The following is a 521,886-nucleotide window of genomic DNA, read 5'->3' as shown; positions in this document are numbered from 1 at the left end:
AGAGGTGGATGGTCATGCACATTGATAGAAGAAATGAAAAGTTTGACTACGTTCTAAGTGGAGAGATTTTTTTTTTTTTAAAATGAGGCGCAAAGGGACTTGGGAGTCCTTGTGCAGGATTCTCTAAAAGTTCATTTGTAGGTTGGGTCTGTGCTAAGGAAGGCAAACACAATGCTCGTATTCATTTCATGAGGACTGAATACAAAAGCAAGGTTGTAATGTTGAAACTTTATAGAGTACAATACTGGTGAGGCCTCACTTGGAATATTGTGAGCAGTTTTGAACATCTTATCTTAAAAAGGATGTGCTGAAACTGGAGAGGGTTCGAAGTTGTTCACGAAAACGATTCCAGGATTTATTCACTAGAATTCAGAACAATACAGGGTGACCTAATTGAAACCTATCGAATGGTGAAAAGACTTGATAGAGAGGATGTTTCCTATGGGGGGGGGGGGGGGGGGTAGAGATAGAGAGATAGAGAGTCTAAGACCAGAGGACACAGTATCAGGATAGAGGGGCATCCGTTTAGAATGGAGATGAGGAGGAATTTCTTAGCCAGAGTAGTGAATCTATGGAATTCTTTACCATAAGCAGCTGTGCAAGCCAAGTCTTTATGTATATTTAAGGCAGAGACTGTTAGATTCTTGATTGGGCATGGTATGAAAGGATACGGGGAGAAGGCAGGAGATTGAGGCTGAAAGGAAAAATGGATCAACCATGATGAAATGGTAGTACAGACTTGATGGGCCAAATGGCCTAATTCTGCTCCAGTATCTTATGGTCTTATGGAATAACACAGAAATTGAATAAAATACAGATCAAAGCATTTCATTCCACATCTTAAAATAGTAATCTGGAATCATCATTTCATTCTTTCAAATGTTTCCAGAGAACAAAATAATGACAAACCAGAATTAATTTAGAAATCACTTAGCTGACTTTATGAAGAATTCCAAAGAAAGTTGGTATACCACAATGTATCACTGTGACACCCTCTTAAAGGGCACATATGGACAAAAATAAAGGTCATACTTTTCATTTATTCTTTGTAATTGAAGTTAAATAGAAACATATTCCTCAAAGTCAACTGAATGATTTGTAAATTAATTCTGGTTTGTCATTATTTTGTTCTCTGGAAACATTTGAAAGAATGGAAAGTCTCCCAATTTCCCTCAGGATCAATAAAGTATGTCTGTCTGTCTGTCGGTGATATAAGCAGCAATGTCTGCTACAGACAAACTCCTAGAATGCTTTTTATTTATCTTTTCCTTGTGATGCTTAAATGATGATTCCAGATTACTACTTTAAGATCTGGTATGAAATACTTTGATCTGTATTTTATTCAATTTCTGTATTGTCAGGTTCTTTCATTGGCTTCTTAATTTTTTTTTTATTATCTGGAATACTTTCTTAAATCATCCCACCTCAGTTCCACTTGTCGCCTTACCTCAATTCTTGCCCAATTCTGTAGTATTGTACATGAGGGGTCTCCACTCTCACTGAATCCTGCAAGAAGTCCGGAAATTACTTCTGCTTTGATGTTACAATTGAAAATACCATGTAAAGGACTGAAAACAATTCCTCTAATGAAAACATTAAATTACTTCTCAAACTAAGGAAAAATACTGGATGAAAATAGTAACTCAACCAACCTCATCTTAACTGGGACTATTAGACCAAGTATAAGGTGCAACTCATCAAATATCTCCCGAAATATACAAAATGGATAATAATCAATTTGGTTAACTGATAAGATGAGGGTGTCCACAATTAATTCTGCTGAAATGTGACATACATAATTAATACATTTACCAAAAGTGAAGCAGAATATCAATCACTGAATTTGCGGGAAGTGCACCTGTAATGAATACTCTACGAAGAGTTAATGACCTATAAAAATCTATTTCTGCTATTAGTCAGAAATCAAATGAGCACAAATCTTTTCTATAATTGAAGTTTATCTGCTAAAGAATCTAAGCTATTAAATGTGGTTCAGAATTGATCCTCAAGCTGACGTCAAGCTATCATCATTTCCATTCGATGAAATGTTGTGTGACAAAGAATCATAAGAACTTCTAGTGTCGGGCAATCCGCGACAACAATAGGCTTTTAAAAAGTTGTTGCAGTAAATGGTAAGAACAGGTATAGGTTAGTGAAATCATGAGGTTAGTTAAAATAGATCTAATAATCGCCAAACAGTAACTTTCTAACTTTCTGTTGTTTCATTGAAATACTACACGATACAAAACCAGTATAAAAAGAGGTGCCTGATAGGGGGAACACAAAGCCTCTCGGGATACCAGGGCCTTGATACCAGGGCCGAGAAAATTGGCTATCATTATGTAATACAGAAGCTTCGGTATGAGAGGAAATCATACTACTGGAAATCATTGTTTTATTTACATTCATAGTAATTTCAAGCTTATCTAATTTGAGCTCTAATGTAACTTAACTAGTGCTCAATTACTTATTCAGTGGACTCTGAAGGGCCGGTAATGGGATGGCTCTAGTTAGAAAGGTAATTTTGACAGACAGCTATAGATCCATTAACTCAACATCTACAACAAATAAAATCAAACTAAAAATACAAGATTAATGTGAAAATGACAGGAATCAAACGTTCTCATCACTTAATGGTCAGATGAATGAATCACCATAACATCTGGCTGCAGTGAAACAGCCAGTAATTTGTTTTTGAAATAATAAAGGGCAAACATACTTTGTTCTATATCCTGTTTCAAGTAATCCACGCCACGACTATACGCTGATCTGAGCTCCTCCAATTCTTTACTGGAATCTATTCAAATAAAATGACAAAAAATTAGCAGGCAATAAGCCTCCACCAGGACCAGAGGGGTGAAGAGATTTTATCAGCAAAGTACAAGCTTGGTTTTCTCTGGCAGAAGTAATCACTACTTCCAAATGTCCTGCTGTGTTAGCTTTGCCTTCACTGACAAAGAAAAGCTTAATTGTTCAAATTCCAGTCCTCAATCACTCAAACCCTTCAAATGCTGCTGTGAGAACTGATTCACTCTAAGCATAGCATGCAGTTATTCAGAAGCAGTCAGAAGACAAATACAGCACTTTATCTTTTATTTTGTACAATGTGATTCTCTCTCTCTCATGCATACAGTTGGTAAACAATAGCTGTAGCACTTTGGCAGAAGAGCTCTAACACTGCTCCAATCTGAGTCCAAAGGAACATCATATAAATGAGTCCACACTCAGTTGTTTGGAATGTACCATCTGGATCACGCTGCAAGTTGCTTTTATCACTCTTATAAATAGCTCTTGTTCCTTTTTACTCTCACTCTTTATTTACTGCACATCTTTCCTTCATAAAATATCGTCAAATACTCTGTGCCATGCATTTCTACACCCAACCCAAAACAATCAAATCCTTCAATCACGTCTCCAGCTACAGGTTTGTGACTTTGATTTGAATTTATTAACAATATTGTACTTCTCTGTATTTTAGCTCCATGGACTTTCACTTATTTTCTTCAATTTTTAATAGCAAGAATCAGAATTTTGAAAAGGTGGTAATAAATCAGCACATAGGAAAAAGACTGAAAATCTAGCTGAGTGGTACCACACAACTTTTTAACTGAATGTCAACAAGACCAAGGAGCTATTTACTGAGCTCAGGTGAGGGAAACTGGAGGTGTAGGAACCGAGGAGGATCAGAGGTAGAGAGGGTCAGCATCTTTAAGTTCCTCAGTGTTTGGATTTTAGAGGACCTGTCCTGGACCCAGCACTTCAAGAGCAGTTACAAAGAAAGCACGATGTCGCCTCTGCTTCCTTAGGAGTCTGCATAGATTAGACATGACATCTAAAATTTTGACAAACTTCTATAGATGTGTATTGACTGGCTGTATCACAGCCTGGTATGGAAATACCAATGCCCTTGAATGGAAAATCCTACAAAAAGTACTGGATACCGCCCAGTCCATCACGGGTAAAGCCCTCCCCACCACTGAGCACATCTACGTGGAGTATTGGTGCAGAAAACCAGCATCCATCATCAGGGACCCCCATCACTCAGATTACGCTTGCTTCTCACTGCTACCTTCAGGAAAGTGGTACAGGAGCCTGAGGACTCACACCACCGGGTTCAGGAACAGTTATTATCCATCAACCATCAGGCTCTTGAACCAAAGGGGATAACTTCACTCAACTTTACTTGCCTATCACTAAAATGGTGCCATAACCTATGGACTCACTTTCAAGGACTATTCATCTCATGCTCTCAAATATTTATTGCTTACTTATTTATTATTAATATCTTTTTGTATTTGCAGAGTTTGTTGTCATTTGCACACTGGTTGAATGCCCAAGTTGGCACAGCCTCACAGTGAATCTAATATCCGATTATGGATTATGCTCGCAAGAAAACTAATCTCAATGTTGTATATGGTTACATATGTACATTGATAATAAATTTACTTTGTACTTTTGTATTTTGAACCTTGAAGAATAAATCTGAAAAAATGCTTGCAAGCAACTCCCTCTTCTGCACCAACAACTGCAGCCCTCCAGGATTCTTTCTCCATTCTTCCTCATCTGCTGCTTGAGTTACGTCACCCAATCAGAGTGTCAGTTTCCACAGAATGCTGATGGCACCCTGCTTTTTAGCAACACCTGTCTACTCAACCCATAACTGCCTGGATACTGTCCAGTTCATTGTCTCATATTAAATCACGACTAAGTCTAAACTGTCCCTCAATAGTAGGTAAACTAAAGACTTTCTTTTTGTCCTTATATATATCTCCGTTCCTTTAGCACAAACTTCATAGATGCTTTCTCACATTGACCCACATTGTCTATAACCTCAGTCTTTTTAAGTCAAAGTTCAAAGTAAAATTTATTATCAAAGTATATACATGTCACCACTTACAACCCTGAGATTCTTTTTCTGCAGGCAAACTTAGCAAAGCTATAGGACAGTAACTAAACAGTAGACATCAGGACTTAACTATAAAACAAACTGTGCAAATGCAGATATAAATAAATCACAATAAATAATGAGCATGAAATAACAATATGACAGGGTCCTTAAACGAGTGTAGCTGTCCCCTTATGTCCAAGAACATGACAGTTGAGGGGTAGTAACTGTTCTTGAACCTGGTACTGTGAGTCCTGAGGCACCAGTACCCTCTACCCGATGGCAGCAATGAAAAAGAGCGTGGTCTGGGTGATGAGGATCTTTAATGATGGATGCTGCTTTTCTACATCAAAGTTTCATGCCAATGTGCTTAATTGTTTGAAGGGCCGAATCCACTACCTTTGTAGGGATTTTCCACTCAAAGGCAATGGTATTCCCATACCAGGCCGTAATGTGCAATCAGCACACCTTCCACCTCACATCTATAGAAGTTTGCAAAGGTTTTCATTTACATGCCAAATTTCTGCAGACTCCAAAGTATAGGCACCATCTTGCTTTCATCGCAATAATATTTATATGATGGGTCTAAGACAGGTTCTCTGAGATAGTGACACCCAGGAATTTAAAGTTACTGACCCTCTCCACTTCTGATCCTTCGATGATTACTGGCTCATGGACCTCTGGTTTCTCTCTGCTGAAGTCTACAATTAGTTCCTTGGTCTTATTGACATTGAATGACATAAAGTCACAGCCAAATTTTAAACCTCTCATTTTATTGATAAACAACACTGCCTACTTTTAACTTCAAAATATCACCAAACACTTTACTTGCATCACTCTATTGATTCCATGACATTATTGTTTTCTCCCAGATATTCCTACAGATAGCCAAATCTTATACCCAAATTTTGAATTAGTTTGACTCTCTCTACCATCTTGACAACATATCTCAACCTTTCAAGTCCCAGAGTTCTCTTACCATGATCTATTTCATTGAACAACAAAATCTGCCATTCCCAAACAATTCCTCTTATACAGGGAACTTGACTCAAAACAGGTACAACTGACAGGGAAATAAGTTAACAAATCTTACAGGGACAAAAGAAGCTGTGGAAGCACAAGAAAAGTGCTTCCTGCATTTTTGTGCTCCAGAAATAAAATACTTTCTGCAGCAGTTCACTTTGCGAACATAATTTACACTTTGCCATCTTCGTCAAGGCCAAAAGCACCAACTCACACTTTTATGGTATACCTTGGCTAAAATTCACCCTGCGCCTCAGATAGTCGAGAAATGCCTGCCAGAGCTCCACGTAGTCTGTCGCTTGGATGAACCCGGCATTCAATGCCTTTTCAAAAGTATCTACCAATTATAATTTTGAAAAAAAAAAGTAGTCAGTTGCACTGAAATGATGCTCTACATTATAGCATTTCATGATTACTGTAATACATTTTAAAATGCATAACAAACCTCCAATTTTCCAAGCACCAGTCTCAGCTTCTGCAGAAACTGTATGAAATAATCATCCCAGCAAGATCCGTTGTTACATAAGCTGCACTTCCTCACAACTGCCAATCCAGTAAGGTGCCTGTTTAATTCTCCCAGTTTGTCAGTCTCTAATAATGTCAGAACCACTGGAGTGGTAGACGTCAAGTCTTTCTTTTTTCTCAACTAAGGATTCCCTTTTATCTATTCCATTCTGGCTGAGCAGGACCCTACATGCCCACTACTGATGAAATAACAATTTATTTAGTAATTTAAAGGACAGCACAAAATCGTGTGAGGCAAACTCGTTGTTGAATTAATTAATTACAGATCATTACCACCATCCCATTTTTAAAACAGCACCACCTCTGTGGTCTTTTCTTATAGTTCTTTACTTATCTCCCTACCATTCCCATTTGTCTTACATCATCTTCTCCTTTATCATTTAATCTCTCTTCCTTTCCATTTTCTTTCCACCCACCCAGCTTCTGAATAAAGTCAATAACACTTGTTTACTAATTCTAAGTAACACAAGTACAGTTTCTTTCTCCATAAAATTTTATTTAACTTTTTAGTATTTACAGCATTTTTCTTTTACTTAGAGTATCAAGAATATTTTACTCTTTATATAATTCTAACCAAAATATAACTATTCTTTTTTTTTAAACTTTTTTTATTGCATTTTTAAATGATTACAAAGTATGAAAAAACAATGTATATAACCCATACCCCCTCCCCTTAACCCCTCCCTAACTACCCTATAGAAAAAAAAAGAAAGAAAGAAAGAAAGAAAGAAAGAAAGAAAGAAAGAATGCCTGGTTGTTGGAAGATCTCCACATGCTCCATGGAATTCATAATAACCTTAATATGTATATTTATTTCTTTCCCCTAATGACCAATTGTTTCATCTTCAGAGCATCTATATATTTAATCCTGTCTTTTGTAAATAAGGGCTCCAAATTTTCAAAAATGTTTCATATTTATCTCTTAAATTATAAGTAATTTTTTCTAATGGAATACAACCATAGATTTCTTTCTTCCAAGAATCTATACTTAAATGTGTATCCGATTTCCAAGTAACTGCAATAGCTTTTTTGGCTACTGCCAGTGCAATTTTTATAAATTCTTTCTGATACATTTGATTGATTTATGGAATAAGATGAATGTTGATAATGAGATAAAAAAATCTTTATTAGCAAAGAGATCTTTAATTCAAAATAGACTTATTCCTTTCACAATGGACAATCAACTTTTATATAATTGGATTCAAAATGGGATTAGATATATAGGGAATTGTTTTGAAGGAGGTATATTAATGTCATTTGATCAATTAAAGAATAAATATAAAATATCAAACAACACTTTATTTTGTTACTTTCAATTAAGGGCTTATTTAAGAGAAAAATTAGGTCAAACAATGTTATTGCCGAAATCTAATGAAATAGAAATTTTAATTCAAAAAGGAAATATCAAAAAATTTATATCTTGCATGTATAATTTGATTCAAAGACAGGTAATTAAGCAAGGAGTCCATAAGTCAAAATATAACTATTCTTAAAACTACTTCTTTCAATGGCTGACAAAACTAACCCTAAGTTGATAGATGCCTGAAGTACTGGTGGCTGAAAGAATGCCAGTATTACTCCAAATCCTCAAAACCTTCTAATTTAGGATTCAGATGAGCACAGTCCATTTGTCAGGATAAATACAATTCCAACAATAGTCCAAATCACCTCAGACAAAAGTCTACACAGCTCCATTCACATTATCAATGCATCTGGGCTGTCAAATGAATGCAGCAAACTTGTAAAAGCTTCTTCATCAGCATCCGCCAAATCTTTAACATCCACTATCGAGTGCAAGGACAAGGACTACAGTGTGAAAGGTCCCACCACACCACTGAACCAGCCCCACATGCAGCAGAGTGGCTTGTATATATATCACTTCCTTCAAAGATCATGGATCCAAGTACATATACAGTAAGAATGCAAGAACACCTTCACCACACAGGGAGAAGCAGCTTAAAAAAAAAGAGGCATCCCACCAACTTCTCAAAGGCAAATGGAGATGAGCATTTAATGGTTACCAGCAACACCTGTACATCATGGATTGATTGATTGATTTATTTATTTATTTTAATGTGCGAATGCTAAGTATCCAAGTTACCTGTTATGATCTTGTGTTCAGCTTGGTGTCTTTCCTGTGCCAGAAGATATCTGTTCCACAATCCAACTATCCAAGGGCAATTTCGAACAGCCCGCTCATGTGTAGACAGAACCAAATCTTTAATCTTCAGTTGCCTGTCCTACAATGGCATGGAGGGCAAGCCAAAATGCAGACATCAGTAATGAAGAAACAAAGATAATCCATCCTTAACTCTCTTTATAACATACAGACATGAAGGCAATCCACCTCATTTAGTCTATGATAAATGAGGAAACAAAGCTTTAAGAATCGAAGCACTGTTCAGTCCAGCTAAAAGTGGGCCAAGCAGAGAGGGCACTGAAATGGTGTGGGCAGTGAAGTAGAACACTCCATACTGCACTGTTAAAAGAAGATCAGAGAAGGGTTGAGAATAACATCAAACAATAAATTAGATCACACAAGAACTTTGTACACAAAACAAATAAAAAAGGACTTGGAAAAGAGTGTCTGTACGTACTGTAACTAATGCTGGATGAAAGGCTTCAACCTAAAGAGTGTCCAATTGCACTGGGATATTTTGCAGTCAAGATAAATTCAGATACTCAGTTGTGATGAATTTTATGAGGATCAGCAGATACAGTAACAACTGTTCCTTCCATAACATGAAGTACCAAGCAGTTTACTTTAAAAGCGCCCTGATATTTGTACTTATTAAACTAAAGCATACCACTGTCCTTAAGTTGTTTAGGTTAATTAGGAGAGCGTATTATCCTTGTGCAGGTCACAGAGCCGCAAGATATTTACTTACAGAACCAGAAGACCATGCTGCCCATCTTAATTCATCCATGCAAAAACAAATAACTAAATGGAACTTGTTTATACAAATAGTTTCTTTTGCCAGAGGGTGGTGAATCAGTGAAATTCACTGTGCAGACAGCTGCTGAGGCCAAATCATTAGGTATATTTAAAGTGGAGGTTGACAGATTCTCGATTAGTAAGGGTGTCAAGGGTTACAGGGAGAAGGCAGGAGAATGGGGTTGAGAGGAATAATAAAATCAGCTGTGGTGGAATGGACTCAATGGCCTTAACTCTGCTCCGTTGTCCTAAGCTGAACACAGAACATCCTAAAGTTCACAAGGCCACATAAGGTTTATTTGGATAGATATCAAAATATTGCTCAGTTAGGTTTCAAAGATTGCCTTAAATTTAGAAAAAGAAATAAGGAAGCAGAGAGATTAACAGCTAGTGGTGAAAGAATCATATTCAGGAATGACCAAGAGGCAAGAGCAACTACAGAAAAACAGATCAAGTCTGAAAGAGACAGGGTGTGCCAGCCATGGACGGATTTGAGAAAAAGAATGGCTTTTTTTCGGTCAGCATCGGTCAGGAAATTCAGCGATGAAGGATAAAGAGCAACTGCACTAGTTAAGGTACAAGTAGCAGAATTTTGGATAACATCAAGTTTAGAAAGAGAAGGCAACCAGGATGCAGACAGACATACTTTATTGATCCCGAGGGAAATTGGGTTTCGTTACAGTCGCACCAACCAAGAATAGTGTAGAAATATAGCAACATAAAACTATTAATAAAGACCATAAATAATTAAATAATAAGTAAATTATGCCAAGTGGAAATTATGCCATTGGAACAATCAAGTAAAAACTGCTAACAAATGCATAAATTAAGGTATGAACAGTACATATGCTGAGGCAGCTGATTAGAGGTGGCTGGGAGGTGTGATCTTAAGAATGGTAGAGGTCATTAGGTGATACAGTATTACAGATCTACAAATTCATGAAGACTAACACAAATGCTCCTAAGCAGTCAGCTTTGTCACCTTTTCCTTACCAAGTACTGAGTGTAGCGTGCCCAAAGATCTGGCACTAAACAGTTCTCAGACAGTGCCCGTTCAAAGGTGATCTGAATCCTTGCTGGGTCTCCCTCCTTCATCTCAAAGTCAATGTAAGCCTGAAACTCTGCCAGTTTTGGAGGATCTGCTACCAACTGCAAAAGAACAAGCAAATGTTATTTGGAAAATATGATATCCTAATTTCCTTTGAGCTCTTCCCTTCTCAACAGTACTTCCAGGTGAAGTAGCAATTTACTTGCGCTTCTTTCAATCAAGTGTACGGCGTTTGGCTGTTATAATGTGGTCTCCTCTACACTTGACATGGCACATGCAGATGGAGCGAATGCTTTGCGAAGCACCTCCATTAAGTCTGCAGGGATAAGTCTGAGCTTCCAGATTCTCCATCCCACTCCCCTCCACAGGCTCTTCAAACTGAAGGTTAACTCCGTTTCTCTTCCACAGAAACAGCCTGGCCTGGTGAGTGTTTCCAGTGTTCTCGGTCTTTATTTATAATTCTAATTGTTTCAAAAGCAAGATGTATTTGAATACAGTACAACCAATCTGTCAGTGCTCATTTACACGCCAGCAGTAATCATGTTAATATACACATCGTTTCATTTCTCAAATTATGAATCATTTCACACCAGTATTGTCAAAGGAAATCTATATCATCTGGAAATAAAAGTACCAGAAAATCAACTTGCATATTGAAACAGAAAATCAAATGAGTGCAATGGGAACAATAAAAAAAATCAAGTTCAGCTGTGTTTCTAAATTCCCAGAAATACAGAATGAACCAGGTAATTGCATCTCAACTCCAAATGCAAAATGAAAATGGGGAAGTAACTCAATATTACAATTATCACAGGCTAATCTAAACAGCCTTCAGAGATGCATAAATCCACTTTCGATATATTTGTCTTCATTTCCGAATGCAAAGAGTACCTCTGCAAAATGTCACTAAGATGGGAAACATTCAGGAATTGTACGCCTGAGAAATAGCAACACACAAGATGATTTACCTTACTGAATATCTAATATTCACATATTTAATATGTAAACGAAACCAATCCCTCAAATACAACAAATTGAAGTTAGTCTACTACTCTCCTGACACGATCCATTAAGATTATGTCCGACTTATAATCCAATAGCAATTTTCCCATTTGGTTATCTGTACCTCAAGTTTAGGTTTCAAATTCATAGTCAATCAGGCAGCAATTGCTATCTGTGGAAGAGCATTAAAAATTTCTTCCACTCCCAAGAGGCTTAGTTCTGATTTTCAGATAATACTCTTTAGTGCAAGATTCCCAATCAGTAAAAAATTGCTACTACTTTATAGTTCACTTTAAAGTTTGGGAAACTTCAATCTATCTAAATTTCAGGGAATAAATACTGGTTTGTGTCATAATTTAACACTTAGGATCCAGGTTGCATTCAGGTAAACTCATGCTGCACTCCCTTCAAATCACCCTTTGTACGGTGAGGTGGCTAGAACTGCTCAACACTTCTCCAGGTGTTTTCCAAACAGGAATTTGCACAGCTGTAGTATAACTTATAGTCGCTCCCACTGCACTCACTTCAGATTAAAAGGCCTTCTTGATTAACAAATGTATCAGTCAGCTCCAGAAAATAATCGATGGACAGATACCCACCCCCACCTCTGTCTCTTCTCCTTTCCTAGCCCACCCCCTCAATTGCCAATTTGCTGCATTGCTTAAAGCTTTGCAGTATTTAGAAGATACTGAGTTTTGTCCCTTTTATGTAAGTTTGCATCTCTATACATTAAAATCCAGTTACCACCATTTTTTCCATTACACTTGCTCCAATTGATTCCTTCCAAGTACATCACTTAAAATGCTACCTATCTTTATGTAATCACCAAAATTAGACATCTATACAATTTTCCATCTCTTCACCTCAGTATATACTCTGATTATTATAAATAACTATAATTTCCCAAAGCTTCTTTGATTTGGGAGCCATTCTTTTACATTAGGACATTGTGGATGTCACTTCTTCTAATAAAGATGAATGAGATACACGAAGGAATTGTTGATCAATAACCCTTCCAGAGACCTTGGCCCTAACCTTACCAATCTGACTACATGCCCATCATTCCTCCTGGCATTCTGCCAAGTTCTGAACCAGCCACAATTTTTTTCTCTCAATTATACGATCTTTAGCTTTATAATCTCTTGTAAGGGAATTTATCAAATGCCTTCTAGAAGTTCACACAATTAACATCATAAGCATGCTTCTGCCAACTAATTTGGATGCTTCTTCAGAAAATTAAATCTGTCAGCAATAAATTGATGCTAGATTCACTGATCAGCTGAAAAATATCTGTTCATTCACTTGATCCTTAATTACATACACCAGTAATATTGGGATTATTGTCCACCTCATTCATCTTTATTAAAAGAAGTGACATTCACAATGTCCTAACCTAAAAGAACAGCTCCCAAATCAAAGAAACTTTGGACATTATAATTATGGGAATTGCAAAGTTCTTATCAGAAACAGAAAACAGAAATGGCAGCAGATCTTACCCAGTCAAGCAGCACTGTAAGAGAAAACACTTAACTGGGTCAAGGACCCTTCCTCAGAACAGTTCTGACAAAAGAGTCCCTGACCGGAATTGTTAACTTTTTCTCTTTCAGCAAAAGCTGCTTGACAGATTGAGTTTTTCCATTTTATTTGTTCTCCTCAGAAGGAGAAAGTGGATTGAGATCCTTTCTAATGCATGTCAAAAGCAGCACAAGAACCTTGCCAGCCACAGTGAAATAAAATTGGTAGTCGAATGTTCTCCCAATCAAATATTGTAAATGGAGTGCCACCATTATGTTAGAAAGATGTGAACCTTCAGCAGATGTTCAGCGGCTCTAAGTTCCATCCAATGCAAGTTTCTTTAGTTAGATTATTTTCTATCACATCTCAAAACAAAATTTCTTTTATAATACATTTTTGAACACAGTTTTACATTACAGAACTTTAAAGCAAAACTAACTCAGGATTAATTCATACCAAAGCTTCTTCAAAGGGTTTGCGCTTTTCCATTTGCTCCAAGGCCTTCTTGTATGATTGTATCACTGATTCACTAGGTACCTCGTCAGCCCATGTCTCGTATTCAGCATATGTGGATTCCATGTCTATTCAGAACATAGATAACCAGCAATAAGCATGGGTGAAATAAATACAGCTACACTTAACAGCAAAATCTAAAATGCTCTTTTTGCAAAAATGTTAAAGCTCCAAAAATAACATTAAAAGTACTTAAAGGTTAAAATAAATTTGTGGCACATAGTGAGATGAGCGATGGAACTAAGCCGAATTCCCTTCTGAAGAGCCAGCACAGGCACAACAAACTGAATCACCTTCTTGTGCTTTCTGCCTCTGATTTAATAAAACAATCAATATGTATTCATTTGGGAAACTAATTTGCATTTTACTGAACCTCCTGTTATTAAAGCACAACAATCTAAGACTCAGCCAGATGCACTGAGAACACTTCAGCATTACACTGTAGTTCTTTACAGAGCTGTAGTAAAATGATTACTTTATTAGGAGAGCAGAACAAAATACAAGTGGCCAGGGCTGGATTGTACTGAAGTTTCAATACCTGGTAGTCTTCATGGAATGGTAGACATCATGCAGAAATCTCTGGCCTAGATTGCAGGTGCTTTAGTTTAAGCAAATACAGCTCATTCCAGGAGAATTGGGGGGGGCGGGCATACTGATTATGCCATTCATGAAAGGTGGGCTAATAGCACAAGGTTGTTTTTGTACCTTCTAATAAAGGCTGATCAACTTGAACATAAAATATTAGGGAGACTGCACTTACACATGTTTCACATTGCATTCTGAAAACAGAATCCTCTTTTCTTATCTTCTATTTTTTAAGGATGGCATTGTGAAGCAGTTAGCTCACAGCTGCCTTCAATTCTACAGGTCTACAATGAAAGCAATCTCACTGGCTCTCCATTCTCTTTTGGAGCATCTAGACAATAGCAAAACACATATCAGATTGCTGTTTATTGATTAAAGCTTGACATTCAGTACTAACATCCCCTCAATGTTAATTGCCAAGCTTCAAACCTGGGCTTCTGTATCTCCCTCTGCAACTGGATCCTTGGCTTCCTCATCAAGAGAGCACAGTTAGGATCGCTGATATCTCATCTTCATGACAATCAACACAGGAGCAAATCAAGGAGGTGTGCATAGCCCACAATTCTACTCACTCCACACTCATGACCATGTGACTAAGCACAGCTCAAGTGGCATCTATAAATTCGCACTGCCATTGGTAGAATCTCAGATGGCAACAAGGAGTCAGGCAGCAGTGAGACACATCAGCTGTTGAGTGGTGTTGCCACAACAACCTCACGCTCAACACACAAACAAGAGAAAATCTGCAGATGGTAGAAATCCAAACAACACACAAAATGCTGCAGGAAGCCAGCAGATCAGGCAGCATCTATGGAAAAAAGTACAGTCAACGTTTCAGGCCGAGATCCAGCACTTTGTACGTGAACCTCGCACTCAACATCAGCAAGAACCACACTCAATGATTCCGGAACAACTTCTGCCCCTCCATCATCAGATATCTCAATGGTCTACAAACCCATGAACATCAGCTCATTATTCCTTTATTTGCACAATATTCATTATGTAATTGATAGTAATTTTATGTCTTTGCACTGTACTGATGCTGCAAAACAATAAATTTCATGTCATATAAGACAGTGATAATAAACCTGATTCTGAATTCTGACCTTTTGAGCTTGCAGGTCCTCCTGAAGAGTGATAAGTTTCAAAGATGCATTCTTCTGTTCGCAACTTAGCAGCATAAAATGGACAGAGCCATGGCTAATGCAGTAATAATATAGATAAATACAATGTTGTTCACGTTAATCCCCCAAGAGGACCACAACCTTGTCATAGGATGTGGAAGCTGGCAAACTTCAATGACCCAGAGAGGTATATTGGCTGGAGTCAGGGCCTTGTGCTTTGACTCTTGGTAGGGTCACCCATGCCAAACAGGTCAAAGGATGGAGGCCAGACTAAGAGCGGTTCTCTGGTCCTCCAGGTTCAGAGTTCTTCAATCCTGGCTGGTAAAAAAAATGTTATGGAAATAGCAAAGAAAACCTTCCTTGCTGCCCTAAACACCAGCAGTGTTACAGGCAGTAGGTAAGTATCCACTTTAGTATGCAAAACAAAAGGGCAACATACTGTATTATGGTGCTAGGTTGGGAAGGTATGCAAGCTGACTTCGGCACTCAGTCACTAAAAGCAATACTGGTAGAGCAAACAGTATGGATTGAGTTCAGGAGCAAAGATGTCTTGCTGTAATTATGCAGGGCCTTGGTGAGACCACATTTGGAATAGTGTCTGCAGTTTAGGTCTCTTTCCCAAAAAAAGCTATTTTATCAAACAATGCAATCAAGATTCACCATATAATACTTCCACTGGCTGGGAGATATAGAATGCAGTGTCTCAGTGTCAGGAGATTTAAGATTGAGAAGAAACTTCTTCACTCAGCAAGCTGTGTATCTATGGAACTTGCTTCCACAGATGTCTGTATGAGAAAAGTTGTCAAATGTATTTAAGAAACAGATGGATAAGTTTCTAAATGCAAAAGAAATAAAGTTATGAAGATACAGTGGGAGTATGGTATTGAATTTCTGTTCTAAATATGAAAGATTCATACCTGCCTAATAGGCACCCTACACAAATTCTACTTGATGCAAATATTTCTGAAAAAAGCACACTTATCCACACACAAACTAAAAGCACTTTACCAAGCAAAGGGATAGTCAACTGCCTCTTGAAGAGTGTATGTACTCGGTCAAGTTGTGTTTTCATCATTTCCTGCTGTTCTGAAGTCAAAATGGTACCAGGTAAGGGCTGTCAGAGGGGAAAAGAAAATCATGTAATTCATACTAACAACTACTGGATTTAAATATGAAGAATTTAATTGAACATTCCAGAATATTCCCGTTTTTAAACATTTTAAATGCCAATAAATTTTACTTAAAATGGTGTAACGTATCAGAATTTGACAGATTCAGAAGACAGTTCATTCTACCCGTGACATATGGTCCCTTCAAAGCCACAATCAATACTCTTTCCTAAAACACTAATCATGCTAAAACACTGTTCTGTTTTAGCATGAATTCCCTTGCTCTTACGCAGATAATGGCAAGAATGAACTGGCTGACGTGCCACTGGATTAGATCTCAGTAACAATTATCAATCCAAAACTCATCTATCATTGCTCATTTCAACATTGCTCACCCTAAATCCAAGTTCACATCAACTGTGAAATGCACTGTGAACAAGGATACACACTGAAATATTACTACAGTATATCCATAGTTCTGCTTTAAAAGTCCTATTTTATGACACTGGCCAAGTCTGGACAAAATTTTATTCCCATTTCTTCACTAAAGGAAAATTCAACAAAATTACCTAACTGATAAGATTAATGAAGCAATTAATTTAAAAATTGTGAAATCAATAGTGAATTAATGCCTTAAAGCAGAAAACACTATTTTATCCATGAAAATTGGGTTCATGTCTTATGCTTGGACTTCATGTATCCTCTCTATCAGGAATAAAATGAGTTAGGGCAACTTCAACTGACTTTCTAAATAACAAAACACAAATTAAGCAATAATTTTCTATTAATTGCTTTTGCTTGGATGGAGTGATATTACAGCCACCAAAAGGGTCTATGATCAACCGCATACAATGGAGGGAGATGTGGTTAAACAGGCACAAACTGACTAAAAAAGCTAAAACCAAACACCAATGCTTACCATCCCATATATGCTACAGTAATTGCTAACTGGTTTACATCTACCCCTATGAGAAATAACACACAAACAGCTCCTGATATGTTCATTGAGTTACATTTGCTTACCTGTAAAGTTCCTAAAATAGCATTTTCAAATTCTCTAAAGGCTTCCCAGATCGCTAGTCCTTTTGTCATATGCAATCCAACAGCAGTTAGGGCTCGATCAAATATCCCACGAGCTCGCTCGATACCACCTTGCAAGCCAATCCCGCCAATGGAGTATTGAGCATATTCCAGCCATATCTCAGGACCTGTATTTAAAATTTGTTAATTAATGGTAATGTACATTAACACAGACCGGGGAATAGGACATGCATTTTTATAGCCAAGTCTTAGTGAAGACTAGACGTTTACAAACATGGAATTATTCCATTAAAAAACGTAACCAGACTTCTATCTTACATACGGGTAGAATGGCTCCTTCAGACAGAGCGCATACTTTTGACTAAGAAACTTCCGATTGGTAGTAAAACATTGCCATGAAACAGAGAGTGGCCCTTTGTGATTGACCCAACAACCTCTTCACTGCTAATTCAATCGTGAAGCAATGTGCTCATCAGTGTTACATAGATCCTAAAATTATATTGTGAGCAAATTGTTCAAAACAGCTTCATCTGCTTTTAACAGCAGTGTTAACTGAAACAAATTAACACTGCAGAAAGGAATTGTAGAGACAGCACTAAACTTCCATACACTGATATCCCATGATATTACTTCAGGAAGGAGTTACAGAAACGTGAAGGCACATACTCAATTACTCAGAAACAGCTTCTTCCCCTCTGCCATCTGATTTCTGAATGAACATTGAACCCATGAACACTACCTCACTACTTTATTTCTATTTTTGCACTACTTACTTAACATAACTCTTTAATATATACTTAAAATAACTAACAGTTTTTTTCTCTATTATTACGTATTGCATTGTAAGTCTGCTGCAAAGACAACAAATTTCACAACATATGCCGGTGATACTAAACCTGATTCTCATTCTGATTCTGTTGGGGATTCTTACACAGCTTGTTCGTCTCAGTTATCTGAAGATTTCCTGTATCTGTAGCTGCATTTCTGCCATTGTGACAAACTAATGAGTACCAAAGTGAGCAAAGGAGAACATGACAGTCCCATTATATACTCCAGATATATACAAGAAACTACTACGACACAGGGACATTACATCAAATTTAATTATTTATCTGCTCTAAACCAAATGGACATTTCATTTCCCAGTTTGTAATTACACAGATTTGAATTCAGGTTTATTCAAGCAGATTAATCTTAAATACAAAGCTATACTATGGCTCGAACTTATTTAAGTTCAACACGACGTTAATAACCCCAAGATCTCTTCATATCTCCACTCAGGCATATCTCATATCTCAGGCATGTTTCTGTTTGGCCAACAGATGAGCTCTTGTTGTTCAGTCATTAAGTCGAGTCCAACTCTTTGCGTCCTCACGGACTATTGGGTTTTCATGGCAAGACACAGAAGTAGATTGCCAGACCTTTCTTCCGCGTAGATACTGCTGCTGCCCAGGTTGGGACCCAGCTGGGTTTGAACTCAGAACCATCTGCCTTGCAGTCTAGTGCTGATGTCACTACACAACCAGCCGTACTGACGAGTACTAACTCAAAAAAAGAGCTGTGACACAGAGGAAGCAATTGTCCTCTCAAATTCATGTTGGTCCCCAGCAGAACAATCCCATTACTCCCATGTCTCCTTTCCTTTTCATCTGTGACTCCTGAAACTTGTTCTCTCTCACCATCAGGTCCCCTTTGATTTTCTTGCCTCTTCCCTACACTAAAGGAGTACTCAGTTAACTCATCAGCAAATCTTCGAGAGGTGAGAAGAAACTGGGAATTCCTAGGGGGACACCAAGCCATTATGAGGAGCAAATATAAACTCCACAGAGACAGCATGAGGTCAGGATTTTAGCCAGTTCCCTGGAGCACCAACTGCTGTGCCACAATGCTGAGAGGCTCCTACCTGAGAATCATGGATGGAACTATAACATAGCAAATTGAGCAACTTACAAATATAATCTTTGATGGCCCTCTCAAACAGTTCATACATTTTCTCTCGGTCATGTGGTTCTTCAGCCATTCGAATCTCATCTTTCAACCAGTCCAGCCAAAGCTCTGCAGAAAACAACATTTATTTACTTTCTTAATACTCCTAATACAACAAAGCACAGTCTTCCCAAAGAAAATTATTCATAATTGTAAGGGTGACAATTGATACATTAACAGTAAAAACAAATAAAACTACAATAGCAAACATGATTCACAGCTACAATCTAAAAACAAATCACGAACTACTGATAAACAATTAAAACTTCTTCACAGTGTAAAAGCTAATTTTCTACAACTTCTAAGAACCAAGCTGGCTTACAAATGTTACAAAGAAAGTCTGCTCCACTTTAAAATATCTCAAGACTCAGCTTTCAGTACATTTGCAATCATATTACCTTCAGTAAGTGGAAAAAGTTCACTCATCTTCTGTCGAGCACTCTGCAATTTCTCCAGCTCACCCTCCTGGCGTAGCAATTTAATTAAGTCCACATGACAATTGTAGTCATATGCACTGATGGAAAGCTGACGAAAAAGCACAAGTCACCATTACCACTAAGCCCAAATACCAGTCAGTGCCCTAATGAGTACAGACTTGTGCATAATTTTATTTTACAGTCTAATATACAACTCAGGTCGTGGGGTGGAGATGCATTTCTACCAAAGGAGGCCTACAGGTCACCCTTGAGCAACGTCTGCTTAGAACCCCCACACGCCAAATCTGGATCACGTGAAACAATGAGAGCAGGTTGCATAAGCAACCCGGTGCAAATCACAAATCCTAGTTATGCAGCAAATAGCGCCAGGCAGACAATCTCTGAAGAGTATTGATAATGGCTGGGGTCGCCTGTCTCGTAAAGGCACTGCCCAGAAGGAGGCAATGGCAAACCACTTCTGTAGAAAAATTTGTCGAGAACAATCATGGTCACAAGACCATGATCACCCATGTGATATGACGTGGCACATAATGAAGAATGTACAACTAACAATGGTATATATAAATTACAGCTCGTGAACACCACAAACAAAACTGCAGAAAAATATAAGTAATATTTGCTATTACTTACACTAGCTTGCAAAAATCAGTAGAGTGGTAACCTGGTATTGGCCAAGAAGGAAGTCAACTATCCCAGGGTATGGGGATTTGGCTTCCTTCTTGGCCATTGCAGTTGACAACCCTCTGAACAGCACACTCATTGCACAAGTAGTCTCAAATTACAAAATCTGCAATACTGTTATCTAAGTCAAGCTTTCATATCTAGTTATTAGTGAAGTCACTGATCCCAGTGAAGTTGTTCAACTCCAAGCATGATAATGGATTCATCTTCAGTCCAGACTTCTTTATTCAAGCTGCTACCAAAATGATTTATTATGATACATAAGCATTGCAATCCATATTACAACAGAATTACATTCAAGCCAAACAGATAAGACACAAAGATGTGTGTTCACAATTTTCACTATCCACTGCACATACTAAGTATTTTCTAGTAGCAGTCATGTTTACCAAAAAAAATCTTATTTTGCCAAGTATTCAGAAAATCCATTATAGGAAAAATGAAAGAGGGAATTGTTGGCAGTAAACAAAGTAACAGAAAATGCATATAAATCAGCCATGATGGACTAGCAGAGCAGATTTGATGTTCTGAAGAGCCTAACTCTGCTTCTAATCTTATAACCTTATGGAAAAACTCAGCAATATTTGATTTGAATAATCCTGTGTATGTAAAATAAATCCTGTCACCAGAATGTCTTTTTAAATACTTCTGTTCCGATGCCCAAAACATTTTACTCAATTTTATGATAGTCTTTTAAGCAACTTCATGCAATCAAATCATTAGCGAGGAAACTTTGTACTGATTAATTGAAGCAAATTGCACAATACAAGTCATCCATTCTGTTTCGGGCAGTAAAGAACTAATTGCAAAAGGTTGCCTGGATTCTAGTTCACAGGTTCCCTCTAGACCAGGCTTCCCAATCTTTTTTTATGCAATGGGGCCTTGCCATTAATCAAGGGGTCCATGAACCCCAGTTCTAGACTGTTCTCTGCATTCTCTATTAACAAGAAAAGTATTCAATGTATATAACCTACAATGCTGACATAGAATTTTATCAAAAATAAACACTCTTTAACAGCTTAATTTGTATCAAGAAGTCTAGACAACGAAGAACTTCATTGAATACACAACGTGGACTAATTGCAAATGGCCACAGCAGTAAGAGCACTGATAACTAGTCTCTAATGTCCTGCTTAAATTAAACTTGCTAAATTCCACTATAATACTATTTTTAGAACTATTTTCATTGTATTTGTCACCTGAGTCATCAGCTGCTGAAAACCAAGAAGACCTCAAAGAATGGGTGAGGTAACTAGATGACATTCATCATTCAATCGTAACCAATTATCGTTAACATAAAAAGTGGATTCATCCCAGGTTCATTGCAATATTATTAAACTCTTAAAAGTATTACATCAGGGGTACACTGAAATAGAGAGTTCTACAGTTCCGTGTTTTTTTTAAACTGGGCATCAAGACGTGACAAGGGCATTATTTGTGTTTTAAGACAATTCCTTCTGCTCTTTTATATCTTCTGTCATCGCCTTGATTTCCCTGAAAGGCGGTGAGAAGTTGTGCCTTACTCTTACAAAGAAAGGTACTCTTGCAGGTGAATAAAGTAGCTGAGCCACAACAATCTTCTTTAAGTTTAGAGCTCAGTGGCTGACCCTTCAGGGAAGTCACTCGTGGGAAGGGTCCCGGGTTTTAGGCATATTTCGTGCTTCATTTCCCTGCTGCTCAGGGGAAGGCAATGAGCGGGACGGGAAGACAATTTAAAACCCCGCCGACTCCAGCTCCGGCCCTCCCGCCGTGTCGGCCTCAAATCGCACCTGTTCCTCCAGCCGCTGGATTTCGGCTTCGTTTTCCTGCTCGTCGTCAGAGGAGTCCTCCATTTCCTCCGCCGAATCGCTCGCGGCTCCGGGCTCCATCTCCTCGGCCTCACTCGCCCGCCGCCGCCCGCTGGTCGCCATCGCGCAGGCAAGGGTGGCGAAGCTCGCTGCGCCCGATCCAAGTCAGGACAATCTTTCCTCCCGTAACGCCCTTCTTTAATTTACACAAACCTTAAAAATCAGGGACAACACAAACAACTCGTCAGAAAGTGAACCAAACATCGTATTTATTGTGAAGAAGAAAATAAGGCAAAAAAGAAGGCTAGCAAATGAGTCATTACAACGCGAGTGTTTTTTTAACTGGGCTTACATTAATCTAGCGGTTAAGAAATACGTCAGTAGACCTCATTGCTGAAAATGCGTCTTTCCAGATTCGCCATATTTGTAAGGTCACTGTGTGTGTGTGTGTGTGTGTGTGTGTGTGTGTGTGTGTGTGTGTGTGTGTGTGTGTGTGTGTGTGTGTGTGTGTGTGTGTCCGTGTGTCCGTGTGTCCGTCCGGCACCAACTGAATTAATTAATTCCTTCTGCCTATACAATGTACATATCTCACATTCACTTCTAGGTGGTTCTCTCAAAACTGATGTTGTGTTTGACCAGCTAAACATGAGTGAAAGCTTGCTCCTGCAAAACTTTCATCTTTCGTTCCGTTTTTTTTAATTCATGCTTTATTGCAGAACATTCAAGTCAACATTTTTGGAACAGATCACCTACTCCTGTACACATTGTCGGTTTTCATTCATTTGCAACCATAATGCAACTGGTTCTTGGATTTTTAAAATACATTTCAGGCAATGGGTGTGGAATAGAAGATCGTAAGTGGTGGCTTTTACCTATACAGAACTTCTGGTGCCTTCACCCTGCTTCAGTACTTAGTATGGGACTATTGAGCTTGCTGTTTTGCAGCTCAAAACCTCGTTCAGAAAAAAGCGGGCAGCTTCGGGCTAATCAGAGGATGTCGTTTACTAGAGACAGCAATAATCCTCTCAGCAGTCCTCACAGTCTTACGTAGGGACTGGTGGTCAGGGGCCTTGCGACTCCGGCACCAGGGAATTCCTGCATGCAGTGGTGCTCCTGTAAAAACTGGTTAGGATGGGGTGGGGGTGGAGGAGAGCCTCGCTTTTGCCTCGATCTCCTCAGGGGATGGAGATGCTGCTCTGCTTTTTTTAATCGAAGAGGAGATGTTGAGCGACCAGGTGAGATCATCCGTGTATGTGCGCTCCCAGGATTGAGGTGCTGAGGAGCCATTTCTTTTGTGCATTGGAGTGGGCAGCCTGCATCTTCCTAAAGACCCACAATAATCTCTTTGGACAACAACACACACAAAATGCTGGTGGAACACAGCAGGCCAGGCAGCATCTATAGGGAGAAGCGCTGTTGACATTTCGGGCCGAGGCCCTTCGTCAGGACTAACCGAAAGGAAAGGTAGTAAGAGATTTGAAAGTAGAGGGGGAAGGGGGAAATGCGAAATGATAGGTGAAGACCGGAGGGGGTGGGATGAAGCTAAGAGCTGGAAAGGTGATTGGCGAAAGTGATACAGAGCTGGAGAAGGGAAAGGATCATGGGACGGGAGGCCTCGGGAGAAAGTGGGGGGAGCACCAGAGGGTGATGGAGAACAGGCAAACAAGTAAATATGTCAGGGATGGGGTAAGAAGGGGAGGAGGAGCATTAACGGAAGTTAGAGAAGTCAATGTTCATTCCATCAGGTTGGAAGCTACCCAGCCGGTACATAAGGTGTTGTTCCCCCAACCTGAGTTTGGATTCATTTTGACAATAGAGGAGGCCATGGATAGACATATCAGAATGGGAATGGGATGTGGAATTAAAATGTGTGGCCACTGGGAGATCCTGCTTTCTCTGGCAGACCGAGCATTGGTGTTCAGCGAAACGGTCTCCCAGTCTGCGTCGGGTCTCACCAATATATAAAAGGCCACACCGGGAGCACCGGACGCAGTATACCACACCAGCCGACTCACAGGTGAAGTGTCGCCTCACCTGGAAGGACTGTCTGGGGCCCTGAATGGTGGTGAAGGAGGAAGTGTAAGGGCAGGTGTAGCACTTGTTCCGTTTACAAGGATAAGTGCCAGGAGGGAGATCGGTGGGAAGGGATGGGGGGGACGAGTGGACAAGGGAGTCACGTAGGGAGCAATCCCTGTGAAAAGCAGAAAGGGGGGGGGAGGGAAAAATGTGTTCGGTAGTGGGATCCCGTTGGAGGTGGCGGAAATTACGGAGAATTATACGTTGGATCTGGAGGCTGGTGGGGTGGTAGGTAAGGACAGGGGAACCCTATCCTGGATGGGGTGGCAGGTGGATGGGGCGAGGGCAGATGTGCAGGAAATGGGAGAGATGCGTTTGAGAGCAGAGTTGATGGTAGACGAAGGGAAGCCCCTTTGTTTAAAAAAGAAAGACATCTCCTTCATCCTGGAATGAAAAGCCTCATCCTGAGAGCAGATGCGGTGGAGACGGAGGAATTGTGAGAAGGGGATAGCCTTTTTGCAAGAGACAGGGTGGGAAGAGGAATAGTCCAGGTGGCTGTGAGAGTCTGTAGGCTTATAGTAGATATCAGTAGATAGGCCGTCTCCAGAGATGGAGACTGAAAGATCAAGAAAGGGGAGGGAGGTGTCGGAAATGGACCAAGTACTTCATTAACTTTGCCTCCAACTTTCACCCTGCCCTCAAATTTACCTGAAGCAGAGCAGCATCTCCATCTCCATCTCCTGAGGAGATTGAGGCAAGTGAGGCTCTCCTCCACCCCCACCCCATCCTAACCAGTTTTTACAGGAGCACCACTGCATGCGGGAATTCCCTGGTGCCGGAGTCGCAAGGCCCCTGACCACCAGTCCCTACGTAAGACTGTGAGGACTGCTGAGAAGATTATTGCTGTCTCTGGTAAACGACATCCTCTGATTAGCCTGAAGCTGCCTGATTTTTTCTGAACGAGGTGTTGAGCTGCAAAACAGCAAGCTCAATAGTCCCATACTAAGTACTGAAGCAGGGTGAAGGCACCAGAAGTTCTGTATAGGTAAAAGCCACCACTTACGATCTTCTACTCCACACCCATTGCCACTCCTTTCAAATCTCTTACTATCTTTCCTTTCGGTTAGTCCTGACGAAGGGCCTCGGCCCGAAATGTCAACAGCGCTTCTCCCCATAGATGCTGCCTGGCCTGCTGTGTTCCACCAGCATTTTGTGTGTTGTTGTTTGAATTTCCAGCATCTGCAGATTTCCTCGTGTATAATCTCTTTGGTCTTGCTCACGTTGTTGTGCTCACACCATTCTACCAGCCGCTCTACCTACTCTCCGTAATCATCATTACTCTGTGCATAGCCGAGAGGTAATGTATCCGGTCCTATATAGGACCCTGGTCAGACCCCACTTGGAGTACTGCACTCAGTTCTGGCCACCTCACTACAGGAAGGATGTGGAAGCCATAGAAAGGGTGCAGAGGAGATTTACAAGGATGTTGCCTGGATTGGGGAGCATGCCTTATGAGAATAGGTTGAGTGAACTCAGCCTTTTCTCCTTGGAGCGACAGAGGATGAGAGTTGACCTGATAGAGATGTATAAGATGATAAGAGGCACTGATCGTGTGGATAGTCAGAGGCTTTTTCCCAGGGCTGAAATGGCTACCATGAGAGGGCATAGTTTTAAGGTGCTTGGAAGTAGGTACAGAGGAGATGCCAGGGGTAAGTTTTTTACTCAGAGAGTGGTGAGTGTGTGGAATAGGCTGCCAGCAACGGTGGTGGAGGCGGATACGATAGGGTTTTTTAAGAGACTTTTGGATAGGTAGATTGAGCTTAGAAAAATAGAGGGTTATGGGTAACCCTAGGTAATTCCTAAGGTAAGGACACGTTCGGCACAGCTTTGTGGGCCGAAGGGCCTGTGTTGTGCTGTGGGTTTTCTGTGTAGCTCTAACATGTGCCAATGAAAAATACATTCCTGGCCTTGTCTTCACTTAGCTTTTTCCTATCACAAGTATACCCTGGTATCAATGTTTTTTTTCTCTCTTCTACGTTACTTAGGAGGCATCCAGGTCAAAAACATGCATTTGGAACACATAGATAACCAGTGTTTCGCTTTCTGTTATCTTCCTTAGTAAGAATGCTCTGCACTCAGCAGAGGCACTGGGGATTCCCCCGCAATTCTCCCAAAAGATCCACTTCCAGAACGTTTTCTAAGTGACCGTTGTGCAAGTTCCCCACCACTCTGAAGCCGCAAACTCCGAACAAGACTTTTTGTTTCAACAAGATCCCTCACTTTCGAGGTTCTTGGGAGTTCATTTTGGTCGAGGGACCTCGTACTGCCATGGTATGTCGAGACATTGCACCTCTCCTGGAAGTTGTGGGAATCTCCCGCATATTGATCGCGGCAAATTATATACAATATCCCGGAAATCAGAGGGAGGGGGATGGATGGCAAGAGTGTTTCAAAAAAAATATAAAACGTGCTTTACCCCAGACTACACTAAAGTACACCCCTGCCTAACAGGGGTCAAAAATAATGACAGAGTTGCTGGCTGCACTGTTTGCAACAGGGCCCATATGTCCAAGGATAAATTAGCTCATTTTTACTCTCATATAAGTCCTATTTGTGATAGTTGTCATTCTGAAATTGCGTCTTTAACTCACATGTTTTGGTCGTGTTCGTTTTTGGAGAAATATTGGAAAGATATTTTTGATATTATTTCTGCGGTTTTGAATATTGATTTACAACCTCATCCTATTACCGCAATTTTTGGTTTACCAATGTTAGATTCACAGCATTTATCTTCTTCAGCCCGTCGAATGATTGCATTTCTAACTCTGATGGCTAGAAGATCTATATTGTTGAATTGGAAAGAAATTGATCCTCCCACTATATTTAATTGGTTCTCTCAAACTATGTTATGTTTAAATTTAGAAAAAATTAGAAGTGGTACTTTTGAGACCTATTAAATTTGAAAAGTTATGGAGACCATTTATTCAACATTTTCATATGATGTAATATGACCCTGTGCAACAGCGACTTTTCTATTGCCCATGGTGGGTTAAAATGTAAAAGACATGTTGAGGTGAGTTTAACAGGTGTCATTCGTTCATTAGCATAGCTAACGTTATTTGCTAACTGCAGACACCCCACCTCTCCCGCAAACTGATGGTGCCACCTCCCTGAAAAGAGTTTTTGCAGGGCGGGATGTCTGGTATGTTAAAGGGTGAAGCGCAACTCTTCGAAGAACCGTCTAGACTCCGGCAGTCCAGTCGGGAGCGTGCGACCACGGCGACGGCCGCGCTGACGTCACGGCGCAGGGAGGCGGGTCCGGAGGGTGATTGATGTCTGACGTCAGGTGAACTGGACGGGTGACGCAGTTTACCTGAGCGAGCGATGATGGCCGCGGCGATGGCGAGCCGTGTGTCCCGGCGGTTGCTGCGCCTGGCGCCGGATGTTCGAGCCCCCCTCTCGGCGGCTTACCACGAAAAGGTGGGTGGGGTGGGGTGGGGTGGGGGGCGCGCTCCCTGATGGCGGCCGGCGGTTGTATCTCGTCTGCGTGACCGTGGGTGATGGAGGTTCTGCAGGAGAGTCAGTGGCTCAGCTGGTGGCATTAAATCATAATAATCCTCCCCCCCCGCCCCCGACCTGAGTGTTTTAGTGCCTTGTGTAACATGGGAAAGTAGTGAAGCGAATGGAGTCACGGGCCGTGAGTGAATGGCAGCAAGAACATAAGGTCATAGATGAAATAGGCGATGGGGTGATGACCAGTTTCCTTGCAGCATGGTCATCTTAACAGAAGTGCAGAGTCATTGATCATTGTATCAGAAAACCATAGGACATCGGAGTTTTCACAAACTATGTACCTTCATGTTTGATGCACCATCAATAACTCACACTGAGACGTAGGCGAGATATCGGCTTTTATTGACTGGAAGAAGGAACCAGGAGTGAGTGTCTATCATACAAGGTCCTGGAGACTGAGGCCGAGCGTCAGGCCGCAGGTCTCCTTTATACAGGGGCCTGTGGGAGGAGCCACAGGAGCAGTCAGCAGGGGCGTGTCCCGACAGGCACATAGTTCACCACAATGTTTAAATTTATCACTTTAAAACTGAGGGTGAAAATAGTAGTGGATTTATCTCTGTTGGAGAAATTTGTGATATTAGTATCATGTGGAATAATTTATATTTTTGCATATATCTTTGCAATTCTTTAATAAAGTTGCTTGGTGACTTAACAGTTTAGGTCTGTTAACGTACAGGAAATCAGTGACTAGAATAACTGGATGCATTGGTGGAATTTTTAACTTTTTTCCCCTCCTCCCGTATCTTGTAGGTAGTGGATCACTATGAGAATCCCAGGAATGTTGGTTCTTTGGATAAGAATGCAAAAAATGTGGGGACTGGCCTGGTTGGTGCCCCTGCTTGTGGTGATGTCATGAAGCTGCAGGTAAACTTGTTTTCATGTACAAGGGGGCAACTTCACAGGGTGTTTCTTAACTGAGTTGTCCTGACTTTGCTCAGTGTTGAGATATAACAGTTGACCTCAGTGTTGTTATAAATAACCCCAAATTCTGCTTATGATTTGCTTCCCAATCGATTCTACTAGAAAGTGTACAGTTTGTATAAGAATAAAGTTATATTTAAACTGGACAGGTGAACCTAGACAGTTACTGTTGGTATCTGATAACCAGTGTCATACAGCACTTTAAACACTGTGCAACTGGTGCAGTCTGCAATGCTACTTAATCTCATGCAGGGGCTCCCAACCTTTTTTATGCCATTAACAGATGGGTCTGTGGCTCCCAGGTTGAGAACCTCTGATGTAATGTAACTGATCTGGAGTTCTGCCCTCTTTGTGTAAAAAATTTTTTTTTTTAAATGACATTTCCTAATCTAGGAATCTTTTCTCCCCCAGCCAGTGGTCAGAAAATGGTGAAGGCCTTCCAGAGGTTTTTTAAACTATTAAATTGACTTGAGAAAGAATATATGTTGGGGCGCTGGGGGGGGGGGGGGGGAAGAACAGCAGTTTGCAAAACAAGTTCACCAACTGGTTTTATTTCTCAGTCATCTTCCCTGCATTGCACGTGTGAGTGCTTGCTGCAATTATTCCGAGTTAATACCCCTCAAGAATTGTGACTGAGCTGTACCTCAATGAAGGCAAAGTTTTAAAGTCACTCATTTATTTTCTCTTCTAAGATTGAAGTGGACGGTGATGGAAAAATTATTGATGCGAGATTTAAAACCTTTGGATGTGGATCTGCAATTGCCTCCAGCTCCCTGGCAACGGAGTGGGTGAAAGGAAAAACGGTAAAGCTATAATTTTTCAAATCCTGTGTGGAATACCCCAACAAAATATCTTTGTTTTAAAGCCCCAAAGTTCACTGAGATTTCCAAATGCCTAAAGTTACTGGTTTTATTTCAACGGAATATTTACATGTTTCCTCCCTCCTGTTCTTTATCCAGCAATCCATGCAGCTTGTTAGATGATTGAGGCTCTGTGCCATGGTCGGAAAGGGGGTTTCATGAAATTGAGCCACCTGAGTGCAATGTAGAAAAATACAGCAGTATCATAGAAGGCAATTCCTGAAAAATTGGTAGTTTGTCATTTGGTCAATTAGAGAAACTTCTGAAAACTAAAATGGAAAGAGTAAGGTGCTTCTGTATCATGGTAGGGAGCGATAATTTACTTTATCTGAAAATTCAGTCCTGCAGATTAAGATTCTGCCTTTTTTTTACCTTGGAGTTGCATGGAGTCTCAAATTTTCAGGTGTTTCTTTTGCAGTTTTTTAAATTCATATGGTAGTATTATTTGTGCCTCATGATCATGCCTGGTTTGAAGAAACAGTCACTGGCCTTCACTTAATTACAGGTGGATGAAGCCTCAAAGATTAAGAACACAGATATTGCTAAGGAGCTGTGCCTTCCTCCAGTGAAACTGCATTGCTCAAGTAAGTCTGTGTTTCATAGCATGGCAAGCTTACTGACTTGTAGACTTTATGGGAGCAAGAAGCAATTCTGTGCAGATTCTGAAAAGAAATCATTTTAATCACAGTAAAATGCGGGGAGGGTGGGGTTGCAGAAACAGCATCCTTTAATTAGAAGGCATAATCTCAGGTTAAGAGATCAGCCATTTAGTACTGAGATGAACAGAAATATCTTAATAGGTTTTAAGCATCTGCTGTATTTTTGGGTTTGGGATGTGGCATTAGAGCAGGGAGTAGACTTCTGGCATTAGATCAGCCATGACCTTAAAGGCAGAATCAGCATAAGGAGCCAATGACCAACTTCTAGTTCTGTAACATTTCAGATACATCAGCATGGTGTAATAAAGGATCTTGCTTTCTTTGTTCAACCAGTAGATTTTGTGCTGCAGGAGAAACTTGTTCCATCACCAAACTGACATAAGCTTAGTTGACGACAGATAAGCACTATAGGAAGAGGTTAAACTAGGTGTTAACGATATAAACATTTCAATATAAAAAAAGTGGGAGGATTGGGAAGTTTTATCAAATGAGTACAAGACTGAAACCTTGGGATTTAACAGAAACCAATGCAGCCACTGAAGAATAACTTAATGGTTTTTATTAGAAATTCAGCAGCTTTAAATTGCACTTTTACAGATGTCTTTTGTATGTACCTTTTCAGAGGTTCATTTGAACTTGGCAGTGTTATTTAATGTTATTAAAATTAGTATTTTGAGCATATAATATATTAATGTGAGGAGAAAATGGTTTAAGGCTGTATAATTATAATACTAGGTTTGCATTTCATTCAACCGTAGTGTTCCTATGAATATTAAATATTGGTGCTGACACTTATCAGTAACTGGTATATTCAAGGACTACCTCAGCACTTTGACATTGACTAACTATTCAGTGCAATTTTTTTTTCCTTGTACTTAAATATAAAGCAGCCTTTTGATTTTCACACTTTGCAACTTCTCATTTAGCTCCTTTTCAGTTAGACGCCATCAGAATCAGGTTTATTATCATTGGCATGTAACGTAAAATTTGTTAACCTGGCATTCTGCCATTGTTCCAGTATTGGCTTTACTTCAAAAACCCCCAAGTTAGAATTGAGGGCTGTGGAAAGCAGTTTCATTGAGCTAATTTCTTCAAGTAAATGTTTAAATTGAAGCTGCACACTTAAATGTCTTTTTTTTTGTTTCAGTGTTGGCAGAAGATGCGATTAAAGCTGCACTAGCTGACTATAAAGTGAAACAACAAAAGTGAAAGATCTTACTGGAAACTCAAAATCACATGGTTTTCAGCACCTGTTAACAATGGCCTAACCAATGATGCTGTATAGTTCTGCAGCAGAATTTCAAACGTTAAGAATACACTAGTTTTTTTCTGTAAAAGGGACCGTAAGCCATAAATATATTAAATTGATTCTTATCTGTGATATTCTATTTGTGCCTTAATTTTATGGAGTGCAGAAAATTATTTTGAGAGTGCTGAACTTTTAGAAGTATAAATGCTGGTATAAACCAAATTAGTTGTATAATGGTCTTGTATGATGTGCATCCATGTTCAAATACCATTTTATTGACTCAGCAAGTTTTGCTTGGATTTCAATAAAGCAAGTGTTAGCTAATTCCTAAACTAGTTCATGATCCATGGCTGTCCAGCATTTGAGTTTTTTCAAAGATCTCTTGTGGATTGAGAACTGAAGCAGGGGGGAAAAAAACTAATATTGTACAACACACAACCTGACGAGGGGTCTCGGCCCAAAACATCGACAGTGCTTCTCCTTGTAGATGCTGCCTGGCCTGCTGTGTTCCACCAGCATTTTGTGTGTGTTGTTTGAATTTCCAGCATCTGCAGATTTCCTCGTGTTTGCTAATATATTGTACAATTGTATATCCATATGTTACAGATCCTTGTACAATGCTATATTGGTAATCAAGTCAAGGTTCTGAAATGGATTTTAAAGGATAGATGCTAAGAGTGGGTTCCTCCACTGGATTTTCTCTAATGAACATGATCTCAGAAGAAAGTGTCAGTTATTTCAGACTGTGGAGAGAATGTTTGCTTTTTACATACAGGCTTGTAAAATATTGGGATTTCTACCTCCCTGAAAATGGGTGGGCAATCTTGAAATATCTGAGGCTGAGTATGATTTTGAACACCAAAGGAATCGAGGTATGGGTCTAGGCAGAAAAGTGAGCCTGGGATATGAGGTTAGCCTTGATCTTATTGAAGGTCAGCACAAGCCTGAGTAGTTTCCATTTCCAGTCTTTAACAATCAGACATTTTAATGGGTTTGGGCGAAGGGGAGATAGAGCAAGTCTAATGAGTAAACAAATTGATATGGGGGCTAGGTTTGTGACAAACGTTTAAAGACTGAGGCAAAGGAACTACGGGGGGGGGGGGGGCGGTGGAACTAGATATATTGAACTGTATTACAGATCCTTTTTGAACTTGTACTAGTAGAAATGTTGCTGGCCAAAAGTCTTAGCTGAGCTTACAATAAACCAACAAGCTTTACAAACAGACTAGACTAAAGCTTCTGGAAAAGAATCATTGACAAATACTTGAGACAAACTCAAGGCCAGAATGTACATGAGAATAAGAACTTGCAATGTGCTGATAAGACAAGCATTCTTCCTCATCAAAATTCTTTTGTGGGCATTTATGACAAATCAGGAATTCACAGATGTAGATGCACCAGTTCGTTCACAGATGATACCTTTGGAATCGATCAGTATTAATTATCATGTGTGAACTTTGTATTATAAAAAAAGAGTTTGGCCTTAGATATCTCAGTAAAATGTAAATACGATTAATCAATTCTACAGCTGGGGTGAAGTTGAGTGATAGCTGTGATGAGTTGTGTTTGGAGCTGTAGTGGTAGAGAAGTACATGCGTTAAATACTGTATATATTTCAGAGCTATTAATCTAACCTCTGTCAGATTTCAAGAGTTCATGTTAGTGCACAATATTTTGCAGCTGCTTAAAATACAATCAGTGGCCACTTTATTTGGTGTACACGGTTGTTAATGCAAATATCTAATCTGCCAAGCACGTGGGGGGCAACTCAATGCATTAAAAACATGCAGACATGACCAAGAGGTTCCATTGTTCAGACCAAACATCAGGAATGGGAAGAAATATGATCTAAGTGAATTTAACTGTGGGTTGAGTGTTGGTGCCACACGAGGTGGTTTGACTATCTCAGAAACTGCTGATCTGCAATTTTCATGCCCAACAACCTCTAGAGTTTAAAGAGAATGGTACAAAAAGAAACAGCCAGTGAGTGGCAGTTCTGTGGGTGAAAGCATCTTAATAAGAGAGGTTAGAGAAGAATGGTCAGACTGGTTTAAGCTGACAGGATGGCAACAGAAACACAAGTAACCATGTGTTACAACTGGCGTGCAACAATGATTCTTTATTCTGCCTGTGTAGTCTCATAGTTCACTACGCATGCAGGTTTGGAAATAGTGCATTGTATATGCAAATTCAAGCATACAGTACTTAGTAAAATAAACAGTGTGTCTTAGCATTGATATCTAGGGAGTGCCTCTGTATCCTTCATTGCCATTCTCTGTTTCCTATTAGCTAATTTTCCATCAACGCTCATGTAGTGGCAGTCAATAGTGTTGTCCTTATGCCATTCCCACGTGGGAGGATTTCACATACTGTACAAGCAGATTTGTCATTAAAGTTCAGTTCTGTATCCTGCATGCTGGCTTCCTGGTGTGCTCTGCACTATCCCTCATTAACGAACACAGCGTGATATCAGAAGTGGTTGATCGTCGATGAATTGGTGCTACAGATCAAGTGAGATCCCCATCAAGAAAGAACTTACAGTAAGACTCCGTGTTTGCATATATCTATTAAAAATATCCAGAGGCTGATCAACCGTCTAAAATAGTTTTTTAATTCCATGCACCTTGAGGTTGAGTTGGAAAAGAGTTGCCAGACAAGAACTTCAAGCTACACCCAATATTGAATGCATCGAAATAATCTTAGCAACTAGCTTAGGACACAGACACAGCAGGGCAGGTCAGTCAAACTTGAAGAGAAAAAAAGATCTGTAGTCCAAATAATGGGAAAATTGAGCAAATACCTGCAGTACCTACATCTACTTACCCGATAATGCACCCCCCCCCCCCCACCAAGACATTTGACTTCTGTAGATCAGGGGACACTGTGAGATGGCTCAGATGCTTTAAAGGATTTGGGGTTGCAAGCAATTTCGCTCAGGCTCCAAAAGAGCATCAAGTGTGTACACTGATATACCGCATGGGTATCAAGGCAGATGACATTATGGGTGGATTAAAACTAAAAGATGCTTAGAAAAGTATACAAAACAATGAACAAGTTCAAATAATATTTCACAGAGACACAAATTGTTATATATCTGGGGGCAAAGGTCAACTCCAGAAAACAGAAGCCAGATGAAGGTATAACTGGCTTCAGCACAGCATTGTATGTGTTGTCAGACAACTGTACATACGGAAATCTGAGGGATGAGCTCATTAGAGGCAGGATTGTTGTTGCTACTAGACACCAACTTGTCAGAGAAATGTCAATTGCAAGCAAATCTAACACTAGAGAAAGCTATTAGTACAGTCAGGCAAAGTGAGAATGTTCGTCAGCAACAAAAATTTGGACACAAAAACGATGCCGAAGTAAAGATGGAAGCCGTACAAAAAAAAGATACTACCACTGTGCAGTCAGAAAGAGGGGACGGTAGAACTCAGATCAAGCAAAACAGGTGAGACAAACAGCTTTGTCCAGTAAAAGAAGTGAAATGCAAGCAATACAATAGAGTTGGTCATTGTAAAAGCCAGTGTCACTCAAAAACAGCTCTTCAGGAGGTCAAAGGAGACCATGATTCAGCCAAAGAGACAGCTTACCTTGGACTTCTAGATTATAGATGTGGCTGGTGTACTACGGTTGTAAAATGAGGCAGTGACATTCAAAATGGGCGCAGGGACAGATGTCAGCCGCCCCTGAATGTCTGTTTGCAAAACTGGTAAGGAAAGCAGGCCTTACGCTAAATCCATCAAAGGAAGTCAAGTCAAGTGCTCATCGGGCCAGAGAAACATAAGCTCAGTGTGAAATAAATGTTTATTACTTCCATCTGTGAAAATGAGAAACCGTTAAAAGAGGAAGCCTACCTTGTTCAGAATCTCTCCTCACCACTTCTGGGATGACATGCCATCGAGAAGCTGAACCACATCGCTAGGTTGAATTCGGTAAACAATGTTCAGCGGCAGGAGACATACCAGGAGTTGTTCACAGGTCTGAGGGTACTGACAGTACCTTATCCATTGGTGGCCAGGAGTGACCCCCTACCCTCTGCCCACAGCGGGGCTTATACCAGACCCACTGACGAACACAGTCAAAGCTGAACTTGAGAGAATAGAGACATTTGAAATTATAATTGGAGTGAATGGAGTACTAACTGCGGGGCAATGTTCCCGTTCCCAAGTGAGATGACATAGTGAATATCTGTATTGATCTAACAAAACTCAATAATGTAGTGAGGCAGGAGTTTATTCTGCCCTCTGTTGAGCACACATTGGGTTTGCTGGATGGAGCAAAGTTCTTCACCAAACTAGTTGCAAACTCAGGGTTCTGGCAGAACCGTTTAGCTCCTGAGTCACAGAAGTTCACAACTCTATCACATCATATGGACGCTATGCTTTCAAGAGACACTCCTTGGGCATCTCATCAGCTCCTGAACGCTTTCAGATGAGGATGAACCAAATTTTGGAGGAACTGGAAGGGGTAGTCTGACACATGGAAGATACACTCATCTTTGGAGGCTCAAGAGAGGAACATGACGAAAGAGTGGAAGCTGTCTTGGAGAAACTGAAACAGACTGGAATCAACCTGAACAGAAAGAAATGCGAATTCGCAAGATTGGAGGTGAAGTTCTTAGGCCATCAATGCTCCCCAGAAGGAGTGCAACCAGATTCAGACAAACTGGCAGGAGTTCAGAGCACGGAACAAACTAGGGATGTATCAGAGATCCGCAGTTTCCTTGGCATGGTAAACCAGCTGGGAAAGTTCATTCCAGATTTGGCCAGTACATGATCTCCTTTCTCAGAGGAACATTTGGACCTGGGACGCACCACAAGAGAAGTCATTCTCATCTCTTAAAGCAGAGATTATCTGTCTGCCAACATTGGTGTTCTTTGATCTGAACAAAGCAAACAAGGTCCCTTCAGATATCTATTCCTTTGGGCTATGGGGAGTGCTTATATAATATTGCAGTCCCATACAGAAACCAGAAGCATATGCCTCAAGAGCACTGACTCCTACTGAACAGCATTATGCCCAAATCGAAAAGGAGATGCTGGCTCTCCTGAATGTTTCAGCTGCTACTTGGCAGGCACTAAATTCTTTCTTGAAACAGACACAGCCACTTGTCAGCCTCCTCAACACATGGCTGACTTACCTCCACGTCTGCAAAGATTCAGAATGAGATGTAGGCAGTACTGTTATGACATTGAACATATCCCTGGCAAATCTTTCACAACACCAGACACTCAGCAAAGATACCAACATCTACTCAGCTCAGGTACTTGAAACCTTCCCCGCCTCACAGCGTATATGGGACGAAATTTGAAAAAAAAAAGACCAAATCTGCAGCAAGGTCATGCAATGCTGTGAGCATGGATGGCCAGCTGTTCTAAAAGGAGCTCATGAACTCAGACCTTACTCTCTTGAAAGTTTCTTCTTGATGGTTTGCTGCTAAAGGGCTCTAGACTCGTCATTCCTGCTTCTATGCATGCTAGAATCATCAGTCAAAGCCACCAAGGATATCAAGGCATTGAAAAATGTTGCCTAAGAGCAAGCTGCATGTGTGGTGAGCTGGTCTGAGCAGGGGGATTATGTAAAGCAATGTGAAGCATACAGAATATTGAAACAACAAAAAAAATCATACTGAACCTCTCTGTCCCATAGAATTCCCTGGCAAATTGCAGGCACAGACATTTTCATGCTGAAAAGAGACAGCTATCTTCTCAGTGTGGATTACTACTCATGGAATGTTGAGGTGTCCAAGCTGTCCTCTACATTCTCATCAGCAATTATAGGGCACCTGAAAGCTGTACTCACTGTGCCATGGAATATCAGAGGCACTTGTGTCAGACAATGGTCCACAATTCAGCTGCTCAGAACTCAAAGCCTTTGCAAGGGGCTATGAGTTCAAACTTCAGTCCACAGTACCCACAAACAAATGGAGAAGCGGAAAGAGCAGTGCAAACTGCTAAGAGTTTCTGACTGAAGGCAAAAGACCTTTACAAAGCACTGCTAGCTTATTGCTCCACACCTCTTGTGATTGGCCACAGTCAATCAGAGTTGTCAATGGGAACAAACCTACCTGTTTTTCCTTCTCCAGCCTCACTTACATAAAGTGAGGAATTCTGAGACAACGCAGCATGAGACAACAAAGAGCTTGCATGATCTCAGACTCAGAGTAAAATCTTTGTCGCCGCTCAGGACTGGTGAAGCTGTTTGGCTTTCAGACCAATCCACCAAAGGGACAATAGTCCGGCAGCATGCACCACGATTGTTTGTGATCAGAACATCACAAGGTGAAGTCAGGTAGAATAGGTGTGTGCTCGTGCACCTTCAAAGTCCACGAAAAGTAGAGAAAGAAATAGAGTGGCCTGATCCTTATGATGAGGACCACTTACCTGAGAAGTATGCTCTGGTTCAAGAATCTCCTTCCGCTCCAACACTTCCAGCAACCTATAACAGATCGGACCCTTTATTTGTCCCACCACAGAGATATAGACCATAGCCTAATAGCTTAGGGCAAATGACTAAAGAGGTTGAATAATCCCCTCACTTTGCCAGAGTGTTCAGGAAGTCCACCCTGACCTCGGTTAGATTTAGTGTTTCCAAAAAAGTGTTCTAATGTTGAAAACATTTCACAAAATGAAACTGTTCTTAAAAAAAAATGAATTGTTGAAAAAAAGAGGGGAAAAAAGAGAGTAAAAACAAAGAGAAAGGCAGTTATAATGTTGGCATTTCATTTTTTATGTTTATGTGAAGAGCATAAGTTATGAGCTATGGTTAAAGTGAATTGAATCGCTCAATTTCAGTGACTTTAATTTCAATGCAGTTCTATGCACAAGAAGTAAATACCTAGTTTTTTTTTTCTAGAACAGCAGATCTAGTGGAAGTGTTATGAATGTGTCACAACTCTGAGGGGCCAAAGGGTACAAAGTCGCCCCCTCCTTTTTGAGAATAGCAAGATCACTATTAATTCAGGTCTGGGACCCAGGAAATGAGAGAGAATCCTCAAGGTTTTGGAATGTGTCCTGGCCTCAGCGAGACAAAGCCATGAATATCGGCCATTGTCTCTTGGAGATGGAATTGTGTATTGAGTACTGTACTATTCATTGAAGCCCTCAGGGGACAACCAGAGTGGTCTGGTTGAGGGATTGCATCATCCCAACCTGATTGACATCTGAGACCCCGTGAGTAAGGATAAAAGAGGGTCTGGGGAACAACCCCTGTAGACACACCAGGAGAAACGTAGGGGACCGGTGGGGACTTGTGTGTGTGTCCATCCTTGCCTGGATGACAAGTCCTCCACGGAACGGCCTCGCTAAAGGACGAATACGGATCAAGATTGGATAAAGGAAAGCCGGCAAGTTTCTTTTCTCAAAAATCTCTCTCTCTCTCCAACAATTGCAAACCCAGTGGTCCCCAAAGGCTGCAGCCTGAATGAACTGAGTGACTTTTATATTTCCATTGGACAATACATTTATCCCCTAGACAACGATAGAGCTATTTCTTATTGATTAGTATTATACCCGCACTTCCAGATTTAGTATTGATGACGTATATTATCTGTATGTTTGCATTGATATTATTTTTGTGTATTTTTACTAATAAATACTGTTAAAGATAGTACCATCAGACTTCAACGGACCTCTCTATCTTTGCTGGTAGGTGACCCAGTTACAGGGTTCATAACAGTAGTTAATCATGATATTCCTATACCACTCAGTTAGCCTTTCCTACACGGGAGGAGTTCACATACTGTACAAGCAGGGTTGTCATTAAAGTTCAGTTGAGTATCCCGCATGCTAACACCCTTGTGTGCTCTGCTCTATCTCTTAATAACGAGTACAACAGGTATCACAGTCCATTTCATTAAACTCATTTGCCTCATTCACTGCGCTTTATCAATAACTTTCGTTAGTTGAACATAACTCTGGCATGGTTCTGGAAAATTGCAAATGTCACTTCACTCTTTAAGAAAGGAGGAAGGCAGCAGAAAGGAACCTATAGACCAGTTATCCTGACCTCAGTGGTTGGGAAGATATTGGAGTTAATTGTTAAGGATGAGGTTATGGAGTACTTGGTGACACTGTACAAGCTAGCACAAAGTCAGCATGGTTTACTTAAGGGAAAATCTTGCCTGACTAACCTGTTAGAATTGCGTGAGGAGATTACAAGTCAGATAGGTAAAGGGAATGCAGTGGATGTTGTATATTTGGACTTTCAGAAGGCCTTTGATAAAGTGCCATGCATGAGGCTGCTTACCAAGTTAAGAGACCATGGTATTACAGGAAAGTTGCTGGCATGGTTAGAGCATTGGCTGATTGGTAGGAGGCAGCGAGTGGGAACAAAAGGATCCTTGTCTGTTCGGCTGTCAGTGATTAGTGGTGTTCTGCAGGGGTTGCTGTTGGGACCTCTTGTTTTTATGCTTTATGTCAATAATTTAGATGATGGAATAGATGGGTTTGTTGCCAAGTTTGCAGGTGATAAGAAGATCGGTGGAAGGGCAGGTAGGGTTGAGGAAACAGGAAGGCTGCAGAAGGACTTAGACAGATTAGGAGAGTGGGGAGGAAAGTGACAAATTAAATACAATGCTGGAAAGTGCATGGCAATGCACTTTTGGTAGAAGAAATAAATGTGCAGACTATTTTCTAAATGGAGAGAAAATCCAAAAATCTGAATTGCAGAGGGACTTGAGAGTCCTTGTGCAGACCACCCTAAAGATTAACTTGCAGGTTGAGTCAGTTGTGAGGAAGGCAAATGCAACATTAGCATTCAGTTCCAGAGGTCTAGAATATAAGAGCAAGGATGTAATGCTGAGGCTTTATAAGGCACTAGTGAGGCCTCACCTTGAGTACTGTGAACAGCTTTGGGCTCTTTATCTCAGAAGAGATGTGCTGGCCTTGGAGAAGTTTTAAAGGAAGTTCACAAGGATGGTTCCAGGAATGAAAGGGTTATCAAATGAGGAACGTTTGATGATTCTGGGCCATTTAGAAGGATAAGAGGGGATTTCACTGAAAATGATCAAATATTGAAAAGAGTAGATGTGGAAAGGATGTTTCCCATGGTAAGGGAGTCTGGGACAAGAGGGCACAGCCTCAGAATAGAGGGTCATCCATTTAAACAAAGATGCCAGAGGGTGGTGAATTTGTGGAATTTTTTAACACAGACAGCTAATTGTTGGGTGTATTTAAGGTGGAGATTTGGTAGGTTCTTGATTGGCCACAGCATCAACGGTTAGGGGAAGAAGGCTGGGAAGTGGAGGGGATAAAAGAAGGATTGGCCATGATTGAATGGTGGAGCAATCTCAATGGACCAGCTGGCCTAAATCTGCTCCTACGTTCTATGGTCATATGGTCTTATAATTTGCCTTCAGTAGGTCCACTCATATTGGCTTTTTGCAAACTGTCCAAATGACTGCTATTTCTAGAACATACCTAACCATGAAAAGTTCAATCGTTCGGTCAATAGTGAACTGAGTTTATCCCTTGTAATTCACTAGCACTCACTCAGGAAATCTATACATGTTCACATCATGATGAAGGCCTAAGCAATTTCCTTCCTTCAGAAATCTAGCATGCATCCCATCTGCATCAGATATGCTGGACTTCTTGCTGATCAATTTTTTTATCCCATCTAGAATCTCTACCATGTTTCTATTTGCTGAACATTATTCTCCTCCTTCGTGAAATGATCTAGACTATTCAATTAGTACCTCAATAATGCTACCTGTTTCATGAGTATATTTCCTATTTGGCTTTGGTGCAAAGTCTCCTGTTACAGCTATTTCCCAGTTCACGTTTCTAAAGAGTCTTTAGAATCCTCTTCATGGTAACAGCCATTCTCGTGTTCTCCCTTCTCATGTTTCTGTTTTCTACTTATGCTCTGAACTTCAAATAATCAGATTGGTCTGGTTCTATTGTGTGTTAGTTTCTATTATAAATGAGCGGTACAATCTCTCTGAAAGCTTTACACTGAAGGCAAATGTCACATGATCAGTAGTTCTCAACATTGAAATTTATTTGCATTGTGTAATGGGGTTTTAAAAAAATCACACAATACACCAGATTTGGACAGGATATTGGAAGTTCTCCTAATTCTTAATAAGAAACAACATTCATTTTAAAAAGATGACAAACATTGGATTTAAAACAAAATATATGACTTCTACTTAAATTAGCTACATTATATTATAGATATGTAATTGATCCTATAATAGAGGGCTATGGGTAACCCTAGGTAACTTCTAAAGTAAGTACATGTTCAGCACAGCATTGTGGGCTGAAGGGCCTGTATTGTGCTGTAGGTTTTCTATGTTCTGTGTTCTATGTATGCAATTTCTGCAGGCATACCGAGCAAGTCTATAGAGTAGTAACTATAACAAGATTCATTGAAAGATCGTAATTTGCAGAAGACAGCAACTGTTGTCCAAATGCAAATATAAATAAATAGCAATAACTAATGAGAACATGAAATAACAAGATCAAGGTTCCTTACAGTGAGGTCACTGGTTGTGAGAACATCTCAATTGGTGGGCAAGTGAGTGTAGTTATCCCCATTTGTTCAAGAGCCTGATGGTTGAGGGGTAGTAACTGTTCTAGAATCTGATGGTGCGAGTCCTGAGGCTCTTATACCTTCTACCTGATGGCAGCAGCGAAAAAGGAGCATGGCCTGGCTGGTGAGGATCTTTGATGACGGATGCTGCTTTCCTACACAGCATTTCATATAGGTGTACTTTAAGTTTGGGAGGGAACCTGTTATATGCTGGGCCGAATCCATTAACTTTTGCAGGATTTTCCGTTCAAAGTCATTGGTGTTTCCATACCAGGTCAATGAGTCAGCACGTTCTCCGCTACACGTCTATAGAAGTTTGTCACACTTAGAGAAGCTTGTCAGTGCTTATACCCCAACTGACAGTAAGTTCTCATGTAAGTGATAGAATATGGTTCAGTTTTCACCCAAATGCTAATAATAAATGGTTAGCGCAACACTTACAGATCAGTTCGAAGTTCAATTCTGGTACCATCTCCCCCCATGACCACTTGGGCTTTCTTGCACATTCCAAACCACAGTGGTTGGTAGGTAAATGGTAATGATCGTTGTAAATGGTCCTGTGATTAGGCTGCGGTGGCTTACTTGGTGGTGTAGCTCGTTGGTCTGGAAGGGCCTGTTGCACGCTGTATCTCTTCGTAAATAAATAAAAAATAATAAATAAAAAATGCAGCATTCTTAGCATCTTTAGGTGCTACCATAAACACGGTAACAATATTTTATACATTGAATACACGGTTTGCTAGCAATGTTGAACTATTTCACCAAGGACACCTCTTGGCCAAATGGACTTTTTGACAAGAGTCCATAGTTCTGCCAAAAAGGAAGTAACAGTTTAGTCAGACATGGATGAAAATCTGGTCTAGAGATTCGCATAAAGGACAAGAATGTATCATAAAATGGGGAGAAATGTGAGAGATGTCTGTTCCCTCTAGAATTCAAGAAAATGAAAGGAGATTTCATTGGTTCATAAAACACGCCCAGTTCAAATGCCTAAAACCACAGGCCACAATATCAAAAAGAGGAAGAGGTCATTTAGAACAGAGGAGATCTTTCTTCACTTACAGGGTAATGAATCATTGAAATTCTGTGATCTGGAGGGTTGTGGAGTCACTGAACTCACGCAGAGCTTGATAGTTTCCTGGATATAAAGGGAACTGAGGGATTAGGAGATAGCATTGAAATAGAGGATTAGTTCTGATCTTGATGAAACAGGAAAGGGAAATCATGAGAACAGGCACCAGTGCTCGCTCATTGAGGGATCAGTGGTGGAAAGGGTGTACATCTTTAAGTTCCTAGCTGTAAACATGTAAGAGGATTTGTCCCCAGCTCACATACTGATGCAGTCACAAAGACAGCAGCTAGCAACTCGTAAAGATTTTGAGGAGATTTGGTTCGTCACCGAAAGCCCTTGATGACATTCTAACTCTATAATGGATGATTGCGAGCTCCCTGAGCGGGATGCATCGCAATCCTAATAGAGGCACAAATGCACGGGATCACAAGAGGATGCAAAGGGCTGTAGACTCAACACGAGGAAATCTGCAGATGCTGCAAATTCAAACAACAACACACACAAAATGCTGGTGGAACACAGCCGGCCAGGCAGCATCTGTAGGGAGAAGCATTTTGTGTGGGCTGTAGACTCGGCCAGCTCCATCAGAAGCACAACTCCCTTCACCATCAAGGACGTCTTGAAGAGGATCCTCACCATCTGGGACCTGATTTCCTGTTACGGTCAGGGGAGAGGTATCCTCACTCACGACCAGCTTCTTCCTCTCTGCCCTCAAATTTCCGAATGGTGCACTATTCCATGTCCACTATCTCATTAACTTTTTTGTACTTAAAAATCATAGCAATTTCATGTGTTTGGACTGTACTGTATTGCTGCTAAACAACAAATCTTTGCACCATTGAAGACATTGATAAGTCCAATTCTGAGTGATGGAGACGGTGAAAATATTTACAATTTCACAATATTTATGAAAAATTTAAACTAACATCTGAAACACCATACCCGAGGAAATCTGCAGATGCTGGAAATTCAAACAACACACACAAAATGCTGGTGGAACACAGCCGGCCGGGCAGCATCTATAGGGAGAAGCACTGTCGACGTTTCGGGCCGAGACCCTTCGTCAGGATTCATGTCTGAAACACCATGTTGTGGTTTGAGCGCCGGGAGACTGAATTGGAATCCCGGCGTGAGCCAAGGGGCTCTGTTTCTGTGCGCTGCATCCCATGTGAGTGAGATCTGATGGATGAAATGGGCAAGTCCTGCTCCAAATTCTCATACTGTACCTATACCGTCTTCTATGGGGTAAACTCAGTTATGGTGCCTCAGTGGTGGGTGTCACGAGTGGTCTGAAAAACACACAGTTAGCGGAATGTTACCGATCGTAGCTGCAAAAGGAACGACACCAGTCAAAATTCAACCTGCATTGTAGCGTCTTTAAATGGAGGAAAGTAGGACGTCCGCATGTACCAAGTCCTCGTTAGTATAGTGGTTAGTATCCCCGCCTGTCACGCGGGAGACCGGGGTTCAATTCCCCGACGGGGAGATGGTCGTTGCTTTTCTATTTTTCTTCCTACAAATTTCATTAGTCTCTTTTTCAATGACCACTGCATTGCAAAGGTTCTTTTAGGTTTCCCTGCGATTTTATTTAAAAAATTAGTCAGCTTTCTTTGCCGCTTATTTCAACACGTCTATAAACTGAACTGAATATTTTGAGGTATTGCAGCTACTAGAATAACACACACACACACAAAGCACTGGGTGAACTCAACAGATCAGGCGACGTCTATGGAGAGAGACCAACGGTCCTGATGAGGGGTCTCATGCCCAATGTCGACCTGACCTGTTGATTTCCTCCAGCCAGCGCTTCGTGTGTGCTTATCAAGTAACTTTACTTACTCGTCAAAACCAAACCAACTCGGACTTTACAAGTTACTTAGATGATTATAAGCGCCTCCTCAATGAGTATGGGTTTATTAACACAGTAAGCAGTCGTTTTCCGGGCCGATTTTGTGACCTGAATGTTCACAATTGAAAAAATTCAGCCATTTCGCGCAAGCGTTTGCTGCGTTCTATAAGGAAGCAGGTTTCCCTGGCTTCTTCGTGGGTAGGGGATGTAGCTCAGTGGTAGAGCGCATGCTTTGCATGTATGAGGCCCCGGGTTCAATCCCCGGCATCTCCACTCTTTTATTCCCAAACATTATCATTGACCATCTCCTAACCTGGACCACAGGATGCAGTGGTAAGCAAACATCTTTTCAGTAGAGTTACATTTTCTTAAATTGAAAGTACATCATTCTAAAGATAAATAAGTAAATACTTGTACTGTAAACATACCGTGAGCACCAATAATGGAAGATTATAACATATTTCAATGTATTTGTCAAAGCAGATGGTCATCGCAATAATTCCAGCCTTTTTAAAATTTTAATTTTGAACAATAATTGGTCAGAATACTGAAGATAGCTGGATTACTCTTTTTCTCCGTTAGCATGTTCAATTTATTAGGCAAATTAATGAATAAATTGTCGTATCAGATTTGTTCTTCCAATTTTTAAGGTTATGATTCCATCAGTCTTAAATTTTAAATGAACAATTCAACCAGCATCTACTATCCCGAACTAAAATCCTCTGAAAATCCAGGCTCTTCGCTTTAGGCTACAACCGAAAACAGAACAACTTTTGATGTCGACTGTTTATTCATTTCCATAGATGCCGCCTGACCTGCTGGGTTCCTTCAGCACTTTGTGTGTGTTGGTTTACTTTGGATTTCCAGAATCTGCAAACTTTGTGTTTTTGATGCCTCAACCTGGATGCCCATATTAATGGCATTAATTTACATCTATTGCATCACTTCCTCCTTGTACTTTAAAAAAAAACACCAAATCTATTCTTAATGTTCCAAATTCCAGGGATAACAATGGTAGATGATCCCTTGCAATTAAAAGACACCACCTCATAAAGAGCACAACCACTGCCCCCTGGTAATTTCTTCCTGCAACAGCTCAGAATAGGATATGCTTATAGTCTGGAAACTAGGGGTCATCGTTTTGGGGTTGAATGTGAGATATTTAAGACAAAGCTGAGGGGAAACTGCTTCAATCAGAAGGTAGTAAAGTGTGGAATGAACAGCCAGCTGAAAAGTTCAACTTGAGCAGCAGACTCGATGGGCCAAATGGCCTAAATTGTGCTCTTATATATTATGGTCTTAAGGGAAGCTTGGAAGGTTATATAGACGACAAGAGGTTGCAGTCTGGGTGCAAGAAAATGGGAATAGGCATGAAGCCAGGCTGGCATGATCTAGACTGGCCAAAGGGCTTGTTTCCATTCTGTGGTGCTCTGTGACTCTACGAGATAACTTACCAACCTATTGAGTCTTCTATAGTTGTACCGTGGAGAGCATTCTGACAGGCTGCATCACTGTCTGGTATGGAGGGGCTACTGCACAGGACTGAAAGAAGCTGCAGAAGGTTGTAAATCTAGTCAGCTCCATCTTGGGCACGAGCCTTACAAAGTACCCAGGACATCTTCAGGGAGTGGTGTCTCAGAAAGGCAGTGTCCATTATTAAGAACCTTCAGCACCCAGGGCATGCCCTTTTCTCACTGTTACCATCAGGTAGGAGATACAGAAGCCTGAAGGCACACACTCAGCGATTCAGGAACAGTGTCTTCTTCTCTGTCATCCAATTTCTAAATGGACATTGAAGCTGTGGACACTACCTCACTTTTTTTAATTTACAGTATTTCTGTTTTTACACATTTTTAAAATCTATTAAATATATGTAATTGATTTACTTGCTTATTTATTTTATTTTATTTTTTCTCTCTCTGCTAGATTATGTATTGCATTGAACTACTGCAGCTAAATTAACAAATTTTATGTCACATGCTGGTGATAATAAACCTGATTCTGATTCAAGAGAAAGTTGAGAGAATTTCCAAGCACACTCATTGTGCTGAAGAAATCAGAGTACAGCACACTTCAGCATGCTCAAAGCCTTTGAAAAGATAGCAGAGAAACTTGCTGAATTCCAGCATAAAATCCAGCTAATAAAAAGGAATTGCTAATTTCTTTCACTCCCACCAGTTACAAATTTCATATTTTTAGAACCATTTTGCACAAAATGTTAGGAGGCAGCTTGCCTTAGAATGTTTTTTTTAAATCTGAGAATTTAAGTTAATTGCAGGTTACTTTGTTCATCATTCAAGCAAGGCAAATTACCACACTCTATAGCTGGCAAAATCTATCGTTAGTTCTGCAGTGTGTGCAAGAATGATTGTGTAGGAGCCATGTATCTGTTCTCTGCATGTTTCTTAGGTATTGCGCACTTATTATGTTTATTATGGTAACTAGTCACATTAGTGGATGGGGTGTGGTAAAGGTGAAGGGAATAATTTACGTATTCTTGCTTATTTCGTGGTATTTGCAGCTTGGGACCGGCAGAGGTCATATCTTTGCTGACTATTTAATATCACTTCAAGCTTGTTTGTTTGCCAATTGCTAATAAAGGTTGAGGGTGAGCTATTAAAAATAAACTCACAAATTAAACTGTTTGCATTACTCTGGCAAGATCTACGTTGGCAAGAAAATACTCAAAATCAGTTTATGTATACAATAAGATTTATTTGACAAATTGCAACTACCCAACAAGAGTGAATAGGTCTGCTTAAACATTTTTAATGGTAATTTGAGTACATGCCTCGGACCATTTCTTCTCCCACCTGGTCTTATAAAGACCAAGATCTTAGTTTACAAGGCAACTACACTCAAAGTACTTTTACTGCTACAGTAGAATTACAGGTAGAAAATACTACAAGCAGCATTCCTTTCTCACGTTACAAATAGTTACAGTGCAGCAAAGTAGTAACTATGAGAAATCAAATAAAGCTCCTTTGAAATAGATAATACAAGTTACCTTGATACAAGTATTTAACTGTAATGTGGATTACGCCAATGCTCAATAACCAACAAATCCAAATTGGTTTGCTTTTAAGATAAATGTACCAGTTTTCACTTTTACAGTCCTTGACATAGACAAAATATTATTTCGTATCTACAATCCTTTGAGCAAATTTTATTTTTTCTTCAAACATTGTTAAGCCAGTTCTTGATCAGAAGGATATAATTCCACCAAAGAAGGTAAGTTCTGAATGAAAACTATTTCCGGCAACTGGAAATTAAAGCTGTATTTTACAATTTTACTGGAGGCCAGTTAAGAGAGACGTCTGTGTGCGTTGACTCAGGAAGCCATTGAGAATAAGCTGACAATAGGTCTGTTTAAAATTAAAATATGAAAATAATATTAATAGGTTAATTGTCACCAAACATTTAACTATCAGGAAATTTAAAAATGGTTTTTAAAATACTTCAGTGCATTCAACAGAAAAGCAGATTATTCATTAAACTAGGTAGAGATGACATTCAAACAGACCTAGGTTTGTTTCTACACACATCACTAAAAGCCAATATAAAGCTGCTGCGATTGGAAGGTCAGCTTTATGATCAGGAAAGTCAAAATAAATTTATCATCAAAATACACATTTGTCACCATATACAATCCTGAGATTTGTTTTCTTGTGGGCACACACAACAAATCTATAGAACAATAACTATAACAGAATTGATAAAAGACCGCTCAACTAGGGTGTTTCAGAGTGCAGAAGACAACAAAGTGTATGAATACAAAAAGAATCAATGAGAAGTAAATAAATATCGAGAACGTGAGATGAAGAATCCCTGAAAGTGATCCATAGGTTGTGGGAACATTTACAGTGACAAGGCAAGTGAGGTTATCCCCTTTGGCTCAAGAGCCTGATGGCTGAAGAGCAGTAACTGTTCCTGAATCTGGTGGTGTAAGCCTCAAGGCTCCTATACCCTCTTCCTGATTGCAACAGTGAAACAGAGCATGTCCTGGGTAATTCTAGAGGACCTTGCTGAGACAGGGTCTGGATTTACTTTGTACCGTTTTGGTCCCTTTACCTGAGGAGGGATGTGAGGGAGGGAGAGTAGCAAAGAGTCTGATTGATTCCAGAAATGGGAGAAATTGAGTAGACTGGGACTGTAATCCTTAAAGTTTAGAATGATGAAGGATCTCATTGACACTTCAAAAATTCTTAATGGCTTGAATGGTTCCCCTGACAGAGGAGTCTTGTTTGGGAATAAGAGACAAAGTTGAGATGAAGAAATATGTCTCAACTCAGAAACTGGTGAACCTTTGGAATTCTCTTTTCTGGATGGCTATGAAAGTTTAGTTGTGTGTTCATTCAAAATTACTGGGCATGAAGGGAATAAAAAAAAGATATGGAGTTAGAAAATGGCTTTCAACGTGGAAGACATCAACCCTGATTGTGACGGATGGAGAAATAGCTCTAAGGAAGACTAATAACTTCTCCTACTTGTTACTTTTGACTTTACTGCAACTTCTCTATATTCAACAAAAGAATGCCAGTTGCAAAAACATTTATCATGGCACTAGGTAACATGAAACAAAAACATAATAGTTTTCTCACACTTGTTATCTTTCTTCCAGGCAGCGAGCAATGCATCACGGTTGTCTACCTTTTCAGAAACCAGAGCTCTCAGCAGGGCGTCTGTCCTCGGCTGAAGCCTTTGAAATAGCAGAACTTAGTAACTGGACTTGCACACAAATCAAAACATGACAGCAAGTAATAAAATTTCCCCACTTCACCCAATGTCATCTCCCAGCCCAAATAAATACCTAAATAGTAATTCCTTTTTATTCACTGAGATACAATTTAGAATAGGCCCTTCCATCTGCACTGTCCAGCGATCCCCAAATTTAAAATCTGCCCTAACCATGGGATAATTCACAATGATTAATTAACCTATCAACCAGTAGGTCTTTCAAATGTGGGAGGTAACCCACAAAGTACAGAGAAAACATACAGACAACAGCAGGAATTGAACTCAAGTTGCTGGTACTATAAAGCGCTATGCTAACCACTACGCTACTGTGCTTCCCAGTATTAACTTTTATGCCATTACTCCATTGACTTTGGCTATTATTTAAACTTGAACAATAGCTCCAAAGAAACAAAGTTCTATTTAGTATGGACACACCACCCCTGTGCGACGTGGTACACTGATAGACCACCGTGAGGCTTGTCACACTGACATGATGACACACCACCACTGTGGGTCGTGGCACACCAACATGCCACACCACTGCAGGATGTCTTGGTGCCTAGTACTAGACAGTGGAATTGGAACACTGCTCCGTCATGGATATTTCCTGACAAACAGAAGCCTCAAGGACTGCTCAAAGTAGAGAGAAGCATTTTGGATGAGATCAAAAATTTGGAGACCAAGCAACAGGAGCACGTAAGTCCTGTATGAGTGGTGGAACACATCACAAACTACCCAGCACGTTCTGCCTCATCAACGGGGGAATCTGAAACTGGCCCGTTGACATCTTTAAGCCCGAAAGCCACAGTCCTGAGGGACTGTCCAAGGCGAGAAGACAACAACTGCTTGATATAGCACATTGGCACTGCAGCCTTGATCCATTCCAAATTGACACATGTGCACTTCATTAAAAAGTCACTTTTATCTTCAACACTAGAGATAATAATTGAAATGTTATGAGTTTATCAAATACTACTTTAACAGTGTTATCTCATACGCAGTCATTCACAGAAATATACAAACTTACTTGGCCCAGGACTTTAACATCGTTGATGGACTGGAGAGTAGGCACTTGGTATACGAGGCAAGTTTTTTAATCACCTTCAATGTAGGGTGGAAATTGAAAAAGCAATTATTTCCAAAGCAGGTAATGCATTATTAAGTAAATTGTCTTGCATCTTAATTTATTAACATACACAGCTCAAGAGATTAGCAACTTTTCACCTTAATCTTAACTCTCTCTCCTTCACCCTGTCAATTAAATATTTTAAGAGGTACTCAAGGAACTGTTGGTGTTAATCTTATATTAAGAATCAGCCAGACTCACTGAGTTCAGCCTGTTAGGCAGTCCTACGTTGAGTTCAATGCTGACTGGCAACTCCTGTGACACTACCGGTGCCAAACCATATCAGTCTCTGCCATTCCTTTGTGTTCATCAGATGCGTGGAGAGGGGGAGCTTGCTACACGGGCACAAAGTACACTGCAGTTGCTGGGATCAAAGCAACATGTACAACATGCTGGAGGAACTCAGCAGGTCGGGCAGCATCCGTGGAAACGAACAGTCAACATTTCAGGCTGAGACGCTTCATCAGGACTGAAGAGGAAGGGGGCAGGGGCCCTATAAGGAAGGTGAGGGGAGAGTGGGAAGGAGAAGGCTGGTAGGTGCCAGGTGAAGAACCCATCAAGGGGTGGGGGAGGGGAAGCAGGGAGGGGATAGGCAGGAAAGGTGAAGAAGGAATGTAAAGGAAAAGCACTATGGGTAGTAGAAGGATTGTAGCAGACTGGGGGAGCGCTTTGTCAAGCACCTCCGCTCCATCCGCCACAACAGACAGGATCTCCCAGTTGCTACCCACTTCAACTCTGCTTCACATTCCCATTTGGATATGTCCATACATGGCCTCCTCTACTGCCATGATGGGACCAAACTCAGGTTGAAGGAGCAACATTTTATATACCGTCTGGGTAGTCTCCAGCCCCTTGACATGAACATTGAATTCTCCAACTTCCGTTAATTCCCTCCCCCTCCCTTCCCCATCCCAGTTTCACTCTGCCTCCTCCTCCAGTTGCCTATCACCTCTCTCATGATTCCGCCTTCTTCTACTACCCATAGTGCTTTCCCCTCACATTCCTTCTTCACCTTTCCTGCCTATCCCCTCCCCCACCCCTTGATCTTTCCCCTTACTGGTTTTTCACCTGGCACCTACCAGCCTTCTCCTTCCCACCTTCCCCACACCTTCATTATGGAGCCCCTGCAGATGCAGATGCTATATTCACTGATGAGAACTTACATCAATGTAAATGGATTAAGAATATAAAACTAAAATTTAGTCAAATTGTGCTCAGATTTTAAATATTTCAAGCTGCACAAAATCGTGCATTTAAGGGTTTCTCCCCAGGTTTCTTTAAACAAAGTTCACAGGACATTTATTATCAAAGTATGTATACATTATACAACCTTGAGATTTGTCTCCTAATAGGTAGCCACAGAACAAAAAATATCGTCAAACACCCAATGTGCAGACAGAGAAAAATGCAAATCATGAAAACAATAAACGCAAGGAAAGAGCATTCTGAACTAAGTCCACAGACTCTCAGTACAGCGCAGAAAGGCGCAGCAAGCTGAACTGGCCTATCTCTCGCCTCAGGCCCCAACACTCTGACCTTTTCAATCTGGCCCAGTGCCTAAATCATTCACTTACGTTAAATCCGTCAATCTCAACTGGCCTTTGACATTCAGTAAAAGGAAAGAGAGTACGGATATCTAATGAGGATACAGCTGAGTGTGAAGATACTCCATGTAAATGCACACCCCGCAGCCACTCATCAGCTATGAATTGGGTAAAGTGGCAGGTTCTGAAAATGCACTTCGTTGAGCGATTGATGCCACAAGAGAGCAGCGACCAGGGAGGAAACCATCAGAAGGCAGAGCAGAAATACAATAACTTTCATACAAAAAAATCTTGTTTCATTGGGTGTTTTTGGCAAAGGTCTTTGCAGTTTTTTGGCTGTAGAATTCATCCCATCAATATTTTTACTGTAAAAGGCTGCAATTATGGAGCTCAGATGTAACACTGACAGCTAGAATATGACTCCTTTCGTGAAGTATTGTGTTAGGAAACACTTACCGTTCCTTCCAGCAAAAATTTAGCAAAGTACTTGTATCGGTCCAGTCCCTCTGGATAGTCTACTTCAACCGCAGGAAGTTCCCAGCCAACTCTGACTATAATTAGAAATATTGCAATTGATGAGTATAGAAAACTTACCTTACCTCACCAAATATAAATGCAAGGAAGTTTTTTACTTATTTTTATTTCAGTGAATTAAGCTGCTTGCTTGTCCATTATGTAGATCTTGTACTACCCCAAGGCAGATTTCCTCCTCAGGGTCCAGTTAACACATATACGGCACGCATTAGCAATAACTAACCCATCAACTTACAAAAGGTACTTCCTCTGTGACACTTAACACGACCAGTCCCAGGGCAGTAACGGGGAGGGGGCGAATCAAGAGGTTTTCCGTAGTGACTGTACTGGGGTAGGAGGAGAGGGATCCACTCAGGTTCAATCACGGTCAGCCCTAGTAAGGGAATTTGATTTCACAATTATTAAATTTGCATTAAGTGAACATTAAGAATATAGCCTTACAAATTTTATAAAAGAAATGTTCACCAATTTGGAATTTGTGCCATGTCATAATAGCACACAGCCTGTCAAAAGTGTTCATGTACAAAATTATCATTCCAACCTAATTTGCTCCACTCCATTGCTCTCAGGAAAGCTGAGAGTAATGAATAATATTGCTGAAAGGCATTCATCCTCAGTCTGATCTATAGATTAAAATAGTTTGAAATGTCAATAATCATATACCTAATGGAAAGATAATTTCATCACCTGGCATCTATTCAGTATGGCATGGGGATTTTGGCTAATTTCTTCAATTATAGACAATGCTGTTGTACTTGAAATAAACAAACTTGATGAGAAAGGTAACAGGATGCAGTGAACAAATCTTCCAGGGGACTTTAAATTATGATTCAAATGCTCTTCTTGTCACACTTTCGGTTATACAGTTCCTATGAACATATTGATTTGGAAAACTATACTAGAATCTCTTTTTAGAAAGTGAACAATAAGGAGATGTACAAAAGGGATGGACTTAGTCAGCCTAAACAAAGTGGTGCCAACAGTATATTGCAAGAAAACAAGAGGTTAACCACTTTGGAAAGAAGATCAGGGAAAAAAGTCTATTTAAAACTGAGAACTTAGTAAATGTTGGTGGAGGATCTTATGTGTGCAGGTTATTGAGACTAGGAAGTTAATATGCAAGTTAAGAAAACTGGTAATGTCCAATTAATAGCTTGAAGTATTTTCAATATGAACATGTTTCTGATGTCAAGTCACTTTTTATTGTCATTTTGACCATAACTGCTGGTAGAGTACACAGTAAAAATGAGACGACGTTTTTCAGGACCATGGTGCTACATGAAACAATACAAAAACTACACTGAACTATGTAAAACAACACAAAAACTACACTAGACTAAAGACCTACCCAAGACTGCATAAAGAGCACAAAACAGTGCAGGCATTACAATAAATAATAAACAAGACAATAGGCACAGTAGAGGGCAGTAAATTGGTGTCAGTCCTGACTCTGGATACTGAGGAGTCTGATGGCTTGGGGGAAGAAACTGATGTAGATGGAGAGGAAGTAATGTGGTTAAAGTCACCTGCAAATGTGAATTTCAAAGATCTTTGAGCAAACCATTCCTGAAGGTATCAAACACCCAGTCAAAAAATGCAAACTATCATTAAAGACTATATTTCCCAAGATAATCAACGTGTGGTCAAGACTGTTTCACCTTACAAAGATATTTTTGCAATAATTCAAGCATCTGATTACTAATAAAATACAGAAATAAAACAAGTTATTTTCAGAATATTTATACTGAACTCATTTACAAAGCTGCAACTGCAAACAGACTTAATATGGCAAAAACAAAGAATTACAATGGATAACTACACATCTCTGCCAGAATCTTCACGGCTGTAATGCTGAATCAGCGGGGCTTACGTGGTAAAATTCCAGGTACACATAACACTTTGTCCTTAGAGTCAAAGATTTATACAGCAAAGAATAGGCCCTTTGACCCACCGCATCCATGCTAACTTTATGCCCATCTACGGTAATCCCGCAGATACAGTATCTGCTCCCAATCTACGTTTGCCTAGTTCTTTCTTACGCTTTCATATGCAGCCTCTCCCCCCCCCCCCCACCCCCACCACAATTCTAGGCCACAAAATAATCTAGCCATGGTTTTAAAAAACTTTGCTTCAGGTCTTTGCTAGATTAACAGAGCTCAAAACATTTCTAGTTTACATTGAAGCTACAATTCTACTTAATTCAGAATCACTTTAGAAAAACAGTGCATCTCTTCTCAATTTTTAGCAAGATAAAATCAGTTTTGTCAGAATGCAGCTACTCCAAACTCAGTTCCCTATACATAAAATGAGAACTGCTGAAAATAGAGGAATATATGACGCATGCCTCAATATCTCACCTTTACTGGCCCTTGTCATATTAGAGACATCCTTATGATGCTAGCTGTTTAAAAAAAAGCACTACAAAAGTTCTAAGTTTGGAGAGAAGTACATCCTTTACCTTGCATGTACATCTTGGAAGTCTCAACTATTTCTTGATAAACAACAAACTCAGGAAGATGTTTGAACAACACTGAACTTGGATGGATAAACACAGGCTCATCAAGGAGGGGGGTCTGAAGAAAAGAACAGACAAACATTAGATCAAATGCAGACCAGTTCATTCACGCTGCTATACGCTAACTGGAAACTATCACAACTCAAATCAAAAATCTATGTGCTGAAGGTTCAATTTGCTTTACCTTGTAGGCATTTCTCCATTTTTTATCTAACGCATCCTCCGATTGGACTTTCCTTGCAATATGATCCCCAAGACCAGCCATAACAATCTGCCTTAAGTAAAGGACCTGAGTTTCTGTTGGTGGTTTCATCTTGGGATCAACGAACAATCCGAGCTGTGGGAAGACAGCATTTACTGTAGAAGACAAGGGGACAATAGGCATTTAGAAAGAACACAAATTAGGATCATTTAGAAAATGCAATAATGACAATTAAAATTCTGTTTTTGAATCAAGCACAAGCTTCTTCACTACAGTTTAGCAATATTATGAACACTTAAATCACTTTGCACTAAAATGGACTTATGTTTTGTTTTGTCCTATTTGTGTTCTTTCTTGCAAGAATTGTGAATGATTTATGCTCATGTTTTTCCTGTGAATGCTTCTTATATGATGCTAGGAGGCTGTGATAAGGTAAGATAAAACTTTAATTATCCTGAAGGAAATTATTGTTGCAAGGTTGCTCAGTCAGAAATATATACTTTAAAAAATACAAAATGTAAGCACTGAGGCAAGAAAAAGAATACAAAATGTGCATTAAAAAGTCATAGTGCTAAATACAGATGTGCAATAAAACTACACACTTATAAACTTAAGGAGGAGGAGTTGTAGAGTCTTGTAGCCCTGGGGAGAAAGGTTCTCCTGTGGTGTTCAGTGGTGTTCCGCTGCTGCTGCTACAAGTAAGTTTTTCATTGCACTGTTGAATACACGTACTTGTGCATATAACAATAAACTTGACTTTAACTTTAAATGGAAGCCCTATTTAAAAAGGAAAAAGTTATTGTTTCCACTGCAAAGAAACCAAATGGTTGGTACTACAGTGGTTTCCAGTTCATTGGTACACACCAGGACTAGTACATTTCAGCCAATTGAGCAGCTGCCCCAATTAGCCACAGAAATAGTTAAAAAGGTATTTTAAAAAAAAAGCAAAATGAGTAATAAACTATGTATTTAAATGAAATAGAGAACAAATTAGAACACTACCAATACTACTGCAGCATGATAAAATTCTGTATTAGCTAACACTAATCAACCATGATTATTCTTGGCAAATTTTTCTATGGAAGTTATTTGTCATTGCCTGCTTCTGGCAATGTCTTTACAAGAGGATGATGCCAGCCATTATCAATATTCTTCAGAGGTTGCCTGCCAGGCATCAGTGGTCACATAACCATCAAGTGATATGCACCAGCTTCTCATACAACCACTCACCTGCTCCGACAGCTTCACATGAACCCGATTGGGAGGGCTAAGCAGGTGCTACACCTTGCCCCAGGGTGATCTGCAAGCTAGAGGAGGGAAGGAGCATCTTACACCTCCTTTGGTAGAGGCGTACCACCACCCTGCCACCCGCTATCACCTAACACTGGAGTAAAACCGAACACTGGAAAGAGCTTGATAAAGGGCAAGTAAAATTACCACTCAAAAGATATGGATTAGAGAAAACACAGGGTATTACAACCCGTGGCTTTGAACTCAGTCAGGTTAACAATAACATTGGTTTGTCTAGAATTATGTAGAGGTTAAAACATTGCAACGCGGTTCAACTGAACCATATTGGGGGAAGAGCGCTTATTCATGCATGCTCCTATTTTGTAGATAATCCTGCAGAGCGGATAACTCACCATTTTATTGCTAAGTTTGTAGAAAAAGGAAGTTAACTAATCAAGTTCTCAAATCAGACCTATCATTCAAATGGACCATGAATTATCTGTACCTCAACTTTATCCATTTGATTCTGATCCACACCCAACATCTACAAACTTCTGAAATAAAACTGCAGACTTTTTTCGTATAGAACTCTTTACTCATCTATTATACTTAATTTCCTGATGTCACTCATGAATGGCCTACTCAAATTTAAAGACTTTGTTTAAAACAAAGTCATTTATTTAAATTTCCCTTGATAAATGAATAGCCTAGAGTACAAAACCAAGAAGTAACGTTGAAATTGGTTAAGCAACAACTGAAGTTTCCATCCAGTTCGATTCAACCACAATTTAGGAAAGACAGGAAAGGTTGATTCCTGTCCTTCCTAGATTGATTCGATACCTCAAATGTGCTGTAGCAATTCTAGTTTCCCACCAAATAGCTTCCTTTTGAATCCTTCTATAATCTTAAACACCTCAAATGGACTGTGTCCTCCATGTCTCATTAAAACTCTTTACTCATCTAACATACTTAATTTCAAAGAAGGACTGTTAAATAATGAAAAGGTAAGTTTTGTCCAGCACAGTGTATTGCAAAACTAGCTTTGTCATAAATACAATTCATTTGTAGGTTTGGGGCCCCATGACAAAATAGGGAACAAAGGGAGGGACGGAGGGATGTCTGGAACAAAATAGTAAGCATGTATTCTTGGAACACCTTGTGCAAAGCATTACTTTTAAATGTTTCCTCCGAAGTTAATTCTATCTTTTCCATTACGACATGTTTAACGTTTATGTGTTAATCACACTTGTTAACTCCAATTAAACTTTTAAAACTGCTTAGTATCCGCTACAAAGTTGGGTATAGACAGAGTGAATCTGTGCAGCACAGAGAAGGGTCTTCATTAATGCCAATCATGATGCTTACCGGCACTAATCCCACTTGGCCGAATACCACTAGGCCTTTCTTATCAAAGTACCTGCTAAAATGCCGTTTAAACATTTTAATTTTCTCATGTCTACCCTTCCTCTGGCAGCTACTTCCTCCAGATTATTGATAAAAAGGATGAGAAGACAAGAGTCTATTATGGTTTCATGGGAAACCGCATTGAGGATATTGTACCAAACAGAAAATATAATAGCCATTTGCCGTCATAACCAATAACTGAAGCAAGTCACAAGATCAACCCCCAAATAAATTTTTCTTTACTTTATCAAATTCCGTTAACAGTTGACATTAATTCTTACCAACATTAGTAAGCTGCCCTCGTAAACGTCTGACTTCAACCATTGCCTTATGCCGAAGTCCATTTTTTATACAGAACTGAGGGGTGCATCCTGCGTACTCACTGGCACCAACAGCACCTGAATTGATCAGAAAGATATAGAAAAAGAAAACTAAAATCTAGTTATTTAGTGGTAAGTAGTACATTAGAAATTGCAGGATTCGCGATTTTTAAAGACTGTAATGCAATACTTTACCGACATCTTAGTCACACTAACCGTCCCTGAATTTTACTGTAATTTACTACACAGTAATTGAAGCTTTGGGCCAGTCAGTGGTGTAATGGCACTAGCACTGGACTTTGAGGCATGTGGTCCTAAGTTTGAATCCGGCTGGGTCCCAAACTGGGCAGCGGCAGTATCTGTGCAGAAGAAAAGCCTGGCAATCTACTTCTGTATCTTGCCACAAAATTCCTATGGACAACTACAGTACTGTGTCCATAGGGTCGCCATGTGTTGACAGTGATTTAACAGCACTCAAAAGCAACCATTAAAGTTTGGAACAAATGCTAAAGTAAGCTAGTTTGTTTGTTTTTAACCCTTTCCCATCCCCAACATTAATTCTATTCTGTTGTCATAAATAAAGCTGCAGCTATCACCTTCCACTCTATTTAGTTTTCTGGAATTTGGCTTCTTATGGAATAAATTATTGGTCTATTTTATATACATTAGGTGAACACAGAGTTGGCAAGCTTCATTTAATGCTGTGATCTATTTAACTGTACTTTATAGAAATGAAACCAGACAAAATGCAGCTCAAATCAAAGCGGTAGGTAACTATAAAAGTCACAAAGACACATTTAAAAACCTGACATGCTTTATGTCACACCTGCAAATGCAGAGACAAAAGAATTCTGTTATACAAAAGAAGCCAGACTTAGAAAGTTGGCAAAACTGGAAAAGGAAGTGGCCCTGAATTTGCTGAAGTGGCCCTGAATCAAGGAAGAGGTTAAGCAGCAAAATATATTTATGGTTAGTAGAGCATTACAGTATGTCAAACCATCTGATGTACATATCCAATGGAACCAGACAGAGAGAAGATTAAAAGGGGAATAGTGAACAGAAACGGGGAAGTAACAGTAAAATTGCTATGCTCAAATTCGCTCCATTTAGGATAGGAACTTCACTTCCTACTGAGAATCATTAACGACCCGAGTTTGTATCTTATCTGGAGAAGATGGATCGAATTACTGGACAGCCTTCCATAAAATGGAAGCCTATTCACAAACATTACCTTTGACTCACATGTTCATGATACTGATAAGAAAAAACTGTAACCCAAAAATGTTAAGAAATTCTTTGTACCTAGCATGACCATGATGTCTCCAAGTTTAAGAGAGGGACCTTGCCCAGCCCAAACACGCTGCATTTGTGAAACTCTAGCTTTCTTCTTTTTCAGTTCTTCTGCCTTCTCATCATTGATTGCTGGTCTGGAAACAATAAGCTAAAAATGTTAGACAGTAGTTTGTTCTAAGAAAAAACAAACTACGACAATTGTTCTGGAGCAGCCATTGTTGGAGTGGGGCTATGGTAGGGAGTCCAGTATTGGCTCAAAAGGCTTGAGCAAGTACAGATGGAGGTCCTATGTAGATTTGTAGTAAGATTTCCCCCCCTTTGTTTACCTATTAGTACATAGCTACTGTGCTGAGAATGAATCCACAGCTGGTGGTGTTTTCTTTGTGTGAAATGTGGGAACTCTGGGAGAACTCCACTCTGCCTCATGGCTACAACATGTGAATTCCATCCAGTTGCAGCTCCTCAGACACCGTGTTAAGGAACTGGAGCTGCAGCTCAATGAACTTCGGCGCACATGGGAGAATGTGGAGGTGATAAATAGGAGCTACAGGGAGGTAGTTATCTCTAAGTTGCAGGAGGCAGGTACCTGACTATCAGGAGAGGGAAAGGAAATAGGTAGCTAGTGCAGAGTACCCCTGTGGCTGTTCCCCGTATTTATAAGTATACTGCTTGAATATTGTTGGGTGGTGGGGGGGGGGGGGGGGGGTGACATGACCGACCGGGGTGATGCCTCAGCAAGCAGGTTTGTGGCTCTGTGGCAAGAAGAGAAGAGGAAAGAAGTGGAGTGCAGTACTGTTAGGGGATTTCATAGTCAGAGGAGCAGACATGAAATTCTGTGGATGTAAAAAGACACCTGGATGGTATTTTCCTTTCCAGGCACAAGAGTCTTGGATCGGGTCCACAGCATTCTAAAGGGGGAGGGTAAGCAGTCTTAAGTCATGATGTATATTGGTACCAACAACATAGGTAGGAAATTGGAGGAGGTTCTGCAGAGGAAATGTAAGGAGTGTGGTAGGAAACTGAAAAATAGGTCCTGCAGGGTGGTAATCTCTGGATTGCTGTCTGTGCCACACACTAGTGAGACTAAGAATAGATGACTTGGCAGATTGATGTGTGGCTGAGGAATTGGTGCAGGGGGCAGGGTTTCAGATTTCTGGAACATTGTGATCTCTTCTGTGGAAGGTATGACCTGTACAAAAAGGACAAGTTACACCTGAACCTGAGTGGGATCAATATCTTTGCAGGCAGATTTGCTAGAGCTGCTGGGGAGGGTTTAAACTAATTTGGCAGAGAGTTGGGAACTGGATATTAGGGCTGAGAATGGGGCATTTAGTATACAAGTAGATGTGGTGTGAAAAAAGACAAGCAGATGATACGGCAAAATTGTGGCCAGTGAAATGGGGGCAAAATCAAAAAGGGTGATGAATACAGGACTAAAGGTGTTATATTTGAATGCACACAGTATATGGAATCAGGTAGATGATCTTGTAGTACAATTAGACTGGCAGGTATGACAAAGAACTGATTGAAGATTTCAGAAAGGGTAAGACGAGGGAACACACACCAGTCCTCATACAGGGATCAAAAGTGGAAAGAATGAACAATTTCAAGTTCCTGGGTGTCAATGTCTCTGAAATCTAATCTGGACCCAACAAAGGAGGTTCACCAGCAGCTATACTTCATTAGGAGTTTGAGGAGATTTGGTATGTCACCAAAGATACTTGTACATTTCCACAGATGTACCATGGAGAGCATTCTAAACTGGCTGCATCATCATCATCTGGTGTGGGGGGGGGGGCAGGGGGGGAGGTGCTACTGCACAGGATTGAAATAAGCTGCAGAGTGGAAAACTAAGTCAGCATCATCAAGGGGACTAGCCTCTGTAGTATCCAGGACATCTTCAAGCAGTAATCCCTATGCCATCAGATTTCTGAATGGACACTGAACCTATGAACACTACCTCACTACTTTTTTCTTATTTCTAATTTGCACGAGAGATAATCAGAAGGCAAAAATTAAAAGTGTATTCAAAAATTAATGGGAACTCTACCTGTCAAACTGCTCAAACAGCTCTCTTACAGTCATCCCAGAAACAATCACAATGACGTACTGCATACAGTCATGTTGTTTGCTTAAAGCCAGCATTTTTGCATATCGAGGTGCCACTGGAAAAGATGCCATTGCTCTACCAAGTGATGTGATTGGACAACTCAGCTTTGCTCTTTCTAATTCTTTAAACCTGAAAGGAATGGAGAACAGCTTCAGTGGTACAGTCATCACTAACATCATATTTGGCTTAAGACAGTTATAGCTTAAAAAGGTGCATGAAAGCTTACCTTCCATGTTTTGGTGGCTCTTCCAAAGCTCCAAGGGAAATGAGCAATTCCTCAGCAGCTATTAGTGACTCTCTTGATGGAGGTGTTGGGAATGGAAAATTGATCACCTATGCATAAGGAACCAAATTCATCGTGCATCTTTTACGACCACAATATTGCATAGATTATAAGAGCAAAAATGTTGCAATAAAGCTTTGCGAAACATTGGTTCAGTCACAAATAAAGTCTTGTGGTCAATTCAGGGCACTGTACTTCAGGGAGGAAAAGAAGTTCTTTAATAGTGTGCAGAAAGGATGGAGTTGTTTCAAACTATTCTTATTTCAGAAGGCAAAATGAAGGTGATCGGCAAAAGCACCAAAAGTAATAGAAGGATTTTATAGCAGCAAGTCAGGATTTGCGATGTTCAAGTTGAGAATTGGAGAAGTACAGGAGAGGAAGGAAATTATGAAGCTTTAAAGAGTGGGCAGGCCTCAAAAAGGCCTGCTTTTGCAAAAAACCAGCCACCAAGTCACTGGGAATATTTAAAGCAGTGATAGGTGCTTGATTAGTAAAGGTGTCAAAAGTTAAGGGGAGAAGGCAGGAGAACGGAGTTAAACAGGTAAATAATCACCCATGATAGAATGGTGGAAAAAACTCTAAGGGATGAATGCTCTAATTCTGCTTCTGTATCCTGTGGTATTATAATTCTTTGCCTCCTGAATTAAGTGCACAAGCTGTCAGTCCAAACCAAAACCATATGTCCCAAACGTAGGAGGGTAATCTTGCTACAAAATTACCTTTTCAATGTTCAAGTCTTTCATCTGTAGAACCAGGTCATCCACAGGCCTTCTTGTAATCTCAGCTGCAGAGAACTTCTCAAAGTCAGTAAAAACTGCTGAGGAGTATAGCCTGCACACAAAAAAATCTCTGCATTTAATGTCTAGACAAGTTCTGATATTTAATCCAACAGACCACAGATGTACTCTGCATCACTTCATATCACATTTGGAGAATTAAGTTCATTGTAAGAATTTCTTTGGGGATGTGAATTTTCACCCTGTTTCATCTAAGCAGAGACTGCTTTAAAAAAAAAACCTATCCCCCACAGACACTGCTCTACCTGCCGAGTTGTGGCAGGTTGTTTATTGTGCCAGGTTCTGGCATCGCAGTCTCTTTGTGGCTTCATTTGGAAAAAGAAACTAAAGCAATGAACCAAAAAGCACTGTTAACAATTTTGTTTTGCATTTAAGTTACATTTTCAGCATCAGCTAGAACCAATACCATTAGGTAGATCCCTGTTCTCAAGATGTTTGCCAGTGCAGATCCACTACGAATAATACAAATATATTAGAGAGTTTCAAATCTTTGGTGTTCTTTATCCAGAGGGTTCTCCACCCTCAGCTGAAGGATTCGGTAAGTTTTTTGTTTGTGAAGCAAATCAAGGAATCTGGAATGGACAGTAAAATGGAATGGCTGTGGAAGTTTAGGCATGATCTCACTGAATGACAGTAAAAGTTCAAAAGGCTGTACAATTTAATTCTGTGTCTATTTCTTAAGTGAAATTGACCCAACAACTGGCAGAAATAACGCTCACCTCCTGATATCTAATCAATGGACTGGAAGCTCACAGGTAATAAAATTTCTCACTTCGACGGACAGGATACCAGTTCAAAGTGCCGCTCCAGTTTTAAGAATGGCTGTTATGTCTAATTACTGACCTGTAACAGTGACCTGGTTCTGTTCGTCCAGCACGACCTGCTCTTTGATTCGATGAAGCTTGAGAGATCCAAGTAACTTTGAACGATGAGACCCCAGTAACTTTATCATAAAAGCGTTTTTTCACCTTTCCACAATCCACCACATATTTAATGTTTGGGATAGTGAGAGAGGTTTCAGCAACATTGGTTGCTACCACACACAATCTTGTGCCATTTGGAGCTGGATGAAATACCTAAGTAATAAAGAATCAATATTTACGGATTATTAGCAAGCTTAAATAGGAGCTCTTAAATTCTGCATAAAATACTTGTTTTAAACCAAGAAATGATGAGGCATAACTAATTTCAACACTTGAACTGTGATCTTTGATCTCCTCTATGCTTTCGGGAGCTGGTCCACTGACAGCAGCCTTCTCCACAAATACAGCAAATCCATTGGACAGATCAATGAAGCAAAGTAACCATTCCCTTGCAGGCCAACATCTCCAGAACTGAGGCTGTAAACAATGGGCTGTTGGACATACCACACAATTTGCATAGTTAACACCAGGCTCCCAAAACTGACACTCTATTGTAGTTCTATTATAAGGTGTTGTTACCAGTTGAGAAGAGAAAATTCAAAGTCTGTGTTCAAAGCTACCCTCAAAGCTGCACAATACAACATTCCCATTGAACTCCTAGGAGGCCCCTAGCTCATGACCACTCAAAGTAGCACATGAGCGTTCAGGATGGTATTGTGAACCTCGAGATAATGTTTTGGGAGCAAGTAGCAAAAGCACCAGATCACCTCACAAACTTCCACCTACCTGCCCAGTCAGTCACCTGCCCCATCTGTGGAAGCGCCCATAGTTCCTGCATTGGACTCATTAATCAGACATCTGGAGAAGCAATCCCAAGCAAACATCTAAAAAGACAATGTCTACGTATTCCTTGTGCTTTAAACTTCTGAATTCAAAATTTAAATATTTAGTTCATATATGTGCAAATGTAGCTTCTTTACTTACTTGCAAAATAGTTTAAAACTTGTCACAATGCTGTGTATTTTTCTCAGTTTGAGCAAACGTATGAAACCAGTGGGGAAAAAAAATAACCATTCAAATTTGAATCAAAATTTCTGAATGAATATTGAAGCTTTCAAAACTTACATAGCTAGTATTACATTTACTAAAATGCTCCATGGCACAGTACCTGTAATTTTTCGAGCATTCTGCAATCGAGAGTTCACACTCAGATCAGAGAGGAGAAGGCTCACCTTTGCCTGTTTATCTGCTGCCAACAATGAATACAGTGGAAGAACGTAAAGTGGACTAGAAGGATCCGACTTCTCAACTGTGTATACAAACAAATGAATGGATCAGCCTTTGATCACATAATGACCACAATGTTTTAACAAAGGAGAAAGATTTTTTAAATTGAAATGAACTGGCTTCAAGCCAGCACAGCACCGCACTTTACTCGTAGGAAGCCTTTTTCGACTTTTTGGCAAATACTTCTTTGAGTTATTAAAAGTTTCATTCAAACACAAATGGACAATTATTGAGATCACTACTTGTACAGCAATTGTTTGGGTTTACCATGATTCAGTCAAACCACTATTTGATGTAGAGTCCAGTGACTGGGAAAAAGTGATAGAGACACTCTGGTCCTGGACTTAGACTGAAATGTGCTTACAGCAAACTTCAAACAACATAGCTAGCACAAATTGGCCCCATCTAATGAAATCAAATGATTTCAAGCATTTATAATGCCAAAATAGCAATACAATAATCTAAATAATTCCCCCAAATTGTAGCTAATTTAGTTAGAAACATGGTGATACTAACAAAGTATGGGTTCATCTAGTTTTCCATCTACAAAAATTCTTCCCATGTTAAAGCAGAAAAAGACCCATCATCTGTATACCTTCTTCTGAATCATCAATGTCTTCCAAATCCATATCAAGATCAGAACCAACTTCATCCTCATCACCAACACCTGCCTCATCAACTGGCATTGCAGAGTAATTAGCTAGGTTAATCTTTGGTAAATTCTAAGGTGAAAGAAAAACAAATTTAGCACATATTATTACTTTGAAAGTACCAAGAAACATCGTGAATCACATCAATGACAGGTCCATGGAAGGCCAAACTTTTCATCAGGACCAACGTTATCCAGATAGCAAAACACAATTCATAATTGCTAACTGCACAAAAGGTTGCAAGTGTGAAGAAATTAAAAGTACAGAGACTGCAGTTAGATTTTGTTATATAGTATCTTGACACTTTTCCAATTTTTACTTGTAGTTGCTGCTCTGTATTTTTTTTTGAAATCACAATTCTGGAGTGTTTTCCTCTGGGCATTTCATATAAAAAAACACTGTGAATGCTAACCCAAAGCATGAACACCTGATTATATCAGCATTCTATATTACTGAAACACTAACTGAACTTTGTTTTCCTGAAGCTTTGAGCTATGCACCCTACAGTGTAAAAACAAAAGTCCCTAGACACATTTAGAATCGCATTGCAAATTGCCAAATGATATTAAAGTGGCAATCCTACGCAGTACTGCATATTTGCAAATCAAATTGATTCAAGAGGTTCAGACAACAGAGCTTATACAAACTAACAAGCTGTATTCTGAAGGACTAATTTCTGGGTGTTGGGGTGGAGATATTTATCTACCAAAGGAGATGTAAGGCACTCCTTCCCTCTGCTAGACTGCAGGTCACCCTTGAGTAAGGTGTAGCACCTGCTTAGCCCCTCCCCAGCCCCCCCCCCCCCACCCCAGATCAGGGTCATGTGAAGCCATGGAAGCAGATGAGGGATGGTCATATGAGCAGCTGGTACATTTCCCAAGTCCTGGTTATGTGACCACTGACGCCAGTCAGACAATCTCTGAAGAGTATTGATAATGGCTGGGGTCAACCGTCTTGTAAAGACACTGCCCAGAAGAAGGCAATGGCAAACCTTTTTTGTAGAAAAAATTTACCAAGAGCAATCATGGTCAAAGTCTTACGACACAGCATATAATGATGGTGAGTTTGTTATTGCTGCTGTATGACTAAACATTCAAAGTAAACATGCTGTGTGGAAGATGGGAACCCTTTATTTTCTCCCAGACTAAAGAAACAGCTAGTGTACTGAACACCTTTAAAACAATACTCCCATATTTGTCATCAAACACAAAATGTAGAGAAAAAGTAACGCTTTCAGTGTAGTGAGAATCACAAGATGATTGTGACACTACTAAAGGGCCATTATTCTTCCTGCAGGTGGCTCCAGAGATGCATACAAGAGGTGCCGCTGAAAATGGGAGCATCTGATCCCAGATGTTTCATCTTGCTTCAGCCCATGTTTACGCATTAGGCTGTGGGAACAACCAAATCAGTGACAAATCACCGTCCAAAGGCAAAGGGAAAATCCAAACAGCCAAGATTCATGGGAACTGGCTTACTGCAGTTTTTTATGCAATACAGGCTTTGCTTTAACAATACCAATTCTACTTCAGAATCTTTGAGATGAGGATATTAAGTTAAATTAAATTTACCGTTAAGATATTGCAAAGGTCGGCACAGTCTGAATAATACAGAAAGAAACCCAAAAGACAATCAGCATAGTGCCGTAACTAGTGGAACCACAGCCTCACAGACCAAAGAGCACTGGGTGCAAATCTCTCCGCAGGAGTTTGTGCATTCTCCCTGTGATCCTATGGGCATTCTGCAGTTTGCTCCTACATCTCAAAGACATGCAGCTGGGTAGGTTAACTGTTTGCAGTACATTCCTCCAACTTGTGTAGATGTGTGGAAGAATGTGGGGGAGCTGAAGAGAATGTGGGGAGAAAAAATAAAATTGCGATTAATATAGGATTTGTGCAATGGGTCGGTGTGCTGAGAAGCCTGTTTTTATGCTGTAAATCTCTAACTACAGTAATATGATGGTCAAGTCACAGTATAGAATATAAAAATAAAAAGCTAGAGCACATACTGGTTTAGGTTTGGCCTTCTTAAACTTCTTTATTGCTTCAACTGAATCATCCGCGGCAGGATCAACTTCTACATTAAGGAAAAAAGAAAACACTGTGAATGAATGAATGAATGAATGGCTGGACCACTGCAGTTCACATATCCAACAGAAAGTAAACTCTCAGGTGTTGGTGATGATTGTTCGCATACGCTCTAAATTGCAACAGTAATGTGACTGTTTTCTTTAGAGGTTACACCTAGATACTCAGTCGTGGGGTCTAGTCAACGATTGCAAGTAAATCTCAAACTTAAACAAAAGTCAAAAACTAAGGACGTGGCATATTATTTTGTACAATTAAGAACTATCATATGTTCTCACAACAAGGATAAGTTTTAGAAAATGAGGTCGAGGTTCTTACAATAGAAATCTGGAGTTAAAATTTGACAAATGCTACTCCAAAAGTCAGATACATCCCTAAAGCAAGGAGGACACATGATGATATGATAGCTCCAAACCAAGTCATCGTTGACATTTTGCATTACATCTGTTTATCCTCTTTAGAATATTTCCTTAATTTATTGTTTTCAGCAAAATCGCAAATCTTTTATTAAACCCATTTAGGATTTTGATTACATTAAGTACGTTGAATAAGTCTCTCATCTCCCCCACTCTACTTCGACCATCAGGAAAAAAAACGTTTGCCAAATGTTTTCTGGTTAAAATTGTAATCTAAATGAAATAAAACTTCAGACAGTATCACCTTTTCAGCGCTGTCAAACCTGGATTTTGCATTGCCTAGAGCATGTTGCCCAATCCTTAATAAAACAGGGTTATGCAGCGACAAAGCAATTAAAAGGTTATTGAGGAGGGCCAGATAAAAAATAGGTTACCTACCATGCCTGAAGCCTCCTTATGCCACATATCATTGTCTGTGACTTCCACCATCTTCATTGGGATCCTACCACCGAACACATCTTTACCTGCACCCCCCACCCACAACTTCTGCTTTCAGCAAGGATCTCTCTCTCCATGATTCCTTTGTCCACTCATCCCTCGTCATTAATCTCCTTCCTGGCACTTATCCCCGCAGCAGCAAAAGTGTTACACCTGCCCATTCATTTCCTCTCTCACCTCCATTCAGAGCTCTAAATAGTTCCTCCGGGTGAGGCAACACTTCACCTGTTGGGGCTGTCTACTATTATCCAGTGCCTTCTCTACATTAGTGAGACCTGCCATAAATTGGGGGAACCACTTTGTCAAGCACCTCCACTCCATCCACAAAAAGCAGAATTCCCAGTGGCCAGCCAATTCATTCCTATCCCCTTTCCTGTTCTGACATGGCCTACTCTTCTGCCATGATGAGGTCGCTCTCAGATTTGAGAAGCCACATGTCATATTCCAACCTGATGCAAGAAAACAGGTGTTACCAACTTCCCCTTCCCTCTTTTTTAATTCCTCACTTTGGCCTCTTACATCTTTTCCTCACCTGCCTATCACCTCGCCCTGGTGCATCTCCTCCTTACCTTTCTCCCATGGTCCTCTCTCCTCTCCTTCTCCAGCCCTTTGTCTTTTCCACCAATCACCTCCCAGCTTCTTACTTCATCCCACCTGACTTCACTATCACCTTCTAGCTTGTCCTCCTTCTCCTCCCCCACCTTTTTATTCTGGTATCTTCCCCCTTCCTTTCAAGTCTTGATGAGGAGTCTTGGCCCAAAATGTCAACTGGTGATTTATTTCCATAGATGCTGCCTGACCTGCTGAGTTCCTCCAGCATTTTATGTGATGCTCTGGATTTCCAACATCAGCAGAATCTCTCGTGTAGATGACGAAAGGTCCTCCACACATTTTCAAACATTCTCTTGTCAATATCCTACTTCCACACATTTGATCAAATATTATTATTATTAAAAGATATTTGATGTGCTCTGCAAAGCAAAATGTTTACCTTGCAAGGTGCTGTTAGGCCTGTAGGGAAAGGCTCTTCTCAGCCTTCTGCAAAGAGAATTCACTTCGGCCTGCCCTGTCAGAAATACCAAGATACCTCCTACAAGAAATAATCTTGATTTGTGATCATTTGAGTTCCAAAAGAATGCATGTAAATATTTAATCAAAAAGGTATACATTTTCTTAAAAAAACCACTTAGTCCTAATTATGCAAGATCAAAACCATATTAAGTACATTAACATGCAGGGTCAAATAGTACAGTACTGCGCAAAACTTAGGCACATATATATACTGGGGTGCCCAGGACTTTTGCACAGTACTTCAGTAATTTTATGTATTGCTCTTAATGCTGCCACAAACAAAAACTGCCCATGACATATGTGAGTAATGATAAACTCTATGGGTCGCTGTAATGGACTGAGAGTGGGAGGGGGCAGGGAGAGGGAAATCATGCTTGGGAAAAGGGAAAGGGAGAGGGGAGGAAGCGGGAAGCACCAGAGAGACATTCTGTAATAATCAATAAACAAATAGTTTGGAATCAAATGACCTTGCATGGTGTCTCAGGGTTGGGTGTATCTGCACCTACGCCATCCCTGACCCAGGTACTCCTCCTCTGCCACCTGTCCCATACCTCTCCTGCGGTGTTCCCCCTTTCCATTCTCAACATCCTTTGCACCCATAAGATTTACAAACTCGCTCTCTGCTCCACATTGACAAATACAGTATTGTGCAAAAGTTTAAGTCAGAGTCAGAGATAGATACAAATGGAAATAGACCCCTCTGACTTATCCCATAGTCTGCACTGAACAATGATCACCTACTTTTACACGAATCCAACCCTAACCCATTTTAATTCTCCCAACACTGCTGCTAAATCTTCCCAGGTTTTACCACTCACTTACACACCAGATACTTTATAGCAGGTAATTAACCAGCAACTTGCACATATTTAGGATGCAGGAGGAAAATGGAGAAAACCTATACTGACCGCACTGGAGGGTGGGGGAGTCAAGACTGGTCAAGCTGCTCTTCTGTGTTGAAAGAATTAGATGTTTTCATAAATGTGTATTTAATTGAATGTCCAAATCAACTTTTAGTCATAGAGTCACAGATAATGGATGCAGGTCCTTTTGTCCAAATCATCCATGGTGACTGTGTTGCTCACTGGGCTAGTCCCATCTGCCAGCACCTAGTCCACGGCCTCTAAACCTCTTCTCTCCATTTGCTTATCTAAAGGGCTTCTAAATGTTGCTAATGTGCCCAGTACAACCATTAATTTTGGCAACTCAGTCCAAACGTGCGGCACCCTTTGTATGAAGAAGATTGTTCAAGATGGCGCCAAGCTGCAGACTCTGTGAAGATTGTGGTTTAGACTGAGCTGTTCTTTTAAGTTTATAAAAGTTGGGTGTGTGAGAGAGTGAGAGCGTGGGAGAGGAAAGGAACTAGCTTAGGTGTTATTATTTTGTTGCTTCTTGTGTTCTGTGCTGTTCTGACGAGCATTGTGGGCATCCTATATTGGTGATGTAATGTGCGGCACTTGTGGGCTGCCCCCAGCACATCCTTTGGTGTGTTGGTTGTTAACACAAATGGTGCATTTCACTCTATGTTTCGACGTACCTGTAATAAATAAATCCAAAATCTGTTTCTTATGTTAAAAAGAGTTGTATTTTGAGCCCAAATTGAAGAATTCCCTCAGAAGGAAATCTTCCAATCAGAAAAATTTAATTAAAATTCACCTAGATGAACGTAAAAACTGAAAGGCACTAATGGCAATTTTCTTACCTGGAGGTAACATCCGATGGATCTTGCTAACTTTTCTAAAAGTCTCCCCTGCATAGTCATCAAGTGGAGTCCGCTTGTTAAAATGAACCGTGACAGGAAACTGTCTGGCATCCACCTTAAAGGATTATTGGAAATCATATTTACCTAACTGTCCTCAAAATGTTTTTTAACCCATATTATAAAATGATAATATAAATTGAGTAGAAGGAAATATGTGGAAAATTAACATCTTTAGATCAAAGATAAAGGAAGAATTTCTTTGGCCAGAGGGTGAAGAATCTGTGGAATTCATTGCCACTGATGACAGCGGAGCTCCAATGTGTACATTTAAAACTGAGGTTGATAGATTCTTGATTAGTAAGGGTGCCAACGATTACAGGGAGAAGACAGCAGAATAGGATTGAGAGAGATAATAAACCAAACATGGTGGAATGGCAGAGCAGACTTGATGGCCTAATTCTGCTCTGATGTCTTATAGTCTTAAGGCATTTTCTTACAATGTACCTCATATCAGTAAACATTTCTACATAACATTAGTATATATTAGCATGTTATAATTATATTACCTTAATGACAGGGGGAGAGGTTGGAAACAGTCTTTTATTTTCTGTAAAATCTTCCACACGTAGAGTAGCAGACATCACAATCAGTTTCATTGGCTGCCCTTTCTGTAGGGAACAAGTAGTGATGGACTTAGTTCATGTGCAGAGGATAAATGTAGAAAGTAACAACTTATTAATAGCTCTATTACATTAATGAATCTGATAATGAAATCTAAGAGTTACATGGATTCCATCTGATTTTTTTATTTGATCATTTCTCCAATAGCTAGATCATAGAATATTTTAAGTTTTTGTAAAAACATGTACATTTTTTCATTCTATTCTTGGAAAGAAATTAGTTATGTAAGCTTCTTTATTGGGGTAGTTTGTTTCCTAGAAAATGGATGGTCATCCAGAATATGATGGTCAAGAAAATAGAAAAAAAATTATTTGTTTTGTTTTCCCGCTTTCCAAAGCACACACATAAAATTCCATGGGAGCAAATTTTATTCTGTATCTCAGATTTTTGGGCAATTCTGTTTTTACCTTTTCTCGAAGTGGAACAATACGAGACAGCAGACCAATCAGGATGTCTGTATACACACTTCGCTCATGAGCTTCATCAATGATAATCACTTTGTATTTTGTCAGCAAAAAATCCTGCAAAATTTAAAACATTTTTCACAATTTCTGGCTGGAATTGAAGCACACAAATCTGTTAAACCTAGGTTAAGCCTATAATTGAACAAAATTACTTCGGGATATTTTTAGACATTACCACTTCAGTATTAAATAACGTAATATGACAACTTGTAAAACTTGGTCATTTTCAAAACCTCATTTGAAATGTGCAGATTCACTGGTTCATTCAAATCCTTTCATTAAACCTTGTAACAAAATCTTAGAAACTGGTATCTTCCTCAAATATATTAACTGAGTAAGACAGTTCTAAGTATCCCCTTAGATATGTAACTCAAGGTCCCCACTCAGGAATACTTTGTACCTCAGTGAACTTTACGTAAATAGTGAAAATATGCAATGCATACAAAACAACTGTAATATGAATGACTAAATATATTATTTTGGCATATTGTGATCACAATCTTTTTTGCATTCCAACACAACGTGAAAATGAATCACCACGTAACAATGGTGCTTAGTCTGCCTAAACCATAAATGAACTAGTGCTCTTGTATTAGGCACTGTTGACCAAGGACAACCAGCTTTAGATAAACTGCAGAATGTACAAGCCCAGAGTTTCTCATGCGGTCTTAAATGTAGCAACAGCTTCAAAGAAATCAATAGCCTAGAATTTATAGTTGTAACATCAGTCACAGCTTCACTTGCTTGTCAACATTATTGCTAAAACTGAGGGCAACTTTTACAGTTATATGCTATTAAGTAGGCATTGCTGGTTTAAAGCTGCTCCTCCATGAGAGGGCTATTAAGCATATAATACCATATAATCAGATTCAGTGTAACTTCAATTTCTTAAATGCACCATTCCTGCTGAAAAATAACATTAAGCATTACAGGTTTGAATGAAATCCCTATGGAGCTTGCCAGAAGAGATGCAGATCTGAGCCTACCCTTGCTGGGGTACCTAGATCCAGAGGTGAAAATCACAATAAAATGTCAGACATTTAGGTCAGAAATCAGAAATACATTCTTCCGAAAGAGAATAGTGAATCCACAGTATTCGCTACTCCTGATGCCAAAAACAGTGATCACTAGATTTTAAGATGCTAGAGTAATTGATGGAAGTGGGGTCCATGCTGTAGAATGGTTCATGTGGTAGAGTAGAATCCAGATAATTAGTGTCTCTTGCTTTCAGTCTGATTGACTGCCCAATGTGCTTGACATCAAAGTTCCTGCACATCACAGATCATATACAGCTGGTGTCTAATTGTAGATCAGGTCAGGAAAGGGAAATCCATGTTGGGATGTCTACTGATTGTTGTAACAGCATATCTCATCCCTTTTTCATCAACTGGTGCATCATGCTTACTCTGGAAAATAGTGGCTAACAAAGAGCTATGGCACAGAAATAGGCTATTCGGCCCACCTAGTTCATGCTGAACTATTAATCTGCCTGGTCTCATTGCCCCGCACCCTGACCATAGCCTTCCAATACCCCTCTATCTAAATCTCTCTTAAGTACTGAAATTGAACCAGCACCCAACACTTCGAGTGGCAACTCATCACACACTCTCACCATCCTCTAAGTGAAGAAATTCCACCTCAGGTTCCCCTTAAACATGTCACCATTCACTCTTAACCCATGACCTCTAGTTCCAGTCTCACACAACGTCAGCTGCTTGCATTTGCCCTATCTACAGCCCTCATAATTTTGTATATCTCTATCAAATCTCCCTTCGTCCTTCTACCCTCTAAGGAATAAAATATTGAACACAGAACAGTATAGCACAGGAATGGGCGCTTCGTCTCACAATGTTGTGCTCAACCTCAATTGACTGCCTACACAAGGCCCATATCCTTCCACCTTACTCTTGTTTATGTGCCTTTCTAAACACCTCTTAAAAGTCTCTAATGCTTCTGCCTCTGCTACCACCCCAAGCAGCACATTCCAGGCACTCACTACTCTCTATGTTTAAAAAAAAATTCCCCCTCACATCCCCTTTGAAATGATCCCCTCTCACCTCTAATACCTCTGGTATTAGACATTTCAACACTTGAAAAAAGATATTGTCCGTCTACTTTATCAATGCACCTCATAATCTTTTAAATACCTATCAAATCTGTCCTCAGCTCCGCCACTCTAGAGAAACATCCCAAGTTTGTCCAGCTTCTCGTTGATCATGCCCTCTAATGCAGGCAACATCCTAGTAAACATGCAATCAATCACCATCAAATTATTATTTTTCTAACAATAAATATTAATTCAACCCACCTTCTGCACTTCTTTTAGAAGGACACCATCGGTCATAAACTTAATTTTTGTGTCTTCAGTTGTATTTCCTTCATATCGTATTTGATAAGAAACCACCCTTCAAAAGCCACAAGTTAAATAATCAGTATTGTCACAACTAAAAGAGACTGACTAAATCATCTACAAAACCAGTAGAACTGATAGGCAGAGAACTACACCAGTATATCACTTCAAACATTTTCTGCTCGTGTTCTATTTAGCAAATGACTTACAACTCATTACTCGTCAAAAGGTAAACTTCAATCATTTTTTTACTAGTGCAATTTGATCTCTGTTAAAGCCTTAAGCACAGTAACATTTGAATTCATAGTAAAGGAAGAAGAAATTTTACCTCTGCGAAAGATTCATTTCTTTTGCAACTCTTTCGGACATACTTATAGCTGCTACCCTCCTGGGCTCTGTGATGCCAATGATTCCATCACCACTGTGGGCAGTAATCAGGGAAGCACTTAAAGTACAAACTTAGTCATTAAAAAGCTTCGCGTTTATTCTAAACCTGGGGTTCCCAAACCTTTTTATGCCACGGACCCCTACCATCAACCAAGTCCATGAACCACAGGTTGGGAACCCTTGTTCTACACAATAATTAGGTAATGTGGGTTGAACCCCATAATTAAACATGACTGTTCAAAATTTGCACCATATTCATTTAACTGTCTCCCGCTTCAATTATCAGCAGAACAATCCAATTTTTTCTAACTCATAAACCCGTCAAGCTTTCCCATTCTTTTTACTTCACTGTTCCAAGTAGGAGAAGTCTCCCTGTCACACTCTTGGCAAAGTGGTTCTCCAGAACTGCTTTATTTGGTTTTTCTGGGGGATATTTTACACTGAAGGCCGCTTGCCAAATGGACATGCTGACTGAGCTAGAAAAGTGTTCTCGGGGATGTCATGACCTTGCAGCAACGTACTTTGAACACCATTTTTGAACTATAGTTGTCTTAAAGTCAACTGGGCCAAATTTTGGATAAGTTCAATGCACACGGGCAACTACATCACATTCAACACATGCACCAGAAGACAAACTTCTACTCTTCCATCAATGAGCTCTATTAAATCACACCTCAAAATCTTCTTGGATGAAATCAAGCCTGTTCTTCCTTTCAATTTGCAGTCCTGACTCTTATCAGATTTTTAATCCATTCTTTCCTTATCTTTTCTAACGTCTTCATGTTATTATTAGGAATTGAATACTTTTCTCTAATCTGGCCAAACTAAGGTTGTATAGTTTAGCATAGCTTCTCCACTTTTTAATTCTATACCATAAAAAATAATAACCTAATTGATAATACTTTTTTAGACTTGATCAACATATGGTACATCTTGTTCATACTATCTGATAGAAAATTAGATCAGGACTAATGCACCAATTCAACTAATCATGCATGAATTTTACAAAAAAAACATTCTGTAAATATAATTTGAATCAATACCTCATTCAAACCATATAAACAGAATAACTAACAATATTTCACTCACTTAAAATACTTACAAATAAACTCCAATGTTCAACATTGCAGTTTAAATGTATTTGTATAAAAAGGTTTCTGACAAACTTTTATCTTAATGTCACAGTAAAATTAGACAATTGCACTGAAACTAAATATTTTCCATCAGAATTCCGAGGAAGGTGTAAACTCATTTGCTATTTTGTTGTTACTGAATACATCTTTCTTTAGAAAAATAAACAAATTTTGTGAATATTCCTGGGGCAGCACATTAGCCTAGTGGTTCAGCTCAACGCTTTACAGTACCAGCAACCCCGGTTCAATTCCCGCTACTGCCTGAAAGGTGTTTATATGTTCCCTGCATAGGTTTCTTTTAGGTGCTCTGGTTTCCTCCCACAGTCCAAAGATGTACCAGTTGGTAGGTTAATTGGTCATTGTAAATTGTCCCATGATTAGACTAGGGTTAAATCGGGGGATTGCTCAAAGGTCTGATTCCCCACTGCATCCCAGTAAATAAATAAATAAATGGATAGATAGGTAGATAAATTCTCAAACATACCTGGCATAGCCAGCTTCATAGACAAACTGGGGAACTTGTGTTGTTTTCCCACTGCCTGTCTCACCACATACAACTACAACTGGATTGTCCTTAATGGCCTCCATGACAACTTGCTCTTCTGCTAGAATTGGTAACTTGAGGCGAGCTTCCTGGAAGAATAATCAGAGAGCAAATCCTTTGAAGTCAGTAAAAGAACCAACTGACTAAAATAGAAGGTGAAGTAATATGTTTATTGATGACTGCAACTGAGATAGTCTACATTATGAATTGATGTAGCATTACAACTGCCAAACTTATAACTTAATAAGCTGGAGCCAAATAGTCAAATCTCATTTTGAAAGTGGCAAAGAAACACTGGACAGGTTTGCAAGTTTTTATGAATAACATCAAACCACATCAAAATCTCCATTTTCAAACTAGCTATTTCAACAGCTCAATTTTATACCGTGTAGAAACAATTGCAAAATGTATTACATCAAGATAAGAAATGCACAATGTATCAGTTCCATGAGCATATTCTACAGTCGACATATAATTTAAGGGGCTTGCTGAGGTTGCATCTGGAATAATGTGAACAGGAATGTTTCGCCCTTCTGACAGATATATTTACAATTGAGGATGCAAACGAGGCTCATCTGATTGATTTCTGGGACGGTGGATTTGACTTCCAAGGAGAAGTTAACCAGATTAGACTTATTACTGCCTTGCATTTATAAAAATGAGAGATGACCTCAGTGAAGTGCATTTCCCATTGCCTGCATGTCTGGAATGAGAGGTTGTCTTATAGCAAGCAAAGTGATAAAGTTAAATGTCTTCATGTCATGAAGAGCACAATGGGATTAACACAGGAAAAGGGGCCAAGGGAAAAGATAAACCTCAATCTCAAGTGGTAAAACAAACTTCAGGGAACAGTGTCCCCCTGCTTCCATTCTTATACAGGTGATGAGGTTATCAGGGAAGCTGAAAGAACATCACTCTTCCATATCAAGCAGTGTTTGCCATTACCAGTATACATGATATGAATATGAATCAAATCTCCTTACAGGTATATACAGAAAATGGCAGTGTGACTTCTACACCACAGTATGGCTTTAAACAATCGGAAATTAGAAATGCAAAATGAAAATTGCATCTTTAAAACAACGATTCCAGATTAATATTAACTATTAATATCAAAATACCAACGCCTTTGAATGGAAAATCCTACAAAAGGTAGTGGATTCAGCCCAGTACATCACAGGGAAAGCCCTCCCAACCACTGAGCACATCTACATGAAACTTTGTTGTAGCCAAGAAGCATCCATCATCAGAAATCCTATCACCCAGGCCATGCTCTTTTCTTGCTGTTGTCATCAGGTAGAAGGTACAAGAGCCTCAGGACTTGCACCACCAGGTTCAAGAACAGTTACTACTCCTCAACCATCAGGCTCTTGAACAAAAAGGGATAACTACACTCACTTGCCCATCCACTGAGATGTTTCCACAACCAATGATCTCACTTTAAGGACTCTTTATCTTCTTCTTCTCCTCTCATGTTCTCAATATTTATTGCTATTTGTTTATATTTGCATTTGCACAGTTTGTGCCTTCTGCACTCTGGTTGATCTTTCCTTGATCCTATTGTAGTTACTATTCTATAGATTTGCTGCGTATGACAGAAGGAAAATGAATCTCAGGTTGTATGTGGTGACATATATGTACTATAATAATAAAATTTACTTTGAACAAAAGAAAAGTGAAACCCTAAATAAAAACAGCAACTTATAATTTGTTACAGTACCTGAATCTCTGGGGTCCTATTCACTAGAATAAAAACTGCAGGTTCCGAGGAAGGTTGCTTTGTTGCATTTTGGCTGGTTTCCTTATTAACAGAAGGTTTCTCTGTCAGTGCTTTGGAAGTGCTCGAGTTCTTAATTTGTTCATTGCTAACATTCTCTTTTGTGATTGTCTGTGTGCTGCCTCTTTCCTCACTTTCTACATCATCCATTTGTTCTGCTTCTTCATCTGAACTGTCTGAAGATGAGCTCGTTTCAGATTCTGGTGCTTCCTCCACAACCTCTGAGCTTCTTTTGAATCTTTTTCTGTTCGCTCCACTAACACTGTTGATTTGGCACTCGTTGTTAACCTTATGTTCAGACCTAAGATGTAGAAAGTCATTAATCCTTTAGTGTTATTAATTCGACAAGTGAAAAGAAGAACAGTGCAGAATAAAGTGCTACAGTTACAGAGAAGGTGCAGTGCTGGCAGACAATGAGGTAGATCTGGGGTTTCCAACTTTTTTCATGCCAAAGACCCCTACCATTAACCGAGGGGTTCATGGACCCAAGGTTGGGAATCCCTGAGGTAGATGGTGTAAAATCAATTTATAAAAGGTAGTAACTGAATATAACGCAACCTCAATACAACGAGATTGTAAATGGTTTTGGATATACCACACAATTATTATGTCCCCAAAAATGGATAAATGCTAGTTTCATTTACAGGGTAGGTATTAAGGCTGATTTATACTTGTACATATGGGCTATGCCACAGCCTACACTGTAACCCTGATTTTCACTTCTGCATTGCTCTACACCATAGCAAGCATGCATTGGTGTGTGCCAAAACACTAGTTGGCAGAGGAGTTTCTATGCCACTGTGTTGAGTTTCTTCGTGAGAGACATGGACAAGGAATGTATTTCAAACATTTTCGCATGTCGGCAGGTAGGTTTGACAATTTGGTTCATCTATTTCGCATCAGTGTACGCTAACTAGTGTACAGGTGCTGACAATTTGATGTCTATCCTGCAACTTATAAATGGGGTGCCATACATAAAATAACCTAGTTTCCTTAGCCAAGAATATTTTTTAGCAAAATAAGATACAAAATTGCCAGACAAATGTGTTCAGATTTACATTCTTCTCAAATTAATATAAAATTATCCAAATCACAACCAGTAGAATCTTGGAGATCTTCAGTTAAAATAAACAAAACAAGTAGAATATCAGAAATAAATGGTGCCGTAAACAAATGGCTAAGTACATAAAAAAATTATTACTATTTCAGAATATGAAGACATTTGGAAAGAACTGCTTTATGCTGTCTACAAATAGTACGCCTGAAATTGAACATCCCTGTAAAAGCTCAATTCTGCAAATGACAATCCATGGGGAAGTCTAGCATAAATTAGATGGCAGACTGTGATCTCAAGTTTACAAATTAATATACAAAAGCAAAATTGCTTTTTGAAACTTAATTATGCTCTATCAGGCAGATTATACGGTGCCTTGAAAACATATTTAGCCCCTAAACTATTTTCATCTTTTACCGTCCCATTCTCTAAATTTGAAATACATTAAAATCAGATATTTCAAGCAAATCTGCAAAACATTATGCAACATGGTAAAGCAAAAGAAAAATTCCAAAACCTGTCAATTTACTAAAAATTTAAAATCAAAATTGAGAGGCTGAAAAAGTATTCATCCCCTTTGTAATTACTATGCTAACTTTCCTCAGGTGCAATACTATATATTACCAGACCAACTCACCCAATTTGATGATGTAGAAAATTAGAGGATCACCGGAATAAAGACCCCCTCTATATCTGTAAGGTCCAACAGTATGGTAGAGTTTCAACAGACCAAAGCAAAATTAAGACAAAACAGCATTCAAGGCAAGTCAAGGAAATGATAATAAAGACAGATCTGGGAAAGGCTACAAGACCATCTCAAAGGTACTGAACATACTTCAGAAGTCACGAAAAAGTGAAAAAAAAAACAACCACAGTCACACTGCCTAGGTCAGGCCACCCCTTTAAACTTGGTCGCCGGAGAAGAATGGCACTTGTAAGAGAGCCTACTCTGTCGCCAACAGTTACTCTCAGTGAGCTGCAGAAGTCAGTGGCTACAACTGGAGATGAGGTTCATTGCTCCACAATCTCGGAGAGGCAGCAAAAAAAGAGTATTTATGGAAGAGTGGCAAGGAAGAAGTCCAGGCTTAAATAAAAAGCATATCCTTGCCCGTAAAGACTTTGTAAAGCATAACTTAGAAAATACTATAAAGATGAAGAAGATCTGGTGGCTGGATGAGATTAAAGTGGAACTTTCCATTTTCAACACTACGTAGTACGTGTGGTGTAAACCTATTAGAAAAATTGTTATATAACCTGCTCATCAGTCAGGTAACACCATCCCTACTTAAAATATGGTGGAGGGAGTATCATGCTTTGTGGATGCTTTTCAGCAGCAGGGACCAGAAATTTGGTCAGGATTAATGGGAAGATGACTGCTGCTAAATACAGAGAGATCCTGGATAAAAACCTGCTAGTCTCTACCAGAAAATTTGACCTGGGGAGGAGGTTCACCTTTCAGCAGGACAAAGACCCAAAGCACACTGCCAGAGCAACCATGGAGTGGCTTCAAATGAATAAAATTGAAGTCCTTGAGTGGCCCAGTCAGAGTCCTGACCTTAATCCGATCGGACATCTCTTGCTACCCACTGCTGCAGCTCAACTAACCTGGCAGTTTGAGCAATTTTGCAAGGTGGATTGGGCAGATCTTGCTCCACTACGCTGTGCAAAGCAAACAGACTTATTCAAAAGACTATTGGTTGTAACAACTGCGAGAGGTGATTCAACTGTACAGAGCAAAAGGGGATGAATACTTTTGAACTGCTGACATTTCAATTTTCAAACTTTTAATTTTTATACTTAGCAATTTCCTCTGTTTTGTTTTGCCCTACCATGAAAAAAGAGCATTTGATTCACAAATAAAAATTCCCAATTAAATTTATCAAAATCCCTCATTGTAATACCCATTTCTGTGAACAAAGGGTTGGGGCTGAATGCTTTTTATAAGGCTCTGTAGTAAATGAACAGAAATCTTATGGACAATAGCCAGCTTATGTCCCTAAAGGACTAAAGGGGTGGGGGGGGGGGCAGGGGTATGTGTAAACTTTTCAGTGCATTTTGTAACAGGCAATATTCACACACACTCACGTGCAGACATCTATCATACACACGTATATACACATACATAAAATAATTATCATAAAATAACAAAATAACCTACAGCTTTGTCTGGTACAAGCGTTCTCCGATGCCTATTTTTGAAGTAGTGTAGAAAAGTTTCATCTCTGACTCTGAGACCTGACATTCTGCAAGTTTGCTCAAAATTTCTTTCCTCTGTGAAGAAAAATGGAAATTAGTTGAAAGGGTTTTCAATGGCACAAAATTATACAGAATGCAATAAGTCAGGACGATTCCCTTTTATTGTACTCACCATTAATTCACTCGGTGAGAGAGAATGCTAACTGCCACTTGTTACAATTAGTAAGGTTTGTTTAATGGTGCTTTAAGGGGATTGAGTTTTTTAAAATTAAGCAATAAACTTTCAGTTAAAAGAACTTGGAAATTTGGAGTAGAGAAACTCTGCAGATGCTGAAAATATAAGCAAAACACACAAAATGCAGGAGGAACTCAGCAGGCCAGGCAGCATGTATGGAAAAGAGTTTAGTCGACGTTTCTTCCTGAGACTCTTTGGCAGGAAATTCTTTGCAATCACAGTCTGGACCAAAGTGTAAGGAAGGCAGAGTCCAACAGAGGGAACAATACCAGTTGGGTCCAGGTCAGATCTTCCACCAGCTTCAGGGGAACTTTTTAAAAAAAAAATACTTTTCTTGGAATATTATCCTTAAAAATCTTTGCTAAAACTGATTGTTGGTTTAAAACAAAAATAGCTGAAATGTATCTTGTGGATGCTGCAGATCTTGGCAAGTGAGGCTGTCAATATAGAAGGACATTGAAACCCTACTTCACCTGAGGTATGGCTACCAATAGATTCATTTTGTCAGCCATAAAAGGCCTTCAGCCGTGAGCCACAGACTCCATGGATTTGACACAGTTCTACTTTACAAGATTGCAGGCTAACTTGTTTATCCTCAGGGAGATGGTCTCTAAAATTTCAAGCCATTGTGTATTTAAAAAAAAACATAATCAAAAATAAAGTTGCACAAAATTGATCTTAAGTGAAATCAATGTTAAAGCACCTATACTAAATAGGGCTTAGTATTTAATATTGAACATGGTTAACCTGAACTTTCTTTTTCTTCTGCTCCAATATTTTCTCCAGCTGTTTCCTTCTCTTCTTGCTCAGAGGTTGCTTTGGTGCCCGAACTTCTTTGTTCACCTGCTTCTTTTTCACTCTTTTTGCAGGTAATACCAGTGCATTACACTCATCAACTCCTTTTAACGTAATTCCATCTGCAAAATCACAGCCGGTTTAAAAACTTCATTCGTGTCTGATCAGCAGCAAGCATACAGAGTCACACTTTAGAAACACTGACTCCAAGACTGGCATGTGGATGAAAAACAATAAAGTATCATGGGCTATGAAGGAGAAAAGAGTTAGATTGATCAAGGAGTAGCTCAAAAGGTCGACACAATATTGAGGGCGCAAAGGCTAGAATTGAATTGACTTTATATCTTATATTCTTCATATATGTGAGGAACAAAAATCTTTGTTATGTCTTTGTCTAAATGGGCAAAGCACTATTTATAGTAATTTATAATAAATAGTATGTACAACAGGACAGTCAATATAACATAGAAATACAGTTGTATCAGCATAAATTAATTAATGGCCTGTGAAGAAGCTGTTCTGGAGTTGGTCCTGGCTTTTATGCTATGGTACCGTTCCCAGATGGTAGCAGCTGGAACAGTTTGTGGTTGGGGTGACTCGGGTCCCTAATGATCCTTTGGGCCCTTTTCACACACTTGTCTTTCTAAATGTCCTTAATAGTGGGAGGTTCACACCTATAGATGCGCTGGGCTGTCCACACCACTCTCTGCAGAGTCCTGCGATTGAGAAAGGTACAGTTCCCATACCAGGCAGTGATGCAGCCAGTCAGGATGCTCTCAATCATGCCCCTTAGGAAGTTCTTAGTTCTGTGATGTACTACGTTCTTTTCTGTCACTCTCATACAATGAACAGAAAACCTTGAAGCAAATTTTCAGTTCACTGGAGTACATCAGTAAGCAGATGAAGACGGGGAGATTGTCAGTTACCTTCAGAGTAATTTAAATTTCTATTCAGCTCATTAATTATTTTCTCATACACACCTTCCAGCTCAATCTCAACCTTGACGCCATCATCAGATTGTGTCGAACTGCACGCCACAGAATTCCCCTGAACTCTTGCCTTCCAGTTGTGCCTTTTACGCAATCTCCCCATAATTGAAAATCCACGATCTGTCACAGAGAAACGCAAACGTCACAGCATCGGCCGAAGAGAAAGAAATGAGCAGATAGAGCTGAAGCAACAGGTTTAGGGATGGAGGACAGAAAGGACAGTAGGGTCCAACGCGCACGCGATTGATGGTAAGGAGGTGATGGAACAATGGTTGGGAGGGCACGAAGACTAGGGTTAGCCAGAGAATACACAGTCCAGATTTGTGGAAGACACGAAATCTGTGGTGAGAGGAAGGAGTCTGGGGGAAGGTTACAAAGTCCGAGTTCAAGAGAGGGAATGGGTAAGGGAGTGTGTGGAGACACAGAGCCTGGGTCAATAGAGGGGATGGGAGTGTGTAGAGACACAGAGCCCAGGGTCAATAGAGGGGATGGGAGTGTGTGGAGACACGGAGACCGAGGCCAACAGAGGGGATGGGAGTGTGTGGAGACACAGAGACCGGGGTCAACAGAGGGGATGGGAGTGTGTGGAGACACAGAGACCAGGGTCAACAGAGGGGATGGGAGTGTGTGGAGACACGGAGACCGAGGCCAACAGAGGGGATGGGAGTGTGTGGAGACACAGAGACCGGGGCCAACAGAGGGGATGGGAGTGTGTGGAGACACAGAGACCAGGGCCAACAGAGGGGATGGGAGTGTGTGGAGACACAGAGACCGGGGCCAACAGAGGGGATGGGAGTGTGTGGAGACACAGAGACCGGGGTCAACAGAGGGGATGGGAGTGTGTGGAGACACAGAGACCGGGGTCAACAGAGGGGATGGGAGTGTGTGGAGACACAGAGACCGGGGCCAACAGAGGGGATGGGAGTGTGTGGAGACACAGAGACCGGGGCCAACAGAGGGGATGGGAGTGTGTGGAGACACAGAGGCCGGGGCCAACAGAGGGGATGGGAGTGTGTGGAGACACAGAGGCCGGGGCCAACAGAGGGGATGGGAGTGTGTGGAGACACAGAGACCGGGGCCAACAGAGGGGATGGGAGTGTGTGGAGACACAGAGGCCGGGGCAAACAGAGGGGATGGGAGTGTGTGGAGACACAGAGACCGGGGTCAACAGAAGGGATGGGAGTGTGTGGAGACACAGAGACCGGAGCCAACAGAGGGGATGGGAGTGTGTAGAGACACAGAGACCGGGGTCAACAGAGGGGATGGGAGTGTGTGGAGACACAGAGACCGGGGTCAACAGAGGGGATGGGAGTGTGTGGAGACACAGAGACCGGGGCCAACAGAGGGGATGGGAGTGTGTGGAGACACAGAGACCGGGGCCAACAGAGAGGATGGGAGTGTGTGGAGACACAGAGACCGGGGCCAACAGAGGGGATGGGTGTGTGTGGAGACACAGAGACCGGGGTCAACAGAGGGGATGGGAGTGTGTGGAGACACAGAGACCGGGGCCAACAGAGGGGATGGGTGTGTGTGGAGACACCGAGACCGGGGCCAACAGAGGGGATGGGTGTGTGTGGAGACACAGAGACCGGGGCCAACAGAGGGGATGGGAGTGTGGGGAGACACAGAGACCGGGGTCAACAGAGGGGATGGGAGTGTGTGGAGACACAGAGACCAGGGTCAACAGAGGGGATGGGAGTGTGTGGAGACACAGAGACCGGGGTCAACAGAGGGGATGGGAGTGTGTGGAGACACAGAGACCGGGGCCAACAGAGGGGATGGGAGTGTGTGGAGACACAGAGACCGGGGTCAACAGAGGGGATGGGAGTGTGTGGAGACACAGAGACCGGGGCCAACAGAGGGGATGGGAGTGTGTGGAGACACAGAGACCGGGGTCAACAGAGGGGATGGGAGTGTGTGGAGACACAGAGACCGGGGTCAATAGAGGGGATGGGAGTGTGTGGAGACACAGAGACCAGGGTCAACAGAGGGGATGGGAGTGTGTGGAGACACAGAGACCGGGGCCAACAGAGGGGATGGGAGTGTGTGGAGACACAGAGACCGGGGTCAACAGAGGGGATGGGAGTGTGTGGAGACACAGAGACCGGGGCCAACAGAGGGGATGGGAGTGTGTGGAGACACAGAGACCGGGGTCAACAGAGGGGATGGGAGTGTGTGGAGACACAGAGACCGGGGCCAACAGAGGGGATGGGAGTGTGTGGAGACACAGAGACCGGGGTCAATAGAGGGGATGGGAGTGTGTGGAGACACAGAGACCGGGGTCAACAGAGGGGATGGGAGTGTGTGGAGACACAGAGACCAGGGTCAACAGAGGGGATGGGAGTGTGTGGAGACACAGAGACCAGGGTCAACAGAGGGGATGGGAGTGTGTGGAGACACAGAGACCGGGGTCAATAGAGGGGATGGGAGTGTGTGGAGACACAGAGACCGGGGTCAACAGAGGGGATGGGAGTGTGTGGAGACACAGAGACCGGGGCCAACAGAGGGGATGGGAGTGTGTGGAGACACAGAGACCGGGGTCAATAGAGGGGATGGGAGTGTGTGGAGACACAGAGACCGGGGTCAACAGAGGGGATGGGAGTGTGTGGAGACACAGAGACCGGGGTCAACAGAAGGGATGGGAGTGTGTGGAGACACAGAGACCGGGGTCAACAGAGGGGATGGGAGTGTGTGGAGACACAGAGACCGGGGTCAATAGAGGGGATGGGAGTGTGTGGAGACACAGAGACCGGGGTCAACAGAGGGGATGGGAGTGTGTGGAGACACAGAGACCGGGGCCAACAGAGGGGATGGGATTGTGTGGAGACACAGAGACCGGGGCCAACAGAGGGGATGGGAGTGTGTGGAGACACAGAGACCGGGGCCAACAGAGGGGATGGGTGTGTGTGGAGACACAGAGGCCGGGGCCAATAGAGGGGATGGGAGTGTGTGGAGACACAGAGACCGGGGCCAACAGAGGGGATGGGAGTGTGTGGAGACACAGAGACCGGGGCTAACAGAGGGGATGGGAGTGTGTGGAGACACAGAGACCGGGGTCAACAGAGGGGATGGGAGTGTGTGGAGACACAGAGACCGGGGCCAACAGAGGGGATGGGTGTGTGTGGAGACACAGAGACCGGGGTCAACAGAGGGGATGGGAGTGTGTGGAGACACAGAGGCCGGGGCAAACAGAGGGGATGGGAGTGTGTGGAGACACAGAGACCGGGGCCAACAGAGGGGATGGGAGTGTGTGGAGACACAGAGACCGGGGCCAACAGAGAGGATGGGAGTGTGTGGAGACACAGAGACCGGGGCCAACAGAGGGGATGGGTGTGTGTGGAGACACAGAGACCGGGGTCAACAGAGGGGATGGGAGTGTGTGGAGACACAGAGACCGGGGCCAACAGAGGGGATGGGAGTGTGTGGAGACACAGAGACCGGGGCTAACAGAGGTGATGAGGATGAGAGTGCGTGGAGACATAGAACCCTAGGTCAATGGAGAGGGTATGGTGGTAGGGGGGTAAGATAGTGACACCGAAGCCAGGGTCAATGAGGAGCAACAGTCATGTTAAAGAGAAACTGGAGTGTGCACCTGTCAATCCCGATCCCGTTCCCGATCTCAGGTTTGTGTTATGCTCTCATTCTGCACACATGTCCTCGCCGGAAGTGTCTGCTGGTACCCTGTAAATTGATTCCGGCTGGAATCCACGGCGGTGGAGCCGTTCCGGCAAACAAAGCGGCCACCGGACTACACCACGCAACCTTGAGAGGGAGCTTGAAACCTGGAAAGATACCGAAGCTAATACGCAAAAGGCTGGAGGCCAGGCAGCATCTATGGGAAAAAAAAGTAAAGTTGACGTTTCGGGCCGAGACGTCAACGTGTGTGCTTTTGTTCTTAAAGCTTCATTCGAATATTCTTCCGATGAGGAACTGCTTTATCTACCACGTAAAACTTAAAAAAATACAAGATACTTTTCATTGGACTCATGACCACAGCTTCTCCCCTTCAGAAACAAATATTCAATGTCCAGTACTCCATTCAAAAAACTAGATCAATAAAATTCAGGTCAGAGTTGTCACTAGGGAGCTCCTGACTGCCTATATGCAGAATGAGCTGAGTTTTCATGAATTGAATTTAACCTTGTTTCAAACAGATTTATGCACCACAAAAGAGGTGCCAGATGTCTGGAGGAGGGTCATCGTTTTGCCTTTACTCTAGAAGAACAGCAGGGATAAAATGGGTAATTTCAAGCCAGTGAATCTAACATCTCTGGCAGAAGAGATTTTCAAAAAATTCTGAGGGGCAGGATTAATCTGCACTAATTGTCCAGGAATTGTCCAGGAATTAATCTGCACTAATTGTCCAGGAATGGTCAGTGTGGGGAGATCCTGTCTGAATAATTGAATTTTTTCGAGGAGGTGATAAGTAATATAGCTGTGCACTCTACCTGGACTTTAGCAAGGTCTTTGGTAAATTCCAGCAAGGGAGAACGTTATAGGATCCAAGGCAATCTGGCACATTGATGATAGGAAGCAGAGAAAGATGATGAATTTTGCAGTTGAAAGCCTGTGCCATTTAGCTCTCTGCAGAAACTGGTGATGGGACCATTGTGGTTGTTATATTCATTAATGGTCTGGGTGTTAATGTAAAAGGTACAATTCTCACTTTTGCAAATGAAATAAAAATTGCTGGTATTTGTTATAAAGGCTACAGGTTATTTGAAGAAAAAGTAGAATTTAATGTTTTAATAATCTGAGATGATACAGTTGCTGAGGACTAATATGGCTACTTGTACAGAATGAATGGTCTACCTGGATCCCTGAAGGCAACGGCCCAGCACAGAAGGTAATTACAAAAGCATAATTGCTTTCATTTGCCAAGACACAAGAGCGGAGATTTTTTTAATAACTATCTGAAACATTCGCCGGCCGCAGCTGGAGCCTCCACACAGTTTTGGTTCCCACACCGTCATTGTACTGGAGGGTGCAGAGGAGATCCGCTGATCCCACCACTAAGCTCATCTTTCCCTCCCCCTCCCCCCCACCCCCACGCTCCGCTCTCTGCGTGACTCCCTTGTCCATCCCCACTGACCACCCTCCTGGCACTTATCCCTGCAAGCAGGGCAAGTGCCTCACCTATTTACATCCACTCCCTCACTATACTAAGGGCCCCAACAGTCCGTCCGGGTGAGGTGATAGCTGCAAGTCTTTCAGGTTTATCTATTGTATTTGGTGCTCCAGGTGCGGCCTCCTCTCACCTCCTCTAACTGGTGAGACTCCACGTAGATTGTGGGACTGCTTCACTGAGTACCTTCTCTCCATCCACCACAAAAAGCAGGATACCCCAGTGGGCACCCTTTACAATTTGACTTCCCAATTCTGTTCCTATTTACTGAGTATGCACGCAGGAAAATGAATGTCAGGATTGTATATGGGTGACGTATTTCAGTTATGAGGGGAGACTGGATAGGTCGTTTTCCCTGGGAATGAGAAGGCTGAAGAAGATGCAGATACAAAATTATAAATCAGGGCAGATAGTAGGAAACATTTTTCCTGACCAGAGGTGTCTAAAAACAGAGGGTAATGGTTTAAGATAAGTGCTGGAGATTTATATGGGTATGTGGGCATATGGGTAATTTTCCTTTTACCCAGAGGATGGTTGAAATCTGGATTGCATTGCCTGAGGGAGTAGTGGAGGTAGGCACTTTCAGAATAAATATTTAGATGAGCAACTAAATACCGTGATGTGGAAGCTTGTGGGATGACAACTGGAAAATGGGATAAGTAAAAGAAGTACTTATTGGCTGGCATGGAACCTGGTGGGCCAAAAGGGCCTCTTTCCCTTCTCTATGGTTCTATGAATATTTCATCAATCAAAATGCAGGGAGGTCAGAATAGAAGTTCAGTTGTCAATATGCTCACATGGTCAAAAAAAAAGGGATTTATTTGGTCATGTATTATGAATAAAGTATTTGAGTAGAAAGTTCCTTTTATGAACACAAGAAATTGTGCAGATGCTGGAAATCCAAAGCAACACACACAAAGTGCTGGCGGAACTCAGCCGGTCAGGCGACACCCGTGGAAATGAGGTTTCGGGTTGTCAGAACCAGAAAGGAAGGGGGAAGGCGGCAGAATTAAAAGGTGGGAGAAGGGGAAGGAGGACATGCTGGAAGGTGATAGGTGAAGTCAGGTGCATTTTAGTTTAGCTGGACATTTACACAGGACAACAAAGATGTTGCATCCTCAGTTTTCTTTTGTTGATGATAGACTGAATTTGAACACGGAATATAATTTCAGACTACTTGTATCATGTAGGAATTTGAGGAAACAAGAAATTAACTTTTACTAAGTATAATGTGTTTAATTACATAATGGTGCTGATGCTTTGCAATAGTTCAACTGAGCTAAAAATGGTTTGTTGATCATTTTCATTTGTATTCGGTCTCTGAGGCTTTCTTGCTCAAGTGTCAACGATAATCAGCCAGCATTGATGGATTCCAGTTACCCTGATACCGTTTCTCCACGGCCTGGTGACTCCTTTCACCAGGCTTGTCACTTACAGTGCCGAGATTTGCAGGGGAAAATCTAAATGGGAATGCAGAAAATGAACATTTAGTGACATGTTGCACTTCATGGTTTTGTATGCTTGAAGCACATTGTCAGCCAGCTACAAGTTGTTTGGTGCATTGTAGTTACCAAAAAAAATTTCAACAACATCCTTCAATGCCCTCCATGTGATTTTCTCTAGTCCCACTAGAAGTTGTTTGAATTGCCTGTCATTGATGACCTGTTTGATTTGTGGACCAACAAAAATGCTTTCCTTAATCTTGGCATCAGTTATCCTGGGAAACATCTGTTTCAAATATCAAAATCCTTCACTGAGATATATAGTCTTTCTAAAACCTGTCCTGCCATGCAGTATCCACCCTGCCTAAGCTTGCAACTAGATAGAAAACTTTTTAGTGTACATTGTGGACAACATTTTAATTGACTTGAACTATGAATTGAAATAAAAAAATATAGGCATTTTTTTTTAAAGTGGCGCATGATAGGGAAATTCCATGGTGCTTTTCATGATTAATCACAACAAACACCCAAAAAGTGTTCAGGAAGCGAAATATTCGCTGTCCAGTGTTACTAGTTTAATTAGTTTGACACAACATTGTGGGCTGAAGGGCCTGTTCCTGTGTTGTATGTTCTATGCTTTTAGTGTCATTCATTACCACACTATGTGTATTGAGTGAATTTTTGTGTATTTTCCAACTTTAATTTCTGAGTGACGCTGCCCTCCACCCGTGACCAAGCATAGCACATGATACTGCAATGGTGGTTACACTTCTAAATGAGCAGTGCAGTTTTGCTGCTGGCCATTTTAAACCCATGGCTTCAGGAGAAATAGGGCCAATAAAACCTGTCTGTGTTGTGACCAAAAATGATCTGACGGTTTTCAGATCAGTGAGACTAGAAATAGAACCATAGAACATTACAGCACAGAAACAGGGCTTTTGGCCCTTCTTGGCTGTGCCGAACCATTTTTCTGCCTAGTCCCACTGACCTGCACCTGGACCATATCCCTCCATACACCCCTCACCCATGTACCTGTCCAAGTTTTTCCTTAAATGTTAAAAGTGAGCCCGTATTCACCACTTCATCTGGCAGCTCATTCCACACTCCCACCATTCTCTGTGTGAAGAAGCCCCTCTAATGTTCCCTTTAAATTTTTCCCCCTTCACCCTTAACCCAAGTCCTCTGGTTTTTTTCTCCCCTAGCCTCAGTGGAAAAGCCTGCTTGCATTCACTCTATCTATACCCATCACAATTTTATATACCTCTATCAAATCTCCCCTCATTCTTCTACGCTCCAGGGAATAAAGTCCTAACCTATTCAACCTTTCTCTGTAACTCAGTTTCTCAAGTCCCGGCAACATCCTAGTAAACCTTCTCTGCACTCTTTCAACCTGATTAATATCCTTCCTGTAATTCAGTGACCCAAAACTGCACACAATACTCCAAATTCAGCCTCACCAATGCCTTATACAACCTCACCATAACATTCCAACTCTTATGCTCAATACTTTGATTTATAAAGGCCAATGTACCAAAAGCTCTCTTTATGACCCTATCTTCCTGTGACACCACTTTTAGGGAATTTTGTATCTGTACTCCCAGATCCCTCTGTTCTACTGCACTCCTCAGTGTCCTACCATTTACCTTGTATGTTCTACCTTGGTCTGTCCTTCCAAAGTGCAATACCTCATACTTGTCTGTTTTAAACTCCATCTGCCATTTTTCGGCCCATTTTTCCAGCTGGTACAAATCCCTCTGCAAGCTTTGAAAGCCTTCCTCACTGTCCACTACACCTTCAATCTTTGTATCATCAGCAAACTTGCTGTAATACTGAAATGAGTTTTGCATGCTACTGCTGACACCATCTGGGGGAGCCTTATGTCAATAAAATGGGCAAACAAGAAGTCAGAAGCCAAAGTTCTTGAGAACACAATGCTGTTCTATTCTGGATTGAACTGATGATCAAATGTTTGGAATTTAAGTAAAACATTCCTGAGCAGTTACTGTAGTTAAAAACTTTCAAAATGTGCTCTGAGGATCTAGTATTGTGCTATTCAAACACGAGTAATTTTAGAGACAAAATAGCCTACCTGAAAACGAGAGGCTGTGAAATATTTTCAAAATGACTGAGCTCAAGGAAATTCAACTGATCTGTGGGACCAGAAGAGATTTATTAAGTCTTCGAGGGATGCCTGTCTGCAGATTTTGTGAGGCATTGGATATAATCTTCTTCCTGGAAAGGATCAGGAAGCAGAGCATTTCATAAAGATAGAGTGAGAAATTTCAATGTACGAGAGGAAAGATTTCTTACATTTTATCAAAAAAATATGTTGTCAATGACTTCAAAATCTCCACCCCCCCGCCCCCCAGTAACTGATCTTTCTCCAGGGAAGTAGATTTTTTCAGTCATTCAGTCAGTGAATCCCTTAATTTTATAAGCTGCAATTAAATCTGCCATTACCCTTCCCTGTTCTGAAGATACCTTTCCCAGGTTATCCAATCAATCCTCCCAGATGAAATTCTCTGATTCTGGCTATATCCTCACAGATCTCTGGACCTTGCATTTCTGCAACCATCTTAAGTAATGTGGTGAAACAATAGTTACATATTGTTCAAACTGTGGCCTAATCAGTAGTTAAGGCAGTCCTAACATTATCACTTTTTACTCTGTGTCTAAGCCTATTTAAAGACAAAGGTGTCTCATGTGCCTTTCTACATGTCTTGCAATCTTCAGGGGTCTGTGGACATGCATTTCAAGGTGTCTCTGTTCCTCTCTAATTCTCAATGTGATGCTGCTGCCTTGGCTTTCTTCCCCTCTCCAAAATACATTTCACACTTCAGCAGATTGAAATCACTTTCCCACTTGCCTTACAAGTCCACTAATACACAGTGAGGGGTTCTGATGAGAAGTCAGTGGACTGAGATATTCACTTTGTTTCTCTCTCTCCATAGATCCTGTTGAGTATACAGAGTATTTTCTGTTTTATTCCCCCCGATTTTCAGCATCTGGAATATTTTACTTTTGCATTGATACTGGCCTCGGGTCTACAGTTTTCTTCACCTTTTTACATCTTTTTTACATCTTTTGCAAACTTCTTCATGGTCACTGCAACGTGAAAAACAAGTTATCTAGTACTGAACCACGTGGAATCCCATTGCCTACTCTTTTCCACTCCCATTGAGCCCCAAGCAATCATAGAATTCAACATGCCTCTTTCCCCAGAATATGACTGGCTTTTCACTTCCCTGACCAAGTAAGGGAACAAAATCTGCAGATGCCGGAAATCCGAAATGTCGACTGTACTTTTCTCCATAGATGCCGCCTGGCTTGCTGAGTTCCTCCAGCATTTTCTGTGTGTTGAACAATTTCAAGTTCCTGGGTGTCAATATCTCTGAGGATCTAAGCTGGTTCCAAAATATTGATGCAGCTATAAGGAAGGCAAGACACCAGCTATATTTCATCAGGAGTTTGAGGAGATTTGGTTTGTTGCCTAAAATACTTGAAAACTTCTACAGATGTACTATGGAGAGCATTCTGACTGGCTGCATCATCATCTGGTATGGGGGGAGCTACTGCACAGGATTGCAGTAAGCTGCAGAGAGTTGCAAAATTAGTCAGCAACATCATGGGTACGAGCCTCCATGGTATCCAAGGCATCTTCAAGAAGCAGTGCCTCAGAAAAACGGCTTCCATTATTAAGGATCCCCCATCACCCAGGACATGCCCTCTTCTCATTGTTACCATCAGGGAGGGGTGTACAGAAGCCTGAAGGCACACACTCAGTGATTCAGGAACAGCTTCTTCCCTTCTGCCATCTGATTCCTAAATAGACACTGAATCCATAAAAATGACCTCACTACTTACCTTAACTTATCTCTTACACACACACACACACACACACACACACACACACACACACACACACACACACACACACACACACACACACACACACACACACAGCTGTACTTCAATTTTCTTCTATGTTTATCATGCACATCATTGTAATCCTGTCACAAAGTTAACAAGTTTCATGGCAGATGCCAGTGATATTAAACTTGATTCTGATCCTGATTCTGATATGGTATGCTTGCTGCTGGCCTTCAATCCCCCACAAGTTTGTGGCTTCTGATTTCCCATGAGCTCTTCGCATTTCCTCGGTTGGCACAGAAACATGCAAACCCTTGCCTATTGAGAGAGAGGCTTTCAGATCTCAGTTGCTGCTAAAGTTTATGTGGTGTTCCAAAGATCTACCAGATCTGTGCTATTTCAGCCACCATTTTGGATGACACTATTGATTACTCCAGGGGTATTAGGTGCTTGTAACTTACAGAGAGTACAGCATAATTTCTGCAAGCTCCTGTAAAAAGTCTTTTATTGATAATTGGACTCCATATTCTTAAATTTCCTACTTTTTTACATATTCTGTGATATTTTATAGTCATAGCACATTTTCTGTTATTCCAGATTTTAACCAGAGTTAATGTACTACTTGAATTACTGTTTGCAGTAGAACATGCAGTTGGTTTTCTATTTCAGTCTCATTAAAGACCTTATCTCCATGGCAACACGTGAACTGTAGTTTGAGGCACACAGGTAGCTTTACTGGTGGGAGATGTCTTACTCCCTTGCAGGTAAATGGAAACACTACCAGAATTAGTTAGCTATGTTTCTAATTATAAAGGGCTTCATTGTTTTTGTAGCTGTTGATGCTTTGTGAATTGATAAAATATTGACCTTCCTTTTCTTGGCTACAACATTAACGAGTGTGTGAGATATGCTGAGAGCAATATCAGTAGAAAATAACTTCTGCCTTATTTTCTTTGTATGCATTAATCATTTCCCCAGGGTTACAGTACTCCTCATGAACTAAGTCTTTTAATGTTTTGTTTTGTCATTTATTTGACTGTTAAGAGAATAGGCAATTAGAACAGGAGGCCATTTGGCCTCTCAAACTAGTTCCTACATTCAATAGTTTATTGCTGATCTTCTACCTTGAATTTATGGGACATGAAAATAAACAGATCTTTTAAGTTAAAAATATATATATCAGGGACCATCAGCACTAGAGACCCAGGAAAAGTTCAAATCCCTCCATGGCAGTTGTGAACTTCAACTTCAGATTGAAAATCTAGTATTTTAAAGGTGTCTTATTCCTCTATTCCTCTATTGTCTCTCTTCTTGGATCATACTCTTCTTTTTCAGCAATTAAAACAACAGATAACATAATTGTTAAGCAAACTTTAAGGATCTGGTCTCAATTTAGAAAATTTTTTGGTTTAGCGAATTTTTCATTATCATCTCCCATTCTCCTTAATTATTTTTTTTAATCCCTTCCATGACTGATAAAGTCTTTAAGGATTAGGATGAATTAGGTATTAAGTGTTTTTGGGACCTGTTTATCTCAGGACCTCTTGCTCCATTTGACCAGTTGTCAAATAAATTTGCACTCCCAAACTCACATTTTTACAGATACCTTTAAATCAGAGATTTTCTATGTTTCCAATTAGCTACTTTTCCTATAGGTCCTGATAAAAATTTACTGGACAATCTTTTAAATTTAAAATCTTTTGTTAATGGTTCTATTACCGGTATCTATAACTTGTTGATTGATTCTAGACAAAACTTTTTAGATAAAATAAAAAAAGCTTGGGAGGATGACCTAAATTGTCAAATTTCTGATGATAGATGGAATAAAATTCTTATACGGGTTAATAAATCATCTTTCTGTGCTCGTCATTCTCTTCTACAATTTAAAGTGGTTCATAGAGCTTACATTTCTAAACAGAAGCTCTCCAGTTTTCACCCGAATGTTTCTCCACTTTGTAATAAATGCAACTCTGCTGATGCCTCTTTAATTCATATGTTTTGGTTTTGCCCTACAATTGAAAAGTTTTGGCGGGAAGTATTTCATACCTTCTCTCAACTTTTTAGGGTCCAATTTGACCCAAATCCCCTTACTGCCTTGTTTGGTATTATTGCAACTGAAGATATAACTTTAAATACTCCTAACCTACAGGTTTTAGTTTTTACCTCTCTTTTAGCACGAAGAGCAATCTTGCTTAAATGGAAGGAGTCTACCCCTCCTACACATCTTCAATGGCTACGTGATATTATGTCGTATTTAAATTTAGAAAAGATCTGCTGCTCAGTCTTAAATTCAAAACAATCTTTTTATGATATTTGGAGACCTTTCCTAAATTACTTTTCCAATTTATAAAGTTTAACAGTGCACAAACTTTTATGTATATTTTTATCTTCTCTTCTTAAGTGAATATGTTTTTTTTTCTAATTATTCATTATCATCCATCAGCTTTTTTCTTTGGTAGTTGGTAGGGGGTTGACTTTTTTATATATATAAAAAATTTCTTTTATGATATATGACCTATCTTTAAATTTTTGATTACAGAGTGATATACCTTTATGTGTTATGCTATAACATTTTGATCAATTTTATTACCATATATGAATGTACACAAGTTATGTTGAGATGTATCTATGTGTTGCACTCTGTAAATCTTTTTTTTCTTCTGAATAAAAATATTGTTAAAAAAAAGAAAGAAAGAAAAAAGAAAAGGTGTCTTATAACTGATGATCAAAAACTTATTAGATTATAGCACAAATCCAACTGGTTATGTGAAGAAGAAATCTGCCACACTTGCTCAGTCTAGCCTTTTAGCAACTCCAGAACCAAGCAGTGCGATTGACCCATTAAATGACTAATTGTGCCACTCAGTTGTATCAAAATCAGCATTTTCGTGCAGAGAAAGAATAAAGCCAGACATATCACTGAGCACCAATTCAGGCTCTGAACTTAAACGCAACAAATTTTCTCTTGGCCCGGTTAATTCTGTAAAAATTCCCTAGATGAACATTGGGGAATTGGTGTCTAAACTGAGAGATCTGTCCCAAAGGTTAGTCAAGCCACAGCTTGTTGTTGTTGTTGCAGAAATAACATCACGCTTTACAGACAATGTGCTGAGCCCCACCATTGAAATCCTCACCACTGGCAGGTTAGTCCATTCTGAGGAGATGAAACAGTGTCGTGGAGAAGCGGAGAAGAAATCACAAGGCATCAGGTCAAAAACAGTTGAGGAAATGACTTCCCTATTACCTTTTTTCAACCAGCTTGACCTTGGTGTAAAGTAAGTTGCAGAAACTATAATCGGGAGAAATAGCAGTTACCTGTACAAGGTGGATTTGATTAGAGAAGCCAGCATGGATTTACTTAAGGTAAACTAACTGAATAGTTTTTCTCTGATGAAGTAGTAGAAACGTTTGTTAACAGAAATGAATTATCTACAGACCTCCAAAGGGCATTTGATAAGGTGCCATATAATAGGCTTGTCATCAAAACTGAAGTCTATGAAACAAGGAGGTTACAGCAATGTGGGTAGAAAATTGACCAAGTGACATAAAACAAAGTTCCTTGCCTCATTTTCACACTGAAAATATGTTCCATTGTGTTGTGCCCTCTAAGAGGACCACAACCTTTTTGTGGGCTGGAGGCTTGCGTGCCTTAATGACCCAGTGCACTATGCTGGCTGGAGACAGGGCTTTATATTTGCATCTTGGCAGGGTCACCCATACCAAACAGGTCAAAGGGTAGAGGCCAGGCTGAGTGCGGTCCACCGGTCCTCCAGGTTAGAGGGTTCAGCTCAGGGCTAACAACCCTGACTGGTAAAACAGAATTGTTACGGAAAAAAGGCAATGAAGAATCCTTCTGCATCTGAGTGCAACAGTATTCCTGAGTCTCTACCTAGGACTTGCATGACTGATGGTAGTGAAAACTGAGAGGAAGCTACTGACACGATGAAGGAAGCTCTGAACACCACTAGAGATGAAGGACCTTCATTGCTGCCTTAAAGGCAGTAAAGAAAATAAAATTGCGTTGTGTGGCATTTTTCAGTAGCACCAAAGGCATATACCATCACAATAAGTAATATGATAGCCCAGCTTCCACTCATTCTACTGTTGCAATTAAAATGAAGGAGCAACAGTGGTTCGGCAAGGAGCCATATTAGGAACAGCTCCAAGAAAGCTTAGAAGTGAAGTGCTAATTTGGTGTAGTTGAAACAATGAATTAAATACAAGCTAATAAGCAGGAATATTATGCAATCCCACCAATGAAAATGCAGATACTTTTCATTGACTGCTCATGAATACTTCCAGAAGTCATATCATCATCATTATGTGCCGTGTCATATGACATCATCATTATGTACCGTGTTGTATGATGTAGACGAACATGGTCTCATTACCATGATTGTTCTTGGCAAACTTTTCTACAGAAGTGGTTTGCTATTGCCTTCTTCTGGTCATCAGTATCTTTACAAGATGGGTGACGCCAGCCGTTCTCAAGACTCTTCAGAGATTGTCTGCTTGGTGTCAGTGGTCGCATAACCAGGACTTGTGATATGTAGTAGCTGCTCATACGACCTGCTCCCATGGCTTTATGTAACCTTGATCGAGAGGGCTAAGCGGGTGCTACATCTTTCCCAAGGGTGACCTGCAGGCTAGCAGAGGGAAGGAGCGCCTTGCATCTCCTATGGCAGAGGCACATCTCCATCCTGCCACCTGCTTTAGTATGTATCGTCTACAAAATGCTCTGCCTAAGCTATTCCAACAGCACTTCCCAAACCCTCAACCTCTACCACCAACAAGGATAAGGGCAGCAGGTGCACAGGAACACCACCACTTAAAGGTTCCCTTTCAAGTCACACATACTGACATAGAAATACTGTATATCAGTGTTCAGTCATTGTAACTTATCTTAATGCTGGAACTCCCTTCCCAGCAGGTTAAGAGTAGCCCATCAGATCTTCTCATGGGTAAATAAGGATGGTTTAGACACCCATCCTCCTAGAGGACCACTACCTTTTCACGGTTTGGAGGCTTATGTGCCTCAATGACCCAGAGAGCTATGTTGACTGGAGTCAGGGCTTTATGCTTTGGTTCTTGGTAGGGTCACCCATTCCAACAGGTCAAAGGGCAGAGGCCAGACTAAGAGAGGTTCACCAGTCCTCCAGGTTCGGGGGTTCAGCTCAGAGCTAACAACACTGACTGGCCAAACAGAACTGTTACAGAAACAGCAATGAAGAATCCTTCTACATCTGTGCGCGATGGTATTCCTGAGTCTTCACCCAAACCTTGCATGACTGATGGTAAACTGCAAGGAAACTACTGACACAATGAAGGAAGCCATGAACACTGCCAGAGATAGAGGACCATCACTGCTGCTCTAAACACCAGTGGCATAGTGGACAAAAAGGGTAGAAGAAGCCAATGCCCACATCCCAGACACGAATTTTAAAAACACTACCCTTTCCCAAACCATCCCTATGCTTCCTCAAATTATTGATTTCTTCGGTCTTGGCCATCTTTCATCACCCAATTCAAGTGGCATTTATTTATCTGGGAGCCACAATAATTAGTATCAGTTGGTTGGGAATAGTATTACTACTGATTAGAGTTGTGTCTTGGTTTGCTTTATAAACCTAGACACTCATTTGTAACCACACAACCTTGGTCACAGATTTCATCCCAAACTTTTCAAGTTGGGTTCAAGGCAAACTTTTGTCCAAGTTGGGTAGAGTTAACACAGCACAGACCAAAAACTGGAACCGAGTCTTTCTTCATTTGGACAGTTTTGCTGCTTACAAGATAACCTCACTAATCCATTGGGACAACAATCAATAAATTTTAATGAGATGCCTGGAGAAAAATAAGTGTGATTTCACAGGAATGTTGAGTAAGATCATGTATAATAGATGGATAGAAGATAACTACAGGCCTTGTAAAGAGTCTTTTAATGAATAAATCATTTGATAACCCATGGCTCCCCAATGTTATTGACACTCAGGATTGTTACTTTGTTAATTCTGTTCAAACTGTGTCACCTTTTCTCTTTTGATTTGTTTATGTAGTGACTGAACCAATCTGAATGGAATACAGCTGTTTTGCCTTTTAAAATAAAAAAAATAATTTTCAGATGGTTAAACAAAATACCGGGGAAAGTAGGAAGCCCTCAGTTCAAGGGTTCATTTAATATCAGCGAATGTATACAGTGTACAACCTGAAATTCATACTCTTCACAGACATCCACTGAAACAAGAAGCTCCTTAGAATGAATGATAGAAACATTGAAGCCCTGAAGCCCCCCTCCCCCTACCCTTCATACAAGCATCAACCTTCTCTCCCGCCACTACTTTTTCCCGCAGAAACATTGAAAACCCTGCCCCCTCACCATGCAAGCAACAGCAAAAGCCCCCCCAAAGAGACCTTGATCCAGACACTTGTTATGTACATCTTCACAACAGATTGGATTTCATCTATTTTTTAATGAATTGCTCTATCGTAAAGGTTCATGACTTGCATCACCCAAACCTCCAATAAACCAACACATTAACTTGTGATTTCTTAGTTGCAGGAATTAGTGCTGTAATTAGTCTTCAAAACTGAAACATGTGTTTTGTATTGTCTAAGAATATACAGGTCTTGATTATGGCCATTATCAATACTTTTCAGAGATTGTCTGTCTGGTGTCAGTGGTCACATAACCAGGACGTGATATGAACCAGCTGATCACCCGCCACCTGCTCTCATGGCTTCACGGGTAGCAGGTGCTACACCTTGCCCAAGAGTGACCTGCAGGTTAGCAGAGGGAAGGAGTGCCTTACACCTCCTTTGGTAGAGACATATCCCCACCTCCCTCCTCTCTCAAATATCTGTTTCCTTGTGCTAACTTGGAGGAAGTGGGCTTGTGCTCATTTAAAAGATCTCTGTTCTGCATGAAAGGATTTACATCAAACGTAAGATGGAAAACAATGTTTTAAAATTGTTATAGAAAGTTCAAGCATTATTACTTCATTGGTTGGGGTCCACATCTGCAAAAGCTATATTGTGAGAAAATTAAATTATTTCCTTTTGGGACCACTCCAGCAAGTCATACAATATTCAGCATTGCCATCTATTATTAAAAAGAAATTGAGTGAAAGAGTTGAAATGCCATAATGGCTCTTCACAATATTTTTAGATTCTTTGACTTAAATGGAATACATGCCATATTTCTTGGTAACGTGAGTAGTTCAGATATAGTAATATTTTCTGCATGTCATTGAAAAGGGTGAGATTACGGTTAGCGATGTGGACATATTTTAATGGTGGAAACTCTACTATTATTCTTTACTGTCACAATTTCTGCAGCAGAAAATGTCTGTTTTGTAAACAATACAATTATTTTCCTAACTTAAGACTCATTTACCTCCCTCAATTGATATTTAATTTTATTGCTTGTGATGCTGTTGAGCAGGTTTATTACAGAATCCAAAATTATAATTCTTTGGACTTTCCACTATATGTATAGTTTTAGTGCATGAAGAATTCTCATGATTTTGATATACCATAGAATCATACTCTAGATAATGCCTAGGACGGTGCACATCTTTCATGGACATCCTCTGCTTGGAGCTTCAATTGCCCAATTCTAAGTATCTTCTTTATCTGCAGCTGGGGTTCCCAACCTTTTTGATGTCAGGAACCCCTACCATTAACCAAGGGGTCAGAGGACCCCAGGTTGGGAATTCTGATCTGTAGGAACTTCATTGTAACTAGAAGTTTGTTTCCAAAATTTCCAAATATCAAATTCATTAATTTCAAAATATACAGTACATAGCAGCGCCATTTAATTAATTTAAAAGTAAATCATATTTTTTGTTGCATTTTTTATAAGACTGCTTAATGGACAGTCTTCAAATCAGTTTCATACCTTAAATGTTCAGCGGCAATATTTTAAGTTCTAATAAGTCTCGTGTATATTTCTAGCTTTGGCTCATGACCTTACAGGTGAATGTTGACAATTCTGCTGTCAGATGGGATTAAAGTCACACTTGGGTTGTAACATCTGAAAGGGTTGCAATATACTTTCATCATTGAAATGTTGTCTGAATCAGAGGGACATCTTACTCGCAAAGAAGCACAGGGTGAGAAATAAGTTTTTCATTTACCACTTATTATTAAATCCTATTCATGCAGGCTGATAAATTTAAAATTCTTTGTAAACATTGTGAAATAAGTGAGTGAAGGAAGATGAGGAAAAAACCAGGCAATACATCCTCACTTATTAATATATATTATTTCTGTTTTTGCATGATTTTTAATATATTCAATATACATGTACTATACATGTACTATAATTGATTGATTGATTGATTGATTGATTGATTTATTATTTTTTTCTCTCTGCTAGATTATGTATCGCATTGAACTGCTGCTGGTAAGTTAACAAATTTGACGACACATGCTGGTGATAATAAACCTGATTCTGATTCATTATGAGTGGTGTGCTAATTGTATTGAAAACAATGGACACACGTTAGTCATGCATTGCAGCCGCACAATCATTTTCAGTTACAGTAAAAATAAATAAATAATGCAAAAGAGAAGTAGTGATGTAGTGTTCATGGACCATTCAGAAATCTGAAGGCATTGGGGAAGAGTGTGCATATTAAGTTCCAGTAGCTCCTCCCTGATGGCAGTAATGAGAAAAGTGCGTACTGAAGATGGTGAGACATTTAATGGTGGGTCCGGCCTTCCTGAGGCATTGACTTCAGAAGATGTCCTCAATGGTGAGGAATCTTATACCCTTGATGGAGCTGGCTGTCTCCACAGCCCTATGAAGCCTCTTACGATCCTGTGCGTTGGTGCCTCCATACCTATCAGTGATGCAATCAATTAGAACACTCTCCGTAGTACATCCGTAGAAATTCGCTAGAGGCTTCTGAGTCTGACTGAGTATCCTCAATCTCCTGATGAAGTATACCACTGACGAGCCATTGTCATGATTGCCCAGGAAAGATCTTCTAAACTGGTGATGCCCAAGGGACTTGAAAATGCTTTATCTCACTTTTGGAATATGTTAAGAAGGTACTATCAAACTGGTCTCCACTTTCTTTATCGCTGATTGGACATATCAATTCTACTAAAATGAATATTTTTCCTAAATTTTTATATTTATTTCAAGCCCTACCTGTTTTTATTCCTAAATCCTTTTTTGACTCTTTAGTCTCGATTATATTTTCTTATTTATGGAAGAATAAAACCCCCCGATTAAACAAAGTTCATTTTCAGAAAATTAAAAAAAAACGGGGGATTAGCCCTACCCAATTTTAGGTTTTACTACTGGGCAATCAACATAAACTACCTTACGTTTTGGTTATATTAATTGTGATGACTGTCTGGTTTGGGTTTCTTCAGAAGTTAATTCTGTTAATAAATTTTCTATTATTTCTCTTCTTGGTTCTTCAATTCCTCTATCCTTAAGTAATTTAACTGATAATTATGTAGTTAAACGTTCTTTGAGGATTTGGTTATAATTTAGAAAATTCTTTGGAATATTTGGTTTTTCACTCTCTAGTCCCATTTTTAAAATTTTTTTGTTTGTTTGATGTAGTTTGATGTAGTTTGATGTTGTTTGATGTAGTTTTTAAAGAGTGGAATAGACTAGGTATTAAGTGTTTTCAGGATCTGTTTCTTGGAGATAGTCTTTTCTCATTAGATCAACTATCTATTAAATATAATCTTAGTAAAGCTTGTTTTATTAGATATTTACAAATTAGAGACTTCTTGCGTTCTCAACTTCATACGTTTCCTAATTGTCCAGGTAAGAATTTAATTGATACAATTTTTGCTCTGAAACCTTTTCATAATGGGTCTACTTCTAATATTTATAGTATGTTGTTGGGAATGAGAAACATTCCGTTAGACAAAATTAAAAATCTCTGGGGACAGGACCTACAGATTTCAATTGATGTGGATACTTGGAATGAAATTTTTTAACTTGTTCACATCTTTTTGTTTTGTGCGCATCACTCTCTTTTACAATTTAAAGTGGTTCATAGAGCCTGTATGACTAAAGATAATCAAAAAAAGCTAATGACTTAAAATCATTCATGTTGCTCCTGACAATGTAATATTGTCTTTCACATTAATAGGAATTCAATACTGTTCTGGCAAAGTTAATAACCTTCACAATTATGCAGCTGAAACTAAAACAGTATCAATAATTCATTAAGTTGCTACTATCAGACTTCTGGCAACAAAGATTGGTTGGACTGGAAAATTGTTCAACATTTGGTGGTATAAATAACTAATGGTCGGCAACAAATTTAAGATTCTGCTCGCTTCATCATTGATAATTCTATACCAAATAGGTCAAGGTTTGTGTTGAATTGGTTGATTGCAATTCATTAGCACAAGAGATGCTGGAAACCCAGAACAATGCACACAAGATGCTGGAGGAACTCAGCATCTTTGGAAATAAATGAACAATCAACATTTCGGACTGAGACCCTTCAACTTGCCTGGTAATTACAACGTTCCGTAACTGTCAATAAAGGGAAATCATTCAGGGATTCTAGCCCCAATCATACATATGTACACTATGGGGAGCAACAGGGGAATAGTCGCTGCCAGTCACTATCTATTTGTGGACAAGAATGCCAGGTATTTGGATAATATACCAGAGGATGACGTATTTGTGGTGATATCACGTGCAATGATGTGCCAGTACGTGAGTGGGCAGAGCACTGAGCATGTGCAAGATTGCTAGAATGTTCCAGCACATGGCTGGGTTAAGATGTGTTTGTTTATTACTGTAAATAAAAGTTCTCTAATTCTTCCAGAATATGATTCTTTACTGTTAACCCACTGTACCCTTAAACAGAAGTAACATAACATGGTGTCAGAAGTGGTTCTGGAAGAATAATATGGGAGAATCGAGAATCGAGAATCGAAGATAATCGAAAAAAATAAGAAAAAGATTTCGAACTGTAAATGGTAAAATATGTAGAAGGTTTACAACCCCCATCAAAACTTCAGCTAACTGGCAATGTAGCTGTGAATTGAAGGATACTCAAGCAACAGTTTGAATTGTACATAATCGGTGATCGATTATGAAGAAAAATAGGAAAAAACAAAGCTGCGCTTTTGCTCCATGTAATCGGGAATGACACAGTAGGGTATAAAATAATTTTGTCTTTGAAGATGGAGATAATTTCAATTTAAAGTCAGTAATGGACAGATTTGAAATATTTTGTATACCTAAGCGTACTTTTAACGTAGGAGCGATATAAATTCTTCACGTGTGCGCAGAGAGCTGCCGAAACAATTGATCAGTATGTAACTAAGTTAAGAAAGCATAGTAGAACATGCAAGTTTGGATTGCTTACGGCATCTCCCATTAAAGATAGACTTGTTTGTGGCATTCGAGATAATGCTCTGAGAGAAAGGCTGTTGAGAGAGCAAGATTTAAACTTTCAAGAAGCTTTGGTGCTTTGCAAAGCTTCTGAGACCGTGATGTTGCAGACTGAAGAGCTTTTTGTCGAAAACTGCAATGTAAACACTAAAAAAAGCACAAATGCATCAGGAAATATAATAATATTGACAGAGAGCAAGACGGCATTGGAAAGAAAAAAGTCATGTGATCGCTGTGCACAGGAACATTGTCCAAATCAGTGCCCCGCATATGGAAAAATTTGCAATGGCTGCGATAAGATTAATCATTTTTCACACTGTTGTAAAAGTAAAAAGAAGGAAAATAAAATGAAACAAGTAAATGCTGTGCTTGAAAATGAACATGAGGAGTTTTATATCGATGTGCTTTGTGAAAACAATCAAAGTAAGAATGGCTGGACTATGCCATTGCAAGTGAACCAAAACAATACTCTGTTTAAAGTGGATACTGGAGCACAAGTAAATATTCTTGCAGAATCTGAGTTTAATGCTTTAAAGCCAAGACCAAAGTTACAACAGACAAACATAAAAGTGACTGGGTATTCAGGTGCAGACATTCCAGTTAAAGGAACATGCATGGCAAAGGTATCACACAAAAATATTGTGCACACACTTTCATTTGTGGTCGTGCCAAAAAATGTACAGTCAATTCTGGGTTTATCTGCCTGTGAAAGACTTAATTTGGTGAAAAGAAATTTAGTTCTGGATAGTGAATACAGTGACCTGATGAAAGAGTATGAAGGATTGTTTATAGGGCTTGGTTGTCTTCCAGGAGAGCACTCGATTAAAATTAACAATACAGGGCAACCCGTAATACATCCATGCAGAAAAGTACCTTTTGCATTATGTCATCAACTGAAAACAGAGCTAGACAGAATGGAAAGGCTAGGATTCATAAAAAAAATTGATGAACCAACTGAATGAGTCAATTCACTTGTCATTATTGATAAGAAAAATTGAAAACTGAGGATTTGTTTAGATCCAAGAGACTTGAATCGGGCCATTAAAAGAGAGCATTTCAAATTGCCCACTCGTGAAGAAATTACGTCACCATTTGCTAATGCAAAGTATTTTAGTAAATTAGATGCATCCTTTGGATTCTGGCAACTCAAACTAGATGAACCGAGTTCAAGATTGTGTACCTTTAACACTCCTTTTGCCAGATACTGTTTTCTTATGCTTCCTTTTGGAACTGCATCAGCTGCTGAAGTTATTCACGTGTTATATGAGGACATTGAGGGCGTAGATACATCCATGGATGATATTATTATTTGGGGATCAACTAAACAAGAGCATGACGCCAGGCTCAGACAAGTCTTTGAGGGAACACGCAAGGCAAACCTGAAGTTGAATAAAGACAAATGTCAACTGGGTGTAACTGAACTTAAATTTATGGGTGATATCATCAGCAAAGGGGGTGTGCACCCTGATCCATTGAAGGTTTCTGCTATTGAGAGCATGCCAAGACCGCGTCGTTAAAAGGAATTTAACCCTGATTGTTGATCGCTGGCAGCCGTGTCGCCCCTTACAGATGTGCCACTTTAAAGAAACTTGGACCACACCGGAGTGTCAGGGGTTAAGGGTGAAAGCTGAAAAGTTTAAGGGGAACATGAGAGGAAACTTCTTCACTCAGAGGGTCGCGAGAGTGGGGAATGAGCTGCCAGCACAAGTGGTGCACGCAAGCTCGATTTCAACGTTTCAACAAAATTTGGTAATGTACATGGATATTAGGTGTATGGAGGGCTATGTTTAAATGGCTTCAACATAGACTAGATGGGCCAAAGGGCCTTTTTTCTGTGCTGTATTTTTCTATGACTCTGTGACTTTATGGACTAACACTTGTAATACCAGTAGTAATATGTAAAAGATGGTATTTTTAAAAATAGATTTGTTGGCAAGAAGGATGGAATCCTTGCTTCTCATTTAGAATCTTTTGTGTACAAGACTTTACAAGCTAATGTGTTTAAGCTAAGAAAGATGACAATGCTGGCATGGTGTTAATATTGGATGCTGATTGATTTTAAGGTCGGGTTACCTTGCGTACACTCCAGTGTTATTAACAAAGTGGCATCCAGCATAGCTAATTCCACAACACCTGCACACTTTGGATACCAAGAAAGCTTTCATCTTGTGAGGTAATGCCTGAGAGCTGTATTATAGTGGCACTGTGGGGAGATGGTGGGGGGGGAGGTGGTGGTGGGTGTGAAGACCCTGGCAGCAATGTTTTTTCTCCCAGAAAGCCCAGAATTTGATGTGCAACAGAGCAAAACTTCAATGTGCAGGGTATGGAGCCAGAATGCAGAGAAGGAAGGGCGAAGGGTCAACAAAACAGATGGTTAGGCTAAAGTACTGGGGTCACTTGCAGAGGAAATTAGGCCGGGGCAGGGAGGTCAGCTGACACCTGCAAACCTTGACAAGAGCATGAACAGTAAGGAAACTGCTTAAAAGTGAATCTCTCTGGAAGACTATGTACACCTGGACTTCATCATAATAGGGTCCCTTCCAACAGATCCTGTACGAGCCCTGTATTAGAGTGAGACTCATGGTATTTGTGGGCCTTGCTTGTGCAGAATGCGTTCAACTAGTGATGCCGTCTAACATCATCAAGTATACCTGGCTTGAATGGGCTTATTCTGCTCTTTCAATGTTGAAAACTGGAAACCATACCTCTTTTTATTTGGCATTGTGTGCTGACTAGACAGTTGTAAAAGAAAACGGCAGGTGGAACTACCTTGTTGAGCAATGCAGACTGGGATGAAGGGCCTTTTTCCATGAATCTAATATCGAGGCATTGAGAAAACCAGTACAGTTGCTATGGAAATGTTCACAACAGAACTCAGAACATCATAGCTGTTCCCATCACAAATGAGAATACCTGAAGATGCTAGAAATCCAAGCAACACCCACAAAATGCTGGAGGAACTCAGCAGGCCAGGCAGCACCTATGGAAAAGAGTACAGTCACCGTTTCAGGCCGAAGCCCTTCATAGTTATTCTGTTTAGTTCAAATATATTAAGTTCGGAAAGAAGCTTATGAGATCAATCAGGAAGTACCAATATTCCTAATGAATATACCTCAGCTGTTTTAATGCTGTTGTGACAATGTTATAAACCCATTGATAATCAGAATTGGAAAAGGAGGCTTTTACTTTGTTTTATCTAAAAGCTTCAGTTAAGTTCTTAGAATCTCCATCTTAATCTACTGTATTTGACCACATATATTATATATAAATATATATCAACCCATAAGTGAGTTAAGTCTTAGTTCCCTCACCCATCTACTATTAGAATAATGATCTTCATATTGATTATCTCACCTTACTGCCACATATACGAGTGATTGTTGATAAGCACCCCCCAAGCCCAGAGCAAAATGTCATGTTCATTATGCACACAGCATGCTCAGATATAATCTGCTTTAAGCTTCAATCAAAGAGTGTAAAGACTTTGGTCCATTTTATTAGCAGCCATTTTCTCTGTTTCCTTCATAGTAATTGCCAGACATGAGACGAGTTCGCACACCCATTATCTGGATCATTGTGGACCATTATCTGACCATCAAGCTTCCAGTTTATTCCATTGATTATGGTGTTTATATTGCCTCATGATTTCAGTTTTCAGAAATCCCGCTATGCAACTTGGTCACTGGTACTCCCAGCTTCTTTCATTAACCTTGCAGAATATAAATATTTTTTACTTCGGGTGTGGGAGCATAGCATGGCACTTTTGCAAATTTTCAGTGTCCATTCGAACCCTAATTAAATCTGTGTTATGTTAATGACTACGTGTAACTTATTTTTGTTTGGACGCATGATCCCTGAAGCACTTAGTGAGGGGTTGTTTTGTTTCATCTTTGCCAGTCACTGGAGATGGTGTGTAATTTGCTTCTACTCTGGTCTTATGGGTGATAGAGACAGTATGGGAACCCACAAACCTTGTGAGGTAATGTGCTCTTTTTGCTACCTATACAGACCTTCTGTACTCTCCCAATGTTTGGTCTTGTAGTTCTCAATACCAAATTGAATGTTCCTTTTCCTCATTTGAGTGGTCAGAGGACCAGAGATTCCCAGAAGTTTCAAGGCCATCCCCGAATCCTTTACTCTGCCACAATCGAGCCAGGAACTGGTGTGTTTTTTGGGAGCCTGGTGTTGGACATATCAACAATGTGGTCAACCCAATGCAGCTAAAAGTGAGGAAGCACTTCTTTGTGTTGGGAATGTTGGCTTGGTGAATTTTGAAGATTTTATTCCATTGGCCAAACAGCCACTTTCTGAATCCGTCTATCTAAAGACACAGCTGGGACATAATGTGTAACAATTCCAAGAAAAATGTCAGGGCCAGCAGTAAACACTATGCATGACCTTCTTTAAACTCAGTGAAACACCTCATAAAATTTAATCCACATCACCAGGACCTCACGTGGTCTGTACACACCAGCTGTGTGGTGAAAAAGGCATAACAGCATCTTTTTCACCACAGACAGTTGAGGAAGTTTGGTATGGGCCCCCAAATTCTAAGAACTTTCTACAGGGGCACAATTGAGAGCATCCTGACTGGCTACATCACTGCCTCATACGGAAACTGTGATTCCCTCAATCGCAGGACTCTGCAGAGAGTGGTGCGGACAGCCCAGCGCATCTCTAGATGTAAACTTCCCACTATTCAGGACATTTACAAAGACAGGTGCGAGAAAAGGGCCTGAAGAGTCATTAGGGACCCAAGTCACCCCAACCACAATCTATTCCAGCTGCTACCATCGGGGAAATGGTACCGCAGCATTAAAGCCAGGACCAACAGGCTCCGGGACAGCTTCTTCACCAGGCCATCAGACTGATTAACTCACGCGGATTTGAGTGTATTTCTATGTTACATTGACTGTTCTATTTGTTGTGAATTACTATAAATTACTATGATTAGTAAACAAACCTTTAATCTGATCAATTAAGGGTAAAAAATTAAATCTAAATAAATCTTTGTTGTTTTTTTTGTGATTTTGATCCCTAAATAAGTAAAAGAATCATTAACTAATTTAAAAGGTAAATTTCCATAAATTGGGACCCGTTTATTCAAAGGAAACAATTCACTTTTATTAAGATTTAACTTATACCCAGAAAACTCACTAAATTGAGCCAATAATGATAAAACTGCTGGGATGGATTTCTCCGGGTTAGAAATGAATAGTAATAAATCATCTACATACAAAGATAACTTATGAATATCTGTCCCACGATTAATACCCAAAATATCCTGTGATTGTCTGATGGCAATTGCCAAAGGTTCTAAGGCAATGTTAAATAGTAATGGACTAAGAGGACATCCTTGTCTAGTGCCCCGAAATAGGCGAAAAAAGGGAGATCTTTGATTATTGGTAAACACTGAGGCTACTGGAGTACGATAAATCAATTTAATCCATGATATAAATATCAGACTAAAATTAAACTTCTCCAACACATTAAATAAGTAAGGCCATTCAACTCTATCAAGTGCTTTCTCCGTATCTAATGAAATCACGCATTCTGAAGTGTCATGTGAGGGAGTATAAACAATATTCAACAATCTCCTAATGTTAAAAAAAGAATAACAATTTTTAATAAAACTGGTTTGATCATCTGAAATAATTTTGGGTAATACCTTCTCCAATCTAGATGCCAGTAACTTGGAAAAAATCTTTATCTTTATCCCTAATAGGTAGGATTAATGCTATTAAGATGGTTATTTTACCTAAGTTAAGGATAAATTAGCTCATTTTTACTCTCATATTAGTTCTGTTTGTGACAGATGTCAATCTGAAATTGCGTCTTTAACTCATATGTTTTGGTCTTGTTCATTTTTGGAGAAATATTGGAAACATATTTTTGATATTATTTCTGCGGTTTTGAATATCGATTTACAACCTCATCCTATTACCGCAATTTTTGGTTTACCAATGTTAGACTCACTGCATTTATCTTCTTCTGCCCGTCGAATGATTGCATTTCTAACTCTGATGGCTAGAAGATCTATATTGTTGAATTGGAAAGAAATTGATCCTCCCACTGTATTTAATTGGTTCCCTCAAACTATGTTATGTTTAAATTTAGAAAAAATTACAAGTGGTACTTTTGAGACCTATTAAATTTGAAAAGTTATGGAGACCATTTATTCAACATTTTCATATGATGTAATATGACCCTGTGCCAAGTTCATTTGATTTCCCAGCTTTTAGCTTATGTATGTTGAGAGGACCGGAAGTGACGGCATTGATGAATACTTATTTTTGTGAGATATTATAAACAGCCCCCTTTTTTTTCTCTCCCTTCTTTTTTTTTTGTTTCTTTTTTCTTCTATATTAGTTATTAGTTATTAGATTAGTAGATTAGCTAGTTTTGCATAATATATATATATTTTTATTTTTTTTCTTTCTTTTTTCTGTTTTCTTTATATCATATATTATGAAATATTTAGATTTACCATGTTCATACATATATTTTATGGCTTACGTCTTGGTAAACTCATTTATATTGTAACTATTATGTATGTTTTTTTTCGTATATAATGGAATTTGTATGTTGGTAATTTCTTTATCAATATATCATTTGTATTCTGTCCATATTACTAATAATAATAAAAAGATTTAGAAAGACAAAAAAATTACTATGATTGCACATTGCACATTTAGACGGAGAGGTAATATAAAGATTTTTACTCCTCATGTATGTGAAGGATGTAATAAAGTCAATTCAACTCAATTCAATTTAGCTGCCCACAGCAAATCATCTCCAACTTATGTTTACTCCACAATGGCATACAACTCATGATAGCAACCAACAGATCTACAACAAAATGAGGAATTAACAACAACATCACAACAATGCAGTGAGTGATTAAAACAGTAAGCAGAATTCCTAAGTGGTTGTTGTAAACTGGACTTTTAAAAATGTGGAATCTTTTAATACATACAACAAAGGAAGCTCTGTTGTTTTGTTTTATAACTTAGTTCTGTAAGAAGTAATGCCGTGCTATATAATAAGTTCAATGCAATGCCAAGCAATCTTAACAATATATTGTGAAGAAACAATTGTAATTTTTAATGTTAACTGTTTGTTCTTTTCTGCTTGTACTCAGGTCAAAAAGATTTTAAAGAGTTTGCATTCCTCAGATAAAAGAATAGGAATTTCACTTTGCTATATAATGCAAAATACCTTAATGAACGGGACAGCTTTCTTTCCTGTTGCCTGCCAGTAAGTTGTTTTGAAAAGTTTTGGGAAGTGAGAAGTGTTTTGAATTTAAAAGATATATTTGTGGGCTCACAGTATTGAGCTGTGCATGTTGAAGAACCAGAACCACAATGTTTCAGCTCTATCTCTGGCCTGTTGCCACAGGAAGCTGAGGATCAGTTAACTTGCAAGACATTCTGTTTTGTAGGAGCTATTTTAAAACACCACTTAACTTACATCTAAGTAACTCTATAAAATACTGTTCTGCAGTGAAGCTTTTTTAAAACATTATTATCAAAGGTATTTGTTCCACTTTTACTATAGCAATGTACCCAAATGGGAGTTCAAAAAAACTTGGCTAACTGTTCTTTTTTTTGCCTCTTTAATAATTTTTTTTTCAAAATTTGAATTATTCATACAAAATTAGTAGGGTGCTTGGTCAGGTTAAATGCATTAATTTGGATGTAGGTAACATTGCTGAGAATAGTTATGAAGACTAAATTGATGCCTCAAAAAAAGTGGATCGGTTTCTCTGGAGCCAAATGAAACACAAATATCTATCAGTGAAATTGTTCGATATTCTAAGTCTGCCTGTTTCTAGAATGGCTGAGGAGAAAATGGGCTAGGTTAGATGCTTTAACTTTGGGGTTCGTTAATGTTGCTGAAAATTGCTCCCAAGACTAATTTAAAGCCTTAAAAAAACTGATTGGCTACGCCAGGATGTTTGGCTGAGCATGTGTGGAAACCTGAGATAAGCTGAACTATGAATAGCTGGCAGTTGGCAGTTCCCTTTGGTACTCTAGGCTGTCAATTTGATCCAATAGTTCCATGCTGCATGAGGCCTCCGACACAGTCCTGGGGCAAACATTATTTTGAACATGCTGAGGGTGTTTTATACAAGTGTGACTTATTTTCTAGGAAACCAACAAATATCATAAAAATAGAAATAATAGACAATTTATAATACAGGAGGATTCCATTCACCTTGTCATATGTTGATGAAAAGCAGCTCTCCAGCCTAATTGCACTGTCTAGGTCTAGTCTGTAACCCTGCAGTTATGACTCTATAACTACACATTCAAGTATTATTTATATGTGGTAGAGGTTACTCACTCCTCCACCCTTTTAGACAATGAGTTCCAAAACCCTGTCATTTTCAGGATGAAAATATTTCTGCTCATCTTTCTCTAATCATTTTACCAATTATCTTAAATCTATGGCCTCAGGTTTTCGACTCTAAAAAGGGAAATAGATCCTTCCTATTTGTTTTGTCTAGGCTTTTCATAATTTTTGTACATTTCACTAAGGTTTCCCCTCAGCCTCCTCTGTGCCAAACAAAAACACTTGCTTAATCAATCTTCCCTGGTAGTTAATTAATTCTGGTCCTGGCAATGTCATTATAAATCTCTGGTGATTTACTACTCTCCTGCACTGTGATGACGAGAGCTGTTGGCAACACTTATGCCGTGGTCTGTCTAGTATTATGCCGTTCTAACATAGTCTTTCTGCTCTTTTACTCTGTACTTCACTTAATACGACTTTGTTAGGTTAGGGTATAGAATTATTATTTTTCTATTAGTTTAACTGTGCTTGCCTGAATTTTTACATAATTACCTATATATTTATAATACTTCAGTGAATTTTCCAGGAAGCTGCTTCTGTATTTTTTCTAGACATTCTTAGTTTTTCTGTAGCAGGTGTCACACCACTTGAATCTTGTTCATAGTTTAATTGTTTTCACTGGAATGTTATCATGTTTTTAGTCAACGCTTTTTGCACAAGACAACTGTGACTTCCTTCTCTTCTTTCCTTTGTTTGTTGTTTTGTTCTTGTAAGATTTAATAAACAGCCATAAGCAACAAGTTTTATGCAACAATCCTAACCTTAAACCTCTGGATTGCATAAACACCTGGATTACATGTCTTTTTAATTACCTTCTTGACTGTCTTATTGACACCTTATTGCAGATCTGTACATTATACTCCAAGGCCCCTTTGTTTCTCAACAACACTCAATATTGTCCCAGTTATTGTGAATTCCTTTGCGGTACTGCTTTACTGCATTATTATTTAAATTATTTGATTTTGCCCAACTGACCAACCCATCCAAATCGACCTGCAGTTTTAAGAGTTTCTTCTCCCTATCAGCTTCATGGTTTATTTTTCTCAATTTCACAATTACAACTGACAAGTTTGGGTACAGGCACTGTATACTCGATGAAGAGCCCTTGTTATAGGAGGTTCTGCAGCAAGCAACAGGCCTCTACAAATGCAACATTCTGCATTCAATCTTTCTATCTAATAAACATTAACAGGAATGGGCATGATCTATGAGCAGCACTGCCAACTTTAATGTTCAAATGTAGCATTCTAACAGACAAGTTGAAAGAACTTGGATTTGTAGCAACATTCCCTCTATTTTATTTCGCACCTTCACAAACCAACTATTGCTCTGAGCAGGAAAATCTTACATGGCCTGAAAACTCCACAGCATTTTAGGTGGGTTTTTTACTGTAATGTACACATCAAGCACAAGCCACAAGTAAACGATGTTTAGCGGTCAAAACAACCAACAGGCACATTGGAAAAGTAAAATGTTTTGATTTCATGGCATTGGAACTCAGTGTGATGTTAACAATGAGCAACTGACGTCCATTCTGTGTTTATTGTTGCAATTTGTAACAGTGTTGTAATGTGAAACACTGACAAAATAGTAAATGCATTGAAGCTCTAAGATGTTTCAAAGTAAAGGTTGTGTTATCTTTATTATTTGGAAAAATTATGGATTATATTCATTAACACATAATTATAGGGTATTTCACAATTATATTAACTGATTTCAAGATTCAAGATTCAAAAACTTTATTGTCATTCTAACCGTACATCAGCTCTGCAGGGCAGAATGAGACAGCGTTTCCCCGGAGCAGTGCAATCATAACATAACAAACGCAACACTAAATAATAAACGTAACAATAAATAGTAAAACACAACAGCCACATGTCAGTTAAAAACAGTGTCCAGTGCAAGTTAAAAGTGTCCAAAGCAGAGTCAGGTAGAGCAGCTATTTAGCAGTCTGACTGCCTGTGGGAGGAAGCTGTTTAGTAGCCTTGTGGTTTTAGTTTTGATGCTCCTGTAACATTTACCTGATGGCAGAAGAACAAACAGTTCATGGAGAGGGTGTGAGGGGTCTTTAATGATGTACTGTGTCTTCTGGAGGCATCGACTCTGAAAGAGGTCTTGGACAGAAGGTAGGGAGACCCCAATAACCTTCTCTGCTCCCCTAACCACCCTCTGCAAGGCTTTTTTGTCAGCAGCACTGCAGCTGGAGTACCAGGTTGTGATGCAAAAGGTCAGCAAACTCTCAACCACTCCTCTGTAGAATGTAGTTAAGATGTTAGTGGGGAGTGATGCTTGTTTAAACTTCCTCAAAAAGTGCAATCTCTGCTGGGCTCGTTTCACAATCCCAGTGGTGCTCCTGGACTAGGTGAGATTGTCCGAGATCTGCACCCCAAGGAACTTGATGTTTTCCACTCTCTCCACTGTGGAGCCACTGATGCTGAGGGGTGTGTGCTCAGGCTGAGACCGGCTGAAATCGACAATCATCTCCTTGGTTATATTATACTAGTTTTAGTATTATTTTAGAAAAATTATATTAGTATTATATAAAAGAAAATTCCAGTGGTGCAGCAACCGAAATTATGTGTGTTGGAGCGTTGCAGTTACTGTGTAGCCATGCACTTATGCAGCTTAGAGGAACAGTGATTGCTGGTGAAAATCAAACTGGAAATTTTAAATAAAAACATAAAGTACTGGTAATACTCAGCAGATCAAGCCACGTCCATAGAAAAAGCAGCAGAGCTAATGTTTCAGGTCAGAGCGGCTTCCTTAGAAGTGGGAAGGAGACGGACGCTCGTTCAGATGCATGTCAAAATGGGTGCATCCTTCACTCATGAGGGGAAAGGAAAGAAAAAAGGGGAAAATCCCAAAGCAAGTTGAGCCAGTATCACAAATATAAGTTCAAAGTAACATTTATTATCAGAGTACATAGATGTCACCACATACAACCCTGTGTTTCTTTTTACTGCGAGCATACTCGGCATATCAACAGAACAGTATCTGTTAGCAGGATCAATAATGAGCATAAAATAAAGAGTTCTTAAAGTGAGATCATTGGTTGAGGGAACATCTCAATAGATGTGCGTGTTCGTACCCCGTAAATGGGTGTCTAACCAGCAGAGAAAGAAGAATTCGTTGGAGTCTGGTGGTACTATACTAAAGGTGTTTATTAATAAAAAATAAGCAAAACCATATCAATATTGCAAATATACATATAAAACAAGTTAGCAGTAATAAACCTAAAAGTGTAGGAAGAATAATAATCAATAATAAACAAGCTCTATCGATGTCTGGGGGTAAATAAATTGTCATAGAATATAAAGTTCAGTTCATGAGTGCTAATGTAGTTATAGTTGTTGTATTTTAATCGTTGGAGAGAGAGAGAGCGAGAGAGATAACAGCTACAGTCAGGCAAACCTTCCTGCCACTTTCTTAATCCGTCGTATCGGTATGGTGATCCAGTTATGACCTTCTGCTAGACCGTTCTGCTGTGGTGGACTCGTCATTCTGGCATGAGTGGACACACACACAAGTCCCCACCGGCCCAGCTTTTACACTGATAGCCTTACTGACCGACCTCCTGGTTCGGTCTTCGAAGCCCCCACCTTTCTTGTGGGTTCCAACACTCAGTCAGTGTCCACTGGCGTGTCTGGAGGGTGTCTCTCCAGACCTGTCTTTTTATCCCTACTAATGGGTACTCAGCTATCCATCACTTCTGAATGACCGTGTCCATCAAATAAGGCCACTCCTTCAGTCCACTGAGGAATGTTTATGAGCAAACGATTGTCCTTGCAGCAAAACAGTAAATAATTCAAAAAGAAGTCACAATACGGTTAATCAGCAATTTCCCCCCTCTCTTATCTGTCGCCGATGTTTTTGCTTGTTTTTCCATCTCTCTTTCTCATGGTCAGCATAGCAACAGTAATAGTTCGTGGTTCTCAGGAGGGGAATGGTTAACTCTGTACCCCATTGTCCATCAGGTCTGTTCATCACTCATAACAAGTGTAGCTATCATATTTTGTTTAAGAACTTGATGCTTGAGGGGTAGTAACTGTTCTTGAACCTGGTGGTGCTTTGTACTTTCCACCTGATGGTAGCAGTGAGTAAAAAGCATGGCTTGAGTAATGAGGATCTTTGATGATAGGTGCTTCTTCTCTACAACAGTGTTTCTTGTTGATGTGCTCAGTGGTTAGGAGGGCTTTACCCATGATGTACTGGATAGATGACTAATAGAAGACTAATACAGAGAGAAATCGAGTTCAATATTGAGTCAAGAAGGCTGCAACATTGCTTAAGTGAAAGATAAGGTATTCTTCCTCAAGGTTGTGTTAGGTCTCAATATAAATGTACAGGAGGCTACTATGTGATAGGCCAGAATTAGAGAATTAAAGTGGCTGGCAACAAGAGGGAAGGGTCATCCTGCAAACTGAATGCCAGAGTTTTGAAAAGTGATCACCCAGTCTGCATTTGGTTTCTCCAGTGTAGAGGACAGAACATTCTGAAGTAGATAACAGCAAGTTCCAGTGAATTGCTGCTTCACCTGGAAAGATTTTTGGGGTCACCAGATGGTTGGAAGGGAAGTTCAGCTACAAGATAAAGTGATGTAAGTGGCCGGTGGAAACTGAAGAATGGACCAGGGAGTCAGGAAAGGAAAGAAATGCAGAAAGGGGAAGAGGTAAGAAGATATACGTAACTGGTGGTGGATTCTATTTGAAGGTGGCAGAAACTGCAAAGCTGGTGGGGTGTAAAGTGAAAAGTGGGGGAACTTTATCCTTGTTCCGTACAGGAGGAGATGGAGTGAGAACAGAGTGACAGAAATGGATGAGTTGTTGTCAAGGGTTTTGTTAATAATGGTAGAGCTGAAGCCATGATTCAGGAAGAGAGACTACCTGCAGGACCCACCCTCCGAGGAACTAGGAAATAGAGTCCTTGTAGGATGCAGTGTGAAAGAGATAGATGAGATAACTGTTGATAGACTGATAATGGATGTTAGTAGCTATCTTATTTTCCAATATGAAGACTGGGAGATCCAGAAAAGGAAGGGAAGAAAGAGGGCAGGGTGGAATTTGGCAGGAAAAGTAATGACATTATGGAGGTCAGCACAATTAAGCACAGGAGAAAGCAACAAAAGAGTTGAGGGAGTGGACTTAGGGTCGAGTGAAACAAGGACTGCTCCATTTATCCAACAAAGACAGGCACAGCTTGGGTACTGGTGAGTACCCAAAGCTATATCTTTGATCTGCAGAAAGTGAGTGGAGCTGTATGTGAAGATGTTCAATATGAGAACATGTTCAGCCAGGTGAATAAATATGTTGCCGGAGGGAGATTGTTCTCCAGGAAGAAGTGGAGGACCTGACATGGGATGGAGGTGTAAGAGGATTGTATAACCTTGATCCAACACAGAATTGTAAGTACAGTACTGCTAGACAAACACTGCCATCTTCATCAGGGATGTCTAGTCCAGTGGTACTGGTATTGGGCAGACGGGACACATGGTGGGAACCCGCATCAAGGAGCACAGGAGGTGTATCCATTTGAGTGAACTGGAGAAACTGGAGGTAGCACAACACCACATTCACAATGGTCGTAGGATTGACTTCGATGGCACAAAACTACTGGGCTGTGCCAATGAGTTTTAGGACTGCCTGGTAAAGGAAGCCATTGAAATAAAACTAGAGGAAAATAATTTTAACAAAGGCAAAGGTCTCACTCTAAGCAAGAACTGGAATTCAATTGTAGACAAGGTGATAGAGTGGAAACCTGATTAGATGAGGACTTACCAATAAGGAGGGACGAACCATGGGGGTATAAATACCACTGGACTAGAGACGCCCAGGCATCATCCCTGATGAAAATGGCAGAGTTTGTCATTGAAATGTCGGGATACTAGTACCTGGCTGGAAACTCGAGAGAGTGTATTCATCATATATGCTTAATTTATTTACATATTACCACTCTTAAAAATTTTATTTCAGATACCTTATTAATTTCAACATCATTTATTCTAAATTTACTATATGTGTTTTATACACAGTTTCCAAATATTATGAATTTAGCTTTACTTAGATTCAGTGATAAATTGTTAGTATCAGACCATTTCTTTATAATTTTTAGTTCTTTCTCCATTGTATCCAAAAGTTGTTTCAGATGTTCCCCACTACAAAATATAGTTGTATCATCAGCAAATACATTCTAATGTCTGAAAAACCATACATATATCGTTTATATACAAAATGAACAGCAATGGACCAAGCACTGAACCTTGTGGAACCCTACAAGTTACCCTTAAAAGTTTTGAATTCAAGTTGTTTATATGTGCATACTGATACCTATCTTCCAAATAACGACTTAACCAGTCATGTGCCACCCCTCTGTACCATATCTTTCTAATTTTGTTAATAATAATTTATGGTCAATGGTGTCAAATGCTTTTTTTAGATCAAGGAATATTCCCATTGTGTATTCATTTTTTTCTATAGCGTTTGATATTTCTTCTACAAATCTACTAATGCTATTGTCGTGGTTATGTTTTTTTCTGAAACCATTTTGCTGTTCACAGAGTATATTATGTTTTGTTATAAAATCATTTAACCTTCTTACAAGTATTTTGGAAAACTGTGAGAGCAAAGAAACTGGTCTATAATTTGAAAATACATGTTTATCTCCAGCTTTGTGTATTGGAATGATCTTGGCTATTTTAATTTTATTTGGAAATTTTCCAGTAATCAAAGAGTGATTACAGTTATGAGTCAGTGGTTCCACAACACAGTCAATGATGTTTTTAATTAAATACATATCATATCCATTCCAATCTGTTGATAACTTACTCTTTGATATATATACAGTACTATATCAATTATTTCTTTTTCATCAGTTGCTCTAATAAACAAAGAGTTTTTCGAGGATGTATCCAGGAAGTTAGACAGGGGAGATCCAGTGGATGTAGTGTACCTCGATTTTCAGAAGGCATTTGATAAGGTCCCATATAGGAGATTGATGGGTAAAATCAAAGCTCAGGGCATCGGGGGGGGGGGGGGGGGTTCTATTGTCTATTGATAATATTACTATTTACTCCATCTTTATTGCTGGCTTGAGTAATTGATTTAGCTAATTTGGTTCCCATATTAACAAAGAGATCATTAAACCTATCTGCAACCAAATTAGTATCTTCTATTACCATATCATTGTTTGAATTAAAGTAATAAGGGTAAATTGTTTTTCTTTTATCATTTTTAATACTTTAAAACTCTCCAAGTATTTTAATGTTATTTCTATTATTCTCCAATAATTTACTATAACTCCTTTAACTAGATCTCGTAATACTTGTCAGCTTATTTTATATATCTTATATTTAATTTCAGCTTCCTTTGTTCTATGTTATACATTATAAAAATGTAATACATTTTTCTTTTTACAAGCATTTTGTATTCCCTTTGTTAACCAAGGCTTATCAATATACTTCTCTTTGTCAACTTTTTCTAACTAGAGGGCACATATAAATTATGCCAAAGCAAAAATGTCAAAATCTATTGCAATACTGTACAAAGTGCAAGATTTCTTAAATCATAAGTCTTTGTATACTTTATACTGTTCACTTATAGTCCCATACATGACTTACTGTGTAGAGGTATGGGGAAATACATACAAAATAAATACAAATAATGTTTCTACTCCAAAAGAAAGCCAAATGAATTGTAAATAAGACAAATTATTATGAACCAACCAATCCATTATTTATTCAACTAACCACTTTAAAATTCAGAGATTTTGTAGATTTTAAAATAATACAAATTATGTATAAAGTAAAAAATGGACAGTTACCACAACGTTTCCAAAGATTGTTTAAAATGAGAGAAAGTCAACATGATTTGAGAGGAACATGTATATTTTTCAAAAACAAAGGATAAAAACAAATGTAAAAAAATAATAGTATTTCAGTCAGAGGGGTGAATCTGGAACAGTTGTAGTGAGAATTTAAAAACATGCACCACACTTACCAAGTTAAAAAAATATTTTAAAATAATTTAATGAACAAATATAAAATACATGATTTAAAATGAATGGGAGTAATGTAAATAAATTATACTTGGAATTGGATTTTGTGTTAAAAGATTACGAAATTTTTTGTTTTGATGTGATGATTGATGCCAAATATGTTTTTGTATAAGTAAGAGGGGTAGGCGTAATAAGCTGTATCTTCATCCTACACCCTTTTGGTCTGTTTTAAAGATTTTTATTATTTAATTTTGTCTTATGAAATCATTGTTGAAAATTATGCCTTTTGTTATGTTTGTACTGACCGAAATAAAATTTCATTAATTCATTCATCGTATATGCTGGAACTAAATCATTTTTCACTACCTGACTACTTTTTATTTCTTTTTTGCACTATTTACTTAAGTATTTGATTTATATACTTTTTCTCTATATTATCATGTATTGCATTGTACTGCTGCAGCAAAATTAACACATTTCACAGTATGTGCCAGTGATATTAAACCTGATTCTGTGATTATGGATGGTAGGAGATTCAGGCGCACTTCATGATTATATGAGGAAGTATGCAATACTGGCAAATAAATTGGGGAAGGGACTAGCAGGAACCAGAAGAAACTCTATGGGCCAAATGGCCTCTTACGTCATAAGGAAATATGAATTTTACATCAGCATTGATATGATGGAATTGCAATGGTGGAGATAACCTTTTAGTCACAAAAATTTAACCCTGTCGAAGGCTTTTAAGGTGATTGCTTCTTCGCTGGTTCGAGGGTGAGAGCCTTCCAATTCAGTTGTGAGATTTCGGAGATAAGAATGGAAGGCTTGAAGTCACTGAGCAGGAGCTGCTTGAAAATCGACTCCTGCTCCCAACAAATCAAATTGCAAATAATGGCATTGTGGGAAATAAAATTGTAAATTTCCCTGCATCAATTAGCAAAGGCAAGCAACAACTCGGAAATGACCCCACCTGTTCGCCTCCCCGGCACGGGTTTGTTGGGAGTGGGAAGTGTTTGGCGGTTGCACAGGAGGACCGGGGCAGCTGAGAGGCGGCCGGACGCCTTTGGCGGGTGCACCTCGGCTTCCCCGGGCTGGCGATGGCGAGAGCCGTGCTGCTGGCCGCGCTGCTTCTCGCAGCCCTCGTGTCCGTGGACTCGGCCAAGGCACGGCGGGCCACCACGCACGAGAAGTCCAACAACTTTTTCAGGCAGGTCGCAAATGGCATTTACCGGAACTTGGTGGCCATTTTCGGGGAGCAGATGGTGGAGGCGGTGTACAAGGTAAGGTTGCGCAGGAGGTGGGGCGGGAAGAGAGGAGAGGGAACGAAGAGGTGGAGGTGGAGTAGGGAAGAGGGAGTGTGACTGGAGCTAGCGGGGTATGTAGGGGTAGGATGGGTCAAGACGGCATGGAGGGGGTTGGAATAAGGCAGGAGGGGTTGCAATGGGACAAGAGGGTGGAAGGGTTGGAGTGGGTGGAGGGGTTGGAGTAGGGCGGGTGGGGGGAGGGGCAAGAGTGGGAGGAGGGGGTGGGAGTGGGGCAAGAGGGGAATGGGTTGAGCAGAAGGAGAGGTTAGGATGAGGCAAGAAGCAAAGGGGTACGAATGGGACGACGGGTAAAGGGGTGTAGGAGTGGGGTAAGAAGGGAAAGCTGAGGGTAGGATAGGTAAGGGGTAAAAGGGTATGGTCAGAGGAGTGGGGGTTGAGTGAGGGAATGGGAAGAATGAGTAGGATGAGGGGAAGGTGAGTGAGGGGGAGAAGAAGGAGGGGATGCAAGAGAAGGTAGGGAAGAGCAGAAATGGGATGAGGGGTCTGGAGTGGCTGTAGCGAGGAGGATGAGAGGGTGTGGGAGCAGGGGAAGGGGGTAGTGGCAGGGATTGAGACGGGAAGAAGTTGAGTTAGAGGGCAGGGGATGAGATGAGGGAGGGTTGTGACAAGGAGGGAAGGCAAGGGATGAGGTAATAAGTAGAGGGGCAGTAGGGATGAGGAAGGGTGGGGGAGGATCGGGGAAGCGGACAGAGGACGTGAGCATGAGGGTGGGAGAAGGAAATGAAATTGAGAAAGTAGGCAAAAAGGGAGCTGTTGGCAATGAGAGTGGGAGGTGAGAAGGAAGAGTGAGTGAGCGAGGATCAGAGGGAGCGAGAGAGGAAGTGTGGAAGTGCAGATGAGGGTGGGATAGGGAAATGAGGATCTAGTAGCACTGTTTCCTCTAAGCTGCATGGGTACACAGCCACACAGTAACTGAAATGTTCCCACACACATAGCTGTTGTTGCTGTGCGTCTGGAATTTTCTCTTACATTATGTAAATATAATTTTGAAATTACCAATTACTAATTGAAAATATCCAAATTGTAACAACACAGAATAGAAGTAAGTAGCTTATTATTACTAAACCGCCGGCCTGCTGATTGCCAACGCCATCTAGTCAAAACGTTTTATTTTTGCCATTCTGCCTGTCAGCTGTTTTGACTACCTGACTTTGTTTACTTGTGTTTGTTTGATGTGCATGTTACAGAAAAAAATTTAAAGTGCTGCGCAGTCTTTAGACCATGTAAAAATTTCCTGCTCAGTGCAATGGTTGGTTCGCACAGCTGTAGATATAAAGAGGAAGTTGCCTGGTAGAATAGAGGATGGAGAGTTGGGCATGAAAGGGTTAATGTATGAGGCGCATTTGAGGGCTTTGCGCCTGCACTCGCTAGCGTATTAAAGAATTGGGGTTGGGGGGAGTGGGATCTCATTGAAACCCATGGAATATTGAAAAGCCTTGACTGAGTGGAAGTGGAGAGGGTGTTTCCAATAGTGGGAGAGTTTTGATCTAGAGGGCACAGCCTCAGAATAGGACATCCCTTTAGGACAGAAATGAGGATGAACATATTTTATCAGAGACCGGTGAATTTGTGGAGGCCAAGACATTGGGTATATGGTGAATTTGTGGAGGCCAAGACATTGGGTATATTTAATGCTGGGGTTGATAGGATACTTGATTTGTCAAAAGGTGTCAAAATGGGGCTGAGAAGGTTAATAAATCAACATGATGGAATGGCAGAGCAGACTCGATGGATTGAATGGCCTAATTCTGTTCCTATGTATTTTGGTCTTGTGGTCTAATGGAGAGGATGGAGGCAAGGATGATGAGGGAACAATGCATGGCTGTGTGAAGAAAAGGAATGTAGGAGCCATGCACCAGTCCTGTCTGTGTTGAGAGTAATTATGTTTATTCCGGTAATTAGTCACGAGTGGGGGGGGGTGTGGTACAAGCGAAGGGAATAAGTTATGTATTTGGGCTTTGTTTTTCACAGTTTCTAGTATCTGGGGGCTGGCAGATGATTTAGCTTTTAGTGACTGCTCAGTTACACTTAGCCACGCTTAGGTTTCATTGCTTCAAGATTGTACATTTGCTAATTGCTAATAAAGTATTGGACACATATCGTCGACATTTAGAGCGATCGTTATTGGAGTGAAGGTGCGCCTTGCAAGTATAACATCTGTGTGGGTTGCTGGCGGCAGCAATTGTTTTGGTTTGACTGCTACAGTGAGGTAGAATTGGAAGGAAGATCAAGGAGGAGGGAGGGAGGACAGAGTGCTTGGATGGAGGTTATGGGGAGTGGATGGAGGGGAAGAATAGAGGTGTTTGGGGGGCTGAATGGGTGGGGCAAAGGCAGTTTAGATTGAGGAGGGCGTGGCAAGGAGAGGATAGTGAGTGGAGGGGGGAGGGTCATTGTAGAGGGCTTGGAAAGGGGATGCCGAAGGAGGTGGTGGGTTTGAGGATGGGGTTTGGTCTTGAAGGATGGAAGTGATGATCACAGGGGAGGGGCGGGCAGAGTGGTTTCAGGAGGAAGAACAAATGGTGACATTTATACAAAGTGATACTGCTCAGGTTTGTATTGCAGCTTTGAGTTGCTGAGATGAAAGTTTAATGTTATTTTTTTGGAAACAGATGAAGTTCAGTGTCATCTGTATTCTGATCATAATAATTTGTAACAAATAATTTGCAGTCATGACTTGCTATATCCCCACAAAGGCAACAGGCTTGTTTTGCCGTTGGTAAATAGCAGCACCCAGTGGTTATTGTGTGTATTGCTGTTGTACGGGATCTTTTTAATGTTAATTGTAGCTTTCATTTACAAAGTTCATGTAACCTTCAGTTATAATTACTTTATTTCAGATAAACATTGAGCTGCTCTTAGTGTAATGTTAAAATGGAATGATTTTTGCATTGATATTTGATTTTTAAAAACATCTTGGTATTGCCTGAAGTGTTTTTGGGCTTTGGGATGGAGGGGTAAAGAGAAGCACATTACGGGCTTCATACTGTATGTCAACTGTACTCCACTTTATGTTTGAACAGATTGAGTTAGAATTCATGGTCTAATGAACAAAATGTTCTTCCAGTTTTTCTCCAGGGCAACTGAACAGTTTGTCTTTGGTATGGATGTGTTGGTGGAAACCGTGTGGAAAATATGGGCGGACCTCCTGGAAATTCTTGGAATTGATGGTAAAAAGTTGCTTGTTCACATTGGGATGCAAGAGATATTGAAATGAAAGAACTTGAGTCTTTATGCCTGCTTTGTTATCAAATTACTGCTTGATAGAATTTTGCATGCAAAATTATTTTGCAGCCACCAAAGACTGTGAACTGCCATTACATAAGAAGATGAAGGCAAATATCTGCCTTGTGTCTAATGCAGGATAATTTCCATTTTGATGTTGCATTTGATACAGAATACATACCGGTTGTTGACCTAAAGTTTGACATTTAATTATCCAATATCGATTTGTTTGGAAATCGTAGTTCCACATGTCATTCATTCATAGTCTGTACCATAGGTGAGAATTTTTCCCAGAATCGAGGTCTGGACCACAAGCAAGGTGTGCAGTCAGAGTGAGGAACGTAGGCAGACATGCTGAAATCACAGTTTCCCCAAATCATTTCAGAATTCAAAATAAATTTATTATGAAAGTAAATATATGTCACAAACAGGAGAAGATTTGCAGATGCTGGAAATCCAAATCAACGTGCACAAATGCAGGCCAGGCAGCGTAATGGAAAAGAGTAGACAGACAATATTTTGGGCTGAGACCCTTCTTCAGGACTGGAAAGGAAGGGGAGAAGTGAGAGTAAGAAGGTGGGGAGGAAGGGAAGTAGTCATACACAGCGGCAAGTGATAGGTGAAACCAGGAGGGGAGGAGAAATGAAGTAAAGAGCTGGAAAGTTGATTGGTGAAAGAGGTAAGAGGCTGGAAGAGGGGGAATCTAATAGAGGGTAGAAGACCATGGAAGAGACAGAAGGCAGAGGAGCACCAGATGGAGGTGATGGGCAGGTAAGGAGAAAAAGTGAGAGGGAAGCAGGGATGGGGGAATGGTGAGGGGGAGTAGTTACCAGATGTTTGAGAAATCTATGTTCATGCCATCAGGTTGAGGCTACCCAGATGGAATCTAAGATATTGCTGCTCCAACCTGAGTGTGGCCTCATAGTGGCAGTAGAGGAGCCCTTAGACTGGCATGTCAGAATGGCATTGGGAAATAGAATTAAGATCGGTGGCTGCAGGGAAATCATGCTTTCTTCTGGCATATGTTATGTAGGTGCTCGGCGAAGCAGTCTTCCAATCTGCGTCAGGTCTTACCGATATACAGGAGGCCACACCAGTAGCATCGGATATGGCAGATGACCCCAACAGGCTCACGGGTGAAGTGTCGCCTCACCCGGAAGGACTGTTTGGGGCGCTGACTGGTCGTGAGGAGGAGATGAAGGGACAGGTGTAATGCTTGTTCTGCTTGCAAGGATAAGCACCAGGAGGGAGGTCACTGGGGAAGGATGAATGGACGAGATCCCTGCAGAAAGTGGGGGCGGGGGAGGGAATGATGTGCTTGGTGGCAGAATCCCAAGGGGGAGGTCATCCCATTAGTTCTGGAATGAAAAGCTTTATCCTGAGAGCAGATGCGGTGCAGGTGGAGGAACTTAGAAATGTGGATCACATTTTTGCAAGTGACCAGTTGGAAAGGGATATAGTCCAGGGAGCTGTGAGAATCAGTGGGTTCATAAAAGTTATCATTAGATAGACTGTCTACAGAGATAGAGAAAGGGGCGAGAGAAGGTGTCGGAAATGGACCAAGTAAATTTGAGGGCAGGTTGGAAGTTGGCGGTAAAGTTGAAGTCGATGAATTCGGCATGGGTGCAGGAAGCAGCACCAATGCTGGTCGTTGATGTAGTATTGGAAGAGTTGGGGGGTGATACTGGTGTAGGTTTCAAACATGGACTGTCTCACGTAGCTGACAAAAAGGCAGGGATAGCTGGGATCCACACAAGTGCCCGTGGCAACACCGTTGGTCTTGAGGAAGTGGGAGGATCTGAAGGAGAAATTACTGAGAGTGAGGACCAGTTCCGTCAGATGGAGGAGGGTGGTGGTGGAAGGGAATTGGGATTGGTTGGGTCTGTTGTCCAGAAAGAAGCAGAGAGCTTTAAGGCCCTCCTAATGGGGGATAGAGGTTATGGGGACTGGGCATCCATAGTGAAAATGATATGACTGGGGCCAGGGAACTTGAAGTCATTGAAAAGATTGACAGCATGTGAAGCATCATGGATGCTTGTAGGAAGGGACTGAACTGGGGCGGTATAACAGAGTTGAGGTGTACAGATACAAGTTCGGTGGGGCAGGAACAAATAAACAATGGGTCTACCTGGACAGGCAGGTTTATGGATCTTGGATAGGAGGTAGAAAAGGGAGCTGCAGGGTAAGGGAACTATGAGGTTGGTGACAGTGGATAGGAGATCCCCAGAGTTGATAAGGTCGCTGATGGTGTGGGAGACAATGGCCAGGTGCCCCTTAGTGGGGTCCTGTTTGAGGGTTAATTAAGTGCAGGTGTCTTGAGTGTTGTTTCCTGGCTTCAGCTGGGTGGAGATCAGTCCACCAGACTACTGCAGCAACCCCATTATCTGCGGGTTTGATGGTGAGGTTAGTCACCGTATAGTACGCTTGGATACATAGTAAATACAAGAACCATAGTAGGATTATTGAAAGACTGCACCCAACAGGAAAAGACAACAAACTGTGTAAACACTAAACAAATAATGATAATAGATAAATAAGCAATAGATAGCGAGTTCGCGATGAAGAGCCCTTCGAACTGAGTGCATAGGTTGTGGGAACGGTTCAGTGACAGGGTGAGTGAAATTGAGTGAAGTTATCCCCTCTGGTTCAAGAGTCTGATGTTTGAGGGGTAATAGCTGTTCCTGAACCTGGTGGTGTGAATCCTGAGGCTCCTGTATTTTTAGCTCATTCTAGGTCAGTTTCCTGCTTGCTTTAACCTTGGCTTGTTCAGTTAAAAAATTATTAGATCTCTAATTAAATATAGAAAAAAATGACTTAAAAGTGTACTATCTAGAAGTAGTCTGCAATATCTGCTCACCTAGCTTCACCAAAGTCCTAAGGTTATTGTACTGTACAATCATAAGTACTCAAGTTTACTTTGGTTTAAGATCAAGTAAGTGCACTTAGGACTGAATAAAGTTAAATATTTTAGTCAAAGCCCATTACTCTATTTGTTCCCATTTTGTTCTGCACCATAGTTCATGTACAGCTTGAATTAGCTGTGTAAGTTACAATAAAAACTGAAAATGCTGGGGGGGAGAACTCAGCAGGTTAGTGAAAAGCAAAGCTGTCAATTTTTTCAGCTCTGCGATCCTCTCCCATAACTTGATGCAGTTTAGTTTTTGCATTCCCACAAAAGGAACGACTGAATGATTTTCATAGTGAATAGCTAATTGAATTGCTTTGTTTATTATGATAAGTAAAATTGTTTTTTTTTATTCTTGCAGCATCCAACCTGCACCAGTATCTGAATCCAGCGACAGCAGTTCACCATCCATCTCAAGTCCTCCTGATATCTGTTGCTGTGCTTTTAGCTTACTGGTTTATATCAATGTGTCTGGGACTTCTGTTTTATATGTTACGCACAGTATTTGGCTATTTTTTCTGGATTGCCCGAATCATCTTTTTTGCCCTTGCTTGTTTGTATATTCTGCAGAAGAATGAAGGTGACCCTGAAGGTGCTGTGCTCCCCCTTTGCATTCTAGTTTTGACATATGTTATAACTGGTCCAGTTGGCTTTTATTGGAGGAGAAGTGGTAATCATGTAGAAGATAAACTTGAACACCTTGATGGTCAAATCAGGCTCATGAACATTCGTCTTAATAGAGTCTTGGAAAAACTTGACCAAAATGCTGCTTAGTGCTGGAAAAACACCATTGCTTATCACCAGCACTGTTTAATATATAATGAACCATTGTTAACAGGGGTGATTTGGTCAACCCATGTTCATAACAATCAAGATTAGTTGTGAAGTGTCAGTGAATTAGTGACCAGTAATTATATTCCTAAATTTCCTTTTTTATCATTCAACCCTTTTTTTAATTTTTATACTCATTGAGTATATTATTACTAATAACAAGTGGTAAATTGTTGTATCTTAATATTTTCTCTAAATGTCTTAAATACATATGGTTTGTTTTCATTGCTATAGAGGCAATGGTGAAATATGCTGGACCAGTTTGTTTGGAATCGCTATCCATGGTCCCTGCAAACCCTTGCTTACTGGGCAATATGCAGAGAGCTTATCTTCCGGTTTGCACCAGTGACTGATCACTAGATTTTCAGAGACCCATTAATATGGAAGTTTTCTTTTTAAGTTTCAATGGCCAGCATAATTTGGTCCAATATTCTTTTCAACCTATTGTGGGGGAAGAGAGGAGTGTGTGCTTAACAATTGTGCACCATCGTTTCTAAGCTCTTTGTGCATTCATAAATAAACTGGATGATTTTTAGCACTTGCACAGTTTGCAATTAAAACCAAGGACAAACTCAAAAGACATTTTGTACAATTTTTCCTTCTAGTTGCCCCCTTCCGGTCCATTTCAGTGTAGCTATGTTGTTAGATCCTTAATTATGTAAGAGAACTTAAGCTGGTGTTCTATATGCAATGTGCTGTGGTGAAAAGAAACAGTCCAGATTTCTTACTACTGTGCATTTGAAATTTTCCTTTGGTTTTGTGGGTACATTGCATGTGAATAGAAGTAAGGTATAGAAATGTGTATATTTGCAATCATTTATTGCCAATTATTCAAAGATCATAGATCTATTAATATGGCATGTTTATAATTGTGATGAGTGATTCATTGACAGATTATTTATGTATAGCCTAATTATGATATATTAAAAAAGATGTAAAGTTTACTGTTTACCATCCCACCTCCAGTCTTCAGTAGAACTTTATTTAAGATAGATAGCCTCATATTTAGGGCTGACCACACAAATTTGTATGATTCCTCTTTAGAGATCATCAATTCCACAGGATAGACGAGTAGAATTGTAAATGGTTGCAGTCAAATGTGACAATCGAGGAAATGAATCAGACTTGGTGCTGGAGTCTCCTTGTTCTTTGTTATGACTGATCAGGTAAGAAAAAAATGAGGAGGATGGGAATTTAAGTTATGAAGATCTATGAAATTTATACTAAGTGGAGTTAATTCCACCAACAAATAGTGATTTATATTGGTTCTAGAGCGGGGTTCCCAACCTGGGATCCATGGCCCCCTTGCTTGATGTTATTGGACCATGTCATAATGAAGATTGGGAACCCCTGTTCTAGAGGATTTTCTCAAATGCTGTATGCTCTGGAGTTTAGAACCAAGCACTTCACACTAGAAAAATGCTTATTTTTTTTGTAGCCATTGAACATTAATTGAAGTTATTGTGGATTCTGAATTGTAGGAAAATCATTAATATTTTAAAATGTATATTTGAAGAGATTGAATAAATCATGATAATCTTATTTGAGCTAGCATTGTAGCCAGATTTCAAACTCGGTGTATTGAAATAATTTTAAACCTAACTTTAATATTATACAAAGTGGACTTTGTTAATTTTTGGCTATTTTCATGTGAGAATTTCATTGCTAGTTCATTATTTGACCGTACTAATTTTTCATTGGGCCACATGATATTTTCAGCAAGTCAAATAGTGTGTTTTATGCCTTCTTACAAAAATCATGGTTATGTACTTGGATTTTTTTTCAGTCAAAGCCTTTAATTGTCCAGATTCAAACAAGTGTCATGCATTTTGTGAATTGCATTGTATAATTATATGTTACAGTTAAGTATTTGGATTCTGTCAGTGTCATTTTTACCTATATATGGAATCTGTTAAGCAATGCTACTGTACATTAATAAAAGCAAAACAATTAGTACATTTTCAATTATATTTCTTTAAAATTGCACGTTGTTAGATATAAAGCTTCACTGGCAGTGAGTCAGTAAGGTTCCTTGAACTAAATACAAACATTCAAAATTAGTTTTGCAAATATCGTCAAGCTATTGGATCAGAAGATTATGGGAATACCTATGACCTTATTGAATGGTTTTCAGAGATCCATGCAAATGTTTTAATATCTAACCAATGCATTATTATTCTTGGTTAGACATTTCTGTGGATGGATGTAAGACTCTGCCTGTTAGAACATTTTTTTTGGTTTAGCAGATTTACATTTAGCAATTGACTTTGGCTACCAGTCTTCACATTTGAATATGTATTGTGGATTTAATTTGCAGTGCAGCTCTGAATAATGGGTTCCTAAAAGCCGTGGATCTCTGGCTACGTCCACACTTGACCGGATAAATCCGTAACCGAAACCTTTTCTCTTCATTTTGATCCTCCGTCCACACTGAAATGGCATTTTCCTCCCCCGAAAACAGTGCTTTTCTAAAATGCCCTCCAGAGTGTGTAAATTTGAAAACGCCGATTGGGCAGAGTAATGTGGACGGGGTATCGGGAGAGTTCCAAAAACGCTGTCATGACACGCCGGAATAGATGGTGGTGGCAGCGCAGCATTTCATTGTTTTTTTGAAGGCAACCCCCACACAACTTAACAATTTCAGAACAGACGGCAACAAGACTGAAGCCAGGAGAGTTAGAAATGTACTCACCAGCTACTATGACTCATAACTTACTGAATAAATAAGTATACTCACTTTGCCTTGTTTTCTGTCCTTGCTTGTATGAAGGTAGTTTACCTATTTACGCAAGTACTTCTCTGACAATAGAAATGTAACATTGTATGGAAATATGAGATAGCACTGATGCAGACATGTTTTATACGTTTAACAAGGTGCTTTATTAATGCAACAGTTAGTCAGTTTTTCCAATGTTTGTTGTCCGCCAGTTTATTCTGTCCATAAACTCCCTGTCGGTTGGCTCCATACGCTCCAGTATATGTTTTTTTTTTCAGTTTTAAGTCCAACTGCACGAGAGCCAGCAGCTGTCTATCGTTTGGCAATTTCCTTTTAAGTTTCCCTAGTCTGTAACTGCACAAACGCACACTCACAGTGAGATTCGACACCAAACATGTGGCTTGTTTTCTCTAGATGTGTCCTGAGCATGCGCAGGAGGAGGAGATTCGCCCAAATACCTGTTTTAATGTGGACGGAGATATTTTCAAAAACGCTTGATGTGGACCCCTATCACTTTTAGGCGAAATTGGAGTTTTCAAAATTATCTGGTCTTGTGTGGACGTAGCCTCAGACCAGACTATGCAGATTAAAATTCATTTGGATGTCTGTGGTGCATGCTAGAACTGGGAGGTGTGAAGTTTGTGTGTAGTTTCAAAGAAAGCATTGTAAATATGGAATTATTTTGATGTTTAGCACATAAAATTTCAAGCCCCATGTTGGGCCAGCAGACCTTTTGACTGAAAGCGTCTACGTATGATGCCTGCTATACCTTCTTTTGTCGAATAAAGAAACTGCTTTGTTTCTACCAGTGCTTTTTTTGCGGCGACTTCACTCACGTGACATTTGGTGTCAGCAGTGGGATACCTTTCTGCGACCCATTGTGTGGCCAGTGATTTCAGCAGTCTAAGTGGGTGACATTTTTTAAAATTAACACTCTCATTTGGGTCTGTTTGGGTTGGCGGTACAGGGTAACACGGAGGGTTGAATTGGTAGGTACAAAAGTCGTGTTTGTGTGTGTTTGCGTACATGTGTGTTTACGTAAGAGACGAAACTTTGTGTGTTAATCTGGTGAGATGGAGCCACCAGTTGAGGAGGGTGGCTACCGAGGTTTGGGACGCCAGTGTGTATGCTCGTTTGGGGAGCTGTACGTGTTTTGCGAGTTTGATGCAAAGGAATGCAGCAGGCATCATCAGCTAGATGCTCAAAAGTGGTGGATTGCAGAGTACATTTTCTGCAGTTTTAGCATGTTTAACTGGTACCCATCATTTTTATTTTGCTTAGTGTGGAGATATTTTGGGGAGAGATTTTACACAGATATATGGCCAGGATGGCACCTATTGAGATCAGGCAACGCCAGGTTGAAAACCCTGATGATCGGAGTCTTGACCCTGATCACAAACAGTCATGACCCCGTCACCCCCTGGGAGAAAGAGTGCCTTCTGTCAGAGTTGTCCTCACTTAAAGTTGTATGTGGGAATTCAGAAGTCTGGTGCAAGCTCAAGGAAATGGTTGGACTTCAAAGATATACACATGTTGGTAAAAGCGACATGCCCAAGGAATATGTGGGACACCAGGGGCTGCAGGAAAGTACATGGGCAACTACTGGGAATGCCAGCAATGAAGAAGGATATCACTCTTTAAAAGGGGCAGTGAGACAGCGACTGTGGGGGAGGTGAGAGTAACTGGGGAGTGATAATGGCACTGATTCAAAGAGCGAATGAGACAGCCACCGATTATGCAGAATGTAAATATAGAGTGTATGAGGAGCATTCAGCGTTAGATCTAGGGAGGGATGACCCAGTCTCCTTGAAAATGCTGGAGCTCAGCCCACCAGGGTTTTAGATTTGGGAATAGCAGTTGGGTCGACCTACTCTGATAGTTTTATGAGCCAGACAGGTAAGCGAAAGAAAGTGAAAAGGGAAATTCTAGTGGCTATAGCGGGTGCCCCCATTGTGACGTCTCAGGGTTTGTTTTGTGTGCCGGCACCCGGGTCACGTAGCAAGGAATAGACAAGGGAGGGTAAAGGAATTGACATGCTACAGCTGTGGCCTACCGAGACATGGTTGGAGGCAGTGCCCTAAAAGGAGGCGAAAGTCACTGTAATCCCATCAGTGCCCAGTCTGTCCAATCTCTCTGCTGATCAGATCTTAGTGCTGGTGAAGACAGCAAAATAGCTGGCGGCAGCCCCCACTGCCAGCGCTGGTAACCCGCGAATGTATACAACATTGTTAGGGGGCCGGCAATGCAATATATCGGGGCATTCGATAACTGTCCTACCCTTGCCAACAACCAGACAAGCTATTTATATTACAGGTGTAGGAGGGGAAACAGGCATATCCAAATAATGGGGGGTACTATCCCTGGAATAGATATTCTAAGAGAAGCAGGGGCCGTTGTAGATTAGGGAGAGGGAGAAATAACGTGGATAAGTCAGGGGCACGAGCATGTATAAACAATATAATAGACAGCCTGGCTAGCATAGTCGCAGCTGCCCCGGTCATCAGAGGCTGGAGCTAAGATGGTGTTCATGGGTTACTTTTTCAGCAGTTCCCAGCAGTGTGGGCCAGACACAAGCGATATTGTGGTGGAATAAAGATATACCCAGTTAAAGCTGTTCAGGGCATGGTGAAGGAGCTAAAACACCTGGGGATACTCGGAGAGACTGCGTCAACTATCAACTCGCCTATATAGCCAGTAAAGAAGCCGATGGATGATATAGAAACGGCCCGAAACGTTTCTCACGGATGCTGCCTGTCCGACTGAGTTCTTCCAGCGTTGTGTACGTTTTCGATGATATAGACTATACCGCCCTTAATAAGACCATCCCGAGATTGCATCCCATTGTGGTGAGCCTTGCGACAATACTGAATGGCCTGTCTCCAGAACATGGTTTTTCAGTCCTGGGTATCGCTAATGGATTTTGGAGGCTCCCCGACCGAGTCCCAGGACCGATTTGCCTTCACCCTGGGTGAGCGGCAGTACACATGAAGCAGACTCCCTCGGGGATTCCACAATACCCCCAGCCAACTTCCAACAAGGTCATGGCGCAGACTTTGGAAAGTTTAATCGAACGTCAAGTGGTCGACCACCTGACCCTATGTAGATGATTACTCATGGCTTCTGATGATGGATGAGGAAGGACATGTCAGATGACAGGCGTTCTGCAATCAGCTTCATGCCCCACAAAGGGAGCGAGGAAGGCAGTGGTTTCACACCGGGGTTCTCGCAACGAAGTGATTAAAGGAGGGAAGCCTCCTCTGGAGGAAGTAAGGCTGGGGCCAAATGAGAAAAAGGCCTTTACAGGTATCAAGAAAGCCCTGGTCTGTGCACCCGCGCTAGGATGGGGCCACGTCTCGCCCCTTTCACCTATACTGCAGCGGCGGCCCAAAGCCAGGGACACGTTATTCAATGAAACTGACTCCCGTTGCGGCAGGACCTCAGACTGCGCCCCGTGGGCAGTGCGATGGGACAACTCGTACTGCACACCGTTGTAAAGCTCCTGAATACGGGGAGGCTGAGGACAGTCACCGGCAGCAGAAGGGCAGCTGGGGAGGCAGTTCTCATCCCCATAGACAAGTCGGTAACGATAGTTAGGGACGCTGCAACGAATCCCGCGAGCGCCATCCTAACAGAGGGGGAGGCAGGCACACGAGCGCCAAATGGAAATACAAACGTTTGTAGAGGGAGCACAGACAAAATGCTGGAGGAACTCAGCAGGCCAGGCAGCATCTATGGAAAAGAGTACAGTCAATGTTTCGGGCCGAGATCTTTCAGCGACTGCACCGCTACACGGATCCTAGTTCAGGAAGTCCTCCCAAGGAGGGGAACCCCAGTTCAGGTGGAGCAGAGTTCACAGGGGAAGTCGGGAGGGAAATATGCTGGCTGCTAGGGATCCGACAACGGTTCCACGTACCCTACCACCCTCCGAGTTCAGGGACAGAGCAATCAAGGACGCTTTAGCCGGTGCTGTAATCGAGACGGGAAAGACCTGGGTCGGGGTATTTATCGGGAATGCTGACGAGATTGCGAGCAAACCCAAAACTGCACGCTGGGTCTCAGCAGCTACGAATTATTGACGGGGGGGGGGGCGAGCAACGCGACTCCCTGGGGCTTACGGGGACAGAATATGTGAAAGACCTTTGTAGCCACCTTAAAGCGTTGAAGGACCCAGCAAAACAACAGCGGCACATTGCTGATCAGAGAGAGCTGCAGGGAAAGGAGACAGTCCCCCCGCAGCCGGGTGACCAAGTCACGGTGAGGTGCTGCCTGAAAGGCCGGGGTTTATGCTATCCCAAGAGATGAACACTAGCCGACCACAGCTGATGAAAACGCACCCCCCGGAAACGGGAAGGCAGAAGATGGGGATGGATTTTAAGTTAAAGCTGAGACAGCAGGTTGCGCAACTTCGATAGCATAGCAGACTGGGAAAGATCGCGCACGGCACCTGAAGGTAGTCACCCCCAGCCTGAGTGGGCAGTTAATGCAAGTGAGTCGGGCCAGCGATCGACTGGACATTTCGGAAGGGGGTACCACTGGGGAGAAGTCCTTGCAGTCATTCAATTAGAAACCACCCCAGCCCCTTCCTGAGAGGCCTCTGAGCCCCGGAAAGGGAGAGTTTTAGCAACTAGAGGATGAAGGGGTGAGGACAAGGAATGTGGTTGAGCTGAAATCGGCCAGCGGGGGGGGGGGGGGGGGGGGGACAAACCGGCACACGAACGAAGACGCATTTCGAAAAACTGTTCTTCAAATTTCTGCAACAATCTCTCTGCTTAGCAGTTTTGTGGAGAGGGTAGATGTAGGTGCACATTTAAATACTTGTGGGTGGGTGGAATTACGAGTCAGGGCATTTTTGCTGCCTTGTTTGAGTAGATCCTCCTTTATGTTGGCCTTTTCTGGTGCAAATATATTTTTGACCAGGACAGCTAAAAGGAGGTTATGTTAGAGCGATTTTGGGTTTAAAGCATTTACATTTAGCAGACGACTTTAGCCACCAGTCCTCATATCTGAATGTGAATCGTGGATTTAATTTGGGGAGCAGCTCTGAGCAATGGGTTCCGAAAAGCTGAAAACCTCCGAGCAGACAATGTTCATTTGTGGTGTGCGTGCGAGTCGGGAAGTGTGAAGTTTGTTGGTAGTTTAAAAGAAAGCATTACGGATACATTGTAAATATGGAATTGTGCTTTTGATGTTTAGCACATAAAAATTTGGAGTCCCACGTTGGGCCAGCAGACCTTGCGGCTGAAAGCGTCTACGTATGGTGCTTTGTTTTGTCGAATAAAGAAGCTGCTTTGTATTGTTGTGGTTTTTCGTGCCTCACAAATGACCAGGAGACGCAGAAGATTCTTCAAGAAGGGTTAAACTTTAATTTGCAAATCAAAGCTGAGACAGTCATTGAGCCAGTCGCTGATTGCCCACAGATCCTCGGACACGGCATTTTTTATAGCAATCTCCTGGTCCTGTTGCATTAGCATATGTAATCGATCTATAGTTGCGTATTACACGTACTACACGTACATCATGTCCCTATTGTTCCTATAAATTGGATTAATCATGTTCTAATCTACATCTCTTAGCTACCTCTCATTAACATATCATTGTCTACATTTTTAAGACTTCAGTCTCCTACCAAATTGGGTACATGCATAGCAAATAATAAACACACCATTGTCTTATACATTCCTAAGATTTCATTCTACTAAATTGAGTACATGCATAGCAAACTGACTACATAGTTTTGGTTACACAGCAAATGATACAAGTTTTATACTCCAATAGTATCTACAAACCAACCTGTGGTCCTTCCCCCTCTCCCCCACTTCCTTACTCTGACCCTTCATCTGTTTTTTTTCCCAGTCCTGATGAAGGGTCTCTGCTGGAAACGTCGATTGTACTCTTCTCCATTGATGCTGCCTGGCCTGCTGAGTTCCTCCAGCATTTTGCGGATGTTGCTTGGATTTCCAGCATCTGCAGATTTTCTCTTGTTTGTACTTTTCTCTGGTAACTTCATTCACGCGTCAACGCAGCCCATTCGCCAACTCTGACTCTTCTAGAAATACATGCATCATAAATATAGGGAAATGCAATATCAAAAAAGTGAGACTAACTATATCCTATTGAAAGTCCAAACTACAGTAATAGAGTTTGGCCTAATGAACCTGTGCTGGTTGTTTAGGGAGTTATCCAGTTTGTATGCAATCTTATTTATTGAATCGATGTCATGACGACACAAAATAGACCATTGTACCCATGTTGTCTCTTGAGTAGGAAAATCCAATCAATCATGTACTCTGCTTTATCCCCGTGGCCCCACAATTTTTTTCCCTTCAGTTGCTTATTTAATATCCTTTTGCCAGCATTGATCATTGGTGCATCCAATTTAGCAATTTACAGGTCATTACCAACACTTGCTGTATTTCTTGAATCCTTCGTATGTTTCTTAGATGAAATTTACCCTAATCTATTGGTCTGTTTAAAATTTAAATTTATCATATTTTATACCCCTGTCAAGTATCCCTCAACCTTTTTTTTGCTGGAAACTACCCTTGTAACTTTAAAGTCTTATAATTTGAATCATGAAGCCAGACAGCATAGACAAACAGTGTCCTGATGAAGGGTCTCGGCCTGAAACATCAACTGTACTGACCTGCTGAGTTCCACCAGCATTTTGTGCGTGTTGCTCCCAACAGGATAGAAGCTGGTCTTTTGAACCAAGTTCACGCTAACTATCTTGCACTGATCCCATTTTACTCTCCCATCAATTGCCCCAAATACTTCCACTCACCTACATTCTAGAATTTATTTACAGTGGGCCACATAAAAACCTAACCCACATATCTTTGTGGGAGGAAATCAGAGCACCCAAAGAAATCTGTGGTGACAGAGAGAACATGCAAACTCCATTAATGATGGGTCAGGATTTGACCCAGGTGCTGAACCCTACTATGTGATTAGGCGGTATCACTATGGTAAAATCTCTCAACCATTTCAAGATTCTTTGTAGGCCTCCAAATAATGTGATGGCAGAAGAAAAAATATTCATCACTGCACTTGGACAAAATTATTGCTGAGCTTTTTTTTTACCTCTGTGCTATTTTCCTGCACAAGCCCCGTGTGCTGTCTTTACGACAGTTATTTAGTTTATAATATTTCCGCTTAGTAATTCATTCGATAGTATTTTCTAGTTAGAATTAGAAGTGTTTAAAGTATATTCATTGCATGTAAAATATATCGGCATGCGATGACGTCACATCCGGTTTCGCCGCGTCTTGTGGGAAAACACCGGTTTGAAATTAGCGCGAGGGTGGGGGCTCACCACGAGGCACACCTGAGCAGAAGTTGTTTTGCAGGCATGAGAAATCACAGTGAGAGCAACGCTGTAAGTTAATAGATAATCGATATATTGAACTAAGATGCTAATGCCGATCCTGTTAGAAGTAACGATGGTAGATAATGTTTATGCTTTCGTTAGTTAAAGAGTCGCGGATAGTTTGCATGGAAGTGTATTTAAAGTAGTCAATGGAGCAGCTAAACTCTCCCTGTATACTGCACCTTAGTGTAATGTAGTTATAGTCACCTTTGCAAGTATTTACACTTGAAATGTGATATTAAGGAAGGAACAAATACTGTATCAATCTTGTATTGTTTTATCAACAGTTTTCACCATATGTTAATGTGAAGAGTGAACAGTAAATGGTTAATCTTGCTGCGATCTGGTTCTTATTAACTGTGGTTTATCTCGACGTTAAATTCGGCGTTCGTGACACGCGAAGGAGAACGTTACAGTGAAAAAGCGACATTATCAGGTGTTTCAAGTGCTGCAATGTCAGCTCGATCCAGCATCAAGTCAACGCCGCCCAGCGACAAGGGCGGTAAACCGACATCAAGTAAGTCCACCCAGGCGAGAGCCAAGGCAGAAGCCGCCAAGGTGCGACTGCGTTACGCCAGACAAGAAGCAGTTTTGAAAATGCTGCAGGCCATCAGAGAAGCCGAAATCCAGAAAGAAAAGGCTGCCAGACAAAGGAAAGCGGCCGCCCGAGAAGCCGAAACCCAATTGGAAATGGCAAAAATATCGACAGAGTTGCAAGTGCTGCAGCTAGAAAGAGAAGAAGAAGCTGCCATGGCGGAAGCAGAGTACATAGAAGAAGCTGAAGGGTCGCGTGATCTGACCGAAGCAAGATCTACTTTAGAAAGGACCAGACTGGAACGCACAAGCGACTATGTACAATCTCAAATAGACAGGCAGGCTCGTCTCCCCTCTCCATACGTATTCGATAACTTCCCCAGCTACGAGGAACCTCAGAGAGTCACGATTGCATCACATCCATACGAGGAAGGAAATTTACCCTCACGGCTCCGTGATGAAGTCAAGAATGAAAGAACCGACAACGCTCCTTCACCCCCACAACAGGACGGCGGGGAGGGAGAGGTTCACTCCAGGACAACAATTGTCAGCTCGAACTGTACAGAAGTTTGCAGTCAAACTCAGTCAAGCCGTTCTTGTTCCAAGATCTGCCTCACTGAGGTGTACCCTAAAGAAGCACAACAAGACATTACCAAGCGTAAAGTAACCGACGAGACGCTAGGTCAGTCAGTTTTCGTTCAAACCGAGCACGGAAACAAACTTGCACAATCAGCTCAAGATACCATTTCTTTAAAACCCAAAGACACCAAGGTCTTCAGAGATGAAGCAAATAATGGGGTTGCCCCATTGCCTTTCAGAGAACCACGCCAGCGCTCACCAGATAACAAAGAGCAGGCAGTCAAACGGTTCACGTCCTTACGGAAAACCCAGAAAAGGAAACCTGAGATGCAGCAACGCACCCGATTGGCCCACGAGGTACTGTGCACCCTAATGGCAGAGGTCACAGCCATTATAAACGCACAATCATTCCTACCTGTGTCTTCTGACCCAGAAAACCCCTTTATACTTTCGCCATCAACGCTCTTTACGCAGAAGGCAGGAGCACCTCCTCCACCAGGAGACTTCTCAGACAAGGATTTGTACACAAAGCAATGGAGACAAGTCCAGGCTCTGGCAAATCAGTTCTGGCCTCGCTGGAGACAAAAATGTCTACCTTTGTTGCAACAGAGACAAAAGTGGACAGAACCCCGAAGGAATCTTCAAGTTGAAGACTTAGTCCTGCTCAGGGACAAGCAAATCGCCCGCAACAGCTGGCCAATGGCCAGAATCACTGCTACATTCCCTAGCGGGGATGGACATGTCAGGAAGATCGAATTGAAGACTACCGACCAAGGCGATGTGAAAATTTACCAAGGGCCAGTTACAGAAGTTATTCTACTTCTACCCAATGACTGATTAAGAGACTAAGTTTTGTACTCTGCTCATTGTGACCTTACGAAGGTCAAGCGGGGAGTGTGCTGTCTTTACGACAGTTATTTAGTTTATAATATTTCCGCTTAGTAATTCATTCGATACTATTTTCTAGTTAGAATTAGAAGTGTTTAAAGTATATTCATTGCATGTAAAATATATCGGCATGCAATGACGTCACATCCGGTTTCGCCGCGTCTTGTGGGAAAATACCGGTTTGAAATTAGCGCGAGGGTGGGGGCTCACCACGAGGCAGACCCGAGCAGAAGTTGTTTTGCAGGCATGAGAAATCACAGTGAGAGCAACGCTGTAAGTTAATAGATAATCGATATATTGAACTAAGATGCTATTCCGATCCTGTTAGAAGTAACGACGGTAGATAATGTTTATGCTTTCGTTAGTTAAAGAGTCGCGGATAGTTTGCATGGAAGTGTATTTAAAGTAGTCAATGGAGCAGGTAAACTCTCCCTGTATACTGCACCTTAGTGTAATGTAGTTATAGTCACCTTTGCAAGTATTTACACTTGAAATGTGATATTAAGGAAGGAACAAATACTGTATCAATCTTGTATTGTTTTATCAACAGTTTTCACCATATGTTAATGTGAAGAGTGAACAGTAAATGGTTAATCTTGCTGCGATCTGGTTCTTATTAACTGTGGTTTATCTCGACGTTAAATTCGGCGTTCGTGACACGCGAAGGAGAACGTTACACCCCGTATTCCTTGTTTCTGTAATGTCCAAAAATTCATTAGTCTCTCTCTTCAATATCGCTGGTTACTGAGCTGCCACAGCCCTTACATTAAAGTTCCACTGCCTTTTAGGGATTGGAATAGTTAAACCTATTTTGAAACTGGGACTGCTCGTTCTTGACAGCCTGGCCTGAGAAAACATCCACGTTGTCAAATACTTCTTCAAATGACAAAACCTCTTTGCACAGTCCTAGTTCAAATCTCTTCTCACAATAAACCTGCCATCCCAGGCATCAGATTTCTGACCCTTTGCTGAGAAGGGATACCAGATACATGGACAATGTTCTAGATACTTCTGGAGAGTCCCTGTTTTCACCCACTTGCCTTTCTTAAAGACAGGCATTTGGTAAAACATCACAGACAAAATCATTAGACGCCTCCCTTTAAAACAATGGAGGGAATAAATACATGGATCTCTAAACCAGTTTGGTTGAAGTTAGTGGTATAAAAGTTAGGGTGGAAAGTTGGCAAAGTTGATCAAAAATAATAATTTCTGGCAGAGTGTCATTGTGGGCAGTTCCAAGGTAAATTAAAAAATCCTTAAATAGAGAAATCAAATGAGATCTAAACTCTTACCTATATTGTATTTCTCATTTATGATTGAATAACCTCACCATTCTTATTTGCTCATTCGATAAATTCAAACCTTTAATCTAAAATCAGGAAACACCTGATAAATACTGCTGTGCTTGCACTATTAAGAAAGAAACAGTCTTACCCACTGCATTTATTAGCATCGTGTCCAGTTTACAGTACCACTAAAATCAAGATTCTTATATATTGACCAATCTTTACACCACTCTCTCGCAGCAGTAAATATGCATCCCCTCTGCCACCACTACACAGTGGGCACTGTATTGTCCGTCATCCAGAATGCTCAGACAATAGACCCACCTAACAGGGCAAGGGCAGAATGGATGTGGGAGCACCTGTGTATTCTGGTCCCCCCAAAAATGTTTCACACCTTTTGATAACAAATCACTTCTCCATCATCATCGGGCTCTCTACCCAAAAACACTAAAGGAGTGAATCCCACCACCAGAAGTTAGCTGCGATTTGCAGAAACGCACAGATCCCAAATTAACAAAGTAGAAAATTAACTACATCTTTTCCTTTACTTAGCTTCAAGCTCACAATTGCTTGGCCAAAGTTTGCAACTCTATCACTTTTATTTCTCTCGAAGGATACCTGTCTCTGAAATTCTGCATTATTGTAGGCATGCTGTAGATTTCCCACCCCGATTATGAAGATGAAGAAAAGTTTTGTGACTTGAAGCATTGACTCAACTTCTCAACTCTGCCTATTGTGTCTCCCTATCACTTTCTGGGTGCAGAAACTGGTTTCTAGCCTCTTTACTATTTTCCCTTTGAACGGAAATAATTGCTTAGACGCCCTTATTTTTTTTAACGTTATCACTGTATTTACAGGTCTATCTACCCCTTAATCCCCCTCTCTCTTTTAATACAACTGAAAAGCTTTTGTGTTGAAATTTGTAGTCCTTCAAAGAAAAAAAAACACTTGTATTCTTTCTTGCAAATCTTACATTCTCCTTTGAATTTCTGTATATTTCATCCAGTCCCCAGATCTCACTTTTTAGATACATATAAATGTTCTTTAAATGTATGCCGTCACCCGTTTTTGCTGTGTATTTGATGACTTGACTTCGCTTTATTAGTTCTATGCTGAGGTGTAGTCTTTTCTTGCAGCGCCACCTAGCTTTCATCTTTAGGTTTACTGCTACTGGCTGGTTTGTTGCGATCAGCCCATTTCATCTCATCAAAATTAACTGTGGCGAAATGCAAAATTTTAGTTTCCCAAACAAAAGAAATTTTGAGTCAGTGTTTTACAGGATTAGTTGAAGTTGGTTAAATAATAAGTCAATGTATTTTCTCAGCCCATTCGAATTAAAGCTATTGCCCGTGTCTGAACTTGCACCAATTCACATTTTCGTTGAGCTTGAGTTTAAGACATTCAGTCTTGTTTGTAAGTACCTCCAAGGTCTTTCCTGTCATGTAGCACTCTTCAATAGTACTCTACAGTTGCCTTTGAAAGGTTATGGGGAGAATACTGGGGAGTGGAGCTGAGGAGGGAGAAAAGGATCAGCCATGATTGAATGGTGGAGCAGACTCGATGGGCCAAATGGCCCAATTCTGTTTCTATATTTTATGGTCTTACATAAATTAACCCAATTTAAAAGAAAACATAGTGCAAAGACTGAGAGAAACTTGTCCTTGGATAAGTATGTATTTCAAACCTGAATCACCTATGGCTTAACTAAATAGAGTCAACTGAATATTCACAGTACCCTTCATTTATTGGATACCCCACAGGGTGCTGTTTTTTCAGTGATTTATATAGTGGTAACTGTAAATCAGTAATTTCTCAAAAATAGTTTTCTGCATATTTGTGATAGACCTGCACTTTAATTGCCTGTGGTGGAGTCTGAAACGTTTTTATGATATTGTAATCTCGTGCTTCACATCATGGGGGAAGTAGACAGGAGAATGGGGGTTTCGAGGGATAACAAATCAGCCATGCTTAAATGGCAGAGCAGACTTGGTGGCCCAGTTCTGCTGCCATGTCTTATGGAAGAGCATTGAAAGAAATAAATAATTATAGTTGGAAACACTGTTTGTTTTAAGATGTCAAGCTTGATTAACGTCACTTCTTAATATTACAATTAATTAGAATGGCTATAAATGGTAAAAATGAATTAGATTATTCACTTTGTGTATAAGAACCAAACTTATTCAATTGTAGATGGAGATTTAGCATTTTAGCGGTTGCTGCTAAACCTTTTGTGATCTTGACATATGTATTTTGTTTCTTTTTCAATCTGTAAATACTGCATTATAGTTATCTAACATTTGAAATTATAAATTATAATGAAAATAAGACATGCCAGTCTGTAGGGTTTTGGATTCCAGACCTAACCAATTCCCCTCTACCACCACTCTCCTCCGTCTAGCAGAATTAGTTCTTACTCTCAATAATTTCTCCTTTGGCTCCTCCCACTTCCTCCAAACCAAGGGTGTAGCCATGGGCACCCGTATGGGTCCCAGTTATGCCTCCCTTTTTGTTGGCTTTGTGGAACAGTCCATGTTCCAAGTCTATACAGGTATCCGTCCCACTCTTCTCCTTTGCTACATCGACGACATTGGCACTGCTTCCTGCATGCATGCTGAGCTCATTGACTTCAGTAACTTTGCCTCCAACTTTCACCCTGCCCTCAAATTTACCTGGTCCATTTCCGACACCTCTCTCCCCTTTCTTAATCTTTCTGTCTCCATCTCTGGAGACGGCCTGTCTACTGATATCTACTATAAGCCTACAGACTCTCACAGCTACCTGGACTATTCCTCATCCCACCCTGTCTCTTGCAAAAATGCTATCCCCTTCTCACAATTCCTCCGTCTCTGCTGCATCTGCTCTCAGGATGAGGCTTTTCATTCCAGGACTAAGGAGATGTCTTCCTTTTTTAAACAAAGGGGCTTCCCTTCTTCCACCATCAACTCTGCTCTCAAACGCATCTCTCCCATTTCCCGCACATCTGCCCTCACCCCATCCGCCCGCCACCCCACTCGGGATAGGGTTCCCCTTGTTCTCACCTACCACCCCACCAGCCTCCAGGTCCAACGTATAATTCTCCGCAACTTCTGCCACCTCCAACGGGATCCCACTACCAAGCACATCTTTCCCTTCCCCCCCCCCTTTCTGCTTTCCACAGGGATCACTCCCTACGCAATTCCCTCATCTACTTGTCCCCCAAATCCCTTCCAACCGATCTCCCTCCTGGCACTTATCCTTGTAAGCGGAACAAGTGCTACACCTGCCCTTACATTTCCTCCCTCACCACCATTCAGGGCCCCAGACAGTCCTTCCAGGTGAGGCGACACTTCACCTGTGAGTTGGCTGGTGTGGTATACTGCGTCCGGTGCTCCCGGTGTGGCCTTTTATATATTGGTGAGACCCGACGCAGACTGGGAGACCGTTTTGCTGAACACCTGTGCTCGGTCTGCCAGAGAAAGCAGGATCTCCCAGTGGCCACACATTTTAATTCCACGTCCCATTCCCATTCTGATATGTCTATCCATCGCCTCCTCTACTGTCAAAATGAATCCAAACTCAGGTTGTAGGAACAACACCTTATATACCGGCTGGGTAGCCTCCAACCTGATGGCATGAACATTGACTTCTCTAACTTCTGTTAATGCCCCCATCCCTGACATATTTAGTTGTTTTCCTGTTCTCCATCTCCCTCTGGTGATTCCCTACCCCCCCCTTCTTTCTCCCGAGGTCTCCCGTCCCATGATCCTTTCCCTTCTCCAGTTCTGTAACACTTTCGCCAATCACCTTTCCAGCTCTTAGCTTCATCCCACCCCCTCCAGATCTCCTATCATTTTGCATTACCCCCTCTCCCCACTACTTTCAAATCTCTTAGTATCTTTCCTTTCAGTTAGACCTGATGAAGGGTCTCAGCCCGAAACGTTGACAGTGCTTCTCCTTATAGATGCTGCCTGGCCTTCTGTGTTCCACCAGCATTTTGTGTGTGTTGCCAGTCTATAGAGCTTATGTAGGAAAATGTACTGTGGCAGACAGGAGTTCCGCACAATGGATTGTAAAAAATACCCAGTGACTGGCACCAGCCAACCTACCATTAAGGACACTTATTCAGATATGTGCTGGAAAAGGGCCAGTGACATGATGGATCCCACCCACCCACTGTTTGTCCCACTTCCATCCGGGGGAGGCCATATAGTTTCCACGCCAGGACCACCAGACTCCGAAAAAGTTACTTTCTCCAAGTATTAAAGGCTGATCAACACAACCACCCAGTAACCCACAACTCCATGCCCTCTACCACCTCTACTATATCATTTCCTGTCAGTCACCTCATGAACAGATACTTCAATGCCTAGCATCACTTTAATAAGATATCTTATGTATTTATACCATAGAGGCAGAAGTGAGGACCCTGAACCACACCTGGGGCACAATAGAGAAAATGGCCAAGGACAGACAGAGATGGAGGATCTATGGTGTAAGGGATAGCAACTATTTATTTATTGTGTCTTTAAAAAATATTATTACATTCTTTATCTTATGCTTTGATTTTTTTGTGCTGCATTGAATCGGGAGTAACAATGACTTCATTCTCCTTTACACTTATTGTGCGTACTGGATATGACATTAAGCAGTCTCGAATCTGGAGTCTTGCAGCACAAGGATTTCCCAGAGTGCTTCACAGTCATTCAGTGTAGTTACTATAGTAACTTGGGAAAAATAGCAGCCAATATGTGCACAGCAAGTTCCCACAAATATATAATACCAGCATGTCTCCCCTTGAGCTTTGATTTAGGGATAAATATCAGCCAGAAAAGTTGGGAGAACTTACTAGCACTTGCACAGTTTACTGTCTATGACATTCTCCCTTCTTGCTACTGCCTTCAGAAAGGAGGCAGAGGAGCCTTATGTCCTTCACCACTGGGTTCTTCTTCTTCAGCCCATTACCTCTGCTAGGGCATAGGCTGCCAACAGCAGCTCACTTCGCCACATGCTGTCACACATCTTTTGGCAAAGATCTTTCCTCTCTCAGGGATGAGGTCTTTGGAGGTTTTGTTGGCATTTCTGTAGCTGTGGGTTTTTATGGATAAGGGTTGCCAGCCCTATGCCCAGCCCTCTTCCTTTCACCGCCGGGCTTGGGACCGTCCACGGTGGACGTATCACCAGTCTGAGGAACAGTTATTATCCTTGAACCATCAGGCTCTGAACCAGTGTGCGTAACTTCACTCATCTCAACACTGAACTGATTCCACAACCTATGGGCTCACTTTCAAGGACCCTACAACTCACGTTGTTGTACTATTTACTTTTATTTGTGTTTTTTTTGGTATTTGTACCTGGTTGTTTTTCACTGATTCTGTTGTCGTTCTTTGTTCAGTGAATGTCTGCCAGAAGATGAATCTCAGGGTAGTATATGGTGACTTTGATAATAAATTTACTTTGAACTTCAATCCAGATTTTTCATATCAATGTTTTTGCACATTTTTGCATTCAAGTTTTACAAAGGTGATTTTTTTCTGCAACTAACATTTTATTTGAAGTTCTATAGGTCTGGTCATGTCATGTCTTTTTTTATGTGTCCTGAGATATCAGTAATAATTACCAGTTAATATTGACTGTGCCATCCGGCTGCAGAATTTCAGCAATTCTTGTTTGCTTATTTCATCACGTATCATCCGAACTCCGCACCTGGACCAGGGCTTCCTTTGCAATCCGTTGGATTGGGTCACCGCAGCGTTCCTCTTCCGCCTCTTCCACTAGACCTGGCCAATTGTTGCTGCGTCTTCCATATCACCTCAGCAAGACTCTGACAACAACGTGTACAATAGCAATTGTCCTCCTCTTCATTGTTTGGCAGTGCTGAACCTTGTGTTACAGACAATGATAATTGAAATAAAATAGTTCAAACAGAGGTAAACAGATTGATACCTTTATTTACGTAGACAATTTCCTCACAGCACACAATCAGTGACCTTCAGTTCTTGATCAAACAATGGTGACTGGTGGTTGGAATTGTGCTGGATCAGACAACCATGCAACCCGGATTTCTCAAGCATTTTCAGTAAGCTTAAAGAAAGGAACATTGAAGTAACACTCTTGACATATTAGCAGTGCCACATACATGAGTGGTTTTGATTAACAGATCTGCTTAAGAAATATAAATGATTATCATAATCTATAGATTTACATAAGAAAAGGAAAAGGACCAGTTCACATGGCTCCTCCAGCCTGGTCCCCGTTGAATGTGGTCATTGCTGATCTGGTCTTGCCCGGAGTGCCATTTTCCTGGGCCCCTCTCTGGATCAAGCATTTGCCTATGAGCGTCATTAAAGATGCAGCTTCCACAGTGCTCTGGGGTGGAAAATTCTAAAAGTTCACAATTCTCTGAGAAAACAAAATTCTTTAACCAAAAATCCTAAAACTGGTGAGAGGCAAATGACACAGCAAGTAGAATTGCCGCCTCACAGTTTCAGTGACCCAGGTTCAGTCTCGAGTGTTATGCATATGGAGGTTACACCCTCTGTCCGTGACTCCCTGGGGTGTTCCTATTTCCTCCCATTTCCACCCTTCACACACTTCAAAGTAACACCTCAACTCCTTTATCCTTAACACTTTGTTTCATTTAACCCATGTTTGACTTTCCATTCACTTCCCACCTCTCGCCTGCAGCATTACAGTAGATTTAAACTTGATCCCGTTTTCGCTTACCGTTGCAAGGAATGTTACCGTTTAGTTTGAGGGCTTAGCTCACTTCTGAAGTGAGGAATCTCTTTTTGCATGCCTTTCACATGTTCATTTATTACCATAGTATGTAGGCCGCATACAATTCCGAGAATTTTCTTCCCCAAATAGCCACGAAACCAAGAAAAACCTCTGAAGTCAGTTTAGTGGGAAACAGCACCCCGCCCCACATAAAAAAGAATGGCAACATGATCATTAACTCCCCCCACACGAAATGTATTAAGAACATCCGCCTCCAAACCCTACTTGCATTCGCACAACCCCCCCCCGCACAATAACATCGATGCCCCGCCTTTCTCAATATTCAGCTTTAATCATTTATACTTAATAATGCTTGACTTATAAAATTCTCTCTATTATTCAAGCGTTCGGAAATATTTTAATGAATCAGTTTTTGGACATTTTAAATCTAAGTTACTCAAAGGAGAGACATTAAAATAAAATCATTTGTGAGTTTTCACCTAATTTGTAATTTTTATGAAATACCCAATTCCCGTCACAACGGGAGTGAACTTGCAAACCAACAATAATAGCTAAGGGGAAGAATAGAGTCTGGTATCGAAGTATCAAGACACTCTCCTGCGATTCAACACTCCATAAAGTGCCCGAGGTTGCCAGCATCGTTGCCTGCCAGGAAGGATGTGACCCTCTTTGCAGTGATTGGTTGGAGCGCTGATCTTTGTTCCAGCGCAGGAGCCTAATTGGGCAGAGCGGTGTAAGTCGATGCCGCTCGGGTATTGGGCGGTTTTGCGCCGGGCGAGCGTTTACGCCTCGCTGATTGGTCACACCTCCGCGTCTTTTCTCAGCCGATACAATGACTTGAGGCGGCTGCAGCCAATCGTGGAAGCGGGCGTCGATGGGCTAGGCTGGGCTGACCGTGCAGAGAGGGAGCGGGGAAAACAGCCGGGCTATCGGAGGCGATTTTATTTGCGTGTCTTCCCCGCTCGCTCCCCACCGCTTTGTCCCGACCTCGGTTCGGCTCGGACTCCGGAGCGGTCGCTGCTCGCCTTCGCAAGCGGAGCCGGCGAGGGCTTGCGCGCACGGCCGAAGCGCATCACCGGGGGTTGCATTACAGACACGTTGACTTGCGACCGGGACGCAAGGTAGCCAGCGGCCACGATGTCGAAGGAGGACGTAGTGTGCGAGGAAATTGTGGAATCTAAAGTGATGTGGTACCCCGACTCCAAAAGGAACACGCACATGGACCAATTCAGGAAGCTCATCAATGACAAGTTTGGCCTGCAGCTCGGTAAGTGTCGCCGTTGTCAGATGCACGGTGGCTAGAAGCTGCCACCATTGGTCTGTGATTGCAACCCATCGTCGCCCAGGATGTTTGAAGTGTCCCGTTCTCTTCTGTCCACCTGGTCTATATTTCTCCTGAACAATTCAATCACTGTTCCACTTTCTTGGGCCTAATTAAATAAGGTTGATCGTCGTTATGTCTTTCGTGACTGACAGCAGTTCCGACGGATTAATTCCATTGCTCTCCGGAGCGCCTTTATGAAATGTCACATTAAAGTCAGCTGTTTACAATTGCGTGACTGAAATAGCTTCCCTATCCAATATTTGTCGGAATGGAATAGCCTGGCTTATGGAATTGTGTTTCTTCATGCAGCTAATTTAAAACCCCCCGAACCTCGCCCACAAGTTGCTTCATTGCCTCGCCCCGTTCCTCTTGAAATTCCTCGCGTCCTCGTTGTGGTTCTTCCACATCACTCTGCTTTCAGATACCATCTCTTTTGATTAATTGGATAGCTCTCCCTGTCAGTCCGTGATTGCCTGCTGAGAATGATTTGTTTATAATTGCTCTAAGATTTTTCCTTTTAATATTGGCCTGAATGATCGTGTATTTCGAATCAGGTCAGTATCCTACTACTGTATATAGGCAGTGTGCTTTGGACTTGTTTTTGCTCACACTGGATAAGTAGTTCTGACAGGTAACGTTTTAAAATGCACGAAATGCCATATTCTTGCAATTATTTAATAATGAAAATAAATTGGGTTGCATTTGCTAAGAAAATATTTGCACCTATGAATTCCCAATTCTGTGATTTTTAAAATTGATATTTTGTAGTCAAATGTTATGTTGGCAGTTTGACAAAACATTCCCTTGGAATAAATTTGTCAAGCGATATTCCCTTGGAATAAAGTTGGATGACTGCAAGGCTTGTGGCTACAGTGATTGAAAATGAAGATATGCAATTTTAAAAAAGTAATTCATGATGCTACAACAGGTTAATAGCTGTGGTTTCAAGCTAATCAGTAACTGAGTGGCGGGTGTTGGTGCCTTTGGATATGTGAATAATAAAAGACATCCTGCACCCAACTGTAATTTATACCAATTAGTACTGGAGCAAAAAAAAGGAATGGGTTTCCTAATGCAACTGGACAGCCAGGATTTAAAACACTTTTATTGGTTTTTACAGCCAATTATAATGAACTGTATCAGTGGTCGGTGGAGAACTATCCGGAGTTTTGGGCAGAGTTTTGGAAATTTAGTGGATTGGTTTATTCTCATCATTACAGTGAGGTAAGATGATTTATTAATTTGAAATTAGTTTTTATTTTCCTTTTTCCTAAAGTGTGTTGCGGGAAGCGTGCCAAAAACATGAAGAAATGTGCCTTATGAGGATAGGGCGGCCAGTGGAGTGTAGAATATTATGGATTAAAAACAGTCAAACCTTGTGGTAGGTTTTAGAGTATCCAGCACAAAGTAGCTTTTGTGATGCTGACTCCCTGGGCCTGGGAGCAGAGGAATTTAGTAATTTAATTCTATGGTTATACTGCAAGTAATTCATACATTATATTTCATATCTTTATTCTGTGTGAATTAATCCTCAATGTACACAAGTATGCTTTTCTTGATTAATGACCTCTTGTATGTGACCACCTTTGCCAGTGGCTTTCTGGAAGTTCACATATACATTCACTGGGTCTCCCTTGTCTGTTCTGCTATTTGTCACTTCAAATTTTTACAGGTTTGCCCAGTACTATTTCCTGACCATGAATTTACATTGTCTCTTACCAGAGCTGTTATTTATGTTATCTGATACCAAATTTTTTAATATTAGATTGCAGCTTTTTCCCTTCTGCTGATATCAGGCCAGCTGGCCTGTGGTTCCTGTCCACGCACACAAAATATTGGAGGAACTCTGCGGCCAGACAGCTTCTATGGAAAAGAGCAAACAGTCACCATTTTGGACTGAGACCTTTCATCAGGACCCATGAGGGGTTTCAGCCCATGATGTCGACTCCTTACTTTTTTCCACAGATGCTGCTTGACCTGCTGAGATCCTCCAGTATTTTGTGTGTCGCTTGGATTTCCAGCATCTGCGGACTTTCTCCTGTCTGTGGTTGCTGTACCTATGCTGAAAGGGTTGGTTGGAGAGGGAAATGCCAACAGTGAGCATGTTAGCCTATGTTCTACAAAACTTTATGTTATGAAGTTATTAGTATGTGATTTGTTATAAATGCAACACCCTGGTTCACATCTTGACTGTTATGCTGCAGGCATTTCATTTGGCAGCTCTGTAAGAGCAGTCTGTTCTGCTTTCAGCCTGTCTGGGTTATTGTTGAAGATGAGGAATGTGTGCCATCCAAAAAGGATGGTGGGGTTTCTGGTGAGGGACACTAAGGTTGGTCTTGGGGCTTTTGTTTGGTGGGGAGAGGAGGAGAGAGGACTCTCAAGAGAACAGTTCATAGGATTCGATCCGGTGTGGGACTGGGATTCGATGAAGCCAGGTGTCGAGATTAATGGAGGATTGGTGAAAACGGTGGAGCTCCAACTTGTACACATTTGACTGATAAATTAAAACAGGCCCTTTTTGTTTTTCTTTACTAACCCTTTAGTTAAGATAAGAGTCATACGTATAATTCCTTTCATTGTCTGCACTGTCCATCATTTCGTGGCACTAATTTGTAGCAGGGTGGCAAATTACCCAACATCTGCACACACCAGGGTTTAGGGTGGGAGAGCTGACTCTACCTCAGGGTTTGGTGGGACTAGAGAGTGTCTTCCCTGGACTTACGCGGTCAAGGAAACCGGGGGTTTCACAAATAATGTTAATTTTGGTGTGGAATTTTAATATCTTCTATTGGCAGATTGATAAATAGGAGGTGTGGAGGAAGAAAGCCATGATTTTGTAATAACTATTGATCATTTTAAGCCTGCTTTTGTTGTATAGGAAATTGATTAGTGTAGGATTTGATAGATTGGTAACCAGGATACAAGAGTATTTTCCAGACCATTAATTGACTTGTTTTCCCCTCTTTTCTCCACTCTTTTAACCCTTCAAAACCCAAGAGGAGGTAAGAAGGCCAGAAAAGACAAAGTGATCAAGGAGTGAGTTGCAATGAATAAATGTTTCAGTTGAGCTGGCATGATTAAACAGGCCTTTGACTGGCTGATGGTTTGGTTACTTTTTCTTTTGTAACAGAGCCAAATTTTTATTGCAGCAAGCAACTGGGTCTGCAATTTTTTTTTCTTCTCCAAATCTCCACAGTACCTCTTTGTCACTTTTAGTCTGCAGTTCGTACTTGTGTTCTATAATCCTTCAGGATATATTACTTAAAGGGGGTGGGGGGAGAATTACTAGGCATTGCTGGATGAGTAAAGATGGATTAGTCTTGGACTGTCTGCCTCAGTATTTGTATTTAGGGTTGACCAGATCCTGGGGTTGTTTGTGGAATTCTGTATGAGCCAAATGAACAGATGGATTGCAGGGTCTTTTCAGAGCAGAATTGCTGATCGCCAAACTATTCTGTGGCAAAATTGCTCATTGAGAAGAAGAAAATAAAGATGAATGTAGCAGTGCAGGGTGAAGATGGGGCACAGGCCATGTTAGTAGTGAACTCCTCAGCAATATTTATTTTAGTGCTTATGAAAGGTGGCTATGGGCCCTTACAACCCTCCTGTGAATGTCAAAGATTAATGAAAGCATTTATGAGGGTTGAATTAGACTGGCTTTATATCTATGAAAGATAAGCTCCTTTTTAAAAACATTGTGTCAACAAAATAGTTTGGTGCTGAAGTCTAAGGGATGGGTAGTATATTCAATGGGATAGTGGAAATAAAAGTAAAGGTGAAGATTATACACTGTAGCTTCATAACTTGTATATTTATTAACTATGAATTGAAATGGATGCACAATATGTACTTCAGAAAATGAATTGTGCACTGGGCACTCTTGTTTTGTTCCTCTTTTCAGCTTGCAAATTATTTCTCAAGTAATACTAATTGCTCTAACACAGTGGCTCAGGGCCTTCAAGTCAGAAGGTTGTGGATTCATGTCCCTTTCATGTACTTCCTCATGGAGCATTCTTGTACATGTACCTGTCAGCAAAGCAAAAATGCTCCATGAGGAAGAATATAATCCAAAATAAGTTGCGAAAAGTCCAGGTTATTTTGATTAAAGTGTTTTCAGATTGTTAAACATAATTGATGTTTCAAATCGACAAAGAACATCTCAAACAGGCTATCTGTGAACAGATGCCCGTAAATCATCTGAACCTTGAAATGCAGTTCATGTTGTAAATTCATTTAGAGTTGCTTTACCATCTCGCTAGTGGTTTTTATTGTTGCACTTGTTTGAACTTTATTGCTGAAATATAAGATAATTTTACCTTGCGTTGTTAAACCCATATTCCTAATTCTAAGGAACAGGAAATCAATTTTAAGCTGGTGGTTTTGCATCAACTGTGTATGCAGTATTTTTGTCTTTTTAATATTTTTAAGTACTTACCTCATAGATTGTATGTAAACCTGAATGTTAATAAAGTGAAAAGCACAAAAGTTTATTTTTTTTAATTCTTCAAAGGAATAAGTTGATAAGCATTTAGTGATTGTTTAAAAAATATTTGAATCTTCATCTGTTTCACGTGTATTTGTGAAAATATTAAAATTGCAGTTCAGAATATAGATTTAACCGTCTGTGTATAAACAGCATACATAGCTTATACACGTTTTAAGCAAAATGAATAGTAAATTTCCTATTAATGTCGCCACAGGTGATTGACAGGAGGAAAGGAATTGCGGATGCTCCTGAATGGTTCAAAGGGAGTAAATTAAACTATGCAGAAAATCTTCTGAAGCATAAAGATGATGACAAAGTGGCCCTTTATGCAGCATGTAAGTGTTCTGGTGTTTTGTGAGTTTTCTTTTGTCAGTGACGTAGGTGAAATGGTTAAAGGCTCTCTTGAATGAAAAAGGCCTTGTCCTTTTTTTATATACCTGCCTTGTGGCTTTGGAATATGGCACATCCAAGGCATTCTTCTCACCACCATGTATGGCTGAAATATGTCTTAGCAAATCTCAGTTCTACTGAGTATGTTTAATCTCAGTACAATGAGAAGTTATCTTTTTGTTAAAGATCTTGAGTTCTCTAATGGTAATCTGGTTAGTCTGAAAGGGAAAATCAGTAACTGTCCTTCACCTGCACCTAATTCCTCCCTGCTGATCATAACTTTCAGTGCAAACTCAAGGAAATTATCCAGTACAGTGCATTTATGCAGAGCCTAGAAGTTATTATGATCCCTATGTTAAATTTTATTAGTTGGTTGGTATTCAGAAAAGAGCTGTTGTGGAATTCCTGTTTCCTGTGGAAGGTTTAGTAAATAATTCTTCAAGAGGACGTTTCAAAAATAGATGCCCATCTGAAGAAATTCCTGAGCTAGAGGTACACGTTGAAATCCAGTACTGGGAGTATTATTGGTTAATAATTTCTCAGTAAATGTGACAACGGAAAGTAGTTGCCATGCCTTGAGCACACTTGCAGAAGTATTCATTATGTTATATCAGTTTCTAATATACCAGCAATAGAATATTGGTCCACTGGGTTGGATCATTTTTATCGTTGTTCTGTTCAAATATGGTTTTTTTTTTGCTTTTTTTTAAGTATCTTAAAATAATCCTAATTAGGGAGTTGATTTCCTGGTGCATTATGTCTTCCTGTATTTTGCCAAACACCAGATTAAATCTCCACACTTGCACTTATTGTTTTGGGATCTATTGCAGTAATTAATTACTTATACATACAACTGTCCCATGTGATCAAATTTTAATTTTATTTCTGATCGAGATATTTATTTTCATAGGAATGGATAAATAATGGCAACCTCTCATAATTATTATCAATGTTTCATAGAACATAATCAAAATGGTCTTCATGATGCTGGGGTATATGCACAATTGCAGTGAATTCCAGCTCACATGAGATGATTGGATTATTATCCATTTTGCTCTGTTACTTTGCTTAACAGCAGAGGGGAAGGAGGAGATTGAGAAAGTGACGTTTGGAGAGCTAAAGAGAGACGTTGCTCTGTATGCTGCAGCACTTCGAAAGATGGGGCTGAAGATAGGTGACAGAGTTGTAGGTAGGTTTCTTTTTGATGTCTAACAGTCTTCTAACTTTTTTTCATAAATGCTTTATAAACAATGTAATTTCCAGTATCAAACATGTTAATTAGGGAGTGAAAATTGCTGTGTTAAAGAGATACTTCTTGGGTAGTCTACATGGTTGATTCTGTTCAAATTAAGTTGTATATAAGTCTTGTTTTACTTGAATGAATGACCCAAACAATATAGTTTTCAATGTTTGATGTACTTGTTTTCCCTGGAGGAAGAAATATTTGAGATATTTAAATCAGCCGGCGGTGCAGTTGACTGACGTCAGAATTCAAAATAAAATTCGTGTTTGCCACGTACATACTCAATTATTCAACATAAATAATGATTAATTTCCTGGAAAATATTTATATGACAACTATTACCTGAGAGCTGCATAAACTGGTATTGTGCACCCAGTCACGTGAGCTTGCTCTGCACAGTTTGCCTCTTTCTCAGGTTACAACAGTGTTGTGTTGATATCAAAGTACTATTTCCTTACAGGCACTTTGGTACAGTACTTCCCCGATGGTGTTCAAACGATTACAGACTCGTAATATCTGCGGTTCCAAAGTTCAGTATCAACTAACAGTTGTTTGTGTGAGATCCAGTTGACTTGCAGCATCACTTTTATTTACTAGATTATCACTAGATTATCTTTTGTAGCCAGTTTTGGTTTGTCCAAGGTGTGAAAACTATCAACTGATACGGTAACACAATAGTTAAACATATTACAGTACAGCTACAGGCCCTTCGGCCCACAATATTGTGCTGAACCAGTGAAAAAGTAAATAAGAAAACTCCAAAAACTAATCCCTCCTGCCTCCACAATCTCCATATCCCCCATATCCTCCTCAAGTTCATGTACCCATCTAAACATTTCTTTAAAGCCTCCAATGCCACCACACCGGGCAGTGCATTCCAGGCACCCACCACTCTGTTCTTTTTTAAAGAAAACTTGCCCCTCGCATCCACCTTGAAGAATTTAAATTCTTGTGAATTTAAATTGAAGTGTCAATTTGCACTCAGTTGCCGTCAACCAGGAAATAGCTGGGTTGTTTGAAAAGAAATGTCTTTGACTTCACATTCCACTTTGCAGCCCAGAGGCAATAAGGGATGGAAGTTAGATAGTGTAACACGAATCCTTTGTGAATGAATCAGAGAAAAATATGCCTCCCCATTTAATTGTACCCAGCTACCAGGCAACCTCATTCCTACTTGCTGACTGGTTACAAATACTTGTAGAACCTGTTGGTTATTCAATTTGGACAAATTAGTTTCTTGTCATGAATTTTGAAATGCAATGAAATTTCTTGCTTTTGTGAAACTTGTGGACTAAATACTACATCTCTGAGGCCTCCGTCAGTCAGGGTCAACCATGGATACTGCGACCTAGCTCTTTAGGTACGCAAACCTGGACAGTACAGTATTGAGAGCCCATGTAGCGAGCTCCCCCTCCTCACCCAAAGGAATGCCAGAGACCAATACAGTTCGGCCCCAGCAGAGTCGCAGGAGTTGCCAGTCAGAGCTGACTTCAACGTACGACTGCTTTAGGGACTCCAGCTCCGGATTTTTTCCTCAAGGTTTACTCCCGCTGCCTTCCCCGTGGCTGGGTATAACTGCCAGGCGGTGGAAGTTTGAGAATAGAGTTTTCCTTCTAGACGTGCTGTCAACCATGGCTGACAAACCCCACCTCCCCAAAGTGAATGGCTTTAAGGCACCAGTAACCCGCCTTTACCCCTTCTCCTGTCAGTAGAAATGATACTGCTGGGCTTAATAGCTGAACCACATGGGAAATCCAGGAGCTGGACTTGGTTGTCAGAGTCTATTTGAGACGCACGCTATTGGGGGCATTTAATAGGTAGTGGGAGCTTGTCCCCATTGCTATCCTGGTTATAGCAACCTTAAGAAACCAAAAATGGTACATATGGTAATGGTAAGTAGAGTGATGAATGGGAAACAACAATGGAGTAAGATTTTAGCGCAGTCTGCAGCAGTGCAAAGAGAAATGCTAAAGTGATAGTCATGGAATAAATAGGAAGAGTTAAGAGTTCGAGAATGTGGCAGTGTCGTTGGGACAGGGATGTGAAAGAGGTGATTGGTTTAAAAGTCTGTTGGCAGAGGGGAAGAAGCAGTCCCAAAATCTGATCTTCCAGGCTTTCAAGCTCCTGTATGCTCCAGAAATGCCAATTTGCATCATTTAATCAACTAAAGCCACACTAAAGTTGCAGTTTGTTTATTTTTGGACACAGTGTAGGTGACAGACCCAGTATGTATTGGGTGGTACAGTAGGTTGTGCAAGTACCTCACAATGCCAGTGGCCGGTTTGAATTAAGATATCCACTGCTGCCTCTGTGGAGTTTGCACGCTCTGTCTGTAACTGCCTGCACATTTTCCACATGTTCCCCTTAATTTCACCTCGCACCTCAAAGATGAGTTGGTTGTTAGACTCTTTAAATTACCCCTTAGTGCAGGGGTCCCCAACCTGGGGTCCACGGACCCCCTCCCCCTCAGTTAATGATAGGGATCTGTGACATAAAAGTGGTTGGGAACCCCTGAGTTAGTGGGTACTTTAGCATAATACTAATGAGCATGGGTGAGGGAGTAAGTTACGGGGATATACGGGGGGGGGGGGGATGGGTTTGATGGGGATGCTTTGAGATAGAAGAGACTTGATGAGCTGAATGGCCTCCTTCTATGGCAGAAAAGAAGTAAACATTTCCTAGTTGCCCTTGGGAAGGTTGGCAGTGGGCCACGACTTTGCACTTCTAGAGCCAGAGATGTTACCACAGGTGCAGGCAGGCCTGCTGAGAATTTTCAGTGTTTTCTGTTTGTGTTGAGTCTGGGAGGTGCTGTTATTGTAGTATACTTTGTGAGCCAAAGCGTGCCAGCAGAAGACGTAGTGAGTTTAGATTGTGTTCCAATCAAAGGGACTGCATGCTGTTAGTTTAATGATTGTTGCCGAGGCTGTATTTGGGCAGGGAAGTGGAGGTGCCTGAATAATACCCCAAATCCTACAACTTCAGATCTCTCGATGCAATGAAGGTCATTGAAGAGGCTTCAGGCCCAGAACATTGTAGGAATTGCTGAGAGGAGTTTACTTGTTCCAGATCTGGGATATTTGACCTTCAGGGGTCAGTGCTGTAAATGTAATGAGTGCATGTAGTTCTGTGTTGCAGCTTTTTATTTCTACAGTTGTTTTTCTGGCCCCAGTGGCCTTCATGTATCTAGTATTCTTGGCTTTGTTTTTCTTGTGACATAGAGTGAATCAAGGTGGTTAAAGACTGGTATCTTCAGTGGGGACCTTGGAAGGGGAAAAACTCCAAGATGTTTGTGGAGCCTCCTCATGTTTAACCTCTTTGCGTAGTAGCTGTTTAACTTCTCTCAAAGTAGAACGACTGCACAACTGGGATCTATTGATGTAGAATTACTTGACAACTTGGTGACACCCGGAAACTGACGGACTCGGGCTGAGTTACAGGGGCGGAGGTCTACAGGACACGCCCTGGTGCTCACGAACCAGATCCCCAGCTATGGGTAAATAGCTCCACAGCCTCGGGAGAGAGGAAGGCTACGGGAGTAAGCCCTGACAGCAAATCCGGAGCAGAGCCCCCAGGGCGACTGGATGTCACTGAACACCCTTCCGGCAGCTCCAGTGTATTGCTTCATAACCTTTCCTTTGGACTACACCGGTGAGGCCGAGATGGGGGTCTTGACGACTGGGCGTCCCAGAATCTCCATACCTTTCGCCCAGGCTGGTGTCCTGGAGGGGTCGCAAAATGTTCCATTGTCCTTCAAGACAGATGGATGCCATCATTGGCACTTGGCGATCTGATGTCAGATATAAATGGGGCTACTCACAGCATACTACTTTGTACTGCTGTCACCAAAAACTGTTTGGTCCTCTGGTTTATTTTAGTAGAGTGAAGGATGTGCCAAGCCATAATACACGTGGTGTTGGAAACAATGTTGCTGCCTCCTCAAAATGTCCAAATTAGACCTACTGTCCTATCCGATTTGACTTGGTGATAGCTTACACATGGAATCTTATCTGCACAGGAACTTTAAAATTGTGAAGTGGTGTTACAGCCTACATTGAAGGATTGTAACAGTTTATATGTTGTAAACTTGACCTATCTTTTATAGATCTCTCCTATCTGAGGGACTTGGGAGCATATTTTAAGGGGGTAAGCAACAAGAAAGCTGGTCTTAGGATCTTCAGAAGAAGGCTTGGAAAACTGATGCACAGATCAATATTGTCTTTTAATTAAGTTATCTGAAAAACTGAATATTACTCTTCGAATTGTTGAATAGAAATGCAGAGGATTTCCTCTGAGATCAATACACAGAGATAAGTCAATTTGATACCACAGATCAGAAGGAAGTGTTCTGAACAGATGCCCCACCGTATCACTGTTCTGTAAGAATAAAAATTTTCTGCTTCTGTTGCCAGTGAAATTTGATACTGTATCACATTTGTAGCAGAAGAGTATGCAAAAGTCTGCACAAGGACTCCTGGTCCTGTCTGCGTTCGAACACGAGCGATTCAGCCCGCATCTAGTATCTTAATCGCTGGAAGTGGAAGTAAAAACACTTGCAGCTTTGCTTCATTTGTGTCATCATGTTTCTGTGAGAATTTTTGATTTGCTATGTGGAAGATTTCTGATAAATGGAAGTGAATTAGCTGTTTAATCCTAAAGATGACAATGAACTAGGACAATTCTACAAATATAAAGGAGATATTAGAAAGGGTTTAGAGGATGTGCAAGACAAGATTAGCAAGCGATACCTTATGACTACAGATCTTGAAAACAGGATCAACATTCTGAATCTCTGAAGATTTTTTTATTCTCTATTATACTATCATTGGGACCTGTAACTGGAATTTTATTGTGGGAAGAAAATACTTCATTTTTCAAGACTTTAACTAAATATTTATTTCCTCATTTTTGCCTATAATCAAGAAAGAGCCAATTCTAACCAATCCAATTGGTGCTTCTGGCGATCTCCACAGATTTGTTATATTTGTATGATGTGCCCTCCAGTCATTAAAAATTGTTCCAAGTCAAAGATATGTATTTGATGATTTAATGCTTTATTAGCAAGTAGCAAACTTACCAACTTGAAGTGATAAAAATTGAGTGTTACTAAGTGGTCAGCAAAAGATATGACATCCTTGTGTACCCCGTGGCAAACTGCCCCGAACAAAGCGCAAATACGGAACTTATTCCCTTTGCTTTTACCACGCCCCACTCATGTGATTAATTACCATAGCAAACACACAACACAGAATACCCTGCAGGTAGAGAACAGATGCAGGGCTCCTGCACTAGTTAACAAAATCAAACCAAGTCAGCACAGTCTTATGAATGATAGACAGACCACAGTTAACAAATTTGCTAGAGTTCTTTTGAGGGGACAGTAGGCAGAGCTGGTAGAGGTAGATGTGCAGTATCTGGGTTTTGAGAAAGCATATGAAAGGTGCCATATAAAAGGCTGGTATATGAAATAAGAGCATGTATTGTTAGGGAAGCGTATTGATGTAGATTGCAGATTAGTTATCCCATATAAGTCAGAATAAGCAAATCTTTTTCAGACTGGGCATAAGCAACCAGTGGAACCCATGAGGTTGAATTCTTTCGAGTCTCAATTAGTTATGATTTATATTAATGATCTGGAGGAGTGGGTAGAGTGCAAGGCATTTAAGTTTGCCTGTGGCACAAGATCAGGTAGGAGGTATGCTGTGAGGGGTGATTGATAAATTTGTGGCCTAAAGTAGAAGGAGTCAATTTTAGAAAACCTAGCACATTTATTTTTCAACATAGTCCCCTCCTACATTTACACACTTAGTCCAGCGGTCATGGAGCATACGGACCTTGGACCTCCAGAAAGTGTCCACAGCAGGGGTGATTGATGTTCGTGGCCTAAGGTAGAAGGAGATGAGTTATACAGCTCTTGTTACATGCACATGCAGTTTAACTGTTTGAGTGATTATGCAGAAAGTTTGAAGTTAGTAACTCATCGGGATGATTGATAAGTTTGTGGCCTAAGGTAGAAAGAGATGAGTTATTAACTTCAAACTTTCTGCATAATCACTGGAAGAGTTGACCTGCATGTACATGTAACGAGAGCTGTATAACTCATCTCCTTCTACCTTAGGCCACAAACTTATCAATCACCCCTGCTGTGGACCACTTTCTGGAGGTCTGTATGCTCCACGACTGCTGGACTAAGTGTGTACATGTAGGAGGGGACTATGTTGAAAAATAAATGTGCTAGGTTTTCTAAAATTGACTCCTTCTACCTTAGGCCACTAACTTATAAATCATCCCTTGTACAATGAGAATTTTAGTAGTCTGCAAATGGGTGGTGTGATCAGGCAAAATCCTGGTAAGTGGAGTTTAATGTGGGAAAGTGTAAGGCTATGCTCTTCAGCAGGAGGTAGCAAAATACTGATTATCATCCAAATAGAGATTTCATCTGAGCAAAGTGCAAAGGTATCGAAGTGTTCTTGTGCATGAATGGGCCGATAAGTGTTAACAGGCAGGTGCTGCAAGTGGTTAGGATGGCTAATTACGTGTGGATTTTTTTGCAGGTGGGTTGAAGTTTAGAAATGAGGAAATGCTGTCACAGTTGTACAAGATACTGGTGAGGTCACACCCAGAGTACTCTGCACAGTTTTAGTCCCCTTCTTTTACAAAGTACACGAGATGCTGACGTCCAAGGCAATCGCTGGGCTAGCTCCTGCAATAAGCACAGGGGCATAATTGGGCCATTCGACCCACTGAGTTTGCGCTGCCACTTTGATCGTGGCTGATTTATCTTTCCATCTCAAACCTGTTCTCCTGCCTTCTCCATGTAATCTTTGACGGCCTTCCTAGTCGAGAAGCTATGCACTTCTACTTTAAATATACCCAGTGACTTGGCCGCCAAAGACTAACTGGCCTGCAATTTCCTGACTTCCTCTCTCCCTACTTAGAATGGGGTGATATGATTTTCTTTCCCCCCGGTCCCCTGGAACCATTCCTGACCCTAGTGATTCTTGAAAGCTCAATACTAATGTCTTCAAGATCTCTTCACGATCTCTTCAGCTGCCTCTTTCAGAACCCTGAGGTAAAGTCTGACTTATCCAGATAACTAGCCACCTTCAGACCTTTCAGCTTCCTAAACACCTTCTTAATAATATCAATGATACTCACTTCTACACTGCAACATCCCCCCCTCCCCCCCCCCCCCCCCCCCCCAGCTCTCTCGGATTTCTGGCATGGTGTTCACCCATAGGCAGAGTTAGTAGAGGTGCAGTATTTGGGTTTTGAGAAGGCATTTGAGAGGTGCCACGTAAAAAGCTGGTATATAAAATAAGACCACACACAAAATGCTGATAGAACACAGCAGGCTAGGCAGCATCTATAGGGAGAAGCGCTGTCGACGTTTTGGGCCAAGACCCTTCGTAAGAGCATGTATTGTTAAAGGAAGTGTATTGACATGGATTGCAGATTAGTTACCCCATAGATAACTGAAGATTGATGCAAATCACTTGTTCATTTCATCTGCCATTTCTTTGTTCCCCATTACTGTTTCTCCAGCTTTATTTTTCCAGTGGTCTGATGTCCATTCTTGCCTCTCTTTTTCTCTGTATCTGAAACATCTTCAGTACCCTCTTTTATGTTATTAGCTAGCTTCCCATTCAGGACTTTTTTTTACCTTTGCAGTTTCTTAACTCTACCCACAAATATTCTATCTCTTCTGATCCTCTGTCACTACTTGTTAAGGATCTGATTTCATTTTTTAGTGACAGAGACTCCCCACCCCATCTGCTCACCTGCCCATCTTTTCAGAAGAAAGTCTGTCTTCAGATGCTTAGCTTCTAATTGTGACCTTTCAGGATGACTCCCAGATGCCAACAGTGTCATAAATCAAATCAAATCAAATCAAGTTTAATTATCATTCAAGCCATACATAGGTATAGCTGAATGAGAAAGTGTTCCTCTGGGGTCAATGGTGCAAAACATTCAAAAAAAGTGAGTAACAAATTCAAAGAAGCATATTCACTCAGAAAAAACATACAGACCAAGACCCTGAACAACAATGTCTGGCAGTCGATGATACAGACTCCCGGCAGTACACAGATACACACAACCCAACATGTCATTCCACTGCTCTAACACTGTAGAGCAGCACCAATGGGAGAGGGCGGGCCCCAGCCAAGCTCAACCATGCTGTAATACTTCCACACCTTCTCACCTGGTCTGCAGCAGCAGGCAAGCCAAAGGCTTGAGGCCTAGTTCTTGCTACAACCGAGGCTACACAGCTCCCATGTTGACTGTTGCTCCACCAGACAAGGGTAACAGGCCTGCCGCAACTTGTGTTATCACTGTCCAGCAGAGCCAATTTCTAACTGTCTTGGCAGTACAGGCTGTGTGTGCCAAAAAAGCACAACAGCATCCCTTCCATCTCAGGTGACTGAAGAAATTCAGCATGGGCCCCCAAATCCTCAAGACCTTCCACAGGGGCACCATTGAGAGCATCCTGACTGGCTGTATCGCTGCCTGGTACGGGAACTGTACCAACCTTTATCACTGGGCACTGCAGAGAGTGGAACAGACAGCCCAGCACATGTGAACTTCCCTCCATTGAGGACATTTACAGCAGCAGGTGCAGAAAGAAGGCCTAGAAGGTCATCGGGGACACCAGTATCCCCGACCATAAACTGTTTCAGCTGCTTCCGTTTGGCAAACGGTACCGCAGCATTAAAGCCAGGACCAACAGGCTATGGGACAGCTTCTTTCTACAAGCCATTAGACTTATAAATTCACGTGGCTGTACGTTGCGACAGAGGCATAATGCAAAGATTCTTACTCACTCACATTGTGAGACGGTTATAAGATTTAAATAAATTCAAACTCATCTACTTTATTTTTCATACAGCATCTTCACTCCTGTTTTCACCACTTCTCTTCTCAAATTGGTCTCCCTGTTGCCTGAACTTGAATTCTTCCCTTTCTGAACTTCCTGTCTTTTTTTTTATTTTGGAGACTAAAGTAACCTTGCTTGCATTCTCCTTCCCTTTTACTTTATCCATACTTCTCCAATCTGTTCAACCCATCCCCCTACCGTTTAGTTTAAAGCCTTGTCCACATTCTAGTTAAGTGATTCACCAGGATCTAGGTCCTAGCATCATTCCTTCCTATTGGAACAGCTCCCTTCTTTCCCAATACTGGTACCAATATCCCAGGAATTCAAATCCACTTCTCCACACCGATTTTTGAGCCTCAAGTTTAACTCTTAATCTTATTAACCCTGTGCCTGCTTGCATCGGGTGGCAGGGTGAAGGTGCGTCTCCACAAAGGGGTGTAAGGCGCCCCTTCCGTCAGCTAGCCTGCAGATCCCCCTTGGGCAAGGTGCAGCACCTGCTTGCCCCCCCCCCCCCCCCCCCCAAACCCCTGATCAGGGTCACGTGAAGCCATGGGTGCAGGTCGGTAGACGGTTGTGTAATATGCACTGGCTGCTCATCAGATCAGGTTATGCGACCACTGACGCCAGGCAGGCAATCTCTGAAGAGTATTGATAATAGCTGGGGTCACCCATCTTGTAAAGGCACTGCCCAGGGTATGGTAATGGCAAACCGCTTCCGTAGAAAAAAATTGCCAAGAGCAGTCATGGTTGTGGAAAGAAATGATCGCCTATGTCATGCAACATGGTACATAATGAGTGAATGAAACTATTTGCACGTGGCTCAGATGGCGTTCCGGAGCTTTTACCTTCTTTGGTTCTGTTTTAAAATTTAGTGCCATGCTGTTTAAATTCCCTCAGCAGAACCTCTTTCCTTGTTCTAACTATGGGCTGAGGCTTGTCCAACAACACTTCTTCCAATTCATTACCTGCCTTACTTGCAGTCACACCTTCTCCTTTAACACCGGAGGAATCTGAAGCAGTGTAACTGCCTCCTGAAACACAGCATCCAGGTAACTCTCCTGGTCCTTGATGAGAGTGTCAACCTTTTAAAGAAATTAAATCTATATTCCTTGGAGTTTGAAAAAATACATAAATGAAGGGTGATCTAACTGAAATGTATATGAGGGGTGATTATAACGTTCATGGCCTAAGGTAGGAGTCAATTTTAGAATACTTAGCACATTTATTTTTCACCCTCCCCTAGCGTTGCCACCATGTCCGCGTGGACCTCCTTGCGCGATGAGCCCTTGAGACTGAGGTAGCGGATGACAGCACGAAGGCCAATATTGTCCATTTTCTCAGACAGTGCTTACTTGCAATTTTCAATTATCTGAAACAGAAATACCACAGAAGTTATTAACTTCAAATTTTCTGCATGACCACTCAGAAAGCTGAACTGTATGTGCATGTAACAAGAGTTGTTATAACTCATCTCCTTCTATGTTAGGCCACGAACCTATCAATCATCCCTGCCATGGACCACTTTCTGGAGGTCCAAGATGCCAACTTCTACAAAGAAGGGATCTGTATGCTCCACAACCGCTGGACTAAGTGTGTAAATGTAGGAGGGGACTATGCTGAAAAAAAATGTGCTAGGTTTTCTAAAATTGACTCCTTCTACTCAGGGCACAAACTTATCAATCACCCCTCGTAAGAACAGTAAGTGGCACAACAGGTTAGATGTTGAAGTATTTCCAACTGTGCGAGAATCTGAATAAGGAAATGTAGAGACAAAATTGGGGTAAAACTGACATAAGTAGGAATTACTTTTTTTGGTGAGTTGTGGAAGGTAGATAATTGTGGATAATGAAGGAGGAAGAGCAGGGAATTGGGAAATCTGGCACAAAAAGGGAGATGAGTCCTTGGGCATATCAGCCATAATCATATTGAATGGTGGGGAGTACTTGAAGAGCTGAGTTACCTGTTGCTGCCCTTACTTTCTTAAGCTTTAGTTCTGTGAATTTGTGTTGTATCTGACATGCAGTAGAAACTCAGTAAAACCAGCCACACAAGTGCCTTGGTGACCACAGAAGGCAAGAAGTTGGTAGTTCCTTAGTGAATGGTTCACTGCCTGACTTTAAAAACACTTCCATCAGCTGCAACATAAGCGTGCAGTATGATGGAATACTTTCCACGTGAGTAGCTCTGTAATACAGTAAACCATTCAGGGTGAAGCCTTGCTTGCTATGCATACTGTTAACCAAAGCAAACAATATTCTTCCCACCTGGATGTGTGCACATGCAAATCTTGAAGTTTCTTTGTTGATACATCCCAAGTCAAGGACTTCCATAAAGAGAAAAGTCTGCAGCTACGTGGACAGCCATCGTAACTTGGACAAATATAGACATTCTTCAAAGTGCACGTATCGTCAAAGAATGCATAAATTATACAATCTTGAGATTTGTTTCTTTACACAAAGCAAGAAACCCGGAAGAACCCAATTCAAGAAAAAAAGAGCAACGCCCAATGTGCAAGAGAAAGGAGAAAAAAAGCATACACACGAATTATGCAAACAACATTCTGAAGAATATTGAGTAGGCCCAAATGCGTGCTTGCAGTTAAAAAGTTAATTTGTAGTTAAAAAGCTAAATTTAGAGATCTTGCATTGTTCTTTGGTTAAAAGCCTAGAACAGCAAATCCTACACTATTGTTAGGAGTACTTTCACTACATTACCTGTAGTGGTTGAAGAAACCCACAGCTATGTGTTCAAGAACAGTTAGGAACATTAACAGGGTTATTACATAATCTGGTTTGCTGGGGCTGCCAAACAATGGCTCTATTACCAGCACTGTGTCACCCTGACATTAGGTTGAGATATTGTCTTCAAAGACTCAAAGTACATTTATTATCAAAGTATGCACACGGCATACTTTGAGGTTTGCCTTCCCTGCAAGGAGCCATGAAACGGGTTTGCTGTGTGGTAGTTATTCTGCAGTATTTGCGAGAACTGGAATTGATTAATGCTTTAGCAGCACAGTGTAAAAGAAAACGAGTGAGAGATTCAAATAAACCAGACACATCTGCAGCAAATTCATAGAATGTAGAGTAGACAAGCTGTTTGGGCTATTCTAAACAAAGCCACTTGCTGCACGTGATCAGCATCCCTCCATCTTCTGCCTATTCGTGTGTCTGCCTAAATGCCTTTTAAACATTACTGTCATATCTGATTCTACCTCCTCAGTAGGTTATTCTACACACCTACCACTCTGCGTTTTAAAAAAAAACCTGCTGGAGCTGAGCTCCACTAAAGAATTATCTATCTCTGCACTTCTTGGCTCTGCACTCCCTAGTAGTCTGCCCAGATCAATAGCTAATTCTCTTGTTAGACACACTTTGCGTATATGGGCTCAGATCAGGAAATGCTATGGTTTCCAGGGGTTTTCCATTTCCAGCCCTATTGTTCATAATCACCTTTTTTTTACCTACTACATACGATTCAGCATTCCATGTTTGGTATAGGAAGGGCATTAGACATTTTGAAGATCTTTTCATTGATAATCGCTTCGCTTCTTTTCAGCAGCTCTCTGTTAAGTTCAATCTGCCTAATGCTCATTTTTTCAGATATCTCCAAATCTGACACTTTATTGCTCCTTTAATTCCTAACTTTCCTGAAATGCCTGTGAAAAATGCTATGGACCTATTTCTTTCCATGAATCCACTAGGTAAAGGCTTAATATCAATCATCCGAGATAAACTAGCAGCCTTACGACGGGCCCCCATGGATAAAATCAAAATGGCCTGGGAGCAGGATTTAAATATCTCCTTATCTGAGGGGAGCTGGGATTCAGTTCTCAAATTGGTTAACTCAACCTCTCTTTGTGCTCGCCACTGCCTTTTACAGTTTAAGATTGTTCATAGAGCCCATTTGTCTAAATCTAAATTATCTCGATTCTACCCTAGCGTTAGTCCGCTCTGTGATAAATGCAAGAGGGGCATGGCCTCTCTCATCCATATGTACTGGTTCTGTCCTAGCTTGGAGAAATTCTGGAAAGAAGTCTTCACTACGTTATCGTGTATTCTGAATCAGCACCTAGAACCAAACCCCTTAATTGCTCTGTTTGGTTTTTGGGGCGAGACAGATTTATGTCTGGGTCCAACCAAATGCCGAATATTATCCTTTGCCTCTCTCCTGGCTAGACGCTTGATCCTCCTCAGATGGAGAGATGTTGCCCCGCCCACTCATGCTTAATGGCTTAACGACATCATGGCCTGTTTGGACCTCGAAAAAATTAATTATTCAGTTCTCAATTCGGATCTAAAGTTCCATAAGGTCTGGGGACCTTTTATCGAGTACTTTCATAACCTTCCTCTTGACTAGGGTTTTTTTTTCTTTTCGGTCCCTTGCTTTCAGCTCCTTTTTTTTCTGGTAGAAGGCATTATTACCCTCTGTTGCTGAGTGTATTCACAGTCTGGGAGTTTGGCTGTCCTGACTTATACTCTCTATATTGTGTTGTGGTTGGTCTGGAGTTGCTGCTGTTTTTTCTTGTGTTGTGGGGCTTGGGGAGGACACTAAGCTTACTTGTCTTTAATTCAGGTGCTTTTTTTTGCTAAATTCTCTTCCTTTGTAGCATATTGTTATTGTATGCTTAATTTTGCACTGTTTTGATGTTCCTCATTGGGATTTGGGGTTTTTAATTTGTAAAATGTTTTGAAAAACTAATAAAAAAAAAACTTGCCATGTAAATCTCCTTTATGTTTCACCCCCCCCCCCCCCCACCCATCTTAAACCCCTATTATCAAGAATTTGATATTTCGGCACTGGGTGGGGTTGGGGCAAGAGATTCTTACTATCAACCTTGTCTATGTCTCTTATTGTATATACATATTAATATAAAGTTGTCCCTGAGGCTCAGGTGCTTTGGAGAACACAGTCCACCTTGTCCAACTTCTGCTGATAGCTATTACGCTCTGATCCAGGCAACATTCTAGTGGACCTCTTCTGCGTTCTCTCCAAAGCACTCTTCGTTCCCCCCCCCCCCCCATTATGTGGCAAGCTGAACTGCACACAGAACTCCAAATGTAGTCTAACAAAAGGTTTCCACAGCTGCACCGTGTCGTCCCAACTTGTACTTCACACCCTGAATGATGAAGGCAGGCACCTCCTTCATCGCCCTATCCACTTGTGTGCTTACTTTCAGGGAACAGTGGACTTGCACCCCAGAATCATTCCGTACATCAATACTCCTAAATGTTCTGCCGTTGAATGTATGCGTCCCTCTGGCATTGGTGCTCCTCAAAATGCTTATTCTCACACTTGCCTGGATTCAGTTCCACCCACTCTGTCCAAGTTTCCAGCTCATCTAGATCCTGCTGCTGAATCCTTTGATAACCTTGCGGGTTATTCACAACCCCTGCAATTTTTGTGTTACTAATCAGATCACTTGTAGTTCCATCCAGATCATTAATCTATATTGCAAACAACAGAGGTCTAAGCACTAATCCTTGAAAAATACTACTAGTCACAGAGATCCAGCCAGAAAAACACCTTTGTTTTAACCAATATACGAACATCCATGTGACTTAATCATCTGGACCAGCCCACCATTAGCGACCTTTTCAAGTGTTTTACTAAAGTCTACATAGGCAACTTCCACAGCCCTATGTTCATCATTTAACTTAGTTATTTAAAAAAAATTCAATCATATTTGTGTGACGGAACCTCCCCTGCACAAAACAATGCTGATTATACCTAGTAAGCCCTTGCTTTTCCAAATTCTGATCCGGGTCCCTTCCTGAAAACAGTTAATGTTGCGGATCAGGGACCCGTTATGAGTTGAAAGATGCCACTTGCATGCCTTTTACATCAGAAAATTTTCTGTTGATCTCTGATGAGCATGTTCGAAAGAATAAAGCACCAGTCATTGTGAATCTTGTACTTAAGCTTCTGATAAGGTCACAGTAGCACAATGCAGATTTACTTCTGTGATGATAGTAATTGTGGAGAATGTGTAGTTGCTTTGAATATTAACCACTGAGGCAGAACTTCACATTACTTGAACTTTTACCTGAAAAATCAAAATTGAAGCCCTTACTTCAATTTCTTCTTTTCCTGTAGAAAGGAAATTACATTTAATCACTGAACAAATATTAGTTTCATGTTCTGACTAACCCTTTCACAAATTACTTGAAACGTGATCTGATAAGGAATGAATGGTAAAGTAGTAAAATTCATCTGAAATTAATGTCTTGAGTTCTGAGCTACTGAAAGTCTATTCTGCCACTGTAGTGAGAGATCATAGATCTTATAATACTTAGTTGGATAGAAAATAGATGCAATTAGAATAACCACAACTGCATGATTACCAGTAATGACATTTATGTGTTTAAGCAACTAGAAGTCCCGCTGGTATTACACAGAGGTAATCTCTCAAAGCTGCTTAGAAGCCAATTTTAAATTCGTATGTCAGGGAGCACAAAGTAATCATTTGAATTCCAGGTCTTTGAAAAGGACAAAGGCAATGTTTACATTGTTTGATCAACTTTTGATGATTCGAGGCTCATTGCAGATAAATAGGCAATCTGAATAAGTTGGCAACGTACCAAACAGGACTATTTGAACAAGATTAAAACGTACTGTCTTTTTTTAAAATTGGATTTCTTCTGCAAATGTGCTTTATGTTGTCACAAAACTTACTTCAACTTCTAAACCCTGTTTGGAAAGGGGGAAGAAGTCTAGTCACAATAAGCTCCTTGGAAGTTTTGGTTAATTAATGGAAATAGGGCTACGTGCCTCCATTTTGTCAAGAAAGAATTGTGGCTTAATTTTGAGCTTTCAGTCCTTTGAATGAAATCCTAACCCCTCACAATTATTTTTGACAACCGTCAATGCTCAAGGATTGATGGCTTGTCCTTCTATGAAGGCTTGAATATACAGAATTATTGAGGAATGGTTGTACAGTCAGAGGTGTTAAGCAGATGCACTCTTTGTTTCAAATCAGTGGCAATATTACCATTCTACCAAATACTGTTAAAAGTAGATTATCTAATTATTGCCATATGCTTGAGGTAATATCCAACTGAATATGTGTACAGACTTATTGAGTATGCCTGCAAGAAAATGAATCTCAAGGTTGTGTATGGTGACATATATATGCTAACTTTGAAATTTAATTGTTACTCCAGAAGTTATACATTTATTAGGTACACTTGTACTCCTGATATCTAATCTCTAATTATATCTAATCGGCCAATTGTGAGGCAGCAACAATGCTTAAAATCATGCAGACATGTTCAGTTGTTGTTCAGAACAAACATCAGAATGGGGGAGAAATGTGATGCAGGTGAATTTGACTGTGGAATAATCGTTAGTGCCAGTCTACCACAGTGGTTTAAGTATTTCAGAAACTGCATGTTTCCTGGGATTTTTTTTCCACACAACAGTTTGTAGAGTTTATAGAGAATGTTTGGAAAAACGAAAACACATATCGTGAACAGAGTTTCTGTGGGCGAAAGGACCTTGTTAATGGGGGAATGGCTAGACTGGTTCAAGTTGACAGGAAGGTGACAGTAACTCAAATAACTGTATTACAACAGTGCTGTGCTGAAGAGCATCTTTGAATGCACAATATGTTGAATGTTGAAGTGGTTGGGCTACAGCAGCGGAAGACTACAAACAAACACTAGTGGTTACTTTGTTAGGTACAGGAAGTATTTTGGACGCCCTGAAACTGAGAAGGGTACGTGGACGATTTATGTGAATCCAGTTAAAGAGATGGTATTGCAGTTGGCTCTTTATTAGACCATGAGACCATAAGATATAGGAGCAGAATTAGGCCATTTGGCTGATCAAGTCTGCTTCTCCATTTCATCATGGCCTGACCAATCAAGAATCTGTCAACCTTTGTCTTCAATATAACCAACAACTTGGCCTCCACAGCCACCTGTGGCAATCAATAGATTCACCACTCTTTGGCTAAAGAAGTTCCCCCTCATCTGCGTTCTAAAAGGACACCCCTCCGTTCTGAGGCTGTATCTTCTGGTTTAGACTCTCCCACCATAGGAAACATCTTCTCCAAATCCATTCTATTGAGGCCTTACAACATTTGATAGGTTTCAATGAGGTCACCACTCATTCTTCTGAATTCCGGGCTCACAGCCATCAAATGTTCCTTGTTTGAAAAGCCTTTCTATCCTAGAATCATTTTTCTGAACTTCCTTTGAACCATCTCCATTGTCAGCTTATCCTTCCTTAGATAAGGGGCTTAAAACTGCTCTTACAAGTGAGGCCTCACCAGTGCCTTGTAAAGCCTCAATGTAACATGCTTGCTTTTATATTCTAGTCTGCTCGAAATGAATGCTGACATCACACTTGCCTACTTCAACCTGCAAATTAACCTTTAAGGAATCCTGCAAGAGTATTCCCAAGTCCCTTTGCACCTCAGATTTTTAAATTTTCTCTCCATTTAGAAAATAGTCTATGCTTTTACTTCTATTGAAGTGCATGACCATACATTTTCTGACACTGTATTCCATCTGACACTTCTTTGCCCATTCTCCTAATCTGTTTAAATCCTTCTGTAGCCTCTCTACTTCCTAAAACTACCTTTCCCTCCACCTATTTGCAAACTTGGCCACAAAACCATCAAATTTCATCATCCAAATCATGACATATAACGTAGAAACAACCAATCCCAACACAGACCCCTTTTTAACACTGCAAGTCACCGGCTGCTGACCAGAAAAGGCTCCCTTTATTCCCAGTCTTTGCCTCCTGCCAATCAGCCAATGCTTTGTCTGTGCTAATACTTCCCATGTGCTACCATGGACTCTTGTTAAGCAGCAGCACAACATCTATTGAATCTCCTTTGTTTATCTTGCTTGTTACCTCTTCAAAGAATTCCAACAGATCTGTCAGACAAAGGAAGCCATGCTGACTATGGTCTATTTTATCAAGTACCAAGTACCCGAAAACCACATCCTTAACAATCAACCCCAACGTCTTCCCGACCACTGAGGTCAGACTAACTGGCCTATAATTTCCCTTTTTTGCCTCTCTCCCTTCTTGAAAGAGTGGAGTGACATTTGCAATTTTCCGTTCTTCTGGAACCATGCCAGAATCAATTTATTCTTGAAAGATCGTTACTAATTCTTCCACAATCTCTTCAGCCAACCTGTTCAGAACCCAGGAATGTATACCATCCAGCCCAGGTGATTTATCGACTTTCAGACCTTTTCAGCTTCCTAAGAACCTTCAGTGTGATAATGTCAAGTTCATGCACTTCTGCATTCTGACACTCTCAGACTGTCACCGTACTGCTGGTGTCTTCCACAGTGAAGACTGATGCAAAATGCTTATTCCGTTCATCTGCAATTTCCTTGTCCCCCATTACTATCCTCCTGCATTGTTTTCCAGCGGTCTGATATTTATTCTTGCCTTTCTTTTACACTTTATATATCTGAAGAAACTTTTGGTATGCTCTTTAATATTATTGGCTAACTTATCTTTCTATTCTATTTTTAACTTGTTTATGACTTTTTAAGTTACCTTCTGTTGTTTTTTTTAAAAAGCTTCCCAATCCTCTGCCTTCCTACTAATTTTTGCTCTATTATGTGCCCTCTGTTTGCCTTTTGTGTTCAGTTTGACTTGTTAGCCATAGATGTGTCTATCTCTCCTTAGAGTGCTTCTTTCTCTTTGGGATGTATGTATGTATCCTGCACCTTCTGAATTGCTCCCAGAGATTCCAGCCATTGCTGCTGTGCTGTCATCCCTGCCAGTGTAGAGCTTCAATCAATGTTAGCCAGCTCTTCTCTCAGGCCTTTGTAATACTCTACTGTAATACTGATACATCTGACTTTTGCTTCTCTCAGGGTGAATTCGATCATATCATGATCACTTGCCCCTCAGGGTTCCTTTACTTTAAGCTCTCTATTCAGTTCCAGCTTATTGCACAACACCAAATCCAGAATAGCTGATCCCCTAGTGGGCTCAACCATTGAGCTGCTCTTAAAAAGGCATCTCGTGGGCTTCTAGAAATGCCTCTCCCCTCCCCCCCCAGGATCCAACACCAACCTGATTTTTCCAATCTACCTGCATAAGTGAAATCCCTTGTGCCTACTGTGATATTGCCCTTTGACATGCCTTTTCTATTTCCCAATGTAATTTGTAGATCACATCTTTACTGCTGTTTTGGGGGTCTGTATATAACTCCCATCAGGATCTTTTTACCCTTGCATTTCCTTAGCTCTATCTGTGATTCAACACCTTCTGATCCTATGTCACCTCTTTCTAAGGATTTGGTTTCATTTTTTTTACCAACAGAGCCACGCCACCCTCCCCTGCCTACCTGCCTGTGTTTTCAATACAGTACATGGTCTGTCCTTGGAGATTAAGCTCCCAGCCATAATCTTCTTTCAGCCACGATTCAGTGATGCCCACAACATCATAACTGCCAATCTGTAACCGTGCTTCAAATTCATCTACCTTATTATGTATATTACATGCATTCAAATATAACACCTTCTGTCCTGTATTCGCCCATTTTGATTTTTGTCTGCCTTTTACGCTGCTACTGATCCTGTTGACTGCAACTTTGCCCTATCATCAGCCTCTCTTTGCTGGGGCATCTCACTACACATTGCCAATTTGTAACCCAACTGCCTCATCTTCAGCACTATCACTCCGGTTCCCATCCCACTGCCAAATTAGTTTAAACCCACCCAAACAACTCTAGCCAACCTGCCTACAAGGATATGGGACCCCCCTCGGGTTCAGGTGTAACCTGTCCCTATTCTACAGGCCATACCTTTCCTGGAAGAGATCCCAAGGATCCATAAATCTGAACCCCTGTTCCCTGCTGCATTCTTAGCATGCATTCACTTGCCAAGTCATTCTATTCTTGCCCTCACTGGCATGTGGCATGGGCAGCAATCCAGAGATTACTACCGTGATGGTCCTGTTTCTCAGCTTTCTACCTAGCTCCCTAAAATCTCTCTTCAGGACCTCCTTACCTTTTCTACCTATGCAATTGGTGCCAATATGTACCAAAACTTCTGTCTGCTCACTCTCGCCCTTGAGAAAGCCATGGACCCAATCTGAGACATCCCTGATCTTGGCACCAGGGAGGCAACATACCATCCGGGAGTCTCTATTGTGCCCACAGAACCTTGTGTCTGTTTCTGTGACTAAGGAATCTCCTATCAACACTGCAGTTCTCTTCACCTCTCTGCTTTTCTGAGCCACAGCACTAGACTCAGTACCAGAGACCCTGTCACTGTGCTTCCCCCCCCCCCCCCCCCACTCACCCCCTGGTGGGTCATCCCCCTCAACAGTGTCCAAAGTGGTATCCTAATTATTGAGGGGAATGGCCACAGGGTGACTCTAAAGTGGCCTCCCATTTCCCTCCCTTCTCCTGACAGTAACCCTGTTATCTGCCTTCTGCAACCTGGGGTGACTGCCTTCCTGTATCTCCTATCCCTTCCTCATTCTCCCATAGGAGCTGAAGGCCATCGAGCTGCAACTCCAGTTCCTCAATACTTTCTCTGAGGAGTTGTAGCTCAGTGGACCTGGTTATCTGGGAGGCGGGGGGGGGGGGGGGGGTTCTCCCAGGATATCCACATCTCACTTCCAGAACACAACACTGCCCCTGGAGCCATTCTCACTGCACTGACTGTGCTCTAACAGTCGAGGAATGAAGGAAAATGGGAACCTACCGCTCCAACACTGGCCCACTCTCAACAGTGGCTGCTCCGCTTGCGACTGCCTTATTTTTATCCATCCTTTCTAATGAATCAGTGATTGGCTGCAGTCCAACTCCGAAAAACTGCAATGAAACGCTGCCTTTTAAATACTGAGTGTGAACCCGTGTAAAGACGGCTCTCTTCTGTTCCTGCTCAGTGATTGGTTGCATTCCAAATCTGTTTAGAAAGAGTCTAAAAACTCAGATAGAATTGCATTCCAATCCAGTCCAGTTCCGTTTAGAAATAGCCTAAAAGCTCTGATTGAATGACATCAACAATGAGAATACGGTTTGATAGACCAGCATTGACCAGGATGTTAGATTTCAAATTTAATTTAAATTTATTACCAAAGTATGTGTATGCCAAAATATTCTACCTTGAGATTAATTTTCTTGCAGGGGTTTACAGGAAAATAAATGCAATAGAATTTATTAAAAACTATAAATAACAAAGGCTGACTAACCACCAATTGTGCAAGTTTATTGTCATGGGCATATTAGCCAGGTTGTAAATGCATTAAAAATTGTTTTTTTCAGCTGCAGCACAGTAAATCATAAACATGACAAATATGCATGTAGATTCTATAAATTTTAAGTTAACATAAATTATACATAAATTGCATAACAAAATAAACAAAAATAGACCTTGCCAAGTCATCTTTGTGTACAGTTGGGAAGGCAGATCAGCAATTGACAGTCATATTAATAGAACTGTACCTTTTAACCAACATCCCAGGCTCCTCATGGAGATCTGTATTCTTCTTTTGCTTATTACGCCGCTGTCGTTTAGGGCAACAGTGAATGTCCTCCATCCCTGGCGGCATAGACGGCTTCTATCATTATGTCAGCAGCTTCCTCCTGGTTTACTGCCAGTCATGCAAGTTCTGGTTGGAGACTCGGATGCTGTCACGCATGGATGTAGAAGGAAACTTCACTGCTGTTTCAGTAACAGTTCTGTTTGACCAGTCAGGGTTGTAAGTCCGAGCTGAACCTCCGACCCTGGAGGATCGATGGACTACTCTTCATCTGGCCTCTGCCTTTTGACCTTTTTGGCATGGGGACCCTGCCAAGAGCCGAGGCATAAAGCCCTGACTCCAGCCAACGTAGCTCTCCAGGTCATTGAGGCATGCAGGCCTCCAAACCATGACAGGGTCGTGGAGAAGGCATATATATGCATGGAAGGCATCCTCCTCAGCCCAGCTCTTTCAACATCTCCGTCCCTGGCCTATGCCTTCAGGCCCAAGCTGTGGCATGGTGGCATCCATTAGGTGGGGAGAGGGGTGCTCTGGATACCTTGAAGTTTCATCAAGTCATACCTGCCCAAGGAAATTTCCTGCAGATTAGCACCATTGCCCTGCCTCAGCTGATGAAATGGTGCTATTGCATGTTGAAAGGCATGTCGCAGAAGCACTGGGATAGCAAGGACAAGAATGTACTCAGAGTGGGAGACACCTCAGGCATTCTTCATGACTGATATTCACCAGACATCGACTTTGAGTTTGGTCTGGCTTTGAAGTAGTCAGTCAGTGAATCAAAATAAAGGAAAGACATTTAACCTTGTCCTCAATAAATCTATCTCTCGTTGACTATTGATAGGAATGACTAGTAGACAAGATGAGAGAGAAACAATCTTAACATTTCAGAACATTAGAATTATGAAAAATGAGGGACACCTAATTTCAAATTGCTGAGAGAGCAGGGAGGAGTATAGGGAAAGTATGTATTGAAAACTGAAGATGCTGCTTATGTATACTAAACATATAAAGCAGTAAAGGGAGAGAGAGAGAGATGGAGACTTCAGTTTGGGATGATGACCTGTCCTCAGCACTGGGTGCAAATGTGGAAGAAGACAGGGGCAATTAGGTAACAAAACTGGTGAAGGAGCGGGGTGAAATGGGGTGCTAAAGGCTGGTCAATTGCACAGGGTTTTTCTGGGGGAGGAGTAGATTGAAAATGGATGATATCAAAATTACCAGCAGTAGAGAGACGGAAATAAAGCTGCTCGAAATGATCTGCAACCGTTGACTTCAGTCTTGAGTCCAGAAGGCCGCAGTGTGTCAAGTCGCAGGGTGAGGTGGATTTCTTTTGGGGACTGTGTTGGACACAGACGACCACGTGGACAGTGCAAATAGTATGGAGAGATAAAGCGATGGGCAAGTGGAAACTTTGGATATGCTTGATGATGATAGGAGATGTTCTGTCAAGTGGTTGTTGTATTTGTTTTTCATTTCCTCAAAGTAGAGACCACATCCTGAGCAATATACTAAATTGAATTAAGTAAATGTTTTCAGCTGAAGCAACAAATATTTACATCCTCCTCAATATGTACGTTCCCAACCCAATTGTGTACCATCTCTAAAGTGCACTATGATCTTACCACCCAGAAGAAGGGCAGAGTGGCCACATGGGTACATTGGCATTGGTAATGTTTCCTCTCCAAAATGCACATTATCCTAATCTGGGTAGATCAGCATTCCTTAATCAATGCACTGGAATTGACTGGGATTTGCTACCTGACGATATTGTTAGAATATCTTCAGCGCAGTATTTGAAGAAGTTCAGCATCATCTTTAGTACATTTGAGGGGTCGGGCAATAAATGTTCCCCCTACTGCTGATGGTACAGAATGTACCCAGTGTTCCAGTGTGAGGAATCTGGGCATTTAGTTGAAAAATAGTAACCCCCCCCCCCCACCCCCCTTTCCTGATCAGTCAATGGAGCAACTCTTGTAACTAGATCTCTTGGTCTCTATAAATTATACAAGACTTTCCATGATTGATCCAGCAGGCGTGGCCTGATGTTTGGGACTGTGACAACATTCATTTGATAAGTACAGAGCTTGTTTTACATTCTTGCTGAGCTTTAAGTGTAAATCACAAATTGCAAGTTTCCTTATCATGAAGGTCATTGTCACTTTTCTTAAACTCGCTCAAGAAATAATAAATATCAGAATTTTCTGAGAGTTGTGGTTCAAGATGTTGTAGGTGGTCAGTCTGGTACTGTAACTGTATGCCTGTGGCCACTAGCTAATTAACTACTACCGTGGTGCATTATCATTATACAATGTTCTTAGGTTTTTGTAAGGAGTTTCTACATTCTCCCTGTGACCGTGTGGGTTTCCTCCAGGTGCTCCAGTTTTCTCCCACAGCCCAAAGACGGAGGTAATTGGTCACTGTGAATTGTCAATAGACAATAAGTGCAGGAGTAGGCTATTCGGCCCTTCGAGCCAGCATTGCCATTCAATGTGATCATGGCTGATCATCCACAGTTAGTAACCCGTTCCTGCCTTCTCCCCATATCCCTTGACTCCACTATATTTAAGAGCTCTATCTAACTCTTTCTGGAAAGCATCCAGAGAATTGGCCTCCACTTCCTTCTGAGGCAGAGGATTAGTCCTGTCCTGTGATTAGGTGGGAACTAAATTAGTGGATAGCTGGCTGGCATGGTTCGAAGGGCCAGAAGAGCCTATTCTGCACTGAATCCCAACAAATAAATAAAAAATTAAAAAATACTTTTATTCAGTTACTATGAACCACTATTAAAATGGCTGCTTGAGCATTCATAAGATCATAAGACATAGGAGCAGGATTATGTCATCTGGCCCATTGAGTCTGTTCTGCCATTCAATCATGACTGATCCTTTTTTTACTATCTCCTCCTCCATCCCAGAGCCCAGCCTTCTCCCTGTGACCTCTGATGCCATGTCCAATCAAGAACCTATCAATCTCTGCCTTAAATACACCCAACGACTTGGCCTCCACAGCTGCATGTGGCATCAAATCCCAATAATTCACCACCCTTTGGCTAAAGAAATTTCTCCGCATCTCTGTTTCGAAAGGGTGTTCCTCTACCTTGAGGCTGTGCCCTCTTGTCCTCAACTCTCCCACCATGGGAAACATCCTTTCTACATCTACTCTATCAGGCCTTTCAACATTCAAAAGGTTTCAGTGAGATCCTCCACTCATCCTTCTGAATACCAGAGAGTACAGACTCGGGGCCATCAAACATTCCTTGTATGATACCCCTTTCATTCCCGGAATCATCCTTGTGAACCTCCTCTGGACCATCTCCAAGGCCACACATCATTTCTTAGATGAGTGGGCCCAAAACTGTTCACAATACTCAAGCTGAGGCCTCACCAGTGACTTTATAAAGCCTCAGCATCACACCCTTACTCTCGTATTCTAGACCTCTGTTATTTATCTTCATTTTAATTACGTTATTAGCAAGCTACCTGACTAGTTGCATGCCAATTTCATTGAAAGATTTCCTATAGAAGGCTTTTCTGTTCATTGTGCCTTTGTTAGAACATGCATGGAATGATCCCATTGCCTCGTCTTTCCCAACAGCCCTGAAAATACTTCCCTTGAAATATTTATCTAATTCAGCTCCAGCCTTCGAGGCAACCTTGGCCTGCTGCAATCTACTTGCTGCCAAAATTGGTCCACACGGATGCTATCTCCCTGGTCATCCAGACAGTAAAGGTGTCCATGTTAGAGTATTATTTACTGACTACAGCACTGCCTTTCAATCCTGTAATTCCAAACAAACTCATTTCTAAACTCCTCAATCTGGGACTCGACTTTGTCCTTTACAACTGAGTGCTTGACTTCCTGGCCAACAGCACGCAGTCAGTAAGGATAGGCAGCAAAGCCTCTGCCATGATTATCCTGAACTTAGTGCTCAGAACACACTGTCCTTAGTTCCCTATTCTATTCCCAATACACTCTCAACTTTGTGGTCAAATCCATCTACAAGTTCAGAATCCAAATAAATGTCAGAGGCATATGCCATGAAGTATGTTGTTATGCGATAGCAGTACATTGCAATACATAATAAACTAAATTACAGTAGGCATATTATATATTTAAAAGTTTAGTGTGCAAAAAGAGAAAAATAAAATATTGAGGTTGTGTTCATGGGTTCACTGTCCATTCAGAAATCTGATGGCAGAGAAGAAAAAGCTATTCCGGAATAATTGAGGGTACCTTCAGCCTTCAGTACCCCCTCCCTGATGGTAGCAGTGAGAAGAGAGCATGTCTGGGTGATATGGGTCCTTGGTGATGGATGCCACATTTTTTGAGGCATTGACCCTTGAAGATGCCCTGGATGCTGGGAATATATCTCACCTTCTCGTCACCATCTGAAATCCTGCCAGCAATAGTTGGGTCGTCGGCAAATTAGTAGATGGTCTTTGAGCTGTGCTCAGCCACACAGTCATGGTTGTGGAGAAAGTAGACCAGTGGGCTAAGCACACATTCCCGAGGTGCGCCAGCTTCTACCCCAGAGCTGTGGCCTCCATCACACGACTCACAGAACAATGACTGAAACTGTGAGCACACACAAGGATTCAAATACTTGTACTAACGGTACTTTGTGCATTACTGTGATATTCTGGTGCTGCTGCAACTTATTTTCTGCTGCTTATCTATTTAATACTGTTTTTCTATTACTGTCTTGTTTTTATCTACGGCTTTATTTAATTGCCTGAGAGGAAGTCAAACCGAGTTTCATTATACCTATGTATAATGACAATAAAGATAATTCATTCATTCATTATCTGCGAGGTGGAGACGTTATTTCCAATCCGTGCAGATTCTGGTCCTCTGGATAGGAAATAGAGGATACTGTTGCAGAGGGAGATAGAGGCCTAGGTTTTGGAGCCTTTTGATTAGAATTGTAGGAATGATTGTGTTAAGCGCTGAGCTGTTGTCCATAAACTTCAGGTTGACAGAAGTATTAGTCTGTAGATGATACACCTTAGTAGGCTGTATTTCAAGGTCAGAGCACAGGAAGGAGATGGAGAGCCTAATGGCATGTTGCCATGGATACAACTTTTCCCTCACTGTTGGTAAAAAAAAACAAGAGAGTTGTCATTGTCTTGAGAAAAGGAGGTGATGCACGCTCCCTTGTTTACTTCAACAAGGCTGAGTTTGAGAGAACTAAGAGCATCAAATTCCTAGAAGTGAACATCATCAATAGGATATCCTGGTTCAACCAAGATATCAAATTACATACATGTCACCATATACAATCCTGAAGTTCCCTTTCTTGCGGGCATGCTCAATAAATCTATAGAGTACTGACCATAACAGGATCAATGATAGACCGCACTGTCTTCTGGATTCAACCAGTGTGGAAAAGATAATAAACTATACAAACTCATAAAAAAAATAATAAATAAGCAATAAATATTGAGTTTCTGCGAGGAAGAGTCCTTGAAAATGAGTCCATTGGTTGTGGGAACATTTCAGTGATAGAGCAAGTGACATTGAGTGAAGTTATCTCCTCTGGTTCAAGAACCCGATGATTGACGGGGTAGTAACTGTTCCTGAACCTGGTGATGTGAGTCCTGAGGCTCCTGTAGCTTCTCCCTGATGGCAGCAGGGAGAAAAGAGCATGTCCTGGGTGGTAGGGGTCCCTGATGACTGATGCTGCTTTCTTGCAACAGGGCTCCTTGTAGATGTATGTACTCAATGCACTAATTGTGTTAGAACGGGCGGAATCTGCTAGTTTTTTAGGATTTTCCATTCAAGGGCATTGGTGTTTCTATACCAGGCTATGGTGCAGCCAGTCAATGTACTCCCTATTACACACTTTTGGAAGTTTATCAAAGTTTTATATGTTGTGCTGAGTCTCCGTTGCAGTGCACTTGCATGCTGGGCCCTGGACAAGACCTCTGAAGTAATAAAACTACTTCCCCAGGAGGCTAAATTTAGTCTGTCCCTGTCAACCTTTATCAATTTTTTAAATAGATATATCAGAGAAAGCATCTTATCTTGGTGCATCACAGCTTGGTATGGCAACTACTGTGCTTGAGACCGCAAGAAATGCGGAGAGTTGCGGCCATCACAGGAAGCAGCCTCCTCTGTATGGCTGTTTACATTCCTTGTTGCTGTGGTAAAGCAGTCAGTACAATCAAGGACCCCACCTACTCTAGCTATTCTCTCTTCTCGCCCCTCCATCAGGCAGGAGGTACAAAGGCCTGAATAGGTGCACCACCAGGATAAAGGACACCTTCCATCCTGCTGTTATAAGACTATTGAAAGATAAAATGAGAAAGGACTCCTAGCCTCAGATCTACCCTGTAATGGCCACTTTGGATTGTCAGTGTAACTGTACCCCACTATATTCTGAATTCTATGATTGTTTTCCCTTGTACTACCTCAATGCTCTGTTGTAATGAAATGGTCTGCATAGATGGCATGAAAAGCAAGATTTATTTACCGTACCTCAGTACTTGTGACAGTAATGGATCGATTTGCAATCTAATGTTGCTACTGACTTCCGCCATCCTGTGGAGTATTGTGTTCAACATTGCAACAGTTTCCTGAGACATAAAGAGTATGAACATAGTACAGTAGAGCAGAGGAACAGGCCTACTCTCCACAATGTTCTGCTGAAGCAATTAAATTAGTCCAACTAAACTAATCCCTTCTGCCATTTCCCTCACATTCATGAACGTCTCTTAGGATTCCCTAGGTATATCTGCCTCCACCACCATCGTGGGCAGTGCATTCCCACCACACCACACTCTGTGTAAAATACTTGCTGCTCAAACCTCCTTTGGACTTACCCCCTCTGCTCTCTATCTATGCCTCTCATAATCTTATAAACCTTGATCAGATCTCCTCAGTCTCTGCCACTCCAGAGAAAACAACTCAGGTTTGTATACTCTCTCGTGATAGTACATGTCCTCTAATCCAGGCAGCAGCCTGTCCAAAGCCTCGACGTCCTTCTTGTAATGGGTGACCAGAACTGTATGCAATACTCCAGTTGTGGCCGAGCTAGAGTTTTATAAAGCTGCAATATAACTTCCTGACTTTTGGGCTCAATGCTCAGCTAATAAAGGTAAACCATGCCATATTCTGCCTTAATCACCCTTTCAGTCAGTGTAGCCACTTTCAGTGAGCAATGGTCTTGAATCCCAAGATCCCTGTGCTCATCAGTGCTGCAAAGGGTCTTAGATTTAACAGTATACTGTCTCTTTAAATTTGACCTACCAAGGTGCAACACTTCACATCTGGCTGGGTTAAACTCCATCTGCCACTTCAAGCTCAAGTTTAGTTGTCGTTCATCCATACATGAACACCCAAGAATACAGCCAAGCAAAATGGTGTTTCTCTGGAGCCAAGGTGCACAGCAGAAGGCACATATCGATCATATAAGATAGCAGTGAACATACAGTCACACAGAGAAAATTCTCTGCCCATATCTGCAACTGATCTATGTCCTGCTGTACTCTTTGTCACATATCTACGCTATCCACAACACCGCCAATCTTTGTATCAACTGCAAACCTACCCATCTACATTTTCATCCAGGTCGCTTGCACACACATACATCACAAACAGCAGCAGACCTCCAGCTCGAGCAATCCAGCAACTACTACCCTCTGTCTTCTGTGGGTTGAATCCAAAAGGCCAATTCACCATGGATCCCTTGCATCTTAATCTTCTGGATGATCCTCCCATGAGAGACCTTGTCAAACACCTTACTAAAATCCATGCAGACAATATCCACAGCTCTACATTCGGATTCTTTGACCAATCAAATTAATTTGGGGTTTCAATTTATTAACCTAACTACTGTTATTATTTACTCTATATTTATTACTTTGAAGCTTTTGAATAGAGGCCTCTTATTGGTGTTAGAAGCCTGTGATTGCGTGGTGTCTTGTATTCTGCACAGGCCTCTCTAATGCCACTGTAAATAATGGAAGATTATTCAGATCTGTTGCACTTAGGGTGCCATTATACACATCTGGAATCCACCCTACATTACACTTTTACACAGAAATGAGCCCAGAGTAGAACTTTTGCACATTATCATATGTGCAGTTAGTTCTCCATTTTCATTATAGTTTGAATGGGCCCTTCTCTGAGAGGACCGTAAGCTTGTCTTGGATTGGAGGCTCGCGTGCTTCACTGACCCAGAGAGCTGTGCTGACCCAGAGAGTTGTGCTCCATTTTCATTGTAGTTTGAATGGGCCCTTCTCTGAGAGGACCGTAAGCTTGTCTTGGATTGGAGGCTCGCGTGCTTCACTGACCCAGAGAGCTCTATGCTTTGGCTCTTGGTAGGGTCGCCCATGCCAAAAAGTCAGGGGGCAGAAGACAAACTAAGAGTGGTCCACCGGTTCTCCAGCTTCGGGGGGGGGGGGGGGGTTCAGCTCAGGGCTAACAACCCCAACTTGGAAAGAGCAGTGAAGAACCCTTCTACATCTGAGTGCGTCGGTATTCCTGGGTCTCCACCCCGGACTTGCATGACTGACGGTAGAGAAAACCGAGAGGAAGCTATTGATGGGATGATGAAGCCTAGAACACCAACAGGGATGGAGGACCTTCATTGCTACATTGCATTGTAATGGGCAGTAAGTAAGTAAGTTGTTTGGGCATTGCACAGAATCATAGTGCATATGAGTATTGCACAAGAATACAGATCTATGCAATCTAATATCAAGACGTTTATCTGTGGTTCACAGAAACTCCTTAAAATACCCATGGTGGGGAGTCTAGGACAAGAGGGGATGACTTCAGGATTGAAGGATGTCCATTTAGAACAGAGATGTGGAGAATTAACTTCAGTCAGAGGGTGGTAAAGCTGTGGAATTTGTTGCCATGAGTGGCTGTGAAGGCCAAGTCATTGGGTGCATTTAAGGCAGAGATAGATAGTTTCTTGATTAGCCAGGGCATCAAAGGGTATGAGGTGAAAGCAGGGGAGTGGGGATGACTGGAAGAATTGGACCAGCCCATGACTGAATGGCGGAGCAGACTCGATGGGCCCAATGGCCCACTTCTGCTCCTATATCTTATGGTCTTAATTTTTTTTTCCAAGTGGATTGACTTAGGATTGTACTTGTAATAAAAAAATGAAGTCACAATCTTCATGGTAACATTCATTACTAACAGGAAGATAAGGACTACATCTAAATTGTCCACGTTGTAGTTTAGAAATATTTATTTTCCCTGAGGCGAGTTTCAGCTTCATTCCTGAGTCTGAATTGGGTGGTTTGTTTTGGCATTATTAATTAAAATTTGTCTACCTTTTGCTGTTTCTGGGTAAGTAACATTCTGAATATGCACTGGATATTCGAACTAACTGGTAAATGAACTAAGGGGGAAAGAGTGAGGTTATTATTTATTAATGTTTATAATAGACTATTTCACTGTTAAAGAAAGAGGCATGGACAAATAATTTCTGATTTTACATGTGTTACCTGAAAACAACAAAAACAATTTTACTCATTAAGCATGGCCAAGATGAAATTTGATTTTACTAATTTCATTATTAAAAACATTGATTCTGAATGTTGTTGGCTGCTAGTCAAAATAATGCTGAATTTGTAAGTGTGAAGAAGAACATCTTGAGAGTTTGTGGAAATTAATTAACCCCTTTGAAACAAGGAAGAGACTCACACCATGTCAAGGAACTTTTATTCTTGAATGTGACTTTCAGTAGATATCAGGTTCTCGTTTTTTCCAATAACATGGAAGGATGTCTCTGTGCATATTGATTGCATGCTGACTCGGAATGATCCCTAGTCACCATTTATTTCCCCTTATTTTCTCTCTCCCAGGCCCTCAACTCCACTCTGACCCTGTCACACCTATTTTCTATAAATTGCTTCCTGGTGATAATTCACAGAGAACATTAACATACCAACCTGCGCATTATGGAGTGTGGGTGGGAACCAGAGCACCAGTGGGGGGAACAGACGTAATGGAAGAATGTCAAAACTCCATACAGATAGTGCTGGAGGTCATGATTGATCCTACAGCATATTACTGTACAAAAAAGAGCACAAGGGCGGCCCGATCTTCATTTCAAAGATGTCTGCAAGAGAGACATGAAGTCACTGAACATGAACGTCGAGAGGTGGGAGGACATTGCAAGCGATCGGTCTCGCTGGAGGCTGGAACTATGCAGAGGTCTAAAAAGAGGAGAAGAGGAGCTGAGGCCTGCTGCTGATGAAAAGTGCACTCGCCGAAAAAACAGTACCAAGGCAACACTGGAGGACAGCGCCTTCCAGTGCAGTCGCTGCAGCTGGGACTGTCACTCCCGTGCGGGCCTCTACAGCCACAACGGACGCTGCTCTACCAACACAGACTGAAGCAAGACTTTCCAGGCGCCGATCCATGATCTCACGAGATTAACGAATGCCATCATCAAATCAAAGAATGTCAGAGCTCCATACAGACAGTGCTGGAGGTCATGATTGATCCTCCAGTATATTACTGTACAAAAGTCTTAAGGCACATGTACCGAGGGTGCAAAGACTGTTGCATAGCACTGTATATGTCAAAGTGGAGCAGAGAGCAAGTTTGTAAATCTGTTGGGAGCAAAGGAAGCTGGGAATGGCAAGGGTGGAGGGGTGTGGGACAGGTGGCAGAGAAGGAGAGCCAGGGGCAGAGGGTGGCACAGATGAAGGCAAACCTATCCCTGAGACGCCAGGCAAAGTCATTTGATTCCAGACAGTTGGTGTATTGATCATTACAGAATGTCTCTCTGGTGCTTCCCGCTTTCTCCCCCTTCCTTTCCCTTTTTTTCCTTTTCCCAACCATGATTCCACTCTCCCTGCCCCATTCCCACTCTCAGTCCACAATGGAGACCCTTATCACAATCAAGTTTATCAACTCTAACATATGTCATGAAAGTTGTTTCTTTTTTGCGGCAGCAGTACAGTGCAATACATAAAATTACTGCAGTACTGTGCAAAAGTCTTAGGCACTCTAGTTATACAAATGTGCCAGAACTTGTGCACAGTATTGTGCGACATGGCATCCCTGGGTCACCAAGTCATTTTACTCAAGTTACCACTAACTTATTTGAGCGCGCACTGTAAAAGTAGTGATTCAGTCTTATGGAAATCAGTTGTTTAAAATAGGGTGGAATTTCTTTGGAGGAATCAATTAGATAGCATTGTTGACAGTTCTGTATGAGTGCTTGAATGTGTCCAGACATAGATGAATAATTCAGGGACCTGTGGTGTTACATTTCAGTGGCGTGACACCACCAGATTTAAACCGAGCAATTGCAACGATCCTATTTATCATGATTCCTAATCTAACAACAAATATTTGAAGCTTTCAAAAAAAAAGACAAATAGTATGATCATTCTTCTTCCCAACCTTGAAATGCAGTTCAGATGATGAAGCAATAAGCACGGGCACGGGCAATTATAGTTATTCATGTAGATTCAATTGCCTGTTAGAGAAGCCACAGTTTTGACATTGTGGAAGTAATTTCAAGCTAATTTGTTTTGACATTTAATCCTCTAGTGTGCACTGCTTTCCTATGTATAGTTTAGTTAAACTTTTTTAAAACATTTTTGTGTAGTGTTCTTTTAATGGCTTTCAGAATAAGCGAAATTGATATGCATGACCTTTTTCTTTTAGGTTTTGACTTGTATTAAATATTACTCTCCTATTAAATCATGGGAAACCACCATTCATTTTTTCTGTCTTTCTCTCTCGCTCTCTCTTGCTCAATTTTGATGGTTTTTTTGGGCTTCTTGTGAGGAGACAAATCTGAAGTTTGTGTAATGTTTACATATTTTGATAATAAATGTACTTTGAACACTGTAATATTTGAATGTCCTTATAATTTAGCTTTTAATCTGATAGTAGTTTTGGTTTCTTGCTCTGCATGGCCCTTGCCGAGAAGGATAATTAATTTATCTTTTTAAAAAAAAATTATCTTTTTTTCTTCAGCTCTGTTAATTGTATACATATTAATTTGTTGAAGTTTTGTATCATTTTACAGCTGTAGAAGATTATGTACCAATAAAAAGATTTTAAAAATGAAAAATGAAAAAAATATTATATAAAAATAGCATAAGTCTAAAATTAATGCAGTCTAAAACTAAACCTGCATGTGTGGACCACACAGCATCTCATTGATGATTCATTTTTTGTGCGGGAGGTCAACAGTATTGGATACTCAGAACTGGACATTGAATTTATCACATTAGCAGTGTTCTCTCCCACGCACACTCGCCTGTCCAACAAGCTTTCTTTTCTCGTTGTTCCCCATTCCTTCCTCCTCCCAGATTCCATCTGTCACCTACTGAACTCTGCCCTCATAGTTACAGAGTTATCCAGCATGGAAACAGGCCCTTTGGCTGACCAAGGTATCCCATCCAAGCTAGCCCCAATTAACCCATAGCCTTTTAAACTTTTCCAATCCATACAGCTGTCCAGGTGTCTCTTAAAGGTTGTTCCTTTGGCAGCTGATTCCATCCTTTGTGAGCATGTGTGCCCACCTGTCTCTCCCCAACTATTTCCACCTATCTCCAATTGGCCTGGACGCTCCTACCACAGTGCTATATATTGACAATCTTTATCAGCCCTGATGCAGGGTTTTGGGTTTTGATCCAAAATGCTAATGGACACCTTTTTTTATCCATACATTCCGCTTGATACGCTAATTGGTGTATTCTGTTAAAATCTCCAGTAACCTAAATGTTTTAGCATTGCCGTACCTTAATATATTTCAATACATTTGATTATTTGATGTTTCTGCCAAGAATATCATTGTATGAGTGTAGAACCAGAGGAGGGCAGTGGTGATGTTTGTGTTGATGAAATACTTTGCTCAGAGGTGTTCAATCACATAGCTATCTTGATGTAACATACTACAGTAGAGATTGCACTGTTAGTGATCGGGGTAGTAATCCATTTCCTACAGCAGATGGCTGGCTGGGTGTTGCTTTCGTTGAGAAGGGAGTTGTGAATGTTCTCAAAACCACAGATAGTTACTTGCAAATATATGTACACACCCTTTTGCCTTTAAGTGTGTTTTCCAAGACTTGGATCATATTCCTTGGTACATGATTAATATGAGCAGTCACTACTGTCTCTGTGGACTGGGAGCCTGCTTCATATTAAAACTGATCCAACTGTGGATCACAGTTGTGGATCTGTGGATTTTCATAATCTTGATTGCATAGATTCTCAGAAGTGATCAGATTCTTGTTACAATCAGTATTGAATGGGTTAATAAATTTGCACGTATCATTTCACATAACCTTTGAAAGAATTGCTTGTCAAGTTTTATTTTCCATTCGTCTAATTATTTTGTATTCTTGCTGAAGTGCATTGAAACACAATATTTTAAATCTATGCTGTCAAATTCAGTTTTTACATGTCATAGAGGGCATCGTCTAAGAGGGCCCCAACCTTGTCATAGGGTTTGGAGGCTGGTGTGCCTCAATGACCTCCCGGACAGCTATGCTGGCTGGAGTCAGGGCTTTATGCTTTTGCTCTTGGTGGGGTCACTCATGTCAAACAGATCGAAGGGTAGAGCCCAGACTAAGAGTGGTCCACCAGTCCTCCAGGTTTTGGGGGTTCAGCTCAGGGCTAATGATCCTGACTGGTAAAACAAAATTGTTATGGAAATGGCAATGAAGATTCCTTCGACATTGGAGTGTGCTGGTATTCCTGAGACTCCACTGGGACTTGCATGACTGACAGGAGTGAAAACTGAGCTACTGACATGAAGGAGGAAGGCCTGAACCCCGCCGGAGATTGAGGACCTTCATTGCTGCCCGCGTGATGGGCAGTAGAGAATACAGAAAGAGATAGGGGGCATGCTATGATGTTATAAATACTTAAATAAATATTGCAATTGAAGTTCGTTCCTTAAGTCTCAAGGCATTTCCAAATGAATGAACTAAAATGTTAGCATATGACTTCTGACATCATAATTTCCAAAAGCAAGCTTTTCTGTTTAACTTCCAAGCACATGGTCTAGTCATTTTTCAATGCTGTGGGCTTTGCTGTCTTTTTTTCATCTAGTTATTAGTAAACTTTCAGTCTTGATGTTCATAAAAGCTGGTGGCAAGAGGCTTTCTATTTACTAAACAGAATATCTTAAAGCAGTGTCTTAATCTATGCATAATTGTGTACTAATAAGAATTGCCTTGGGGAAATAACATTTGATTAATATCAGATTGCCTTTTCTAATGGAGAGAGCCTGGTATAGTTTTCTGACTAATGGCAACTGGGGAATAGTACACTGAGCATAATTAAGTAAGAATTACCCTGAAAAAATCCACTTCTCAGCCCGGCACTGTCAATATCTCATTATCGCAACCTTCTACAATGCCTACAGCACTGCCAGCCTTGGTATCATCTGCAAGCTTACTAACCCGTCTTTCCACTTCGTCATCTAAAACTCACCGAGAGCCCTAATCTTCATACACTGACAGGGAGGATCAAGGATTACAAGGCTTGTGAAATTATGTAGAAGCCAATCAAGAGAACTTCTATCTCTCTGGGGAAACAATGATGCATCTTAGCATTTAGAAATTCAAACGATTATGATCCTTATTGCCATTTCCAATAGTTGATATCCATGCATCAAAAATTACATTCTCCATCATGTTGCCCATCTTCCATATTGATTAGTACTGTCTCAAGTATGGTGTGAGACTTCCTGCCTTATTACCCAGATTGAAGAGGAGGTAATTCAACTCCATTACTGCCTGTTACCTAATCAGTGTATAGAAGCTCACTCGTGAATTTGCTCTACTATCTCATTCTCATTCTTTGAAGGCCTGTAGAAAAACATTGAAGCAATGATATTGCCCCTGTTTTGTTTGTTGTTTCCTTCATTTGCCCATAATGCCCCAATACAAAATGTTCATGAACTAATTTTGCTAAATCCTCCGTTAATCCCATAACGAGAAGTGATTTAGCGCAAGAAGGGAATCAGCTACTGGAAAGAAGTTTTGAAGTAATAACCATATGACAATTACAGCACAGAAGCAGGCCATCTCGGCCCTGCTAGTCCATGCCGAATGCTTACTCTCACCTAGTCCCACCAACCAGCACTCAGCCCATAACCCTCCATTCCTTTCCTGTCCATATACACATCCAATTTTTTTTTAAATGACAAAATTGAACCTGCCTCTACCACTTCTACCGGAAGCTCATTCCACACAGCTACCACTCTCTGAGTAAAGGAGTTCCCCTTCGTGTTACCCTTAAACTTTTGCCCCTTAACTCTCAACTCATGTCCTCTTGTTTGAATCTCCCCTACTCTCAATGGAAAAAGCCTATCAACATCAACTCTATCTATACTCCTCATAATTTTAAATACCTCTATCTAGTCCCCCCTCAACCTTCTACCTCCAAAGAATAAAGACCTAACTTGTTCAAACTTTCTCTGTAACTTAGGTGCTGAAACACAGGTAACATTCTGGTAAATCTCCTCTGTACTCTCTCTATTTTGTTGACTTCTTTCCTATGAAGGATATTCAGTATAAACACATTTTCACAAAGGAACAGGTTTGGATTGCCAAATTCATAATGGATTTGGGGAGTACAACAGAGCAAAGGAATTTTGAATGATGTGGAAGAACAAAAGGACTTAAAGGTCAATAAGGTGGTCAAGAAGTTGTGATCATTTGCTTTTCTCTATTAGTTCAAGCAAAATCAGGAAGGTTACATCAGAACTACATAAAACATAGTTTGTCCAGAAGAAGGATCTCAGCCTAAAATGTTGAATGTTTATTCACTTCCATGGATGCTGCCTGACCTGCTGACTTCTTCCAGCTTTTTGTGTGTGGACTTCCAGCATCTGCAGAACTTCTTATGTTTATAGTTGGTCCACTGCGTGTGTTGTGGTCACACAGAAGTTTCAGAAGATATTTACAGAGATTTTGTCACAGCTAGTAACTGTAGCTATTGGGAAAGATTAGATAAGCAAGTTTAGGAGTTTTAAAAGGAATAGGATGGGAGGTAGAAAAGGGAGGGAGTAGCATTGCTGGTCAGGGTTAGTATCACGGGTATAGAAAGGGAGGACGCTGCAGAGGGAGTGTCCACTGATACAGTGTTGGGCGGAAGTCAGAAATAGGAAGGGATCAATAACTGTGCTGGGAGTAGTCTATAGGCTCCCAAATAGCCCTCGGGACACTGAGAGCAGAGAAGCAGGCAGATTTTAGAATGGTGCAGGAGATACAGGGTAGTAGTTATGGATGATTTCAACTTCGTTCATATTGACTGGCACCTCCTGAGTGCAAGGGGGATAGATGCGGTTGAACTTGTCAGGTGTGTTCAAGAAGGATTCCTGACACAGTATGGGACCGGCTGACAAGAGGAGAGGCCATACTGGATCTAGTTCTGGGTAATGAACCTGGTCAGGTGGCAGACCTCTTGGTGGGGGAGCATTTTGGTGAGAGTGACCACAACTCCCTTAGCTTCAGCATAGCTATGGAAAAGGATAAAAGCAGACAAAATGTGGAAGTGCTTAACTGGGGAAGGGCTAACTATGAAGGGATGAAGCAGGAATTAGTGAGAGTAAATTGGAAACAGATGTTCAAGGATGAAAGCACAGAAGTAATGCGGAAGAAGTTTAGGGACCACTTGTGCTGGGTTCAGGATAGGTTTGTCCCACTGAGACAAGAAAAAAAATGGTAGGAAAAGGGAACCGTGCCTGACATGAGGCAACTTGTCAAGAGGAAGAAGAAAACATATGTTAGATATAAGAAGCAGAAAGCAGGAGGGGCTCATGAAAAATATAGTAGCCAGGAAGGAGCTTAAGAAAGGACTTAGGAGAGCTCGAAGAGGGCATGAGAAGGCCTTGGCATTTAGAATTAAGGAGAACCCCAAGGCATTCTATGCGTATGTGAAGAACAGAAGGATAACAAGAATGAAGGTGGGGCTGATAAAGGATAAAGAAGGCAACATGTGCCTGGAGGTGGAGGAGGTTGGGGAGGTCCTAAATGAATACTTGCTTCAGTATTCACAAGTGAAAAGGATCTTGATCGGGGTGAGGTCGAAATAGAGCAGGCCTGTGTGCTGGACGATGTGGAGATTAAGGAAAAAGAAGTGTTGGATCATCTTAAAGACATCAAAATTGATAAGTTCCCAGCGCCAGACGTGATATACCCAAAGTTGTTGTGGGAAGTGAGAGAAGAGATCGCTGGAGCAGTAGCTATGATCTTTGAAACCTCTTTGGCTGCAGGGGAGGTGCCAGAGGATTGGAGAATGGAAAATGTAGTTCCCTTCTTTAAAAAAGGTAATAGGGAGAATCCTGGGAACTATAGACCAGTGAGTCTTATGTCGGTAGTCTGCAAACTATTGGAAAGGATTCTTAAGAATTGGATCTATGAGCATTTGGAGGATGCTCAAGGATAGTGAACATGGTTTTGTGGAGGGAAGGTCATGTCTCAGGAGCCTGATTGAGTTTTTTGAAGAGGTAACAAAAGAAATTGATGAGGGTAGGGTGGTAGATGTGGTCTGCATTGGATTTTAGCAAGGCATTTGACAAAGCCCCCCATGAGAGATTCATCCAGAAAGTCATGAGGCATGGGATCAGTGGAACCTTGGCTGTTTGGATAAAAAATTGACAAACAGGAAGAAAGCAGAGGGTAGTAGTGGAATGAAAGTATTCTGCCTGGAGGTCGGTGACTAGTGGAGTGCCGCAAGGATCTGTCCTGGGACCTCTGCTCTTAGTGATTTTTATAAACGACCTGGATGAAGAAGCGGAAGGATGGGTGAGTAAGTTTGCGGATGACACGAAGATTGGAGGAGTTGTGGATGGAGCTGTAGGTTGTCGAAGGTTACAAGAGGATATAGACAGAATGCAGAGTTGGGCAGAAAAGTGGCAGATGGAGTTCAATCCGGATAAGTGTGAGGTGATGCATTTTGGAAGGACAAGAGCTCTTAAAGATAGCGGAGTCAAGGGATATGGGGAGAAAGGAGGACGGGGTACTGATTGTAGATGAAGAGCTATGATCAGATTGAATGGTGATGCAGGCTTGAAGGGCAGAATGGCCTACTGCTGCACCTATTGACAAAAACCAGAAGGGTGAGAACAGGGTTAATGGTTGGTTACTTAAGAGTGTGAACAGAGGGACCTTGGGGTTCAAATCCATACATCCCTCAAGGTCGCTGCACAGGTTGAGAGGGTAATTAAAAAGGCCTATGGGATGCTAGGCTTCATTAATAGGGGGACTGAGTTCAAGAGTAGAGAGGTCATCCTGCAACTCTACAAATTTCTGGTGGGACCACACACTTAGAGTATTGTGTTAATTTCTGGTCACCTCATTATAGGAAGGGTATGGAAGCTATGGAGAGGGTGCAGAGGAGATTTACCAGGATGTTGCCTGGATTGGAAAACAAGTCTTATGAGGCAAGGTTAGCAGAGCTGGGACCTTTCTCTTCGGTGCATTGAAGGATGAGCGGGCACTTGATAGAGGTCTACAAGATTATGAGAGGCATAGATAGGGTGGATAGTCAGTACCTGTTTCCCAGGGCATGAATAGAAAACAGCAGAGGGCATAGGTACAAAGTTAAGGGAGGGAAGTTTAAGGGAGACATCAGGGGTAAGTTTTTTTACACAGAGGGTTGTGAGTGCCTGGAATGACTTGCCAGGGATGGTGGTGGAGGCTAAAGCATTAGGGGTATTTAAGAGCCTCTTGGACAGGCACATGGATGAAAGGAAAATAAAGGGTTACAGGGTAGTGTGGGTTTAGTACTTTTTTGTAAAGGAATCTGTGGGTCGGTACAACATTGAGGGCTGAAGGGCCTGTACTGTGCTGTAGTGTTCTAGTGTCTAGTGTCAAGTTTGAAAAAAATTGGAATGGATGAAGCTGAAAGGAGACTTACTGATGTGTGCAAAATTATGAAGGGTGCAGACTGAGTAAATAAGCAGGATATATTTCCCTTGGTAGATCAAAAACAGGAAGCAATTTAAGGTTATTGGAGGAAGGATTAGAAGAGAGACTTTTTACAGCTCGAGATGGATAGAGCTCTGGAACTCAGCACTATAAAAGATTGTGGAGGCAGAAACTCTCCTAAACAGTATCAGACTTCATTGCCCCGACTTAAAGGATGTGAAATTTGATGGTTTTCTGCAGCCGTAGAGTGCAAAGACATAAAATTACTATAAATGACAGTAATACAAAAATGACTGAATGAGAATGTAGTGTCATGGACCTTTGAGAAAAATGACGGCAGAAAGAAAGAAGCTGTTTCTGAATTGTTAAGTGTAGCTCTTCTGACTGCGTACCACCTCCCCAATGGCAGTAGCAAGAAGTGGGCATGTCCTGGATGTGATTGATTGTGCTTCCTGAGACACTTCCTCTTGAAGATGTCCTCAATGGTAGGGAGGGTTGTGTCCTCAATGGAGCTGGCTGAATTCTCAACCCTCTTCAGCCTTTTCTGATCCTGTGCATTTGAACCAGTCTGGGATGCTACCAGTTCAGAATGCTCTCCCACACAAGGGGAGCCTTTTCTGTTTGGCTGCGGGTGACTAGTGCTGTTCCACAGGGGCCTATGTTGGGACTGACTCTTTTTGTGTTATATGTCATTGAATTGGATGATGGAACTGATGGCTTTTTTGCAAGGTTTGCAGACGATATGAAGATAGGTGGAGGGGCAGGTAGTTTTGAGGAACAGAAAGGCTACAGAAGGACTTAATTTAGGAGAATGGGCAAAGAAATGGCAGATGAAATACCGTGTCGGGAAGTGTATGGTCATGCACTTTGGTAGAAGAAATTAAAGGGTTGACTATTTTCGAAATGGAGAGAAAATACAAAAATCTGAGGTGCAAAGGGATTTGGGAGTCCTTGTGCAGGATTCCCTAAAGGTTAATTTGCAAGTTGAGTCTGGGGAAGAAGACAACTGGAGAGGGTTTAATAGGGGTCCACGAAAATGGTTTCAGGAGTGAATGGCTTGTTATATGAAGAGCATTTGATGACTCAAGGCCCTTGTTCACTGGAATTCAGGACAATGAGGGGTGACCTCATTGAAACCCATCAACTGGTGAAAGGCTTTGACGGAGTGGATGTTGAGAGGATGCTTTCCTATGGTGTGCAAGTCTAAGAGCAGAGGACACAGCCTCACAATGAAGGGGCATCCTTTTAGAACGACGATGAGGAGAAATTTCTTTCGTCCGAGTGTGGTAAATCTGTGGAATTCTTTGCCACAAGTAGCTGTGGAGGCGAAGTCTTTATGTATGATAGAGGAAGATAGATTCTTGATTGGCCAGGGCTTGAAGGGATATGGGGAGAAGGCAGGAGACTGGGGCTGAGAGGAAAATTGGATCAGACATGATGAAATGGTGGAGCAGACTCGATGGGCCAAGTGGCCTAATTCTGCTCCCATGTCTAATGGTCTAGCATACATCTATAGAAACTTAGAAGAGCTGCTGGCATGCCTCCTTCATGATTTCATCAATGTGTTAGGTCCAGAGTAGATTCTCTGTGATGTGGAATCTGAAACTGCTCACCATCTTGAAGAGACCCATGACCTCCAGGGCTGTGGATCTCATGCTAGAAGATGTAGTTGGATTTCATCCTCTTCTTCTTGACCATCTCATCTGTTGTGAACCTGGAAAATTCTCTATCTTAACCAAAGGTCTTGTAACCAGAAATGCTGATTTGCCATTCAATAGACAATAGACAATAGGTGCAGAAGTAGACCATTCAGCCCCTCGAGTCTGCACCGCCATTCTGAGATCATGGCTGATCATTCACTATCAATACCCAGTCCCTGCCTTGTCCCCATATCCCTTGATTCCCCTATCCATCAGATATCTATCTACACTCTAAATAGAATTGTGTGGAAAATCAGAAAAAGCCTTATAATGTACAGTCACAGGTCCTTAAAGAGCAAAAAGGCTGTTAAGAAGGTATATGGTTGCTAGAGAATCATTGCTTTTATTTTGTTAAAGTTTATGTCATTCGACACAGCTAAACTTGTTTTATTTCCTATCTTCTTTTTGCTTGTTCTGCACCAATGATTTCTTAAGTTGTCTTTGTATTAATTTTGGGAAGTGTAACAGTTTAAAAGGGGGAAATAATGTGTTTAATGCCAATTGGGAAAAGGAAAGAACTAACTTAAGCTTTTAGAAATAATTATTTCAGAGCACTTCAGAATAGTTTTCCAAAGAGGACAATGTAAGTTTAGCAACGCAATCACTGGGTCAAAAAATAAAGTCTAAAGAGACTTAATTCATTTTATATTTCCTTTATGTAGATTAGTGCTTAAATGACTTAACTGTAGCTGGAGTAAAGTTGGTAAAGATTTTTAATGAAAATTTAAATCCATTATCTCCTTTTAGACATTTGTATTTCTTAATTGGCCTTAATATTTCCAGTTGCTTTGCATTTTCATTTATAGTGTTGGAAATAAGCATCCCGTTTCTGGTCACAGGCGCTGTATTATATACTTCCAAAACTCTCAGTGAGGTACTTAGCTTGGAAAAATAATGTAAAGGCTAGAAATTTTAAATAGTGTCATCATTTTGATCTATTAATTTAATCTATAAAAATGTGAATAATATAATTTGGGGTTTGACTCAATGTAGTTAATACATATTTATATACGTATAACTAAATTGCGTTTAATATAGCTCTCATTAGCTGTAGTAGGTACATTTTGATGCATATTATATAAATTTTACTTGATTTCGGCATGTAGTACTTCAGAACACATAATACACTCAGTGGCCATTTTATTAGATATCTCCTGTACCTAATAAAGAAGCCACTGACAGTTTCAGAATCAGGTGTTTTATCACCAGCGTATGATGTGAAATTTGTTAACTTTGTAGCAGAAAAAATAAATAAACAAGTAAATCAATTACAGTATACATATATTGAATAGATTTTAAAAAGTGCAAAAAACATAAATACAGTCAGCCCTCCTTATCTGCGGATTTTGCATGCGCGAATTCAACCAACCGCGGATCGCGAAAGCCCGGAAGTGCTCTTCTAGCACTTGTCGTTTGAGCATGTACAGACTTTTTTTCTTGTCATCATTCCCTAAATAATGCAGTATAACAACCATTTTACAAAGCATTTACATTGTATTAGGTATTATAAGTAATCTGGAGATTTAAAGTTTATGGGAGGATGTGCATGGATTATCGTGGATCGGGATTGAAAAAAATCAGAAGTTCTCTTACTAAGTAAGTCAGAACAGGTACATCCAGTATTATTTAGCTTCAGTTAATCAAATGTTTGTCTTAGTGTATATAGTATATATTTTATCTTTCTATGCATATAAAACACTTAATAATGTATGTTTCAGCACCGGGCCTGGGAACAGAAGTTCTTGGGACTCGGGACAGATAGCTCCCGATTGCGCTTTCCACCATGCCAGGTTGATGTGAGGATCAAAAACACAAGACCCCAAAACCCAATAATTAAACCACTGTGTTGCTTAGTAATAATTGTAGCTTTCATCGGGGCAGAACCTTTCTCACTTTATCCTTTAAAATTGTTCCGATCATTGACCGACTGTAGCCTAACGCTTTTCCAGTGACTGATGACGTTTCACCTCTTTCCGATCGCTTTATTATTTCCACTTTATTTTCAATCGTGATTATTTTTGTGAACAGAAACACTGCACATTCTGAGCTCTGGTGCGGGGTCTTAATGTCCACTGCACTGAGACAGGTTAAGTAAGGTCTGGGGTTCCGCTGGGTCCTAAGGTCCACTGGATTGAGAATGGTTCCATAATGGACTTGAGCATCTGCAAATTTTGGTATCTGCGGGGGCGGGGGGTCCTGGAACCAATCCCCCGCGGATAAGGAGGGCCAACTGTACTGTATATTTAAAAGAAAAAGTGAGGTAGTGTTCAAGGTCCATTTAGGAATCAGATGGCAGAGGGGAAGAAGCTGTTCCTGAATCACTGAGTGTCTGCCTTTCTGCAATTTTTCAATCAGGATTGTGGGAATGTCTTCTATTGCTGAAGCCAGTCCCCTTCAAGGTTTCAAATGTGGTCTGCACACCACTGTTGTAACATGTGGTTTTTTGAATTACTGTCGCTTTCCTGTCAGCTTGAAGCAACCTGGTCATTCCCCTCTGACCTCTCTTATTAACAAAGGGTTTTTGCCCACAGAACAGCCACTCACTGGATGTTTATGGTTTCACCCGGTCTTGCACCAACAATTGTCAATTAGACCACATTTCTTCCTCATTCTGAACAACAACTGACCTTCTTGACCATGTCGGCTTGCTTTTATGAATTGAGTTGTTGCCACACGATTGGCTGGTTTAGACACTTGCATTAATGAACAGGTGTTGATAATGTGGTCGCTGAGCATATATCTTTATCCGAATGTGAAACTATAGATTATTTTTGTCTCCATCTCTGGAGTAGCCAGTATACAGCCGATCATAAAAGAAGCACTGAGCTTTGAGATTAAAGCTAAACCACTTCTCATGATTGTCCTTGTGCCTCTTTAATGCTCAGAGCAAAACTAAGTTAGAATTGAAAAGGTAGATCAGATGGGAGAACTGGTTTGCAAGGGATCAAGGTATATGGTACTTTCCCCACAGCATTGCGAGTCATCATTGCAGCCTCTGCTACTTGCGTTAGAAATTTCTGAACTGATAATTTTGGTGGATAAAAATCCTAGAGTAGCTTACCCTTCCTAGTTCAGAATTCTGTGATGGCATTCCAGGCAGTGACAGAAAGATTAACAATTCAACGGGGGAAATTATCAACGTTTGTCACACTTTCCTTAGACTTGTATTGCAAACAAAAATCTTTGTTCACGGCTGACACCGATCATAATTTGCTCTTACACTCAACTATTTGTAATTCAGATGACTTTGAGAAACATTTGGAAAGACAGCTTGCACAATATTAGTAAGTGCTGTACAAATTTGGCCCAAGATTCTCATCAAAATCGGCATCTTTGTGTTTCACTTCTCCATTTCCTAGTCTGAACAAACACTCCTGCAAATAGATTACCTGTCAAATGTGACCACAGTGCTGGATGAACTCAGCAGGCTGGGCAACGTCTATGAAAAGAAAAGGGCAGTCATTGTTTATGTCCGTAGCTTTCCTCTGGACCTAATGTTGACTTCAGGAGGAGGAAACCAGAAGTCCATGAGCCAGTCCTCCTTGGGGGAACAGAGGTGGAGAGGGTCAGCAAATTTAAATTGCTTAATGTTATCATTTCAGAGGGCTGCCCTGGGTCCACAGGTAAATGGCATTATAAAAGCATGGCAGTGCCTCTTATTTTTAGAAGTTTGTGAAGTTCAGCTTGTCATCTAAAACTTGGACACACTTCTATAGAAGTGTGGTGGAGAGTACGTTGACTGGTTGCATCACGGCCTGCTATGGAAACGCCAGAGTTCTTGAACAGAGAAACCTACAAAAAGCCTGGATTTGGCCCACTCCATCACAGGTAAAGCCCTCCCCACCATTGAACACATCTACACGGAGCACTGTTGCAGGAAAGCAGCACCCATCATCAAGGACCTCCACCATCCCGGCCATGCTCTCTCCTCCCTGCTGCCATCAGGAGGGGGCACAGGGTCCGCAGGACCCTCACCACCAGATTTAGGAACAGTTCTTGTTCCTCAACCACCAGGCTCTTGAAACAGAGGAGATTACTCCGCTCGCTCCAATGCTGAAATGTTCCCACAACCATGGACATTGCACCTCAGATTATATATAACCATATAACAATTACAGCACGGAAACAGGCCATCTCGGCCCTTTTAGTCCGTGCCGACGCATACACTCATCTCGTCACTGGCCTGCACTCAGCCCAATATAACCATCTGTCAAATCTCTTTATATCTGCATGGTTTGTTGTCTTTTGCACACTGGTTGTTTGTCTGTGCTGCTGGGCCTGGTCTTTCATTGATTCTGTCGTGTTTCTTGTATTTATTGTGAATGCCTGCAAGGAAATGTATTTCAGGATAGTAAATGATGGCATGTATATGTACTTTGATAATATACTGACATTCAGCTTTGATATATCTGTATTTTAACTTGCCATGTAACTGTACCTGACTTCAACTTGTTCTACCTTGAAAATGCAGGGTGCTCAATGTCGTGTGCAGATGAACAATGGTGTTATAACTTAAGTTGGGAACAGGGGTCTTCTATTGATTCACAGAGTCCAGTTGTCCAGCAACTTGTATCTAAACTCACTGTAGCTTTGGAGAGCTTGGTTTAGTGGTGGCTTACTTCAAAGTACATTTATTACCAACGTATTGTTATAAGGATCACCCTGTAGTAATAACGATCAGAGTGGCACAGACAGAACCTGTACTTACCAAGCCCTTTGGGCCTGCAGAATTCTCTGAATTCTTCATCCTGGATTAGTAACTACACTACCCAGCCCCAGACCTCCGTACCTCATGCACGTGGTCCAACTTGAGCCTCCTGCTGACGTACTGAAGAGATTTATCCTCGAGTCCTCACCCATGGACACCTATTCTGTTATAACCATCATCCCTTGGTAATGATGATCAGAAAGAATCTGTATTTACCAACAAGTAACCTTTACTATCTCACCTGAAAAGCACGTGGGTTCACAAATAGTGCAAGCGATGAAAGGAAGCAGATAACATTCAGAGCAGAAGTTTACGAAATCGAGTTCACAGCAATGAAGCCAGTGATTGCTGCAGCCAATTCAGGAGCCTGTTAATTGCAGCCCACATCCTCAGTTCAGTGCAGAGACGAGTAAACCTCTCGGAGCAGCAAGCTGAAATGGCCCAACTCCCGCCTGTGGTTCTGACACCCTGAATTTTTCTGGCCCTGAGTTTAAATTGGTCAAACCTTGGGTCCTTCCTCGGGCTCAGGCCGGGCCCCACTGCCTTGACTCTTCATCGCCTCGCTTCTGCCACGTTGAAATGCTTCCAAGTCTGCTCCAGGAAGGGCCAAACATTGGCTCATGCCCTGCTTTCGTGCCCAGGCCAGGCTGCCTCGATTTGGCCTGCACGCACCACGTCACAATTGCCCTGCACATTTGAGACCTCAGTTCACACCCTAAAAATGCCAGGTTGTACAGGCGGTTCAGTAGCTCAGCTTCGAAAGGGAAGTTGCAAGCTATCGATTGCAGTGATCGTATCTGAGTTTAGTACAGAAATTTTTTTGTTTTGTTTGCTGCCCGCGAGTCGTCACTGTGCCTCACCAGTGTCACCGTAAATTGATATTTGCTTCTGGAGTAGAGTTGCACATTGCAAGTTAGCACCAGGATGTTTGCAAGTGGATGAAGTTGGCACTCGGACGTGTATTACCGAAGTCGTTGAGGTTCGGTAAAAATGTGAAACCATCTGTCTGACTACTCGGGTAAATTTGGCATTGTTTGAAGTAGAGCAGGAGCAAACTCCCACTATATACAGTAAATCTGAATTAAAACAATTGATCATGTTTTGTACATTGAACCCTTTGCACAAATCGATTACAATGTTTGCATAACTAATGCTGATAACATTGCAGGAGAAATGCATTGATTACAAAACTCAATGGAATCTAATAAAGCTGTGAAAGGAATTACATAGTTCTTTTTTTATCAGTGGTGTTAATATTTTGAATACAATTTTGACTAACTACTTTTCATTAAATTCTAGGTTATCTTCCAAACTGTATTCAAGCAGTTGAAGCCATGTTAGCCGCAGCTAGTATTGGTGCCATTTGGAGTTCCACGGCCCCGGACTTTGGTGTAAATGTAAGTATTTTGACCATCGTGTGAAGTATGAGTAATTAGCTGCAAATAACTGTTTGCTACCTTCAAGGCCTTTTTGTTTTTTTTTTACCATGAGTTGTTCAGTGGGGCTTGTTTTAAGTCACAACACTACACCTGAAGAAGAGGGAATGACTCCTTTTCTTTTCATACTCTTCGGTTTAGTGCAACGTGTACAGTCGTCCCAAGTAATCGTGGGGAATTGGTTCCAGAACCCCCCCACCGCAGATACCAAGATCCGCGGATGCTCAGGTCCCGTATGTAAAACGGCGTAGTCATCATCATCATGTGCCATACTCTGCCAGAGCCTTGGCAACAACTTTCTTCAACTGTGATCTTCGGCAGTCAAACCTCTTGCATCTCTGGCGGTGAGGCTGGTCCACTTCTTGATGTTGTCAATTCAGGTTGTCCTCTGTCTGCCTCAGGAGTGGCTTCCTTCTACTCTACCTTTAAGCACAGTGCGTTCCAGTGTATCATCAGTTCTTGAGAAGTGTCCAAAATAATGAAGTCTCCTTTGGATAACGGTTTCCAGAAGTATTGGTTTCGTGCCAATCTTTTCTAGGATGAAATTGTTGGATCTCCTCTCAATGTATGATACCCTGAGGATCCGTCTGTATGTCCACATCTCAAATGCTGTCAACTTCTTCTCATCAGCTGCTTTTAGAGTCCATGTTTCACAGCCATATAGGGTTACTGGCCAAATGAGACTCTTGACTTCCATTTGCATATAACCTACGCACATCCTCCCTTATACTTTAAGTTTTCTCTGGATTACTTATAATACCTAATGCAATGTAAATGCTATGTAAATAGTTGTTACTCTGTATTGTTTAGAGAATAATGAGAACAAAAAAGTGTACTTGTTCAGTATCAGCCGATGCCAAATCTCCCGTGATCTTTAAGTTCTTGAGGCTGTAGCGCTTTACGTAGCTAGCCAGCCGTCCCTTACTAGCCTTAAACTCCTTCCTCTTGCTCACAACACAAGTAGTGAACGAGCGAGGCTGGAGGTGAGCAATGCTCAACCGAGGAGTGCTGGAGAAAGTGCTGGAGAAAGACTGAGGATCTGTGAAATGGCGGGAGGCTACAGCAAGGTATGCCTACACATCACTTCATTCAGCGTAGTGCTCAGTGCGCAGCAAATTCAAGTTTTGCTTTTTAGAACTTTCTGGAATTTTTTTCCCCCTGAATATTTTCAATCCGCAGTTGGTTGAATCCGCGAATGTGGAACTCGCGGATGCGGAGGGCTGAGTGCATTTTGTTCAGATTGTGGAAGAGGAAGAATTGCACCTGGATTGACATCCTCCCTTTTTCTCTTTGTTGTTCTCTCTCAAAGTCCTTTTCTCTGGCCTTCTGAAAACATTAACGTCTTGGAAATGAGGCTCTGATGGTCTGATCTTCCATATGTCAGGTATTATTGGGATAATTAAAAGGCAAGACTATGTCAACTGAGCCACTTCTGTACTTCATGGAACAGCTACATGCTGTGTGCCTTGAGCTCAGTCGCTGGTGGTTTGAAGGAAGCACTTTGACCTTTGTGAACCTGCAGTAATGGCACTTAAAGAATTGTATCAACACCTGATGTCTTGAGGGCTGAAATGTGCTAGTTTTGCATGAGTTGGGCTAGAATGTGATGACGAGTCTTTGTCACACCCATTCCATTCTGCTCTGAGACATTTGAGCACGAATGGCAGAGGAATGGGAAGAGGTGTTACCACTATCTTGACAGAGATGAATATAAGATCCGCACATGGCAATGAAATTTCTAATCAGAGCATAGAACAATTAATACGTTTGCTAATGTGGGATACAACATTACTACTTGGTGTTCCAATGTAAGTAGCTGCAATTTGCACAGAGGACCCAACCTTTGTGGGATTGTTAACTCTGGAAACTAGTGTCTTTTTTTTTAAACACAGTATTTTTAATAAGACTTTTTAACACACTCATGTATTTTTCACACTTACTGGCGGAAAGCAGTATAGCAGCTAAACTAACGATTTATCACCTTTCTAAATTTTTCATCGGCTAAGTTTTAGCACATTACCCACATGATGTAATTGTTTTAATTATGCAGCCTATTAATTAATTCATCACTCTCTAAGGAATTTTCTTTATCTTGTCTATAAAAGTGATAGATTTTTCAGAAACACCATCTTCATTCCGTTGTCTTAAGCCCCTTGCGTTAATTCCTCTCTTAGCATTGTTGCTCAGCTCTTTATCTAGTTTGCTTAGTATTTGTATGTTGTTTCTACTCTAACATCAGCTGAAACCTTGGAATGAAGACTGCTCACCATTTTTGACTCTTGGAAGAACCCTGAAGTTCAGAAATTAAACGAAGACCCAACATTAGTTTTTGGTACTTTTGTCCATACTTGAAATATTAACAAATAGGACCATGCCTTTGCTGCTCAGTCGGAAAGGTATTTATTTGCAGTAAACGTTACTCTCAGATTTACAAAGACAATGTGGGAAGTAGGAACGCATTTTAATGACTATGTGGTGGACGTGTTCCAGCCTATTGCCTATGTCCTGAAATGTTTCTATAATGAGAACAGTTAAAATTGCCTTTGCTCTGAAATTATCTCCATACCCTTCAAAGTACCATGGTATATTTTGCAGAATTATTGCTTCTAGATCTCATGATCGTGAACGTATTGCTTCAGTTCCTTGTAGTAAGTAAGTGGGGACTTTCCTCCTTGTAATTCTGCCAAGTATATTGCCTGTGGAAATGAGATTATAATAAAGTGTTCAGTAATTAATTAATCTTCCTCTTAAAATCTCTGGGTTTACACTGATGTGCAGAAAGGGGTAAGGAAGAGTCTTTGACTTGGATTTTCAAGGGGGGGGGGAGATTTAAAAAAAAGCAACTAGTCAGTGACCCACTTGCATTCAAGTCTTACACATGGCTGGTGTGTGATGGCCTGAGTTATGAATGCTGTTTTTTTTTTCCAAAATAGCAGGACTATGAATGAACTAATGATCTGTTGAGAAAGCAAACAGTTGGAAATATTAAAATTGAGGCACTGCTGGAGCCAATGTATGGCAGTAAGCACAAGAATGATAGGTGATTGGGACTTGGTATGATTTGCAATAGGAGCAGCAGAACTTGGGATGATTCCAATTTACTGGTGGGTGGAGAATGAGAAACTGGCCAGGAGAGCTTTGGGATTGCCAGGAGGTAGCAAAGAAAAGGATGTCGGCCAATTAATAATTAAAAGAGGTCATTACCTCAGAATGAAGAAGGACCATAAAGGACCTTAAAATTGGCCTTTTTTAGAAAATAGGAGTTGCTATGCAGGACATTACTGGCTAAGATTGGGGGTGTAGTTCAACTCTGATATTTGTCTTCTCCAGATAGCCATGAAATACAGAAAAATCACATGAGTTGTTGAACGAAAAGACATCAAACCCCTCTCCATATGAAAAGGAAACAAATGAAACTCGCAAACCACAAAACTCCCGTCCCCTCCCTCGTACAAAAAAAACTGACAGATCGTCCACACGGAAAATGGCAGCCAGAATACCAAACTCCAAAGCCCCCAACCCCCTCCCTCACAAAGAAAGAACAGCGACAACGGCACCAAACCCCCAACCCACTTTGTCATACACAAAAACCAACCCATCGCCCACCCAGAACCCCAACCTGCCAATCGGCAACAAGAAAGAAAACACAGAAAGCAGAAAGAGAGTTCAGTTTATTGTCATTCAACCTTACCCATGTATACTGCCAAATGAAACACCATTTCTCTGGGCCAAGGTGCACAACACTGTACTGTTTCTCTCTCTCTCTCACTCTCTCACATACAAGAAAAATTAACATTACTACAAATAAATTAACAAATAATAAGGTGCATTTATGCACAAGTTTAAAAAGTAAGGAGTATAATGTTACTGGCGCTTCATACACTATGAGACCTGGGTTGTGCAGGGTGTTCAGTGCTCTTGTATCATGGGGGAAGAAGCTGCTTCCCATCCTAACAGTTCTTGCCCTAATGCTATGGTACCTCCTGTCTGGTGGTCAAAGAGATTGTTGGTTGGATGGAAGGGGTAATTGACAATGCTAATCCTGCATTGAGCTCTGGATAAATATCTCTGAATGGTGGAAGAGAGACTCTGATGATCTGTTCGTCCTCACAACATGCTGCCAACTTATTCCCCTTTGATTAAGGGGTTTTTGTCGCATCTTCTGATATTATTGGGCAACATTTCTTTTTCTGTTTGACAAAACTCCAGTGAAAGATTTTTCACATTTTTATAGGTCAGTGGTGTGTGACAAGTAGAAATTGTTGTTACCTTGAAGGATTGTGAAGACATTCTGTTTACCGTAATTCGCAATTTAACATACATCTGTACAATGGCTAGGCAAATTGGGCTGCAAAGACTGGGTACTCTTTTTCTTTCCAGGAGTACATTTGACATATCGACCTATTGTACGTTTACCACGGTGTTGAGTTTCAGGGGGAATCGGAGAAATGGTGAAGGGGAAATTGGAGCAGTGGTAAAGGGGAAATTGGATCAATGGTAACTCTGGGATAACAAGCTGTACATTTCTTTTTAATGTCTGTATTGCAAGGAGATGAATTGTTATTTTTAAAATTCAACCATCGTGTCTCACTGAGCAAAATGTATACTGACGGGCAACAAAATATTCAATTATCCAAACTGAAACTTCATTTTACAAATATTTGACTGTCTTCTTTATTGAAGGAATATTGTTTGCCGTGACTACGTGTGTGTGTGCTTTACTGTTCCTTCTCAAGAGGTGGCAGTATAAAATAAAGAAACTGGTCAATGTTATATTTGTTTATAGTTTATTTAGAAGTACGACATGGCAACAGACCTTTCCAGCCGAACAATTTTCTTTGTGATGAAATGTGAGATGGGCTCTTGTTATCCATAAACAGCACATAGTGGGCAGAGCTAAGCCATCTCCCTCTGCCTTAAAAATATTTTAAAAATCCATCATCCTTTTGAAAAAGAGAATCCCAAAGGTTTGTTGTGGGGATCAGTGATGTTGAAGCATGGAAGGGCTGAGGAAAAAGGCTGAAGTATTTGCAACAAGATTAAGCCAAAAATGCTGAGCGGATGAACCATCTCTTCTGCTATTTGATAACCGTTTCCCCCCCCCCCCATTAACAGATAAAAATCTTGAGCTTATCTCTTTCCTTCCATGTGATATCAAGAAATGACTGTGGGTCCAGACAACATCCCAACTGCAATAATGCAGACCTGCACTCCAGAAATGGCTGTACCACAGCCAGTGTGTTCATGTGTGGATATAACACCATCTATCCAACAGTGTAGAAATTGCACAGTGATATCCTGTTCATGAGAGACAAGCCCAATCTAGTTTGTTAACAGTTCATTTACTCTCAATCATCAGCAAAGTAATGTGGGGAAAAGGTATGTAACATCTTTGCCCAGTTTGCTCCCGTTCGTCTAGGGTAAACTGGAGTTGACCCCGGCAACACTGTAATCGTGTTGGTACGGATACTGTGTGATGCACCCCCAGTACAAGCCCACAATATAAAAAAAAATCAGACAGTACACAATATATAGTTTAAATGATTACACTTTATAGTTATTTCTTGGTGAAGAGTTAGTAGAAATAAATACAAGAAAGGTGCCAAGTCAGTAAATTTATCAGTTCTGTGCACAAAAGAATTCATTGGATCTCACGAATTTAGGTATCCTTTCCACCCATCAATCTCTTCCAAACTCCGTCGACCCTCGGCTGGGATCCCTCCTGGTGATCTACCAGAGCGCTCAACTCACGTCCGACCTCTCCTCTCCTCCTCAAAGAAAAGCCTGCGCATCCCCTCCGGTTCCCACGCATACAGATAGAATAACGTGACTTCCATTGGCTAGCAAATGAATACAAGTCCCTTTAGCACTAATTATAACCCAAACATGCTGCTACAGAGAACCCCTAACCTCAGCAGTTAACATTACAGAGAAGCAACGTTTTCAGCCATTAACAATTAACATTACAATTAATATTACTGAGAACCCTACAGGTGAAATTGTCAGATTTGTATTAAACACATATATATTTTTTTGCGGCTGTTTGTTTACTTGCTATTGTAAATGTGCTATACGTGCCTTGTGCTGTGTATGACTGTAGGTTCTGTGTTTTGCACCTTGGCCCTGGAGGAACACTGTTTAGCTTGGCTGTATTCATAGGCATTTGTGTGTGTTTGGCAATTGAACTTGATTTTTGCAGGAAAAATTAGAATCATGGGAGAGTGCTGAGCTTGGATACATAGAAAAATATCAGGGTTTGCAATTGCAGGGTATGAAAGACGCCAGTATTAGGAAAGCTAACAGAATTTTATTGCTTATAGCTAGAGGGCTTGAATTCAAGTGTAGGGAGGTTATCCCTGAGTTATGTTTGGCATGTGTGAGACCATATTGAAAGAGGGGTTTGATTAAATCTTACAAGATCTATGGAGTGTTGTCAGAAAAGTAGTGAAAAGGTTGTTTCCTGTTCTGGGAGAAAGTAGAACTTTGAGTCATTGTTCAGAAATAAAGGACATCGATCACAAAATATTTTCTCTCTGGGGGTCAATGAGTTGTAGAACGCCACAGCACAGAAAGATGCCCTTTGTTGCATTTGGTCCATGCTAGACTGTTATTCTGCCTTGTGCCATTGACCCACACCTGGACCATAGCCCTCCATACCCCTCCCATCCATGTACTTATCCAAACTTATCCTAAAGGTTCCAATCGAACCTGCATCCAGTACTTCTGCTTACAAAGTCCCCATACTCTCACCACTCTGTGAGTGAAGGATTTCCTCATCAGGTTCCTCTTAAATATCTCACCTATCACCCTCAACTAGAAGCTGACTCAAACTTAGTGGAAAACGTCTGCTTGTGTTTACCCTATTTATACCCTTAAAAATTTTGTATATTCCCTGGAATATAGGAGGAGGAGGAGGGGGACCAAACCTATTTCACCTTACCTTATGAACTCAGGTCTTCAAGTCCTAGCAATGTACTAGTAACTTTTCACTGTAATCTTTCCTGGAAATCTCCTTCTCAAAGGGTGGAGGATGCAGAATCTTTGAATAACCTGTAGGTAGGCAATTAACTTGCAAAGGGTGAATGACTATGATAGTTATCTCAATATTGAACTCTACAAGTACAGCAACTTCTCAGTCTGTAAGTCATCCATCTGTCACTGTAACTCAGCATTTACCTCATGCCCCACCCTCCTACCTCCTCCACTCTTATTTTGCTCTCTCTGAGAGTGGAGGACATTTCCCGCCTGATCCGCTGGGCTTGTCTTCCTACTCTCCATTTTGTCTTTTGTCTGTGTTCTCAACCTTTAACTGCCCTGATTCATTCACCAAGTAGTTAACTTTGTTTAAAGCTTATCCTCATGGTCACCCTGGTTTTACCCTATCAGAAATATCCCTCCCCTCCATCCACCCTCCTTGCAGCTTTACAAGCTTCTAATCATTCCTTCTTTTTAGTTGTGATGACTTTTGACCTTCCACAGATGAGGACTGATTGCTGAATCTTTCCAGCATTTTCTTTGTTTGATTATGACAATGAGACAAGAATGCACTTGATGTTAAAATCAGGATCTTACTAAAAGGCAGTGCAGGCTCGAAGACATGTATGCCATAATCCTGCTCCTAATTCGGGTATTCTTGTGACTGTGGTTTTACCTCCAAGTTGATAATTGTCAGCTTGAAAGGTTGTTTTTACCCTCTCCATTTTTTTTCAGATATGATACGCTGGATATGGGTTTCAGGTCTTTCAATTTATGATCAGATTCTTTTTGAATACTTTTGGTTCATCATTGATTCTGAGAAAACTTTCTGGTTCATTAATGAACCAGCCGAGGGTTAGCCGAGCTGTAGGATGCAGAATGGATTTGAGTTGCAAAGCTGCAAGCCAGCATCTAGGCCTGTGCATGCCAGTATCATTAATAACTAATCACAGGCAATTATTTTCTAAATTCTGAGATATCGGCGGATCATCCATTTTCATCAGAGATTGCCAGAGTTCACCAGGGTGATTGAAGTAACTGATGAAAATTGGAACAACTTGGCTATCCTTTGGGGTTTGCATTGTTAGTTTTTAATTAAACATCCAGATTGGACACATTAATTGCTAACTTCAGTCATGCTTCTGATGAGGATCAGGGTGAAATGATCTTAAATTTGTTAAACAGGTGATTTAAATTACCAAGGTTCTGATGTAAACACTGTCCATTTATACCCTTAATAAATGGTTATGGTTATCTTTAATATTTTTTATATTGCATAACCCCTAACTAATCAATAGTTTCTCAGACTTTTGATTACCTCCTAATTAATTGTCTTTAGAGCACTCGTTGTTTTTATGACCTTTACTGAAGCTTGTTCCTGATGATTGGATTCTAGTGGTTTTGTCTTTACTACCCAAACCAGCTTGCTCATGTTCTGATGTATTAATTTTCCTATGTGTATCTTTAACTCAGATTAATAGACACACTGATGAAAGGAAACTGTAGCATAATACAGGAGTGTTAGATTGATCTTAAAGTTTGATAAAAGGTTAGCACAGCATTGTGGGCCGAAGGGCCTGCACTGTGCTGTATTCTTCTGTATGTTAATATTATCTTATTGTTCTTTGGTGAAATAGTATATGTATTTGTTTCTGCTTTCTGCTTAATTGTGAATGTGGTGTTATTTAGATATAACACAAGTGAATCTGCAGATGCTGGAAATAAATAAAAACACAATGCTGGCAGAACTCAGCAGACCAGACAGCATCTATGGGTGGAGGTAGTGATGACGTTTTGGGCCGAAACCCTTCATCAGGAGATACAGATCGCTTCAGTGATAATCTTACTCCGGTGTTAAACAATGACATTTGAAATTTCAGCCTCTGCTCATATGCTGCACAGAACTAAAGTAGATCAGAATAGATGTGGTGCACCTTGATATGGTGGCTCTTCATATAATACCAGAATGAAAAAAAAACAGATTTACTTATTCCTTCTCTCTTATGAAAACTTGTAAAGTCAATGTGGGAATGAGGGTGAGTGATTAGTATACTCTGCAAGTTGTACACAACTCTTTATCACTGTTGGACTAAAGCAAATCTGGTTTTCTCTATAAGTTCCTGTGAATTCTGTGAGCATTTAACCTTCAGAAGCTAGTTATAGCATCCCTAATTTTGTACTTGCTACTTGCTTTTTATTGAGTGCCACCCATGAAATTATGTTTATCTTCAACATTTGGAAGTGGTGTTGGATATCAGGTAAACACTGTGATCTTAGTAAGATGTAATGCTGTTCATTTTCTTTCTTTTCTGCTGATTTAATGGTGGGGGGGAAGGTATTTTCCCAAAAATCTGTGTATGTTTTCTGGCCTTGACATTTTTTTGTAATTTTATCTCATTGTAATATGAAAGGCAGATGGAGATGCTGGTAATCTTTGTGCAGATTAACATGCATGAATATATCTGCACTGGCCATGCAGTTGATGTGTATTTAAAACTTACTTATAATTTCATCCTATACATGATTTGTCAATTATTAAAGGAGCTGCATTGTTATAAAGATTTACCATTTGTCACTTTTTTTCCATAGGGAGTACTGGACAGGATCTCTCAGATCCAACCAAAACTAATATTTTCGGTTGAAGCAGTTATTTACAATGGCAAGGAGCACGATCACATGGAAAAGCTGCAGAATGTAGTGAAAGGTAAATTAAATTCCATTACTTGTTCCTAATCTCTTTATAGAGCCTTTGTTGGGTAAGGGGTTCAGAGTGGTCAGTGTGCCCTGGAGTACACCCCAGTTACCTAATTTACAGTGTGGTTTGTCCCCACTGGTCTGTTATTGTTTCTGCTTCCAACGGGCCTGTCTCAGCTAACATAATCAACTGATCCTTTCCCTCTAGGCTTACTGTTATGTTCTGGTAACACCAGAAATTGATCGAAAGGAAAACATGGAGCCAGGAGATGACTTGTGTACGTGTGGTCTTACATTAAGCAAGACATGCGCATATGACATTTGATTCCAAGCAATTGGATAACTGACCGATACAGAATGTCTCGCTGGTGCTTCCTGCCCCTTCTCCTCTCACTTCCCCTTTTCCCAGCCATGATTCCGCTCTCCGTGCCCCCTTCTCACGATGATGTATGCCATACGTATCTGTACCTGTAACCATGAGTCATTTAAATAAAGAATGCTTAATCAGGCAAGATTACTCAAATATTAAATACACAACACATCTCCCTGTTTACCTGTAAAACTCCAACTCCATATAGGATGCATCTCAACATTTTTTATATGTGTGTAAAATATAAATTCATATTACAATATATATAATGTAATTTTATGTATTGCACTGTACTGCTGCTGCAGGAAAAAAGAACAAATTTCATGCCACTGAGTGAAGATAAACCTGATTCTGATATGGGTCTCTATTGTGGACTGGACTGAGAGTGGAAAGGGGGCAGGGAGAGGGGAATCATGGTTGGGAAAAGGGGAAGGGAGAGTGGAGGGAGCGGGATGCACCAGAGAGACATTCTGTAATGATCGGTTAGTTATCCAGTTGCTTGGATTCAGATGACCTTGCCTGTTGTCTCAGGGCTGGGTGTGTCTGCACCCGTGCCACCTCCTGTCCTTAGCACTGCTTCTCTGCCACCTGTCCCACATCCCTCTCAGGCCTTTTCTGACAAGGGGGATCACTCTGCTTGGCAGGTGAGACTTGTGGCTGTGAAGCGATCTTAGGTTCTGGGGGCTTCTCTGTGGTGGTTGTGGGAGTTGACTCTGGGACCGCAGGAATTGGTTTGGACAGCTCTGGACATGTTGGCATCTCGAAAAGAGCATACCAAGCTTCACTGGACAATGTAGATCACAATGTGCGCGTGCCTGACATCACCATTTCCCTTACCTTATGGAAAGCCACTTCACACTGCTTTGCCCATTGCCAATTCTTCCCGATCTGTAGTAATGAGTTCAAAGGGTGCAGCACAGTTGCCAGGTTTGGCAGGAAACTGAAATAGTAATTAACAAATCCTAAAAAGGATCCGTCTCTGCTTAAATTTTCTCAGCACACCTGTGCAATCCTTGTGCGTCAGTTTTATGACCTGAGTAAGTGATGCTTGGTTTAAAGAATTTGTTGCTTCGTGCTCTGAGCCCATAATCTACTAATAATTGCCGGTAATAATGACGTCCTCCAGGTAAGAATGAGTGCTGGGACAACCTTGCAGCACCTGGTCCATAGCTCTCTGCCAGAGTGCAGCTGTAGGTACTGTGTCAAAAATAAGCCTATTCTAAGGATAAGGCCCGTTGTGAGTGTTTATGGTGAGAAATACTTTGGGCTCTTCTTCCATCTCCATCTGTAGGTCAGCCTCAGCTAAGTCCACTTGGCTGAAGTGTTTCCCTCCAGAGAGGCTTGTAAAGATGTCCTCTATCCTGGGCAGAGCGCTTTGATCAGCTTTCAGCACTGGGTCGATGGTGACTTTAAAATCACCACAGATCCTGACAGATCCGTTATTCCTGGCTGCTGGGACCACTGGCATTGCCCATGGACTCCACTCAACCTTGGAAAGGATTCCTTCAGCCTCTACGTGATTCAGCTCACTGGCTACTTTATCACGGATGGTATAAGGAACCAGCTGGGCTTTGTAACACTTGGGTGCGGCCCTTTCATTCAGTACTATTTTACCTTTGATATATTTGAGCTTCCCAATGCCATCCTTGAACACTGCTGTGGCAACGTCCAGTTCCTTTCGTAATTCCCTTTCAGTTAACTCTGTTGCAGAGGATGTGACAGGCAAATGGCAGATGGATCTCCCATGGTCTCAGCCACTCACTTCCTCTCAATGGTGGCCCTCCTCTTTGTGGAGCCCAGTGTGGCTTGTTGGTTGCTGTATTTCACTATTATGGCTGTAATAATGGACTGCCTTCGTACAGTGCAACCTTCAATATGTGCCTGTGCTGATATTGTTCATTTACAGTCATTCAAATGAACGCAGCGCCACACACTGGATGAATTCCTCCGACAATAACTATTAGGAACTAATACACAGTTTTATAGTACCGTAGTAGTATTGGTAGTGTTCTAATTTGCTCTGTATTCATTTAAATACATAATTTATTTCATGAAAATGGTTAAAAAGGCATAAAAATGATAAACTACTGTTTAATTTTTTAAAATGCCTTTTTAACTATTCCATGAAACTTTTGCTAATTGGAACAGCTGCATAATTGGGCTAAATGCATTGGTCCCACTGTGTCCCAATTAACCAGAATCCCTTCTAGTTTTAATGGGTTCATGGACTTCAGAAATTTGATGGCAGAAGCAGAGGGGAAGAAGCTATTCCTAAAACATTGTGGATCTTCAGGGTCCTGTACCTCATCCCTTTTGCTAGAAATGAGAAGAGGGCATGGTCTGGATGGTGAGGGTCTGTAGTGGTAGATGCTGTTTCTTGAAGGTGGTCTTGATGGTGAGTTGAGTTCTGTCCTTGATCAATCAAGCCCTCCTTGAGGGGTCAGCGGAGGAAAGGATGAGCAACTTCAAGTTCCTGGGTGTCAGCATCTCAGAGGGTCTATCCTAGACTCAACACATTGATGGACCCGTGACGAAGGCACGCCACTGGCTCTATTTCATTAGGAGTTTGAGAAGATTCGGTATGTCACCAAAGACTCTTTCAAGTTATACAGGTGTACAGTGGTTATGTCTTGGCCTAGTACGGAGGTTCTAATGTGTAGAATCAAAAGAAGCTTCACAGTTTGTAGACTTGAGAATTTGTATTCTCGAAGGCAGTGGAGACCAAGTGTCTGGATGCTTTCAAGAGAGAGTTAGATAGAGCTCTTATAGATAGCGGAGTCAAGGGATATGGGGAGAGGGCAGGAATTGGGTACTGATTGTGGATGATCAGCCATGATCACAGCGAATGGCAGTGCTGGCTAGAAGGGCCGAATGGCCTACTCCTGCACCTACTGTCTTTTGTCTGTTATTGTCTATTGTAGATGGTATTTGAGTTGTGCTTACCCACAAAGTCATGTGTATAGAGAGAGAAGAGTAGTGTATTGTGTATCCTTGAGCTGCCTCTGTGTTGAATTTCAGCGAGGAGGAGGTGTTATTTCTGGTCTATACTGACATTGGTCTCCCAGAAAGGAAACTGAGGATCTAGTTGCAAAGAAGGGATCATGGCCCAAGATTTGAAGCAGAGCTATAATTGATGAACATATATTTTTTCAGTTGTCTAGGTTCTCCAGAGCCAAGTGGAGAGGCAGTGAGATTGTGTTGGCTGTAAACTTGCTGTGGCAGCAGGCAGATTGCTGTGGGTCCCGGTCCTTGGTCAGGCAGGAGTTAGCGGCAACATGATCAGCCTATTGAAGCACTTCATCGGAGTAGATTTTGGTGCCTCTGTGCTGTTTGCCCCAGGGTAAAGATGTGAAACACCAGGGAATGTGGCTTTGAGGTTAAACGGAGGTGGTTTACGGACCATATGCAGGGTAAGGTTTTTTACACAGAGTGGTAGACTGTTGCCGGGGTAGCAGAGGAAGTTGGCAGTTTGGAGTTCGGGTTCGAGTTCAGTTTATTGTCATATACCTGCAGCCAGACGAAGTAAAATTCCTCCACACCACGGGGCAAAGCACAATACTGTAACTCACACATAAAGTAATATTATCACTAATAAATTAACAAGTGATAAGGTGCATCTACCATACAACTTAAAAAAGTAAACAGTATAATGCTGCCGGCGCTTCCTACGTAATGAGGCGTGGCTGCTGACAGGGAGTTCAATATCCTTGTATCCTGGGTGCAGAAGCTGTTTCCCATCCTAGCAGTTCTCGTTTTAATGCTACGGTAGCAACATTCCTCCATTGCACAACATCGTAGACTGATTGGTCTGTTCACTTCTTTTCTGTATTCTCTAGTCACACAGAATGTTGAAGGAAATCAGCAAGTCAGGTGGCATCTGTGGAAATGAATGAACAGTCAGTGTTTTAGGCCGAGACTCTTCATCAGTTGTCAGTTACTTTTTAAAGCCGTTGGAACAACTGTCAAGGCTAGTGTTAGGAATGAGATTTTCACCCATAGAGCCAGCATGCATTCTTTCCCACTCAACTTTTTCATCTTTGGCTTCTTGCGTTCTTCCAGCAAAGTCCAAGTTTATAGCCTTCAGGGTTGAAATGCTGGATTCAGCGGTTCAGCTCACCTGCCATTCCTGATTTTAATTTGTTGTTTTTACCCTGTTCTTCTGTTCACACTTTCTCCAAGCACATCAGCAGCAACGGACAAGTCTTCACTGTTTTCTCTCAGGCAGCATCATTGCCATTTTCTCTTGGCCTCTACCTGCTATAGACCATCCTCCTTCCCCTCCCCCTCGCCCCATCCTTATCCCTTCTCCGCAGACTAAAGTAGCACTGCTTCTAACTTTCCTAAATTTGAGTGAAAGGTCGTCCATCTGAAATGTTAATTCTGCTCCCTGCTACCTTATTTCTTCCAGCATCTTTTCCTTTACTAGATTTCTAGTTGGTCTAGTTTCTTTGTTATTTCTCATATTCGAATGTTTATGTGAGAGAGCTAAAGCATTAAAGGTGTCTCCTGTTTGTAGGATCACTGAATAACAGCTTGAGTGCATTTTCACAAGAGAATGACTTACATCGTAGATTAAGTGTTGGTTTTGAAAAGCAGCAGTTTCAGTCATAGCTAAGGTCTTTCTTGCTATTGGAGTCTATGACAATTTAAACTACAACTTTTCATATCTACCGTTTAAACTGTGGATGTAACTCACTGTACTTGCATATTATTCTGTAATAAAGGGAGCAGTTGGACTAAAACTGAAGCAACATTTTGAATCTCTAAAACTACTGCCAACTGTAAGAAATTACCTCAGAGTAAGTTGATTGGTTGATTTCTACCGAAGAAACCATTTTAATCAAATGTGTTTAAGTTTCATATACTACTTTTAAAAAATGATTCAATTAAAGTGATTGGTGCCTACTTTTTTTGGCTGCTGCAGTGTGTAAATACTAAAGTAATTTCATTTCATCTTGGTGACATATCATTGGGTAAAAATGATCCATTTGCATTATGAGACACATTGGAATGCCAAGCTTTAAGCAAAACTAGATTTTATTCATATAATTGGCATGAAAGTTCATTGGATTTTTAAATATGTACTTTATTCGCTAAATAATATAGATGAGATAATGTGACCTGGTTATGTCTATTTCTATTAAAACAATTAAGTTTTATTCCAAGGGAATATTACCAGTTGGAGTTGATTTGAAGTTGCTTGCATTATTACTTTTTAATGTGATTGGTTGACTTGTATTAAACGTTTTTGATCAAAAGGTGATTGGCTTTTGTGGGACCAAAGTCTAAAGATGGTCTTCAAGAGACTAAATATGCCACACACACAATTAAAGATGTTTTTGATGGATTTAAAATATTCTTGCAAAGTTTACTAGCCTTTTGCTTAAAAAACACACACAATTTGGGAAACCATCTGGACAAAAATTACTTATTTATTTTTTATTAATTGCAATACAGCACAGAACAGGCCCTTCTGGCCCTTCGAGCCAAGCCGTCCGGCAACCCCCCCCCCCCCCCCCCCCCGATTTAATCCTAGCCTGATCGCAAGACAATTTACAGCGGCCAGTGAACCTGCCAGCCGGTATGTCTTTGGGGTGTGGGAGGAAACCGGAGCAGCCCGGGAGTTGTGGGGAGAAAGCGCCAACTCCTTACAGGCAGGAATTGAACCAGAATCGCCTGTGCTGTAAAGTATTGTGCGAACCCCTACCCTACCCATGGTGCCCCAAGGAGGGACTCATCCCAAAATGTCGACGTCCACCTCCCTCCACAGATGCTGCCTGACCCGCTGAGTTCCTCCAGCATCTTGGGTTTTTGCTCTGTATTTCCAGTCTCATGACATTGAAGATCTTGCATTGCAGATTGACAGCTGCACATTATCCTCGAGAGGGGGAAGAAAAGATTGCCTTAAATCTTTCCATCTCCTCTACGGAGATTACTTCTTAAAAGCACTTCAACTTTTCCTAAACGAAAGTCTAGGATAGGAATTCCCAACTTACCGTTAACCGAGGAGTCCGTGGACCCCAGATTGGGAACCTCTGGTCCAGAATAACTGCGTGTTTTTAATAGGGATAGCGCAGTAGTCCAGATAGTGGAGCTGTTGTGTCATAGCTTCAGTAACCCGCGTTCGATCCTGATCTCCAGCGGTGTCTGTGTAGAGTTCGCATCTTCACCTTGTGCCCATTTGGGGATTTCTGCTAGGAGCTTCACCTTCTTCCCACATCCCAAATACATGTGCATTGGTAAATTGTAGTTTATGGGTGAGTGGTAGGATCTAGGGAGAGAGATGATGGAAATGAGGAGGGAATAAAGCAGGATTAGTGTAAATGGGTGTTTGAGGGTCAGGCTGAATCCTGTTTCTGCACTCTGTGGCACTATACAAATCAAGCCATTCGTTCATCAAAAATAAACTAGAACAATCATGTTCCTATAGTTAACAAAGCACCACCTGTGTTTGGGATGCTGTGGTAGCATAGAGGTTAGCCCAGAGCCTTGGTTGGTTAGGGTTGACCGTGGATATTGCACCCTAGCTGTCTAGGTACACAAGCCAGGGCAGTACAATATAGAGAGTACAATACAATATAGAGAGCAAGCTGCTGCTGATGTAGCAAGCTCCCCTTCTCTACACATCCAATGAACCCAAAGGAACCGCAGAGCCCTATACAATTTCGCACTCCTGGCGACGCAGGAGTTGCCAATCGGTGTTGAACTCCACATAGGACTGCCTTGGGGACTCCAGCTCCAGAGTTTTCCTTCTGGGTTTACCCCCGAAGCTTTCCCCATGAGTGGGTCTAGCCATAAGGCAGCGGAGGTTTGAGATCAGTATATTCTTTCTCATAGACGAGCTGATAAGCCCCATCTGCCGGAAGTGACTGGTTTAAGGTGCCAGTAGCCCGTCTCTTCCTCTTTTCCTGTCAGTAGAAACGGTTCCGTCGGGCTTAGTAGCTAAGCCTCCCGTGAAGGCCAGGAGCTGGGTCGTCAGAGGCTCTTTGATGCGGCTGCCATTGGGAGCATTTGATAGGTAGTGGGAGCTTGTCCCCGTTACCACCCCTGGCTGTAACACCCTTAAGGAATCTGGTTAGCACAGTGCTCTACAGTAGCAGTGATCCAGGTTCAATTCCCACCACTGCCTGTAAGGAGTTTATACATCCTCCCCGTGACTGTGAGGGTTTCGTCCTACAGTCCAAAGGGCTACTGGTCGATAGGTTAATCGGGGGATTGCTGGGCAGCATATCTCAAAGGGCCAGTGGGCCTATACAGCGATGCAGGTCAATAAATCAATAATACAAATTATAATCATTTATAAAGTCCGCCAGTCTGAGTGATGTTTATAACCTAGAAGCATTGGCATCACTGCCATCGGAGGAAAGATTTTTTTCGTCTGTGGCCAAAAGCTGGATCATGCTTGGTGTGACGTGCCTTGAGTGCTTGTCGCTTTGCTGCTCTGTTGCAGCCACAGTGATATTGGACGCCTCACTGCTATGGTTGTCCTGCAAGTGGTGACCCTCATGGTCATTGGCAGCTCTCCTTTGCCCTCAGTCCCCTCTCTGACTTCTGTTTCGAGCACAGAGCAGGGAAGTTGGAATGAGCTGACTTGCGTATTGCAGGTGGTGTCGGAAGATCTGGGGAAGCTTTGGTGAAGGGTCTGTATGGCCAGACTTGAAAATTAATGCTCTTTCAGTCGTGGTGTTCTGAGAGATCAAGGTGATTTTCTGGTTTACTCCTGTAGGTTTGCCTGACTTGGAGAAGGTGGTACTAATACCATATGTAAAACCGAAGGAGGCTGTGGACTTGTCCAGGATACCAAACAGGTAAGAACTCCTCAGCGATGTACTTGCTGCAGTGTTGACTGTTATCTGTGTGTGTGTGTGTGTGTGTGTGTGTGTGTAATATCACTCCCATTGTCACTAGCACCTCTGGATTTTCATGAATATGTCAAATACCAGCCACGCCCCCCGTAGTCTTGACTGTTTAAAGTTAACTTTGAGCAGTAGAAAGCTTGACTGCAAGATGAAAGAAAAGTTTGAACTTGGAAATGAGAGAAAGGGTAATGGTTATTAGGTTTAGGTGTTCGGGTTTAGAGAGCTCGAGCAAAATTACAGGAAGGTTTTGTTGCCATTGGTGAGATAGAAGGCCAAAGTTGTAATACACTTACCATTTGTCAGGTATATTGCTTAAATTAAATGTACTTTGAAAGACAAATCTTTACATTAAAAAAATCTGCAGATCTGCAAATGTGGGGGGAAGTTCTTGGCCATCGAAGGGATAGGCTGGTTCATCTGGGGAAACTAATGTACAATAATCTTGCATACACTCGAATTTTTTTTCCCAAAGCAAGTGTTGATTCTGGGCAGTAAGATATTTTTATCTCTTGTGTCAACAATCGAACATCACAATCTGCAGTGTTACGTACCCCGTAACCGGGTCACTTACCAATTAAAATAGAGAGGTCCGTTGAAGTCCGATGGTACTACTTTTAACAGTATTTATTGATAAAGGGGCACAAAATAAGATCAATGCAAACATACAGATAAGATACGTCGTCAATATTAAATCTAAAAGCGCGTGTATAATAATAATAATAATCAATAAGAAATAGCTCTATCGTTGTCTAGGGGTCAATGTATTGTCCGATGGAAATATAAAAGTCACCGTTAGTTCGTTCAAGCTGCAGCGTTTTGGTTTGAGAGAGAGACGGGTTAAACTTGCCCAGGTCTTTTATGATGCCAATTCTTCGAGTCGTGGGGAGTTGGTTTCCTCGTTGTTAGCTAAAAGCCAGTCTCCCGTGATAAGAGCCACCAGTTCCGGGCAAATGGAACCGAACGCACGTGGCCTCCTCCCTACTGGCTTCCGCTATTACGGGATCGCTAGCGTTTCTTCTGGTGCATCTGAGGGGCTGTTCCCACAGACCTTATCCTGACTCACAGGATCTCAGATGTCAGTCAGGTTGGGGGTGATGCAATCCCTCCCTCAACCAGCCCACTTTGCCCGAGGGCTTCCACGTAGCACAGTATGGCAATACACAAGTTCGGCTTCAAGAGACAATGGCCATGTCCGGTAGCTTTACATCGCCGAGGAACGCGACACTCCGCACGTCTCTCTCTCATTTCCTGATCCAAATCAATAGTGATCTTGCGATTCTCACAAAGGAGGGGGCTACAGGCGTAACTCCCCCTTTCTTCAACGCGTTTTCACCAGCGGTTAAAACGAAGCAGTACAGAGTCTTACAGGATTGTAGAATCTAACACAATACAAAAGCTTTTCCTTTTCACTACAGAGTAATACAGTTATACATTCAATTCAGCATCTAAACAGTTAACGATTACAGTGTCACTTCCTTTAATATCTTAACATCTTTTACCTTACTTAAAGTCTTGTAGCATCAGACTTCAATTTAATAACCACCTATTTTTATTTCTTTCCTTCGGCAAACAAAACTAAGGAGTTGTGATCTTAGCTTACGTGTATCTACAAAAGTTCATGCAAATACTAATCTTTCTGTTGCTTTCAAACTTAACAGGCAGGCTTCCATGGGGTTGTCTTTATTATTCACATGCTTTGTCGAAATCCCGTACACCTGGCTTTTGCTATTTAAAAATGGCGTCCCCATTAACTGTCGCCTCTTTTCCGGTTAGTTCCCACGGGGGGAGCTTGGGTACCCTGGCGAAATATACTCTCGCCCGCTTCTTTCATAGGAGTTATTTTATCAACACTGTGTCCCAAACTTAGACCATCTTCTGAATTTCCACCCAATTCTTTAATTTTACACAGGTTGCTAGCCCTCTCTTCAGGACCCTTCAGGCTATTAGTTTTCAGTTCGAACTCTTTGTTCAAGCAGCATTTCAAATTCTGCCTTTTCATACCACACTCGGGAATAACAATAGCATGCCCCCCCACCCCCCGTCATCCTGTCATCCTCTGACTTAATCTGTAAGCGATCCGCAGGTTTTAAAATTTCTTCATTCGATTTAGGAAATACTTATTTCCCGTTTCCTTCAATAATAATATTTATCTCCCCATTTTGGAGCTCCGCATTAACTTTTAACACACCTTCGAGCACAAACACCTGGGAACTCTCACTTCCCACTATTACCAAGGTTAACCCTTTCTTCACTGAACCAAGTCTATCTGACCCACAAGGATGGCCGTCCCTTTCAACTGAATCAAATACCTCAGACTTTTTCTGAGCTCCGTTACTAGGTTCAGTACCATCTTGGACGCACTCAAACGGGACATTGGCCTCTTTCAGGCTTTTGATACCCGTACCCGGTCCAAATTCTAAATTCCCCTGATTCTCCCAGCTACTCTCTAGGCAACTTCCTTCCAGAGTAAACTCAACCCCGTGGGCTGAAACAACCTCATCTGCCAACACAGCAGATTACTTCAAGGTAAGGGCACCCTTTTCATCTAGGGCTGCCCTCATTTCACTATCGGGAACGCCTCTAGCATTTTCAACTTCTTCAAACAGTTCTGCCAACCCAGACGGATCATCCAGGTCCAACCCTAGACCTTTTAACAGCTCTGGCTGTTTCTCATCTTTATCTACTGCCTCTAAAACTTTTCTCCTCGCTAAGGGCAGGTCTACCTCCTCTCCCTTACCCTCTTTCACTTTACTACTCTTCGTTTTACCACCCTCTAAACCCTCGTGGTACAGGGTCGGTAAAAACGTGTCGGCCAAATCAAAACTGGCTGGATTTAAACTGCTCCCTTTTTCAGCTGCCTTTCTCGACGTGCTGCGAGTGATCGTGCATGCGGAATAGATCTTGGAAACTAGGGGTGGGGCCGCAACACTCACCAGCCAGCTGGTCATCTTCATTGCTGCCCAAACCTTACCACCTGCTAAATCGTTACCGAGAAGGACGTCCATGTCAGTTCTCGGGAAGTCTGATCGCACCCCTATTTCAACTGGTCCAGACACCAGCTCACAATCCATAATGACCTTACGTAAGGGCACCTTTTCTGTCCCGTTACTTATTCCTTCAAGAGACGATGGCCGTGTCCCGTAGCTTTACATTGCCGGGGAACGCGACATTCTGCACGTCTCTCTCATTTCCTGGGTCTCTTGACCCAAGTCAATAGTGATCTTGTGATTCTCACAAAGGAGGGGGCTACAGGCGTAACAGCAGATAAGATAAAACTCAGACTTATCAGAAGGTTTTATTCTGTGCAAAAGTGCTAACTGCAGAAAAGCGCTTACTGCTTGAACCTTGCACATTTCCCTTTTTAAAGGTGCTCTTTTGCTTATTGAATTAAAGCAGAAACTGCCAGGAACGCACAGTAGGTCAGACAGTATCAGTGGAAAGAGGAACAGTTAGTATTTTAGACAAGGACCCTGCATCAAAACGGGATAAAGAAAACAAGTTTGTTTTAAGTCGCTAGGAGATAGGGGAGCGATGGATGCAATAAAGTTAATGTACCTAAGTCTTGGAGGACATTTAGTTGTTATTGAGTTAATTTGAGCAAGAAAAATGTAACTAAAGTAGAGAGGTGAGAGCAGTTGAAGCGAGAATGATGAAACAGAATGTGTGAAATTCAATCTGTAGTTCATGCCTAACATTTTGGATTAGGTTCATAACGAATGTAATATCACAGATAGACTGACGTTTATTAACTAGAAACATTTTTCTGAATGTGTCTTTAGTTGGAAAAGAAATTAACGAACAAAGTCAGCTAGTGCCTTCGCTGACTTTGGGAAGTGTCAAATCCTTCACAGCCGTTTAAGTGTGTGATCGCTGATAAAATGGGGGGGGGGGGAAACACAGCTGTGAATTTGAAACTACTGTGAGATCAATATGCAGTTAATGGTGTTGGTTCAGTGATAAACGGTGGCCATAACAGCAGTGTCTTTGTTTGAATAGTATTTTATGATCTTTTGTCTCCCTTGAGGACATGCAAGAGGTTGGAAGAGCGGTCTGTAAGCATTGCCCTAGAGCATTGGTCTAACTCAGCCGTTTCCAAACATGTTTTGGGTTACCTCCCCCCTGGGTCACAGGCCATAGCCCCAGTGCCCCACCCTTTCCAACCATTACATAAAAACTATAAAGAATTTTGACTTATGATGCACAGTGAAAGAAATAGGAACTGCAAATTCAAAATAGTAGCAAATAATTACAAAAAAATATTCATTTATCAGCTACAAATAAATTACTTTATTTAATTACAGTAAAAACAATCTTCATCAACAATTTTAGAGTGTACGTTAGTAGCCCAGCTATTCACTACTTCATTTCTTTTTCACCTTTAAATGAGACGGATGGGCTTGGTGCAGAGATCAGCTTCTTAACATCAGGTTGAATGTCACTCAGGAGGAGTCTCAGATCCCCACATTCAGCTGCAGTCTGTTTCATTGCTTTGAAAGAAGTTGGGCGACTGCACAGAAACCACACTCCACTAAATATGATTAGAAAGGCAATAAAGAGCATCTTGACCTTTTTCCACGGTGCAGGATAGCGTTTAGAAGTTTCTTTTTCCAACCAAAAGTCTTGATATGATTTCTTTGAAACTGCCTACAGCTCAAAGTCATTGAGTAGTGAAACCAGTTCTTCCTCAATCCTTTTGGTTAATTCCAGATTACAACTGCCCAAGAATGACCTAATCTGGAATTTGGATTGAAAGAAGATAGTGAAATTTCGCTGACATGTCTTTATGCAGCTCACCTTGGTGGGCACAGTATACCCGAAGATCATCATCTAGTACTTTTTCTTCCTCTTCCAACTCAGTGAGGCTTGGAAATTGGAAAAGGTTGGGATAGCTGATGTTGCACTAATATAGAGTTATGGAGAAATACGGAGACGACTGATTTGACTTTGATGAGATTCACTTCATTTCCTTGCAATTGAAGATTGATTTCATTAAACTTTGTGAATAATTCTGATAAATGAGCAGTGCTATGCTTAATATTCTTGAGTTGATTATTGAATGAAGCATTTGAGTCTTCAAAGAACTTAATCATAGTTTCAAAAAGTACATAAAAGTGTTAAGCAATTTCCTTTTGCAACAGTAGCTGTTTTTCATTCTCAATGCAAAGCTCTTGAAATAGTCAAGAATTAAGAGCATGGGACTGGATTTTATTTATTGTTGTGAGAACAGTATTTTATGACTAGTGCAGCCCATCACTTAGGTGTTTTTGCAACAAACTGTTGTCTGTGAATTACACAGTGAATGGTAAATATGTCAGTTACAGCTTTTTACAAGGAAGTAATAACTCCAAGGTGATGTCCTGTCATAGATGGTGTCCCTTTTGTTGCACAAGCAAGAGTTGGAGAGCGGAATAAGTTTTTGTTTGAAAGATTATTCAGCAACCTGAAATCTATCTGTTATTTATTTCTTAAGATGCAACATGAATAGGCCCTTCGAGCTGCACTGCCAGCAACCCCCAATTTAACCGTAGCCAAATCACAGGACAATTTACAGTGACCAATTTACCTGCTAATCCGTGCGTCTTTCACTGTGGGAGGAAACCAGAGCCCCTGGAGAAAACCCATGCACTTGACAGGGAGGATGTGCAGTCTCCTTATAGATGATGATCAATTGAACTCCGAAGTCCAACCTCCGCCTTGAGCTGTAATAACGTCGCTTTAACTGCTGTACTACCATAGCGCCCGTATATTGACTCTAGCTTTTTATGTTTCTATTCCCTTTGCAAATAACAACTCTTGAATGATGCTTTCATCTTTTATAAAGCGAACATAACCAAGAAGCACCGATTCACTGCCGGGCAAATTTGACGTCTCAATTGCAGAGCAGATTTTGTTGTCCTAAGTATGTTGCCCAATGTGTCTTCCTCATTCTCAGACAGTTCAGCTATTTGTCTTTGAACAGAGTTGCCACTGAATGGAATTGCTTTAATTATTTGGTCTGGTGATTTATGCAAAACCGTACTCAGAACCTCCCTTACTGCTGGCAAAATCAGTTTTTCTCCAGTTGTATTGGGCTTCCTAGATTCAGCAATGAGATGCTTTATGAAGCACACAAACCATCACTGTTTTGGTGTAAAGTGATGGCAAATGTGTTTGAAGTGTTTCCCGTTTCTGAAAGTTTTCATGAGACGACTGAAAATACAGCAAGTTCTCGTTTGCTTTATCAGAGTGTATTCTCTTTAACTGTTTAAGGAGCCTGGACAGTTTCATTGCCGCATTTACAAACACAATATACACACAGCAGACACATTGGCTGCTTTTGGTCGCTTGGTGCTGGTATAAATCAATGATTCAGAAAAAACTGTCTGCACTTTTTTTGTTTGGTCTGTTTCTGCCATTTTCATTATGAATTAACGACACAGTCAATCACCTATTGTTTAAGTCCAACCTCAAGTGCTGCGATCAATAAAGGAAAAGGTTATGATATCATTGTAACTCAGGCAAAACCTGTCTCTCTGCCCGAAGGTATGTGCTGTCGGGCGGAGATATCTCATTTGGGCTGTGGGTGGAGAGAAATGTGATCAGGGCCTTTCGAAGTGGCAGGGTCTGAGCTTTACGGCGCAGATCACCATGCACTAATTCACAGGAAATGCGCCACTGTGTGATTAGAGTACGTGAATCGTACGAGCTAACACTGTACCACTGTAGTGAACAACAATAATGGGCGGGTTGGGCCTGGCAATAACATGACTACTTCAGTCCAGATTTCTGATGATACTGAAGTATCACATTTCTTTTCAACAACTATAATGTGCTTTGGGGGTTTGCAAGAGATGAGCTGATTACATGATTATTATTGCAAAGTTGAGAAAATCTGCAGATGCTGGAAATTCAAGCAACACACACAAAATGCTGGTGGAACGCAGCAGGCCGGGCAGCATCTGTAGGAAGAAGTACAGTCGATGTTTCAGGCTGAGACCCTTCCTCAGGTCACTGATTATTGTAATCACTTGTAATTACTAAAGATCAAGTGTTTATAAAAAGTGATTAATTTCTTAAATTGAGCCTGTAATCTCTCAGATGCACCCCTTGCTACCAATTACCCCACTCCACTATCTTATTTATTGCCCCCCCCCCTTGAAACACCCACCCATCCCTGGCTAGGGGTTGATATTTTGGGAATCAATGGTCTGAAATTTGTCCTGAAGTATTCAAATAGGGACTTGCCCTATACCATTCAGCGCTTCTGGACAAATGCTTCCATTCCCTCTGTCGACACAGGACATTGCAGATGCTGGATATTTTGAGCAACACAAACAAAATGCTGGAGGAACTCAGAAGATCAGGCTGAGAAAGGGAGATCAACACTTCAGACCCTTAACCTAATCACCTCCCTATGGTGCCCCTCCTGCTTCCCTTTCTCCCAAGGTCTGCTCCCCAATCAGAAACCTCCTCCTTCAGCCCTTTACCTTTCCCACCTCTAACCTCCCAGCTTCTCGTTTCATCCCCCTTCTGCCGAAGCTGGCTTCACCTATCACCAGTGCTTTCTTCCACCTTCCCCTTTCATTTCCAGCCAGATGAACAGTGTCAGCCTGAAATTTCAACTGTTTATTCCTCTCCACAAAGGCTGCCTGATCTGCTGAGTTCTTCCACCATTTTGTGGGTGTTACTCTGGATTTTCAGCATTGCAGTGTCTCTTGTGTTTATGACGTGTTGCTTGTTCATTCTACTGAACGTGGCATTTCCAATTATAATCAAATAAAGAGACCTGGTTTCTGAGCTCAAATGTTCGGATTTTTTAAAGCGTGACTTTTCATATTGTGAAACAAAATGGAAAGAACGTACTTTTTTTTTCAAAACTCCTAGTTCTGTCCACTCACCATTTGTTTTGGTATTATTTGAAGGTTTATAAAAGAAAACAGCATATACAACGAAAGAGGTTGTATTTGTTATTACTTGATGTGGTAAAATCTTTCTCAACACTTTTTATTCTTTGCAGACTCATTCAATTTTATTACCCAGGAATTCAGAAGGTTTTTCCTTAAACTTGAGCGTTCATTGTTGAGATTTAATTCCACTGTGATAAATAGTTCTCCCCATTGTTCCACCAAATCCAGAAGGCTTGAAACTGATGTAGACGTACTTCATATATGCAGTCAGCTCTCCTTATCTGTGGGGGATTGGTTCCAGGACCCCCCGCGGATACCAAAAAACGCGGATGCTCCATTCCCGACCCAGCGGAACCCCGTACTTCATTTAATCTGAATCAGTGCGGTGGACATTAGGACCCGGCGGCGCTGCTCTGGATCCGCAGTGTTTCTGTTCGCGAAAATAATCACGATTGAAAATAAAGTGGAAGTAATAAAGTGATCAGAAAGAGTTGAAACGCCATTGGTCATTGGAAAGGCGTTAAACTAGTCAGTCAACGATCGGAGCAATTTTAATGGAGCATTTGAAAGGCCCTGCCCCAATGAAAGCTACAATTATTACTAAGCAACACAGTGGTTTAATTATTGAAATATATATGTTTCTTAAGTGTTTTATATGAACAGAAAGATAAAATATATATACTATATACTAAGACAAACGTTTGGTGACTAACTGAGGCTACATAATACCGGATGTACCTGTTCTGACTTTAAATCCGACTTAAAGACTCAGGAACGGAACTCGTTCATAACCCGGGGACTGCCTGTACTTTTAAATCATCTCTAGATTACTTATAATACCTAATTCAGTGTAAATGCTATGTAAACAGTTGTCATACTGTATTGTTTAGGGTATAATTACAAGAAAACAGATGTCTCTACGTGCTCAAACAACGAGTGCTAGAGAGAGAACTTCCGGGTTTTCCTGATCCGCGGTTGTTGAATCCGCGCATGCGAAACCCGCGGAAAAGGGGGGCCGACTGTATTTTTCACTGACAGTTCAAAGGAAGAGTTGAGATTCTGAACACTCCCTTTATTAAAAACAAATCTATGATTTACTTTTCTGAAAGTAAGGATGGTCGTTTCCAGTGTTTATTCAAGAATAATGACGTTATTTTGGGTCATCTTTCTACTGGGTTACCTTTCAATATACTCGCTTTCTGACCCAGGATCTGCAGGTCGGTGAAACTCCCGGGGATTAGGAGTGCAGCCTCCTCCGCTGATGTAGGAATGCTGCTGGGTCCAGGGCATGTTTACGGGTGCACCTTCCAATAAAAGTGGGCGCTACCACTCAGGGAATGTGCCCAGTCTTTTCCCCCTAGTAACACACACAAAACGCTGGAGGAACTCAGCAGGCCAAGCAGCATCCATAGAAACGAGTTGACGTTTAGGGCCTAGACCCTTCTTCAGAACTGGAGAGGAAGGGGGAGGACGGCAGAATAAAAAGATGGGAGGGGAGGGGAAGGAAGATAGCTGGAAGGTGACAGGTGAAGCCAAGTGGGTGGGAAGGGTAAAGGGCTGGGGAGGAAGGAATCTGACAGGAGAGCAGGGTGGATCATAGGAGAAAGCGAAGGAGGACAGGACCCGGGGGAGGTGATAGGTAGGTAGAAGAGGAAAGAGGGCAGAGTGGGGAATAGAAGAGGGGGAGGGAAGATTTTTTTTTTACCAGAAGGAGAAAGCAACGTTCATGCCATCAGGTTTGAGGCTACCCAGGTGGAATATCAGGTGTTGCTCCTCCACCCTGAGGGTGGCGTTATTTTGGCACAAGGGGAGGCCACGGGCCGAGGTGTCGGAATGGGGATGGGAATTAAAATGCTTGTAGGAAAGGAGCCAAATCTCCAGGAGTAAATTACTCATTATAATGAGCAACAGTTTTGTTCGCATGAACTTGCTTGGCAGAGCTAATGAAGGAATGTTTTAACCATGGTTTCCTTTGGGACTTTTGAGTACACTAACTGCCTTGGCTTTCTCGCTTTCTGTGTGTTTTTACAGTGTGTTTCTCGATGAATTCCTTGCCACAGGGAAGGAGGGAGACCATGGTCCACAGCTTGAGTTCGAGCAGCTGCCGTTCAATCACCCGCTATTTATTATGTATTCCTCCGGCACAACAGGAGCACCAAAATGCATGGTTCATTCAGCTGGGGTAGGTCATTACTGCCACAAACATTGACCTTACTTACCTTTGCTAAGTTGAACAGACTTTCACATTGCCTTCGAGCTGAGCTGCCCAGCGACCCCCAATTTAGTCCTAGCCTAATCACAGTTTACAATGACCATTTAACCTACCGACCGGTAGGTCTTTGGACTGTGGGAGGAAACCCACATGGTCACTGTGCAAGCAGGCAGTGGCTGGAATTGAACCATTACCGTAAAGCGTTGTGCTGATCGCCGCCATGCTGCCCTATTGCTAATATCAAATCAGCCAACCATGCGGCAACAGCCGTGGTCCAGAGGTTCAGTCGTTGTTCAGACCAAATGTCCGAACGGGGAAGGAATGTGACCTGAAGGACTTTTGACTGTGGAATGATTGTTGGTTTGCGTATCTCAGAAACTGCTGATCTCCTGGGATTTTCAGGCACGGCAGTCTCTAGAGTTCACAGAGGATGGTGTGAAAAGCAAAAAAAGCTTCCAGTGAGCAACAGTTCTGTGGGCCAAGATGCCTTGTTAATGAGAGAGGTCAGAGGAGAATGGCCAGACAGATTCAAGTTGACAAGAAGGCAACATTAACTCAAATAACTGAATGTTGCGACAGTGGTGTGCAGAATAGCGTCTCTGAAGGCACAACATGTTGAAACTTGAATTGGATATAGGTTGTACCTAACAAAATAGCCACTAAGCATGTGTTGCTCCTGACCTTCCTTACTCTTCTCACTGAGTTACCGTTACTGCCTGGTTAACGAATGTTCTCGCACGTCAGCTAGCTGCTAAACACCACAGGTGCTCACAACCTGTAAGACGTGCCGTGGGACACCATTCTTTGCTTTAAAAAAAATTCATTCACTTTTCTCACCTTCTTAAAAAAAACCAGTGTAAGTATTAAAACATTAGCCTGCTCCACGTGCTCTGCTAATGGAGCTTGTCGTAAGCATGCCTGCACATAATCAGATACAAAGGAGAAATTACAATTACATGAGAAATAATTAAAATCTTAAATTTAATGAAATCGCCCTTTTTCCTGCAATAGTTCCTGTCAAAAGTTAATTGGTGTTTCGGTTCGAATTTAATCTTGAAAGCCTTGTATTTTGCAAGATCTTTAATACTTACATTTGGAATCCAGAATATTAGAGAGGCACGGTATTGCTACTAAATGAATTCAGCTCGATAAATTGTATTCTCTTTATTTGTCATGGTTAGTTCAGTCAAGTCAACAATATTTAAAAAGGGTTTCAGCACAATACACACAATATTTAGAAGAGCTATTCAATTCAGTTGATTAATTTTTGGAAAAGAGCAGCAATATTTACTGTTGAATGTAATTTTATAAACATTTAATATTGCAGTTTGAAAGAAATTATAATAAAATAGCTTTATGATTTTGGTCTAAGATACCATAGTACATACCTGATTATGAGTTAGTTTAGAAAGTTAATTTTTATCTGAAACAGTTGAAATTATAATTTATCTGTAATTTCATAAGCCTTGAGCAGTCGGACTTGTGGTCCACTGGTCCTCCACGTTCAGGGGTTCAGCTCATGGCTAACAACCCTGACTGGTCAAGCAAAACTGTTACGGAAGCAGCAATGAAGAACCCTTGTGCAAATGTGCGTGCGACCGTACTCCCCGAGTCTCCACCTGGCACTTGCATGACTGACGGTTGTGAAAACCGAGAGGAAGCGACTGACACAACAAAGGAAGCTGTGAACGCTGGCGAAGGCGGTGGACCTTCACTGTTGCTCAAAACACCAGCGGTGTAATGGGCAAAAGAAGAAAGACCCTCGAGCAGTAGACAGGACAGATTTTTACCAGTCATTGCCTTTGAGTAATGTAGCAAAAAGAATTAAAATGAAGGTAGATAATTAGCTTGAAACTATTGAGCTGAAAGTTTGAAACAAATGTTACTTGCAACATGGAAAAGCAAGATAATTAAGTGTATTTGCCTAACGTCAATCTGTAAGGGTTACCAGGAGAATGCGGTTGAAATAAACAAATCAGACTTATTGAACCCAGATCAGACTCGATGGGCTGGATGGTTGAATTCAGCTCCTCTATCTTATTGTCTTATGATTTTGTGTAGACAAAAGCAAGTGTTAATACTTTACTGATAGAAGTTTTGTTCATTAGGAACAAAAGGGGTATTGTGCATGGAATGTTAATATAAGTTGCATTGTGTGTTCAGTCTGAATGCCACAAGTTCACAGAAATTCAGTCCTTTCTTCCTTGAAGAAATACTTCTGTCACTAACGAGGCTTCTTGTTCAAAATTTCTGTTTGGCTTGAGAAACTCTAAATTGGGGTAAGTTGATTGCTTGGTTCTGAAAATCCACGTGATTATGATGGAGTCTATGTTTAGTTCTGGGAACCATTTGAATCTGCTCCTTCCTTTCGTTTGTGCTGGGGGTTCCTGGTGGGTGTAGGGTGCATCAGCATTTACCCTCTTCAAACCGGTAATTCAAAGGAACTGTACAATGTAATGAATTTCTATCGTTTTCTTTTTGAGATAAGTCTTTCTGGGTCTTTGAGCTAGCAGTCCCCCAGTTTAATCCTGACCTAAACACGGGACAATTTACAATGCCCGAATAACCTGCCAGCCGGTAGGTCTCTGGGCTGTGGGAGGAAACCGGAGCACCCGGAGGAAACCCACACAGTCACGGGGAGAACGCACTGCCTCCTTACGGGTAGCGGCAGCGGTTGAACCCAGGTTGCTGATGCTTTGAAGCATCTGTTCTAACCACTACATTACAGTGCTGCCGTATACAGTGATGCGTACCTCAGTCCACCCCAAGTTTGGAAGAGGTAATTTCCATTAGCAACCGATTTTCAGATTGCTTTCTTGGAGGTGTTCCCCAGGCGTTGCATGACTGACTTGGGCCGCTGCTTGGCCCTGAGGTAGCCGCTGCTACCTCTTCCACAGTTTATGGCTGCATTCTTTACAGAGACTTACCAGACCTGGGGAATCTCAGGGTAAATGCCAAGCAAAACAGATGCTGAATTATCATTAATTGTGTGAACAAACTGCCCGGTGGATTTTATAGGCCACTAAATCTGCAAAGCAGTGCCCTTGTGTTACATGATGTTGCTTGGAATATTTTAAAAGTTAATTTTGAACAAAACAGTGGACTCAGAATTATTGGTGTATAGTACCCAGACGTGACTTGCATGGTAATGCATGGCTGGAATCTATGATAGTGATAAATCAGAATCAGGGTTAATATCACTGGTATGTGTCGTGAAATTTGTTGACTTTACGGCAGCAGTACAATGCAGTACCAGATAAATATAGAGAACAAAAACTAAACTACAGTAAATGTGTCTATCAAATAGTTAAAATAAGCAATGCAAAATAACAGAAATAAAAAAAAGTAGTGAGTTAGTGTTCATGGGTTCAATGGCCATTCAGGAATCCGATGGCAGAGGGGAAGAAGCTGTTCCTGAATTGCTGAGTGTGTGCCTTCACAATTCTGTACCTCCTTGATGGTAGCAATGGGAACAAGGAGTGTCCTGGGTGCTGAGGGTCCTTAATGATGGACCAGCAGCCTTGCAGAGGCACTGCTCCTTGAAGGTGTCTTTGATACTACGGAGGCTAGTACCTATAATGGAGCTGACTAATTTGACAGGTTTCTGCAACTTCGATGTGGTGCAGTAGCCCCCTTGTCCCAGCCCCATTACAGATGATTGATGATCCGTTTAAATACCTGCTCTGGTTCTGTTGAACAAAATGTTTCCAGTTGGTACATGAGGTTAAAGGGCATCTGATCCTGTAATTACTGCAATTTGTGTTTTTCTTTGTTGTGGTGTTCTAATGACTAATCTTTGCTAATTAACCTGGGAGGCAACTTGATAAAAGTAACCCTTTTCCGTCACCAACATTTAATGGCTAAAATGAGATTCTGTGTCACTGATTATTACCAGATAGCAAGTATCTACCATTTATAAGTAAATTATTTTAGCGCATGAGAGCTGAGGTTTATCATTACGGAATAATCCTCTGAAAATATTCTATCAGCTCAAGAGCTATTTAATAAAAATTGAGTGGTGCAGATTTAAATTTCATTTCTTTTCATTCGTTTGAGTTGGGGAGCCAAGAAATATTCATAAAACACTGATGATCAATACGTGGTGGAAAGTTTTAAGGACATTCAATGCAAAATTAATATTCTGTTACCATATTTTTGCTTTGTTAAATGAATTTCATTTTATCATCATTATAGAAGCAATGGTGGAAATGGGATCTTTAGAATATAGAAGGAAGGAATCAGTCAGTAGTTTAATGACAGGCTTCTGGAGTCCTTGAGATGCTGGCAACAGTGGTTTCCCTATTTTAATTTATTAAATGACTGATCTTATTTTGAGAAGTGCCTTTGTTGAAATACTGCCCCATCCATAAATTCTGTGCACTGAAATGCAGTTTGTGATTATTCCACTGTTTAGTTTGCATTACCCTTTTTCATCACGGCTCTGGTGTTGTTCCCAGCGAGTTAATTCATTGATTATGTTTAGGAGAGAGACTGGGTCATCTTGGGAATTGGTCATTAGCTGTAACCTTGCTGAGGAGTGTGCTGTTAATCATTATTACCAGCGAAGGCTGTTCTCAGAATATGAGGCCGCTTGACAAGGTGGTGGGTCTTGCAGTGAAGAACTAGGCCACTAGGTGGCAGAGGTGTTGCATTTCCACACTGGTGTGAATGCAATTGAGGCAGAATGGTGGCTCTCACCGAGAAACCTTCGTAAGGGAGCCACTTCTGATTTTCCTCAGCAAACATTTCATTCAATCTGTTCAGATCTGTTACACAAAATAAATTAATCGGAGGCAAACTGAACAAAACTATGTAAATTAAGTTTTTTTTTATATTTAAAAATGTAGCGGTTCTTATGAATAAGTATATTTTTAACTGCTTAGTCTTTTTAAAGCACAAGAGCTTGAAACCTAGAAATTAAATTTAAACCCAGTGGATAGGGAAAGCACAAAGATGGTAGGTAGTCAGTGGCCTCGTCATGACCCTTGGGGAAAGAAACCTATTTCCGTGATGTTGTCTGGCCTATACGCGACTCCAGTCCAACACAGCTGGTTAACTCTTGACATCTACTGAGTTGGGGGCCTTGCCCTCCCGCAGGGTGACGGTGGGGGTTGGGTAGACCCAGTCTCACCTGTTGTATTGAATGGGGTGAGGTGGGGAGAAGTGGAGGAGGTGTGGTTGGCTGGTGGCAGGAGGAAGGAGTTGTAACTCATTTACATCCCCCTGTTTGGAGTGCATTCAAATTCTGGCCTAACTGAGAGGCAAGGTCCATTTAAATTCTAATTTCTTAAAACAGTTGATGCAGGAGTGGCATATTGTTTAATCTGAGAAGAGATCGAGCTATTTCCGGGCGCTATAGTACTGCGTTTCAGGCTGTATTGGGAGTAACTTCTGAAGACAGAAATGGTCTGAGACTGCCCTCTGGTCTGTACTATAATTTCCGAAGATTTATCCAGTAGCTCCACGCACTGTTTGCCGAAATTTGAGGGAGGAGACTACATGAATGTTGCTCCCTCTAACTGCAAGATGGCTTACAGTTAGATGGGCCTAACAGCAAATGATCTCTGTGCACTGAAATGTCTTGACAAAGCATCAGCAAGTTAGAGTCGGTTGATGAAGTATTTTGTCTTCACAGGGCACTCTCATTCAGCACCTGAAGGAGCACATTCTCCATGGCAACATGAGCAGCAGTGATGTCATTATCTACTACTCTTCAGTAAGTGCAGATTGTTGTGTGTGCATGAATAATACACGGAACAGGAAAGATTTATCATCCTCCCGTTGCTGGAGAACAAATGAATCTCTATGGTTGTCAAAAGCCAGTCATTTAATTTGCATAACCTAGAGCAGCGAGGCTCTTTCTGCAAAACTAAAAGTGATTGTACTTAAATTTGTTTTCATTTCAGGTGGAAAAATAATTTAAACTGACCATGAAATTGAAAAGGTGGGGTGTCTCGGGTGTAATGGAGCTGGCTTAGTGATATTGTAACTTGGTCCTGGCGAACGTTATGTCATTTTGGTTACAATTCACTTTCAAATGAAATAAAATGCGGGGGGGGGGGAAGGGAGGGAGGAGAGGGGCTCGTTTTGCTGCTGTTGTTTTTTTTTTGTGTTCTGTGTTGTTATGCCGAATTCTGTGGCCATGCTGCTTTGGCGCTGTGATGTGTGTGGGCTGCCCCCAGCACAGCCTTAAGTCCACTGGTTGTGAATGCAAAGGGGTGCACTTCACTGTATGTCAACGTGCTCATGTGATGAATTCGTCTAAAGTCTGAAATTTGTTCATGTTTCTGTTGTGGGTCCTAGATAACTAATTCTGCTCTTTCCCCTCCTTCAAAAATGGTTGCAGTTCACCACACTCCCCCCCTGCAATTTTGTGCTTCCGTAACATCACTCCTTTACCTTAGCTAACTGTGAAGTTCTTCCCAGTGAAGGCATTGCCCAATTGCATGTCAGCTTAGAAGGTTCTGATATGGATTCCCTTTGGAGACTGGATGACTTGAGGAAGATTTCCCCACTTGAGCATCTTCTCTGTCATTGTTTCTTCTTGCTGCGTGTTCCATTTTATGCTCCTCCTGTGCCGTTCCTTTCATTCCTCCTTGTACTTTACCCCTTCCCGTTCACAATTTCTACGTTCCAGCCACCAAGATGACACCATTTCCCCCCCAGGAGAACAGTCATCCATTGAAGAAGTCCAGGTGTCCTTCAACTCATTTCCTCATGCAGTCTGATGAAGTAATTTCTTTCTGAAATATAATAGCATTTGCTTTACAGACCTTGCCCATTCCTTTCAGGGTATCTCAGTGTTTATCACAGCCGATAGTGGAATATTTTGAGGAGAATCAGATTTAGTATCAATGGCATATGTTGTGAAGTTTGTTAACTTTGCGGCAGCAGTACAATGCAATACACGATAAATATAGAAAAAAAACTGAATTGCATTAAGTATATATACAGTATGCACGTGTTAGATAGTCAAATTAAGATAAGTAGTGCAAAAACAGAAATGTAAAAGGAAGTCATGAAGTAATGTCCATTTAGAGATCATGTGGTGGGGTGGGGGAGGGGAACGAAGCTGTTCCTGAATCGCTGAATGTGTGTCTTCAGGCTTGTGTACCTCCTTCCTGATCGTAACAACAGGAAGAGGGCATGTCCTGGGTGGTGGGGGTCTTTAACAGTGGGTGCCACTTCTCAGAAGGACTACTTCCCGAAGATTATCTTGCATGCTACGGAGGCTTAGTGCCCGTGGTGGAGCTGACTAACCTTGTAGCTGTCTGCAGTAGCACCCCATTCCCCCCCACATCAGACGATGTGGCCAGTCAATATGCTCTTCATGGTACACCTGTAGAAGTTTTCAAGTGTTTTAGGTGACAAACCAAATCTCCTTAAACTCCTGATGAAATATAGCTGCTGTCTTGCCTTTATAGCTGTGTTGGTATGTTGGGACCAGGCTAGATCCTTGGAGATCTTGACTCCCGGGAACTTGGAATCGCTCACTCTCTGCTCTTCTGATCCCTGAGGAAGTCCAAAATCAGCGCTTTTGTCTTCCTGACATTGAGTGCAATGTTGTTGTTGCGACACCGCACAACTAGCTGGTATACCTTGCTCCCTGTACGCCCTCTCTTCACCATCTGAGGCTCTGCCAACAATGGTGGTTGTATCATCAGCAAATTTAGTCGTTGTATGACACATGGAAGCCAATTTGTCCAGGGTATCACAAACAGCAGTAAAAGTAGAAGGTGATGGTATCACTCAACAGGTCAGGCAGCGTCTGTGGAGAGAGGAATGATTCTAACGTTTCAGGTCTTCAGACCTTTTGATAGAGTCATAAAGAGCAACATGACCATATAAACTGCTTCTGTAATGTTGACGGGGGGAAAGCAATTGGTTAATATAGAAACATAGAAAGTCTATGTCACAATACAGGCCCTTCGGCCCACAGTGCTGTGCCGAACATGTACTTACTTCAGAAATTACCTAGCCCGCTATTTTTCTGAGCACCATGTACCTATCCAAAAGTCCCCTAAAAGACCCTATTGTATCCGCCTCCACTACCGGCAGCCCATTCCACGCACTCACCACTCTACGTTTTAAAAAAAATATATAAAAGTTACCCCTGACAGCTCCTCTGTACCTACTTCCAAGCAACTTCTAAGACACTGGGGGATTCCTCTCCTGTGTTCCCAGATGGTGTCATGAGTCAAGGTACATTATTACGGCAGCACATCATCCAAGAGGAAGGGAAATCAGACTGGTGAAAGACAGCCATTTTGAAGGAGGAAACACAGTAACTTCCTGTCATCAACAGAAGCAAGGCCAAGCTTTAACGCTGAACTACAATTCCTACCTGTGTAAGATTTGAGTACAATTGTGTGTCTTTTCCTGATTCTGTTCTCTAGACTGGCTGGATGATGTGGAACTGGCTCATCTCAGCTCTTGCTACAGGAGCCTCTGTTGTCCTGTACGACGGATCTCCTCTGATCCCCTCACCGAATGTACTGTGGGATTTAGTGGACAAACTTGGGTAAGACATTGTTATGTACTTCTTGCATCACAGGAATATGGTTGAAATCGGTCAATTCAGTACCGAAGAAAAGGCAAAACATTATTATTAAGTGAAAATCGGTGGGGTGGGGCGGGGGGAAGCAGCAGATGCTGGAATTCTGAAATGAAAACAGTGAAAACGTGCAGCAGTTTGGACAATGTATATGGAAAGAGAAAATGAGTTAATATTTCTGGTATGAGACCCTCCATGAGAACGACTTTCCACTGACCCAAGTGTGCCCAGAATTTCTATTTTTATGAGGAGTGTTTAATAATTTATTAACGTTTATTATTTTAATAATTTAATTTTAAAGATGTTGCAAATACTTTTATATGGGTTTTTGCATTCAGTATTAGAAATTCTTAATACCTTCAAATGTGAATCTAATTGAAATCTCTCTGTAAAATAATTTTATGGCATCTATAGTACTGGTTTCAGATTTTATATGTATCAAAATGGATCTTCACTGAAAATATGACATGCACATAAATAGAATCCATATGAAAACTTAATATTTATTTCTTAAACTTCTTACTCCAGGACTTCCTCATCCAAATATTCCAAAAAATTAATTGGTAGTTACAGCAGTTATTCGGCTCTGAATCAACCTTGTTTTGAGTGAGATGTACAGAAGAAAATTGATCATTATGAATGATTTGTAATATGTTTCTGTGTTGGCAGTCTAGTGTGGTGAAAACAAGGTTGAATCTGCCAATATTTTGTCATCTTCAATGCAGGAAGAGTAATAACACTCCGATATTGGCAATATATCAAGTTCTTTGGGTACTTGTGCTCTTGTTCTCAGAGGGCCACAGCACAGAAGCAGGCCCTTTGGCCCATCTAATCTGTGTTGAACTGATATTCTGCCTAGTCCCATTGATTTTCACCTGGACTATAGCCCTCAATGTAGCCCTTCCATCTATGTTATATAGTTATCTAAGCTTATCTTAAATATTTCAGTTAAATCAGCATCCACCACCTCCTTCCACACTTACACCACCCTCAAGAGCGAAGGAGTTCCTCCTGAGGTTCCCACTGGAGATTTGTAGCTCATTAGGGAATTGAATTGACTTTATCACTTACATCCTTCACATACATGAGGAGTAAAAATCTTTACGTTACATCTCCATCTAAATGTGCAATGTGCAATTTATAGTAATTTGTAATAAATACAGGACAGTCAGTATAACAGAGAAATACACTCAGATCAGCCTGAGTTAATCAGTCTGATGGCCTGGTGGAAGAAGCTGTCCCAGACTCTGTTGGTCCTGGCTTTTATGCTGTGATACTGTTTCCCGGATGGTAGCAGCTGGAACAGTTTGTGGTTGGGGTGACTTGGGTCCCCAACGATCCTTCAGGCCCTTTTGACAGAAGGTGGAATAAAAAAGAATGCCTTTATGTATGATTACTTGTAACTTGGGTTATAGCTTTTTTAAAAAGGCGGAAGTCCGGTGTATTCTGGTTAATTGGGCCATCGGTTTATCAGGACAGCTGCTTATTTGGGACAACTCTTAAAGAACAAAAACTAATGGACAAAATAGCCAGTTTCCCCTTTGTTTATTTGGGACACTATGTTGCTTAATTGGGACAGGAGAACGGCCGCACAGTTTCTAACTAGTTGCTTGCATTTTTGTGGCCGTTAGAGCAAGTGGTTTTTCAATAGTGTCAATGGTGTGTGTTTCTGTTCAAAAAGCAGTGACTTTTGTCACTGGTTGTTGGTGAGAAATAAGCAGAAAGGCAATTCAGAACTGTTTTGCTCACTGTGGTTTCAAGCACTCAGGCTTCACAATGCTGGAAATGGCCCCTCTCCTGGGAAGATGGCAATGCGCTTGGACACCATGGCCACTCTGGGTCCAATCAAAGGTGCTTTTGTTCATCTTGTAAGTCTTGTTTACGATTGCAAGTCACTGCTGGATACTAAGATGACCAAGTACTGCAGGATTATCTCATCAGCAAATTCCTCAATAGTGATGGAGCTGGGCTTACTACATACCATTGGACGTGTGTGCTGTTGTATGATTGTCTTGGACTTTTTAAAATTGTGATTGCACGTCTGGATCGCTGACTCATTGGTGAGACCGACTGTGGGGGAGCTATGTTGCCTCAACTGTACACCCGGTGCTGCCCTCTGGTGCTCGATTGGTGGAGGAACATGCTGGACCAGGACAACTTGCCATCAATCTCGTCATGCCACACAGGGATTTCGGCTATATTATTATATTTTTTCCTCTGTGATCCTTTTTCCAAAATTGTAATGACAGGTGCCAGTTATGCTATGTGCAGTGTGCTGTACGCAGTTGCTAATGTGCATTGCACATTGGCCCCGAAGGAATGGCATTTCATTTTGCTGTATTTGGGTATGGTTAAATGTTAATTAAACTTCAACTTGAAACAAATTCACTACTTCAGCAAGTTAGGAACTAAGAAGAATTTGAAGGTATTGACAGTCATCGGGAATGTTATAATGAATATGAAGACTTGGAAGATGCAGTCATTGTAAGATTGTACAAAGGCAATCTGCACTAGGCATCTGTGCTGATTTTGATCATTTTCAGTTAAAGGAAAGTGGCAGATGAATTCCTTCGTTGATAACTATTAGGATCTAATGCACAGTTTTACAGTACTATAGTAATATTGGCAGTATTTTAATTTGTTCTGCATTTCATTTAAATACATAACCTGTTAGTCAGTTAAATGGCAGTTTGTCTTTTATATATATTTTTAACTATTTCCATGAAACTTTGGCTAAGTGGGGCAGTTGATTAACTGGGCCAAAGTGTTTGGGTCCCGATGTGTCTCAATTACCTGAGATTCACTATATTCCCTGTACTTTTTGTTCAATTTGAGCAGATGTTTTTTACTCACTGTTTTATGTGTTTGACCTTACTTCTGCTTGAAGGAACTTCAGTTAACTGCTGTAAACCAGTTGAATTGGCTCTGAGGAGGGAAGCAGAGGGTGGTGGTTGCAGGCTGTTTCTGTGGATGGATGCCTCTGCCCACTGGTGAGCCACAGGGATTGGCGTTGGAACTCCTGTCATTGACTATTTCTGCAGAAAATTTGGATGCACGCATGTTTTTTTCAGTACGTTAGCGGATGACATGAACTCCGAGGTGTTGTTAGTGAAGAAGGTTATCGTAGATCACAAGGGGATGTTGATCAGTTAGGGGAAGTGGGCTTGAAGTGTGGCAAATGGACTTCAATACAGGTAAGTATGAGATGATGCATTTTGGAAAGTCCAACCAGCGTAGGGCTTGTACAATGAATGGTATGGCACTAGGGGGTGTAATAGAACAGAGAAACCTAGGAATATTCATTGTTAACCTCAGAATATTTTGTGTAAAATTCATTAAAAGGAGTGCCACAAGTAGACGCGATGTTGAGAAAGGGGTTTAGTATGCTGCCCTCATTGGTCAGGGCGCTGAGTGTTGGGGTTGGGGCATTATGTTGCAATTGTACTAGTCATTAGTGACGTTGCACTGGGAGTATTGTGTCCTGTTTTGGCCACCCTGTTGGGAAAGACTTGGTCAATATGGAAAGATTGCCGGAAAACACTTGAAGATGTTGCCCAGACTAGAGAGCCTCAGTCCTTGGAACATCGGAGAATGAGGGGTAACCTTACAGAAAGGTTTAAACTAAAGATGCAGGTGGATAAGCTGGACAGTAATAGACTTCTGCAAAGGTGGGGAGTCCAAACAAGGTGGTCACTGGTTTGGGGTGAGAGGAGAAAGATTTAAAGGGAACCCAAGGGGCAATGAGGGTGGTGAGGATATGGAATGAACTGCCATAGGAACTGGCTGAGTCAAACACAATAGTATCAATTAAGATGGGTACATAGAGGGGCAGCGAGTGGAGAAATAAGTACCAAGCACAGGAAACTGGGACCAGCTGAGTGGTCAACATGGACATGTTGGGCTGAAGGGCCTGTATCCATGCTAGATTGCTGTGTGACTCCAAATCCACTCCTGTTCCATATTGAGGTGAGTGTGATCTCAGCCTAGGATGCATTTCTGGGTGGCTTCACTTGTACCGTGGCTAAATGCCACAAGCTGCCTAAAAACTAGTATCAGTGACACACCACCCAGTTTAGCTCTTGTGAGTCTGTCGGCGTTGGCAGTGGGAATGTTGGAGCACAATCATTTTTGCTTGGTGGATTTGCGTTACGTTTGTCCAGTAGTTTAAGAATGAACTTTTAAGCAAGTAGATTGTTTTAAGTGGTTTAAAGGTTCATTTATTGTCAAAGTACACAACTCTGAGATTCGCCTTCTTTAGGTAGCCACTAAACAAAGAAAACCAAGGAATTTGTTCAAAGAGGAACATTGAACCCACTCCTCCCTGTACAAAAAAGAAAGGCAGCATGATCACCAAACCCCGAACCCCCTCCCCTCGCACAAACAAAATCCTAACAAAAACATAACTAAAGCGGTAACTGAGTTTTCAGCATTATAGTTTATTAGTACTTCTAACTATTAAAATCTTACCAATTGCAGTCTTGAGTGACAGGACTCAACAGAATCACAAAGGATCTGGAGAGTCTAGTGCAGCTAATTTATATCTTGTTTCAGAGGTAATGATGTAGAAGTGGCAACAGTCAGACTCTTAGTTTTTAATCAGTATTTTATAAAGAAAGACATGTAAGTAGTTTAAAAAAAACAACTGATTTCTGTTTTGACTTTGATGACACTTCCAAGTTAGTTTGCCAAAATTTAAAAAAAATCAAAGTTAGAAGTTGAAAGTACATTAATTATCAAAGTATGTATCCATTATTTGATTTTGTTATATCCTTTTAACTTACTGATGCCAAGAAGCTTAACCTTCAATGTCCTTGTCACACAGGAACACAAAGTGGTGGGACGTCTGTGGGATAGAGCTGATTGAAAGTTGATTTCAGTGAGCTTCATTCTACAAAAACAAACTTTGGAAAATTATTATTCAACTTATTCCAGCAAAGCAAAATGGTGAAAACCTTGAAAGCTTTTGTGATGCATTTTGTGCCCTATTGAGACAGATGGAAGATCGATGTGCAATTTTTTTGTAATTTTTTTTCACTACTAAGAATCATGGATATAATCATAAATTGGCCCTTATCCAATTTCTAGATTTAGGTTAGTTGCTCAAAAGAATTAACGTGGCTGACAAATAAAATACACAAAGAAAGCAGCTTTCATTGCTGCTCAGAGGAACACGACATAGAAACTGAAACTTGTGTTTATTTTTTGCATATAGTATATTGGCATGAAGACATGTGAAGTGAAATAAAAACTAGAAGATTCTCTATTTTAAAAAAAAAAGGTAGATTGGTTTATTATTGTATGTACTGAGGTACAGTGGAAAACCTTACTTTGCATGCCCTTCATATCAGTCAATCCTTAGAGCAGTGCATTGAGGTAGGACAAGGGAAAACAGTGACAGAATAGAGAATAAAGTGTTACAGAATTGGAATTGGTTTATTATTGTTACAAGTACTCAGGTAAAATAAATAAGCAATGCAAGAATAGAAATATTCATGGGTTAAATGTCCATTCAGAAATCAGATGGCAGAGGGGATGAAACTGTTCCTGAGTTGTTGAGTTTGTGCTTTCAAGCTCTTGTATGACCTTCCCGACGGTAGCAATGAGAAGAGGGCATGCCCTGGGTGATGGGGGGTTCTTAATGATGGATGCTGCCCTTTTGAGGCATCACTCCTTGAAGAGAAGGCTGCAGAGAGAATGAAGTACAGGTGCAAGATCAGAACAGTGTAGACTATGAGGTCAAGAGTGTGTCTTACTGTACTAGAGAACTATCCAATGTCTTATGACAGCAGGGTTGAAGCTGTCCCGTAGCCTGGTGGTGCCTACGTTCAGGCTTTTGTACCATTGGGAAAGAGGACAAGAGAAAGCGTCTGGGGTGAGTGGGTCATTTGATTGTGCTGGCTGATTTACTGAGACAGCAAGAGGTGTAGACAGTGTCACATTGGATAACAGGGCTCGTAGGGAACAAAACAACATCTAAACCCTGTAAGCTGTCACTGCTTGTAAGTACCTTACAGGATTTTTAAAAAAAAATTCTGTTCTCAAATGAAGCAGACATCTCTGTATGAATGCCTAAATAAAGTAATTAAGAGATTTTTTTTTTTGCTTGATTTTGAGATTTGTTTCTGCATTTGCAAAGTTTGTTCACAGTTAACCGTTCCTGATATTTACAGTTTACACTTACCGTTCTATAGATTTGCTGAGTACACCCGCAGGATAAAGAATCTCAGGGTTGTGTGTGGCGATGTGTACGTGCTCTGATAACAGATTTTACTTTGAGGTAGCTAGCATGTCAGTCAAAGCAGGAATGCTGGCCACAGTCAAAATCGGTGGCACGGTGGGGGAAAAAAGAGAAGCAGGTCAGAGTTCACTGACAGCAATCAGTGAAATTTTGGAGAAGAAGTAAACAACATCCTTTGTGGAGACCAACATTACAAAAAGTTAAGATGGACAAGACCTCTTCCATTATGTTGGTAGGAGAAAAACACGCCTGCAATTGTTGGTTGACCAGAAGCATCAATGATAATTGATAGGTGCAACATAAGATACTACAGCAATCTGACCCTTCCCTCCTACGTAATCCTCCACTTTTCCATCCTCCATGTGCCTGTCTTAAGCTTCTTGAATGTCCCTGATGTACTAGATTTTCAACTTGGTTAGTGATCTGGGTAAAACCAAATCAGAATAATTATTTTATGCCTGAAATTATTTGTTGAGAATAACACGCTGATACAGTTCCCATCCTGGGAAATCACAAATTAGTTGAAGACATGTACAATACTGTGTATTATGTCTTTTCTGTTACCAAACAACACTTAATACCACTGAGCTAATACACAGCTAGGTACTCTTATTGCTGTTTCCAACCACCTTTCTATTTTAATCAATATACAGAAATATGCAAAAGTCTTAGGAACCCTAGCTAAGACTTTTGCACAGTGCTGTACATAGATGCTGAGGTTCAGAAGCTTTATGGTACATGGACATCTGAGAGGGTTGCTTATGTGGTACTGCTCACAAAGCTCAGCCAGTTGAATCTGTGGAATTCATTGGCACAGATGCTGTAGAGGCCAAGTCATTCGGTATGTTTAAGGCGGAGGTTGATGGGTTCTTGATTAGTAAAGGTGTCAAAGGGAGAAGGCAGGATTTATCGGTGAGGTTGTAGACTCATTTTGGGGCTTTGAGGTTCATGCTGCATGGTTTCCAGAATTCTGGTTCTTTTTTTAATTGCTGTTTTTGAGAGTTTGATCAGGGCAATCAAAGCGGACTGGAGCGCTTCGGCTAAGAATGGCCCCGTGATCTGCATCGGCCAGAGCTGAACCAAACATGATGTTTGATGTTCTATGTGTTGTTCTTGCTGTTTCCACAATTTGTTCTTTTTTTCCTGCGCGTTGGGTGTTTGGTGTTTTCTTGAACAGGTTCCACAGGGTTTCTTTGTTTTGTGGCTGCCTACGGGAGGAAAAACTAACAGTTGTATTCTGCATACATACTTCGATAATAAATACACTTTGAATCTTTGATAGGATTAATAGGTCAGCCATGATGGACTGGCAGAACAGACTCGATGGGCTGAATGGCCTAATTCTTCATGGTCTTATGGCAAACGTCTAGGAAACTTTATCAGTGAGATCTTGATGAAGTTTTAGAGATTTTTATCTTGATTATTTATAGATTAATCAAGATGGTCAGGGTTGGTAAATCGGGAAAATTATGAAAGTTCAGATTTGGTAGCACAAAGAACATGGCATAAGTTCCACTATAATTCTAAATGTCGGCATATCCATTGACTAGAGTCTGCACAGATATGCAAAATGCTCAGCTGCTTGAGGGGAAAATCGTAACACATGTTAATTGCTAACTTTCGACATCTCACCACAGCTTTTATATTTTAAGGCAGTATTCCTCTTTCAAAGTAATGTGATGGTATTGCCTTCAGGCAGATTGATTTTCAGCCTCCATGAGCTGAGAAACATTTTTCAAAGTCACAGATCTGACTAAAGCTTGATACTTTAAGGCAAGCTTGATTGTGTAGTTTATAATATGTGGCAAAGGTTGTCCCTTGTTCCCTTCTGACATTTTAGCTCCTTTGATGACAAACACACACAGAAGTGAAGTAAAAAGTAGCAAGCCTGACTTTCCATACAATGGAATATTCTTCTTAAGAAATGTTTCTTACAATAAAATGGCAGCAACACTGGGTAAACATGTCTAGTTTCTTTGCGTACAGAACTGCAGACTCTTTCTACTTTTAAGTTAGAACCCACATTTCATCAGTAGAGAGGAGATAAAAAGAGTCTAGTTGCTTAAAATTGGAGGGGGAAATCAATCTGGTGGAGGAACTCCCACTTTAAGCTGAAAGGCGGATCATTCATTTGCTTCCATAGATTGTGTTTGACCTGCTGAGTTCCTCCAGCAGTTTGCTTTTTGACCAGCAGAGGGCAGTCTCATCCTGTTTACCAACTGAGCACATAGCAAAAGTAACATTGGTACAGCATTTTCAAGGCATCGTGACATTAAGAAGAGTTCAGAACCTAAAAGCATTCCACACTCATTTACAGGACTCAGAAATTACTGGGAAAACATTCCTGCATTAAGCTTTAATCATTTATCCCTTGAGCATAAACTGGGGAACTTTAGGGAAAAAAAACAGTAATTTAACATGAGCCCTGCTGAGAGTTTCTGGATTTTATTTCACAGTGTATCTTAAAAGTACCTGGAATGCTTGGAACAAATGCAAATATGAAATGGTGCCAAACTGAATGGGAAGCAGGCTGTTAGGGGCACCTATAGGAGTGTGGAGCAGCAGATCCCAGAGTCAGTTGGACTTTATGCAGCAGTTTTAAAAAGTGAACGGGACTTGTCTGTGCAGTGGGAGATTGCATAGGTTAATAGTAACTTAGCAGCAACCAATAAGAAGGGAGGTTTAAGCAGAGTGGCCATTATTGGAGCGGGCAGTGTTAGAATGGTCAGGCTTGGGTGAGAACAGGCAAAGGCTAGAACTTAAGTTTGAGAAGTTGGAGGTATAACAAGTGCAGGCAGTGGAATGATTCTCCTGTGAGGTGTGAGATTTCAGAGCATCTACATCTGCAGGAAGGGCACCCATCTTCAGCTCCTGACGGACAAGGTCAGGGAACTGAAGATGGAGCTGGCTGGCTGCTCACAAAGCTGAAAACTTCATCAGTGACACTTTTGCTGAGGTTGTCACACCCAGGGTGCAGGCTTTAGGAAGTAGATGGGTGACCACCGGGCGAAGTAGGTATGCAGTCAGTGCAGTGTTCCCCTGTGGCTGTTGCCCTCTGCAATAAGCATGCCCCTTTGGAAACTATGGCAGGGAATGACCTACCAGGGCACAGCAGCAGCCAGGCCAGTGGCTTTGTGGCTGCCTCGGAGGCTCAGTAGAGAAGAGTAAAGTCGGGCAGAACGGTAGTGATAGGAAACGTGATAGGGCAATGGACAACAGGTTAAGAGAAGTCAGGCTGGTGAGTTGCCTCCTGGGTTCTAGGGTCCAAGATATCTCAGAGCCGCTGCAGAAGATTCTCAAGAGGGAGGTGAGCAGCCTTGGCACCATTGTCATGGGTAGAAAAAGGGAAAAGAGGTCCTGTGCAGTGAGTACAGGGAATTAGGGAAGAGGCTGAAGAACAGAGCCTCCAAGGTAGTAATCTCTGGATTACATCTAATGCCATATGCTGATGAGGGCAGGAATAGGATGATGGTTCAAATGAATGAGTGGTTGAGGAACCGGTACAGCAGACAGGATATCAGATTTCTGGATCATTGGGATTTCTTCTGGGGGAGGTATGACCTGTACAAAAAGGACAGGTTATAGCTGAACCTGGGGACCAATAACCTTGCTTGCGGTTTGCTAGAGCTTTTGGGGAGGGTTTCAAATAAGTTGGCAGGGGATGGGAACTGGAGTGACAGGGCTGAGTCGATGCAGTGTACACTGAGACTCTGAGGGAGGACAGGCAGATGAAAAGGCAAAGTTGGAGTCAGTGGGATGAATTGAAGCGTAACATGGAGTCGGAATCGAAAAAGGTGATGAAGACAGGACTGAAGGTGTTACATTTGAATGCACGCGCTTCACGGAGCAAGGTAGATGAACTTGTAGCGCAGTTGCGTATTGACAGTTATGTCGTCGCGGCTGAATGAAGCTCATAGCTTGGAGCAAAGCACATGAAGAGACAGGCAGGTAGGTAGAGGGAGTGGGGTGGCCGTGTTGCTAAAAATGAAATCAACTCCTCAGAAAGAGGATTGGAAGACGTAGCATCCTTATGGGTAGAATTAAGAAACTGCAAGGATAAAAGGATCCCGGACAGTACCCAGGATTCAGTGGGAAATAAAAAAGGGATGTGATAAGGGGACTGTTAGGATAATCATCGGGTATTTCAATATGCAGGTCGATGGGAAAATCAGATGAGTGCTGAGATGGAACTTGTAGGATGCCTACGAAATGGCTTTTTAGAGCAGCTTGAGGTTAAGGCTGCTCGGGGAAAAGCAATTCTAGATTGGGTATTGTGCAATGAACCAAATTTGATTAGGGAGCTTAAGGTAAAGAAACCCTAAAGAGGCAGTGGTCATAATATGACAGAATTCACCCAGCGTTTTGAGAGGGAGAAGGTAAAATCAGATGTTTCTGTATTACCATGGAGTAAAGGGAATGACAGTTTTGAGTGAGTAGCTGGCTGAAGTTGAGTGGAGAGGATTGTATCAGGGATGACAGCAGAACAGCAATGGCTGGAGTTTCTGGGAGCAATTCGGAAGGTGCAGGATTGATACGTCCCAAAGATGAAGTGTTCAATAGGGAGGATGAGGCAGCCATGGCCGACAAGGGAAATCAATGGTAGCATAAAAGCAAAAGAGAGTGCATACAATATAGCAAAAAATTGGTGGGTAGTTAGAAGATTGGAAAGCTTTTAAAAACCAACAGAAGGCAACTAAAAAACCACAAGGAGAGAAAAGATTAAATGTGAAGGTAAGCTGGCCAATAATATCAAAGAAGATGTCAAATGTATTTTTTTTTCCCAGATATAAGGCATTGGTCAGATTGCACTTGGGGTATCGTGAGCAGTTTTGTAAGGAAAACTGTGTTGGTCCAGAGCATGTGATTTATTCAGGAAATGAAAGGGTCAACGTATGAGGAGCATTTGATGGCTCTGGGCCTTAGAAAAATGGGGGGGGGGGGGCTAGAATCTCACTGATACTTATCGAATATTGAAAGGCCGAGATAGGGTGGGGGTGGAGAGGATGTTTCCTATAGTGGGTGAGTTGAGGACCAGAGGGCACGGCCTTAGAATAGCAACTTCCAAAATCTGGGGTTAAGAGGGCAATGGATCAGCCATGATGAAATGGCAGAGCAGGCTCGATGGGCAGAATGGCCTAATTTTGCTCCTCTGTCTTAAGGTCTGCAAGCAGGATAAAAAATAAAAAACTGCTGTCGCCATCTGCAAAATGAGGAACGATTAATATATTGGGCCAAAGACCTTTCCTTGGAAGTGCGAATGATAAAAAGGTCATTTCTGATGAAAGATCTTTTTCCTGCATTTGCTACTTTTATTTCCAGTTTTCAGCGTGTAGCTTTTTTCACTCGTGTTATGCCTGAGTTGGAGTGGGAAATTTTCAGTCATTCAGAAATATATAACAATTAATTTCCTCTGGATCCTGCTGCCTTTAACAGTTGTCTCCAAGTTATGACACTGTTTCTGGTTTTAACTGTAACTGACATTAACATCACTAATGAGGCCCGTCTCAGGGAAGCAATAGGCCAGTCGGAATTAGAAAAGGTCAAAAGTGTTAATTATTTATCTTGCACTCAGAGTGAAGACATTGTGTTACTCAAGTAATCTTTGTTTATGTTTGGATAATGCAGTGCAATGATTTTAGTGTCATTAGCAAATCTGCCGAGCTGGTGACCATTTGTGGGATCCAAACAGTTAATGTAAATTTGCCCTCCTATCCCCAGGCTTTCAAACCGTTGTGAGACTCGGTTTAACATTTCCTCTTGAATATCTTCCACGAAGGTTCATACCCTGGCTCTAGCCTTCAGTTAATTAGACAACTTCTGTGTAGAACTTTAACAAGGGAATCTGAAGTCCTAAGCAGGGGAATGAAATACCACAGTAGTAACCTGATGAAGCCAAGGAGGTACTGTAAACTGGACTGGATTTAATCCTTCTTGATGCGTGCCTACATTTACTATTAGAGAGGTATTGCTACAGACTGCTGAAGACTAGGTTGCACCATATTACTTGTTAGGTGATTGAGCCTCCTAGTTTCTTCTTGTTTGTTAATAACCACAGAATTATACAGCATGGAAGTGGGCTCCTCAATCCAAATTTGTCCCTGCTGACCAAGTTGCCTACCTGAGCTAGTCCCATTTGCCTGCGTTTGCCTATTTCCTCTAAACTTCTCTGACCCCAGTACCCATCTAAATATCTCACGAGCAATGCTCTATCTAATTTGTAATGACCAGCGCATGCAAAAATCTTGCGGCTGTGGAGTTTTTTTATTGCCCGGTGACAATAGCATGTGTGTACTGCATAATTTTTTTCAATAAAAATGGTATAAATAAGCCAGTTCTAAAATCTGCAGGCAGATCATTGCAAACTCCACATTGCCAACACCATCCTCGTAAGAAACTGGAAAAGGAAATGTGATTGTGCACGATTGTGAAATATACTTAATGTGCCAATGACGTAGAGAGAGACAACCTTTGGAGCGCAGTTTAGTTCCTTTGTGCAGTACTAGTAAAAGATGTGTGCACACACACACGTGCACACCTTCGAGGGAACAGTATAATTATACCCACATCGACCTCTTCCTCTGGCAGCTTATTTCAGAAATCGACAACTTTCTGCGTAGAAATGTTGTACCCTGGGTCACATTTAGCTCTTTCTCCTCTCATCTAAATCTTTGCCATCCCCTACCTTGGGGAGAAAGACTGTGTCTATCCATTTTATCTATGCCCCTCGTGAATTTATGTACCTCTTTAAGGTCACCCCTCAGTCTCCTACATTCCAGGGCCGTAAGCCCAGTGTACCTAGGCTTTCCATATGACTCAAACCCACTGGTCCCAGTGGCACCTTGTGAACCTTTTCTTCACCCTTTTCAGCTGAGTGACATCCTTCTTACTGCTCGGCAGCCGTCACTGCACGCAGTTCTCCAACACCCTGTATAGTGATAATATGATGACTCAGCGGCTGTACTCCTTCTCCTGACTAACGAAGGGCTGGCCTGCCAGATGCTTTCTTCACCACCTTGTCTACCGATGTCAGCATTTTCAGGAAGTCATGTACTTGCGCCCCCACGTCGTTCTGCTCTATAACATTCTCCAAGGCTCTGCTGTTTGCAGCGTCAGTCCTGCCTTGCTTTTGCGCTAGTTTGCACTTGGCTGAGTTGAGTTGTAGCATGAGGTTTGTTCTCCAACTTCTAGACCAACCCAGTGCCCAGTGATACCTCCAAGACCTTGGCAGCCCATCATAAACTCCTTCCCTACTTTGTTTTCTCATCTGCACTGCTTAATGGCCAGTGTTGCCTGTTACTGGCAATAGCTGAAGCATGTTACTGGTTTTGTCATGGTCTCTGAACTGAAGGTAATAGGAAAAGTGTACGTGACTACTCCAGTCAAGTTTAGTATGTCCTTTTCATTATCACATATTAGCCAGCAGTCTGTTAATCTTGCTGTGTACTTGGCTTTGAAAGTGGAAAAGTATAAAAATTAAATACAACCCTCATCTATCCCTGAACTCAAGGCTAAGCCTAAATTATTTATTTCAGTTCCTTAAGTGGGTCTTGAACCACAACCTTCCGGCTCTGGGCTAAGCAGGACATCAGTCAAGTTGACATCAGAAATGAACTCCAGTTGTGTCTGTATCTGTTTTCTATTAAGTAGGTTATGTTGGTTTGCTATATACCATTACATTAAATGTTTCAGACATTACATATTCTCAGGCAGTCCAGTTAAGTTTTCACATCTGTTTTGGTGTCTGCAAATAGCAAACATCTTTGGGATTTATCTTTCTTCTTATTAAAAGTTATAAAATTCTAAAGCTGTCTTTTTTTTGAACATCCAGACTAAATGAGGCCGTTGATTATTAATTTTGGCCTCATTGAGAAGAGATTACCTAAATGTGACTCTCTTGAATGGTTTGTCATAATTTAACAGAAGTTTACAAAATATAGAACAGTGCATGATGTTGAAGATATTTCACTCTGTACATATTTTGGATATCCTTTTGCAAGTACGTTTGCATTCTTGCATTTGAACAAGCAACCAAATAGTTTTGGTTATACACGGCAGTATGGTCTTCTGTCATTAGAAATGATTGATGCACTGTATTTCAGCCAATATAGAAGAATAGCTTGACTGAACAGCCAGTTCATATTTCAATATCCAAGGCATCATTTAAAAAGAAGCTGCACCACCAATTCATACTTTAGATAATTTATTCACAATGTAATTTCTTGGGTTATACATTTTAAACTGCATCTTGGTAAAGTTCATAGAAAAACATTATAAGAAAGATTAATCTTTGCTTCAGTTCAGTTCCTGATTGTGACATTTCCTAACTACAAAACCATAACCTGCCACCTTAATGTAAATGTGGAGTGAAGCTACACTGATCAAAGGATAGAATTTATTGCCAAATCCACAATTATAACTTCCCTGTGCTTCAGAGTCGGGTTTATTCTCACTGACGTTTGTCATGAAATTTCCTGTTTTGTGACAGCAACATTATGCAAGATGTAGGATATTACCATAAGTTACAATAAACAAAAAAAAAGCAAAACAGGAATAGTGAGGTAGTGTTCGTGGGTTTATGAGCCATTCAGAAATGAGACGGTGGACGGGAACAAGCTGCTCCTTAAAAGTTAAATGTGGGTCTTCATGCTCCTGCACCTCCTACCTGACGGCAGTAATGAGAAATGGGCAGGTCCCAGATGGTGACGATGGATGTCAGCTTCTTAGGGTACCACCTTTTGCAGATGATCTTCAATAGTGGGCAGGCTTGTGCCCGTAATGGAGCTGGCTGAGTCGACAATCCTCTGAAGCCTCTTATGTTCCTGTGCATTGGCTCCTGCACACCAGACAGTGATACAGCTAGTCAGAACGCTCCCACGGAACACTCGCCACCTGCCTGTTCTATGCTGAATTTTGGGTATCCTTAACTTTTAAGCTCCTGTCAGAAATAAGTTCTTCAACCCCCATTCTTGGCAAGTAAGAATCAATACATGGCTTTTGATAAATTGGCAACCATTTAGTTGGGTCACAGGGTAAAGCTATTATTGGAACATGTAATGTGATGATAACTCAGCACATGTTCTATGGATTGTACAATTAAGATCCCTTATACTAAAGGAAGGGAACCTTAATGACATCTTTTATTTAGTTTTTCAAGAAGGGAATCCAAATATTTTGATATTCTACAGCAGCAACTAATATTGTACTTTCAGCCTTAGTAAAAATGTCCACTAAGTGCAGCCCAGTAGCCATAATCAAATAAAGCAATTTGTGTGTTAATATTTATTGCTGTTCATTTCTTCTTCTCTTCCTCAGAATTACTATACTTGGGACTGGTGCAAAATGGCTGGCTGTTCTAGAAGAAAAAAATCTGAAGCCAGGTAATACTTGTTAATATTGATATCTGTTATGATGTGAACAAAATCACCAGAGAGATACTGAAGCTAGTGTATATGAAAGTGTTTTATTGAACAAAAACGAGCAACGAGCATCATATTGTGACAGTCTTAGAAGCAGAGGCCAGCTTGACCCAGTATTACATGAAATTTTATCTGCTAAATATCAAAGGTAACGGTATGACAATGCTATTGTTGCAGTGTATCTGCAGAGCTTCCTTTAAATTCCATGTAGTTTTCCAAGACCTCAACATTCCAGACACCCAAAATAAATGTTAATCAGCGTTGTCTGGTTTGCAGTCAACTCTAGTGCACACCTCCGTGGGTACTATTGTTCAGGGCTGCATTTAAAATCCAAACTACAATCCACATTCAGGTCTGAAGATTGGTTGCTGGTGAAATTAATATTTGCTATATACCCTAATTCCAGAAAACGCTCTAACATCTAAGAAAAAATGTTCAGCTTGTTTTAATAACTTTGCTTATGTATTCTTAATTGGGTGTTCAAATCCAATTCAATAACATATCACAAATCACAATTTGCAGCTCTAATTTATGAATTTGCAATTTGTTAGTGTATTATTGTGGAATCTCCGCTGTTCTGTCTTGTAGATGCCTGGATTAGCCCACAATTGCACAGAAATGTTATAATATATATTACACATACATGCATTTTCTCACTAAAATTGGTTTAGTCCATTTTAGATTGCACTGTCACGTAATGATCATTAGGAATTTGGGTGGACAATTCCATAGCATTCACCCAGTCATGGTGTCATGTGACAACACAGCAGCATTCATGAACCTAATCAGGAGATGCACAGCACTTGCTCCTTGCCGTGCTAATTGATAGTGGAGCTTAGGGGGCAGCTTGATGAGGAGTTACCACTAATGGAGGGGAAAAGGAGCCCATTATAGAGGGTGCAGGAGTGAGACTGCAATAAAAGTCACAGCGTTTCCTTGCTTCACCTTTCAATGGCCCGCAGAATGCCACGTAATGCACTGGATTTCCCTTGACTGACTATTGTTTTGTTGTTGAGCTGTGTGCAGGGACCACTGACCCTTGATTGGCCCACAATTTGCGGCACAGTGCTGAATCAAGCAGTAGTATCTCACGTGGTATGCTCAGGTGCCTGCCTCCAACCCCACCCTCCCGCCTTCTTGGCAGCTCTGCAAGCTACGACACTTCCGCTGATGTGCTCTGCAATGGACTGCATGCCAACGACCAGGCTCTGCAGGCATCTGTCATTGGGAAGCTCTTGCTCCTCGTATGGGTGTCAGTGCTACATGATTGAAGGCTGAACTTCAAATTTTATGCAGATACCTTCTCCAGCCTTTTAGCAACAGTTCAGCATGGATCTTGACGCTGCTTCTGTTAAAAATCAAACAACACAGATGCTTTTATTCTGTCAGTTCTTAGAACATTTGGGAGTCTTTTCAAATTGTTTGCTTTCAAAGATCAGTGGTTAGCCAATCACTTCTAAGACTACAAAGAATCACAAGTGTAGGCATACCTACTTCAAAGCAGGAGAAATATTGCAAACAAAGGCCTTGATGCTCAAACATGACTAATTGTTTTAAGTCAGAATTATTTTGATATATTAATAATAATGGATGTGCATGGTTGAATCTGAAGCATTGAAGTTCCCAATATGACCCTGAGCAATTAGAGAAAAATTGGGCCAAACCTGCCATGACTAGTAATGAATTAAAAATAGTTAGGAATTTGTCGATCTATTCAGTATTATTATACTGCGTAGACTTTATTTGTTTGATAGAGGAATTTATATATCCATGTTATAATGTTGAACAGATGGAAGTGCTGCTGCCTGGATCTCAAAGTTCATTAGAACTTAGAATTCAATAATTACTACAATTCTTGATTCTAAAATGGGTGGGTCCCAACCTGGGGTCCATAGACCCCTTGCTTAATGGTATTGGTCCATTGCATAAAGTGTGCTCTAAAGTGTGATTAAACACTTGGTGAACCTTTTATTTCTAGATGGCTTAATTGTAATTGGATTTTAATACTGAAGGCAATTGCTGTGCCACATCTGATAGTCAATTTAAGGACACAAATTAGTTATGAGAAAGCTGTGGAAGAAGTCAAGTTATAGTTAATGAAGTTGCTCACAAGACAATGAGTAAATATCACTGAAAATTTAAAATTCTAATATTTCTGCAGTAACGTATGCCCTATAAGTATGTATCATTTGTAAGTGTTACTTCTCACGCGAATGTTAATAGTCCAATCTGAAATTAACATTTTAATCAACATTTCCTCCTTCGAGGTGAAACTCACAGTCTACAGACATTACACACTCTCCTGTCAACTGGATCCCCTCTCAAACCGCTGACGTATGATTATGTCTACAAGCACATCAAAAGTAATATCCTGTTGGGCTCAGTCACAGGTGAGATTTCAGACAATCAGTGTCGTATTTATATTAGACAGACCATTTGTAACCATGCTCTATTATGTGATGCAGCTCAGGTCTCAAATGTATTTCATCCTTGAAGTAACATCCTCATCAAGGCAAGAACACTGATACAGAAGTTCATGATTGGAATACTAATTTAATGTGGCATTCTGTCATGCATAGCAATGTGTTCGACAAAGCAAAGATTGATGACCAAGTCCTACTTTTCAATAAGTTCATAACTTAAGCTACACAACCAAAGAGACACATTGAGGAGGAATCAAAGGACATTTTATCATCAAGATATCCCTTGTTGTAAAAACTGAAACGATTCTTCTTTTTGGGGATGGGAGGAAAGAAAATCGGTAGAGCCAATGATGCTAATATATTCCCAAATGAGTTGATTTTTAGTGAGGTTTGTATATTTTGTAGGGAACATCAGTGTATTTTAGTGAGATAAATCTTTTAGAAAGAGATATTTAGGTACTTTAGTCACAATGTAGCAATATGATAGTTTGAAACCAAATTTGCAGGTTCCCAATTTTTTTTATATTTCTCGTGTCAATCCACATCTGGTCTTCCCTTGATGAGGACAACCAGAGAAAACTGCAGGTGGCAAACTGCCATTCAAAGTGAAATCTTTTACATGGATTTAGAAAAGTTGTCCTTCTGGTAAGAAGGAAAGGTTTAATCGTGCTTCATCAGCTGATTTGATGAAATGATGATGTGGGTAGGCATAAGGAGGGAGAAAATGCAAAGTTTTATACATTCTGTTTATGTTTGGGTGAATAATTTATTCTCATGTCAATTTGGAAGTCAGCCAGATAATGTATTCTGATTGAAAAGCGTTGAAAATTAAAGTCATGGCAGAATCACATTGTGACTTTCTTTCATGAGTTTTGCACAGCTTATTGTTTATTGGCTTGATGAAAATTTGTATATTAACTAACATTTGCAGTAATTTGGTGAATATTGTTGTCACTAGTGATAGTTAATATCCATTTCTTGTCATCCAATGGCCAAGCTTTCAATTCTTCTTGCTTTGCATCCTGAAATTGATCATTGAAAGCTACTGCTGGGATTACACTACTTTTGAAGGGGAATAAATTTCCACAATCTTCAAGAGAAATAAACTGATACTATACTAGACATTCAGTGACCACTTTATCAGGCACCTCCTGTACCTTATAAAGTGACCACTGAGTGTATGTTCGTGATCTTCTGATGTTGTAGTTTACTTTCAAGATTTGATGTGCCTACAGAACTGCGGCTCACTGGACTTTTTTCCTCTCACCATTCTCTGTAAAATCTAGAGCAGGGGTTCCCAACCTGGGGTCCATGGTTTTGGTCCATGGCATTTAAAAAAAGAAGTTGGGAACCCCTGCTCTAGAGACTGTTGTGCATGAAGATCCCAGGAGATCAGCAGTTGCTGAGATACTCAAACCACCCCATCTGGTGCCAACAAAGTCACTTGGATCATATTTCTTCCCATTCTGATGTTTGGTCTGCAGTTAAACCTCTTGACCATGTCTGCATGCTTTTATGCATTGAGTTGATTTGCTGATTAGATATTTGCATGAACAATCAGGTATACAAGGGTACCTAATAAAGTGGTCATTGGGTGTATCTTGTCAATAGATTACTGAATCTCTATACATTGGAACTAAGGGTTTCCTATTGTTATTACATTTCATATTTAATATTTTCCCAGTAGGTCAAATTTTCAGTGAAAGTAATCACTGTTTACACGTGTTTATTAAGGCATGTCTTGTAGCTCTTCGTCTTTGTTTTTGTGACAAGGGGAAATATACAGTGCCTTGTTCTGAAATAGAAACCATTAGATGTTCATGTTCAGCTGAGAGTTTGGAACGAACATGTGACATTGTATCAGCAGAAGTACTTTGAAGAGAATGGCATCTGTTCCTTTGTATTGAAGCTTCATCTTGCTTCAGCTTCATCAGTCAGATAGAAGGTTCAAGTCAATGTTTCATGAAAGATTAAAAATCAACCAAGTTTCAGATAACATTTCAAGTAATATTGATCAAACTTCAGAAGAATGCCATGCAATCAATACACTCTTTTTTAATTAGAGCATAAGCTCTAAAAGAACACTGAGTAAGCCTTAAACTTTTTGCAAAGATTTTTAACTATCTGCTTGCATTCTGATTCTAGATTTTTAAACATATTCTGTGCATTAGATTATTTCACAAGAATTCTGTCAGAGAAAAGAACTCCCAGACCGCACTCTCTAAATGAATACCTGTATTGAAGAAGAGTCCTTGAATAGTGAGATCTCAACTTTGTCTGTAGAACAACTGGAGATGTGCCTAAGTTGTTTTCTCAAGATTAGGTTAATGCCTGCTTGCTCACAGAGGAGAACCAAGAATGATGTTTCACCTACCATTCACCTTGTTGGAGCTTGTCAGCTTAATCTTGATTGATTGCCCTTGTTGAGGTTATGGATTTGAATTTCACTTCAGAAGTTTAAACACTAGGTGGAGTTCCCAATGCCATATGAAGGGACATTGCATTCTTGGAGGAGTCATTTTTTAAATCAAAGCCCTTTTTACCACTTACAATTGGATCTAAGGTATCCATGATATTAACTTGAAAATTGAGGTCTTCATGTGGTTTCCCTGATCGATATTTATTCTCCAACCAACCTTCCTCTAGAACAGATTACTTTGTTGTATTTCATTAGGATTTTGAGGAGATTTGGTTTGTCATTGAAAGCATTCAAACTTCTACAGAAGTACAGTGGAGAGCATTCTGACTGGCTGCGTCACCATCCGGTCTGGGAGTGGGGGGTGTCTGCTGCACGGCATCGAAGTAAGCTGCAGAGAGTTATAAACTTAGTCAGCTTCACCATGGGCACTAACTCCCAAAGTATCCAAGACATCTTCAAGGAGTAATGCCTCAGGAAAGCAATGTCCATCATTAAGGACCACCCACTCACCCAGTACATGCCCTCTTCTCATTGTTACCATCAGGAAGGAGGTACAGAAGTCTGAAGGCACACACTCAGTGATTCAAGAACAGCTTCTTCCCCTGTGCCATCTAATTTCTAACTAGACCTTGAACCAATGAGCACTTTTTTCCTGTTTTTGCACTATTTTAAATTGAACTGTTTAATATACATGTACTTACTGCAATTGTTTTTTCTCCCCCCTGTATGTACTGCTTCTGCTAAATTTACAAATTTCACAACATATGCTGGTGATGTTAAACCTGACTTTGATTCTGTTATTAATTTGCTGTGTGGGAACTTTGTACAAGCTCTCACCTTACAACAAAGATCGCTGTTCAGAAGTATTTTGTTGACAGTACTGTGGTCTAGGATGCCGTGGAAGTCGAGCACCACCTCGGGCAGAAAGTAGCAGAGACTTGGGGTAATCAGGGTGGTGATTTGAATCTATTTTTAGACTGTATTTCTTTTAATCTAGGCTGAATTCTCACCTAAGGTGAGGGAAAATCTGATCATTCAGTGTTAAGTGCAGTTGATTTTATTTTTGCCTTGCATTGTAGATTAACATTAGGCAATGAATTGATTTGCCATTTGAAATGTGTGCTGTAATCACCTTTACCAACTCCCCAGAACCTTTAGCTAGGCGTGGTTCTCAGGAAAGTTAGTGACCATTTCTGATCTCCTTGGGCAATGGGTCCATGGAAGTCCTTTTCTATAGTTGAAGAGAGCACTAATGTTGTAGTTAACATTATTCAAAGCCAGTGTCTTCCTATAGAAATCGTGCCTAGCAGAAGCAAAATCAGAACATTCTATATGGAAAATCAAATGCTGCAGATACAGGACAGTGTGGATAAGGATCTAAATATCAAAGGATACATGGCATATAGGAAGGTCAGGAAGTTGGGCGAAAGTGGGAATTGGCTCCTTAACTAACAATGGTCTTGGCACCAAAGAGTGTGATGAGTGAAATTCAGGAAATCAAAAAGTAGAAGCAGTTTTGGTAGTGATGAAAGTTAACAAAGACAAATAGTTACAATAGAGGGTGCAGGTAATATCGCAGAAATAGGTGCAAACTGAGAACTGGAGGGGAGGAAAGAACGGGAAAAGTGCAATCATGAGGAAGTGCTTAGCAAACTGATGGGGCTGTGGGTGATGGTGTGATGGTAGATGCATCGGTTTTCCTTTTTGAAGGATCCTTAGATTTGGGGAAAGTCCCATTGGATAGAAACAGTGGAAAATGACACCTTTGTTGAAAAATGGGGGAAGGAGAGAGCAGGGGAGAGCCTGAAGGCCATTTACCTATATGCCTGTCAAAGGGAAACTGTTCAAAGCTATTACCAGTGGAAATGGAAAACAACTTTATGTTCACAGTAATAAGGCAAAGCCAATGTGTTCTTGTGAAAGAGATCATATTTAGCCAGTCTTTTTTTTTGTAATTTATTTTTTTACTAAAGTTCATCATCAAACAAACATTTCCATAAGATGTATTTCAGATATTGTACTTACATATCATATAATCATATATATCACAAATCTCCATGAAGTATTTATCTGAGGTATACACTTATAGACAAGAAAAGTAAAGCAAAAGGAAAGAACTATGTACAAGTAGGGAGTGATCTTTTTTTTTACAACAGATTCATTGATTTGTGAGAATAAAATCAGGCCTATGAGACATTATGTAGTTAAACCATTTTTCCCGGTATGAATCAAATTGTTCCAGCTTATGATTAACAGATGCTGTTATCTTCTCCATTTTGTAAATGTCCATTGTAATTTCCATCCATGTATTTAAAGTTGGGCTCTCCTGTGATAACCATTTCCTAGTAAGAGTCTTTTTACCAGCCACTAACAGTATATTCATTAAATATTTATCTCTTTTCAACCATTTTTGAGGTATATATCCAAAATATATGGTCTTACTCTCTAAGGGTATTTCACATTTAAAGATGTCTTGTAGGGCATTGTGTATCCCCCTCCAATAGTTTTTGATAATAGGGCAGTCCCAATAAAATATGATAATGATTTGCATATTTAGCCAGTTTAATACAGCTTTTAAAAGACGTAACTTCTAATGTGCATTAGGGGATATCAGTGGATATACTTAGATTTCCAGAAGACATTTAAGATTGTGCTGCATTAAAGCTTATTTCTGAAAATAAACCTTTCCAAAGTCTAGAGATCTTTTGAGAATTAAAAACGATGCTGTAGCGGTGTGCTACAAACAGCGCTAAAATTACGACACGGAGTCGGTAACTGCAGTCGAAGGAAAAACTTTATTCGAAAACTTCAGCCTCACTTTTAAGCCTCTGTCAACCGGCCCCCCATGGCGAAGAGGCTCCAAAGCTCTGTGCTCGCAAACCCCCGTAGGCTATCTAATTGTGAGTCGGTTCGCATACGCTAGGAAAAGAGCCGCCACATAACCCCCCCCCAGAACCGGCGATACACCCCCCAATGTCCACAGCCTGGGCCAGAACCTGCTTGGGAGGTCGGCCTCTGCGCCGAGGCGCCGGAAACTCGGCCGGTTGCGCCAGGTCCACATGGGCCGGCTTGAGGCGGTCCACCGTGAAAACCTCCTCCTTCCCCCCAACGTCCAGCACGAACGTGGACCCGTTGTTCCGGAGCACCGTAAACGGCCCCTCGTATGGCCGCTGCAGCGGTGGCCGATGCCCGCCCCTTCGTACAAACACAAACTTACAGTTCCGTAGGTCTTTGGGTACGCAGGTCGGGTGCCGCCCATGCTGTGAAGTGGGTATGGGGGCCAGGTTACCGAGCTTCTCGCGAAGTCTGCCCAGGACTGCAGCGGGTTCTTCCTCTTGCCCCCTCGGGGCTGGTAGGAACTCCCCGGGGACGGCCAGGGGCGCGCCGTATACCAACTCGGCCGACGAGGCGTGCAGGTCGTCCTTGGGCGCTGTGCGGATGCCGAGAAGGACCCAGGGAAGCTCGTCCGCCCAGTTGGCTCCTCGCAGGCGGGCCATGAGGGCCGACTTCAGGTGACGGTGGAAACGCTCCACTAGCCCGTTCGACTGTGGGTGGTAGGCAGTGGTGTGGTGCAGCTGAGTCCCCAAAAGGCTGGCCATAGCTGACCACAGGCTGGAGGTGAACTGGGCGCCTCTGTCGGAGGTAATGTGGGCTGGTACACCAAAGCGGGATATCCAGGTGGCGATCAGGGCTCGGGCGCAAGATTCGGAGGTGGTGTCGGTGAGCGGGACCGCCTCTGGCCATCTTGTGAACCGGTCCACGATAGTCAGGAGGTAACGCGCTCCGCGCGACACTGGCAGGGGGCCCACGATATCCACATGAATGTGGTCGAAACGCCGGTGGGCGGGATGGAACTGCTGCGGTGGGGCTTTGGTGTGCCGCTGAACCTTGGCCGTCTGGCAGTGCATGCACGTCCTGGCCCATTCACTGACCTGTTTGCGGAGTCCGTGCCAAACGAACCTGCTGGAAACCATCCGGACAGTTGTCCGGATGGAGGGATGCGCCAAGTTATGAATGGAGTCGAAAACACGTCGCCGCCAGGCTGCGGGGACGACCGGACGGGGCTGGTTGGTGGCGACGTCACAGAGTAGGGTCCTCTCACCTGGGCCCACGGGGAAGTCCTGGAGCTGCAAACCAGAGACTGCAGTCCTGTAACTCGGAATCTCCTCATCTACCTGCTGTGCCTCTGCCAGTGCCTCAAAGTCTACCCCTTGGGAAAGGGCATGAACGGTAGGGCGAGAGAGCGCATCCGCCACGACATTGTCCTTACCCGAGACGTGCCGGACATCCGTTGTGTATTCAGAGATGTAGGACAGGTGGCGTTGCTGGCGGGATGACCAGGGGTCGGATGCTTTCGTAAACGCAAAGGTAAGCGGTTTGTGATCCGTGAACGCGGTGAAGGGCCGACCTTCTAGGAAGTACCTGAAATGCCGGATTGCCAGGTAGAGCGCCAACAGTTCCCGGTCAAAAGCACTGTACTTGAGCTCGGGTGGCCGCAGGTGTTTGCTGAAAAACGCCAGGGGTTGCCAGCGACCTGCGATGAGCTGCTCCAGCACCCCACCGACTGCCGTGTTTGATGCGTCCACTGTGAGGGCGGTAGGGGTGTCCATTCTGGGATGTACTAGCATTGCGGCGTCAGCCAAAGCTTCCTTCGTTTGAACGAAAGCGGCGGCGGACTCCTCGTCCCAGGTAATGTCCTTGCTCGGACCCGACATCAGGGCGAACAGGGGGCGCATGATCCGGGCAGCTGAAGGGAGGAAGCGGCGGTAGAAATTGACCATACCTACGAATTCCTGAAGGCCTTTGACCGTGGTGGGTCGGGGGAAGTGGCGGACCGCATCTACCTTAGCGGGCAGAGGGGTTGCCCCGTCTTTAGTAATCCTGTGGCCCAGGAAGTCAATGGTATCAAGTCCGAACTGGCATTTGGCAGGGTTAATTGTAAGACCGTACTCACTCAGTCGGGCGCAGAGTTGACGGAGGTGGGACAGATGCTCCTGACGACTGCCGCTGGCTATGAGGATGTCATCCAAATAGATGAACGCGAAGTCCAGGTCCCATCCCACCGCGTCCATTAACCGCTGGAACGTCTGTGCGGCATTCTTCAGGCCGAACGGCATGCGGAGGAACTCGAAGAGGCCAAACGGGGTGATGAGAGCCGTCTTGGGGACGTCGTCAGGATGCATCGGGATTTGATGGTACCCTCGGACAAGGTCGACCTTGGAGAAGATCCGGGCGCCGTGCAGGTTTGCCGCAAAGTCCTGAATGTGCGGCACAGGGTAGCGGTCCGGTGTGGTAGCCTCGTTCAGCCTGCGGTAGTCGCCGCACGGTCTCCAGCCCCCCGTCGCTTTGGGCACCATGTGCAGGGGGGAAGCCCAGGGGCTGTCGGACCGCCGGATGATCCCCAATTCCTCCATTCTCTGGAACTCCTCCTTCGCCAGTCGGAGCTTGTCCGGGGGAAGCCGCCGAGCACGGGCATGGAGGGGTGGTCCCTGTGTCGGGATGTGGTGCTGTACGCCGTGCCTGGGCATGGCTGCTGTGAACTGCGGTGCCAGAACCGATGGGAACTCCGCCAGGACCCTGGTGAAGTCGTTGTCGGACAGCGTGATGGAGCCGAGGTGAGGGGCTGGCAACTGGGCCGCGCCCAGGGAGAACGTCTGAAAGGTCTCGGCGTGTACCAGTCTCTTCCTGGGCAGGTCAACCAGCAGGCTGTGAGCTCGCAAAAAATCCGCACCCAGAAGCGGTTGGGCTACGGCGGCCAGTGTGAAGTCCCACGTGAACTGGCTGGGGCCGAACTGTAGCTGCACCTGACGGGTGCCATAGGTCCTTACTGTGCTGCCATTCACGGCCCTCAGGGGGGGACCCGGTGCCCTGCTGCGAGTGTCGTAACTTGTCGGAGGTAAAACGCTGACCTCAGCCCCAGTATCGACCAAAAAGCGGCGTCCCGACCTGCTATCCCACACATACAGGAGGCTATCCCGATGGCCAGCCGCCGTAGCCATCAGCGGCGGCTGGCCCTGGCGTTTCCCGGGAACTGGCAGGGCGGGCGGCAACGGCGGGCTTCTGCGCCCCACCGCTGGTGGTAGAAGCACCAGTGGTCATTGGGCCGGGGGTTAGTGGGCTCTGCGGCCGGGCCTGGACTGGTTTGCTGCCGGGAGCGTGGCTGGGAGATCTGTGCGATGGACGCCCCGCTCACCTTTTTGGCGTTCCACAGCAAGTCCGCCCGGGCTGCCACCTTCCGGGGGTCACTGAAATCCGCGTCGGACAGCAGCAGGCGTATGTCCTCGGGCAGCTGCTCCAGGAATGCCTGCTCAAACATGAGGCCTGTGTGTCCCTCGGCCAGAGACAACATCTCGTTCATTAAAGCCGATGGAGGTCTGTCGCCCAAGCCATCCAGGTGCAGTAAACGGGCAGCCCGCTCGCGCCGTGAGAGTCCGAAAATCCTGAGGAGCAGGGCTTTGAATTCCGTGTACTTGCCGTCTGCCGGGGGCGACTGTACGAACTCCGCGACCTGGGCAGCTGTGTCCTGGTCGAGGGAGCCCACCACGTAGTAGTAGCGGGTGTCTTCTGAGGTGATCCGGCGAACGTGGAATTGGGCTTCGGCTTGCTGGAACCATAGGTCCGGGCGCTGTGTCCAGAAACCCGGCAGTTTCAACGAAACCGCATGAACAGAGGCGGCGTCGGTCATTTCTGGTCCAAAAATCGTTTGGACCGTCGGGGTCACCAATTGTAGCGGTGTGCTACAAACAGCGCTAAAATTACGACACGGAGTCGGTAACTGCAGTCGAAGGAAAAACTTTATTCGAAAACTTCAGCCTCACTTTTAAGCCTCTGTCAACCGGCCCCCCATGGCGAAGAGGCTCCAAAGCTCTGTGCTCGCAAACCCCCGTAGGCTATCTAATTGTGAGTCGGTTCGCATACGCTAGGAAAAGAGCCGCCACAATGCATCAATTACCTCAGTTAAGAATAAGGTCCAACCAACTCTCATTTGTAATATACTGTGTATGTAAAAGATTTGGATGGAAATATAAGTGGTTTGATTAGTAATTTTGCAGATGATGTGAGAATTGGTGGAGTTGTGGATATTCAGCGGGTTTGCCAAAGGATACAGCCTGTTGTGGACTAAATGGAAATGGCAGACGGAGTCCTGCAGGTGTGAAGTGATGTAAGAGTAACTGGCAGGACCATTAGAAACGGTGCTGTACAGGATGATCTTGGGGTACCATTTCACAGTTGAAAGTGGCAGCACAAGTGTGTATGGTGTTAAAGAAGGTATATGGTAACCTGATGAAGTGTCTCGGCCCGAAACGCCGACTGTACTCCTTTCCATAGTTGCTGCCTGGCCTGCTGAGTTCCTCCAGCGTTTAGTGTGTGTCGCTGGGATTTCCAGCATCTGCAGATCCTATCCTGTTTGTAGGTGGTATGAATACTTGATCACTTGAGGTTTTGAGTCCAAAAGTTTGGAAGTCGTGTTGCAAATGTTTAAACCTTTTGGTTCGGTCATGTTTATCGTATTGTGTGCTGTTCTGGTCACCGCACCATAGGAAGATTGTGGGGGCTTTAGAGAAGGTGGTCAGGATGTAGCCTGTATTGGATTGGAGTGCTATTAGCTATAAGGAGAGTGTGGACAAATTTGGATCTTTTCCTCTGGAGCACTGGAGGCCAAAGGGAAACCTGATAGGATGACTTTAGGAGAGACTTGGACAGGGTATATTGAGTTATTTTCCCGGTGTGAAAATGCCAGATATGAGAGGGCATAGCTTTAAGGTGGGAGTGGAGAACTTTAAAGGAGATTTGTGAGACAAGTTTTTTTTTAAACACACAAAGTAATAGGTGCCTGGAACGTACTGCCAGGGGAGAATGGAGCAAAGTTAAGAGGTATTTAGACAGAATCATGAACAGGCAGAGAATTGAGGAACACGGAGCTCGTGCAGACAGATGGTGTTAGTTAGATTTCATAGGCATGGTGGGTCAAGGGGCCTTTTCCTTTCCTGCATATATGGTTGTATTAGAATGAAATCACAAGGCGTTTCCCCAGAGCAGAGAGAAGCAGGAACACTCAAGTGCATTGCTGGCCAGCTCAGAGAAGACAAATTTGTATTTGAGAAGACTATGCTCAAAGGTGGAACTGCAGTTGCTAGAGCATGGTGCCTGCTCACGATGGAGCCCATCAGACATTTACAACCCATCCTGACCTCCTTAACTCGGCTGTGCTGCTCTTGATGTTGTTACGGAGTGTCTGGCAATTGCTGTCTCTCCATTCAGTTGTAATCTAAGCCACAGTTGAAGCCTTATCAGTTTGTGGGGAAGAAGGAACTGGAGCCGGTGTGTACTCTCTGAGGTCGAGTTCTTCCAGGATAACTAGATCAGTGATGGAAAATTGGACCCGAGTCAGCCTCATCTGCCAGAGCTGATTGTTTGATTCCCAAACCAGCCACATGCAGAATTCTTCTAAGCTGTGCCTCCTGCTCTGTAAGCCAGCGTGTTAATTATTAAGGTGATTGTAATTGGTCGGAACCTTACAGTTGTTCAAAGCATTTAAAGTAGATTCATTGTTGAAGTACGCATAAAATTTGTCTTTTCTGAATTGGTCAGCAACGTGCTTGAGTGTTACTGCTTTCCCTGCTTTGGGGACACTGTTGCCTTGTGATTTCATTCAAATGCAACCGTATATAAGAAAAAGATTATCTTCGTTTGTTGACCATATCATGATGCAAGTACTTCATCAAACTATCCCAGACATTTGCCAGATGATCAGAGTTCACTGATCCATGAAAAATCACTACTGAAGACTGACTTAATCTAAGGATGACAGTGATTGTTCTCTTCAACTTCCAGTGTGGCAGCCCAGATGTTGTCTTCCGTTTTGTATTTGTAAGCAATTATCCACAACCCAGTTGCGGTTTGTGTTAATTATGCAGTGTGCATGCATATTTTATGCTTTATTGGAATTTCCAAAAATCATTCATTTAAAAATCCTGAGACCTGAGTTTGAATCCAGCCAGGTCCCAACCGAGGCAGAAGGAGCATCTGCTCAGAAGACAGGCATGGCAGCCTACTTCCTTATCTTGCCACGAAAACCCCATGGACAACTACACTCTCCGTTGTTGTCAACAGCAATAACCAGGTGCATATATAATAAAAGCCTTAAAAAGTAAAAAATATAAGGCCACTGGCACTTCATTCATGATGCCACCTAGGGACCTGGGTGGTGGCAGGGAGTTTAATAGTCTTACGGCCTGGGGGAAGTAGCTGTTTCTCTTCCTAACAGTTCTTGAACCGGTGCTACGGTGTGTCCTGTCTGAATGTTGGACAGTGCTAAGGGCCCTGTGCTACTGATAAATGTTTCTAATGGGTATACGAGAGACCTTAATGATTCTCTCAGCAGTCCTTACAATTCTTTGTCGGGGCTTGTGGTCAGATGTCTTGCAATTCACAGACCAGCCAGAGATGCGGTTGGTCAGGCCACTCTCGATGCTGCTACTGTAAAAATTGGCTGAATGGTGGTGAGGGAGGTGAACCTTACTTCCCTCGGTCTCAGGAAGTGAAGACACTGCTGTTCGCTGTTGACTGAAGAGATGGTATGGAGGCGAGATCTTCCATTATGTGCACTCCCGGAAACTTGATGCTCCTAACTCTCTCTACAGAGGGAGGAGTGGTCAGCCTGCGCCTTCCTGAAGTCCACAATCATGTCTTTGGTCTTGTCCACATTGAGGCTCAAGTTGTGCTTGTACCATCTACTGACCACCCTGCCTTCGCTCGGTATGTCGTCTCGTCTCGTCATCGTTGCTGATGAGGCCAACCACTGTTGTGTCATCAGCGAACTTGACGATTCGGTTTGAACTGGATCAAGCCATGGTTGTCGTGCATCAGCAGCTTGTCCAGCAGTGGGCTGAGCATGCAGCCCTGGGGTGAGCCGGTGCTCAGCGTGATGGAGCTAGAGATGTTTTCTGTCAACACAGACTGACTGTGGCCTTTCTGTCGAGGTCCAGGATCCAGTTATAGAGCAAGGTGTTGAGACCCAAGGAGGACAGCCCCCTGACGTATGATCATACTGAATGCTGAGCTGAAGTCAACAAATGGCATCCTGGCATATGAGGCACCATGTTTCAGGTGGGACAGGACAGAGTGGGGTGTGGAGGCTATTGCATCATCATTGGACCAATTTGAGCAATAAGCAAACTGGAAAGGATCCAGTGAAGCAGGAAGATGGGATAAGTCTTTTGTCTGCTTTAAATATGACCACACCACGTCATTCTTCTCCAAGGGGACCACAACCTTGTCGTAGGGTTTGGACCCAGAGAGCTATGTTGGCTGGAGTTAGGGCTTTATGCTTTTGCTCTTGGTAGGGTCACCCATACCAAACGGGTCAAATGGGAGGGGCCAGACTAAAAGTCGTCCGCCGGTCCTCCAGGTGCGGGGGTACAGCTCAAGGCTGACAACGCTGACTGGTCAAACAAAATTGTTACAGAAACGGCAATGAAGGATCCTCCTTTATCTGTGTGAGGCGGTACGGGCAGGTAGAGATGGAGGACCTTCATTGCCAGCCAGCAGCATAACAGGCAGCTGTTCTCAGAGTGTAATACAGCATGGAGTTAGGCCCTTCAGCCCATCTGTTCACTGCTGACCAGGGTACCCTCCCTGCTGTTGTATTTTAGCTTTCCAGACATCTGCAGTTTTTTTAATGTTTTCAAATTTTGAAAGGAAGTGAGCAGGGAGCATATTAGTTAGTTTTGAGTGTGTGTAAGGAAGCTTGTTTGTTTGGAACCATTTATCTTCCTAGCACACACAAATACAACGAAAGGCCACTGCAGTGTGGTTTAATCTACAGGACAGTCGAGCTAAACATGGTTGCATGATTGGAGAAGATGTCTAATGAAGTTACCAGCAAATTAAGTTCAGTACAGACAAACCTGAACTCATTTTACTGCTGTTTGCTTTTGACAAAGTTGTGGGAAAGAAAAATGAGACTTTAGTTGAGAACTGTGTTGTCATCATGAGTATTAACGATGTAAGTGGGCTACAGTATTGCAGAAAAGAGCAAAGAAGATGAATCACAAAGTAGGTAAGAGGTCCATTAGATTAACAAAGCCAATAAACTTGTAAAGAACCAGCTTAAGAAAAATATTAATGTAAAGAGTTGTGAAACCAAGCTATAAGCGGTGCTTTCCAACTGAGAGGCACGGGTGTACAGTTGTGGCAAGTAATTCTCGAGCTGATTTCAGGAAGTGTTTCTTTGCACAGGAAGAGCTGAAGCTGAAATAGTTTACAGACAGGATGACTGAGGTCTTATTATTTATTCAGTTAATTAGCTAAACAGCATGGAACAAGCCCTTCCGGCCCAACATGCTGCACCAGCCAGCAACCCACCTATTGAACCCGAGCCTAGTCTCAGGACAATTTACAATGAACAATGAACTGTGACCACTTTAGACTGTAGGAGGAAACCAGAGCACCTGGAGGAAACTTTCTTGTAGAGGGCTCTGGAAGTGAAATCTGAACGCCAAAACCCTGAGTGGTAATAGCGTCACAATAACCTCTACACTACGCTGCGCCCCGCGTATCATTTAAGACTTTTTTTGTGTGTGACAAACTCTGCTATCTATAACTTCAGTGAAATTGGATGAGGTTGATTTTGGAAAAGCTGTAATTTGCACTTAAGTATCAGGAAAGCATTGCTTGCTGCTTGCCTGTGATCTAAGCAGCAGCTCATAGACCAGGGGTCGGCAGCCCGCGGCTCCGGAGCCGCATGCGACTCTTTCATCTCTGTGCTGCGGCTCCCTGTGGCTTTGGAAAATAAATGATGAGTATTTAATTAAAATGTATTTTATGTTAGTTTGTTAGTTTTTGAAATGTAATTCTAAATTTAAAGATTATGGTGAACTTGTACAATCTAAATAAAACGTGTTTTTTTGTCGGTATTAATGTACGTCACCACTGCCAATACCTGACACCTGCCAGTGCGCGATTTCTTTAATTTTTCGATCCAAGGTCGGCTAACTATGGAGAATTCTAAAAAAAGGAAAGTGACTGAAGATAACAGAACGTTTAATGATACGTGGGCAGATTCATTAGCTTTCACTGCTGACGAGACTGGTTTACCGGTATGCTTAATATGCAATGAGAAACTAGCAAACAACAAAAAGTCAAATGTCGCAAGACATTTCCAGAATAAACACGCAGCCTTTGCTCAAAAATATCCGAATGGAGATGAGAGAAAAAAAGTTGTTTCAGAACTGATGCGGAAGGTTGATCTGAGCAAAAATCATTTCAAGAAGTGGATGAAGTCTGGAAAATCAACTACATATGCTAGTTTTGTTGCCGCTCAGGAAATAGTCAGGCACGGGAAGCAGTTTACAGATGGTGAATATATAAAAAGATCTTTCATTAAGATTTCAGAACATCTATTCACGGACTTTAAAAACAAGAGTGAAATTGTGCAGAAAATCAGGGATATGCCCCTCTCTGCAAAGACAGAACCATAAAAATGGCAGAAGACATCACAAGACAGCAAATTAAAGACATCAATTCAGCTGTGGCCTACTTGATTGCCTGTGACGAGTCTAAAGACAAAGGTGATATTGAACAAATATCACTGTTCTGCCGGTATGTAGACTCTGCCAGGCCACAGGAAGAAATGATTGAGTTGATACCTCTAAAAGGCCAAACACGGGGGGGAGGACATCTGTGAAGCTGTCTTGAATTGTTTAAGAGCCAAAGGAATAAAGACCACCCACCTGGTGGCAGTAGCTACTGATGGGGCACCAAGTATGACAGGAGCGCACAAGGGATTTGTGGCTTTACTGCAGAAGTCGCTGGACAGAAAGCTGCTGACTTTTCACTGCATCTTGTACCAAGAGGCACTGTGCGCTCAAACATTTCCTCCGGAATGCATAGAAGTAATGGATGTTGTCATTCGGATTGTCAATAAAATAATGGCAAAGAGTTTAAATCACCGTCAATTCCGTTTGTTACTGGACGAGCTGAAAAGCGCATATTGTGATCTCCTGCTGCACAACAAAGTCCGGTGGCTGTCCAGAGGGGAGGTGCTGAAACGCTTTGTCGCGTGTCTGGAAGAAGTGAAAACTTTCCTGGGCAGCAAAGGGCTCACCTTTCCTGAGCTGGAACAGCCAGAGTGGCTGGAAAAGCTACACTTCATGGTAGACATGACAGCGCACCTGAACACGCTGAACATAGCTCTTCAGGGGAAAGGACGCACAGCCCTGCACATGTTGGAGGATGTTTTGGCATTCGAGCGCAAGTTGACAGTGCTTGCCAGAGATTTACAGAAAGGCACATTGTCTCACTTCCCCAATTTGAGGGAGTTCAAACAAGGTCACGACATGATAAATTCGGAGTATTTACATTCTGCAATCATCGCAATGCAGACATCGTTTGGGAAACGCTTCTGTGAGTTCAGAGAGGAAAAAAACACATTATCCTTCCCGGTCACTCCCCTAAGCATCGATCCATCCCTACTGAATACGACTGCATTGGTAGGTGTGAGTCAACCTGATGTTGAGATGGAACTGGCCGACATAGCCAACAAAGACATATGGGTGTCCAGGTTTAGACGCTTGACAGCAGACCTTGAAGATGTTGCCCGTCAGAAGGCCGTTCTTGCTCAGAATCACAAATGGAGTGATATTGAAAACCTCCCTGAACCGGACAAACTTGTGTTCGAAACATGGAATGCTATCCCCGACATTTATGTAAACATTAAAAAGTATGCGCTTGGAGTCCTGTCGATCTTTGGATCCACATATGTATGTGAGCAGGTGTTCTCCAACATGAACTTTATTAAAAACAAACCGCGCACGCCTCACAGATGACAGCTTGCGATCCTGTGAAAAGATGAAGGTGACATCATACAGCCCTGATGTGCAGACGCTGTGCGCTGAGGTCCAGGAGCAGAAATCCCGTTAACCAAGTATGATAAATATTTTAATTGCCTATTCTTTTACGTATATTCATATTTTTCATTGTTCAGTGAAATAGTCCTTTTATTTTTCAGGTTGACAGCTAGCTGACGTTATTTTTGGTTTGCTGCTGGCGGACAATTTAAGTTTGGCGTTTTTCATAAATACAAGAAGGACTGAAATAGACATTGAGTATTTTACTTAAAAGTAAACTTCGACCCAACGTCTTTTTTTCGGAGTTCAAAATATTTTTATTGCATGCAGAAATGTAATTTCATTTTCTCTGCAGGAGTTCATCGATTTCATAAATGCAACACATTATAGTTTGTTTATACATAGCATAAAGGCAAAAAAAAAACATTGTATGCAGTGTTATTTCATTTTAAATGTCAAACGGGTTTTGTGGCTCCCAGTGTTTTCTTTTCTGTGGGAAACGGGTCCAAATGGCTCATTCATTGGTAAAGGTTGCCGACCCCTGTCATAGACTAACCACTTGCATTTATCCTCCTTCCTGAATGAGGCTCCCATTGTATGCACCGTTGTCATTCCTCTTTAACGTTGAACTGAATTGCAGACCCCACTCAGATAGGTTAGATACGTTTATGTTCAGTCAAATATTTTAACTTTGGTTTGGTTCAGGAATAGTAAGTGTGAGCATGACATCAGGTTGGTCACCTCCATCCTGATTCAATGAATATTGATTCCTCCTGGTAAAAAAAAAATCCCTCCTCGTCCCCTCGTCTTCTTTTCCCCACTCTGACCTTTCACCACTTATCCCCGGGTTCGCTCCTCCTTCCTTTTCTCCCATGGTCCACTCTCCTCTCCTATCAGATTCCTCCTTTAGCCCTTTACATACCCGTCCATTTGGTTTCACCTGTCAATTTCCAGCTAGCCACCTACCCTTCTCCCCCCCCACCCCCCCCCACACCTTTTTATTCTGGTGTCTCCCCACTTCTCAGTCCTGAAGGAGGGTCTCAGCCTGAAACGTTGACTGTTTATTCACTTCCATGGATGCTGCCCGACCTGCTGAGTTCCTCCAGCTTTTTATCAGTTGCAGAATAAGTGCAATGTTGTGTAAAACTATGCTCATTATTATAGTTTTATACCTTGGTGACACCACGTGATGAGATCACTTTAGAGTCAGAATAAGGTTCAATATCACTAGCATGTCTTGTGAAATTTGTTAACTTTGTGGCAGTAGTACCTTGAAATACGTAACTATCGAGAAAAAAAACAAATTACAGTAAATGTGTGTGTGTGTGTATTAAATAGTTAAATTGAATAAGTAGTGCAAAAAATAGAAATAAAAAAAGTAATGATGTATATAGTGGTATTGCAGAAAAATTTGTGGTAAAGGTTGTTATGTTGCAGGAACTGTGCATATGATTAATATTCAGAATGAGACATCAATTAAACTGCGATACTAGATTTTGGAACACCTCTGTCAATAAAAGGAGTAAAAGATTCTAGTGTCATCTAAGCTTGGGTGATGGGTTAATTCTCTCTGTGGCTGGAAATCCAATCTGCCAGCTTATGTGGGCTGGGCTTTGTGAATTTTAACAAGGCTGTAAAATGGACAATTTCGCTATGTGGAGAAAATTATCACCCCTGTAATGTCTCCCACGTGATTCCTTTTAGCCCTGAACTGAAGATTTGCCGGGAACTCTAAAGTCTAGTTAATCTTGTTATCAAAAATAGGGACATGGCAAAGAATGGGAAAACGTAAGGATGAGAGATTTGAATTGAACAAAATAGAATCTTATATCAGTTACAAGAGCTTACTTAACAACTCTGAGAGCTTGGCTCCTGAAAGCCACAAGATGAATCAACTGGTACATGCTAAATCTCCTTAAAAAAACTCATTTCATTTTCTGTTGTTAGTGTTAATCTCCTTCTGTCAGAGCTGATCTCCACCCGTTGGCAATAGGTGGGTTCCTATAAATTCAGAGTCGTAAATTACGCTCCTAAATCAATGCTTTCTTTTCAGGCTTAAATGATTTATGATATTACCTGACAATGTTCTATAATTAAATGAATGCAAAGCAGCTAACAGTACTGGAGCATTGCTTTACGTGATTTTCTGAGGCAAATTAAATTAATCATATAGACCATTTGGAAAGTGTTACTTGAATTGCTATTCAAAAGCAAAGGCGTTTTTAGGATATGTGAGATACTGAACTCCTTTGTGGGGTAATTAATGGCATTTTCAGTACTAGATAAATAGTGGGTTCTCTGGCACATTTGCATTCACCTTTGTAATTTGTGTGTTAAATCATTTTTGCAATTATTTTGTTATCTCGGAGTAATAATCGATTCCTGGGGGGTGGGCTTCAGTTACGTACAACATTCCTGGAAGACTCTTTCACTTTGTTATGAGGAGGGCATTCAAGCATTAGAATCGATATTGGAGATTGAATAGAGAGGAGGTGGGGATGATGGAAATTAATTTCCCTTTCGTATTCCGGATTATGAAACATACTTCATTTGATGGTGTATTTTGAAGGCTGGAGCCACATTGGCAGCATTTTGATAATTTCCCAGTGCTTTGAAATTATGCTTATTTATATATAAGTTATTGGCTCGTGCTGTACACAAAGCTACTTGGGAGTCAACAAGATTAGTTAGGTAAATTCTGCTGAGGTGTTATAATCGGCAACACACTTATAGCACTCGTCTACTTGCTCAGGTGCTACATCAACATGGGGGAACATTGCACAGTTGAAATGAGACTCCATATAACTAAGCTAATGTAAAGCTTCTTGGTCCCATTTCTAACACAGCATAAATTGTACTCTATTAAAATTGATGCACTTTCTGTCAATGCAAATGTGTGAATGGTTCTTTCACTTTGGAAATTAATAGCTTGGCAAACCAAACCATCTTTTATTATTTCTTTGCTGAAGTCTTTCTTGTGATGTGCAGCAGAGCATTTGATTTGTTCTTGCGGGTGATGGATAGTTCAGCAGTTCCTTTGATTATGGCATCCCTCTATCTTCTTCCTTTTCAAAAGAAGATTTAAAGGAGTGAAGGATGGAATGCACATCCATGCCAAATTGTAATGAGCTAATATATTTTGTTAAGGTGTTCAGCCGAACCTAGTGGGAGTGAATAGATTTTGACTGTTAATAGATAACTGTTTAAAGCCTTGGTCCCAAACATATACAAGTATAGGAAACCAATATGGTGAGAATTACCTTACAGGTTTACAGCGACTGTTTGGACAAGTTCACTCCTCAACTCAATGGCATTTCCCAAATGCCATCCTAATTTTTAGCTTGGAAATATTATTCTGCAGATTACAAATGCTTCTGTTGGGGATAAAGGTTTCACAGCTTTCAGTAAACTGCAAATTCTATTATTCACGCATTGAATCTTGAGATGGAATTTTTTTTTAACCTTCCCTTGGAATCTGTGAACATACCTTGTAAAATATGTGGAAGGAAGGGGTGGTGCTTGTGGCTTAGTGGCTACATCTGGGGACTATTGTGTGATGCCATTGTCCTTGCTGTTCCCTCCGTTCATCTGCAATCCTGTAAATGCTTACCATTGTGGTTGATTTAATGAGATACTCAAGGTCAGTTATATTGATTGCCATGATAAAATTACATTTTCTTTTTATAGCACACATGTAGCTAATATTTAATAGCTTGGATATTTTAGGTTAAAAGATATTTGATTTATATCCTTAACCATATCCTTACTTCATTATAATTTCTCCATCCTGTTTTGTTTTCTTCAGAGCAGTAGATTTGAGGTGGGAGATCACATTAGACTCAGCCTGGGCTCCACGGACACCCTGCTTTAATGGTATTGGTCCATGGCATAAAAAAGGTTGGGAGTCCTATCTGAGAGCATGAATAGCTATAATCTGCAGTAATGAGGATTTGCAAGGAGTATTAACCACGGAGGCAACAATCACGACGCCTTTCATACACAACAGAGACCCACTTCTAATCAGCATCTCCATCCTTGATTTATTTTATTCCTTTTCTGTCTTCAACCTTTTGATTGGAAATTGGAATATAAGAGCAGGGATGTGATATTGAGTCTCTCTAAGGCACTGGAGACCACATTTTGAGTATTGTGTGCAGTTTTGGGCTCCTTATTTTAGAAAGAATATACTGACATGAGAGAGAGTTCAGAGAAGATTCACGAGAATGATTCCAGGAATGAAAGGGTTACTGTATGAGGAATGTCTGGCAGTTCTTGGGCTGTATTCCCTGGAGTTCAGGAGAATGAGTGGGGATCTCATAGAAACATTCAGGATGTTAAAAGACCTGAACAGATTAGATATGGCAAATAAAAACACAAAATGCTGGCAGAACTCAGCAGACCAGACAGCATCTATGGGAGGAGGTAGTGACAACATTTCGGGCCAAAACCCTTCATCAGGAGACATAAGACCATAAAACATAGGAGCAGAATTTGACCTTTTGCCCCATCGTGTGGGGTCCAAAACCCTTCATCAGGAGGGTTTCGGCCTGAAACGTCGTCACTACCTCCTCCCATAGACGCTGTCTGGCCTGCTGAGTTCTGCCAGCATTTTGTGTTTTTATTTATTTCCAGCATCTGCAGATTCACTCGTGTTGCCGTAGATATGGCAAAGTTATTCCCCATGGTAAGGCGGTCCGGGACAAGAAGGCATGAGTTCAGGATTGAAGGAAGTCCATTTAGAACTGAGATGTGGAGAATTAACTTTAGTCAGAGGGTGGCAAATCTGTGGAGTTTGTTGCCGCAAGTGGCTGTGGAGGCAAAGTCATTGGGTATATTTAAGTCAGAGATAGATAGGTTCTAGATTAGCCAGGGCACCAAAGGGTATGGGGAGAAGGCAGGGGAATGGGGATGACTGGAAGAATTGGATCAGCCCATGATTGAATGGCGGAGCAGACTCTATGGGCCGAATGACCTACTTCTCTTGTATCTTATGGTCTCATGCTATGACATGTCTGCTAATGCCAAATAAATACAACTAACCAAAGACTAGGAGAGAACTTTAGAAGAATTATTAATTATTAGTTTCTAGGTGTACTTGGACCTGTTCAAAATAAAATTTATTACTAAGTAATTATAGAATTCTTTTGCAATTCAGATTCAGTTCACATTTCATCAGAACTGCTTTAATGACTTAAATGGTTAGATGTAATATTCAGATTATGACTTCAGCTGGAGGTTTTGTTTTCATGAGCATCGTGTGTGTGTGTGTTCCAATGTGAACTAGAATTTTTTTTTGAGCATACTTTTAGACCATAAGACATAAGAGCAGAATTTGACCTTTTGCCCCATCGTGTCTGGTCCGCCATTCCACCATGGCCGATTTATTATCCCTCTCAACCATATTCTCTTGCCGTCTCTTCATAACCTTTGACACCCTGACAAAATCACGGACCTATCAACCCCCGTGTTAAATATACTCAGTGACTTGGCCTCCACAGTCATCTCTGGCAACGAGTTCCACAGATTCACCACTCTCTGGCTGAAGCTCCTCTGTTCTAAGCAGACATCCCTCTATTCTGAGGCCATGCCCTCTGGTTCTAAACTCACCCACTATAGCAAACATTCTCTCCATATCCACTCTATCTAGGCCTCTCAGTATTTGATTGGTTTCAGTGAGATCTGCCCTCATTCTTCTGAATTCCAGCCTAAGTATACTGCATGAAAGATTTACAATGAACATTTACAACTATTACACCCTCAGAGAGATCATGTTGAAAATGGTAAACATATTTGTCCCATTTCCTGCAGGTGGGACGGACATCATTTCATGTTTCATGGGCCAGAACTTCACCATTCCAGTTTACAGAGGAGAGATACAAGCAAGGAACCTGGGGATGGCTGTGGAAATCTGGAATGAAGAAAGTGAGCACAATTTTTATGTCTCGTCCTAATAATCTGCCATGTTTTAAACCCATAATCTGCTATTTTATCATGTTAATAAATATGTTCCTACACAACTGCCAGTGAGGACAATGAAAAGGTTGAACTTTCGGACAGTGGATCAAATGACATAATAAACTTCTTTGAGTCCACTTCGGCTATGTCCACACTACACCGGATAAATCTGTAACTGAAGCTTTTTCTCTTTGTTTTTACTCTTCGTCCACACTAAAATGGCGTTTTCATCCCCTAAAACCGGAGCTTTTCAGAAACACTCTCCAAAGTGTGTAGTTTTGAAAACAGCGGATTGGCCGGACCAGTGTGGACGAGGTAACCGGAGACTTCTGAAAACGCTGTCAGACAGCAGCGTGCTGTCATTGTTTTCTTGAACGCAACCTAACAATTTCAGAACAGATGGCAACGAAGCTGATGCCAGAAGAGTTAGAAATGTACTCACCAAATACTTTGATCCATAACTTACTGAATAAATAAGTATACTCACTTTGCCCTGTTTTCTGTCTTTGCTCGTATGAAGGTGGTTTACCTATTTATGTAAGTACTTCTCTGACAATAGATGTGTAACAGCCTAATGTAACTTTGTATGGAAATACAAGATGACACTGATGCAGACATGTTTTATACATTTAACAAGGTTCTTTTTTTAATACAACAGAGTTGGTCAGTTTTTCAATGTTCGTTGTCAGCCGGGTCAATCTGTCAGTTGCCTCTGTACGCTCCAGTATTTTTTTTTACTTTTAAGTACTCTTGCTCGAAAGCCAACAGCTGTCTGTCGTTCTGGTCTGTAACTACACAAACACACACTTTTACGGCGAGATTCGACACCAAACATGTCGCTTGTTTTTGGTAGACGTGTCCTGCGCATGTGCAGGAGAAGGAGATTTGCCGAAATCTCTGTTTCAATGTGGGTAGAGGTATTTTTAAAAACGTGTAGTGTGGACGCCTATCGTTTTTATGCAAAACCGGCGTTTTCCAAATTATCCGGTCTAGTGTGGACGTAGCCTGAACTGGAAATATCAAACGCAATTAATTTGCTGTTAAGTGCTTTAAGATATCAAGATATGCAAGCCATCTTGTACCTGTAGACAATATAAATGCCCCTTGAATTTGACTTCAGTTGCTCAGGTAGAGTCACAGAGCATTACAACTCAGAAACAGGTCCTTTTGACCCATCTAGTCTGTGTTGGCATGTTTTTCTGTTTAGTCCCATCTGCCCACACTTGGACCATAATCCTTCATAAACGTCTTTTAAATGTTGCTGTTGAATCTGCATCCACCACTTCCTGACCTTTCACACAGCTTTAGGTTCCTCTCTCTGGCCGTCAGTGCACCATCTCTTCTCTGGCTCATCCCTGCTTGAGAAACTATCACCCCCTTATCTCCCTTCTCGCTGAGGCTCTTTCTCCAGAGACCACTACACTTGACCTTCCTGCTCCCTTTTAAAATCTTTTCTAAAGCTCATCTTTAGGGCCAAGTTTCTTCTGCTCCACAGGATCACTTTGGGTTGACATCATCTTACCTACATATCTTTATCTGTGCCTGCTTAACATATCTTCAACAACTTGCACAAAGACACGTCACAGTTTTGTCAAACTGTCCCCATACACCACCCTGCCCAACTCACAGGTTCTACCCTGAATGGATTTCCATCTTTTTAACGCCCCCAGTTCCTGTTCAACTGTTACCTTTCCATCTGACATCAATCCTAGCAACCCTTCTTCCTCTGATTTGTTACTTGCTGGTATCTTCTCCATCTGCTACTTATCTGTCCACAAGCATCCACTTATCTCCGGGTCAGTTTATTGCTGTTCCATCCCCTTGAATGAATGAGGAGACCTTAGTCTTGAGAGAACTCCTGCCAGGCCTGGATCATTCACTATATTGTTCCTGGTTAGTAACTCATTTGACGAACCTTAAAACTGCTGTCACATAATATTTTACTGATAGTTTTGATACTAAGAACACTACCTGTTGGGAAACTTCAGCCCCCCCCCCCCATCAATTTTCCTTTCATCAATAAAAAAAATCAAATTACTTACAATCCATTGCAGCTTTTAATGAACAATGTGTACATGATGGCCAGAATGCCAAAATTTAATTAATTATCTTTATAGAGAAGGTAACCTGCATTAAGCAGTCCATTGAGTAAGTTTCAACAAAACAGCAATAAACGTGATGGGAAACGTGACTTTGATTCTCTTTTCACCCACAGGGCAAGTTCTGTGGGGAGAAAGTGGAGAGCTGGTGTGCACCAAACCCATTCCCTGCCAACCTACACGCTTCTGGAATGATGAAAATGGCAGCAAGTACCACAAGGCATACTTTGCTAAATTTCCAGGTATGAGCAGACCCCTAATGCCTTTTATAACAGTGACTTTACTTCCCTTTGTGAGCAATAGGGAGTGTTCAGAGGCACTGCGATGTAAATCTGGAGGTTCATTTGGCTCCTGGGCCTGGAGTACTTTAATATGATGCCTTTACATCAATGAGGCTTTATAATACCTCAGTGATGTGGTAAACATACCAAATAGAGCTCTATCCATCTGACTCGTGTTAAACAGTGATATAACAGTGATAAAAGTCTTCAGCCCCAACCCTTTGTTCACATCATTGAGGAGTATTGCAACCTGGGATTTTGATCAGTTTAACTGAGAGTTTTTTTTTTGCTGGATCACATACTCTCCCCCCCCCCCCCCCCCACCAGAAACCAGAAAAAACAAAAAATTCAAGAACTGAAACGTCAGCAGTTCAAAAGTATTCAGCCCCCTTTGCTCAGTACTTAGTTAAGCCACCTTTCGATGCTGTTACAGCCGGTAATCTGTTTGGATAAGTCTCTATTAGCTATGCACAATGTAATGGAGCAATATTTGCTAATTACTCAAGCTGTGTCAAGTTAGTTGGAGAGCAGTGATCAACAGCAATCTTGAGGTCTTGCCCGAGACGTTAAGGTCAGGACTCTGACTGGGCCACTCAAGGACATCAATTTTCTTCATATGAACCCACTCCATGTTGCTCTGGCAGTGAGCTTTGGGTCATTGTCCTGCTGAAAGACAAACTTCATCCTCAGTTTAAGCTTTCTGGCAGAGACTAGCAGGTTTTCATCCAAGGTGTCTCTGTATTTACCAGCATTCCTCTTCCCATCAATCCTGACCAGATACCCAGTCCTTGTTGCTGAAAAGTGTGACGCTGCCTTCACTATACTTTACAGTAGGGATTGTGTTACCTGGCTGATGTGTATATTAGATTTATGCAACATGTACCACTTGATGTTGAAGCCAGTAAGTTCCACTTTAGTCTCATTCGACCACAAGACCTTCTTCCACATCTTTACTGTATCTTCTAAGTGACACTTTGCAAAGCCTTTACAAGCAAGTGTATGTTTTTTTTTAAAGCCAGGGCTTTTTCCTTGCCTCTCTTCCATAAGTACCCATTGTGTGCAAGGCCTTAGAGATTGTGGAGCCATGAACTTCATCTCCAGTTGCAGCCACTGCTTCTGCATCTCACTCAGAGTAACTGTTGGCGGCACAGTAGCCTCTCTTATAAGTGCCAGACTTCTCCGGCAACTCAGGTTAGAGCAGCAGCCTGATCGAGGCAGAGTGGCTGTGGTTTCATATTATTTTCACTCTTTTTTTTTACAATGGACTGCAATGAGCTCTAAGAGATGTTCAGTCCATTTGAGAAGATCTTGTACCCTTTCCCAGATCTGTGGCTCTAGTACTATTTCCCTGACTTGCTTGAATGCTCTTTTGTTTCAGTTTTGGTTTGGACTGTTGAAAATCTACCTTACTGTTAGTCCTTACAGAGACAGGGGGTGTTTGTTCTTATGAATTCATTGAAAACAGGTGATTCTCCGATTTCCTACATCAACAAATTGGGTGAGTTGGTAATATACAGTATTGCCCCGAAGAAAGTTAGTTTAGTAAGTGCAAAGGGAAGGAATACTTTTTTCTGCCTCACGACTTCGGTTCTGATTTTTAGTAAATTGTTGACTGGTTTTGGAATTTTTCTTTTGATTTGACATGACGCCCAGCATTTTGTAGGTTAGCTCAAAAAATCCTACTTCAGTATATTTTAACTTCAGAAAATGAGACAGTAAAGTGTGAAAATAGTTGTGGGAAGCTGAATACTTTTTCAAGGCACAGAAAGTAACAGAACTGAGTTAGAATAATGGGCAAAAGATCCCTTTTTTTTGCATGAGTTGAATATTCTAAGTTTTCAGAATGTAGTGAAGTGAAGATCTATTTACTCACTACTCAGTAATAGAAGCTACAGCAACTTCTTCCAATAAAGGCAGGCTAAATAATGCAGAAAAATGCAGAGAGTGAAGGCTGATTATATGCACTGCATAAAACCAGTTTAAGTCACATGCAACAAAATCATCACCAAGTTGTTTGATGGGGATATCACCCAGTTACTACATCGCTGGCTGGGTTAAAGTGTTAAAGTAAACAGTCAATGGACATGTCTTGTAGAGGAAAGAAAAGCAATGACGTGTGTGCAAGTATTTTTCCACATAACACTGGCGGCTTGTGGATTTATGTGGGGTGGCTGCCTTGTTATTCTAAAGTAGTGTCGGGGTTGTGAATAGTTTCCTTCCTTTACCTGTTTGAACTGTCATGATGTGATTCATGAGTCCTATGTGAGACCTTTACATGGATGTTGACGGGGGTGGGGGAGCGCATATTTGAGTTGCTTGGATTATTGCATTATGCATTGGGCCATTCTGTATTCCTGGGGGGGGGGGGAACTCCGAAGTTTCAGGTTCTTGAGACAGGGATACACCTGAATTGCTCAGGATGTTTCAAAAAGGTAAAGGAAGCAAATTAGTGCAATAATTGTAAATGTAACAGATAGAATCTAATCTACATTGGCTGTCAGCGCCCTCTCTGCCTCTTTATTAAGGAGGGAGGGAGAGAGACAGTGGCTTGTTGAATCGTTGGAGTGAACAATTGGATTTTGAACTAAGAGGGGGAGTGTTGATGCTTAGCTGCTGTGTGTGCATGGGAGGCTTTAGGATTCTAACATTTTTCTGCCACTTGTACCTTGGGGTACTCTTCTGTTTTCGGGGATGCCTGCGAAGAGTAAGAATTTCAGGTTGTGTACTGTATTCATTTTCTGATATTAAATGGAACCTTTTGAACCATTTAATCTTATATCATTCAGTTTATAAAAAAAAAGAAATACAGTACAATAGAGTTTTATGAAGAACTATACATAAACTGATAAAGTCTGACAAATAACCAACGTACAAAAGGGGACAGACCGTGCAAGTAAAAATAGTAGTGATAACATGGAGTCCTTGAAAGTGAGTCTGTAGGTTGTAGAATCAGTTCATTGTAGTGGTGATTGAGTTATCCATATCGGTTCAGAAGGCTGATGGTTGTAGGGTAATAACTCTTCTTGAACCTGGTAGTGTGGGCTTCTGTACCTCCTCCTTGATGGTGGTAGTGAGAAGAGGGCATGGCCTGGTGGGGGTCTGGTAATGGATACTGATTTTGTGTGGCAGTCTGTGCTGGTGATGTAATGGTACCCACACCGGAACTTTAGAACAAGTGGTCCCAGGTTCGAATCCGGCTGGCAACTTGACCCGGTAAAACAAATGCTAAAGAAATGGCAAGGTTGTCGCTGATGCGCTAGATGACGTGTAGGGGGGAACATTTTTAGTGGCAGCGCTCCATGTAAATATACTTATTGGTAGGCAGGACTTTGCCTGTGACAGACGGGGCTGTATCTACAACTTTCTGAGCGTTTTTTGTTCCTGGGCATTGGCATTTCCATATCAGTCCGTGCTACACCCAGTTAGGGTACTCTCCACTGTGCGTCTATATAGAAGTTTGTCAACGTTTTGGTGACATGCCGACCTACGCAATCTTATAAGAAAGTGGAGGCGCTGTGATTGCTTGGGCTGTATCCACCACTTCCAGTAGCTTCTTCTGTACCCTTTAAGTGGTGATAGTATATCTAGAACCAGATTGTATGTTGATACCTGGAAATATTTACTGCTGACTAATTGATCTGAAATTCTGGTTTATCAAAATTTGGCTATCTTGATTTTATTTCCATCCTGTACCTTAAGCAAAAGGTGATTTAAGATAATTGATAATGTTTGTTTAAGATTAAATTCTTCTTTTATTATTTATGTTTTAACTGTTATTCACCATTAATTTGTCAATATTGTTTTACAATTGTTCTTTGAGAAGCTGAATTTCTGATGAGATTTGTGTTGATTATCTCATGCTAGCTTTTCTTGTAGCTGATCCCAGAATCAAACGCGCTGTCAAAGCTTAGTTTTGTTTGCACGTCATTCCACCAAAACTGTTTTGTCACATGTTTGGGTAATTCCAGCCAATTGCCACAATTATTGACTGCAGTCTCCCTGATGAGTTGCTAATCTTTGCCCCTGATAATACATTATTTGCTAAACGAGTGCAATCTTCTTTGGTCGGATTCTACAAGACTGATACAGCCACTTAATACCACGCCTGTAATAGTACAATCAATTAGAAAGGCTATTAGAATTACAAATGCTTAGGATTTATTGAGCGTGTCCAATGACACTCCGGTTAAAATATGAATTCAGTCCCACTGCTAATTATAAAGAATATCAAATTCCAGTGGAATAATTATAAATGTAATAAGGTCATACTCCAAATTGTTTTATAGTAAATACGGTACGGTGTGCAAAAGTCTTAGGCACCCTAGTTTTTTTTTGTATATAAATTTTGTTTTAGGTGTTTAATTTTTGTCTCCTGAATTGGTGTGTGAGTAGAAAAGAGTGAGATTTAGATTTCGAAACATCCATTTTCCAAAAAATTAAATGCTACAGAGATTTTTTTCTGCATTTTGTTAAAGGAAATAACATTAAGTAATAGAACACTTTTCAAATAAAAACCTCATTACTTTGTAGGCATATGGCCAAGTGCATGATTAAACAACAACAACAACAAACAGGTACCAGTGATCAATGACAAAATGAGTTGAATGAACTAAACTGATTAAAGGAAATGGAAATGGGTGTAGAAAGAAACAAACTGGGCGAAAGACAATCAAACCTAGAGGTGAGGGTGTGACAGATGTGACAGTTTAACTGTCAAACCATCCATTCTTACACCAAGACGAGAGTGAGCATAGCAACAAGACACAAGGTGGTCATCCTCCATCAGCAAGGTCCCTCCCAGGCAGAAACTTTGCAGCAAACAGGAGCTTCAAGATATGCTGTCCATGCTCTTCTGAAGAAGCACAATGAAATGGGCAAGGTTGAGGACTAGAAACGCAATTGTTGGCCATGGAAACTGAGTGCACCAGATAAGAGATGCATCAAAGTGACGTACCTTCTAAATTGGAAAAAGTCCAGCACTGCTTCTTAGCTCTCACCACTGGAACCCAAGTACAGGTTTCCCCCGCTATTCGAAGGTAGAGCGTTCCTATGAAACGGTTCGTAAGCCGGAATGTCGTAAAGTGAAGAAGCAATTACCATTTATTTATATGGGAAAAATTTGTGAACGTTCGCAGACCCAAAAAATAACCTACCAAATCATGCCAAATAATACATAAAATCTAAAATAATAGTAATATGTAGTAAAAGCAGGAATGATATGATAAATACACCACCTATATAAAGTAGGAATACTTTTCTGCAGTCATTGCAGCACTGTCCACCGCAGCGAAAATCTCACGCAAGCACTCTCAGCAGAAACACTCTCTCCAGTAACCTTTAAGCTATGAAGCTGCCAAATCATACCAAATAATACATAAAAATACACAGCCTATATAAAGTAGAAATAATGTATGTACAGTGTAGTCTCACTTAGCGGAATTGGGAATACAGTTAGGACACTGATGATGGTGTGTTAGGCTGAGTTGTCGAAGGTTGGGGTGGTGGGAGGTAGAGGAGACTAGGGTGTCATCTCATCGTCGTCTGTTTCCATCAGGGTAGGCAGGTTATCTTCTATGTCTGCCTGCCTCGATGTCGAAGGTCAAGGTTCATCGTCTGCTGTGGCTGAGGTAGAAGGCTTGAAAAACCACAGTAAGCTTGACTACTTAGCCTCACGCATTTTTCTAGCATATAGTTCTTTGTAAGCACTCAAACCATCCTGGAAGTATGCCCTAAACCTACGTGCCCTTTCAAAATTAAAGTCATACTTTTCTGCAATCTTTGCAGCATTGTCAATTGCAGTGAAAATCTCACGCAATTGCTTCACATACAGTTCCTGGACAACTTCATTTTTGGGCCATCCGCTACTGTGTTCGGTTTCAATTGTTATCCTTTCCTCTTCATCATCTGTCAGTTCTTGGCCATGGGATGCCAAAACCTTTTCAACATCAGCTTCGTCAACTTCCACAAACCCAGCCTCCTTAGCCAAACTCACTATGTCCTTACTTTGTTCACCATGATCAAAATGCTTAATTATGTCTAGTTTTAAGCTAAGTGTAACACCCTTACGCGCTCTTTTAGGCTGTTCTGATACCTTAGAACTCATCTTGCTAACGGATGCACAAAATAAATCGATATGAAGCACAGATGCTCACAGGCACGCGTTTAAGCAATGCCAACTAGAATGCAGTTCCAGGGAAGGCTCTGCCTCTTTTTGTAACAGTAAAAACACCTTCTGTAGTGAAAACAGGTAACTAATGTAGATCTTTCGTAACAGCGAGGTGTCGTAAAGCAAACATTGAAAGATGGGGGTACAGCCCTCTTGCAGTCTGGAGAAATCTTGTCAGAAGTGGTCTTCTTGAAAGAGTTGCTGCCAAAAAGCTATTCCCCCCAAGTGGAAACAGAGTCAAGAGACTCATCGATGCCCAAAAACACAAGGACTGGGGTGCTGAACAATGGCAGCAAGTGAGCTGGACTGAAGATTCAACATTTGCAATTTTTGGCATTTTGTCTTTTGAAGAGCTGGAGAGTGCTACAGGGATGAGTGTCTGCAGCCAACAGTGAAGCACGGTGGAGGTTCCCTGCCGTTTTGGGGCTGCCTTTCTGCAAATGGAGTTGGTGATCAGGTCAGAATTAATGGAATCCTCAATGCCGAGAAGTTCAAGCTGGTTTTCGTCCATCGTGCATTACCGTCAGGGAGGCGTCTGATTGGTCTCAGCTTCATTCTGCAGCAGGGTAATAACCTCAAACACCCGGACGAGGTCAGGAAGGAAGCAAAAGGAAGAACAAGTAGCTCTGCAACTGATGGCGTGGCCCCTACGCAGCCCTGATCTCAACATCCTTAAGGCTGTCTGAGATTTTCCGAAGAGACATGAGCAGGAGAGACAGAAGCAAGTGAGACAGCCAAAATCTGTAGAAGAACTGTGGCAAGCTATATTCCCTCTAAGGTGCGCGCGCCAACGGTTGTCACCCTCTACCTTGTTGGCATATTAAGTATATTTCACGATCATACACAATTACGTTTCCAGATTCTGGTGTGGACGGTATTGACAATGTGGAGTTTTTGATGATTTGTTTCCAGATTTTCGAACTGGCTATTTTTATAGAAGAAATTATTGATTCACTATGTGGAATTCCAAAGAAGCAAGGGGTATGAAGCACAAAAGAACTGATAGTTCATTTAAAATGGAATGGCTTAATGAAACAGTAGGAACTGCTGGACTGAACCTCATAAGGTCAGGAATGCACAGCTATGAGAAATACTTACATTCAATACAGAAACTAGTGTTACCTGTGTGTATTGTGATTCAAAAGTTGCTGGAGAATTTGTAAGTGGGAAGAAGTGGAGTGTTTTGGAAATTTGACTGTTTTAAAGTGTAATTTAACAAACAAATCGTATATGGGCAGTGTGCAAAAGCTCTGGTGAGAAAATCCTTCATTACTTGTGTAATACCATGGTCAGTATTTCCACTGCTATGTTGTGAGGTGTTTTGGCATTTTTCTATAAAAGCAGTGTATCCTGCTGGTAGAGTGTTTTGGTTTTGGCTCGAGATTGAGGAGCCATGTTCAACTTCGGATTGTTGTGTCAGCCAATCAGGATGGTGGGATGGACAGAAGGTTTTAAGGAGAGCTGGGCAGAGAGCGACGGATAGTAGTTGGGTTTGTGGTCTTTTGGTGGGAGATGTGGAGAGGAGAGGATCAGGAAAGACACCTGGAGGATCCAATCTGGAGGGAAGACCTTCATGCAAGGAGTGCTTTACGAGACGAAGGAGTTCAAGAAGGGAAGTTCTACTTGTGATTGGTGATGAGAATTCCATGCCAGGAGTAAAGCAGTGCAGCCAACCACTACTGGAATGAGCTCCAATGTTTGTGTGCACATTTAGACTGGTTTAACTGTAATGGGCCCTTTTATTATCTTTTAATTCTTTTCTTTTTCCTATATAATTTTATGTGGTTACTTCTTGCTGATCAATAATTGTGTGTGGGCAGTATTTACATAGCATTTGCTCAAATTGAGGTTCCTTTAATCAGTAGTCCCTAAGCTCCTGTTTGGTTGAACCCCGAATCATACTAACCCTAGATGTATGTTGTTTATGAAAGGTGGCTTTCTCGCCTCTGAGTCACGTGGTTGTTAGCAGAGTTAGCTGTATACGAGCTGCAGTGAGGGGGTTACACCCTGCTACATATGTGCAGAGTGCAGGTGAATGAGAGCGAAAACGATCAAACCCAGAGGAGGTTGAAGTACTTATTGACAGTGTTTTGCTAGATGTTAAAATGAATACCTCTACATATAAAATTCAATGCGTCACTGGGCGGTAAGTTGCACAGCCCAAGATTTCCGCTTACACTGGGCACTACAAATTAGAGGGAACATTGGTGGCAAGTTCTCCAAGATGTTTGGAGCAATCTATCAGCCGACTTTCTTATAAAACTGCGCGACAGTGTACATAAGAGAATTGATGCAGTTTTAAAGGCAAAGGGTGGTCACACTATTGATTTGATTTATGCTTTTTTTTTACTGTTTACTGCTCTTTATAATAACTTTTTGATATTTAGAACCTTATCATTTCTTTATTTTTGAAAGCATCTTTGCTTTACAGAGTTTTTTACATGTGCCTAAGAATTTTGCACAGTACTGTATGTGTGCCTTATATGTATATAAAATAGATATAATGGATAAGTATGCATGCTTTGTGCCACTTCTGCATTGTAATATTGTAATATAATTAACAGGGAGTAGTGGTGTTGGTTGTTCTTTTTAAATAAAAGTCTCAATTACTCTAGACCTCTCCAGTTTTATTAATAGTAAATGAAGCCACCTACAGCCTCAGCCAGTGAACAGATTGTCCATTGACTGTGAACAAAATTTGTCGTGTACTTAATCCACACAAGTATAATAAGGACACTATTTTCATTTGAAAAATCATCCCAAGTGCATGGTCCAAATCAACATTATAATTCTTAGGCCTGGGACTCAACATCTTTCTTTGCAGCTGGTTCCTTGAATTCGTGATCAACAGACCACAATCAGTAAGGATAGGCAGCAACACCTTCACCGTGATTATCCTCAGCACTGATGTGTCATCAGGCTGCATCCCATGTCCGTGTCCACGGGAAACTGCAGGAAGTGGTGGAATAAAGCTCAGTGCATCATCGATGCCAGGTTGTACTCCATAGACCCTGTACATTTCTCACATCCTCTGTAAAGAAGGCGGAAAATCAAAGACCCCACCTACCACGAACCTTTTCTCTGATCCTCTCCCCTTTCCACTGGGAAACCTGATTCTATCAGGCTCAAGGACATCTTTTCTCCTGCTGTTATCAGATTATTGAATGGTTCAAATCTACCTCATTGTGACTTTACACCTTATTGTCTGCCTGCACTTCACTTTCTCGGTAACCGTAACACTTAATTCTGCATTCTGTTATTGCTTTACCCTGTACTACCTCAAAGCTCTATTGCAATGAACTGATGGGTATGAATGATGTTCAAAACAAGTTTTTCACCAACTTACTTTAAGAGACTACTAGACAGGTATATGGAGGAATTTAAGGTGGGGGTTATATGGGAGGCAGGGTTTGAGGGTCGGCACAACTTTGTGGGCCGAAGGACCTGTAATGTTCTTACCTGTTGAACACTTTTAATAATAAACATTTTTATTTCCTCGAAATTCTTTATTGCATGCTGAAAATCTTTTGCTTCATGTGCCCCATCATTGTGGGACCACTGAATGCCTGGATAACATCAGTGAAGGTGTTTCCATTGAGAGGAGTCCTTGTGATTTTCAGCAAGGATGTGGTGGCAGTGGCAGACTAACAATTAGTGGAGAAGGAATTAAGAATCGGAGTGTGATGGGAGAATGTGGAGGTCTTCACAAAGTTTTCCCAAAGGAAAACTTTTAGAGGAAGTCCCTGAGATGGGTTCCCAGTACTGAACTCTACGGCTGCAATAGATCGGTACCTGTGTGTGCTGCGAAGGTATGTTCCTCTGCAGGGTTGTCCCATGAGATGTGTTGTACGATTGGAAATCTCAGAAGTGGTGTCCTGACCAGCTTTGCATACTACTTGCATGTGATCCCTGTAATCACAGGGGTCCCTGGACCCCTTGCTTAATGGTATTGGTCCTTGGCATAAAAATAGTTTGGGAACCCCTGCTGTAGTACGTGGTGTTTTCTATTCCCTTGCTGACTCTTGATGTTGAAAAGGTGTCATGTAGTGCATAAATATTGTATAATACAATAGAATTTCTAAATCCTAATGTTTTCAGCAGTTCACTGATTCTAGCGGAATATGCAAAACAACACGCTCTGTGAAAAATTGGGTAATACTAACAACAACTTGGTTTCCACATTTTGCATTGCCTTTGCACACTTCAGAAGCTGCTGTCTTGATTTCCTCCCTTTATCGCAGTTGCATTATGATTTGCGAGGCAGGCACATGAACAAAGCTCGAGAATGGCTTATTCTGGTATTTTCATCCTTTGCAGCGAGGTCTATTTCCACTAAATGAGGTTTAGCAGGCTTAACATGAAACCATACTACACAGAATAAATCGTAGACACTTCTGTCAAATATACTCTTAAATTGCACATACATATTTTACTGGTGATATAATCCAATATTATTTAGAGTTGGATGTTCAAAATTAAATATTGATGACTATTTTAAAATGCAGCCAGATGTAGACTGATTTTTTTTTTGATAGGCTTATTGAGAGAAAATTGTGAACCATATAACCTAGAGCAAAATATATTCTTTTGAAATCTGAAATGGGGATAATGTTGTGAAGTAATTAATTTGCATAGAATAGAACAGCACAGCATTAAACAGGCACATTGGCTCATTCTGCGCTGGCCATGGTACCAATCTAAACCAACCCCACCTGCCTTCTTCTAATCACTTTCTTTCTGGTCCCTGCTTGTACATGTTTCTGCTTAATTGTCTCATAAATATTGCAGTTGTAATATGTTTTTCTACTCCTTATAAAAAAGGATCTGGCTATCTTTCAAATCTCTTAGTATCTTTCCTTTCAGTTAGTCCTGACGAAGGGTCTCGGCCCGAAACGTCGACAGTGCTTCTCCTGATAGATGCTGCCTGGCCTGCTGTGATCCACCAGCATTTTGTGCGTGTTATCTGGCTATCTTTATATACTTATATCCGCTCACACTTCAGCCTTCAGCGTGCCAAAGAGAACAATTCAAGTTTGTCCGAACCATGTTTATAGCTAATACTCTCCAATCCAGGCAACGTCCTAGTTCATCTCTTCTGCACCCTCTCCAAAGCCTTCACGCTGTTCCTATAGTGTTGCGACCAGAGGTACACACAATACTCCATACGTGGCCTGACGTCCAAACGTTTATACTCTGTATCCTAACTGATGAAGGCAAACTTGTCCTTTGCCTTCTTTCCCACCCTACCCACTTGTATTACCACTTTCTGGAAGCTATGGGACTTGTACTCCAAGATCACTCTGTATGTAAATACTCTTAAAGAGTTCTATTTACTGTTTACTTCCATCTCACATTTGATCAACACTTCACACTTGTCTGGATGAAATTTGATATTTCTCTACCCAAATTTTCAGTTGATCTCTTTTCAGTTGTATCCTTTGACAATCTTCCTCACTGTGCATAACTTCCATCAATTTTTGTGTCAGACACGAACTTATTAAGTAGATTATCTGTATTTTAATCCAAATCATCTGTACACATATATTGAAATAACAGAGGTCCCAGCACTGATCCTTGAAGAACACCACTGACCACAGACCTCCAGACAGGAAAACTACCCCTCCACTACTATCCTCAGTCTTCTATGACCAAGTTACTTTTGCGTCCAAATCCTAACTCATTGTGGATCTTCAGGACCTGCTGATCATGAGTGACCTTATCAAATGCTTCACTGAAGTCCATCTAAACAATATTGTCTGTCTTACTGTCATCATTCATTCAAAAAAAAATTGTGAGATAGGATCTTCCCTGAACGGAGTCATGCTGACCATCCTCAATGAGTTCATATGCAAGTAAATCCTATCACTAATCATCTTCTCAATTAGTTTCCCTACCACTGATGTAAGGCTCACTAGCCTATAATTTCCTGGATTATCTCTGTTGCTACAGTAGCGTAGTGGTTAGCACAAAGCTTTACAGTACCAGTTGACATGGGTTCAGTTCCCACCACTGTCTGTAAGGAGTTTGTCCATTCTTCCTGAGATTGTGTGGGTTTCCTCCCGGAGTCCCAATATGTATTATTGGTGGCTTAATTGGTTATTGTGAATTGTCCCGTGATTAGACTAGGATTAAATCGTGGATTGTTGGGTGGTGTGTCTCCAGCAACCAGAAGGGCCTATTTCATGTTGTATCTCAATAAAAAAAATTTTAAAAAAGAACAACACTGGCTTATTTCCGGTCTTCTGTGACCTCACTTGCGGTAAAAGAGGATACAAAATTCTCTGTCAATACCCTAGCAATCTGTTCACTTGCCTCCCTCAGAATGTTGGGATAGATTCCAGTAGGTCTTGGAGCCAATTTGAATTTAATACTTTTCAAAACACCCAATAGTTTCATAACATTGGCTTGCTCTAGACTGTCAGCATATCCACCCTAATCTCATTGTGATCTGTGTCCCTCTCACGGCGAATATCGATGTGAAGAACTCATTTGAGAACTTACCCACTTGTGACACCACACATATAAGTTCCTTCCTTTGTCTTTGAATTGGGTTACCTTTTCCCCAGCTACTCTCTTGCTTCTAATATAGATATAAACTGCCATGGTATTCTCCTTAATCCTTATTACCAAGGGTGTTAATGGTCCCTTTCAGCTCTCCAAATTCCCAAGTTCTTTCCTGCTTCCTTACCTCAAGGACGTTATTGGACTCAGCTTTACAGCTGCTTCCTCTTTTTGATTAAACCTACAATATCTCTTGTCATCCAAGGTTTCTGAATTGTGCCACCATTATTTTTCATCCTCACAGGAACAAGCTGATGTTAAGATCTAACCAGCTGGCGTTTAAAAGACTTCCACATGCCATATGTAGATTTGCAGCTGCTCCTAATCTACTTTTCTCAGTTCTTTTCTGAAACTGTTGTGATTAGCCTTCCCTCGATTTAGCACTTTCACCTAAGGACCTGACTTCTCACTCTGCTGCCTGTAAGGAGTTTGTACGTTTCTCTTCTTGACCACGTGGATCTCTTCCAGGTGCTCTGGTTTCCTCCCACAGGCCAGGGGCGTATCAGTAAGTTAATTTGTCTTTGTAATTTGTCTCGTAATTAGGCTATGATTAAATCAGGAGATGGCTGGGCGGCATGGCTCAAAGGGACAGTAGGGCCTTTCCCTCTTGCAACTCAAAAAATAAATAATCCATGTCTATATCTGTCCGAAAGCTTACAGAAATGTTTTCATTGTTCCCAAAATGCTCCCCCGTTGAAGCTATAATCATCTGGCCAGACTTTCTCCCTGGTCTCATAAGCTGTTACTTGAAGAAACCTTTCTGAATGAGCAAAACAAATTCTGCTCCATCATAGTCCCAGGCATTAAGGGAGTTATAGTTAATATTACACAATAGCATAAGGATTTTATGAGAATTGCTTCAACTGTCTTGGCTATCTTAACTTTTGTTAATGTTCAAATTTAGGTGTATGGGCACACGGTGACTACGCTAAAATAAACCCCAAAACTGGAGGGATCGTAATGCTTGGCAGAAGGTAGGTTTGAACGATCAAAACAGCTGTTTGGATTTTCTTTCTTCTTTGATATTATTTTAACAGAAGTCCTCTCATTTGGAATAAAGATATAAAGATGTGTCAGTGTTTGCAAACACTTTTGCAGAAGGTATTTGAGACAAAGCAGTGACAGTGTAACTCCAGGATAATTGGGGAGCCTGAGATGAGGTGCAGGAATGTTTTCTTAGACCATAGCAAGATAGACAGTGGATTGGGTAGAAGGTTGAGTGGAGTATTTGGAGAAACTATTTAATCTCAGCAATCGCAAGGTGATGCAGTTTAGGAAGTCAAATCAGCGTAAGAAATTTTCATTAAATGTAGAGCACCAAGCAGGGTTCCCCAGCCTGAGGTCCATGGTTAGTGGTTGGGGTCCATGGCATAGAAAGTTTGGGAACCCCTGGCATCAAGGAATGTTGCTGAGCGAATATACTCAAAATTATGGCACGCTTTTGTGGTGTTTCAAATGAAATATTTTCCAAATTTGGATAGAAACAGAACTCAAAAGAGAGGAAAGGAGTGTGAACATTTCCTATGCAACTAAAACCAGCCTGACGAACATAATCGCAAAAATGACTAGGTTCACCAGTTCTTACCCATATATACAGAAACACGAAGGGTGACAATTCCAAATCATAGACTTGCACCTTAATTGTCCTAATTACTCGTGCCCAAGATTCAATTACAGGGATGTTTAGCGTTCATAGTTTGCTGAAAGTGTTGACAAAGTGTTGAAGGAGGTATTTGCCAAGCTTGCTTCCGTAGATTGGAGCAAAGTATGGGAACTTTATGAAATACCGCTTAGACCACAGTTAGAGTATTGCATGCAGTGCTGCTCACCACACTGTAGGAAGGATGTGGTTATGGGAGAGAGAATACAGAGGAGATTCACAGGCTGAGAGATTACATGATAGAGATATATAAAATTATGAGACTTGGGGTCGATAACCAGTGCTGTATCACATGGTTAGGGTGCATCAAAAAGTTTAAGATGAGAGAAAGACATTTTAAAGGGGATCTGAGGTGAAAGTCCTTTACAAAGAGGTTGCCAAAGGAGGTGTTGAAAACAGATACAATTATTAACTTTAAGGGGCATTTAGACAAGCACTTGAATAGTCAAAGGATACGAGCTAGACAATGTGGTAAAATGGTGTTGGTATTGATGAAGACAACGATTGACATGGACACAGTGGGCCAATTGGACTGCTTCCCTTATTGTATGACTCAAATTATCAGGAGCTAGGTTTGGGATGCAAACGTAGGCAAGGATGGTTTGATTTTTCTTTAATAACAACTAAGTTTTTGGCATTCACAGATTATAGAACTGTGATTTCAGAAAGTTGATTTTATTTGCTTTAATTTATTTTAAATAAATGCTGCACTGGGAAATATTCCTTCAACTTCTGAGTTTTATGATTTGCTAAACAACTTGAAACTGTGGATTTAGACAACATTTTTGAAAGCTTTTCTTGCCTTTTTGGAAAGCATTCTCCTCTTAAAAAAAATGCAAATGGGGCTATATTCAAGTAATACAGTGTATTCCGGTGAATTGGGACTACCTCTTATTTAGGACACTATGTCACTTAATTGGAACAGGAGATTGTTGCTGGACAGTTTCTAAGTAGCATCAGTTGCATGCTCTTTTGTGACACTGCATGGTGCTTAGAGTAAACGGTTTTTAAAAAAAATAGTGTCAGTTGTGTGTATTTGTGTTTTTAAAAAGCCGTGATTTTTGTCATTGATAGTTGTCGAGAAATAAGCAGTAAGGCAATTTGGAACTGTTTTGCTCACTGCAGTTTCAAGCATTCAGGCTTGGACATGCAAGAAATGTCCAGGACTGAAACTGAAATGATTTCACTACTTCAACAAGTTAGGAACTATGAAGAATTTGAAGGTATTGATAGTCATCTTGAATGTGACAATGAAAATGAAGATTAGGAGGATGCAGTCATTGTAAGTATTGTATGAAAGCAGTCCCTGAACTGCACTAGGTGTCTGCAGTGATATTGTTCATTTACATTTAATCAAAAGAACACAGGAGTGTACAATTCCTCCTTCAATATTTATTAGGAACCAATACACAGTTTTATAGTACAGTAGGGTATGCATAGTGTTCTAATTTGTTCAGTTAAAATGAATTTCAGTTTTTGTTTTATACCTTTTTAACTATTTCTTTGAAACTTAAACTAATTGAGCCAGCTGCTTAATTGAGCCAAAATGTACTGGTCCCGATATGTCCCAATTAACTAGAATCCACTGTATTTGAATCTTGGGCACGAGTATTTAGGGCAATTAAAGTGCAGTCTATGATTTGGAATTGTCACCCTTCGTGTTTCTGTATATATGGGTAAAAACTGGTGAACCTAGTCATATTTGCGATTATGTTCGTCAGGCTGGTTTTAGTTGCACAGGAAATGTTCACACTCCTTTCCTCTCTTTTGAGTTCTGTTTCTATCCAAATTTGGAAAACATTTTATTTGAAACACCACAAAAGCGTGCCATTAATTTTGAGTGTATTTGATTTAAAATGTTGTGGTTTATCAGTACTTTTGATTTTCAGAGTTGTCTAGAATTGTAAAGACATCCATGCTTGACGTGCAGATGTACATGCCTCAAGAAACACAGAAGAGGCAGTGCCCTGAGGGGAAGACAGACAGAAACAAAATTTCATGTGTTTCAGATCAGGACCTTTCATCAGAAATGGAACAGGTTAGAGATTAAAGTGAGGCCTAAGGTACAGAGAAGGTAGGGAGCAGAGAAAAGAGTAAAAGCAATGGCTGAGTGGACAGCAGTAAAGCTGAAGTAGTGAAAGAGGTGGTGGGAGATGTGAACCTCATTTAGGCATCTCGAGGAGAAATATCATTGGCTATATGTAGTCTGCCCAGTGGGATTAAGCATCCTGTCACATTCTGTGATTGTGCTTATTTTAAATTCATTTGGAGTGTGGATTTGCAACAGGAGCAACTAATTGTGCACAAGCCCCTGACTCTGTCGTTGTGTACAATTCCGGGATGATTTTAATTTTTGTCTCCTTATCTTTCAAAATGCTTGTTAGTTACCCACAGCAGCTGGGTAAGGAGCATCATAAGATCTCTGTGCACCTTTCTATTGTATATCTTATAGTCTCAACACAAAATTAGAGAGCTGCCTTGATGTGAATTGAAGGTCAACGATTAAGAATTAGGTCTGCCTGAGGTAACATCACACTGAAACACAGATTACATTAGAAATGTAGTATTTCTTAAATAATTAAACATTTTTGAGGATGTTAGGTAATACAGTCAGTCATTTGAGAGTGATATAACTGAAAGTTTGGTGTCGCTTACAAACCAAATCAGATGAAGGTGGTGGATTTACCCCCTTGGAGAACATAAACAAACCAGATGGGGTTTTACAGTAATCCAAATGTTTCATGGCCACTGGGCCTTGATCTAAAAAAAATTTAGATTATTGATCTGAATTTAAACTCCATCTACCATAGTGGGGCCTTTGGATTGTTGATCCCAACTTCTGAGCTACCAATCCAGTAATTTAATGACTATCATCACGCTTCTTGCACAATGTCACCTTATTAATTGACAATTCACTAAACAGGTGGAAAGAATGATTTTTCCTCCCCAAGGTTTTTCTTGATTTTCAATTTTTGAATATAAGCTGCATATAAAATTGCGATAGATTTTGTGGATGATTGTGTCTTTGCAGTTAATGTAGTACTTCTACAGCGACAGTGACCTGGGTTCAGTTCCCGTTTGTACATTCTCCCCATGACTGCGTGGCTTTCCTCTGGGTGCTCCGGTTTACTCCCACGTTCAAAGGCATTCATGTTAGTAGATTAATTGGTCACGTTGGGTGACGTGAGCTTGTTGCATCAGAAGTGCCTGTTACTGTACTGTATCTCTAATTAATAATAATTAACATTTACCTCATTTCCTGCTTATATGCTTATATAACTTAGATGTAGGTTTTGAATCCTTGACTCTGTAAAAGAGTTCCCAATCCTTTTTATGTCATGGAGCATCATCATTAAGCAAGGGGTCCGTGGACCCCAGGTTGGGAACCCCTGCTACAAAGGTTATACTGACATATTTTAGAAGGCAGTGATGATATGAAAATTGGTAACTTGCACCCCATTCGACACGATGTGTTTTATTTATTTAATTTATGTTCTGAAGTTGGATCGCTTCAATAATGTTTCTCCTTCCTCTAGTGATGGCACTTTGAATCCAAATGGAGTGAGATTTGGGAGTTCCGAAATCTACCACATTGGTAAGCTTCGACGTGTGCGGCCTTAATCTGGTGCAACTACAGCTGTGGTATTTTATTTTGCTGCTTTTCGAGTGCCGTTTTTGTGCAGATCTTGCTTTTCGATGGAAGCTAATGGCCACATCAGAATCTGATTGCTCAGTTCTTTCTGGCTGCTTTGTCATACGTGACCAAAAATAACAATGTTTTTAAATCACCTATAATGAAATTCCATATTAGAACAGACCCAACAACTTAAAAGTGAGTTTTGATCATTACGCGTATCTCGATATCTAATTGGTAATGGAGATACCTGGCAAGGTAGCTACATCAATTTGCAGCTTGGCATCTTGGTGGAAAACTCTTTAAAGATTGGCCGAAAAAAAAAGCTTGCAGAAAGAAAGTAGTATTTAACCAAAATTGTCAATTTATTTATAATATTAAAAGAAATGGTAAGGAAGGGTGCTGTAGAGAATAAGGTCTATCTGGATAATTAGAAGGCCTTTGAAAAACTTGTGCTCTTTGTGAAAAAGGCTGTGTCAAGCTCATGGGAGCAGAATGAGTTTGAAAGATAACTCAGAAATACAGTTCTGTGCAAAAATCTTGGGCAAATACATTAGGGTGCTTCTGACTTCTGCACAACATGGAGCGGAGACTGAGTTTGTAAATTGGGAAGGAGCAAAGGATGTTGGGAATGGTGAGGGTGGAGCTCTACGGGAGGGGTGAGGGATTGGTGGCAGAAAGGAGTGCCAGGGTGGGGTTAGTGCGGATGCAGACGCACCCAGCCTCAAGACACCAGGCAAGGTAATTTGATTTCAAGCAATTGGTTTACTGATCATTACAGAATGTCTTTCTGGTGCTTCCTGCTCCCTTTTCCAGAAATGGTTCCCTACTCCTTGCCCCCTTCCCACTCTCAGTCCACAATAGAGACCCATATCAGAATCAAATTTATCATCGCTTGCATGTCATGAAATTGTTTTTTTTTTCTTTGCAGCAAGCAGCAGTACTGTGCAATGCATAAAGTTACTACAGGTTTCAGGGTTTCTGTTACCTGGGTTTCAGCACCTAACTTACAGAGAAAGGTTGAACAAGTTAGGTTTTTATTCTTTGGAGCGTAGAAGGTTGAGGGGGGACTTGATAGAGGTATTTAAAATTATGAGGGGGATAGATAGAGTTGATGTGGATAGGCTTTTTCCATTGAGATTAGGGGAGATTCAAACAAGAGGCCATGAGTTGAGAGTTAAGGGGCAAAAGTTTAAGGGTAACACGAGGGGGAACTTCTTTACTCAGAGAGTGGTAGCTGTGTGGAATGAGCTTCCAGTAGAAATGGTAGAGGCAGGTTCGATATTGTCATTTAAAAAAAAATTGGATAGGTATATGGACAGGAAAGGAATGGAGGGTTATGGGCTGAGTGCTGGTTGGTGGGACTAGCTGAGAGTAAGCGTTCAGCACGGACTAGAAGGGCCGAGATGGCCTATTTCCATGCTGTAATTGTTATATGGTTATAATACTGTGCAAAAGTCTTGGGCATCCTAGTTATGTATTGTGCACAGTACTGGAGAAACCAGGAAGGCGAGGCTAAGGGAAATTGCCTCTCGTATGAACCTTGTGGTAATACTGAAATGTTAATACATCGAGTCCAGGCGAAAGGTAGCAGGTTTTTATTGTTCTCTTTCTGAAATCAGATTGTGATGTTTTGTCCTGCAGTTGAAGCCTTTGAGCAAGTTGCAGATAGCCTCTGTGTCCCACAGTACAACAAGGATGGTGAGGAAAGAGTCGTCCTTTTCTTGAAAATGGCCTCCAATCACGTTTTTACAGTGGACCTGGTGATGAAGGTGAAGAGTGCCATCCGAAAGGCTTTATCAGCAAGACATGTCCCTGCACTCATACTGGAGACTAAAGACATTCCTGTAAGTTGCCGTGTTTCTACTGTATCCATTCATATTCTCAAACATTGCTTTTTGTTCTTTTCATTTTTGTTCATGTATGGACATGAACTGTCTTATTGAACTTTGCAATGATTGGAAGTAGATTTTCCTTCACATCTGCTTTGTGTACTTCATTCCAGTAAACATCTGTATGTTCCCTATTGATTTATCTTAAAGCAACAATTAAATTGGTCAATTTAAAAGCTGGGCTGCATGGTTTGGAGAGGCTGGGTGGCAGGACCGGCAGTGAGGGTTGAGCCTGTTCTGCTCCCTGCGACGTGGCATTTACTTCTGCCTTTGCAACACTAAGGCTGAGGATGTACCCTGTTCCAGCTGCTCCAAGCTTCATGTTTGTGAGCTCCGCAACAACTTGCCCCACTGTATAATGAGCTGAGGCCATGGGCCTGCTCTGGGCTTCGTGTCTATGGATTCACTTTTGTTCTGAATGCTTTTGCTTGCTTCTACTGTTCGCATGATTTTGTTCCCCCTCTCTCTCTCTCTGCGCATTGGGCATTGGTCTATCTTTTAATGGGGTCTTTCGGGTTTCTGGGTTTGTGGCTGTCTGTGAGGAGACCAATCTCAAGGTCGTATAATTCATACATGTACTTTGAACTTCTGAAATTTTATTTACAAGAAGTAAGATTAATTAAAGTTCAAAGTAAATTTATTATCAAAGTACATAAATATCAGCATATACTCATTTATTAATTAATGATAATTAGCAGTGATTTTAAATGTAGCATATGCAAAACGAAGTACAGGTTTCCCCCGCTATCCAAAGCTTGAACATTCCTATGAAATCTTTCGTAAGCCGACAAGGCATAAAGCACAGAAGCAATTACCATTAATTTATATGGGGACATTTTTGAGTGTTCCCAGACCCAAAAAATAATCTACGAAATAACAAAACCTAAAATAACACTAACATATAGTAAAAGCAGGGATGATATGATAAATGCACAGCTATACAAAGTAGAAATAATGTATGTACAGTGTAGTTTCACTTACTGGAATCGGGAAGATTGAGCCAAAACAGATTTGTAGAAAATAATTGGCACGTACATGCATATGCACACAGCTGCCCGTACAAGGCTTCACGGTCATGGTAGTCTTTCTTGGGTAAACCTAAGTTTAAAGCGGGCATCTTATTTTTCATAAAAGCGAAAATCCTCTTTCGATTAGGGAAACAGGTACTCACGTAAGTCTTTCATAAAAGTGAAGTTGCGTAAAGCGAACGTTCGGTAAGTGGGGGACACCTGTATTAGAAAAGATGCACAATACTTTTAGAGTTAATTGTATAGGACAAAGACCTTCCAAAAATTATCCTAGAAAGTGGGTATATAGTAGACAACCACAGTACTTATTTTCCTTGATGGATGTGAGAAATAAACAGCCAACTTCAATGCGCCAAGATGCTTGTTAACAGAACTGGGATTCATACGGAGCCAGAATCGGGTTTAATATCATCAGCATCTGTCGTAAAATATGTTGACTTTGCGGCAGCAGTACAATGCAATATGTGATAATATAGAGAAAAAATTGAATTACAGTGTGTGTGTGTGTGTGTGTGTGTGTGTGTGTATATATATATATATATATATATATATATATAAAATAGTTGAATTAAGTAGTGCAAAAAAAAAAGTAGTGAGGGAGTGTTCATGGGTTAAAACTCCATTCAGAAATTGGATGGCAGAGGGGAAAAATTTTGTTCCTGAATTATTGAGTGTGTGCCTTCAGGCTTCAATACCTCATTCCTGATGGTAACAATGAGAAGACGGCATGTCCTGGGTGGTGGGGTTCCCTAATGATGGACGTTGCCTTTTTGAGGCACTACGCCTTGACGGTGTCTTGGATACTACAGAGGCTAGCACGCAAGATGGAGCTGATAAATGTTACAACTCTCTGCAACTTACTTCGATCCTGTGTAGTTGCCTTTGGGGGGCACCCCCTCCCCCCCATACCTTACGGAGTATCAAAGTGAGCTACTGTCTTTTCAGGATTACGATCAATTCCTTGCATCATTGGTTTGCATTGCCAAATTAATACTTTAATGATCAAAAAAAAAAATTCCCAATTTCAGGCAACCCTCAGAGACTGCAGTAGCAGAATTAGATTTTTAGTGCATCTTCAAATTTCACTTGTTAGGTGTTCATATCATTCGTGTTACTTGGTGAAAGACGTTTAGTAACTTTTTTTGTATTTTGATGTGTCGTAATTTATTGGTAATTGCCAAAATTTTCATGAAATCATCTCCATTATTTTGGTCCTTTGTTTTCATGAAGCTGGCCGGTGGTGTATTGGTATCAGCAGTGGACTGCAAGGCTAGTGGTCCCAAGTTCGAATCTAGCTGGCACCTTGCACGCTTTACATCCAGGCAGGTTTGAGCATCGAGCAAGCAAATTGGCCTTGTGGAAAAAAACAAATCAAATGCCAAGGAAAGGGCAAAAATACCACCCATTGTGTCACATGGTGTGAAAAGGAACAGCAGCAGCATTAATGACATCTTTGTTTCAGATATGAAACGGATATTTTGCTTTCATGTCTATACATCTGCAATACAAAGCTCGGCCAACTGATCTGATCTAATCTACACCATATAATTCAAATAAAGCTTGAGATTTCGCCTAGAACAGTGATAGTAAATCTAATGAGAATACTGCATCACACAACAAATAACACAAAGTTAATGGTGAGAATCACAAAGTTAACATGATCTGAAGCAGAAACATAATTGTTTGAAGTGCTATGATACGATCTCTATATCAGATGATTGTAGAGCAAATTTGTAAAACTAATACTTTTAACATTATTAAGAGAGCATGAAAAAGAAACTGATTCTGCAGCATGTCAGTGTACTGGTGTCAGAATGTGGGTCTCTGCTCTGCCTGGCCAAAGTTGTGCAGAATGAACGGTTGAACACTTTTGCCAAAATAGAGTATTATATTAAGTCAGTATTTGCACTGCAAGAGGGCACTCATCTAAGATCGGATCCTGTTTTGTACAATAATGTATGAATGAATGGCCATTGCTTATCATGATAAAAATATGAAGAAATAGAAATGTTGCTGACAGTGACCTTTTATCTTGTAGTACACCATCAGCGGCAAGAAAGTAGAGGTGGCGGTGAAGCAAGTTATCGCTGGCAAAGATGTAAAGCAACTTAGCGCCTTCTCCAATCCAAAGTCTCTCGAGTTCTACAAGAACATACCTGAACTCCAGAACTTCTGAAAATATTATTTATATACGTGCAAAGTAAAATTTTATTTAATAGAGTAACTGTCTCATCTGGAAGATATTTGATGCAGTTTTGTGTTTAATTTTTCCTCAATGGTCCTGTAAAATTGAATATATGATGTTGCAGCGAAAAACCCATAGTTGTGCAAATATAACTGGGGTGTCTTTAAGCTATTCTGAAATTGGAAGTTGACTCGAGTGGGTGTGATGGCAGTTCTTTTGACAATAATGTGATATAACTTTGGGGAAGATACTGTTATATTGTGTCAACTGATCCTGAAATATTCCTGTCCATGAGTTGTATTAAATTCTCCCCCGGTCAACGGAAACACTGTTTTTGAAACTGCTTTTTTAAACTGTGAGCTTTTTTTATAGATAGGAAACAAAATAATAGCTTATAAAATCAAGGTAGTATTTTAATTTGATGTTGACATTAATTAGAAATTTTCATTTAGTCTGGAGTAAATATAACAATGGTAGAAGTACTTCACTTGAGCAGCATCTGTGGAAAATGGATTCACATGCAATAGGAGAATGTTGCCCACACATGATGTCCAAAGAATAGATGGGTTAACGGCTGATAAGGATCTTGCTACTCCAGTTTACCTCTCTAAATCCAACTTTTGTTTCTTTACGAGTTCAAATACAAATTTTTATGCCTTTCACAGTCATACCTTTGGTGCTGTTTAATCTTTTCCGTCTTCCATTCTAGTACTCGTCTTTCTGTGTTTCTTTCTTTCCCTGCCTCTAAACCTTCTCTTGCATCTTTAACATTTGCAGTTCTAATAAAAAGTTATCAATCCGAAACGTTGGCCGTGCTCCTCCCCTCACGGATGCTGACCGACCTGTTAAGCATTTTCACGTTTCTAAGTTCGGCTTTCTCAGAACTGCAATATTTGGCTTTTGTCAATTGTCCATTTTTTTTTTAGCTGTGTCTGTTCTGTGTAATATATTAATGGAGATAATTTGATCCTCTAATGCACAATGAACTTGCACTACAGAGCTATATGTTTTAAACTGTTTGTTTCATGTACCAGGTCCCATACAAGATTGCTTTTATTTGAAGATCAAGTTTTGTGTCAGAAAAACTGTAACTACGTTGGTCATAGGTGGTCACTGATTTTGAATAGTTATCATTGTAAATCTAATTTTGTCATAATATCAAGTTTAAATAGATTAAGCAGCAGCAGATAGGCAAAATGATGTTGAGCGCAGTGACGTTTTCCTTGGCGTTTTATTTCCCGAGTTGTGAAAACTTGGAATATGTTTTTTTTAATGGTGTACTTGTTTTTGTCTCAAAGAAACAGTTAATAAAACAAAATAACAAGGTGACTAAGTTCGCTAGTGATCTTCGTGTAAAATGAGCTTTCCTTTCTGTATAGTACGGGTGGCAAAATGTGCTCGTTCTTTGTAGTCTTGCATGATATTGATTATTGATGAGGCCATCCATTCCCAGATCTGAAACTCCAGTGATCAAGGTTAAAGATAAAGCATTGGATGTTAACTGCACATGTTTCAGGTTCAAATCCCTTAAGTTGTATGTTGTTTGAAAATAAAATTTCTTATTGCAAACCCTGGATATCTTCTCATATGATTCAAACTTACTACAGTGGTGATTTGTGGAACATGGAGAATGATCTATAAAACTGAAGAATTAAGGTTTGCTTAATTTATCAATAGGAAGAATAATCACCAAGGATATAATCATATGAATTCTCCTATTGATAGAATCATTATTAATCAATTTTATGTGCATTTGAAAAACACTCCCAAAACGTTAAGTAGACTTTTAGCAATACAGGATAATCTGAGGTCAGATGAAGAAACTTTAAATTTTGGATCACATGACTTTGAGTCTTTGAATTGGATTCCCAACTAATGTATAGAATTTAATTTAGAAAGCTGCTTTATCTCTTGCTGGCTCTTTGTGATCTTAGCCGCATGGCTTTAGAACAAGAGCCAGCACTTTTAGTTATGTGCATTTGGAGGTAATTTACAACTTCTATTAAGCCCCACATGTGGGCAGTAGTCAATACTGTGTAATTGCTGACTTTACTATTACAGTCTTATGAATTAGTTTAGTATTTATTGATCATATGTTAATATTAAGGTAGGAAAGAGGACCGCATTGTATTTCTGTTCCCTTGTATTATGCAGTAATCCAAAACGTACAGACATATTTTATCTCTTCAAAACCTTAGAAAGCTGTCAGGGTCAACACTCCTTTCCCGCCCCATGAGATCTTACTCACTCTTTAGTCAAGAGACACAAAACCAATGCGACACTGATAGCTAAGCTGAGGTTAAAGTAACCCGTGAATGTCAATTGTACAGTTTTTTCCAATTTACAACACTGTTGGGGGGTTGTGATGTTATTGTAAGTAAATTTGGACTATGACATAGATTTAATTTCCATATTTTTAAGCGATCTACTGAACACAGCTTCAGATTTACCCAGCTTAATGATAGGCAAGTTTTCAGTGTAAAATAGCTTTTAAATAGCAGCGTTTTCATTTGGAAATTCAGTGCTACTAAGGGTCTTAAATGCTTGATGTAGGGACCAGATCAAGGGGGTTCTACTAGACTGATACACTTAAATCATTTAATTGAAAACACTGTGGTGGTGCTGCGAGTGGGTAGCTATCATACAGCTCCATGGCTCTGGTTCAATTGTGACCTCTGTGTGGAGTTTGCACACTCCCTGTAATGAAGTGGATTTCCCTCAAGTGCTTTGCTTTCTTCCCAAGTCCTAAATGCATGCTGTTTGGGAGTTTAATTGGCTACTGGAAATCAACATATTATTGGTGATTAGGAAATCAGTGTGGAATTGATAATAGTGTGTGAGAGAAGGGATTAGAGGAAAAGAAGTTAGGGCTTTGAGAGCCAACAAGGACTTGATGTCTCAAATGGTCGCCTTCTTTTGCCATTATGAATCCATTTTGGGATTATTTAAAAAACATTGTAAGAACTTAAGGCAATTTTCTCAAAGTTGAAAGTAAATTTATTTTCAAAGTACATATATGTCACCATATACGAGCTTGAGATTTATTTTCTTGTAGGAAATTACAAGAAAAATAAATAAATACCCTCGAACTTAAGGAAAAAAAGCTGTACGTAACAAAGACACAGACAACCAATGTGCAAAAGATGACAAATTATGCAAATAATTAAAAATAAGTAAATTGATAATACTGAGAACAAGAGTTTAGAAAGTGAGTCTATAGATAAATTGTGGAATCAGTTCAGTGTTAAAGTGAGTGAAGTTACCCATCTTGTTTTCAATATAGATTAATCTTCCACCTTGTTTGGATTCTTTAAAAATATTGAGTTTGTATCAAGTCACTTCATGGGTTGCATTTTAGTGTAGTGTTTAGCACAACACTTTGCAGTACCAGTGACCTGGGTTCAATTCCCACTGCTGCCTGTAAGGAGTCAGTAAGCTCCCCCTGTGACTGTGTGGGTTTCCTCCCATAGTTGAGGACCTATCTCAAAAAGAAGTTCAAATAATTTGATTCACCAATTTGCAGAGAGTTTGATTGGAAAACTAACACATGGCAGTATGACGTTAGAGCCATTTCAGCTTTTGATGTACATGCATTGTGAAAAGAAATCAAAGACCGAAGTGGGAATACAAAAGTTCCCAGGTTATCAGTGAAACTGTTGCCAACCATCAAAGTAAGAGGCATATTTGACAGACTATAACAACTGCCCCTGGGGCTGTGTTGGATTTGACACCATTTCAGAACTTGTCACTCCAGCATTAGGGTTAGGTGTGTGGCTAACAATAGGAAGGAAGATTTATCAGTGCAATGAAAATGGAAAATTATTTCCATTGGTGATTTTACTGACGAGGTCACAATTCTATAAGCCTCTAGCATTTTCTAGATTTCTTTAAAGTTGCCAGTGTTCATAGTGAGTGCTGATAACTTTGTCTTTGTTGTAAGTCGACGATACAACTTAGACGGAGGTATTCTCTTTGGAATTTGGCACGACTAGGAAAATGAGCTGAGGGAGGGAGGGGAGGAGAAGCTATCATATGGGGCTGTACCTAATCAGGGTGTTTTGTGTAATTCTTCCACTAGAAGTTCAACTGAGGTCAATGTTTGGACATTGAGCAGGTAAAATCGAAATTAAGCATCTAATTCAGATTGAGGTTCATTGTCATTAATTTAAGTCATGAAATTTGATTTGTAGCAGCAACACGGTGCAGGCATAACAAATGGCTCTCCATTACAATAGGCATAAGTAGAGCAAAAGAGGAATAGTGAGCTGGTGCTCAATGACTCAGAGATCTGATGGTGGAGAGGAAGAAGCAGTTCCTAAAATGCTGAGTGTGGGTCTTCATGCTCCCATACATCCTCCCTTGCGGCACGAATGAGAAAAGGGCATGTCTCAGCTGTGACCTCAGCAGGGTAGCGATTGACTTGCCAATGTTGTAAATGTGACCTTGGCAAGACAATTTCTACAGATTTGCCCCCTGGTACATTGACATTGAGATGTTCGCAGCATCTTGCAGTTTGCAATCCTTTTTATGTATAAGGAAAGGCCCAAGTTAGGTAGAGAGCCACCTAGATTATTTTTCCTTTTGTTAGGAGGCATAATTATTTCATTCAACAATACAGCGCGGAGTAGGCCCCTCCAGACACACTACCCAGCAGCCGCCGACAAATGAGATTAACTTTAATCTAATCACGAGACAATTTACAATGACTAACTTACCTACCCAGTATGTCTTTGGACTTGAAACCAGAGGCGGAGAAAGCTCGTGCATTCCACTGGGATTGCACCCCAAACTCCGGAATACCATGAGCTGTAATGATATACTCTATTGAGACGCCCTCAGCAATTTTATTGAGAATTGAGCTGTGGGGTGGGTGGGGGGGGGAACAGGTTATCCATCACCAAAACTACAGGGCACCATGTTGCTTTGGGGCTACCTACGTATCACCACGGATGCAGCGCACCTGACGGATTTCACCCTCCTCTCAGCTGCAGTGTGACCGCGCACAGTGCATTTCGTAAGTCAATGCGCGTTTTTCATGGTACTAGTCATGAGGTGTACACTTTCTGTGGAGGTCAGCTCTGTCAGCGGCACTTGAGGCACCAGGACAAAACAGAGAGCAGCTACCAAGTGATGTGGACTGGCTGCCGATGCAAACGGCTTCTTGGAACCACAGATGAGAGCTGAGTGTCCAGTGGGGACCAAGGGAGCTGCCCCCGACTGGACACAACAAGCTCCTTGACCAGAGGGGCTACTGCTCCCTGGACACCCCATACAACAGGCCCTTGTGTGTGCATGGAGTAAGCAACTTGTACAAGTAGGGAGCTCATGTACAGAGAAAGCCATGTGTTTAATTCTTTAACATTGTCCCTGCTGTATGTTGAAAGTGGTGGTGATGTGCTCAACCTCACCTTTGAGAAGATACCAGCAAATATTGATTACTGGATGAGAGGGGACAGAACCTATGTCCTTCCTGACCTTGCCTTGTGCTTATCTCTTGGGTACGGTTTCAGCTGGAGACACCAGGTTTAAGCTTGGGAATGCAAAGGCCACAGGGACCTAAACAGGATCCCTGACTAGTTTTAGAAAGCAGGGAGCCCTGTAAAATGTAAAATGTAAAATGTCTGTCTGAATAAAGACCAGGCATGGAAGCCAAGTGGTCAGTGGTGTTGTGTGGGTAGTCAGGAGAGCAGAAGGTGGGCCTCACGTCTATTGAAAGCTTGGAGTTGACATGAGGGAGTTAGATTAGCAACAAGAGAATATCTTTTTCAAGAAGTGGAGTCGCGAAAGGCAATTGAAAAAGCGGTTTGCTAAAATCAACTTGTTTTCTCCTAAGTTCAATAAAGAGAATCCTGCTATATCTAGATATGTTCCTAATTCCATTAATATACAAGGACTTGATATACTCCAGGGGGGAATAGCACCACTGGTGAAGAGGCTTCTCGTGTCCAGTTTGGGGCATCTCTCTCGCCTTTTCTGCCCACTGGATCTCAGCTCTCACCTGTGATTCCAACTCGCTGTTTGCATGTGACAGCGGCCACCCAGTACACCGCTTCGACAGGCGGGTTGGACCAGGTGAGGGTAGCTGCAGGTTTGCGGAGTGCGAGATCACAGAGTGAGTTGGAGATGGCTCCTTGTGGACTTTACGCTCCAGGTCTAAAAACCAAGCGTGGTGACCTGTCAATGGGCTGCAATCATAACAATCTCTTCGGCACTCGGCAGGGGCTAATAGAAAGAAGCAGTGTGTAAGTGGAGCAGCCATTGTTTGAATGGGCATTGTTAGAGTGGCCAGGCTTGGGCGAGAACTGGCGCAGGCTAGAACTTAAGATTCAGAAGTTAGAGATACAAGAAGTGTAGGCAGGATGGTAGCTCTGGTGATGGAATGGGGATTTCAGGTTACCTAACAGTCTCCCTGATGACTCCTTCTGTAGAACGTGTACCCAGCTGTAGTTCCTGACTAGCAAGATCAAGGAACTGGAGCTGGATGCACTCAAGACCATCTGGGAGGCTAAAAAATTCACAGATGTGACTTTTACACAGGTGGTCACACCCAGTGTGCAGGCTTCAGATAGTAGATGGGTGACCACCAGAAGCAAGAGGTGTCAGCAGTCAACTAAGCGGGAAAGGGAATGGGAACCAGTGTGACACGGCTGAGGATGGGGCAATTGATATACAAGTCAATACAGTGTGTAGTGAGACCGTAAGGAAGGACAGACAGAAGACAGGGCAAAGTTACAGTTGGTGGGATGGGGTGAAATGTAACATGGGGGCAAAATTGGAAACAGTGATGAATACAGGACAGAAGGTGTTATATACAGAATAAGGTAAATGATCTTGTAGTGCAGCTAGAGAAGGATAGGTATGATGATGTGCGTATCACTAGATCATGGCTGAAAGGATTTCATAGTTGGGAGTAGTATATCCAAAGATACACATTGTATCAAAAGGCAGGTGGGTAGAGGGGGTGGGGAGGCTCTTGGTAAAGAATGAAATCCAATCCTTAGGAAGAGGTGACAGGATCGGAAGATGTAGAATTCTTGTGGGTAGAGTTAAGAAATAGCAAGGGTAAGAAGTCCCTGATGGGAGTTATATACAGGTCTTCGAACAGTAGCCAGGATGTGAGATATACATTTAAATGGGAAATAGAAACAGCACGTAATAAGAGCAATTTCATGATAGTCATTGGGATTTCAATTTGCAGATAGATTGGGAAAACTAGGTTGGTGCTGGATGCCAAGAGAGGGAATTTATAGAAAAGCAGCAAGATGGTTTTCTGGAGCAGCTTGTGGTTGACTTCACTAGAGGAAAGGAAAATCCAGATTGGTTGTTTCATGAACCAGATTTGATTATGGAGCTTAAGGTACAGGAACCCTTAAGAGTCAGCGATCATAATATGATAGGATTCATCCTGCAGTTTGTGAGGGAGACAATAAAGTCAGATGCGTCAGTATTACAGTGGAGAAATGGGGATTGCAGAGGCGTGAGGGAGGAGCTGTCCGGAGTTTATTGGAAAGGGATTCTAACAGGGATGATGGCAGAACAGCAATGGGTGGAGTTTCTGGGGGCAATTTGGAAGGCACAAGATCAATACATCCCGCAGATGAAGAAGTATTCTAAAGGGACGATGAGGCAAGGGTGACTGACAAGGGAAGTCAAAGACAACATTAAATCAAAAGAGAGTGCATACAATATAGCAAAAATTAGTGTTAAGTTAAAGGAGTAGGAATCTTATAAAAACCAACAGAAGGCAACTAAAAACCAATAAGGAGAGAAAAGATTAAATATGAAGGTAAGCAAGCCAATAATGGGCACCATAGTAGTGTAGCCATTAGAGTGATGCTAGTGCAGCTCAGGGTGTTTCAGAGATCAGGGTTCAGTCCCAGCGCTTTTCTATAAGCAGTTTGTACCTCCTCCCCATGGAATGTATCGATTGTCCCCAGGTGCTCCAGTTTCCTCCCACAGCCCAAAGAGATACCGGGTAGGTTAATTGGCCATTGTCAACTGTCCTGTGATTAGGTCAAGGTTAATCGAGTTTGTTGGGGGTCACTGGGCCAGCCTGGCTCGAAATGCCAGAGGCTCTACTCCACACAGTGCCACTAAATAAATAAATAATAGAGGATGTCAGGAATGTTTTTTTCAGATATATAAAGGGTAAAAGAGAGGTGAGGGTGTATATTCGACTGCTGGAAAATGACGCTGGAGTGGTAGTAATGGGGGGAAAGAAATGGTGGACAAACTTAATAAGTAGATGGACTTCACAAACAAGAGACAATCTGCACATGCTGGAAATCCAAGAAACACACACAAAATGCCGGAGGAACTCAGCAGGCCAGGTAGCATCTATGGAAAAAAAGTACAGTCAACATTTCTTTTTGTCAACTCTACTCTTTTCCATAGCTGCTGCCTGTGTTCCTCCAGCATTTTGTGCATGTCAAGTAGAGGAACTTAGACAGATTGCAAGAATGGGCAAAGGAGTGGCAGATGGAATACAGTGCAGGGAAGTTCATAGTCATTCACTCAGGAAAGGAAGGCAAATGCTATGTTAGCATTCATTTTGAGAGAACTAGAATATTAGAGCAAGGATATGATGCTGAGGCTTTACAAGGCCACACTTTGAGTATTGTGAGCAGTTCTGGGCTCCTTATCTAAGAGGAGATTTACTACCATTGGAGAAGGTCCAGAGGAGGTTCACGAGAACGATTCCAGGAATGAAAGGGTTAATGTACAAGGAGTGTTTGATGACTCTGGGCCTGTACTCGCTGGAGTTTAGAAGAATGAGATGGATATCACTGAAACATTGAATATTGTAAGGCCTAGACAGAGTGGATGTGGAGGGGATGTTTCCAGTTCTGGCTGAGTCTAGGACCTGAGGGTACAACCTCAGAATAGAAGGATGTCCATTTAAAACAGAGATGAGAAGGAACTTCTCCAGCCAGAAAGTGATGAATCTGAGTAATTCATTGCCGTGGTCTGCTGTGGATGCCAGATTATTGAGTGTATTCAAAGTGCCAACACAGATGCCCTGTGCAGGAAAGCACAGAGTCGACTGTACTTCCTCAGAAGGCTGGCGTCATTCAATGTTTGTAGTGAGATGCTGAAGATGTTCTATCGGTCAGTTGTGGAGAGCGCCCTCTTCTTTGTGGTGGCGTGCTGGGGAGGCAGCATTAAGAAGAGGGACGCCTCACGTCTTAATAAGCTGGTAAGGAAGGCGGGCTCTGTCGTGGGCACAGAACTGGAGAGTATGACATCGGTGGCAGAGCGGAGGGCGCTGAGTAGGCTATGGTCAATCATGGTAAACCCTGAACATCCTCTGCACAGCACCATCCAGAGAGGGAGAAGCAGCTTCAGCGGCAGGTTGCTGTCAATGCAATGCTCCTCAGACAGGATGAAGAGATCATTACTCCCCAACGCCATTCGGCTCTACAATTCAACCACCAGGGGCAAGACATGTTAAAGTGCCGGGGTTAGGACTGAGCTTAAGTTACCACTCAATGCACTTTAGTAAACTATTTAAGAACTTTTTAAAAGCTATTTATTAATGCTTTTTGGGAGGGTGATTTTAGATGCATATCATATTTATACTGAGTTAAATACTGTATGTAATTAGTTTTGCTACAATAAGTGTATGGGACACTGGAAAAATGTTGAATTTCCCCTTGGGGATGAATAAAGTATCTATCTATCTATCTGGAGGTTGATAGGTTCTTGGTTAGTCAGAGTATTAAAGGTTACGGGGGGAAGGCAGTAGAATGGAGTTGAGCGGGACAATAAATTAGCTATGATGGGATGGCAGAGTAGATATGATGGGTCAAATGGCCTAATTCTGCTCCTGTCTTATCTTATGGTCTTATGCCTGACCTAGCATGCAAATTCGGCTTTGGTGGACTGGGTGGATGGGATCTACAGTGAGATCCAAGAGCCAGGAAGATGTTTCTACAATGGTCCATGGAGATTGAAAGTCATGATGAGGCACAGAAGTTGTGGCCATCCACTGCAACCAGGGAAGACCCCAGCTGTGAGGATTACTCGTAACGCTGGACCCAGAATTCCGAGGTTGTGAGGTTGGAACTGCCCCAGTGCAAAGGCTTCTACACTTTTAAAAAACTCCCACACAAGTTTCTTGTCATCACGGGATTCAAGGACATGGCATCAATGGTTTACTCCAGCTCTCTACGACAGACTCTTTGGTGTAGAGGCAGTGTCCACTGTGACAAAATGCTGGAGGAACTCTGCGGGTCACGCTGCAACAATGGAAACAAATAAACACTCACCGACTTGGGCCGAGACTCTTCATCGTGCTCCAAATTGTTGAATGTTTCTTCATTTCCTGATCTGCTGAGTTCCTCCAGCATTTCGTATGCATTACTCTAGAGTTTTAGCACCTGAAGAATCTCTTGTCTTGATGTCTGCACCGAACCTCCCGCTTCACGGCAGCTGAATATTTTTTCTTCCCTGTAGCCACGTTTACTAAATTCATCTCTCAGCCTGATCTTTGCTCTTGTACATTAATCAGAGATGAAACACTAGGCTTCCTTGTCTAGGTGTTTGGAATAATGAGAAAACACTTGCTGCACATTTTGTATACCTCACAAGCTTATTTTACAAACAAACATTGCTATCGCTGGTAAGAAAATCATTGTAAAAGACAATCCGGGTCAAAATTGGCAAATCCAACATCATGTTATCTTTAAAATGTCTTGCCATTTCACAGGAATGTTAATAAACAAACTTTGAAACTAGGTCGATTCAGGATATTCTAAGCAAGTCTAAGCAGCATTTTAAGCAGCATCTTGAAGGTGGCATCCGAGTGTAGTGGTTAACAGAATGCTTTACTGTTCAGGCGACCAGGGTTCGATTCCTGCCACTGCCTGTAAGGAGTTTGTATGTTCTCCCTGCGTTTCCTCTGGGCAATCTATTTTCCTCCCACAGTCCTGTGGGAGGCTGAAGTTATCCTGGGAGTTGCTGGGTGACTGCAAATGGTGATGTGGTCAAACTAAATGGCCAGAACTGGAGGAGTGCAGAGGGTTATAGAGCTGGAGAGGGTTAAATCCAAGGAAGGACTTGGAATGGAGAGAGAATTTTAAAACTATGGGGTAGTTTGATTGTGAACTAATGAAGGCCAATGACCTAAGCCAGGCCGATGGCTTAAAAAGATGCAAAACTGCAGTGAACCTGTCAGCTATTTGTTGAAATCTGTTCTTGAAGTATACAAGACCATTCTGTAGATCTACTACAGCAAATGCAGACTATAAACACTAGATCTTATCGGTGGAGACACTCAATATGTAAATGAAAATAGAAAAAGTCAATTACCGAACTTTTACCAAGCAAGCTGATGCACCATCAATAACTCTCTCTGAGACGTGAAGGCGAGATATCGGCTTTTATTGACTGGAAGGAAGAACAAGCAGTAGTTAACCACCATACTACATCCTGGAGACTGAGGGCCAGGCTCAGGCCTTGATCGCCTTTATACCGGGGTCCATGGGCGGAGCCACGGTCTGTGGGAGGGGCCACAGGAGCAGTCAGCAGGGGGCGTGTCCAGACAGGTATATGTAGTTCACCACACAAGCATTAAAGTGATATCTGACCTGTTTTATTTGTGATGGTTGGCTCAGGCTGAACAACAGTGATCTAGTTCCAGACTGGGGGAGAAGGCGAATTAAACCAGGCTTCTCTCTCATTGCTCTAGCATCTGGTTAAAAGACAGCGTGAGCAGAGAGCTGCACACTGGTCACCTGCCTGTCCTCCCTGCTGGACACAAGTGCATTGTAAGAAACTAATTGAAACTAGAACTCAGGAGCATGGAGGAACTTGATGTAATTGTTAAAGCAGATGGTTAACTCCGTGGTTGCTGTAGGAAAGAATGGCAGCTTCGGGGCATGTGTTGACCCGAGAGAATTGAATAAAGCTGTTTTCAGATAGCAGAAGTGGCTGACATCACACGAAAGCTTAACTGTGTCAAGTCTTCCAGTTCACTTGATACAATTTGTGCTTATTGACAGATTCTGCTGGCTGAAGAATTGTCTTACTTAGTCACAGTTAACACATTGACAGGTATCATTTGAAACTTCCTTTTGGAACAATCAGTGCAGGAAATATTCAGCATGTTTGCAGAACAACAGCTTTATTTTTACCTTCAATTACATAGATTTTATTCATAGATTTTATCAGCCTATGTCAACATTTATGCCTAAATGAACATACTCCCACTCTATTTCATCTGACACATCTGCATATCCTTTGTATTTCGGAAGATGAGGTAATACTAATGAGTCTTTGATTTGCTTTTTATTCTTGATTTCTTAAAACTGGCTGATCTTTGAAGCCCAGAACAAAAGCCACTGAAAATATCTGTCCCTAAACAAAACATAATGTTAATCAAATCTACTCCTTCAAAGAGCTTTATAATCTACCAGTTAAATATGAACTAGTTTGAAGCACTTTGAATTATCTGTGATTGCCGGAAATTAGCAACATGTCCGTCGAACTATTAACCTAACCATATCAATATATCCAACCTGTTTAAGAATCCACTGCGTTCAAGCAGATATTAACACATTCAGCAAAATGCACCGTCAATTTTTCATATACGTCTGGAATTGTCAGTTTTAGACTTGTATCTACTGTGATCCAAGTCTGATAAGGCAGCTGCTTTGTGTGTTTAAAGATAATAATATTAGATAACTCTGTGGACGGCGCAGTAGTGTAATGGTTAGCACAACGCTTTACAGTACAGGCAACCCGGGTTCAATCCCCACCACTGCCTGTAAGGAGTTTGTACGTTCTCCCTGTGACTGTGTGAGTTCTGGGTGCCCTCCCACAGTCGAAAGACCTACCAGTTGATAGGTTAGTTGATCATTGTAAGTTGTCCCATGATTAGGCTAGGATTAAATTGGGGGATTGTTGGAAGGCGTGGCTCGAAGGTACCTCAATAAATTAAAAAATGGTTTTAAGGCTGCTATAGTCAATTTTGGCTACTTTGGCCTTTCATGGGCTGTTTCAGGGATGGCTGGGGCACGTGATAAGGATGCCCCCATGTCGGCTACCCCACAGAGTGCTATACGGTCAGTTACATCGTGGTCAACGCTCATCTGGAGGGCCGAAGAAACGCTATAAGGATCAGATGAAGAATGCTTTAAGGAAGTGCAAGATCAGACCTGAGAACCTGGAGAATGTCGCTGCCGACCATATCACTTGGCGACAGCTGTGTAGGGATGGGGTTCGTATTCTGGAGTTGGAAAGAACAACCGGAAGACAGCAGAAGAGAGCCAGGAGAAATGCAGCCACGGTTGCCATCACTACCAACACTACCACATATACATGTCCCACCTGCAATAGAACTTGTGGGTCCAGGATAGGACTGTACAGTCATCAAAGATCTCACCGTTAAAGGAGTGGACATAGTCATCAGATTCTGATGGACAACTGAAGAAGAAAGGGTATAGACAGCGAGTTACCCCTTTATCAGGGTTATACATGCCAAGATGCCCTTGGGGAGGGAACCGATGGAAGTAGTTCAAGTTTAATTATCATTCAACCATGAATACAGCCAAATGAAATAGTGTTACTCTGGGCCAAGGTACAAATCACAGTGCCAACAGTCACACACAGCACAAAGCACATAAGAGATCTCACATCCATATCGATTGGTGAGCAGCAGGCCTTCTCTGACAGATGAACATTAGAGCAACTGAAGATAAAAAAACATGATGCTGATTTCTTTAATATTTGGACTGCTTTGTGCAACAACATTGCTTTGAAAACAGGATGAAAAGAACAATAAGATTACAAGTAAATATTCTTCACTCTTTCTGCAGGAAATTTGAGGCATATTATAAAAAGGTGAGGCCAAATCAGAAATAAAGAATAGAAACTGAATACGTGGCTTATTTTAATTGCCCCTTAGAGTAAAACTCCATCACCGAGGAGGAATTCAGTGGCAGAGTTAATTTAATCCCAGAAAAATAATGTCTTGGATGTGTTCTTTAGGAAGAGGAATCCTGCAAACTTGATAAACAACACCATAAGGAACTTAGCAGGCTAGGCCATTGGGTTGCTCCAGGTTTCCAGCATCTGGCCTCTCTAGTGTCCCCTGAAAATGTGATATTCTCCCTTCAACATGAAATACAAATATGAGTTAATAGTAAGACACATTTACTGCACATTCAAAGTAGGTTTAGTATACTTATTATCAAAGTACGCACACGTTACACAACCCTGAGATTCGTCTCCTAACTGGTTGCCACAAAACAAAGAAACCCAAAAGAACCCATTAAACAAAAGACGGTCAAACACCAAATGAGCAGAGAGGGAATGAATCATGGCAAACGTAAGCAAATAGTGTTCAGAAAAGAGAGTCTGTCCGCAGACCCCAAGTTCAGTGCAGAGCAACCATTGTGAGCTGAACCGACTCCTCCCTCGCCTCGGGCCCCAATACCCTGACCTTTTCAATCTGGCACAGTGCTTAAATCATAGTCCACACATTGGGTTCAGTTGCTTCAATACGGTCTGGGAACTGGACCCCTGCCACCTTGTCTTGGCCTGTACCTGACCTTCCCCATTCAGTCCTGTGCTTAAACCCCGGGTCTTCCTCGCTTTCGATGATGGGCCTGCTGCCTCGCCTCGGTTCTGCCTAATCGAGTTGCCTCCAAGTCCAAAGGGAAGTCGCAAGCTATTGTTTGCAATGATCATTTTCCAGAAAAAGAGTGATTAACAAGGTATTTAGTTTTATAACGCCCTGGCTAAGATTTTTCCTGCTATGCTGTGGGGATTTCATTTTACAGTTCTGTAAGAGCAGTCTGATCTGCTTTCACCCTGTTTGGGTTTGAGCTGAGATAAGGGGCTTTGTTGTTCACCTTAGGAATGTGGTGCCAGCCAATCAGGATGATGGAATCGGGAGAAGGCTTTAGGGAATGCTGGGGGAGAGGTTTTCACGAGGGACACTGGTTTGGGTTGAGGTCTTTGTTGGCGGGAGCTGGGAGAAGTCAGGAGGGAAGATGGCTGAGGATGCTGTCCCTGTTGCACAAGGTGCTTTGTGCAGATGAACGGCTTCGAGGAAGAAGGACTGATACTCCTGTGGGAGAGCCCGTCCGTTTGAGATGGATTTCGAGGGACGTTCGGAAGGTGTTGCTTGTTTTCACGCAGACCGAGCATTCAGTGCGTGAGTTAAATACAAACGGGATTGAGCTCCAACTTATGTGCACATTGGACTCTTTAGTTAAGATGGACCCTTTTGGTTTTTCCTTTCTTTTCTTCAATAACTGTTTGGTTAATTGGACATTCTTAAATATACTTTCTTTATAATTGTATGCAGTGTATGGTCTGTTATTTTCTTGCCGATGGCGACTGCTGGGGGAGGTGGGGGTGGCCAGAAAATCACACAGCATTCACACATATCGGGGTTTGGGTGGACGAGTCATCACAACCTCACGGGCTTGGCAGAACCAAAGTTGTACACATCCTAGATGTATGGAGCCTGAGAAGGGCTGGTTTCTCACAGCAGAGTCCAGTGGCTGCTAGCGAGGGGCAAGTGGGCCACATTTCCAGAGACACTCAGTAAAAGGGGGGGGGGGGGGGGTTTCAGTTGATTTCTTTGTTTTATTCGCCACCAGCCAGAAGTGCCGAGATCCACCAGCACCACCTTAAGCCCAAGAATATGAGAATCAATCACAGAACAATGGGAGATCAATGCCGATAGTCCTGCAAAAGTAAAATTGGAATTGCCGTTTTCTCACTCAATTTATAAGGGCATAGGAACTCCAGAGGTAGATATGCCAAACGGGTGAACTTCTAATGAAAAATAACCAAGGCTGACAATGCAAGAGATAATTAGACTAGCTCATTATCTAAGCTTAGACTTAATAAACACATTCCTTATGCATGGGAGGGGATATTACTCAAATCAGGGTCATACTGCTAAATAGAGATTGTGTTTTTAAAATTGGATGGCCATGGTCACATTTGGGAATTCTGTGTTGAAGGTTATACTCAGTGCTGAGAAAAAACCAGATTACTCAATGCAAATCCAAGAAGATCCATTGTTATTTCAGCACTGGAAGGTACTTGGCTAAAATTGATTAGTAAGGACATTTTAATTTCACAATGACCTGTACATTATCTCCAGTCAGGCAAGCCTAAGATATAAGAGCAGGCTCCTCTGGCCTACTCAGTCACACATACCTCAGCAATACTTTCCTGCACTAAATATCATAATGCACGGTTCCTTTCATAACTAAAATTCTATCCATCTTTGCCTTTGTGATGAAAATTTCAAATCAAAGTAATTTATAATGAAGAGTGCATGGTATGGTAGCGCAGTGGCCAACATAACACCTTACAACAGCAGCAATTGGGGTTCAATATCCGCTGCAGTTGGTAAGGTGGTTTGTACATTCTCCCCATGATGTGTGGGTTTCCTCCGGGTGCTCTGGTTTCCTCCCACTTTCCAAAGATCTAAGGATTAGTAAAGGTTAGTAAGTTGTTTGCATGCTATGTTGACGTCGGAAGCGTGGCGACATCTACGGGCCTCCCTGGCACATCCTTGGACCAAGCTGGTGGTTGACACAAGCAAGACATCTCACTGTGTGTGTGACAAAGAAAGCTAACCTTTACGAATTGAAATCAATTGCAGAATCGTTGACTATCCCTGATACATCCCTGATATATTATAAGCATTTCTCCAGTGCTTAAATACTGGACCTTGTCAATATTTAATTAAGTTAAACTAATTTGAAGTAATAAATTGTATTTACTTTCAACCCTTGGCATTGAATGCTTTCTGCACTTCAATGACTCTTACTTTAAGTAACATGCTTGGGCATGAAAATCCATCCCCTTTTCATTTCATTTCATGAGAGTTCGTCCCCTTTTCACCCTGAATTGACATTGTTGTTCAATTCTGTGTTGGATTGTGGTAGAAGACATTTTTTAGTTGTTTGCTGCCTGGGATTGACATGCCATTCAACTGAAACATGATGAATTTGTCTTGTTTCCACATTCAATTTAAGCTGAATGGATCCTCAGTGTGGTAACCAGATCGATTGTAATGAGTTCTCTGCGTTTGCTGTGTCGCAGCCCTGCCTGTGTGCGATCTCTCCGGGCACAAGTGATGCAAGTGAGGGCCACTTCCCGGTTCAGTGTGCTGGCGTGACCTGCAGCAAAACTAACCCTGGGGTCAAACCTTTCGGTGGGCTGGTTGTTCATGCAAGTGGCACATTCCAGAGTGTGTTTCAATGTACTGTACCTGTGATAATTAAACCTAAACCTGGATCCTAAATCTGCAGGATGCCCTGTGTGTGGAGAGAATAGGTTGGTGCAAAATACTGAGAAGCTACGGTTATAAGACAACATCTGTGCCATAGTTTCTAATTAAATCTGAGAACGGTAACTTGAATCCATGGTAAAAATCATGCCGATCTCACGGTTCATCCAGGGCTTCTGGTTGGGGAAACTCTGAATGGTTTTGTGTGGGCACACTCACCTACGAATGTTTTCATAGGGTCTGTGACAACCATGGTGTATTTGTTCAGATCCTCTGATAAGTTCATTGTACATAGCCCAAGATCTCCAACTCGAAGCAATCCTTTAGCCTCTCCTCTGCCTCTTGTGACCAGCTCTTCATTGTCATTCCCTCTGCCTCCTGTGACCAGCTCTTCATTGTCAATCCCTCTGCAGCCTTGCTCTTTAGCCTCTGTCTGTATGCAGGTAGGAGGAGGACAGTCAAATGATCAGATTTCCCAAAATGATGGTCTAGGGATTGAACAGAAGGTATTCCTTATGGTAATTTAGCAGTGGTTGAGTGTGTTGGGACCCCTGGTGCTGCAGGTGATATGTTGACGATAATTGAAGTCCCTGATAATGATTTGGAAGATGTTGGGATAAGCTATTTCTTGTTTTTCAATGGCAACACACAGTACCTTTGGTGCCTGCTTAATATTGGCCTTTGGCGGTATGTAAGGTGCAGAAAGGATCATGGCAGAGAACTCTCTTGGTAAGTGGAACGGTTAGAACTTCATCATTAGATGTTTCAGTTCAGGAGAACGAGAGGTCAACAAGACTGCTGCATCTGAGCACCATGAAGAGTTGATCTCGAAGCACAGACCCCCCACCATTTGTCTGCTCTGAATCATCAATCCAGTCCATCCTGTATATTGAGAAGCCATCAGATCAGATCACCAAATCCAGCATGTCTGGAGTGAGCTGTGTCTCTGTGAAACAGCAATTCCTCCAATTCATTAATTTTGCTCTTGGGTCCTCAATCTTGTTCTTCCACAGCTGTAAAGTTTGCTAACAAGATACTGAGTAGATGAAGTTTCATACCCCCTTTGTTTTAGTGCTGTAAAACAAAACAAAATCACGATATTTGTCACTTGTTACGGATTCAGCAACAATAAATATATGAGTGAGCCATGGGTTGTTATAACAAATAAAACATTTATTAAACACTGAAAAACAAACCCCCAAAAGTAAACAAATCACTAACGTCACCGGAAATCAGCTGCTGTGCGACAGCTTAAACAGTTCTTAAAGCAGTGAAGCTTAAACAGTTCTTAAAGCGATGTTGCAAAAACAGTTCTTCAAAGTAGTATTGCAAAATTTCAAAATGCTTACAGTCCATTTAAGGGAGAGACTTTTTAAAGATGATTTAAATTCTCCTTCACGTCGTGTCGCTGTGATTCCCAGTCGAACTATACTTTTCCCACTGAGAATTTATGAAGATGAAATGTAACGGCTTAAAGGCACTGACCTTTCCGTTACAAAACTGTTCCCAATCCTTTCTGCTATTCACAGGGATTAACACGAGAACAGTCAACAAATTCCTTCCGAATGAGGATCAAACAAGGTCAAACCTGTTTCACCGTCGAAATCGACTTTCCTCGATCTTTTAACTCCCGAACTCCGATCTTCACTCTCCACTGATTCTCAAGTAGCAGTATTATAAAGAAACTGCTGGTAATAACCTTTTAAACTTTAGGCATTAAATAAAACTCCAACTTTCAACTAAACTGCGTCATAACACTAAATCACGCAGTGGCATGAAGTCAACATGACAAATCCAGCCATGAACTGCCCCTCCTCACAAGGAGGGGTCCTCCTTTTATACTGTAAAAAAAACCTGTCACATGACCTCTACTGGTGGGAAAATGATGTCACTCCACCGTCACAAGACCATTACCTCAAGTCCAGTATAGCTTCACCACCTGTCACGTGACAAGTACACCACTGTCACGTGTCACGGGTACGTAACACAGTGATAATAATAAATTTGATTCTGATTCTGAAGGCTGACCAAAAACGCTAGAGTATTTTTTTAATAATTTCAGTTTTTTTGTTAGACTATACCACCTGGAGTGTTTGATTTTAGTTTTATTAAAGCCGTTTTTAAGCAGTGTTTTATTTCCACAGCTAAAATTCCCAGCTAAAAATACATACTTGCTTGCGGTGTCTGTTGCAACTACAGTACTGGTAGGCCACTGTTGCCACTCCAATATAGTCAGTACAAAAGGAAATTACATTGGGAATGGTAGATCAATTGTGATGACTATTATTGATTTGGAGCATTGAGTACTTGTGTATGTGTAAAGGTAATGATTATTGCAGGGGAGAGGGCCTTTAGCATTTCCAGTGACAGGGGATTTTGCTGGGTCGTGACTTCTCACATCCAGAACTGCTATTGCCTTGTGCACTAAACGCTGCCTGAAAATCAGTTACAAACACTTCAACTACAAACCTGTGAACATCTCTTTGTCTCAGCAAACATATGGTGGTTGTCCATCGTGTCTGACGATGACTAGAAGCCTGTGCAAGAGAGAGTTTTTAAAGTGGAAAAGCTGTTGCACTAGAGCAGTTCCACTCTCTTGACCTCAGAAGTCCTGGTTTAGTGATACGAACAAGCGTCACAAACTGGGATCTTCCTTCAATAACCATGACGTCTTTGGTGCCTTGTCATGCCCTTTGCCCTCCACGGAGCGTTGCAGTACCGCCTTCCTAGCCATTGAAGATCTCATCCACCCAGTCTGCTGGAGCTGACTTCACATACTAGGCAGGCATATCTCTATATCACTGGGGCATGAGGCCACTGCCTACCCTCACCTGGTTTAGCCGGCCTGCTAGAGCAGTGTACTAGTGTGGCCTCTGTTGCATGCAAACAGCTACTTGGAGCCACAGGTGAGAGCTGAGTGTTCAGTGTGAACCAAAGGTGAGTGAACTACCCTGGAATGGACACAACAGGCTCCTTCACCAGAGGCACTACCCCTCCCTGCGCACTGCATATCCCATACAAACAGATAGAGGATATTTACAGTACTTCTTTCTTTATCAATCTTTTTATTAGTTAAATAAAAAAGTACACACACACATATATATATATATATAAACAAGAGGAGAATTATCTCAAATATCTCTATCACAAATATCTATATCAATAACGGTTCAAACAAAAGGAAAAATAAGCATGATCAAGATCGTACATAGTATTAATCTAATAGTATATAATAAAGAAAAAGATAATTGATTCTCCTCTTATCCATAAAAAGAAGAAAAGAAGATAAAGAAACTTTTATAATTCAAATGTACACAAAAAACCCCAAAACACAAAAAAAAACAAAAAAAAAAGAAAGAACTGGGCAGCTCAAACTGAGAGTGAAAGGAAGAATAAAAAAGGAAAAACTTGCTGAACAAATCCAAAACTTCAAAAAGGTAACTGGAAGGGCCATAGGTCAGAGCATATGAAAATATTGAATAAAAGGTCGCATTTACAGTACTTCATCCTAACCTGAGCATGTTTCAGACTTTGTAAACAAAATAGGCTGTGTTGTGCCCCAGAATAACGCACGAACATGAACAAATTTTCAGCATTTGATTTATGTTGGAGTATTAAATTTTTTCTTCAATTATGGCTACAAAATTTGTTGCATTTGTGTCTAACTTTAAATGCTTAACATACTTATATCCAATTAATTCACGGTTAATAACATTTTGAATGTTGCTCCCTTATCCCTACCTCCAGCAAAAGGAGACATTACTAAGCTTCTTAGTACTGTGATATTAGTCAGATATGAGAGGTTCACAAGTTATCTTCTAAATTCCTGTATCAATTTAGATTCTGTCATGATGTGTGCTGGCAATGTTGCAATCCAAGTGCGGAGAAAAGACAGACTCCAATGTAGAGATTATTCATAAGAATTCCAACAGAAGATTAGTGGCTCAGCCAAGTGACACCGCATGATGTAACTTTCTATAAACTAGGACCCCATGATTAGCCCTACTGGGGTGTCCACTTAAATAATACAAATAATACTGAATCTCCGAGCATATGAAAATAAACTTAACAAGGTTAAACAGAAAGCACCGGGAGACCGCATTACAAAGATTGAGCCGCTTGACAAAAAACACAAGGAACTCCAAATGATGAACAACTGTTGTTAAACACCAATTAACCAATTCAGGTGCTCTATAAAGCTTGGAGCCCTACACTCTTCGCCTCCCCGCACAAGTTTTTCTGCTTTAGGCTTGCCTGGCCTATAAGAGATCCCATTTTCGAAGGATGCTGCAGTATCTGAGGACTTTTAACTTCCACTACCCAATGGTAGGAGGAAACCAGAGCACCCGTAGGAAACCCACACAGTAACGTAAAAACTCCATAAAGGCAGCGGCGGGATTTGAACCCAGGTCGTCAGTATTGTAAAGTGTTGTGCTAACCACTGTGCCACAGTAATTCTTATGTATAGATTGATTTCTGAAGTTCATATAATCCCTTGTACATTTCTAAGGTTTTCCTTGAACCTCTGAAACTTCAACAAAAACTTTTTCATGTGGAACTTGCCCTTTGGATGTCACTACATCCGTTGAACACTTGGACAGTACTTCCTCAGTGAAAACAAATACTTCACCAGACCCTCAGAATCAATGCTACCTCAGTTTGCTTGGCTATAATTTGATTTGATTTGAATGGAAACGAAGTAAGATTAATGGGTCCTATGTTGTCTGTATCAATTTCATTCTCAATTTTAAATAATATTTTTAAATACCTTTAAATAAGACAAGATGTAATTACTGATTCTTGCAAGAGTATTATGATATGGACCTTTCCGGTTTAGATCTTAGGTATAAATTACAAAGAAACAGCACTAAAATTTAATTGCAGTGTATGGTAAGGCAAATATATAAATTCTAGCTATTTTTATAAATATTCAAAAGGTTTGCAATTTATAATAATTTTCTATGTTACAATATTATAGATGGGGTGATGGTTTGAAGGGCTTGTGGGTCAGAGAAAACAAAATAACGTTAATGGCATCAAAGTTAAAAGGCTGAAATGATTCAGGATCTGTTACGTTTGTTAATATTATTAATGATTCTAGTGGGCGTTAAAGAATGAGAATACATGATGCTGTCAATCAGATTACTTGGGAATAGTTAGCAGGGATAAGTTTGGTAAAATGATACAAGGAGACCAACCTTATCTGCAGAATTTCAATTTGCACATTTTTCATCACTTTGTTAGTTCCAGGTTTTATTTGTTCATATCCAATATATTTCCACAATACTTTAACCGAGAGATATGCTGTATCAGCAGTGCTGGAAGAATTCTATTATTCATATTGCTATAAAATATTGTAAGCTGATTTTTATAATTTCTAGTTTAATACATTTTTGAAAAGTTTCACAATTTGATTTTGCTGAAGTATTCAGCAGGGATACTTTCTACTGCTTTTGTATTAAGAAAACAACAGTTTTGAAGGTGTTCATTGAAAAAAATACAATCAGCATTTTTAAAAAGGAATCACATTGTCGGACATCTTGAGGAACAGTGCAATGTTCTGTAATGCAAAGCAGAACTAAATTCTTAAGAGAAGCTTATCAGGATCTTGATTGAGTTCAAGGGCATGCGCTATGAGGAGATGTTGGACGAGCTTGGATTGTTTTCTTTGGAGCTGCGGAGGGTGAGGGGAGAACTGATAGAAGTTTGTGAGACTATGAGAGGCACAGATAAAGTAGGCAAAATGTGAGGGACAGGTTTATTACACAGAGAATGGTGAATACATTGCCAGAAGTGATTGTGGAGGCAAATACAACATTTAAGAGGCTCTTAGACAGGCACATGAATATGCAGAGGTGGGATAAGGCATTGTGCAGTTAGCTGGCTATAATTACCCATTCAATTACCAGATGAATTGGTTCACCACAACCTCATGGTTCAAAGGGGTCATTCCTGTGCTGTTACTGTTCTATGTTCCACAATTTGTGTTCTATATAAGATAGAGGGTTGAAAGGTGAAGGCAGAGGGACAGTGTAAGGAAAGGAAGGAGCAAGACTGGGAGGACAGGTGGATTTAGAGGACAGTGAAGAGCAAGATATTTGATTTTAAGAGTTGCTAGAGCCTGTAATCATTGATACCCAAAAGAAGAAAAGCCTGCCTCAGGCAGGTTTCAATCATACTGGTGTCCGAGAATATTGCAGTAACCTGTCTCAATAACCATTGTCCAATGGCGTTTATGTCCACTGTGATAAAGTGTTTTCAGAGGTTGGAAAGACACATCATCGGCTCCCGCCAGAGGGGTGATCCAGAGCCATTCTAATTTGCCTTCCATTGCAACAGGTCATCAGCTGATATCGTTTCACAGCTCTGGAACACCTGGAGCAAGGACCAAAGATCTGACTGTTGACTACAAGAGTAAGAAGTCAGGAGTCCATGAGCCAGCCCTCATTTGGAGATTGGAAGTGGAGAATGTCAGTAATTCTAAATTCCTTGGCGTTACCATATCAGAGGACCTGCCCTGGAATGAGCATGTAAGTGTCATCACAAAGAAATAGGCAACATCCCTATTTTCTTCCATGTTTGCATAGGTTCCGCATGTCATCTAAAACTCTGGCAAACTTCTCTAGATGCACAACGGAGTGTTTCCTGACTGGTTGCATGATGGCCAAGTATGGAAGCTTCAATGCCCAAAAAATGGGAAAGTCCTTAGGAAGTGGTGAATACAGACCAGTCTGTCACAGGCAAATCCCTTCCCATCATAGAGCACGTTTACAAGAAAGCAGCGTCCATCATCAAGGACCCTCAACATCCAGGCCATGATCACTTCTTGTTACTACCACTGGGCAGGAGCCTTAAGCCCCATACCACCAGGTTCAGGAGCAGTTATTATCCTACAATCATCAGGCTCCTGAACTGCGTGGATAGCTTCGCTCACCTCCATAATTGATTTTCCCTGCATTATTTATTTATTTTTATTAATTAATAGCACATTTTTCTTCTTTTACATATTAGTTGTTTGTCAGTCTTTGTTAGTTATAGTTTTTCATAAATTCTATTGTATTTCTTTATTTTCTGTAAATGCCCACGGTGATGGTTTTTGGGTTTGCTGACTGAGTTTCTTAACTCAAAGTTCTTAAGCCCTATCGGATATAGTTATGAATACTCTCACCAAAGGGAGATTATACTGTAACCATCCAATCTTCAAAGACTAGTTTACTTCCCTGTTTAGTCTCCACAGTGAATTTAGCTGCCAATACCCCTATCTGAATGGTGGGTCCCCTCTCCTACCAAGGAAAAGATACTTTCAGCTAACAAAGTAGTTTAAAACACAGTTCATTTATTTACAGTGATATATGTTTGAATTCACACATTTTTAAAGCATATTTAAAACTCCTAGAGGGTTTTGTTATGGTGTGTCTCCGGCAACAATGAATATAGAATTGGGACAGGTTTTTTTATAAACAAATAAACATTTATTTAACTCTGTTCAACAAAAATGAAAAGTAAGCAAACAACTAACTTAACCGAAAGTTAACTGCTATACAGCAACTCGAACAGTTCTTAAAGCGATAAATGCGAACACAGTTCTTAAAGTGGTAAATGCCAAAGTCCAAATGGTTTATACAGTCAATTAGGAGAAACTTTCCTGAAGTAATGAATTCCTCGATGACATGACGTTACAGCTGATCCCAGCCGAAATATGCCTTGCCCGAAAGACTCAAGATGAAGGAAATAAAAGCAGCTTAAAGGATCTGACCTTTTCCTTGGCGAATAACACTGCCCCAACCCTTTCTGCTCTTAGAGGCAGGGGTTATCTTGAATGCAGGTTACTATTTCCTGAATGAAGATCCAATACGGTTGACCCTGTATTAAACCGCCGATGACAACAACTTTACTCGATCCTTCGGGTTGCATTACTTCAGTAAGTGCTTCACTCTCCAACTGAATTGCAAAGGTAGATCAAACCAAAACTGGCAGCGTTTGGCAAAACTGCCGGCAATAACCATTGAGACTTAAGATAGAAAGTAAAACTCCACTTAACAAAACTGCGCCATGAGATGAATACGCAGCATAACGGAGTCACTGATGAATTAAACAACAAACTAACCTGCGTCACAGCATGGCTTTCCCATTTTATATCTGTTGGAACAGGCCATCACATGACCTCACACTGGCGGGAAAATTACATCATGTGACCTCACACTAGCAGGAAGTTACATTACCCCACCATCACAAGACCATTACATCATGCTCACCAGATATTCAATTAAATCACGATCATAAAACAGTCACATCATACCCACGGGGTATGTAACAGTTTCTATCTTACATTACAAATTGTTTCTAAATTTCAAAGCATTTTTTAACCCCAACAGAGTTCCAAAACAGATACAATTCCTATAAACTAGAAAGACCTTCCATTCTGTGGATGAGCAAGTCATCCATCGCAGAAACCTAAGCTGGAGGAATGGATTGTATTCTCCTGTCTTCCTGTCGTTCTTGATGTTCTTCAACACTTCTAATAAATCTGAACTGCTCTCTACATTTGTACCTTCTTCCACCACTTGGGTGACTTCCCACCCACATGATATTTCCTCAGATGTCCTTTCAACACAAATGGTCTAAAAGCATTTTGGAGACATAGTACCTACCTACCATTAATGCTGATTAGCTGTGAAACAAACTTCCTTGAGCACATAAAACCTTGCAACTGTAAACAAATCATTGTCATTGAAATGCTAAATAATATTATCCACCTGTTCTGCAGGTTTCCTTGAATTAAGCAACTTAAGAGTCAACTTGTCTGTTTGAAACAACCCAAATTAAACAACCCATTGTCTTATACTACATCTTAAGCAGTATTAACGCAGAGCTAAGCGTAACTTCTCCCAGACAGAAAATCTACTATCCACAAAGCTTGCTTGCAAAGCTGGTCTTCAGACAATACTTTTTTTTAACCTCAAGCTGATTAGTGGTTGCTACTTACATTTCAAGAACTGAAGACTTGACTTCCCTTGATGACTAGAAATTAGTTGGAAGTTTATGTCTGTCAGTTGGTGATCTTACAAATGGCAGATGCTGTGTTCAGAAAGCAAACAACCAAGAAAGAGAAAGAAGCCTACTAGTCAAGAAGTGAATATCAATCACACTGCAAGAAAATGAATCTCAAGGTAGTATATGGTGACAGATACACTTTGATAATATACTTACTTTGAACTTTGAAAAGAAGAAGCTTCTGTTAAAGCACCGGATGTGACAAAGGCTGAGATACAACTGTGGACCAGGTCAGCTTCAAGAAAGAATGAGTTAGTAAGAGCAAAAGGTTAAGAGTTTATGTGTGTTGTGGGTGGCAGTAACAATAATGACTAATAAATGCTGATTATCTTAAAGATATCTGTTCTCATGGCCAGATCTGAAACTCCAGCCAGTTTTTTAAAGGTGGTAACATGAATTCACACATCATGTGACACTGATATATGTGACATGCTGCTGTTTGAAGATTCATGCCAGGAGCTATGGTTATACTCGAACCCAGCTCTCCTTTAATCTTCTAAGACACAAGAGACTCCTGCCCATGCTAACCAGTTCTAGTTACCTTGTCTTTCTCACACTGTGTGCTGTATAACCTTTGTGAATCACTAACACACTCCAGCCTGGTGCTAGTAAGACCAAGAAAACAAAAGGACATCCTTGGCTCTCTGGTTTAACATGCTAGCACAGTACTTGCAGCAATGGAAGGCTGTTGCTAGAGGGATCTGGCATGGAAAATTGATCATCTCTTCCTCCTGGATGCTCTTAAATGTGATGTGCAGTGTCCCAAGGACCTAGAAATCGCTCTGTTCAGTTAGCTATAAAAGAACGTAAGAAATAGGAGCAGGTGTAGGCCATCTGGCCCATCGAGCCTGTTTCGCCATTCAATAAGATCATGGCTGATCTGTCCGTAAACTCAGCTCCATCTACCTGCCTTTTCCTCATAACCCTTAATTTCCCTACTATGTAAAAATCAATCTAACTGTCTCTTAAATATATTTAGTGAAGAAGCCTCAATTGCTTCCCTGGGCAAAGAATTCCACAGATTCACCACTCTCTGGGAAAAACAGTTTCTCCACATCTCTGTCCTAAATCTTCTCTCCTGAATCTTGATCTTAGTTCTAATCTCATCTACCAATGGAAACAACTTTCCTACTTCTATCTTATCTATCCCTTTCAAAATTTTGTATGTTTCGATAAGATCCTTTCTCATTCTTCTGAATTCCAGAGAGTATAGTCCCAGGTGACTCAATCTCTCCTCAGAAGTTAACCCCCACCTCCGGAATCAACCTGGTGAACATCCTCTGCACTGCCTCCAAAGCCAGTATATCCTTCCTCAAGTACGGGACCAGAACTGCACACAGTACTCCAGGTGCGGCCTCACCAGTACCCTGTATAGTTGCAGCATGACCTCCCTGCTCTTGAATTCAATCCCTTTAGCAATAAAGGCCAACATTCCGTTTGCCTTCTTAATAACCTATTGCACCTGCAAACCAACTTTTATGATTCATGCACAAGCACGCCCAAGTCCCTCTGCACAACAGCGTGCTGCAATTTTTAACCATTTAAATAATAATCTGCTCTTCTATTATTCCTTCCAGAGTGCATGATCTCGCATTTACCAATGTTGTATTCCATCTGCCAGACCTTGGCCCACTCACTTAACCTATCTATATCCCTTTACAGACTCTCCACATCCTCTGTACAATTTGCATTTCCACTCAGTTTAGTGTCATCAGCAAATTTTGCTACACTACACTCAGTCCCCTCTTCCAAATCATCAATGTAAATGGTGAACAGCTGCGGGCCCAGCACTGACCCCTGCAGCACCCCACTCACCGCTGACCGCCAACCAGAGAAACACCCATTTATACCAACTGTCTGCCTTTTATTGGTTGACCAATCCACTATCCATGCCAATACACTTCCTCCGAATCCATGCATCCGTATCTTATTTATAAGTCTCTTGTGCGGCACCTTATCAAACGCCTTCTGGAAATCCAAGTATATGATATCCACCTGTTCCCCTCTATCCACTGCACTCATTATGTCCTCAAAGACCTCCAGAAATTTTGTAAAACAAGACCTGCCCTTTCTGAATCCATGCTGCATCTGTCGAATAGAACCACCCCTTTCTAAATGTTTCGCTATTTCTTCCTTAATGACAGCTTCAAGCATTTTCCCGACAACAGATGTTAAGCTAACTGGCCTATGGTTGCCTGTCTTTTGTCTACATCCTTTTTTAAAAAGTGGCGTGACATTTGCTGTCTTCCAATCCGCTGGGACCTGCCCAGAGCCTAGAGAATTTTGGTCAATGATTACCAATGCGTCTACTATAACCTCTGCCAATACCCTCAGCATCCTGGGATGCATCCCACCAGGACCAGGGGACTTATCTACCTTATCTACCTCTAGTTTGCTCATCACTATCTCTTTAGTGACAGTGACTTTATCGAGGTCCTCACCACCCACTTTGTCCATAACATCATTCTTTGGCATATCAGACGTGTCCTCCACTGTAAAGACCAACACAAAATAGTCATTCAATGCCTGAACCATTTCCTTACCACCCAATATCAATTTCCCCTTCTCGTCTTCCAAGGGACCTACGTTGACCTTAGCCACCCTCTTCCACTTTATATATTTATAAAAACTTTTGCTATCTGTTTTTATATTTTGTGCTAATTTACTTTCATACTCTATCTTCCCTTTCCTTATTTCTTGTTTAGTTGTTCTTTGTTGTTTTTTGAAGTTTTCCCAGTCCTCCAGTCTCCCACTACTCTTTACGACTTTGTACACACGAGCTTTTAATTTGATACTATCTTTTATTTCCTTAGTTATCCAAGGCTGGCTCTCCCCACACTTACTGTCCTTACTTTCAAAACTGCCCCATCATTACACTGGAACATTAAGTTGTACAAAATGAATATCCAGGGAGGGAAGAAACTGATAGTAGAATTTACTTGTTAATCAACTGGCTTCAATTGAAGATGCACTTAACTGAATGGATGAGTCACCTCCTCAAATCAGCACTGACTCAGTGAGGTACTGATTGAACACCTACTACAAGCACTCGTGGGTCTGCTTTAATCCGTGCACTCAGAAAAGACAACTAGAAATAAAGCAAAACCTTAATTTCCCTTCAAGTGAGCAGGGGGTGAGGCTTTGGATGTTTCTGATCCTGTGTTTCCCTGGAGCTAGTGTAGTGTACACTCACTGACTACACTATTAAGTGCAAGTGTGTACTGCTTACTAATGCAAATATCTAATCAGCCAATCATGTGGCAGCAACTCACTGCATTAAAAAAGCATGCAGACATGGTCAAGAGGTTCATTTGTTGTTCAGACCAAACATCACAATGGGGACAAAATGTGATCTCAGAGACTTTGACCGTGGAATGATTGTTGGTGCCAGATGGGGTGGTTTGAGTATCTTAAAAACTGCTGATCTTTTGGGGTTTTCATGCACAGCAATCTCCAGAGTTTACAGAGAGCGGCATGGAAAAGAGAATAAAAACATCCAGTGAGTGGCAGTTCTATGGGCAAAAATGCCTTGTTAATGAGAGAGGGCAGAGGAGAATGGTTGGACTGGTTCAAGCTGACAGGAAAGCAACAGTAACTGAAATAACCACACACTACAACCGTGGTGTGCAGCAGAGCATCTCTGAATGCACACATCGAACTTTGAAGTTTTTGGGCTACAACAGCAGAAGACCACAAACATACACTCAGTGGCCACTTTATTCAGTACAGGAGGTCTTCTGCAATCCATTTACCTCCATTCGGTCAGTTGCCCCACGGACTGATTGCTGAATATTAGTGGGGACGTCCTGGGATGCTGGGAATTCAGCATCATTGTAATTATTGTCAAAGCTCTTGCAAGCCTGGACATTATGAAGAGATCTCTAACTGTCCCAAAGTGGCAGGTCACAATATCATGAGCTGCATCTCCTGGAATTAATGATTCTCTGTATTGGCTGCCTCGGTGCAGCATGCTCTTACCCAGCAATTACAAACTCAGAATTACGTGATTTCAGTAAAGTTCCGAACCTTGGAAATGTCACAAGCCAATCCCATCAACTTGTCCATAAAACTTGCTAATCAGGTGCTCTTTTGTTCTCCCGAAATGTATCGTCATCACTTAAAGTTTTCCGTAATGTCGTTGAGGTACTTGTGCTCATTTTCCCTTTCCCTTGTGAGTGCCATTGTGCACCATAGGAAGCTCAAGTTAGATTTTATTGCATTATATTTAAATGAAATTAGCTTTTCTGACTTGGGCTGCTCTTGTATGGAGTTGTTAATCACTGTTTCTGACCTCTTAAGTCTGTTTTGCTTTTCTATAAATTTACCTGTTGTGATTATTTTTTCCTCAGAGAGACTTTCTGTCAAACACATTTGGATTGTTTAGCTGACATGACATGTTTTAAATAAAAATCAAGTCTATTGAAATCCAACACAACGATTCTCATTTAACATTGGGGCACATTTGATTTATTTATTATAATGATTTCTTCTCTCTGTGGAGCGTTCCGCAGCAGCCAAGAGCTTGTATTTATTGAGTAACATTACTTACTTGTACTTGCGAGATTTTAATCAGACCAAGGATGCATCAAATTTTCAAAATATCGTAGGAGGTGTTGACGGCTAGATTGTGCGTGATGAGCACGGGCACTTACAATGGGCGAGATGCAAATCATTTCTCCAGAATTAAATGAGAAAATCCTTTCATTGCCAGTACTTCAATTAGAGCAGAACAAAGCTTTGGGAGCTATCCTGGGTGCGGAAGAGAAAAAGAAAGTGAGCCGTTGCGGGAAAGAGAGGGTAGCTCACCTCTTCGTGGACTGTGGGTTTGGGATGAGGATTGTTGGCAAAGACACAAGGGCCTGTGTCACGGCTCATCCACAACAAGTTTTTCTGATTTGTGAGCTACTCCAGGGTGCACATGGAGATGGTTATCAAGTGCAGCTGGCAGATGATCAACTTGGTGAAAGACACCCTTCGCTCGGTCCAGACGTTATTGGTCTGTCGGTATGTTGAGGTGTTTCTGAAGGCAACCTGTTGACTGGCACAGGCTGCAGGAGTATGTGCTGAGGGATGCACTGAAGCCTGGAGCAGCCGGTGGGGAAGGACTACAGTGTAGAGTTCTTCTGCCACTGGAGAAGGAGGGGCTGGGGTGGGTGAGGAAGCCGCTCAGTTATTGTAGGAGTGTGCCACCCCAGGGTGGGGGAGGAGCACGTGAGTGGCAGAAGTCCTACTTTAATAGAACAGTATGAAAAGCAATGACTGTGAATGTAAAGAAGGAAAAACATTGAACTGTTTAGTCTTGCTATTTTTAAAATTATGGCTGAAGTTTATTTTGATGATTTTTAAAAAAATGCCCCTTTGGACCTATTCCACCATTCAATAAGATCTCAGCAAATCTTTTGCTGCAACAACACTTTCATTTAACTCAATTTCCCTTGATTTTTTAAACATCCAAATATATGTCTTGAATAGACTCTATGTCTGAGTCTTCTTTGGATAGACAATTCCAAAAATTCACTGTCTTCTGAGTAAAGAATTTTTCTATTGTCCGTATCTTGAGACACATAATCCCTGACACTCCCAAACAGTGAAAAAAATACCCTTCTCGCTTCAACCCCATCAAGTCCTGACGTAGCAAGGATGTATTGATCACAGAGGCACTGTAGATGGACAGAATGATACCATGATTCCAAGAATGAAGATAGATTACACAAACCACAGTTCTATTCCCTGGAACTTAATCACTGATATCAAGACTTTGAGGAGGATTGATGGGGTAGTTTTAATTACCCAGCAAGGATGCAGAACTGACTCTCTGCACCCACGGGAACCTGGGGAGGCATAGTGGCTTCAGCTGGTGAACGGTTGAAGGCCTGCTCCCAGATCGCTTCACAGCCTTTGACCGGAGGCAGGGATGGGGCGGACAGGTATCTCGTGTCAAAAACTGTAAGGCAACTGTAACCATTAAAATTAAATTAATTCATTCATTTGAGTAAAACAAAATTACAAGTATTAAAATATTTATAAATTGATAAAAATTGTGTTAAAGACGTTAAAGCAATCTTTCCTTCCCCTTCCACTGGAGTGATAGGGCCATCTGATCCTCTGCTAACTGGTATACAATTGCAGAGGGGGATCTCCCAAGGTAGGGCTCAGGAGTCCCAGCAAGAAAGGATTTTACTGTTGGCATCGTTGACAGTGTGGAGTGGCAGATGTGCCAGCATCTGTCACTTGGTATGTCCCAGACTTACAGCCTGCTCTGCCTAAGTCTGGCGCTTACTTGCATGCTTGGTGCTGTATGGCAGCGGTTCTCCTCTTTTCCCTTTGGAGCATTCATCTACAATTCATTCTGTCAGGACAGACTGAGGAACAGAAGTGTCCTGGTCCTGTTTCTGTGCTTAGACAGGTTTGAGTTTGAATGCAAATCTTTGATCTCCCTTTTCTCATTCTTTGCTCACCAAATCCCAAAAAGGGATGGCCACACTGCATCTAATACACAGCTGAAGAACGATGCTCTTAACCTATTTAGTGGCCTGTTACGTCACTGGCGTTTAGGGCAGAGTGGTGAAGGTCCTCCATCTCTGCCGGTGTTCAGGGCTTCCTTCATGTCAGCAGCTTCCTCTCAGCTTTCACTACTGTCAGTCATGCAAGTCCCAGGTAAAGTCTCAGAAATACCATCACACTCAGATGCAGAACGATTCTTCTTTGCTGTTTCCGTAATAGTTTTGTTTTACCAGTCAAGGCTGTTCATCCTGAGCTGAACTCCTGAACCTGGAGGACCAGTGGGCCATTTGAGTCTGGCCTCTGCCCTTTGACCTGTTTGGCATGGGTTACCCTACCAAGAGCCAAAGCATAAAGTCCTGACTCTGGCCAATATGGCTCTCCAGGCCGCTGCGGCACACAAGACTCCAAACCGTGACTAGGTTGTGGTCCCCTTGGAGGTGTGCTACTAAGAAAATTTAAATAAAATAATGTAAGCATTGTGACTGTGTGTGTGTTTCAAATTTGTTCACAAGGCATTGGCATCACTGAAAATCATCACATTTGGCACGAACATTGATTTCTCCCCTATGTCCTTTCCTCTATTTTCCCCTTTTCCACCAACATCCATCACCCTGTGTTTATCCTCTTCCCCACCCTCTCCATATGCCAATTGCCCAGATGTTCCTCCCACAGGTTCCCGTCTTCACCATGGTCCTTTCCTCTCCTATCAGATTCTACCTTCTTCAGCGCCTTGTCTCCCTGACCTATCGCTTCCTAGCTTCTTATATCATACACATTTTCCTCTCTCCCTCAGCTGTCTATCATCCCTCTCCCTCCCCTGGATCCATCTATCACCTGACGACACTTGTTCCTCCTCTCTCTCCCACCTTCTTATACAGGCTGCCTCCCATCTTTCTTTCCAGTCCTGATGAAGGGACTTGACCCAAACATCGATGGGTGATTTCTCTCCATAGATGCAGTCTGACCTGCAGAGTTCCTCTAAAGTCTTAGCGTGTCACTCCAGATTTCCACATCCACAGTGTCTATGTTTGTTTTCTGTCCTTCCTCGACTATTATAGAAGAGAACATTAAGAATCAGCCACATTGCTTGGCCTGGACGCACAGATTTCCTATATTGAGCAACATAAGAGTCAGATTTCTCTTTTCAGTTATCCAGTAAATTTATGGTCACTGTTACTGATATAAGAATTTTATTGCAGATTTAATTACTTGAATTGAAATTTCTCAAATTGGGATTTGATTTCATGTCTGAGTCAACAGAACAGCTCTCCAGATGCCAATCCAGTTAGTTACTCTCTTTGCAAATATAACTAATGCGCTAGCTGATTCTTGCTGATGTTTTATTCTATAATTGTTACACGTGTTCAGCAGGAAGCAAATTTGCACGCGTTAAGTACATTGCTTAATTTGTGCAGACAGAAATGTTCATCTTTTGACAGCAGCATCTGCTAAGGTTTCTATTGTAACCTGGAGAGGTTCTGAAACTTGAAGAAATCTGAGGTAAATTACAATCTTTTAGGTTCACTTGTTCTTGCTGATTTGATGAGATTTTCAAACGAGGCATTAACAAGTAAAGAAGTTTAAAAAACACTGCAGATTCTGAAAATCGAAGAGATCAAAATGCTCAGCAGGTTCGTTGCATCTTTCGAGAGCTGTATCCACCTGCAATTCCTGTTCATATTATATCGAGTACCACTGTTCCAAGAGTGACTGGTTATTATATGAAAGTAAATATGCAAAAATTAAAGTTGAGTATTCTCTATTTCAATTCAGGCTTACCCGACTCTGCTCTTCCAGGAATAAGGAGCCCTTGCTGAATTAGTCTATTTTCATTGGGACTGCAATGTACATATGCCATTTAAACAAACAGCAAATTGAAAACAAAATGTTCTGCACGAATTCTTCTTCTTCAAAAAAGTCATAATGTTGTAGAATTATACAGCAAGGGATCAACACGTTTGGTCTGTTGAGCTGGGAGAGTGTGCCGACAGTAAAAACATTGGCTTCTTACCTACAAGGCACACTTCTTAATGCTCCTTCTCTTCTATGTCTGGGTGATACAAGCACTTGTCTAGCCACATCCTAAATGCTGTCAGAGATTCTGCTTCCAATGTTCTCCCAGACAATGTATGCCAGCTTCTCACCACCCTCTGGATGAGGCTCACCTCAACGGCCCTGTCCTCCGATCTCTTACTCTAAATCTATGTCCTCCACACTTACTCAGAATCAGAATCAGGTTTATCATCACCGGCATGTGGCGTGAAATTTGTTAACTTAGCAGCTGCAGTTCAATACAATACATAATGTAGAAGAAGAAGAAGAAGAAAATAATAATAATCCAATCAATCGATCAATCAATAAATCAATTACAGTATATGTATATTGATTAGATTAAAACTTGTGCAAAACCAGAAATAATATATATTAAAAAAGTGAGATCGTGTTCATGGGTCCAATGTTCATTTAGGAATCAGATGGCAGAGGGGAAGAAACTGTTCCTGAATCACTGAGTGTGTGCCTTTAGGCTTCTGTACCTCTTACAATGGTAACAGTGAGAAAAGGGCATGCCCTGGGTGCTGGGGGTCCTTAATAATGGACGCTGCCTTTCTGCGACACCGCTCCATGAAGATATCCTGGGTACTTCGTAGGCTAGAACCCAGGATGGAGCCGACTAGATTTATAACCCTCTGCCCACTTCCCCACTCCCTCCATACCAGATAGTGATGCAGCCTGTCAGAATGCTCACCTCTGATAAGGGAAAAGATTCCTGCAGTTTTCCCTATCTATACCTCTCACAACTTTATGTACGCTAATCAAGTCTCCTCCTACCTCCTCCATCCCAGTGGGAATAGAGCTATCTTAGGCAACCGTCATGGGTGGATCTTCTCGATGCCCTCTCCGCTGCTATTCACATCCTTCCTACAGTAAGCTGTTTCATTTTTTTTGGAGCAATCTGCAAATGATAAACTACAACTTGAAGTAGAATTAAAACCAATAGGGACAGAAAAACTTTAAAATGAAGAGACTTGTCAGGGTCAACCACATTGGTAGGCCTAGGGCCACATGTCCTTCTGTAACAACAGTTGATTTCCTTCCCTGTTACTTATTTACTGCCCGTTACGCCACTGGTGTTTAGTGCTCCTATGTAGGTCCTCAATCTCTGTTGCACACAGATAAAGAGGGATTCTTCGTTCTTGTTTCTGTAACAATTTTTTGACCATTCGGTGATGCTAGCCCTGAGCTGAACCCACAAATCTGGAGGACAGGGTCTTCTACCCTTTGACCTGATTGGTATGGGTGACCCTACCAAGAGCCAAAGCACAAAGGTCTGACTCCTGCCAACATAGTACTTGAGGTATGCAAGCCTCCAATCCCTACGATAAGTTGAGGTCCTCTTGGAGGTTCCTTTGCTGTGGGATAATCATTAAGTAAGTGTTTTTCCCAAGAAATCCAGTGGCTTCTAGCCACTATTACTGATATTTGGTTATTGGGTGTGCATTTTCTGTTGTTCACATGGTGTGGGCATGATCAGTAGGCCAACATTGATTGTCTGCCCCTTATTGCCCTTATGGGGGAAACTTTTAAAGGTCAACCACATTAGTAGATCTGGAATCAAATAATCCATTCTACATCTCACCTGATTTTTCTTGGCAACTCACCAAGCTGATTATGTACAACTCTGAGAAAAAGTATTATCCATTCAATACTGTGTGCATAATTCTTTCAAGAAGGTATAGTTGTGGAATTAATCAAACATGAATTGACACACAAAAGAAAATGCCAACAAACATGTCGCAGTCTACAAAGCAATGTGTAATGAAAATATGTAGATAGATAGGTAGATACTTTATTGATCCCAAAGGAAATTACAGTGTCACAGTAGCATTACAAGTGCACAAATATAAATATTGGATGAGAAGTAGAAAGATTGAAAAAAAGGTACTTCAAGCTGTCTAACAGGAGGGTTGTCACTTACCCCGGCTATAGGTTGACTCATTCTAGAGCTTAATGGTCGAGAATAAGACTGACCTCATATGGTGCTCTTTGGAGCAGCACAGTTGTCTTAGTCTATTTCAAAAAGTGGTACTCTAGTCAGCCAAGGCAACATGTAGAGGGTGAGAAACATTGACCAAAATTGCCAGGATTTTCTGTAGGGTCCTTTGTTCTACCACAGCCTCCGCTGTGTCCAGTTTGACTCCTATAACAGAGCCAGCCTTTCTAATCGGTTTATTGAGCCTGTTGGCACCACCCATGTTGATGCCATTGCCCCAACACACCACCACATAGAAGATCATACTGGCGACAACAGTCTGGTAGAATTGTATCTCCTATACAGATATTGTACATCTTGGTAGTGCCACGTATCCCGTGACCGGGTTAAGAACCAGCAGAAATGGAAAACACTTTGGTGTCTGTTATTACTAGTAACTAATAATGTTTATTAGCAAACTAAGCAATACAGTACTATAAAATGCAAATATATGAAACAGGTTAGCAATGATAGATACAGAAGTGTGGAAATAGGAACCAAAACCAGGCTCTTTCAAAGCTAGGGGTAAATGGATACAGTCTTACGATATGATGCAGAGTTCAGTTCAGGTCAAGGTAGTTGTTTGAGTAACATTGGAGAGAGAGAGAGAGAGAGGTGAGGGGGGTGTTGCCATTGCCGTCGATCTTCCTGTTGTGGTCACCGACTATGACCATACCAAGTACGACTGTTCTTCAGTGGTGAAACTATCACCCAGACAAGGGTGGACACACAAATAGCTCCCCACCGGTCGCACCTTCTCACACTGTCAGCCACTGATCGATTCCCCGAATCGATCCTCCAAAACCCCCACCTTCACGTGGGTGCACACGGCTTGTTCAGTGTCCCGTGGTGTGTCTGCCTGTGTCTTAGCAGACCTGCTTTTCATCTCCACATGCTGGACGCCAGCTGTCCATCAATCGGCTCCTCCCTGCTGTACTGCAGGAATCTTAACAAGCAGGCAGAAGTGTCCTTGGAGAAAAGTAAACAATCAGTCGAGGAACCATAAAATTAAATCTTGTCTCTCTCTCACCTTTGTGCTGGATGCCTCCCCCCCCCCCCCCAGTAGCAGTGCAACCAGTGTCCAAAAGCCAGTCTCATTCTCCCGACATTTTAAAGTGATTGTGCACAGAAAATATGAACCCTAGGGGTACATAACAGTAGATAATAACTTCAAAGCACAGCCATGTGTAGTGATGCAACAGTTGTCAACTTTGGTGGTTTTTTTAAATTAATAATGCATAGATAATGTAAACTACCTACAGGAGTGGAGCTAATCTTTGGAACGAATGGAAAGCTATTTAATGTATGGTGGCTACACTTGAAAACCAAGGTCATTCAAGCCTCAGTTTCCGAGCTGTGATATGCAGACAGTGCTTGTGTTTGAGAGTTACTGGAGGCTGAGCAACAAGATCTTGTTAATTCATTCACTGAAGGGTTCTCGCTCAATATCTACCAAGTGTAACTTGGCTGGACCATAAGCCCTCAGCAACAAGGCCCTGTAAAATATGGACCACTTTCCAGATCAGGGGGCTTCCTGCCAAGCAGACATTGATAATGAACTTCACCATTATTTCAACTGCGCCAACATAGTTTTTAGTTGATTGAGGTAAAGGATATTTGAATATCAAGACCAGAGGTATGACACAAACTTCATGGTCTACTGGGCAGCAGTAATTCCTACGTGCTTCTAACAGCTCAATTGCCTATATCAGGAATCACAAAATATTGGAAAGGTAGCACCAATAGTGTCTCTGCAAAATCTTTGAGTTTACTAGAGGAGTAAGTGAACCAATGTTGATGTACAGTACTGTGGAGAAGTCTTAGGCACATGCTTATGGCTAGAGTGCCTTAGACTTTTGCACAGTACTGTAGTAATTTTATGTATTGTACTGCAGCCACAAGATAAAACAAACTTCATGACATGTGAGTGATGATAAAGCTGATTCTGATATGGGTCTCTGTTGTGGACTGAGAGTGGGAAGCGTGCAGGGAGAGGGGAACCAAGGTTGGGAAAAGGAACGGAGTGGGAAGCACCAGGGAGGGTTCTGTAATGATTGATGAACCAATTGCTGAGAATCTGATGACCTTGCCTGGTGTCTCAGGGCGGAGTGTGCCTGCACCCACATTAACCACCTCCTCTGGCACTCCTTCACTGCCACCTGACCCACACCCCTCCTGCTCCACCCTTGACATTTCCAACATACTTTGCTCCAGTCAGATTTACAAACTCGCTCTCCGCTCCATGTTGATACATACAATACCCTGCAAGAGTCCTGAGCACCCTAACTATATATATGTGCCCAACACTTTTGCACAATTCTGTACTCTCTCAGGCCAACATCTCCAGCACTGAAACTCCAGTTTCTTCAGTCAACCTCATTGGGAAAGACACATGGAATTTCCACTCAACACCAGAATCCCTTTACCAACACTCTATTCCAAAATTGGTCACATGGGGAGAAAACAACACTGTGAAGGGAAAAAAATTAAAGGATGTTCTCAGAACCTCGTGGTTAAAATGCAGCGTCCCCACCCCCTCTGGGAATCTCTGGCCCATGACGGCAGAAGGAGGGCTTGTTTGGAAGAAGGGAAGAGATAGGGAATGATCTGTTGAATGCAGAGATGGGAGAGTTTCATAAAACAAGCTTGAATACTATTGTAGAACTGCTAACAGTTTGCAGGGTAAAGGAAGAGAGGGCAGGAATCATGTGAAAGAAATGAAATGCCATGTAGACCACAGGGAAGAGAATTGTCAGTTGAGTGAAAAGGATCTCTATTTATTGAGATACAGTGTGGATTAGGCCCTTTGAGCAATCCAGCAATCGCCTGATTTAATCCTAGACCCACGTGATCATGGAGAGAACATACAAAACTCCTTACAGGCAGTGGCGGGAATTGAACCCGGCTCGCCTGTACCGTAAAGCGTTGTGCTAACCATTACACTACTGTGCCGTGGAATTGAAAGATGATGCTTTTTAAAACAAATGCAGTGAATAGTATTATACACACTATTCGCAGGTAGGGTGATCACTCGAGTCGAGTGTGATGTTCTCCTGAGGGATTGTCCATTGGCTGTAGAGGCTACATCTTCTGGTGCAGTGTGGGCAGGAGTAAGTAGTCGGATCTTTTGGTTGTTCAGTCTCTCCTTTTGCTGTTGCTTGCTCTCTACAGCATTGAGATCTTTTCGATATGGCACAGCTCCCTCTTGAACAGATTTTCTCCAGTTGTATCTACTGAGCGCAATGTCTTCCCAGTTTTTAGACGTGATATTGAATTTCACACTAGTAGAGAAGGTGGTGAAGGCAGATTGCTCAGAGTATTTAAGAAACACCTGGACAATCACTTGGATCTCAAGGTTGTATACTGTATACGTATGTTGATAATAAATGTAATTTGAACTGAATCACTCAGACACTACATGAGCCAAGTGCTCGTAAGTGGAGTTAACATGGATAGGTAGCTATTGGTCAGCATAGACATGATAAACTGGAAGGACTAATTCTGTGCAGTATGACTCCTTGAGAGAAAGAGAAATTGGGTGACTGAGTCATTACAGGAAATGATTGAAGGAAATGTAATCAAAGTGATTCTTGTGGTCAGCATCGGAACCCTAATTTTTATGTAAAGAAAAGCAAACAAAAATTATAACCATGTCTTCTGATTTTTTTAAAAAAAATTTTCCATCAGAGATCTCTCTTAACATATTTAAAGACATATTTTAAAGAAGCTTATTTTAGAGGACCTCCTTGAGCCAAATATTCCAGAAGCCTCTGTCTCAACTAATTTGAGGAAAAAATGATTATTTTTACATAGCTCTTTTTGAGTAGGTTCCAAAGTAGTTTTTCTAATATAAATAAAGCTGAATAAAAGTTTTGAGCTTCCTCTGATCTCAACCCAGATGAATCCAGTGCTGTGATTGATTTCTACTGTTTGTTTGACTCCTGCCTTCAGTAAGCATTCATAATCTTGGTTAGATAATTGAAGATGTTGTTATACATTGAAAATTTCTCTTTTGTATTTCAAGCTTTATATTGTTTAAATATCCATTACCCAGAATTTAATTTTTTATACTTTCAAAAAATCTTTTCACTTTAAGTTAAGGCAAGCAAATGGGCAGTTTTTGGATACAAGGCAAACCGAGGCTTGGGCTTTCTCAATAATCACTAAGCATGCATGGATTTAAGTTTAATAAGCATACATTTCATTTTCTTCTTCAAAAGATGTCAGTGCACATTCTTGAACTGTATTCAAACTTTTCATTTCAGTTTCAAACTTTTCTCAAGTTGACATCTGAAGGATTTTTTTCATATTCAGCAGCGAGATGTATAAATATTAATAGAAACAGAAATGTATAAATATTTCCAGATGTATCTTTGACATTAAAAAGTGCTGAAGAAGACCCTTATGTTATTGTTGGTAATTTTGTGTTTGCTCTACTTTATGTTGTGTGGAGGTGCGTAGTCTCCAGAATTCAATATACAGTTTAGCTCCATGTTATGGCAGTTTGGGAACTGAAAATTTGCTCACAAATCTCTACCAACCAATTTGAGCTGCAGAATAAAAATTCAATATTATGGAATTTATGTGTAATAATATTTAAATTAACAGAAACAATGCACACAAGGATCTGAACTAATTTGCTAAGGACAAAGATTGCAGGCTTACCGTTTCGCGGTGGGAGGTCACTTAAGGGATTTGGTTTGGAAACTGACAACCTTCTATTGATATTCATACAACAATACTTTATCAATCAATGTGATATCAATTTCTCATTAATTAAAACAACAATACTTTCTCTTTGGCCTTTAATATAATCAGAAATCCCTTGTCAATCATGAGAGCTGAGAGAGAAACTTACGGTAGGAATGAACCTGCACTAAAGACGTGGGATTCAATGATTTTATATCTCAGAATATAGATGCTTTTCCCAGAACACAACTTCTCTGTATGTTTAATGACTCCTGAGTTACTAATTCTTCTACAGCATATAATTGGTCTGAAAAACACTCTTTAGTGTTTGTTTTCTCAAATAGTTGGAAATAAATTGTCTAGTCAAGGCTGTAGGGTAATTTTAGGAGCACTATGGAGTGGCTTATAAATTGCACATTGTAATAAAATCGACTCTTTAAGGATGTACTATAGGTCAATTTGATCAGGGGCTGTCGGGTAGTGAATTTTATGCTTCATTGCCATGGTTACTGTTGTCTGTATGATTTGTGGACCTCTGCTGTGTTGGCTCATACTACTTTATAGCCTTGCCTGTCGTGGGTGGTCCTCTTCATGCAATAGTTCTGAATGGGAGCTACTGAAACCTGCTGGCCCTCAGGACAAAGACCTCTCCACTGACCCCTCTGACTGGCAACAGAGGTGGATGAGGGGCAATGATTGGTGCACCTGTGGCTGAGCAAGTGTCCTGAAACAGTCGAGGGCCTTACTTGAGTATTGGTCAGAAGTCTGATCTGACATTGTATCAGATGTAGATCTGTTTTTGTCTTCTGCAACAGGAGTGATGAAGGTCAGCTCTCTGCCTTTAACAAGCGTTCAAGAGCTTCCTTTGGGCATTGTTTCCTGGCTGAGGCTGACCCCGTTTCTTCTCTGTACATCCACGCTCCCCTGATACAGCAGCGATGTCTCATGTGGACTGCTGTGCACCGGCGTCCTTCATGCAGGCACACATAACATATCGGGATGTCTATAATTCAGGGCACTTTGTGCATGCCAATTACATTCAGAGATCAATTTTATGCTTTAGTTCAGATTTTGAGCCATATATATGAAAACATGTCCAATACAAATTAATTTTCAATTTACCCACTCTAAGTAAAAGTCTTGTTTGTTCCAACAACAACTACTGCATTGTAAATGATATAAACAAAACCTTCAATAGTAAGACAAGAAATAAATACTGGCTTTCTCGTTTTTTAGTTGAATTCTTTCCTTATTGTTGTCCTTTTTTCTGGACAAGGGCTGCATTTATCGCTCATTCCTGATTGCCTACAATGTATGATGTGGTAGTTCAGAAGATTGTAGTGAACCGTCTTCATAAGCGGAGTCCAACCAACCCACTCCTCCCACCACCTTCACCACTTGGTGCAAGCTGCTGGTCATTTTCCACCCCTCCTCAGTTCCCCCAACCACCTTCTGGTTCCTATCTCACCACTCCACTTCTCCTTTTCATACTGGCCATCTCCACTCTCTGCTCTCAGCCCTGATGCAGAGCATTGACCTGAAGTATTGACATTTTCTTCCCCCCCCGCCCCCAACAGTTGCATTGTTGCAACCATCACCGTAAACCTTACGGCCCTCCTGGTGAAGATATTCAGATAATGCTTCTGAGCAGGAAGTTCCAGGGTTGAGATGATCTTTACCAGTGTTGTTCTAGACAGCAAAATATTTTGAAGTCAGGATGATACAATGAGAAAGAGTTAGCGCGTCTTTCAGGAAGAGTGATCATAATATGATAAGATTTTATTTAAAATTTGGAAGTAATTTAATTCAACCTGAAACCCAAGTTTTAACGCTAAGCAAATCGAATTTTGACGACATGAAGCATGAGTTTGCTACAGTAGACTGGAAAACTACATTAAAAGGTATGACAGTAAACAAGCATATTACAATTAAGAGGCAAACCCCCAATTGGTTAATATGGCCAGCCATGACAAGAGAAGGTAAATATATTATTGGATTAAAGGAAAAAATTATACGTTTCTGAATTCAGCAAAGTAGAACCCAAGTATTGATAAAGAAAGGGAAAACAGGCATAACAAGTGAGAAATATAAAACAGAGCTTCATTCTATTGTTTCAGTCTGAAAAAAAAGTTTCATTGCACAGTGAAAAGAAAAGGATAACAAAAATCTTTCACTGACTGAGACAAGAGAAATTATCTTGGGAAACAAAGAAATGACTCAGATTGAATTTGACTTCATGAAAGAAGGCACAGAATGTCCTGTGAAAGCAGTGGACAACAAAGGTCTAGAGCAGATGAGGTGCTCACAGTCATTAAAGTGACTTAGTGGGGAAATAAGTGTGATTAAAAGTCAGTGAATCTCCAGGAGCCAATGGTCCACATCTTAACGTTTAGAAGGAGGCGGCAATTAAGACAATGGATTTACTGGCTGTCATTTTGAAAATTCCATGGATTAGATTAGATTGCTTTGATTATTGTCATATTCAACTGGTCTCAATGAAATTCCTTGTTTGTGGAAAGCTCATGGAGTAAAATGGCTACATCAGGGGTTCCCAACCTAGGGTCCACAGGCTCCTTACTTAATGGCAAGGGTCCATGATATAAAAAATGAGAATACCTGGTCTAGATGGTAATAGCAAATACAGAATTCAGATGATCAGAGTACATACATGTCACCATACACGACCCTGAGATTCTTTTTCTTGCGGGCATACTCAGCAAATCTATAGATCAGTAACTGTAAGCAGGATCAATGAGCAACAAACTGTGCAAATACAAATAAATAGCAATAAATAATGAGAGCATGAAATAACAAGACAAAGCATCTTTAAAGTGAGATCATTGGCTGTGGGAACATATTGATTGGTGAGTGTAACTATCCCCTTTTTGTTCAGGAGCCTGATGGTTGAGGGGTAGTAACTGTTCTTGAACCTGGTGGTATGAGTCCTGAGGCTCTTGTACCTTCTACCTGATGGCAACAGCGAGAAAAGAGCATGGCCTGGGTGGTGAGGATCTTTGATGATGGATGCTTCTTTTCTACATCAATGTTTCATGTAGAGGTGCTCAATGGTTGGGAGGGCTTTACCTATGATATACTGGGCCAAATCCGCCACCTGTTGTAGGATTTTCTACTCAAAGGCATTGTTGTTTCCATACCCAGCTACACTGCAGCCAGTCAGTACACTTTCCACCACACATCTATAGAAGTTTGTCAAGGTTTTTGATGACATGCCAAAACTTTGCAGACTTCTGAGGAAGTAGAGGCGCTGTTGTGCTTTCTCTGCAGTGGTATTTATTTGATGACAAATTAAAAGACAGCAGAATGGTGCAAGGATTGCAGTGCAATATGAAAAAGAGCAACGAAAAATACTGAAGTAATAAAGCAGAATAACCAAGAGAGGTAGAGCTCAGTGGATGAAACTTGGAAGAGGGTTTTAAAGAGGTGATTGGTTCAGAATTGCTCACACAGACAGGAAGGTAGCAAGCGTAACATTATTGTTCAATGATGCAAACAGGGAATTACAAGTCAGTAATCTGAAGTTATTTATGGGGAACATGCTGGAACTTAGCAGAACAGATTCATTATGTTGTTATCAGAGGGGAATAATATTTGACAGATCTGTTTGAATTTTTTGATGCTGCAATTAGCAGAATGAACCAGTGAATGTGAACCGAGGGATATTTGAAATAGAGGCATACAAAGCTTGCTAAACAAAATTCAAACACGTGGGACTGGGGTCAATAAACTGGCATGATTAAGGATGGGAGGGAGACTGGAAATCTGTTTGAATGGTACCACAACAGCAACTTCTCACTCAATGTCATTGTCCTTATCGGCGGATCAGAGATGAAGCGGATCAGTAACTTTAAATTCCTTGGCATTATCATTTCAGGGGATCTGATTTGGAACCAGCACAAGTGTGACGTGAGTGCTTGATGCGGATGGTTCAGTCCCAAGTGCTGGGGTATCCAAAGCAAGGTTTGAGACACAGTATCTAACTGGATCAAAGCTCAAAACAAACATGAGGTGATATCATTAAAAGGCTTACAATTGAGCACTGAACCTATGTCCAGGTGTTCCTTAAGTACTCAATTCTTGGCACTCAAAACATGATTATCAATTAACAGGAACTTCCTAAGCCCTTAAAGGAGCTGCGCCAGCTGTCTGCCCTCTGGAGAGTTGGAGCATTTAAATCTCGGAAGCTGGCATGCTTGTGAGCATCTTGTACCAATAAGTGCCATAAAAAGAAGACAAAGCAGTGCCACTACTTTCTTAGAAGTTTGTACAAGTTTGGCATGTCATCTAAAACTTCCATGATGAATGATTTTCGTTCAAGTTTGGGTATCACTGAGAAGTCATGGACCTTTAGCAAAGAATCTTGAATTTAACAACGATTGAAACTGTTTGCAGTGACTCATTTGGAAAATGGAAAAAGGCCATTGAGATACAGTACAGGGTCATCACTTAAAGTTGAAAATGAAATATATTGGGTTAGATTTGCACAGTGCACAGTGGAGAGTACCCTGACGGGTTTAGTCACAGCCAGGGATGGAAACACCAACACCCAAGAGTGGAAAAGCTTACAAAAAAGTGGCTGATACAGTTGAATCCATCATCGGAAAAGCTCTCCCCACCACTGGGCATCCACCTTCAAGGACCACCACCACCCAGACCGTTCTTTCTTCTTGCCGCTGCCTTTGGGAAGGAGGTACAGGAGACCTGGGGATCACACCACCAGCTTCGGGGACAATTATTACCCTTCAACCGTCAGTCTCCTGAACCAGTGCAGATTACTTCACTCACCTCAACGCTGAACTGAGAATAACAGAGGTAAGTGTGGCACGTTTTATAGATGGGCCATGTTGTAAAGGGGATGAGTGCAATGGCACATGCTTTATTCCGGTGGCTTGGAGTCCCTTGAGTAATGTTGGAGTTGCATTTGCTTCTGCTCAAGGGCGAGCCCCAGGATGGTGGCTGACTTAATGATGAATGATTTTCGTTCAAGTTAAGTTTGGGTATCACTGAGAAGTCATGGACCTTTAGTAAAGAACCCTGAATTTAGCAATGATTGAAACTGTTTGCAGTGACTCACTTGGAAAATGGAAAAAGGCCATTGAGATACAGTACAAGGTCATCATTTAAAGTTGAAAATGAAATATATTGGGTTAGATTTTTCTATTATTTTGCAATACAAAGTGCCGTTTCTGTATCCATTGAAGCAAAGTAATTTTTCCTTTGTACTGCATGTGGCTGGGTTATTAATGTGCTGGGTGAGGCTTTTTTTAAACTGAAATTGGAGAAATTCCAGTCACAACATCTCTCAATTTGATGATCAAAGCAAAATGATTTTTAGAAGAATAACTGTTAATTCTTGAAGTAAAAATAGAAAGTTTTAGAAATGATGAACTGATCTTGCAGCACCTAAAAGCATTAGCTGCAGTCTTGTAACCAACTTTATGAACTCATCAGCCTGTTGGGTTCATATATTGTCGCCATTGGATCCTGCCTCCTCTACATTGGGGAGACCTGGGGGATTGGAGGAACTCTTGTTGAGTATCTTCTCTCCATCCACCACAAAACACAACACTTCCCAGTGGCGATCCACTTCAATTCGACTTCCCATTCCCATTCCAACTGACTCATCGTGGTAGTAAACGAGACCCATATTCTCCTCTACTGCCACAATGAGGCCACTGTCAGGCTGATGGAGCAATATCTCAAATGCTGTCTGGGTTGTCTCCAACCTGATGGTATGAACATCACGTTCTCTAACTTCCAGTAACTTGTCCACCCTTCTCTCTTCTTCCATTCCCCATTCTGCTTCTCCTCACACCCCTTCTACTCCTATGTTCGTTACACCCCTTTGGTGTCTCTCCTCCTTCCCTTTCTACCTTGTTCCTCCCCTTCTTCAGCCCTTTAGCTACTCCACCTATCAACTCCCAGCTTCTAATGTCATACCTCCTCCCCTACCCACCTACTTTCCCCCCTCATCTCATCTCACTTATCACCTGCCTGCATGCTCTCCTTCCTCTCCCCCACCACCTTCTAATTCTGGCTTCTTCCCTCTTCCTTTACAGTCCTGATGAAGGTCTTGGCCTAAAACATTGACTGTTTATCCTTCCCATAGATGCTACCTGACCTGCTGAGTTCCTCCAGCATTTTGTGTGTGTGTGTGTTGCAATAAATAGATTAACACTAATTCAAATCTTAATTGCAACTACCATTAATTAAAAAAAAGATGATAGAACATAGAACATTACAACACAGCACAGGCCCTTCGGCCCACAATGTTATGCTCATTCCTCTTCGCTCCACAAAAAAAAACTCTAACTTGCTCACCCTATCCTCATAAGACATGCTCTCTATCCAGACAGCATCCTGGTAACCTTTCTGTGGGCCCTCTCTAAAGTTTCCATATCCTTCCTATAATGAAGTGACCAAAACTGATCACAATATTCAAAATGTGGTCTGCCAGGGTTTTATAGAGCTGCAACATAGCATCGCAGCTCTTGAACCCAACCATCCCCCCTTAGAAATAATGAAGGCCAGCATACCATACATCCTCATAACAATCCTACCAACTTGTGCGATAAATTTGAAGGAACTACGGACAAGAACCCCAAATCCCCCTGTTCCTCCACACTGACTATGGTCGAAAGAAACAAATCCTTGGGCTTAATCAATATTCTGATGCTTCAGATAACTCTTAGAAGATAAGTTTTCTACTATTTCACAGGGCTTTCTCAGGACTTACAATCCTGAATTGATAGTTCCAATAACGTCAAATCTTGTTTATTTTAATGATGGCACTTTGTAATCATTTTGTAATAATTTGCTTATGTGCACATCAAGCTTTGTAAATTCTTGGGTTTAAGTAAGATTCTTACAACATTATTTACTTATTGAAAGGCACATTGTGGAACAGGCTCTTCCACCCTAATGATTTGTTGTTTAAACGACCTGTTTAAGGCTAGCTTGATCACATAGGACAATTTACAATGACCATTTAACCGACTAACCAATATATCTATGGACTGTGGGAGGAAATCCACGAGGTCAGGTTGAGAATGTACAGACTCCTTACAGACCATGCCGGAATTGAACTCATAACTCCGATGCCCCTAAGCTGTAACAGCGCCATGCTAACCACTACGCCACAATATCAGTGTGCAGCTGACAGACTGACTGCGTGAGAGCTCACCAGTGCTGCAGACCGACAGGACGTGATTTCACTGGGGTCCATAAGGAGTTCTTTGCCTGTGTTTTGATGTACTCCTGCTGTATAAAAAGCCACATCTTTTCATCTATCAGGTGCTCAATGAGTTCTGAGAAAAAGGTTTACTCAGCGATCACAGGGGGAAAAGAGCACGAGTGGGAGGAAGAGAAAAAAGCAACCTTGAAAGCAATATCAGCCCAAGAGAAAGAGCTGATCGGTGTGTTGGGTATGGTGATAATTTTGCTTTTTTTTTTGTCTAGAACAAGGACAAGTCTTAAGTTTCTTTCTGTAAGTTAGCAGCTAAATAAATAGAGTTTTATGATTGTAATTTACACATTCTGTACACGTGGAACCTCTAGGGTGCTTCCCAACCCTGGGCAGAGCTCCTCGCTAGCTGCGTGTTCGACAAGATTTAAAGCAATTGGTGGAAAGAATGGGCCTGTTATGAGAGAAGTAAGGGAAAATGTTTTCATACCTGGTGGTTGTGGGGACTTAGAACTCTCTGTCTGAAAGGATGGTAGCTCCCATAATCCTCATCATATTTGAAGTGCTGTAATCTGTAATGTGGCATGCTGATAGCAGGAAAGAAGGGACAAGCTGGATCACTCTTTCTCAGACATAATGGGCTGAATGGCCTCTTTCTGTATCACTGATGTATAGATCTACAATTTTCCTATCCATAGAAACCAGGTACACATGAGTTAATTAGATGGGAAGAGCATGCTAACATTAAAATGGCACTCCATTTTGATGGTATTGTGTCTCCCCCATTAATTTCTACATTGACAGGGTTTCCAATAAAATCTGTTCTATACTTCACTGAACAAAATAAATTAGTTATAGCAGAAGAGGTTACGATGTATGTCAGTTCTTTAGAATATCCATTACAAAAAGAAATCACTATGCCAGCTAGAAATGATGGAAGCAAGATTAATCATTGCAAAAAATATTACTATTCATCACTTGTCTGGTAAACAGCTCCATATCACACAAGCTGTTGCATCTTGTTGTCTCACAGTATTGAAATCATAACACTGGCACTATCCCTTCTATTCCCATTGTATCATTATTATATTGTGTCCTCCCTTTTAATTCTTGACTGTCTAATCATTTGTATCTTGCTTTAGTGAGGTGGAGATACGTCTCTACCAAAGGAGGTGTAAGTCCCTTCTTCCCTCCGCTAGCCTGCAGGTCACTCTTGTAGCACCTAGTGTCACGTGAAGTCATGGGTGTTGGTGGTGGATGGTCGTATGAGCAGCTGGTGCACATCACAAGTTCTGGTTATGCGACCACTGATGCCAGGCAGATAATCTCTGAACCGTACTGTATTGATAATGGCTGGGGTCATCCATCTTGTAAAGACACTGCCCAGAAGAAGGCAGTGGCAAACCACTTCTGTAGAAAAAATTACCAAGAACAATCATGGTCATGGAAAGACCATAATCACCCATGTCATACAACATGGCACATAACGAGCAAATTTCTTTTAACAAGGCTTGAGAAGGATAATAAAGACTTCAAAAAGTGGAGCACACAAGAGACTGCCAATGCTGGAATCTGGAACAAAAGGTAAATGGCTAGATGAACTCAATGGGTCAAGCAAGAGGGAAAGGGTCTGGACCCTACATCAAGAGTGATTTTTATTGGTGAAAAGTTTATCTCTTGAAAGGGAGATGGAGAGATCCAGGTAGGGGAAATAAGTGTCAGAAATGGTCCAAGTGAGTTTGAGAGCAGGCTGGAAGTTAGCAGCAAAGGTGATAAAATCTTTGGGTTCAGCAGGAACACAGGAGCTCCCTAGAGTTAGGGAGCAGTTACCAACGTAGTGGGACAAGGATTGCTTCTTGTCGCCACCAAAAAGACAGGAGTGTCTGGGTCCCATACAAAGGCCCATGGGCTCACGTTTCAAATGTGAAAAGTGGGGTAATGGAAGGACGTGTTGCTCAGCAGAACAAGTTCGGGCAGGCAGTTATGAGCGTAGGTGGAGGAGAACATGTTGAGTCTTTGTTCTGGAAGAAAGAAGAAGGTGCATGGACCTCTCTGATCAGGAATGGAGGTGCATAAAATACTCGATGGCCTTAGTGAAAACAAGGGAGGTAGGACCAGTGAATTGGAAGCTGTCAAAATGGTGGAGGCATGAGAGGTGTCCAAGGCATGGACGAGATGGAAATGGACAAAGGAAGACAAGATAGAAGCAAGCTATGAAAAGGTAAGTTTAAGGAGGCAAGGGCAGGCAGAATTAATGTGTCTACCAGGAGAGTCCTGTTTGTGGATTTTATCTTAAAGATAGGAGCAAGCAGAATGGAGCAGTCCTGGTGTGGAGTGTTGACCATCCTCTTGCCTCTGTGGATGCTGGTTGACCCAGTGAGTTCCTCCAGCAGTTTATCTTTTGATCTGAAGTCCGACAGGGACGGTGGGGAGGGCGCGTTTGTATGCAATGGATAAAAATGCAAGATTTTACATTTTGTCAGGAAGAATAAGGTGGGCTCATTTTAAAATAAAGGACACACCCGTAGTGGCTCAGCTGTTAGATCTGCCGCCTCACAGAACCAGAGACCTGTGTTCAATCCCGACCTGGGGCGCTGTTCTCTCCTTGGGTTTCCTCCTGATGCTGGTTTCTCCCCACTACCCAAACATTAGTAGTTTGGTGGCTTATTGTAAAATTGCCCAGTTGTAGAAACTATTGTAAATTGCCCAGGAGTTGCAGAAACCAGGGCAAAGTAATGAGAATATGGGTCTCGTGAAAAGAAGTGGGATTGATGAAGGATTATTGTAAATGGATGACTGACGGTCACTGCGAACCCGGAGAGTCTGTTCTTGTCCAGGACTCTACAATTCTAAAAAGGGTCAAAGGACAAAGAGATGTGGGAATCTACGTACATAATTTACTGAACGTAGCAAGGGGAATTAACAAGCATTAAAAAAAAGCATAGTGGTAGTATGCTTTATAGATAGAAGCATACAAAATACTTAAGAAGATGTGAGGAACCTTTCCAAACCACAACTGAAGCACTGTGTCCAGTTCATGTCCCTACATCATAGGGAAGATAGGAAGGCTTTTCAAATGATGCTGAAGAGATTTACTAAAAAGATTCCAGTGATGAAACGGTTCAGCTTCATGGGCGGATGGCAAAAGCTGGGATTGTTCTCCTGGGAACAGTGAAAGTTTCATGGATTTTAGATCATGAAGAATCTGGAGAAGTTGAGGAATGAAAGCTGCTCCCATTGGCAGAAGAGAGAAGAGCAAAAGGACATGGAACTTAAATGTTTGGCGAAAAGGAAAATAAAAACAGGAGTGATGCGAGAAGAACTTTTTTATACATTGAAAGCCGAAGACATGAGTACACTGTTAGAGGGAGTAGCGGAAGCAGATTTAGTTCTTGTGTTCAAAGAAGAGTTGGCAAATAAATACATGAAAGGAAGGAAAGGAATGGAAGGAAGCAGCTTGGAGAAGTTGGGACTAGATTGTTCTTCCATGGAGCTGACTTGATGACCAAGTGGCCTCTTCTACGCTGTAGCTTTCACATTGATCCTGATTGTCGTTAGAGTTGGCAATTTTGCAGTACAGTTTGAGCACCCCTTATCCGAAATTCCAAGATCCAAAAATCACAGAATCTGAAAACTTTTTGAGTGCTAACATGTCGTCACAAATGGAAAACTCAACAAGAATGCTGGGAAAGTTCTCAGGAGATGCACCGGTCTCTGTGCACCACAGACATTTCTGAGAAGTAATCTCACATATGTAATGAAAAAATAGAGGAAAAAAAACACTGCATGAAGCAAAAAATGAAGATCTCGATCATGTACTGAAAGAGTAGATTCATCAGAGTTGGAGTGAACATATGCTGATGATGAAATAAGCAGAGTTCCGATTTAAGAAAAGGCACAATGGTATATTTTTAAAGATCTGTGTTGACCATGAAGCAACAGAGAAATTCATTGATGAGTTGGCCAAAATTGTCGCTGATGAAAATCAAACGTGATGAATGTCTGCATCAGTACATATTTGGGATGAACAAGTGTAAGACAAAGACTGCTTCCCAGTAGCACATAAATTCGGAGTTGCAAAACAGCCACTGACTGTCCCCCTGAACAGCCAAGGTAGTGGTAGCTTACCTTTGTGATGGTTCAATGTACACATCATTGTTACATGCACAAAATTACCAAAACTATTATATAAAACATCCAGGATAAATGTATAAGCTGTACATGTAATGTAAGTGGATTTCCTGTTTAGACTTGGGCCCCATACCCAAGATATCTCATTGTATAGATGCAAATATTCTAAAGTCCGAAACACTTTCAGCCCCAAGCATTTCAGGTGAGGGCGCCCAACCTGTATTTCAACACTCTTCAAGTTTTATTTGCCAAACATCAGATTTCCTCGTTCCATATACACATTTCTATAATGAATGGCCCACCCACAAACTTGATGCTGTCACAAGTCTTAAAGCGTTGAATGAGTTTTGTTGGAACGATGCACAGGACTAAGAATCAGAAATAATGAAATATATCCATAGACTGCTTATCATATTCTTCAAATAGCCCAAAGCAATACACAGCCAATGGATTAAATACACTGGCTGTTGTAAAGTCTGAAAAGAAACCAATTTGCAGACAGCGAAACCAAACAATTCACAATGAAGTAAATAAACAATTGAACTGCTTTGATGTTGTTGAAGGATCAACTTTGGATAGTATATACCAGGAGATTCCTACCACTTTGAAAAATTTCTTAAAATTCTTTCTGCTTAGCTGATAGGATGTATGGGACCTTGATTAAGATGTCACCGAAAAGACAACATTTCTGACAGCACAACAGTTTCTCAGTCATTTAATCTTGGAATAGGGAAGCAAAACAGAAACCTGCTGGAAACACATAGTGGATCAAACAGCTTCAGCGGGGGAAGATACAGAATTGACAACTTAAGTCAAGGACCCTTTGTCAAAACAAAAAAAAGTGAGATGACAAGGCTGTTTTGTTGCCGAGAAGAGGGAGGGTGGAGTGAACAAAAATTCCAAGTACATTTATTATCACAGTATGCATACAGAATACAGAAACTCTGAGATTTGTCCTCCTACAGACAGCAATGGCACAAAGAAACATTATGGGACCCATTTAAGAAGACGTCAGAAACCCAGCAGGTGGAAAAAAAAAGAGCAAATTGCACAAACAGCAAGATGCGAGTGAACAGCACAGAGAATATTGAACGTCAGACCGATGGCATTCAGCTTAGTTCAGTTTGTTGCCCCGGCCACCAGCCGACGCTGCTCGCGGGCCATTCCTAGCTGAAGTGCCGCAGTCCGCATCGATCAAACTGCTCAAAGACAGCCAAAGAACGAGTAACCAGAATCCAGGAACAGAGCAGAGGGAGTACCTGTAAATAACGTCATCAAGCTAAAAGAACAGCAGCTAGAACAAAACAGAATAAAAGAAACACCTTGAAAGAGAAAGGTATTGTGACATTAGTGGAGAACTGTGGAAAGAACCAGCGTCTTGTCTTCTGTCTGAAAATGTTGCAGCCCTCTGGACTTTGTGGCATTTAACAATTACAGGTGACCCACTTTTTTTCTCTCTCTCTCTCGGTACAGATGTGACTACACCTCTGTCTTCAAATTTGTTTCTTTTCTACCCTTAATTGCTGTTATCTTTGTAATATTGTCTGCCCCTAACACAGACCTTCCTTCTGTTCTCCATTCTCTGCAACTTAAAACAAGCAATTTTCTTTTACCTTTCCCCTCTGATGCAGTGTGAAACATGAATTCTGGTTTTCTCCCAGAACTGTTGGAACTGATTCCAGCACTTTGGGCTTGTGCTTCAGATATTCATTGCCTGCAGTTCTGTTTTGTTTTGCTGGTGGAGCTTCAATTCTTCTGTGAAGAATTAGCTTCACCACGCACCACATTTGTGGACTCGCCTCCCACTGATTGAGAGGAATTGGCTCTGCTTAGTGCAGATGAGCAGAGGACTAGCAGAGGAGCTTGACCATCTGCAGCAAGGACCTTGCAGTGCAGTGCAGTGCCAGCACTTGGCAAGGCCACCGCTGCCCTCAAGTGTCCCGTTTTGGCTCGGTGGCAACAACAGCCCATGATTTAAACTGGAGACCGATGAGTCAGCTGGCACAGTCACTGCATTTGATCCTTGATTTGGCTCGGCTACTCTTGAGAGTCCACTGAATCGTTGCTATCATTGACAGTTCCCGAGGCGGTGGTGACGGCCTCTGCCAGAACGCTCCAGATTGACGCTGCCTTCTAGCCCTTGAGCTTCCTGTCCTTAGTTCCTCCTTCACGTCTTCTGCCAGCAGCACCTCCTCCATAAATAGCTGAATGCCCTGGATTTGTTGGAACGCCCAGTGCAAACACGGCTCCAACATCTTGCGGTTTTTAGAGCCTAAAATGAAAAGTCTTTGTTTAACTTTTCAAAGCCGCAGCTGATCAACTTCCTCTTCCATTCCAACTCCGGTTCAGTCAAGAGTAGATCAAACAGATAGGATTGTAGGTCTATCCCCAAACTCACAGATCCATACCATCAGAATCAGGTTTAACATCACTGACAATTTAACCTTTATGGTTTAAAGTTAAGGGAGAAGTTAACCTTTAATCTCATACAGGTCACCTACTATGTGCAACCTTTTTGTAAGACCTCTATACTTTGATATATCCATCAGTTACTATTTTTGTTTCAAGCGTTCATCTACTTTCAAATGAGTTTATAGAATCTGTGTGCGTCGCTGTTTCAAGAAGGATTCCCGAAACATCTTTGTTTGGATATGATCTTATACTTTCACTAGTTTAAGTAGAAAACACCTTCTAATTCTTAATAGTCCATCAGATCTCCTTCAAGTGTTTTGTTAATACCAAGCGAGGGCAGTTTCCTTAGTTTATCTTTTGCAAATAACTTCCCTCATTTTGAATCTTGCTACAAAATTTTAACTAAATGTGCCACTTTTACATATTTACTTATTCTAAGTCACAGCATCCTTTCTAACTCACTGCGTCCATCTTCTGCAAAAGCTGTGAGAACCCGGACAAAAACTTCCTTTCCATCTCTCACCAGTTCAAATGTTTATTTTAAACTTGTTCTTCCACATTTTGATAACGAAATTAATTCTTAGTTCTTCGGCAAACGTCCTAGTTAGACTTTGAAATATTTTCCTTTCCCTTCAGAGTTAGCATTTTCCACTTGATCATTTTTGCGTGCTACTGAACTTCACATTAGGGTTTTGTCTTGAAGCCTAGTTCTGATGATGGCTGACACTTTATCCAGCAGCTCTTTTATTTTTGTGAGAATATATCCAGACTGCACTCCAGGATACAGCTTATATTCATATTTTATATGTTATTCTTTTCAGCAAACTATCTGGGTTACTTCTGTTCTAATTTAACAAAGAATTTAACTTTTATCACCTGTCATGAATATTTATCATTTCCTCTGTTCAATTGTTATATGAAACATAACTATTTTATGGGCGATGTGTTTCACCCTCTCCTCCATAATTCGTTCTCTGGTACCTACCAAGATGAATTTGAAAAACAATCCCAGATGGATTGCAGAAAACTGTTTCCCTTTTATTTTGCCTATTGCAATTGCGTTTGTAACTGTCAGCTTATTCACCCATATTATGACCCAAATTTCCCCATAATTTTTGTGAAGGAAATAATACTGAGGAAATTGATGAATTCAAAGCGATAGATAATGAGGCCCTGATTGCTAGCATGCAAGTTTACTAAGGCAAGTCGGGCTGAAAACAGCAGAAGGATCGGTGGTAACACATACAAAATTCTGGAAAAGCTCAGCAGGTCAGGCGGCATCTATAGAAAGTATAGGTGACAAGCTTTCAAACTTTATTAGAGTTTGTAATTTGTCTCTGGATCTCATTTTGACTGCCTTGCTTTTTTTTTGTGTACACATAATGGGATTTGTGTTTTTTTTCTGTATACCTTACCTCATATCAGATTGACGTGGTGCCAGAGTTGAAACTATATTAAAATAAAATGCTGGAAGGACTGAGCAGGCCCCTTTAGTCTCCACCCACTAAAGCCTTTTGGCATTCAAAGTATTTTATTCCAGTTTCCAGCACTTGCAGGCTCTTTTATCTTGAAGCTATGTGGGATAGCTTTTATGGAATCTAGTCTGAACATAAATAGTAGAAGTTCAAACAGTTTGAACACATCTGCTGTTGAGGTACTCCTGGGATGTTGAACTATTTAATTGCTAAACTTCTTAATGAATGCTAAAGTTGGATTTGTAATTCACTACCTCTCAATTATGCACTTTAGCAAAGTGAAACCTATAATTGTTGTCTGCCAAAGTAACTGCATCTCTGGTTCTGAAATATTGATCCCTCTCCCATTTCTCATATTATTTTCTAACCAATTGTTATAAACTAAGAATGCTCCACTTTTAATCTTGTCCTACTTTTTTTCTTATTTTCATCACATTTTCTGTAAATGCTTTTTTTTTAGTTTTTTTCCATTCCATTGTAAGCACTTGCTCTTGATGCAGGCTGTTCTCCCTTAAGGTAAATTTTGGTGCTTTTGTTTCAGAAATTTATCACCTTTTCATTATAGATAACAAATACTAACCATAAGACCATAAGACATAGGAACAGAATTAGGCCACTTGGCCCATCGAGTCCACTCTGCAATTCAATCACGGCTGATTCTTTTTTTCTCTCCTCCTCAACCCCAGTTCCCGGCCTTCTCTCCGTAACCTTTGATGCCACGTCCAATCAAGAACCTATCAATCTGTGCCTTAAGTACACCCAACGACCTGGCCTCCACAGCTGTACGTGGCAACAAATTCCACAAATTCGCCATCCTTTGGCTAAAGAAATTTCTCTGCATCTCTGTTTTGAACAGCCACCCCTCTATCCTGAGGCTGTGTCCTCTTGTCCTAGACTCTCCCACTGTGGGAAACACATTTTCCACATCTACAAATTCATTGATGTAGAGAAAAGAGAAAAATTAATTCAGCAACCCTTCACCCGCTGAAAAATTGAGCAACGTCTTCACACAATATCTTCCAGGGATTTTACAGTCATTCTAAATGTTGAAACTCGTCAGTTAATGCATGTATAATTGAGCAGCCAGCCTGACATATAGAATTTCATCTGGCTGAAGACGTACAGTATTATAAGGAGAAGTTTGTAAGAATGGAGAAGGTCCGTAACCATCATTGTGTTGCCTTTCCATGAGGTTTTCTATTTGCTTACGCATTTTCCTGACCTTGAAAACTAACTTGAGTGTCGAGTATTGACTACCTGAAGGTTGACTGCGATTAGCACATGTGGCATGGTCTCTATTTTTCTCCCTGAAGGTTAGCGGGTATAATGCTTTACCGATATGAAAGTCAGAATGAAATAGAACAGCCGTTAAAATGCTCCTGGGACTTTGAAGTATGTATCTGTTTAATTGTCTGACTTCCTAATGGATGTTATGCAGAATCTGAAAGCCACTACCTCTCAATTACGTACTTTAGCAAAGTGAGGCCTTTAAACTTTGCTTTCTAATAATAGCTTGAGAAATATTGATCTTTCTTTTATCATTTCCCATCCATTACTCTGCCATGCAAGATAATTTAAACTGCTGGTATCAATGACGTGCAATAAAGTTTGTAACTACAGTATGTGTTGCTGACCCGAAGATTTTAATGGAGCCGCTCGCTCATCTACCCAGTGGCTTGAAATTAGTGTGGCCGTCTCAATACCTTTTTGCTTCCTTTGAACAGTCTGTAACAGTGAAAAAGGCTGCAATTCCAATTTGATCTTTAAACAATTTAGACCTTCATAAACATGTTAAATCTATTGTAAGGTAGCTTATGTCAAAATCATAATGTCATCATGATATTGAAGGAGATTCCAAGCAGGCATATGAAGACTACATTACCAATCGGGTGTAAGCGAAGCCCTTCAAGAGTAACACAACCTTGTTGTGGCTTGGAAGCCTGTGTGCCTCCATGACCCCTTGGGCTACGTTGGCTGGAGCCAGGGCTTTATGCTCTGACTCATGGTAGGGTTGCCCGTGCCAAACAGATCAAAGGGTGAAGACCAGACTAAGAGCGGTCAAGGTTTGGGGGTTCAGCTCAGGGCTAATGACCCTGACTGGTAAAATAAAGCGGTTACAGAAACAACAATGAGGAATCCTTCCACATCTGACTGCGACCTTATTCCTGAGTCTCCTCCAAAACTTGCATGACTGACGTGATGAAGGAAGCTCTGAACACCACCGGAGATGGAGGACCGCCATTGCTGCCTGAAACGCCAGCAGTGAAGTGGGCTGTAAGTAGGTAAGTAGACAAAATATTCCTTCACTGCGTAATCGTTAAAATCCAGCCAAGAGCAGAGAAAGGAAATGGTTTCCCCCTATTATTTACATGCATCTTGGATAAGACCAGTACAATTCTGAGAGGAGAGGGATCCACAAACCAGAAATGCTTGTACAAACTGGTACTGACGACGTTACTCAGAAAGTGTATGTGCATTGGCAATTGTTGGAATGGGAACTGTCAGACAGTACAATATAATACATATCTCCAAGTTGTTTCTTCAGGCTTCAGGTACATTGCTGAGTAAGAGTACATGTTTTTTTAAAAAAAAGTTGTCAAAAACCAGGTACTTCGAAAGACTAGTAAACAGTGTTAGGCAAGGCAATACGAATGTTGGAATTCTAGGACAGAAACATGAAACGCTGCCAACACTCAACAAGTCAGGCAGCATTTGTGAAGAGAGAAACAGGATTAATATTTCAGGATAATGTCTTTTCGGAGCTGAGTATGTTTAGCATTTCTACTTTTATTTTAGTGTTGGGAATTTTTTTTTGGTCACAATCCTTGTAAAGGCTTAGTTTAGCAGGAACTGATCTTTTAGAGATCATATTTTCTGCAAGGTGGAAGTTTTATCAACCTCTGCAAGCAACAAAACATGTTTTGTTTTGCTCTATGAAGGGTGAACTGTGTTCCTTGATATGGTTGTCTGTTAAAGTACTTCCTTCCCATTTCCACAATCATGTTACAACTTGATAAATTGATCTTCTGAAACATGTACTGTTCTGCTGTTTGAAGCGTTTACAAAGTTGGGATTGGAGAGATCTTCACCTGTGCTTTGTGTTTAACAAAGTTTAATACCTGTTTATTAAGAACAGCTTCACAGTTTAATTAATAAGGAGAATCTCTCCTCAGGGGTCTTGTTGGATCATATTCAGTGCAGGAGATGCCAAAGCTGACTGCGTGCTGTTGGATTTCATACTGGGTTGCGGGCTGGCCCCTCCAGTTGGTGCTGCTCTCCAGTGTTTGCTTAGTGGAAGAACAAGCTGGAGCAGGACTTCTCAGCGACTTGGGCTATACATTTCTTTCTCTCTTTGTGACCCCATGTTTTTTCTGAAATCCTAACCAAATGTACTGACTGTGCTATGTGCTGTTGGTAATGTATCTTGTACCTTGGTCCCAGAGGAACACTGTTTCATTTTGCTAATATTCAAGTATAGTTGAATGATAATTAAACTTGAACTTGATATATCAACATTTGAAAGGTAGTGTTGTGGCATCTCAAGATGTTTGTGAAGGAGCAGTCTAAATGTCCACAATATCCTTTAGGATTTTCTGTAAGGTATTCCCATCAGTTAGTCAATTGGTGCATTCTTTTGGATGCTGTTTGCTGAAGCATGTTGTTGAATTAGCTGATTACTTATCTTGGTGGTTTTTTAATATAGGGTAATAATACTAAATAATAATTGAGTAATGCACTAAAGGATCGCCAAACTTCCATTTTGAGCAGTTTCTATGAGGAAAAAAGAATAATTACAAAATTAAAAAGAACATTGCCAGGATCAAGCCATATCATTATAATTTTATTGAAGTCCAGAGAAAATGATTCCAATTCATTGAGAGAGCAATGTAATTTTTAATTTTCAGGATGTGAAGAGGCTAGCATTCAATTTCTATACCTAATTACTCCAGAGAAGGAGATGGTGTGTGTCTATCTCAGACAAGCCATGGTACATGTATTAGTTCCATATGCAGAACCAGAACTTTGATGGAAGAACAGCAGGTGAATCGCAAGTCAGGATGGTGCACAACTAACTTGGAAATTATGTCTACCCATGAGCCTGTTGCCCTTGTCCTTCTGAATGGTATAGAGTCTGTTGGAAATTAATCAACAAAACTAACAGAACTTGCCAGAGCAGGATACCGATAAGGTTTACCTGACCATTTATTCATCATCAAATTAATACATTTATTAATGAAATCTTGTATGTTATTAATGAAATTCTTGGATATGAATTCATATTAATGAAATTTATAAATTAGTCATCAATCTAGATCACAGTTAGTAATCTTGTTTCGGATATAGGACACAGAACTTTCATTACCACATCTATATTCTTGAAACTTCTTTGATCTTAAAGGAGATTCCACTTCCCAGCCCTAAAAGGGAATAGCTTGCTGTGAAAATGGACCCTCACTGCTGGGATTGCACGTAGCAGAGTATTATAAGCAGCAGCACACCTTATTGTCTAACATTTGAATGCACTGCTACCATTTTCTTGACTGCAACACAGGAACATACAATTCCCCATTGAAATAGTTTGTTAAGATTGATACTGAATGAAAGAATAATCAAACTTTTCAACACAGCAGGTTCTGCCTTCCCTTTGTTATTAGTGTTATTAAGGAGAGTAACTTGAAATTAGTAGCTGTTCAAAGGCTTAACTATTTGAATAGAGAATATTGGAAGTTATAATTTTCCACAGACAGTACATCATTAATCTTCACATTTGTTTTTTGCTTGGACACAATAATCCACTATGTATTAAAATTACTTAGATTTAAAGACATACACTCAGTGGCCACTTTATTAGGTACCCCTATACACCTGCTCATTAATTCAAATACCTAATCAGTCAATTGCGTGGCAGCAACTTAATGCATAAGAGCATGCGGACATGGTCAAGCGGTTCAGTTCTAAAGAAGAGTCTCAGCTCAAAACATTGACTGTTTATTCATTTTCATAGATGCTGCCTGACCTACTGAGTTCCTCCAACATTTTCTGCTTGTTGCAAGAGGTTCAGTTGTTGTTCAGACCAAACAGCAGAATGGGGAAGAATTATGATCAAATGGTTTTGATTGGTTGTTAGTGCCAGATGGGGTGGTCTGAATATCTCAGACACTGCTGATCTCCTGGGGTTTTCATGCACAACATTCTCTAATGTCACAGGAGAATGGAAAAAAAAAACAAAAAAAAGCAACCGGTGAGCAGTAGTTCTGTGGGAAAAACACCTTGTTAATGAGAGACGTCTGAGGAGAACGCCTAGGTTATTTCAAGCTGACTGTAACTCAAGTAACCACGCTTTACAATAGTGATGTGCTTAAGAGCATCTCTGAATGCACATGTTGAACCTTGAAGAGGATGGACTACAGCAGCAGAAGACCACAAACATAAACTCAATAGCCACTTATTAGGTACAGGAGATTCTAAGTGTATTAAGCCTAGACTATTGGAGAGAGCAATACAATTTATTCTTTGGAAAGCAGCTCAGGAAAAACAACTGGGAGGAATCATTTTCTATAACGACATTGCTTAGGTGAAATCTACCCTTAGTTGTTTTGGTCTATCTTATCTAAAAGAGAGTCTTAAGAAGTTAAAGCCACCAACTACTCAACCAGACACCAATTGAGACAGAGGTCAAGAGAAGGAAGTGGTGCTGGATAGGGCACACTTTGAGGATGCCTCCAGGCAGTATCACCAGACAAGCTCTTCACATGGAATCCTCAGGGCAAGCAAGATCGAGGTAGGCCCAAGTCCACATGGAGGAGGGAAGAGTTAACCGACGCCAGGAGAGTGGGAATGACATGGTCACAGCTGGAGAGACATGAACAAGACAGGTTGATCTGGAAAGATGTTGTTGATGGTCTATGATCACTTGTGAGTTGAAAGGAAGAAGAAGAAACTACTCAAAGACCATGTAGCTTCCTAGGGACAGTGCTTACTTCTAAAGCAAAGTCTAACTCATTTCGGTGGTGCGCCAATCCTATTTGGTCATTAGCTCTGGTATCCATTGGCAATAGCTAACACTTACTGATATGTGATGGAAAAGGAGAAAGTGAAAAGATTACAGAAACCATTTATGGTGGAATGACTTCATTTAATAAAGAAACTCTGGGAATATATCTAGAATGGGCTCCCAACCTTTTTTTATTCCATGGACTCCAGGTTGGGAACGCCCGATCTACAAGAAACTAAGCAAAATTGTTTTGTCCCTTTGGAAATGAAAGCGAAGCTCTGTGGAATAACCAGAGCGTGTATAGATATTCTAAGTTACAACATCATATCACATCAGAATAGGAAGGGAAGTTGCTCTTTGTGGCTTTGGTGAGCTACTAAGGTAAGCTGGGCCTAGAGGTACTGTAGTCTAATTTTGTAATGCATTTTAATAGTGTTTTGAGACAGAATGAGAAATGAGATTATATATTTAGACTCAAATGTTTATCTACCCTCCAACTGTGGAATTACATCCTTGATTTACTCTATTTTGCTGTTCATGCAATTAATTCCTTTAAACCACTAAAGGGCAATCAACAAACAACAAGCATACTATTAGCATGCTTTAATATTCCTCTTTTTCAACATGCCACTTTCCATCTAAAGTGCATTTATAAAGCACTTTTCACATTCCCTTTCAATCATTCTGGTGTTTTACAGCAATTGAATATGTTTGAAATGTAATCACTATTATAATGTAGGAAAAAAGTAGCCAATTTTCACAAAGAAGGTTCCCAGAAAATACAACATGGCCAGTTAATGGGTTTTAATCCTGCTAGGTGTAGGATAAATGTTGGCTAGAATATCAGGGATATTTTACTCCTTGTTCTTTAAATTACTGGCTTGCACCTACCATAGATTACCTTGTTGGTGGTGTAGTGGATTCAGCACTGAGGCAAGTGGTCGCGGGTTTGAATCTGGCTGGCACCTTGCACTGGGTTGAGCGTTGAGCTAGCAACTCGGCCTCATAATAAACAGACTAAACGCTAAAGAAACGGCACAGTTGCCACCCAATGCACCACAAGAACGGTGTGTGTAACTAATGTAACATAGAGAGTAGGCTGACCTTTGGTTTAGTGAGGCCTCCATTGGTTGGGCTCAGCCACCAACGTTGCATCTATCCAGGCGTTCAATTTGCAAGCCAGGACAGAACAATATGGAGAGCAAACTGTTGCCCATGCAGCAGACTCCCCTCTCCATGCAGCTGATGAATTCAAACGAACGGCAGGGACCGATATCAGCAGCATCACAGGAGTTGCAGTCAGCATGGAACACAATGTAGGACTGCCTTAGGGACTACAGCTCTGGATTTGTCCTCGGGGTTTACTCCTGAAGCCTTCCCCATGAGTGGGTATAGCAGCAAGGCATCAGAGGTTTGAGATCAGAGATTTCCTTCTCTTAGGAGATCTGTCAACCAGGGCTGATGAGCCCATCTGCTAGAATTTGTTTTAGTATCTCATCCAAAAGAGGCACCTCAAGCACTGTAGCACAGCATGGACCTTCTGGTTTAGGGTTTTGTGCACACCTTCAACTTGCACAGTTTTGACTTCGAGGCAAGTGTGTTACTTGGTATGTCATGGCTGACACAGCTTACAAGAAAAAGCATCTAGTGAGTAGTGGAAAGTATATTGACTGGCTGCATCACAGCCTGGTATGGAAACGCCAATGGCCTCGAATGGAAGATGCTACAAAAAGTAGCAGATACGGCCCAGTCCATTGTGAATAAAGCCCTCCCCACCATTGAGCACATCTACATGAAATGCTGTCGCAGGAAAGCAGCATCCATTGTTAGTGATCTTCCCCCCCACCCCCCCACCACCCAGGACCAGCTCTCTTCTCATTGCTACAATCAGAAAGAAATTTCAGGAGCTTCAGGGCACACGCAGCCAAGTTTAGAATCAATTATTATCTCTCAGCTGTTAGGCTCTTGAACCAAAGGGATACCTGATTTGCCCCATCACTGAAATGTTTCCACAACCTATGGACTCACTTTCAAGGACTCTTCATCTCATGTTCTCGATATGTTATGCTTATTTATTTGTTATTATTATTTCTTTCTTCTTGTATTTGCACGGTTGATTGTCTTCTACACTCTGGTTGAATGCCCAAGTTGGGCGATCTTTCATTGATTTTGTTATGTTATTATTCTACAGATTTATTGAGTATGCCCATGAGAAAATGAATCTCAGAGCTATACTATATATGTAATTTGATAATAAATAAATTTACTTTGAACTTTAATGTAACTATGCATCTAGTATTTCCCCTTGAGACCTTAGCAACTGGTTTCTGTAAAGGTGCTGGGCATGAGGGCATGAGGAGAATAAGGTTGGCATCTTCCACAAAGATCATTGCTGACATCAGTCTTTGCCACTGTTCATTTTTATCACCTTATTCAGTTACTTAGTTACCAACAAGTGCTGCAGTGATTTAATAAGCTGGCTTACCCATACTTTTTCAAGGACCTTTCAAGATGGCACTGAATATCTGCCTTGCAAGTGACCCTCATGTTCTGCAAATGAATTTTTAAAAATTGCATTTGTGCTCAGAAGTTCAAAGTTCATTTTTAAAAATCAAAGTATGTATACTTCATACAACCTTGAGATTCATCTCCTCACAGGCAGCCACGGAACAAAGAACCCCAACAGATCCCAATAAAAACAAAAGAAGATCATTAAACACCCAACGTGCAGAGAGAGAGAGGGAAAAAAACAAATTATGCAAACAATAAAGCATGCAAACAACATTCGAAACTAGAGTTCACAACGCCAGGCATCACTGCAGCTGATTCAGAAGTCCACTAGTTGCAGGCCACAGTTAAGCAAACTCCACACAGCTGTAAGCCAACTGTTTCAATGTGGCCCGGCACTTAAATTGTCCTTTCATCGGGTCACAGTAAGGGAAACAGGGTTGGGAAGAATGAAAATAAAAAAGCAGAAAATACTGGAAACAAGCAGTAGGACAGGCAGCCTCGGTGGTAAGAAATGTAATAATATTGTAGGTCAAAAACACCTTGTTCGAATCGGGAACAAGACAAAGCAGGTAGTTCTATGCTGCAGAATGGGGTGAGGTTAGGTGTGCTGCTGATGAGGCTATCTGTTGGATACATTAATGATGGAGGCTTGAGGGAGAGAAAGCACAACAAAAGCATCATGTAAGATTGATAAAACGTACAGCTTTTGGAGATGTCCTGTAGATCAAACTGGAGGGACAGTGGAAAACTGAGCTAGTGTTATAAATGGATAACCTACTGTAGAAACGGCCAGTTCTGATACAAAGAGAACTTGAGTAACGTGGAGTTGTTGGATTTGATATTGAATTTACAAATACCGGGCCACATATAAAATAAGTGTTGTTTCCCGGGCTAATATTTGCCTTTCAAATAACAGTGCAGATGGCCATAGACAAAACAGGTCTGAGAGAGAGAGTGAGAGGGAGAATTAATATGGTAAGCAACAAGAAGTTCTGTGTCAACCATTGCAGCTCACCCAAGCTGCAATTGGTTTCTCGAATAAAGATGAGGTTATATTATGGCCACTACATGCAGTATACAATGGAGGAATTGCTGCATCAGCTCCCTTGATGATGAGAAGGGAAATGGGAAATGCACACATTTTGCATTTCTGGACTTGCTTGGCGAAGTGGAGAAGTCAGTTGAAGCAGAAAGGGCAAGCAAGTAACCACGAAGGCAATGGTCCCTTTGGAATTTTGGAAGAGGAGGGGGAAAGCACTATGTGTCTGGGAGCAGAATGACGCTAAAAGTGGCAGGAATTTCTCGGGACCTTATGTTAAAGATAGAGGCTGCTGGGGTAGAAAGTAAGAGCACGGGGACTTCTATCCTTGCTCTATCTAGCGGCAAAAAGTTGGCAGTAGCCATTAATCCACCTACTTTCTCTGCAATCCAAAATTAACTTTCTCTCTCCTTTCTGTTTCTGCAGAAGGACCAGAAGTATTAACTCTGAAACTCTTTCCACCTGTCTGAGTCCAACGTTTTCTGTTTTTATCGAAAATCTATATCCAGCATCTGCAATTTTTGTTTACTTTCTGGTTGAAGTGAGCACCCACCTATGTCATAAGGTTTCCCTGCTTGCTTTACAGCGCAACTACTCCTAGTTAGCCTAATCATCACTAAAGATTCAGATATTTCCAGACCAGTGTGACAAAACTTCAAAGGGAATTTGGCTTGTTTGAAAACACTTCTCTGAAACCACCATAGCCCACAGAATTGCTGTGACACTGCATGAAATGGATTTCCAATGTGATTTTTGGCTAATTGCACACAATCACAGATATTTGAGAAGCATTGTCAAATTGGGCTTCATTTTTTTGGAAGCAATCACAATGTAACTAATAATGGTTCTGTATAGATGCTTCATCTCTTTCAGTTTTTTAAGGTTATTCGGAAGTGGAATAAGAAAATACTTTCCTTGTGAGAAACCCATGACTAATACATTATTATTATTTCTGATTCCCATTTCCACTCCAATATGTCAATCCATGGTCTCCTCTTATGCCAGGATGAGGCCACACTCAGGGTGGAGGAACAACACATGATCCACCTGGGTACCCACTAACCTGATGACATGAATATTGATTTCTCCTTCCAGTGAAGAAAATTGCCATACCCCTATCCTCTGTTCCCCACCTTGACCTTTTACTTCTTCTCACCTGCCTATTACCTCCTGCTGGGTCCCCTCCTCCTTCCCTTTCTCCTGTTGTCCACTCTCCTCTCCTATCAGTTTCTTTCTTCTCCAGCCCTTAACCTTTCCCACCCACCGGACTTCACCTATCACCCTCCTGCTGACCTCTGACCCCCTCCCCCATCATTTAATTCAGACATCTCCCTCCTTCCCTCTTGGTCCTGAAAAGGGGTCTCAGCCCGAAACGTCGTCTGTTTATTCATTTCCACAGAAGCAGCCTGACCTGCTGAGTTCCTCCAGCATTTTGTGTGAGTTGCTCTGGATTTCCCGCGACTGCGAATTTTTCATCTTTGTTATTATTACTACTTTTTTTTTTACGTTTGCACACTGGTTGAACACCCAAGTTGGTGTGTTCTTTCATTGATTCTCATATGGCTATCCGATAGGTCTACTGAGTGTGCCCACAGGAAAATGAATCTCGGGATTGTATATGGTGACATACATGTGCACTTCGATAATAAATTTACTCTGCACTTTGAAGAAGTTATTTCTAAGACACTGCCTGGCTTTATTAGTCCAGGGAAAATGTTTGTCAAAATACAGACAAATTTGAGCAGAAAGTAAGAATTCTTTTGGATTATTAGTTGTATTATTGATTGTGGCAACATGGAAACACAATTATTTTTGTGTATGCAGAACTTTTAGAGAGAAGCAACTTCCATCGTGTGCTACTGATAATAAATTCGAGTAACAGATGCCATTATGTGTGATTCCATTGATGCAAAAGGAAATGTTATGCACTCTGTGGACGGTAATGTACAGCACTTTGCCTGCTCTGAATATATTTTGTTTACATAGGGTTTTGTTTGAAAATGGTTGTGGGTGCGTCAGTGACTGAATGGCAAATGTTAGGATTTACAGTCAGTTTGCAGGGGAAAGGATGTAGGATGCAGTCAACATCAATAATGTTGGCACTTTGATCTGTATTGCTTTATTTGGTCATGGACTTTCCCCTCTGGAAGCTGTCAGAGGATGCCATAACAATAAGAAGACACATGAGGGTCTCATTTTAGAAGAAACGGTGGAGGAGGAGCAACTTTGATGTGAGCTACAGCAATGTAATAAATAATAACATTTTGATTCTCATGAACACAGGAGATTCAACAGATGCTGGAGATCCTGAGCAACACATACAAAATGCTGGAGGTATGGGGTGATGGCAGGGGAGTGGGGATGACTGGAAGAATTGGATCAGCCCATGCTTGAATGGTGGAGCAGACTTGATGGACCGAACAGCCTACTTCTGCTTCTATATCTTATGGTCTTATGGAACTCAGCAGGTCAGGCAGCATCTATGGAAAGAAATAAATTCAGGATGTTTTGGGCCGAGGCCCTTCATCAGAACACCATAAATGAATGTTGAGCCCATGAACAATGCCCCACTCATTTTTGCACTACTCATTTAATTTTATATATAAATAAAGTAATTTAAAATATTTATATATTTCTTATTATAATTTATGGTATATTTTATGCATTGCACAGTACAGCTGCTGCAAAACAACAAATTTCATTACGTATGTCAGTGATAATAAATCTGCTTTGGGGAAGGATCACGGCCCTCCAAAGGTGCTGAGCTCCTGCAGCAGTTTGTGTGTGTCAGTCGCCTGTGAACTTGCTTCGTACAATCGCAAGGCACGAATGGGGGAACCTGGATATCTGGATTAGCCAGTCATTAAATAGTAATTTACTGTGGTGCTGACATCCAGATAGACCTATGGCGTGCCCATCTGAACTACTCTAATCAGCCACCCTGTCATTAAACCTTCAGACTCTAGGGAGTTCACGCTAATAGATGCAGTCATTATCCAACAAAAGAACTTACAGAGCTAAGAAATGAAAAAAAAAAGAAATCATATGTAGTGCTTGATAGACTGAAATTAAAAAAAGGGATGCACAAGAACAATGGAAAGGGTTCAGGGCTGAGCAGCATGCCACTAATCAAAAATATGATTAGTTGACATGGATAATTTCTCAGGAAAATGACTTGAGGGTACAGCAACAGCAATTGGATAAGACGGGGCCAGAAACCTAGAAGAAAGGAAGGCAGAGAAATTTATCTTTATTACATAAAAAGACCAAAAATTTTATTTTAATTAGTTTTCTTTATCTTAAGGTGGGTACCATTCTGAACTGTTTAGAATAGGATACTGTGGAATTAATTATATAATTGAGGAGAAGTTGCAATAGCATAAAGAGCGAACCCAGGAAAAAAGGGTCATAGTCGATGATTAATGATCTACTATGTTGTTCTTCTGAAAGAGCCAATGATGAGATTTAGATGACATCATTTTTTACCAATGGAACCTAATGATAACCAATGTCATCAGGGGAACCACTCACCCGATCTGCTGACATTGTACCAGTTCAACAATCATTATCTACTGGCCCACATCCAATAGCCTGTGTTCTTGTTGCCTCAAGAGGATACCCTTCAATCTGCACAGCACTGCGAATAAATAACACAGCAACAGTTTGTGGCATTCACTGAGACTGATCTCAGCACATGAGCACGGATTAATCTTTTCCATTTAAAATAATATGCCTTCTACCTGACTATTATTTTGGTGGGCGAAAAATGTAAATCTCAGTCTCCTGGAGTTCGATTGCAGATACTTGATTATTTTAATTTATTTTGAATAAAGTTCCCTGGAGTGTTGTACCCTAGTGCTTTCTCTGCTGCTGACTGTGAGAAGAATACAGTTTAAAGATGAGGCTATGTAAGTGAAGCCTTCTTGGAAAAGCCTGAAAGCTGCCTTCAGAGGAAAGTAGAATCGTTTTGTCTCCCTCACCTTTTCTGTTCACATGTTGTTACGTCTCACCAACAGAAGGCCTGGGAATTAAAAGTCAGTTAAACATATACATCAGCAAAGAGGTCCAACCAACTGAGTAAAGCATTTAATTAAATCTGACAAATTTATGGCATTGTAATTACCCATTGACAGAAGGTTCCTTTCCACCCTTCGCTTTGTGTTAGAGGCTTAACGAAAGGAGGTAACATTACTTGACTACGGAAGATAATTAATTTTATTTTAATATTGCTCAGCTCCAGAAAGCAGTGCTACATGAAAATCATTTCCTGACCTACTTGCACTTTCTTACGATAGACACATTTTAAATTCTCAGAAATTTAACTCCTGGAAAATTATTTGCATTTTCATACTTTGTACACAGAAGGATACATTAGGTTAAGTATTCTTCTCTCTTTCTTAGATACTCTATACAATGTAATCTGAGCAAGAGGGCAAGCAATTTGCTCCTGATCTTTGTTTATGCTATTCCCTGACCACTGACTGTAAATACCCAGACAGGCTTGTGGTTATTAGCAAACCTTACACCTCATTAAAGGGGAAATGTGTTTCATTTGGTTAGTTTATATTATTAAAACAAACAAATCCTATCAATATATCATATTTATAGAAACACATTATAAAAGCATTGGTGCTAAAAAGCATTTCAGGATGTGTATTGTATACATTTCTCTGACATTAAATTGGACCTTTGACCTTCGATCTTTAATCTCAACTTGAAGAGTTGCCTTTGCATTTGTACAGCACAGCCACACGCTCTTAGCTTCACATTGTCTGAGCTGACCTTCAAGTAACTACCTCTACGCTCATTCTAACTGGAATTACCTTCAGCCGCCACGTATTGGAACGCGTGAAGTACAAGATGGGCTGAGCCATCATCAGCAAGGTCACTGTTGATCTTCCACCTCAAACACTTTACACATGAGATTCTCCGGGTTTTGTGTGTGTTACTGCTTTTCTTTCTCCTATCCCTCTGGTATTATAGAACATAGAGTAGAACAGCACAGGAACAGTGTCTTCAGCCCACAATGTTGTACTGAACTAATTAAACAAATAATACCTGCTCCTTAAAAGCTTCTTATCTGACAGAAGAATTGGTCCTCCTGTTTATTCTTTACTTTCACTTTCTATCTTTTAACCAACACTCAATCCAAACTGGCTTATTACCCATTCAATATTCACCGATTTTATTCATAAAATCCTGTGTGGCACCTGATTGAAAGTTTTCTGAAAGTCCATATATACATCCAATGGTATACCTTCATATTCGCTGTTCATTCTATTCTCAAAGAATAGCAGTCAATTACACCAAATGATTTCCATGTCATAAATTCATTTTGATTACAACCAGTCAAGTTCTTATTTCCTAAGTGTCTTGATATTGCATCTTTTATCATAGATTCCAGCATGTTTTGTACTACTTATATCAAATTGAAGTCCTGATGAAGGGTCTCGGCCTGAAGCATTGACTGTTTACTCTTTTCCTTAGACGCTGCCTGGCCTGCTGAGTTTCTCCAGCATTTTTGTGTGTATTGCCTTCGATTTCCTGCATCTGTAGATTTTCTCTTGTTTGTGAGCACAGTTTCCTGTTTTCTTTCCTTATTTCTTAAATTGTGAGGCTATGATACCTACTTACCTCCCATTATACCAATGTTGTGTAGGGCAGCAATGAAGGTCCTCCATCTCTGGCGGTGTTCTGGGCTTCCTTCATCGTGTCAGTAGCTTCCTCTCAGTTTTCACTTCTGTCAGTCATTCACGTTCCGGGTGGAGACTCAGGAATACCGTCCCAGTCAGATGTAGAAGGATTCCTCATTGCTGTTCCCCCAACAGATTTTTTTTTGACCAGTCAGGGTAGTTAGCCCTGAGCTGAATCCCCAAAACCCCGAGGACCAGTGGACCACTCCTAGTCTGGCCTCTACCCTTTGACCAGTTTGGCAAGGGTGACCCTACCAAGAGCCAAAGCAGAAAGCCCTGACTCCAGCCAACACAGCTCTCCAGGTCAGTGAGGCACGCAAGCCTCCAAACCACGACATGGTTACGGTTCTCTTGAAGGTGAGCTCATTATGGCTGCCCCTAACCTTCAGGAATTATTCCAAGATTGATGCAAATTTTGGAAGATGACAACCACAGTTCCCATTACCTCTGCAGTCAGCTCTTTCAGAATTTTAGCATGTAAATCACCAGATCTTTGGATTTGACTGTTTTCAGACTTAATACCTTATCTAGTATTTTCTTTAATTAATAGTGATTTTTTAAATTAGTATTTGATTTTCTCGGGAGTTTACTTATCTTTGAAGATACGAAGTATTTATTTAATTCTGTTTATTTATTTATTGATACAGCGTGGAGTGGACGCTTCCGGTCCTCAAGCCGTGCCGCCCCAGCAGCCCCACAACCCCAATTAACCCCAACCTAATCACAGGACAATTTACAATGATAAAGCAACCTACCTGAAATGTCTTTGGACTGTGGGAGGAAACTGGATCACCTGGGAAAACCCATGCATTCCACAGGGAGGGCGAAAAGAGACTCCTTAAAGAAAGACGCCGGAATTGAACTTCAAACTCTGGAACAGCCAGAGCTGTAATGGAATTGCATTAACTGCTATGCTACCGTTCTATGCCGTTTCCTACTACCCAGTTATAAAACCTTCCGTCTGTGTCTGTAAGGAACCCACATTTCTTCTCACTAGTCCTTTCCCTTTTGCCTATCTATTGAAACGCAGCCCGTTTTTTTATGGTTCCTGTTGATTTACTCTTGTGTTCTGTCTTTGCTTTTATTGATCTATTTCTTGAATGCCTTTTAATGAATCTTAAAACACTCCCAACCTTTAGAATAACAGACTCAAGATCAAGATGCACGGCGATTGGTGGCATTGTGGATAGCATAGATGACTGGCAAAGTTTACAAAGATTGGCAAGACCCTTAACAGTGTTGATGAGCAGAATCCAAGTTCATAGCTCTCTGAAAATGACAATAGACAATAGACATTAGGTGCAGAAGTAGACCATTTGGCCCTTCGAGCCTGAACTGCCATTCTGAGATAATGGCTGATCATCTACTATCAATACCCGGTTCCTGCCTTGTCCCCATATCCCTTGATTCCCCTATCCATAAGATACCTATCTAGCTCCTTCTTGAAAGCATCTAGAGAATTGGCCTCCACTGCCTTCCGAGGCAGTGCTTTCCAGACTCCCACCCCCCCACAACTCTCTGGGAGAAGAAGTTTTTAAGTTTTTCTTAATCAATGGTTGATTAAGAAGACACATGACATGCTCACCTCTATTAGTTGAGTCATTGAGTTCAGAAATCAGGAAGTTAGTTTGCAGCTTTATAAAACACTACTTAGGCCGAATGTGGAATATTGAATACAGTTCTGGTTGACTCATTATAGGAAAGATGTTGGAACGTTGGAGTGGGTGCAAAAGGGATTTACCAGGACACTGCCTGGATGAGAGGGCATGTGCTATAACAAGAGACAAACTTGGGTTGTTTTCTCTGGAATGGCGGAGGCTAAGGGGAGATCAGATAGAGGTTGATAAAATAAACCCAATAGAACACAAATAGACAGTCAGTATCTTTTTCGTTGGGTTGAAATGTCTAATACTAAGGGGCATGCATTTAAGGTGGGGGGGGGGTAATTTCAAAGGAGATGCGAGGGGCAAGTTTTTTAACACAGAGAGTGGTGGGTGCCTGAATACTCTGCTTGGGATGGCGGTTGAGGCAGGTATATTAGGGAATTTTAAGGGACATTCGGATAGGCATATGAATATGAGGAAAATTGAAGGATATGGAATGGTGTAAGCAGTAGAGATTAGGGCCATTAGATGCCTAATTTAATTTGTTAGGCACAACATTGTGGGCTGAAGGGCCTGTTCCTGTGCTGTACTGTTCTATCAAGATTCAAGTATATTTGTCACGTGTATATCAAAATATAAAGTGAAATGATAGCTCTTCTGGAGACTTTATAAATATTTTTTCTAAGACTTACTTTTCTAGTCTGTGATTGGAACCTCATTTCCTGTTGTGCTTTTGTGGCTTAAAGATATAATTGCTGAAAATCATGTATTATATCACAAATTTTCAACATCGTTCAACAGCTTTCACACTCTGCAACACATCATCCCGATATACAATGAGCGACCTATCTCGTTATTTCCTTTGTTTAGATTGAAACCCCACATTTCAGATTCAGTTATATTGTTTCCAGCCTTCTATTGTATCGTGGTCACTTTTCCTGGGTGCCCATTTAAAGCAAGGTTAGTAATTAACCCTTTCTCATTGCACAGTACTGGGCTGTGTCTTTCACTGCTGCTGATAAATTGTAACCTGGGGAATGGGTTGTCCCAAGTGAGCAGGATCAAGGCTGCCTGCTAGTTTGGGGAGTTAGTATCATTCTGACGTGTGTTTCTGTGTCCTTGTTGTACACAAGTTGTTGCTTGCCCTTGCCTAGAGGTCAAGTGAGACTGTTATATATATATTCCGCAAAGCTGGTAGCAAATGAGTATTATATCTTTATTTACACATATATTTATTCACTCGCAAGAGATAGTTGCAACTGCCCATGTGTAGGTGATCTTGTACTTAGTGGCTTGCCGGTTCACTTTAGAGGGTATTTGAAAGTCTCCTGTCAGGTCAGACGAAGTCGCAATGACAGATTTCCTTCCTTGAATGACATTAGTAAACCAGAAGTGAATTTACAATAAACCTTCCACTTCTTAGGCAGTCCTTCAGGAGCAAGCATAAGTTGTCTCCATTCTGGTGCTGAGGCTATCTGAGGTGACTGATGAGGCCAATGTCGGAATGGCAGACTCTTCCACAACTGGGAGAGGAGGTTGCTGACTAGGGATGCGTGGTTTTGTCCTATTTGCTTGTGGCATGAGAGGCTATTTGATTCAGCAAGTTCACAGCTGCTCAAGGGACAATCCCATAAAACCCATCTCCCGCCATATATTTCCCTATAACATATCTGTCAACTCACTCACTGTTCTACTACCTGGGAGTAATCTCCAATAGCCAATTAACCTACTGACCCTAAAACAGTACCTTTTTAACATTTAACTTATGAAGTGATGAACTCCTCCTACCGTTCACACTTTGTTCTATCTGCTCATGGTTTGTGGACGTAGTTTTATCAATATGATATGGAATGCTCCTTCTCCACTGAGGGTTCGTGTGCCAGGGATGTCCAGGAGTCATTAGGGATGTGGTAAGCAGGCTTTGCGAACATCTTTGAGTTCTCTTCCATCACTGACACTAACTTTTTATGCCGGAATTGTTTAATTAATGTCAAGGAAGGGGGCGGATTAAAATTTCCCAGCTTCTATAATGAGGCTCAAAGTGAAGTCTCTAGATCGGTGGATCAAAGAAGGAAGTTTGGCCTCTTTACCTTGTCTGACCTAACAGCAATATGGATGACTTTCAAGAGCCCTCTGAAATGGCCCAGTAAATAGCCACGGTACAGACTCTTACATATGTGCAATAAATGCCAGTGTTATCTTTCTATGTTCATACAATATGTTTTGTGACAGATGCAGAACAGTATTCCGGATGTTAGATCAGTAATTTGACCATTGCTAGAACACAAGAAGATAGGAGCAGGAGTAGGCCATCATCCCTACAAGCCTGCCCAGCTATTAAGCATTATTTCTTTTGTGTACCATTTCTATCAAACATATAGTGACTTCCACTTAAAATATCTCTGGCGATTTGGCCACCAGTCACTGGGACAGAGAATTTCAGGGATTCACTATTCCCTATTAGAAGATTCCATGTGTTATATTCATTTCTTTTTAAAAGATCCAAATTTATTTTGTGGCAAAATGATCAAAATATGCTTAACTGTTGCTCTGTCCTAATTAAAATATACACATTTATATCACCCATTGGAACAAATCACCTCAAACATTCTTGGTTTTTCCAGCTTAGTTGCAGCTGTGATAAATAGTTGTCAATATTGGATAAATCGATCATGCTGGCTCTCCTTGTTAAGTATTGCCGGATTTGGTGTCAATGTTGACATCATTGATTTATGGAACTTGGTCTGTGTGTGCAGGACTTCTTGTCTGAGTAAGTCGACATCTTTTTCCGCACCAACGCCAATAGATCCAATCTTAGCTCCTCCATCGTCTCAGAAACACATTCCACTGACTCACTGTCAGTGTAATTCTGCTGTGAATTGCCAATGTCAATACATTTGTCAGATACAGGCCAAGATACAGTCTCCAAGTCTTTAAACGCTCTTTACTCACAAATGTAATTCGACCTGGTACACCAGTTTTGCAAAAAGCAGAATCTAATTGTAGAACTGTCCATAGTTCTGAATTCAGGAACAAACTGATGGCAGCAAAAACAGAAATAATAGCACTGATGAGAATTAAGCTAAATCTTTATGATCACCGATATTTCATGAAGTGGGTGATTTGGCAGAATTAATGAAAATAATAGCTTTTATTTTCAAAAGCAAAGCAGTATGACATTAACAACTGATGCTGCTTTTAGAGTACAGTGAATTCTGGTTAATCGAGTCATCGGTTAATTGGCGCAGATGTTTATCTGGGACAACTCTTAAAGAAGAAAAAAACAATGTTGAAAAAATATCCCGGAGTCCATTCATTTATTTGGGACACTATGTCGCTTAACTGAGGAAGGAGTCTGTTGCCGAACAGGTTCTAACTAGCTTCAGTCTCCTGCACTTTTGTAGTCATTAGACTTTACACCGTGCTTAGAGTGACCAATTGTTAAACAGCATCAGTTGCGTGTTTGTGTTAAAAAAGCAGTGACTGTTGTCACAGATGGTTGTTGAGAAGTAACCAACAAGACTATCTGGAACTGTTTTGCTCACCACTGTTTCAAGCATTTAGGCTTGGAGATGCCAGAAACAGCCAGGAGTGAAAATGAAACAAGTTTGGAATCAAAGATTTGAATTTGAAGGTACTGATAATCATTTTGAATGTTACAATGGAAATAAAGATTTGGAGATGTGATCATCTAAGCTTTGTATGAAGGCAGTCCATTATCTGCACTAGGTGTCTGTGCTGATTTTGTCCATTTATGGTCCATCAAAAGAACAGGGCAGATGAATTCTTCTATCAGCAATTATTAGGAACGATTTTGTAGTACCGTAGAGGTACTGGTAGTGTTCTATTTTGTTCTGTATTCCATTTAAATACATAAATTATTATTTATATAAATGGTAGTTCGTCTTTTTTTATAACTTTTAGCTATTTCCATGAAACTTCAGCTATTTGGGGCAGCCGCTTAATTGGGGCAACATCTATTGGTCCCAATGTGGGCAACTTAATGGGAATGCACTGTACTATTAAAATGCTGCCAGTTGCAAATGCAATTAGAGAAAATCTGCAAATGCTGGAAATTCAGAGCAACACACAAAATGCTGGAGGAACTCAGCAGGTCAGGTGGCATCTTTGGAGGGGAATAAGCAGTCAAATCTATGATGGGGAGTAAATAGTTAGCATTTCAGTCCTGAGGAAGGGTCTCAGCCTGAAACATAGACTGTTTATTCTCCTCCATAGATTTTGTCTGACGTGCAGAATTCCTCTGGCATTGTAAGTGCGATTAATACACAGGAAAGTTGGGAATTCTGTGCCCAGTTCCTGCATACTGTCTAGAGTCATTCCGATACTGTTTGCATGTCATTGCATTCAGGTTGGAAGCTTAGGACCTGATATATAAATTGGATTTGCTCATGAGTATTTGTATATCCTCACATACAAGCTGGAGGCACTCACGCCCTGTGGCATGGGCTGAAGTCATTCACCCACTCTTGTATAGATTGAGCTCCCTCATGTAGCTGTGAACATGCTGGAACCAGTTATGTCCTGTTATATAGACAGGACTCACATGATTATGTATGGAGTGGAGTCATTCCTGTTCAAATAAGAATCACTCATATCCTTTTGTACAAACTAGAGTCATTTACGCCTTTGTTTACAGACATCACCCCGTTAAGACAGATGGAGCTCTCTCATGGTCTTGTTTTATGCCAGGAAACACTTGTGCCCTCGGGTTCTTCATAAAATCCCCCTCAAGCTGGAATCAAAGCAGTCACATGCAGGCCTGGCCAGCCCTCGTCTGCTGGCTTGAACTTTGCTCCAGTGCTGTTTGTCATAGCACTGTTTAGCTTTGTGGTGATATTTGGTTTCTGAAGTGAATAAGAAGGACAGATAGAGTAGGCAGCCAGCACCTTTCTCTCTGGTGGTAATGGCTAATTGGCTAATATGCAAGGGCATAATTTTAATGTGACTGGAGGATTATTATTATTATTTAATTATTTATTGTTTTATATTGCTATATTTCTACACTATTCTTAGTTGGTATGACTGTAACGAAACCCAATTTCCCTCAGGATCAATTAAGTATCTCTGTCTGTCTGGAAAGTATAGGGGAGATGTCAGAGGTTATTGTTTCTTTATAGAGAGAGTGGTAAGCACATGGAACACACTGCCAATGTTTGTAGATTTGTAGATACATTAGGGACATTTAAGAAACTAGCAGCTGGATGAAAGAAAAATTGAGGGCTATGTGGGTGGTAGGGTTGAGATTAAGTTTGGAGTAATAGTCAAAAGTTTGGCACAGCATCATTGCGCTGAAGGGCCTGTACTGTGTTGTAATCATGAAATCCTGAAGATTCGTCCCACTCAAGTTCACAAGAACTGAATATTAGCAATATTTTAATAATCATTCACAACTACGCTTGCCTTGTTACAGCTTTAAAATGACTTCTGCTATTGCTTTTGTGAGTGAAATTTAAAAAAAAAAGGAAAACCAGCAGCCTTACTTGATGGCAATTCCTGTAAACCCTTCATTGGGCTTGGACTAATTGGCCAAGGAGTTTGGACTTGTAACCTGCAATGCACCAGTAAATTTTTTAGGCTGTAAATGGGAAATGCTTTTCACCCCACCAGTTTTTCCGTGAGTTTCTGGTTATAGAAAATACGATTCTCAGTTTCATTCCAGCCTCCTTGTTCTCTTCAACTAAGCTCCACAGCAGCCGCTGGAAATCAAAATAACCAAAATGGAGTAGCTTGCAAGACTTCCATTTTATTTTGCTTTAAAAAAAACTACTCAGTAGACAACATCCCCTCTTTAGAGAAAGACTGTAGGAAGGGGAAGGCCTTTTCAGTCCAGACATTGGGGAAAAAAAAATCAAGAGGGCCATTCGCACTTATAGTGGAAGTTAACAATTTTTATTCACAATCATTGTACCCCTCTTCTTGGCTCACAACTGATGGTGATGATTTTACATCAACAGATTCAATTTCTATTCCTTTAGCATTTCTGTTTGCTTTGTACTGTTGTTGTTACAAGATTTTGCCCCTACCACAAACATTCCCATTTGGTCTTCCACCTCCTCCCTCTAACTTTTCCTATCTCTGTTCTTGCTAAGATGAGCTTATCCTTCATATGCCGCACTTCAGATGAAAACTGAGCCAGATTCTCCAAGGTTTCTACTTGCTGCTTGTGCACTGGGAGATTGCTGAGCTCCTGATAATCTCTGTAATGAACTCCCCGCCACCAAATGATCTTTGCTATATTGCATATGGGTCATGTGACTGAGCACTGATGAGGTCAATATGGAAGACCACCTTCTCTCATCAAACAAAATCATTTACTTTTCAACCTCACACTTGAAATTTCCTTTATAAAGGTGTACGAGGATGAACTCTTGCCAGGTTCAACCAATGTTTTATTTCATTTAGAAACTGAAGAGAAGAACAACTTCAAGTCTCCTAAAACACTTTTTGAGCAAAATATACTTTGAAAAAGGTATCATGAAAATTTACATTTTTAAACAGTTCCCTGTTTTATCATCATAGTGCTAATATTATTTGACTGCTTCTAATTGTCATGTAATAGTCTGACACATTCTCATGGATTTTAGTACATCTGCAATTGTTACAGAGCTCATTCATTATGTGCTGTGTCGTATCACATGGGCGATCTTGACCATGATTGTTCCCTGCAAATACTTCTACAGAATAGGTTTGCCGTTGTCTTCTTCTGGGCAGTGCCTTTACAAGACGGGTGACCCCAGCCATGATCAATCCTCTTCAGAAATTGCCTGGGGTGTCAGTGGTCACATAACCAGGCCTTGTGATATGCGCCAGCTACCCATAGGACCATGACTTCACGTGACCCTGATCGGTTGGTGGGGGCGATGTGGGTGATGTGCTAAGTAAGTGCTACACCTTGCCCAAGGGTGACCTGCAGGCTAGCGGAGGGAAGAAGTGACTTACACCTCCTTTGGCGGAGACGTATCTCCACCCTGCCACCTTTGTTACAGAGTAAAGTGTAAATTCAGTATCACTTTGTATGTTGAACAATCTGCTGGCATTTGCACCTTAAAACTAGCCAGGCACTGTACTAATCTTAACTTCCTATTTGTGTTTCTGTCTAAATGAGTTAGAACAAAACATACTAAATTAATGGCTTCACTGCTTTCCAATCTGATAGCACAGAAATTTTGCTCATATTTATGCCTGCATTTGCTAATTTCATAATGCACGTTAAGATAAAAAGTTTAACTGGTAAGTTACTGTGTAGTATGAAGGCACTATGGGGAGAATGATTTATCTTTTTCTGTGGGCAGATTGACTTAGGTATTTTAGGTCAATTCTATCACTCCCCACATCTGAGTTAGCACAGTTTTATTAAATTGCCTGATTTAGAGGGGGGAGTGATGCATTGTATTGGGCAGAATGTGTAAATTATTATACAGTATGCAACAGAAATATAATATTACTGTAATAAACCACATTGGATGAATGTAATTAAAAGACTCAACTAACATGTGGATTGTAGACTGAGCAGAAAACATTTTGCCCACACATGGTTGCTGCTTAGTATCACAAGATTTGATGATTTTCCAGAATGAATAGATTTCAGCAACTGAAGTATACCTGACTACTAGTATCGCCTCTTAGCCATTTTCCTACAGTTGTCTAGAGGTGAAAAAGATAAAGATGAACAAGAGAATCCTGGGATGCAAGCGACCTTTTCTTTTCAAAAAGGATAGAATACTGTCTGCATCTTCAGTGGAATTTTACTTCTTACTTTGTACCTTGTGTGGTGAACTACATGTACCTGTCTGGATGTGCCCCCTCCCCCCCCCCGCTGACTGCTCCTGTGGCTCCTCCCACAGACCATGGCTCCTCCCACGGACCCCGGTATAAAGGCGCTTGGATGCACAGCCCTGACCTCTGTCTCCAGGATGTTGTGTGGTGGTCACTTGCTGCTTGTTCTTTCTTCCAGCCAATAAAAGCCTATATCTCGCCTCATGTCTCCGAGAGTTATTGATGGTACATCACCTTGTTTGTACATTATGGTCAAGTAACGTGGTTCAGAAAAAGTTTCATCTTATTTTTTTGCATTATTTAGCCAAATTAATTTAAAAAGATTTATGGATAATCTTTAAAAAATGTTTACCCAAAGAAATATCTGATAAACTTATTTATGCAGGTTTTTGAGGATTTCACACAGGGTAATAAACAAGTGGTGGACTTGTTTGTGTATTCTTGCCTACAAGAGGAAACATACTAGTTCATGGTGGTACAGCCATCCATACATCTTCCTTTCTTGTGAATGAACATCTTCCAACATAAGAGTACATAAGGTAGATTTAAGGTTTTGAGACAAGCAATTTTTGAAGAAACGGTATCAAAGCTCAAACCAATTTTTAAAAGTTAACATAAATTCTCCATCCACTCTCCTATAAGTAAGATTGCTAGGAGTTACTCTCTTGTCAAATTCTCAGCCAGAATTAGGGTAGAAGTACCCCATAATGACTGACACAAAATGCTGGTAGAACACAGCAGGCTAGGCAGCATCTATAGGGAGAAGAGAAGTCGACATTTTGGGCTGAGACCCTTCGTCATAATGACTGAATCGTGATGGTCTTTGTCATTCAATGGACGAAACCTCCATCCACATTTGTGGTATTCATTGTCTTCACCACCCATTTTTTCTCTGCCACTCAGTTATCGAGGAGGGGTGATTGATAAGTTCGTGGCCTGGTAGAAGGAGATATTAATTTCAAACTTTCTGCATTTTCACTCAAAGAATTGAATTGCGTGTGCATGTAACAACAGCTGTATAGCTCATCTCCTACCTTAGGCCACGAACTTATCAATCACCCCTGCTGTGGACCGCTTGTACAAAGAAGGGATCCATATACTCCATGACTACTGGACTAAGTGTATAAATGTAGGAGGGGACTGTGTTGAAAAATGAACTTGCTAGGTTTTCTAAAATTGACTCCCACCTTAGGCCACAAACTTATCAATCACCCCTCGTATGTCTGCTGGAAATTCTCAACGGGGTCTTCATTGCTGAAAAAACAATAAAACACGTCAAATGTAAGGCAGGAAGATTCAGCTCCCAGTAGTTTGTTGAGGGATGAGCCCCATGAGCGAACATATGACTGGAAGGTTCCAGTGCCTGCTGAAGGTTTTCTGGCCTCCAGAGGTGCAGTTCATTTTGTACAGACATCACTTCCTGTACATATGATGCTTTTTTACATCATTTCCTGTGCAGGTCAATCTGGATTTCAACTTGAAGCACGCAGTGGAAAGACATCTGTAACCCTCAGGCTCGCCTAGCTCGTGTTTGTCTAGGGGAAAACAGCCTTTGGCCCTGCCAAACTGGGAAATCACGTTTGAGTGGATGCTGTGTAATGTACCAGTTATAAACCCACAACGCAAAATACCAGACAGTACTTCATATGCAATTAAATCATTAAACTTTATGAATATGAATCTGAATACAGGGTTAGTAATGAAAATAAAAAAGGGCCCAATTCAAGGAAAAGTCAAAAGTTCACGTTGGAGCTCACTCAGTCGTCATTCTTCCTTCATCGGTCTCCTCCGAGTGTCGCCAACCTTCAGAACTGAGGGACACCCAGCCCATTCTGTCGGCTGGTCTACCAGCTCTCTCCACACGCATCTTCCCTCATCGCTCCTTGACAAAAAACCGCGAAAAAGCATCCTTCCAGATTCACAAGACAGAGCAACAGTCTCCGATTGGCTAACATGCATATCATAGTCCTGGTATCTCCAGCCATAACCCAAACATGGCTGCTACAGAGAAATCTTTACCTCAGCAGTGAACATTACAAAGAAGCCATTACATTAGCAGTAAATTCTTACAGCGCATTACACATCCATTTCTTTATTTGCCCTCCTAAGGGCGAGCTTAGGAGGACGATGGCGCCTAACGGCAACTCCTTTGCTTGTACCTTCGGGAACAGCTCTATTTCTGTCTTAGATTTCTCTTTTTTACCTTTTCAAGTTTCTTTTGAAAACCCTGACCTGGAGTTACACACTGACTTCGATTCTTTGTGGAAATGGGACTTGTTCTCGGGGGCCTCACGATCGGCTGCTTTTTGATATGCCAAGGATGTGGTCTGGAAGACTAGTGCATCTTCAGGGTGCGGATTTTCGTGGCTCTGGAAGCGGGCAGGTTCGAGGTTGGTGCCGCCGCCTAATGTGTCGCAGGAGATGGGAGATGAAAAGCAGTGAGCTGGTTGCAGGCTGTGTGCCCAGAGACCTAAGATTTTTGGGAAAGAGCTCAGAAGAAGTGACTCAACAGACTTTTAACACCATAAGTCAGCAAGTTGCTTTGTCTCCCCTCTCACTGTGAAACAGGGACACCTCTTTTTCCCTTATTAGGGAGGGAGAGAGCCTGTGGTATGTTGAATACCGGGTGAATGAGTAGTCTTTGGGCTACTGCAAGTCTGTGTCTTTATTGATGCTTTGCTGCACGCTGAGTGCTCGGTGGTGGGTGCCGATGCTTTTTTTGCTGGTGGGAGGGGGGGTCATTGCTTTGCTGCTGCTTATGCGTGGGAGGGTTAGTTGGGTGTACTTTGGGGTTCTAACATTTAACTGTCATTCATTCTTTGGGGCACTTTTCTGTTTTCATAGATGCTTGTGAAGAAGAAAATTTTCAGGATGTACATTGTTAACATTTCTCTGACATTAAATGTACCTATTGAAACCTGTATCTATCATTTTTAAGATTTTTTATTACTAGTAGATATATTTCGAATGCTGTCTATCATTATAAAGATATTGTTGTATCACAAGCTTACTCGATATAATTATGCAGTGCTGAGTGTGCATATTACCTTTGTTTCAACTTTTGTGACAATAATTAACAGTATAAGTATATTTAGCCATGCAGTATTTCTGTATTGAATTTAAATCATATTTCACTTAACTTTCTGCATTTTCACAAGTAAGATCTCGTTAAAAATCCTGAGGAGAGCTTCCATCTTGGGTGATTTTTGAGGAAGTTTAGCTTTGCATATACTGTGAGGGCAGTAGAGAAAAATTTAATCAATCCACCCACTTTTTGTTCAGACACTGAGCTGCAGTGTATATGAATGTCTCTGACTGTCTGTGCATGGGTTGGATGATCTGGTTCATTAACTCTTTCCCTCTCCACTCTCTGTACTAATGGAAATTACCAGCTCATTGTTTTAGTATGTGTCATATCCCGAGGCTGAGTAAAGTCATCCGTGTCTCGGGAGTATAAAGCAGTGCGGCCAGCTATGGAAAGGGATAAGTGACATTGTTACTGGTAGGAGGGTCAGAGATGTATGAAACATTGGTAAATGTAGTGGCACTGTGAACTGCAGACAAGGATTATAAAGGTATTGGAAAAACCAAACAGGGACATTTTAATGTAGAACCTTCAGAGAGTTTAATGAGTTACAAGTATGATACATGTGATCAAGAACTAAAAGAAATGGTTGACAAATACGAGGATAGACTAAAAACTAGTCTAAATGTGCAATTCCAAGCCCCTTTTAGATTGAGAGGCTTGGTAAGTGACAAAACCCTCAGCATTGTTACCTGCATTAAGCTGGCATGCAAAAAATGTGAAGCCATTGAACTCAGCATGATTTTGTGGGTCAGAAATGGAGGCATGGTCATGATTGATGCAGAGCAGACTCGATGGGCCAAATGGCCTAATTCTGTTCCTATATCTTATGATCTTATGGTACTGAGGTTGCCAATTCATCAGGATGCTCAACTACAGCTCAGGATTCAATACCATCTCAAAACTAATCAATAAGCTCTAAGACCTTGGCCTCAATACCTCCTTCTGCAATTTGATCCTCGATTTCCTCACTTGCAGACCCCATTCGGTTTGGATTGGCAACAACATCTCCTCCAAGACCTCCAAATGCACAGGTGAACCACAAGGATATGTGCTTAGCTCCCTGCTCTACTCACTTTACATTTGTGACTGTGTGGCTAAGCACAGCTCCAGTGCCATTTCCAAGTTTGCTGACGACATCAGCATCACAGACCAAATCAAGGTGTTGAGCTTATAGGTGAGAGAATGAAAATCTGGCTGAGTGGTGGCACAACAACAACTACCTCTTGCTCAACATTAGCAAGATTAAGGAGCTGATTATTGACTTCAGGAGGAAGAAATTGGAGGTCCATGAGCCAGTCCTCATCAGAGGATCAGTGGTGGAACAGGTCAGCAATTTTAACTTCCTCTGTGTTTTCCTTTCATGTCAGCACATAAGTGCAAATACGAGGAAAGCACAGCAGCGCCTCTACTTCCTTAGGAGTTTGCGTTGATTCGGCATGGCATCTAAAACTTTGACAAACTTCTGTAGATGTGTAGTGGAGAGTATACTGACTGGTTACATCATGGTATGGAATCACCGATGCTCTTGAATGGAAAATCCTCCAAAAAGTAATGGATGTAGCCCAATCCATCAGAGGTAAAGTCCTCTCAACCACTGCGCACATCCACATGGAACGTTGTTGCAGGAGAGCAGCATACATCATCCGTGAAACCAGGAGAGCATGCGGTGGATGTTACAAGTCCCGGTTATGTGACCACCGACGCCAGGCAGGCAACCCCTGAAGAGTATCGATAATGGCTGGGGTCACCCGTCTTGTAAAGACACTGCCCAGAAGAAGGCAACGACAAACCACTTCTGTAGGAAAACTTGCCAAGAACAACCACGGTCATGAGAGCATGGTTGCCCACGTCTTACAACACGGCACATGATAATGATGAGAGGCAGTGATGGAGATTATAAAATCTAGAGTCAGTATCACCTTCTCTCTTAATGAATGTGAAGGGTTACTTGTCTTAATTTTAATTTATTTATTGATTTTAAAGAATGGACAACATGCTTGTGTAAGAAAGGAAACTGAGGAACCACATGCCAGAGGGGAAAAAGTTGATAAATTTATATGTTGTTGCTGGCTGTTTCTCAATTGTGTGATGCTGCTCGCTATCCTGAATGCTGCTTCTGGCATAAAACGTCAGCACCGGCCAGTCTTGAACTGCTCACGATAATGGAGATGCTCCTTTATCGTTCTGAACACTTTCTCTTCTGTGTGATATTATCTTTTATCTAGTGGGATCGCCAATAAGACAAGCAGTGTATGCAGTTGCTCAGAGCCATTATTTATGCTTGGCTTAGCATGCAGCACAGCACAGATTTGCAAAGGCTTAAGCTGTAATTTGAAAACGCAGCATTAAGAAAAGCTCATTATAAGGTATTATCTCAATGAGACTTTCCTGTACAGGGCACTGACTTTTAGATGTTGGAGTCTTTCACTGTGTCAAAGTCCTTAGACAGTACAAACAAAATAAAGAAGAGGCTTGTTTTCAGATCAATGAAGTTAATTCTTACATGCTTCTCTGGAGATGTTTATGGTGACGCGGACACAGGATTCCATTAAGGATGCCGTTTTCACAGTTGTCATTAACCGATTCTTTTACATTCTATCTGCATTTGATTTGTCTTTTCCCTTTCACTATTTCTGGAAGATTTTTTTTGACTCTCTTGCCTTTCTGTCACATATTTTCCTTCCACTCTAGTGTTACGGATACCATTTCATCCAATTGAAGCTCAGCTAATGATATGATATTGGTGCTCAGCTAATGATATGATATTGGTTTGAGATAGGACTGATTAATGCCTGTTCGAACATGCAAACACTGCTGGGACACGACCTAGGGTATGGGGTTATTTTATCTTCAGTACGTATTGATCTCGCACTGACGTCTTGGATGCTTCAATGAACTGTTCAGATTGTTGATGTTTTTATGCATGAGATATTTAAGCAGCACTAATTACTTATCTGCATGTGCCCTACCAACTCAGTAGGTGTTGCAATACATGCTAATAGACATCATCATAGCTTAAATAATTCAGCTTTAAGAACAGGAATCTCATTTGGGTTTTGAATCAGTTCCTGTATTGTGGACAAAAAATAAACAGCTGGAAGAACTCAGCAGGCTAGGCAGCATTTGTGGAAGGAATTGGGCTGATCTTTATATCGGGTCTTGAAAGGGAATGTTGACTATCCATTTCCCTCCACCGATGCTGTCTAACCCACTGAATTCCTCCATTTTTCATTCTAGATTCAGAAATCTGCAGTCACTTCTGTCTCCCATATTGGTGTCAAACTTGGTGAGTATTATCTTTTAACTTGGTGACGACTGGACATAGAACATAGAGCAGTACAGCACATTACAGGCCCTTCAGCCCACAATGCTGTGCCGACCCTCAAACCCTGCCTCCAATATAACCCCCCCCACCTTAAATTCCTCCGCATACCTGTCTAGTAGTCTCTTAAACTTCACTAGTGTATCTGAAGAAAGGTCTCAGCCCGAAACTGTCTGTTTATTTTTTTCCATTGATGCTGCCTGACTTGCCAAGTTCCTCCAGTATTGTGTGTGTGTTGCTTTGGATTTTCTAGCATCTGCAGACTTTTTCATGTTTGTGAGTTTCATCCTGACTCAATTCATTTCAAATGGGAAATGATTATTCCCTGTTGTGGTGTATTGGTATAAATAGAAAATTATTTACTTTCTGAACCTAATTGTTACAAATGAATTATTTCACTTCCTTACATATTCATTTCTGGAATCTGGTGGTTACCAACAATGCCAGCACTTATTGCCCATCTATAAGTGCCTCTGAGAAGGTACTGACATCCCACTTTCTGGAACCACTGCAAATCATATGGAGAAGGTATGTTTTTACAATGCTACTGAGCAGGGAATTCCAGGATTTAGACACCATGATGAAAAAGGGGTAGTGATATATTTCCAAGTGCAAACGTGCTACTTGGAGTGAAAACCTACACTCAGTAGTGCTCCCGTACACTTGCTGTCTTGTCCTTGGTGTTACACTTCATGGTTTGGGTGGTGCTGTCGAGTAGCTTGGGTTAGTGACTGCAACGTGTTTTGTGGGTGGTATGGATTACAGCCATGATGATGGAGGGAGGGGATGAATGTTTCGATTGTTGGTGCCGTGCCAATCAAGTGGGCTGCTTTACTCTGGGTAGTGCTGAGTTTCATAAGAGTGAGTGCTCTTGCAGAAAATGAAGAGGACAGTAATTATCATACTTCTGATTGTTCCTCGTAGACAGCCTGTATCTGGAGGCTGCGGACTACCCTGCTTTTAACCCGTTCTTGTAGCCCTTCCACTTATGTGACTGATCCAGCTTACATTCTGGTCAATAATGACCTCGGAATATTGAGGGTGGACAACTCAGCAAGGGTAAAGCCAATGAATGGGTAGATGGATTGATGCTTTCTCTGTGAATGGTTGTTGTTGCCTGGCTGTTCTGTGGGACGAATAATGCAAATATCAGTCAATACATGAATGGTATCTAGAACTTGGTGCCGGCAGACATGGCCCAGCTCACTCGATGAGAACTTGAAAATGGAACTAAAATTTCACCATTTCTGAAGTTTACAATGGAAGGAAGGCGACTGATGAAACAGCTGAAGAGGGCTTGATGATGAGCAATGCTGTATCAATGGTTCACCTGTTTGGTCACTGACAACCACAACCTTCATTCTTTGGATGAATGTTGACATCATCCATTGCAGTGTTTCCTGTTTGATATCTATTGTACAAGAGTGCCATGATGGAACACTTGGTGAAGTAATGCCTAAGGTCAGAAACAGTGTCTTTCAGCTCTTGGCCCAGGAGGATGTGTGATCCGCATGCAATGCAGTCTGGGCATTGTTGCATGGACTAATGGTGAGTTAGTGTCATTAGAACAGCTCTGTTCTAAGGCTACTGATCCAGTAGCCTTTGTTATATCCAGTGCATTTATCCATTTCTTGATATTACACTGTAATGGGCTGGGCTGATCAGACCCAAAAGGCCCCAACCAGTTTGACTGTCTACGAGATGCAGTCATTAGTGTACCAGCAGAACAAAGAAGCTTAAGCCTAATTTATTATCATAAAACAGAAAGCACAAATAAACCACATTAAATGTTATGTAGTAAGTTACAAAGATTTCGGGGCCCACGATTCTCAGCTGCTGCTTGATTATCGCCATTGTCCGGGGATCTCCGAACTCCGACTCATGAATTCACTCTGGGCCCATCCTAGGTACTCTTTGATCGTGATTCTTGGTCCAGCTGAAGTTCCAAGAACCGAGTGGATGGTGCCTTAGTAAAGTGAGGTTCAATCCACAAGCACTGAGAGACACACAGAGATAGATAAATTCTTTTGTTCTTATGCCACTAGTGCCCGAGGCTAAGAAAGAATCCAGAGGCTAATAGCAACCATTCAACAAACCTATAGTGTAAGAATACAGCTGCTATTAGTGAATATTTAACAAGCCATAAGACCGTAAGATATGGAAACAGATTTAGGCCATTTAGCCCATTGAGTCTGCTTTGCCATTTCTTCATGATCCAATTTTTCTCTCAGGCCCAATCTCCTACCTTCTCCCCGTATTCCTTCATGCCCTGATCAATCACAAATCTATCAATCTCTACCTAAAATATACATAAAGACAGGGTTTCCACAGTTGTCTGTGGCAATGAATTCCACAGATTCACCACTCTCTGGCTAAATAAGTTCCTCCTCATCTCTGTTCTAAAAGGATGCCCCTCTATTCTGAGGCTGTGTCCTCTAGCCTTAGACTCTCCCACCACAGAAAACATCCTCTCCATGTCCACTCTGTCAAGGGTTTTCACCATTCATGAGGAAATCTGTGGACGCTGGAAATTCAAGCAACACACATAAATTGCTGTTGGAACGCAGCAGGCCGGGCAGCATCTATCGGAAGAAGCAATGTCAACATTTCAGGCTGAGACCCTTCGGTTTCAATGAGATCACACCTCATTCTAGTGAATACAGGCCCAGAGCCATCAAATGCTCTTCATATGACAAGCCATTCAATCCTGGAATCATTTTGTGAACAATCCTTTGAACCTTGTCCAGTTTCAGCACTTATTTTCTAAGATAAGGGGCCCAAGGCTGCTCACAATACTCCAAGTGAGGCCTCACCAGTGCTTTATAAAGTCTCAACATGACACCATTGCTTTTATATTCTAGTTATCTTGAAATGAATGCTAACATCGCTTTTCACTTTATCACCACAGACCAAACCGCTAAATAACCTTTCAGGAATCCAGCACAAGTCCCTTTGTGTCTCAGTTGTTTTTTGTATTTTCTCTCTATTTAGAAAATAGACAACCTTTTCATTTCTTCATCAAAGTGCATGGCCATACACTTCCTGACACTGTATTCCATCTGCTATTTCTTTGTCATTCTCCTAGTCTGTCTAACTTCTTCTGTAGCCTCTCTTCTTCCTTAAAACTACCTGCCCCTCCACCTATCTTCATAGCATCTGCAAACTTTGAAACAAAACCATCAATTCCATCATCCAAATCATTGACATATAACTTAAAGAGAATCGGTCCCAGCACAGACCACTAGTCACCGACAGCCAACCAGAAATGGCTCCTTTAATTCACGCTCTTTGCTTCTTAGCAATCAGCCACTAATTTATCCATACTAGAATCTTTCCCGTAATACCACGGGCTCATAGGTGGCTAAGTAGTTCATGTATGGACCTTGTTACAGGCCTTCTGAAAATCCAGTCGATTCTCCTTTGTCTATCCTGCTTGTTACTTCTTCAAAGGATTCCAAAAAATTTGTCAGGTAAGATTTTTCCTTGAGGAAATCATGCTGACTATAGCCTATCATGTGCCTCCAAGTACCCTAAGACATCATTTATGATCATTGACTCCAACATATTCCCAACCACTGAAGTCAGACTAACTGGCCAGAAGTTTTCTATCTTCTGCCTATCTTCTTTCTTGAAGAGTGGAATGACATTTGCCATTTTCTAGTCTTCCGGAACCATTCCAGAATCAAGTGATTCTTGAAGGATCATTACTAGTGCCTCCATGATCTCTTCAGCCATCTCTTTCAAAACCCTGGGGTGTAGGCCATCTGGTCCAAATACTTATCTACCTTCAGACCTTTCAGTTTCCCAAGAACTTTCTCTCCAGCTATGATAACTTCACACACTCTATGACCCCTGAGACCCGGAACTTCCACAATACTGCCAGTGTCTTTTTCAGACTGGCGCAAAATACTTATTCAATTCATCCGTTATTTCATTCTCCCCCATTACTACCTCTCCAGTGGTCTCATATCCTCTCTCACCTCTTCCTCACACTTTATGTATCTGAAGCAATATTTGGTATCCTCTTTAATATAATTGTCAAGCTTACTTTCATTTTCCATCTCTACCTTCTTCAGTACTTTTTAGTTGCCATCTGATGATTTTTAAAAGCTTCCTAATCCTCTAATTTCCCACTAATTTTTGCCCTATTCTATGCCCTCTCTTTGGCTTTTATGTTGGCTTTGACTTCTCTTGTTAGCCACGGTTGTGTCATCTTTCCTTCAGAGTACTTCCTCCTTGTTGGGATGTATATATCCTTAACCTTCCAAATAGATTCCAGAATTTCCAGTCACTGCTGTTCTGCTATCATCCTGCCAGTGTTCTTTTCAAATCAATTCTGGCCAACTCCTCACTCATGCCTCTGTAATTCCTTTTACCCCACTGTAATACTGGTAAATCTGATTTTAGCTCTCCTTCTCAAACCTACAATGTTTAACTTATACAGATACGTTACATACTGCGAGGTCACAAAGAGCTAATGTATCACGTTCATCTTACATTTTTACAAAATTTAATGCACCACAGCACATGCATGGAGTGAAACAAACTGGCTGGAGATTGGCTTCTATGAGGCTGGTGATATTGGCAGGAAGCCATGCTGGGTCAGTTATTAACATGTCTGTAATTACTTCACTAAACAAACACATTTTGTTTAGTAATCATATGCTGGATTCTACCTTTATAGAACTTCCTATTCCCATGGTCCACCACCATTTCTGTTTTTGACCTGATCCACTGCTTGCAGGAGTGCTTGGCTTTCTACAACAGACTTAGCCAGGGAATTTCTATTAACAGAAGTAGATTACAGACTGTACAATATCTTTACGTTTGATTTGCATTTCTCTGGGAAAGTAACCACTTTCTGTGAAGAAGCTACTGTTTAAACAGATTACAATACAGATATTTGATTAATTTGGGTTGTGGTGCTGCTATTTGACATATAGAACATCTTGAGGTTAATTTGAAAACTTTTTAGTTTTTGCCGAATAAACTTTATTGTGTGGGACAAAACTGTAGCTCAGCTCTGCTACTTCTTAATGTTGTTTAATTATTGGAATGCTTCTGAATATCCCTGATGTTTGGAAACATTGGACAATTTGAAAGTGAAATAAATAATTAAAACTTATTACGAAAAAACATATTGCCCAAAAACACAAGATTACTTTCGGCATATAAAAATACTGTTTTTTTTTGGTGTTTTTATCAGTTACTTTTCACAACTGCGAAGCCTCCAGTGGGCTTGTGGATTTGGTTTAAACTGGAGTATGTTTTGTAGCAGTTTCTTCAGTGCAAGATTGTTAAAAATATTAATTTGCTGTTCAAACTAATCAGCCTTTTTGGGGTATTCTTCCATTTCTCTACTTGGAGAAATGTTGAAAATTAGAAAAGATACTTTCAGATATTGAAGATTCTGTGGCTGTGGTAGATGAAAGGCCGCTCAGTGGTGAGATATCAGCATGCGATTTTCAATGAGAATGAGGACACAAGTGATTTTAATTGCTGTTGAGCTTGGTCTGTATCAAGCAGATGTAGGACTGCAGCATGTGTTTTTCAAACTGTGTACTCATTTGCAATTAGTTCTGAAATCCTGGCTTCTCCTCGGTGGCAAACACGGTACAGTTTTACTGGCACAAAATCAACTTACCACACAGTTTGACAAATAGTTAAATAAGGGCTTCCAAAGTCCTTGGAAACTCCTGTCTTAACTAACTGGTCCCATTGCGAGGTCTGGGAAAGGCAATAATTTCTCATGTGTTGTTTTCATAAGAAAATAAAACCAATCAGAAACAAAAACTCAAAGCTGGAACTTAAAGAAACAGAATTTACAGCACGTCTGGAATTTGAATCACTATATTAATATTGCAAGGTGGACAGCTGTTATGTTTTGTAACTTCAAAACATTAAAATAATTTGAAGAAACGCATGGGAGTCCGGGAATGCAGGTGTAGTTCGAGTTAACTTTAAGTAAGGCATGCACGTATCACATGATAGCGTAATGATGCATGCAATTAACATATTTTTACATGTAACCATAATGAAATATTCAAGTGAACAAGAATGCTTAATCCAGCAAGATTACTCAAATATTATTGAAAAAAATTAAACATACAACACCTCTCCCTGCTTAGTTCTAAGCTCCTACTAAGTAAAGAATGCTTCTCAACTATATATGCAGTATATTATATAATATAACTGCTATATACAGACATGCATGCATAGTAAATTTTAAATTGCCCACTTAGGCTTAAAGATTTAATCACTGTGGAGGAATTCCTGTTCTTGCGGGATAACATCTTTCTTGACAAGAGGATTCCCTCTGCTTTAAAATTTTCCTGGTACTTCCTTTTCCAAGGGCAAAAGGGACAATCTATCAGCATTTCCATTGATTAGTCATCCTCTTGAATTCAGTCTTGTAATGGTGTCCTCCAAAAATCAGAGCCCATTTCTACGTTTGTGCTGCACATAGTGGAATAGCATTCTGTGGATTGAAAATTGACACCATTTTCATTTGATGATCAGCAACGAGGGTAAGCTCTCTCCCATACAAGTACTGGTCGGAAATGTTTTACACCCAAACCAGACTCAAGGCTCCTCTGTCGATCTGTGCATAAATTTTTCTCAGCAGCGGTAAGAGAACATGATGTGAAGGTAATGGGGTGTTCACTTCCATCACTCATAACATGACATGGCTGTACCTATGCCATAAGGCAAGGTGTCACAGGCATGCTTCACTGGATGATGTGTATCATGTGTCAACAGCGACTGTCGTTACCATTTACTTTACCATTTTGAAAGCCATCTCATGTTGCTTTGCACATTGCTATTTCTTCCCAATTTGTAGTAATCAGTTCAAAGAGAGGAGCGTGGTAGCCATGTTTGGCAGGAATCTGTTATAGTAGTTGACAAATCCTCAGAAGGACTGCAACTGTGAAATATCCTTTGGCTTGTGGTATCCACCATTGCTTGAATATTCTCATTACACTTCTATGTCAATGGTGTAACTACAGTAGGTGATGCTTGGCTGAAATAACTCATTGTTGTTATGTCGTGCTCTGAACTCACAATCTTTTAATCTTCTTAATACTGTCTTGAGGGTTTGGAGATGTTTCTTGTCATCCTTACTGGTAACCATGATGTCATTGAGGTAACACTGAGTGGCTGGACAGCCTTGCAGCACCTGGAACATAGCTTTCTGCCAGAGTACAGGTGCAGATGCTACTCTAAAAATAAGCCTACTACAGCAATAAAGCTCCTTCTGCATGTTTATGGTGAGACACACACTTTGAACTCTTCTTGCATCTCCATCTGTAGACAGGTTTCAGCTAAGTCCACTTTGGTGAAAAGTTTCCCTCCAGAAAGGTTTGTAAAGGTATCCTCTATCCTGGGCGGACAGCATTGATCTACTTTCGGTTCATGGTAACCTTAAAATCACCACAGATCCTGATAAGCTTATTGTTCTTGTCTACTGAGACAGCTGGTGTTGCCGATGGGCTCCACGTAACCTGGGAAAGAATTCCTTTGGCCTCCAGTGGCGACTTTATCATGAATGGTGTAAGGAACCAGATGGGCTTTCAAAACTTGGGTGCAGCATTTTTATTTAACACTATTTTACCCTTGATGTACTTGAGTTTTCCAATACCATCCTTGAACACTGCTGTGGAATCACCCAGTACCTTTCTTAATTTGCTGTCAGCTGACTCTGTTGCACTGGATGTGGCATGTAGATGGTGGGTGGATCTCCAGTCAAGTTGTAGTCGTCTCAGCAAATCACAGCCTCACAATGCTGGTCCTCCTGGTTTTACCACACACAAGCTCAATGTAGCTTGTTGGTTGTTGTGGTTCACTGTTACAAATGACATTCCCACAGGAGTAATCTTTTCTCCAATATAAATTCATAGTTGGATACTTACAAACTTCAGTTTGGTATTTTTTAAAAATGCCATTCAAATTCATTTTGTTGAATGAATGGAACAGCTGAACCAGTGTCAAATTCCATTTTAATTAATTTGCTGTTCACTTCTAGTGTAAGCCATATTGCTCATCTATTGCTTATTTTTCACACTCTCATGGTTGCACAAGGCTATACAGTCAGGTGTCACTATCATCGTTATCAATTTTTTCATCAGTGGGGTGTGGATTAATGCTGTTTTTGAAACTGAAATTTGAACTTTTATCTGTTCCTTGTGCAGTCTATTTATTTTTGTCTGCCCTGCATGCTCCTTGTATGAGTCTTACTTTGTTGCATTTTCTGCAAGTTTCGCTTTTAAATCTGCATTTGTTTGGCGTACGTAAGCCCTTGCCACAATGCTAACACAATTTGTTTGGCCAGACTGGTTTCCATTTAGACATTGCAATGTAGTTGAGACTCACCTTTAGTTCTGACTGAACTCAATGGCATCTCTGGCTGCTGTTTCCATTGATACAGCTATTTCCACTGCTTGTTTGAATGTAAGCTGTGCATCAGTGAGGAGCTGTTTTTGAATGCTTTCTTTTAAGATTCCACAAACTAAACCATCTCTTAGTGTATCACTAAGCACATTACCAAATGGACAATGCTGAGACAATCTTTCCAATTCAGGCATGTTTGCTGAAATGGACTCCCCTTTCTTTTGATTCCACTAATGGAACTTCAAGTGTTCTGCAGTCAACAATGACTTCAGTTCTAAGTGTTCTTGTGTTACTTTCACAATATCAGCAAAGTTCATTTCTAATGGCTTGGTTGGAGCAATTCCTGCAGGCAATCTTGGGCAGGATCAGGAGAACGTAAAACAGAGGATTCAGAGTAGCATCAGTAATCAAGCATTCAAGCCAAAAATTGTTTTGGAATATGAATTCTGCAAATAGGTCATATAAATCATTGCATCTTAATGGAGGTTTCACCTAACCAGATTACTGACTTGTATCTTTGTCTAAAAAACACTATGGTGATAGAGTCAAAGAGCAGAGAAATGACACTTTCAGACAACTATGTTCAGGTCAATCATGAAGTACCCATTTATATTGATTCCATTACCTTCACTTGATTGCAACAACGGAAGTTTCCTCTGCAGTGGTCCTAAAGTCTTGCATTGTCCTTTCAAAGGATTCAAATAAGGGTTGCTCAGCTTTTGTGGTAATTTGTAATGAATGCACACTGGATAACCTCCACTCACTGAAGTATTCTAGTGCCAGAGTGGCAGAGGCTTCTGTAGTAATTGAGAGTTCATAGAAGCCTTGGATACACATCAGCCATTTCACTGCATGGCTAAGGATAGTTGCAAAGCTCAAAGTACATATATGTTCATATATACAAAGTACATATATACAGTGCCTATAAAAAGTACTCATCCCCTTTGGAAGTTTTCATCTTTTTTTGTTTTACAACATTGAATCACAATGGATTTGATTTGGCTTGTTGACACTGATCAACGGAAAAAGACTCTTTTGAGTCAAAGTGAAAAAAGATCTCTACAAATTGATCTAAATTAATTACAAATATAAAACACAAAATAATTGGTTGCATAAGTATTCACCCCTCCCCCCCCCTTAATATGACACACCAAGTCATCACTGGTGCAGCCTATTGGTTTTAGAAGTCACATAATTAGTTAAATGATCTATTTTTAGAGACCTGTGTGCAGTCAAAACTGCTCATGAGTCAGTATCCTGGCAAAAACTACATAAAGTAGTCATAAAGTGTGTGAAGTTGTCATAAATAGAGAGAAAGTTCTTTGGATACTGAAAGGTCTGAAGGTAGATAAGTCTTTGAATCAGATGGACTACACTCCGGGTTTCTGAAAGAGGTGGCTGAAGAGATTGTGGAGGCATTAGTAGTGACCTTTCAAGAATCACTGGATTCTGGTAGACTGAAAAATTGCAAATGTCACAGCACTCTTCAAGAAGGCCAGGTTTGCAGTTGATACTAAGATTGGTGAAGGGGCAGGTAGAGTTGAGGAAACAGGAAGGCTGCAGAGGAGAATGGGCAAGGAAGTGGCAAATGATAATGTTGGAAAATGCATGGTCATGCACTTCAGTAGAAGAAATAAACATGTAGACTATTTTCTAAATGGAGACAAAATCTAAAAATCTGAGATGCAAAGGGTCTTGGAAGCTCTTAAGCAGAACACCCTGAAGGCTAACTTGCAGTCTGAGTCAATGCTGAGGAAGGCAAGTGCAAGGTTAGCATTCATTTCAAGAGGTCTAGAATACAAGAGCAGGGATGTGTTGCTGGGGCTTTATAAGGTACTGGTGAGGCCTCACCTTGTGTATTGTGAAGAGTTTTGGGTTCCTCATCTAAGAAAAGATGTGCTAGCATTGGAGAGGGTTCAGAAGAGGTTTACAATGATGATTCTGCAAATGAAAATGTTATCATATGAGGAATGTTTGACGCCACTGGGCCTGTACTCGCTGGAATTTAGAAGGATGAGAAGGGATCAAATTGAAACCTATCGAATGTTGAAAGGCTCAGAGAGAGTAGATCTGGAAAGGATGTTTCCCATGGTGGGGGAGTCTAGGACAAGAGTACAGAGCCTCAGGATAGAGGGGCATCCATTTAAAACAGAGATATGGAGAAACTTCTTAAGCCAGAGGGAGATGAATTTGTGGAATGTGTTACCACAGGATGCTGTGGAGGCCAGGTCATTGGGTGTATTTAAGACAGAGATTGATAGGATTTTGATTGGACACGTCATCAAAGGTTATGGGGAGAAGGCCGGGGAGTGGGGCTGAGGAGGGAATAAAAAAGGATCAGCCATGATTAAATGGCAGAGCAGATTCGATGGGCCAGTTGGCTTAATTTTGCTCTGATGTCTTATGGTCCTAGGGTCTTAAGAGGCAGAAGAAAGAAAACAGTTGGCAAAGAATCTGACCTCAGTGGTTGGGAAGAAGTTGGAGTTGATTATTAAGGACATGGTCTCAGGGTACTTGAAAATGTAAATGTTGAGACTTTATAAAGCACTGGTGAGGCCTCACTTGGGGTATTGTGAGCAGTTTTAGGCCCCTTATCTTAGAAAGGATGTGCTGAAACTGGAGAAGGTTCAAAGGAGGTTCACAAAAATGATTCCAGAGTTGAATGACTTGTCACATGAAGAGCGTTTGATGGCTCTGGGCCTGTATTCACTAGAATTCAGACTAATGAGAGGTAATGTAATTGAAACCTATCGAATGTTGAAAGGCCTTGGTAGAGTAGATGTGGAGAGGTTGTTTCCTTTGATGTGAGTGTCTAAGACCAGAGGACAAAGCCTCTGAATAGAGGGGCGTCCTTTTAGAACAGAGATGAGGTTGAATTTCTTCAGCCAGAGAGTGGTGGATCTGTGGTATTCTTTGCCACAGGCAGCTGTGGAGTTCAATTCTTTATGTATATTTAAGGTAAAGGTTGATAGATTCTTGATTGATCAGGGCATGAAGGAATACTGGGGGAAGGTAGGAGACTGGGGCTGACAGGAAAATTGGATTAGCCATGGTGAAATAATGGAGTAAACTTGATGGGCTACATGGCCTAATTCTGCTCCTATATCTTAACGTCTTACATCACCATATAGTACCCCGAGATTTATCTTCTTGTGAGCATGCTCAATAAATAATAAGCATAGCAGAATTAATACAAGTCAGCATCAACCTCAGCATTCAGCCCGTGTGCTAAAGACGGCAAACTGCAAATACAAAGAGAAAGAAATAATAACAATAAATAAATAAGCAATAAATATTGAGAACATGAGATGAAGAGGCCTGGTAAGTGAGTCCGATAGTCCTTGAAAGTGATTTCATTGAGGGTGGATGTAGGACCATTTCTATGATGGGTCAAGTGAAGCTGAGTGAACTTCAAAGTTCAACAGCCTGAGAGTTGACAGGCAATAACAGTTCCTGTTTCTGGTAGCGTGAGTCCTGAGTCTCCTGTACTCGTGCATGGAATGGGCTGCCGGTGGTGGCGGAAATGAGAGGGACTTTTAAGAGACACCTGGGTAGGTACATGGAGCTTAGAAAGATAGAGGGCTATGGGTAAGCCTAGGTAGTTCTATGGTAAGGACATGTTCGGCACAGCTTTGTGGGCTGAAGGGTCTGTATTGTGCTGTAGGTTTTCTACGTTTCTATATTTCTTCCTGATGGCAGCAGCAAGAAGAGAGCTTGTTCTAGGTGGTGGGTGTTCCTGATGATTGATAGATGGTGCTTTCCTGCAGTAGCATTTCGTGTAGATGTGCTCACTGGTAGGGAGGGCTTTACCCGCGATAGATTGGGCCGTCTACACTACCCTTTGTAGGATTTTCCAATGACATACGAATCCGCCAATGGCATTACGGTTATTGGATGCATCCCAGATGGTGATGAGCCGGCGTGAGGTGGGACACTTAGATGAGTGGGGCTGCAACATCAGCCTCTCACTCAAAGCCAGCAAAACTGAAGAGCCGATTGTTGGCTTCAGCAAGGGTCAGGAGGGCAAACATGCACAAGGCGACATTGGGGGATCAGTGGTGGAGAGATTCCGCAGCTTTTTATCAAATCAACTGACTTGTCGTGGGCTCAGATGCTATCATAAGGAAAATATGCCATCATATTTAACTTCTTTGGAAGTTAGAAGTTTGGCTGATCACTGTAAGCTCCAACAAACTTCTTCAGATGTACTGCTGAATGCATCCTGATTGGTTGCAGCATTCGAATGTGGGGAAATATAAGGAGCTGCAGAGAGTAGTGAACTCTGCAGAAAACATCACTGGCACATCCCTCTCCAGCATTGTTAGTATCCACTGTCTCAAGAAGGCACCTTCTAACGAGACTATGCCATCTTCTCACAGTGACCATCGGGCAGGAGCCTCAGAAGTTAGAAGTCCCACACCACCAGGTGCAAGAGAAGTGACTTCAATCAGTCAGTTCATGAAACAACCGATAAAACCCTCACTGCTACTATTCAGTATAAATATGACCACTTCAATCACATTGCACTAAAATGGACAGAGCCACAACTGCAGTCTTACTAAAGTTTCTCATGCAGATTGTTAATCTGAAAAACTGATGTGGTTTGATTTAAGTGAGAATTTGGTTGGTGTTGCAGTAGAGGGGTACACTAGAAAATAGGAGATTAGATATATCAATGAAACAGAGGAAAATACAACAAAGGAGATCAGATTCATGAGATGGGGGCAATAAATAACTGATGAGATCTGGCAGCTGAAAAGATCTTTCCAATTCTCAAACCATGAAAGCTGGACAATGATCTTGCTCCAAGCAATTTGAGTATTCTGACTTGCGATAACTGTCATAGAGCAATTAATGTCTGTCAATACTGAATGGTTCTGCAGAGCTGCCAACAGTGGTGGGGGGGAGGGGGGGGAGGTCTTTCCATTTCATACAGTGATTTGTACATAAGGAAATAACAACTTTGAATGTGAATAATATATTTTTACAAGAAAAGTAAGTCTTTGACTCTGAACTGGAAATGAGTACATGAGCAGAATGTAACTTAATTTTGTACCATCTTCTTGCAATGAATCTAAGTTTTATGTTCTCTTATGTGAATCATTTTATAATTAATTTTTTTTGACTGGTTGGTATCTTTAGACATTTTGTGATACCTTTCAGTGTTGTTATGCTTGTCAACTAATTTTTCTAATGTACTCTAGTATCTTTTCAAATGTCAGAATCAGGTTTAATATTACTACTATATGTCATGAAATTTGTTGTTTGACAGCAGCAGTACATTGCAATAGATAATAAATGATAAATTACAATAAGAAATATATATACAAAAATTAATTTAAGTAGTGCATAAAGAAAGCAAAATAAATGAAGCAGTGTACATGGGTTGATTCTCAATTCTGAAATCTAATGCCGGAGGGGAAGAAGCTGTTCCTAAAATGTTGAGTGCCTGTCTTCAGGCTCCTGTATCTTCTCCTTGAGGGTAGCAGTGAGAAGAGGGCATGTCCTGGATGATGGGGGGTCTTTAATGATGGATTCTGCCTTTCTGAGATATCATCTTTTGAAGGCATCCTCGATGCTGAGGAGGCCAATGCCCATGATGGACCTGGCTGAGTTTACAACTTTCTGCAGCTCTTTCTGATCCTCTGCAGTGGCCTCTCCATGCCAGAGGGTGATGTAACCAGTTAGAATTCTCTCCAGAGTTCATCTTTAGAAAACTACAAGAGTCTTTGGTGACATACCAAGTTTCCTCAAACTCCTAATGAACTATAGCTACTATCGTGCCTTCTTTGTAATTGCATCAATATGTTGGGCTCAGGATAGATCTGCAGAGATGTTGACATGCAAGAACTTGAAACTGCTCACCCTTTCCACTGCCAATCCCTTGATGAGGATTAATGTATGTTCTCTCAACTTCCTCTTCCTAACCTCCACAATCAATTCCTTGGTCTTAATGATGCTGAATGCAAGGTTGATTTTTCAACACAATCTCAACCAGCTGATCTACCACCCCCCTGTTTGCCTCCCCATCACCATTTGAAATTTTGCCAGCAATAATTATGTCATCAGCAAATTTGTAGATGGTGTCTGAGCTGTGCCTAGCTGAACAATCCTGAGTGTACAAAGGGTTAGACCAGTGGGCTAAGCATGTATTCTCAAGGTCCATCAGTGTTAATTGACAGCGAGGAGGAGCTGTATGTTTAAATGCCATCAATAGGGTGCTTTCATCCTTGCTGCTTCTGATGAGCAATTTCAACTTTCGGAAAGAAATCAATACCAGTTGCTTAGTTTTCCTCAAGTTTAACTAGCCACTGGGAAAAAAAAACTGCAGTAATTTTTCACCCAAGATCTAAACAGATTTCAGGCAATGTGGCTATCGGGCGTACTTAGCATTTGCCATTTACTAAACTGTGCAGCTCCAATTTGCATGTGCACTGTTGTGATGGCAGCACTGAATCAGATTCAAATCAAACCTAGATCCCTCCTGAATTATAGAACCTTCATTCAAACGCACTTATTTACCCGTTTCATTGCGGGTTGGTTGAGAATTAGAATGGGCCCAATCCAGCTAGTTAATTGGCGAACATTTCTGTTAAATTATTGCCTTACCACAGTCCCACTCAGTTCACAAGCATGCAGTAGAGCGATGCCAATCAGCCTCGGTATCCATAAATGATGAGCAAGGATCACTTTGTAAAGGACTTTCATCTTGTGTTTTTCAGTTAATTGTGTAATTTGCCTGCTGAGCTCCTTTCCTATTAGTGGCTCTCCAGCCAGCTGTGTGCTGCAGTAGCTGAGCCACACTTCCTGTAGCAGTCCTGTCATCTGCATGTGATGCCATTACCCTGACTCACTCTCGGATAATGTTGACTAATTAGCCCCTTAGTCCCCGCACTGTTTCTACTTTCCTGGAGCTTTCCAGATTTTTTTTTGGAAGCTGCACGGCCTGAGAGCAGCATTTGGTCTGCAGCCTTTATCTTTGCTTTAGAGTCATAATCAGGTTTATTATCACTGCTTGTTGTCCTCTTCCTTGCTGTTCCACATTCCCATTTCCCTCTCTCAACTCATCTCCTTTCCTAGCCAACATCTCCCTCTGGTGCTCCTCATCCTTCCCTTTTTTCCGTGGCCTTCTATCCTCTCCTGTCAGATACCCCTTCTCCAGCCCTGGATCTCTTTCACCAATCAACTTTCCGGCTCTTTCCTTCACCCCTCCCCCTCTCCCAGATCCACCTGTCACCTACCACCTTGTACTTTTTCCTCCTCTCCTTCTTACTCTGATTCTCACCTCCTTTTTTCATGTCCTGATGAAGGGTCTCGGTCTGAAACGTCGACTGTTCACTCTTTTCCATAGATGCTGCCTGGCCTGTTGAGTTCCTCCAGTATTTTGTGTGTTTTACTTTGATTTCCAGCATCTGCAGATTTTCTCTTGTTTATTATCACTGCTGTACCGCATGTCATGAAACTTAGTGTTTTATGCCAGCAGTATAGGCTAATCCATAAAAAATTCTATAAGTTGTAATAATAAGTTGCCTTTTGGTTTTGAGCTGAACTGAATATGCTTTTTGCTGTTGCATTTGTATATTCTGTGTTTTCGCTCTTTTTTTGCTGTTTGTGTGATTTGTTTTTTTTTATGCATGGGGGTTGATGCTTTTTCCTTGAATGGGTTCTGTGCTTCATTTTTGTTTCATGGCTGTCTGTAGGGAAGACACATCACAGGTTGTATACTGTATACATACATTGATAATAAATTAACTTTAAATCTGAAAGAATACATAGTGCAAAACAGGAATAGTGAGGTAGCGTCCACGGACCCATCCTGGAATTCTGTTGGCTGAGGGGAAGAAGCTTTGAGTGCGGGTCCTTTGATGAGGAGAAGGCATGTCCCAGGAGGTATGAGTCCTTAATGATGGACTTCTTCAGCCATCGCCTTTTGAAGATATTCTTGATGGTGGAGAAGGTTGTGTCCGTGATGGATCTGATTGAGTCCAAAACCCTCTGAAGACGTTTCTTCATTTAAAATTCACACAGACTCAAAATCCGTCTCTTTCACAAGCAACTTAATTTCAGTGCTATTTAGCATCTGCCTGTCTTTGTAACTCCTGCCTTTGAAGTATTGTGTTGTGTGTTCTAACAGTTCCATGCTCCTAGATTCAAACTTGAATTTATGCTGTGCCTTGAAAAGCCTTTATGTCAAGGCTTTTCACAGCCTCAACCATCTTGATTAACTTTAAAGCTAATTAAATCTAAAGGCACTGATGCATGGTTTTGATTCAAAATGTCAACATTTCCTTTCCCTCCACAGTTGCTGTGCAGCTCAGAGAATTCTTCTAGCAGATTAGTTTTTTTGAATTGGTTTATTAATATTATCAAATATGCCATGCTTTTGCATACCGTTCATATAGACAGTGCAAGGTAAAACAATAATACTAAATAGAATAATAAGATATGGGAGCAGAATTAGGCGATTTGGCCCATCGAGTCTGCTCCACCATTTCATCATGCCTGATCCTTTTTAACTCTCAGCCCCAATCTCCTGCCTTCTCGCCATACCTCTTCATGCCCTGTCCAATCAAGAATCTATCAACTTCTGCCTTAAATATACATAAAGACTTGGCCTTCACAGCTGCCTGTGGCAACGAATTCCTTAGATTCAACACTCTCTGGCTAAAGAGATTTCTCATCATCTTTGCTCTAAAATGATGCCTTTCTCTTCTGAGGTTTTTTTCTCTGCTCTTAGGCATTCCTACCATAGGAAACATTCTCTCCACATCTAAGTCCTTTCATCATTCGATACGTTTCAATGAGATCTCCTCTCATTCTTCTGAATTTCAGTGAATACAGGCCCAGAACCATTAAACTCTCATCATGACAAGCTGTTCAATCCTGGAATCATTTTCGTTAACTCTCCAGTTTCAGCACATCCTTTCCAAGATAAGGGGCCCAAAACTGCTGACAATACTCCAAGTGAGGCCTCACCAGTACTTTATAAAGTCTCAACATTACATCCTTGCTTTTATATTCTAGTCCTCTTGAAATGAATGTTAACATCGTATTTGGCTTCCTCACCACAGACTCAACCAGCAAATTAAAATTTAGGGAATCCTGCACAAGTACTCCCAAGTCCCTTGGCACCTCAACTTTTTTGTATTTTCACTCCATTTAGAAAATAGTCAACTCTTTCATTACTTCTACCAAAGTGCATGAGCATAGACTTCCTGACTCTGCCATTTCTTTGGCCATTCTTCTAACCTAAGACTTTCTGTAGTCTCTCTACTTTCTCAAAACTACCTGCCCCTCCACCTTCTTTGTATAGTCTGCAAACTTTTCAATAAAGCCATCAATTCCATCATCCAAATCACTGACATATAATCTAAAAAGAATCGGTCCCAACACATACCTCTGTGGAACACCACTAGTCACCAAGAGCCAACCTAAAAAGGCTCCCTTTATTCCCACTTTTTGCCTCCTGCCAATCAGCCAATGCCTTATCCATGCTATAATCATTCCCATAATACCACGGGCTCATAGCTTGATACGCAGACTCATGTGTGGCTCCTTGTCAAAGGCCTTCTGAAAATTCAAGTGCACAACATCAACTGATTCTCCTTTGTCTATCCTGCTTGTTATTTCTTCAAAGAATTCCAACAGATTTTTCAGGCAAGATTTTCCATAAAGGAAACCATGCCAACTACAGCCTTTGACAATGTTTTTCAGTGGTCTGATATCCACTAGTGCTTCTCTTTTTAATGCTTTATGTATCTTTAGAAACCCTTGGTATCCTCTTTAATATTATTGGCTAGCTTACTTTCATATTCCATCTTTACCCTCTTAATGACTTTTTTAGTTGCCTTCTGTTGGTATTTAAAAGCTTCCCCATCCTCTAACTTCCTGTCACAACCACAGATTCGGCAGCACAGTAGATACAGCAATTGCGCTCGTGAATATGCATATGTCAGCTAATTATTAATTCATGTGATAGTATTTAACTCCATTAATTCCTTCATGGTATTTGTTGAGACTTGGACACAGCAATGCTTTGCTGCCTGCATTCCGCCTTGCCTCAGCAATTGGACCGCCGAGTCAATTGACTCTGAAGACTAGCGGTATTCGTTTTGTTCTTAGTTTCTCAGCCGCTGTGTAGGCTTCATTTTCCATTTGAGAGTTTTAGTTAACGACCCTGTTTGGCCCAGCGTTTATTGTTTTCTTTTCCCTGTTAGCACTGTTCACATTAAAGTCTGTAATCTATCGACCTGCTTCACTCTGCACTTTGGCCAAATGCACACGGCATGACATGTCCCACTAATTTTTGCTCTATTATATGCCATCTCTTTGGTTATTTTGTTGGTTTTGACTTTACTTGTCAGCGATACTTGTGCCATCTTTCCTTTAGAATACTTCTTCCTCTTTGGGATGCACATATCCTATACTTTCCGAATTGCTTCCAGAAATTCCAGCCATTGCTCATCTCTGTCAGTGTTCTTTTCCAATCAATTCCGACCAGCTCCTCTCTCATGCCTCTGTGATTTCCTTTTCTCTGCTGTAATGTTGATACATCTGACTTTAGCTTTTCCTTTTCAAATTTCAGGGTGAATTTTATCATATTATGGACACTTTCCCCTAAGGGTTCTTTTACCTTAAGATTTTTAATCAATTCCTCTGTGTGTGGGCTGACATTCTTCTTCAGGACTGAGAAGGAAGTGGGAAGATGCCAAAATAAAAGCGAGAGGAGGGGAAGGAGGCTTGCTGGAAAGTGATAGGTGAAGTCAGATAGATGAGAAAGGTCAAGGTCATTTGCGAAAGGGAAGGAAGAGGGGGCACAGTGGGAGGTGATAGGTGGGTGGAAAGAAGTAAAAGGCCTGGGGAGAGGATTGTGTTTACCAGAAGGAGAAATTGATATTCATGCCCTCAGGTTGGAGCTAATTCGTGTTTGTTTTATCTTAAAGCTTGCACTGTTCTAAAGCCCAAGGGAAGGCCCTGTTCATATGTGTATGCTGTGTAACTATCTTGTGGATTGAGCCAAAAACGTCAGTGGAGATCCAGGAGCAATATGCACCATGATTATTGGAATGATTTTCTAATTGCAACCCCAACAACTTTTACTCCAGATTGCAGATTTTCAAGTTAATTGCAGCTGTTTGTGGAAACGCCACTGAGTGATCTGACGCTAACCTGGACTCCATTGATGACCAGTGGCGAATCACGTTTTCCACTTGCTGTCAGAGCTTTTCTTATTGCAAGTTGCAGACAGAGGGCAGCACGGTAGTGGTTAGCACAATGCTTTACGGTACAGGTGACCTGGGTTCAATTCTTGCCGCAGCCTGTAAGGAGTTTGTACGTTCTCCCTATGACCACATGGCTTTCCTCTGGGTGCTCAGATTTCCTCCCACAATCCAAAGGCATACTGGTTGGCAAATTAATTGGTTATTGTAAATTATGCTCTGATTAGTCTAGGAATAAATTGCAGTGGGTGTGGCTCAAAGGGCCAGATGGGCCTATTCTGCTCAGTATCTTATTAAAATAAAATACACGTCCTTCTTAAAAGCCTCTTGTAAGTTTCTTGATCAAAATGCAAATCAGCCAATCTGAAGCCTGCTGAAACCAAAGATTCAATTATATTTGTTAAAGGTGATGGGAGAGAAAGGTTGTGTTAGGGGATAGGGCATGCTCATTGATACAAATCATATATTACTAGTAACTAATTATGAACATGCCACTCAAACCCTGCTATTTTGAGAATATCACTGAAAATCAAAACACATCGAAAAGGATATTTCATAAAATGTAATATAATATGCAAAACTAAAACAGATTATTCCATGTTTCATGGACCCTCCCTAATAACTTCATCAATGTGCCTCAAATTTGTTTGGCCTAACTTCCTTCAACAGCCTCCTGTTAAAAACTGTACATCTTTACTGCTTGCAACCACTTCCTTTGACAGCAAAACTCACACTTACAGCAATCTGTGGGAAGAGAAATTATACAGAGAGATCCTAAATGATATCTAACCACATCTTTATATAGGTTTAGCATAATTTCAGTTCTGTTCCCCCAGAAATAAAACTCAGTGCTTGAGTTTCTATTTTCTCTTTCTCTAATGGACTACATAATCTGTGCCTGCAAATCTTTGAAGTTGGGACTCTGTAAGAAATCTAGCCATTAACTTTTTCGTGATAATTGAAAGAAGAAGTGAAAAAAGGACAATTATCCTAGGGTGAGCATTTATACTTCCACGTTTGGCATTATGCTTCTCATGTTGAATGTGCATATACAAACAGAGGTCAATATGCTCTACAGATTTCATAGGTGGAAAATCTGTTAGGTTCAATGACAGTACCCAGATCTCAGGCTTGCAGCCTTAATATGCAAAATCTTTTTCGTGTAGTTCATTGTATCATCATGCACAGCAACTTACTCTAACTGACTGTTGTAATTCTTCAAAGAGCATTAACTGATAATTTGTAGTATGCCTGGCCCATAAAATCTTCATTCTTTATTTAGTATTATGGTAATGAGCAGTCTTGAACTATTATTGATGTGGTGCCATTAATAGATCAACCGGGAGAAAGCAAAAACTGAATAATGTTCCTTTAAAAAATGCTCCAGTATTACCTCGAATATAAATCTTGTAGGTTTTGCAGGGAATTAACTGTACTGAATCTTCACTGGGACTTGGGCTTACTTGATCAGGCAAAGAAAGATACTTATTTGCTTACTACAGGGTTAAACACCCTAGTCTTATCTGAATCAAATCTTTTCGCATTTTGAGTAATTGTTATGGAGGAGAATTTATAAACATTAGAAAATTACCTGCCGGTAACATTTAATGGCTATTAATTAGTAAGTCCCATGTTTGGCCATTTTCTTTACTAAATGACCGGATTTTTCAGACTTGCCTGTCTCTTCTACTGCCACAATGAGGCCACTTTCAGGGTGGAGGAGCACCACCTCATATATTGTCTGAGTAGTCTCCAAGCAGATGGCATGACCATCGATTTCTGCAATTTCTAGTAATCTCTGACTGTCTTCCTCTTGTCTTTTCCCATTGTGCATTCTCCTCAGATCTCCTCACCTGTCCACCACCCCTCTCTGGTGCCCCTCCTCCTTCCCTTTCTCCCATGGTCCATTCTCTTCTCCTGACAGACCCCTTCTTCTTGAGCCCTTTTCCCTTTTCCATCTATCACCTCCCAGCTTGTCACTTCACCCCACCCACCCATCCACCCTCTACTTCACCTTCACCTGCCAGTTTATGCTCCTTCCCTTCCCCTCATCTTCTTCTTCTAGCTTCTTCCCTCTTCCTTTCCAGTCCTGATGAAGAGCCTTGGCCTGAAGTGTTGACTGTTTCTTCATTTCCATGGATGCTGCCTGACCTCTTGAATTCCTCCAGCATTTTGTGTGTATTGCTTTGGATTTGCAGCATCTGTAGAATCTCTTGTGTTAAATATTTCCATCTCCAATGGGCCATGGCTTGCTTTCTCAAAACTATGAATAGCAGACATGGTTGCACACTAATGTGGAATCTCAGAGAGGGTGTTTTTGATTGGTGAATACGGTTTTTGAAATTTTAAGTCCTGGCATCAAGCAGTATTAACAGTGGAAGATCTAGAAATGCATTTTTGCTTTAAATATCCTTTTTTTTCCTTTATTTTACAAAATGTGTCTCATTCTCTTAGTTTGTTGTTGAGAACCATTTGTTTGCCAAGAGATAAGAGGTAACATTCGCTTTGAATTCTCCTGTACGTTTCACCTACCTGCTGCCTGGGAAGTCAAACTCACTAATCCTCAACCATTATATCTCCATTCCTCATACCCCCACTGCCTCTCCTAGCATCCGCCCTTCCAACCCTCCCCCTTCCAACAATTTTATTTCTTTTCACTTTCTTTCATTCGTAGATTGAAGCAGTTACTTTAGGATGTTTGTAGGTGATCACAAGTTGCAACTTCAACCCTTGTAAATGTGTTTCTTGTAATGTCTCAGCTCGTCCTTTTCAAATCCCCGTATTTGTATTTCTGTTTCTTCAGGTTAAAATAATTTATCTTTAACCATTCTCTCTTGCGTTGCAATTTGTGGGTCCGTAATTTATAATTTTGTGATCGTAATGGTTTTATACCCAGAGGCATCGGTAGGATACAAATAGGCATCAGGAAAAAAACACTCAGGAAAGACTAACATCCATTATGATGAGGCCAGATATAAATCTCAGTGTGTGGAATTTATGGAACTGACCTATAGCCTTCTGACACGATGCTAAATTTATCTTTCAGTTGCCAAATTAAAAAAGAACATCATTAAAGAATTAAAGCCCCAACAGGCATCTAGAATGTTTACAACCTATTTGCTATTATGGAAACAAAATAAAAGGCTGACATAATGAAGGTGACACGATAATTTAGCCATGAGTGAGTAACAGGATATAAAGGGCCGAGTGTGGTGATGCACTAATCCACAAATGTCCATTAGTCAAGTAGAAAGAGGCAATATTAGTGAGGCCCTCTTGTATGCAGAACGGTAGCTAACAAAAGATAATTGCTTCTTGTTCATTATTCTTGCTTACAGTCTTGACAATTCAAAGAAGCAGGGAAAGGGTCAGGTGGCATTGAAAGACATGGGGCATAAACTCTACTCTGCAGTCCTTGAAGACTTAAACTGGAGTGACGAAAGATCTAATTGTTATTTTAAATTTAATTATTAGGAAATGTGGGAAAGGATCCACTGAGAGACTAATGAGGAAAATGTCTTTATGTTCTTATGTTATGTACAATGTCCCTTCTATTTTTTTACAGGTGCACAGACCAACTATTAGGGCATATTCTGGAATTAGGGTATATAGCACATATTAACTTCAGTAATTACTTCAGCAACCAGTCTTTAGATCTGAAAGTGGATTGTAGATTAAATTTAATATGCAGCTCTGGACAATGGGTTTGTAGAGCTGCAAGCAGCAGGTAATTGAAAAACCAGGCAATGTTTATTAACATTTATTTTGGGTGTCTGGAATGTGGGGGTGAAAGGGGGACAACTCTTTTTCCCTTGTTCGGGAGAGAAAGAGAGAGCCTGTGGTAAGTTGAATTTCTGGGTGAATGAGTAGCCTTTGGGGTACTGCAAATCTGTGTCTTTATTGATGCTTTGCTGCACGCTCGAGTGCTCGGTGGGGGGTGCTGATGCTTTTTTGCTGGTGGGGGTTGTCGCTTTGCTGCTGCTTGTGCATGGGGGGGGGCTTTGAGGTTCTAACGTTTAACTGTCATTCATTCTTTGGGGCACTCCTCTGTTTTTGTGGATGGTTGCAAAGAAAAAGAATTTCAGGATATATATTGTATACATTTCTCTGACCTTCGAAAATTATATGTAATTCAAAGGAAGCATTGTAATATTGGGCCAAGCAGGACTTTTCCTCCAGAGAGGGTCACATTTTGTGAAAGAAAAGACCTATATCTACCAGCTGTGTCTGTCTGGCAACTTTGATCACGTTACAACACCAACCATTGCTCTGAGCAGGAAATTTTGCAAAATTGAGCAGAAAACTATATGGCATTTTAATAATTCATTACATAAAAGAAAATCCCACCTGTGAGCCAAGAAGGCTATGTATGTGGTTGTCCGAGGAAGACTACATTGTGCAGGGTGGCAGTGTTTTTTACAAGGCCAAATTATGAGCTCGACATCAACCTGGCACGGATGGAGAGTGCGCCTGGGGGCGGCCTGTCAGTGGATTGAACTCGGGAACCTCCGCTGATGTCACTGCACCACCAGCTGACCTTTGTTGCACAACGTAACCAATGCATGAAAGATATTAAAGTGGAAAAGCCTTGCACAGAGACGATCCCACTCTCTTGGCCTCAGAAGTCAGGATCCAGTGGCACGAAGAATCGTTACGCCTGGCAACTTCCTTGGCTGCGTTGGACGGCTGCGTCCAACTACTGCCGCACCCTACGCACTCCACAATGCGCTGCAGCAACGCCTTCTCAGCTGTTGAGCCCCCGGGGTTTCCTCCGCCTGATCCAGCAAAGCAGTCTTTGAATGCTGGGATGAGCAAATTCCTATCTCACCAAGGGTTTCAGACCCATTGGCTACCCTCACCGTTGCCCAGGGTATGGCCGCTGTCGCATGCAAACAGCTACGAGAAGCCACAGGTGAGAGCTGTGGGGACCAATAGATGATGAGCCACTCCAAGGGGTGCGACAAGCTTCCCATCTAGAGGTGCTACCCCTCCCATGCGTCCCCATACACCCCGTGTATGTGCTACGTATGTGGTAGCATTTCAGGTACAGCGCGGCTGTACACCCATGCAGCTTAGAGGGGACGGTGTTTACTCAGCAAATTATTGGAAAGTGTGTCAAGAATCTGGTATCAAGGTCATAAGCCCAGTGTTGAGGGATGGATCTTCCATGGGCTTTCCAACAGCTAGACTGGGAATCCTATACCCTAGAACAATGCTTCATTAAACCTGGCACAAGCATAACCTTACCCGTTTAGAAGAAATGGGAGAAATAGGCTGTTGGGTGAATGCTGAGCACGGGTAGTTACTTTTTCGTGAATAATATATCAGTTTAAGTGTTTTTAAATGTTTAAACATGCTTCTAGTGAGCTAATTGTGAAAATCAGCGATATACGTATCATCCTGTTGAATGATTTGAGAACATTATACCATTCAGGGGTGCAGGTAAGACTTGGAGCTTCAGGGCAGAGGGACGCTGGCTCTCAGAGCCACTCTGTGAGAGCAGCGTGTTGGAACCGCTGACACTGCCCCCATGCTGCACTCAGCTGCCTGACACACCCGAGCCAAGATCCCAGCGGAAAACCAGAGTGAAACAGGCAGCCTGGCCCAGGGGCAGGTGGGCAGCAATTCTGATAAAAATGGAAGAACTGCCCCTGTTAGTTTATGGACAAGCTTTGTCAAGAGTGATCAGCACTTGGAGTTTTTTTTTGAGCAAAACAGCAGAAATGGCTTTAAGACACAAGGGAAGAAAGTGAAAAGAGAAGGTGTCGGAAGTGGGACGGAAGGAGGCTTGTACATAGTGTGTCCACCAACCGTCTGGGCACACTATCCAAACGTTTTGTGTTGGAATGGAATGTTTCACCAACAACAGGTGAATAAACGTATGAAAATACAGAGTTATCATTTTTAAGAATATTAGTCATAGAGCCATAGTTTCACGGAACAGGCCTGAGGACATCTGTGCTAACCATTGTGTATTTATGCAAGTGCCACTTGTTTGCACTAACTCGTATCTCTGTGCTCTCTCGTTCAAGTACCTGTCCAGATACCTGTTAATTGTTGTTATTGTTTCTGCCTCCATCGCCTTCTGTGGCAGCTCATTCCAGATACCAACTACTCTGTGTGGAAAATTTTACCCTTCAGAGACACTCTTTCCTCTCACCATAAAACTCTGCCCTCTGGTTTTAGCCACCCTTAAATGGAAATAGAGTGACGGGGTGGAGATATGTCTCTACCTAAGGAAGTGTAAGGCACTTCTTCCCTCCACTAGCCTGCAGGTCACCCTTGGGCAAGGTGTAGCACCTGATTAACCCCCGTGAAGCCATGGGAGCAGGTGGTGGATGGTCGTACGAGCAGCTGGTGCACATCACAAGTCCTGGTTATGTGACCACTGACACCAGGCAGACAATCTCTAAAGAGCATTGGTAATGGCTGGAGTCACCCGTCTTGTAAAGACGCTGCTGAGAAGAAGGCAATGGCAAACCACTTCTGTGGAAAAATTTGCCAGGAACAGTCATGGTCATGGAAAGACCATGATCACACATTAGCGTTCCACACGGTACATAACGAAAGAGTGGTTAGTGGAGGAAAAAGTATATGTCAGGTTTAAGCAGCTGGGGCAAGTGAGAGCCTTGGAACAGGAGTAAGAGATGCAGGAATATACTTAAGAAGGAGATTATGATAGCAAAAAGCAGCAATGAAATATCTCAGACAGATCGGATAAAGGAGAATCCTTTGAGAGTATGAGGATATCTAGGGAGATTGTACGTTCACTTGTATGTGTAGGAGTCATTGGAAATGGGCACAGTCTTAAATGAATATTTCTTGTCCGTATTCACTGTGGAGAAGGACGTGGAAGCAAGTCAGCACAGGGAAGGAAACAGTGATATTCCGAAGCATATCAACATTACGAAGGAGCAAATTAGTTCTGAAACCACACGAAGGTGGATTAATCCCTGAGGCCTGACTAGGTATATCCAGGATATTATTAAAAGCAATAAAGGAGAACACTGGGGTCACATTTCAGGAACAGCTTCTTCCCCTCCATCATTCGATTTCTGAATGGACAATAAATGCCATCCCAGTATTTGTTTCCTCTTTTTTTGCACTATTATTTAATATAATTTTTGTTTTTTATACTTTATGTTATAGTTTTGTTTATTATATATTGCAATGTGCTGCTACCGCAAAACAACAAATTTCACATCATAAGTTAAAGCTGATTCAGATCCTGAAGCATCGTCAAAAAGACTGATACAGTTAAAGCTAAAGAGATAGTGGAAACGGGTGATAAAGCAGGGCATGGTACTCATCAGAAAGGTTGGATCCAACCTTGGCTACAACCCGGACGCTTTTGAGTCAGTGGTGGAGAGGAGGTCACTAAACAAGCTGTAATCCATTATAGACGATCAGACACATCTCCTCCATGACTTACTGAACAAGCAGTGGAGCACCTTTTCAAACAGACTCGTTCAGCTCCGCTGTCACGAGGATCGTCACAGAAAAGCTTTCCTACCAAATGCAATAAGCATTTACAACAGTTCATCTCTGTGTGACAGGAGAACACACATCATAGTATGATAGTCTCTGTTCTATTATTTCATACTTATTGTTGCACATAGGTAATTATTGTTGTATTATTATTTATTATTTTTGCTAAGTGTGTTTTAAGTGCTGATGTAGCAAAATAATTTCCCACTCAGGGTCAATAAAGCATATTATTTTTAAAGGCAACACGAGTGAATCTGTAGATGCTGGAAATAAATAAAAACACAAAATGCTGACAGAACTCAGCAGGCCAGACAGCGTCTATGGGAGGAGGTAGTGATGACGTTTCGGGCTGAAACCCTTCATCAGGAGTGAAGTAACATGGGATGGTTGAGGGGGGATAAGAAGTGGGGGGAGGGATAAAGTAGAGAGCTGGGAAGTGATAGGCTGAAGGGAAATGGGTAAGGGGGGAAGGTGGAGAATTATGGGAAATAAAAGAGAAAGAAAGGTAGGGCTGGGCAGAGATTATAGTGAGAGGGGAAAAAGAGAGAGAAAGAGAACCAGACTGAAATAATAGATAGGGATGGGAGTAAGGGGGGGGGGCAGGGGTATCAACGGAAGTCTGTGAGTTGAATGTTCATGCTGGCAGGTGGGAGATAAGGTATTGCTCCATCGACCTGCGTGTGGCCTCATCTCGACGGTAGAGGAGGCCATGGACAGACATGTCGGAGTGGGACTGGTCTGTGGAACTGAAGTGTGTGGCCACAGGGAGATCCCGCCACTGCTGGAGGACTGAGTGCTGGTGTTCGGTGAAACAGTCTTCCAGTCTGCGGCAGGTCTCCCCAATGTATAAATGGCCACATCGGGAGCACCGGATACAGTATATCACCCCAGTTGACTTGCAGGTGAAGTGGTGCCTCACCTGAAAGGACTGTCTGGGGCCTGGGATGGTGGTGAGGGAAGAAGTGTGGGGGCAGGTGTAGCACTTCTTCCGTTTGCAGGGATAAGTGCCTGGGGGGGGGGGAGGTCAGTGGGGAGGGATGGGAGGGATGAATGGACAAGGGAGTCACGTAGGGAGCGATCCCTGCGGAAAGCTGAGAGTGGGGGGGGAGGGGAAGATGTGTCAGGTGGTGGCGGAAATAAATAAAAACACAAAATGCTGGCAGAACTCAGCAGGCCAGACAGCATCTATGGGAGGAGGTAGTGACGACGTTTCGGGCTGAAACCCTTATCTCCCGCCTAGGTAGCCTCCTACCTGCCAGCATGAACATTCAACTCACAGACCTCCATTGACACCCCTGCCCCCCCCCTTACCCCATCCCTATCTATAATTTCACTGGTTCTCTTTCTCTCTTTTTTTCCCCCCTCACTATAATCTCCCCCCAGCCCTACCTTTCTTTCTCTTACTTCCCATAATTCTCCACCTTCCCCCAGCCCATTTCCCAGCTCTCTACTTCATCCCTCCCCCCACTTCTTATCCCCCCTCAACCATCCCATGTTACTTTACTCCTGATGAAGGGTTTCGGCCCAAAATTTCATCGCTACCTCCTCCCATAGATGCCGTCTGTCCTGCTGAGTTCTGCCAGCATTTTGTTTTTTATTTATTTCCAAGGGTTTCGGCCCAAAATTTCATCACTACCTCCTCCCATAGATGTTGTCTGGCCTACTGAGTTTTGCCAGCATTTTGTGTTTTTATTTTTTTATATTATTTTTAAAATTGATGCTCATCCACGATCACATTGATTGATGGAACAACAAGAAGGAGAATGTGGTCTACCTCTGCTCCATTTCCCTGAAATCCAGCAATCTCCATCATAGATTCTTGGCCCCTGCAGAATATTCTCCAATATAGACTGAGCCTTGGCTCCAAGCTCAAGCAGAGAAAAATCTTGCACACTTATCTAGAAGTAAATATGAACCACACGCTTGCTGAAACAAAACATTCCTGCAAGATCCAGGCTTTACAGTCCATAACCTTTTGGTGTAGGAGTGTTGCTTTTGCAGCCTAACTTGGGGTGTAAACTGCATACACAGTGATGTTTTCCTTTGCTCCACCCCCACCCAACTCAATCCTGATGAAGGGTCTCTGCACAAAATGTCAACTGTCTACTCTTTTCCATAGATGCTGCCTGACCTGCTGGGTTGTGTTGGACTTCCAGCTTCTGCAGAATTCCTGGTGTTTGTGATCTCCAACTCAATCAGTCTATTTACAACGAATGAGCTCGATATAACCATATATAACATTATAACCATATAACAATTACAGCACGGAAACAGGCCATCTCGGCCCTTCTAGTCCATGCCGAATGCTTACTCTCACCTAGTCCCACCGACCTGCACTCAGCCCATAACCCTCCATTCCTTTCCTGTCCATAATACCTATCCGATTTTACTTTAAATGACAATACCGAACCTGCCTCTACTACTGGAAGCTCGTTCCACACAGTTACCACTCTCTGAGTAAAGAAATTCTCCCTCATGTTACCCTTAAACTTTTGCCCCCTAAGTCTCAACTCATGTCCTCTTGTTTGAATCTACCCTACTCTCAATGAAAAAAGCCTATCCACGTCAATTCTATGTCATATTCTCATCAGCTTTATTGTGTGAGGATAATAATTCATGTAGTAGTTGCGATATTAATTTAGCAGGCTTATGAATAGTCAAGTATATGCTAATAATGCACAATGCTTTTTAAATCTTTTGACTTTTTCTGAGTTCACTTTAAATAATTTTAAATGAATATCATAGGCATCAAAGAACAAAATGATCATCATTTGTCACAAAAGCTTCTGGCACTTTATTGGAAAAAGCCTAACTTTCATTATTATCTCAGGCCTACTGCAGAAAAGGTATTCTGGAGATTTAATAACTTGTTGAATGCTCTGTATGTTCCTGATTTTTCTTTAAATCTTAAATTTATCAAACCAGAACTATCAAGAGACATTTTTAAAAACAACATCGCATTGCAGAAAATGAAATAATCGCACTCAGTCATCAAGATATGTATACCAAAACAGAATTTAGTTTAAGGCTTCTGAAACTGATGCACTCATTTTTAGAATGCATCTCCAAAACTGATTTAAAATAATAAATCTGCAAAAATCTGTTTTAAGGATAAATTTGACCCAAAGGGAAACAGTGGCATGAAGATATATACAGGAATAAGATTAATTTCACTTTCAGATTACTAGGTCTTGCCCTAGTGAACTCAAGAACAACTGAATTGGTCAGTTGTAATCTTGGAAGAAAGCTACACTATTGATCTAATGACATATTACCAGTTTAAATGTGTTTTTTTTTTCATTTTTATCGATCTCTATTTGATGACCATTAAAAAACAAGCCTGGTTGCAAATTAGCCTTCTATTTCTGGGACCAATGTTTGAACAAGAATGTTAGAAGTTCAGCTCAAACTTGATCATGTTAATTTGTGTTCCAAATAATTGTTGCTTTAACTATAACAATAAGAAGATTTTTAAAAAAATCACAGTACAAAAGATCCCATTGCAATTGTGATGCAGAATGCATAAGAGTGGTTAATGGATTAGACGTGAATACCATACTTTTTGTTCAGCTCTTTTGAAACTTAGTTGGGCAAGAAATTGGATGAGGTATTTTGTATAGGCTTTTAAAGGCGTAAAGATAGGATGCTCTTCTTTTGACATCTATTCATTAAAGGATAGAAGTAATTACTTTAAAATGCCACCTCTCGTTCTTGAGTATCTCACAATCTACCAAGTGGAAATCCAATGTATCTAAGTGGTACAGTTTTGCAGTTGCCACGAAGATTAAAAAAAAAGGTATAGAAGGATGTAGTGTTCTTTAAGATAGATCAACTCAAACAATAGCGTCAAGAAAATCTACAATTGGTTCGGACATTTCATCCCAACGTCGAGATGAATTTAGCCCAGGTCAGGGGTGTTAGTCGTGAGAAACATCAGAGGAACTTGAGTATGCTGTGACACTGTAGCAATCTTCTGCAAACTGGAACTTATTTACATTCAGATAGCCAATTTACTGAAGTGTATTCCGCAATCACAGGTTTCTGTCACTCTTCACCTGGATATTGAATGTGTGAAGTAAATGCCGTGAAAAATTATGCAACAATCCCATGCAGTCTTTTATTTCAACCTTACGGAACTAGAGGTCAGAAACAAGGAAAAATTACTGCTGCTTGATGTTACCAGCTGAAAAGTGAACTGAATTTAAAACATCGAGGAAACTGCTTGGTTTGCTTCTAATGTCATCCAAAGATGGCGCACATTAATGCTGCATATACCATTGGGTGAAGTCATTAAAATCTCCTGAACATGGAAGGCTGATTTAAGGTAATTGGTCATAAAATTGTGAATTATGTTTTCATCTATCAATACACTGGAATCCGTTTTTGAGTTGTATATTCAATTTTAAAAAGAAGGAACTATGTTCCAATGTATTCCAGTGTTAAAATATTAGCAGTGGTTACCAACAAGCCAGTCTCATCTTTCATATCTAATTAAATTGCTCATTATTATGGAGCAGTTTTTCAAGTTTCAGTCACAACATTATGTGCACTTCTATCTCATGGCCTTCAGCCATGGTTGTTCACAGAAAGGCCACCATTAAATAGCTCAGAATCTCATCAACAGTATTTCAACTGAACTGCTTAGGCTAATTACTGAATGGGTTACTCTTTCTGACTATACTTAATAGTTATATTTTATTTTTAAATTATCAAGTGCCTTTCTTGTCCCTCTCATAAAAAATAGACTTATCAATGAAATGTTCTGGGCCAGACTTCTGGTGCTCTGTCCTCAGCCTTGTTAAAGGACCTGACCTTATATTTCCTAATTTTTTTAAAATCACCTGACTCCTCCATCATGCATGATGCTATTTCATCACTGCCTTCCACTATTCTTCACATTGTGATATTGGGATGCCACGATAGTGTAGCGCTTAGCGTGATGGTATTACAGCTTGGGGTGTCAGAATTCGGAGTTTGGTTCTAGCATCCTCTGTAAGGAGACTCTCGTGGAATGGGTGTGTTTCCTCCAGGTCTTCCGGTTTCCACCCACAGTCCAAAGACAAACTGGGTAGGCTAATTGGTCATAGTAAACTGTTCTGTGAATAGGTTAAATCGGGATTGTTGGTGGTAGCCGAGTGATGCTGCTCGAAAGGCCTATTGTGCTTTGGATCTCTAAATAAGATATTGTTAACCATTATTCACTCAAGGTAATCTTTACCTCAATATTTTACCAGGGAAGGTTCACTTTCAAAATGGCAAAACCGCCATTGAATTTTGCTCTCGTTCAATTTTGCCAGACAATTTTCTAAATTCTTTCAAGTGACTGATAATTTAAGTATTTTAATGTGAAAATTTTAATTAGCTCTTTATCATATATCATTAAATATGATAAATTATGATTTTAATATTTTACTGACTGAAATGAGTAAATAATGATTTCCATTTTTAAAAATTTATTATATAATATAGAAGGAAGCTTGCACAATTTAGAACATTTTATAATGAAGTTTATTGGTGTGCTTGAGACTGCTTGATCACATGGGATTACTGCAGTGAGTGACACGTTAGAGTGTAGATCATAGATCAGCCCATGATGTTGTAAACACTCCACAATCAATTTAACACTTCCCTCCTACTGCCATCATAGCCTGGTAGCGATGTCCTACACACAGCGCTGAAATAATGACACACAGTCGGTAAGTCGTTTCGAGACTAGTTTATTCAAACTTCGCGGCGCTGGCATTTAAATCCCTAACACCTACCCTCTCCAGGCGCAAATGACATAGAAGTGCATTACCAAAGACTCCCCCTGCGCGCTGGCTATTTGTGAGCCGGTTTGCCTGCGCAGAAAGTGGGTCGCCACATAACCCCCGCCCCCTCAGAACCGGCGATACACCCCCCAATGTCCACAGTCTGGATCAGCCTCTGTTTGGGAGGTCTGCCTCTGCGCCACGGTGCCTGAACCTTGACCAGCTGCGCCAAGTCCACATGGGCTGGTTTGAGTCGGTCCACCGTGAAAACCTCCTCTCTCCCCCCAATGTCCAGAACGTACATGGACCCATTGTTGTTGATCACCTTGAACGGCCCCTCGTAGGGCCACTGTCCACCCCTTCGTACAAACACAAACTTATAGTTCTGCAGGTCTTTGGGTACATGGGTCGGGGTCCATCCGTGCTGTGAAGTTGGTACGGGGGCCAGGTTGCCGAGCCTTTCGCGTAGCATGTCCAGGACTGCTGCGGGTTCTTCCTCTTGCCCCCTTGGGGCTGGTATGAACTCTCCTGGAACGGCCAGGGATGTGCCATACACCAACTCGGCCGACGAGGCGTGCTGATCCTCTTTGGGTGCTGTACAAATTCCGAGCAGGGAATTCCAGGGAAGCTCGTCCACCCAGTTAGGTCCTCTCAGGCGGGCCATGAGAGCCGACTTCAAGTGACGGTGGAAGCGTTCCACTAGTCTGTTCGACTGTGGGTGGTAGGCAGTTGTGAGGTGCAGCTGCATTCCCAACAGGCTGGCCACAGCCAACCACAGGCTGGAGGTGAACTGGGTGCCTCTGTCGGAGGTCATGTGGGCCGGTACCCCGAAACGTGCTACCCAGGTTGCGATCAGTGCTCAGGCGCAGGAATCGACAGATGTGTCGGTGAGCGGGACTGCCTCTGGCCACCTCGTGAACCAGTCCACCATAGTTAGGAGGTACCGCGCTCCTCAGGACACAGGTAGGGGGCCCACGATATCCACATGATTGTGGTTGAACCTCCGGTGGGTGGGTTCGAACTGCTGCGGTGGGGCTTTAGTGTGCCGCTGCACCTTGGCTGTTTGGCACTGCGCGCACGTTCTGGCCCATTCACTGACCTGCTTGTGAAGTCTGTGCCACGCGAACTTGCTGGAGACCAGCCAGACGGTTGTCCTGATAGATGGGTGTGCCAAACTGTGTATGGAGTCGAAAACATGCCACCTCCAGGCTGCCGGGACGATGGGGCGGAGTTAGCCGGTAGCCACGTCACATAGGAGGGTCCTATCACCTGGGCCTATGAGAAAGTCCCGCAGCTGCAAACCCGAGACTGCAGTCCTGTAGCTGGGCATCTCATTGTCTGCCCGCTGCACCTCTGCCAGTGCTGCATAGTCCACCCCCAGGGACAGGGCCTGGACAGCTGGTCTGGAGAGTGCGTCTGCCATGACGTTGTCCTTTCCCGAGACATGCTGGATGTCCGTCGTGTATTCGGAGAAGTAGGACAGATGTCACTGCTGGCGAGCCGACCAGGGATCGGCTACCTTCGTGAACGCGAAGGTCAACGGTTTGTGGTCCGTGAATGCAGTGAAAGGCCTGCCTTCTAAAAAGTACCTGAAATGCCGGATTGCCAGATACAGTGCCAACAGCTCCCAGTCGAAAGCACTGTACTTGAGTTCGGGTGGTCGTAGGTGCCTGCTGAAGAACGTCAGAGGTTGCCAGCGACCCTTGATGAGCTGCTCCAGCACCCCACTGACTGCTGTGTCGGATGCGTCCACTGTGAGGGCAGTCAGAACGTCCGTTCTGGGGTGCACCCAGCATCGCAGCATCTGCCAAGGCTTCCTTGGCTTTAACGAAAGCGGTCACAGCCTCCTTGTCCCAAGTAATGTCCTTGCCTTTACCCAACATCAGGGTGCACAAAGGGCGGATGATACGGGCTGCAGAGGGGAGGAAACGGTGGTAGAAGTTCACCATACCAACAAACTCCCGCAGGCCTTTGACCGTGTTGGGCTGGGCAAAATGGCGGATCGCGTCTACCTTGGCGGGCAGAGGCATCGCCCTGTCTTTGGTAATCCTGTGGCCCAGGAAGTCGATGGTATCGAGACCGAACTGGCATTTGGCCGGGTTGATCGTGAGGCCGAAATCACTCAGGCGGGAGTAGAGCTGGCGGAGGTGGGACAGATGCTCCTGACAACAACTGCTGGCTATAAGGATGTTGTCCAAATAGATGAACACAAAGTCCAGGTCGCATCCCACCACATCCATTAGCCGCTGGAATGTCTGTGTGGCATTCTTCAGGCCGAACGGCATTTGGAGGAACTCAAACAGGCCGAATGGGGTAATGAGTGCTGTTTTGGGGATGTCTTTCAGGTGCACTGGGATTTGATGGTATCCCTGGATGAGGTCTACTTTGGGAAAGATTCTTGCCCCGTGCAGGTTTGCTGCAAAGTCCTGTATGTGCAGCAAGGGGTAGCGGTCTGGAGTGGTAGCCTCGTTCAGTCTGCGGTAGTCACCGCATGGTCTCCAACCCCCGGCTGCTTTGGGCAGCATGTGCAGGGGGGAGGCCCATGGGCTGTCGGACCTCTGTACGATCCCCAGTTCCTCCATCCTCTTGAACTCCTCCTTCGACAGGCAGAGCTTTTCTGGGGGGAGCCTTCGTGCGTGGGTGTGGAGGGGTGGTCCCTTGGTTGGGATGTGGTGCTGAACCCCATGTCTGGGCGTGGCTGCCGTGAACTGCAGTACCAGAATCAATGAAAAGTCTGCCAGGATTCTGGTGAATTCATTGCCAGACAGCATGATGGAGTCCAGGTGTGGGGCCGGCAACTTGGCTTCACCCAGGGAGAACGTCTGGAAAGTCTCAGCCTGGACCAGTCTTTTCCCTTGCAAGTCGACCAGCAGGCTGTGAGCTCGCAAGAAGTCCGCCCCCAGGAGTGGTTGGGCCACTGCGGCCAGTGTGAAGTCCCACGTGAACCGGCTGGCGCCTAACTGCAGCTGCACTGTGTAGGTGCCGTAGGTCCGTATCGTGCTGCCGTTTGTGGCCCTCAGGGTGGGTCCTGGCTTCCTATTGCGGGTGTCGTACCCCATCGGGGGCAAGATGCTGATCTCCGCTCTGGTGTCGACCAAGAAACGGCGTCCCGACTGTTTGTCCCAGACGTACAAGAGGCTGTCCTGGTGGCCAGCCGCCATAGTCATTAGCGGCAGCTGGCCCTGGCCCTTGCAGGGCGGGCGACAACGGCGGGCTTTTGTGCCCCACTGCTGGTGGTAGAAACACCACTGTTCACTGACCTCCTCCCTGCCGGGCCTGGTCTGGTCTGGTCTGCTGTTGGGTGCGTAGCCTGGTAATCTGACTGACCGACACCATGCTCTCCCTCTTGGCTTTCCACAGCACGTCTGCCCGGGCTGCCACCTTCCGGGGGTCGCTGAAATCTGTGTTGGCCAGCAGCAGATGTATGTCCTCGGGCAGTCACTCTAGGAACGTTTGCTCGAACATGAGGCAGGGATGGTGTCCGTCAGCCAGGGCCAGCATCTCGATCATCAATGCTGACGGCAGTCTGTCTGCCAAACCGTCCAGGTGAATCAGGCGGGCACCCCGCTCACGCCGTGAGAGGCCAAAGGTCCCAATGAGCAGCGCTTTGAATGCTTCATATTTGCCTTCTTCCGGGGGCAACTGTTTGAAATCCGCAACCTGGGTGGCCGTCTCCTGGTCAAGGGCACTCACCACGTGGTAGTAACACGTGGAATCAGAGGATATCTGTCGAATCTGGAACTGGGCTTCTGCTTGGCTAAACCACACACGTGGTCGCAGCTTCCAGAAAGTCGGCAGTTTTAGTGAAACTGCATGAACAGATGAAGAGTCGGTCATCTTTGGTCCAAATCCCGTTTGGACCATCGGGGTCACCAATGTAGCGATGTGCAACACACAGCGCTGAAATAATGACACGCAGTCGGTAAGTCGTTTTGAGACTAGTTTATTCAAACTTCGCGGCGCTGGCATTTAAATCCCTAGCGCCCACCCTCTCCGGAGGTGCATTACCAAGGTCTCGCCCCGCGCACTGGCTAGTTGTGAGCCGGTTCGCCTGGGCAGAAAGTGGGTCGCCACAGCCTTATATTTTTCTCACATCCACGTATCTATCAAAGAGTCTTAAATATCACTACTGTATTAGCCTCTACCACCAGCCCAATAGTGAATTCCAGGCATCCACCACTCTGCATGTCAAAAAAAGAACTATTTCTGACATCTCTCCTAAACCTTCCTCCATTTACCTTAAACCCCTGGTATTGGCCGTTGCCAACTGGGGAGAAATAGTGCTGAATGTTGTTGCGTTTGTTCTGGATAAAAGGCAAATTTAACCTGGGTAAAAACACTAATAGATGTTTATTTTCAGTAATGGCTCTAGCTCCACATGAGCGTGTGTGTGTCCAGCTTGTGGCTTCAGCTCGACCTCAGCATTTGTGAACAGCTCCCCCAGGTCACTTCCGGTTCCCGGAGGTACAGCCCGCATTGCACACTGGGAACTGAAGTTCTTTATTATGTACACACGAAATAACAAACGGGTGAAGAGAACACATACAATATATTTTAAGAGCCGCAACAGCTCTATGGTATACGGAGCAGGTTCCGAGTATTCAATGTCACTTCGGGTACCACCAGGGGAGGATGCTTCTAAGTTTGAAACATGCCTAAATGTAGTTGTGCAAGCACTCATGGTCTCCATTTGAAAATGTTTTACACTGTTCAATTGATTGCTCTTAAAGTATATATCATTTTTGGTTGACAGTTTAGTGTTTGGAAGCATTTTTTAAGATTACCAGATCCCTGTGTCTGTCCTTAATAAAACCATTACAAATGTAAAGATAAAACTCAGGAGAGGAAAAGTTGTTCAGCTCAGTCCTACTCACACCTTCTGAATTACCCTAAAGTAACTACTTCTCAACATCTGAGAGCAAATCAAAAGTGAAGAAACTGGCAGCACTTCTGTCACGATATTGAAGAAGTTTACATGATTGACCCAGGGATGACTTGGATGCAAATCTTGCAGTAATAAATGATGTAGGTTTCATTGTGCTGGAAATAAAAATAGAATTACTAAAAGAGCTGCCATCTAAAGACTAGCTCAAGAATGTTTTCCTGACATTTTTACATATTTTATTGATGCCTGTGTTGGTCTTAGTTCATCTCCTAACAGGGTGCTAACAATTGTTTACAAACAGGATACTAAACCTCTAGTGTGGAAATGTAGTAAATTAATAAATCGTGCTACTTATATTCACTTTCTCCTTTAAAAGCTCATATTCATCCCAGCATGAGATGCAATTTTTTTGGAAGTGAGGCAATGATTGGGCATGTGGAAACATGAACATCTGTGGTTTCAGACCAGCTCTGCTCCGTGGAATTACTAATGATTTCTTTTGGACAAGATTCAGTGTGAGAGGAATATTGCCCAAGACAGGCAATTTGAAAATGGAAATTTATATATTCTCCAAAAGGTAAAAATATCTACTGGTCATTTGCAGTGCATTTTATTGACGGTATAGACCGCAAGTGTGGGGTGCCATGGATCAATGCTAATTAATATTTAGTGCATAAGGGGGTGTTATTTTATCATGAGTGTTAATTGTTGTTGGAGCTATGCTTCAGGTCTGCTCACGTTTATGCTTAAACATCAGCAAAGAAGGATGGTGGACAATCAAGGGAGTGCAACAAGTAATGTTCCATCCTGACAGTGACAGAGAAAGAACAGAGTTTAGCATCCTCTGAGATTATTTTTTAGAAAACTCTTTACTCCCTCAGTTGGCTTTAGTAAAATGCAGCATGAATTATTTGCAAGATACAATTATTTTCAATTTTAGGAGGAGATGTTAAGCATAATACAGTGCGATGTTGTTGCCGCACTTGATACAAGCTGATAAAACAACATGCACGATGCCTGTCTGGCCCTTTGAGTGCGAACCACTTGAGGGGTGATTGATTGTCAGATATAAAACCACATTTAGTATAGAAAGCACACAAGCCTTGCATAATACTCAATTTGTGAATATAGATATTCTTTAGAAGTGCAAGTATCCAGTTAGATTATTTTGAATGTGCATTGATAGGACATTTGAATACATGTATTTGCAAACCTGGCAGGTCATTTTTCAAATTTGAAATCTTCCTGATAAAGTATCGTGATACAGAATTCATTTATTAACATTTAATAGTAGCTGTAAGTCTCTTTGATAGACTTATCGTCACTTTACTAATTAATTGGAATCTCTAACGGCCCACCAAATAGCTGAGAATGCCGGAAGTGGACACCTTTGGATGCAAGTTCAGTGGGCAAGAGACTTTGAAATGTAATTCTAACTCACAATAGGTCCTTGACATAAAATTGTCCTCATTTTCCTGCATTTATTGTGCCAAGTATCAATAGCTGCAAAATGTTTCTTCACTTCCGTATTTCAGCTGGATTGAAGCCAGCAGAATACAAGAGGCAGCTGTTAGCAAGAGGCAAAATCAGAAAGCACTGGAAAACCTCAGCTAGTCAAGCATCTGTGGATGTAGGAGCATTTAACTGACAAAACTGTTCTGATGAAGGCTTGCAGCCCCAGAATGTCGACTGTTTCCCTCTTGACAAATGCTGAGTTCTTCCAATATTTTGCTTTTATGGAATTGATTTATGGTTGTCAGATGTACTGAGGTGCAGTGCAAAGTTTGTCCTGTAATAAGTTCGTACAGATCAATTCATTACACCGTGTATTGAGGTCATACAAGCTGAACTAAAAATAGAATGCAGATTAAAGTGCAACAACTAAAGAGAAAGTGTGGTATTTTGCTATTTATTTATATCTGCAGTTTGTTGTCCAGTGATCCTGTTTACAGTTATTGTTCTATAGATTTGTTAATTATGCCCACAGGAAAAAGAATTTCAGGGTTGTATGTGGTAACGTGTATGTACTCTGATAATAAATTTTACTTTGACTTTGTATAGCTAGACAATAAGGTGGAAGATCATAAAGGTAGATTGTGAGGTCAAGAATCCATCTTATCATTCAATAAATTTACAACAGTGGGATAGAATTGCTCCTTTAGCAAGGTGGTACAGGCTTTTAGACTTTGGGATTTCTGCTTGATGGGAGAATCAGAATCAGTTTTAATATCGCCGGCATGTGTCATGAAATGTGTTCACCTTCTGGCAGCAGAGCAATGCAATACATAATAATAGGGGAAAACAGAATGTATATATTATAATATATTTATATATTTATATATTAATTACATTTTGCATTGAATAAGTAATGCAAAAATATAAATAAAAAAGTAGTGAGGCAGTGTTCATGCCATTCAATGTTCATTCAGAGATTGGATGGCGAAGGGGAAGATGCTGTTCCTGAATCATTGTTGAGGGTGTGCCTTCAGGTTCTTGTATCTCTTTCCTGATGAGAACAAGGGGAAAAGAATGAATGTCTGGAGTGAGTGGGGTCTTTGATGATGCTGGCTGTTTTACCGAGGCAGGGAGAAGTGCAGACAGAGTGCAGGGAGGGAAGGCTGCTTTCTGTGATGTGCTAAGCTGAGACCACAGCCCTCTGCAGCTCGTTTGCAGTCACATGCAGGCAGCAGTTGCCAATACCAAACTGTGCTACATCCAGACAGGACAGGCACAAATTTGTAAGAGTTAACAGGGACACGACAAGATTTTTTATTCTCCTGGGGAAGTTGAGGCCTTGGTGAGCTTTCCTGGTCAAGGCATCAATGGGGTTGGAGCAGGACAGGCTATTGTTCCCTCCTAGCAACCTGAATTTCACAGCGTCTTCAAGCTCGGCACCACTGAAGCAGACAGAAGCACGTGCACCAGCCCACGTCCTGAAGTTAATGACCAGCTCTTTTGTTTTGCTGGAATTGAGGGAAGGGTTGTCATGACACAGTGTTATTAAGCTCTCTATCTCCTTCCTGTACTCTTGACTCATTGCTATTTAAGATGGGGCCCACTACGGTGGTAACATTTGCAAGAGTCAGAGTAGAATCTGACCACGTAATCAAGAGTGTACAGGAAGTAGAGTAGGACCCTGAGGATGCAACTTGCAGAGAACCCATGTTGAGGGTATTTGTGGCGGAGGTATTGCTGTCTATCACTGCAGATTGCAATTTGCCGGTCACAAAATCAAGGATCCAACTGCAAATGGACATGATGACACACAGGTCTTGAAGTTTGGTCATGAATTTGCTTGGAATTATTGAACTGTAAGTGGAACTATAGTCAATAAGCAATAGTGTGACGGAGGTGCCTTCGCTGCCCAGATGCTCCAGAGATGTGTATGGGTACAGGGAGATGGTGTCTGCCATAGACCTGATTTGGTGGTAAGAAAATTGCAGTAGGTCAAGTTGAGTTGCATGCCAAGACCAGCCTCTTGAAGCATTTCATGATGGAGGGTGTCAGAGTTACTGGGCGGTAGTCATTAAGTCATATGACCATGTTTTTCTTGGGTACTGGAATGATAGTGGTCTTCTTGGAAGAAGGAGAGATCCTCAGATTGAAGCAGGGAAAGGTTAAGGATTCCTGAAAGGAACCTGCCATTTGATCTGCACAGATCTAAGGATGTGTCCAGGACACCGTCCAGGTGAGATGAGAACAAGGGGAAATGAATGAATATCACTCTCTGGAAGACTGACTTTATGTCTGCGATTGTGACTGAGTTAATTTGCGATGGAGGCTGCGGAGGTGGGTGCTGACATTCCAATTCCCTTCTGTTCTAGTCGTTGTTAAGCTCTTCAGGAATGGTTGTGCTGTTGTCAGTGACACTGTCCAACTATGGTATATCATGCATCCATTGGCAGCGTGCAAGCCAACACAACTCATGACTGGTTGGGACTTGATATTGGACTGGTAAAGTTTCCTTGCATCTCTGATAGCTTTACAGAGTTCATGTCTCGATTTCTTTAAAGCTCAGGGGCCTTTCATTTGAATGTTGCAGACTTAGACTTCAATAGGGAGTGGATCTCCTAGTTAGAAACACAGAAAACCTATCGCACAATACAGGCCCTTTGGCCCATAGAACTGTGCCGAACATGTCCTTACCTTAGAAATTACCTAGGCTTACCCATAGCCCTCTATTTTTCTAAGCTCCATGCACCTATCCAGGAGTCTCTTAAAAGACCCTATCGTATCTGCCCCCTACAACTGCCGCCGGCAGCCCCTTCCACGTACTCACCACTCTCTGCGTAAGAAACTTACACCTGACATCTCCTCTGTACCTACTTCCAAGTACCTTAAAACTGCACCCTCTCATGTTGGCTATTTCAGCCCTGGGAAAAAACCTCTGACTATCTACATGATCAATGCCGCTCATCATTTTATACATGGTCCATCCATGGTTTCTGGTTTTGGAACACTTGGATTGTCCTCTTTGGTCCATTTTCCTCAACACATTTGCTGATAAAATTAGTGATGGTGGTGTGACTTTGCTACAATGTTAAAATATAGTTTTTACAGTAATTGCAAAGATTAATTTCCACCCTGTCAAATCAGTACAGAGAGTGACCATTCCGTTGATTGATTTGGTGATTCAAGTGAAGGGTAGATTTGGTTAAGCAGCTGAACTTTACAGCAAATTGTTTCAACAACTTTTAAACATCATTTGTTTTTGGCATTTGTCTTATTTGAACTTGGTAAGTAACTTTCTGCCAAGATGTTGAAAATTTCCTCTCTATGACTTCACTTTTCTGTGGAACAGTGAATTAAAGGGATGGATTGAAGTGAGAAGTTCTTACTTTGTTCCCATCTTCTTGCACTGGTTTCATCTCCTTCCCTTTCCAGTCCTGATGAAGGGTCTTGGCCTGGAGTGTTGACTCCTTACTCTTTTCCATAGATGCTGCCTGACCTGCTGAGTTCCTCCAGCATTTAACAATCCTGTGGATTGAAGTGAGTTTCCATTTGCACATCTGTGAACGTTTAATATTTCCTTTGATGCTCATAATGGCTTTCCAGTTTCACTGAACAGAAACGTTCAGTGCAAACGATTAGAGTGCTTTAAGTGATGTATTTTCTGACCCCCTACTTTCCGCTCTGTAAACGATAAAGTTAATAAAACACAACCTATTCAAAACATGAAGAATGAACCAATGTTTCTTTCTCAAAGGAGTAGCAGATGTCTTTTTCCTTTTAGACAGCGCCTTAGGGTTGAGAATAGCTTGGCTCCACTCCACTTCTGAGGTGACTGATGAGGATATTGTGGGATCCACAGTATTCGACATAACGAGACAGACGGTGATCGATTGGCAGTGGAGTTTATAGTGTGTAACTCTTTCTACTTTCCAAATGCTTCTTCCTCTTTAGCTGCACTACAATAGGTGCAGAAGTCTGCAGAGGTGTGAAGAAAACACACTTGAAGCAGCAGGATATGGGAAAAGGGTGCAAGGAACAAAGTTAACACAAAGTGACTTCCACATATGGTGCGGATTGAAATATATGATCCCAAGTAAGACATTGAAGAAAAGAAGGCCTCCATTGTCAGCATGCAACTAATAAAAAGTGTATACCAGTACTAAAAACAGAAAATACAAGAAAAGTCTAGTAGGTCAGGCAGCATCTGTGAAAGAGGAACGGAATTAATACCTCAGGTCATTGACCCTTGGTTGGAACTTTTTGATTTTGGCTTGAAGCACTATTTTGGTTTATTTTTCTGCAGATTTGTCGAGTATTTCCCAAGTTTTCTGTGTCGATTTCTGATTTTCATTTAATTGTGGATCATGGATCAGCCTCACTCTACCTGACAGCTTGTGTTGATGGTTCAGTCCACGAGAATGTGTATAAAAAAGACCCGGTCTATATAAGTGTACGTTTTGAAAATGAAGCCGAACAAATACGACGGAGAATAGGTCTGAAATAGGAAAAACCTCTCCGTGCATTCTGATGTGTTTAGCTTCTGCTTTTAATTAAGTTTCTATTTGTAATTTAGTCTTGTTGTTGCTTAGACCATAAAGCCGCAATGCAGAGAAGTATTAAATCCTTCGGCCACAAAGCTCAGCTTTCCCAGACATCCTGGGCTAGAAGTTGTCTGGCACGTGATGAGGTGTGTTGCACAAGATGGCCCATCTCTTTGTAATGCAAGTCTCTCTGCCAGGCACAAAGCTCTGTGCGTAACAGAACACTTCCTGCACATCTTGCGTACAAAATGATCTTTTCTCTGCTGGTCAGTTTTTACCTACCGTCTACATGGAGAACCCAGGATAAACTTCTGAATATTTGACCACCATCTAAAATACTTCTACCAATATTTTCATATTTTCTGTAAGTATTCTGAAATTTTTTTAGCTCAAAAGAAGAATAATTTTTCAGAAATTGGAGGTCATCAATATTCTTTAGTTTGAAATTCTTTCAAAATCTATTCTTGTGTAGTCCAGCATGAGTTGATGAAATTTCTCCTCTTTCAGCTTTGTCAGTGTGACTTTTCTACACTATCAGTGGGACGAGGTGAAGTGTAACATGGTGGGAAAGTTGAAAACGGTGATTAACAAAGGGCTTAATTTGCTATATTTGAATGCCCACAGTATATAGAATGAGATATATGATCTTGTAGGCAGTTAGAGACTGGCAGGTATGATATTGTGGGTGTCACTGAGACATGGCTGAAATAAAATCATAGTTGGGAGCTTAATATCCAAGAACATACCTTGTATTGAAGGGAGAGGCAGGTAAGCAGAGCAGGGTGGGTGGCTGTGCTAGTAAAAAATGAAATGCAGTAAAGTCCTTAAAGTTAACATAAAATTTGAAGATGTAGAATGCTTGTGGGTAGACGTCAGGACACCGAAGTGGGGACCCAATCGCAGACCAAATACTGTGTGCACTGTGATATTTACTGAGTAGCAAATCCCAAGGGGCAACAAAGTCTGCATTAAAGTTCAGGCACAGATCAAAAATTCCAGAGAAATCCAAAAACCAGAATCAGAAAACAGGCAGAGTCGATATTCAGACAGACAGAGTGCAGATATGAATGCTGGAAAGGCTCAGGAAAATTCACTGACACAATTTGGCAACAAACGGGTGAAAACACAGGGCAATACACTGAGCAATAAACAGAGAGGCAGATGATAGGTGGAGCACAGTGAGACAGAAGTGGCAGCAAAACAGGTAATAATGAGAAACAGGTGAGAGGCAGAGTACTCAGTAATACAGGGGCCGGAGTAGAGCAGGAGTGGGGGACAGGAGCATGTGGCAATGCAAAACCACAGACTGATGGCTATGGGGAAAAGACACAAAAAGGCAGGGTTCAACTGGAGGTACTGACAGTAGAATTAAGAAATTCCAAGGGTAAAATTATCCTGATGGGAGTTATGTCCAGGTCTCTGAACAGTAGCCATATTGTGGAATATAAATTACAATGGGTGATAGAAAATGCATGTAATAAGGGCAATGTTACAATAGTCATGGGGAATTTCAATATGCAGGTAGATTGGGAAAATTCGGTTGGTGTTGGGTCCTAAGAGAGGGAATTTGTGGAATGCTGACTTTTCAGAGCAGGTTGTTGGGGGGTGGAGGGGGGAAGGCAATTCTGCATTGAGTGTTGTGTAATGAACCAGACAGGCTGAGAGGGAGAAGGTAGTCAGATGTATTGTTTTATCATTTCATTACACTGGAGTTAAAGGAATTACAGAGGCATGAGAGAAGAACAGGCCAAAGTTGATTGGAAGGGGTCACTGTCCAGGGTAATGGCAGAACAGCAACATCTGGTGTTTCTGGGGTAATTTGGAAGGCACAGGACAGATAAATCTCAAACATGAAGAAGTTTTCTAAAGGGAGTATAAGAAAACCATGGCTGACAGGGGAAGTCAAAGAGAAGGCATTTAATATAGCAAACAAAAAAGGGAATTCAGAGGATTGGGAAGCTTCTAAAAAAACTAAGAAGTAAACAAAAAGGCCTCAAGGAGAGAAAAGATGAAATATGAAAGTAAGATAGCCAAAATATCAAAGAAGATACCAAATGTTTATTCAGGTAGCTAAAGAGCAAAAGAGAGGTGAGAGTGGATATCGAACGGTTGGAAAATGACACTGGAGAAGTTGTAATGGAGGACAAAGAAATGGCAGGCAAACTTAAGTATTTTGCATCAGTCTTCATCGTGGAAGATACGAGCAGCATGCCAGAAATTCAAGAGTGTTGGGGGCAGAAGTGAGTGTAATTGCTATTACTAAGGAGAAGGTGCTTAGGAAACTGAAATGTCTGAAGCTGGATAAGTCACCTGGACCAGATGGACTACACCACATGGTTCTGAAAGAGGTAGCTGAAGAAATTATGAAGATATTAGTAATGATATTTCAAGAATCTACAGATTCTGGAATGGTTCAGGGGGACTGGAAAATTGTAAACATCACTCCACTCTTTAACAAAGAAGAAAGGAAATCATAGGCCAATTATCCTGATTTCAGTGACTGGGAATGTGTTGGAGTCCATTATTAAGGATGAGGTTTTCAGGGTACATGGATGCACATGATAAGGCTGGCCTTGACAAATTTGTTGGAATTCATTAAGGAAGTAACAGGCATTATAGACTAAGGAGAGTCAGTGGATGTTGCTTACATGGATTTACTGAAGGCCTTTGACAAGGTGCTGCACATGGGGCTGCTTAACAAGTTAAGAGTGCATGGCATTACAGGAGAGAGAAGCAGCACACACAAAATGCTGGGTGAACTCAGCAGGCTGGGCAACGTTCTTTGGAAAAGAGTAAATTGTCGACAATTCAGGCTGAGACTGGGGAGAAAAGATGAGAGGTCAAAACAAGAAGGTGGGGTGAAAGGAGGAAGATGTACAAGGTAGCAGGTGTTGGGAGAGAGGGAGGGGCTGAAGTAAAGAGTTGATTGATGAACGAGACGTAGAATGTAGGCATCTGTTAGTCTCCAGGGCGCAAGCCTGGGCAAGGTTTTTTTGCGTGGAAGACCGGCAGTTGCCCAAGCTGCAAGTCTTCCCTCTTCATGGGAAGGGCATTAGGACCCATACAGCTTGGCACCGGTGTCATCGCAGAGCAATGTGTGGTTAAGTGCCTTGCTCAAGGACACACATGCAGCCTCAGCCAAGGCTTGAACTAGCAACCTTCTGATCACTAGACGAATGCCTTAACCACTTGGCCAAGTGTCAACAATGAATGAGATAAAGGGCTGGAGAATGGGGATACCGGAAAGATACTGCCATGGATAGAAGATTAGCTGTTTGGCAGGAGGCAAAGAGCCAGAACAAAGGGGGTCAATTCTGGCTGGCTGCTGTTGACAAGTGGTGTTCTGCAGGATTTGGTATTGGGACCATTTCTTTTCATGTTATATTTCAACAATTTAGATCATGGAATTTATGACTTTGTGTACAAGTTTGCGGATGATACAAAGACAGGTGGAAGGGCAGGTGGTGTTAAGGAAGCAGGGAATTTGTGGAAAGAATTTTGACTGAATGAGAGACTGGGCGAAGAAGTGGCAGATGAAATATAATGTAGAGAAGTGTATGGTCATGCACTTTGGTACAAGGAATAAAAGTGTGTACTATTTTCTAACTGGGGAGAAAATTCAAAAATATGAGATGCAAAAAGACTTGGGAGTCCTTGTGCAGGATTCCCTAAAGTTTAACTTGCAGGTTGAGTCAGTGGTAAGGAAGGAAAATGCAATTTTTGCATTCATTTTGAGAGGACTAGAATATAAGAGCAAGGATGTGATGCTGAGGCTTTATAGAGCATTGGTCAGACCACACTTTGAGGATTGTGAGCAGTTATGCACCCCTTATTTAAGAAAAGATGTGTTGCTATTAGAGTCCAGAGGATGTTCACAAGAATGATTCCAAGAATGAAAAGGTTAAGGTATAAGGAGCACTTGATGGCTCTGTGCCTGTACAGCTGGGATGCGGAGAGGATGTTTCCTACTGTGGGTGATTCAAGGACTGTGTGGCTAAGCATAGCTCAAACACCAGCATTTTGTGTGTGTTGCCTGAATTTCCAGCATCTGCAGATTTCCTTGTGTTTGCGTTTATGAATCAACCATGTTGGAATGGAGGAGCAGACTTGACGGGCTGAGTGGCTTAATTCTGCTCCTGCGTCTGTCAGTCCTATGATTATTCTTCAGATACACCAAAAGGAATTTGACATGCTGAAAATAGGGTGAGGGAAATAGCGAAAGGAAAAGAGTTTCATCAAAGTCTTCATGAGGGGGAAATTTGTGATTGGGCCAGATAACAGAAGGCATCTCCACCTTGTGTAACCTTCTACTGGAGTTAACAGTATCTCTCAATTAACAGAGATACCTGAGCTGAACCCCACAATGTGTTAATCTGAATATTATTGAAGAAGAACAAATATCAATTAAATAATGGGAACTGAATATAAAATCAAAGCTAATGTATTCAGTTCAGCATTAGCTTTAATTTTAATTTCAATTCCCTTGATTTAAGTGACGTTTGTTCTCCTTCAATAAGGTTCTGATTAACACGCTGTGGTGTTGAACTTGGGTATCTCTGTCACTGGGGTGGTCCAATGGAATGTTATGCCAGGTGAAAATACCTCTTGTCTGTATCTTTTTACACACTAGGTACTTTTAACGTGTTGTAGGAACACCTGCTTCCACCAGCCCTTCCGGCTGTGTGTTCCAGATTCCAACCAGACTCTGAATGAAAATATTCAGATTTAAGTTGTTATTTTCTTCCTTTGTCACTTGTATGCATAATGGACTGAAATGTGGATCTTCAAGAGTGTTTGCAATCATCTCTGCTTTGTTTCTTTACTTCTGCATTAGAACTTCTGTTGGCTGTAAAACAGAACACACATACAACAAATACGATCATCACTTCATTAAAACAGTTTACAAAAGAATTTCTTCCACAGTAGGTAAACACCCATAACAAGATTTAAACAATAGTTCTTCTTAAGCACCGAGCAATTTCTTGTTAATGAGAAACCTTAGATCCGAACATAAAGATAGCTTTATTTATTAATTTATGAAAAGTGGATTTCAAGGCAAGCCATTCATAACCCACTTCTGATTGCCTTTGAGAAGGTAGTGTTTAATTACAATTTGAGCCTCTGCTGTCATTCTAATGAAAGCAGTTCACAAGGCTGTTGGTTGGGAATCCCGAGATGATAAAGGGACATAAAGGGGAAGCTGTGTTTCTCTTTGCTTGCTTGTTCATTATAGGCAGAAATTATTGGCGTTGGACAATATAAAGCTGTGATCGCAGTGCACTGCTGGTGTGGGGGTGACAGTGGGGAGCGTCACTCCAATTAGACAGAGCAGAGGTGATGAGAGAATGTAAAATGTATGGGCAAAGGGTATGCAAGATGGAAAGAAATACAGTGTTTGCAACTTATAATCTTGACCTGTCACTTTGAATCATTTTGCACGAGAATTGATACCCAGCACTGTCATTAACACACTGAAGATAATTTTAATATTACACTCTGAATGTTGTAGCTGTAGCATACTTCAATAACAGACATCAATATTTATATTCTACTTCCAGTGATCCAGCTTTGTTTTGATAAACTACTGGTTCTATTATGTATTGATCTACACAAATTGCTCATCAAATTTATCCATTTTATGCTGTTTTTCCCCCTAGTAAATACAGCCAGACAGGCTTGCATTTGTATAGAACTTCTTATGTCCCTTTTATGACTTCATGAAATGCTTCATAGCTAATAAAATCCCTTTGAGGTGTAGTCCTTGTCATAATGTAGGGGATATGGCAGGAAATTTGCCCAAAGCAAAAAGACTTCTCAGATATAGATTCTAAATGACTAGATAATCTGTTCAGATATTAATCGAACTAGGAGTCTGTAGACAGACTCTCTTTGCGGACTTCATTTCAGACTGCCATTTGTTTGCATTTATTTTCTGCATGACTTGTTTTCATTTTCACTACATGTTTGATGTGTGTTTGGGTTTCTTTGTTCTATGGCTGTCTGATGGGAGACAGATCTCAAGGTTGCATAATGCACACATGCTTTGATAATAATTGTACTTTGAACTCTGAGCAATAATTACTTTCCAAGACGTTGAACATAGTGCCACCGTCTTTCTTTGAAATCGTGCTGAGATCTTTCATGACAATGTGAGAGAGAGCCTTCCTTTAACATCTTGACCTAAGATGCAACTGTGCAGCATGCTCTGTCCGTTGAGTTCTAGTGGAACATTATGAGAGTTAAAGATTCAGCAGCAGAAAAATGTTGAGTCATTCCTCATATTCTGCCAGGTTTTCAGGGTCCTTTGTTTTAGAATAAAGTACAGAACTGAAACTGAGACCATATATTTTCATGCCAACCCTCCCACCCATTCCTCTCTATGCATTTTTATAGTTTGTCAAAACTCTACAATGGCTATTTAAGTTCATTGTTACCATATTTAATATTGGTCCGAACTCTTACATTTCTCGAGCCAAAAGTCCTTCGAGAATGTTATTTGAAAACTGTTTTCTTTGCAAGAATGTTTCTGTGCAAGAAAATTATTTAGATCAAGCATTGAGATGTGCCCAATCAGCCTTTTAAAGATTAATATCCCGTGTGTTTTTGATGTGCAGACTCAAAGCTGCATATATCTATAATAATTTAACAGAAAACAGTTTCACCTTTCCTCCCACAATTGCTTTTTTTCTGTCATTTGTTTGGCTATATACTCATTTATATATATATTTATGCACGTTCGTCCATTTCCAATTTTGTTCTCATTGTTTTGGTTGCTGTGGTAACTGCAGAAAGCTGCAATTTGAAGGTTTTCGTCACAAAAGCTTGACCCGAAATGAGGCCATTCCTGATGAGGTGGTGGTTTACGTGACCAACCTGATGATAGAAGTACAGTTTACATCCCCGTGTTAGTACCACTGTGCAAGCTTGTTACTTTCTTCCAGAAATGGCGACGGGGATGCGAATTCTGTCTGGCTGCCTCTGCATATTACGTAAGGGTGGATGGCGACTGCATAAAAGTTCAGCAAATAAACCTGCAGCTCATTTAGTGACTGGGTCCCACCTGGTAACCTTCCATGGGATCTACAAACACGTAGAAGCCCATTTAAAACATTGTGTTTTATATAACCCGAATCTAAATTTGATCTTTTGACCATGTGATGCTCCTGCTCCTCACACTCATCTTTGCACTGAACAACAAAACAAGCAAGTGGCTAACTTGCTCTTTCTATTAGCTTTTTCATTTGCACGCAGCCTGAAAGGCACGTCCTTTGTCCCTGCAGTATTGCCCTCCTACCTGCTATCAATGGCCTCCTTTTCTCCTACTCTGCATTGACGCCTTCGCACCTCAATTTGAGGCATCCATTCTCCTTCTCCTTCCATATCTCTCCATTGCCCGTTACACCGCTGGCGTTTAGGGCAGTGATGAAGGCCCTCCATCTCTGCTGGTGTTCAGGGCTTCCTTCATTGTGTCAGTAACTCGGTTTTCGCTATAGACAGTCATGCAAGTTCCGGATGGAGACTCAGGAATATCATCACACTCAGATGTAGAAGGTTCTTCACTGCTGTTTCTGTAACAATTTTGCTTAGCTGTCAGGGTTTTCAGCCCTGAGCTGAACTCCTGAACCAGGAGGACTGCTGGATCACTCTTAGTCTGGCTTTGTCTTAGTCACCCTTTGTCCTGTTTGGCATGAGCAACCCTACCAATGGCCAAACCATGAAGCCCTGATTCCAGCCAACATAGCTGTCTGGGTCACTGAGGCACACAAGCCTCCAAACTACAGTACGGTTGTGGTCCTCTTGGAGGTTCTCCTTCCATATAGGAACATGAATATGCAAGGAATGGATAGATATAGATCATGTGCAGGCAGACGTGAGTTGTTTCATTTGGCATTGTGTTCTGTTTAGACGTTGTGGTCCAATTGGCCTTGTGGTCCGTTGTAGTACTGCTTTACTGTTGTTCCCTCTGTACCAAATAGGAGCTGTATAGTTCCATATATTCCCCAGTCCTTGCATCCCCTTCCACTCCCTTACTGCTCACAAGTTGGCAAGTTGATTGGCTGCAACTATTGGGACTGATGCCTTGATCAGGTCCAAGCACGCAGATGGTTCAGATCTCCACTGAGCTACTTTGAGCCAATCAGTCTGAGGACTCCCACCATTGCGCTGCATTTTTGCAGTAAGTGTATCTTCAAATCTAGTTTTGTAGGGATGAATGGATGAAATACATCTTTAACTGTTCTGTTTCAGCTCACAGAGCTAGCTCTTTGATTCATGAATAGTATAAACCCTTGAAATATTAGCTAAGACTTCAGCTGGTTTCCAGCTTTCATAACTGAGTCATGTAGGTGTACTGCTGCTCTATCTACATTTCAGGTAGCCATTTAATATGGTCGTTACAGTCAGTTAGTCATTACTGCTTCTTCTTGGCTTTTTGGAGGAGCTTGTACTTTTTGCAATTCAGAGACTTAAATGGTGATTTGAAGTCATAGGGGTATACAACATGGAAACAGGTCCTTCAGGACAACTTCTCCATGTTGCCTTCATGAATTAGTCCCATATATCTGTTTCTGGCCCATATCCCTGGAAACCCTTTCTATCCATCTACTTGTCTAAATGCCTCTTAAAAGTTTTAATTATATCAGCTTCTACCAGTTCGTCTAGTAGCTCTATCCACATACCCACCACCCTCTGTGTGGAAAATACTGCCTCTCACACCCTGTTTAAATGTTGCCCCTCACACCATAAATTTATGTCCTCTGGTTATAAATACCCTCCTCCTAAGCTTTGAATAACAATATAGCAAGGTTCAGGTGTTACCTTTTTTCTGCTCTTGATAACTCTCCTCTTGACTATTTGGGTATGTCTCTTTAGGAAACTAATTTTGGATAGCGTGGGGATGAATTCATATTAGTGAACTTATATTGGTTTTGTTGGAAACCACTGTCTTTTTAAATAGCACTTTTTAAAAGATTTGTTCTTTTTAACAAATTTGTATATTTTTTTCACTCATTGGCAGAAAGCAGTACAACAGCTAAACTAACGGTTTATCACCTTTTTCATTGGCTAAGTATTAGCACGTTACCCACATGATGTAAATGTTTAAATTATGTAGCCTATTAACTAATTCATTCTTATCCAAGGAATTTTCCTTATCTTATTTTAAAAGTGATAGATTTTTCAGAGTTGGCTTCTTGGCTTCTTTACCTTTGTCTCCACTTCTTAGCATCAATGCTCAGCTCTTTATTTAGTTTGCTTACTATTTGTATGTTTCTTAGTACCCTAAAATAAACTGAAATCTTGGAATTAAGACTGTTTGTCATTCCTGACTCCTGGAAGAAAGCTGAGGATTAGAAAACAAACACAGATTCAACAGTTTGCAAGCTCTCAGAATTTTCTGGAGGCAAATTGGGATCTGCTGTTATGCACCAATTTCTCAGAAATCCCCTGTCCTACAAACAGTTTTCAATTCATGGTAGTCGCTGCAGCAGTCAACTCTGATCTCTTGTAGAGTTAATTTGTTGGTCAATTCCTGAATTGCTTGCAGGGGAAGTAGCTGGTATTCCTCGTCTTTGCTGATCTTAACAGCTTTGTCATATTGCTAGGTCATGTATCTTCAGAGCTTAATCTCTTATCTTATGGTTTTCTTGCAGGAATAATTGAGATTGTAGGTTGGTGCACAACATTTCCTGATTTATTTTTCAGCATAATTCACACCTCTGAATTCCTGTGAATCTCTGCAGTCTTACTGAACCTCCATGTAGAATCATATTGTAGATTAGCTCTGGAGATAGTAATCACCTACATCTTCCCTTCCGTCTTTTTCTACGGACACATGCATGGAATCTCTATAATAGGTTTCCTTCTCAGTTGGAATAACATTTCTCTGCAATGTCAGTTGCTTTAAATTCAAATGTTATTGGTGTGTCTTCTTGAATGAGGGCTTTTAGTGGGTGTCATGACTTAATACACACTTGGCTAATTTATTTTACTGGTATTCTGTAATTTTTTTGTTCTATTGGTTCTTCCAGATTTACTGATTTTTCTGATACCTAATGAACCAAAGAATTCACGCACAGTCATACAAATCATGCATAGAATATGTTCCTCGAAATGCATTCGTAATTGCTGAAGCTGCACTTGCAAAATAATTAGTATATTAAAAATAAACTGGAGAAAAAAGTAGAAGCAAACTAATGAAGCTATTTGCTGATTGGCTGATGCAAAGTGAAAACATAAAACATAGAAATGTACAGCAGAGGAACAAGTCCTGTGGCGAGCCTACTAAAAGCCTAACTATGGTTAAGTAAAGGCTGCCAAATTTATGCTTTTAACTTTTGAAAGGAAATGAAGATTCCAGGACAGTCATTCCTGCAACGATTTGTTATTAAATGGGATGTTGTAATATGAGATATTAATGCACTTGATTGACCCCAGAAAATTTGATATGTCCTTCAGTGTTCAAATCTGTGATGGCTGTGACACTTTCTGCGCTAAGGGTGTAACTCCATCTGTCGTGCATTTATTATCCTTTATGATTCATTTATTTTTATATTTTTTTATTTTATTGACATACAGTGCAGAATAGGGCCTTATGACCCTTTGAGCCAAGCCCCCCAGCAACCCCCAATTTAATCCTAGCCTAACCACTGGACAATTTACAATGGCCAATTAACCTACCAACTGGTATGTCTTTGGACTCCGGGAGGAAACTGACACAGAGAAGGTGCAAACTCTATACAGGCAGCGGGCGGGAATTGAACCCAGGTCACTGGTGCTATAAGGTGTTGTGCTAACCACTATGCTTCCATGTGCAGCACTTGACTTAAACTCAACCTTTCTGCTTTCCATTGTCTCATGGCGGTGGTAGTGGGGGACTTTGTCATTCATTCCCCAGAAGGGGATATCATCTGTTGTTGATCTCTTGTATCCTCTTAGGATCTCATTTATTTTCTGCTGAGGCTTGTTTTGGCTTACCAAAGGCTAAAAGGCAACCTTTGGAACTGGACCGTACAAGGGTTGTGTTAAACATGGGCCACGGTGAAGGTTGCGTATCGACTTGTATTTTCTAATGCCTTTTTCTGGGCATCAGGTTTGTCCTGAGCTTTGTTCTCTGCCCATAATGGCCTGATGATCCGTTCCAACGTCTGATTCAAGCATTTTAGATCCAGGCATATCATTAGCTATGCATTGGCCTTCAAGCATGCCTCTGACTCATTGTGGAATCTTGCTGATTCTTTCAAGAATGTTGTTCTTTCTACAAAGCAGCATGACATTGCTTCAATGTAAAACTTTTTCTTTGAAATGCCCGTCTTTCAGGTTTTCAGTAAAGATTTTTTGGTATGATGTTACGTTGTTCTCGCATATTCTGTTTTAGATTGTAGTTCTGGGTCTAGGTTTGGGTCTCACTCTTCTTCTGATGTGAAGGATTGCTTGGTTTCTATTTCCCTGGGGATCCCTCTCTACATTCACTCTGTGAATATGAAAAGTCTCAATATTGTGTGTTTGTTCTTTTGATCTGGACACTAGTCTGCAGCCGTGCTTGCCACATAATCTGCATTTTGATCCACATATGGGCACTTTTTCTCTGCGAGCCCACATGCTCGTCCAAGTCAACTGCAAGTCTTCTCTCCGTCTGGTTTCCTTTCAGCTTTAAATTCTCTGTGTGACACATAGAGACTTTAAACTCCTTATTGTGTTGATTGATGTGTTTTATGTTGACACCTGCAATGGGTGGCTGCAACAGCGAGAGGTCCAAATTTTTGATGGGTGTAAATGTGGTCAGTTAATTATGTTATCACTGGTTTAACCTGCTTAAACAGATAAAATTTACATGTTAATATTTGGTTCCGTTTACAGACATGGAGTTTAAGAGGAAGTTAGATATGGCCCTTGTGGCTAAAGGGATCGGGGGTATGGAGAGAAAGCAGGTACAGGGTTCTGAGTTGGATGATCAGCCATGATCATACTGAATGGCGGTGCAGGCTCGAAGGGCCGAATGGCCTACTCCTGCACCTATTTTCTATGTTTCTATTTCTTTTGCCATCTGACAGTGTATAATCTCTGCTTTCTTTTTCTTGGACTGATCTGGAAGATGTCTTTCTGAGCAGTCAGCATCCATATCTGTACTTACGTTTCGGTTCATGTCACAGTGCATGTTGTGGCTCTGTCAATAGCATATCTACAGTGGTCTTCTTCCCTATCAAATCTTCTTGGGTGAGGTGAACACCAACCTTGTACCCATCTCCTTGAATTTGTTTTCTCTCTTTTTATTTCCCTTTTTGAATTACTTATTTAATATAACTTTAAAGAAAATATATATACTTATGTATTGCAATGTATTGCTGCCACATAAGAATGAATTTCACGACATATGCCAGTGATATTATATCTGATTCTGCTTCTAAGCCTTGTAAGAAATTGGCAGCAGTCATCTCACCAGGTAATTACCTCTGTTTTCGGAACCCACATCTGTGATACATTTTGACTCGAGGGTTGTGGTGAATTTTTCAAAAATGTTGTCTGGATTTTTTATTCTCCGATTCGCTTATTGCCCAGCTGTTGAACAGATCAGATCTTTTGCATCCAGTGCACAAAAGGACGTAGTTGACCTTCTCTCCATCCGTCTCACCCTTTTGAAAATTGTTAACTGTCAGCTTATATTTCTGCTTAACATTTTCAAATGCCACCTCAATGCCGTCAGCCTCCTGTCAGCACTGTGCTCGTCGCAGTCAGCTTTCTCAAACTCAGTGCAAACAATCACTCTATGTTAATCATAAACGCGAGGAAGTCTAAAATCCAAAGCATCACGCACAAAGTGCCAGAGGAACTCAGCAGGCCAGGCAGTATCTATGGAAATGAACAAACAGTCCCGAAGAAGGGACTCGGCCTGAAACGTCGACTGTTCGTTCATTTCCATGGATGTGGCCTGACCTGTGGAGTGACCAGCAGAGTGAGAGAGAGTTACCACAAGTTAGTAGTGATTCTTTCTGAAGAGCCAAGCTAAGTATTGACTTTGTTTGGAATCCGAAGAGTTCACTGCTGCCACGTTGCGCACTGTTGCTCTGAGAACTTAGTTTCTCAGTGACACTTTCAAAGCTCAGAATTGTAATTTGCATTGCACTAGCTTTGAGACTGCAGGCCATACATAACATGTGCAATATACTGTGTGAGGTGGTATAGGAAATACAAATAGAGCACTTACACCTCGTCTCTATGTATTCTTAAAATAATATTACAGGCTGGGTACTGTTTTCTTCCCTTGACACAGGAAGGCTTCTTTCTTTCACTATAGTACTGCAGATGTCCTTGATGATATTATTGGGTACAAAGCAGGGGTGTCAAACTCAAATACACAGTGGGCCAAAATTAAAAAATCGGTACAAGTCGAGAGCCGGACTGGTTCAGTGTTTATTGCAAAACTTATTGAAATGAATTTATTACACATATTAACCTGGAACTACCAAAGCTTAGGTTATTGCCTACAAAAACAACATTGAACATTAAATAAATAAAAAATCAGTTGCATTTATTTCTTATGGCTTTATCTGCAGCTTTTCCGGAGTAATTTCTAATGAAAACATTTTTCCACAGGCCAACACTCTGTGATTCACACTAGTCTAAGCCAGATACTTGGCTTCTCATCTTGGATGCAAGTTCATCAATGTTTGGAGTCAGGCTCTGAGCTGAGGAAATCCTCAGAATTGAGTGAAGGTGTTCATCAGAAAGACGACTCCTGTGTGATGTTTTGTTTATCTTCATCAAAGAGAACAGTTGTTCACACAGATACGTGCTGCCAAACATAGAGAGCATTTGAGCAGCTTGGGTACGCAGCTGGGGCATTGTGTCGGGAATGAAATGTAGAAACTGTGCAGCGCCCACCGAGTCATACTTTGCCTTGAGTGTGTCACTACATTGGAGTTCAATCAGCTCCATTTGTATGTTGGTTGGTGCGCTTTCCACGTCAGCTGCAAATGGATTACTGAGCAGTTCAAACCTGCTTTTTTGGGCTTCAAAGTCGGCAAATCGCCGTGTGAAGTCGGCACCAAGTATGCTAAGTTTTTCAGCAAACTTTGCACGTGGGAACACTGCGGTAGAAACCTGCTTTTTCATAGTTCGGCAACACGGAAAATGGCTCAAGTCTTCTTGCTGCATCTGCGTCTCCCACAGGCGCAGCTGGGTTTTAAAAGCCCTCACTGCAGCGTACATGTCTGTGATCACACGACCCCGCCCCTGAAGCTGCAGGTTGAGCACATTGAGATGGCTCGTGATGTCACACAGAAACGCCATTTCACAAAGCAACTTTTTATCCCGGAGCTCTGTTGTGTCTTTCCCTTTGCTTTCCATGAACTGACAGATCTCCTCACGCAACTCGAAACATCTTTTCAGCACTTTTCCTTGGCTTAACCATCGCACCTCTGTGTGATGGGGCAAATCATTATATTCTGAACCCAACTCCTCCAGAAACGACTCGAACTCACGGTGATTTAAACCTTTGGCTCTTATGAAGTTAACTGCTCGTGTTATGGTGCTCATTATATGTTCCATTTTCAAGGCTTTGCCACACAACGATTCCTGGTGTATGATGCAGTGATAAGCTGTCAGCTCACCTGCGCCGTTTTCCTCCCGCATCTTCTCCCGGATCCTGCCCACCAATCCACTCTTCTGACCGCACATCGCGGGCTTCTGTTTCTTGTCCAGATGCTTGTATTTGTCGTGGTGTTTCGTTTCATAGCGTTGTCTTACGTTATATTCTTTAATTACAGCCACACCGTCGCCGCACACAAGACAAACAGGTTTGCCCTTTATATCTGCGAACATACACTCTGCCTCCCGCCTGCCTTGAAAACCCCTGTTTTCAAAGTCCACCTTTCACTCAGCCATTTTTGGGGTGAGGGATAGCTGAAAGTTGACCACACGTGACTAGTGCCATAAGGATGCTGATGAGAGAGTAAGGCAAGAGCGAGCAATGTACTGGCAGTGCATTGTGGGATTTGTAGTATTAGTGGTGCATGCACTATACCGGTGGGCCAGCTCTAATAGAAAAAAAATATTCATTAATGATATTCAGGAAATAAACCAGGGAAACTGAATAAACACTAAAAACCTGGTACCTGAATAAACTCAGCATTAGCCATATCATACGCCATAGGCGCTTCGATTACTGGGGCCAGCTTTAATAGTAATTAGATATTATCTCGTGGGCCAAAGATAATTCCACCATGGGCCTTGAGTTTGACATATATGGTACAAAGTCATTAACTGATGTCACAGGAAACCAATACTGTTCTGAAGCAGGATAATGGACCCGAAATGTTAACCATTATTTTTCCATTGATGCTGCCTGACCTGCTGAGTATGTCTATCATTTTCTGTTTTTATTTGTGAAATACTGTGTCTGGCACTTTATTTTGTCAGGGTAAGGCATCCAGCATTGAACAGAGCTTAAATAAATGATAGGTTGTCCTGGAGGAGGTACGTTACTTATATTCAAAGATCTTGGATCTGCATGCTGTGATATAACAATTTTCTTACTGATTTTCAGTACTGTTCCTGTCAATAAAAATAATGGTTAAGTAAAGATACAAAAGTTAAGCTGCAGGAGAGAAACTGCATGGATGGTCCTTCACAACAATTAATTAGTCAGAAGACCCAACCAGCTCATGTGCCTTAGAAATTGAACACTGCCCTAAAGGTCACCTCATTATACCCCATTTTGGTATGGGCCTGCCACTTGCAAATCGGACGCTTCCAATCAGACCTTAGTCTTTGATTGACATTGATTCAGTCTTTCATGCGGTAAGGCCTTCATTTGCATCAGCGATGCAGGCAGACGAGGAAAAGGTATGCCAGGGCTGGGGTCTGGGATTTATTGGGGGAGTGAGGCTTGGAATTAGAGTTGTTCGTGGATCATCACAGAAGTTGGAGTGAGCACTGAATTCTGACATGTGAATGTGGGACCTGCAGTTGGTGGTCAGAGATTGTGGAGCAGGTAAGGTTAAGTCATTGTCAGTGGAGCTCTGGCTGAGTGATTGGTCTCCGGTGGCAAGGATTCGGAGATTGATTGGTAGTTGTCTGATTCAAGGGGTGATTGGTGAAATGAAAGGTCAGGTGATCATCAGACAGTGAAGAGAATGGTGGGGGTTTTGATACTGTCAGGGTGTGACAAGGCATCCTGAAGGCAATTTAGAAATGGAAAAGTGACCGGACTGAGCTGAGCAGCCTAAAACACTTCAGATCAAGCAATAATCAGGGTGCCCAAGGACAGGTGACACACTGTAGAAATTGAGCCGCATTGTTCCAGTGACCTAATCAAGTCTGCACAGGAAGGAGACAGTGGTAGCAGGGGCAATGGCTGAAATACAACACTGTGATTAGAATTACAGGTAATTGAATATTAGAACCTCTTGCCCTTGCAAGAATAACTTCAGCATAAGTTCAGGTAGGTTTGTTTTATGAGCAAACAGTTGTTATTCACTTGTAATGTCATTATCATGTATTGCTCATGACACCAGACCGACCCAATGCTTTACCAGGTTATTGACCACTTCCCCAGGCTCATTAGCTTCTTGGAAAGTTGGAAGTCCAACTGATGAGAAGATACAGGCAAGGTAATTCAATATTCAGAGCTGGAAAGTTCGTTTCAGAATAGAATATTTCTGCTGTTTGAGAAGATTTGTTTGTTCATTTATTTTCCAGTATCTAAGCATCACGGACAAAGCCAGCATTTATTGACCATCCTTCATCATCCTGGTGATGTAGTGGTGCACCATCAATAACTCACTCTGAGATGTAAGGCGAGATATCGGCTTTTATTGACTGGAAGAAGGAACCAGAAGTGAGTGATGATCATACTACGTCCTGGAGACTGAGGCCAGGCATAGGCCTCAGATCGCCTTTATACAGGGGCCTGTGGGAGGAGCTACAGGAGCAGTCAGCAGGGGGCGTGTCCAGACAGGCACACGTAGTTCACCACATGTAGTGATGAGGAACTGCTGAAGGAATTCCTATGTTGTTGGGTATGGAGTTCTAAGATTTGGAAAACATGATTGAATGCAATGTTTAAGCTTACTAAAGTTCCAATTTGGAATGTGGACTGAAATAGACTTCACTATGATCTCAAGGAAGTTTAAATGAGGCTTCTAACAACCTGATATACCCAATAGTGTTTAGAGAACGCACTGATTATTAGGAACAAAGGTATATTGTATGTACTCTTACATTAGCTAGGTGTTTCAATCACTGAATTATTATAGGGCCATCTGCCTCTCTTTATTCGCCAGCGTTAATCACTGTTTGTGGTTCGCTATATAGCAGCAAATGCACATAAGCAAAGCAATTCCAATCTACTGATTCAAATATAGCCCCTGATGCAAACAGGGTGTGTGCTCAGAGTATGGGAAGAATTATGGCTTTCACTTAAGTTGTCTTCCTTCCTACTTCCTGTCCAGTCATTCTGCTTGTTTGGTGGGAAAGTCTGCAGGTACGATAAGTACGCAGGGAGAGATCACTGGGAAGGTGGAGATTGACGTCGTAAGAGGGTTTGGACCCCTTGGACGTGGTGACCTCTTTCTGTGGGGCAGAATTTGTTGGAGGAAATTGCTGTTAGGTTATTTAGACATCCCCATTGGTATTGGGAACAACATTTGGGAGTGGCATTTGGTGGAGGGATCAGGTTTTGTGGTCACAAGGGTGCGTATGGTGGTCAGTAAATGTGGCAATGTTCTAAATGGGAATTACTGATAGAGATTTTAGTGGAAGCTTGTAATGGTGTCAGGGTTGATAATAATGGCTTGAATGGGGTTCCGATGTTCTCTTCTTCACTCTTTAGTGTTTCTTGTTTTGTAGATGTCTCTGTGAAGAGTAAGAATTTCAGGTTGTATACTGTATACATCCTCTGATATTAAATTGAACCATTTGATTGGTGGTTTGAACCACAGACACATAAAAAATTATGATACGGAAGACAGCAATTTGGCCCACAGTTCCCCTACTGGGCAAAATGGGTTATTATGATAAAACCATATCTCAGGTCTATAGCCCAGCCAATGATAGCTCTTCAAATGCTTATCCCGTTGCTCTGTAAGTGTTGGTGAGGGTATCTGCTTCCACCAACCTTTCAGGTAGTGAGTTTGAAATCCCGCCATGTTAACCTGAGAAAGAATATTGAGAAAGAGTCCTGCTGAAGGGTCTCAGTCCAAAACGTTGACTGTACCCTTTTCCATAGATGGTCCCCGGCCTGCTGAGTTCCTCCAGCATTTTTTGTGTGTGTTGCTTGGATTTGCAGTGTCTCTAGATTGTCTCTTGTTTGTGAAGGAATATTGATATTGGCTTCCTTTCTTCTCGGTGGCGTTGGAGGAGTTAGCATTGGTGGGATTTCTGCTGGGCTTTAAGCTGCTAAGTGGAGGATAAGGATTAGTTTTCTCAGGTCAAAATCCCCAGCATTAAAGCATAGCTCACACTAGCTCAGCTCTCGTGCATGGACCATACTGTCTGTGCACCTGGCTTCAAACTATTAAAGCAAGTTTGGTTTGGAGTCTCAGTTGTCACTGGATGGCCAAAGGCTATTGTAGTTTTTTGGTGAATTTCATCCCTCTCACTGAAAACCAGCTTCCAAGACATGGAAAGTTCTCCATGGTTTCCAGATTTGGATGTTGATTGACAGAGAGGGGAGGGTGATGTTGGGTGGTAGTGGGTGTTATGGGACAGAGTAGTTTATGGCAAATTGGGGGAAAAAATGTCTTCTGGATGTGTACTATGAAGTCCATAAAAAGTTATTGACTGGAATAATTAACTCTCTTTCTCTCCCCATGGACACTGCCTGACCTGCTAAGTATTTCCAACATTTTCTGATGTTAAAGCTCAAAATACATTTACTATTAAAGTATCTATAAATTATACAACCTTGAGATTTGTCTCCTTACAGGCAGCCTCAAAACAAAGAAACCTCAAAAGAACCAATTAAAATAGAGTGTCAAACACCCAATGGAGGGAGGGAGAGAGGGGGAGAGAGAGAAAGCAATAAAGTAAGCATGATTTATTGCAGATTAAAAACATCTGTAGGCTTTTGATTTTAAGTGGCTAATTGCTGGATTAGTAGCCAGAGACTTGGACCTTTAAAGCATGGATAAGAGTGTGAGTACTCTGAGAGCTGGGGAACATGTAATTGAATAAAAATAAAGTTGCTTAAACATATTGCTGATCTCATTGAAGGTAATCATTGGATTACTGACTTTTCTTTCTTGGTTTGGCTTATATGTGACTCTAGACTTACCAGTGTGGTTGTGTTATTCCTCTCAACATTCTCCTGCCTGCTCCCTGACTCTATCACCTTTGTTGCTCTGACTAGCCAAGAACCTATCAACTTATCATTCCTGATGAAAGATCTCGGCTTGAAACATCAACTGTTTACTCTTTTCCATAGATGTTGCCTAGCCTGCTGAGTTCCTCCAGCATTTTATGTGTATTTTGATTTTGAGAATCTGCAGATTTTCTCTTGTTTGTGACCTATCAGCCTCTGCTTTAAATATACTCAATGACCGCCTCCACAGGCATTTGTGGCAGTGAATTTTACAGACTCCCTGCTCCCTGGCTGAACAAATTACTTCTCATCTCTGTTCTAAATGGATGTCCCTCTATTCTGAGGCTGAGCTCTCTGATCCTTGACTCACACACGAAGGGAAACATCTTCTCCACATCCACGCCCTTTCAATATTCGATAGGTTTCAATGAGATTCTCCCCCCACCCTCATTCTTCTAGGTTCCAGTGAGTAAAGGCTTGGCACCATCAATCGCTCCTCATATGTTAACCCCTCTGAAACCTCTTCAGTGCCACAACATCAGATAAGTGGTCAGATAAGTGGCCCAAAACTGCTCAAAATGCTTCAAGTGTGGTCTGACTAATAAAGCCTCAGCATCACATCTTGGTCTTATATTCTAGTCCTCTTGAATTGAATGCTAACATTGCATGTGCCTTCCACACCACCAACTCAACCTGCAAGTTAACCTTCTGGGAATCCTGCACAAGGACTCCCAAGTATTTTTGCACCTCTGATTTTTGAATTTCTTCCCTGTTCAGAAAATATTCTATGCCTTTATTCCTTTTACAAAAGTGCATGATCATACACTTCCCTACATTATATTCCATCTGCCACTTCTTTGCCCATTCACCTAATCTATCCAAGTCTTTCTGTAGACTCCCTGCTCCAGCAACATTGCCTGCTCCTCCATCTATCTTTATATCATCTGCAAACTTGGCCACAAAGCTATCAATTCCATCATCCGATTGGTTGACATTCACCGGGAAAAGAAGGGGTCCCAAACCCATCAGTTGCAGAACACCACTTATCAACAGCAGCCAACCTAAGTAAGCCCCCTTTATTCCGATACTCGGCCTCCTGCCAAGCAGCCCAGCTTCTATGCATGCTTGTATCTTTCCTATAGTACCATACATGGGCTCTTATCTTGTTAAACAGTCTTGTGTGCAACATCTTGTCAAAAGCCTCCAAGTACCCCTAAACCTCATCCTTAAAAATGGACTCCAACATCTTCCTAATCACTGAAGTCAGGCTAACTGGCCTATAATTTCCTTTCTTTTGCCTCTGGTTCCTTCTTAAAGAGTGGGGTCACATTTGCAAATTTTTCAGTGCTCCAGACTCATTCCAGAAACCAGTGATTCTTGAAAAATCATTAGTAATGTCGCCACAATATCTTCAGCTACCTCTTTCAGAACCCTGGGGTGTAATCCATCTGGTCCATGTGGATATCTACCCTCAGATATTTAAGACTCCCAAGCACCTTCTTATTAATAGTGACTACACTCACTTCTGCTCCCCAACACTCTTGAATTTCTGGCATACTGCTAATGTCTTCCACAGTGAATACAGATGCAAAATACTTAGTTCACCTGCGATTTCTTTGTCCCCCATTATTACCTCTCTAGTGTTATTTTCCAGCTGTCTGCTATCCACTCTCACCTCTCTTTTACTCTCTCTCTCTTTACTTTTTTATATAAATAAAAAGGTTTTGGTATCTCTTCGATATTATTGGCTAGCTTACCTTCATGTTTCATCTTTTTTTCCCCTTCTGGTTCTTTTTTTGTTGGTTTTTAAAAGCTATGCAATCCTTTAATTTCCCTCTAATTTTGGCTATATTATATGCCTCTCTTTTGCTTTTATGCTGTCTTCAACTTCCCTCGCCAGCCACAGTTGCCTCATCCTCCCTTTAGAATACTTCTTCAGCTTTGGGATGTATCCATCCTACGCCTACCAAAATGCTCCCAGAAACTCCAGCCATCGACATCATCCCTGCTAGTGTCTCCTTCCAATCAACTTTGGTCAGCTCCTGTTTCATGCCTTTGTAATTCCCTTTCCTGCACTGTAATACTGCTACATCTGTCTTTATCATCTCCCTCTCAAACTGAAGGGTGACTTCTATCATATTCTGATCAATGTCTCCCAAGGGCTTCTTTACTTTATGCTCCCTTATCAAATCTGGTTCATACACAATGCCCAATCCCGAATTGCCTTTCCTCTAGTGGGCTCAGCCACAAGCTGTTATATAATGCCATCTCACAGGCATTCTACAAATTCGCTCTTGGGATTCAGCATCATCTGATTTTCCCAATCTACCTGCATATTGAAATCCCCCGTGACTATTGTAACTTTGTCCTTATTGCATGCTTTTTTTTTAATCTTCAGTTGTAATTTATATCCCACATCCTGACTACTGTTCAGGGGCCTGTAAATAACTCCCATCAGGGTCTTTTTACCCTTGCAGTTTCTTAACTCTAACTACAAGGATTCTGCATCTTCTGATACTGTATCACATTCTAAGAAATTGATTTCAATTTTACCAACAGAGCCAACGCATCCCCTCTGCCTACTTGTAAACAGTTAATGTTTAAGGCTGAGACCCTTCATCAGGTCTACAAAGGAAAGGGGAATGAGTTGGACTAAGAAGTTGGAGGGAGGGGAGGAAGAAGTATAAGGTGCCACCCAAGAGAGTGAGAGAGGTGAAGTAAAGATCTAGGAAATTGATTGGTGAAAGTGATGAAGGGCTGGAGAAGGGGACAAGCTGACAGGAGAGGACGGAAAACCATGGAAGGGGGAGGAGCACCAGAGGGAGGTGATGGGCAGGTAAGAAGGTGTGAGAGGGAAATGGATTTCCCCCTTCTCCAGTCCTTTATCTTTTTCACCAATCAACTTCCCAGCTCTCTACTTCACACCCTCCCCTATCCCGGTTTCACTTACTACCTATCACCTTCTCCCTCTTCCTTCCCTCCACTCACCTTCTCAGTCTAACTCCTTCCCCTTCCTTTTCAGAGCAGATGAAGGGTCTCGGCCTGAAATGTTGACTGTATATTCATCTCCAACAGATGCTGCCTGACCTGCTGAGTTCTTCCGGCACTTTGTGTGTGCTGGTGTGGACTTTCAGCATCCGCAGGTTTTCCTGTGTTTACGTTCAAAAACATACTGGCATTCTATTTTTGTTTAACAGTGCAATTAAAACTGCAATTAACTTACAATTATTCTTTTAAAGTACCACAATTATTTTATTTATTCACTCGATAGCCTCATATTAATTATTTTATCTGTCGTCCCACATGTTTTTGTTGGAGTTACTCACTCGTTATTCCAGTTACAGTCGGTCCGCTCCTCCTCTACAGGTTAATTGAATGGCAATAACACGTTTCGTGACACCTACAGCCAGCTTCTCTGTGCCTCTCAACAATCGTAATTTTTGAATGCCTTTCTTGTCCTTGAGATCTTCAGCTTCTGTGCTCACTAGGGCTGCAGTATCAGAGGGACTTTGAAGTCACACCACCCATCAGCTTTCTATTTATATTTGAGGTTCTGAGGAGTTGCATTTGCTTCAGCAGCTCAGTAAACCCAGGCCCTGAGACATTAAAATGAGATGTGTGCCCCTTTTGTCCTCTCTCCCCCCATATCACTTTGAGGATCCTCTGGTTTGGGGTAATTTGGTGCTGCCGAGCATGGCTGTTGTTTTTGAGTGCTGTCAACTGTGGATAGTGAAGTTGTGCATGGGGCTTTCGTGGCAAGATACAGAAATAAACTAAATGTGGAAAAAAAAACTGAAATCTGTTACAGGGTGCAATCTGCATCCACAGTAAAAAAAATATTCTTAAATCCTGATCATGCCTTGCAGAGCTGCAAAAACATACATACCTTTTAATATTTATCATTTTGAGTTACCTCTTGCAGCAGGTCTAATGATGATGATGGACACCAAAAAAATTGTCATGGGGTGTTAATTTTTAACATGTCTCAATTTATGATGATAGGAAGTGAAATATACTGTGTATTTTTCAAGAAGTTACCAGCAAATTTTGTCCGTTGGGGCAGTAGGATTTGAGTGGGTCATGACTGCCACCTGGTTTCCTGCTTGACAATCCAAAACCAGAAACGTGCTAAACCTTGTTTGTGTTTTTTGTGCACGTGGAGACGATGGCGGATTAAAACTCACATGGGTTCTGTTTTCTATCAGTTGGCTCACATCTTACTTATTCACTGTGGGTATCCCCCTTAGGCTGCTAATATATCTTTCCAACAGTAAGTTGATTGAAGAACAAAGATTTCTGTATCTGCTGCACACTTCGATCAAACACTCTTTAGGAGTTACATTCCTACACTTGAAAGCATAATTAGATACAATCCAATGGAACTGAACAGTGATTCAGAAATTTGTTGTGTTTATTGGAAATACATCAAGATCTGTTGGTAATTGTGTAATGCCGAACTGTTATTCTCAAAACATCCTGACAAGCTTGTGTTGCATTTAATTAGTGCTTCTTGTACGGCAAAACATCCTGAGGCTTGTGGCCAAAACATTACCAAAGGGACAAAGGACATCAAGCACCATATTATTAGAGCATATGATCAATAGCTTGTTAAAGAGTTGTGCCAGAAAATGGACTTCACCACGCTGCATAGTAACATGGAACAATGTGTACATAACAGAAATATGTGAATTTGATTGGCATAGCTGTTGGAAAAAAAATTCCCTTTCTTACAGCTTTTCATAGAAGTTCGTGAGCTGTCCCTGAAGACATCGTATATCAGCTATTAGCAGCCATACATCAGCAGTGTATATTCAGGGGTGTTATTGAAGAGTGGAAGGAGAGAGGGGAGAGGAAAGGGGCTCCAAGTGAAGCAAAAATCCTTGTGTACAAAATCGAGGCTGGGTAGGATGTTCTCTGTATGGAGTTTGTGTGTGGGGAAAAATCCTCATCCCTTAGATATTTAAATTTCACCCCTCTCACCTTAAACCTATATTCTCTGGTTTTAGATCCCCCTGCCCTGTGGAAAAATGGTCCTGACTATCTTCGTTAACAACTCTGATATTATCCCTCACTTTTCATTGGGTAGATCAGTAGATTTGCAGCCTGGCCTGAAGTCCAGAGACCTTGTATATTTTGGCTCATTTTGACAAGCTGGAACTTGATTTCCTGCACCATTTAAACTCATCTTGTGGAATTCATTGGAAATTATATTTTAGCAATGTGTAACATTTGGGGGGGGGGGAAGAAGTGAAAGAAAATCACTTAGGTATTCGTTAAGTACTAATATTGAAGTAGTAAATGGATTCAAGAGTGGCTGAATGGGAGATGCCAGAGAGTAGTGGTGGATAACTGTCAGGCTGGAGGCTGGTGACTAGTGGTGTGCCTCAGAGATCTGTACTGGCAATGTTGTTTGTCATATACATTAATGATCTGGATGATGGGGTGGTAAATTGAATTAGTAAGTATGTAGATGATACCAAGGAAAGTGGCGTGTGGATAATGAAATAGGTTTACAAAGCTTGCGGAGAGATTTAGGCCAGTTAGAAGAGTGGGCTAAAAGATGGCAGATGGAGTTTAATGCTAGTAAGTGTGAGGTGCTACATTTTGGTAGGACTAAATAGGACATATATATGGTAAATGGTAGGGCATTGAGGAATGCAGTAGAATAGTGTGATCTAGGAATAATGGTGCATAGTTCCCTGAAGGTGGAATCTCATGTGGATAGGGTGGTGAAGAAAGCTTTTGGTATGCTGGCCTTTATAAATCAGAGCATTGAGTATAGGAGTTGGGATGTAATGTTAAAATTGTACAAAACATTGGTGAGGCCAAATTAGGAGTATTATGCACAGTTCTGGTCACCGAATTATAGGAAGGATGTCAACAAAATAGTGAGAGTACAGAGGAGATTTACTAGAATGTTACCTGGATTTCAGCACCTAAGTTACAGAGAAAGGTTGAACAAGTTAGGTCTTTATTCTTTGGTAGAAGGTTGAAGGGGGGACTTGATAGAGGTATTTAAAATTATGACGGGGATAGGTAGATTTGACGTGGATAGGCTTTTTCCATTGAGAGTAGTGGAGATTCAAACAAGAGGACATGAGTTGAGAGTTAGGGGGCAAAAGTTTAGGGGTAACGTGAGGGGGAGCTTCTTTACTCAGAGTGGTAGCTATGTGGAACGAGCTTCCAGTAGAAGTGGTAGAGGCAGGTTCGATATTGTCATTTAAAGTAAAATTGGATAGGTATATGGACAGGAAAGGAATGGAGGGTTATGGGCTGTGTTCAGGTTGGTGGGACCAGGTGAGATTAAGCGTTTGGCACGGTCTAGAAGGGCCAAGATAGCCTGTTTCCATGCTGTAATTGTTTTATGGTTATATGGTTAAAAGTGGGTTAGGTTTCTAATATCCCATGATCCAGAATATCCGTCCGTTTGATACCACCCAAGCCCTGAGGGTGCTGCAGGATAAGAGTTTAACGATATCCATTTGAAAATGGTGTGTGGTTAAGCAACGAGTAACCCTGGAGATTTTGTGTGAGAAATAAAAATGACTACTTTAATCTCCTCAACCATTTGCATCCTATTGAATAAATAGCCAAAGAACATACAAGTGTTTGCTCAAACATCTATTGAAAATTACAGGTCTAATTAGATTATTTATCAAGGAGCTGGATTTGAATTTGAAAAGCACTTTAAAGATAAGACATTTTGAGTGATGACTCACTGATACATTGATGGAGCAGACTTGTGTACTGCTCCTTAGACGATGGGATTATACTGATTAATTTGTGGTATTTTACAATATTCGTGTTGAATGATATCTGTAAGTGCACAGGGTTTGTAAATCTCCTTGGTGTGCGGTACAATGAATTTCAGGTACACTTGTATTTCCATTTTCACGTAAGTTTTTTGTATTCATTTTGTGGACATGGCCAGAATTGCCATCCTAAATGGTCCCATGTTGAATGGCTGGCTCATTGATTTCAGGGGTTATTTGAGAGTTGATTACACTGGGACTGAAGTCATGTATAAAACAGATTTTCTTGCCAAAGCAAGGTTTGTGAACCTGGTGGTAATTTCTGATATCCATCCAGCCATTTAGCCTTGTTCACCCTCAGTGATTTTCCTTACTCCTATCTATCCTTCTGCCACTCTCTAAGCAAATCAAAATACCAACTTCTTTTCTCTCATTCTAAGTTCTGATAAAGGGGCTTCGATCTTAATTACTTTTCTGTTTCCACAGATGGCTCCTCTACCATAAAAAACTTTTTTATTGAATACTTTTCTGCTCTATCTAGACACCTTTACAGAGTTGCTAATCTCTATCTGTAAGAAATGTCTAATTAGTTAGTCCTCAAAGACTGCATCTTTGCAAATAAAATACCCAATTAAAAATAGCAGGCAGAATTGTAAATAATGCAGCTTGCCCCCAGTGCATGTTTCAACTTATCCTATATTAATCTCAAAGGTGATAACTTTTTGATGCCTGGAGGTTGAAATGTCCTAGAGGCTTCCCTGCTCATTCTATGCAGTAGAATAGGTCATAACTGGCAGCTGTGCTTCAGGTGGCCATTTTTGTGCTGCCAAAGGCCATTGAAATATGTTAAATGTCATGGTTGATCAGGCACGTTTAAAAACACTGGAAAGTTCAAAAATTTTAAAAAACCTTTAAAATATATTAGCTTTAAATATAAGCCCAAAATACCAAAGTTCAGCAAAATAAAACAAAAAAAAAATCTGCACTGAACTTTACACTCAGCATCAGTAATTCCATTCAAATATGGTTGGGCTACTTTCGCCACTGTGACACAATGGCTGGCACAAAGCTGAGTGACTGGGTGTAAAATACTTCTCAGCTCAGTACATTTGTGTTTCACCTCTGGACTTTGCTGTACTGCAGTTATAAGGGCTCAAGAGACCATTTCCTTCACATAATCACTAGTGCAGACTGGACAAAGGAAATTGGATAAAGGCAGGGCTGGGTCATGGGGGAAGGAGGTCTGGAGAGCTGACAATCAATGAAAGGAAAGTGGGTCCAATCAGAAGTTAGAAGCTTTGGGCTACTAAGGGTTCACAGTTCAGATTGAACAATTACAAGTCGAGGTATTATGTTAACAATTGTAAGGAGTGTAATTGGTGCTTGAGGGTGTGTTGTGGTGGGAAAGTCAAATTTTGGTGATTTGATTTATATTTTAAGTAAATATATATTTTTAAAAGTTTTAAAAATATTTAAATCTTTCCATTATTCTTAATCCAAGTTGCTATTTTTAATTTGGTGGCTCAGCTGATTGGAGGGAGGGGTGTGTCCAGCAAGGATAACACTTGGCAAGTAAGGGCTTATACGTGAGTTGGGTTTGTTGTGGTTTGAGGATTGGGTGATCAGAAACAATGGTGGTATTTGGATGTATAACAACACTGAAAGTAAACAATTACTTTGCAAGGTGAAATAGCACAGTGGAGAAAGAAGAGCAGATGAATCGAACTTGACTCCTAGTTGAGAACCAGTATAAGCTTTGGTTAAAGTTTTTATGCCCTAGGTTGATGGGCCTCTCTATGCTTCAGACCATCCCTCCCTTTTTCCAGGCCATTTTCATCTTTACAGTTTTCTGCCCAAACTCACCTTAGTAAGTTTGACTAGACGTTGGGATAGATTAGAAGCATCTCAAATAGTAAGAAAAGCACATCATCGATGGGAATAGTAAATGAAAGAGAAAACAATGGAGATATTGCAAACACTAAGTACTGTGCAAACTTCATGATTGGTCATTATGTTTGGGGTATCCATTTGTCAGCAATATTCCTTCCATTGACAAGATGGTCATTAGCAAAATAAGCATGAACTGCCTCATTTAAACTTAGTTTATGTACAAATATGGATACATAGCTAGTAGGTCTCATTGCTGTAGTTTTCAAATATTAGTTTCACTCCAGTTCTAGTTGGGAGATGTGGCCTTATGACTTTCATGAGTCAGGACAAGCACAGTCACATGATAAATATATCACTACACCAAACTTCAGGTTGACTCCCTCCAAACATATGAAGTACTTTTGCTCATTCTGTGTGATATGAGCTTGCCTGGCAAGCCCAGCATTTATTGCCCGTTTCTATTTACCATTGAGAAGGTGGCAGCATTGATCTTTTTTTAGAAACAGGAGGCTCCTCCATTTGTGCCAAGTGGTTGTACCAAACAAATTCACAAGCAACCAATCCATAGAATATGCTGGAGGAGCCCAGCAGATCAGGCAGCATCTATGGAGAGGAATAAGCAGTCGATGTTTCGGGCCGTGATCCTGTATCATTCCTGATGCTGCCTGACCTGACTAGTGCCTCTAGCATTTGATGAGTTGTCTTTATACAATTTTGGGACTTTGTGCTGAAAGTCTTTACACATTGCCCTTCGGTAGAAAGTTCCAGGGTCTGACCCAGAGACAATGAAGGAGTGGCCAATTATCCCCAATTATCCTGTGTGGTGTGTGATTTGGTCAGGAACTGCAGATCATGCGCCAGTGTAGCTGATGATTTGGTCCTTCTGGGTAATAGAGTGCATGGGGTCCAAGGAGCTTTGTTGAACTGTTGCATACACCTCTAGTTCCACGGTGTTATAGGTGTTGTGTCGAAGCATTACTCTTGTTGGATGTTCCATCATTTAGGCCCTGAACCAAAATAGAAATCAATTATTTCCTCAGAACCACCTGCAAGACTGGGCTGGTAAATTTAAGAGGGATCAAGGTACTCCTGAATTCAAAACAGTGCAGATTTTAAGCCACTCAGACTATTAAATAAAGACTTATTTAACCCTCCATCATTTTAAACTAATAAATTCAACAATTTTATTGCTTACTTTCATATTCATGTCTGTTTGAGTTTCATTGATTTGTAGACGCAGTAGACGTTTAGGTTTTAACAGCATCAGGCAATTCTGCGAACCCATCCCAGAGACAAGACGCTGCCAAACATGGCCTCTTCCACCCACAGAGTTTGTCTCTCATGTAGGTGTGATTGCAGTTTGATGTTTTCTTTTGTTGTGCTGTTTAATATCGCAAACTGTTAATTCATTTTTAAGTGCTTCAAAATTCTGAACTGTATTCCAATTGTTTCTTGATTATTTAACTCATTTGGGCTATTTGTAATTTATATATATATAAGAGTGTGTGTGTGTATATATATATATATACAGCTTTGTTCCCTTGCCACTGGTGCAGGCTGGACCCAATAGTCCGTTGTTTGTGCTGATGATGGGGGAGCTGCTTATGTGGTGAAACAATACTTAACTCAAACGGAGAATGTTGGGAGTGCTCAGTAGGTCAGGCGGTGTCTGTGAAATGAGAATTTCAGTTAATATATCATCAGAATCAGAGTAAGTGATACTATGCAAGTGGTCTGCAATGGCATTACTACCTTACCTCACTGATTTAGCCACAGATTTCAATCCATTTCCTACATAGTACAGCACAGGAACAGGCCATTCGGCCCACAATGTTGTGCTGAACCAGCTAAAAAGCAAATCAACAACACCTAAACTCTAATCCCTCCTACCTACACCATGTCCACATCCCTCCATCTTCCTTACATCCATGTGCCTATCCCAAAGTCTTTTAACAGCCTCTAAAGCCTTTGCCTCTTCCACCACAACAGGCAGCACATTCCAGGCATCCATGACTCTGAGTAAAAAAACTTATCCCTCACCTCCCCCTTGAACCTACCCCCTCTCACCTTCAATGCATGCCCTCTGGTATTAAACATTTCAACTCTGGGAAACAGATACTCTCTGTCCACTCTATCTATGCCTCTCATCATCTTATAAACCTCAATCAGCTCTCCCCTCAGCCTCCAGCATTCCAGAGAAAACAACCCAAGTTTATTCAGCCTCTCCTGAGAGTACATGCCCTCTAAACCAGGCAGCATGCTGGTAAATCTCCTCTGCACCCTCTCCAAAACATCAACTTCCTTCCTAAAGTGGGGTGGCCAGAATTGTACACAATACTGTAGATATGGCCTTACAAGGTTTTACCATTTTCTTTCAACTAGATCTTCTCTGTTAAGAGGGAGAAGCTAAAATCGGATGTATCGGTTAAAGGTAACTACAGAGGCATGAGAAAGGAGCTGGCCAAAGTTGATTGGAAGGGTACTGGAGCAGGGACGACAGTAGACCAGCAGTGGCTGGAGTTTCTGGGAGTAATTCAGAAGATGCAGGATTGGTTCCTCCCAAACGAGAGACAGTGGTGTAGTTCCTTGTGGGTGGAGTTGAGAAACTGCAAGAGAATTATATGCAAGGACCTTTTCTGGTTGGTTGCCATTGACTAGTAGAATTCTGCAGTGATCGATGTTAGGTAGATACCTTTCATGATATATAATTGGATGACAGAATGACATTGGAGAATTTTGCAAATGATGCAAAGATAGATGGATGGGCAGGTAGTGTTGAGAAAACGGGGAGTTTGTAGAAGGACTTGGACAGATTAGGAGAAAGGGAAAGGAAGTGTGAGATGGAATACAGTGTAGGGCAGTGTATGGTCATGCATTTTGACAGAATCGGGGAGCAAATCTGAAACTGGAGTTGCAAAAGGGCTTGTGAATCCCTGAAGGTTAGATTGCAGGTTGAGTTGGTAGTAAGGAAGGCAAAGGCAATGTTAGAATATAAAAGTAAGGCTGTAATACTGAGATTCTATAAGGTATTGGTCAGACCGCATTTGGAGTATTTTGAACAGTTTTGAGCCTCGTAGATAAAACAGGACATGCTGGCTTTGGGAGTGGTCCTGAAGGAGTTTACGAGAATAATCCCAGGAATGAAAGGATTAACTTTGAGGAGCGTTTAATGTCCTGGGGCTGTACTTGCTGGCATTTAGAAGAATGAGGGGGGATATTGCAACCTACTGAATATTGAAAGGCTGAGATAAAGTGGATGTGTAGAGGATGTTTCCAATAGTGGGAGAGTCTAGGACCAGAGGGTGCAGCCTCTGAATAGAAGGAAATTCCTTCAGAAAGGAGATGAGGAAGAATTTCTTTAACCAGAGGGAGGCGAATCTGTGGAAGTCATTGCTATAGATGGCTGTAGAGGCCAACTCATTGGGTATATTTAAAGTGGAGTTTTATATGTTCTTAATTATTAAGGGAATCAAAGGTTGTGGGAAGATGACTGGAGAGTGGGATCGAGAGGCAAAATAAATCTGTCAGGATTGAATGGTGGCTCAGATTCAATGGGCCGAATGGCTTAATTGTAATCCTATGTCTTATCTTCTCCATCTATAGTAGCCCCAAAACAATCCTTAATATACTTGAAAGCTAACATCTAGTTAAATTTGTACAGGAGCTGGCATGGGAACCAGGACTAATCAGCATATCCTTATTTTTACACTGGGTTCTTCTGAAGATGGAATTGCAACTCCTTAATTGTTAATTGCTCTTAGTTGAAAAGTATTCATGTTAAACAGAATAATTCTTGCCAGTCTTGATATTTGGTGCAGTTTAGATTCTTGTGACAATTATCCAGAATATGAAGAAACGCACACAAGTTTGTTCTCTAAATTCTTTTACTCTTTTTGATTATTAAACAAGTCTTTATTTTATCTTTTCTTGGTTTGAGTTGTAAGGAGAGATTGAATAGGTTGTCTCTGTTTTCCCTAGAGCAAAGGAAGCTGAGATGTGACAAGATCACTGTATATAAAACTGTGTGGCATAGACAGTGGATGGCCAGAGTCCCTTCCTGTGTACGGTTGTCTAAATCTAGAAGGTTTAGGTTTAACGTGTGGGGAAGGAGGTTTAAAGAGGATCTCATAACAGATTAAATGAGGGGATCTGATGGAGCCAAAAAATTGTAACAATTAAGAGACACCTGTTCCAACACTTGAATGAGCAGAACATTGAGGTCAAGTGGACTAGTGTAGGTAGACAGCATAGTCGGCATAGACATGGCATACCAAGGGGATGTTTCTACGCTGAGCACCATTACTGCAAGCCTTACCATCAAGGACAAATCATCTTCAAAAGGCAGTGCCTCAGAAAGGTGCCGTTCATCATTAAGGACCCTCACCATCCAGGCTATGTCCTCTTCACATTTCTCCCATCGAGGGAGAGGTACAGGAGCCTGAAGCCACACACCCAATGTTTTAGGAACAGCTGCTTCTCCTCCCCTCCAAGAGGATCACAGCCTTGTCGTGGTTGTGAGGCTTGTGTGCCTCACTGACCTGGAGAGCTATGTTGGCTGGAGTCAGGGCTTTCTGCTTTGGCTCTTGGTAGGGTCACCTATGCCAAAAAGGATAAAGGGTGGAGGCCAGGCTAAGAGTGGTCCACTGGTCCTCCAGTTCTGGGAGTTTGACTCAGGGCTAATAACCCTGACTGGTTAAACAAAATTGTTATGGAAACAGCAATGAAAACTCCTTTTACATCTGAGTGCAATGGTATTCCTGAGACTCCACCTGGGACGTGACTGACAATAGTGAAAAGCACGAGGAAACTACTAAAACAATGAAGGAAGCCCTGAAAATTGCTAGAGATGGAGGGCCTTCATTGTTGCCCTAAACACCAGGGGCTTAACAGGCAATAAGTAAGTCCTTCCCTTCAACTATCAGATTTCTGAAGTCCATGAACCCCATCTCACTACTCGTCTTCTGCATTATTCGTTCATTGTAACTTGAATTAATTTTTATATCTTGCACTGTACTCCTGCACCAAAGCAGTGGCATTCATCTGTGATAATAAACCTGATTCTGATATGCATTTGATCAGGTTTACTATATTTTCTGCACTAGCATTGCTGTTGCTATGTATTTGCTGGAAGATCGAATAATACCATGCATCATACATCATTTAGAAGGATCACTATAACCATTTTGTTCTTTGAGGGCTATGGCGCTGACATCTACTCCTTGATGTGCACACTCAATATTTTTTAAAAATGAATTTCTATCTCACTTGTAGAGTGAATGATGAATTTCTTTTATTGCTATTTAGAACCCACAGGTTATGATCATTACCAATGTGTTTCAGTGGGCTTCATAACCACTAAAATTGCCAGGAATGGGCTATGATTAGTGAGATTCTATTCAATAGATGCATTGTTCACTTATAGTTGATTACAGGTATGCTGGTTCCCATCCACACTGCTGTTAAAATTGCCTTGTACTTTAAAAATAAACTGAAACAAGACAAACAGGTCCTTAACGGTTGACCATACTGTGAGCCCCTTGCCAACTCCACACCAAAGAGAACAGGACTTTATCTGGACAGACAAGGATGCTGTTTGATTTTCTCCCCTGACTTTTTCAACTGCTGTCGAATATTACAGAAGTGAAGCACCTTCGCTTGTGTGTTAGACTTGAAATGGAATCTACATAGAACATTGTCCAGCATAGTTCAGCCCTTGGTCCGTGATGCTGTGCTGACCAATAGATATCTTCTCCATGACCAATCTAACCCTTCCCTTCTAAACAGCCGATAACTCTTCATTTTTCTGAAAACTATGTGCCATTCTAAAGGTCTTTTAAAGTTCTCTATTATATCAGCCTCTACCACCACCCCTGGCAGTGTGTCCCAGGCACATATCACTCACTTTTGGAGACAAAACCTATCTCTTATCTCCCCCAGAGTCTCCTCTATTCACTCTGCTATAGTCCATTGCTACCCTGGGGAAAAAGGTGGTAGGATCCGCTTTGTCTATGCCCTCAAACTTTATATTTAGTCACCTGTCATCCTATCACACCAAAAAGAAAATCCTTAGCTTGCTCAAACTTTCCTGACTAAAATATACTCTCTAGTCCAGGCAGCATTGTGGTAGATCTCCTCTGCACTGTCACTAACCTAATAGGAACATAACACGATATTTCAAGTGTGGTCTAACCAGAGTTTTATAGAGCCGCAGTACTATCTCGCAGCTCTTGAACTCAAACAGAATTCAAGATTCAAAATGATTTATCACATGTACATTGAAACATGCAGTGAAATCTGCTGTTTGCCTTAATAACCAGCACAACCAAGGATGTGCTTGGGGCAGTCGAAACACAACGTCACACATTCCACCGCCGACATAGCATGCCCACAGTGCATGCCAGAACAACACAGAATACAACAAGTGACAAACAACAACAGCAAAACAATCCCGGTACTCCCTCCCACCCACCTACCCATGTACATAGATGGATCTCCAGCCCCAAGACCAGCCAGTTTCAGCCTCGATCTTTCCAGAATGAACTTTATCGGCCGCCTCTCCATCCAACTCTACATCCCATCATAACCAATGGCAAGCTTATACATTATCACAACATTTCCAACCTTTGAATCATCATACTAAACTACCCTTCCAATTACTTTTCCAAGTCAAGATCAAGATTCAAGTACTTTTATTATCAAAGAATGTATAAATTATACAACCTTGAGATTTGCTTGCTCACAGGTAGCCACAAAGCAAGAAACCTGAAAGAACCCAACTGAAGAAAAAGAAGAGTAAAAATAAAAGACCAGCACCCAATGCACAAAAGAAGGAAAGAAAGAAAGAAAAACAAAACATAAATCATGCAAACAGTTGAAGCGAACAACATTCTGAACCAGAATTGAGCCCTCAGATCTGAAATCTGGAGTAGGCCCAAAACCTCACTTATCAATTCATCATGTAAGTGGACATGGAGAACAGCAGCCGGGCAGTCTTCATAGCTTCATTGCTATGGAGAGAGGGGTGATGAAGGCATTTATAAAAATCCACAAAAAGCAGGGGCCTGCAGAATGCAAGTAGTCATCGACCTCCAGACATCCACTACCACTCTCTGCTTTCAGTGGGCAAGCTAATTCTGAATCCACACAAGTCAATTTTTGATGGATCCCATACCTTATGACTTTCTGGATGAGTCCACCATGGAGAACCTTGTCAAACATTTTACTAAAATCCATATACACCACATCCTTCATCAGCTTGTTTTGTTATTTCCTCAAAAATCTCAGTTTGGTTCATGAGGTACGTCCTGTCCCTCACACAGCCCTGCTCATTACCCCTGGTAAGACTACACTAAATGCTTGTAAGTGCTCTCCCTGAGAATCTTCTCCAATAGTTTGCCCACTGATAACATGAGGCTCACTGGTCTATAATTCTCAGGATTATTCATACAACTCTTTTGAACAGCACAACAACATTTGCTGTCCTCCAATTTACTGATACCACTCCTTTGGACAGGGAAGATGCAAAGATCATCATCAATGCCCCAACAACCTTTTCCCTCGCTTCCTGTAGTAACCTGGGGTTAATCCTGTCTGGCCCCAGAGACTAATGTATCCTAATCTTGCACGTTCCAAAAGCAAAAACAAAAAATAAATTGCAACATAAGGCACAAACGCTGCAAGGCCTCAGCAAGTTAGGCAGCACCAAGAGATTGAATAATAACAATGTTTCAGGTAGTGTGGGGGAAGTATGGCAGTGTAGTAGTTAGCACAATCGCCTTGCAGTGATTGGTAAGTAGTTGGTACGTTCCCCTCAGTGACTGTGTATGTTTCCTCTGGGTGCTTTGGTTTCCTCCCATGTTCCTATGGTTAAGGTAAGTGTTAGTAACCTAGCATGCCCTGTTGGTGCTGGAAGAATGACGGCATTAAGAGGCTGCCCTACCACAATCCTCACTGATTTCATTTGATGCAAATGACGTATTTTATTGTACCTTTCGATGTAACGTGACAAATAAAGATAATCTAATGATCTTTGATGAAGTTTTATGCTATGCTCACAGGGACTAGCGGCAGCTTTACATATTGACCCAAAAAGCACATTGAATGACCACAAGGCCCAGATTTACTTCTCTTATCCTGCTGTAGTGTTAGCCCTTGAGCAACTCGGGGACAGAGGTATGCATGTAACAATGAGGGGTGTAGTTTGCTGCCAAGCGCAGTTTCCACATAAGCTCACCTTCACTTATCCGTTATCTGTCTATGAAATCTTCTCTATCCAATCTATTATCTTTCCATCCAGCCAGCTGTGGTTAGGCCAAGACCTCTGCTACATCAGACCTGGTGCTGTAGTTTTGAGGAAGTGAGGGGAAATACCTCGATATTTAGACCAACATCAAAATTGTTAAAGAAGCAGACTATTTGGCACTTAGTATTGTGTAGTTTTTGTGAATAAATTGGCTATCTTATTTTCTACAGCACAGAAATGGCTACAATTGAAGTATTTCCTAGGTTGGAACTTGCCCTGAGTCATTCTGAGGTCATGAGAGGTATTATAAACATTTAAGCTTTTTTAAAATTAGATTTTCATCATATTACTCATAATTGATGAGCACAATATTTCTATGCATGAAATGCATGTAAAATACAGGGAAAACCAAGGTGCTTGTTCATTCTAAGCAGCTAAACTTATTTTTTACTCTCTGATTGCACTGACACAGTTTTTTAAATATTGTATCAATTTTGTATTTCATATTTGCCATTTGACCAACAGTTTGGAATTAATATTTGGAAGTTGTGTTGTTAAATACATTTGGCTTCTCAGTATCCAAGCTAGTACGTGTTTTCTTCCATGCTGCAGTTACAAGGATACGTTCCTACATTTGCTAACAAGTGATATTAATTGAATAGATGTTCGATAGAACTGGAGATCTGGTGTGAGTTACTAACTATACATGTGGTGATAGGACATCATACCCTGCCAAAGGCTGGCAAAGCCAACAATACAACAAAGATGTTTATGTGTGTCTTTGGCCTTTCCTCTTTGGAATCTTACTCATCTTTTTCAAGTTTCCTTTGTCAAAATATGTTCATTTACACCGAAATATGAGAAACTTTTAATTTCAATGTATGTATCCAATCACTATTTTAGGTGTGGGGAATTAATTTACATATTTTCTCTCTTAGAACTTCTTATAATGTTAATAACAATAGTAAAGCTTATATCAGACTGTTGTTTATTGACTAGAGCTCAGCGTTCAACACAATCATATCTGAAGTTCTAATCAACAAGTTCCATGACCTGGTCCTCTGTACCTCCCTCACCTTGACGTCCTCATGGGTTTGGGCAGATTGGAGATAACATCTCCTCCTCGCTGACGATCAACACTGGCACCTCAATGATGTGTGCTCAGCCCACAGCTCAACTGTCCCTACACCCATGATTGTGTGGCTAGACAGAAGTCAAATACCATTCTATAAATTTGCTGATGGCTCGACTATTGTTGGCAGAATTTCAAAAGGTGACAAGGAGGTGTACAGAGATGAGATAGATAGAGCTGGTTGATTTTTGTCACCGCTACTACCTTGCACTCAACATCAGTAAGACCAAAGAATTGATTGAGAACTTCAGGAAGAGGAAGTCAAGGGAATACACACCAATGCTCATTGAGGGATCAGAAGTGGAAAGAGTAAGCAGTTTCAATTCCTGGGTGTCAGTATCTCTGAGGGTCTATCCTGGGCAAAGCATATTGATGCAATTACAAAGAATGCATGACTGCCACTTTATTTCATTAGGAGTTTGAGGAGAATTGGTGTACCATCAAAGACTTGCACATTTCTTTAGATGTACTGTGGAAAGTCTGGTACGGAGGATCGGAAAAAGCTGCAGAAAGTTGTAAACTCAGCCAGCTCCGACATGGCCATTAGTTTTCCCAGTACCGAGGACATTTTCAAGAAGTGATGCCTCAAAAAGGTGGCATCCATCACTCAGGACCCTCATCATGCAGGACATGCCCTTTTCTCATTGCTAGCATCAAGGAGGAGGTACAGGAGACTGAAGACACACGCTCAATGTTTTAGCTTCTTCCCCTCCACCATCAGATTTCAGAATCGACAATAAACTCATGAACAGTACCTCAGTATTTTTCTCCTCTCTCTTTGCACTACATATTTAATTAATTTTTATCTTGCATACATAATTATTGTAATTTATAGTTTTTATTATGTATTGCAAAGTACTGCTGCTGAAAAACAACAAATTTCAAGGCATATGCTAGTGATATTAAACCTGATTCTGATTCTGGTATTGTTTTGAAGGTTTTTCTTATGAGGGAATGACTTGCTTTCTCACCTGAATTTAATGGCTTAATGTTATAATGTTAATAGCTCTATAGTGAGTCAACCTAAAGCTGGGGAATCGATGACCCCCTCCTGTTAGACTGTTTGAGGTAACTTATCTTTTATTATTTCTTACTTCAATTCTAATAATTGCATATCTGTGTATTTGTAATGCTACTGTGACACTAGTTTCCTTTGGCATCAATAAAGCATTCAACTATCTAAAGCAGGAACAGGGTACTGATTGTGGATGATCAGCCATGAGCACATTGAATGGCAGTGCTGGCTCGAAGGGCCGAATGGCCTACTCCTGCACCTATTGTCTATTGTCTATCTAAAGTCTTTAAACAGGAAAACTCCAAAAATTTGGTATCATGTTGTTTGAAAATCTTGGTAGTGAGGAATTTGATTCTCTGAGGCCCTGTATCCCATGCCCTCTTTATGCTCCCTGGCGTGTATGTAGATCTCTGTGTAACATGTTAAGAGAAGTGAAATGGCAATGTTTTGAGTTACCTATAGTAGTAAAATCGAATTATGTAGACAATCTGCTGTTCTGACATCACTGAAGTTAGGAGGCTGCCAGGTTATCCGAGATTTGCTGTACAATGAGACAAATATTAAATGTATAAAGTAGCGTTTCATTTGTTTTGTCATATTCTCTAACAAAAGTTGTCCTTGTCCAACATCATCTATTTCCAACCTTTCTGGTCCTAGTTCTGTCATTTACATTCAAGCCACCTATGGACTGGACTTCCTTGACTGACTTCTAGTTGGTTCTATTCTTCCATGATCTGTAAAGTTTGGGGTCATCAGAACTCTGCTTCCTGTAGGCTTCCCACACTCAGTCCTGCTCACTCATCTCTACTGACTCTTGGTTACATAATATCTCAGTCACTACCCTTGTGTGAAAGTTTCTTCAGTCTTGACAGTTCCTAGATTGATAATCTGTAGCCTCGTCAACTCTCAGCATCCCCATTCAATTGGCTGGGTCTTTTTCTCCCTATGCCTTGACTTCACAACATCGGTGCCATCATGATTGGCTCCTCAGATCCCTCTATCTCAGGGGTTCCCAACCTGGGGCCCTTGGTTAATGGTAGGGGTCAATGGCATAAAAAAGGTTGGGAACCCCTGCCCTATCTTATTCAAATGTCTTCTTGCTCTATGTAGGGTGGCATGGTGTTCAATTCCTGCCGTTGCCTGTAAAGAGTCAGTATGTTCATCCCGTGACCAGGTGGGTTCCCTCTGGGTCCTCCACTTTTCTTCCACAATCCAAAGGTTAACTGCTCATTGTAAATTGCCCCGTGATTGGGCTAGGATTAAATTGGGGGATTGCTGGGCAGCACAGCTCAAAGGGCTGGAAAGACCAACTTCACGCTGTATCTCAATAAATAAATCAATAAAATAGCCTTTAAACCTATAAAGGGTCACTTGCACTGCTCGTGAAGCCATTAATAAATTTTAATATTTATTTCCAAGATTTACCAAAGTTGCTCCAAAGTGGACTGTAGAATATTTATCCTACTTCACACACCTAAATAAACCAAGAAAATGTCAACAAAAAAAAACTTCATCTAATTTTCTGTACACCCACACAAATGCCCTAAGGACCCACACAAGCTGTGGGCAAGTACACAAATACAGACATTAATTATAGTGCATTGACAAAATGAAAAATGACTCATAGGTTAGGCTGCTAAGAGGGGTTAATAACACACAGAAGAATAAGCAGTGTTAGCTCTGGCCATATATCTGAATGTCCAATAGAAAGTTGACAAGAGAATGCTTAAACGTAGATAGATTAGACACTGTGTCAATAGAATAAAGCATTCATGTTATTCTACTAAAGGGTAATGGCACAATTATGAAATATAATCTATTCCTAAAAATATTTTTCTTTTCTGCAATCCCTATGTTCTTTTCTGAATCTAACATTACCTGTGACTGCAGGCAAGTAATTTATTTCCAGACAATGGTGAATACTTCTTTTAAAATCTAGGTAATGACTAAGCTATAGAGAAACCCAGTCACAACACTTTTTCTGATTCTCCACACTTCGTCTGCAGAGAATTGTTGGCTTTCTCTCTGCTGTCATTCTTGTTTTCTGATAGAGATTGGGAACATGGAGCTATTGCTAATATTTCAGTTTTGCTTTTATAGCCTGTGGCTTCTTCATATTTAGTTATTCACAGAGGGCTTTTGGTTGAGGGGGAAGAATGGAGAATTTCAGAATGTTTTACGGTTTAATTGGGTGAGTCCTGTCAGTGGCACTTGCTGACAGAAATTACCTCAGGATTTCGTTTGATGCTGTAGACGTGTGTCAGTCAGCTGTAGATCCAGTTCTACCATTCATGTTTCAGAACTCAATATAACCCAAAGGTGAGCAGCATATTCTCTTCCTAATAGCCAAGGTTTAAGAATTTACAGGCCAGATGTCACTGTCTATACAAATGCCATGGAATTAGACTCAGTGGCATTAGTTAACAGAGACAGCAAAACATACAGTGATGGGCTGCTGTGTTCTGGAACCTTGATTGGTTCTATGCAAAGTACACAGGACATGCTTGATACATCTATCTTTACTATCTCCTGATGTTCACTGTGTGTAGGGGTTAGTAGCACAGTTACTTAGCAACAAGAGGCCCCTTTAAAGGAGTTGCTGATGACAGTCCTCTTCCATTCCACGCCATCCGCACACACCTAATAGAAGCACCACACCTTAAATTCAGAGATCAAGCAGCAGGCGTGGTGAGGGAATCTGGTCAGTGTGCCCCAGTAAAGGTTCCGCGCTGTTGTGATGCACTACATGACACACTTTAGTGAGAAGAAGGCAGAGAGCAGCCATGGCCCTCTTCAGATGAGGAAATCAGAGGGACAGGGTGGAAGCAATGGATGGGGAGCCAGCCCTCAACCAGATATGAGGCAGGATTAGTAGGCCTGATGCTCTCATTCCCCTGTCCTGATACTCCTGCAAGGGCTCTCTGTTCAACAGTCACCTTACAGTTGCTTTGCCCCACAATAATACAGCTTGGAGCATTCAAAATAGTTCTGGAATTTTTTTTACTCAGACAATACTGACTCAAAAGCTGCCACCAAGCCTCAACGCAGGCCAAGATCCCAAATATGCTAATATGCTGAAGATGACTCCAACACCAAGCACTTTGACTTCTGGATGGGTGTCCCTGAAGTAGCATCAATACTGCTGTTTGGAGATAGCTATTGCTGCTGTGCTTTCTCGCTCGGTAATTTGCTGTCAGCATTGTACTGTAGTTGTGGAGGGAATGTCATGGTCCAGTCTGTGAAATCTGCACTTCAGTTCACGGTCTGGTCCATGCTCCTTATTGCAGGTTTTCCGGGATTCCCCGGTTTCTGTTGAGGCAGCTGATTCTCGTTTGGGCTGGCTTCATAAATAGCTTCAAGATTCAGCCTCTGGGTGGTGGATTGTTTCTGTCCTAACTCCCTGTCTGCATCCCTTCCCTTCACCTTCTGCCTGGAGCCTCGCTTTCACTGCTGTCAAGTTCAACCACCAGAGCAAGATAAGGAACTGTCTTTGTGTCCTCGCGTTCGCTAGGTAGGTCCGGCAGTCTGCCGCTATCTTGGGTTGGGAACCGTCTTGTCATATTCTGCATGCTGTGTAATGAGTCCCATTTCCACATCCTGTTTCCAAGGACGGGTCCCGGCTCTGTGTTCCATGTTCCTGTCTCTTCCTCAACCAAGGCTCAGCATTCCTGTCTCTTCCTTGACCAAGTCAAGGCTTTGGGGTCTTGTCCAGTCCTAGCCATGGCTTTGTGTTCTCATCTTGTCCATGTGCCTCACCCAGCCCAGCCCAGGAGCACCTTCCCAGCCCGGTGCTGGGATTCTCTCGTCCTGTCCAGGAGTCTCATGTCCAGTCCTATTGTCTCTCCTCGTCCTGTAGCCGCGTCTTGTCCTTGCCTGGTTCTGGAGTCCAAGCTCAAGTCAAGACCCAGGCTCTAGGTCATTGTCCAGTCTCTGGCTCGGTCCTATTCCAGGTTCCTAGTTCCTCGTCCAGGTCCCACTTTCCTACTCTAGTCCTAGCCCAGGCCTGGAATCCTTGTCTTGTCTCGGGCCTGTGTCTTGTCCAGTGTCGTTTCTTCCCCACTTCCCTTGCTTTCTTGATACATCTAGTCCTCTCCCTAGTACTTCAGTGTCTGTGTCTTGCATTTGGGTCCATTCCCAATGCCCACCATATGACAGGAAAGGTAGATTGCTCACATCCTGAGTGGGTCAGCCCCTGACCTTAGTGAGTCACCTGTGGGACTTGTTGCTTCTCGCCATCTGTGGGAGAACAAGATAGAGGACAAGCTATTCTTTTCAGGTCTTTATCTCTTTTGTTTACCCAACAAGCTAAAGCAGTTGTCCTCTTCTCCAAGATGGACACCATTGGCAGCCATCTACTCTGCCACAGAAAAGTGTCAACCTGGCCTATTATGAGAGCAAGGCTTCATCACCCCTGCAGGTGCTCACACTTTCACAAATTACAGTGCCACAGTGGCTAAAAATGAATTCCACTGCATTTTCAACCACAGAAAGGAAATGATTCTTAAAGGTCTGGTAATCCTGTTTACATGAAGTAATCAGTTTCCTTTCTCTGGATATCCCTCATTTCTGCCCTTTAACAGAGAGCTTGGAAAAGTTGCTCACAAGTTGCTCAAGGATGTGCCTTGTTATCAAGCACTTGCTGCTCAGGGTCTGCCATGTGGCCATAAATCACCAGGACTCTAATGGACATCTGGTTCAGTACCTAACACATATGGAGATCTGATGAACCACAGTCCATTAACAAGAGGGCTGTTCTTCTACTGCACAGAAATCTCTTGCTGTCCACATTGGTCCACATTAAATCTGTACCCTCTGCTGCCAATCATATGCGACTGATTTGTTTCGGTAAAATGCCATCCTTTTTGCTCCTGTGCTCATAGAGGGATCAGGAGTGGAGAGAGTGAGCAATTTCAAGTTCTTGGGTGTCTCTGAGGACCTAACCTGGTCCCAGCATATCGATGCAACTACAAAGAGGGCAAGACAGCAGCCATATTTCATCAGGAGTCTGAGGAGATTTGGGTTGTTACATAAAACATTCAAAAACTTCTGCAGACAGACTAGGGAGAGCATTCTGATAGGCTGCTCCACTGTCTGTCTGGTGGGTGTGGCGGTGCTACTGCACAGGATCAAAGTAAGCTGCAGAGAGTTGTAAACTCACTCAGCTCCATCATGAGCACCAGCCTCAGTAGTATCCAAGACATCTTCAAGGAGCGGTGCCTCAAAAATTCGGCGTCCAGCATTAAGGAGCCCTCCACCACCTAGGACATGCCTTCTTCTCATTGCCATCATCAGGAAAGAGGTGCAGAAAACTGAAGGCACACACTCAACAATTCAGGAACAGCTTCATCCTCTCTGCCATCCAATTTCTAAATGGACATTGAGCCCATGAACTCTCCCTCACTACTTTTTTATTTCTGTTTTTGCACTACTTATTTAATGTAACTACTTGCTTATACTTATTGTAATTCAGTTTTTTCTCTATCATCATGCATTACATTGCATTGTACTGCTGCCACAAAGTTAACAAATTTAATGACGTATGCTGATGATATTAAACCTCATTCTGAGTCCGGTTTTGTTGACACAGTGCAAGCCACTGATCTTCAGGACATCGTGCTTATCTTGGTTATGGGAATGATATTGATGGCCTCTCTAAGAGGGCCGCACTGGAATTCATTCCACAGATAGGCTATTGAAGCACTTGGGAGAGAGCAGTCAAGATTTACGACGACGTTGTCAGAACCATAGGAAGAGTTAAGCATGCTGAATCCTATCGACAAAACAGGGAATGAAGAGACTAGATCACTTCCTTTAGCATAACAAAGAGCTTTGAGAGGGTTGATGTGGAGAATTGTTTTCTACAGGGCCAATGAGATAAATATAATGGAGTTGTTCACGGATGAAATGATGTCATAGGAGGGAAAATTATGCTACCTAAGGGACGAGGTTTTAGAGGGATAGAGAATGGGTGGGAAGCAGTAATTAGAGCAAGAGCAAGCTTACTGCTCATTCTTTTAACAAATGATCAAACAATTGAAGCAAAGTTGCTAAGAAGATTTGCAGTGATGGAGAGAGCTGAGAGAAATGCAAGATGCTGAGGTTAATCTATCCCATTGGAATTATTGACTTGGACAGCTCAGTGTAGAAGATAGGCCAAGGTTTGTCTAATTCTATCAGTGTGCAGTAATTTGCCTCATATTGCACTTACTGAAGTGTTGTCAGACCTCTGCATAGTATCATTAGACCTTCGAACATGAGCAGTTGAGTGGACTCAAATTTGCTGCGTCGAGCACTTTCATTTAGACTGTGGGCAAGATGGCAAATACCTATCAGGGAAACTTAAATCAGAGTTGATGTGGTAAATGAATGAGATGGTACTTCAAATCAGAACATTATGAAATCAAATATGCTGTACAACTATCTTGACAGAACCGAAGGGATATGTGCGAATTAGATTATGGACCAAGAATTAAGTAACATCCTGTCTGGGCTGGAGCACAATGGAATCACTCAGAGGCAGTGGAACTATTTGCCCTTACATGACATACTGTACCAGAAGGAACCGTCCCCAAGACGTCACAGAATCGCACTTTGCCAGAGAAAATTAACTGTCGGAAAAGTTAACCCAAGAGGCAAATTTGACAGAACATCTCAACAGAGGAAAGAGAAATGCAGAGGGAATTCCCGAGGATGGGAAAGAGAGATGGGGTGTAAAGAGTACAGTAGAGCATCGCAGAGTTCTTATTGGGTTGGAGAAGTTGCAGGTTGAGTGAGTGGTGATGCACTGGAGAAATTAGAAAGCACGGATGAAAATTTGAAAAGTGACATGTTGGTAGAATGGGATTATATTAGGTTAACAAGGAGGATTTGTTTAAGGCTGTGATTAAAACATAAGAATACAAATGGACACATGCGATTGCAGAATTTGTAACGCTAAGATTCCTGTGTCACTGTAATCATATAAATAGGATTTTCCAGATGAGACTCATCAGGCTCAGAAATAAATGGAGACTGCTGTAGCATATTAAAATATTGGGTTTTCATTTGATTACCTAAAGGGGTTAGAAATTGATTTTAGAGATGTTACTTTTGATATGTTTAATATAATAGAATTCTATTCACAGTGGGTTTGGTAGTAAGGGCAGGTCCATGACAATGTAAATTGTATACCATTAGTTTGAAGGGATAGTGAGCCAAAATGGACTTTTCTCATTTTATTCTGTCCCGCACTTTTGTATGAAAGGAACACCAGCAATGGTGTCAGTCAGTCATTGTGCTTTTAATGCTGAGCTCCTCTATATTAAAATACATTTCTTGAAGCAACCAACAGCTGTCATTAGCAATTAATTTGCATTCAGTCAAGTGAGAATTTCAATTTAGTCATTGTTCATTTCTTTATGCTTATCACATATCTGATTACCCTAAATATAACCATAGAAATCATTAAAATCTGCATTTTAAACCAAGTTCATAGAGTTATTTCAAAGCCAGTTTCTCTATTCTACTTCCTGGCACCTGCCAAACATCCAGCAACTTACATTTGAGTGATGGCTTCTTTCAGTTAAATAACAATTACTGATCAGCTGGAGGCTATCTAATATTCTTGTAAACTCTGTCTCTTTAAATCCCAAGTAATGTTATTTCAGTTTAATGTTATTTCAAGTGGGCACCACAGTTAGCCCGGCGTCCTTACAGCTCAGGGCGTTCTGGAGGTTGGGATTCAATTCCGGTGCCGCCTGTAAAATGTTTGTACATTTTCCCCGTGAACTGTGTGGGTTTCCTCAGGGTGCTCTGGTTTCCTCCGACAGTCCAAGGGCATTCTGGTTAGTGGATTAATTGGTCATTGTAAAGTGCCCTGTGATTAGGCTAGTGTTTAATCGCTAGGTTGCTGGGTGGTGTGGCTCTTTGAGCCGGAAAGGTGGGTTCTGCGCCATATCTGAACATAAATAAAGAAGTGCAAAAGTTGGCCTGCATGAACTTAACATTGTAAACAAAAATATTTCCCTTGACAATAAATGATGAATTAAAGTAATCACTTGAATCAGCAGGCACCATCACCTCATTCTTTGCCATTTTGCAAAATTACAATAGATGTTTTTTCTTTAAATGAATTGTTTTCTTGGTGTTGAAAATTTGTTATTATGAGTAAAGAGCGACAACGAGAAAAGGTGAAGGATCAAGGATTTTGGAAACAAGAGAAAGTTAGCAGATGCTGGAAGTCCAAGCAAACACACACAAAATGCTGGAGGAACTCAGCAGGCCAGGCATCATCTATAGAAAAAAGTAGAGTCAACGTTTCTGCCAAAGGGTCTCGGCCTAAAACGTCAGCTGTACCTTTTTCTATAGATGCTGCCTGGCCTGCTGAGTTCCTCCAGCATTTTGTGTGTGTGTGTTGCAAGGATTTTGGAAGTGCTTTTACAAATAGAATTGAGCCGAAAACTAACCTTACCCTTGTTTTTGGTGTGGAAATCTTGAGAATTTTCAGTGCTTTGTTTTGAAGTAATGAAAAGGATTGATCTACCAATGGAAGACAAGTATTTATTTCAAGCAGATTATATTACTGCTTTTTCCATTCCTCAAAAAATTACTTTCTGCAAATTTGCAACCTGCCGCAATCCTCTTGTGGATTAAAAGTGCTGGTGTCAACCTGACAATGTGGAAGATTGCCCAGGCCTGTCCTATTTACAAATAAGAGGATGGCTCTCACTCAGCCAATTAACGACCCATCAGTCATCTCTGAAGCAACAGTAAAATTTAGATGATCAAAAGTGGCATTTAATGCACACAGATACCCAATTCTCAATCCACTCAGTCTGCTTGGTGTCAAATATCATCATAGCCTTCAATCAGATATAGAGTTAAGCCAAACATCAGAGGAAAAGTGAGATTAGGTGATTGCAATACCTGGGCTGTGTTTGCCTGCATATCCATCAGTAAGTCTAAATAACATTGATGTGAGTAGGGAGTAACGTAAATATTCTCTACGCAAGTCAAACGCAGTATGAAGTAGATAGACAAGATGATCAGAAATCAGTTATCACAGCTAGAAATCAGCTCTTTTTGTTTCGTCAGTTCTCTTTGTCTCTGTTTATCCATAAAACGTTACTGTTGTTGTGTGAATGAAGTCACTGGAGAAAAGTACTGCTAGATACAAAGCAGCGTCTTTATTCAACAAAACAATGTACTGCAGGCATTATATGGAGATGCTCTTGTCTGAAAGGTCTGCTGGCCTAACATGGGGCTCGATATTTTATGAGCCAAACATCAAAGAAAAATTCCATATTTACAATGTATGGACAATGCTTTCTTTGAAACCACACACAAACTTCACACCACCTGATTCGCATCCACACCGCAGACATCCAAGTGGTTTTTAATCGGCATTGTCTGGACTGGGATTCACGGCTTTTAGGAACCCATCGTTCAGAGCTGGACTGCAAATTAAATCCACAATACACTTTCAGATGTGAAGACTGGTAGCCAAAGTCAATTGCTAAATGTATGTATCCTAAACAAAAAAAAGATCACTCTAACAGTGATCTATTGGGAATTTCTGCTGTGGTGTTTGGTGCTAGATTCTTAATCTGTCTTCTCTTCACACTGCAAAGGTTTCAAGTTTAAGTTGAATTATCATTCAACCATACATGAATACCTATGAATAGAGCCAAATGAGGCAGTGTTACTCCAGGGCCAAGGTGCAAATTATGGTACCAACAGTCCCACACAACACAAGGATCATATAACACATATAAGATAGCAGTAAACATATAGTCACACAAAAAATATATAATTTATTCCAAGTCTCTAAGTGACATATCCTGTAGATTGACAGAGCGTGAAAGATGTCAGCAAAAGCAAGCCCTCAGCAGCCCACAGACAAATGCACGCGTGAAATCCAGCTTGTCTCCCACCGAGCGAGCACAGGAGAGCAATGATGACAGGTGGGGCCTGGCCCCAATCCAGCATGGACGCCGTGCCAAACCGCTTCCGGTGACTTCCCTCCTGGCCGCAATCCAGCATGGACAGCATGCCCAGCTGCCTCCGGTGAATTCCCTCCTGGTGGCTACAACAGGCAAAGCCACGGCTTGACATCCTACAACCGAGGTGATGCAGGAATGACTTATGTCATTGATTTAAGCTTGACATCGAAGCAAAATCTGCTACAGGACAAGGCTAACCCATGGATATAAACATAACCCAGCTGCATATATTTTAAATATGTCCTTCCAAACCTCCACTATAGTTATTTTTAAGCAGCAATAACGCACTAACATCATCTCTTTTGTCTGAGGCGAACAAATCATCCCCTCTCCCATTATAACTAATATTAAGAGGAGCACCTTCAGGAGTGTCTTGACCAGCTGCGTCACCAACTGATAAGGGAACCGCAAGGCATCTGACCACAAGTCCCTATTAAGGATTGTGAAAATTGCTAGGAGGATCATCAGTGTCTCGCTTCCACACAACAGAGATATTTATCAGGTGTGCTGTGTACACAGGGCACTTAGCATTGTCGATGATCCCTCTCATCCACCCTGCAATCTCTTTGATCCTCAACCAGCAGCAGGAGGTAGCATTAGGACAAGTGATGCTCGGATCGGGAAACAACTTCTTCCCCAGGTGATAAAACTACTGAACTCCCTGATACCACCCAGATCTCATCACATATGAAGCACCAGCAACGTTGTGCTGCTTACTTTTTAACTTGTGTTTTAAATGTACCTTATCATTTGTTAATTTATTTGGGACAATATTACCTCATATGTTATGTGCGTGAGTTATAAGAACTACATTCTGGGTGCTGAGGAACATTGTTTTGTTTGGTGATATACATTTGTACGGATGAGTAACAGTAAACTGAATTTGAGCTTGTCTCTATATTCTGATTAAATATACATTTGAACACCAACGGTATGATAGGGACCTTCTCTGCTATTTTATCCTGTACAGAGGACTCCTGATGGTTTCACAGCCAATTAAAACCTGCCGGTGTGAACAGCTGAGAGGAAGAGAGAGTCTGCAAGGTAAGCCTGCACAGACTTCTTCAGGGGCAGAAGCAGGGATGCCTGTGGAGTGCTCGTAAGGAAATCTGGACCCCTTATTTATCTTCTTCCCTAATTAGATATCATTTGATATTGGTGTGGCCTGCATTTTTCTATGTGGTAGCTTCCTATCCTTTTTATTGAGAAAGTTGGGATGTGGTTACCAAGAAGACCAGGTTGTTAAAAATCTGGGACTTCCTGCTGCCTCTACAGACATCCTGTTGTTCACTGAGCTGCAGTTCTTCCCAGGAACAGTAATCGGGCCAACAAGAATGTGAAGAGTAAGGGTTATATACATTGTTTTTCCATACTTCATTTTGTAACTACTTAAAAATGCAATAAAAAAAAGTTTAAAAAAATGCATTAAAATCAAAATGTATGTTGGCTTTTATCATACTCAGAGTATAATTAAATGAACTGTTTGAAAAAAAAAGAATGTGAAGAGTTAGAAGATGGAGGAAGATTCACATCAGTTGAAGATCACTTCCACTGCAACTCTTTCATTAAAACTTCTAAGTTGGAGTCGTCAAAGGAGTAGAACTGATCAATGATGTGTCCCAGCCCCTCTACTGTTGCTTCTCAGTAGAACCCAGAGGTGTTGAGCCTTGTGGATCTTTAGGTGTTGCTCTTCTCACCAGTTGGTATTATAGAGATATGCACCATGGAAACAGACCCTTTGGCTCAACTGGTCCATGCAGACCAAGTTTCCCATCTAAGTCTGCATTTGGCATCTATCACACTAAACCTTTCCTATCCAAGTACCTTTTAAATGTAAACAACAACACACACAAAATGCTGGTGGAACACAGCAGGCCAGGCAGCATAGCACTTCTCCCTATAGATGCTGCCTGGCTTGCTGTGTTCCACCAGCATTTTGTGTGTGTTGTTGTTTGAATTTCCAGCATCTGCAGATTTCCTCATGTTTACCTTTTAAATGTGGCCAATATGTCTACCTTAACCACATCCTCTGGCATGCCATTCCATCTATGACCACCCTCGGATTCCTATTAAGTCTCTTCTCTAAAACCAATGCCCAGTAGTTGATGATTCCCAACCCTGTGAAAAGACTGTGCACATCGACCCTATCTATACCCCTCATGATTTTGCACACCTCTAAGATTGCCCATCATTCTTTGCACAAATGAAAAGGTCCTAACTTGCTCAAGCTCTCTTGCATATCTTAATCTCTTGAGTCTCGACAACATTCTCTGCACTCTTTGCAGCTTAATGGCATTTTTTCCTAAGGTGGTATTCCAAATAAGGCCTTGCCAATGCAATGTAATATTCAGCTTCTCTATTCGGTGCCCTGATGAATGAAGGACAGCAAACCAAAAGTCTTCTTTACTGCCCTGTCTACCTGCGATACAACTTTCAGAGATATGGTCTTATGTTTTATAACTCCAGAAACTAATAAAACAAATAGGAGTTTGTTTTCCCTTTTTTTCAGTGAAGTGCTCTCACCTGACATGGTGGCATAAAGATGGCGCTATTCATGAACTTTTACATATAACCCATAATGAATATACAAACAAAGAACACTTGATCAAACAATATATTTACAATATTACTCAAATATTACTAAAGTACTGAATACACTACACTCCTCCCTTTTTAGCTAAGAACTCCAACTCAATGTAGAATGTGTCTCAACGAAAACATGTAATGCCTTGCTGTGAATTGACTGTGAAATTATCTCAGGTTCTGGGGCCTCCTCCATGGTGGTTGTAGGAGCTGACTGGGGAAGTACAGAAAGTGGATCTGACAGCTCTAGACACCTTTCTTCGCTAACAGTTGACTCTGCTCTCCTCATCTGATCGAAGTGTCATCTTCAGATGACGTCAGACACAATATTCACTGTGTAGGAGAGTGTCCAGTTCCGTCCTTAACCTTTCCAGATACCCAATTTTGATCATCTTTGTAGTCCCCTCTCAGGGCTGCTTCTTCAGTAGTAAAACATCAAACATCCTTGTTTGAGGAGCCCCCAGTTAGTCTCAGCTGTTGGTGCTGCTACTCTTTCTGAAATTGGGTTTGATGAGATCCAAACGTGAGTGCAAGGGATGACTCAGGAATAGTAGAGCGGGTGAGTTGTTGGTTGTGGAGTGTGCTGCATTGTGATATTCAAGGGGGAAATTGGTGAGCTTCTGATTCAGTGTCACTGTTGACATTGCTTGCAGTGCGTTTTTTAGTCTCTGGACAATCCTTTCTGCCAAACCATTTGTAGCTGGGTGGCATGGTGCAGATGTAATATGTCTTCTTCCATTCATTTTCGGGAATGACTGAAAATGTTCTGTAACAAACCGTGACCCATTGTCACCAATCCAGTGTTCTGGAACATCAAGAGGCTTATTGACACATCAGTAGTGTGTGAGGCTGTAGTAGAGGCTATTGGGAACACTACTTACTATTATGTTGCTGCATCCGCAACTACCAAGAGATTTGTACCTGTGAATGTCAGGCAAAATCCACTCGAATCCTTTGCCAGGGCAATGCAGGCTATGCCCAGGGATGGAGAGGTACCGCTCTCAGCAACTTCTGGACGTGTTGTCATCCCAAACAGTGCATGGCAAGCTGCTGGATTTGCTGATCTATCCCATGCCACCAGACAAAGCTTCGGGACAGCACTTTCATTTTGACCATGCCTAGATGACAGTCATGTAGCTCTTCCAACCCTTTCACTCTCAGCTTGGGGGTACAACAACTCTCAATCCCCACATAAGGCAAGAGTTCAAAGGGTAGAGCCCTGTAGCCATGTTCGGCACAAACCTATTATAATAACTGACAAATCCTAAATGGGACCGTAACTGTGACACATTCTTATGCGTCAATGGTGTGACCGCAGTATGTCAGAATCAGGTTTACTATCATTGGCATATATTGTGAAATCTGTCAACTTCGTGGCAGCAGTACAATGCAATATGTGATAATAGGGAAAAAACTGTGAATTACAGTAAATATATGTAATAGTTAAATTAAGTATATAATACAAAAATTGAAATGTAAAAAAAATGAAGTGGTGTTCATTGGTTCAAAGAAGGCACAGAGGAAGAAGCTGTTCCTGAATCATTGAGTGTGTGCCTTCAGGCTTTTGTACTCCCATCCTGATGGTAGCAATGAGAAGAGGGCATGTCCTGGGCCGTGGGGGCCCTTGATGATGAATGCCGCCTTTTTGAGGCACCTCTCTTTGAAGATGTCCTGCATACTATGGAGGCTCGTACCCATGATGGAGCTGACTAAGTTTACAACTCTGTGCAGCACACTTCGACGCTAGTAACCTTTCCTTCCACCTGTACCAGATGGTGATGCAGCCAGTTAGAATTTGTGATGTACCAAATCTCTTCAGATTCGAATCCTCGACTTTCTAAATGGAAGACCTCAAACTCTGCAGATTGAAAATAACATCTCCACCTCACTGACAATCAACACTGGCACACCTCTGGAATGTGTTTATCCTAGTGCTCTGCTTTCTCTACACCCGTGACTGTGTGTCCAGGGCACAGCACAAATGCCATCTATAAATTTGCTGATGGCACAGCCATTGTTGGCAGAATTTCAGATGGTGACGGGAAGGCATACAGGAGTGAGATATACCAGCTAGTTGAGTGGTATTGCAGCAGCATTGTGCCCAACATCAATAAGACGAAAGAACTGATTGTGGACTTCAGAAAGGGTAAGGCAAGAGAATGCACACCAGACCTTGTAGAGGGATCAGATGTGTAAAGTGTGAGCAACCTCAAGTTCCTGGGTGTGAATATCTTTGAAGATCTAACCTGGACCCAACATATTGATGCAGTTATAAAAAAGGCACATCCAGCAGATGTTCCATTGCTTCTTAGTACAGGAGGACTATCGCAATTTCCTCCGTTTCTTATGGTACAAGGACAATGACATTAACAAGGAAGTCATTGAGTACCGGATGAAAGTCTACGTTTTCAGCAATAGTCCGTCACCAGTCATGGCCATCTATGGGCTGCGAAGAGCCATCAGAGAGGGCGCACAGGAGCATGGCGATGACACCGTTAAGTTTGTAGAAAGGCACTTCTATGTCGACGACGGCTTGATATCGCTACAGACAGAAGACGAAGCAATTGATCTGCTCCGATGTACACAAGCCTCACTCACAGAGTCAAACCTCTGCTTGCACAAGTTCGCATCAAACTGTCAGGCAGTAATGGAGGCCTTTCCACATGATGACTGTGCTCTGGCAATCAAAGACCTAGATCTAGATGGAGAAACCATACCCACACAAAGGAGCTTGGGTCTCCTCTGGGAGATTACGACTGACACATTCACGTTCTCCGTGCCGACCGTGATCAAGCCATTTACCTGCCGTGGAGTTCTCTCCACTGTCAACAGTGTTTTCGATCCCTTGGGTCTACTGGCACCAGTTACAATCCAGGGAAGAGTCCTTCTCAGAGAACTTACCTCTGAGCTCTCTGACTGGGATACTCCTCTACCAGAAGACAAGCTAAGCAAGTGGGAGGCTTGGAGAGATTCACTTCAAGATCTAAAACGGCTTCATATCCGACATAGATACACTGCGACCTCACCCACCGAGACAAAGCACACAGAATTGTGTGTTTTTTCGGATGCGTCTACCAAGGCCATCGGTGCTGTGGCCTACTTGAAAATGGTCAGGAAGGATGGTTGAGTTGAAGTAGGATTTGTAACTGGTAAGGCGAAGCTCACTCCTCAGTCCGAGCCGACAATTCCAAGGCTTGAACTGTGCGCAGCCATCCTGGCAGTGGAAATGGCAGATCTTATCCAGGACGAGCTGGACCTAGAGTTCGGCGATATCAAGTTCTACACGGATAGCAAAGTCGTGCTTGGTTATATTTATAACGAATCAAAACGCTTCTACGTGTACGTTCATAATAGAGTTCAACGTATCCGCCTGTCTTCAAAGCCCGAACAATGGCATTATGTATGTACCGAGGATAACCCTGCAGACCATGCATCGAGATCCTTACCTGCATCCCGCCTGGCTCAGACATCCTGGTTCACCGGACTCCCCTTTCTGTATCAGCCACCAAAGGAAAAAACTCAAATGAGCGCGACATTTGAGCTGATTGAACCCGAAAGAGACTCGGAAATTCGGCCGCAAGTACAAACAGGAGCCACCCACCTCGAAGAATCGATACGTATTAACAAACGCCTTCAACGGTTCTCCACTTTGTGTTCTTTAGTGAGAGGACTTGTGTTCCTCATTCACATGGCCAGATCACACAAACATTCATCCCGAAACAGTAAATGTAGGGGATGGCACAAATGTAACTTACCTTGCACTGCAGATGAATTGGCCCAGGCAAAGGACAGCATCTTTAAAGCAACTCAAAGAATGGCTTTTGCAGGGGAGTTTTCAGCTCTCCAAGTCAACAAACCAATACCAAAGGACAGCCCTTTGAGGAAATTCAACCCGATCCTGAAGAATGATATCATCTGCATTGGAGGCCGGTTAATACACTCCTAACTTCCGGCCGCAGAAAAGAGTCCAGTAATCCTGCCCAAAGACAGCCATGTATCCTTACTGCTCACTCACCATCACCATGAACAGGCAAAGCTTTAGGGCCGTCACCTGACAGAAGGAGCAATAAGGGCAGCGGGACTGTGGATCTTGGGAGGTAAAACACTGATCAATTCAGTACTTCATAAATGTGTAACCTGCAGGAAACTGCGGGGCAAGTTGGAAGCTCAACGTATGGCAGACCTCCCACCAGAACGCCTCGAAGCATGGCCTCCTTTTCCATATGTGGGGCTTGACGTATTTGGTCCCTGGTCTATCACTATGAGACGCACCAGAGGAGGACAAGCAGAGAGCAAGCAGTGGGCCATCATGTTTAGCTGCATGAGTTCAAGAGCGGTACACATTGAGGTCATCGAATCTTAGGATACATCCAGCTGCATTAATGCTCTCAGGCGTTTCTTTGCGCTCAGAGGCCCTGCAAAACAGTTAAGGTCTGATTGCGGCACGAACTTTGTTGGAGCATCAAAGGAGCTGGGGATGGACAAAATGGTGCAAAAGTACCTCAGTCAGCAGGGATGCAACTGGGAGTTCAACACACCACATGCCTCTCACATGGGAGGCGCATGGGAGCAGATGATTGGTATCGCCAGAAGAATTCTTGATTCAACGTTTCTGCAGCAATGCACCCGATTGACACACGAGGTGCTGTGTACCCTAATGGCAGAGGTCGCAGCCATTATAAATGCACGACCACTCCTACCTGTGTCTTCTGACCCGGAAAACCCCTTCATACTCTTGCCATCAATGCTCCTTACGCAGAAGGCAGGAGCTCCCCCTCCACCAGGGGATTTCTCCGATAAGGATCTGTACACAAAGCAATGGAGACAGGTCCAGGGTCTGGCAAATCGGTTCTGGTCTCGTTGGAGACAGGAATATCTACCTTTGTTGCAACATGGACAAAAGTGGACAGAACCCTGCAGGAATCTTCAAGTTGGAGACTCAGTCCTGCTCAGGGACAAGCAAATCACCTGCAACAGCTGGCCAATTGCCAGAATCACTGCCACATTCATTAGTATGGACGGACATGTCAGGAAGGTTGATTTGAAAACTACCGACCAAGGTGATGTGAAAATTTACCAAAGGCCAGTTACAGAAGTCATTCTACTTCTACCTAAGAAATGATTTAGAGATTGAAGTTTGTATTATGTTCATTGTGACCTTACGAAGGTCAGGCCTTTATGGCATTTGTTTAATTTATAATATTTTCGCTTTAGTAATTCGTTTGTTAGCATTTTTTAGTTAAAGTTAGGATTGTTTAAAGTAAATTCATTGTCTGTGATATATCGCGGCATGCGATGATGTCACACCCGGTTTTGCCGCGTCTTGTGCGAAGATATTGGTTTGGAGAAACGGGAAGGAGGGGGCTCACATGTGCAAGATCAGCGCAAGAAAAGTTGTTTTTCTACGCACTAGAAACATAGTGAAGCAACGCCATAAGTTCATGAGATAATCGATATGTTGAATTAAAATGTTATCGCTGATTCTGTTAAAAGAAATGACGGTTGATAAGGTTTATGTTTTCGTTAGTTAAAGAGTTGTGGATAGTTTGTGTTGAAGTGTATTTAAAGCAGTCAATGGCGTAGGTTCTGACTGTATGCTGCATTTTAATGTAATGTAGTTGTTGTAGTTTATTTTGCAAGTATTTACGATGTAAATGTGATGTCAAGAAGGAAACAAATACTGTACAAATCTTGTATTGTTTTATCAACAGTTTCACCATACGTTAATGTGGAAGAGTGAACAGTAAACGGTTAATCTTATTGCGATCCTGTTTTCATTGACTACAGTTTACCTCGGTGTTGTTACGTACCCTGTAACCGGGTCACTTACCAGCAAAGATAGAGAGGTCCGTTGAAGTCTGATGGTACTATTTTTAACAGTATTTATTGATAAAAATACACAAAAATATTATCAATGCAAACATACAGATAATATACGTCATCAATACTAAATCTAAAAGCACGGGTATAATAATAATCAATAAGAAATAGCTCTATCGTTGTCTAGGGGGTAATGTATTGTCCGATGGAAATATAAAAGTCACGTTAGTTCTTTCAAGCTGCAGCTTTCTGGTTTGAGAGAAAGACAGGTTTAAAACTTGCCCAGTCCTTCTATGATGTCAATCCTTCGAGAGTCGTTGGGAGTTGATTTCCCCGTTGTTAGCTAAAAACCGTTCTTCCATGGTCAAGGCACACTGACTCCGGGGCAAATGGAAATGGACGCACGTGGCCTTCCACCGGCTTTGGCTATTACAGGATCGCGAGCGTTTCTTCTGGTGCATCTGGAGGGGCTGTTCCCCAGACCCTCTTTTATCCTGACTCACAGGGTCTCAGATGTCAATCAGGTTGAGATGATGCAATCCCTCCACCAACCTCCCCCTCAGTTCATTGCCTGGGGCTTCGATGCATCATACAGGATGCAATACACAAGTCCGTCTCCAAGAGACAATAGCCGGTATCAATGGGTCTGCCTTTCGGAGGCCAGGCCCCGTCACATTCCAATCTTTGTGAATTCTGCATGTCTTTCTCTCATTTCCTGGGTCTCCTGGACTGACTCAATAGTAATCTTGCAATTCTCACAAAGGAGGGGGCTATCCCACACCCTTCGGCCCCTCAGAGCTGTGGTACATTCATAACACCCCCTTTCTTCAAAGCGTTTTCACTAGCGGTGAAAGCGAAGTAGTACAGAGTATTACAGGATTTTAGAATCTAACACAATACAAAAGTTTTTCTTTTCACTACAGAGTAATACAGTTATACATTCACTTCAGTATCTAGATGGTTACCGATTACATTGTCACTTCCTTTACTATCTTAACATTTTGTACCCTACTAAAGTCTTGTAGCATCAGACTCCAATTTAGTAACCAAGTATTTTTCTTTCCTTCAGCAAACAAAACTACAGAGTTGTGATCTTAAGCTTACGTGTATACTACAAAAGTTCATGCAAATACTAATCTTTATGTTGCTTTCAAACTTAACAGGCAGTCTTCCATGGGGTTGTCTTTATTATTCACATGCGTTGTCGAAATCTTGTAAAACCGGCTTTTGCTATTTAAAAATGGCGTCCCCATTGCCTCTTTTTCGGTTAATTCCCACTTGGGGAGCTTGGGTACCCTGGCGAAATAAGCTTTCGCCCGCTTCTTTCATAGGAGTTATTTTATCAACACTGTGTCCCAAACTTAGACCATCTTCTGAATTTCCACCCAATTCTTTAATTTTATGCAAGTTGCTAGCTTTCTCTTCAGGACCCTTCTTGTACTCTGTCTACCCGGGGCTCTCTTGTCGATTTACTGATTACCACGGCACATCCAATAGGGACTGCTGCTTTCCCTTTTCCTGTATCTTTCCTCAGGGCAAAGCACCCAGATGCAATATGCACCCCCCCTTCCATAATTAAAACAGGTCAAGCCCGGAAATCTCTGGCCGTCTGACCTTTACCCCTCAATCTTACCACTAGCTCCTGGCGGGACCTCTGCCTCAGCCTGCGGGCTTTCTCGATCATTCCCACAGTCTCTCTGGGAACTTTTATTCGAGGAAAACTTTGTCTTGTGGGTTAGGGCATAATCATCTGTGAACCTTACAAATTCTGAGATGGACTTATTCGGCTTCTCATTCAAATACATTCGGATATCCTCTGAAACACAATCTTTAAATTCCTCAATCAGCATTAACTCCCTGAGACGCCAATAATCCTCTTCCACTATCTCTGCTGTGCACCAACGGTCCAAGAGCACACCCTTCTCATAGGCAAACTCAGTATACGTCTGATTCCACCCTTTCTTTAAATTTCTGAACTTTTATCTACCTTTTGCTTCAGGTACTAACTCATAACTCCGGAGAATGGCCACCTTTATTTTGTCATAACTCTGCTTCTCTTCCTCCTCCATGGACAACGCCATATATGCCCGCTGTGCCTTCCCTTTTAACACACTTTGTAACAGCGCCACCCACTGATTTCTGGGCCACTTCTGATTCACTGCCACCTTTTCAAAAAGCAAGAAATAACTATCAACATCCGTCTCCTCGAACGGAGGTACTAACCTCAACTCCCGACTAACATTAAACCGCTCCTCTCGGTCTGGCCCTTGATCTCTTCGCCCTTGCCTTAACTTCTCCATCTCCAAGTCATGTTTCCTTTGTTTCTCTGCCTCCCCATACTCTCTCTCCTTCTCGGCTCTCTCTCTTTCTCCTTTCCAGCTGCTTCCAGCTGTTTTAACTGAATTTCATGCTCTCTTTGTTTCTCAGCTCTTTCCTGCTCCCATTTCACCTCTAACTCCTTTAGCTGGAGCGCATGCTTCCTCTCTTTCTTGGCTCTCTCTTTCTCCTTCTCAGCTGCTTCCAGCTGCTTTACCTTAATTTCATGTTCCAACCTTAATTTCTCCAACTCTAACTGAGCCGTCCCACTAGCTGGTACCTTTTCAGGGATATTTTCCAATACCTCAGCTGCAAACACATTCTTCTCAATATAATACTAAGTTATAGCCCTTCGCACCTCCCGCTTTTTCATTGACAACCTCACCTCTGCGAGGTTTAACCCCTTCGCCAAATTTATCAAGTCTGATTTGGTGGCCGCCTCTAGCGCCTCCAGAGTTGGGTTTTCTATAAATTCACCCACATCCATCTTTGCTGGTTTCCCATCTGGCTACCTGCATAACCAGATCCAAGTTTGGACTTACAAGCCCGATTCACTGCCCCCCCCCCAATTTGGTGTCAAATCCTGCGAGGAGAACCCCAATTTGTTACATACCCCATAACTGGGTCACTTACCAGCAAAGATAGAGAGGTCCGTTGAAGTCTGATGGTACTATTTTTAACAGTATTTATTGATAAAGATACACAAAAATAATATCAATGCAAACATACAGATAATATACGTCATCAATACTAAATCTAAAAGCGCGGGTATAATAATAATCAATAAGAAATAGCTCTATCGTTGTCTAGGGGGTAATGTATTGTCCGATGGAAATATAAAAGTCACGTTAGTTCCTTCAAGCTGCAGCTTTCTGGTTTGAGAGAAAGACAGGTTTAAAACTTGCCCAGTCCTTCTATGATGTCAATCCTTTGAGAGTCGTTGGGAATCGATTTCCCCATTGTTAGCTAAAAACCGTTCTTCCATGGTCAAGGCACACTGACTCCGGGGCAAATGGAAACGGACGCACGTGGCCTTCCACCGGCTTTGGCTATTACGGGATCACGAGCGTTTGTTCTGGTGCATCTGGAGGGGCTGTTCCCACAGACCCTCTTTTATCTTGACTCACAGGTTCTTAGATGTCAATCAGGTTGAGACAATGCAATCTCTCCACCAGCCTCCCCCTCGGTTCATTGCCTGGGGCTTCGATGCATCATACAGGATGCAATACACAAGTCCCTCTCCAAGAGACAATAGCCGGTATCAATGGGTCCGCCTTTTGGAGGCCAGGTCACATTCCAATCTTTGTGAATTCTGCATGTCTTTCTATCATTTCCTGGGTCTCCTGGACTGACTCAATAGTGATCTTGCGATCCTCACAAAGAAGGGGGCGACCCCGCACCCTTCGGCCCCTCAGAGCTGTGGTACATTCATAACAGTGTTTAGTTCAGCGTTCTCTTACACCTGAGCGAGAACACTACAGGGTTAGAGATCTGTGCTGGAGCTTGTATTTGGGGCTGGAGAATGTTGGATTAGAAAGGGGTCAGATAAATGGGGAGTAGCAAGTCTGCGAGGCCTTTTAGGCTTAAAAAAGACTTGTGCTTGTTATATTGTGAACAAAATCACCAGAGAGACGTAGCAAGTAGCTATGAAGTAGTCTTTTATTTGACAAAATGAGACACTGCTGGCATCATATTGAATGCTTTTCAGAGGAAGGTGCTTGTTTGACCCAATATTACATGACATTTTATATGCTAAAGATCAAAGGACAATTCTATATTTACAATGTATCTATAATGCTTTCTTTGAATTACATATAACTTCCTCTCCTCCTCCTTCCAACCCACATTTCAGACACTCAAAATGAGTGTCACTCTCCATTGGCCGGGTTTTTAATTAACTGCTGTTTACAGCTCAAGGAACCTATTGTCCAGAGCTGAATATTAAATTTAATCTACAGGTCTTAAGATTGGTTGCTGAAGTTACTATTTTGCTATACCCCGTAAGTCCAGAATATGCCCCAACAGTGTTAGTGGTTCAAGGCTCAATGTAGATCATGAATGGTAGGATAATGCATTGGCTGTGTGATAAATTTGAGACGATAATGTTGAAGCCCACAAAACAGTTCAATTAATAGATTCATTGATCATAACAAAGAGCTCCATGTTCAGCAATTGGATCTAAGGGAACAAACTCAAGAGACATTTGGCCAGAATGACTAACGTGAGAGGACAAAATCAGGACAAGGGCCTGATGGTTGTGGACTATTTTTAAAAATAAAGTCTTTCCTATAATGGAAAGAATGCATTGACCTCAAAGCTGGATATAGTTTAGAGATAGTAACTGTACCTTATAATATAATTCCAGAATAATGGGTTGGCTTTATTTAAACCAGATGAATAGATAAATTATTGAGTAACAAATCAAATTATCAAGAACATTTTGTTTGGACTTCATACAAATTTTGATCTAAAACTAAGTTTTCTGGTTTAACATTAATGAGTATTTTGGGTGCAATATATTTGATTTATCAGCTCGTGGCCATTAAGAAGATTTAGTACCAATTATCAAAGGAATTATATGGTGGTGCTGAATTATTTTAATGGCCAAATCTCCATAGCTTATTTACAAACAGAATAACATGCATCATTGCTGTAGCATGTCATTATTTATTTGTCATAGACGGAGATAGAATTATGCAGATGTTTGTTGTTTTAGAATAGGTGCGACAAGGGAGATGGGCTATTTCAATTCAAACATGAAACTTCACACAGTTTGAAATGTACAATGTTGAATTATTTCTTGCATCCCATTACTTGCTGTAAGCTTCTATGGATCGCAGAAAAATGCCCTTCCTAGTAACAATTGCACACTTTAGGGTGGCATGGTAGGGTTGGCACAATGTTTTACAGTACAGGTGACCCGGGTTCAATTCCCACCACTGCCTGGAAGGAGTTTGTATGTTTTCCCCGTGGCTGCTTGGGTTTCCTCCCACGGTCCAAAGGTGGTTAGTAGGTTAATTGGTCATTGTAATTTGTCCTGTGATTGGGCTAGGGTTAAATCGGGGGTTTGTTGGACAATGTGGCTCGAAGGGCCGGGAAGACCTATTCCACGCGGTATCTCAATAAACAATAATAACTAAGTACCTAGAATTACTACTACCTTACATCAGAGCAATTGCATTCTCTCTGTTCATCTACAGAGTACTTAAAAGTTTGATCTTCAAATCCTTACATTTCATTCAATCTTACAGACCTGAAAAACTCCAAAATAAAAAAAAAAATCACTTAGTTTTTTGCTCTCATTATCAGGTCAAACCAGCTAAAAGTGCTTGTTTCTCCTGCAGAATTTTAAAGTGCACAACTTCAGGGATTGAATGCTAAGTGTTAATCACATTTCCTGCTGCTTAAAATTGAACAATGCTAATTTTACTTAAGTGAATATCTGGTCATTCTGCAGTTCCGTGAACTGAATTGAAACAGATAATCTAGTCCATTTTCTGCCTGCGCCAATTGTATTCATTCCACTCATTTTGATATTTTTAGCTGCAGCTCCACAGTTTACACAGTTAACCATGATTACAGCAAAAATTATGCATTGTTACAATTTGCATCCTGTCTTGTGGCTTTGTAGTCTATCAAAATACAGGGAATTCAAATTAGAGACACAACTGATGAGTATTGTATATGCAAGAATGCATGCTCTATTTTCCATAAATACAAGAACAATACAACAAAGGATGCCAAATTCATCAAATATTTATCAGATATCCTATTTTCATCACCGTCTGGAGATTTCCCCCCAAATATTATTGGGGAAAATAGATCTGTTCTTTGCCTTTCCTTCCTCTTATTTCTTCCAGTATTTCATCAGTGATAAATGGGAGGAAAAAGTCTTAGATCAATTCCTATATTCCCACATCTCAGTGAGGATACTTACCTTCCTCAATGACAGCCCTCTGTGAGCCAGCTCCACATTTATCCAGGTATAGTCACTATTCATTACTTTTTGGGGATACGTGTGCTGAATTTTTATGACAATAACTTCAGTGAAGTTCACAGCTGTAAGGCCTCCTCCCCAGCTTCTGGAAGCTGTCCCCGGGATTTGTCGAACTTCATTATTTATAGCAACGTCGGGTGTTTGATTTTGAGGTGCATACTTCTGTAATGACATTTCTCATGCTCAGTGACTCCACAGTATCAAAATGTTTGCTCTGCTCACAGGTGATAAGCTTACACTTTTGAGACCAATCCATCAGCAATCTTGAAGAGCTGCTAACTGCAAAAGATTCGGGCACCTATGCATTTATGTATGTATTTTGTATCGAACTTTGCAAATGATCCATTCCTATAGATTTATGGAGGGAATTTGATGGTTTCAGTATTAATGGTGATAACATTTTAAGCTCCCCAGAACTGATGAATCCAGGGAGGTGGTATTTAGACTTGCATTTAGTGTTATAACAGCAGCTTGCAGTCTGCTGGACCCGGTGGTATAGGAGAGCTTCTCTGGTGCTTCACAGAATGTGATCAGAGAAAAGAACATGGCTTCAAAACGGGACATAAAGCTGCAAAGGATTTAGTAAAGAATTACCCAAGTGTAGGTTAAGTAAGGCAGCAATAGAGAGTAGAACTCCATAAGAAATTTGGGCAGGTTGTAAACTTAAAGTGACAGGGTAGTTAACGGTCAACAAAAAAAAACTTGTGAGGTAACAAACACATTTATTGCATGGGAATTTAAACTGTTAGAGGAAGAGGTGGCAGTCAGAGCAGCAAGGACAAGAGTGGATGGAAACTGGTTTATTGCAAGGTAGGGTCACACCTGCAGAGTGTTGGGTGAGTGAAATGCAGAAGCAAAATGCATAAACAAAAGATCTTCTGCAGATGCTGGAGATTCAGAGCAACACGCACAAAATGCTGGAGGAACTCAGCAGTGCAGGAACCATCTATGGAGAGGAATATCGATGTTTCGGGCTGAGATCCTTCATCAAGTCCTGATGAAAGGTCTGGGCCCAAAAAGTCAGCTGTTTACCTCTCCGTAGATGCTGTCTGACCTACTGAGTTCCTCCAGCATTTTGTGTGAGTTACACATGAATGTATAACTGTTGGTAACTGATGGAGAGATTTTTCCCCCCACTTGTAGACACAAATAACAGAAACCAAGGTAAAATGGCAAAGGAAAAAATAGCTTGATTTGATGCAGACCAAGGGAGTGAAGCCATGTGAGACAGATGGTCAAGTGGGTGGCTGTGAATGTGGGTAGGAGAGCTTTGTTTTTGATGCCCCAATTCTCATGGCGAGCCAGCTCCTTGAACTGTTGCTTTCATCGTACATTTGGGCGGGGTTTGTAAGACACAGCATTGATGGAGGATTTTGCTGACTGAAGAAAGCTTGTATGTGTTCTTTCCAAAAGCCCGCTCTCCTTGTCATTTTTAGCTGGTAGGTACGTGTAGGTACGAAAGTTGAAATGGGAAAGTGAACTAAAAAGAGAGAGAACACATGTAGGTACCTGAACATTATTGAGCAAGAGGAGTAAAAAATAAAAATTGCTGGAAATACTCAGCACGTCAGGCAGCCCCCGTGGCAGGCAAAGCCGACTGAAGACCCTTCAATGTGGAGCAAGGTATCTGAATTAAATACGTAGGACAATCCTTGAGCTGAAGAGAGTTCAATACAACCAGTAATGTTGAAGAGTTGTCTGGCATTATTGATGCCCTATAGCATGATTTTGATGGAGGGAGGTTTTATTTGTTGCTGGGTTGATATATGTGAACACTACATGTTGCTAATTATTGTTTCTTATCTATTTTATGTAGTCCATTGGCATCATGGTATAAGTGAAAAATACATATCAGCATAACTCTACATTTTGGAATTTTCCTACAATTTAACAATAATAAAGATTAGCTTTATTTGTCACATGCATATCAAAACCTATAGTGAAATGCATGGTTTTGCATCAACAAAAACGCAGTCCAGGGATGTGCTGGGGACAGCCCGCAAGTGCGGCCACGTTTCCTGCACCAAACTGACTAATACTAACCCTCAGCTGTAAATCTTTGGAACGTGGGAGGAAACAAGGGCATCTGGAGTGAAGCCCATACAGTTGCAGAGAGAACGTACAAACTGCTTCCAGGCATGATTTTATTGTTACCATGAAAGGGTGTGATAAATGTGGCATCAGTGTGTTATGGTACTCTCCTTCCAACTGAAAGCCACACTTGAAGGATGACTGTTGCATGAATTTCAGTAACTTATTCAGAATCAAGCTCTCCTTCTGACCATCTGAGCCATCTGCTGCAGAGATATCTGGCATATACCACTGCGTCGATTACCACAAGAGGGATGTCTTTGCTCCAGCTTCACACCAATGTATTGCTAAACCCATCCTTTGCTCTGAAACCATGTTACATTTAAAAAAAACTTTTCTCAGAATTTTGGCAGAAGATAATAAGTTTTGTTTACGAGACAGAGTAGGATAAGTATGACATAATCCATTCAGCAGGCAATATGCACCCAACATTAATGTCTCTGCCAACCTGTTAGTGAAGCATTTTGAATTTTGGATTTTGTGCTTCTGCATTATTTCAGATGTAGTCTAAACTAAACAATGCTCAGGACAGATTGCCTTGGAATTTTAAAAAATTATACCAGGTGATGATAAAATGCTCCAATAAGTGCAATTCATGGCAAGTGTAGGGGGTGCTGCCAGTTAAGTCTGCGGAGGGCTTGAGACAGTAAAATGGAAGGTAATCAATGTGTCTGATTGTTATCCAATTTCTGTTCTAAATGTGTCAAGGAAGTACTTTACTCAGGTCTGCCAGTGTGAATTGGATTACAAGTGCTGCTGAAGCAGAAATGGTGTTTGATAGCTTCTTCATTCCTGGCAAAGACTACGCTGAGAGATTTTTTTTTTTAATTTCATGCAGGAACAAGTCACTTGTAAAGCAATGTAAAGTTTGACTAATGTGATTAATCTTCAGGCGCTTGATGTGTTAGATGAAAAATATTTGGTTTTTGAAAGTTTGTTTAACAACCAACTTTTGATTCACTTGTTCACTCTCCACTGAATCAGTGAAGAGCGGCCAGTTTTATAATTATTGATGTGTTTGGTGCACCAGGAGTGGAAGAATATCAATTTTTCTTTACAACTTCATAAGCTCTGTTGCAGATCTTTGTAAATCAACTAATCCTAGAAATATTTGAAGTTCCTTTTTGTTTGTAAACAAATCAATAAAATATTTCAGAATAGATGCTAAATTACATTTCATTTTACACTGCCTGGGGTAAGATGGGTAAGGTAGTGAGCTGATCAGCAGTGGAAGATAGATCAGTCCAGTTGTTTGTTTCCTTTACACGGAGGCATGAACTTCAATAATATTGCTGTGGTGAGTGGTTTTGACATGACCTTCAATATTATTTGTTTGCTATTTGTGGAAACTTGCAGAACCCAAGTAGGCTGGTACATTTGTCTACTTGATTGAAGTGACTACAGTTTGTACAAGGATTGATTCTTCTGAGAATATTGCTGTGGAAATATATATTGAACTTTGTATTTTATTGTAAACATTTGTTGTGACAAAATGGAGTTGCACAATCCCAGAGTGCTAAGCTAACATGGTGAATAGACGTATGTGACTAAAATTGCAAGAAGGAACTAAAAGAAATGTGCTTGCTAAAGGAATACATGACTGCAAGCACCCAATCTACTGAACACTGTGCCGGAATAAGGAAGTAGCAGGGGTGCGTCAACCACTGCAGACTACAACAAATGTGTCAGAAGGACTGAGCTTGTTGAAAATAGTAACCTTGTCTCATTCTATATTTAAAAATAATACTTTGTAAGCGGTGTGTGGGAAGTCTCCTACCATCTCTGGTAGGAGTGGAAGAGCACTTTCCCCTTTCAAGTAATAAAGAGGCTTGATAAAAATCCACTCAGAGTTGGTATGATGTTTTGTGAGACTTAGCAGAGAGCTACTTGATAGTGCAGCAGTGAGAACTGGTGTTTCAATTTGAAAAGTTTTCCATCCTTGCTTACTTTCAAGTTTATTTCTTAATAGAAATTTTCTTGAATCATTTAATGTCTATATTGACACTCCTTGGGTAATGAAGGAAGTATGTGATGGATGGTCTTCTCATTAACTTGTGTTTATTGCGTGTATGTGCAGTGACAAGGTGCTCCGGAAGCATAATGGTCTGAGGGTGGATAAATCTCCTGGACCTGATGGAATGCACCCTCGGGTTCTGAAGGAAGTAGCTGGAAAGATTGCGGAGGCATTAACAATGAACTTCCAAGAAATGATAGATTCTGGCATTGTACCGGATAACTGGAAAATTGCAAATGTTACTCTGCTATTTAAGAAGGGTGGGAGGCAGCAGAAAGGAAACTATAGAGCTGTTGGCCTGACAGGCTGGAATCGATTGTTAGGGATGAGATTACGGAGTACCTGGAAGCACATGACAAGATAGGCTAAAGCCAGCATGGTCTCCTGAAAGGAAAATCCTGGCTGACAAACCTACTGCAATCTTTGAGGAAATTCCAAGCAGGGTAGACAAAGGAGATGCAATAGATTTGGTGTACTTAGATTTTCAGAAGGCCTTTGACAAGGTGCCACACATGAAGCTGCTTAGCAAGATAAGAGCCCATGGAGTTACAGGGGAGTTACTAGCGTGGGTGGAGCATTGGCAGATCGGCAGAAAACAGAGACCGGGAATAAAGGGATCCTATTCTGGCTGGCTGCTGGTTATCAGTGGAGTTCCACAGGGGTTGGTGTTGGGATCGCTGCTTTTTACAATATATGTCAATGATTTGGAGAATAGGATTAATGGATTTGTGTCTAAATTTGCCAATGATACAAAAATAGGCGGAGGAGCAGAGATCCTGCAGAGAGACTTAGATGGTTTAGGGGAATGGGTAAAGAAGTGGCAAATGAACTACAATGTTGTAAAGTGTATGGTCATGCACTTTGGTGGAAAAAAATAAACGGGCAGACTATTATTTAGATGGGGAGAGAATTCAAAATACAGAGATGCAAAGGGACATGGGTGTCCTTGTGCAGGATACCCTAAAGGTTAACCTCTGGATTGAATCAGTGGTGAAGAAGGTGAATGCAATGTTGGCATTCATTTCTAGAGGTATAGAATATAAGAGCAAGGATGTGATGTTGAGGCTCCATAAGGCACTCATGAGACCACACTTGGAGTATTGTGTGCAGTTTTAGGCTCCTTATTTTAGAAAGGATATACTGACATTGGAGAGGGTTCAGAGAAGATTCACAAGAATGATTCTAGGAATGAAAGGGTTACCATATGAGAAATGTTTGGCAACTCTTGAGTTGTATTCCCTGGAGTTCAGGAGAATGAGGAGGGATCTCATGAAACATTTCAAATGCTAAAAGGCCTGAAGAGATTGGATATGGCAAAGTTATTTTCCATGGTAGGGGAGTCTAGGACAAGAGAGCATGACTTCAGGATTGAAGGACGTCCATTTAGAACAGAGATGAAGAGAAATTATTTTAGTCAGAGGATGGTAAATCAATGGAATTTGTTGCCACGTGCGGCTGTGGAGGCCAAGTCATTGGGTGCATTTAAGGCAGAGATAGATAGGTTCTTGATTAGCCAGGGCATCAAAGGGTATGGGGAGAAAGCAGGGGAGTGGGGATGACTGGAAGAATTGGATCAGCTCATGATTGAATGGCTTAGCAGACTTGATAGGCCAAATGGTCTACTTCTGCTCCTATATAATATGGTCTTATGGTCTTATAAAGGATTTTGGTCAAGTGTGATATAATACTTATGCAAATAATTGAGGCAGCATTGTGTTTAGAATTACCCAGGTATAAGTAAGCATTAAGAAGAAAGCAAGAGGATAAAATTTTGCAAGTATTCAGTGATGTCCCATTGGAGTGGATTATAGGATCACTAACACAAAAAAATCCGCAGATGCTGGAAACCCAAAGCAACACACACAAAATGCTGGAGGAACTCAGCAGATCAGGCAGCATGTGTGGAAAGGAGTAAACAGTCAACATTTCAGACTGAGACTTCATCAGGACTCACTGCTCTTTTTAATACGCTTTGATGGCCCAACAAGGCGTTAGTTCAAAGATGGCAGATAATGTGAAATTCTATTTTGTAAAGAGTGCAGGTGAATAGTTACTGTTTTCAGGAGTGCATAAACACAGTACTGAAAATGGTTCAGATTATGATGGATTAAGCACACACTTTGGAGTATCTTAGATGGAATGATTTCGAAAAACAATGTCAGCAAATGATACAGGATATCCAGAAGAAAACACATTGGGTTGGATGTGTGCATACAAATTTTTAGATGTGAGGAGGGTTGCTCATACCTATTTAAAAAAAGGTACAGTGAACACCAACAGTTAGACTGAATCTTTCTTTATATACGTATACTCTGTGTGTGTGTGTGTGTGTGTGTGTGTGTGTGTGTGTGTGTATATATATATATACATATATACACACACACACATGTTTTTGCACTCAGTGGCCACTTCATTAGGTACACCTCTGCACCTCATTAATAAACTCAGTGCATAAAAGCATGCAGACATGGACAAGAGGTTCAGTTGTTGTTCAGACTAAACATCAGAATGGGAAAGAATTGTGATCTTTGTGACTTTGACCATGGTATTATGGTTGGTGCCATATGGGGTGTTTTATGGTATCTCAGAAACTGCTGGTCTCCTGGGATTTGCACGCACAACAGTCTCTGGAGTTTACCGAGAATGGTGCTAAAAAAAAGAGAAAAAATTATCCAGTGCATGGCAATTCTGTGGGTAAAAACTCCTTGTGAACGAGAGAGTTTAGGGAAGAACAGCCAGACTGGTTCAAGCTGGCAGAAATGTGACAGTAACTCATGTGTTAGAACAGTGGTGTGCAGAAGAGTATCGCTGAAAGCACAATACATCAAATCTTGAAGTGGATGTGCTACAGCAGCAGAAGACCACAATGGGTTTCACTCTAAGAACAGGAAAATGAGGCTACAGTGGGCATAGACTCACCAAAACTGGACAGTCAATTTCTGCTACAACATGCAGATAGTAATGTCAGAATTTGATATAAACAACATGAGACCATAGATCCATCCTGCCTTGTGTCAACAGTTCAGGCTGGTGGACGTGGTGGTGTAATGGTGCGGGGGATGTTTTCTTTGCACACATTAGGTCCCATAATACCAATTCATCATCGTTTAAATGTCACAGCCTACCTGAGTATTGTTGCTGACCATGTGCCTCTCTTTATGTTCCCAGTCTACTCATTACCAGCTTCCATCAGGATAACACGTTATGTCACAAAGCACAAATCACGGGAAGCTGGTTCCATGAACATGACAATATATTTAGCGTCCTCCAATGGCCTCCTCAATCAACAGATCTCAGTCCACTGGATCACCTTTGGGATGTGGTGGAATGGGAGTATAAAGATGATTCCACCTGCAATGGAGTGTAATGTTTAATTCTGGATACAAAACTTCAGGGAGAAGTTCAAGATCGTGGTGAATTGCTCACTGGACTGTACCTGGAACGAGGGTCTTGTATGCTGTAATGCGCACAATTATCATAGTAATTCCTCCAGTTCCTTGAGATTTATTTCACAAGTAAAATATTGCAGAAGCAGTCAATCTGGAAAACAAAAATGGAAACAAAAAGGAAGTGAGGTCAGGCAGCACTGGGAGAGAGAATTACAGAGTTAATCGTGGATTCATGTGACATTGTCTCTGGCCTACTAAGTCTGCACAAATCATCATGCTTGGGATGTCATTGTTAGGACACCTTTCCAGCATGAAAACCTCTTAGCAACCTGTGCCTTTTCTTGCTGCATGCAGGCAGGCACTGCCTCATTTACTGCGGAAGAGTAAGTGGAATTGAACATCATGAAATCATTAACAAAATTCCCCACTTTTGATAGAAGGACAGATGATGAAGGAGCTGAAAGTGGTTGACTTTAAAAATTGAGGGGTTCTTGCAATGTCGTCTTGGGGGTAGGGTGATAGGTTTCCAACAAGCATAGCCATTTCCCTCTGTGCAAAATATGTTTCCATTCATGGGATTGTTGTCATCTTGAGTTTACCCAGGACACTTTTATAACATGCTCCAAAGTTACCTTGATGTTAAGGCCAGTCACTCTCAGTCTCAGGTCTGGAATTCAGCATATTGTCCATATTTGAATCAAAGGTTGTTTAAAGGTTTTTCCCCAAAAAAGAGCAATGGGAGGGATTTGAACCAAATTTCAGGCAAATAGCAATAAAGTAGACAGGCATCACAGGCAAGGTGGGTTGTAGGAGCTGGTTTTTGATGACGCAGTGAAGTCTGGAGCCAAGGAGCCCTGACAAAGTCCAAGCAGGTCATTTTATTGGTGAATAATTGCTGCTTGATTACACTGTCAATGACACCTTTGGGCTGAATTGCACTGATGACTGAACTAGACTGACTGGGCAGTAATCAGCAGGTTTGGAGTTGTTCTGCTTTTTGTAAGCAGCATATGCATGAATCACCTTCCACATTGTTGGAAAGATGTTCATCTTGTAACTGTATCAGACAACTAATTGCCGGAGGAACGCAACAAGTTGAGTATCGTCTGTGGAGGAAAAGGGGTTGATGTTTCCGGTTGAGACCCTACGTCAGGATGGGAATGTTTTCTCCCCGCACAGATATTTGGTTCTTTGCTCTAGGTTTCAGCATCTGATTCTCTTGTGTCTGCACTGTATCGAACAATATGGCTTGAAGAGCTGCTACTTACAGAGCGTATGACTTTAGTATCACAGCAAGAAAGTAGTCTCCATTTGCCGACTGCCATAACGCACCTACAACGGATGCAATCTCCTCGATTCTTCTCTTGGTCTTGGACCACCAGGACAATAACAGTATTTGCGTCAGGCTGCTGTTATTTATTACAGCTCAACGTTCAACATCATCGTCCTCTCAGTACTAATTGACAAGATTTAAAACCTGGGCCTCTGTATCTCTGCAATTGAATCCTCGACTTCCTCATCGGGAAATCACAATCAGTCCGGATCTTCTCTTGGTCTTGGACCACCAGGACAATAACAGTATTTGCGTCAGGCTGCTGTTATTTATTACAGCTCAACGTTCAACATCATCGTCCTCTCAGTACTAATTGACAAGATTTAAAACCTGGGCCTCTGTATCTCTGCAATTGAATCCTCGACTTCCTCATCGGGAAATCACAATCAGTCCGGATCAGATGCTCTTTGCCGACGATCGAAACAGGCACGGCTGAAAGACGCATGCTTTGCCCACTCTCTACTGTCTATAAACTCATGACTGTGTTGTTAGGCACAGCTGAAATGCCATCTGTAAATTCACCAACGACACAACTGTTGTTTGCAGACTCTCAGATGGTGACGAGGAGGTGTACAGGAGTGAGATAAACTGGCAGCAACAACCTCGCACTCGACGTAGGGAAGACCAAGGATTTGATTGTGGACTTCAGGAAGGGAAAATTGGGAGAGCACATCTCAGTTCTCATCAAAGGACTAGCAGCGGAAGGAGAACAGCTTCAAACTCAGAAGATCTATCCCGGGCCAAGGTATTGATACAATTACAAAGAAGGCTCACCAGCAGATACATTTCATTAGGAGTTTGAGGAGATTTGGTATGTCACCAAAGACTAGGAAATTATGACAGATGTGCTGTGGAGAGCATTCTGACCTGAATCGCCACTTGGTGTGGAGGCACTGACGCAGAGGGTAGTAAAACTCAGGTGTCTCCATAATGGGTTCTGGCCTCCCCACCATTCAGGACATCTTTAAAAGGCAATGCCTCAAGAAGGTAGCGTCCTTCAAGAAGGACCCCACCATCCGGGACACAGCTGCTCCTCATTACCACCATTATGGAGGAGGTTTTTTATATATATATATATATATATATAGCTAGGGTGCCCAAGACTTACATACAGTACTGTATTTGCAAACATGGAGCAGAGAGTGTGTTTATCAATCTAGCAGGAGCAAAGGATGTTGGAAACGGTGAGGGTAGAGTGCCGCGGGAGAGTGGGTGGGACAGGTGGCAGAGGAGTGCCAGGGGCAGGTGGTGGCAAGGATGCAGATACACCCAGCCCTGAGACCCCAGGCAAGATCATTTGATTCCAACCAATCGGTTTATAGATCATTACAGAATGTCTCTCTGGCACTTCCTGCTCCCTTCCCTCTCCCTTCCCCTTTTCCCAACCATGATTCTCCTTTCCCTACCCCCCTTCCCACTCTCACAACAGAGTCCCATATCAGAATCAGGTTTATCATCACTCACATGTGGCATGAAATTTGATTTTTGGTGGCAGCAATGCATAAAATTACCACAGTACTATGCAAATGCCTTAGCTACCATAGCTATACATATATATACATTTCAGCATTGAGGGAGAGAGTGTCGCTAATAGTCGACCCCAAGTATGTGAACTCGTGGACCACTTCTAGATCATAATTGTCAATGGTAATGACTGGTGTCTCCACTACATTCTGGAAAAGGACGTTTGTTTTCTTTAGGCTGATGGGAAGCCTGAAGTCCTTGTATGCCTTAGAGAAGTGGTCCATAAGAGTTTGTAGTTGCTGTTTGGTGTGCGAGGTTATAGCAGCGTCATCGGCAAAGAGCATGTCACGTGTTAAGATCTTTTGCACCTTTGTTCTTGCTCTCAGGCGTGCAGGGTTGAACAGCTGCCCATCAGACCTGGTGTGCATGTAGGCGCCTTCTGTCGATGTCCCAAATGTATGCTTCGGTAGCATAGAGAAGAAGATGCTGAATAATGTTGGGGCTGATGCACTATCAATAACTCTTGGAGACGTGAGGCGAGATATAGGCTTTTATTGGCTGGAAGAATGAACAAGCAGCAATTGACCACCACACTGCATCCTGGAGATTGAGGCCGGGGCAGAGTCCCCAATTGCCTTTATACCGGGGTCCATGGGAGGAGCCACAGGAGCAGTCAGCGGGGGGGCGTGTCCAGACAGGTATATGTAGTTCACCACATTCACCCCCCCCCCTTGTTTTAAAAGAGAGTCCCCATGGGGTGAAGTTTCTTACAAGTATATTTACAGGTTAAGTCTATCAGGTGGTCGAATCTGTCGCTGCGATCTACGTAGCACCGGCTGTGATTGCACAGGTGCCGGTGGTGATTGCACCAGAGATGGAGGTTGTGCTGGTTCCGGCCTAACTGGAGGAGTCAGCCCACTAGGCGTCAGTGATCCCTCATGCGTGTGCGAGGCGCCTGGTATATACGCGTAGGAGACGCCCGGTATAGGAGTGTCGTGAGGAGTCTGTGTAGGGCTCGGTGTGCGTGGTGTCACCTCGGGTACAGAGTTCATAGTTACCGTGGAGTGTTTGGGGTAGTGGTCTGCTGCTCCTGCGGGCGGCAGGTCACGGACGGAGACCGTGTCCTCCCACCCATCAGGTAAGACCACGTAGGCATACTGGGGGTTCACATGTAGAAGGTGAACCCTCTCGACCAGCGGGGAGTATTTATTGCTCCTCACATATTTCCGGAGCAGCACTGGCCCTGGGGATGTCAGTCAAGCTGGTAGGGTGGTCCCAGTGACAGACTTCCTGGGAAAAGAAAATAGGCGCTCGTGAGGGGTGGCATTGGTGGACGTACATAACAGAGAGCGGATAGAGTGGAGTGCCTCGGGGAGGACCTCCTGCCATCGAGAGACCGGCAACCCTTTTGACTTAAGGGCTAAAAGTGTGGCCTTCCACACTGTGGCATTCTCCCTCTCCACCTCTCCATTTCCCCAGGGATTATAGCTCGTGGTCCTACTAGTAGCAATGCCCCTAGCCAGCAGGTACTGGCGCAGCTCGTCACTCATAAAGGAGGACCCTCTGTCACTGTGGATATAGCAGGGATACCCGAACAGAGTGAAGAGCTGGCGCAGGGCTTTTATGACGGACGTGGCAGTGGTATCGGGGCAGAGGATGGCAAAGGGGAACTGCGAGTACTCGTCGATAATGTTGAGAAAATAGACATTGCGGTCGGTGGAGGGAAGGGGGCCCTTAAAGTCAACACTCAGTCGCTCAAAGGGGCGGGTGGCCTTGATAAGTTGCGCCTTTTCAGGACGGTAGAAGTGCAGTTTGCACTCAGCGCAGACTTGACAGTCTCTGGTCATTGTCCTGATGGCCTCAAGGGAGTACGGCAGGTTCTGGGCTTTCACGAAATGGTAAAATCGGGTGACCCCCCAGGTGGCAAAGATGTGCATGGAGGGCGTATAGCTGGTCGAGTTCTGCGCTGGCACACGCTCCCCGGGACAGGGCATCAAGGGGCTCATTAAGCCTTCCAGGCCGGTACAGGATGTCATAGATGTAGGTGGAGAGTTCTATTCTCCACCGCAAAATTGTATCATTTTTGATTTTGCCCCGCTGTTGGTTGCTGAACATGAACGCAACTGAGCGCTGGTCGGTCAGCAAGGTGAACTTTTTGCCAGCGAGATAGTGCCTCCAATGCCTAACAGCCTCCACTATGGCCTGGGCTTCTTTCTCCACCACGGAGTGCTGAATTTCAGGGCCTTGAAGGGTACGAGAAAAGAATGCTACTGGCCTGCCTGCCTGATTGAGGGTAGCAGCCAACGTGAAATCGGAGGCGTCACTCTCTACTTGGAAGGGAATGGTCTCGTCCACCGCATGCATCGTTGCTTTGGCAATGTCCCCTTTAATGCGGCTGAAGGCCATGTGGGCCTCGGCAGAGAGGGGAAATGTGGTAGACTTGACCGGGGGCAGGCCTTGTCTGCGTAATGGGGGACCCATTGGGCGTAATAGGAAAAGAAGCCCAGGCACCGTCTGAGGACTCTGAGGGTGGTAGGAAAAGGGAGTTCTAACAGTCGCGCATACGGTCGGGATCAGGGCCAATGACCCTGTTCTCCACGACATACCCAAGGATAGCGAGTCAGGTGGTTCCGAACATGCACTTGTCCCTGTTATAAGTAGGGTTCAGGGCTTTGGCCACTTGGAAAAATTGTTGGAGGTTGGCTTTGTGATCCGACCTGCAGTGTCCATGGAACTGACGGGGCATTGCACAGCTGGACAGCGTCAGAGTTGTGCAGAGCAGCCTCCAGCGTGTCGGCCGTCTCGATCGCCGAGCGTAAGGTAAGATCGGCATTTTCTAGAAGCCACTGGCGCACGTACACTGACCTGATCCCCGTAACGAACGTGTCTAGTACTAGCAGCTCCGCATGTTGTTCCGCCATCAGACGTTTGCAATCGCAAGTTCGCACGAGTGTCTGTAGGGCTCGGAGAAACTCGGCGCTCGACTCGTCGGGTCGCTGTCGCCGTGTCACTAAGCGATGTCTTGTGTAGACGGTGTTCACCGGCCGCAGGTACTGTCTTTTGAGGGTATCCAGTGCCCCTTGGTAGGTTGGCAGGTCCCTGATAAGTGAGTAAACTTTGGGGCTGACCCTCGAAAGGAGGATTCTGTGCATAATAGTGGGCTCAGTCACATGAACCTCCTCCAAGTATGATTGGAAGCATGCAAGCCAGAGTTCAAAGGCAAGAGCTGCTTCTGAGTCTTGAGGGTCAAGGTCTAATTTTTCCAGACGTAAAATGCTTTCCATGTTTTAAAACTTCCAGCCAATAAAATTGATGCACCATCAATAACTCTCGGAGACGTAAGGCGAGATATAGGCTTTTATTGGCTGGAAGAAAGAACAAGCAGCAATTGACCACCACACTGCATTCTGGAGACTGAGGCAGGGGCGGTGTCTCCAATCACCTCTACACCAGGGTCTGGGGGAGGAGCCAAGGTCAGTGGGAGGAGCCACAGGAGCAGTCAGCAGGGGGGGGGGGCGTGTCCAGACAGGTATACCTCAGGGTATACCCCTGTTCACCACAGGGGCCAACACGTATCCTTGTTTGACTCCACTATGAACAGTGAAGGGTTCTGATGAGCTGCCATCGTACTGAACAGTAGCCCTCGTGTCGTCATGGAATGACTTGATGCTACTTTGGAGTTTCGGGGGACAGCCGATCTTGAGGAGAATCTGAAAGAGCCCATCCCTGCTGACAATGTCGACCATTATCGATACGCTCTCCCTCGATGCCGAAATCAATATGCGTATTGGCAAAGCAACATCGATCCTTGCTCGACTCTCCTCGCGGGTCTGGGAGAATATGAAACTTGCTACAAAGACCAAGACTGCTGTGTACATTGTATGCGTTATCAGCACCCTCCTGTATGGTAGCGAGAATTGGACCATCTACTCCAAACAGGAGAGGAAAGTCAATAGTTTTCACCTGCGCAGCCTTCGCCACATCCTCAGCATCACCTGGAGAGACAAAGTCCCAAACTCTGAGGTCCTCTCCTGCACTGAACTTCCCACAATGTTCACCCTTTTAAGGCAACGCTGACTGCACTGGCTGGGCTACGTTCGCCAAAGGACATCCTCTACGGAGAACTAGCAACAGGCAAGAGGAACATTAGTAGACCCCAGCTTCATTTCAAGGACCTCTGCAAGTGCGACAAGAAAGCCTTAAAAATCAACACAGAGTGCTGGGGGAATACAGCAGATGACCACAACAAATGGCGAGGTACTCTTCAGTAAACCCTAGAGCAAGGTGAAAGAGTGATCCTGAGTCAGTTTGAGGAGCAGAGAGCTAAACGGAGAGCACAGCGGACAACAATTCCACGACGCCCAACACATGCAGCAACTGTGGCAGAACCTACCACAGGATCGGTATATATATAAAGGCTCTCAGCCTTTCCTTGAAATGACATGGGATGAAGATCATCATGGAAAATAAACAGTGGGAGAGTGCTTCAGAAACAATAAACTACAAACTACAGGTGAGATGAATAGACCACGTGAAATATCAGAAAGTGAGAACCATCATGTATGAGGAAAAGCTGGATATGGCTGGGATTGAGTGGTCAGTAGGTGTGGGCAAGGCATGTTGAATTAAGGTGAAGGCATGGGGAAAACAGGCATGTTTAAAGGGTAACAACAGTCAGAGCAGCTGTGGGTTCAAAGGACAACAATTAGTCGAATGAAAAGAGGGAGCGAGCAGCGCATACGAACAACACGCTTCTTGCATTCCCGCACTGGGATATGATCCATGGCTTCTCATCTGACTGCCCAAAATTTGGTGAAGTATTATACAAAAGTGATTATACAGTTCCTCTCATTGAACTTCATTTGAAAGGAAGCTTTTCCTTCCTTTCTGCACAGTGGTTTCTGAGAATTACTGGATTACCGTTTCTGCAGAGTTCATTCTGCAGATCCAGCCCTGATTTTCCTTTCTCTTTATCCCTCCTTTTCTAATTTTGTTCATTACCTCCTATTTGCATTTTTCTCAGACAGCAATTAACGAGCTTTTCCTGTCCTCTCTCTGCCAGCACCATCAAAGTTCAAGTAAATTTAATACCACATTGTGCAAAAGTCCTAGGCACACGTATAGGGTGACTGAAACTTCTGCACAGAGCTGTATTTGTCAGCGTGAAGCAGGGAGCGAAGTTGTAAATCGGCAGAAGCCAAGGATGTTGGGTATGGTGGGAGTGGAGCATGGCAGGAGGGTCATGGGGCAGGTGGCAGAGAAGGAGTGCCAATGGTGGGGGAGAGGATGGCGTGAGTGCAGACACACCCAGTATGAGACACCAGGCAAGGTCATTTGATTCCAAACAGTTGGCTTATTTATAATTACAGAATGTCTCTCTGGTGCTTCCCACTCTCTCCCCTCTCCCTTCCTCTTTTCCCAACCATGATTCCCCCTCTCTCTCTCCCCTTCCCACTCTGCAATAGAGACCCATATCAGAATCAGGTTTATCATCACTCACATGTCATGAAATTTGCAATATATAAAATTACTACAGTACTGTGCAAAAATCTTTAGGCATCCTAGATATATATAACACAGGTTATCATTTGTGACTTTGATAAAGTTACAGTGGGGAAACCTAATTGAAAATCATTGAATATAGAAATATGGTACATTTAAGGTCTTTGGAGAGGAAAGGAGGCTAAAAATGTATGCAAGGACAGAATGGTCAAAGTTGGGATTTTATCTTGGAGTAAGACAATGAAGAAAGGTTTGAAGAGAACATTGGGACCAGCAAGATAAGTTAAATAGTCCTTTGGTGAAGTATCCAGTGACAGGTGAGCTTGAACTAAAACAATGCTCTAAATTTTTGCTATGTTTAAGAAGTGAACGACTGAGTACATTTTCAAGGTGATAACTTACCAGCAGAGTTCTGGCAGGGGAAAGAGTAGGCCTTCTTCAAGGTGGACATTCCTGGGAGCAAAATTTCAGTCAATTTATAAACATTGTGACACACAAACAAGAGAAAATCTGTCCATGCTGGAATGCTGGAGGAACTCAGCAGGCTAGGTAGCATCCATGGAAACGAGTAAACCCCTCCCCCTCTCCCAGTTTCAACCATCACCTACTACCTTCCTCTCCTCCCCCAGCTTCTTACTCTGACTTCTAATCTCTTTTTTCCAATTCTGATACAGGTTCTCAGCCCAAAATATTGACTGTTTACTCTTTTCCATAGAAGTTGCCTGTCATGGTCCGGTCTGTGAAATCTGCATTCCGGTTCATGGTCCAGTCCATGTTCCTTATTCCAGGTTTTCCAGGTTTCCCCAGTTTCTGTTGAGGCAGCTGATTCTTGTTGGGCTGGCCTGATAAATAGCTTCAGGATTTAGCCTCTGGCTGCTGGATTGTCCTGTCCAAGGCCTCTGTTTGTATCCCTTCCCTTCACCTTCCTGCCTGGAGCCTTGCCTCGCCTTGCTTGTGTCTGGAGCCTCATCCTGTTTGGAACTGTCTGTCTGTGTCCATGCTTTCGCTAGGTAGGTCCAGCTGTTTTGCTGCTACCTAGCATTGGGAACTGTCTCATCGTGTTCAGTGTTTTGTGTAATGAGTCCCGGCCCTACATCCTGTACCCAAGGAGGGGTCCTGGCTCGGTGTTCCATGTTCTTGTCTCTCCCTTGACCAAGGCTCTGGGTTCTCGTCATGTCCATATGCCTCGCCCACACAGGAGTACCTTGCCCAGCCGGTGCTGGGATACTCTCGTCCTGTGCTGAGGTTCCCTTGTCCCGTTCAGGAGTCTCACGTCCAGCCCAGTGCCTCTCCTTGTCCTGTAGCCACATCTTGTCCATGCTGGGTTCTGGAGTCCGAGCCCCAGTCAAGACCCAGGTTCTGGGTCCTTGTCCAGTCTCTGGCTCGGAGTCCAAGCCCAGGCTCCTAGCCCCTAATTCCATGTCCTGGCTCCCTATCCTAGTCTGGTCCTAGACCAGACCCGGAGTCCTTGTCTCGTCTGGGGCTGGTGTCATGTCCAGTGTCTTTTCTTCCTCTCTTCCCCTGCTTCCTCCTCATGCCTAGTCCTGTTCCTGGTAGTTGCATTTGGGTTTGCTCCCGGAGCCCCCTATTATGACATTGTCTGGCCTGTTGAGTTCCTTCAGCATTTTGTCCTCTGGGACCAAGGTTCAAAGTAGTCATATACAGCACAAAAAACAATATTAGCACAATAATATTAACAGATAAAATAATCCTGTAGATGTACAAGTTGATATGAGGTGCATATATGACAAATGGTAAATATACCACAGTGTAACGCTACTGTGGTGTATGGGGTGACCAGGGAGGGGTAGCACCTCTGGTGAAGGAGCTTGCTGTGTCCATTCTGGAGCAGCTCACTCACCTTTGAGCCCCACCTGACACTCAGCTCTCACCTGTGGTTCCAAGTAACCGTTTGCACGTGACAGCAGCCACACCCCGGTACACCGCTTTGACAGGCGGGCTAAACCAGGTGTGGGCAGTCAGCGGGCCCCCTGCTCCGACGAGTTGGGGACTTGCTTGACCTAGCACGTGAAGTCGGCCTCGGCGGACCGAGCCAAAGAGATCAGCAGTGAGATCCAACTGTTAGGCAGGCAGTTCCGCGATGCTTCCCAGAGAGCAAAGGGCAAAACAAGGCACAGAAGCAGTTGTGGTCATCCACTGTAACCAAGGATGACCCCAGGTGTGATGACTACTTGTGCCACTGGACCCGGACTTCTGAGGTGGAGAGAGTGGAACTGCCTCAGTGCCATAGCTTTTCCACTTAAAAAGTTCTCCCGCGCAGGTCTTCAATACAACGGGCAAGCAGTTTGGGAACAATGAAAGCCAAAGGGAACAATCATTGGAATGTTTTATGAAATGATCTGAATAAAATGAAGCTTCCTTCGAAGAACAGCTGACAGAAGCTCAGAAACCTTCTTGTGTTCTATGTGCAATGCCCTGGTTCACGTCTCAACTGTTATGTTGTAGGTATTTTGTTTAGCAGTTCTGTTCTGCTTTCAGCCCGTTTGGGTGATTGTTGAAGATAAGGGATGATGATGTGGAATGCGTGCCATCCAATGAGTGGGAGGTTCTCTGGGTGAAGGACAATAAGGTTGGGCTTGGGGCTTTTGTTCAAGAGGAGGTGAAGGGAGGAGATGCCGGGGAGAACCGGTTGTAGCATACGATTCAGTGGGAGACCCGTCTGTTCGAGATGGATATGTGAGCGAAGTTCAGAAGGTGGTGTGGGCATTCACATTGACCGAGGGTCCAGCGCACGAGTGACAGAAGTTTAAGGTAAGCTCCAACTTGTGGACATGTGACTGGTTAATTAGAATGGGCCCTTTTCTTTTTGTTATTCTTTACTAACCCTTCAGTTAAGTTAAGATTCATAAATATAATTCCTTTAATTGTATGCTGTCTATGATCAGTTATTTCATGGCAGTAATTTATAACAGGGTATAACACTGAGGCTGTCTACAAAAAGAGTCAGAGCCGTCTTTATTTCCTGAGGAGAATGAGGTCCTTT

At 41.5% G+C, this 521,886-nt stretch overlaps 6 protein-coding genes, 1 long non-coding RNA gene and 2 other non-coding genes across 12 annotated transcripts in view; 6 read left to right on the top strand and 3 right to left on the bottom strand.

Annotated features, from left to right (window-relative positions):
- The window catches only part of sart3 (spliceosome associated factor 3, U4/U6 recycling protein), a 40,606-nt gene extending 18,212 nt beyond the window's left edge, over nt 1-22,394 (bottom strand). Inside the window, exons 1-11 of the mRNA XM_059988253.1 lie at nt 22,179-22,394; nt 19,690-19,816; nt 19,256-19,360; nt 17,288-17,472; nt 16,164-16,269; nt 13,390-13,514; nt 10,362-10,517; nt 8,535-8,673; nt 6,138-6,245; nt 2,720-2,797; nt 1,448-1,506 (exon numbers count right to left, since the gene is read on the bottom strand). Of these exons, the coding sequence (XP_059844236.1) occupies nt 1,448-1,506; nt 2,720-2,797; nt 6,138-6,245; nt 8,535-8,673; nt 10,362-10,517; nt 13,390-13,514; nt 16,164-16,269; nt 17,288-17,472; nt 19,256-19,360; nt 19,690-19,816; nt 22,179-22,319 (1,329 nt within the window). The 5' untranslated portion in view covers nt 22,320-22,394. The remainder of the gene's footprint in view (nt 1-1,447; nt 1,507-2,719; nt 2,798-6,137; nt 6,246-8,534; nt 8,674-10,361; nt 10,518-13,389; nt 13,515-16,163; nt 16,270-17,287; nt 17,473-19,255; nt 19,361-19,689; nt 19,817-22,178) is intronic.
- Nucleotides 22,395-27,534: 5,140 nt separating this feature from the next.
- LOC132404178 (iron-sulfur cluster assembly scaffold protein IscU-like) lies at nt 27,535-31,606 on the top strand. Its single transcript, XM_059988255.1, has 5 exons — nt 27,535-27,692; nt 28,536-28,649; nt 29,399-29,509; nt 30,072-30,150; nt 31,373-31,606. Exons 1-5 carry the CDS (start codon nt 27,597-27,599, stop codon nt 31,432-31,434), a joined length of 462 nt encoding a protein of 153 aa, XP_059844238.1. The 5' UTR covers nt 27,535-27,596; the 3' UTR covers nt 31,435-31,606.
- Nucleotides 31,607-44,499: 12,893 nt separating this feature from the next.
- Nucleotides 44,500-44,571, top strand: trnad-guc (transfer RNA aspartic acid (anticodon GUC)). Its single transcript has one exon. It is a non-coding gene; the product is annotated as a tRNA-Asp (tRNA).
- Nucleotides 44,572-45,135: 564 nt separating this feature from the next.
- On the top strand, nt 45,136-45,207 carry trnaa-ugc (transfer RNA alanine (anticodon UGC)). The gene has a single exon. It is a non-coding gene; the product is annotated as a tRNA-Ala (tRNA).
- Nucleotides 45,208-47,634: 2,427 nt separating this feature from the next.
- dhx37 (DEAH (Asp-Glu-Ala-His) box polypeptide 37) lies at nt 47,635-87,869 on the bottom strand. Its single transcript, XM_059988243.1, has 28 exons — nt 87,741-87,869; nt 84,140-84,268; nt 83,112-83,281; nt 82,092-82,204; nt 78,823-79,180; nt 77,043-77,191; nt 75,367-75,459; nt 74,997-75,093; nt 72,632-72,745; nt 72,110-72,211; nt 71,544-71,658; nt 69,762-69,860; nt 67,838-67,905; nt 65,775-65,901; nt 65,125-65,201; nt 63,873-64,105; nt 62,952-63,063; nt 62,176-62,282; nt 61,890-62,078; nt 59,849-59,973; nt 58,508-58,624; nt 55,575-55,747; nt 55,334-55,448; nt 53,111-53,248; nt 52,798-52,892; nt 50,699-50,772; nt 49,536-49,633; nt 47,635-48,299 (listed from the first exon to the last, which is right to left on the bottom strand). The coding sequence occupies exons 2-28, from the start codon at nt 84,249-84,251 to the stop codon at nt 48,217-48,219; spliced, it is 3,453 nt and encodes a 1,150-aa protein (XP_059844226.1). The 5' UTR covers nt 84,252-84,268; nt 87,741-87,869; the 3' UTR covers nt 47,635-48,216.
- Nucleotides 87,870-90,532: 2,663 nt separating this feature from the next.
- Nucleotides 90,533-123,335, bottom strand: LOC132404171 (uncharacterized). 2 transcript variants are annotated; one of them, XR_009515440.1, is made up of 3 exons: nt 123,283-123,335; nt 92,805-92,947; nt 90,533-90,733 (listed from the first exon to the last, which is right to left on the bottom strand). It is a non-coding gene; the product is annotated as an uncharacterized LOC132404171 (long non-coding RNA). The 2 variants fall into 2 exon arrangements; XR_009515439.1 differs by lacking the exon at nt 123,283-123,335 and adding an exon at nt 93,578-93,715 and having other exon boundaries at nt 92,805-92,943.
- Nucleotides 123,328-132,553, top strand: bri3bp (bri3 binding protein). The gene is made up of 3 exons (XM_059988242.1): nt 123,328-123,592; nt 126,702-126,804; nt 130,126-132,553. The coding sequence occupies exons 1-3, from the start codon at nt 123,410-123,412 to the stop codon at nt 130,536-130,538; spliced, it is 699 nt and encodes a 232-aa protein (XP_059844225.1). The 5' UTR covers nt 123,328-123,409; the 3' UTR covers nt 130,539-132,553.
- Nucleotides 131,667-142,915, top strand: LOC132404168 (uncharacterized). Of its 3 annotated transcripts, none has more exons than XM_059988239.1 (2): nt 131,667-131,761; nt 140,965-142,915. In XM_059988239.1, exon 2 carries the CDS (start codon nt 141,131-141,133, stop codon nt 142,625-142,627), a length of 1,497 nt encoding a protein of 498 aa, XP_059844222.1. In that variant the 5' UTR covers nt 131,667-131,761; nt 140,965-141,130; the 3' UTR covers nt 142,628-142,915. The 3 variants fall into 3 exon arrangements, with proteins under 3 accessions (XP_059844222.1, XP_059844224.1, XP_059844223.1); XM_059988241.1 differs by lacking the exon at nt 131,667-131,761 and adding an exon at nt 136,534-136,614; XM_059988240.1 differs by lacking the exon at nt 131,667-131,761 and adding an exon at nt 137,505-137,565.
- An 8,663-nt stretch (nt 142,916-151,578) lies between these two features.
- On the top strand, nt 151,579-310,113 carry aacs (acetoacetyl-CoA synthetase). The gene is made up of 18 exons (XM_059988238.1): nt 151,579-151,948; nt 153,126-153,229; nt 156,706-156,826; nt 157,957-158,070; nt 206,044-206,141; nt 215,745-215,859; nt 223,946-224,027; nt 233,996-234,146; nt 239,812-239,892; nt 242,573-242,697; nt 258,281-258,345; nt 260,652-260,774; nt 282,885-282,998; nt 285,247-285,372; nt 299,043-299,112; nt 303,335-303,393; nt 305,077-305,279; nt 308,391-310,113. The coding sequence occupies exons 1-18, from the start codon at nt 151,819-151,821 to the stop codon at nt 308,526-308,528; spliced, it is 2,019 nt and encodes a 672-aa protein (XP_059844221.1). The 5' UTR covers nt 151,579-151,818; the 3' UTR covers nt 308,529-310,113.
- Nucleotides 310,114-521,886: the final 211,773 nt, after the last annotated feature.

Source organism: Hypanus sabinus, chromosome 13 (genome assembly GCF_030144855.1).
Source record: "Hypanus sabinus isolate sHypSab1 chromosome 13, sHypSab1.hap1, whole genome shotgun sequence".
NCBI classification, from domain to species: Eukaryota; Metazoa; Chordata; class Chondrichthyes; order Myliobatiformes; family Dasyatidae; genus Hypanus; species Hypanus sabinus.
This window is presented reverse-complemented; position numbering and strand designations above follow the sequence as displayed.

Coding starts and splice junctions, on each gene's coding strand:
- bri3bp (XM_059988242.1), top strand. CDS start 123,410: ATGGCGAGAGCCGTGCTGCTGGCCGCGCTGCTTCTCGCAGCCCTCGTG. Junction 123,593..126,701: donor TGGTGGAGGCGGTGTACAAG/GTAAGGTTGCGC, acceptor ATGTTCTTCCAG/TTTTTCTCCAGGGCAACTGA. Junction 126,805..130,125: donor GGAAATTCTTGGAATTGATG/GTAAAAAGTTGC, acceptor TTATTCTTGCAG/CATCCAACCTGCACCAGTAT.
- dhx37 (XM_059988243.1), bottom strand. CDS start 84,251: ATGGGGAGATTGCGTAAAAGGCACAACTGGAAGGCAAGAGTTCAGGGG. Junction 75,460..77,042: donor TATGAAGCTGGCTATGCCAG/GTATGTTTGAGA, acceptor TACTGCCCACAG/TGGTGATGGAATCATTGGCA. Junction 53,249..55,333: donor TTCCAAGATGTACATGCAAG/GTAAAGGATGTA, acceptor TTCCCTTACTAG/GGCTGACCGTGATTGAACCT.
- aacs (XM_059988238.1), top strand. CDS start 151,819: ATGTCGAAGGAGGACGTAGTGTGCGAGGAAATTGTGGAATCTAAAGTG. Junction 234,147..239,811: donor GCATGGTTCATTCAGCTGGG/GTAGGTCATTAC, acceptor TTGTCTTCACAG/GGCACTCTCATTCAGCACCT. Junction 258,346..260,651: donor AGAAAAAAATCTGAAGCCAG/GTAATACTTGTT, acceptor TCCTCCTTCGAG/GTGAAACTCACAGTCTACAG.
- LOC132404168 (XM_059988239.1), top strand. CDS start 141,131: ATGTCAGCTCGATCCAGCATCAAGTCAACGCCGCCCAGCGACAAGGGC.
- LOC132404178 (XM_059988255.1), top strand. CDS start 27,597: ATGATGGCCGCGGCGATGGCGAGCCGTGTGTCCCGGCGGTTGCTGCGC. Junction 29,510..30,071: donor AGTGGGTGAAAGGAAAAACG/GTAAAGCTATAA, acceptor ACTTAATTACAG/GTGGATGAAGCCTCAAAGAT. Junction 30,151..31,372: donor AGTGAAACTGCATTGCTCAA/GTAAGTCTGTGT, acceptor TTTTTGTTTCAG/TGTTGGCAGAAGATGCGATT.